This window comes from Bos grunniens, chromosome 12 (genome assembly GCF_055505025.1).
Source record: "Bos grunniens cultivar Pamir isolate PY7600 chromosome 12, Bosgru_T2T1.0, whole genome shotgun sequence".
Taxonomy (NCBI): Eukaryota; Metazoa; Chordata; class Mammalia; order Artiodactyla; family Bovidae; genus Bos; species Bos grunniens.
In genome coordinates, this window is record NC_141176.1 from 50,520,815 (window position 1) to 50,950,224 (window position 429,410).

The 429,410-nt window shown below is 39.4% G+C and overlaps 4 protein-coding genes, 2 long non-coding RNA genes and 1 pseudogene across 21 annotated transcripts in view; 2 read left to right on the forward strand and 5 right to left on the reverse strand.

The window, feature by feature from the left end:
- Positions 1-6,370, reverse strand: part of LOC147361751 (uncharacterized) — a 6,751-nt gene extending 381 nt beyond the window's left edge. The window contains exons 1-2 of the long non-coding RNA XR_015138225.1: positions 6,249-6,370; positions 1-183 (exon numbers count right to left, since the gene is read on the reverse strand). The exon at positions 1-183 is cut by the window's left edge and continues 381 nt beyond it. This is a non-coding gene — a long non-coding RNA (uncharacterized LOC147361751). The remainder of the gene's footprint in view (positions 184-6,248) is intronic.
- Positions 6,371-83,785: 77,415 nt separating this feature from the next.
- TBC1D4 (TBC1 domain family member 4) lies at positions 83,786-293,871 on the reverse strand. 6 transcript variants are annotated; one of them, XM_086329971.1, is made up of 20 exons: positions 292,701-293,871; positions 167,708-168,295; positions 165,286-165,375; positions 161,765-161,869; positions 151,325-151,457; positions 145,627-145,718; positions 145,249-145,359; positions 141,015-141,134; positions 130,716-130,790; positions 127,792-128,018; positions 125,868-126,032; positions 116,727-116,884; positions 114,255-114,464; positions 110,591-110,749; positions 106,214-106,372; positions 103,208-103,452; positions 97,429-97,588; positions 94,626-94,795; positions 89,785-89,961; positions 83,786-86,252 (listed from the first exon to the last, which is right to left on the reverse strand). In XM_086329971.1, exons 1-20 carry the CDS (start codon positions 293,196-293,198, stop codon positions 86,019-86,021), a joined length of 3,876 nt encoding a protein of 1,291 aa, XP_086186097.1. In that variant the 5' UTR covers positions 293,199-293,871; the 3' UTR covers positions 83,786-86,018. The 6 variants fall into 6 exon arrangements, with proteins under 6 accessions (XP_086186097.1, XP_086186101.1, XP_086186099.1 ...); XM_086329975.1 differs by lacking the exon at positions 292,701-293,871 and adding an exon at positions 222,482-222,605; XM_086329973.1 differs by lacking the exon at positions 125,868-126,032.
- Positions 293,872-297,589: 3,718 nt separating this feature from the next.
- On the reverse strand, positions 297,590-346,329 carry COMMD6 (COMM domain containing 6). 2 transcript variants are annotated; one of them, XM_086329988.1, is made up of 4 exons: positions 346,237-346,329; positions 346,141-346,152; positions 332,710-332,862; positions 297,590-299,078 (listed from the first exon to the last, which is right to left on the reverse strand). In XM_086329988.1, the coding sequence occupies exons 1-4, from the start codon at positions 346,300-346,302 to the stop codon at positions 299,016-299,018; spliced, it is 294 nt and encodes a 97-aa protein (XP_086186114.1). In that variant the 5' UTR covers positions 346,303-346,329; the 3' UTR covers positions 297,590-299,015. The 2 variants fall into 2 exon arrangements, with proteins under 2 accessions (XP_086186114.1, XP_086186115.1); XM_086329989.1 differs by lacking the exon at positions 297,590-299,078 and adding an exon at positions 325,943-326,276 and having other exon boundaries at positions 346,237-346,275.
- LOC147361754 (uncharacterized) lies at positions 319,336-322,108 on the forward strand. The gene is made up of 2 exons (XR_015138227.1): positions 319,336-319,531; positions 319,650-322,108. It is a non-coding gene; the product is annotated as an uncharacterized LOC147361754 (long non-coding RNA).
- Positions 346,330-346,623: 294 nt separating the features above from the next.
- On the reverse strand, positions 346,624-352,931 carry LOC147361755 (uncharacterized). The gene is made up of 5 exons (XM_086328414.1): positions 352,819-352,931; positions 352,412-352,703; positions 348,996-349,036; positions 348,499-348,711; positions 346,624-347,892 (listed from the first exon to the last, which is right to left on the reverse strand). The coding sequence occupies exons 1-5, from the start codon at positions 352,929-352,931 to the stop codon at positions 347,865-347,867; spliced, it is 687 nt and encodes a 228-aa protein (XP_086184540.1). The 3' UTR covers positions 346,624-347,864.
- UCHL3 (ubiquitin C-terminal hydrolase L3) lies at positions 352,900-402,088 on the forward strand. Of its 10 annotated transcripts, XM_086329977.1 has the most exons (10): positions 352,900-352,971; positions 353,087-353,098; positions 364,146-364,274; positions 366,766-366,922; positions 367,274-367,359; positions 369,161-369,208; positions 390,800-390,991; positions 396,127-396,202; positions 401,212-401,270; positions 401,878-402,088. In XM_086329977.1, exons 1-10 carry the CDS (start codon positions 352,930-352,932, stop codon positions 401,959-401,961), a joined length of 885 nt encoding a protein of 294 aa, XP_086186103.1. In that variant the 5' UTR covers positions 352,900-352,929; the 3' UTR covers positions 401,962-402,088. The 10 variants fall into 10 exon arrangements, with proteins under 10 accessions (XP_086186103.1, XP_086186107.1, XP_086186104.1 ...); XM_086329981.1 differs by lacking the exon at positions 390,800-390,991; XM_086329978.1 differs by lacking the exon at positions 353,087-353,098.
- An 8,445-nt stretch (positions 402,089-410,533) lies between these two features.
- Positions 410,534-417,038, reverse strand: LOC147361757 (large ribosomal subunit protein uL11 pseudogene; annotated as a pseudogene).
- Between the last annotated feature and the right edge of the window lie 12,372 nt (positions 417,039-429,410).

Sequence of the window (429,410 nt, forward strand, 5' to 3'; positions counted from 1 at the left end):
AGAAGATGAAGGGCAGTGTTGGAACAGCCACGCTTCCAGAATTTGACATGGCAAATGCTGTATGATTTCTCAAACGGGCCAAATACCTCATGTGAGAGCTGAGCTGGATCATGTTGAGAGAAATTCTCCCAAGAAACTGTTGGAAGAACAACACAGAGGGGCCAGTCTCAGGAGCCAGGGGACCTGGGGAAATAGAGGGTAACAGTGATGATCAGATGTGGCCACCAGAGCAGGCAAGCTTGAAGACAAGCAAAATGCAACTTGGCAACCAGCCATGGGGAGGTCTCTAAAAACACACAAAAGGGCCCCATGAGAAAAGGGCCAGCTTCTGATCTCTATCACAGCTGGAGGACATCAACACCAAATAAAAAATGAATCCAAGGTAAAATCTCTTTTCTTTTTCTTACCTCTTTCCTTCCATGAAGACCCTTTAGAAACAGCTGGCCAATAATGAAAAAAATAGAGAAGTAACCAATCCTTCCTCCCACTGGAAGACCTAAATGTAAGACCAGAAACTATAAAACTCCTAGAGGAAAACATAGGCAGAACACTCTCCGACATAAATCACAGCAAGATCTTCCATAACCCACCTCCCAGAGTAATGGAAATAAAAGCAAAAATAAACAAATGGGACCTAATTAAACTTAAGAGCTTTTGCACAACAAAGAAAAGTACAAGCAAGGTGATAAGAAAGCCCTCAGAATGTGAGAAAATAACAGCAAATGAAACTGACAAAGAATTAATCTCCAAAATATATAAGCAGCTCATGTAGCTCAATACCAGAAAAATGAACAACACAATCAAAAAGTGAGCAGAAAATCTAAACAGAACTTTCTCCAAAGAACACACACAGATGGCTAATAAATACATGAAAAGATGCTCAACATCACTTACTATTAAAGAGATGCAAATCAAAACCACAATGAGGTACCATCTCACACCGGTCAGAATGACCATTATCAAAAAAGTCTACAAACAAATGTTTGAGAGGGCGTGGAGAAAAGGGAACCTTCTTACACTGTTGATGGGAATGCAAACTGGTACAGCCAATATGGAGAACAGTGTGGAGATTCCTTTTAAAACTGGGAACAGAACTGCCATACAACCAGCAATCCCACTACTAGACATACACCCCAAGGAAAACAGAATTGAAAGAGACACATGTACCCCAATGTTCATTTCAGCATTACTTACAACAGAGAGGACATGGAAGCAACCTAGATGTATGTCCATTGGCAGAGAAATGGATAAGGAAGTTGTGGTATATATACACCATGGAATATTACTCAACTATAAAAACGAATGCATTTGAGTCAGTTCTAATGAGGTGCTTGAAACTGGAGCTGATTAAACAGAGTGAAGTAAGTCAGAAAGAGAAAGACAAATGCTGTATATTAACACATACATATGGAATTTAGAAATAAGGTACCGATGATCCTACATGCAGGGCAGCAAAGGAGACACAGACATAAAAAACAGACTTTTGGACTCAGTGGGAGACGGTGAGGGTGGGATGATTTGAGAGAGTAGCAATGAAATATGTACATTACCATGTGTAAAATAGATGACTGGTGCAAGTTCGATGCATGAAGCAGGGCACCCAAAGCCAGTGCTCTGGGACAACCCAGCGGGAAAGTGGGGGAGTGGAGGTGGGAGGAGTGTTCAGGATGGGGGGACACATGTATACCTGTGGCCAATTCATGCTGATGTATGGCAAAAAACATCACAATATTGTAATTATCCTCCAATTAAATAAATTAATTTTTAAAAAGAAAAAGAAAAAATTCAATAAAAAGATTTGAAAAGGTTCCAGCTCTTATTCTCATTTTACCTTCCTTATTATATTTAATCGGAGAAGGCGATGGCACCCCACTCCAGTACTCTTGCCTGGAAAATCCCATGGATGGAGGGGCCTGGTGGGCTGCAGTCCATGGGATCACAAAGAGTCAGACACAACTGAGCGACTTCACTTTCACTTTCTACTTTCATTAATATGCAAAAATACATATTAAAATTTATTTTTTATGTCTTGCGATCATAAGGTACTTTGTATTTAGAAAATTTCTTCTGAAGTGTGTTATAATTCTCAAGAATCACTGATCAAAGCATAACCACTAGGAGTGGAGAGAAACAAATTGGATTGGAGTTTGGTGTTAATATGATTAAAAAACTAGACTGGACATTTTATTATCTAAGCATAACCAGAAAACACCTTGAGTCCTTACCAAATTTCTTTCAGTGAATAGAGAATAATTAGAAGAAACAGTCCAAATGAATAAGGTAGTGATGAGAAAGTTTCCTCTTCTACCCTATTGTATCTAATATATCCTTGTTCAATACATTGTTATATGCTTCCATCAGCAGGAAAAGACTTACAGTCACCCACTACATCTGGACTCACTCATGAGGCAAGCAGTGAAGAGGAGGGAAGGCTCTTTGGGAGGGAAAAGCCAGTATTAAAAGGAAACTGAGCTTAAAATAAAAAGGGAAGTGACTTGACTTATTTATCTGAAAGAGACATCAGAACTGGAAGAGAATGAGTTCACTGAATGAGCTAGTTTAATTTTCTAGCTAGGAGGATCTGCAGAAAGAAGATGGAGAACAATTGTATCACTAGAAATAAGGAAAGCTACACTTTTGTACATTGAGGTTGCACCCCTAAGTTACTATAAGCATGTGGAGCATGACTGGAGAATTGAAAGTGATGAGGTCATTGAGGAAGGTGTATTTACACCTTCTCCATTTGGAGAAAGGGATGAACAGGAGACACAACAGCACTAACATCTAAGGGGCTGCCCCCCAGAAAGAGCCCACTTGGAAGAGTGAGATTAAGCAGCTATCAGATAGGAGAAAAAGTAAAGGCATGGATGCCAAGAAAAGAGTTTCTCAATGAGAGTGGTCCTCATCCTCAAATGCTGGCCAAAGTCCAAGCACTGTATGAACTGAAAAATGTCCTCTCAGTTTAGCAATAGAAACTAGAGTCAGTGGCTTTGGCAAGAACAATTTGACTAGTGTGGCCCAGGCAGAAACTCTATCTAAGGGACTGATTTTTAAAAATGTTTAGCAGTAGAGATGCTTAAGAGTAGACAACTTTTTCAAAAAGTCTGGCAATAAAGAGGATGTGGTAGATTGTATTTGGAATTATTCACTTCCCTTATTAGAGGATGACTGTGCATCCCTACCGATTAACTTGTAACTTGCAGTGTTTCCCTATAGGAGGTGGGTATCTCTCCATCCTATCGATCCTGTGCCCAGTCAAATAGTTGGCTTTGGGAAACCGAGTGTGAGTACAGCAGGAGGGAATAGTTAGAATAGGAAATTTTCCCACAAAGACTTTTCTTTTTCCTATGATGGGAAAGTGTAAGGCATGTTTAAATGCAAATAGGAAGGGACTTCCCTGGTTGTCCAGTGCTTACATGGTTACCTTCCAACACAGGGGACGTGAGTTCCATCCCTGGTCCAGGGACTAAGATACGACATAGTGAAAGTTGTTCAGTTGTGTCCGACTCTTTGCAACCCCATAGACTCTACAGTCCATGGAATTCTCCTGGCCAGAATACTGGAGTGGGTAGCCGCCATTCCCTTCTCTGGGGAATCTTCCCAACCCTGGGATCAAACCCAGGTCTCCTGCATTGCAGGTGGATTCTCTACCAGTTGAGCCACCAGGGGAAGCCCCAATGTCATGGGGCAACTAAGCCCGTGCGCCACAACTACTGAGCCCTCGCGCCCTGGAGCCCTCACGCCACAACTGGACAGCCTGCACATCACGACTAAAGAGAAGCCCTCCGGCCACAAGGAAAGATCCCACATGCTGCATCTAAGACCTAACGCAGACAAATAAATGCGTGAGTGCCTCCCACGTCATTTCAGTCATGTCCGACTCTGTGATTCTACAGACTGTAGCTCATCAGGCTCCTCTGTCCATGGGATTCTCCAGGCAAGGATGGTGGAGTGGGTTGCCATGCTCTCCTCCAGGGGATCTTCTCAACCCAGGTATCGAACCCACATTTCCCACATTACAGGCGGATTCTTTACCATCTGAGCCACCAGGGACGCCCCAGCCAAATAAATAAATATTTTTTAAAATGCATGCCTAAAGATACAGAAGAGATGGGATCATCAATGTAGCAAGAATCTTGAGAAGACAGAAAGAGATTGACCTCCAGTAAGAATGAAGATGACTTGCCCATTGGAGGAAACTCAGCTCTCCCATTCACAAGAAATAAGGAGGAAAGGATGGGTGTGAAACAAGGTAAGTCTGCAGATTAAGAGCTGGCACAGAGTCAAAATGATATCTAATGTCTCCTCAAATTCATTTGATGAGGGATAGGGTAAAGACAGATCAGGATGGGAAAAGGGAAGTGGTATTTGGGGAGAATGGTGGACAAATGTATTTTGCTATTTTTGCTATTTTTTTTTCTTTTAAAGACACCCTAGAAAACCAGAATGGTGGGCAAATGTTTTTTTGCTATTTTTTTTTAAGATACCCTAGAAAACCAGAAAAACAGGTAACTTTAGTCTTAAACTGAGGGGTGTTATCGAGACAGAAGGAAGAAGGGAAAAAGAAAGGAGAAATAACAGTGCTGTGGTGGGAAAAAATCTACTGAACTTGGAATCATACAACAAGGGAAATTGAGGTTGGTGATCATAACATTTTGTGGCTACAATATTTACTGTCTGGTGATTTTTCCCAGCTCCACTCAGCACAGAGACATAGGAATGGTCGAGGCAAAGATTGGGCTCCATGAGGCACATGGGATGGAGGTTAACTGGAGAGGGACTGAGGATATTGGTAAGGAAGTACTGAACCAGCTAGCAGCTAAGTCGCTGCAGTCGTGTCCGACTCTGTGCGACCCCGTAGACGGCAGCCCACCAGGCTCCTGTGTTCATGGGATTCTCCAGGCAAGAGTACTGGAGTGGGTTGCCATTGCCTTCTCCATATGAGGATATTGGTAAGGAAGTACTGAATCAGGTTATCACAAATGTCAGATTTTTTCCTATTATATCAGCTGCCTTAGTGTACATTATACACTGAATCCTTTATTCTTTGCAACAACCTTGGGATTATTACTTTATTATACTTCACATAGATAAGGAAATGGATACTCAGAGATACTGCACAATTTGGCTAAGATTACCCAGCAAGCCACAGCATTGGAATTTAAACCCATGTTGTATGATTCCAAGTTCGGCAGACACTTTTTCCCACCACAGCATTGTCATTTCTCCTTTCTTTCTCCTTCCTTCCTTCCAAGTCTCTGTAACATCCCTCAGTTTAACACTAAAGTTACCTGTAATAAAGACTTTTGTAAGAGATCCAAGTTGCTGATGAAAAACGTGAAGCTTTCAGCTATGATTTCTAATTTCTCCCCTAAACTGTATGAAGCTACTCTATAAAGACCTCTAGCCATGTAGACTCAAAACAGAAGCCTAGTTGTCGTTCTATTCGCTAGAATGAATTCATTCCTCTCATTCCTCTTTTTCACTCTTGTAAGTTCCCTTGCTGAAGAAACAGGATACAATGAACTAAACCCTTAGAAGCTCAAGAATAGCGCCAGATCACAGTGTCAGAAACCCCAGGTGACAGCAGGCAGGGCTGTTGTGTGTTGGTTTCAAGAGCATCACTCATAGGTATATTCTACATGAATGGTGTTCCCTGGAAGGATGGAGCATGCAACCGCCCTACCAACCTCCCTTGCTGTGAACTTGTCACATGGCCAATGCTCAATTGTCGACATAATAGATGGGAGATTTTCCAGATGAGTCAAATTTGAAAATATTCTAACCCACAAATCCTGAAATCCCTGTGTCTTTTTTTTTTTTTTTTCCTTCTCACTGTACAAATTTCTCTTTCACAACATTCATGGGACACAAAGTCTGGTACCTCTCTCCTGCTTTGCTAGCAATGAAGCTTTGGACATAACCATAATTAAGTTATTCCAAGAGGGGAATAGAGACTGCTTGTTGCCTTCCAATATTTAGTCCTTTCTTTCTCAATAATAAGGTTGGATTCCACCCTATTAATTATAGAATGCCAATATTTTAGCTGAGCACAATGCCTCCAAGGACAAAATATCATATTCCTCAGGGTTTCTTTTGCAGATACAACATGTGGTCACATAACTAAATTCTGGCCAATGAGATAAAAGTAGAAGTACTGTGGGTAACTTTCAAGAAGTATACTTAAAGGAAGTGCTTCAGAATATCCTCATTTTCCCTCCTGCCTGGAATGTGAAGAGGATACTTACATCTCCAGCAGCCACCTCAGACCCTGAGGTAAACTCAAGGATGGAAGCCATTTTCTCAATATGGTGGTGCCCAAAAGAGTCTGAGTCCTTGGATATTTCATGAAACTGCCTACAAAGAATTTCTGCAAAAGAAAAAACTCCTTGAGTGTTGAGCCTATTGTATTTTTAAATCTCTATAACTTGCAGTCGAACACAATTTCTAAGTGGTACAGAAGACAGATGAATTTAAAGGTAGATTCTCATTTTTAACTAAACAGAACTTTTTTCTACAGTTATTTTATAAATGACTCAATTTTTTAAATACAGAACAACAACAACAACAATAGCATATCCAAAGGGGAAAGCATTTTCAGGTCATCTTATCCAGTAACATGCTCTCCACACAAATACCCTGACACTTCTTGGGTTGTTTCATCCTTCCTCTGACTCCACCCAGTCTTACATTTTACATTTCAATTTGACCATTGTTTCATTTATCGGAATTTTCCATGGACAATTCAATGTCCAAAATAAACTGAGATGGAAAATATTTCTCTACACAGTTTGGCCATCCTTTCCGTTCATTCTGGACATTTTATTTTTCTTTGTCTCTGAGAAAGGCACTCAACCCACTTGCTTATCTCCTTAACCATGTATAAAGAAAATATGTTTTCCAAGTTACAGAGTGGGTTTGTCATGGACATCAGCGATAAAAATAATAAACAAAGTAAATAGTCCCAGTATTAAATGATGAATTTCCCAAAGCATATTTATGTCAGGGCTCTCATAGACATAATGTCCAGGAAACAAATGAGCAAAACATAACAAATGCATATAACATTTCCATGATCTGACCCCAAGCCACACCAGCCTCCCATTTTTCCTGCAAGCCTAGGATGGTACAGGGTCCTCTTCTTCAGATCCCTCTACTCTTCCCTCTCCAGCCAAAAACATTCACTGGAGCCCATATAATTGCTGAAAAGTCCTCAGAGAACATTTGAAAGTCCTCCCCTTCCCCAAGAAACACACCAGATGTTCTGCTCTAGAACAGCAGAGGCTCTCATGATGAGCATCACACTGCCCGCCAACCCCAGCTTTCCTTCCTAAGAGCTCACACATCACGTCAACCAGTGACCACTTCCCCTCTCATTGTCAATATTCCAGGCCTCAAGGTTTCTGCCTCGCCATCTGATTACCAAAATACCGTGTTCAGAAGTCATTTTTCTAGGTGTAAACTTAAAAAGGATTCCTGTGGTCTACCTCCAAACACTTTAATCTGCCATTAAAAATTCTTCATGGTTTGATACCCACGTCTCCAAACTTACCTCCTCCATTCTGTGAGATACAGTGAGGCTTTGGTCAAACTGACCTCTTTCCTCCAAACTATTTTGTCACAGTCCTCTGTGACTGAAGTCATGATTTTCCCTTGATCTTTCATTTTATTTACTTACTTTGTTGACAACATTTCCTACACTGAGGAAGCTACATAAATAAAAGAAAGGTTTTACTTTGTTTTGTTTGGGATATATTGTAGTCTAGCAGGAAAAGCATGAACCTTCCCAACCTACCACATCGGAGATCACAAGCTCTCCTTAGTTGCTTGTTTTATTGCATGGCTGCTCAATGAGGCTACAGTTGCCAGTCTAGTTGAGGGCATGGATTCTGACTACCTATGTATTGTTGAATTCCTACCACCTGACAGGGTGTTTGACAGAGCAGGTGAATGAATAAATGCTGCATGTCTGTAACTGCCAAGGAAGTTGTAGGAGCACAATTCAACCTAAATCTTGGACATAGTTTCCTTGGGTCTGTTTTTTTCTCTGTAGAATAGGAAACTCTTCATGCAACAAATAAAACTTCTCCATCCAACCTGTACGTTCTCCCTAAGATTTCCTAATATAATAAAGTATCTTTGTTCTCCAGATAAATGAGGGTGATGCAGAATAAAATACTGAGGTTATAAAATGTTTAATGCAGTCCCTGGTGTACACTCAGCACTAAATAATATTGGGGGAATGAATGAAGGTAAGGAAGAAACAAGTAAAAATAGGAAGATGAGATCAATTAAGGCAGAAAGGAAGATGTAACAAAGACAACTCATTGTTCCCAATACTTATTCTTCCCTTAATCTGCAAGAATAAAATTTTTAGCTGAGTAAACATGGCTGGCTAGAGTAAAGACTTATTTTCTGACTTCCTTGCAGTTGGATATAACCATGCATTTACATAGTGGCTGATATGTAAAAACAAGTTTTTGTGGACCATCTTCCTGGATTATTTTCCAAAAAACAACAGCAACAAAAAAACTGCTAGACCATATCCTTTTCTAAACCTCTATGGCTTCCCAAGTGAATCAGTAGTAAAGAATCTACCTGCCAATGCAGGAGACATGGGAAGGTGCCCTGGAGAAGGAAATGGCAACCCATTCCAGTGTTTTTGCCTGGGAAATCCCATAGACAGAGGAGCCTGGCAGGCTACTGTCCACAGGGTCACAAAGAGTCAGACTTGAATTGGTGACTAAACAACAACAATCCTTCCATACCTCGGCCCTCATCCTCCCTAGGGACTTTGTGAAGCAAAGCCGCTGTAGCAGACCTAGATAACTTACCATTGGCTTCTTGCATGAAAGGAAAAGTAACTTCGACCTTGTTTGAGAGTAACAGTTAAACCTTCATTCTAACTAATAGACTCAACAAGATAGGGAGAAGGGCAGAAACAAGAGAAGGAAAATAGGCCCCGAGACAAATTACGATCCTACCTTCAAGAAACGTATGCTCTGGAGGCATAAATACTTGAGACAAGTGTTTTGGTTACATTCTGGGTCAAAGAGACAAAGTAGCTACCAACATACTGCTTGTTTCCTGTCTCAAAATTAATCCTAGCAAAAGTCTTAGAGAGGAAGGGAATTATTCAACTACCAAGATCAAAAACCGTGACAAGTAAGGAAGAAGCTGAAAACTGAATTGGAGGAGGAGGGCTGGGTGACTAGAGGGTAAGCTCTTAAATCCTGCTTTTATCTCTCCCAAGCCTTGCTCAGGGACAGTCTTTGCCTGATACTTTACTGCAGAAATTGGTCCCAGCACAGGCCTCCTGGTAACATCACCTTAAAGCAAACACCGCGTATGCCTGGAATGTTAATGAAGGTACCTGGGAGCCGATCAGTTGATCTGGAGCTTTTCTCACTCCTGAGTCCTCTCATCTAAGGCAATGCCTATCTGCCTCCTACCATGGCTGCTCCTCTGAGGGTTTAAAGATGAAAACTTAATCCAAGACTTAGGTAAAATGCCATCATTGGTGACTGGGTGGAATCAAGGGCTGCGACATGAGCTCATAAGGCACAATAACTAGACATCTGAGGAGCACAATTACTATACAGACAACAGAAGGAACAATATCTGATGCAGAATGTGGGAGTGACAAAGAATTTAAAAATAAGCATGGCTTTCAATATCTTTGAGAAGATAAGAGAAGACATTGGTAATCTGAAACATCAACAGGAAGTCATAAGAAAAGGAATCCATTGGAAATACTAGGTATGAATAAAATGTAAGAGTTGGATTTTTAAACAGAGCAACAGGCTAAACAATAGGATGGAACGTGCTGAAGTACAAATTTGTGATTAAACCGAGACACTCCCAGGAGGCAACAAGGTAAGAAAATATGTACCCAAAGAAAGTTGGCTCACCATCTTCATTATCTAACACAACATTTATCAATTTGGTCCACCAGGTCTATTCTCTGAACCTCTGTCTATGTTATAAGCTCCTTTGCATAAGACTTCCAAAAGCAGGTAAACAGAAGAAGAATAAACATAGCTCTTCCATGTGCCTTTTTTTTCTGAACTTTCAGGCAAAAATCTCAGTGTATTGTCAGACATCAGGATAGCTCAGTAGAAGCAGGTTGGTAACACGAACTCCCAGTAATTTCAGGATCCTACTGCCTAAACAGACTTCCCAGGTGGCACAGTGGAAAACAATCAGCCTGCTAATGCAGGAAACTCAAGAGATGCAGGTTTAACTCCTAGGTCTGTAAGAACCCCTGGAGTAGGAAACAGTAATCACCCCAGTATTCTTGCCTGAGAAATCCTATGGATAGAGGAGCCTGGTGGGCTAAAGTCTATGGGGTTGTAAAGGACTTGGATACAACTTAGTGACTAAGCACTCATACACTGCCTAAACATCCATTTTGGCAATATCTCAAAAAATACCATTAGGCAATGTCGTCTTAGCTATCTGTCTGATGAAAATAAGGAGGATGAGTGAGGGAGTGTCTTTCTTTCCTCTCCAGTTATTGTGCATACAGATCCACCCTTCCAGAGGGATGCTATACATGATGATATGCAAGACTAGACAGTGAGCTATCCAAGGTTATGGACAAAGCCTGTCTCCAAGAAAGCAGTCAATACTGAGAGTTAAATTCAGCTACAGGGCACACAGAGAATTCATTATGTCTCCAAGCACTGTTGGGATGTGAAATATACCATATGTCTCAATAAAAATCAAGTATAAAAGAGAAATTGACTCAAATATTTTTTTTAAAAAAAAAAGCACTGTTGCAGTTAATGTGATAGAAATATACTTGATACATTACTGTGAACACAGAGGATATAATTTGATTCAAGTATAGTTGTAGCCTACTACATGGTTTTCATGACAAGCACTTTTTTTTTTCAAATTGAACCAAAAATTCAACTTTAGTTATAAATCAACAAGCATTTTGGAACTTCAACTTTCAAATATACTGTAATTTTCAGACCTCATAAACATGAGAAAGTATTTTTGCTCACTTTTCAAAAACTGGTCAAATAGTAACTAAGGAAAATCTACTTTTAAAAAATCACCACTTAAAATTTCCAATATACACACAGGTTTCAACAGCTGGGCATCTGTTTTCAAAAACATCAACCGTTTGACTAACATCTTTCAAATGTACCTGCCACTTGGGCACGACTGACGGAAACATTTGTATGATGGGTTTGGGGACCTTTTCCTACACTAGCAATAATAATCTGTGTTTTCCTCTGCTGTCATCAAAGCAATTTGGGTCTGAAAAAGAGCTTCTCCTGCATAGAACCTGGTTTCTTCTTCTGCTGAATCCTGCAATGAAGTCATCCCACTCTTGTGTTTACAACGCCACAGTCTGTTACCATGAAAATGATTGCAATGTCATAAATTCAGCATTTCAACTTTTCAGCAGGATCAAGGAGGAAAAGATGATGAGGTTGTTTGAAAGGAATGGTACAAGTGCTTCTGGTAATTAGCTGGAGGGACATGGGAAAAGCACATTTTACAGGGAGAATGAAAGCTTTCATATTGGTCCAAGTCCTTTAATTTAAGCCAGAAAACTGCCTAGCATGCTACCCATGAAGGTTCTAACCTATGACCTGTGGCTTCTTTTACCAGTAATCACTGTGTGACCATGACAAAACCAGTGGACTTCCATGCCCTTCATGAGCGAAAATTTCTGTTCTTTCAAGTCAACATGAATACCTTGGACCAGAGTTTGAATTTTCAAGTTATGGTCTCCAAACTTTTGAGAAGAGAATGGCTTGAAGTGTTGCCTTTGGAGTTTTTTCCTACCTAATTGTTTTTAATCTCATTTTCAGTAGAAATTCAATATTACTTTTTTTTTTTTTTTGCCATACCACACAACCTGTGGAATGTTAGTTCCCCTACCAGGGATTGAACCCAGGGCCTTGGCAGTAAAAGCATGGAGTCTTAACCACTGGACCGCCAAGGAATTCCCTTTATATCACTTTTGGGCAGGAATTTTATATTACTTTGGAAAAATGGAAAATAATTGGTGATTGAATTCAAAAATACAATTTTGAAGATAAAAAGAAAAACATTACTGTCAGATTCATGAATCCTCAGAAGTAATCTTTCTGTATTTTGCTGTTTCTGGTGCACGGCACCAAGTCCCCCTTGTGTGGCATAATCATTTTGATTCTTATCTATTTGTATAAAACATGCTTCACAGGGACTGTGGCAGAGACAAGAGTTAACCTAAGACCCTGGCACATAATACAAGGACAGGAACCATAAGTACCTTCCTGACTCCTGACCTTCAATCTAATCCTCCTTAAGCCACAACACGGTCTAGTGTCTGAAGTGCTCTGTAATGGCTTCATTGTTTATTCTGGTTTGGCCTTCACCCTAATGTCAGTAACCTCTTGAACTTTCACTACCACAATTTCCTAGTTCTTCTCCATGTCTTCTTTTTTCAGATTCATCATTCCTGACTTGATCATTAAACACTGGAGTTCCCCAAGCCTCCTCAGTGTTCATCAAAGCCCTCATCTCTTCTCTGTACAATTCCTCCCCCACAATCTCATCCAAAGCCACAGCTTCAAGTACCAGCTCTATATTGTAACTCATATCTGTATTCCTAGCCCTGACTTCTTCTGGTGGGCTATATAGTCACAAAGAGTTGGACACGACTGGGTGACTGAGCACAAATGCACCATGCACACGACCACAGCTCATGCCGGCATCACCGCAAGGCTCTCAGAACTGCCTTCCACATCCATTCTAATCTCCTGTAATCTTTTGTCTATGCTGCAGCCAGGGTAGTCTTTCCAAAATCCAAATCGGAATATATTATCTTCCTGCTTAAAACACTTCCACATTCTCTTGTAATAAGTCTAGTTGTGATGTATAATATAGGTAACTAATGAGAACTTACTTTATAGCACTGGTAATTCTACTCAATGCTCTATATGGGTGACCTAAATGGGAAGGAAATGCAAAAAAAAGAGGAGACGTACAGCTGATTCGCTTTGCTGTACAGCAGAAATGAACACATCGTAAAGCAACTATACTCTAATAAAAATTAATAAAAATAACTTGAAGCTTGTGAGGACTCCGCCACTGACTAGTAAATTTCATTCCTGTTGCATAAAATAAGGAGTCATTAGTTTTGACCCCTCGTGGTTTATCATCAATTTTGAAGAATTATATTCTGATGCCTTTGTTTTTCTGAAATCTGTAGCTGCAGGTACAGTTTCCTTATCTGTTTGGTCTTCACTGCATTTGCGGCCCTTTTTAATACACTGAGAATAATAAATTTGTTTTAGCTTCATTAAAGATGAAATCTCTGGAATTGAGCTGTAGGAGTTGCTTGTATATTTTTGAGATTAGTTGTTTGTCAGTTTCTTCATTTGTTATTATTTTCTCCCATTCTGAAGGCTGTCTTTTCACCTTGCTTACAGTTTCCTTTGTTGTGCAGAAGCTTTTAAGTTTAATTAGGTCCCATTTGTTTATTTTTGCTTTTATTTCCAATATTCTGGGAGGTGGGTCATAGAAGATCCTGCTGTCATGTATGTCGGAGAGTGTTTTGCCTATGTTCTCCTCTAGGAGTTTTATAGTTTCTGGTCTTACGTTTAGATCTTTAATCCTTTTTGAGTTTATTTTTGTATATGGTGTTAGAAAGTGCTCTAGTTTCATTCTTTTACAAGTGGTTGACCAGTTTTCCCAGCACCACTTGTTAAAGAGATTGTCTTTAATCCATTGTATATTCTTTCCTCCTTTGTCAAAGATAAGGTGTCCATATGTGCATGGATTTATCTCTGGGTTTTCTATTTTGTTCCATTGATCTATATTTCTGTCTTTGTGCCAGTACCATACTGTCTTGATGACTGTGGCTTTGTAGTAAAGCCTGAAGTCAGGTAGGTTGATTCCTCCAGTTCCATTCTTCTTTCTCAAGATAGCTTTGGCTATTCGAGGTTTTTTTGTATTTCCATACAAATTGTGAAATTATCTGTTCTAGCTCTGTGAAGAATACCATTGGTAGCTTGATAGGGATTGCATTGAATCTATTAATTGCTTTGGGTAGTATACTCATTTTCACTATATTGATTCTTCCAATCCATGAACATGGTATATTTCTCCATCTATTAGTGTCCTCTTTGATTTCTTTCACCAGTGTTTTATAGTTTTCTATATATAGGTCTTTAGTTTCTTTTTTTTTCTAATTTTATTTTATTTTTAAACTTTACATAGTTGTATTAGTTTTGCCAAGTATCAAAATGAATCTGCCACAGGTATACATGTGTTCCCCATCCTGAACCCTCCTCCCTCCTCCCTCCCCATACCATCCCTCTGGGTTGTCCCAGTGCACTAGCCCCAAGCATCCAGTATCGTGCATCGAACCTGGACTGGCAACTCGTTTCTTACATGACATTTTACATGTTTCAATGCCATTCTCCCAAATCTTCCCACCCTCTCCCTCTCCCACAGAGTCCATAAGACTGTTCTATACATCAGTGTCTCTTTTGCTGTCTCGTATACATGGTTATTGTTACCATCTTTCTAAATTCCATATATATGTGTTAGTATACTGTATTGGTGTTTTTCTTTCTGGCTTACTTCTTAGAAAAGTACAACTTTTCAAAACTGGACAAGGAAGAAATAGAAAATCTTAACAGACCCATCACAAGCACGGAAATTGAAACTGTAATAAAAAATCTTCCAGCAAACAAAAGCCCCAGTCCAGACGGCTTCACAGCTGAATTCTACCAAAAATTTAGAGAAGAGCTAACACCTATCCTGCTCAAACTCTTCCAGAAAATTGCAGAGGAAGGTAAACTTCCAAACTCATTCTATGAGGCCACCATCACCCTAATACCAAAACCTGACAAAGATCCCACAAAAAAAGAAAACTACAGGCCAATATCACTGATGAAAGAGACACATGTACCCCAATGTTCATCGCAGCACTGTTTATAATAGCCAGGACATGGAAGCAACCTAGATGTCCATCAGCAGATGAATGGATAAGAAAGCTGTGGTACATATATACACAATGGAGTATTACTCAGCCATTAAAAAGAATACATTTGAATCAGTTCTAATGAGGTGGATGAAACTGGACCCTATTATACAGAGTGAAGTAAGCCAGAAAGAAAAACACCAATACAGTATACTAACGCATATATATGGAATTTAGAAAGATGGTAACAATAACCGTGTATACGAGACAGCAAAAGAGACACTGATGTATAGAACAGTCTTATGGACTCTGTGGGAGAGGGAGAGGGTGGGAAGATTTGGGAGAATGCCATTGAAATACGTATAATATCATATATGGAACGAGTCGCCAGTCCAGGTTCGATGCATGATACTGGATGCTTGGGGCTGGTGCACTGGGACGACCCAGAGGGATGGTATGGGGAGGGAGGAGGGAGGAGGGTTCAGGATGGGAAACACATGTATACCTGTGGCAGATTCATTTTGGTATTTGGCAAAACCAATACAATACTGTAAAATTTAAAAATAAAATAAAAAAAACACATGTATACCTGTGGCAGATTCATTTCGATATTTGGCAAAACCAATACAATATTGTAAAGTTTAAAAATAAAATAAAATTTTAAAAAAAAGATGAAATCTCAATTTAAAAAAAAAATTTTTTTTTTAAACTCCCCAGACTTTGCCTCTATCTCGTATTCCAGCCACTCAGACTTTTTCGGGTTTCCACCTGTTTCCTTTCACCTCAGGGACTTTTCCTATGCTGTTCCCACTTTCTGAAACATTCTTCCACCCTCTGTACCCTCCACCCTTTTCCTAGTTTATATCCTCATTCATCCTCAGGTGTCACTTCCCCTGGGAAGCCTTCCCTGACTCCAGGTTTAGAAGCCAGCTAATTACCCTATTACAATCCTTCACAGAATCACATTCCTTCCCTTCAAAGCACATATGTCAAAGTACAAGTATACAATTATTATAATAGCCATGTAACTAAGTATAGTTATTGACATAACTCTGAGCTACATGGAAACATACAAGATATCTACTTTTGTTTCCAGTATCTCCTGAGCTCTTGGCACAGCACCCAGCACAGACTATGTGCTCAAGACAGTTTTTTAATTTATGATTGACATTCTAATCGCAAATCATTGAAATGTAATCACAAGTGGCATTGCAAAAACTATTTTTATTTTTTAAAAATGGTAAACATACACCTACCAGCCAGGCTTCCCTGGTGGCTCAGTGGTAAAGAATCTGCCTGCCAATGCAGATGTGGATTCAATCCCTGGGTTGAAAAGACACCTGCTGGAGAAGGAAATGGCTACCAACTTCAGTATTCTTCCCTGGGAAACCCCATGGACAGAGGAGCCTGGTGGGCTACAGTTCACGGGATCACAAAAATGTCAGACACAGCTTAGTAACTAACCAACAATAACAACATCTACCACCATTCCACACCATCTCACCCTCCCACTGCTAGGCAATTTTTCATAGCAGCTTTATTCCCAATAGCCAAAGAAAAAAGAACTAGGAACAATCCATTGCATAACAGTAGAATAAACAACATGTGAACTATATAATAAAATACTAATTCCACAACAATATACACTTGAAGATATCGTTTATGCTCAAAAGAGGTCTTTTTAAGAAAAATGAACTGCTGATACACATAAGAGCATAATGAATCTCAAAATCTTTATGCTGACTTAAAGAAGACAGGCACAAAAAGTATGTGTATCCTGTATGATTCCATTTTTACAAAGTTCTAGAAAATACAAACTAAACTATAAGGACAAAAATATAGGTAATGGTTGCCGGGGGACAGTGGGGAGGGAAGGACGGTTACAAAGCAACAGGAGAGGATGTTGGGGGACTTTGGTGGATTAAACAAAATGTTTGGTATCTCGATTGTGGTGGCCCTTTCATGTATGTACACATATGTCAAAAACCATCAGTAGTACACTGGTCAGACTTCAATCTTAATATAAGACTTCAATCTTACATAAAAGATTTACATAAACTTATAAGGATATAAATTTATAATAGCAAAGGAAAGATGTGGGGATAAAAAAGGTATCTAAATTCCAAGAGTTTACTATTACTTCATTATTTAATTATTCAACAAATATGTAAGATTTCTAATAGGAATCAAGAAAATAAAACTAAGAAATCCTAGAATATATAACTAGAAAGCAACTCTAAAAATATTATGTCCTCCCATAAGCTTTGGGTAAATTCAGGATAGGGCTTCCCTAGTGGCTCAGACGGTAAAGGGTCTTCCCATAATGCAGGTAGACCTGGGTTGGATCCCTGGGTTGAGAAGCTCCTCTGGAGAAGGAAATGGCAACCCACTCCAGTTCCCTTGCCTGGAGAAGCCGATGGACAGAGGAGCCTGGTAGACTACAGTCCATGGGGTTGCAAAGAGTCGGATATGGCTGAGTGACTTCACTTCACTTCAAATTCAGGACGGCAAACAAAATATTTCTACTTAGATATTTATTTGCTGGGAGTTATTGGAGAATATCATGACTTTAGTCCCAGAATCTTTGAGAATATATTATACATAATGACTTTGAAAGCTGCCATGACCAGAAATTAAAATAAATCAGAAGAAGCATAATTGTTTTAAAGGCAGTTAGTTCTAACAATAACATTAGTAAACAACTCTCCCACTCTTTAACTTCCTTTCTGTGTAGTTTTCACTGGAGCTTAGCAATCTGTGTGTAGGTAAAGGCTCTAAATATTTTTGCTATAGTCAAAATTTTATATCCTCTTAGTTCTGCAATATGGAGGAGTCAGCCATTTCAAATTTTTGCAGACTTAATAGAATATTAATGGCCCTAATGATTTTTAAATACTAGTTGCAAGGTTGTTTAAAATGACTGTGTCATAGAAGCGATCAATAAGATAATGAATGTGAAACTACTCTGTACATAGCAAAGGGCTACCTGAGCATAAGGGAAGAGATAAGAATATTTCAAAGCTATCTGTCATTTGAAAGAATAGAATGGATGGTAAACAATCATCACTTACTCAAATACAGGAAGCATTAAAAATCAAAATTAGATTGGCCTAGGTCATTTAAGAAAAGGGAAGGCCAGAGTCTTAAAATAGGGTGAGATGATTTCCCAAGTAGGAAAATAAATCTTTCTGAAAGTATTTCATTTTTTTAAAGGGCCAGAACAAAATGTTCCCTCAGTATCTTCAATGCAAGACTCTAATATCTAGAACAAAATGTTTTCATAGACGATTCACAGGAACAAATAGTATCTATGTCAAGTAAGTCTCGGTCACTCTGAGTTAAATTTAAAAGGCTATTCCAGTGATTTTCATAAACTCTAATATGATAACAATATGAAAGAGAGGATAATAGGAACAGAAAAAATATGTAGTGTTTTCAAACTTACTTGACAATAATTATTTTTGTCTCAAGGCCTGTTCTGGGTCTGTAAAAGCATTTTAATCTCAAGTGGATAAGAAATGGAGAATTGTAGGCACGTGGCCTCAAGAAAAGGAAACGAAGGCTGAGTGAATGCGCGATTTACAAAAGATGGAAACATCTTCCCACCAATGAGCAGCCGCCAAGAATCTCTCTCCACCTTGGAGCCAATGAACTCACTGGGTGGACCGCAAGGGGGCGTTTCTTTTTTCTGCACTCCAGTAGGGTAAAAGCCCCCTGCCCCAGTGCCTCATGGGACTCCAAGCCACTTGTTCAAGTCTGCCTGTTTCCAATTAATTGGGATTCCTCTGCTGTCCTCAAATAACGCATATTTCTGGTTTACCTCAAGCTTGATTCCACTAACATGGTCAGTTCTTAACTAGAAACAGCATGAATGAACCGATACAGGTGATTTAGGAATTCAGGAACCCTGATGAACATCACAGTGTATCAGTCTGGCAAAAACACAGCAGTAACTTTGACCATGTTGGTGTGAGTGACTAAGATTACTGATTACCAATGCATTGCATAACGAGCACTGCAGAAAGAGAGTCTGGTTACAGAGAAACAAAGGAGAAGCGTGTGTCTAAATGGCAGAGCAAATTGTGGGAGTAAGAACTGCTATTAAGTTGGCCAAATAACATCTTTTTCGTGAAATCCACCTTTTGAACTGTGGTGTTGGACAAGACTCTTGAGAGTTCCTTGGACTGCAAGGAGATCCAATCAGTCCATCCTAAATCAGTCCTGAATATTCATAGGAAGGACTGATGCTGAAGCTGAAACTCCAGTACTTTGGCCACCTGATGTGAAGAGCTGACTCATTTGGAAAGACCCTGATGCTGGCAAAGATTGAGGGCAGGAGGAGGAGGGGATGACAGAGGATGAGATGGTTGGATGGCATCACCGACTCAATGGACATGGGTTTGGGTGGACTCCGGGAGTTAGTGATGGACAGGGAGGCCTGGCGTGCTGTGATTCATGGGGTCACAAAGAGTCGGACACAACTGAGCGACTGAACTGAAACTGAAACCTTGTGTGAAAATGGAGAGTTGCAATGAAAGCAAATTTCAAAGGGGAGGAAATTATGAGAATTCAAGAACCCAGTGAGAGCTACAGGTAAGTGCTCCTCAAACACATATTCCTCGAGCCCTGACCACCTACATGAGTTCTCTGTGAAAGCTGTCTTGCCCAGTCCCTGGGTGCCTGTGCAGAGTGGCAGGTTCCTATACTGTTCCACCACATCCCTGAGCATGCCTCACCTTCTTCAGTGGCCTAAGAAATCAAAGTCACTTTCTAAATACCGTGCTGGAATGTGGAGACCCTGGGAAGTAATTCCTGGGCACAGGGCTTCTGTGTACAGTTGAGCAATGGGACCCAAAATCCAGTCTGTGTTATGCTCACCAAACCATGGGTCCTGGCACTGTGCTGTCTGTCTGGATGAAAACAGTCTTTGACTTCAGCAAAACAAACAAAAATGGTCTTTTGACTTTTACTGATGGACTGGCCAAGTCTGTTTCTCCTTCTCTCCCTCCATGCACGGAAGACGTCTTTCTCTACTTCTCACACAGCCACCCTATCAGATTCTCCTACCCTGCTCAGGATCATCAGCCTGGACACCTTGCCCAGTTTCTTCCACTCGACTTGCCAGAAAGGGCTTTGTGGATCTGCTGACATAAAGAAAGGGCTTCTCTTCAGCATACTTGAGCCTGAACCTGTTAGCCTGGAGAGGCTAGCAAGGCTTTTCCTCTCTCCTCCTCTTTCCTTGGCATAAAGTAGCAGCAGGGTTTCAGAAAAGGAAACAGGACTGCTGAAAAGTGGAAACATAGCCAGGTATATTTCAAAAATAAAATTCCTGTTACAGAATAGATTGGCATAATCCAGTCTCTGGGTAGAACCTTCTTGGGCCAAAAGTCATTCTTTTTGATTGCTCAACACAGCCAGGGAGAGGAGGGTGGGGTTACAGGATGCACAAGGGGCTGACTGCTGGCTGTGGGCAGAGGAGGTTATCTGTTCTTAAAGGAAGAGAACTCGGTCTGGGTAGACCCACCCTGAGAAATCTGCTATGGCTCTCTAGTCTTGAGGATAATAATTTTTACGTGATTTAAAGAAACCCTCCCTCTTTAACTGTTCACATTGGATTTTATATCCCAACTCTTTGGACTATAATAATTTCATCTGTACCTTGTTTGAGTTTAAAGTCTCCTTTTAGGTGTGAAACTGAGAGGCTTTATAAGCATTTTGGTAAAGACACAGTGAGGGAAATGACAGTGACTTGGCGTGGTCTGCCTGTTTTCAGCTCCTAATAGCAAGCACAACTTTTAGGATGTTGCCACACTGATAGCCATGTGGCCTCCCCCTCATAGGAATCCATAAAGGAAAAACTAAGTAAATCTATCAAAAGGAGGCTAGCTTGACAGAGAAGTGATTCCTTCCCCCACTTCCTTCCCCAATTTCTCTACCAGTCGTTATGCTCACCTATACCAGGAAATGATCTGGTCAAACCTGTGACTCTCACAATAATATTCAGGAAGGGAAAAACAAAAACAAAAGATTTAGTTAGATACTGACAAAGTAATCAGCTTTTTCCCTGGAAAATTAAAGGTCTACGGTGCTGTATGTCCCTTTTTTATGATGCTTATATCCTTAGTGTGCATGGTGGTAGTAGCTTTCAGACAGAAAGCTTTGACTGAGAGTAAGGACTTCCCTGGTGATCCAGTCATTAAGATTTCACCTTCCAGGGCAGGGAGTGTGGGTTCAATCCTGGTCAGCCAGCTAAGATCCCACATGTCTGGTGGCTAAAAAAAAAAACAAAAACATAAGACCGAAGCAGTACTGTGACAAATTCAATAAAGTCTTTTTTTAAAATGGTTCATATCAAAAAATTTTTTTTTAATTTAAAAAAGAAGGCTTTGACTGAAGGATGGTAAGAGATTGGAATGGCTAGAAAAAGTGAGAGATAAAACATCTTCTGCCCTCATCAAGAACCCCATACACCAAGGCCAGCAGTGAACTCCCCCAGCCTTCTAAAAAAAATGTGATTTGGGAACAAACACCGAAGAAAAGTGAGACTTTACAAGGTGTGATGGCAAAGCTCAGACAACACAAATTAAATCAGACTGGCTCCTTTGGAATTTCACTTCCCGTTCGTTCCAAGAGAATTCCCAATGCTGATTTCTTCCATGTTAGGATGTATTTAGCCCTAATTTCTAAGGTCTACTCTGCCTGCCAGGACAATTTTCATTCATCTCCGGGACATCCGGCTATTCAGTGGTTTCATTCTAGGAAGAGAAAGCACACACAGTAACCTGTGTAGGAGCAGGACACTGCTGACCTCCTCCTGGAATTCTCAGTAGATTTCTTCCCAGCTCTCTGTATAAACTGTTTGCAGCTGGGTTTTTTCCTTCTTGTGAAACAAGACTGTCTTCCCAGCAGAACAAGACCTATTTGATGAATGGTGGCAGAGGGCTAAGGTGGAAGCAGGTTTTGATTGCCTTGATTGCAAGAATCCGGGCGTTTAAAAATGACCTAGAAGGCTTAACCCCTTCTTATCTGTGCTACAGTAAATGATAGAACAACAAAAATAATATGTTTATACTCTGACACAGGGTAAAAGACAAAAATAGGTGTTTTTCTCAGTGTGTTTGAAGCACTGTTAACATATTTAGAATCTTTCTTTAAAAACAATTTTATTACAGAAATAATTCATTGATATATCAGAGCAAAAAAGATTCAAGCAATGCAGAAGCGTAGAGTACAAGATACAAGTCCATTTTTCACCCCTCACCCACTCCTGTTTTCTCCTCAAAGGTAACCAGATTTACAGTTTGCTGTAGATGCTTCTGCTTAAATAACACGTTTTTCCTGAACAGTCTTTCCCGCCTGTTGCTTTTTTCACAGAACAGTATATCTTTTAGGCCCTTCCATGTGAGTGTCTACAGGTCTGCCTCATGGTCTTTAATGGCTGCAGAGTTGTGGTAGTTTGATACAGAAGAAAAGTCTAATTGTGTCTCCATGGCTAAAAAGAATTTTGAAAAACAAGTGTTTGATTTGCCTGGATTTACAGTAACTTTTTGAAAAATTAAGTGGGAACTTGCAGAGGTATGCTCAAATTGCTCGTCACTGAAAAAACATTCAGCAAAATGAACCACAGAACTCACTGCCCTGGGAAGGCAGCCTGGCATGGACCCTGCCCTGCATCTTCTTGGGTCTGAAGGAGGGAGCTCTTTGGCAGCACTTCTCCGCTATTCCTTCTCCAAACATATTGAGTTCAAGTAACTTCCAATCTTGACACTGCTTTCCATAGAACCTGTATTATCCTGTAACCCTGTGAGTCCTTAACCCAAAGAGAAGGTTGTTGGGAAAAATCAAAATGAGAGATGGAAGAAGAGCAATGGTGACGTGTTACATTGATTCTTCTCACAGTGCTTACTGGCTTTCCATAAATCTTGGAATGACTGGACAATCTTTCTAGGGATTGGACCCAGGCCCTCAGCAGTGAACACACAGAGTCCTAACCACCGGACCACCGGGGAATTCCCAAATCAGGTGTTCTCAATTGAGTAACTCATCTCCTGACAACGCTGGTCTCTCTTTTCCCCGTGAATGATTACTCTCCTGCTCTGAGCAAGTGAAAGATGCCTTAACCTTTTTGGTAACCAAGTTTCAGTTCTGGCAGCAGACTTGTACCTTCAGGAGTTTTCTAGCGAAAAGTTCCTTTTTCAGAAAAGCAACATGAGGACTGAAGTTTAAGGGAAAAGAGAAAAAAAAAAAAAAAAACTAATTGCATCCTGTAACACACTAGGATCCTACACTTTTAAGAGCAAGTGTATTTTAGCTTCTCCCCGGGAGCTAAGAACACGGTCATTTCATGACAGCTTGTAATGAATTAGCACAATCCTTTGATCAATGGCATCAAAGGCCTTTGATAGCACCAATAATATAGACGTTAGAAAATTTTGCATTGATTTAATGCCTGAAATCAATCAAACTTTCACCATTCTGTTTCCCTTCCGTTGCTCTTGCAGCCTTGGAGAACTTTTAGCTCCCCAATCTCCAGGAAGGGAGTGGGACCCACTGGAGAGTCTAGTTTTCTATAGCTACTGGATTTGAAGTCACTGAAAGTTACAAGGGATAAACTTTACAGTAAAAAAAAAAAAATCTTTCTGCAAGAAAATGTCAAAATTCAAGTGATCATTGCCTTTGAAATGGACATATTTACAGAAATTTTCGGCTTCGTCTCTCTTGCAAACTGCTTTGGTTACTCCAGGCTAATGGCCGAGGTTGGCAGCCAGGTCTCCCAGCCAAGACTGAGTCCGAATGCAACTCAGGCTCCCTCCACATTCCTTTTGTTCAAGTAACTTTTCCAGGGCTATGCAGTCAGGCCAATTATCTTAGAAACAGGCAATTATAACCAGATTCACAGCTCCCTAAAAGGGTAAGTGCATTCCAGTAACAATTTCTCATGAAAGAAAACAGTAATTGAAGGATTGGCAAGGCTATTGCAACAGACCAAGACCTCTGGAAAGACATTTAATAGCACACACACACACACGCCTACACACACACACACAGTCTACTTGCTTTCCCACTGGAGGAATTTTTCCTTTCCATCCAGATCTACTAACTATTTTCTGGGAGAAAAATACAGGCACTAGAAAACAAAATAAATGATGCTATGGCTGGTCTTCCAGGTTCTGGTCATGCATTGTTCCTTAATGTCTGTATCTGTTCTTCTCTTGCTCACATATTGTTGAACATAAGTCACAACATAAAATACTTGCCAAGTACTACTCCTGAAATAATACATGGGTGAAAGTACTTTAGAAAAGGTAAGTTGTTCTATGTACTGAAGTAAACATAGACTCTTTTGGAGCCCAAGTCACATCTTCATCAATAGAACTTGAGTACCTGCTCACCCTAGGCATGAGGCAACCAAATCTACTTATCTAGATATTTTGCTCTAAGTCAGTAATAACCCTAGACCTCAATCTTGACGGAATACAACACATGCTTGAACATGCACACACAGCTTGTGTGCACATATTCAAATCCATACACACAATACTTTGGCTTCCTTGTCCAAAGGCTTTTTCTCCCAGGTTGTTGTTTAGTTGCTAAGTTGTTTCTGACTCTTTTGCAACCCCCTGGACTGCAGCCTTCCAAGCTCCTCTGTCCATGGAATTTTCCAGGCAAAAACACTGGTGTGAGTTGCCATTTCCTTCTCCAGGGGATCTTCCCGACCCAGAGATTAAACTCGCATATCCTGCATTGGCAGGCGGATTCTTTACCACTGAGCCGCCAGGGAAGCCCTTTTTTCCAGAACTAGATGATAAATTGTTTGAGCATAAACAACTTGCTCGTCTAAGTATTCCCAACAACACAGACTATACAACTTTGCACATCACTGCCGTCAGTACCTGGTTGTGGAAGTGATTAACCATCAGATACTCATGATAGTTTTTCAGATATTGGACCTCTGAAGCACGTTATAAGCATATGCTTTGAGAAGAGTGGTAAATATATCGCCCACAAACATTTGTTTCTGCCGGAAGGAAAAAATTTATATAATTTTCTTCATGTATGTATTTCTTCCTTTTGGGCAAAAGTAAACGTTTGTGGAATATATTCACCTAGAGTCACTCACATAGCCTGTGTCTGTGTGTCTATCCTTTGGGTCTTCTTCCCAAGGATACCTGGAGAAAGAGAGCTAGGGAAGGAATGGAAAGGGTGTGCACTTTTTCCTGTGGGTGGTAGGGCCACTCACGCCATTTGGTTCTGGAAAATAAGAAAGACAAACCATTCTGGGTGAGAAATGGGGATGTCTGACCTTGCTGCTTTGTCCCCCACCCCCACCCCCGCATTCAACCGGAGTATTAGGACAGCAGGGAGACAAAAGGTAATTGAGCTGGGATTCTGGGGGAAGCATTTTGTAAGTGAATAAAAGGCCACAGTGATGAGCTCAGTGGCAGAGGGGGTTTCCAAACACATCTCCAGAGAATATGGAGTGAACCCAAACAGAAAGGCTTTCTTTCTCAACATGCATAAAATACTGGGTTTAATATCTGCTTCCTGCCCGCACGGGTTAACACTGGCTTTAGTCTTGGACGCAGAGCCCCACGCGGTGCTGCGGCTCCTGGGCGGCTGAGAAGGGACCGAGCGCCACCTAATGGCGGCAGGTGCAAGGCACGCCCCGCATCCTTTTGTCAAGAGGACTTTTGGAACCCGCTGCTCCAAAGTTAGGAGCCAAAGAGAAAGGAGGAAGTGCACCCTCTTTCCATCCCTTCCCTAGCTCTCCTTCTCCAGATATCCTTGGGAAGAAGCAAAGGAAAGAAACAGACAAGTTTCCTTGGAGAAGCAAGGCAGGGCGGGCTTTAGTTTCTCTTGGGGAGAGGATAAAAGAGGGCGGATTCCTGTCTCTGTAAAAGAGGCTTAAATCTCCACCCCAGGATGGAGGAGCCTGGTGGGCTGCTGTCCATGGGGTCGCTGAGGGTCGGACATGACTGAGTGACTTCCCTTTCACTTTTCACTTTCATGCATTGGAGAAGGAAATGGCAACCCACTCCAGTATTCTTGCCTGGAGAATCCCAGGGACATGGGAGCCTGGTGGGCTGCCGTCTATGGGGTCGCACAGAGTCGGACACAACTGAAGTGACATAGCAGCAGCAGCCAGTCTCATCTCAGAGAGCTAGTGAGGTTGCTGGTTAACTGAGAGAGGGCTCAGGGGTGACCTGGAGCAAAGAGACAGTGGGACAGGGCTGCAGGCAGATGGACAGGGGGGCTGCATCATGAGCCTTGTCAAACCCTGGACCAGAGGAGTTTTCACTCCCAAGTGGAACAAAAGCCCCACCTTCCTGAGCGTTCCAGATTTCTGCTGGATCAAAGGACAACCTCAGTGTCTCCCCTAGACTGCCAGGAGCTCACCTGACCCCCAAAGCGTGTATCTCCACAGAGGGACCTATTTCAGACCTTAAAATAGTTTGACCTTCAGGGCATTCCTTGATTCCTTTTCTTATTTTTTTCCAGTATTTATTTATTTACTTATTTTTGGCTGTGCCAGGTCTTCCTTGCTGCCTGTGGCCTTTCTCTAGCTGCAGTGATGGGCTACTCTCTAGTTGCATTGCACAGGCTTCTCATTGCAGTGGCTTCTCTTGTTTCAGAGGACGGGGCTCTAGAGCAAGCGGGCTCAGAAGTTGCAGCCCACAGGCTTAGTTGCCCTGTAGCTCGTGGAATCTTCCCCACCCAGGGGTTGAATCCATATCTCCTGCACTGGCAGGTAGATTCCTAACCACTGGACCACTGGGGAAGTCCCAGCTCCAGGAGTGGCTGCTCCACCACAAGCAGCCACATCCCCACCCCACCCCACCCACCCCCGTCCTCTGCTCACCCACCAGCCAGCACAGGAGAAATGGATTCAGTCCTTAGTTGGGGAAGATTCCACGAGCTACAGGGCAATATTTAAGACCCTTTTTTAGGAAACAACTACGCTACTTGTAGTAGTAGTGCTGTTCAGTCGCTCAACTGCGGTATGCCAGGCTTTCCTGTCCTTCACTGTCTCCTGGAGTTTGCTCAAACTTATGTCCATTGAGTCAATGATGCAAGCAGGTTCCCTTAATGAAGCAACATGCCACCCCCCCACCCCACCCCCACCCACCAGCTATGACTTGCTCCCATCAGCCCAGCCTATTCACTTCTAAGCAAGTCCATACTTCAGGGGAAGGCATGAAAACCACCCTGCTGGCTCACGGAGGCACTTAAGTGACCATCTCAGACTCAGAATCAGGTGGCTCATGGCAAGAACAACTGCATTCTCTTAGCTCCTCTTTAGGATCTGGATCGTCAAGCAGTTCTTTCCTGTGGCCCCAGGGCCCCTCTACCACCACCACCTCCCCACGGTGACCGGGCCATCGATGCATTCCTGCTCTGGGTCTTCTCCTACGTTCTGACTGGTAACTGCAGCCTGAATCTCTATCACTCCTGAGCATGGAGTTTCATCTTGCACTCCAGGATCACTGAGCTCCATTCTTGAATGCTGATCACCCATCTGCGTACCTGGACCGCTAAACACTAAATGCCCTTCTCTCTCTGATTGGGACCCCTGGCCACTTTCATCTCATCTTGATCTCCATGTGTGTAAATGACTTGTTGGTTTTAACTGATAATGCTATGGTTCTTTATACAGTGTGCCCAAGTGCCTGGCACACACAAGAGATACATGTACAGGAAATATGGAAAAACAAATGTACAAATTAATAAATAGATGATAGTGGTATGACCCAACTGACATCACCCCATGGGCAGCTCTCCAGAACCAATTCATTCCAATAGGTTCATAGTGTGCCCAGACCTGGGGTCCCCAGCCCCTGCCTTCCTCGTGTAGATATTGAATTGAATCTAAGTCAGTGTTCTAGGTCTTCCTCCCCAGAGCCTGTGGCAGATGGTGATCCAAGTTCTGGGTCTTTCAGAAACATCATTCAGTTACAAGAAGGCGGCCATATCCCTGGTGAGTTCCCAACTTGTGGCAAATGTGGTGAGAGACAGGTTCAGACCCTGCATCCCTAAAGACCACCATTGTATTTAGCTACCATAGAGAACTTACTTCTTTGTGCAAGTGAATGGTGAAAGTGTTAGTCACTCAGTCGTGTCCGACTCTTTGCAACCCCATGGACTGTAGCCTGCCAGGCTCCTCTGTCCATGGAGTTCTCCAGACAAGAATACTGGAATGGATAGACATGCCCTCCTCCAGGGGATCTTCCCAATCCAGGGATCAAACCCAAGTCTCCCGCATTGCAGGCACATTCTTTATGGTTTAAGCCACCTAGGAAGTCTCCTTTGTGCAAGACCTTCATTGAATCCTAATAATAAGACTATGGTTATCATCTCATTTGACCCAGGTGAAAACTGAGACACATCGATATGATTACCTGTCCAAGGCCACACAGTGTCAAGGTTAGGCACTGAACTTTTGCAGACTGACTCCAGAGCCCATGTTTTTATTTTCTGTGCTACTCTGGCTCTCCATTCTGTGACCACCCTATGGCTATTCTAGAAGCCCTGTCAAGAAGACAAGGATAATCTGACACAAGCCTAATTACAAGAAAACTCAAACCAAGCAACAAGCTGGTCTTTTCATCTATTCTCTGCCCCAAAAAAGTACTATTTAACTCAGAAATGGGTCTAGGCCATGACCATCTTTTTGCTGAGAGCTAAGTCTAAGGTAGCAACTAAGTAGGTTAGTATAGGGACTCAGAAGAAGAGCAGATGTCCTTCAAGAAATAAAATTTTAAGGATATGATGATTTGCTTGGGGAAGGAGTTAAGAGAGAGAAAGCAAAGCCTAGAATGTCTCCAACATTCCTAGTACTGTGGACTGTGTACATGATAGCACTTTTAATAAAGATTAGGAATACAGTGAAAAGAGTGGGTTTTGACAGAGCAGGAGTGGAAGTAATGACTTACTTTTATATATTCTGAGAAACACATAGAGAATTAAGACATGCTTTTCCCCAAAATCACAAAGACTGTAAAAATAGAGGCTTTACAGAACTGCAAAACAATCTGAAAACACCTCAGACCCACAGAAATGTCCATTTACCTAAAATTTCATTATGTTCTGCTCACAGTCTCGACCCAGTTTATCACTGAACGCACTCATTTGCACACAGTTTCACATGTGACTTCACAATTTCAAACTTCCACATGGACCGGATTACCCCTCCAAAGTCAAGGCCACGCTTCTGGCCAGGGTGGCCTGGGGGGCACGGTCCCATCTGCCCTCCAGATTCTGCTCTTCTCCCCAGGAGGCCTCTGGGAAACCAGGCTATGGCTGGGGAATGCCTGGCAGGCAGGCCCCAGGTGTGGAAAGTAAGCACAGATGCTGTCTGAACCTCACCCAGGACGGGGAGGGCCAGCTGGGCCCTGATCACAGCGACTCAGGAGATCAAAAAATTGATTTAAAGTATGAGGAAAGAATTTGGAGTAAAGGCGTCACAAGGTCTAATATTAGATGCCTGTGAATCTCCCCTAAGACTTCAGTTGGTAGTCAGCGAAAGCGACAAATGGTACAGAAGCACTCTGTGCAACCCCATGGGCTGCAAGCCTCCAGGCTCCTCTGTCCGTGGAATTCTCCAGGCAAGAATACTGTAGTGGATTGCCATTCCCTTCTCTAGGAGAATCTTCCAGACTCAAGGATCGAACCCCCATCTGCTGCATTGCAGGCAGATTCTTTACTGTCTGAGCCACCAGGGAAACCCAGAAAAATATTAGGATGGAACAACTCAGAAATCCCCTTCTTGAAGAGAGATTTCATTGTAGAGTAGATGATACACAACAGACTTACTTCCATGGTTGGTATCATGCAATCACATTTAGCCAGTTTTCCATAGACTCACACTCAACTCTCTGCTGTTCATGGCCCCCCATCCCTTGCTTTCCAACTCCAGCCTCACTGGAAGCTCACGTGAAGTCTAGACCCACACTTCCTGTTACCGACAACCTGCGGCCATTCCAGTGTGCTATCAGCAGGAGCTACACTGAGTTTACTCTAATTTCAGTGCAGCCAATCAAAGGTATTTCCATAATAAGTACATAGGAGGACAGGGTTGCCAAAAATAAAAATACAGGGAGCCCAGTTAAATCTGAATTTCAAGTAAACCGTGAATTCTTTTTAGTCTCAGAAGATCTTCTGCAATCATTGGATATATGTATACTGAGAAATTATTTGTTGTTCATCTTAAATTCAAACTAATTGGACATTCTATTTTTATCTGGGAACCCAGTGGATCTCCAAATAGTGTGGATTTTGACAGCTTTAGGGCTGGGAAAAAAAATCCCCTACAATGTACAAGAGTCCACAGGAAAAGCAAAAAATAAAATAATAATAAGCTACTGCTAAATATAATTTTATAAAGGACTGGGAATCATCTCCTCTCAAACTCTGCCAGAATCTCCTCCTCTTTCTGTTTTCCTCATCTTAATGAAAGGCACTATCAATCACCCAGTCTGAAATTCTGGGAGCCATCCTAGACTCGGCCCTTGCTGTTAACCCTGACTCTCACTAGACTAAAAATCCACCTCCTAACTAGCTTTTGAATTCACCCCTTCCTTCTGTTGCACTGTTCAAGTCTCTTAGACAAAATATTGCCACTTCTAAGTGGATCTCCACCTCCATGTGACCCTATTAAAGTGAGCCTGGAGACAGATTCATCTAAAATCCAAATCTAATTGAGTCGCTTTGCTTAAAGATCTTTGACGACTCCTTGCTCCAACGATGTGCCTCAGCACTCTGCAGGAGCCAGCTCACATGGCTCTGTTTGTCTCAACTCTGCCTTCTGTGACATCAGTTGGTAGCTTGTAACTGATCCAGGTGGGAATATTCACACCACAGGAAGCTGACCAGCACTACAAATTGAGGGCTTTTTTTTTTTTTTAACTTGGAGAGCCAGTTGTTAAATATTTACATCCCAGTCCTGCCTAGGTCAGTTAGGATATACTTGGCTACAAGAAATAGAAAACGTGACCGATGACAGATAAACCACCAGTACATCTCAAAACACGGTTCCAGACTAGAAGCATGAACAGCATCTGGGAACGTGTTAAAAGTAAAAATTCTCAGGACTTACCTTAGTTAGACCCTTTGAATCTGAAGTGGAAAAGCAGAGGTTGGGCCCAGCATGAATACACGAATACATGTTCATGCATTGGGTTGGCCAAAAAGATCATTTGGATTTTTCTACACCATCTTGTGGAAACCCAAATGAACTTTTTGGCTAACCCAGTGCGTTAATGGGAGAGCTTATGGAAGTGCAGAGTCTGATTCAGTAGGTCCAGAATGAAGCCGGAGATTCCACATTTTTAACAAGCTGCCTGGCGATGCCAGTACTGCTGGTTCACCAACCACATTTTTAAGTAGCAAGGGCTTAACCACAAAAACATTAGTCATTTATCTAACGAGCAGACTAGAAGCAGGCCATGCAGGACTGGGTCAGTGGCTCAGAGATACCACCGTGCCCCCTTCCTCTCAATTCATTCAAGTGGTAGGCTGATAAATGTTAGCAACTAGCTGGGCTGGGGCACCTGCTGATTTGCAGCATTTTGATTGTAGTATTAGCCACTTTCCACAGTATAAATACTTCCATATTAGTTCATTTCAATCTACTCAATGTGGTGTTAACTAGTTTGTAAAGTTGTTGAAAATTTAACAATCAGATCTCATAAGCCAGTGTGAGCTGGCTCTGGTACACCACTGGATGTAGAGCTGTGACCCAGAGTAAAGGGATGGGCACTGCTCAACTCATGGGGATAAAAGTGCTCTGAGCATGGTGGGTCCATGGCTTTCCAGATACATGGCAAGTCAGCAGTATTTTATCAAAGGCCTGTGGATGAACAGCAAGCCTTATTACTGGTTTAACTCATCCTATACAGATGAGGGGGCTTCCCAGTTGTCACTGGTGGTAAATCACCTGCCAATGCAGGAGACGCGGGTTTGATCGCTAGGTCAGGAAGATCCCCTGGAGAAGGGCATGGCAACCCACTCCAGTATTCTTGCCTGGAGAATCCCATGGACAGAGGAGCTTGGCAGGCTACAGTCCATGGGGTCACCAAGAGTTAGACATGCCTGAAGCGACTGAGCACACACAGAGACAGATGAGGACTGTCTGACACAGTAAGTCCCCCACATACGAAACTTCAAGTAGCAAACTTTCAAAGACATAAATGAGTGTTTACATGTCAAATCACGTACATTAGCTCACATGTCTGGCATACACTGTCACATGGGCGCATCCTATACAAGTGGGTGTCCTTTCATGGACTTTACTATAGAGTACTATAGATAGTACTGTCGTGCAGTATCTTCATTTCAAGCTCAGGAAGTATGCAGACATCACTGGATCATTTTTCAAGAGGGTGGGTAGAATTGAATCCAGCAAGGAACCAGAACCTGTGCCATCAGTATCAGGCATCAGTGAAATTTCAGCTTGCCCTCCATCTCCTATTGCTGATGATCCTTCAGCTACACCATCTCCCACCCCTTCTCCCTCCTCCAGACAGTAACTCTTCTTTCCTGTCCACTCGATGCCAGCCCCTGTATGCCAGCTCTTGTACTGTCCTATTGTACTTTTCAAGGTACTATCCTGTAAGATTCAAACGTTTTCCTTATTATGTGTGTTTATTTTTTATGTATTATTTGTGTGAAAAGTATTATAAACCTATTACAGTACAGTACTATATAACCAATTGTGTTGGTTGGGTACCTTGGCCAACTTTGTTGCATTTACAAACAAATTGAACTCATGAACGTGCTCTAGGAACAGAACTCGTTTGTCTGTAAGGGAGTTTGTATTTAGAAATACTGGATTAATACATGAAGAGTGAGGTATAGAAAACCTATAGAAGGTGAACATTGTTGACGGGGCTTGGGGCCGGCCACCCCTCAAAATGTGTACACAGACAGACACACACACACACACATGTATCTCATAGCTTCTTAGCTGATCTTCATATATTATGGTGAAAGGCTGAACACTTTCCCCCTAAGTTCTGGAAAAGACAAAGATGTTCACTCTCTCCATTTAATTCTTCTACTCAACATTTTTACTGAAAGTTCCAGTCAGGGTAATTAGGCAAAACGGGGGGGAAAAAAGCATCCAGATTGTAAAGGAAGAAGTAAAACTATCTCTATTCACAAATGACATGATCTTATACATAAAAATTCCTAAGGAGTCCATGAAATGCTATTAGAGCCAATAAACAATTTCAGCAAGGCTATAGGATACAAAAATCAATTATCTTTTAAACACTGGCAATTAATTATCCAAAAATGAAGTTAAGAAAAATATTCTATTCACAATAGCATAAAACAGAATAAAATACTTAGATCAGATCAGATCAGTCACTCAGTCGTGTCCAACTCTTTGCGACCCCATGAATCGCAGCACGCCAGGCCTCCCTGTCCATCACCAACTCCCGGAGTTCACTCAGACTCACGTCCATCGAGTCAGTGATGCCATCCAGCCATCTCATCCTCTGTCGTCCCCTTCTCTTCCTGCCCCCAATCCCTCCCAGCATCACAGTCTTTTCCAATGAGTCAACTCTTCGCATGAGGTGGCCAAAGTACTGGAGTTTCAGCTTTAGCATCATTCCTTCCAAAGAAATCCCAGGGCTGATCTCCTTTAGAATGGACTGGTTGGATCTCCTTGCAGTCCAAGGGACTCTCAAAAATCTTCTCCAACACCACAGTTCAAAAGCATCAATTCTTCGGCACTCAGCCTTCTTCACAGTCCAACTCTCACATCCATACATGACCACAGGAAAAACCATAGCCTTGACTAGACGAACCTCTGTTGGCAAAGTAATGTCTCTGCTTTTGAATATGCTATCTAGGTTGGTCATAACTTTCCTTCCAAGGAGTAAGCGTCTTTTAATTTCATGGCTGCAGTCACCATCTGTAGTGATTTTGGAGCCCAGAAAAATAAAGTCTGACACTGTTTCCACTGTTTCCCCATCTATTTCCCATGAAGTGGTGGGACCGGATGCCATGATCTTCGCTTTCTGAATGTTGAGCTTTAAGCCAACTTTTTCACTCTCATCAAGAGCCTTTTGAGTTCCTCTTCACTTTCTGCCATAAGGGTGGTGTCATCTGCATATCTGAGGTTATTGATATTTCTCCCGGCAATCTTGATTCCAGTTTGTGTTTCTTCGAGTCCAGCGTTTCTCATGATGTACTCTGCATATAAGTTAAATAAACAGGGTGACAATATACAATTCAAAAAAGAAATGCCAGACTTGCACACTGAAAACCAAAACAGGGGGATGGGGAATGACTGTTAATAGGTAAGGAGTTTCTTTTGGAGCTTATGAAAATGTTCTGCAATTTGATACTCTGATAATTGCACAACTTTGTGAATATACTATAAAAACAACCAAAGTGTATACTTAAAAGCTGTAATTTATGGGATGTGAATTATATCTCAATAAAGTGTAATTTTTTTTAATGGGGAAAAGAAAGCAATAAGACCTTTACTCATTCTACATACATTAAGAGCACCTGTTAGATGACAAGGGTGTTCTACATAAGAATATCCCAAGTGTCTGGTAAACATGTAAAGTCCAAAGAAAACAGATACAAAGAGAGACTAGAATCTACATTTTTAATAGACATGCAAATTTTACATACACTGCTATTAGAGAACAATTCATATATTAAAAATCTATAAAATGTAAAAGACACTGTCCTTACCCTCAGGGAGGTTATCAAATGATATTGGAGAATCTGTCCCCAGTCCTGAGATTCTCTGTCATTAGTCATGGCCTTTGGAGTCACCAGGGGTAATTTAAGCAAAGATCAAGCTGAGAGTATAGACATTTAATTATACTCAAGATGCTTCACAAGAAAAGAAAGCCTAGCTCATAGAGTACATTACTGACCAAAATGTACTTAGGTCATAAGGAACCCTATCCCCCAGCAGAATATTTCACACTTGTCTACCAGTTTCTGGCCTCTCTGCATAATTATAATTATTGGAAGAATAGGTTATTATCAGAAAAGCTGGAGGATTCAAAAACTTCACAAGTTCAAAAACAATTGTCTTCTGCAGTCCTTGACTATCTTCTCTCTATAAGTGTTTGGAATCTCATGAACTTTAGTATAAAACACTGAACATCTCAGCTCCAAAGTCATGAACACAAGCTCCCTCTTAAGTTACAGGATCAGTGTGCAAGCAGAAATTTAACTTTCTAGCGTCTACATATATACAAGTGTAAGGAATGTAGGAGTTTCCTGGTGGCCCAGTGGTCCACCTGCAATGCAGGAGATGTGAGTTTGATCTCTGGGTCGGGAAGATCCCCTGAAGAAGGAAATGGCAACCAACTCCAGTATTCTTGCCTGGGAAATCACATGGACAGAGGAGCCTGGCGAGCTAGAGTCCATGTAGTCACAAGAGAGTCAGACATGACTTAGTGACTGAACAACAGTAAGGAATGCAGTTTTTTTTAATTGGAGCATAATTGCTTTACAATGCTGTGTTGGTTTCTGCTGTACAACAAAGTGAATCAGCTATATGTATACATATATCCCCTCCCTCTTGAACCTCCCTCTCACCCACCCCCATCACACCCCTCTAGGATATCACAGAGCACCAAGCTGAGCTCCCTGTAGATCTTTATCTCACATAAAACTACAGTAAAGGCATACATTCTATGAAAACGGCTGCCTCTGAATGACACAGTTTAACAGAAACAGAGAATTATAACATTGCTTAATGTAAAGTCACAAGAAACTTACTGAATGCCTAATTTTTGAAGCTAAAGAAAGGGAACTTTTCCTCCAACATCTCTTAAGTGGAAAGTCTGTTATATTTCCCCATTTCAAGAAGATATTTCCTCTGTTCCCTTCTCCCCCACAGATACAGCTCAAGCATAAATTAACGAACAAGTAACAGTGCCACCAGAATGCAGAAGTGAAAGTGACTCACTCAGTTGTGTCCGACTCTGTGCAACTTCTTGGGTGATACAGTCCATGGAATTCTCCCACCAGAATACTGGAGTGGGCAGCCGTTCCCTTCTCCAGGGCATCTTCCCCGCCCAGGGATCAAACCCAGGTCTCCCACATTGCAGGCAGATTCTTTACAAGCTGAGCCACCAGGGAAGCCCCAGAATGCAAAGTCCCTGTCTATCTGCAGGAGCCAAGTCTGTGAGGGAGAATTTGGCCTTGTGGTTACAGGAGAGATGGGCCAAGCCATGCGGATTGTGAAGTCCTGAACTGGAATTCTAAGTACTATGGTTTGCTGGGTAATTAATGATCATGTAAAAAGTGCAAAATTCCCCTAAGGGCCCTGAGCTCCATTTCCTTACCTGTGAAATGGAGCTCCTCTATGGGTTCTTCTGAGGATCAGAGGACTGAGCGGATGCTGAGGTGCACTGCCCCTATCTGCCCCCTTTCCCTCAAGATGAAAGCACTTAATAGTTTCCTCAGGTGCTAAGAGTGTAGGACTGACTTCTCACCCAGAGACTGTCCTGGGATGAAGACAGCTGCTCTGGGACACACCTGGGGTGGGGAGGCAGGGGGATTGAGGCCGAGGGACTAAGCAACGTGTATCTGTTAAGAAGAGACTGTGCGTATGTATGTGTGTGTGTATGTGTGCTGAGTGCTAAGGTGCTTCAGTCATGCCCGGCTCTTTGCAACCCTATGGACTGTAGCCCACCAGGCTTTGCTGTCCATAGCATTCTCCAGGCAAGAATACTGGAGTGGGTGTCCATGCCCTCCTCCAAGGGATCTTCCCCACCTAGGGATCGAACCCACATCTCTTACATCTCTTGCATGGGCAGTGGCGTTATTTACCACTGAGCCACCTGGGAAATATTCAAGTCCAAATTCCTGCCCCAACTTCCTGCAGCTCTGCAGAACCATCCCAGCACCAGAGCTGGGTGGGGAGCGAGGTACCAGGTCCTAACTGCACTGCTGCCAGGCTCCTCTTGGCTCCAGCTTCCTTCCTCACTCTCTGAATTCCCTGCCTGCCTGCCAACCTCAGAGTCTACTTCCAGAAATGCTGCAAAAAAGGAGAAACAGTAAGTCCTCTACAAACAACTTGCATTGTGAGATCACGTTTGTTAAGCCAATTTGTTCATAAGTCTAACAAAGTTAGCCTAGCTACCCAACCAACACAATCTGGCTACATAGTACTGTAATATAATAGGTTTGTAATACTTTTCATGCAAAAAATCAAACACAAAGAGGGGCCGGGGGTGTGGGAGGAAGGTTCAACAGGGAGAGGACATATATAAATATGTATGGTTGGTTCATTTTGATATATGGCAGAAACCAACACAATATTGTAAAACAATTAACTTCCAAATAAAAATAAATTTTAAAAATAAAGACAACATTTTTAATCTTACAGTAGAGTACCCTGAAGGGTACATTAGTAAAGCATGCCAGCTTGAATACTGGGGCTGGCATGGAGTGAACAGGCAAGAAGCAGTACTGACTGCAGGAAAGAGAGGAGGGGGGAGATGGTAGAGCTGAAAGATCGTCAGCAATAGGAGACAGAGGGCAAGATGCAATTTCACCCATGCGTGACACTCATGAAATGCATATTCGCATCTTTGAAAGTTTGCAACTTGAAGCAGATTTACTATAAAGTAAATGAGTTATATTTTGCGAACCAGAGGTTACTACTTAAATGTTTGACATGGTAACCCCACCCTCTGGGTGCATTACAGTAAATCAGTCCCAAAATGGCTGCCCTGCACCCCCAAGAGCTAAGAGGATCCAATGCCCACTCTTCACCATCCGGGGCTGCTGCTGCGACTGCTGCCTTTTCATTTACCGACACTTGGAAAACCCCCGCCTGGCTCTGCAATCTGGTCCCACCATTTCTGCAGGAAAAGACTTGAGATCTGCCTATAGACCAATAGCTAGGGCTTCCCTGGTGGCTCAGTGGTAAAAAAAAATCTGCCTGCAATGCAGGAGGCTTTAGATTCAATCCCTGGGTCAGGAAGATCCCCTGGAGGAGGAAATGGCAACGCATTCCAGTACTTTTGCCTGGAGAATCTCACAAACAGAGGAGCTTGGCATGCTATAGTCCATGAGGTTGCAAAAGAGTCGGACACGACTGGGTGACTAAACACCACCAACGGGGTAGCTAGCCTGCTCTCCTCCCACAACCATGAAGTTGATTTTCAGCTCCTTCGTTCCCCTGGGCGCTTGGCAAAGGACTCTCCCAGAAAGCCAAGGTGCCTGGGTCTTGGGTATGAACCTGGGCATTGCATGCACAGGGCTTTTTTTCTTTTCTCCATTCCCAGGCTCAACAGTAACCTTTTTTCTAATCTCCCTCATCTTTGACAAGGAAGGGGGCTTCCAAGTTATTCATGATACCAGCCTCTGTGCATTCCACAAAGCTGCTTTCCCATTCCTCTCTTAGTCAGCCATATCCCCATAGAACAGCAAGAACAAGATCAACTCTTTCTTTTTTTTTTTTTTTTCCAACTCTTTCTTTTCTTTCCTTTTGGGTTTGTGTAGTTCCCTTTAATGATGAGCAGACTCAAGAAGGTTAGGCAGAATGGGTGCTCTGGAAAAAAAGAAATCCTGAAAAGATATGGAGACAGAAAGTGCATAATTTTTTTCATTACAGGAATGTAATCTAGTGCAGAGGAGGCTTTCCAGGTGGCGCTAGTGGTAAAGAACCCGCCTACCAATGTAGGAGACATAAGAGACAGGTTCAATCCCTGGGTCCGGAAGATCCCCTGGAGGAGGGCATGGCCACCCACTCGAGTATTCCTGCCTGGAGAATCCCATGGACAGAAGAGCCTGGCTGGGCTACAGTCCATGGGGTTGCAAAGAGTCAGACACGACTGAAGTGACTTAGTATGCACACACGCAATCTAGTGCACAGGATATACTCTAATGGGCTGGGTTGTTCTCTGATGGGCAGATCCTAATCTAGCAGGTCAGATGTAGTCTAGAGTACAAATTTGGTTGCTTGGGAGACAGGCAATGTATCCCACAGATGGAAGGACACTCATGAAGGAGTATAGAGAGGAAAGGCTGGAAAAGGACATGGTGGTTGGATTGTTGAGGGACTTAAAGGCCAGTCCAAGGGGTTAGATTTATACCACAGGCCAGTTGCTCTCAAACTGATACCCCACGGAACTTATCCCGTGAGACCACTGGGGAGAGAAACCTCTAGAGGTGCGGCAGGAGTGTCCTATGGCCAAATAAAGTATGGGAAACAGAACCAGCAAAACCAACATCTCCTTGAGCATGTTTGAGGCTCACAGAAACTACCAACCCCAAAACTAACCTGTTTGACTTGTTTTCCCCACATCTTGCTTTCACATCTGTGAAACCTTTATATTAGTTAAAGGCTATTACCACATTCTGTGGGAGCATGCTTTGGGAAATGTTGGCCTACGTTAGGCATTAGTAACCGAAGAAGACTGAGAGAGGAAACTGACATAACTAATCCAACTGGGAAATTAATTTGAAGTTCAAGAGAAGAGAAGGGAGAGAGAGATCCTTAAAGAGGTTTAGGCAAAAGTCACGATCAAGGGGTACAGATCCAGGCCAAGGGGGCTCTAGTAAGAATGGAAAAGAGTAAAAATTAATAGGAACTATTGGCTGGAGTTAGCAGAAATTTTTTACTGACTGAATTTATGAATATGCCAAGGGAAAAGGTAGGAGGTATGGTTTAGTGCCTGGTTTCTGGTGAAAAGTTTCATGGCTGAGAGAAACAGGCAGAGCAGAGACAGAAAGGTAACGGATTGGATATCAGATATGCTGCTGCTGCTGCTGCTAAGTCGCCTCAGTCGTGTCTGACTCTGTGCGACCCCATAGACGGCAGCCCACTAGGCTCCCTCGTCCCTGGGATTCTCCAGGCAAGAACACTGGAGTGGGTTGCCATTTCCTTCTCCAATGCATGAAAGTGAAAAGTGAAAGTGAAGTCGCTCAGTGGTATCCGACCCTCAGTGACCCCATGGACTGCAGCCCTCCAGGCTCCTCCATCCATGGGATTTAGCAGGCAAGAGTACTGGAGTGGGGTGCCATTGCCTTTTCCGATATCAGATATGGATTCCATGTTCGCTGGAAACTTGTTTCTCTTCTTTTATTCTGTATTCCCCAAGCCTGAGCCATGATAAGCTCTCAATTAATATGACTGAGTGAGAAGGACTGCAACAGGGAATATTAGTAAAATATGTAAGGAAAAAACAAAACAAAACATGGGACTTCTGTGCCCAAGAATAGTACTGAGTCAGTGAAAAAAGGCTGCAGATAAAACAAAACTGAGTCATCTTAGTCATGCACGTCATTTAACTCTAAATCCACATGTAAAATAGGAAATGAGGGATCCTGAGAGCCATAAAAAGCAATGATGGAGAATAGAGTGTATCTTTTCAAGCACTAAATGAGTTATATTTTAAAGAAGACAAATGGGAAAATAGATATATCAAAGAGGATAAAAACAATCATCAGTAGGGTGTAGGAAGGAATAGAAAAAGCTAAGATAGTGACTGAAATTATGTCCAAGAAAAAAGAAAAGAAGTGATTACAGCAAAACCCCTAAATGTAGATTGGATTTTAAAATATATTTGATATGTTTATATGCTTAAAGCTTATTATTTTGTGTGTGAAAAATACTCTCAACTTCAAGAAAGAGGAGGAGAAAAGGGGAGCTTTAAAAATTGCATGCTTCAGGCTCGTGGAAATCTATTGTCTGCCAGCATCAGACATGGTATTTACTTCAAGCCATACTCGGCCATGTACAGTATTTCAAAAGTGCCACCTAGTAATTTAAAATTACAAGAAAAATAATATAATGGATGCATGCCTGATTTCTCCTTCTCCCGTCCCACAATAAGGGTGAGGGGTCTGAAGGCTCTTGATTATTCCCTCAACAGAAGCCGCAAAGACTCTGAAAAGAGCAAAGTTGGATTTGATTTCTACTTGGATATTTCCTTTGATGACCTGGAACTCACTGGTTCATTCCTCGAGAAGGGAAGGAACAGGTTCTGAGGGCATGAATATGGGGCAGGCCAATGGCCTGGTGGGGCTTCTGTTTTACACTCTGTGTGGAGTCCTTTCGTTTCAGGAATGTCATAGGAACTTGCAGAATACTATAATCAAATCCAACCTAGTCACTTATTGAAAGAGGAAGCCTAGGAGAAAGTGAGCCCAAGAATATCTTTTTTAAACTCAGGGCTCATCTTTTATTTTTTTAAAAAATCAATCTAGGTAATGATATGCATCTGGGCTCAGCTGTATCTGACTCTTTGTGACGCCATGGACTATAGCCCACTGGGTTCCTTTGACCATGGAATTTTTTCACGCAAGAATACTGGAGTGGATTGCTCTGTCCATGGAATTTTTCCAGGCAAGAGCACTGGAATGGGTTGCCAGTTCCTCCTTCAAGGGATCCTCCCAACCCAGGGATTGAACCCACATCTCCCGCATTGGCAGGCAGATTCCTTATCACTAACACTCCATGGGAAGCCCCTAGGAAGTGATAACCAATGACTAACAGTATCACAAAAACTGAGTCAACCAGATTTTGGTAGAAGTACCCAGCACCACCTTCATAAGGATTCTTGCCAAAAAATTTCAACCCTTGTCTGATCAATCCCTTAGATCGAAAGCCTATGTTATAGGAAACACAGCCAACAACAGCATGAGGATGTAATCAACAAAAGTCAAGTTATGGGAGAGTCTACAAAATGAAGGATCACATTTTGTCAACAATGTAATAACGAAGAAATTAAGAGACATGGCGGGAATGTTTTAGATTAAAAGAGACCTAAAAGACATCTAAACCAATTGCAATGTATGGACTTGATTTGGAAATTCAAACAAACTGTTTAAAGATATGTAAAACATCAGGAATCTGTGAATATTGGATATTTGTTGATATTAAGCAATTGTTATTCATTTTTAAGGGGTGAGTATTGGCGTTATGAGTTTCCTTGTTGGTTCAGCAGTAAAGAATCCACTTGCCAATGCAGTAGACTGGAGTTTGATCTGGGTACAGAAGATCCCCTAGAGAAGGAAATGGCAATCCACTTCAATATTCTTGCCTGGAAAATCCCATGGACAGAGGAGACTGGAATGCTACAGGCCATCAGGTCACAAAGAGTTGGACGACTTAGCAACTAAACAACAACACATGTTGTTATGGCTATGTTTAAAAAAAGGATGCTTAGGGTCTCATTTGACTCCTCATTCCACTAAACTCATGCCATCCCAACAGTGAGGCCCCACAGCTTACGGATATCAATGTAGAACCCAAGAAAAAAGCAATAAGTTCTTGACTTCTAAAATCAAAAGGCACAATCCTAGTGTAAGATAGCAAATATTTGAAAGTGGATACAAAAATGCTGTTAAAGGACCGTTCTCAAAATTATTTAAAATATGACACAAATCAACATGTGTCAAATATTTTATTCAACTAATTCATTAGTGAGGGAAACACAAAGACGTTAAAACCAGTTCTAAACAGAATCTGAAGAACAAATATATGTATGCTGCTGCTGCTGCTAAGTCGCTTCAGTCGTGTCCGACTCTGAGCGACCCCAGAGACGGCAGTCCACCAGGCTCCCCGGTCCCTGGGATTCTCCAGGCAAGAACACTGGAGTGGGTTGCCATTTCCTTCTCCGATGCATGAAAGTGAAAAGTGAAAGTGAAGTCGCCCAGTCGTGTCTGACTCTTAGCAACCCCATGGACTGCAGCCTACCAGGCTCCTCCATCCATGGGATTTTCCAGGCAAGAGTACTGGAGCGGGGTGCCATTGCCTTCTCCAAATATATGTATATTTATACATATATGTGGGCTTCCCCACCACCTGATAGGCAGGAGACACAGAAAATGATGGTTTGATCCCTGGGTTGTGAAGATCCCCTGGAGAAGGAAATGGCAACCCGCTTCAGTATCCTTGCCTGGGAAATCCGTGGACAGAAGAGCCTGGCAGGCTACAGTTGGTGGGGTCGCAAAAGAGTTGAACACGACTGAGCAACTAAACAACAAGAGTACATATATGTATATGTACACAAACACAATCAGGAATGCTGAAATCAATTTGCTCACAGATACAAAACTATTATCTTATAGAGCAATAAAATACATTTGGGGTCATGTTTCCATAAGCGAAGACTAGCAGCTGCTCTAGGTTTGTCTAGTGATACAAATCCATTTGTATTGCCTTGGACAACAATAATTTGCATTACTAATAGCTTTCTAAAAAGTTAACTTCTTCCCTACAGTGACATAAAAGAGATAAATCAATAGAAAGGCAATCAAGAATCACACCCTTATACATCATGCAGTCCACATAGGGTCCACCAGACCACAATTTCTCAAACTTGGCGCCATGAATACTTTGGCCCAGGCAACTCTTTGTTGTGAGAATCTGTCCTGTGCCTTGTATGATGTTTGGCAGGCTGCCTGGCCTCTACCACTGGATGCCAGTAGCACATGCCATGCCCAGCTGTGACCATCAAAAATGTCTCCAGGGACAGTATGCGCATTCTTAAAGAACTAGGCACAAATTACCATATGATGCAGCAATACCACTACTGGGCACATACCCTGAAGAAACGTAGCAGCACTATTTGCAGTAGCTAGGATACGGAAGTAACCTAGATGTCCATTGACAGATGAATGGATAAAGAAGTTGTGGTACATACATACAGTGAAACATTATTCAGCCATAAAAATGGAAGGAATTTGAGGTAGATAAATCTAGAGCCTGTTATACAGAGTGAAGCAAGTTTGAAAGAGAAAAGCAAATATCATATAGTAACACAAATACATATGGCATCTAGGAAAATTTATCTAGGATACTGATGAATCTCTCTGCAGGGCAGGAATAGCGACTGAGACATAGAGAACAGACTGTGGACACAGCAGGGGCAGGAGAGGGTGGGACAAATTGAGAAAGTAGCATTGAAATATATATATTACCATATATAAAACAGATTAATGGAAAGTTGCTATATAACACAAGGAGCTCAACATGGTGCTCTGCGACAACCTAGAGGGGTGGGATGAGGTAGGAAGTGGCAGGGAGATTCAAGAGGGAGAGAATATGTGTATACCTATGGCTGATTCACCTTGATGTATGGCAGAGACCAACACAACATTGTAAAGCAATCATCCTCCAATTAAAAATAAATAAATTTTTTAAAATGTCTCCAGGTAGATCCTAAGAGTTCTCATCACAAAGAAAAATGCTTTTTTCTTTCTTTTTTTCTGTGTGTGTGTTTGTGTGTGTGTGTAAGACAGTAGATGTTAAAACTTATTGTGGTAATCATTTCACTATACATACAAAAATTAAGTCCTTATTCTGCACACATTGAACTTAATGCTGTATGTCAATTATATCTCAGTAAAACTGAGGGGGAAAATATCTCCAGACATCACCAAATGAGAACCCTTCTTTTAGACAATGCTCCATACTCCATTTAAAATACATGTAGTAGTCTCTTTTGCCAATTCCAAGTCCTAGACAATGTTTCCTGACAAGTCAAAACCAAATTTTCCCCTGTCTTTTGTACTCACTATCTACCCTAGAAGCTACTTTCTAAAGTAGAGAGAGTCCTCAAAGAAAGCCAGAAATATTCTGAATTCCCACTCTCTTGTGTTAAGAACCAAGACTGGAACAAGGGAAAGTGCAATGACCTTTAAGTAAAAGGATTCAGTGCTACATTTAAGTCTTTAATCCATTTTGAGTTTATTTTTGTATATGATATTAAAGAATGTTCTAGTTTCAACAGTTTCAAAACTATCTCCAGTTTTCCCACAGCACCGTTTATTGAATAGACTGTCTTTTCTCCATTGCATGTTCTTGCCTCCTTTGCTGGAGATTAATTGACCATAGATGCATGGGTTCGTTTCTGGGCTTCCTACCCTATTCCACTGACCTATATGTCTGTTTCTGTGGCAGTACCACATTGTTCTGATGACAGTAACTTTATAGTATAGTCTGAAGTCAGGGACCCTATTCACTCCAGCTCCATTTTTCTTTCTCAAGATTGCTTTGGCTATTCAGGGTCCTTTGTGTCTCCATACAAATTTTAAGATTTTTTGTTCTAATCCTGTGAAAAAAATGCCATAAAGACCTAAATGTAAGACCGGATACTATAAAGCTCTAAGAAGAAAACACAAGCAGAACACCCTTTGGCATAAATAGCAGCAATATCTTTTTCTATCCTTCTCCCAGAGTAATGGAAATAAAAACAAAAATAAACAAATGGACCTAATTAAACTCAAAAGCTTTTGCATAGAAAGGAAACAGTTTTAAAAAATGAAAAGATAACCCACAGAGTGGGAGAAAAATATTTGTAAACAATGTGACCAACAAGGGAATTATCTCCAAAACTTACAAACAGTTCATGCAGCTCAATATCAAAAAAATAAAAGTAAAACACTATCAAAAAATGTGCAGAAGACCCAAACAGACATCTCTCCAAAGAAGACATACAGATGGACAAGATGCACATGAAAAGATGTTCAGCATCACTAATTATTGAAAGAGAAGTGAAAGTGAAGTCACTCAGTTGTGTCCGACTCTTTGCGACCCCATGGACTGTAGCCTATCAGGCTCCTCCATCCATGGAGTTTTCCAGGCAAGAGTGCTGGAGTGGATTGCCATTTCCTTCTCCAGGGGATCTTCCCGACCCAGGGATCGAACCCGGGTCTCCCGCATTGCAGGCACACGCTTTACCATCTGAGCCATCACTAATTATTAGAGAAATGCAAATCAAAACTATGAGATACCACCTCACACCAGTCAGATTAGTCATCAAAAATTTTACAAACAATTAAAGCTAGAGAGGGTGCACAAAAAAGGGAACCCTCCTACACTGTTGGTGGGAATGTAAATCAGCTACTATGAAGAACAGTGTTGACGGTCCTGAAAAAACTAAAAGTAGAGTTACCATATGGTCCAGCTATCCCTCTCTGGAGCTTATGGAGAAAAACATGGCTTGAAAGAATACATGCACACCATGTTCACCACAGCACTGTCCACAATAGTCAAGACATGAAAGCAATTTAAATGTCCATTGACAGATGAATGGATAAAGAAGATGTGGAACATAGATGCAACAGAATATTACTCAGCCATTAAAAAGAACGAAATGTCATTTACAGCAACATGGACGGACCTGGAGATTATCATACTAAGTAAAGTAAGTCAGACAGAGAAAGACAAATATCATATGATATGACTTATATGTGAAATCTAAAAAAAATGATGCAAATGAATGTATTTATAAAACACAAACAGACTCACAGATTTAGAGAATGAACTTACAGTTACCAGTGGGGGAAGGGTATTTGGGATTGACATGCACACACTTCTACATTTAAAACAGATAACCAATAGGACCTACTGTATAGCACAGGGAACTCTGCTCAGTACTCTGTAATAATCTAAATGGGAAAAGAATTTGAAAAAGAATAGATGCATGTCTATGTATAACTGAATCATTTTGCTGTACACTTGAACACAGCATTATTAGTTAATTATACTCCAAAATAAAAATTTCAAAAAAATTTAAAGGATTTTGGAGGAGAAAGAACCTGAAGGTTTTCTCACAGGTATAGTTCAGGGAAAGAGCCCACCTCTGAGAAAAGTTTCCTACCTGTACCATGAAGAGTAGAAATACCAGAGGATTCACCTAGGCAAGGGAGAATTGGAGACAACCCCTTGAGTCTGATAAGATCTAAGAGTTCAAACACAATTTGGGACCTAGCTTTGGTTGACAGAGACTGAGTCAGAAAGCATAAGTTGAAGTGTTTACCATAGAGTGTAGCCTGAAGTTCATGGGGAAAGAGAAACAATCCCCAAAATGCCCCGAGTCTGGGTCAAGTCTGAACAGACTGAAAAATCACTAAATGTGACTGAAATTCCCAGGGGAATCTGGATTGAGTTCCACTCCACATTCAGACTGGGAGTTCAGGGCACCAAAATAAAATTTTATAGACAACAACATTTTATTTTTGCACACTCAGGTTGGTGACTATAAAATCTGTACCAGTACAGGCACAGGAAAGCTAGTCCCTGGACTGATGAGAAACCTGAGGTTTTTCCTCAGATAGACGTGAAACTTGCTCAGGTAAGACTGAACAATAACCAGCAGAAAAATCTGGCCCCTCTGGGAACTGAACCATCCCCTGAAACTGTAGGAGCCATTGGCTAATGCTCATTGCATGGTTGTGAACTCTCACAAAATGCCGGCAGCATAGAATGTAAATAACAGCTGGTTATTTTTCTAGATTATTTCTTCCTCATCCTTCTCGGTCACCATATCACAAACAAATGAGTTATTTTCGGAAAATAGGAACATCCAGAAAACAGAAATTCCAAGAGTCCAATCTGCTGATGGAGTTCCAATAAGAACTGTAAATCATACATAGAGAGAGAAGCACTAACATATACACACTACCATGTATAAGACAGATAGCGAACAGGAAGCTGCTGACTAGCCCACGAAGCTCAGTTCTGTGCCATGTGATGACCTAGAGGGGTGGGATGGGGGCAGGGCAGGATAGGAGGTGGGGTAGGAGGGAGACTCAAGAAGGAGGGCATTTATGTATACTTAGAGCTGATTCCCACTGTTGTATAGCAGAACCTAATGCAACACTGTCGGAGAAGGCAATGGCACCCCACTCCAGTACTCTTGCCTGGAAACTCCCATGGATGGAAGAGCCTGGTAGGCTGCAGTCCATGGGGTCACTATAAGTCGGACACGACTGAGCGACTTCACTTTCACTTTTCACTTTCATGCATTGGCGAAGGAAATGGCAACCCACTCCAGTGTTCTTGCCTGGAGAATCCCAGGGACGGGGGAGCCTGGTGGGCTGCTGTCTCTGGGGTCGCACAGAGTCAGACACTACTGAAGTGACTTAGCAGCAGCAGCAGCAGTAACGCAACACTGTGACGCAATTATACTTCAAATAATAAATAAATAAATCATACGTGAACTCAATGACTGTTCACTGAGCATTTCATGTGCTAGATGCTGATCTAGGCACCAGAGACAGAGAAGTGACAAGTGGGTTAATATCTTGCTTTCCTGATGTTTATGGTCTAGAAAGAGAGACAGACATAACTCCCCCCAAAATAAATGAATATGCAATATGATAGGTACTAAAGAAAGATAGAGAAGGTAAAGGGACATAGAGTAACATATGTTAGCTGAGAATTCTGGGAAAAATTTGAACAGAGTCATGAATAAAACAAAGCAACAATTTACTGGCTATCAGGGAAAGAGTGTGCTAGATGGAGGGAAGAATGAGTTGGAAAACCCAAAACGCTCTTGGTCTATTTGAAGAGCAGAAAGGAAGCCACTGGGAGAGGAACAAATGAGCAAGAGCAGAGTGTGAAAGGAGTTGAGGACAGAGAGGTAGATGGCAGCAAGTTTAGGCAGGTCATGGTAAAGACTTTTGGACTTTTCTCTGTGTGTTTTAGTCGCTCCGTCCTGTCCAACTCTTGGCGAGCCCATAGATTATACTCTTTGCCAGCCCATAGATTATAACCCTCCAGGCTATGGAGTTCTCCATGCAAGAGAACTTCCATGGAGTTCTCCAGGCAAGAATACTGGAGTGGGTTGCCATTGCCTTCTCCAGGTTAACTTCCTGACCCAGGGATCAAACCTGGGCCTCCGGCACTGCAATTCCAATGAGATGGAATCTTGTTGGAAAGAAGCACAGAATGATATGACTTACGGCTGATTGAAAACGAACCACAAAAGTCACAAATGGAAGCAAGGACACTGCTGAGGAGTTTTTGCAGGTGATCATATGAAATTAGTGTGGTAACAAGTGGAGTTGGAGAGAAATGGTCGTATTTAGGATATATCCAAAAGGTAGAGCTGACGAAATTTGCTGATGGATTGAACATAGGGTGTGATGAAAACAGAGAAGTCAAAATAACTCCCAAATTTTTGGCCTGGAGTTGTCGTTTATTAAAGATTAAGAAAAATGTAGTTTTGGAGGAGAGTCAAGAATTTGGAAATGTTAGATAGACATTGGATATTTGAGTCTAGAATTTAGGAAAGAGGTTAGAGCTGAACATATTATATTTGTGAAAGTCATCACCATATGAATGGTATTTAAAATCATATTCTTTGATGAGTTCCCCAAGAATACTTTTGTCTTGAAGGATTTCCAAATGTATGAAGAAAACATCATCAATTTGCAGACTAAAATTCAAATTCATAGAATACTTTTTAATCTTTAACATCTGCTAAAGAAGAATCTCAACTAGATATGAAAAAAAAAAAAGTTTTTATCATGACAGATGGTGCTCCAGTTAGTTTAGGTCAAAAATCTGTATTTATTAAAATTTTAAAATAATAGACTAACATTTCTCATTTTATTACTTTGTTCCATTGTATGATACATATTGAAAATAATTGTGCTGGGTTTTCTGAAGCAGACTGTACAAAGTGCCACAAATACAGTTGTTAAAAATCATTCAGTAAATACATGCAGATTATTAATCATTGTTAGTGAATAGAATTGTTAAAATAAACAGCAGGCAAAAGAGTAAATGATCTTGTGTTCTTGGCCAACACTCTTTGAATCATGAAAGCACTTCACAAAAATTACTGTATTCTTAACTCCTATTCAAGATTTTCCTGTTCAAGGAAACACTTGTCAAATATTCAGTAATCAAAAACAAAGAGATAATGTGATTTATGGCTACTCATAGATATCACACTGCATATGAATGAGCTAAATTTGAGGCACCAAGGAAAGGTAAATCTTGTTTGTAACCTAATCTAGCTATACAAGTGCCAAATTTTATGGTAAAGTTGAAATGTTTCATACTATATATAAGTAATAATTCTACATATTTTAACATGAATCAATATGCAGAAGGTTTTAATTGTGATTAGCAGTGTTATGTAAATTTGCTGTGAAAAATACAAGGAAAATTTAGAGAACACTTTGTTGATATTGATAAATTTAGAGTTGCTTATCAATTTATATAATTTCCTCTTTGAATTCAATAATATTACACTGATACAAGAGTTAATGAATTTATGTAACCTGCACAGATGTTACTTCAAAACTCCTATTTGACTTCAGAGTTAAATTGATGCTTCTCTGAACTGGGAACCACATGAATGATGTAGGCTCGAGTAAACAGTGGTTGCTGAGACCATCTGCATGGTGATGGTGCTGGAGACAACCCCGTTAAGGCCTCAAATGCAACTCTGAAGATACTGTGAATGCTAGTAGAGATCTTTGCCTTGTGGCTGCCTAGGACAAGCCAGGCATGTATGTTCCCTTGCTTATTAAACATGCCACCTACTAACCAGAAGTGGGTTTTCTGCCTCTGTTTCCATCTCTCCTTGCCCTCTGTACAGAATACAGTTTCAAATTTCACCCAGAACTCCTGAGGTGGTTGTTATTGTTCACTCACTAAGGCATGTCTGACTCTTCGCAACCCCATGGACTGCAGAATGCCAGGCTTCCCTGTCCTTCACTATCTCCTGGAGTTTGCTCAAACTCATGTCCATTGAGTCAGTGATGCCATCTCATCCTCTGTCATCCCCCTCTCCTCCTGCCTTCAATCTTTCCCATCACCAGGGTCTTTTCCAACGAGTTGGTTCTTCACATCAGGTGGCCAAAGTATTAGAACTTTAGATTCAGCATCAGTCCTTCCAATGAATATTCAGGACTGATTTCCTTTAGGATGGATTGGCTGGATCTCCTTGCAGTCCAAAGGATTCTCAAGAGTCTTCTCCAGCACCACAGTTCAAAAGCATCAATTCTTCAGTGGTCAGCTTTCTTTATGGTCCAATTCTCACATCCATACATGACTACTGGAAAAGCATAGCTTGTAAATGGACTATCCTCAATAGATTTTAAAGGAAAAAGGGCCTGAGAATAAGGTACGAGCCATCTATCATGGATGGATGTTATTTGACCTCTCTTTCTTTCTTTTCTTTTCTCATATTATGAAAGCAATGGTTCTCCGCCTGAGGATCCTGTCAGAATTCCCTAAGAAATTTTGCTAAATGCACATTCCCATCTTTGGGGGATTCTTGCCCTCCATGGCCGGGGAGAGACTGAGGGTGATGAGGAAGAGGTACTGTGTGGTTCACAAGTGTCACAAAAAATGATTTTGAGAAGCACTTCCTGGCTGAGTCCCATAGGCTCCACCACTTAAGTGCCCCACCCCTCACCATACTCCCCAGCCAACTAAAACAATTCCTGATTCCATGGCTTATTGAATCATAAAAGAATCTAACAGATATGGCATAATACAAAGCACCTCTTGCCCACTGAACTCAGTGACATATGACTGCAGGTAACCTGTGGAGGTCAGTGAAGTCCCTGTGACCACACACTCCCACTGCCCCCCTCCCTTAAAATATCCTTAACACCCTCCCCTTAACTTATTCAAATGAGTTTCACATGCAAACCAGAGCCAAATTAGAAAATTAAACCTAGCAGACAGAAATGTGCTAAACATTTGCAGAATAAGCACATAGGAAAGTACAAAAATCAGTTTTTATTATGAAATTTGTAAAAGCAGCTTGCTTCCAATTTGGACTCTTCTTGCTAATGAAATCATTTTTCTCATCCTCCCAGCTGTGCGGGAGAGTGAGTTGTCACAGTCCCTGCTGTCAAGCTCCAGTCCCACTGAACCCAGAGCAGTCACTGAGGCCTCTCCCCCCCATATTGAATTCAGGGGGTCTGGAATTTTCATCAGCCAGAGCACATTCTGCGTGTGTTGTCTGTCTCAAATGTTTGGACACCAGTCAGAATATATGACAGGGTGACTGACAAATGGCAGTTCAACCAATAAAGGGTTTAAAGTGTTCCTCTCTTCCACTTAGCATTTATAGAGTCAAGTGTTGCTCCAGGATTATTTTGTTTTGAGGATACATTCTGAGATTACATCTCCAGCTAAAAATTGCATTTCTAAATAATAATGTGTGAAAGAGATTGCCTGAAAGATTTTGCCAGCCTTTCTGAAAAGATGCCAGTGGATGAGCCATCTATCTCAGAAAATTTTAGATTGACAGTAAAATGATATGTACACACAAATGGTGACACTTTTGTTCACTTTCTGCAATAGAAGTTTTGAAATCGCTTTTTCATGTATATGCTTTATAAAACAAATAAACTCCAAAATGGAGGACAAAATATAATTAAAATTTATATTCAGAGTACCATAACAAAAACAATATATAATCCAGTGGCACTAAATTGAATGCATGGCTTGTCACCAGCACCTGCATTTCAGAAAGTAAGCAAGTACTGCAGTTGACTAGAGCATGCACACTCAGTCGTGTCTGCTCTTTGCGACCCCGTGGACTGTAGCCCTCCATGCTCCTCTGTACATGGAATTTTTGCAGGCAAGAATACTGGAGTGGGTTGCCATTTCCTTCTCCAGGGGATCTTCCCAACCCAGGGATCAAACCTGCATCTCTGGTGTCTCCTGCAATGGCAGGTGGATTCTTTGCACTGAACCACCTGAATAGATCTTTCTATAAAGTTACCTGTTATTGAGTTTGAAGTGAAACAGAAGATAAAAGACAAAAAGAGGGTATAGACAAGTCACACTGTTTTTTCAAACATATTCTAGTTCTGGCATACCTGGTTTATATTTTTTTTTCTAAAGTTATAGATTTATCTTCTTTATACATTTTTATATTTCTAGTTTAATATTTTATTGGGTTTCCTTGATGGCTCAGTGGTAAAGAATCTGCCTGCAATACAGGGGGCATGCGTCCAATCCCTAGTCTGGAACGAAGATCCTGTGGGGGAGTGGGGTGCTGGGGCTCAGGGCGGGAGGCAGGGGTGTAGGCTTCCCTGGCGGCTCAACTGTAACTAATTCATCTGTCAATGCAAGAGATGTGGGTTCAATCCAAATGTGAGTTCAATCTCCAGATCCCCTGGAGAAGGAAATGGCAACCCACTCCAGTATTCTTGCCTGGGAAATCCCATGGACAGAGGAGTCTGGCGGGCCACAGTCCATGGGGTCGCAAAGAGTTGGACACGACTTAGCAACTAAAAAACAACAATGAATTACATGTATTTTTTGAGGAAAATAAAAAAAAATAAAGTCATGCTTTGAAATCTTATTATCTAGAGATAGTTCTTGGTAACACTCTCTAAAGTGGACTTTAAAAGTATGGACATGTGGACACACATGTATGTGTGTTGAGAAGAAATTTTAAAACAGTATTTATTCCAAAAATTCTTGCATCTATAGATGAGCATAACAAAGTATCTTGGAGTAAATTTTCCTTTTTCAGGAAAGAGTCACTAGACTGACTTCTCATAGCTACTCAAAAGTAAAGGGTAGCAATCACCTACTGCCTGATGGAGAGATATAGCAGAACCTTCTGGAATCTGACAGTCTTGCCCTCCCCATATCCTTTGATGTGCAGAGTCATCATCTATGCAGAAGGTAGACAAATCTGCATACAAGTCTAGGAGCCTTCTGGGAGGGAAAGAATGTGAGCATGGTATTTTCCTGTTTGAAGTTCAAATGTTAGAATATTTGGGATGATCCTGACAATGGCCTGATGATAGGAAAAGACCACAGGGTTCCAAATGGAGTTCTCCAGGCTGGTAGGAAAATTGTGGGGCAACCCATTCTCTCCAAATGAGAGCCTGAGGTCCAGGGGGAAAGCTTTACTTTCCGGGGGAAAAGCTTGTCCTTGGCATGGCGTGTGGTTGAACTTAGAAGAGCCAGGAGACTCAACAAGTGAATCTAATTAGATGCAAAAGAGGCCACCTTGAGATTCTGAGCTTAGAACCCCATGTGACCTATGGAGATATCTGAAGCTACAAACACATGTTGCCTCCCAGGGGACAGAGGCATACAGTAGAGTACAGAGATGTGTGACCTAGAGATGGAACTCAAGAAAGGATCAGGGAGGAAGGCAGGCACATGGACCCAGTCAACCAAACCAATGACTGCTAAGATGAAACCCAACACGGAACCAATCAGACTGTGCACAGACTGTTTTAGACCAAATAAGCCACTGAGGTTCTTGAACAATTTCAGGTGAAATAATCCTCAAGTAACTATGAAACTTCTATTGTATCTCTGGACTCCCAAACTGTCTTAGAAATGAGAAGGATGTGACTCCATCTGTAACCCAAGCTGACAAAGTGACCATACCAGTAACGTGAATGCATTTGTGTGTGTGTGTGTGTGTGTGTGTGTGTGTGTTTTGAAATAGAGCATCACATGAAACATAAATCCTTATAAATTACTGATTTTCTGTTAGGCTTATTGTACATTGACTCAAATATCCATTCAACAAGCATTTATAAAACATTTATGATATACCAGGCACTGCGTATATTGTGTTGAATAAGGCACTGTCTAGTCAGGGTTTCATAGTCAAGAAAATAAATTATAGCACAATTTGATAAGTGTGCTTTCATTGAGAAATAAACAAAGCATCGTGGAAGGCCAGATTAATAGTATATACAAGTGATTTATATTCCTTTTTCTCTGACTACTGCCTAATCTCCCTTCTTTTCTGATTTGCCCATAAGCAGGGAAGCCAAAGAAGGAATGAAAGCTGAGTAGGATAATTTGCATGTCAAATGGTCAAGTCAGATGAAGACTGATGACTTGATGATATCAATGGATTTGGTACTTAGAAGGTCAAAAAAACCCTTTTTTTGAATACTGCAATCTTTGCATCTCAGTGAGTTAGGACCTAAAATAAAGGTGTCTTTTGGTAGAATTTTATAAAGAAATGTTGCTAATTCTAGCAGAGAAGGCAATGGCATCCCACTCCAGTACTCTTGCCTGGAAACTCCCATGGATGGAAGAGCCTGGTAGGCTGCAGTCCATGGGGTGCCTAAGAGTCGGACACGACTGAGCGACTTCACTTTCACTTTTCACTTTCATGCATTGGAGAAGGAAATGGCAACCCACTCCAGTATTCTTGCCTGGAGAATCCCAGGGACAAGGAAGCCTTGTGGACTGCCATCTATGGGATCTCACAGAGTCAGACATGACTGAAGCAACTTAGCAGCAGCAGCAGCAGCTAATTCTAGGGATTTACACAAATAGTAGTTTTTATTAGTCTACTTCTATATCTCTTCCACCTTCCCTCTCCATCAGAGCAAAGGGAATCATCTACTCTCTCCTTTTGGAAGGGCTTCCCTGGTGGCTCAGACAGTAAAGAATCTGCCTGCAATGCAGGAAGACCTGGGTTCGATCCCTGGGTTGAGAAGATGCCCTGGAGAAGGGAATGGCAACCCACCCCAGTATTCTGGCCCAGAGAATTCCATGGACAAAGGAAGCCTAGGCTGATAAAGAGTTGGACAGAACTGAGCAACTAACACTTTCACTTTATTCACTGCTTTTGGAAACCTCCTTTGTCTCCCAGGGCAAAGGAAGGGATGGTCTTGCCTCACTCAGAGGACCTCACTCCCCTCTTTCTGGGCAGCCATGGCCCCTCCTGTCTAGTTGATATAGTTTGCATATGTGAAGAAGGTTTTGTCTAAGGAGTTTAAGGGGTTAGAGTTCAGCCTTGAAAAAAAACAAAGGGAATTTTTTCTTTTTTCACTCAGTAATCATTACTCCTCTCTGTCAATCAACCCCTCTAGACTGTGTTCCTCTAACTTTCCAGATTCAATATGGTACCTGTGTACTGAGGACGAGGAAGAGAGAAAAGGATTTACAGTTCTCCCAACTCCACCCTTAGAATTATTCCTTCAGCTTCCCTTAGTGATTTTCCACCTCTTCGAAGGATACATTATACAAATTTTAAAATGGGAAACTGGCTTCAGGAACTTGGAGCTCTACAAGCTGTTGATATATTTTTTTTTTAATTGGAGGCTACTTACAATATTGTTGTGGTTTTTCCCATACATTGACATGAATCAGCCACGGGTGTACATGTCCCCCCACCCCGCCGCCCCCCCCTGCCGTCCTGAGCCCTCCTCCCCACTCCCTCCCCATCCCATCCCTCTGGGTTGTCCCAGTGCATTGGTTTTGAGTGCCCTGTTTCATGCATCAAACTTGGACTGGTCATCTCTTTCACATATGGTCATATACATGTTTCAATGCCATTCTCTCAAATCATCTCACCCTCTTCTCCCACAGAGGAGAAGGAGGATAGTTCTTTTAAAAAATTACTTGATGGATATGTTCATTTATCTAACTCTACCTGGTTGAAATGGCAGCTGCCCACTCAATTTCTCTTTAAAAATCCACAAATATGTGTGGCAATAATTGTAGGTCCACTGGAAGCTGATCTGTTTTTACAAAGTGAAGGAGTCGCCATCTAAAACCTATGAACTGTCACAGCCTGTCATCATTGCAGTTGCGGTCATTATTTAAATTAGACTGTGAATGACTTTTTTTTCCCTCTGTGATGGCCTTTCAGATGGTGATGCGCCATAAGCCAGTCACAATAAACTGGCACTAAGCCTTCTCAATCCATTAGTCCTGCCCATAACTTGATGCTTTCAGGAAAGCCTATAGATGATATAAAAAAGATTCCATCCCTGTTTATGCCTGTTAGGGAAAAAAATCCAAGAAAATATTCTTGACATAACTACCTGAATATGAGCTAGACATTAGGGCTGCTGCAGGTGGGAAAAAAAAATCAAAACCCTCACTTATTACCAGCTATGATACATCCTTGGTGAGAAATCTCTCTTTGAATAGGGCAAAAGTTATCTGTCACTTTTGTTTAGTATTCAACAGTTCATAAAGCCTTAAAGAGAAATAATGTCATTTAATTTTTATAATATTATGATGCCTTGGTAGACCAAGTAGTCACATCCTTATTTTCATTTTACATATGAGAAAAGGGAGACTTAGGACATGTTTGGTGACTTACCCAAAGTTACAAGAGTTGGTAAATAACAGAACAACCTAACCCCAGCTTGTATCTTCAAAGCTCCTCTCTACTAAAGACTGCTCTTGAGTCTTCTCTTGCCTTAACATCTTTTGCATAGTAAATTCATTTGGTTCAAAAAGATGAGTAGTCAAGTTCAAGAGGCAGAATCTCAGTGCAGCGCTTCACACACTTCTCAAGCTGCATATTAGAATTACCTGGGGAGCTTCTGACAATCCCGATTCCCAAGCCACATCCTATCTCAAATACATCAGAATATCTGGGGGTGGAACCAGATGTCAGTACTCTTTTAAACTCCCAAGAGATTACAATGGGCAGCCAATTACACTATTTCCAAAAATCACTGAGCTCTGGAAATCTCCAGAGAAGTGTTTCAAACAATAGATAGCCCATCCTAGCCCAGAAGATGTGACTTCATTAGATAGAGGTAGAACTCAACTCAAAATTTAAAACTTGAAATTTTTAAAAAGCTCTTCCAGAGACCTGACACATGCAAAGTTTAAGAACAACTGCTTTAGTGGGTAGGAAGGTCAGCTTTGGAGTTAGAACACATGTTTTGACAGTTTTTATGCTCAGTTGCTCAGTGGGGCCCAGTTCTTTTCAACCACATGGACTGTAGCCCATCAGGCTCCTCTGTCTGGGAAATTTTTCAGGCAAGAATACTAGAGCAGGTTGCCATTTCCTCCTCCAGGGGAATCTTCCCTACCCAGGGATCAAACACGTGTCTCTTGTACCTCTTGCATTGGAGGGAGAATTCTTTATTACTGTGCCACCTGGTACAGTATAGACTAGTTAGTGAATCTACAACTACAGATAAGTTAGTGAATCTCTCAAAGCTTCAGTTGCCTCATCTATATCCCCTGGAGGAGGGCATGACAACCCACACCAGTATTCTTGCCTGGAAAATTCCGTGGACAGAGGGGCCTGGCGGGCTACAGTCCATGGGGTGACAAAAAATAGGACATAACTGAGCACAAAAAGGATGTGATAGCACCACTTTTCTTTTATAGTTTTCTTGACGATTAAATGAAATAATGCAGCAATTGTCCAAGTGTGGTGCCTGGACTAGCAACATCAGCATAATTGAGGATGTTGTCAGAAACACAAAAATCATCATTACACCCACACCTATTGAATCAGAAACTCTGAGAGTAAGGTTTTATCAGCCTTTAACAAGAACCACTCCCCTCCTACCCAGGTGACTATTATGCATGCTAAAGTCTGCTCATTGACATAATGTTTATAATGTGACTAGCCCAGTGTCCTGTACACAGGATGTGCTAATACTAGACATTATGTTGTTATTGTCAGCATCATGGATGTCATCGTGATGTGTAAAAGGCTTCCAAACCATGGTAAAATAACTTCCAAAATAACAGCTGGAAATGAAATTACAACCAGCCAGAAAGAGCAAGTTCAATGTCAAGATTACTACTACAATTATCAGGACAAATGGTCTTTGTCCTCATGAACCATTCAACATTCCAAATAAATTGCAACCATCTGACTGTATCATTTCTCTTTTTAAAAACATATCAATTGTTTTAATTACCCATAGTACAGAGTTTGAAATCAGGCTTTTCCTTTCTCACCAAACTGTTATGTACAGCCTTCTCCCTCCCCATCTATGGCCCTGTTTTCTTGTCCAAGTGTTGAATAAGCCATGTTTCTGTCTACCTGCTGCCCTTCTAAGAGTGATTGTATCTTTGGGAAAAAAGAATGCAAAATAAGTCAGAAATCAGTCTACTAATCAAAATAGGCCTATTGAGCTCCTATCATGTGCCTACCATGTCCCCAGGAAATGGCTGGGGCTTGTGGGTTAAAAAAGAAAGATCTTACCTTAACTAATAAGAGGTAGAAAAAAAGTAAAGACACCAAACAAACGGTCACAAATAATTAGATTACTATGTGGGTGCAAAATTCTACAAGAGAGAAGTGCAAGGTGCTAAGGAGATGAATCTGGGATCCATCACGTGGTCGGCAGGAGCAGCAGATGCTGGCAAGGACAGAGCAAGACTGCTGAGAAATGATGTTTAACTTGAGATTGAAGATGTGACGAGAGCATGGGGTGGGGATGTCGCAGTCATCTCACGTAGAGGGAATAACAAGGTCCAAAAGTGGAAAGGAGTGCGGTGGATTCGCAGATAGTCTGGCCAGGACAAATCAAAGACGAAGACCCAAGACCACTAGTCTCTATCAGCAACAGAATGAAATAGGGTGATGTAGGTGGCACTGGTGGTAAAGAGCCCACCTGCCAGTGCAGGAGACCTAAGAGACACGGGCTCGCTCCCTGGGTAGGGAAGTCCCCTGGAGGAGGAAATGGCAACCCATTTCAGTATTCTTGACTGGAGAATTCCACGGAGAGAGGAGCCCAGCAGGCCACAGTCCACTGGGTCGCAAAGAGTTGGACATGACTAAAGCAACTTAGCACTTAAACTAAAATTAGCTTATTCTCTAAGAACCCAAGGAAATATTTTTAGCTCATACTGCTGAAGCTTTGGGAAGCTAACAAGTGATTCAGCCATGAACACAAGTCCAAAGCCCTTGGAGTATTTTGGATCCCATTTGGATTCCAAATCTCATCAAAAATTTAGACAGAACAAATGACAAAGAAATGCAATAAAAATTTTTAAAAATTATTTTTGCCTTAAGGAAAGAAAGATGAAAGCAAATATTTTTTTCTCCCGCAATATTTGTGGGATCTTAGTTCCCCAACCAGGGATTGAACCCACGCCCTGGCAGTGAAAGCAGAGTCTTAACCATTGGATGACTAGGCAGTTCCTCAAAACCAATCGTACATTGGTCTTCTATATTTGAAAGGCTTTTATATATATGAAGGTAATCTGTTTTTCCTCATCTCCATTGAGAACAGAGAAAGAAGAAATGTATTTAAAGAGCAGTCTTCAAAACACAGGTCTGGGGTCTTTCCTGATGACCTAGTGGCTAATACTCTGTGCTCCCAATGCAGGGGGCCCAGGTTCCATCCCTGATCCGGGAACCAGATCCCACATGCCACAAGTAAGAGTTCAAATGTCACAACTAAAGAACCCGCATGCTGCAGCTAAGGCCGGGTACTGCCAAATAAATAAATATTTTTAAAAATTCAAAAAATATATAGGTCTAATAGAAAAGAAAACCAGGTTCTTTAGCTTTCTTTAGGGAGACTTAAGTGGTGTCCCTGAAGACATTTCTAAATAAGCTAGATTTCCCTATACTGAAGGTATTTTACCTGGAAGCAGAAACTATATAAGCAGCTTGCCATAAAGTTCATTCCAAAGGAAGTTAAGATCAATGCAAGTAAAATTGAAACAACAGTGTCATCTAGCGGAAAGCTCAGTAATAGCACTCGATATATTCAATACCAATCTATGAAAGAAAAATTCCCTATATACTCTAAACTTCAAACTAATTAATTTTTTAAACCTAGATGCAAATCTGTTTCAAGATCATATTTTCCAATTCATGCCTCAGCCACATATGCTTAAGGGAAAAACAAGCCCCAGATCCTCAGGCCAATGGCTGTCTAAACCCTCCAGAGGGGCTCACAGACAGTAACATAAGTAGTTCGAGAGTTACAGTTTAAAGGCTAAACCCAACAGAAAAGGAATGTTGTAATTAAATTCTTAACAGCTACACTCCTCATGTATGTCTTGGGTTTTCCAGATTTCAAGACAAGTGCAAATCTCTGTTGCTGAGATAAACGGTGACTGCTGATGAGAAGGATCAGAGGCCAAAATGACTGATAAGACCTTTTGGCGGCCCTTGTCTTTTCCAATGAGTCAACCCTTCGCATGAGGTGGCCAAAGTATTGGAGTTTCAGCTTCAGCATCAGTCCTTCCAGTGAACACCCAGGACTGATCTCCTTTAGGATGGACTGGTTGGATCTCTTTGCAGTCCAAGGGACTCTTAAGAGTCTTCTCCAACACCACAGTTCAAAAAAAGCATCAATTCTTCAGTGCTCAGCTTTCTTCACAGTCCAACTCTCACATCCATACATGACCACTGGAAAAACCATAGCCTTGACTAGATGGACCTATGTTGGCAAAGGAATGTCTCTGCTTTTCAATATGCTATCTAGGTTGGTCATAACTTTCCTTCCAAGGAGTAAGCGTCTTTTAATTTCATGGCTGCAATCACCATCTGTAGTGATTTTGGAGCCCCCCAAAATAAAATCTGACACTGTTTCCACTGTTTCCCCATCTATTTCCCAAGAAGTGATGGGACCAGATGCCATGATCTTCATTTTCTGAATGTTGAGCTTTAGGCCAACTTTTTCACTCTCCACTTTCACTTTCATCAAGAGGCTTTTGAGTTCCTCTTCACTTTCTGTCATAAGGGTGGTGTCCTCTGCATATAAGGGGATGACAGAGGATGAGATGGCTGAATGGCATCACCAACTTGATGGACATGGGTTTGGGTGAACTCCGGGAGATGGTGATGGACAGGGAGGCCTGGCGTGCTGCAATTCATGGGGTCACAAAGAGTCGGACATGACTGAGTGACCGACTGAACTGTTAGTCTCTTCCATGTGCCTCTCTCAGTAAACCTTCTGGGAAATGCCGCATTGTTTTTGGTGGTTTTCCTCACCCCTGCTTTGTTGTCAGTCAGAAAGCTTAGGTTCACAAGATACTACAGATTGAATGTGTCCCGCCAAAATTCCAAGATTGCAACCTAATCCCTAATGTGATGGTATTTGGACATGGAGCCCTGGGGATGTGATGAGGTCATAGGCACAGCTCTCAGAAATAAGACTGTCATTGCTGTTCACTCGCTGAGTCGTGTCTTGACTCTTTGCCACCCCACAGACTGTAGCACACCAAGCTTCCCTGTCGTTCACCAACTCTGAAACTTTTCTCAGATTCATGTCCACTGAGTCAGTAATGCTATCTAAACCATCTCATCCTCTGCCGCCCTCTTCTTCTTTTCCCTTCAATCTTACCCAGCATCAGGGTCTTTTCCAATGAGTCGGCTCTTTGCATCAAATGGCCAAAGTATTGGAGCTTCCGCCTCATTCCTTCCAGTGAATATTCAGGATTGATTTCCTTTAAGGTTGACTAGAAATAAGATCACTACCTTATAAAAGAGACCCCAGGGAATTCCCTGATGGTCCAGTGGTTAGAACTCTGGGCTTTCACTGCTGAGATATCAGTTCAATCCCTGATCAGGGAACTAAGATTCCACAAGTTCAGCCAAATTAATTAAAATGATTAATTTGAAAAATTTTTTAAAAAGAAGAGACCACAGAGCTCCTTTCCCCTCCTGCCATTGAGGACATAGTACAGCTCATCTCTGAACCTGGAGGTGGGTTCTCACCAGACACTGAATCTGCCAACGCTTTGATCTTGGACTTCCCAGCCTCCAGAACTGTGAGAAGTAAATGCTGTTTATATTCCACTCTGTCTGTGATATTTCTGTTACAGCAGCCCAGACTAAGACACAAGCAGTGCCTCATGCCAGTAAAACATATGTGGGACATACAAGATCTTGTCGAAAGTGAACAAGTTCAGGTATATTAAGTCGCTCAATCACATCTGACTCTCTGTGATCCCATGTAGTCTTCCAGGCTCCACTGTCCATGGGATTTCCCAAGCAAGAATACTGGAGTGGGTTGCCATCCCCTTCTCCAGGGGATCTTCTCAACTTAGGGATCGAACCCAGGTCTCCTGCATGGCAGGCAGATTCTTTACCTTCTGAGCCACCAGGGAAGCCCTGAGCCACCTTGTTAATACAGGCAGAAAGGTGCCAGTTATCAGTGGATTGCTTTTGAGATTTAAATGTACCCCGTATTTGCTTTGCAATAATCAAACTGGACCTTATATTCTACCTTTGCAGCTTGCATGATGATAAAATTTTAACTTTGTCACAGAGGGTGCTGGGAGGACACTAGGGTAGGAAGGGGTTCTGCCTCCTGGTTGCAGGTACCCCTCTGGGTCTGCTCCTGCACCAGACAAAGTTTTCACAGGCCCCCCTTCTGCAGCACTAGCTGGCCACCAGTACATGGTGCCTTCCATGCATGGTCTTCCCCCCACTCCCTAGGAGCGCTTCTCTGTGGACGGCCACTGGCTTGGCACTTTCCCGTAAGAGTCTTCCCTGGAACCCCCTTGGGGAGCTTTGCAGAGAGCTTGCCCAGGAAGCCTCAGCTATGCCTTCCCCAATGAAGTTGGATTTCAGTTCTGAGATGAGGGGGTAATGGCTGCAACAGCTTTTCCTGATTTGTTCCTTCCCTGGTGCTCTCCCTTAGCCTTTAGTAGGTGCCCCCTGTATCTGCCCTTCTTTTATTCTCAAAAGTTCTTTTTACCCTTTACTGGTCAATTCCCATTACTCTAATTCCCTGTTCCAGTTAATAAATGTCTATATTGCAAGCATGCATGCTCAGTCCTTTCAGTCATGTCTGACTCTTTTTGATGCCATGGACCATAGCCCACCAGGTTTCTCTGTCCTTGGGATTCTCCAGGCAAGAATACTGGAGTGGTTTGCCATGCCCTCCTCCAGGGGATCTTCTGGACCCGGGGATCGAACTGGTGTCTGCCTGTGTCTCCTGCGTGGCAGGCAGATTCTTTACTCACTGAAGTCACCTGGGAAGCCCCAAATGTTTGTATTACATGGTCCCTATTCAAATTACTTGTGGTTTGTGTCTCCTGACTGGACCCTGATGGATACACTATTCAATAAATGGTAGCTAGGGACTTATCAGTTTTGTGTGATCTGGAGTTTCTATAACATGGGATTCCCCTTCAAAAGAAATAATATGAAATCACTAATACAAAATTAAGTGTCTGACAAAATAAGTGTCCGACTCTGTGCGACCCCAGAGATGGCAGCCCACCAGGCTCCCCCATCCCTGGGATTCTCCAGGCAAGAACAGAGTGGGTTGCCATTTCTTTCTCCAATGCATGAAAGTGAAAAGTGAAAGGGAAGTCGCTCAGTTGTGTCCAACTCTTAGCGACCCCATGGACTGCAGCTTACCGGGCTCCTCCGTTCCTGGGATTTTCCAGGCAAAAGTACTGGAGTTGGGAGCCATTGCCTTCTCCACAATTTGGGGGCAATCTCATGCAAATAAGGGACTCTGAAACACGGGCTTCACAGTAAAGACTGTAGCCCACCAGTCTCCTCTGTCCATGGGGATTCTCCAGGCAAGAATACTGGAGTGGGTTGCCATTCCCTTCTCCAGGGGATCTTCCTGACCCAAGGATCAAACCGGGGTCTCCTGCATTGTAGGCAGATTCTTTACCATCTGAGCCACCAGGGAAGTCCCAGTAAGTCCACCACTGAACGGCGATTGTCTTCTTAAAGGAAATGTGTGGGATACACATGTCTCAAGTTACCTTCTTCCTCAGCATCACAATGTTGAAGAAGCAGAATTAGTTACCTCTACACTTCACATGTAGAGTCAGCCCCCTGGTGGCTCAGACAGTACAGCGTCTGCCTGCAAGGCAGGAGCCCCAGATTCGATCCCTGGGTCAGGAAGACCCCCTGGAGAAGGAAATGGCAACCCACTCCAGTATTCTTGTCTGGAAAATTCCATGGATGGAGGAGCCTGGTGGGCTACAGTCCATGGGGTCGAAAAGAGTTGGACATGACTGAGCGACTTCACTTTCACACTTCACACGTAGTGTGTTTTGAGGAATTGCTCATTAAGAAATATCAAGGCCTGCCCAACAGTCTGTCTTCATGCTTTCACATGTCTTCCCCCCACCGCCCCAAACTGTCTCTGTTGCTCCTTTTCTGACTCTTCAAAGTTTTTCCATTCAACTGCTTTTCTGCCTGCCCTCCCAGGCTCAAGTAATTCTTTCCTCACTTTTGCACAAATAAATCTTAAAACATATCTTATTATGGAACTCACCAAACTGAAATGTAAGTATTTTCTCTGTCTCTCTCTCCAAGTAGTGCACACATTAGATATTCCCTAAATGCAAGCTGAATTAAATGATTCCAATTTCAGATGTTAAAAAAAACACCTGAGATTAGTCATCGCTCTTTAAATCAAACCTTGTGGGTGACGATTCCTCTTATTCAAAGTTCTAACAATGAGATTATTAATATGAAGTGAGGTACTGTTTTCCAATTTCAATTTTATAGACATTAATTCTACATTGCATAATGCATGTATTAATCTAACAAAATTAATTCCCCCAAAGATGATTTGAAGACAAACTAGGTATCAAAGAATCAAACACATCAACACAGTGTTTTGAAATGACTTTCATTTAATGATATTAACACAGAAGTTATAGCCACAGTCAGTCATTTTCCATCTTGTATTCTCCCAATAAAAAGGAAGCCAATTTTGTAGAAAGTTTAGATCATTCTGTTGAGGGAAAATGACCCAATATTTTCTTTTCTTTTCCCCAGCATTTCCTAATAATACTGCTTAATTACCTAATCAAACACCAGTGAGGCAAAACATTGCCATTTCTTCCATCCACTCAACAAATCATCTAGCCAGTCAGCTAACAGCACAATGCTAAGCACAGGTCTAATCTCAGAAATCCCACATCTGATCTAATTGGCCCCTTCTTTTTCCACATTGTTTCTTGAAGTAAAGCAAAATTTATTTACTACCTCACACATCCATGTCCCTAGAAATCCCTAAATAGATTCAGATTTGATCAAGTCAGACAAGCTTCTTTTCAGTCATACACATAAAATCTGGAATCATGACAGATAAATTTGATTTATGGCCCATCTTGAATCTATGTATTCAGAATGTTTCCACAGTTTCATTTCCCATCCATAAGCTCATTAGAACAAAACACTGGAACTCTGATTCCTTCCTACAATGACCATCTTTTCAAGTCAGAGCCAGAGGGCAAAAGATGAGGAGCAGAGCTGGAGAACATGAAGATAGTTCCTCTTCTTGTCCTTCCCCCCAAATCCCCAAAGTGGACCACCATATGGGCTTTTGAGTGGGGATGGCACTTGGGGGATACAGATTCCTACCCAGGGATTTTCTTAACATTTAAGAGAAATCCATTAGAACGGAGGTGGATATTTCTTTAATTAACTGTGTAGCTACAAGGAAAAAACAATCCCCAAGGGTTGTAAGTTAATTCAGATATAGGAATCCAGTAAGAAGTCAAGAGGAGTTCACAGCCTCTCTTGGCTTTCTTTAAGGTCCTCTTCACATAACTTTTGAACACTAAGGTCAGAGACCAGAAAATTTAATTATCTCTCCCTTCTTTCCTATTCACCCCCCACAACTTGACCCCACCCTCAACCTTTAAATATCCTTTGTTTTAAAGGCACCATGTGGGTTCATTCCTGCCTTGCGGGCATGAGTGCTAAGTCTTTCAGTTATCCTGTCCATCTCTTTGAGACACTGTGGACTACAGCCCGCCAGGCTCCTTTGTCCATGGGATTCTCCAGGCAAGAATACTGGAGTGGGTTGCTATGCCCTTCTCCAGGGATCTTCTCAACCCAAGGATCAAACCCACATTTCTTATGTCTCCTGTATTAACAGATGGGTACTTTACCCCTAACGCCACCTGGGAAGCCCATCTTTATTCTATGGCTCATTCCTAAATTGATTACCTCAGTAAACCAATATAAGAAGCATTCTCGACTTGAACAAGAAACCCCGCACTGCAAGATTTTCTGAGACTTGAAGATAATGTAATATAAATAAACCTGCAAAGACTGCTAGCTGACCCACGGAGGTCTACAGTAGATTGCCAAAAAATTGACAGGAAAAATTCTGCAATCAGGACATGTAGCATTTGAGCCCCAACTCCATCACTTACTAGATGTGTAATTTTATGTTTTTTCTTCTGTAAAATAAAGATAAAATTATACTTTACTTCATAGAAATATCACAAAAATTAAATGAGATAATGTATATGAAGTGCATTGATATGGTTACTTATCAACAGTGACAGTTAATCTTGCTAATGTGCTTGTTGTTCTGTCAGAAGCTTTTCATTCCAGGGAGATGCTCCAAGGTGAGTTTAACTATGATTTTTTTCTTATTTTCACATGGTACTTTTTCACAGTATAATTGTTCATGGATCAGAGCATCCTTCAGTGTTCTCTCACAGCTGTTCAATGGTCATCTGCTACAAGGGCCAACTGTTTCAGCAGTGGCAGAGACATCCCTTTGTAGAGACAGGATGAACTAGAAACATCACATATTTCACAACTGCATTTAATAAAGCTGCTTCCATTGTGGCTCAGCTGGTAAAGAATCCGCCTGAAATGAGGGAGACCTGGGTTCAATCCCTGGGTTGGGAAGACCCCCTGGAGAAGGGAAAGGCTACCCCCTCCAGTAGAGTCCGACAGGACTGAGCAACTTTCACTTTCACTCTTTAATAAAGCTGCATTTACAGATCATGAATCTCTTCTCTTTCTGTGGTCTACGTTACAAAAAGACTATATTTACAGATTTTACTTTTGGTGCCTATGAATATTAATTATTTAAGACAGCACAGTGGGTGGTGAGGGAGTTGGTGATTAGGGAAGCAGGGGTCCCAAGTAGAAAACACAGCTTCCTAATTTGCAGGTGACATGGCTCCTTAGATACAACAACAAACAGCTTCATGATTCCTAACTTTTATGCCTTCGGAGCGGCAAGCAACAGCTGCTTGGCGCTGGAGCTGCTGAGAGGAGATACCCCATGTTCAAGGTCAGGAGCAGCGGCTGTGAGGAGATACCCCACATCCAAGGTCAGGAGCAGAGGCTGCATTTCACTGGATCAGCCATGAGGAGATACCCCACATCCAAGGTCAGAGAAACCCCAGTAAGATGGTAGGTGCTGGAGCAACTGTGAGGAGATACCCTGCGTCCAAGGGCAAAGGAGAAGCCCTAGCAAGATGGCGGGAGCAGCAATTTTGCATTTAGAATCAAACTCCATTCCTGCCAGACATGCTAAGAGGGCTTAAACAAACCTTGTGCACACCAGGACCCGGGGACTCCACAGAGACTGAGAGAGAAATGTGTTTGAGCGTCTCCTGTGGAGGTATGGGTCAGCAGTGGACTGCCACAGGGACTGGGGCTCTGGGTACAGCAGACGTGGATATGGCATAAGTCCTCTTGGAGGAGGTTGCCATTAACCCCATCATAGAGCTGCCAGAACTTAGAACTGGGGAAAAGACTCTTGGAGGGCACAAACAGAAACTTGTCCACCAGGACCCAGGAGAAGGAAGCAGTGACACCACAGGAGACTGATCCAGACTTGCCTGTGAGTATCCAGGAGTCTCCAGCAGAGGTGTGGGTTGGTGGTGGCCTGATGCAGGGTTGGGGGCAGTGAGTGTAGCAGTACAGGCATGGGATCCTTTGAAGGAGGTCGCCATTATCTTCGTTACCTCCACCACAGTTTAAAGAGAAAAGTGAAAGTGAAGTCGCTCAGTCGTGTCCGATTCTTTGTGGCCCCATGTACAGTAGCCTACCAGGCTCCTCAGTCTATGGAATTTTCCAGGCAAGAGTACTGGAGTGGGTTGCTATTTCCTTCTCCAGGGGATCTTCCCAACCCAGGTCTCCCACACTGCAGATAGATGCTTTACCATCTGAGCCACCAGGGAAGCCCATAGTTTGGCCCCAGGTAAATAGCAGGGAGTGAACACAGCTCCACCCATCAACAGAAAATTGGATTAAAGATTTACTGAGCATGGCCCCGCCCATCAGAACAAAACCCAGTTTCCCCCTCAGTCATTCTTTCCCAACAGGAAGCTTCCATAAGCCTCTTATCCTTCTCCATCAGAGGGCAGACAGACTGAAAACCACAATCACAGGAAACTAACCAATCTAATCACATGGACCACAGCCTTGTCTAACTCAATGAAACTATGAGCCATGCCGTGTAGGGCCACCCAAGATGGACAGTTCATGGTGGAGAGTTCTGACAAAATGTGGTCCACTGGAGAAGGAAATGGCAAACCACTTCAGTATTCTTGCCTTGAGAACCCCATGAATAGTATGAAAAGGCAAAAAGATAGGACACTGAAAGATGAACTCCCCAGGTTGGTAGGTGCCCAAAATGCTACTGGAGATCAATGGAGAAATAACGCCAAAAAGAATGAAGAGATGGAGTCAAAGCAAAAACAACACCCAGTCATGGATGTAAGGTCCAATGCTGTAAAGAGCAATACTGCATAGCAACATGGAATGTTAGGTCCATGAATCAAGGCAAATTGGAAGTGGTCAAACAGGAGATGGCAAGAGTGAACATCAACATTTTAGGAATCAGCAAACTGAAATTAACTGGAATGGGCGAATTTAACTCAGATGACCATTATATCTACTACTGTGGGCAACGATCCCTTAGAAGAAATGGAGTAGCCATCATAGTCAACAAAAGAATCTGAAATGCAGTACTTGGATGCAGTCTCAAAAATGAAAGAATGATCTCTGTTCATTTCCAAGGCAAACCATTCAATATCACAGTAATCCAAGTCTATGCCCCAACCAGTAACACTGAAGAAGCTGAAGTTGAACGGTTCTATGAAGACCTACAAGACCTTCTAGAATTAATTCCCCCAAAAGATGTCCTTTTCATTATAGGGGACTGGAAAGCAAAAGTAGGAAGTCAAGAAACACCTGGAGTAACAGGCAAATTTGGCCTTGGGGTACAGAATGAAGCAGAACAAAGGCTAATAGAGTTTTGCCAAGAGAACACACTGGTCATAGCAAACACCCACTTCCAGCAACACGAGAGAAGACTCTACACATGGACATCACCAGATGGTCAACACCAAAATCAGATTGATTATATTCTTTGCAGCCAAAGATGGAGAAGCTCTATACAGTCAGCAAAAATAAGACCAGGAGCTGACTATGGCTCAGATCACGAACTCCTTATTGCCAAATTCAGACTTAAATTGAAGAAAGTGGGGAAAACCACTAGACCATTCAGGTATGACTTAAATCCAATCCCTTACAATTATACAGTATAAGTGAGAAATAGGTTTAAGGGACTAGATATGATAGACAGAGTGCCTGATGAACTATGGATGGAGGTTCGTGACATTGTACAGGAGACGGGGATCAAGACCATCCCCAAGAAAAAGAAATGCAAAAAATAAAAATGACTGTCTGAGGAGACCTTACAAATAGCTGTGAAAAGAAGAGAAGCAAAAAGCAAAGGAGAAAAGAAAAGATATACCCATTTGAATGTAGAGTTCCAAAGAATAGCAAGGAGAGATGAGAAACCCTCAGTGATCAGTGCAAAGAAAGAGAAGAAAACAATACAATGGGAAAGACTAGAGATCTCTTCAAGAAAATTAGAGATACCAAGGGAACATTTCATGCAAAGATGGGCTCAATAAAGGACAGAAATGGTAGGGACCTAACAGAAGCAGAAGATTTTAAGAGGTGCCAAGAATACACAGAAGAACTGTACAAAAAAACATCTTCATGACCCAGATAATCATGATGGTGTGATCACTCACCTAGAGCCAGACATCCTGAAATGTGAAGTCAAGTGGGCCTTAGAAAGCATCACTATGAACAAAGCTAGTGGAGGTGATGGAATTCCAGTTGAGCTATTTCAAATCCTAAAATATGATGCTACCAAAGTGTTGCACTCAAGATGCCAGCAAATTTGGAAAACTCAGCAGTGGCCACAGGACTGGAAAAAGTCAGTTTTCATTCCAATCCCAAAGAAAGGCAATGCCAAAGAATGGTCAAACTACCGCACAATTGCACTCACCTCACACACTAGTTAAGTAATGCTCAAAATTCTCCATGCCAGGCTTCAACAATACATGAACCATGAAATTCCAGATGTTCAAGCTGGTTATAGAAAAGGCAGAGGAACCAGAGATCAAATTGCCAACACTCGCTGGATCATCGAAAAAGCAAGAGAGTTCCAGAAAAACATCTACATCTGCTTTATTGACTATGCCAAAGCCTTTGACTTGTGGATCACAATAAACTGTGGAAAATTCTGAAAGAGATAGAATACCAGACCACCTGATCTGCCCCTTGAGAAATCTGTATGCAGGTCAGGAAGCAACAGTTAGAACTGAACATGGAACAACAGACTGGTTCCAAATAAGAAAAGGAGTATGCATCATGAGAAATGCTGGGCTGGATGAAGCACAAGCTGGAATCAAGATTGCCGGGAGAAATATCAATAACCTCAGATATGCAGATGACACCACCCTTATGGCAGAAAATGAAGAGGAACTAAAGAGCCTCTTGATGAAAGTGAAAGAGGAGAGCGAAAATGTTGGTTTAAAGCTCAACATTCAGAAAACTAAGATCATGTCATCCAGTCCCATCAATTCATGGCAAATAGATGGTGAAACAGTAGAAACAGTGGCAGACTTTATTTTCGGGGGTTCCAAAATCACTGCAGATGGTGATTGCAGCCATGGAATTAAAAGACGCTTACTCCTTGGCAGGAAAGTTATGACCAGCCTAGACAGCATATTAAAAAGCAGAGACATTACTTTGCCAACAAAGGTCTGTCTAGTTAAGGCTATGGTTTTTCCAGTAGTCATGTACGGGTGTGAGAGTTGGACTATAAGAAAGCTGAGGGCTGAAGAATTGATGCTTTTGAAATGTGGTGTTGGAGAAGACTGTTGTGAGTCCCTAGGACTGCAAGGAGACCAAACCAGTCAATTCTAAAGGAAATCAGTCCTGAATATTCATTGGAAGAACTGATGCTGAAGCTAAAACTCCAAAACTTTGGCCACCTGATGCGAAGAGCTGATTCATTTGAAAAGACCCTGATGCTGGGAAAGACTGAAGGCAGGAGGAGAAGGGGACGACAGAGGATGAGATGGTTGAATAGCATCACTGACTCAAAGAACATGAGTCTGTGTAAACTCCGGGAGTTAGTTATGGACAGGGAGGCCTGTCATGCTGCAGTCCATGGGGTCTCAAAGAGTCGGACAGGACTGAGCGACTGAACTGAACTGAATGTGTTATGGTTAGCATATAGACTTAATTTTTACCAAATCTGTATAATCCTTTATATTAACACATCTTTTCTGTCTTTGGGGACTGAAGCGACTTAGCATAGCATAGCATCTGTCTTTTGACTGGAACAACTAAACTAGTTGACTGTCAATTGAATGAGAGGCAGAGTTAAGAATAGGTTCAAACTTCTTGAGAACATCAGGCATGCTGACCCTTGGCCCTTTGAATGATGTCCTATTACATTTGTTAATCTGAATGAAGTGAAAGGAAAGGTAAGTCGCTCAGTCGTGTCTGACTCTGTGCAACCCCATGGACTGCAGCCTACCAGGCTCCTCCGTCCATGGGATTTTCCATGCAAGAGTACTGGAGTGGGGTGCCATTGCCTTCTCCTTTCATTTTGAATGAAGTAAGGTTCTCTCCAATTATCCATGAGTCACTAGCCACATAACAGACACACACACAGACACACAACTACATAACAGAACCAACCATACTCAAATATCCTTCTCTTCCTTCTCCTTGGGCTTCTGGAGGAAAGATTCTTGCTTACTGGATGCAGATAGGGAAAAACTGAAAGAAGCAGAGAGGCCGGAGTGATCTCTAAAATAGAGAACTGGAAAGCTCAGGATGAGTGTCAGGGAGAGTTTGGGTAGACAGCTGAGAGTGAACGATTCCAGCTGTGGGAGAGCCAAGAGAATTTAAGAAGTAGAGCTGTGGTTTATAAACTGGGTCTTTTTTTTCCCCCAAGAAATTTATTTCAGTGTGAAATTTGAAAGCTACAGCAAGGTAAGAATGGATTACACGGGGCTCTGGCAAAAATTTAGGTTATACTGCCCAAAGTGGAAAATGATTACAGTTTCAATAGAAGTATGACCTTGTATATATTCAGCAAATTTTATTATTTTACCCATGGTACATAAATTCTCTAGTCTTTTCAGGGAGACACTGAACTAGATTAAAAATTATTTTCCAGATGTTGTCTTATGATCTAGTGGCCAAACTGCATCTAAAATGCATGGAACACTGAAATTCTGTTAAAAAAATGATTTAATTTACATTGCTCTACCTAGATAACTGATGTGTGTGCATGCCAAGTCACTTCAGTCTGACTCTTCGAGACCCTCTGGACTCTAGTCCGCCAGGCCCCTCTGTCCCTGGGATTCTCCAGGCCAGAACGCTGGAGTGGATTGCCATGCCCTCCTCCAGGGGATCTTCCCAACCCAGGGATCAAACCCATGTCTCTTGCATCTCCTGCATTGGCAGGTGTGTTCTTTACCACTAGTGCCACCTGGAAAGCCCGAGATAACCTACAGATAAGCTTAATTCACTATATACTACTAGGAGGTGCAGTCTAAGCATTGGTTTACTTAATAATGAAGGAAATCCCAAATATAATATAATCTCTAAGGCACAGATTTTAGGAAATAGGAAACAGTTGGTTATTTTTAATTCATTGTAGGTAGCTGAAAGACTAAAATCACATGATTCTATCTGAAGAATGTATAAAACTATGTAAGTATGGAAAATGTTAGTAAAATTTGGTTAATTTTAGTAGCCATTTAAATATTAAGCTTATAGATTTTAGAGATTTCTAAAGACATGTGTACATTATAATATTAACAATACCAGGTATAGAATTGTGTTTATGACTATATGTTATAATGCACAGAAATGATGACAAAAGAAATATTAATATATCAATGTACTAATAGTTATTTGTAGTCGTGAAGTAAGTTTTCTTAAAATTTTCAGGGTTTTGTAATTCCCTATACCAACTAAGATCTTCCCTGGTGGTTCAGACAGTAAAAAATCTGCCTGCAATGCAGGAGGCCTGGGTTTGATCCCAGTTGGAAGCTGAGTCGGGAAGATCCCCTGGAAAAGGAAATGACAACCCACTCCAGTATTCTTGCCTGGGAAATGCCATGGACAGAGGAGTCTAGCAGGCTGCAGTTCATGGCATCTCCCAGTACAGGTGACAGAGTGGAACCTGCCATTGTTGTGTTAAGTGGGTAGAGACTTATAGGACTGAAGACTTAGCCTGGAGAATCAAATACTAACTCCAAGTAAATTGTGTCAGAATGGAATTAAATCATAGGATTCTCAGTTGGTGTCACAGAATTGATTACTGAATGTGTAGAAAACCCACAAATCTGGCATTAGAAGTGTTAGGAGTTTGGAAATGTTGTGAGTAAAGGAGAAACACAGGAATGCTTTCCTTATACAAATGGGCCTTTCTCTATCTGCCAAGCTTATTCATTCACAGAATGATGATCATCCACAAGACAGAAACTGAGTATAGATTCATGAGGGCAACAGTTAAGAGGTAAGCATTTGTAGAAATACACTAGAAGATACAGCATTTATCTGTTCAGATTATAGACTTTTAAAAAATAAACGAGAATTTTCAAATGAAATTTATTTTCTTGGTTAAACTAGAAGAAAATATGTAGCATTCTTCTACTTCCACCATTCCAATGAAAAAAGGTAAGACTATAAAGAAAATGAAGTCCCTATATGCCAACACCAAGAATAAAGAGGGGAAAATAACTTATTCATCTTTTTTAAAAAACAAGGCTAACCGTACAGTTTGAACTACTTCACCTGTATTATTAGTCAAAACAAAATTTTACTAGGGGCATTAGTTTTGTAGTATTTTTTTAGAAAGCCATCTACAAGATGAAGACGGATTATGACAGGTTAAACAGCAAAACTGGAATTCGCTTTCCATGTGCCTTAATTTAGCTGGAGTTTTGGAAAATCGATTACCAAAGTAATCACACAATTGAGCAGACCATTAAGCTCTAGTTTGTTGCCGTCTTGTTGCTAAGTCGTGTCCAACTCTTTGTGACCCCACGGACTGTAGCACGCCAGGCTCCTCTGTCAATGGGATTTTCCAGGCAAGAATATGGAGTGGGTTGCTATTCCCTTCTCTAGGGGATCTTCCTGACCTAGGGATAGAACCCACAACTCTTACCACATCTGCACTGCGAGCAGATTCTGTACTGCTGAGCCACTGTGGAAGCCGATTAAGCTCCAGTTGAAATCCATCCTTCTACAAATGAGAAAACTCAGCTCTAGTGAGTTTGCTCACTGGCCTCAGGTCAACAAATACTCAGTGGAGGAGCCAGAACTCAGCCAGGCTTACATGTTGACAAATCCATGCTCCTGACATTGGGTAATTCATCGTTTTTGTTTAGTCCACACTTCTCCTGAACAGTCAAGGCAGGTTTAAGGTTCTGGGAAGCCCTGTGGTAGAGAATTCTGGTAATGCTGCTCAATTTCTTGTCTCCCAAACTTATTTGGCCATAGAACCTGTTTACCTTTTAGCAGCTATAAATGTTCTCTGGGAATAAATTTCAGGGAATCCTGAGATAGCCCAAGGATCCCAGCTACGGAACCACAGGGACTAGATCTCACAGATGCTCCAGCAGTTCATGTTTTTACTGATCCCAAAATGCACCAGGGGAACCATTTCTTCTATGTGACTTGCCATGGACACGTGTACATTTGGGCTGGTGACAACTCAGCTCAATAAAATACCCACGAAAGCATAACGTGGACTGGGGCTATCAGATTGTGCCAGACACAAGAAAAGGCACCCCGCACAACGAAACGGTGCACAGCTGTCATGCCTTCCAACAATCATTCTAAGCATTGGTGCCCTCTCTCAGGAAGTGGTGTTTTGCTTGTGACAAAGACTTTCTAAGCAGAGGACTCTGCTGTTAATAAGTCTTGCCCACTTCCTCCAGGTTTAGGAAGAGCAGAGGAACAGAAAAATACAACTGTAAGCAAGTATATTTTCTAAATTTGTGCTTGTCTTCTGGTCTGCAATCCTTTTATAGAAACAGCATACACAGTGTATTAATTTGGTTTTTTTCATATCTAGGACAGTTTATTTGAAGGCATACGTGCTTGATAATAAACTTAGCTTCAGAAGAAATGGGAAGAAAAACCAAGCATATTAACTGATTCATGTCACTGGTACATCCCTTCCTGCCTTGCCCTGTGACTTTAAAATAAGTGCTATTAAAGTACTAATGAATGCCCTAATTACATAGCTTTAATAGACTTATTAAACAGTAAATGGTGATTTCTTCTCATAAGTACCCAATTTACTACAGAAAAACTAATTAATTTGAGGCCAAAGAGGACTCAGACAGAGTGATTATTGGCCAGACAAAATAAAATATAAATGTGTAAGGAAAACTGAATGTGCCCAAGTAATTCCCACATTTCATTTTGTAAAGTCCCTGAGATGTTCCTGAGCTTAGACTGTAAGATTTATATTTAAGTGAAATGGTTATGTCTAAATAATATCATGTGGTACTGAAAATAACATTTGTGAATGTACAAATTAACTTAGATTGAGAAGGGAAACAATATAAGACTACATAAAAATTTTACTTTGCAAAAGACAACTTGAATGCTAACAATATTTCAGTGTCTCTTAGAAAAAATACTCTTTCCTTGTGTTTTATAAAGCAGTAGAATTTTTAAGAAAACCAATCTGCTCAACATCCAAGCTACACATTCTAGGGTTCTTTTTGTATAATGAAAACAATCATCTAAAACAGGTGGGAAGGGGAGGGTGGGATGAACTGGAAGATTAGGATTGGCAGTCAGTTCAATCGCTCAGTCGTGTCCAACTCTTTGGGACCCCATGGACTACAGCACACCAGGCCTCCCTGTCCATCACCAACTCCCAGAGTTTACTCAAACTCATGTCCATCGAGTTGGTGATACCATCCAACCAGCTCATCCTCTGTTGTCCCCTACTTCTGCCTTCAATCTTTCCCAGCATCAGGGTCTTTTCCAATGAGTCGCTTCTTCACATTACGTAGCCAAAGTATTGGAATTTCAGCTTCAGCATCAGTCCTTCCAATGAATATCCAGGACTGATTTCCTTTAGAATGGACTGGTTGAATCTCCTTGCAGTCCACGGGACTCTAAAGGGTCTTCTCCAATACCACATTCAAAAGCATCAATTCATTGGTGCTCAGCTTTCTTTATAATCCAACTCTCACATCCATACATGACTACTGGAAAAACCATAGCTTTGACTAGACAGACCTTTATTGGTAAAGTAATGTCTCTGCTTTTTAATATGCTGTCTAGGTTGGTTATAGCTTTTCTTTCAAGGAGCAAGCATCTTTTAATTTCATGGCTGCAGTCACCATCTACAGCGATTTTGGAGCCCAAGAAAATAAAGTGAACTGTTTCCATTGTTTCCCCATCTACTTGCCATGAAGTGATGGGACCGGATGCCATGATCTTAGTTTTTAGATATATACACTTCGTTTGTAGAAACATACACTACCATGTGTAAAACTAATAGCTATATGAACCTTCTGTATACCACAGGGAGCTTAGCTTGGTGTTCTCTGATGACCTAGATGGGTGGGATGGAGGTGGGATGGGATGGGGGGTTGGGAGGACTGTCCAAGAGGGACAAGATATATGTATACATATAGCTGATTCACTTCATTGTACAGCAGTAACTAACAGCATTGTAGACCAATAATACTTCAATATAAAAAAAAATTTAGTGGTTAAAACATGTCACTTACCTTAATGAGTTTGCTGTAGTTCAGGGCCCTGAAGGTTCAGCAATTGATTTCATTAACACACAAACCACAGATTCACCTCTCATGGATGGACTTCCAAAAACTCAGTCCTGAGACTGATGTTTAAAATCAGAAACCTGAAGAGAGATTTATACACTCATGTTCCTAGGAGCATTTCTCACAATAGCCAAAGGTAGAAGCAACCCAGATTGCAATCCAGTGACAGGTAAATGGGTAAACAAAATGTAGTGCACGCATACAATGCAATATTAGCCTTAGAAGGGAAGGCGATTCTGATGTATACTACATATGAAAGATCCTTGGAGACATACTGACTAAAATTAGCCAGTAACGAACAAGCAAGAAAAATACACGGAATCCACTGAAATGAGGTACTAGAGTAGTTGAAATCATACAGTCTGAAAGCACAATGGTTGCCCAGTGGCTGGGAGGAGGGATGTGAAATTACCATTTCAAAGGTACAGAGTTTCAGATTTGCAAGATGAAAAGATGGATGGATGGATGGTGGTGATGGTGGCAGGAAGTGAATACTTCATGCCACTGAACTATACACTTAAAAATTATTGACGCTAAGTTTTATGTTATGTGTCTTTTATAATTTTAAAAATTCCTGTTTTTAACTTACATAAAAAATACAGACTCCGGCAGGGGGTCCAGTATCTGTGCTTGTGTAACTAGCCTGGCTTCTATAACACAGTGAATCTCTAAATCATAAATGAAAGACTGCTCTTAGGACATCTATTCAAACAAGGGGAGTACAATGAACTGTATGTTTGGGGCCTCTGTCCAACACAGACACATCATTCTCTCGTTGGGAACAGATTTGTGAGAGCCGGCCAGAACACTAGGATTCTGGAGGTCGGGACTTGCTGTGTCCATTTTAACAATGAGGACTTGGCTTTGCCAGGGGTCTTGGCTAAGGTTCTCTCCTCTGGACTGCCTAAACCTGCCTGGTTTTCTTTCTTCTGTCTTTCCAAGACTAATTAGTCCTCTTCTGATTAACCCTATCATTCCTTAGCTCTAAGTGTGTGTGTGCTTAGTCAGTCAGTCACATCCAACTCTTTGCGACCCCAAAGACTGTAGCCCTCCAGGCTTCTCTGTCCATGGGGATTCTTCAGACAAGAATACTGGTGTGGGTTGCCATGCCCTCCTCCAGGGGATCTTCCCAACCCAGGGATCGAACTCAGGTATCCCACATTGCAGGTGGATTCTTTACTGTTTGAACCACCAGGAAAGCCCTCTTTAGCTCTATAAATTATATTCAATTAGATCATAGTTGAAGTTTTCAGACTCAAGTGCTATTCAGTCTAAAGTAACCTTACAGGTGAGAGCAAAAACTGTTGATTTCACTTTAAAAGATCTCATGTTTCCTTACATGAGGTTTCAGGGGATATTTCCTTGGAATGCCCAGGTATTGACATTTATATATTTTACCCATGGTAGTAAACGAAATGTTTAGTTCAAAGCAAACTTTTTCCTCTGTTTTATACTATTGGTACTGAAGGTCAACACTGAAGTTCTATTCTCAGGAGCCACCAATTATGGTATGAAATGTTGGTGGGAATTACCAGGAAATCTGAGACAAAACACAGCTTAGGGAAAGGGGGACCAGCGTAAGAAAATAGAAACGAAGCATGATATACAACACAAAAGGATAGAGAGAAAATAAAAGTGTGTGTGTTATGGAGTATATGCGTATAGAACAGATAATATCACCAAATCTCACCAGCACAACCTGTAGATAAATAGAGCTGAGCTTATTATCACAGTAAGGGGGAACACCAACTCTATAGAGCTTGGTTTGTATCTCAGAAGCCAAGTTTAGTTTCAGGTAAGTATTTCAATGTAGAACTTGATTAAGACTGATAAAGATCAGGATATAATAGTTTCAGACTGGTGAAAGAGCAAGGTGAGAATTTTGAAGTGAGGAATTCAAAGTGTTTTGGGGTATAAATTTTCTACTGAAATGCTGAAGGGTCTTTTGGGAAGTTCCTGTAATGAAAAATAAATTAATTTGCCTGAATAAGAGTCTCCAAGAATAGTAAAATTATGTCAATGAAAACAATGCAATAGTAAAATCATGTTCATGTAGCCCATAAGCTGTGCAGGGTATATGATCTCAGTTCTCAGTATAATACATACATGTGTAAATCTTTAATATGTAATATACTTTATCAACTGCTATATTACATAGCTCCAGGGACCACTGTCCATATCACAGTCTGATAAATAATGTTCCTGAATTAGGCAATGTGAGAGCCCTATTATACCTGTAGCATGTATTAAAATAAGTTTAAGGTAGAGTCTAATACACTGCATATGACATAAATTATTTATAGCACATACCATTTAGCATATATTTATGATAAACGTAAAGCACCAGAGTCCCCTTACAACTTAATGAAATATCACTCCATATATTCTGATTTTTTTTCCCATAGGAACTGTGAATTTGTCAGGTAAGAAATTACTCAAAGAAGCTAGGAAAGAGACATTTTTGAGGTTCCAACATCTACCAAAGTACGTGACCCATACTACGCCACCAAGGAACACAAATGCTAAATAATATTAAACCTACCTCTCAAATGGCCTAAAATCCATGTTGAAATGGCAACCCACTCCAGTGTTCTTGCCTGGAGAATCCCAGGGACGGGGGAGCCTGGTGGGCTGCCGTCTATGGGGTCGCACAGAGTTGGACACGACTGAAGCGACTTAGCAGCAGCAATAGCAATGATGATGTTAACTTTTTAAATATATATATACATAATCCCTTCTGGGGGCACTGAGTCCTGTGTGAAGGTCAGCAGGACCCTCGGGGTAACCAATGACCTTACACCCTGGGCTATAGCGGGGGAGTTCAGTTCCTCCCACAATACAGTACAGACGGAAACACGTCCTGAAGGAGTGGGCCGGACAGAGTACAGGGAGAAAGGAGCCCTTCGGGACCGCCCAGGACAAGAAGTGGCCAGTGCAAAGCTAAAGGGCGGCTGGTTCAGGAAATGAGATGGAGCTTAACCATTTGACTAGGGCAGAGGACAAGCTAGACAGGTGACAGGGACACACTCATGGAAGGGCAAGCGTGTCACCTCAAAGACTGGATGATCCTGGGAAGAAGGAGGAGCCTTGGAAGGGTTTTAAACTGAGGATAAACTTGAGTCACGTTTTAGGAAGGTCCCTCTGACCAAGGTGAGCGCAGTTTGGGTACGTGGTAACAACCCGTATCTGGACAGACTCCCTTTGCCATGCCCTCCACGTAGGATTTGTGGCAAATCTGGTTCCTCATGGATCAAACAAACACCAAGTAGCTCAATATCTGTGACTTTGGAGCCCCTCGAAATGGGGCCTCAGTTTAAACTCTAGCAAGGATATGAATAAGGCACCTACCTGCAAGAGCAATGGGGTTGTCAGTGAACCACATTCTTCTCGGATGCACAGCGAGCCAAACGCTGAAACGCCGAGGTTTGCACCAGAGACAGGGCTTGTCCCTGAGACAGCCAAAAGAGGAGATGGCAGAGTAGACCTCAAACGTGCCTCACAGGTGAGGGACTCGCAATGAAGCTGAGACATGGGGAGCGTGGAAAGCCAACTGGAGAGAAGGAAAGCGTGTGGTAATTATCATTCTGCACAGGTGCAGCTAAGCTGCACGCTTCTTAACAGGGGACCAGTGCTCTGTGGGTGGAGTTTTTGGCCCTCTGAAACATCATCCATCTGATACTGCTGCTGCTGCTGCTGCTGGTGCTGCTGCTAAGTTGTTTCAGTCGTGTCCGACTCTGTGAGACCCCAGAGATGGCAGCCCACCAGGCTCCCCCGTTCTTGGGATTCTCCAGGCAAGAACACTGGAGTGGGTTGCCATTTCCTTCTCCAATGCATGAAAGTGAAAAGTGAAAGTGAAGTCGCTCAGTCATGTCCGACTCTTTGCGACCCCATGGACTGCAGCCTACCAGGCTCTTCCGTCCATGGGATTTGCCAGGCAAGAGTACTGGAGTGGTCTGCCATTGCCTTCTCCCCATCTGATACTAGCACATGCCCAGTTGGAGGAGCACTGATCCAAGCAAGTCCTAAGCAGCTGGAGCTCTAACTGGACACAGCTGATTTGAAGTTCCTGAAAACGAGTTTGCACAGATGTCATTTTGTTTAGGCTACCTGATGCTTGGAGGACATGCAAGTTTTTCTAAAAACAATTAAATTTACCTTGATTAGTGTAGGCAGGTTAAATTTGTTATAAAGTAAGTTGTTTAACCAATCAGGCTTCCCAGATGGCGCTAGTGGTAAAGAACCCACCTACCAAAGCAGGAGACATAAGAGATACGGTGGATCCCTGGATGGGGAATATCCCCTGGAAGAGGGCATGGCAACCCACTCCAGTATTCTTGCCTGGAGAATCCCATGGACAAAGGAGCCTGGTGGGCTACAGTCCTTGGGGTCACAAAGAGTCAGACACCACTGAAGCAACTCAGCAGACAGTCACAGTGTAACAGATCTGTCTGGTGACTACCCTTGGTTTCAGGGATTTCAGGGGGAAATGGACGAATATTTAGCAGACAAAGCTAGCAGATTTCAGTGACCAACTATATCAAAGAGGGAGAGAAGTCTAGGCTGACTTTCTTTCCCAAAGTCACTGCCACAGACCAGGCTTTTACTCTTTTTTGGCCTAGATTTTGAATGCATTCACTTAACTGCAGTTTCCCAGTCCCCAGCTTCTGTCCAAACATACTAGGTGGATTGGAGCAAATCAAAGCATGTCACTTGCCAGGTTACTAGCCTTAATGGCTCCCATTTCTCAATAGGTGAAGTTCAAACTCTTTTAAAATATCTATTAGCTATCTAATAGCTACAACCTTCATGAGAGCCTTTCCTTGTCAGGAGACTTGTCTCCCACCACCACCTGCCCCACCTCCATGGGAACACTAACTGTACTTTGGGATTAAGGAATGAGTTGTGATCTCAGAAATATTCCATCCTTTCTCATTCATCTATTATTCAACAGAAGCCACTCCACTTCTACTGGCTCTTCCAGGCTCAGGGAAGGCATCACCTCCTTTGAGGACTTGCCACCCACTCCAAAGCACTGTGAGCCCCTCCTGGCAGCTTGCGTGTAGCGAGTTTGGTGTGGATTACCCAGCATACCTGTTATAGTGTAAATTCTCTTGTTTTCTAATTAACTCCTTGCAACTACACCACAAGCTCATGGAGGTCAAGGACTGTATCTTCTCCACCTCTGAATACTCAGCATCTAGCTTGGCTTACAAAAACTATTTGTTGAATGAAAAAATAAAAGGGGTAGAGCCAAGACTCAACCCCCACCTTAAATCTAGTGCCTTTCTCAACATATCACAGCAAATAAGAGTGATACATCATGGTAGAGTACTAAATAATTCAGATGGCAGATTTCCTTTCTATAATCTAGCAGAGTAAAATGGTTACATGGTAATAAAATGCGTAAATTAATCTGGATATTAAGAGACCATTCTATTAATACTTAGGCCTACACTGAGTCCTCAAAATGCTTAATTACATGTAGTACAAAATATTTCAAAGTTTTAGTCCTAAAGTTAGCAAGAAGGTACAGTATCCATTTATTGAATTACAAATACACTTGAAAATATTCTGATGATACCTATTTTATGTAAACACATTTATATCATATCTATCAACAAATGCCCTTAATCTTTTTATTGAGGAGTTAACTCAATTTTAGTTTTGTATATTCTTATCCTCTTTCTCTCACTTACTGTCTATGTGGGTAAACAGAAAACAAAAGGGGTAAATGCAGATCTGTCCATATGGTTATCTTTTGCCTTTTTATACCTATCAGCAAAAGGTTCCATTGGGAAAGCAGCTGAAAATTAGTAACGGACAATGTACTTTCATTGCAGCCGTGAAATTAAAAGATGCTTGCTCCTTGGAAGAAAAGCTATAACCAACTAGACAGCATTGGTAAAGACATTACTTTACCAAAAAAGGTCTGTCTAGTCAAAGCTATGGTTTTTCCAATAGTCATGTATGGATGTGAGAGTTGGACTATAAAGAAAGATGAGCACCAAAGAATTGATGCTTTTGAACTGTGGTGTTGGAGAAGACTCTTGACAGTCCCTTGGACTGCAAGGAGATCAAACCAGTCATTCTAAAAAAAATCAGTGCTGAATATTCATTGGAAGGACTGATGTTGAAGCTGAAACTCCAATACTTCGGCCACCTGATGTGAAGAACTGACCCATTGGAAAAGACCCTAATGCTGAGAAAGATTGAAGGTAGGAGGAAAAGGGGACAACAGAGGATGAGATGGCTGGATGGTGTTACCTACTCGATGGACATGAGTTTGAGTAAACTCCAGGAGTTGGTGATGGACAGGGAGGCCTGGTGTGCCGCAGTCCATGGGGTCCCAAAGAGTCGGACACAACTGAGCAACTGAACTGAACTGAATGTACTTCCATAAATGTTTCTAAAAATTATCTTTTGTTGTCTCATTCAAAGAATTATCAGTGAACAAATTTTAAGTAGCAACAATCCAACCCATGCAGATTTTGTAAAGGACTCTAACCAAGGTCTTCTCTCTTATTACAAAGGCAAAACCAATAAGCCAAGGAAACAGGCAGCAATGTATTTATTGGAAATGAACTAGACATTACATTAACCAAATGAAGATGTAACAATGCATGAAGCATAATTGATGCAACATTTAAAAGATCACAAAATAAAAAGAAAATTCATTTTCAAAAGAAATATTGTATCCAAGGCGAGCCCTGAACACCAGAATACAACTGATAACATTGACTGTGAAGATCCAGAATAAAATTTAAACCCAACAACTGAAAGAAAAGTTTCTTTTCCCAACTTGAAGGCTCCCTGGCTACCACCTGTGTTTCATACACACCAGATAATTTTCATCACCAGACAGTAATCAGATGATATTTATCATATTCCTCGTAAGAAAATACCTCTCCTACAAATAGAGAAATCTGAGGGAAATCCAAGCAACAAAACGGTCGGTGGCCCCAACTGATTAGGTCAGCATTTTCTAGAATCTAGAAATTACATTAACTTTACTAGTAAGACTTCATTTTCTTCTGAGAAACTGCCTGGATGAGAGGGCGTGCTGATTGTAACATTACATTTACTACACGGCACTGAGTCACTACATTCCACTGAGTAACTGGGCGGTCGGGGGGTGGGAGGGGGTGTTCAGATGCTTATCCATTCATCAAATGTTTCTGAAACCTTTAGAGCTTTACTTTTCTACCCTGTAGCTTGTGTATAACAAACTCCCTTTGAAGAAAATTATCCCAGATAATCCATCTGTGATAATACAAGTACTGCAAAAAGCAGTGATGAAAAATATCGTTTGGAAAGGCAAAATTGCCGCATCCACTTTCTGAGGCACTGTCATAGAATCATCTCTGAAATGGAGAAATTCCATGTGTAAGTTAAAAATTGCTTTCCTTCCATTCACCCAGCATGCATGAATGTCTTGTTATAATCTCTCTGTAGACTGAGAAAGTCAGGAGTCCAAATGCAGAACTGTAGGTTTTAGAAAGGCTTTCTCCTTCCCTTCCCATAGATTTCAAGTTTGTTTTAAACATTCCACAGTTCTCATAAACACTCATGTGAAAAGGGGAGGATGATTACAACCTTATCAGACCTGTCAATTGACAAAAAAAAAATCTCAACATAGTATCTCATTTTTAGAAAACCAATCATAATTGCATTTCCTTACCCTCCATTTAAGGTAGAGAGAACTAAGACAAGAGTTCCCACATTTTCGTGGGAAATGGCAAATCCTTGTCACTAACTATGGCACCAAGTAGTTCATTCAGGAGAAATTTCAATAAAAAGGTAGAAAGGTAATCGAGACAATTTATGTATGCTCAGTCGCTCAGCCATGTCCAACTCTTTGTGACCCCATGGACTGTAGTCGGCCAGGCTCCTCAGTCCATGAGATTTTGCAGGCAAGAATACTGGAGTGGGTTGCCATTTCCTTCTCCAGGGCTAGATAATTTAGGTCCTAAATTAATTTTTAAGGACTGATATGTTTAGTTTAACAAAATGCTGGTCTAATTTACTAGAAAATTAGTAATGTTCTCTTTCACCTTGAGCTGGATGGGCAGACTCAGCCACTGTCTTGTTTCCTCCTTACACACAACTAAAGTAATGCCTGACCAGACTCAAATGCATGTAGATGCGACATGCTCATTGGCACAAAGCAGGCAGCAGGGGAAGGCCCCTACTTTCCTGAAAAACTCAGAGGAGCTTTACTGGCAATCAGTCATTTTCCTCATATATATATATAATGTCAGTAGATTTTAAGACAGATGCACATAAAGTTACACAAATGTTTCCACCTCTCCACCACTGAGTGAAACATGCCATTCTTTGGAGAAAAAAATACATTCATTTTTTCCAAGTATATTTCAATATACAAAGATGTTCTAGCTTTGTTTCACTGCAAAGACAAACTGATGTCACACGTGTCCAAGGGGAACTTCACTTTAACTTCCCTTTGGTGTGGATTTCATGAAGTTTTGATTTCTTTTTTTAAAAAATTGCTCTAAATATGCATCTACTTTTATCTGAAAGCATCAACTCTTTATGTCCATTTTATATATATGTACATAGTCAACAAGGACAGCAAAAAACAGTCTACATATGTACAATGGTTTAGAAGTGGCACGCTCTGAGGAGAGCAAGGGCCACTGGCTCCGACGGGCTCACAACCAATTCAGTGATTGTCAGCTCTGGTGTCCAGCACTGGGCCAGCAGCATGCAGACTCCTCCAGACTGTAGCATCCTTGAATGGTCACGTCCTGCTGAGGTGGCAAGTCTTCATGGCTTGTTTCCTGTCTTGGCTTTGTTGTTAGGGTTGCAGTTTAAGTCTCTCAGCAGTGGTTCGCAGTTGGCTAGAATATCTGCAGGCAGCAGCTTCCAGATCTGCTCCACTGCCTTCTGATAAGCCGTCTTCTCCTGTTCCAGGGTCCGGATCAAAGACTTCATTTTGGTCTCTCTGGTTAAAAGATTTTCCAGGTTGGACTCCAAGGTCTGAATTTTAGCATGAGCTATCTGTTTGGGGCAAAAACAAAAACACACAAAATCCGCCAAATCAACAATCTGAAGGTTTTGGTTCATCATCACAGCAGCAGTCAGAATTTACATATATTAGCTAATCATATCATATTACTTAGTACAATAGTATAGGAAGCAAATACTCTGAAACCGTCCACGACATGGCGATTTTTTATGGTTCTCAAAAATATAACTAGAGTTCTAACAAAATACATCTCATTTCACTGAATACACCAAAAATGCAATATTAAATCATCATCCCTCAGTAGTGAGGGTACTCACTCCACACACAGGCCTTCTCCAAGAGTGACTGGGATCTGACAGGGAAAAACAGGAGATTCCTGACACTGCCCTAAGGTGTTAAAAGAGGTTTTTTTGCCCTCTGAAAGGAAATACAGGGTTTGCTCAACACATACATGGGATCTTATCAGTTTTTACAGGTGTTGGATGTGCCCATATAACTTGGGAAGCCAGAGGTGATGACAGCATTGAACTGTGAATGAAAAAATTTGTAACCATTAATAAAAATCATTATAACAGAAAGTAGGTGCAAACCCACTTTCCCTAAATAAAGAAATGTTCAACTAATCATCACTGAAACATCCTAGTAATAAAGGACAATAGCCTGTTTATTTTTCTTTCTGAAAACAGACACTGTTGTCTCTTTTTAAAAAATTTTTATTGGAGTATAGTTGCTTTACAATGTTATGTAAGTTTCTGCTGTAAAGTGAATCAGTTATACATATACATATATCCCCTCTTTTTTAGATTTCCTTCCCATTTAGGTCACCACAGAGCACTGAGTAGAGTTCCCTGTGCTATACAGTAGGTTCTCATTACTTGTCTATTTTGTACACAGTACCCATAATGTATACATGTCAATCCCAATTTCCCAGTTCATCCCCCTCCTCCTCCACCTTGGTATCCATCGCACACACACACACACACACACACACACAAAATCTACAAACAATAAATGCTGGAGGGCTTCCCTGGCAGCTAAGCTGGTAAAGAATCCGCCTGCAATGCAGGAGACTCTGGTTCAATTCCTGGGTCTGGAAGATCCCCTGGAGAAGGGACAGGTTACCCACTGCAGTATTCTTGCCTAGGGAATTCCATGGACAGAGGAGCCTGGCTGGCTACAGTCCATGGGGTCGCAGAGTCAGACACAACTGAGCAACTTTCACTTTCATATAATTAACACCTCAAACAAAGATATAATTTGGTAAATAAATGCTGGAGAGGATGTGGAGAAAATGGAACCCTCCCACACTGTTGGTGGGAATGTAAATTGGCACAGGCATTATGGAAAACAGTATACAGGTTCCTTAAAACACTGAAAAATAGAGCCTCCATATGATCCATCAATCTGACTCCTGGGCATATATCCAGCGAAAACCATAATTCAAAGATACATACAGCCCAATGTTCATTGCAGCACTATTCGGAATAGCCAGAACACGGAAGCAACCCAGATGTCCATCAGCAGAGGAATGGGTAAAGATGTGGCACCTGTACACAGTGCCATGAAAAGTAACTAAATAGTACCATTTGCAGAGATGTGGATGGACCTCGAGACTGTCATACAGAGTGAAGTCAGTTCGAAAGAGAAAACACAAGTATCACATAATATCGCTTATACGTGGAATGTAGAAAAATGGTATGGATGAATTTGCAGATCTTGTTTAAAAAAATGATCTTTAGCAATGCACTAACACAACATTTTGGCATTGTTTTGAATAGAAAAAGGCATAAAATGTTGTATGGGCCAGAGCTAATATAGATGAAATGAAAGAGGCCAGTGTTTCTTCTTGGGGAGCAATTACTTTAGGAACCCCTCATATCTAAGCTATTACTCTCCCAGCTATCCTTCAGAGGAGTTACCACACATCAAAGCAGGGTTTTAGTGTTCCCTAGTTTGGAGACATGTGTTGACGAAGTGATAGGTAAGCAGAAACCAAGGAGCCATTGGGTACTTAAGTTCTAACTCAGAATCCCTCTCCCCACACTCCCTACCCCCAAGGCCTCGGCTCCCTGGAAGCTTTACTTTCTCCCCTCCCCCTCCTCTGATCACGGAAACCCCATTCCTTGAGGCTTGGATACACAGCACACTTAATATAGGTTACAGATGTGCAATATTACTTTACACTAAATCACTTATTGCATTTGTAAGAGTGCACTGATAAATAAATACATAATTTGTATTATGAAATAACTATGAGAGAGCCCATCCTTAGGTAGGTTGATAAGGAATCCAGGGCCCTTGAGGAAGAAGGGGTCCAAGGCCTTAGGGAAGGAGAAAGGGGTCTAAGGTTCTCAAGAGGAGAAAAGCAGAGACCTTTTTTTCTACATTGCTTTGTCTTAGTCAATATAACAATGTATCTTGCTCAAAGACATGTTTCTCCTTAACAAGAGCCTTCTGACTAATCTTGTTATTTTAAGATGTATATTATGGGAGTGGGTCTGGTAAGACCTTTCTTTCTATTGTTAGCTCCAATCCTGTTATCTTAAAATGTAAATTGTGGGAGTGGGTCTGGTAAGACCTTTACAACCTTGAGACATTCTTTTGATTTACTGTAATAATCAATTGAAAAAGTATATAACTCTTGCTGAGACTAATAAGGGGGGCATTCTCAGCCCCTCTTCTGATGTCCATGTCAGAAGCTTTCTCTGTCCCTTTTTCACTTTAATAAAACTCTGCTACACAAAAGCTCTTGAGCAATCAAGCCTGGGCCCTGGCTAAATCTTCTTTGGAGATCACCACATTAAAGCTATCAGCTGCAAATTCCTTCATGGCAAGGATTACATGTTACCTGTTTTCATTCAATTTTCTCCTTTCCATTTCTGTGAGTTTTAGTCTAGACAGTTCTCATCTTCCCCAATCAGATTTCTACAAATAATTGCTAGCTGGTCTCCCTACCTTCTCTCCCCGTTCTAATCTGTCCTCATCAAGGTTTTTCCAGATTGATCTCCCTAAAGTATGGTTCAAAATTTTTGAGAGATTTCTCTCTCAACGTGATTAAAGCTGTGTTCTTCTTCTTGACTTGAAAGTTATTTATAAATCTGCCTCCATCATGTTTACCCCACTTCTCCCCAATGTAAATCTTAAATGGATATGTTTCCTCTAAGTTCTGCCATATCATCCAGCTTTCAACACTCCTCTCTTATTCCCACCAAGCCTCTAGAGTCCAGCTCAAGCCCCAAGACACCCAGAGCTTTCCCAGTTTCCTCTAGTCAATCCCTCCCAACCTGAACTTAAACCAAACACGTGCAATACCCAGTAAGTTTTGAATCAGATTCTGCTCTGAACTGCCATTTAATTATTTTGTGAGAGGAGATTTTCTCTCCCAACTGACACTTACATCAGCATGTGCATTTGCAGCCCCCAGGGCACTTGGACACAATCTGATACACAGGTCAACAGTCAGCAATGGCTCAATCTATACCACAGCTCTATCCTTCCTGGGATGGTTCTATGCAGGAGAGGAGGCACTCAACAGCTTTTAAGGTCAAATCACTATCTCTTTACCTGTAATTTTTCTAGAAGGTCCATGTTTTGTCTTTTCAGTTGGCTGTTGGCCCTCTCCAGCTTCTCTATGGGCTCACTGTCCTCACAAGCATAGGAAGATTCTTGGAGTTCATCCTGTAGCACGTGATACTCCACCTCATAGGCATGTAACTGTTTAGAAATATCCATCTCAAAAACCTGCAGTGAAAACAGGGGTCAGTCTGACTTTCAGGATGTACACAAAGATACATCTGTGTATCTAAGGTGCATTTCCCAATACTTCTTAATGAGGAACAGCGTGACATACCAAACAAAGGGAATTGTAATAAATGTGACTGTCAAATAAAGACAAACAGATCATTTCTATACAATTGACACATTCTCAGGAGGAGGCCAAGACACTAGAGAAAGTTAATGTCCAAAGATATTTTGCAACCAAAATATACATAATCTAGGAATGGTCTCCCAAAGTGTAGCCTACCAGATAAACATGAGTAACTGAGTAACTCTTATACAAGTTGGAGATCATCTTTGCTGGTTAATAAGCAAAACTGCATACTGCTGCTGCTGCTAAGGTGCTTCAGTCGTGTCCGACTCTGTGCGACCCCATAGACGGCAGCCCACCAGGCTCCACCATCCCTGGGATTCTCCAGGCAAGAACACTGGAATGGGTTGCCATTTCCTTCTCCAATGCATAAAAGTGAAAAGTGAAAGTGAAGTCGCTCAGTCGTGTCCGACTCTCAGCGACCCCATGGACTGCAGCCTACCAGGCTCCTCTGTCCATGGGATTTTCCAGGCAAGAGTACTGGAGTGGGTTGCCATTGCCTTCTCCAAAAACTGCATAGGGTATTTCTATAATAATAAGATCAAAAGCCCTTCTAATTATTTGTCAAGGAGGTAGAAAGGGCTTGTACTAAATATTTTCATCCATTTTCTAATCCATGCAAGTCTCTTAGAATTCACTAACATATCCTACCAGAGAGAGAATCTTTAAAATTGCACACCCTGGAACCTGTACATACGTATTCAATCTCTCAGTCATGTCCAACTCTGTGACACTATGAACTGTAGCCTGCCAGGTTCCTCTGTCCATGGGATTTTCCAGGGGGCAGTACTGGAGCGGGTTGCCATTTCCTTCCTCCGGGGATGTTCCTGACCCAGGGATCAAACCCACGTCTCCTGCATTGGCAGGTGGATTCTGTAGCACTGAGCCACTTGGGAACTGGGCACTATATAGAGCTGTTTAATTGCAGCTGCCTCTGCTCTCCCGTATTGTCACCCATTAGGAAGACAGTTTGCTTCAAAGTTAGAGAACAAGTAACTCCTCCTTAGTCTAAACTTGGAAGAGAAAGTGAGCTGCCATTTAAGCATTGGTATCCACACTAACACTCTTGGGAGAGAAGAAACCACAAAAAATCTCACTGACTTACTTGCACTACTACTATTAGAGATACTCAAATCTTAGAATTGAAATGATATTTCGTGACAATATGGTTATTCTTTTTAAACAAGCATCTTTTTTCCCCCTACCCAGTGAGTATGAACACACTGGACTACTATACAACCATTAAAAACAAGAGCATGAATATATTTATTGGCATGCAAAAATGTCTGATACTCTACAACTATTTTAATAAAAAATCATTACACAACAGCATGTACAGTATAATTAGAGATTTTAAGAGGATGTTTAAGATGTTTTAAATCTCAAGCTATTGAGATTTGTAACTTCACTTTCTTCTTTGTGCTGTTCTACATTATTTGCATTTTTACAGTAAATAAAACTCATCAAAGTCTCCTTTAATATTAACAGTTCATTTTTGTTCAATTGCTAAGTTGTGTCCTACTCTTTGAAACCTACTCTTTGCAGTATGCTAGGTGCCCCTGTCCTTTACTATCTCCCAGATTTTGCTCAGATTCATGTCCATTGAGTTGGTGATGCTATTTAACCATCTCATCCTCTGCTGCCCCTTCCTCCTTTGGCCTTCAATCTTTCCCAGAATCAGGGTCTTTTCCAATGAGTCAGCTCTTCACATCAGATGGCCAAAGTATTTTTCCATAGTTAATCAATTCTACTGGCTAGAAAGTTATCTTTAATATCAAGTCCAAATCTACCAGCCTATAACTTCTATCAAATAACCACAGTAATAATCTCCAAAGCTAGGCAATTTCCTCATTAATCTTAGAAAAGAAAGGTGATCTAATTTCAAATCAAACTTCATCTCTCTCCAAAACCACAATCTCTGACTACTTGCCAGTCCCAAAAGATATTTCTGAAGAATTGGGGAATAAGTGAATATGTAAATAAAATTTATATTTTTCTATTTCCAGAGCATCTTAACAAATAAAAAATATTCACAGGTATTTACAGAATAATCTGCTCGTGGTTTCAATTCCACACATGTGGTAGAAAGAAAGTTTTACATGTAATAAAATGAGTTCTTGTGATAGACTTGTATAGAATGATACAAAATTCTTCAACTGAATTGGTTACATTTACCCCTAAAAACAATGTTATTTCCATTCTGTAGAGAAGGAAGCTGAGACTCAGACAGGTTGCCCTCACTTGCCCAAAGTCACACAGCTAGTAGATAGCTGAACACTAGCACAAGATCTCAGACTCCCTTTCTCTTGCTCTAAACTCTGTCTTTTATCTGCTATCCCAAGGGCCTCTTGGAAAGTGGTAAATTTTATCAGTACTCATAAGGCATGATTGCTTTATTTACAAATCTGGTCTTAAGTATATTCATGTCATCCGAACAACAGTATATAACTACCACTTACCTGGTCCCTATGAAGAATCAGGGACTAGGTATACGATATACTGATTACCCTCCGTTTGCTTCCATTCTCTGCCCTCATCCATTCTCGGTACCCTAGGAGGCAGACCCCTCTGACCTGCATTCCCCACACTTTTCTTCCTGCTGATTTCTGGTTCAGTTTAGTGCAGTTCAGTTGCTCAGTTATGTCTGACTTTTTGTGACCCCATGGACTGCAGCACACCAGGCCTCCCTGTCCATCACCAACTCCCAGAGCTTACTCAAACTCATGTCCATTGAGTTGGTGATGCCATCCAACCATTGAATCCTCTGTCGTCCCCTTCTCCTCCTGCCTTCAATCCGTCTCAGCATCAGGGTCTTTCCAGTGAGTCAGTCCTTCACATCAGTTGGCCAAAGTTTTGGAGTTTCAGCTTCAGCATCAGTCCTTCCAATGAATATTCAGGACTGATTTCCTTTATGATGGACTGGTTGGATCTCCTTGCAGTCAACGGGACTCTCAAGAGTCTTCTCCAAACCACAGTTCAAAAGCATCAATTCATTGCCACTCAGCTTTCTTTATAGTCCAACTCTCACATCCATACATGACTATTGGAAAAACCATGGCTTTGACTATATGGACCTTTGTTGGCAAAGGAATATCTCTGCTTTTTAATATGCTGTCTAGGTTGGTCATAAGTTTTCTTCCAAGGAGCAAGCATCTTTTAATTTCATGGCTGCAGTCACCATCTACAGTGATTTTGGAGCCTCCCAAAATAAAGTCTGTCACTGTTTCCACTGTTTCCCCATCTATTTTCCATGAAGTGATGGGACCAGATGCCATGATCTTAGTTTTCTGAATGTTGAGCTTTAAGCCAATTTTTTCACTCTCCTCTTTCATCCTCATCAAGAGGCCCTTTAGTTCCTCTTTACTTTCTGTCATAAGGGTTGTGTCATCTGCATATCTGAGGTTATTGATATTTCTCCCAGCAATCTTGATTCCAGCTTGTGCTTCATCCAGCCCAGCATTTCTCATGACTTCTGGTTGGGTACAGCCAATGGCAAAGGTCATCAGGAGATCAAAAGGGGCAGAAGAAATAGGTTGGTAACTTCTTCCCTGCTCCTTCCCTGTCTTGCTCACCAAGAGCACAGCAACCTCCAGAGAGCCTGCCTCCAGACTTCGGCACTCACTGGGCCTGGCAGCACTATCATATCCTCCTTCTCCGGATGCAGCACCAGGGATATGAACAGTTCCCTCTGTCACTGGTTCCTAAGCACCTGGACATCGTATCTTGTTCCCTTAACCTTGCCCGCACTCCTGTAAATCATACCCTCCCTTGAGCTGCTGGAGGTAGATTGTGTTTCCTGCAAAGGACCCTGACTAATAAAGCAAGTCTCATTTAAGCCTCACAAAACCTCTTGGGTCAGAACTGTCCCATTTTGCAGGGGAGAACATTAGAGTGATGTGTACAAGACAGACAACTAATAAAAGATCTGGAAGCTGATGGGGAATCCAAGACTGTCTGATTCCAGTCTTCATTCCTGTCATGTGTACTCCTCATATATTTTAAAACAGAATTGGTGGTTCAGACGGCAAAGGATCCGCCTGCCAATGAAGGAGACTCAGGTTCGATCCCTGTGTGGGGAAGATCCCCTGGAGAAGGGAATGGCAACTCACTCCAATACTCTTACCTGGGAAACCCCACGGATAGAGAAGCCTAGTAGGCTGCAGTCCATGGAGTCATAAAGAGTCGGACACAACTAAGTGACCAATACACACAACGATATTACAAAGCTAAGCGCGTCTCAGCTTATTCATTTATCAGGTCTTCCTAACTCTCTTAGTTCTATCTTCAGTCTTATCACCGATCTAAATTGAAAAACTCATGAATTATCACAGGCAAGGACTGAACACCTTGCCTGGGCACAGCCACACAATGTCACAAGGAGAAATTACACAATAGTTTCATTTCTAGATAAAATGTATCTGATCAAATTTAAAAATGGTCAAGCAAAACACAGGTTTATGCTAAAACATTTAATAATATAATTAGTAGAGAAACTGCTATATAATCTTATACCTTATTATTACCATTTAAATCATACCTGGGTGATTATTTTTTCCATTTCAGATGAATTCATATCGGGGAGAGTGATTTTAAGGAATTCAACAATATTTTCAAAGTTTTCACATTCCATTATGAGTGTCTCTTGGTTGCTCAACAGGCTTAGGGCAACCTTAAATATAACTTCAGTTCCCTGAAGAAAAATAATATCTGAAAAAAAAAAAAGATATATAATTTTCATGATCAAAATTATGCCTCTACTATTGTAAAACGTGACCTCTGTGTGTTAATGGGGTTTTTTGCATGGTTTTGTGTGTGTGTGTGTGTGTGTGTGTGTGTATGGTGGTTGTTTTAATTACTGCAACAGAACCACAGAATATTTTGCAAAATAAAACTGGTCAAAATAACCTAGATTTGAAATAAATAATAATATGACCAAAACAAATAAACAGTTGTTTAACTATTCTTTTTACTTATTTAGGAACCTCAGATAAGGTCAGGGTAAAAAGAAAAAGATAAATTATATATTTGTTTGTCCACATATTTATAATTTTTAGTGCAGCAGCAGCAGTTGCAAATTTAATGGAGACTTATATTTAGATTTTCTTCATGAGGAGAATACAAAAACAAATCAACATAATCAATAGCTTAGGATTAAACTCTCATTACCATAATAAAAAACTACAAGAACCAGTTAATATGTAATGAAACCTGTACTAGAGAAAAAACTTTAAGGAAAAAAAAAACTTTAAAAGAAAAATCAAAATCAGGGTATAACCTAAATCAGAAGAGAAAAAGAAAGGCTACCCTAACTCTGAAAGTGAAAGTGAAGGTGCTCTGTCCTGTCCAACTCTTTGCGATCCCACGGACCGTAGCCTACCAGGCTCCTCTGTCCTTGGGATTTTCCCAGGCAAGAGTACTGGAGTGGGTTGCCACGACCTTCTCCAGGGGATCTGCCTAACCCAGGGATCAAACCCGGGTCTCCTGCATTGCAGGCAAACGCTTTACGTTTGAGCCACCAGAGTTTCACCCTGACTCTGAACTTTGCTCCAAACAAATGTAAACCAATAGTTTTGAAAAGTACTAAATACTTTTGTATGAGCATTCCTCTTAATCCATGCCATTCTGTAGTCAGTAATAAACAAGAGGGGGTTGTTAAAAATGAGGGAACCATAAAACAATCACTTCAAACATGGTCATTCTTCTTGCTCACACATCTTTCCCTTTGCTGACAGTTTCTGTTCTTCACTCAATTCTAAGAATGGTGTGGCTATTGTAGAGCTGACAGCATCATTCATATTCTCTTAGCAAAAAACAGATGACTGGGGAAATATGTTTCCTGAATTCAGATATCAAGCTTCCTAGGGTAAGTCAGAGAGAGATACCCTAAATATCATTTTAGATTTGATAAGCTATTTCCTGATAAGAAAATATATAAATGAAAGGATTTATAGAAGACCTATAAATAGAAACCCAAGCTCCAAAGAAAACTTCCCTGGAGAAAAAGCAATCGTGTATGCTCAATATAAAAATGGATATTTGGTAAATATTTGATTCTGGGCATCCTTGTTTTACTCTTTTGCTGCACTTTGCCTACAAATTGTAACAGCACTAATGCAGTGTCTAATTTTTAAAACCACAGCCCCTAGTAAGAAGGACACAGTACACTGTAATCTGGTGTTATATATACATATTACATGTATTAATATATCTTTGGGCTTCCCTGGTGGCTCAGATGGTAAAGAATCTGGCCACAATTTAGGAGACCTGGGTTCAATCCTTGAGTTGGGAAAATCCCCTGGAGGAGGATATATCTTCAAATTTGAAGTTTCTCCAAATAACATTTTTTCCCTATAACTGATGTATTCTCTTTATTCTATTTTAGTTCATGTTTTTCAATCCTGGTAATGACCTACAATCAGGCCAATACTTCCAATTTGACCAAAAGCTCAAATTTAGCAAAAGCACAGATATAAATACTGTCTGTTTGCACTACAGGTGCCAGATAGATGAGTGGAACATAAAAACTGGAAGCCTCTTCTGAGGTCATCAAGCTCTTAACATTAGAATAAACCTCTGCTAAAGAGTCGTTTTTTAAAAAGATGGTTTGCTTTTTAAATAACAGATTTAGACAAAGCTAACTAAAGAGGTATGATAGATGTAAAAGCCTCATAAGATAACATAAGCTGTGTCACACTCTCTTTTTGCTACACTGTGGAGCAAAACAGCATCTCAACAACTTGCCCTGGGTCCAACCAGCTGTGCACCCAGTGTTAGAGATGGGCATCACCTCTGTACTGGCATGACAGGAGGGCACTTAAAGCAATAAAACAGGAATTCCAATTACCTTGTTAACAATAAAAAGTCACATTAACAAGTGCCATTAAAAACAACATTGAAAGAGGTGCTTCCATTAACCCAGTCAGAGAACATGTTGTTTCTCTGTGTTTTGAATCCAGGTTGAAGAGGACAATGGGGAAGGAAAAACAAAAGAGATAGGAAAGATGTGTATAAAAATATGAAAAAATTATACAGTATAAATCCTTAGTTCATATTTTTTAAAAATTATACTGTGACTTTTTTAGGTATAAATGAAAATAAGAATTCCATTATAGTTTACTCAAATATAGGAGCTCAGCACTTCTTTCCCTTTGCGTTTCAATTTAAGACTAATATGGTTTCAAATTACTCTCAGAATGGAGCCAGGCATATTTATTAAATTCCATTAGCAATTTGTGATTCTGTGACACGATGCTAGATAAAACAATTGAAGCACCTTATGGCTAGAAGTATACCCCTTGGAATAGATAACACTGTTCCAATTGATCATTGGTGTCTCTTACCAAAGACTCTGGCTACAAATCCTAATGGAAATTGAGAGGCAAACAACGTGAGGAACCACGGGGCAGCATAAAGACTGGGGCTGATTTCATTTTCTTCAAGATGATTGTAGAGATCTCTATGATAATCATGAAGGAGCCTGGACAGCTGGTACATTTGAATCTAAAGTTAATTTGGAGAAGAAAAATAACATGTTATGCATTTATCTGAGTGCACATAAAACAAATACTGTTTAATGTCATTACTCTAATATTTAAGAACTAATTCATGTATATTAGAGAAACAAAAGCAATATTGTTTTATTATTATGTTAAAGTTGACAGATCCAAGTTCATTTAACTGAGATCATACAGCAAGTCACTGTAAGTCCATCTATGACTAGACAGCACATTTCTCTATCACGTGTGTTTTGGTATAGCCATGTATACATGGAAATGGTAATTATTCTTCCTGTAGGAAGGTATGGCTTTTGGAATTTAGTCAGAACCGTCCTGGCTCAGGACTCTCATGGAAGGGCCATTCTAATTTCAGACCAGTTCCAGAAAAGCTTCCATCCAAAAGAATCGACCACATCTGGTTCAAAAGCAAGACCCTGTCTGTCTTTGCTGGGGCCAGCATTGGATTTACGACAGAACCCACCAGGCAATCTGCGCGCTAGGACACTGTCAGGCTTAGAAGGTGAAGGAGCCAGAAACCTGAACTGTGATTTCTAATATCTAAGATATTCCAGCAGCATATTTTCTCTTGACAAAGGAGATTCAAGCAAAAAGTACAGTCCGAATGTTTATAGAAAGAAATTATTTCATTTAGCTACTGAGCTGATTACTCATATTTAAAAAAATATTATAAAGACAGCTTACAGTAACTTTTAAAGTCTTACATGTGGGTAGTTAAAAGTAAAGCAGTAGCAAATAATAAACAAATCCATGATTTGTGATTTAATTTAAATTTTTATCTACACAGTAACAGATTGAGTCATGAGTCCTTGATCAGTTATATCAGCTTAACTTCTTGGTGTGAAATACATTCAACATTTTCCTAAATCTAGCAGAACTTCTTTCTCTAGATAGCATCAAAATATCATTCTTAAGTAGTATAAAAATAGCTAAAAATAACCAACTATATTATGAATTCAACTGTTTTTCAGAGCACAAAACTAAAAAATCAAAGTACTTTATATAAATATAGCAAATGTTTGATCTCTATGTGTGGAAACTAAGGATCCACACAAGCTGTAAAAGGAAAGAATTAAAGAGCCACTGGAAGTCATAAATATAAAATAAGAAGTTTAGCAGCAGTCAAGCAAAGAGGTTTTAAAAAATGAGATTATAATCTCATTAAGTCATGTTGAAAAAACATCATATATTTATTTCCATTAGGCCACTTACAGTTTAGAAACTAGACATACTGGGCTCTAAGTATTGCTGTTGTTGGTAGTACAAAAATCAAAGACATCTAATTAGCAGAATAAAAAGAAAGCCTGTCATCAAAAACATTCTGTCCTTATTCGTCCACTGTCTTAACACAGAAGCAATATATATATATATATATATATATATTTTTTTTTTTTTTTTTTTTGGTAGAACCTTATTTTTTCCCTACTTTCTAAACTGGGGGTTAAGAACATTTCTTCCATCAAGGTATATTTACATTAAATTTCTTTTGACAAATAAAATATAACTCAGTCTTCCTTCCAAGGAAACTTTCATAACAAGATGCCATTTGCTAATAATACATAATTTTTCAATTCTACCTTAGAGATAACATGAAAATCTTCCAATGGAAGAGACAGAACTGGAGGAAGGGAGATGCAGAGAGTGGGGGAGAAAAAGCAGAGACCAAAGACTTCAAATAAAAAGATGCTTTACACTTAACATAGAAAACAGCAGACACAAATATGATGGGCTGTCCATAGTTAAAAGAGCCCTGAACCTCCTATTTTACAGATAAAATGAGTGCCTGCTGGAGAGAAGGAAAGATATATGCATTTGAATGCAGAGTTTCAAAGAATAGCAAGGAGAGATAAGAAAGACTTCCTCAGTGATAAACGCAAAGAAATAGAAGAAAACAATACAATGGGAAAGACCAGAGATCTCAAGAAAATTAGAGATACCAAGGGAACACTTCATGCAAAGATGGGCTCAATAAAGGACAGAAATGGTATGACAGAAGCAGAAGACATTAAGAAGAGGTGACAAGAATACACAGAAGAAATATACAAAAAAGATCTTCATGACCCAGATAATCACAATGGTGTGATCACTCACCTAGAGCCAGACATCCTGGAATGAGAGGTCAAGTGGGCCTTAGGAAGCAACACTATGAACAAAGTTAGTGGAGGTGATGGAATTCCAGTTGAGCTCTTTCAAATCCTAAAAGATGATACTGTGAAAGTGCTGCCCTTAATATGCCAGCAAATTTGGAAAATGCAGCAGTGGCCACAGGACTGGAAAAGGTCAGTTTTCATTCCAATCCCAAAGAAAGGCAATGCCAAAGAATACTACCACACAATTGCACTTATCTCACATGCGAGCAAAATAATTCTCAAAATTCTCCATGCCAGGCTTCAACAGTATGTGAACCATGAACTTCCAGATGTTCAAGCTGGATTTAGAAAAGGCAGGAACCAGAGATCAAACTGCCAACATCCGCTGGATCACTGAAAAAACTAGAGTTCCAGAAAAACCTCTCCTTCTGCTTTATTGACTATGCCAAAGCCTTTGACTGTGTGGATCACAACAAACTGGAAAATTCTTCAAGAGATGGGACTACCAGACCACCTGACCTGCCTCCTGAGAAATCTGTATGCAGGTCAAGAAGCAACAGTTAGAACTGGACATTGAACAACGGACTGGTTCCAAATCAGGAAAGGAGTACATCCAGGCTGTATATTGTCACTCTGCTTATTTAACTTATATGCAGAGTACATCATGAGAAATGCTGGACTGAATGAAGCACAAGCTGGAATCAAGACTGCCGGGAGAAATATCAATAACCTCAGATATGCAGATGACACCAATCTTATGGCAGAAAGTGAAGAACTAAAGAGCCTCTTTATGAAAGTGAAAGAGAGTGAAAAAGTTGGCTTAAAACTCAACATTCAGAAAACTAAGATCATGGTATCTGGTCCCATCATTTCATGGAAAATAGATGGGGAAACAATGGAAACAGTGAGAGACTTTATTTTGGGGGGACTCTAAAATCACTGCAGATGGTGATTGCAGCCATGAAATTAAAAGACGCTTGCTCCTTGGAAGAAAAGTTATGACCAACCTAGACAGCATATTAAAAAGCAGAGACATTCCTTTGCCAACAAAGGTCCGTCTAGTCAAAGCTTTGGTTTTTCCAGTAGTCATGTATGGACGTGAGAGTTGGACTATAAAGAAAGCTGAGCACTGAAGAATTGATGCTTTTGAACTGTGGTGTTGGAGAACATTCTTGAGAGTCCCTTGGACTGCAAGGAGATCCAACCAGTCCATCATAAAGGAAATTAGTCCTGAATATTCATTGGAAGGATTGGTGCTGAAGCTGAAACTCCAAAACCTTGGCCACCTGAATGTGAAGAACTGACTCATTGGAAAAGACCCTGATGCTGGGAATGATTGAAGGCAGGAAGAAAAGGGGACAACAGAGGATGAGATGGTTGGATAGTATCACCGACTCAGTGGACATGAGTTTGAGTAAGCTCCGGGAGTTGGTGATGGACAGGGAAGCCTGGCGTACTGCAGTCCATGGGGTTGCAAAGAGTCAGACATGACTGAGTGACTGAACTGAACTGAACTGCAGTGCCCAAGCTCACACCATGCAGGTAATCAGAAATCCTATCAAGTGATCCTAAGCCTGTTGCCACTTCCAGTTCTGAATATCATGTTGATTGAAAAAGAAACACTTTCTGTTCTAGAAAGTAGAAAAGTGTTGCATCTCACTTTACAGATCAAAAGGCTCTATTTTCCAGTTAAGATTCCCCGTCTCATGGCCTCTAAGAACACTGTCCCCACAGATTCTTAAACATCTTCATTTTCATAACTATGGACAGGAAATATTTCTTGGTAATTGTGGGTCATATTAAATCAACATATAAATCCAGTGTATATGAATTTTTATAATGCCAAATTGATGAGGAATTTCTTCAAATTGGAAAAAGGTTGCATTTTTAAAGTGATATCTGTATCTACCCTTTTAATTTATGAATCAAGACCATGTGACTCCTTTCTTTGAAATTTTAATGGCAGATTCCAAACTGTTACTTCTGAAAATACAAGGGTACCAAATGCTTCCTATACAATATGGCACAATAAACTGTTAAGAAATAAAGTAAAAAATAAAACCTTCCATAGTTATTACTATTTCACTTGCAGAATGTTTATAGATCTACGAATAGTCATCAACTAGGAATCAACTGTCAGATGATAAAGAATCCACCTGCAATGTGGGAAACCTGGGTTCGATCCCTGGGTTGGGAAGGTCCCCTGGAAAAGGGAAAGGCTACCAACTCCAGTATCCTGGCCTGGAGAATTCCATGGACTGTGTAAGTCCATGGGGTCGCAGAGTTGGACACAACTGAGAGACATTCACTTTCATGAATCACTGTATTTGATTTCTCTACCCTGAAATCAGGATTTCTGTACACCCTTCATAAGAACTCACAGCTGAAACCCAACATTGAGAGCAAAGCTTTATCTCCCCACCAAAAATTCCATCTTGAAGAAGTATTAATAATAAAAAATGGAGCACTCCCTCTCCACTCATCCTCTCAAGAAAACGCCACTTACCATAACATTCATAGAGTGAAAATAAAGTATCATTTTGCCCAAGGATTGGTAAGATTGAAATACTACATGCAAATACTGATCACTGGGAATCAGTACAAAGTATATTTAAAAGTATATTTTTGTAATTATAAAAATATTTTATATTTTAAAATATTTTAGTTCTTATCTAAAGCATAATATTATGACGAACTCGGCATCATGTCTACCTCATTTCACGGGAGGAGAACCCTGACACATTTTTCTCTTTAAAGCCTTCCCTTATATTTTTATGTCTGAAAGCTTTAAATTGCAAGGTAGTGGTTGTTTAAGATATCGTATCTACAGTGAAAATTTGAACTTTTTGTTAGAAAACAGCATGTTAAGGAAAGTGAAGTTTAAACTAGAGAGGAGAAATGTATAAACAGAAAGTTTGAAATATAATAATGGCAGTGAATACACTACTTAACTGAAAAATCTTAATGTTCTTCTTCAGAACATAAGAAAAGCAGACTGAAAAAGCGCCACCGACACTGAACACGTTTTCCTCTATAAAGGCCTGTCTACTATTAAGATAAGGCGGGGTGGGGGGGAAGATAGAAAGTTTGAGAAGAAACACAATATAGATATTTGCCAATGATGCACTCAAAGTAAAAGAATAAGGCATTATAATTTTAGATTTTAAATAAAATATCTATGATTCTTTTCAACTGATAAGATGAGGGAAAGTGAGCAAAGATGATACTTTCTCCAGGCAACTGGTAGACTTAAGAAATAGGGACTTGAGGACACACTCGAATGGCTTATTTATCTGCTTCAGAAACTATGGAAAAGTTACTCTGCATATGGGTGTCATACACTTACCGGTTTAGCAAAATCGCAAATCCCACAGTAAAACCATGAACTAAAACATGCCTCTGCATTTATCCAAGTTCCAAGACAATGGGCCCAAATTTCTTTAAATTTTCACTATAAATCAGAAGAGGGCTCCGCTAAGATTTTTACCCGTTTCTTGTGAAGACCCACCACTCACCTGCAGCGACATCATGTCAGGTCGGTACTGCTTGCGGAAGCCCAGGTCATACATGAGGAATTTCAGCATTTCAAAGGCTTGCTCTTCACTCATATGTAGAAGCAAGACTCCAGCCACAAAGCTGATCCCCTGACAGTAACCCACTTCTTTGTCCAGTAATGAGTAGGCTTTCAAGAGATTAAAGAGCGACAGCTGCCCTGCCCCAAGCTGTGCTGAAAAGTAAGGATGAGTAGGAAATGTTCTCCCTGCAGAAGAAAAAAGAAAAATATTTTTGAGATACCCTGATGCTTTGGAGTCCACAGTGAAACTGCAATTCAGCAATTTCAAGGAATAAATCAACGCTCTTTTCCAATACTGAATACCGCCTGGAGTACCTACCCCTCTAATTGAGTCTTTCTCCCTCTAGAGAGTCCCAAGTCCTACCTGCCAGACCATCACCCCATCTCCATGTATGTGATAGAGGAGCAAATAACTGATGCTAATAAGCACTTATTTTTAGGGGGAAAAAAAGTTCATAAACAAATCAAAGACATATTCAGAAAAGATCTCAGGGAATAGAATATAAAACTTATTCTGATTGTAAATCAAGGCTAATTCTAAGTTCACATAGAAACCACCCACTAACTGAAACCAAACCAGTCAATCCTAAAGGAAATCAATCCTGAATATTCACTGGAAGGACTGAAGCTGAAGCTCCAGTACTTTAGCCAGCTGATGCAAAGAGCTGACTCATTGGAAAAGACCCTGATGCTGGGAAAGATTGAAGACAAAAGGAGAAGGGGAAGACGGAGGATGAGATGATTTGATAGCATCCCCGACTTAATGGACGTGAATTTGAGCAAACTCCGGGAGATACTGGAAGACAGAGGAGTCTGGTGTGCCACGGGGTCACAAAAAATAGACCACAACTTAGCAACTGAACAACTGAAATCAGAATTCTACAGGTGGTATCATATAATTTAAGAAGAAATCTTAGTAGTCCATAGCAGATTCCTTTCTGCTTTTCTTACATTATGACAGAACAGGGACTTTTTGGGGTTGTTTTCTTTTATAGTCAGTCTATCATTCAGGAAATACCCCAGTTTTTGTTTGTTTGTTTGTTTTTTTCAAGTATTCTTGGCTTCCTGTTTCTTAAACTACCTCCATCCATGAGTCGGACACGACTGAGTGACTGAACTGAACTGAATTGATCTATGAGCCATGCAGACCTCTTTTATTTTCAGTATAATCCAAGAAGGTCAAGGATAATGAAGGGCCAAGCTGATTAAAAATAAATTCCCCTCTAAAATTCACTTCTGTGTACAAAAATACCATAGAGACACTTCAGCAAGCAAGTTAGTCCTGGATCACTAAAAAGTTGGTACTAAACACTGAAATAAACCCATCTTCACCCTAAAGCTGTATACAGTGGTTTGGGACTTTCCTTGCGTCATGAAAATGAAGGGAGTGTTAGCTTCCTTGTGCAATGATTACTCATGAGGGTTAGAACTTATAAGAAGGCCAGATTTTTTAATGTTTTCCACCAGATTTGCTTAAAAGTGATTCGCCCACACACACACCCAGGAACTGATAAGATTATTTCTGCAGAGCAAATAAAGGGAAAGATATGAGAAATTAACAAGAACGTGCTGAGGAAACACAGATGACTATGAGCAAAGTCAAATAAGCAATTTTTAAAATTATCATTTTACTTTTTCACTTAAAATGCTTGCTACAGAAAACTATAAATATACTGTCCATTCAAGACATAATTCTGGTTCCATTTTTTTCTGACCAGGCTTTTTTTTCCCCCTGTAATGTGATCTCATCATCTCCTTATCTTTTAGGGTATCTTGACTAGCTCTAAATTCGACATCCCAATTTCTAGACTCATTATCCATTTCCGGTCACAGAACCACACATCTGCGGGGATTCACAGTGATTGACTGGCTCATTGTCCTCATTTAAGAGAGAGGATTGAAACTCAGAAGCAAAGTAATTTCCCTAAAACTACTGTTCAGTGGTAGCATCAGGACAAAAACCGAAGTTTTCAGTTTCTCAGTAAAATTCTCCTTTTCAATTCTACTGGGCTCAAAAAATATTAACTTAATTGGCCTTTTCCCAACAGAAGTTGTTTGTCATCCAAAGGAGCAGAGGTCAGTGTTGCCCTGTGATTTTTATACAGCCTGAAATGAAGTGACCTCTCAATGTAAAGCAATCCCTTGTTTTCCCATATGGGCTGAAATAACATATCTGGCCACCTTAAATAAATCAACTTTTAGGGATATATATAAGATAATTCAAATGTCATTGTCAATTTAATTCAGTAAGTTACATATTTTTAAATAACAATATAACATTAATTTAGAGAAAAATTAGAGACATTATTTTTTAAATTATTACACCATTTTGCTTTCCATAAGTTATTTGAAACTCAGCTTTTAAAAGGGTGACTTTATAATGCTGCCATAAATGCTGGAAATTCACATAGCAGTAGGACAGTTAATTCTTATTTCATCCTCCAAAGATGTATTCATGATTTTCCACAACCTAACCACATACTGTATTGCTTTTTAAAGGCTTATTCAAAAGCTTGTTTTCAGCAATATGTCCAGAATATTTAGTAGACCTTGTTAAATTTTCTGGTGCCCCTTTAAACCTGCTCTAGCCTATTTCAAGACCAGTGCTGACTAAAATAATAATTGTCTATCCCCCAAAAAAGTCAGTTGTTCAAAAAACAAGAACTGAGAGCACCCAAGAACATGACCTTTATAACGATTCAAATACAAGATGACTCTTTTCAGAGTACAAGTCTGAGGATAAAGACTTCACTCCACATGCAGGCATTAAGGGTATTTTCAACCAGACATAAGGCTGATATGCCCACAGGAAAGAACAAAGTCAGCAACTCTGCAGACCAACAGATCATCTTTATCAACACCAAAAACCAAATTAAAAAAAAAAAAAAACTCAACAAAAGGACCTATTGTTTACTTTCGTAAATTAGAATCAATACAGCAGACATACCTAAATCCACGAGGATAGCATGCTGCTGAGCCGTGAGCTGTTTTAAAAGCTCTTTATAGGATATGTCGGGAGGTTGTTGTTTATTAGGCAATCTGTGTCTCAGACGATATTGCAAAGCTAGGAACTGCCAGATTTCTCCTCGTCGACTTTTGGGAACACCTGCAATCAAAGAGATAAGAAAGCAAGGCCTTGAAGACTGGAATGATGTTGCTAAATCACAACTGATTAACTATAATGCAGCCATACTACCACATACACACAGCCATACATACACGTGTCCTGTGTGCCAGGCTACAACCACACAGTGTGCAAGCATATTTTGCCAAGTTTAATCCTCTAGCTGCTGCCTTACAAAAGAAAACCCTCAAATAATGAGGAAATAATGGCAATATTAACAAGAATACCAGCCACTACTGATTGAGAACCTAATACAACATGTATTGAGGAGGTGTAGCTTTTGAGCCTGAGAAGGCAATGGCACCCCACTCTAGTACTCTTGCCTGGAAAATCCCATGGATGGAGGAGCCTGGAAGGCTGCAGTCCATGGGGTCGCTAAGAGTCAGACACGACTGAGAGACTTCACTTTCACTTTTCACTTTCATGCATCAGAGAAGGAAATGGCAACCCACTCCAGTGTTCTTGCCTGGAGAATCCCAGGGACGGGGGAGCCTGGTGGGCTGCCGTCTATGGGGTCACAGAGTCGGACACGACTGAAGCCACTTAGCAGCAGCAGCAGCTTTTGAGCATTGCAATTACAGAAACTGCACCTCAACTATTCACAGGTGCTCAGAAAATAACTTAATGAGACAGGTAATTACTACTATCTATACTTTACAGGTGGCAAAGCTGAGGCGGAAAGAGGCTACGTCACTTCCCAGGTCTTCATAGCTAGTGCAGTTGAGAATCCAAACTCTAGTTTCAGAGGCCAAATTGTAAAATACTGAAATGTATGACTGCTTATTTTCACCTTTTATTTGGTTTAAAGCTAGTAACAAATGCTAATATTCATACTCTGATTTCTAAATATCTGTCATTAAAAAGTAACTTTGTAAAAGAGAATTAAATAGCATTTTTACGGTCCACAAAAGAATGAAATAAAATGATAAATACAATACAAAGGGAGTGCTCCAGAACGTCACTCAGCCTTCGAGAAGAAAGGAGCTAGGCTATATAACGCTTCATTCATGTATAATGAAATAGTAATTCCAGTGTGCTTGAAAACCAAAACAAGCAATTCAAAGTATGTTAAAACTATGTTTTTTATGCTAAGGGACATGAAGTAAAGCACTGGGAGGGACATAATTCAATTCTCTGCAGGAAAGGTAATTTTATTTCACTGCTTTCAGTCCAAAAAGACTAGATATGGGATAGGTTCCTGAGATCTAGCTGGGTAGAGGAAGGTTTAACGGCACTAATCTTTTTGGGATGCAATGTCACAGTCTGCAGAAGCTGAAAGTATTCTTGCCCAAAAACTACACCACAGGCTCCTGAACATGAATTATAAGGTCCTCCACAGGGTATGCCTTGAAACTACTATTTTTAGTTCCATTACCTCCCACTCCCTGCCATATTAAGTATACACTAAGTATTCACATACTCAAGAAGCTTATGGTTATTTCCAGACCTCCAGTTTCTTGTTTCTACTGTTACCTTTATGGAATTCCAAGCTTCTCCAGTTGATCGCCTAGTATATCTCCATTTGTCTTTAAGGAATGAGCCTGTATGTCATTCTTCTGCAGAAACTCTCCCTAACATCTCTAGGAGTAAGACTCCTTTCTCACATACTATGTGACTCGGACTGTAACATTAGCATATTGGATTAGAGTTAGTGCTATACTGTATGTCTGTCTAGTTTCCTCACTTAGACGGTGAACTCCCTGAGAATAATCAGCATATTTTCATCTCTGAATGATGAAATCCAAGAATATACCTTGATACTTAGATATTTGTTGAATGAATGAATGATCTTACATAAAAAGTCATTTTTAGAGGGTAACTTTCATTAGCCCATTAAATGGATCACTGTTAAGGAGAGGGCTGTTATGTTAACCATCCAATAACAATTTCAAAAAGGAAATTCACCTCATTTATTTTTGGCTGTGTCGGGTCTTCATTGCTGCATGCAGGCTTTCTCTAGCTGCAGCGAGAAAACAGTTGTTTTCTCTTTGTTGCAGTGTGTCCACTTCTCACTGTGGCAGCTACTCTTGCTGCAGAGCACTGGCTCTACAGCGTGGGCTCAGCAGTTGTGGTGCCTGGGCTTAGTCGCCCCACAGAATGTAAAATCTTCCCGGACTAGGGAACACATCTGTGCTCCTGCACTGGCAGGCAGATTCTTAACCACCGGACCACCAGAGAAGTCTGGTAATTCACCTTAGTTAAATATTTATAGAGCATCTAACATATAGCAGAGAATAGAGCATGGCATTGAAGAAACCTCATCATTGAGAGTTGAATAAATCCATTCTCAGGAAAATTAGTCTCATTCATTCATTTAGTAAATAACATGTAAGATGCTGTCTTGGGTGCTAGGAGTGTAGGGGGGCAGTGAGAAAACGTTTAACAGATAAACACGTAGATACAAAATTATAAACTATGGTAAGCACAATTAAAGGGAAAAAATCATGAGAAAGAATAACAAAGCAAAACTATTTTATTTGGGGTTGGGGGGTGGGACATTCTGAGGAAATGGTATTTAAACTGACTGCTGAGGGAGAACAGGATTCTCCAGGCTCGGAGTGTAGGCAGCAATCACTTTGGCAAGAATGTATGGAGGCCCTGAGAGGGGCAGAGAAAGGGGGCACAGAGGAGGAGTGAGAAGAACATGTGATGGAAAGAAGGGGAGCCGGGAAATGGGGAGAAGGTAGAGAGGACAGAAGAGGGAGGGAAGGGAGCATCTAATCAAGAAAGAGCTGGGGAGATCTCCCTGGTGGTCCAGTGTTAAGAATCCACCTGCCAATGCAGGAGACGTGGGTTGGATCCCTGGTCCGGGAAGACCCCACATGCTGAGAGGTAACCAAGTCCGTGTGCCACAACTACTGATGCCCAGGACCCTGGAGCCCATGCTCTCCAACGGGAAGCCGTAGCAATGAGAAACCCACGCACTGCAATTAAAGAACAGTCCCTGCTCACCACAACTAGAGAAAGCCCGTGCACAGCAATGAAGACCCCAGTGCAACCAAAACTAAATAAAGAAAAATTATTTTTTGAAAAGACTAAGGATTAATATGAAAAGCAAAAACTTAAAGCTTTAAAAAATATAGAATATCTTTATTTTAAAAAAAAGGAAGAAATAAAGAAATGGCCTGTGTCATACCAGGATGCAGATTAGTTAGCATCTTCAAAGCACAGGCTACAAGGTAGGGAAAGGTAGAAAGTGAGGTGAGAAATGAAAGGAGAGATCAAGGAGAGCTGTGGGCACAGTGCTAAGAAGTTTCAACTCTGTTTTATACGAAATGGGAAGATGAGCACCTCTAAAACATCTCTGCAAGTCATACCGAAGAACAGTGTGATCTACATCTCACACACATTTGATTAGCCACTATTTTGTCTCCCAAACAGTGCATTCAGTAGAAATCTTTGGGATGTCCATATCTTCAAGGAAAAAGAACATGTACCAGGTTTGCAAACACAGCATCTTACAAAATTAACCTTAATTTTAACTTAATTATGTAACAGTTTCACATTATCATAGGCTTTTAAGATTCATGGTCAAGTTAACTTGGGATCTTTATTTTATGCCCAGCAGGTCATAGAGATTCTCATTTTAATATATTGAATCTGAGTCACAGAAACCACAAGTAAGCAATTCACACGTTAGTTTTAACTTTAAATTTAAGAAGTTTAAATGTCAGTCATTTTATATGACAAAGCGGCAGTGTAATATAAGGCTGAATAAAAGCAATGTTTCAAAAATAAATAAAAGAAAAAATAGATGGTAGGACAACTGATTGCTAGCTAATAATATAGATTTGTTTAAACACATACATGTAGGTGAACATATATATATATATATAAATACTTCTGAGCAAATAATGGGAACGAGTCAAGTTTATAAGTTCGAGATATTTTTATGGATACGATTAAAGATTTGTACTAACGCACATGCTCTTTCCTTAGTAAGTGATAACTCTTCAGTTGAAAACAGCTGACTGAAGAGGCAGGAAACTGTAGAAAACGTGCCTGCTATCTCCTCAGGGATAGGACTTCCGTTAGCACCATGTTCCTACCAACATAGTCACTAACTACAGGAGGAAACAAACTACTTTCCTTTTTTTATAGGAAACGACAAAGAGAAAATTATGCTTAAGCTGGATGAGTCAAAACAATCTCTGAAACTTTAAAAAAAAAAAAAAAGATGATTAAGATGATCCAGAATACCTTCTTTAAGAGAAGTATGAATATCTTCCATATCGCATCTGATTTTAGCTCTGCAGTTTAACAACTTCTTATCCCAGATTGTTAAGACCTCCTTCTGACATGCACCAACTTCTTCATAATCCAATTTAACTTTTCTGGACTGCAGTTCATCTCTGCTTGCTAAGAAAGAAAGAGTTTCCGTTAAGACTATTACGTTTTAAAACACAGAATTTGTAATGTTTTATTGCCTTTGTAAAACCTCAGCATATGACTTTTAGGAATCAACCACTAACATTTTCTCAAAATGAAAATTTTTGTAAAAAATGAAAGATACATTAAAAGTTCTCAAATTTTGAGTCATTTCATGTATTAAAAAAAAAAGACACAGGAATAACTTCTAAGGAGGTTTTACTCTATATCTTACAGATGACAAATTTCCTAGACATAAAAAACAAACCATGTTTTCCAGGCTAGAAATTTCAAATATTTGACAAATGTGATAGATAACTACAAAAGTGACAGTTTGTTAATACCATTAAAATGTTAATATTTTATATCCTATATCTATGAGAAAATAATGCCTCAGGCTAACCCTGATTTGATAAATATTTGATCATGATAGCCTGATACATTTTTATAATTATTTCCAGAGTTACCCACACTGTCTTTAGCCACGCAGACACTAGGTTACATATTCCTGTGTCCATTTTTAATCATCTTTAAGAGGAAAGTCCATTTCACTGAAGTTAACATTTTCATTTTTCAAAATAATACAAAATTTTCTCTGACTTGATTATCTAAAATCTAAGCCCAGAGTTCATTAAAAGAAATGTTTATAAAAGCAACCAGTATCTACACCTCAGCTTTATCTTGAAGAATTGATTCCAAAAGGGGAGAAGGGTGAAAAGACATGGAAGCATATTTCTTCTCTCTCATTAGGACCACATGGAACAGAAGCTCTAAGTGTAATCTGTAATCACTGAAGCTCCAGGGCCCAGCCAGCTTACCTCCTGCAACACAAATCTCTGTCAGGCATCCAAAGTCCTCGACGGCACAAAAATAGCAGAATGAGTATTACTCTTTACTTATTGTTGAAGCCATTTCAAAAGAATTAAACCATCTTATAATAGACTACTATTCTGGCAGGGCAGTAAAAATTTCTGCTTAAAAGTCCACACATAATCAAAAGATAAATCAAACTATCAAAAATTCCTCCTAGATACCACTAGATGGCTTTCTAGCATAGTTTAGTTTTGCTTTTCAATATCTGCCAAAAAACTGATGCTTTTGAACTCTGATACTGAAGAAGACTTTTGAGAGTCCCTTGGACAGCAAGGACATCAAACCAGTCAATCCTAAAGGAAATCAACCCTGAATATTCATTGGAAGGACTGGTGCTGAAGCTGAAGCTCTAATACTTTGGCCACGTGATGCAAATAGCTGACTCATTGGAAAAGACCTTGATGCTAGGAAAGACTGAAGGCAGAAGGAGAAGAGGGCAACAGAGGATGAGATGGTTAGATGGCACCACCGATTCAATGAACACGAACTTGGGCAAATTCTGAGAGACAGTGAGGGACAGGGAAGCCTGGGGTGCTGCAAAGAGTCAGATATGACTTGGCAACTGAACTGCAACAATTTGTTTTATATTTCTCTAGGATTATCATAGAGAAAGCTAATAATTAACATAATCCTACATATAACTTTACTAATTATATTTTTCATAATGGATGAAGCATAATATTTCCTCAGATTTTTTTTTTCTCCAACCTGCTCTGGATCATTATTCATTTAAAATAATAATAACCATCATCTACACCCTGAGTAAGAATAGTAAGTAAGTAAGAATAGCTAAGTAAGAATAGTTAATATCTGCCCTGGTTAACCAGGCAAGAACAAAAGAACTATGAAAAAATGCTTATCCGTTGGCTAACATTTGTAATATGTTAAGCTATTTTTTTTCGTCTTTGTTACTTAAGTACAGAAATAAAAACAGAACTGACAAAGGTTTCTGATCATATATTCTAAATGTCACCTCTTCTTTTATTCTGTCAACTTATACAGCCATATATAATACACAGAATATGCAGTCATTTATAGTAAAACATTCCATTTCTTTATATTAACTATATATTTGAGAAATACAATATGGTGTACTGGGAAAAAGCCTAAAAACTGTGGTAAATAAACTGGAATTTTCATACTTGTTTGCCAGTATAACACTGTTTGACCTTAGGTTAATTTTCTTAGCATCCCCAAGCCAGTCACTAACTCAGCTACAGAATGAAAAATGGAACTAAGTAATCTCTAAGGCCATTTCCAGTTCAAACAGTCTATGATTCTAAAATTATCCATTAATATTTAATATAATGCTCTACTGCACATACTCCTGTTAATGAAATCCAATTTCATGCTTTAAAAGTTTTAAGAAAATGATAACCATCTTTTTTCAACCTCTTCTTCTGTTTATGAGTTAGTTTAAGATATAATCAACTACAAAAAACATAAATTCCTTTCAAAATCTATGGAAGCTTGAGTGGGCATATCATTTATCACATCAAACTTTTAAAAGCTATGTTAATAACAATTAATTGCTCTTTTAATTTGAAAGAAAAGATTTGTTTCCTAAAGATATTTAAAAGTCTTATAAACTTTTCATTCTGCTAAGAATATAGTATTAAGCAAAAATAAATTGTGCCCTAGCAAACTAAAAAGTAAAAAATTTAGTTGAACAATAGATGTAGTAAGAGGAATCTTTAGATGGTGAACACAGAAATGTGAATACCTGCCTATACTAAAAGAAGCTTCATTGAAAGACAACATAATAAAAGCAAGTCAGAGAAAAACCTAGATTATAATTTTCCAATAATCTTAAAAGTCAAAGGCCTACATAAGCTAAGCCATTCATTTTTAAATGTGAAAAAAGGCCCTTTATATTAAGTGATTTGCCCAAGATAAGGGCTTTAATACATGTTTCAGATTTTGGTACTGTCTACACATCTCCCTGTGTGTGATTCTATCAGTACTGGGGTAAATGACATCATTATTTCAGAGTCTGGAAAACACATTCTAATGCATTTGGTATTCATAAATTTAATAGTCAAGCACTATGAATAGTACAATAGCTGCTATAAACTGTCCAATTAAAATTTTAATGACTTCAATATGGTTTTTAAATAGAAAATTCATAAAATAGTAACAAAACATAGCACTTTTGATTTGTTAATAGATGATTAGTTGTATTGGATACAATATAATTTATTTGAAATAGGAATATTTCTCATATTATGAATACAACTGACCTGAAGTTTGAAAATCATATTTGAAGAGAATTTACTTTTTCATGTTTAAGTCTTTTTTAAATTATACACAAAGATGTTAAACTTCCAGTCATATTAAAGCCACTGACTTCATATTATATACATTCTATTACCTTCTATCACACAAATATACTCAAAAGGCATCTGATGTTTTAAATCTATCAAACACAAATACAGATTTCTTAGGCTAACCTTTCCCCTGTCATGACCACCTCAAGAACTAGAAAGTAACAATTTTCATCAGTAGCTATTCTAGTAAAAGTGTGTATACAGATGGAGAATGAGTGTAGGGGGGAGTATTAACAAACTACACCTTTAAATTACGGTATCATATCATGCCCTTTGGCCCCGTTTGAATAGCTAACCTTCAAGTTTCTGGTTTTCTTTTTCCATTCGAAGCAACAGGATCTGCTGGTGTATAGCTTTTCTCCACAAACACCTCAGTTCCTCCGACTTGTTTCTCTCTTCACCCTTTTCTGGGTCATCTTCATCAGACATGAATATCATCAGAGGTTGCTCCTCCATGGTTGGAGCGAGAGGGGACAGTGGCAGCAGCTCACTCCTGTCCAGGCCATCTACAGAGAAGAAAACAGTGAGAGGCATTCCAAAGTCAGAAGCCAGGCCACACACGTCCTCTCTGGACTTGACGCTCTCTCCTCCTGTGTTGCGCCTTTAAAGCCGTACACAAAGCTGCCCTCCCAGTAAACTGTCAGTTTCTGGAACTAATGATGTGAGTCAATTCACTAGACTGAATTCCCCTTTCAGATTTCCCTCTCTGCTGAAATGAAAGCATGGATGATGTCACTACTTCTTCTTTCTGCACAAAATGACCTATAAGATAGGTGCTCCAAAATGAACTGGCCTTTCCCCAGGGTTCAACACTTCTGCAATCGACAACATCTATGTATATTCTGAGTGTGCAAAACAAAACAAAATAAAAAACAACTGAGTGACTCTGGGCACAGCCTGGCTCAGAACTCTCTGCTCACTCCTGAAACAAGGGACTCAGTCGTGTCCGATTCTTTGCAACTTCATGGACTGTAGCCCTCCAGGCTCCTCTGTCCATGAGATTTTCCAGGCAAGAATACTGGAGTGGGTTGCTATTCCCTTCTCCAGGGGATCTTCCTGACCCAGGGACTGAACCCATGTCTCCTGAGTTGGCAGGTGGATTCTTTATCCCTGAGCCACCCAGGAAGCCCCTGCAACACTATTCCCCAGTTTCCAGAGTTCATTCTCACCCTCATTCCAGGCCATCATTTGCACTGTTGGCCAATTTATTTTCCTATTAACAAACATGATTCTGTGTCTTAAAACATTTCAGTGGTTGCATATATCCCAAAGTCCAAACTCCCGGGAATAGCACATTGATCGCTTTAGACTTTAGCCTCAATCTTTCCAACCTCTTGTCTCCATCCTCCATCCTCTGCCCTCACGATGCTGATTTTCTCATGACTCCCTGACCCACAAAGTCCTCTGCAATGACTCTAGTGTTTTTCTGGTCCCTTTTCTCAAAAGATGTCTCCCAGCAATGAGTTTAAATAAAATACTTAACTTTTTTTGAAAAACATTCTCTGACCACCCCAGCAGAGTTAATTTTGCCTCTAGAAACGTTGTTTTCTTGGGTTGTTTTCTTTATTAATTGACCTCTTCCCTAAATGGCAGCCCACTCCAGTACTCTTGCCTGGAAAATCCCATGGACAGAGGAGCCTGGTAGGCTATAGCCCGTGGGGTCGCAAAGAGTCGGACACAACTGAGCAACATCACTTCACTACTCTTATTATTTACTTCCTTAATAATTTTTTAAAAATCTTACTGTATGAATTTAAAACTTTTTGCTTTCTTGGTTTTAGAACTGCCCTCTAAATACCACTCAATTTTGACACATAGGGATCCAATCATATTTTCTTCCTTCTTGTTTCTAGGAAAACAGTTTTCCGTTTCTAAACACATGACATTTTTTAGTTACCCTCTAATTCTTCCTCTTCCTTTCCTCCTTTCCTTCCTTTCTTCCTTCTGCAGTGTGATCAGAGGATATAGTATGAATAATCAAGATTATCTAGAATTCATTTAAAAATCTTTACAGCCAATTACATAAATAATTTTTACAACTATTCCATGTGTGCTGAAAATAAATAAATTTTCTCTATAGGTGACAAGGTTCTATACAAATATCAGATCAAGCTTGTTCAATTGTGTTTCTCAAATATTATCTATGTTTAATTTCTCTAGATTTAATTTTCAGAGAGGAGTATGTTAAAATCTCCCATGAAAGTTATTTATTCCTTTCTCTCTCAAATTCTCTTTAGTGTTATTTTAGTATTCTCATCATTGTTAAATCTTTCTGTTCCTTGTTACACTTACTTCACCCCCTTGTATATTTCGCTTTAATTTCTTATAGGTCTAATATGGAAAGAGAGCTGCAGGAGCTCTCTGCTGGCTGATGTCTACGGAGCGTACCTACATCCACTTCTTTATCGTTCAGTGTTTCTATGTGACTTTATGTGTGACTCGTAAAAAATGCTGCTTTTCCAAAAATAAAAAGATCTCTGACTTCTTTTCTATCACTACTCTAGTTCCCTCTGCATGATGAAGTAAGCCCCCAAACAGGTTTTGGAAATTCATTCATTCCTTCCTTCCTTCCTTCCTTCATTCAACAGCATTCACTGTATGTCTAACAGGTTCTAATGATACGTGACTATCTCGATATCCACTAGCTCGGATGTAAAATAGAGACGTTACTTCTCTACCGTAATCACTTAATTCTCTTTGTACAAAAAGCACCCCTTCCATTTCTGAGTCTACGATAGTAGTGAGGGGTAAGTGACTGGCGAACGAACCCTGCTGCATCGCTGAGGGAGATTTCCTCATGGGCGAAGCAACCCTGAGGAAGATGCGCTGCCGCCAGGAAACTCGGCGAGGAGTGACGGGGGTTCCTCCAGCGTTTAGGGACTCATTGCTGCAGGTGGACGAGGTCCTTTTTCTCCCCTCTCCATCACTGTGGAAAGCACAGAAATAGATAACTTGTAAAGGAAACCGCGTAACGTGATCTTTCATAACAAAATGGTAGCACAGGCCATTCACAAGTTCTACCAGGGGCAAGCACAAGCCACAGGCAACATGGAGCGATGCATCGCGAGGCACACGGATCACCCAGGCCATGACATCCTGGGACAGGTGCAGTCCAGGCACAGCCCACCTATCAGAAGCTCACCTGTTTCTACTCTTTCCATAGGAGCCAACCATTCCAAGTTCTATCCTGAGCAATAGGAGCGCTTATACAGAGGAGCAAAGGCTGCTTAACTAATGACCTCATCATTTGCTGAAAGAATTTTAATAAGTAGTATATTATAACATTGTAAATACTTTATTAAAAGATCATAAAGAGCTTTTCTTATAGCTTTTATAGAACGGACTGATAAAATAGCTTCTAGTTGCCTGTAACTATTACAATTCATCTCTAAGTATTAACCACCAATAGTTGGATCATGATAGAAAGTAACCTGAAGACAGACAGGACAGTCAACCTTGGGATTACTGCTAAGTGATACTAAAGAAAAAAGTGTGGCCAAATCAACTGGATAGGTTGCATTTTAAAATACTAAACAGATTTCTTTAGAGCAGGACTTCTTAGAGACCATAATATGCAGGCATGCACTGTGACTCACCAAAGGCAAATAGTATACAGAAATTCCCTAACTTGCTTTAATTATTTGACCCCAGAATCACCTTCCTTAACTTTCTTAGGGGAGCAGGGGTGAGGTAGGCAGTTGGGGATGTCACATCTTTCTACCTTAATGCTTGGTAATATGAACATACAGTAATGCTGGTCTGCTCTAAGAATTTCATTTTCTAGAAAAGAGTACTCTAAATTCTGCTGGGGCTATCTGCAGGAAAAGGTCATTTTTTTTTAGAAGGTCATTATGACTCAAACTTAACTTTTGAGACCAATTATGTTAGCAGCTGAAACACCATGCAATAACTGTTGCCACTCATGGTGGTGGGAATATTTTGCTGTTTTACATTTTAAAGTCTCTGAGCTTCCTAAGAGAATGATGAACAATATTTGCATGTGGTGATTCCAACAAGTGAAGGTGCGAAATTTCTGATGGAACCAAGCAGTGTTAGTGCAGAAATGAAACTCAGCTAGAAAAGCCACCACCTCACTAACATACTCAGAGGAACTCCCTAAGGCTGAGACAATCAGAATTCAGAAAACCCAGTCAGCCCTTGTCTGTAGTATTTGTATTTACTTTGCATATCCATACTCAACAGTTATCAGGTCATTCAGTTGTTTCTAATCTTGATCTATCTTTCTAGATTAGGTAAATTAAGGTTAGGAAAAAGACATACTTTTGAGCTACTTCACAGACAGCAAGTGACATGCAAGTGACATGATACTTCAGAAAGTAGCTGACGCACATCCCAGTAGAGTCAAGCCCATTTTGTTATGTATCCTGGATAATGTTATAACCTTAATTTGTGTCCACAGTTCACCACTCTCTGTAATACCGACTGGATATGACCACCTTTACTTCCCCTTTGGAAAGCCTTAATTCAATATTTTCCTTTTGGGAACTATAATTCATTCTTTATAATAGCTATATCCTAAAAAACATTCTTAACCGACCCTGTATCTTCATTTGTATAACACTATTTGTATAACTGTTTGGCAGTTATGTGTTAAATGCCCAACTCAAGGATGTATTTCTAGCTCCTAGTATAGCAACTGGTAATTAATGGTAAGCACTCAACCAAAGGGGTTTCCCTGGTGGCTCAGTGGTAAAGAACCCACCTGCCAATCAAGAGACACGGGTTCAATCTCTGGGGCAGGAAGACCCCGTGGAGAAGGAAATGGCAAACCACTCCTGTATTCTTGCCTGGTAATTTTATGGACAAAGGAGCTTGGCGTGCCATGGTCCACAAGGTCACAAAGAATTGGACATGACTTAGCAACTGAACAACAAACTCAACAAATATCTGTGGAATACATTGATATTGCTGTTGTTGTTCAGTTACTCGGTAGTCTCCAGCTCTTTGTGACCCCATGGACTGGTCTTCACTATCTCCCGGAGTTTAATCAAACTCATGTTGGCTTGGCTTGTCAGGAATAAATTCCTTGACAGGTCAGGAATAAATAAAAGATCTACCTTCTTAAAATCTTTTGTTGATAGTCATGATTTTCAAGTTTTTCTGGCAAAAAGTTCTAATAGCTTCATTTCCCAAAAGCACAGACTAAGGTGTCAATGGTAGGTACTAACAATGACAATACATAATAAAAAACATAAGGCATTTTTTTTCCAGATAGTAACACATTGACCTAAGAGTATCCAATTTATAAGTTAATCCTAGGAAGCTAAGTGACTTATGTAAAAGCAACAATTTCAATGCCTCACGGGATAAGTGTTCAATAAATAGTAATTTCTTTTAATGCTTAGTATATATAATAACAAAATTAGAATAAACCAAAGCAAAGGGATTCTGAAACTTTTGTATTTTAATGCTGGAATTAAAAAGATCTTTTCAAATTCAGTGTTAATAACATAGCAAGTGTCTGGGTAGTACTAAAAGTACAATTGTGAAGAACTCATGTCATTTTCATTATTGTCTGTAAAATATACAATTTTGGGGGAATAGGTTATAAAACTGGTGCATAATGTACCCTTATATCAGCTCGCTTATTTGAAAATTTCATAATATCTAAAACTTAAAATCCTAAAAACTTAAAATGTGCCAGGCACTCTTCAAGGCATTTCATAAGTATGAACTCATTTCAACCTCACAGCAACTTTATGGGGTAGATGGTATTACAATTCCTGTTTTTAGTGAGAAAACTGAGGCAGAAAGAAGCTAAGTCATTTGCCCACAGTCTCAGGGATATAGTGGGGGAGTCAGGATTCAAACCCGGGCAATCCAGGATCCAGGCACTTAGGCTTTGTAGTTTACTATGTCAAGGTAAACACCCTTTGCATTAGTTCAGACAAAGCCGTATTGGTTCATAAAGATAAAGCTGTCGGGACTCCCAGGTTCCCCTGTATTTCTAGGGTAAAAAATCAGTTTGTAATTAGCATTAAGTCTTCAGGTCAGTACTTCTCTTTCCTTTTTTTTTTAATGGAATAATGTCATTTTACATTATTACAGAGTATTATTATATTATGTGTTCATTTATGTAAAATGTCTCACTTCGTTTTCTTTTGAAACCACTGGATTTCAAAATGTAAACACTTTTTTATTTTAAAATAGGAGGATCAAATAGAAAACACATTAATATATATACCAACATATATTCGAGAAGGAAATGGCAACCTACTCCAGTATTCTTGCCTGAGAAATCCCATAGACAGAGGATCCCGGTAGGTCATGGGATCGCAAAAGAGTTGGACACAACTAATCCACTAAACAATAACAACAAAAAGAAAACCACTTAACAGAAATCTGAAAAGGCTTTCTCTTTGTAAATGCCTCAAGAAAGGCTGCATGGAATAACACAGTGTTGCAATTTGAGAGTTTTTCCCACAAAGCTCATAGTACAATTTAATTCATAATTACTTTAGGTGGACTAATAGCTTATGTAAGCCCTGGTTTCAACTGGGTACCCATCTATTATCCTATGGAATATCTTTACTAATTAAATAAAACTAAGAATAAGCTAATCAAGTGGAAATCAATTAAGCTGAATCAAATGAGATAGATTCATCAATGTGTAAAACAAAAAAAGAACAAGAACAAAGAATTTTATTTCCTAAACTCTATACTAAATGAAAAAAAATTTTTAATTATGTTCTTGCATTGGAATTTAAAATATCTCTAGGGAGCTCATTTGCTTACTCACATTCTTATAACTTAATGTTATATAAATTATATCAAGCAAGATATTAAACATTTCTGGGGTTCAGTCTAACCATATATAAAATAATAGGCCAGATGACCACTAAGGTAAAACACAGACCTAGTTCCATGCCTATAGTAGAACTTTCTAGAAGGACACAGAAAATCTTAACATTTCTGTTAGGCTTTTGGAAGTAGATAAGAAATATTACTGAAATGGTCTTACATGCAACCATTAAAAAATGTAGGTCAATTACAAGTCTCAGTCACTTTTTATCTTATCAATGTGGCCCCAAATAATTTTTTTTCTTTGAACATCTCATGCTAGCCCAATCTTTTATACTGGATTTTAACTCCCATTAGGAAGAAATCTAAATGTCAGTGACCCCAACAGGAAGATAGGAACATCTGTTTTCCACTGGGCTTGTGACATGAGCAAAGCATAGAAACTAGGAAAGAATAATCATTTTCAGTGAAGCTGTTCAGCAGTGATTCTGGACATTTACCACAAAAAGCGTGTGTGTCAGGAGGAAGAAATGTCATCACAGATGTGGTCAGACTTCCATAAAAAGGAAGTAGGTGTTTTCCTGTGTCCAGCCCAGGGGAAGGTCTGGAAGGCCACAGCAGTGTCTCAAAGTAACCCATGTGTCAGCAATTAAGACGAACAGAAACAGACTAAGAATATTTTTCAGTGAAAATCAGATTTGATTTCTTTTAGGATTCTTATTTCTGCATCTACTTGGGATTTGAAATAGACTCCTTAAATGTACATATGTACCTCCAAACTAGCAAATTCATTTACTTCCATTATTTTCAAATTTGAATTAATCTCTACTGAGGGCCACAGCAGAGTCCTAAGGAAATGTCAATGTGGAATAGAGTAGAAACAGGATTTGTTTACAATCAATCTTTTATATGATCATTCATAATCTTTGATTACACCAGGAGTCATTTTTCCCCTACTATATACCCTTCACATCACTGGAAGGATGCCATGCATGGAGAAGACAGCCAAAACTGATTGTTTAAGTGAATGGTAATAATCAGTTGGAAGAATTAATAAATTAGTAAATGAAAATATTTAGACCTCTAATCACCTTGATTCTGAAGCAGTGTCTTGTCTAGTACCACAGGAAAACAAGGAACGGAATTAGCACAGGAAAAGAGTGATGTCCAAAACCAGGATTTAGAATAAAAAGGCATTCCCATAAGACATCAATAAAGTACAAATAATTTCAATATTGTACCATGAGTAATTACACTATTTTCTTATCAGATAATATGAGAAAACTATAGAACCAAACTACACCACAAAGTACTTGTCAGCAAAAACCTATTTTGTCGCTGAAAAGTTTTAGAAGCAGATGTAATGACTATCATTTGACCAGTGAATTTCAATACAAATTTTTCAAATATAGGCGCAAAAGCTGAGAAGCAACAATAAGAGGAAACAGATGTTTGTTTATAAAAGGATATATTATATTTGCTAAATGGATGTTATGTAAATGTACCATCAGATTATGCATAATTATATGTCAGCTACTACACAATGAAATAACATCGAATTTTTAAGAATTAACTTGAAGTAAGGTAAAACGAAACATATATGTACTCCCTTTCCTTTAGCATTTCACTGTTCTACAAATGAACCTACTACTAAGTAAACCATGATATTAAAAGCATCTTGGTTTCTTTTTCTCAGCCTGCTTAACAATAATCTACATGTTTTTAATAATTCAAAATAGTGGTCCTGGAGAAGGATGCCTATCTGAATTTCAAATTTCAAATGATCATGCTCTTTAAATAGTATTTGCTAACCTATGTGCTAACCTACTCTATACTTTACTTAACTATGAATATTTACAGATCCACACTATGCCTCTCATAAGATATGAGCTACCCAAATGAAAATTATATTACATAGTTTTATGGACCTCTTTCTTTCTATTTTGAATAGTTGCAGATATCATGGTAATTGTGAGCATACGATGTTTTCTCTGAAACCAGTGATAATGAGAGATGTAGAGTTCAGAAATTCCTGGCTTAAAGCCACACTCTTGAATATCTTCATTCTTAGCAAATACACACTGAAGGATTCAGAGTGAAGGGACATGTTATCTGCAATCTACTCACAAATGGCTTAGAATAACAAAATATATATGCATATACATATGCATGTATACATGGAAACAGACAGAATGATAAAGCAAATGTGGCAAATGTTAAAAATGGATGAATCTGGATAAAGGTTTAACAGTTCTCCATAATAGTTTTGCATTTTCCTATAAATCTAAGCTATTTTATAATACTAATTAAAAAAAAAAATCTCTCTCCAAGGCTGTAGTAAATTTATGTCAAAGTGACTGACTAATTGAAATAAACCTATTAAGAGTGAATTCTGTCCAACAACTTTGCTACTGTGTAGATAGCTACTAACAATGCACAAGTGTGTACCAATGTAGACATGGATAATATCCAGGGAGCATGCACGCATGCTCAGCCACTCAGTGGTGTCCGACACTCTGTGATCCCATGGATGGTAGCCCACCGGGATCCCGTGTCTGTGAAATTCTCCAGGCACAAATACTGGAATGGGTTGCCATTTCCTCCTCCAGGATATCTTTTCGACCCAGGGACAGAATCCGTGTCTCCTGCATCTCCTGCATTTGCAGGCGGATTTTTTACCACTGAGTCACCTGGGAAACCCCTATCCAGGGAGAGTACTCTATAAAAAACAAAAAACTAGAAATAACCTCCATGTCCACCGGAAAAGGAATGAATTGTGATGTAGTAAATGAAATACTATTCAGCAATACAAATGAATAAACTGAAGTACACATAAAAGAATACAGCTCATAAACCATTATTCAGTGGAAAAAGCCAGATATAAAAGAATTTATGCTGTATCATTCCATTTATAGAAAGTTCAAAACCAGGCAAAACTAAACTATAGTATCTGAGGTCAGGATGAGGGGTAGAGATTGGGTGGGAAAATGGGAGGAGCTGCCAGGGTGCTGGCAGCATTCCATGTGTTGACTGAGTGGGGGTGATGTGGGATGTTCATTGTGATAATCCATGGAGCCAGATGCTTACAACTGGCATAATCTTTCATGAAATTTTAAGTGTCTTTTTGGCCTATTGATTCTAAGCTGTCAAATTACAAAACACTGTACAAAAAGGAAACAAAAACATACCAGAAAGTGCTCTCTGATTTTTTAGAATTCCTCAGAACCAAGAAAACACTACACATTTCAGAAGACAGGATGTTTTTAATGATCCTATAAACTTAAAAGTTCTCCACATGCCTAAATATAGCATTTAAAAGAAGATCACCACAAGGAGGTACATTTTTTTCAATGCAAAATTAAATATTTGCCCTCTGACTTCAATACGCTCCTATTAGAATGAGGTGTAGTAGGCTAAGGGAAGCTTGGCACAAGAATAATACATACACCTCAGCCGAAATTAACAACTATGATAATCTTTTATAGTCACTGCTTTTGTACTCTATAACCTATTCACAGCTAATCCTTGACCTTCTTGGTGGCTGTCCCTAACTGTCACCTTCAGACATGGTTCTGTTTTTGGAAGAAAACAGGAATTCTCTAGATGTTCTCTTTAATATAACAGCAGGAACCTGAAAACGGGTGTCACTGAAAGTGCTGTATTCTTATCAATAGGTAGAACTACAGAGCTGAGGTAGACTGAAATTTTTAATGTTAACATGTGTAAAATGTTTTCTTGGTTCTCAATTATCTAAATTATCAGTTCTCTAAATTCATTGCATATTCCATATACATAATGCAATTTTTATGGTTTTATTCTTCTCACATAAGGTTGAGCCTGTAAAAACCTTTTGAAATCAATTCTTTGTCAACTTTCTTCAATAGAAATTCAATATTTTGGCATAATTTTGTACTAACTCAAAGGGCAGTTCAGATTCAAAATTTTATTAATCCAGTATTAATTGCCTGCCTTGGGATGAAAAGAGCTTAACATACATGGACAAAAGACATTCAGGGATAATTCAAGGGTTATTATAGTTTAACAAGTTAATGCACATTGCCTAATTATACTAACTTTTTGAATTCCCTATGTCTAAAAGAAAGGAGGCCAAAAGAACACCCAAGAAGATTTTAGTGGCACGCCGGCTGGTTGACAGCATGTATCTCTCTCCTTGACTGCAAGAATTATCAATTATCAAAAAATAGAAACAACCCAAATATCCATTAGCATGAGAATGGATAAATTGTGATGTATTAAATGGAATATTATACAGTAATAAAAAAAGGATGGCTTAAGCTACACGTAAAAATAAAAATGAATCTCAGAAAATTCTAAGCCAACAACAACCCCTTGAGAATTTCCAGCTTAATCCACTGCTTTCCAAAGGTTAAAATATCCTATTGAGAATCTGCAAGATCAGTAAGAATTCAGAATTTCAAAAATTATCTAATGGTAATTCTCAAAAAATCACCACACTTAATTTTGTGTAGTTATAACAGTAAGGAACAAGATTTAATAGGTTACACAATTTCAATACTGGGGACAAAAACAAAACTGAACATCTACATAATTCAAGAGATCCCTCATGCTGCCAGAAGGAGTTGTTATCAATATGATCCTGTAGCCATTATGTGACTTATGCTCAGATTCAGAAAAGTAAGTCTATGTCATTGAAAAACCAGTGAAACACCTAGGAAATATTCTACATATTTAATAATAAAAATATATAATATCCATTACTTTAGTACAGCTGTTTAAATAAGTGGCTTTATATGTCCAGAGAAGCTAAAAATGAAAAAAAGAGAGAAACATGATCGGGGAGGTTTGCTTAGTATATATTTGCATAGGTCTTACCCCAAACAAAATAAAGCTCAGACTGTGGGGCCCAAGGCAAAGAAACACACAAAGAGTACAAAAATATAGTCCCCAAAGTAAGATAATCATGTCATCAAAAAGCTTTGAAACACTTGTTTGTAAAGGTTTTCTTCAAATTAATTGGAACTGGAGCCAATATATTAGAAACTGGTTAGAACAGGCACAACACACAGATGCATTCATGTCACTCAAATCAATTAGCCACTTTTTAGTAACATATCAGTATATCACTGCAGAAAGGTTGCTTTGCAAACAGAGGACACTGATCTCACCTGATTTCATTCTCATACTGTGGGGATAGTCTACCTGAATTCTGGTAAAAGCTTTTCAAGAAAGGGGGGGCAGTGAAGGAAGGGGCAGAGAAGGAAGTGTGAAGACTTGGAAGACTGGAGGAAGAATTACACTCCTTGTGCATGCGCCGAGCTGGTGGAAGGATGCTGAGTACAGAAAATACAGCAAATTCGTCTTAAGTTATATTCTGGAACAATCTTCATTCACTATGAAATAGCATATACACAGGTTCTTGCTATTAATGTAATCAAAGTTGAATTTATATGGAAAAAATTTATATGCATGCAGTTCTCTATTAGATGATGATGACCCGGTTCATTGTTTCACAAACTGAATTCCTCATCTATGCAGTGTTTCTCAGCAAATGTGTTTGTCTCTAAAATGCTCTTAACAATTTTAGGACAGAAAGTGTTTATTTTGACTTGCAAAAGATACTTCAAGGGGAAAAAGTAGGAAAGCACAAATAATTACAGGAAACAAGCTCCAGAAGGAAAAACTGATTATCAGTAGTTCAAAGACTTAATTATTTTAAAGATATAAACGCTTCTAAAAATTTAAGAACAACATGTTTGGTTGTTGGGAGTCATCATAATACCTTTGGCTTAATGAATGTTAATGTCCATGTTCTTTCTTACAGCCTGTAGAATTGTGCAGCCATGGTTTTATCTGAATCCTTAAGTCGCCTACAAAGATTTTTTTCCAGAAGATTCTTTTCATAGCAAATTTTTACCATGATATAAATAGCATCTTCTCATATTGACAGAAATTCTTTGAGTATATACATTACAAAATGTGGAAAACATAAGAAAATATAGACATCATTTATCCTTTAATATTTTAAATTATTGAAAATAACTTTTCCTGGAAAAAGATACTTAATGCCTTGGGTAAATATAAATGATCATAAAAAATGCTTGCTATATACATGAATACTTAGTTCTTTTTCATAAAAGAAAAATCTGAGGATAATTAGTTCTACTATTTTTATATATCTTAAATATCTTATTTATAATATGAAATTATTTTAAAAAATTAGGATTCAATTATATTTTTAAAAGACATGCTGGTAAATTTAATAGCAATTAATTTAAAAATCAATCTTCTTTTTTACTTAAGAGTTCTGATTTTATTTTTTCCCCTCTGACTGGAATCCCCATCAAACTATTTCCTAAACCAAACTCACAGGTAAAGAAGAGAAACAAAATTAGTCCTAGGATATAAATTCTGACTTGTACTACACAGTAAGAAGTATAATCATTCTATAATTGCAAATTTTATTATCTGTTATCAAATGCTAAATTATTTTGTTAAAGTATTTCCTAAACATCATGTGAGATAATTTCTAATAGATGCTCATGTCAATTACAGTATATGCATTCTTCTCTATAAACATCATTTTATTCTAGATACAATTTTAACACTGTTCACATTTGGTGATAATTTTTTATGAAATTAAATAACAGCCAAATTTGACCTCATGTAGAAAGGTAATGAGTGCTTCTTTTCAACCCTTGTGTTTTTCATTGTAAGCTTACAGGAAGCTCAGCTATGTTATTTTCGAACTTGCTGCTTCATGAACACCTTCATCAAGGAGACACTGAGGAACATGTATTGTCAGCAGGTTTTTCAGATAAAACAATGGCATGGTATCTTGTTTTCTCCATTTTTTCTAGGAAAAAAAATACTTGCATCCAAAGTGTCTGAACCCTGCTCTTTTGGGGATGCCTTAAAGCTTGCCTGCTTCCCTTGGTGATGAAGGTTTTGATAATTTAATTTATTTTTCTGGTCTCCCTGAAAACTAAATACTGGCTAGAGCAGGAAGTCACAAAAGCTCTCGACTCCACAGTGGTCAGAACAGGGACAGGGGAATTTGGTTCCAGTTTCTGGAGAGAGGTTTGGACTTACCTGCACTGCTCACTGGAGCTCTGCCTCAGAAGAGGGGAGCGAACCCCATGGGCCTTCCCATCCTGCAAATTCAGCTTCCTCTTCGTGCTTGAAGGTGGGTGGCTGAATGTGTGGGCCCGTCTTCGAAACTGCGGGGAGTCGGAATCCTCCTCAGGGAACGTCTGCCAAGCTGAGGACAGGGGGGAAGCTGGCGGGGTCCCTGGCGGAGAGTCTCCTGGCGAGTAGTCCTGAAACGCAAGAAGTCAGGCCTTTCTTTCCTACATGGATCATGGCAGACCTGTTCAGACACAGCTCAAAAGGGACAGAGTGTCTCTTCTGCCTCCTGAGTCATGAGAAACTGTTGTGTTTTTTTTTTTTTTTTTTTTACTCAATCCATGCTGAAGCCTAATCACTATCACCACAGCCCATTTCTTCTGATAAGCAGCTGTAAGACAGCATCCGTAAAGATAGGCCAGAAAGTGAAAGGGATGATAAGAAAAGGTATTCTTCCCTCTCACCCCTTATGGTAAAATGCTACAAAGCTACTATACTCTTCTTGTTACCAGAAAGATGAAAAGTGATCCTGACCAAAAGAGGGTGGAGTCTGTATTCATATATCTACTGATTTCCGTGACATCTCAGTTGCACGCTTCCTGTACTGTCAAACAATATAACAACGCTTAAGGGTCCAAGTCTCATGGCAAAGACGTCAGGAAAATAAAATAAAGCCTGTTAAGTATCCTCCCTCACAGTGGATGTTTCTATCTAACTACGTGGTCCCTGAGGTAAAAAAATTTTTAAAGACATGAAAAACAGGAAATGAATGAAAAGTGAGCTATGCCGGAATGCCTCTCATACTGCATGGGTGGACAACATAAATCTTTCAATTTAGACAAGTATGCTGTTTATACTCTCCAGAACGGGCTCTGCTGTAGAAATCTGTAGCTTGATAAACATGGGTTAGGGCTCATGGACTCATAACTGTCCTCAATTCTACCCACAAAAAGTTTAGTGAAAATATTTTAGTATTTTTCCATTAAAAACAAATAGGTTGCATCTGCCTCAGGTTACATGTTACAGGAAACAGGAAACCAAACCTAGTGAGAATTGCCTATGAGATAAAGAAGAGCCTAATGTTGCAGTTAAAAGGGTTAAACATAGGGGAGGGGGAAGTAATATGAGGAGAGAACAAAAGATCGCCCTATAAGTACAGTAATTATAGGGTTCCTTTTTCTATGGCTTTGGATCAATAGTTGTTCAAATACTGTTCCCCAAAATATACTATCTCCAAACAGTCAAAAGCCTGAGAAAACAGAGTTAGCCAAAACTGTGTTCTGTCCCACCAAGAGAAAGCTTCAGTTGAACAGATAGAAATGTCGACTAAAAAAAGATGTACAACTTGAGAGTTGTGAATTAAGTTTTATTTGAGGCAAAATGAAGACTGCAGCCCAGGAGGCAGCATCTCAGATGTATGACCTTAAATTCATGGTTAACACCAGGCTATGGTCATTTAAGTTTAAAGGCTCCTCTATGTTGGGAATGGTTAAATCATACTAAAAATGATTAATCTAGTAATTATGACACAAGGCTGGGTACTTTATGAACTATGCCTGTTATTACCCTTAGAGAGAGTGATTGGTATGGAACTCAGTGGATTTGTGGTACTAATTTATGGCCTTGACATTTACTGGGATGGATACGAAGGTGTAACCAGGGATTCCCATGAATTTAAGGTCATACATGTTAACAAATTAGAGGTAACCCCAACCAACCTATCACTGGTATGACCCCAGTGGGTCAAAGATCTGTATTCTACTAGTATGACCATTTAGCAGCTTTTGTGTGTGTGTGTGCGTGCATGTGCCTTCAATGGGGTTCGAGGATGTAATTGACCATATCTAAGCCTTAACATCACTGCAGATGGTGACTGCAGCCATGAAACTAAAGGACGCTTACTCCTTGGAAGGAAAGTTATGACCAACCCAGATAGCATATTCAAAAGCAGAGATATTACTTTGCCAACAAAGGTCCATCTAGTCAAGGCTATGGTTTTTCCTGTGGTCATGTATGGATGTGAGAGTTGGACTGTGAAGAAGGCTGAGCGCCGAAGAATTGATACTTTTGAACTGTGGTGCTGGAGAAGACTCTTGAGAGTCCCTTGTACTGCAAGGAGATCCAACCAGTCCATTCTAAAGGAGATTAGTACTGGGTGTTCATTGGAAGGACTGATGCTAAAGCTGAAACTCCAGTATTTTGGCCACCTCATGCGAAGAGTTGACTCATTGGAAAAGACCCTGATGCTTGGGAGGGATTGGGGGCAGGAGGAGAAGGGGACAACAGAGGGAGATTGAACCCCATGCTGCTACAGCTGTTGACCTTCAACAGCCCCTGAGGGAGTCCATAGTGGAGTGAGGCACTCTGTGCTCCAGGGAATCTGGTGGGACAGGTCTTTAGATAGTTGGATGTTTTTAGGAACAGATTTTATTATCTCAATCCTTGCATCTCTTCATATCTAGAGGAGGATTAAATCCCTTCATGGTGACATCAGATCCTCCTGACTAACAAAAACCCTTTTGTAAAACCCTTTTGTGGCTCAGTGCTTATGGTATTGAACTTCCCCTTCACCAAAACCTTATATTGTCTTTCCCCCACTGCTGCTTTGGAGCAGTCTCTCACAGCTATCTGAGATGCTGCCTCCCAGGCTGCAGTCCTCATTTTGCCCCAAATAAAACTTAACTCACAACTCTCAAGTTGTAGATCTTTTTTTAGTTGACAGAAAGGAGCTAATATACAGAATCTTCTTTGAAATAATAAAGGCTCATGAGTTATTTTTTAGAAGTCATGAAGGACTCATAACAAAATAACTAACCAGGCATAATACCATATTAGTGTTTGTTTTTGCCAAGTTGAAACAGCAGAAAAAAAGGAGAGCTCCAGGTGCATACCTTCTCTGAAGCAACACTGTTGGATCGTTCAAAGCTGTCCACACTTCCAAGCCGACCTCTCATTCTGTTAGCTCCCTGTGTGAAGAGTAAAATTAAATCATTCACACGGTTTGAATTTTTACTTTGAAATTATAAAAGGCAGCTGTCTGTTTGTGTTAGTATGAAATTCATCTTTTGGGGGTTCACTCAAATTTGTTGGCAGCACTGGTCATAGCAAACACCCTCTTCCAACAACACAGGAGAAGACTCTACACATGGACATCACCAGATGGTCAATACTGAAATCAGATTAATTATATGCTTTGCAGCCAAAGATGGAGAGGCTCTATACAGTTAGCAGAAACAAAACTGGGAGCTGACTGTGGCTTAGATCATGAACTCCTTATTGCCAAATTTAGACTGAAATTGAAGAAAGTAAGGAAAACCACTAGACCATTCAGGTATGATCTGAATCAAATCCCTTACGATTATACAGTGGAAGTGACAGATAGATTCAAGGGATTAGATCTGATAGAGTGCCGAAGAACTATGGACTGAGGTTCCTGACACTGTACAGGAGGCAGGGATCAAGACCATCCCCAAGAAAAAGAAATGCGAAAAGGCAAAATGGTTGTCTAAGGAAGCCTTACAAATAGATGAGAAAAGAAGAGAAGTGAAAGGCAACAGAGAAAAGGAAAAATATACCCATTTGAATTCAGAGTTCCAAAGAATAGCAAGGAGAGATAGATAAGAAAGCCCTCCTCAGTAATTAATGCAAAGAAATAGAGGAAAACAATAGAATGGAAAAGACCAGAGATCTCTTCAAGAAAATTAGAGATACCAGGGGAACATTTCATGCAAAAATGGGCACAATAAAGGACAGAAATGATATGGATCTAACAGAAGCAGAAAATATTAAGAAGAGGTGACAAGAATACACAGAAGAACTATACAGAAAAAATCTTCATGACCCAGATAATCACGATGGTGTGATCACTCACCTAGAGCCAGACATTCTAGAATGAGAGGTCAAGTGGGCCTTAGAAAGCATCACTATCAACAAAGCTAGTGGAGGTGATGGAATTCCAGTTGAGCTATTTCAAATTCTAAAAGATGATGCTGTGAAAGTGCTGCACTCAATATGCCAGCAAATTTGGAAATGCAGTAGTGGCCACAGGACTGGAAAAGGTCAGTTTTCATTCCAATCCCCAAGAAAGGCAATGCCAAAGAATGCTCAAACTACTGCACAATTTCACTCATCTCACACGCTAGCAAAGTAATGCTCAAAATCCTCTAAGCCAGGCTTCAACAGTATGTGAACCATGAACTTCCAGATGTTCAAGCTGGATTTAGAAAAGGCAGAGGAACCAGCGATCAAATTGCCAATATCCGCTGGATCATTGGAAAAGCAAGAGAGTTACAGAAAAACATCTACTTCTTCCTTATTGACTATGCCAAAGCCTTTGACTGTGTGGATCACAACAAACTGTAGAAAATTCTTAAAAGAGATGGGAATACCAGACCACCTGACTTGCCTCTTGAGAAATCTGTATAGCAAGTTAAGAAGCAACAGTTAGAACGGGACATGGAACAACAGACTGGTTCCAAACTGGGAAAGGAGTTCGACAAGGCTGTATACTGTCACCCTTCTTATTTAACTTACATACAGAGTACATCATGAGAAATGCCAGACTGGATGAAGCACAAGCTGGAATCAAGACTGCCGGGAGAAATATCAATAACCTCAGATATGCAGATGACACCACCCTTATGGCAGAAAGCGAGGAAGAACTAAAGAGCCTCTTGATGAAAGTGAAAAAGTTGGCTTAAAACTCAACATTCAGAAAACTAAGATCATGGTATCTGGTCCCATCACTTCATGGAAAATAGATGGGGAAACAATGGAAACAGTGAGAGACTTTATTTTGGGGGGCTCCAAAATCACTGCAGATGGTGACTGCAGCCAGGAAATTAAAAGGCGCTTGCTCCTTGGAAGAAAAGTTATGACCAACCTAGACAGCAGAGACATTAAAAAGCAGAGACATTCCTTTGCCAACAAAGGTCCATCTAGTCAAAGCTTTGGTTTTTCCAGTAGTCATATGGATGTGAGAGTTGGACTATAAAGAACGCTGAGCACTGAAGAACTGATGCTTTTGAACTGTGGTTTGGAGAAGACTCTTGAGAGTCCCTTGGACTGCAAGGAGATCCAACCAGTCAATCCTAAAGGGAGATCAGTCCTGGGTGTTCATTGGAAGAACTGATGCTGAAGCTGAAACTCCAATATTTTGGCCACCTGATGCAAAGCACTGACTCATTGGCAAAGATCCTGATGCTGGGAAAGTATGAAGGTGGGAGAAGAAGGGGACAACAGAGGATGAGATGGTTGGATGGCATCACTGACTCGGACATGAGTTTGAATAAGCTCTGGGAGCTGGTGATAGACAGGAAAGACGGGTATGCTGCAGTCCATGGGGTCGCAAAAGACTTGGACATGACTGACAACTGAGCTGAACTGAACTGATTAACAGCCATTCCAACATGGTAAATAGAACTGTTCACCATCTATTTCCATTATTTCTAGATCAGCCGTCAGATAACCAAATACTCAGACCAAGCTACTGAAGTGATTTTGGTTACAAGGTTAAACATTATTCACATATAAGATAAGAGAGTTCCATGAACGTGATGTCACAAAGAGGTAAACACACGTGGAAAGTAAAGCACAGCAAACCACAACAGTTATAAAGAAAATGGCTTATTACATACACCTCCCTATAAGCTAGATCATAACTTACATTATAGGATGATAATAAGCACAGGTTAAAAAAAAAAAAACGCATCCTAAAATGTATGAATTTATCTTCATTCATTATTCCATAAAACAAAACTACTTCAGGAAAGCACTTCTCTCCAGAAGACCAGATAAAAGTCTGCTTCGGTATTGGTGGATTGGTTCTTTACTTTCTTTTTACACAGTCCCTTCATATGGATTTCACAGATGATCTAAGAAAAGAACCAAAGAGATCATCTCATCTATTTCCCTCACTTTACATAGGAAGAAACTGAAGCCAAGTATTGAAGGAAAGAAGACAGAAAGGCTGGTTGGGAGCCACATCACACAGAAGGTCTTAGGAGACAAAATAGCAGACTAAGAAGTTCTACATAACTCTAAAATACATGGGAAAGTTCTGAAAAGAGTAACTAGAAATACATCAAGTCAGTGTGACAGTGACTCTGCACAATGAAAAAACACCCAATATTTTTTTAGTGCTCTACAACATTAAAGACTGTCTCCAAACATTCTTGGGTTTCATTTGGTGGGGAGGGAAAAGGCATTAAGCTTCACTTTAATTTTTAATCAAAGTAATACCTACACAAAGCTTCAAAAGTCAAACTAGGGACTTCCCTGGTGGTCTAGTGGTTAAGAATTCACCTTCCAATGCCAGGGACGCAAGTTTGATACCCAGTTGGGGAACCAAGATCCACAATGCCAAGAGGCATCTAAACCCACGTGCCACAATTGCAGAAGCCTCCATGTGCTTCAACGAAGACCCAGCACAACCAAAAAAAAAGTCAAACTGTACTACAAAACTTATAACGATAAATGACAATCACCAGATCCGTCTCTCATACACTGAATCCCATTCTTCAAAAGTAAGCACTTGAAATTAAATTTATGTTAATGCTTCTGTTGTTCATTTTAATGCTTTTGTTGTCCAGTCGTCAAGTTGTGTCCAACTCTTTGCAACCCCATGGACTTGCAACCCCCAAGCACACCAGGCTTCTCTATCCCTCACCATTGAATTGGTGGTACCTTCCAACAATCTTATCCTCTGTCGTCCCCTTCTCCTCCTGTCTTCAATCTTTCCCAGCATCAGGGTTTTTTCCGGTGAGTCAGCTGTTCGCATCAGGTGGCCAAAGTATTGGAGCTTCAGGCACTATCTATTGACCTCCTACTCTGGAAGATGAGACTTTAGTTCTAACTTCATTCAGTCAGTCAGTTCAGTCATGTCCAACTCTTTGCAACTGCATGAACCGCAGCATACCAGGCCTCCCTGTCCATCGCCAACTCCCGGAGCTTACCCAAACTCATGTCCATTGAGTCAGTGATGCCATCTAACCATCTCATCCTCTGTAGTCCCCTTCTCCTCCTGCCTTCAATCTTTCCCAGCATCAGCATTTTTTCAAATGAGTCAGCTCGTCACATCAGGTGGCCAAAGTATTGGAGTTTCAGCTTCAACATCACTCCTTCATTACCCATCACCATACACAATTCTCTCTTCCCTTCTTTTCCCAGTAAACTTAGATCACAAGTTTCAGTTAAACTAATACTTGGTTCTTAGATTTTTAGACCTTGTAAATATTGTCTGCACCTGAGCTACATACATATTTCACTATTAATACAACTAACATCTTGTACAATTTGTTTTTCAGGGAATCACCTGAAACGAGTGAAAAGTGTTAGTCATTCAGTCGTGTCCGACTCTTTGCAATGCCATTGACTGTAGTCCACCAGGCTCCTCTGTCCATGGAATTCTCCAGGCAAGAATACTGGAGTGCGTAGCCATTCCCTTCTCCAGGGGATCTTCCCGACCCAGGGACTGAACCCAGGTCTCCTGCATCGTGGGCAGATTCTTTACCATCTGAGCCACCAGGTAAGTCCCATAACTACCTGAGTAATCACTAATTTATTACTAATTTATTTGTTTATCATTTATTTATCACCATCAGGGCTTCCCAGGTGGTGCTGGCCGTAAATAACTCGGCTGCCAGTGTAGGAGATGCAAAGGACATGGGTTCAATCCCTGGGTCGGAAAGATCCCCTGGAGGAGGGAATGGCTACCACTCTAGTATTCTTGCCTGGAGAATCCACGGACAGAGGAGCCTGGAGAGCTACCGTCCATAAGGTCGCAGAGAGCCGGACACAACTGAGGCAGCAGCACCAACAAACCACATTATGGGCGTCCATCACATAATGCGTCAATCACATTTTTTCTTTTTCTTTGAGCAAGCCATTTTTGAGACTTCTGTCTTCCTGTCCCAGTCTGGACTGGTAGAAATTCAGGTTTGCCAAATAGCTGTTTCAAGTATTCTCCTTCACTATCAAGCTAGAAATTTCCTTTGATGCTATCCTATGTTGAAAATTCTGTTTCCCTGGGCCATGTCTTCCTCTTGTTCAGCTTACTTCTTCATTTTAGCAGAACAGATTCCAGGTGCTTTCTGAGAAAGGGAGACTGGGAAGTATTTTTTTAAATGTATCAACATATGTCTGTAAATGCCTTTGTTCTTTATTTATACTACACTAATAGTTGTGCTGAATATACAGTTCTGCTTGGAAACATTCCTTCAGGCTATGTCAGCAGTGCTCAAGTGTCTTCTGGTACAGAAGTCTAATGTCATTGTGACCTGACCCGTACGACCCTGTTATTTCTCTATGGAGCAGAATCTAAGCTTACCCTTGGGCATTATGAAATTTCACAATGAATTGCCTTGGCATGGCTTTGTTCAGTCTTTCTATTGTGTATTTCCTGAGTCCATTAAATTTTGAAACATGTCCATTAGCTCTGAGAAATTTTTTCAATGATTTCTATGAAAATTTCTGCATGTATTTTCTTTCTGGAACTCCTACCCCTTGGCTTTTGGACCTCCAGACAGAGTCTTTAACTGTTTACATTGTTCTCTTATTTTCCATTTCTTTCTCATTTTGCTTTACTTTCTGGAAGATTTTTTTCAACTTAGTTTCATTGTCTTCTATTGAATTTCTCTTTTTATGTTCACTATCAGAAAGTTATAAAAGTTCTATCCTGTTCTTAACTGACTCTTTGTATTTATGGTAGCCCATCTTGTTTCATAGAAGCAATACTTATTCTCATATGTATATATGTCACATATATATGTGTGTGTATATATCAATTATAGTTTTCTATCTCTGGTGGCTCTGTCAATACCAGCTATATCAATCATAAAACTAATAGCTGCATCTAATATTACCAAATGCTTACCATGTGCCAGGTATTATGTAAAGTATTCTATCAGGCATTACCTCATTAATCCCCACAACAGTTCTAATGAGGTAGATACTTAATTTGGCTCAACTTTATAGATAAGGAGACTGAAGTTCTGGTAGCTGAAGTAGCCAACATTTACACAGTTTAAAGACTGAGGAGCAATTTGAATTCAGGGAGGACAACTTTAAAGTGAGGCTCTTGAGCTCAATACTATTTCCTAAAGATAGAGCTTTGTGAAAAGTAAAATTACAAATAAAACCAATTAGCCTACATTAGCTGCGTGATTTTATAAATGTCCTAGAATTTGATCAAGGCTCTTTCAGTTCTTCGGTTCTATACTATAACATGATAAACTATACATGTGGCTGATAAATCATGGGGTTTGAGTTTGTGGGCAAGAAAAATGGGCCATGTCGCTTTCTGCTATTTTTTTAGCTGCTACTTATATGTCAACTGGCCTGGTTATTTTAGGCTATTTGCTCACGATAGAGAAAGCATTCAGATGGACATCAAACCATTTCCATTGTTAAAAAAACATTGTCACACATATTACTTGTAGGAGTGTTTCATCCACAAATTTTTCTTAAACAAAAAGAAAACTAAACTTACTTTACAATTTACCACAATTGTTAACTCACACATTTTAACAAATAAGGACAATGGCTATTACTCTGAAGAAAACATAAAATAAGGACTTTTTCCCAACTCACACTTTATATTAATAGCTCTCTTTTAGAATAATAATATACTAGTAAATATTCCTCTTTTGAAAAACTTCAATTTGAGAAAAAGCAACAGACAAACAACAAGAATACAAGACTCCATCATCTCATTTTTGAACAGATAGCTTTTTCAGTTTTACTACATTATGATTTAGTAACGCATGTGTCAAGCCTTTTCCTTTGGACTCACTTTTTAATTGTTTATGAACTGAGCTTTAAAGCATTTTGAAAATGTATCCTATTTCATAAACAGCTATCGTTCATTAAATGAAATATTCCAGCATTTAAAAATAGCAGCAATTATGAGCCGAACTATGACTGGAGGGTCAACTTTCTACTATATCACTCAGAGAGAAAAAAAATAAACTGACAAGTTTTAGAAGTAGGCAAAACCCATTTTCTATGTAACCTCTGAAACAACATGGTTAGCTGCCAGCCTTTCCAAGAAGTCCATTCTTCTGCATATGTTGCAAGTAAGACCTTGTTAGGTCACATAATTTATGGCATTTGGCAGCACTTTGGGACACAAAAGCTACAGTATCCACCTTGACCAGAATAGACTGGCAGTGCCCTTGCTAGAAATTCATTACAGCTGATCAAGGCTATGGAGCGGCACTTCAAAGTCCGTCACGTAAGTACTGTGCGGAATGCCAAGGTACTCGGTAGGATAATACCCTTGTGTCATTTGCCAATGACAGGTTCCAGGGCTGACCACTGCTGTATGTACCACCTCATATCCACAGTGTGACATTTTCCCAACATTCTGACATTTCATCCTCACGGCAATGGGCTCAATCAGAATGGATGGGAAATGTTTTCCCATTTCACAAGTGGAGAAAAAACTGTTTAGAAAGGTAAATAATTTGTCCAAGGTCATAAATATAAAACGTGCTTGGGCAAGATCTTGAATTCAGATCCCTGACCACCCCATAAATGATCAGTCTACTAAAATTCTCACTAAACACATGGGAGAGAGGGAGAAGAGAGAGGGAAGGACTGAGAGAGAAAGAAAGAACCTAACTGATTTATAAATGTTGAAGACAAGGAGATAAGGAAGTTTTATGAGAAGTTACATTAACACACTTCTGATAAATCTTCTAGAGGCTTTTTCCTAGGTTCTGTTTTCTGCTCATAAAATAACAGCATTGTCAGATGACCATGATTGCTGTAGGGCTTTTGTTAAAATTAGAAGACTCTCCATCATTAATAGAAATACCCATAAAGGATTTTGAGTTCTAGCAGAGAAATAAAAATAAGAATACCAGACATCAGAAGTCACTGTTCCAATGTACTACTGCGTTGACTTTCCTGCCCTTAACACTTTGGAAGATAACAGGTAGTTATTTTGTAGACTGTATCTCAAAGTGGGTTTGTTGATGTTTCCTTATGATTAGATTCAAGCATTGCCCCTCTGGCAGGAATACCACAGAAGTGCTTCTGTATTCTTTGTAGCACAGGATTTTAATTTTGTCCATTGTTGATGTCAGCCTTTTTCATCATAAAGTTACTATTTTCCCCTTTGTAATTACTAAGTATTCATTCTATCCAGTAAATATCCTGATAATGATCAAGTTGTCAATTTATTTTTCACATCCGAATAGACTCAGTTTCCTTTCATACAGGAAATGGATACCCACTCTAGCATTCTTGCCTGAAGAATTCCATGGACAGAGGGGCCTGGCAGGCTGCAGGCCATGCAGTCACTGAGAGTCGGACACAAGTGGGCGACTAAGCGCCTTAGTACCTTCCTGTTATACAACAGGCTACTGTCTGTCGCCGTCAACTATTCTGACGCTTAAATTGTCTCAGATGTCACCACTGGAATCCTTCAAGGTGTTTATGTCTTTGTGACATCCTGCCATCTCTCTTTGACAACTTCTTTATTATCTAGAATGCCAAGGTGCTCTGGACTTATCTCGTAATTTCCATATAGTCCTGGAACTAGCCATTTCTGCCAGGATCCTGGTTCCCTCTTTGTTTCTGTACAGAAACCGAAATCCGAGTCCTAAATCAAAAATCTGGTCACCCAAACAGACTTTAACCTGGTCACCCAACCAGGCTTAATGTATTATCTGACATATATAGAAAAGCTGTCCCCAGTGCCTATCAGTGGACCATATATACACATTTATACACATACACATATATTAATACACATATTACATACATATTATATGTATATGTATAATATATGTATATATTATTCTATTGCTCAAAACAGAAAAACCAAGATTCCATACCGCTACCTCTGAGTTGAATTCAACAGCAGCAGAATTCATTCTAATTCCCTCTCCCCTTTTAACTTTGTAATTCCCTTCTCCCAGAATCCCACTATCCTTCAACATTTACATATTTGGTCAGTTCCCTGTATGTAACCAATCTGCACAATTGGCACCTCACCCTCTCCTCACCCCACCCAGCTCCAGCAGCCCCACACAAGGCACCATCCTTGTACTGGGCACCTGGAATGCTTTCTCCCCTCCACTCTGCCTCTGACACCCTGCACTGAGCCATCCTGCTTCGGGGCACCCTCTTCACCTGCTCATGCTCCACTTGTAGAAACCAGACTGCCCCCACAGGCTGACAGCCTCCTCACCACACTCTGGTTTCTGCACGCTGCATTGGGACACCCACCCCCGCCACCACATACAGCACCCATTCAGGCTGTCTCCCTGCCCTGGGCCACGGTGTCTCCTCTGCCTTACAGACCCAAGACATATACCTTGCTATGTCTTGTCTAGTAGCTTCAGGAGTGAACTGTTTAGGAAGATGAAAATGAAGAGGAAAAGAAATCACTATGCTATTTTTTTTAATTTAAATTTATTTATTTTAATTAGAGGCTAATTACTTTATAATATTGCATTGGTTTTGCCATACATCAACACTATGCTATTTTTAAACAGAATAAATAAATTCACTGAAGAATACACACATTTCTGTTAAACTACAGCTAAATTTTTTTCATTTTATTTTTAAGTGGAGGATAATTATAATATTGCGATGGTTTCCTTCCATGGAAGCAATCTAAATGTCCATCGAAAAAGGAAGGATAAAGAAGTTGTGGTAGATATACACAATGGAGTATTACTCAGCTATAAAGTGAAATGCATTTAAGTCAGTTCTAATGAGGTAGATGAACCTAGAGCTTATCATACAGAGTGAAGTAGGTCAGAAAAAGGAAGACAAATATAATGTTTAATGCATACATATGGAATCTAGAAATGCTTAAAGTTTCCAGCATTCCCTCTCAGCTCCTAAGAATCAGTAAAAGAAAGACCTCCATTATAACTTTAAATGGTAAATGATAAAAAGTCATACAGGATTGGACATCAATATTCTATTTCCCCTCTTTATACATATATCTCAACTACTAAATGACTACTGTTCAAATTCAGACAGAAGACACATAAGAATAAATCTAGATCTGAGAATAAAACTTAGAGAGATTATTTTAAATAAGCATTAACTAACTTAAAGTTATCTTAGTAGTTTTCTTTTTTTTTAAAGGAAATCTTCTGTAAGCCAGTTGAGAATGAAGCAGAGTAATTAGACAACACATAATATCTTGAAGAGCCTCAGTTTAATCTTACCCTTGAGAAGATATTTTCCAGGGAGCTAGTTAAGGATCTCTTAGCTTTATTTTTCAGAATGTCAAGTTTGAACCTTCCACTGCTTGTCGCATTTTCCGGGATTGTACTATTTGAAATAGTCTATGGAAAGAAAAACATTAATTTTGGTTTGGAAAAACTCAAGGTTAAATGAAGCTTTAAAAACAGGCTTATGATTAAACCATTAAAAAGCACAAGAATTCTTCTGGAGCTCTATTAAAGAAGTAATAATTTAGGTTCCACATCATAAGCACACAGATTATAAGCAAATGGGTTTAATTTTTAATATTATAAGTAATAAAAAGATAGAAATAAGATCTTTGATTTATGCCTTTCCTCTCTGCTAATATATTCCTGCTGCATTTAACAAAAACTAAAGATGTCACTTTTTACTGCTGTTATTTTGATTAATAACTATAATCATGCCTTTCCAAATTGCATACTTTATATCCAAATTACCAAGGAAAACACAAGAAACAGTTTTCAAAGAACAAAGAATCTTTTAGTAAAGCTGGATTCTGCTAATGCCTTTGTTATAATTCACTTTTCATTTGCGAGTGGGTCATCTATCTTTTTGATCAGCAAGTACTCCCTGACAGTACTAAACTGTATGAGAACCTACAATATGTTCACTATATAAATTGAGATTCTCTAAATATTTTATCCTATACAGACATAAAAAACTACTATGTATATCACATGGTTCTTCGTGCCAGAAAACTTCCAAAAGAGAACACTTATCCTTTGCTTGTGGAGGAAATATTCTCACATTTAACAGTGAAAAGAAGCAACACATAAGTATCAAACATGGAACTATGAGCTGTGGCTCTCAATGGTTAGGAAGAAAAAGATACACAGGATTTATTGCGGGCAGGGAAAAAAAAAAAAAAGGGTGAAGACTTTCCCAACACTGGGAATGATGTTGGCAAAATCATAAAGGCTGGGATGCTCACAGGATGGGATGTCAGTACAGATAGTTGACTAAAACAGAAGGAAGTGAGTGGAAAGTGGGAAGTGAAGCTGGAGATAAAACCTTGATCTTAAATGCTGGGTAATTAGGAAGAATCACTGATTACAATTTATAAGCTGAAGAACATCACTGTGAAAGTAATGTTTGGGGAAAATTTATGTGAAAAGAGTGTTCAAAAGTCATCCAAAGGACTGGGAAATCAGAGACTGGAAGATCAGATAGGAGGCTTCAGCACAGTCTACACAGGAGACAACAAAGGTCTGTAGTGGAGTTGGCGCCACAGGATCTTCTAAGGAGTTACTGATAAAATAAACACGGCTGCCATCCAAAAGGAAGGAAAACAATGGATCGGAATGTGGGCTGGACTGGGTTCTGGCTGTGTATAAGGACTAGGATGACTCATTATTCTAAGGCTTCGGGGTGAATGACACGACTGAGATGGGGAAATCGTGTTGTCACCGAGCACAATGCCTGACAGAGCAGCTCCTCAGTGAATCTGCTGTTGTTTAGTCTCTAATCCACGTCCCACTCTTTGCTACCCCATGGACTGTAGCCCGCCAGGCTCCTCTGTCCATGGGATTCTCCAGGCAAGAATACTGGAGTGGGTTGTTATTTCCTTCTCCAGGGGATCTTCCCAACCCAGGAATCAAACATACATCTCCTATACTGCAGGCAAGTTCTTTACCACTGAACCACCTGGGAACCCACTCAGTGAATACTAGTGGAAAGAAGAAAGGAAAAGAAAGAACAAAGGAGAGCAAGAGGAAGGAATTTAAGTATACTGGCAGGAAAACATACATAAATTGTTAAAATCTCCTCTGTGACCTTGAATTCTCTCCATCATATAGAAAATTTGTATCACTACTTACATACTGCCTTTGGCCTTCTGGTCAACATGACTATTATCATCAATGACTGATTTAAGCAAACCCATTAACAGATTTTACTCTTTAAATTTCTTGACCTTCTTGTGTCATTGGACATCGTTGATCTTCTTACTTGAACTTTTCTCCTACCTTGGTCATACCATAATAAATCTTTCTACCTCATTATTCCCTTTCAGTCCTTTTTTACTGGCTCCATTTTAGTTTACTCATTGCCTAAAATGTGGGTATCCCTCAGAACACCCGCCTTTGACTTCAAACCTGTGCCAAAGCTCACTGTCTTCTGTATTTATAATGTCAACTCATATTCTATGAGCACCAAATCCATTTTCTAATTATATCTCAAACACACTTGCAAAATTGAATTCTTCTTTCTTATTTCCATCTTCTGCCCTACTCTTGTCTTCTTTGTGTATTTCTTAGCTATTGCACCCAGTTCTTCCAAATCTGAAACCTTAAAGTCTCTCTCAGCAAGACCCTCTCCCATCCTAAACATATCTATCCTAAGGATCATGCTTCCCAAATAGCTCTTGACTCAGTGCCTCCCTTACATCTCCAGGGCTCTAGTTTAGCCTCTCTCTAAGACAAAATAAATTTTTCAAGATAGAATTATTCAATCTATTTATGTCCCAGTGCTCTCTCTGTCTAAAACATTCTTATATATCATGGTACAAACCACACTGTACTTCCATTTTCACTTCATTTGATTACATGTTGGTTTTTCCTTCTAAACAGTTAGAGGTCAGAAAAGAGCTGTCATTATTCATCTCTATTGCCTAGTACATAGTATGCACTTGATAAATGAATCACTTCCAACACAGTCTATTACCAGAGTCTCCCAATTCGAAAATGTGACTTCGGTCCTGGCACTGTCAACCCCCTCACTCACCAACCAGCCCCACAAACCGACCATCACTATGACAGAAGAATTATCTCTTTAAAGTACAAATCTGATTTTCTCTTGCTCTTACCTGAAATCCTTCAATGACAAAGTCAGGCATAGCACTTAAGGCTCTTTATCATCTCACCACTGCTTAGCCTCCAGCCTTATCCCTCATCAATTCCCAGTTCAGTTCAGTTCAGTCGCTCAGTCGTGTCCGACTCTGTGACCCCATGAATCGCAGCACGCCAAGCCTCCCTGTCCATCACCAACTCCCGGAGTTCACTCAAACTCGCATCCATTGAGTCGGTGATGCCATCCAGCCATCTCATCCTCTGTTGTCCCCTTCTCCTCCTGACCCCCAAGCAAACCCTAAAAAGCCAGTATGTCCTTGGAAGGCCTGCAAGGAGTATGTTCACTCATGGTGACAAAGTTACCACTTAACTGCTCAGTGTTCCTTCTTAAAACACAAATCCTCAACTGTTCTGATTAGAAAATTTTATCTCCCCTAAAATTCCAGCCCCACCCTCCCCCCAAAATCTCTTCCTCTCCAATTCTTTCATGCTTTCCTTTTCCCTCACTCTCTGCTCTGGTTCCAAAGCAAACACATAGCCACTTCGTGTTCACTGCACATTCTTTTAAAAAGCTATCTTGTTGCCTGTACTACATGTATCTATTAATATTTATGGTCACAAAGAGTCAGAAAGGACTGAGCAACTAACACTTTTCACTTTTAATATTTAGGCTTGCATTCCCTTTTGGATTATTTGAGGTCCTCTCTGCAGGCTGCATCATCATTGATGTCTTTTTTGTCACATTAACATATAGCTTGGCTCATAGAAAGTCCTCTAGAAGTACTTGTACAATAAATAATTAAGGAATCACTTATCACATGGTATGTGATTTGTTCTGAATAAAATGAAATAAAAATATAACCTGAATTAGTGTTATTGAGGTAAATATGTCATAATTTCCTTAGATGTCATTGCCACTGGTCTTGCTTTATCTACATGCAGCTGAGAACACATTCTAAACCACGTGCACAGAAACATCATCCCTTAGTTTGCAGTCAGGAGAGCTGTTTCCATGACATTACTTCTTCTTTGCATGTTTGCCTTCTACCGCTCAAGGCTGTCTAAGTTTTTAATGAAATAAGATGTTCATATGGATTTGAAATAAAATAATGGATTAGTATTACTAAAATACGTACATTCGTTCTAAATCATGAGCATTTGCTATCACTGGTTTTCTATCAAAATTCACAATTTTTTTACATTTTAAAAGCATCACAATTTTATCTCCATGTGCCAATGCTCGCTAAAATCTACTATAAAATTTCTGAGATGCTAGGAGGAAAAGGATGATTAGGGCTTAACCCTAAAGATGAGAACACAAAGCAAAGAAACTCCTTTTACAACTTCTATGAAATTTTGATTGAATATATGAAAAAAACAAAAATCAGTCAGGGAGCAAACGTCTCACCAATGGGCCTTCCCCGATATGAACATGTGTCTTCTGCTTGGCTTCGCATAGCTGCCTCAGATGTAAAATCACAAGTTCATTCTCCTCCTGGTCATTGACTGCCTTCATTTTCTGTTGAAGACAGACCAACAGCACATTATGGGAAGACAACGTCCACTGTTTTATTCTCACTTAATTTTATCTGTCTGGTAGACAAACATAAATAAAGCTAAGCACGTACCTGCTCTTAAGAACAAAAGGGGGGTCTAGTAACTATCAGAGAATATAGTGGGATACCTATCTTTTGTTTCATATAGAGAAATGGAAAAAGGAACTCAAAAAACAGGATCCAATTCTCATTCTTTATATCTTATTTGTGAGGACTATAAATCATGTTACCTGAACGCGTTCAAAGATGTCAGCTTGCTCATTATCTGTCAGGGATGAGAGATGCCTCTGTATGACCAGCTTGGCTCTTGGTGGGTAGAGACCTAAGGGAAATGATCGGGATTCGTGTTAAACAGCTTCTAGCCACAGAGATATATATGTTAGTCACTCAGTTGTGTCTGATTCTTTGTGACCCCATGGACTGTAGCCTTCCAGGCCTCTCTGTCCATGGGATTTTCCTGGCAAGAATACTGGAATGGGTTGCCATTTCCTTCTCCTGGAGATCTTCCCAACCCAGGGACTGACCCAGGGAATTAGAAAGAAGAAAAGCTTCTAGAAACTTCTCAGCTCTACATTTCTTTGTGCAATATACAACAAAATGCTGGGGAAATCTGTGATCATGTTCAGAAACACTAACCCTGGGGACTGAACCCTGCACTGCTAGGCAGATTCTTTACCACTCAAATATAAATATAAATATATAAAATGCACTGCCACCTGTCCCTTCACCAGCAGGCTCTGAAGTTAAACCTTCTCAAGGAGTTATGTCCCTGCCTACAACAAACCTTGGAACACTGCAAAGAAATAATTAAATGGAAAATCTCCTCACCAAAAGCAATGACCCCTATGAGTGATCTTGAAGTCAGACTTATTAACAAAAAATATCTCAGTTCAGTTCAGTTCAGTCGCTCAGTTGCGTCCGACTCTTTGCGACCCCATGAACCGCAGCACACCAGGCTTCCCTGTCCAACACCAATTCCCGGAGTCTACCCAAACCCATGTCCATTGAGTCAGTGATGCCATCCAACCATCTCATCCTCTGTCATCCCCTTCTCCTCTTGCCCCCAATCCCTCCCAGCATCAGGGTCTTATCCAATGAGCCAGCTCTTCGCATCAGGTGGCCAAAGTATTAGAGTTTCAGCTTCAGCATCAGTCCTTCCAATGAACACCCAGGACTGATCTCCTTTAGGATGGACTGGTTGGATCTCCTTGCGGTCCAAGGGACTCTCAAGTCTTCTCCAACACCACAGTTCAAAAGCATCAATACTTTGGCGCTCAGTTTTCTTTATAGTCCAACTCTCACATCCATACATGACCACTGGAAAAACCATAGCCTTCACTAGATGGACCTTTGTTGGCAAAGTAATGTCTCCGCTTTTTAATATGCTGTCTAGGTTGGTCATAACTTTCCTTCCAAGGAGTAAGCGTCTTTTAATTTCATGGCTGCAATCACCATCTGCAGTGATTTTGGAGCCCAGAAAAATAAAGTCAGCCACTATTTCCACTGTTTCCCCATCTATTTGCCATGAAAAATAGCTTCCATGGTTAGCTGTTGATTTGGTATCATGTGTCTACACCATGAAGGTACTTCAGACACCGCTGAAGGTACTAACAAACTCAGCCATCGTAGAAACTCTTAGGTGACTATTAGCCTTGGCCAAAATCTCTAAGCTTAAAACTGGACATTCAAAAAAGAAAAAAATAACTACTAATATTAAAAAGCAGACCTGGACCTTATTAGCTAAGAAGCTCTCCCCTTTATGCAGGTCTTGGTAATGAAACTTCAAGGACATCATTACTACTTAGGGACATTTTTTAGTATTACAATTTTCCCAACAAACTCTTTATATTCTTATATCATGTTATTCATATATCTGTTGCACTTCTACACATAATTTAGGTTAAATCCTCAGGCAAACATCTTTTCCATAAAAACATTTTTAATTTTTTAAAAGGGGAAGTGAAATTCATATTAATAATGATTTGCCTGACCATCCATTTTTCAGAAACAGATCTACATAGTTAGGGGTCACTTATAACATTGCTACTGTACTGTGACTAGAAAGAGGATATCCAGCTATTCATATTTAATGACTCTTAAATGTAGACTGCACTTTAAAATCCCTAGGAGAGATGTGCCTCAAAATATGCATTGTTTAAAAAAAAACAAAACAACTAGAATTCCTATCCTGGTGTGTAGAACATGTATAGGGCCACCACTGGACCTGTTTTAAACCACTGTGTAGTATATGATGGGAACTGGAAAGAAGAAAAGCTTCTAGAAACTTCTCAGCTCTACATTTCTTTGTGCAATATACAACAAAATGCTGTGAAAATCTGTGATCACATTCAGAAACACTAAAATTCATTTTGATGGTGTGATGTCACACACTACCACAGCTTATTATTTGCTGGCAAAGTCTCCTCAGGCAGTACATTAAGAAACTGATTCACATGAGTGGGGTTTTTTTGTTTGTTTGTTTTATGTTGTTTATTATTCCAGTATGTTATTAGCATGTGTAGGAGGACAAAAGATTAAAAAGGAGAAAAGTAAACAGGGTATTTACTTGAAGTATGTAACTAAATCTATAGCCCAGGAAGTTTCCTCAGTCTTTCATTTCAAAGGAAGAATTGCAAACAGCTGTATATTATTTATTTTCAAACTATGCATGCCCCCTACACTGCCTTGAATTTGATTTGGCTTCCAATTTGGAATCACTGATTAGTGAATTAACCAGTCCTGAGAGGTAAGTGTATTATTTAGCCCTCACACAAGTTATTGTAGGAAAACAAGATTGAGGATAATTGTTCCAGCTCCACAATGCTCAGCATCACTTTAGTTTCACATGCTGAGGATGGTCCTCGAGAGATGGTGCCCTCAGACACTGCTTCCTGGATTCACTCTGGTCCACCAACATGACTGTGCTACTCTTCCCGGTCTATGTCCTTAACATAGGCATAGATTATGCTGGCATATGTATCTACTCCCTTCCTTTCTTTCTTTTTCAGTACAAAAAGAACTCCATGTTAATGCAGCCAAATGTATTGACAGGACTCTATAATTCTGAGTAAGCTATATGAAATACTAATACCTGCTGCTGCTGCTGCTGCTAAGTTGCTTCAGTCATGTCCGACTATGTGCGACCCCATAGATGGCAGCCTACCAGGCTCCCCTGTCCCTGGGATTCTCCAGGCAAGAACACTGGAGTGGGTTGCCAATGCCTTCTCCAATGCATAAAAGTGAAAAGTGAAAGTGAAGTTGCTCAGTTGTCTCCGACTCTTAGCGACCCCAGGGACTGCAGCCTACCAGGCTCCTCCGTCCATGGGATTTTCCAGGCAAGAGTACTGGAGTGGGGTGCCATTGCCTTCCCTGATACTAATATCTAGATACTCCTAAATACTTGTATATACTCCTATCTTTCTCACTTTCTACTCATATTAATTTGTGTTGAATCTCAATACAGTCCTTTTTCCAGCTTTATACTTTGTACATAACATAAGTTCAGAATCCACAGTTATCCTGCCCCAATGAAAACAGCCTTGGGGGAAACACACTGATGCCACGGCTTCAGGACACTGTGATCCTGAAAATCCTTGCTTTCTGATATTCTTCCAGAAAGAAACATCAAGTTGCTGTGGAATCATATTGAACAAGTTCAAATCCTGATTCTGCCCCTCCTCAGCAGTGAGGATGTGATAGTTATTACCCACTATGCATCTCAGTGCCTGTTCCTTATGAGTAAAATGAGGATTAAAAAATAGCACCTATCTTGTGGGATTTCTATATGGATGAAGTGATCCATTGGAAAAGACTCTGATGCTGGGAGGGATTGGGGGCAGGAGGAAAAGGGGATGACAGAGGATAAGATGGCTGGATGGTATCACCAACTCAATGGACGTGAGTTTGAGTGAACTCCGGGAGTTGGTGATGGACAGGGAGGCCTGGTGTGCTGCAATTCATGGGGTCACAAAGAATTGGACACGACTGAGTGACTGAACTGAACTGAACTGAAGTGGTCCAAGATATGGAAACCACAATAGTGCTGAGACACAGTAAGTCTTATGAGAGTATCTGTCTTAAGTTATTCCTTTCATTTTTACTACCAGAGCACTGCCCTATCTTATGTTCTCTTAGCCTAATGCCAAAGACAAGGGTAAAAAATCGAATCAGAAGGTGTTAGCCAAGGCCTTGGGAAAAGAATCTGTGTGAATCTTTCTCAGTCAATAAGAACCCTTCCTTTGCTCCGTTCAGATACATACATACCTTGAAGGTTGGGGACCTTAAATTTCAGTCCATTCAAGATCTTGGGAGGGCCCTACTAATTCTGGATGTATAGTTTGCATTCTCTTCCTTTACAAAGATCTCTAAAACTAAAATTTTTAAAGGAGCTTTTTTTAAATATGATTTGCATAATTTCCTACTGGTGGTTTTATCTTTTTCTTATAGATAATAACAGTCCTCACAAATTCCGAACAGCAATCTGCTATCTCCTCATTTGTTGCTTATCATTTAACTTCCAAGTAAGCAGTTGTTGTTTTGTAAAAACGTTAAGATTTTATGAAATCAAATCTGTCAATGTCTTCTTTTGGTAGTTTCTGCATTTCTGTGTCTTAATAAAGGCTTTCTTGTTTAGGGACAAAATAACATTTTTATTTTAATGATTTTAGTATTTTTCTTGTTTACATTGAAGACTTTGATCCCTCTAGAATGTATTTTCAGTAGATACATAGAAGGAATCTTTGGATGGCAAACTGATTCAACACCATCTCTTGAATCACTCAGCCTTTTCTGCCCAGATTTATATTCCCTTTACCATACACCAAAACTGTTCCATCTTTGTAAAGGTTATATATATGTTTGAAAACAAGGCATGTTCTGCAAAATATTATAAATTTTTAAATTTGACTACTACATTTAAATTTTAAATTTGACTATTACTTATTCACACAGTTGAGTGGAAATTCGATAAATTTTGCCATGTGCCTTTGATTTTCCTGCCTACTTAACAGATATCACAAGTTACACTTATTATGGCTCATACATTCTCTGCTTTATTCTACAGCTCAACCTCTCCCCATCAACACTACCATCTATCATACTGAATCACATTTACTTGCTCCCAAGCCTGCCTTCCCTTCAGACTATAAGCTTCCTGAAGGCACAGTCCACATCTCAATCATCTCTGCATCCCCAGTGCTGAGCACGCTACCCAGAACGTGATTTTGGGTAGGCCAAAAAGTTCGTTTGGGTTTTTCCATAAGCAGATTTAGAAAAACTTGAATGAACTTTTTGGCCAACCCAACAGATGCTTAGCAAGTATCTATTAAATTGTGTGTCCTCTTGGGTGCAGTAGCTTTCAACCTTTTTATTAGGGGACAAGGAGAAGAGAGGAAAACTGAGTCAGAATCACCTCTTCCTCATGTCCCTCCCCCTCTTCAAAACACATCTTTTTTTTCAACTTGCTTTATGACATCATGTCTATTATCTGGGTGATTTTCAAATGTCCCTCAAAAGTTAGGAAAGTTTCATTCCTGTTCTAAACCTTTAGGGAAAAAAGAACACATCATCAAGTGAGAAGAGAAAAAAATCTACAGTCAACATTCTGGGAGGGTTTGCCTCTCTTCATTCATTCAACAAATATTTGGTCAGTTCCCACTGTGCACACAGTAGAGTCTTAAGAACTGTGGGAAATGCAAGTTCCTCCCTGGAGTCTGCCTCTGGAAAAAAAAGTTAAAAAATAAACAAAAAAGGAAAAAGAGCCCAGCACCTAGGAGAGACTGACTGCACAAATTTGACTGGATGTGAGGAATAATTCTTAGGGCTCTTGGTTTACCTCGAAACAAAGAAGCATTCAACAACAGTAGCAACTTTCTCACTTCCTCAACGCCAAAGTAAACTCCTCTCTGCCAAGGCCAACTTATACTGTACCTTCGATCCTTTCACAGAGCTTATGCAAAGAGTGCATGGGGCAGGCCTCACACAGCTTAATCTGGGTCTTGGCACTCTGCAGGGCAGCGGCCGTGCTGAAAGCCTGTTTCAGAGTCAGCATTACCTCATCAACCTACAAGAAAAACAGAGGCCAGGTCTGCAAACGTTTGCCTTCAGGGTAACATATTAAAAGCCCAATAGCAATGCGAGGCTTCATTGATGCCTACTAAATCTTAATAATGTAATTTTGATGATAGAGAGAAAACATTGTCTTGAAGTTAGACCTTCAATTAATTATACATAAAATTGGAAACTGGATGAAATAAGACTATTTTAATGTGTATAATACAATACTGACCTGTTACTTGAATGCTGTTTTTGAATCCCACTGAGTACTATGCTATCAGTTGAATGATAGCCAATCAGAACTTTGTTTTCTTTTTTAAAATTTTATAGAATTATAGTTGATTTAGTTTTGTTTCAGGTAGACAGCAAAGTGATTCAGTTATACATATATATATTCATTCTTTATCAGATTCTTTTCTCATATAGGTTATCACAGAATATTGAGTACAGTTCCCTGTCCTATACAGTAGGTCATTGTTGGTTATCTAAGGTCTTTATTAAATTAAAGTAGTTTATCAGATAAAGATCTCTTTGGAAGTTTTGCCTGCAATACATAGGGAGCAACAAAATAAGTCTAACATTAACTTGTGTTAATAAGTATCTTATTGATTTTATCCTTTTGGATCATTTTTAGTGCAACAAGTGAACATGTGTTTAACCAAAGTTCTGGGGAGAGACGAGCTCAATAAATAACATGGTAAGTGGGAGGGAGGTTCAAGAGGGAGAAAACATATTTTTACCTATGGCTAATTCATGTTGACGTATGGCAGAAACCAAAATAATATTGTAAAACAATCATCCTCCAATTAAAAATAAATATATTTTTTAAAAATTAAAAAAATAATAATCTTGGGGAAATTCTATGAAGGCTGCTGAAGTTTCTTTTCCTAGAGTTCTACTGAGATATAATCGATATACAGCACTGTATAAGTCTGAGGTGTACAGTATGATTTGACTTACATGCATCATGAAATAGTTATCACAATAAGTTTAGTGAACATCATCATCTCACATAGATGCAAGATTAAATAAACAGAATTTTTTCTGTCCTTGTGATGAGAACTCCTGTCTTTTCTCTATGGCTTCTATTTATTAATATTCACATTTTGCTTCTGGTTTGTGACACTAAGAACTGCTGACATCTTCCTGTCTAACAGCAGGGTCTCACCACTAGGTCAAGAGCTTGAAAACTGCCAGCCTGTCTCTTCCTTGCTCTTCCAATGACTTAGTCAAGAAGTTGGACTCTAGCATTCTCATTTCCTGGTTGTTTCTTCGAGGTCAACCAACAGCTCATCCTCCAGGCATTGTTAAGCCAACTTCAGGCCAGGTTTCCTCCTCTGTGGCACAATCATCAGAGTAAAGTGTAGTTTTCTCACCCACTGTAGAACTGAGGTCAAAGTCTAAAACCTGCATGGGGAGCTGTAAAGTACCAGCGCCTCATCCAAACTCTCTCTGATATTCAAAACCATTGACACGCTTTATAAACTATGCTTTGTTTTGTTCTGTTTTTATTGAGGTAACATTTGTTTATAACATTATATAAGTTTCTTGGTACAAATTTAATTCAACTTCTGTATACACAGTGTGCTTAGCACCCAAGTCTCACTTCCATCTGTCACCATACAATTGACCCCTTTACCATTCTGCTCTCTCTCCCACCCCTGGTCCCTCTGGTAACCACCAATCTGTTCTTTGAGTGTGTGTGTTTGTTTCTGATTTATTTTTTATACTCTGCATATGAGGGAATCATACTTATTTCTCATAGCGTAATACCCTCAAGGTCTAGGTCCATCATGTTGTCATTAATGGCAAGATTTCATACTTTTACATGGCTGAATAATAATCCATTTTATATATATATATATATATATATATATATTCCCTGGTGGCTCAGATGGTAAAGAATCTACCTGCAATGCAGGAGACCTGGATTCAATCTCTGCATTGGGAAGATCCCCTGGAGAAGGAAATGGCAGAATTCTTGCCTGGGAAATCTCATGGAGAGAGGAGCCTAGCAGGCTACAGTCCATGGGGTCACAAAGAGTCAGACATGACTGAGCAACTAAGCACAGAACATACATGTGCATATATATACACATCACATCTTCTTTATCCATTCGTCCATTGATGGGCACTTCCATGGATACCATATCTTGGCTCTTGTAAACCACAATGAACAGAGCGGTGCATATCTTTTCAAATTAGTGTTTTTAGTTTTTTCAGATAAATACCCAGAAATGGAATTGCTAGACCACATGATAATTCTAGTCTTAATTTTTTGAGGAATCTCCATATTGTTTTCCATAGTGGCAGCACCAGTTTATATTTCTACCAAAACAAAAGGCCACAGGCACAAGAAAAGATGCTTAACATAACTAATTTTTAGGGAAATGCAAATCAAAACCACAATTGAGGTATCACCTCACACACATATCAGAATAGCTATTACCCAAAAGACAAGAAATATTTAATAACAAGTGTTGGAGAGGATGTTGAGGGAAAAGACCCTTTGTACACACAGCCCTTTTTAAAGACCTTTTTCTCCCTTCCCTTATGGGCTGGTTTAAGAAAAAGTTATTACTTAATGGAGTTACTCCACTGTTGCATCTGAGTGTATGAAGAAGCTGGAATAAAAAGAAACTTCATCCACAAGTCCATTCTCTGTGTCTCTATTTCTGCCCTGCAAATGGGTTCATCAGTACCATTTTCCTAGAGTCCATATATATGCATTAATATAAAATATCTGTTTTTCTCTTACTTCACTCTGTATAACAGGCTCTAGGTTTGTCCACCTCAGTTCAACTAACTCAGATTTGTTCCTTTTTATGACTGAGTAATAATCCACTGTATATATATACCACAACCTCTCTATCCATTCACCTGGACATAGTGGGGGAAGGAGAGGGTAGGACAAACTGAGAGAGCAGCACTGAAATATAATGCATGCATGCATGCTAAGTTGCTACAGTCATGTGTGACCCTACGGACTGTAGCCTGCCAGGATCCTCTGTCCACAGGATTCTCTAGGCAAGAGTGCTCGAGTGGGTTGCCTTGCTCTCCTCCAGGGGAATCTGCCTGACCCAGGGATCAAACACAAGCCTCTTACCTCCTGCACTGGAGGTGGGTTCTTTATCACTAGCGCCACCTGATATAATACCATGGGTAAAATAGAAATCTAGTGGGAAATTGCTACATAACACGGGGAGCTCAGCCTGGTGCTCTGTGACACCCTAGAGGGGTGGGATGGGGGTGAGATTCAAGAGGGAGAGGATATATGTATATATATAGTTGAGTCACATTATTGTATGACAGAAATCAATAAAACATTGTAAAGCAATTATTCTCCAATAAAAAATTTAAAAAGACACTTTATTCTTCTGATATTGCTTAAAGGACCAAGTAGCCAGTGATTAGTCAGCTATGTTTTACTATAACTTTTTAAAAAGCTCATCAATAAATTTATATCATTCTATGTACAAAAAATGGAGTATCCATAATCTGCTCTTTTATACTATAATTTAAAAAAATAAAGAGTTCTAACGCTCAAAAATAAAAGCACTACATGCTTTAGTGACTTTGCATTTTCATTTCATTTGCCTTGTTATGTATTCAAAAGCAATTTCAATGACTTACATTGATATTTACTATTGTTTTCTTGTTTCTCATGAATTTAAGGCAGTGAAGGGGTTAGTCACCTGTTTAACTTTCAGGTAGTTTATTATTTGTTATTTGGTAAGAATGTGATGTAAAAGGCCTCCAATGGAAATACTGAACTTTCATGATTTTTTAATCCATTTCTAGATGAAACAAGATCATTTCAATGGTGACTGAAATGTGGCTACTGATTTCTCCCAGCCATAAATATTACCAAAATTTTACTTCTAAAATTTTCAGTGTTTTACTTTGATTTAATCTACCATTTTATAGATGGTTTATAAATTCTATGATGGTATCAGAGCAACTAAAAGTTAAATTAATACTATGAAGTTAAATTCAGTTCAGTCGCTCAGTCGTGTCCAACTCTTGGCGACCCCACGGACTGCAGCATGTCAGGTTTCCCTGTCCATCACCAGCTCCCTGAGTTTGCTCAAACTCCGGGAAGGTAAATCAGTAGTATGAATAACTTAATTGTTTTAGTTTAGATCAGCAACAACAAAAAATCCTAGGAAATGTTAAAAGTTTAACACTAAAGGAATGAGTAAAGAGAAATCAACCATATGGAACAAAAAGAAAGTATTCTTAGTGTGACCATCAGGAAAAATTAAATTTCCAGAGAAAATTATGTGATGGAACAAAGAAAGCTAATTTATGAAATTAAGGGGAAATTCCATGATGAAAATAATGCTCATAAACATTTCCCTACCAAACTTAAGTTCTGTATGGCATTTAAGAATGAGAATCACAGAATATATAAGGACTTCAAAAGATTATCTAGCCTCATTCTCTGGGAAAATCTACACTCTTAACCCCACACAAAGCCTGGGTCTTGGTAATGTGGATTTTGGGGGGGTTTCTTTGTTTTACTAGTTTTACTTTCCCGGGATACTATTGTGGGGATCTGTGGATCTGAGGAGTTCTACTTTTTCTGTCTATGAACAGTAGTCAGTTCCATTTTTTTTCATACCTTTTAAACCATTTTTGGAGAAAGCAGAAATGATATTTTCCAGAAATCTCAAATGTGGTTAAACAAGATTAAGCCACTTGCTTTGCGTTACTTTACAAAAGAAGGAAGGGAGGGAAGGAGGAAGCAAGGGAAGGAGGGAAGGAGGAGCACTGAGCATCTAAACTTCTGGAGTAACCCTCCAGGGCCCATCTGAACGCTATACAGTAAGCCCCCTATCCAGGAACCCTTCAAGTTGGGAACTTTCAAAGACATGAACATGCGTTCACATTTCAAATCACGTTAAGTTAGCACACATGCCTGGCGTACATTGTCACATGCGTCCGTCCTCTACAAGTGGTTTTGCTTTTGTGTACTTTACTGCACAGGACTGTTGTGAGCAACAAGAGGAGCTTACTAATGAAGACCTGATAGAACTGGAGGCCCAGAAAAAAGACAAAGACGAAAGGAAGAAGAAGTAACTGAAGAACCGAAGAGATTCATGACACAGGAAACGGCAAGGGTATTTTATCTGAGCAGGCACTGTTAAGGTTATGAGACCCAGGACCCAAATGTAGACCCGTACATAAAGATTGCAGCAGCTGTTCAGAATGCAATCCAGTGTTACTGTGTTATCTATGGTGAGAAAAAAAAGAGCTAATACCCAGACATCACTGGATTGTTTTTTCAAGAGGGTAGATGGAATTGAATTCAGCAAGGAAGCAGAACCTGTGCCATCAGCATGAGGCATGAGTGAAATTTGAGATTGCCCTCCATCTCCTATTGCTGATGCTCCTTCAGCTCTACCATCTCCCACCTCCTCTCCCTCCTCCAGTCAGTAACTCTTCTTGCCTGTCCACTCGATGCCAGCTCCCGTGTGCCAGCTGTTGTACTGTGCTACTACACTTTTCAAGGTACTGCACTATAAGATAAAAAGTGTTTTCTTTATTGTTTTTGTCTGTTTTTTATGTATTGTTTGTGTGAAAAGTATTAGAAACCTATCACAGTACAGTACTATATAACCGATTGTGTTAGCTGGGTACATAGGTTAACTTTGTTGGACTTAGGAACAAATTGGACTTACAAACAAGTTCTCAAAATGAAACTCGTACGTGTGGGACTTACTGCACTGTTTATCATTCATAACAATCTCTGCAAAGAAACAAGAGAAAAAGCTAGTTGCATATTCTCTGTGCTCAGAGTAGATAAGTCAGCATGTGTAGTTTTGCAATATTTTGTCTTTCACAACTACCAAGCCACATCAAACATAACACTGCTTAGACCTATATAATATTTGACTGTTTTATTCTATATGTCAGCTGCTTGAACCATCCTCCTTTATACAGGAAATTTACATTTAATTTTTCCTGTAGCTTGCAATTCTGATGCCTCACCATTCAGTTAAGATGGTTACTGATAAAAAAAAAGTGAACAGAATTTCAAAGATTCCAGCACAGGCCCCTCCTTAAGAATAATGATGCCGGCACTAATATTCTGATGCAACTTCAATGTAACAGGAAGACATTCTCAGCCAGTCTTGGCTGTTGCCTGAGCCACAGAACTTCTCAAGATGGAAAAATGCAGCATGTTCCTAGACTCTCAACTCTGACTTCCTGTTCTGAAAACTCATCCTATGTACATGAGGGAAAAATAAAAATACTAAAAAATACAAGCAAAACAAAACTTGTAAAAGAGGTTGGAAATCAGAAGGTTTTACAGTTTTCTTCTTGGTGGAGGTTATCCAGTAATCAGAAATTTGTTACTGTTCTTTTTGTTAGTCACTCAGTCATGACCAACTCTTTGTGACCCCACAGACTGTAGCCTAGCAGGCTCCTCCGTCCATGGAATTCTCTAGGCAAGAATACTGGAGTGGGTTGCCATGCCCTCCTCCAGGGGATCTTCCCGACCCAGGGATCAAACCCGGGTCTCCTGCCTGCAATGCAGGCAATTCTTTACCATCTGAGCCATGAGGGAAGCCCTAATCAGAGATTAACCAGCACATATAAAAAGATTACCTGAAGTTAAGAGTAACACACTCTACCACTCAAAAATACACTTACCAACCCCTGCTCTTCTAGAAACTACTGGGGGATACAACAGTAAGGACAGCCTGACCTTGTAGGAGTCACCACCCAGTGGGGTGGAAAGTTATGTGAACAAACACACAAGATAATGGATTTGCAGGAACTGTTAGAGATCTATGACCAAGGCACAGCAAGAGCAATTACAACAAAGCAGGGAAAGGGGTCAATTCCTGGAAAACGGTGTCAGGAAAGGGGTTACTGGGAGTTTATCTTTAAACAGGGTCCTAAAAAGTACACAGTAGAAAAGAAGGGCAAAGGGATTCGAGTCAGAGCAGAGCAAAGGAGGCCTGCTTCCCAGAAAAGAATGTGAAAACGGATACAGAAAGAGAATATACACAGTCTCCTTGTATAGCAGCCGGGTGGACCCTCAAGGCTGGCACAGTCGCATTCCCCACCCGATGGTATGAAAGCAGTGAGCCCTGGCTCTGCCCTCCTCTGACAGGCAGGCCCCTCACTCCACGCAGCTCAGAATTTCAGCGGCATTTCTGTGAGCCGCACCACCCACGTATCTCCTTGATCTCACATGTCCTATGCATGAATCATTTGTTGCTTCAGTAGGAAGCCAAATAAACGCAGCCTCACATCAGGCGTCACAGCAGCCTCTGGAGTCTGGCCTAGAGACAGCTGAGCGCAGGGGACAGCATGTGGGAGGACACAGTGGAGAGAGGGAGAGCTTTCGGGGGGACGGAGAAGCATGAGGTAGGCCCTTCTGCCACGCTAGACCATGTAGATTTTGTCTCTTAGTAAGGAGCCATAAACTGGTCCTTCGTGAGAAAAAAACTACAACGTAAGGTAGGCTATAGACAGATGACAGATTAAAGCAGTGGCAGGAAGACTAGTTAGGACACGAAGGCGATTGTCTTTCTAAAGAAGGCCCAGACTTAGATACCAGACAGAGAGAAAAAGGAAAGCGAGATGGACATATGGGACATTCTACCTTCGAGTTTATAGCAAGGGTCCCCAACTGTGGGACCACAGACCGATACTGGTCCATGGCCTATTAGGAACTGGGCCTCACGGCAGCAGGTGAATGGTAGGCAAGTGAGCGAAACTTCATCTGTATTTACAGCTGCTCCCCATCACTCACATTACCACCTAAGCTCTGCCACCTGTCAGATCAGTGGTGGCATTAGATTCTCATAGAAGCACAAACCCTACTGTGAACTGCACATGAGGGATCTAGATTGCATGCTCCTTCCTTTTTTTTAGTTGGATGAAAATTGCTTTACAATGTTGTGTTGGTTTCTGCCATGCAACAGTGAAAATCAGTCATAATTATACATATATCTCCCAGTTACAAGGTCCTTAAAGAATTATCCCAAAACCAATTCCAGCCCCCATCCATGAAAAACTGTCTCCCATGAAACTAGTCGGAGAAGGCAATGGCACCCCACTCCAGTACTCTTGCCTGGAAAATCCCATGGATGGAGGAGCCTGGTAGGCTGCAGTCCATGGGGTTGCTAGGAGTCGGACACGACTGAGCAACTTCACTTTCACTTTTCACTTTCATGCATTGGAGAAGGAAATGACAACCCACTCCAGTGTTCTTGGCTGGAGGATCCCAGGGACGGGGGAGCCTGTTGGGCTGCCGTCTATGGGGTTGCACAGAGTCGGACACGACTGAAGCGACTTAGCAGCAGCAGGACCATGAAACCAGAGCCTGGTGCCAAAAAGGTTGGGGACTGCTGGTTTGTAGGATTTCGTAAACAGGTGGATATAGATGGTACAAAAGGATGCATTATGATTTCTAAATATGGAAGTTGTGTAAATGGAACAGTCAAAACAAAATACAGCAGGTTTTGGAAGGGTAGGAGAGCAAGGATCTGCAGTGCAGGAAGAACCAGTCTTCGGAGGAGGGACTGAGGAAGGAAGGAAGAGGGGCGAGTCGGGCAGTGGATGGGTGGGGAATGGGGCAAGATTACCCTACATTCTCACTTTCTACCTAAGTCTTATTCAGTTGGCATTTTCCAGGATTGTATCCTTGGCTCTCTTTAGCCTTCTCTCTTTTTCTTGCCCCTGCGTGCTCATCAACCCCCACACCTTCAATCATTCTTTACCCAGTGACCCTTAAATTTCTATCCCAAGCCCTAAACTAAACCTATATAATACAGTGTCCACTTGGCTATCAACATGTGGTTTTCATTGGTATGGCTAACTGCCTAAAGTGAGAGCAAAACTTTAAAAGGACCCCTCTTGCGTAAAAACCGTTGAATGCTACATTCCCTAGTCAGAAAGTGTCTTGGCACCAATTCATCTCCATTTCTTCATTATCCCTCAACTCAGTGTCCACGCTGGGAACACGGAAGGCAGTGACTCCCAAGGAGTTACTAGGGAGGATTTAAAATGGATGACCAACAAGGTCCTACTGTATAGGAGAGGGAACTCTGCTCAATGTTATATGGCAGCCTGGATGGGAGGGGAGTTTGGGAGAGCATGGATACACGTGTACGTATAGCTGGGTCCCTTCGCTGCTCACCTGAAACTAACACCACGTTGTTAATCGGCTACATCCCGATACAAAACAAAAAGTTTTAAAAATGAGTTAGCAAAGAGGATGGCAACATGCATTAAGGAATTGAGGAGAATGCAGCCTGGCTTACTCTGTTCTAAGTGGTGGTATTTCCCTGGGGAAAATCAAGGGGGAAGATGTATGTCTAATAAATGCCGTGCTTCCAAGAATGGTAATGTATACATCTAAAGATTTGTGCTAAAATGGTTAGGAGAGGTAACTCAGGAAGGATATGTAAAAAGGAAGAATATGTAAAAAAAATTTAGGGGAAAACACTGACATATTTTTAGTGACTCAGAACCATTTCCAACTTCGTCTTACATATTTCTTCGAAAATTCTAACTGTTCCCATTAAAGAGGGAGTGAGAACGCTGGAGAGAAAAATTGGCTTCCAAATTCCAAAGAAAGAAAATCAAGGCTAAAAAAAGACAATAAAGAAAGTGTTTTTAAAAGGAGGACAGGGGCTGATGAAATACAGAGAAAAAAAACAAAATCGCTGTCTACCCTGTTGAAATAAGCATTATCTACCCTGAAATGTTAGAGCAACTGAGAGAATAAAAGGTCTTCTTTATCTTCTTACATGAGCAATGGAAAAAGTAACCATTCTTCTTCCATGATCAAGCTTTTCCTACCTTTTAAAAAAAACAGCCAACTCATTGGAAAAGACCCTGATGCTGAGAAGGATTGAAGGCAAAAGGAGAAGAGGGTGGCAGAGGATGAAATGATTGGATGGCATCATCGATTCAATGGACACGAACTTGGGCAAACTCTGGGAGATGGTGAGAGACAGGGAGGCCTAGCATGCTACAGTCAGTGGGGTCTCAAAGAGTCAGACATGCCTTAGCGACTGAACAACAACAAGCACCACCTTTGAAAAATACTCCCAGTAATATTTCTGGATTTGTTAAACTCAAGAAAATTATCTAGGCTAAAAAATTACCAAGACAATCTGGTTTTGTTTTTCTATTGTGGTTCTGCCTCAAAGGGCAGAAACTCATCTCTGGTTGCCCTCCTCTTTTTCCACTGATGGCCATTCTGTGAGGCTTGGGTCTGTCAGAGACAAGTCTCCCAGGAGTCAGAGGTTTGGGGAGGAGCCTGTGGACAGCAGTCACCCCACATACCAGAGATTCACTGGCACACTGGAACACGTAGCAGATATACTGGCTCAGTCCAGGCTCCGAGGACTCCCGACAAATAAAGCCGAAGTGATCAACATGCTTTATACCCTAGAGAGAGAAGAAGTGGGGAGTTTATAAGATTATGTCCATTTAACCAACACTATGCAAACAGTTCTGTGCTTTCACACTTTCATGAATTTCTCCTTCACGGCACTGTGATAGGGGACATAATGTCAGAGCAAACTTTTATGGCAGGCTTTTGATACATAAAATAAAGAAAACCAGCTCAGATTGCTTTGTTTCTGGCAAACACTCTGTGACTCGGGGCCACAGAAGGAAAAGCAGGATGGCACGATCCACTGTCTCTTGTAATAAAACCACTACCCAGTGTTTGGCAGTACCAGAGTTTTCAATTTATTGGTCGTCATTGAGCAAGCAGTCTGATGATTCATCATAAACCCTGTTCTTATTTACTTGAGATTAAGAATCATAAAACTGACAATGCTCTACTGAAATGACATGCAATTCCCTAAAGCCTGCATTAGAACTACTAGAACATTTGTCTATTTATAGACATTCAAGGAGTCACAACTGTTAGAAGATGAATACATTAAAGAAATTACTGCAGATGTCAATGATCCAAATTCACAAATCTGTACTTTCTGAACACAAGCTAAATAACCTCAGCTACACTTTATAAAAAAATCTGAATCATTTGAGAACTTCAATCAGCCTGAATATATACACACCAATTAGCAGCCAGTAGCACCTTGTGGTCTGGCGTATTGCAGTCCATGGGGTCGCAAAGAGTCGGACACGACTGAGCAACTGAACTGAACTGAGCACCTTGTTACTTTAACAGAAAGCACGGTACTTTGAAAAGTCATGAAAACCAAAACTTTAAAGTTGTCCTGCAATCACTTGAATTCCAGGGAAAAGGAAACAGGCTTTGGAGTCAGATTTGTGCTTCCACCTTAATTCAAGCAATTTACTAGGTATGAGATATTGTGATGTGTTGATAAAAAGTATCTCCGAAGTTCCACTTCTCATTATAAAATAGTAGTCATGGCACCTATTCCCCAAAATTTTTCAGATTCAGAACTAAGAAATATCTTAGTTCTTTGCATGTTTGATAAATAGTAACCACAATTCTTGTATTAATAAGCCTCACCTATCCAGTGGATATGGAAAAAGGAAATCAACTCTATAAAAAGAAAAAGTTAATAGGAAGAATAAAGTTATACAGTCCATGAGGTAAAAGTAAATTCCATCTGATACAACTCATTCATGATTATATAATTTCTTTGACTTGGGACTTCCCAGGAGATCCAGGTTAAGAATCTGTGCTTCTGCTGCATGGGGAATGAGTTCAATCCCTGATCGGGGAACTAAGATCCCACATGCCTGCAAAGTGCGGCCAAAATAAAATAAGTAAATAAAATAAAATGGAGAAATAGCATCATCTTAAAAAAAAATCTTTGACTAACTTGGCATTAAATGGGAAAAATGCATAGTACCTCACCAGCTCACCAAGTTTTCAGGCAGTGGCAATGTTCCAGTAAAGAAAACCACTCCCTTATTCCTCACGCTTGCCAAAAATCCAGTCCTACTGATTTTGAAGAAAGAAACATACATAGGGGTACACGTGAGGAGCCTGGTGGGCTACAGAACATGGGGTCGCAAAGAGTCACATCACGTCGTATGTTTAAAAGTATGCCTGTTCCCAAATGCAGCCACCCTCCATCAGTGCAATTCTGTGGAAAAGTAATAGGAGCTGGCCACGCAGTGAGGGGCAGAGATTAACCTGACAATTATTCTGATCAAAGGCCTTTACACAAAGCTTCCTCATATTTCAGTCAATTCTTTTTCTTAATTCTTAATGTCATTACAAAGCTTGCTTAAAAAAAAAAGAAAAGGAAAGGAAAAATCTTGTTTGAACTGCAAGTTTACATATTTGGTTTGGCTGGTTCTTTTTTTCTTCTTTTTCAATTTTTTTTTTCCCTTAAATGGTCAATGAGCATTGCTAGTTTTCTTCCTGCAAGACTTGGGGTGGGGCTAGGGAGAGGCACAGTCTTTTCCAATGGTGACTCTTGCTCTGGGAAACAGGAAATACACAGCTTTGCACACAACTCTCTCCTCAACACTGGGCATGAGGCCCAATATACAGAAATATTCATTCAACATTTATTGAACACCTAAGCATTAAGCTCTGTCTTAACACATCTTATTCTCTGAGGCTCTACAGCATAAGACACCCACCCTCACAGACCTTATGATCATGCAAAGACCCCAGGGAAACATGTTGTTACGAGAATGCTTAGTAAATACTATTTTTCAGTTAAAGTGAATCATCTTTCTACCAAATTTTTTGTCCCTTAAATAGGAATTTAGAAATTTTCAATATATTCACCCTAGAGTCAGATGCTGCCTTTCTCAATTATTAGAGTAGAAAGCTTTTATCTTCAGAACATAATTCTAGGTCTCCATATAACAGAACAAATATTAAAATAAAACACTGGAAGTGAAACTACATTAGCTGAGTCTGAGGAGAGTAATTAACAAGATGTACTAAAAGTTGTCATTTTCCAACAGAAGAATATCTGAACATCCTACCTATGGCAGTGCTAACTCCAAAATTCAAAAAAAAATTTTTTTAATAAGCAGCCTTGATTTTCAACATTAAAATATAGGAAAGGGCCTTGGCAAGATCCAAGACCCTGAAGGTACCTCTAAGGTACACCTATTAGGAAATAAGTTATTGCTTCTCTATTCCAGGGACCTCCTCAGAGGCATCCTTGCATTTTTAGCTTTCCCATATTCAGATTTAGATATTCCCTCCATTCCAACATCTTCAGAAATTCTTCCTAGGTTTGCCATATAATTAGGCAGCTCTAATTTTTGGATAGCTGTACTAAATTATTATATTACTATGGTACTTAGAATACTACTTTATGCCTGATATGACCTCAACCACATATAATTGTATTGATTATTTTTAAAACTTTTATATACACAATATAAGAATTAACAACAAGTAAAAGGCCAACGATACATACACAAACCTTCTTTTCAAACTTTAACATTTACAACAATAAACTTGAAAGTACTGGTTCTCCTTTTATTACCTATTATGGTATAAAGAGCAAACATGACTCAGTGATGCCAAAACCCACTGCCCAAGATTCTGAGGAAAACTAATCAAGAAGATATTTCCAAAAGAACTCACCAGCGCAAAAATTCCACTCAGCCCTTTGATGAAGGGGTGCTACGAGGAGACAGGGCTGATGACAGTGAGCGCAAAATACTAGGATACTGAGGACCTGGACCCAAACACACACTCTGAAGATAAATCCACTTGGCAAAAACCACCACAATGTTGTAAAGTAATTAGCTTCCAATTAAAATAAATACGTTTTTAAAAATAAATAAAATTTGAAGGGATTCAATCCCAGTTATTTTCTGGTTAATTGAGAAACAAGCCTTAATTGGTTTCCTCAAATACCATAATCTACTTCAATACATACCTGGGAACAAGATGAGATATCTTTAAAATTCTTCTCAAGCACAACTGATTTAGTGTCCGGACTGATAAGGTTAATCTCAAACCGCCCAACCTTAAAAATAAAGCATTCCAATTAATTTCAACTTACCAAGAAGCTAATATCTTAGTTTACAATTAAATATTTGACTAATAATACAGATTCAAATACTCTATACAAGATATATGGGCTTCCCTGGTAGCTCAGCTGGTAAAGAATCCGCCTACAATGCAGGAGACCCCGGTTTGATTCCTGTGTCAGGAAGATCCAGTGGAGAAGGGATAGGCTACCCACTCCAGTATTTTGGGGCTTCCCTTGTGGCTCAGTTGGTAAAGCATCCACCCGCAATGCAGGAGACCTGGGTTGGATCCCTGGGTTGGGAAGAGCCCCTGGAGAAGGGAAAGACTACCCACTCCAGTATTCTGGCCTGGAGAATACCATGGACTGTATAGGAATATACAGTGTCAATACCTAACCCCATCAAATTTACAACCTCAGTTATCAATTGTCTGAAAACAATTCTTCCTTTCATCTAGAAATCATGAAATAAGCTGCTCTTAATTTAAAAGAAACCATTTTTTTCCAAATTAGAAATTATTGTCTTTTCAAAAAAAAAAGCAACCTTTATAATTTAAAATCTTACTTTCTCACAAAGGATCAACAGAAAGATATACTTTCAATTGGGCAGATAAATTTTTTTTTAGTTTTTTAAATAAATAACCATTTAGAAAAAAATTAACAACATGGACTCTGGCTAGCTAAGAAAAAGAACAAATCAAGAGAGGAAACTCAGGGGACTTTCCCGGTGGTCCAATGGTTAAGACTTCAACTTCTAAGGCAGAGGATGCTGGTTTGCTCCCTGTTTGGGGAACTAAGATACCACACGCCTTGCGGCCAGAAAGCCAAAACATAAAACAGAAGGAATACTGTAACAAATTCAATAAAAACTTTAAAAATCATTCACATAAAAAAAATCTTAAAAAAAAAAAGAGAAGAAACTCAGTTAATGTATTACCAAAGAAAAGACTATAGACACTTTAATCACATGCCTCAAGTTATCAAGAACAAAACAGAACAAAACAACCATGAACTTCTGATAAAGCAAATATTACATCCTGGGACTATTTACCAAGGTACACAGTGCAATTTCCTTCTTAAGGACTCTTTGCAATGGGACAAAAGGACCGTCACTCCTTTTTTCAAGAAAACTCAAATCTGAGGAAAACTCTAATCCTCAAAGCTGAGGATTAATTAAAGAATCTCTACAGGGCATTGTTAGGAATTCAGTTCTTTCAAGTGGAATTGGACACTTTCTATACCCTGTACAACTTCAAAAACTACTTTTTAGAATTAAGAATCGTGTTTTACACCTATAATACAACCTGCACCCAATGATTTTAACAACTGATCCAATAAATTATCAGGCCTACGATGTTTCCTAAACCTCTCCTTTGTATGATAGAGTAAATTGGTGTATCCTCATCTGAAGATACAACCATGAGTCTCTGGACTTTTCTTCTTTCTAGAAACTTCTCTCTCCTTCAAGAAGATTCACACTCTCCCAGACTCACATCTTTAAACCCTTCTGACTTTCTGCAGTCATTAAAAAATAATAATAATAAATAGCAACATTTACTGAAGAATCACGTGTGTGCTGAGTCATGTCCAACTCTTTGCCACACCATGGACTGTAGCCTGCCAGGCTCCTCTGTCCATGGGATTTCCAGGCATGAATACTGGAGGGGGTTGCCATTTTCTACTCCAGGGAATCTTCCCACCCAAGGATTGAACCTGCATCTCCTGTGTTTCCTGCACTGACAGGAGGATTCTTTACCACTGAGCACCCTGGGAGGCCCTAGTGAAGAATCAACCTAAGGCAAACGCTGGTGATGCTAAGATGGCATGCGTGCTAAATTGCTTCAGTAGTTACCAACTCTTTGAGACCCTATGGACCGTAGCCTGCCAGGCTCCTCTGTCTATGGGATTCTCCAGGCAAAAATCCCAGAGTGGGTTGCCATGTGCTCCTCCAGGAGATCTACCCCACTCGGGGATGGTACCCTGTCTCTTAGGTCTCCTGCATTGGCAGGCGGGTTGGGTTTTTTTGTTTTGTTTTTTACCACTAGCGCCATCTGGGTAATCTCTGCTAATTTCCCCAACCAACTTTCCCTGATGCTCCTTAAAGTGCTTCTCTCTCTTTCCCTCCCTGCCCTGCTCCCTTTTCTCTTACATTCCCCTTCACTACTGTCCTTCTCTCTTTCTCCAACCTGCCTTCTCTGCTGCCTGGGGGACATGACAGAAAAGTTGGATGCTTCCAGATTGAGGACCAGGGAGAAGCTGGCCGCTGGGCTGCTTCCGGCTATAGCAAAGGATGGGGAAACACCGGGAGAGCCGCCGGCCAGGACAGCACCTGAAACAGCATGGTTCTGTTCTTCTCCGAGTCCGAGGGCTGCACGTGGCTGGGCGCGCTGGCATGCCTCCGCCGCGGCTGCGGCTTCTGGCTGTTCTCGTGAACTTTCCTTTGCAGGACCCCCGTGACGCTGCTGCACCGAGACCGGAACTCCTGCTGTTCATCGAAGCCCGAATCTTCCAAAATCCTCTCAGGGAAGCAGACTCGCGAGCTAGATGGCCCAGGCTGGCTGGGCGCGGCAGGGAAGACCGGGTGGGTGTCAGCGACGCCATCCCCTTCCTCCGACAGAACGTCGACGGGGCAGGCCGGCGTTCGGGCCTCGGATCCCGCCTGGTCTTCGCCCGAGTCCCCTGCGCGCGGCTCGCTCTGGAGCCGCAAGCGCTGCTGCTCGTGCAGGCTGAACTTCTCGATGCAGTCGTCGATGAGGCTGGACGGCGCCTTCTTGTGGGTCACGGTCACCCTGCCACAGTACAGGACCTCGAACTTCTGAGAGTTGTAAAAGGCGTCCTCGTTGTCTTTGCTGGGTTTTGCATCCTCTTTCATGGCAGCTTTCGATAACTGCCTTATGCTGCTGATAACATCAGGAACCTGGAAGAGAATTCAGAACAATTATTATTATCACACGCAATGCATTCTCATGGTAAGTGATAAAATACTGAAAGTAATAGACCCTACATAAGATAAAGTATGGGCTTCCCTGGTGGCTCAGTCAGTAAAGAATCTGCCTGCAATGCGGGACACCTGGGTTCGATTCCTGGGTTGGGAAGATCCCCTGGAGGAGGAAATGGCAACCCACTCCAGTATTCTTGCCTGGAGAATCCCCATGGAGAAAGGAGCCTGATGGGCTACAGTTCATGGGGTCACAAAGAGTCGGTCATGACTGATCGGCTGAGCACACAAGACAAAGCATAAACTTAAATTACACTATCGGATATAAGTAATATAAAGATGAGACTGAAAATTTTTATCACTTTTATAATTTCCCCTTTTAAATGTATTCATTTCCCCAAAACAAAGCCATGAGACTCTACAAGTGGCTAAACCTTTAATAAATTACTACAATGTACCCTTTGAGTACTTCTAAAAGGTATTATTATCACTGTTTCAATGGACATGAACTTGGGCAAACTCCAGGAGATGGTGAGGGACAGACAGGCCTGGCTTGCTGCAGTACATGGGCTCGCAGTGTCAGACACGACTTGGCGACTGAACAACAACATAAAGGTATTATAAGGGAACAAAAGGTTAAAATTAAATTTAAAAAATAAAGTGTAACATGGTTAAAGTACCAACCACCACTGAGATAAACTAATTATTATGAGCTTCAGCTGAAAGGAATGGAAGTTTCAACAATAAGACTAAAATTAACTTTCTGAATGAAGAGATTAAAATGCAGACACCCCTCACCAGCATTAGCCATCAGAGAAAATGCACATTTAAACCACAGAAAGATACTATCTATTACACACCTATTAGAATGGCTAAAATCAAAAAGACCAAGTACCGACTAGAATATGGAGCAATTGGAACACCCGTACGTTGTGTGCAGGAATGTAAAATGGCACGAGCACCTCAGGAATTTGGCAGTTGCTTAGAAATTAGACAGATCAATCTCACACTCCTAGATATTTAAGTGAAAGCCCTGAAAATATATGTTCATAGAAAGCCTTGTTCACAAATATTAACAGATGCCTTTGTCACAACATTCCCAAACTCAAAATGACTCAAATATTCATCAACAAGTGAATGATCACTAATTGTTAAGGAAATGTAAAGCAAAACACAATGAAATATCAGCTTATACCTGATAGAAAGATAATTGCCAAAAAGATAAATGATACCAAGTGCTGGGGAGTACATGGAAAAAAGGAAACCCTTGAGCACTGTTGGTAGGAATGTAAATCAGTGCAGTCACAATGGAAAACAGTACAGAGATTCCTAAAATATTAAAAATGGAACTATCATATGATCCAGCAATTCCACTTCTGTGTATTTTTCAAAAGAAACAAAATTACTCTCTCAAAAAGATATCTACACCTTCATGTTCATCACAGAATTATTCACAACAGTAAAGACATGGAAACAACCTAAGTTAACCTAGTGAAAGTGAGTGAAAGTTGCTCAGTTGTGTCTGACTCCTTGTGACCCCATGGACTATACAGGCCAGAATACTGGAGTGGGTAGCCGTTCCCTTCTCCAAGAGATCATCCCAACCCAGGGATAAAACCCAGGTCTTCTGCATTGCAGGCGGATTCTTTACCAGCTGAGCCACAAGGGAAGCCCAAGAATACTAGAGTGGGTAGCCTTTAAATAAATAAATAAATATATATATATATATATATATATTACTATATGACTTGAACAAGAAGCTAAGTCACTCATCAAATATTGTTTAAATAGCTATGATTTTTTAAAGATCTAAGATGAACAAAATATTTGGGGATATGAAAACAAATAGAAAGTTCAATAGAAACTTGAAAATATAAAGTACAAACTTCCAGTGACAAGAAAAGTAAGTTCTTGGCATATTCTGTACAGCATGGTGACTAGAGTTAATAATACCATATTGTATATTGAAAGTTGCTAAGAGAGTAGATCTTAAACGTTCTTCTCACAAGAAAAAAAAAATCTGTAACCATTTGAGGTGAGTGGTGTTAACTAAGCTTATGTTAATCATTTTGCAATATATACTGTATCAAATCATTATGTTGTACCCCTTGACCTAAATACAATGCTGTATGTCAATTATATTGCAATAAAACTGACAGGAAAACAGTGAACAGATAAACTAAAGGTGGTACCGTTGCTGACAGTCACTCTGTCGTGTCTGATTTTTTTTCGACCCCATCGACTGTAGCCCGCCAGGCTCCTCTGTCCATGGGACTTCTCAAGCAGGAATACTGGGATGGATTGCCATTTCCTTCTCCAGAGGATCTTCCCAACCCAAGGATGGAATCTACTTCTCCTGTATTGACAGGCCAATTCTTTATCACTGAGCTAATTGAATTGAACTGAATTCAAAGTCGTTCAGTCAGACTCTGTGTGACCCCATGAACTGACTACACAGTCCATGGAATTCTCCAGGCCAGAATCCTGAAGGAGGTAGCCTTTCCCTTCTCCAGGGGATCTTCCCAATCCAAGGATCGAACCCAGGTCGATCCACATTGCAGGTGGATTCTTTACCAGCTGAGCCACCAGGGAAGCCCAAAAGTGGTACATTCACATAAAATGGAATACAACTCATTATCTCCCGTCTGGTTTTCTGCAACAGCCTTTTAACGGGTATCCCTTGGCCCCTTTAACGTACTCTCAAAAGTAAAAAGAATCCTTTTTAAACGTGTCATGGTGCTCATCTGCAAATCCTCCAAGCTCCCCATTTCTTGAGTAAAAGACAAAATCCTTACATTGTCCTCCAGGGCCCTCACTCTCTGCACATGAGAAACAAACAGATTAAATGTGCACTGTGGCTATACATCCTCCGTGTGACCTTTAGCTGGTCGACTTGCATTTCATCTTTTCATCCTCACCCCGTTTCCTCTGACCTTACTCCTCCCAGCTCTCTCCCTCACTGGTGTCCTGGCTACTCTTTGGACATGCCAGGCACACTCTTCCCTGAAGGTCTCTGAACTCCAAGCTCCTCCCCTAGATAACTGGACAGTTCACTCCTCACCTCCTTTAAATTCATGCTCTAGTGTCACCTCGAGGTGGCATCTGTCCCCTACCCCAAAAGACACACATACATGCTCTGACAGCCAGCATTCCCCTGGAATTCCACCCCCTCTCCCACATTTTATTACTCTCTATAGCACTTACCCCTTTGAACATTCTATGTAATTGATTTGCTAGAATGTAAGCCCTTAGGTTTCAGTGTGTCTGCCCTCTGATGTCCTCTTGCAACACCTACCGTCTTACTTGGGTTTCTCTTACCTTGGACGGAACTAAAAAGCCTCTTGATGAAGGTGAAAGAGGAAAGTGAAAAAGTTGGCTTAAAACTCAACATTCAGAAAACAAAGATCATGACATCTGGTCCCATCACTTCATGGGAAATAGATGGGGAAACAGTGGAAACAGTGTCAGACTTTATTTTGGGGGGCTCCAAAATCACTGCAGATGGTGACTGCAGCCATGAAATTAAAAGACGCTTAATCCTTGGAAGGAAAGTTATGACCAACCTAGATAGCATATTCAAAAGCAGAGACATTACTTTGCCAACAAAGGTTGGTCTAGTCAAGGCTATGGTTTTTCCTGTGGTCACGTATGGATGTGAGAGTTGGACTGTGAAGAAAGCCGAGTGCTGAACAATTGATGCTTTTGAACTGTGGTGTTGGAGAAGACTCTTGAGAGTCCCTTGGACTGCAAGGAGATCCAACCAGTCCATTCTGAAGGAGATCAGCCCTGGGTATTCTTTGGAAGGAATGATGCTAAAGCTGAAACTCCAGTACTTTGGCCACCTCATGCAAAGAGTTGACTCACTGGAAAAGACTCTGATGCTGGGAGGGATTGGGGGCAAGAGGAGAAGGGGACGACAGAGGATGAGATGGCTGGATGGCATCACTGACTCGACAGACGTGAGTCTGAGTGAACTCCGGGAGTTGGTGATGGACAGGGAGGCCTGGCATGCTATGATTCATGGGGTCGCAAAGAGTCGGACACAACTAAGCGACTGAACTGAACTGAACTGAAGCCCTTAGGAGGGTGGTGATTTCTGGGGTTTTTCCCACATTTTTCCTTGTATCCCCATAGCCTAGAATAAGTTCGAGTATAAAGTAGATCCTCAGTATGTGGACTTGGGAAAGGGGAAACCTTTTCTGGTAAACCTTTTCTGGTAATTTTTACCTTTGGGAAACAGATCATTTTATATGCAGGGTTGCTTCACCTTCAGACATATATGGTATTTATTTAAATCTACCAGCAACCATTCTAAAACCAGAATTTCTTCTTTTTTCACATAATTATTCGGGATATATGGCTAGAGTTTTCACAGTTTAAAATTACAAGACTTCCATTTGCTAGCAGAATATTTCCTGGGAAAGAATAAAGTCCAAATGCTATAGTTTCAGTGACTCACCCTGAACAACTGACATATCTCCAGGGAAGTCAGATGCTTTGTACTAACATATGATCAGCAACCTTAGCCCTCTCTCATTTTCTTTTTGTTTTAGTATCTGACAAGGGCCGGAGACTGACCTAGACATTCAACCCTGTAGAATGTCTATACAGTGACTCTAGTGGGTTAGGCAAAACCCCTCCTTCCTCACTAACCATAGTTTATCTAATACTTTTCATCTGATTTTGCAACTCTAGTGCAATTAAATTTCCAAAGTCTCTCTATGGAGTGCAGAATAAGAAAAATATTATCTGTAGGATGTTTTTGAATCTGCAGAATTTTTATCTTGTGACAAATATTTTACTGATGATTAGAGTTATATCCTATCACTGAGACTGAAAATATAGTCAGTTCAACATTAGTTGTATCAGTTCCTCAATATTATATGTTTGTACTTTTTCTCTACTATTATATTGAGAGATATTATGTGAAGAACTGATTAGTGCTTGAATTTCTATAGTCCCACAGGACACTTCCCCGTGACCACAAGTAAAAGCTCAACATCTAAATATAATCCAGTTAATAACTCAGCTGATAGAAGCAAAGCTTATCACTTTGACTAAGCTGAGTAAGTAATTTAATCCTCCAATAATTTGAATTATTAATTGCACCATAAGACATAGATTCTAATATCCTTTAATATCCTCTCTGAGGTCAGGACTAAATGCAGCTTTCAATGACCTGGGCTGCAAAGAGGCTCCAGCTATGAAACTGATCTAACAGCATTCCACTCTATTTTTTCTTCTAAGTGTAATCACACATGTAAGTTAATATTATACAGCCCCTGCCTACACAATTGAGCTTCTCTAGTGGCTCAGAGGGTAAAGTGTCTGCCTGCAGTGCAGGTAAACCTGGGTTCAATCCCTGGGTCAGGAAGACCCTCTGGAGAAGGAAAGACCCTCTGGAGATTGTGCCTACACAATCAGCACCCATACCAAAGGGACACACTGATAAAGCAAGGACAGTAAAATGTCTTTGGTGAGAAAAAGAGTTATTAGAGGACCACAAAAACTTTCTGCTGAGACATTTATTTAAGAGATCAATCAGAAGCAACACAAGAGAAAAAAATCTCTATCCAGTACTTGCACATACACAAGGCATTTTGGGAAAACAGTATTATTCTATGTTGCATGAGTGCTCAGTCATGTCCAACTCTTTGTGACTCTGTGGACTGTAGCCTGCCAGGATCCTCTGTCCATGGACTTTTTCAGGCAAGAATACTGGAGTAGGTTGCCATTTCCTTCCCCAAGGGATCTTCCTGACCCAGGGATTGAACTGGTGTCTCCTGCATTAGCAGGAAGATTTTTTACCACTGGGTGTTAACTGACATATATTTAGATTTATATGTGCTTTTGAATGAATTTGACTCCTTGCATGTATTGCATCTTACAACATCTCTTTTTCTCTCTAATATTATACTGTAAGCCCTTAAGTGAAAGACTGAGTTGGGATGACTTTGTGTCTTAACTAGAGTTTTTTTCCATGTGACCACTGGGAGAGAATTTCGTGCTCAGAAGAAACTGATTGACAGCTGTCAGCAAACAGAAGTATACAAATAGTGAACAACTACCAAGAACCCTGATGAAAGTTCTCCAGGACTGAGATAGGTTTAGCAAATTCCTGTTGCTAATTCATGAGAAACCTGGCACTCCCTAAAATGAAGAGCTGACGCCTTCTACTCTCCTCAGTGCTCGCTCCAGCTAGGAAGTGAATGTGTGTGGCAGGAATGTCTCCAGATGCTGAGACTTCGTTAAAAAAATAACTCTAGTTATTCTTACTCTTGTCATGGACACACCACTGCTCAGAATCTGCCTACATGTCACAGAGTCTGATGCAGATTCAATGCCAATTCAAGACGAAAGTTTTATTCTATGGCAGCACATAATTTTAACACACAAATACAATATTAAAAAGGGAATTAATAATCCCTCTACTCAGGAATTAAAAGATTTATGGGCTTCCCTGGTGGTTCAGATGATAAAGAATCTTCCTGTAATGCAAAAGACCTAGGTTCAATCCCAGGGTCAGGAAGATCCCTTAGAGAAGGGAATGGCTACCCACTCCGGTATTCTTACCCTGAGAATTCTATGATCAGAGGAGCCTGTCAGGCTACTGTCCACAGGGTAGCAAAGAGTCTGATGCAGATTCAGTGCCAATTCAAGGCAAAAGTTTTATTGTATGGCAGCGCACAATAACAATATTTTTAAAAGAATGAATAATCGCTCTACCCAGGAATTAAGAGATTTATACTCTACCCCAGATCTGCCAGGAATTTGTGTCATTCTGCACCTGAATTTCCTCCCTAGTAAAATGGAAGACTAGATAGATGCTCATTAAGATCTCATCTAAATCCAGGTTTCTACGAGCTCATTTCTACATTGATGCCAATATAGGAACAAAATAATATACATTAAAAGGAGATGGAAAATCATCTCTGTCATTAAGCCAGAAATATTGCAAGTTATTGACATTATTCATTTCCATTAACATACAATAACCAGTTCAACAGATGATAAAATAAATTGGGCTTTATTCAAATGCCTCATGACATTTAGAAAAAGCACGGTGCCACCTTTAGCCAGTGTTTTGTCCTTACACTTTCAGGGATCTCATTTTGATGTGTGGCAAAACCATCACAATACTGTAATTATCCTCAATTAAAATAAATTAATTAAAAAAAGAAAATAAATTTATTAGAAGTATAATTTCTAAGAGAAAAAAAAGGATATAAGCTCAAATATCAAAATTCAGACATTAAAGCGATTCCTCACTCTGGAGAAAAAAAATTGCCCCTAGGTCCCTGGATGTCAGACTGTTGTTTCTCATTAATTAATTACCATAATTAGTTATTACACTCCAAGAAATCCAATGGTATTGTAAAAATAACTCTCCACTTAATTTCAAAATAAAATAAATTCTACAGCCACCCCATGCTGATGTCTAAAGGCCTAAGCAAACCCAGGGGTGGAAAAATTATCAGGATGCTGAAAAACACAAAGGAAAAGATACCTTTGGTCAGGAAGCCAGCAGAAAATTGGAGCAGTTCTCCAAGAGCTGTGAATATGCCAAACTGATATAATCCTCAGTAGTAGCACTCTGTCACACTTAAGAAGTTCTCTTTCATTCTAGATAAGCCAGCAGTAATTTTGCTGTATTTGTTCAAGTCCACGTTATCACTGTGCAGCCAATTATAAAACTTCCCAGGAATAACCGTTATTGCTTCAAAAGTAAAGTATTTCCTGACTGTACAGTCAGGAAACACACTGATTGTTCAGGGCTAAAGAATAGACTCTCTTAGCTTTCTTTAAAAAGAAGCATTTTAAATTTGAATACCATTGTCTTTCTTATGCTATTTAAATAAGCGTAAGTGTCCAAGGCTTTTTAATTATGAAAGTAGGAGAAAATTAATCTACAATGTCTTCTTTCCTCATAGAATTCACTGATAAACAGATGAACTTCAGCAAACATTTAAAAAGTGGATACAAATATGAAATGAAAATAAGCTTCTTAAAGTAAAAAAATATTCAAAGTAAAGAAAATAACTGGGTAAATTCTTTCACAACTAAAATGATCTTTGCTGCTTGATTCATTATTAATCTTTTTATAATAATTATAGTAGGCACAGCAAGATTTCGGTCAGCACAAAAAAGAGGTGTGTGCTAAGTTTCTTCAGTCATATCTGACTCTTTACGACCCCATGGACTGTAGCCCACCAGACTCCTCTGTCCGTGAAATTCTGCAGGCAAGAATACTAGAGTGGGTTACCATTCCCCTCCTCAGGGGATCTGCCCGATCCAGGGATCGAACCCATGTCTCTCCTGTATTGGCAGGCGGGTTCTTTACCTTGAGCACCACATGGGAAGCCCTCACAAAAAATAGGGGAAGGGTATTTAAGAAAAGATGAGGAAGAATACTAGGAAGCATTTCAAGTAAACTGCAAAAACCTGACAAATGAGAAGAACTGATCATTTAAACTAGTCCCAGTCAAAGAGAGACAGTAAGGAAAAGAAAATGTATTTGCTTTGAAACTAGTATATGCCATTAGGAAACAGGTAGATTTCCTTTCTAATTCTGTTTTACTTAAGAAACTATTAAGATTAGTTCAGCATTTTAAGAAAAGACTAATTTGGTCATTAAATATTATAATTTCTGTTTGGCTTTTAAAACTTCATCTTCGACCAATGGAAAGTAATTTTGGAACCTATATATGTGCCCTGAAATAGCTTACTTACATCAAGGGGAAAAAAATCACCATTATTGAAGAACCCATGAAGATGTTCCAGCTCTAGTTACTTGGGAAGCCTTCTCAGTCTGTGTTATCATTCTTAAGGTGAGGGTGTCTGATAATCTCACTAAGAAATAAAATTGATTTTTAAACCATTTTAACTTTTACCCAAAAGTATTTCAGTGATTCTTTGTATTTGGTTAAATATATGTTATTATTCTATGGTAAATTTGGCACAGTAAAAAAAGGATCTGATTATCACTAGGTCTAGAATCAAAATTGAATAGAAAAATGCAGTGATTTTAAAATCACAGAATTTTAAACTTAAAGGGTCCCTTATGGGATCACCAGTCCCTACTATCTTGTTTTACAGATGTGGAAACAAACGGTTTACATTAAAAGTTAAACCAAGAAAGAAGAAAATAATGAGATTACAAGTAGAGAGACTCTTTGGAGCCAAAGAAAGCAAGAATATCTCTACCATTTACACAGCAGTCAGACAAGTTGCTTGAATTGGAATCTTGGGCTTCAGCCAAGGCAGTTTCCTCTCAGACTAGACTTTGGTTCTTAGATATTCTCAGTTCCTTTGCTCCAAATGAATTTTTGGCTCACCTCTTCTCTGCTTCTTTCCTGGCGGCCTCTGCATTAGCTCAACATCAGAGACAGAAAGTCCTTAAACTTCCTACCAAGGGCTGCCCTTCCATTCTGCCTCACTGCATATCTTTGATTCCTTCCCCAAAAGATATGACTTATGCCTCTATGACCATTCAAAATTTGAATAAGTGATCAGATGTAAAATAAATAAGAGTAACTTACAGGAAATCCAAGGACTCATGTTTTATATAGATATATTTTTAATTTATTTTTAATTGAAGGATAATTAACAATATTGTGTTGGTTTCTGCCATACACCAACATGAATTAGCCATGCTGCTGCTGCTGCTAAGTCGCTTTAGTCATGTCCGACTCTGCGCGACCCCATAGATGGCAGCCCACCAGGCTCCACCGTCCCTGGGATTCTCCAGGCAAGAATACTGGAGTGGGTTGCCATTTCCTTCTCCATGAATCAGCCATAGGTGTATATATATATATATGTCCCCTCCCTCTTGAACCTCCCTCCTACCTCCCACCCCATCCCACCACTCTAGGTTGTCACAGAGCACCAGTTTGAGCTCCCTGCAGGGACTCATGATTTTTATTAAGAGAATGGAATATCCTTAGTAGTGGCTGACTTTAGGGAAATAAGACAGGGAATAAATAAACAGGGAAATAAGACAGAAGATGGGATGGGTGAGAAGTTAGATGGCAAAGGATAGACAAGGACAGTCCTTTTCAAATTCCATTTCAAAAACATCACTATTTTAAAAGTAGATTAGTCTGTAGCACAGCATATTAGAAAAGCACATAACACGCAGTTAAGAGGTCTAGCGTTTAAAGCTCATTCCAGTAGCTATGACTGTCTGTAGAAAAGATGCCATATCTTTCATAGTCTCTTGGTTTTTCATCTGCAAAATGAGAATCGCAATGTTTATTTCAAAGGTAAACTAGGGAAATTAAACTAAATGTGCAAAGTGCCTGACACAGTGCTGAGACAATGAAAGCATCCAACAATGTTTAATTAAATCTAACCTGTAAGTCTGACATGTGCTATGCAAGGAGATGGAGGCAGTGAGAAGCTGCTGATTAAAAAAAAAAAAATCCCTTTATGAAAGTTAAATTGTAGTAGCGGGTATAGAATGAATAAATGAATCATAAAGGATCTGAGATAGTGAAAATTGCCAATGAGAAAAATAATGCAAGGAAAAGGGTACAGAAAATTTGGAGGAGACATCAGAATAGTTGCAATTTTAAAGAAAAGAATCTATATAACACATTTGAGTAAAAAGCTGAAGTCAGCAAGAAGGTGAGCCTTACAGGTATCTGGGGGAGGAATATTCCAGGCAGATAGAACACCAGGTACGAAGGCCATGAAGCAGAGATTCGTCTGGTGTGTTCAGGGAAGAGTGAGGAGTCAATGTGGCTGGATGTGAGTGAGAGAGCAGAAGATTATTGGCGGCCCTTGTGGGGAGCAGGGGGCATCTACATCCTGCAGGGCCTTGAAAGGACTTTGGCTTTGACCCCTTGGTGAGACAGAAAGCCATTGCAGAGTGCTGAGTTACATGTTTAAAGAATCCCTTTGCCTGACTCAGATGATAAAGAATCCACCTGCCAATGCAGGAGACCGGGGTATGATCCCTGGGTCAGAAAGATCCCCTGGAGAAAAGAATGGCAACCATCTCCAGTATTCTTTCTTGGAGAATTTCATGGACAGAGTAGCCTGGTGGGCTACAGAGTCAGACATGACTGAGAGATTAACACTTTTTTATTTTTTTGCCTGTTGTATGGAGAATAGATGGCAAGGATGCAGGGGGTGCAGAAGCCTACCATTCTCAGGGTGAGCCAGGGGTGGTTCACACAAGAGCAACAGCAAGGGAAGGTGTAAGAAGATACAGGCTTCTAAAGATCATTTTAAAGCCATGGTCTACATGATCTGTTGATGGATCTAAGATGGACTATAAAAGAAGAGGAGGCATGAATTAACTTTATGGGTTTTGGCCAGAGGACTTTGAAAAATGGAGCTGCCGTGAAACAGGATGAGGGATGGGGGTGGCTTAAGAAGTAGGAGCTTCATTTTGGATTGTTAATTTTGGAAAAGCTTACAGACATCCAAGGGGTGATGTCAGTAGGCAGTTAAGTATACATGTCTAGAGCTCAGGGCTGTGGACAGACTGAGAAAGAAAAACTGGAATGCATATCAATGGCATTTGAAGCCATGAGATTAGAGGAGTTAATCAAAAAAGTGAGCACAGATGACACAGAGAGACAGAGCAAGAGGGAGAGATTAGAGATGAGCTAGACACAAAGAGAAATATCTCCAGGAACCAAGCCGTTTGATGCACAATGCCTATAGTTTGGGAGATGGAGAAACATACTGCTGCTACTGCTAAGTCACTTCAGTCATGTCCGACTCTGTGTGACCCCATAGACGGAAGCCCACCAGGCTCCACCATCCCTGGGATTCTCCAGGCAAGAACACTAGAGTGGGTTGCCATTTCCTTCTCCAGTGCATGAAAGTGAAAAGTGAAAGTGAAGTCGCTCAGTCGTGCCCAACTCTTAGCGACCCCATGGACTGCAGCCTACCAGGCTCCTCTGTCCATGGGATTTCCCAGGCTAGAGTACTGGAGTGGGGTGCCATAAGGAAAATACAGCAAGAGCCTAGGGTAAAACCAGAAAAGAATGGTAGTCAGAAGCCAAGTAGGAGAAGTTTCCCAGAAAGAAGTAGTAAGCACTAGGAGATCATTGGTGATTTTGACAAGAAAAGTTTTGGTGAGGCTTAGGGCAAAAGCCTTCCTGGAGTAGGTTCAAAAGAAAATTTCAGGAACAAAATCCAAACATTAGGTACAGGCAACCTTTTAGGGATGTAGCTGGAGGTACAAGTGAGTCAAAATGACAATTTTTAATACAGAATTTCCAGTGTGTGTTAGTTACTCAGTCACATCTAACTCTTTGAGATCCCATGAACTGTATGTAGCCTGCCAGGCCCCTCTGTCCATGGGACTCTCCAGGCAAGAATACTGGAGTGGTTAGCCATTCCCTTCTCTAGGGGATCTTCCCGACCCAGGGACTGAACTTGGGTCTCTTGCATTGGCAGGCAGATTCTTTAGTGTCTGAGCCACGAGGGAAGCCTTCAGTTTTCAATAGTGAAGGAGAAATGGATGATGTGGAGAATGAGAGTAGAATTGCTAGCAACATCTTTAAGTAGGCAAGAGGGGACTGAATCTAGGGAATCAGTGGAAGAATTTGAACTGACCCAAGGAATGGATAGTTCATCTCAAAAGGTGCAGATTGAGGAAGACACAGAGGTCAGAGTTTGGAGAATTTCACCTCTGAATGCTGTAATTTCTTAGGAAAACTGAAAGCATGATGATCAGCTGAGGTAAGGACGGGAAGAAGATCAAATAAGTATTGATCAGTAATCATTTAATTCAAGGCTTACTGTGGGCAAAACTGTGAAGTGATGTTATCTTTAGAACTCTCAGGCTACACTTTCTGTATTGTGATGATGTAGAAACGTGACTCCTACAACTCTTTCATGGAGAAATTTGCATTTAACTGAAGGTTTAACTTGAGAACTCAAGTATCTTAGATGAAATTCAGGAATCAACCAGAAATTAGAAGACAGGGTTTTGCACCCTGAAGTGAAATAATACAGGTAAACTATTTCTTCTGCCCAGGATGAGATGGGGAGCTAACCCATACAAGTAATAGTTGTATAAAAACAGGGGGCTTCCCAGGTGACTCAGCGGTAAAGAATTCACCTGCCAGTGCAGGAGATGCATATTTGATCCCCGGGGTTGGGAAGATCCCCTGGAGGAGGAAATAGCAACCCATTCCAAAATTCTTGCCTGGAAAACCCCAGGACAGAGGATCCCAGCGGGCTACAGTCCGTGTCTGACTCCAAAGAGTTAGACATGACTGAAGCAGCTGAGCAGGCATGTATGCATGTATAAGAAATAAATTTTGGAAAAGGTTTGCATGTGGTAGGGGAAAAAAGTGTCCTGTACCTTACCAAAATAAGAATAACACAGTGTGAATATAGAATATTTGTATCACTTGTGAAAAGTAACTTTACATTTCTTTTTTCCAGATATGGATATTTATACAGATACAACCAAAACAGGTGAAGTAAGCACAGGCATCAATGCAAGAAAATCAACCTTATTGCAGCCATGTCATCAAGAAAGTTAATCTTTCATTTTTAAACTGTAGAAAAACAGAATGAGGCATCTAAGAAACAATCCTGAAAAGCTGCTATTTATTTACTTATGCCGGCATTATGAAACCCACTTTCAAATGCAGCATAACCTTCCACCCAATCACAAAACACTTTCAAGGTAAGATCGACCCCCTGTGTGTTTATTCAACAGAAGGTTTTCTATTCATCAAATCAGTCCTATTATTTGCTCAATGCTGACACTTTTAAAAATATACAGCTCATAATCAATCAGTCTCTAGCAAGGCTAAGAGATAAGAGAGAGGACACAAATTACTAATATTAGAAATGAAAGAGGGAACAGCACTGCAGATCCTATGGAAAATAAAAGCATAATAAGAGAATACTATGAACTACTCCATGACCAGAAATTTGATACCCTAGATGAAAGGGAAAATTTCTTTAAATGACATAATCTGCCAAAACACAGACAAGAATAAATAATCTGAATAGGCCTAAATGGAATAACTAGTTACTAATCTTCTAAAACAGAAAGCACATGGCCCAGATGGATACACTGGTGAATCCTGTCAAACCCTTAAGAAAAAAAAGTGATACCAATTCTCCATAATCTCTTTCAGAAGACAGAAGCAGAGAAAATACTTTCTAACTCATTACCCTAATATCAAAACCAGGCACAGACATCATAAGAAAATTACAAACAATATCTCTCATGAATATAGATGCAAAAATTAACAAAATACTAGCGTAACAAATCCAAAAAAAATGTATAATAAGAATTATACACCAAGTATGTAGGTGGTGCAACATTAAAAAATCAATTAATGTCACATCACATCAACAGACTGAAAAAGAAAATCACATGATCATATCAATAGAAGCAGAAAAAGCATTTGATAAAATCTATCACCCATTCATGGTAAAAACTCTCAGCAAATAAAGAATAGAAGGAAATTTCTTCAACGATCTAGGAAAAAAAACTACAGCTAAGATCATACTTAATGGTAAGAAATTCAAGGCATTTCCATTGAGATCAAGTACATGCAAGGGTGTTCCTCTCACCATTCTTTTTAACATCATATTAGAAGTCCTTGCTAACAGTCAAGAAAAGGAAACTAAAAGTATACAGATTGGAAAGGAAGAAATAATACTGTTCTGAGATGACATGATTGTCTGCAGAATATATGAAATAAAAATTTACCCAAAAAAACCCTCCTAGAACTAATAAGTGATTATAGCAAGGATACACAAGGGACTTCCCTGGCATCCAGTGATTGAGACTCAGCAGTTCCACCTTAGGGATGCAAGTTCTATCCCTGGCTGGGGAACTAGGATCCCACAGGCCAGGTGGTACTGTCAAAAAAAAACTTGCATGATACACGGTTAATATAAAAAAGTCAACTGCTTTTCTATATGTGAGCAATGAGCAAGTGAATTTTGAAATTAAAAGCCCAATGTCATTTATATTAACAACCCAACAATGAATACTTAGGTATAAATCTAACAAAATATGTATAAGATCTATACTAGATTTACAAAACTCTGATGAACATGATCAATGAAAAACTACATAAATGGAGAAATACTCCATATTCATGAGTAGGAAGACTCTCTGTTGCCCAGATATCAACTTGATCTATAAATTCAATGCAATCACAATCAAATCCCAGAAGGTTGGAAAACTTATTTTAAGTTTATATGTAGAGGCAAGCAACTCCAAATAGCTAACACAAAGCGGAAGGAAAAGAACAGAGCAGGAAGACTGGTGCTATCTGGCTTCAAGACTTACTGTAAAGCTATGATAATCAAGACAGTGTGGAACTGGCCAAAGAATAGAAAAACAGATTCATGAAACAGACAGCCCAGAAATAGGTTCACATAAATATAGTCAACTGAACCTTGACAGAGGAGAGAACAACAGAGCAAAGATAGTCTCTTCATCAAATGGTTCTGCAACAACTGGACATCTACATGCCAGAAAAAATTAATCTAGACACAGACCTTACACTGTTTATAAAATTAACTCAAATCTAGAAAACTCAGATGACCTTGGGTAGGGTCATGCTTTTTTAGATACAAAACCAAAGATGCAATCTATGATAAAATTGATAAGGTAGATGTCATTCAAATTAAAACTTCTGCTCTATAAAAGACAGTATCAAGAGAATTGGAAGACAAGACACAGGTTGAGAGAAAACATTTTGCCAAAGACACAGCTGATAAAGTCTTGTTATCCACAATACACAGTTCAGTTCAGTTCGGTCGCTCAGTTGTGTCTGACTCTTTGCGACCCTAAACCGCAGCACGCCAGGCCTCCACGTCCATCACCAACTCCCGGAGTTTACCCAAACTTATGTCCATTGAGTCGGTGATGCCATCCAACCATCTCATCTTCTGTCATCCCCTTCTCCTCCCCACCCTCAATCTTTCCCAGCATCAGGGTCTTTTCAAATGAGTCAGCTCTTCGCATCAGGCGGCCAAAGTATTGGAGTTTCAGCTTCAACATCAGTCCCTCCAATGAACACCCAGGACTGATCTCCTTTAGGATGGACTGGTTGGATCTCCTTGCAGTCCAAGGGACTCTCAAGAGCCTTCTCCAACGCCACAGTTCAAAAGCATCAATTCTTTGGTGCTCAGCTTTCTTCATAGTCCAACTCTCACATCCACACATGACTACTGGAAAAACCATAGCCTCGACTAGACGGACCTTTGTTGACAATACACAAAGGACTCTTAAAACTCAGCAATAAAAGAAGACCTTAAAACATAAACTAAAGACCTTGACAGACACTTCCCCTCAAAAGATATTCAGATGTCAAATAACCATTATGAAAAGATACTCCATAGCATATGTCATCAGAGAAATACAAATGAAAACGAGATATCACTACACACCTAACTGAATGGCCAAAATCTGGAACACTAACAACACCAAATGCTATGAGGATATGGAGCAAAAGGAACTTTCCATACACTGGTGGTGGGAGTGAAAAATGGTTCACTCACTTTGGAAGATAATTTGGTGATTTCTTGCAAGACTAAACATACTTTAAAAAAATAATTTTACTTATTTATTGGCTGTGCTGGGTCTTTGTTGCTGTGCAGGCTTTTCTGTAGCTGCAGCATGCAGGGGCTACTCTCCAGTTGCAAAGTGCTGGCTTCTCGGTGCTGCGGCTTCTCTTGTTGTGGAGCACAGGTTCTAGGCAGGGCGCGGACATCAGGAGTTACAGGTCCTCGGCTCTAGAGCACAGGCTCGATAACTGCGGCACGTGGGCTTAGTTGCTCCAGGGCATGTTGGATCTTCACGGACCAGGGATCGAACCCATGTGTCCTGCATTGGCAGGCAGATTCTTTACCATTGAGCCACCAGGGAAATCCAATATATTGGGTTTCTTTTTACAAGACTAAACATACTCTTACTATACAATCCAGCAACCTTGCTCCTTGGTATTTAGGAATTGAAAACTTATACCAACACAAAAACTGGCACACTGATGTTTTAAGCAAGTGTATTCAAAATTACCAGAACTTGGAAGCAACCAAGATGTCCTTAAGTAGGTGAATGAATAAATAAACTGTTGTACATTCAGACAATGGAATGTTATTCAGGGCTAAAAAGAAATGAGCCATCAGGCTATGAAAAGACATGGAAGAAACTTAAAAGCATGTTACTAAGTGAAAGAAGCCAATCTGAAAAGGCTACCTGTTGCATGATTCCAATTATATGATGTTTTAGAAAAGGCAAAGACTATTACTTTGCCAACAAAGGTCCGTCTAGTCAAGGCTATGGTTTTTCCTGTTGTCATGTATGGATGTGAGAGTTGGACTGTGAAGAAAGCCGAGCGCTGAACAATTGATGCTTTTGAACTGTGGTGTTGGAGAAGACTCTTGAGAGTCCCTTGGACTGCAAGGAGATCCAACCAGTCCATTCTGAAGGAGATCAGCCCTGGGTATTCTTTGGAAGGAATGATGCTAAAGCTGAAACTCCAGTCCTTTGGCCACCTCATGCGAAGAGTTGACTCATTGGAAAAGACTCTGATGCTGGGAGGGATTGGGGGCAGGAGGAGAAGGGGACGACAGAGGATGAGATGGCTGGATGGCATCACTGACTCGATGGATGTGAGTTTGAGTGAACTCCGGGAGATGGTGATGGACAGGGAGGCCTGGAGTGCTGTGATTCATGGGTTTGCAAAGAGTCGGACACGAGTGAGCGACTGAAATGAACTGAACTGAACTGATGGGGACAATAAAAAGTTTCAATGGTTGCAGGAATGGAGATAGTGGAGACAAAGCACAGAGAATTTTACAACAGTGAAAATACCCTGTGTGAGACTGTAATGGTGGGTGTGTGTCATTATAAATGTGTCCAAACCCAAAATGTACAACACCAAGAGGAGGCCTAAGGTAAACTAGGGACTTGGGTGACGATGATGTGTCAGTGTAGGCGCAAATGGACAGTTCTGATAAGTGATGCTGACAGTGAGGAGCCTGTGAATGTGGGGAGGCAGGGGCGTACAGGAAATCTCTGGACCTTACATTGCAAATCTTTAAATTGCCCTACAGAAATAAAATCTGTTTTCAAAAAATATAGTTCAACAACATTTGTATTTACTACAACAAACACTAGAGGGAGCTTTCCCACATGAACTAGTTTACCTAAGCAAAAAAAAAAGAAAAAATTTTAAGTTTTTTATAATACTGAAAAATACCACTGTTTATGAAATACCATTTATTACCACTGCTCCCATTTTAGTCTTAGAATATTAACCATCGGCTAGTAAATTAACTGGAATTTTAACTGATTAGATAAATTAATAAGTTAATAAACTGAAAAAATTAGAGTATGTCAATATCAACCCTTCAAAACATTTAATCTGTTAGATATTTTCAAACAGGACATAATAAACCTAATAAAAAAGATATGTCTTGGTTCTTTATCATAACATATGAAAGAACAGTCACCTAAACAAAACGCTAAAACTGGACACTTGATAAGTAGTTTTAACTTATGAAACGTCTGAACTCTTGAGAAGTGAGCTTTTCTGAGCAATGCTGGGTTGTGAAACAGAACGAACTCTGGAAAAGAGGCCAAAGACAAGAGGTTAAACCCAGAGGGACCTGGACAGGACCAGCTCCAGCTGAGATTAGACGATAAAGCTGTAATGTTATCAAAAAGCAAAAAGTGTCATGAGTTTCTCAGAAACCTATTTTTGTCCTGGCCTTCCTTATTACCTCAGATATTTATACCCTACAGCAGTGATGAATGAGCATCTTGCGAAGGAAAATAATCCAACATTCTTGAACTTGTGTTCAGAGGCATCGGTGACTTGTAGACCTTACCGTTAACCCCTAAATGTGCGAATTTCTTCCTTACACAAAGAAGAAAAAGTCCTAGCTGCCTGCTATTCAAGGACAAAAAGGAAAATGTACATTTGCTACTCTCCAAAATTAGGCTGGAAGGAAAGGCAATCACAGGCATCCAGGGGACTTCCCTGGTGGCCCAGTGATTAAGGTTCCCTGCTCCCCATGCAGAGGGCCCAGGTTCCATCCCTGGTCGGGAAACTATGATCCTACATGCTGCACCTGAGTTCACAGACTGCAGCTAAGCCTGTGCACAGCACTGAAGAACCAGCACAGTCAAAAACAGCAAGCAACCAGATGCTGGATCTCTGATCTGACTTGTCCTCTCCGTGGATGAAAGGAAAAGAGTGTCTCCACGTAGGGACTGTGTCTCCGCACAGCGACTATACACCTTGGAATGCTCTCTGTGCTCTCCAGCCCTTCCAGTGGAGGTAAACTCCTGAAAACAGTGTGTCATAAGGCACTCAGAGAAATGAAAAATTAGTACAATAAAATCTTGTATCAAGACTTGCCTTTGGGACCATCATTCCTTCTTTCTCTGTTAAAGACGTGGTGATTGTACCTAGAAAAGTTTCTCACCAGAAAAACAATTTTTTTCAGAGCTGATATAAGCTGTTTAAAGATATGCTTCTTTGTTCAGTAAATATCAATGATCTCCCCCTTGCCCTTTGTGTGATCTGGCTAAATGATACCAAAGGAAACCATATAATGATTGCTGTTGTTCTGTCACTAAGTCATGTCTGACTTTTTGTGACCCCCATGGACTGCAGCAGGCCAGGCTTCCCTGTCCTTCACCATCTCCCCACGTTTGCTCAAATTCATGTAATGATTAAGGGGATCCAAACCACTCCAGGTTCCTGTCATCTTTGCAGAAAACAATGAAAACATTGAGTCTTTCAGACCTAGAGAAGGAACACTTTCTGGCTGTGCACCTTACAGGCATCTGACTTAAAATCTAATAAATATAGTACTCCCCAAGCAATAAACCTTAACCTTTGAGGTCTCTGAAATGTCACCAGATCACTTGAAACCACCTGGATGAGCATACTGTGACATGACTAGCCTTTACCCAGCAGAAGCACAGTCCTATTCACCCTTGGACATGACCTGTGGACAGACATCTCCTCTCCCCTTCAGAAATCAATCATATGACACTGTTACTTTTCAATTAATTGATCTTTCATAAATTTGTTAAGATTTCAAGTAAACATTGGTAACTCAAAGCCTCTACCCCCCAAATTATTTTTACTTACCAGATTTCATGTATGTAAAACTTTTAACTGGTAAATTTTAATTCTTTGAAGGAAACCCTCATTTGAGAATTCTAAATAGAACGTTTGGCACTGAAATATTCTTCATGTTGTAAAGTCTTAGTTTTTTAATACCCCAAATGCATTTTCATATCTATTTCAAAAAGATTAATAGTTATAGCAATGCTTCATGGCTGACATTTTAATCAACTTGACTGCAGATAAAAGAAATTAAAGAAATCTGTTTGGTGGCAACTAATAATTAGCCTGTATACTGTGATAAGTGGCCAGAATTGTTTTTCATTAAAATTTTCCATGGGATCTACCTGTGTTATATCTTGCAAAAATTCACAACGTCAAAGTCAGAAAGCAAACTCAAAGCAAACTAGCAGTCCTCATACTAGCAGTCCTCATTTTTCATACATGTGACGGCTTTTAAGAAAGAATAAGATGATTCTTATCACTTATCAGCTGAAATACTCACTGTTTTATCTAAATAGCACCCACCTCAATTTAGAACAAATGGTTCTAGTAGATGCTGTCAATGTTTGCACCCTTCCAGAGCCCAATCTCCCCACCCCCCCACCCCCCACAAAGCAGACCACAGTGGAAAGCATGTAATCTCAGTGGATCCAGTGACAGATATAGGGGTGGGCACGTGACCCAAGCCAGGTCAATCTGAGTAACTCCCTAGTATTTTTCAAACAGGAGGTGAGATTTTCATACAACTGTTTTCCATGTGAGTTCTCGAGCTGTTGAGGAAGTTAGTCTGGTAAAACAGGTGGCCATATCACTTCACTGGAGAAAACTAGTCTAGAGTAACACAAAATGAAACCTAAAGAAAGACAGAATTAAAGCCAAGACTTAGAGAAAGAGAGTCCTGGGGTCTCAGGCTGTAGACATCCTTGGAGATGTGACTAAAGTGTTGTTGCATGCATGCCAAGTCGCTTTGCTCATGTCCGACTCTTTGGAACGCTATGGATGGTAGCCTACCAGGCTCCTCTGTCCAGGGGATTCTCCAGGCAAGAATACTGGAGTGGGTTGCCATGCCCTCCTCCAGGAGATCTGCCTGACCCAGGGATTGAATCCATGTCTCTTACATCTCCTGCACTGGTGGGTTCTTTACCACTTAGCGCCACCTGGGAAAGTGAAAAGCAAAAGTCACTCAGTTGTGTCTGTATATTATCTATATATATACAGTCTGTATATTGTATACATACAGACTGTATAGTCTGGGGAATTCTCCGGGCCAGAATACTGGAGTGGGTAGCCTTTCCCTTCTCCAGAGGATCTTCCCAACCCAGGGATCAAACCCAGGTCTCCCACATTGCAGGGGGATTCTTTACCAGCTGGGCCACCAGGGAAGCCTAAATGTGCTCTTGTTCTCCTCCAGTTCTGGGGTCACTCAGGATCTTTTCATAGGGTGGAGGGTTTTCACCCTTGCCTCTAGGAGTCCTGACTAGTATATAAGTCTATGAGAATATACATTAACATAGATGTTAAAAAGCTGTTAATATTACATATAACCTGTTGAACCCAATTGTTGGGATGGGGTTCATCTGCTATGACTGAAACACAAAACAACATTTGATTACACAAAACAGAAGTTTTTTTCTGTCTCATAAAAAAAGTCAGTTGACAGTCCAAGGCTGTTTTGTTTTGACATTGTGTCATTAAATATCAAAGACTCAGGTTCCTTTTATCTTCTCGCTACGCCCTGGGGGACTCAACCCCATTGTCCCAAACAGTGGCAACTGTACTGCAAGCAGCAGGAGTAAGGAGCAAATAACAGAAAAAGAGAGCAAGAGGTATGTACACACACACACACACACACACACACACAAATATAATGGACACTCTTAAGGTTTCTTAAGGAAGTTGCCCCCTCAAAACAATCTACTTACACCCGCCCTGGCCAAAACTAGAGAAAGTTGTAGCAGTAAGGAAAGCTAAGAAATGTAGTCCTGCTTCTGGATGGCCACATACCTAGTTTAAAATTCTATTTATTAAAAAAGAAGAGAGAACAGAAATCAGGAACAATCTGCATTCTTGTCATAATCGTCGATGATTCATCAGGAAAAAAGGCATCAGTCAGAGCTAATCAAAAAAGAAAAATGGAGGTTAGCTAGGTCAGAGTGTTTAAATCATGGAACAGTTCTAAAAAGAAGGATTTTATGTCAAAACTGAAGAAATACATCCTTAAGAGTGGACGAGGTGTTTCAACATCTTTCCCAAAGGGAAGAAGCAGAAAATCTTCTGACCAACCTTCCAAGACAATCATGAGATTACAGCTTTTCACTCAAAGACAACAGAGCACTTCTGATGGCCATGACAGTAAATCCCATTCAAAGCCAACACTGAAATTTATAAATATTTTTTCCAAATAGAACCATGTTGGCTGGTGGTTTCAAAGTCAACTTTTACAGTTCTTAAGAGGTAGCAATGGGGCACCAATGCACAAAATAACCATAAATCTTATTTCAACCTGAACCTACCCCTTTCATATTATTCTGGTACAGTCACATAGCAGATTTCAAGCACATAGTATAAAAATGTAATAGAACTCATTAATAATTTTTATACTGATTATATGCTGAAATTACAATATTTTAGATATACTTAAGTATACTATTAAAACTAACTTCACCTATTTCTTTTTACTTCTTTTTTTAAATCCTTTGACTCAGCAAAATTTTATTGAACAAATGTTATGAGCAAGGAGGTATTGATATATTAACATATTAGTTTCAGGTATATAACCTCAGATATGCAGATGACACCACCCTTATGGCAGAAAGTGAAGAAGAATTAAGGAGCCTCTTGATGAAAGTGAAAGAGGAGAGTGAAAAAGTTGGCTTAAAGCTCAACATTCATAAAACTAAGATCATGGCATCCGGTCCCATCACTTCATGGCAAATAGATGGGGAAACAGTGGAAAACAGTGGCTAACTTTATTTTTCTGGGCTCCAAAATCACTGCAGATGGTGACTGCAGCCATGAAATTTAAAGACGCTTGCTCCTTAGAAGGAAAGTTATGACCAACCTAGACAGCATATTAAAAAGCAGAGACATTACTTTGTCAACAAAGGTCCTTCTAGTCAAGGTTATGGTTTTTCCAGTAGTCATGTATGGATATGAGAGTTGGACTATAAAGAAAGCTGAGCACCAAAGAATTGATGCTTTTGAACTGTCGTGTTGGAGAAGACTCTTGAGAGTCCCTTGGGCTGCAAGTAGATCCGACCAGTCCATCCTAAAGGAGATCAGTCCTGGGTGTTCATTGGAGGGACTGATCCTGAAGCTGAAACTCCAATACTTTGGCCACATGATGCGAAGAGCTGATTCATTTGAAAAGACCCTGATGCTGGGAAAGATTGAAGGCAGGAGGAGAAGGGGACAACAGAGAATGAGATGTCTGGATGGCATCACCAACTCAATGGACATGAGTTTGGGTAAACTCTGGGAGTTGGTGATGGACAGGGAGGCCTGGTGTGCTGCGGTTCATGGGGTCGCAAAGAGTTGGACACGACTGAGTGATTGAACTGAACTGATAAAACATAATGATTCAATATTTACGTATATTGTGAAGTGATCCCAACAAAAGCCTAGTTAACATCCATCACCATAAATTACAAAATGTCTTTCTCTAGTGATGAAAACTTTTCAGATCTACTCGTAAAGCAACTTTCAATAATACAGTATTACTAACTACAATGTCCATGCCATATATCACATCCACACAACATTTATCTTATAGCTGCAAGTTTGTACTTTTTAAACTCCTTTTTTCTTTTTGTAAAGTGGTTACTAGAACTTTTATAATGACATATGTGGCTTACATTTTATTTCAATTGAACAGCACTGCCTTAGAATTCTGTCCTCTGTATACCATTCATGGGCAAGTTAAATTTTATGAACTCTATCAAAAGCCTATCCTGAATTCTTCAAATAGAAATTATCTCCCTCCCACTCATGGCATACTGTAGGCACTCAATAAATACCTACTGAATAAGCTGCATGAACACTTTGTTTTTAGCCTCATGGTACTTAATTCTGACTCGTATGTAATCTGACTTCTTCCATGTGTCTCCTACAAGATTCTGAAATTCCTTGCTTAAAACTCTCTCTTTTCTCATAATCTATTTCCTGGACACACCATCTGTCCACTTCCCTGAACTGTTCTTTCTCGTCTCCTGCTGTCCAGCTCTTAAGTCACTTCTAAACTTATCTCCAGTGAGTTATATTCCTTCCTGGACACCCATGCAGCACTGCTTCAAATCAACTTAGCAGGAAGTTTCCAGTTTCTTGAAAATTCTACTTCAGTTTGTCAACGTGAAAAGATGAAGGGGCCAAAAAAAAAAAAAACCAGTAAAAAGACAAACGATTGCGAAAGATAAGAATATGAGCCCACGTTTATGAAAATTCAATTATAATAAAAAATATTTTCTTATACTAATGTCAGTTGAATGGTTTTCTTGTGATTCATCTATGAGTTTGTGGACTGATTCAGGGAAAAAAGTATTTTAAGAGAGGCATTTCTTCAACATTTCTGAAATAAAATTAATCTCTAAATTATATATATTTTTAAAAACCCCTCAAGTTATGGTATGATTAAAAGAACCTAAAGGAAAAATCTTTCAGAAACCTCCTTGCCTTTCTGAAATACTCCTAAAGATTTTGATGACCTATAAATATTGGATAAACACAAATGCTGTCTTTTAGCCCAGTGAACAGAACGTGAAGAACACAGCAGTATCACAAATAAATCTTCCCTGCATACTGCCTCTAGGGCATAACTGCCATATCAGCAAAGATAAGATGTCCTCAGAGAACTGGAACAAGTGAGACCAAGAGCAAAGCTATACTGCGCTTCAGCCCGGGAGGTCCTTTGCCTACACTGACCTCTGACTAACACAATTCCCCTGGAGAAAAGTTCCCTTCAGAGCCCTTTCCAATGGGTGCCTGGCTCAAGAACCCAGTAGCTATAACACAGCCCTTCAGATCGCCCACAGCATCCACTGCGTCCCCCCCAAAAGACACTTAATGTATCGTTTTTAGTTACCAATGGCTTCTGCCCAGATGTGTCTCATGCCTTTTTCTCTGTCTCTAGCACAAACCCTAGCACATATGGGTATGTCTGCAAAAGTGAGTGTACAAATGAATGAACAAACAAAGGAAAATTGGTGGTTGTGCCTGCCTTCCTAGATCAGAATACTAAATAAGTTCTTGCTCAAAACCAGAGCGTCTTCACTTAGGGAAACAGTACTAATCAAATCATGAATGCCACCTACTCTAAAAGCAGGTGCCCACTCTAAAAGGAAAAGCTGATAAGAGGTTTTGCATAGCCATCACTAAAATAAATACAGGAACAACTTGCAAATAAATATTGGGAGAAGTCAGCTCTTTGTAAGTACTATTTGCTTCCTACTTACTTTGTGCACTTTCTAGAAAACAGTAGCTTTTATCAAGTACTTGTTATGTGCCAGGCACTGTTCTAAATGCTTTACATATTTTATCCCTTAAATCCTCACAACCATCTTGGAGGTAATTCTATTATTATCCTCATTTTACAGATAAGAAACTGTCCTAGATTTTGTAGATTTATATAACCCACACTCTAAATCATGCTAACTGGATCAAGACAGTGAAGATAACAATTTCCAACCTTGACAGAAGGATAAGATCAAAGGTGATTTCATGATAACAGTAAGTTGATATCAAACACTGGGTTTCTTATGATTAACTGTGTACACTACAAAGTCGCTGCAACCTGCTATGATCTTAAACAATCTGCAGTGTTTTTATAAACATCATCAGTTTAATTCCTTCTTACAAGGATTATCCACAAATACTAGACAGAAAACAAAAAGGTTCATAAAGTTGCTAACGTACAGTCACATTACCAAATATCCAATATCAGTATCTACTAGGTCAAGCTACCAATAATATCACCTTAATTAAACATGTAATTCAAATGACTACATTAAAGTTTAGGGCAATAAATTTGGACCACAAACCTCAACTACCGTTTAGCATGTCTAAAAAGAATGCACTATAAGAACAGTTTTTGTGAACACACTATACATGCTTTATATGGTTTTCCTATTGGGCTTCCCTGGTGGCTCAGATGGTAAAGAATCGTCCTGCAATGTAGAAGACCCAGGGTTGATAATAAATAATAATAATAAATAATAAAATGCGGGTTTATATAGCTTTGTTGTTTTTTGAATGATATGTGCTCACTGTAAAATAATAAAGTAATAAAGATAAGTACAAATGAGAAAAAAACTCATCCAAAAATGAATGAAATTTTAGTGAACATCCTCCAGATCTCTTTTATGCACATATAATTAAGGAATAATATTTTGAATAAATAGGATGGTTCTAAGCATCGGTTTTGTGACCTCCTTTGTGTTTGAAAACATGCCCTAAGCATTTTCCATGTCAATAATTATACATCTTTATCATCCTTTTTAAAGGGCTCTCTAGAACAGCAATTCTCATTCTTTAAAATGAAAGACTTCAAAGAATTTTTGTGCTTGTGGTTATGTTAATATTTGTCATTTTAGAAATTACAGTTGAGAAAATTTTAAATATTTTTAATTCCTTTAAAATACATTTAAATAAAATACATTTAAAATTACATTTAAATTAAATACATTTAAATAAAGTACATTTAACAACAAATTATTTGCACATGAACTTAAATGATGTAATTTCACTAAAAATAATGAATAATCCCACTCCTTGGCTTGTGGCTCCTTCCTCCACCACAAAGCCAACAACAGGGATCCAGTCCCTCTTATATCACATCTTTGTAAGCTGTTCTTCTGCCTTCCTCATCTGCTTTTAGGGACACATGTGATTACACTGGGCCCACCTGTATAATTCAGGATAAGCTCCCCGTCTCAAGATCCTTAACCTTAACCACATCTGCAAAATCAGTTTTTCAACCTAAGGTGATATATTCAGAGGTCCCGAGGAATAGGGCACCAAAATATTTGGGGTCATTATTCTGCCCACCATACAACCCATACAAATGCACAAATGCTTTTCCTCTAGATAACCACTGTATTTGTGTATGCAGTTCCCATTGTGTCACATATGTTAAAAAGATGCGCTCTCAATGGACAAAATTCAATAAATTGAGTAATTTCTACTGATCCATCAAGGATATTCTCAAATGAACCTGGCCTTTTTTTTAACTGTGAATTCTTGGTGGTGACAAATATAATGACTACTAGTAAAGTTTGGCGCCACTACACTGATTCGTGCTAAGTCATCAGTAGTTTTATCTACCACTGCTTCCAGACAAGCGGTACAAATGCTAACATAGTGAAAAGGACACATTACATTTTAACATTATGAGGAAAGTAGTTTTGCTGACCCACTGAAAGCATCTCAGGGAACCCAGAGATCCACAACCATATTTGAGAATCACGGTTAATAGAGTATTTTACCATGCCCACAGCAATAAAGTATAAAAACATTAACCTAAGTTATCTCCACTGAATTCAATTATCTGTTAAACTTAAGGACATATAGGTTATAATCAAATTTTAATGCCTTCCAAAATTGTTCAAACAGGCTCCAATACCAGCTCTCCAATTTATGGCTCTGTGGTCTTATACAAATGTATTATTAACTTCTCTAAAACTTTAATCTTTTTTTCATGTATAAAATGGCTTAATGAGACCTGCTTCAAATGATTACTGTAAGGATTAAATGAGAGAATATATATGGTTGGCACATAAGTGCCCACTAAATGGTAGCCATTGTTTCTCATCATCTATCCTGGGTTCAAATATTTTGGTTTTTTAATGGACAGATTCCAATATTACAGATTCTTTTTCTCATACTTAAAACAGGAAAGCAATATGCCTACTTGAATCCTGTCTTTCTCACAGCTGAAACCATAAGATGTATTTCCAGGGTTGTAGATATTCCTCAAGGATGTCAAGGCTTGGAATGAAAGTTTAAGGATACTGCACGTGAACGTCAAAGAGATTTACAAAGAGATCAGAAAATTACAGCAGATCTTACAGTATTAATATATGAGTCAGCAGTTATCAAAAGACAAAGCCTCATCTTTCTCTATAACTTGTTTTGTCGGAATCATTGTATATGTGTATGTGAGTGTGTGTGTGTATGTGAGTGTGTGTGTGTATGTGTGTGTGTGTGTGTGTCGATAGATGGATAGATAAATAGACAAAAGACATATTATTTTTGTATATATATCCAAAAAAAGCTCTCACCAGTTCCTCTTTCCACGTCTAATCGCCTAGCTGCATGTTTGTGCCTTTATATTCTGCCTTGCCACCCATACTATGAATGAACACATTGCTGGTGAAGGCAGAAACACACATATACACACACACCTTGGACATCAGAGGCCATCACCTCTTGCTTACCCCTGAAACCTGTGCCTTCTGAGTTTTTGACCCTCATCCTACTAAGTTGGTCTCTGGAATGCTACACTTACCAACCCGTTAACTACAGCAATTAAGGTTTTCTTGGTTTTCAATATTTATATAATAAAAAGTATATAAGGCTTATAGTGTGCCAGGCCCTGTTTCAAACATTTTGACAAATACCAACTGATGGACAGGCTTAGCTTATCAGATCCACCAGATAATATAATGCCCACTACCACCCATTTGGTTGCTATGAACAGGCCAAGTCTACAAAATGTAGACATTCCAGTACCTTATAAAGTGCTTTTCAATTAATTCTAGGTTGACTTATAAAATTACCTTATAAGGACAACACGTTATAGTTAACTTTCAGAAGCAAACACAAGTTTACTATCATCTCAGACCAACTTATTTTGAGCTCGAATTCATACCACCATATTATTTTCTTACTTATTAACCTAGCTTTAGCAGAATCATCATCTAGATCACACAGATTTTAGATCTTGCCATGGTCTTTATCAACTCTGAAAAATAAACATCATCATCAAACACAGAAGGTCATCAAAACCATTGACATTCATGAAAAGAACAATGGTACATTTGGCTGTTTATGAAATCCGTTTGTTAGATGTTTCAAGTGAAACAAAAAAGAAAATAAAAAAAAATAAAAAAAGAAAAAATGAGTGCTCAGCGAGAATCACCTATATGTCAAATACTTGCTAGAGTATTACTAAATAATGCAAATAATTATGTTTCATATTTCAAATACAATAGAAGCCAGATTTGCCAGCCAATCTTTTTAAGAAAATTAAAGAGTGTAGCTAGCTGTTTTGTCTAGTTCCTATTTTATTTCTCAGTATAAGTCAAATCAAATATGTTTTTTGCCGGTGACTCTGAACTCTGGAAGCAACACTGCTGTGCTTTTACTACACAAACATAATGTGGACTTTGAATTGAAGAGAAACAACAATAGAAGCAGGACTATATCTAATTAATTTCATTCAACAAACAGTATCAAGCAGTTGCTATGTGCAAAACTCTTGTTAGATTTGGCAAAGTGTACAGTGGGTGGAAATATCACCATATTCAAAAAGATTGCATCCAGTTATAAACGAATGTTACCTCAATTTTAAAGAATCAGTTTTAAAAGATGATTATCTCAAGAGGAAAAAAAAAGATTGTGTTATTAGATTCAGTATAAAGCTTGCCAAGTACACAAAAAGCCATTTACAGAGGAGAGGCACTAAACGTGGAGATTTTGCACACAGAAGTGTGTGAATTAAAAAATGAATTTATCAAATTTTAATATATTTTCTAAAAAAATATTGTCATTCCTTTAAGTATTAAAGTAGTCTTGTGAGGGAAGTTAAAGGACAAAGTATAAATTTTCTAAAATCCAAAGAGAGCTTCCTTGGGGCTTAGTGGTAAAGAATCTGCCTGCCAACGCAGGAGACACGGGTTCAATCCCTGATCCGGGAAGATCCCACAAGCAATGAAGAAACTAAGCCCGTGCGCCACAGCTCTTGAGCCTGTGCTCTGCAACAAGAGAAGCCACCGCAATGAGAAGCCCGCGCAGTGCAACTAGCCCTCACTCGCCACAAAGAGAGAAATGCCTGCACAGCAACGAAGACCCACACAGTCAAAAATAAATAAATAAATACAAATTTTAAAATAAATGAATACAGTCCAAAGAGATGGGAACCCAGGAGGTACATGTACCAGTTTGTGTCAACCAGGCAGTGGGTAAGGTTAGGCCAGAAAGGGATTCATCTACTGCTGTTTCTCCCCAGTGACTGCTTCCCATAGAGGCTGTGGCTCTTATCTCTGCAGAATATCTAACCAGGAATGAGGTGTAAAATGCTAACTCTTCACTATAAAGCACTTCCCAGGTAGATCAGCCAGTAAAGAATCTGCCTGTAATGCAGGAGACCCAGGTTGGAGTGGGTCAGGCAGTTCCCCTGGAGAAGGGATAGACTACCCACTCCAGTATTCTTGGGATTCCCTAGTGGCTCAGATCGTAAAGAAACCTCATGTAATGCCAGAGATCTGGGTTTGATCCCTGATTTGGGAAGATCCCCTGGAGGAGGGCATAGCAACCCACTCCATTACTCTTGCCTGGAGAATTCCCATGGACAGAGGAGCCCAGCAGGCTACAATCCATGGGGTCTCAAAGAGTTGGACACAACTGAGCAATTAAGCATAGCACACTATGCTAATGCTAAGTCGCTTCAGTCGTGTCCGACTCTGTGCGACCACATAGACAGCAGCCCACCAGGCTCCCCTGTCCCTGGGATTCTCCAGGCAAGAACATTGGAGTGGGTTGCCATTTCCTTCTCCGAGTTCAGAAGTTCAGAAGTCATAATATGAAATGCATTCCTCCAACATTATAATAAAAATAGCTTTTTATTATAAATAAAATGCATGAAAGTGAAAAGTGAAAGTGAAGTCGCTCAGTCGTGTCCAACTCTTCCCAACCCCATGGATTGCAGCCTAACAGGCTCCTCCGTCCATGGGATTTTCCAAGCAAGAGTACTGGCGTGGGGTGCCATTGCCTTCTCCGAGTTCAGAAGTTCAGAAGTCATAATATGAAATGCATTCCTCCAACATTATAATAAAAATAGCTTTATCCTATCAAGTGTTAGCTGCTCAGTCCTGTCCAACTCTGTGACCCCATGGACTGTAACCCACCAGGCTCTTTTGTTCACGGGATTCTCCAGGCAAGAATACTGAAGTGGGTAGCCATTCCCTTCTCCAGGGGGTCTTCCTGACTCAGGGACCAAACCTGGATCTACTGCATTGCAGGCAGTTTCTTTACCATCTGAGCCACCAGGGAAGCCCCTTATCCTATTAAAGGCTATGTATATAATGAGTCTTTGTATTATATGATGAGTTATCAGAAATAGAGAACCTACAAACAGTTAAAGCAGTTCACAATCCACTAAAGAAAAAAAAAAAAAATAGCACCTTGGTATGTATCCTGGATCACTCCAGATCCAATTAATTTTTGTGTTACTTCCATTTTCATTGGTTGGCCTCTTTAAGTTTCCTCATTTGTGTACAGGATCAGATTGTTTTTGCAATGCACTGGCTCTGCACTTTCCGACGGGGCACCTTGTTTGTCTCATGACCTGCTATTAATGTAGTTCCTGCTTTCAGGCAATGTTTTCCACAGGGTTTTTTCCCATGCTGATAACCTAGGTAAAGGGTAAATGCTTAATCCAGTCTCCTTCATTATAAATCACAAGCTTCAAATCTCACACCTCCACAGGTGCAGAAAAAAATTCAGTACAGACTCACAGACAGTTCCAGTCACTATACTAAAACAATAAAATGCATTTTTCTTGCAGGCATGAATGCTGTTAATGGAGTTTATATCTCAACCTTTTACCATCTGAACAGCTGTTTTCAAAGGGGGGATAATAGAACTGACCCAAGAGCAGCACCACTACCATCGCTCAGAAACCTTTTCAGATCTTGTTAACTATGTTTTAAAAAGATAAAGTTCAAGTTCATCTACAGAGACAAACTGTTTTGAAACAAGCTCTGAACAATGTGCCTTTGTCTCATCAGGGAAAAAAGTAAAGAGATTCTTAAATAAAGACTGAAAAAGGATACTTCAAACCTTTTGGCATTCTTCCCCCCTAAAGGAGGCTTATCTATTTGCTTCACGAGAATGATTTCCATACAGGAAAAATTTTTACAAGTTTGTCATCTAACAGAATTAATTATCAATAAATAAACACAACAATGAATGTCCGAATGCAATTCCTACAATTCAAAAATATGAATACCAAAAAGAAAAATTAAACTGATGAAATAGACAAACAATTCTAACATAGATTTTGGGGGGGGGGGGACACAAAACCAAGTAGCACACCCTTTACATTTATTAAGAGCGTAACTGCAAGGCATTTAGAGCATAGAGTGTTCTGAGTACTTAGGTATTTCTTCTACTACAGTGTTGAAAAAATATTCTTGTCAAAGAATAGACACATTTTCAGATGAGAAAAGACTTGGGTTTTCAGCAACTGTGAATCTGGAAAGATCCCAGCTTTGGAGCACATCGGATCTCATTGTCTTCCTGGTCCTTCAACCCTCCCCCAAAGCCCCTCAATCATATGTCTTGATCTCCACCCACCCAAAAAAGATTCAGAAGGTTCACCCATACAAATGTTTTGGAGAAGCTATTTTAAAATATGCTTGAACAAAACAACACAGTAAAATAAGAGACAGGAAGTTACAGGATGAAGGAAACAGTGACTCCAATCTCAAGGGCTGTGCCACAGGCACGGGTGCCATCAGTCCCGTACCTAGGAAAGGAAGGGCTTTCAGGCTGGCTAGTAGGCTTGAAATGTTAGAAGAATTTAAGGATATAATTACAGCAGAGAGGGCAAGAAAACATTGGTAGAGATTCTGGGAAAACAAAAAGCAAACCAAAAAAAGCTGTAAAACAAAAGACATATAATCATGGCACACTGATGCTTTGGTGAATGTTTACAGAGTTACAACAGCATGACCTATGACTAATGATTAAATCTTAGAATCAATCTAAAAACAAAGCATGAAATTAACTATGGGCACATCATGCTGTAACGATATCAATTTTATCAATATAAAAAAGTACAGACACCAGAAACTAGAAAGTGGAAGTAGAAGAGAGATTTTTAAAAGGCAAAGGTTGTAGAATTGACATGGAAATTTTAATAAATACCATTAAAGAAACACTAATTTGGAAAGATACACGTACCCCAATGCACATAGAACATTATTTACAAATGCAAAGATATGGAAGCAACCTGAGTCCATCAACAGATGAATGGATAAAGAAGTGCTTTAAAAAGATAAAGTTCACAGCTTTCTTGCCCATTCATCTGCTGATAGACATCTAGGGTGCTTCCATGTCCTGGCTAATGTAAACAGTGCTTCGATGAACATTGGGGTACACGTGTCTCTTTCAATTCTGGTTTCCTCAGTGTGTATGCCCAGCAGTGGCATTGCTGGGCCGTATGACAGTTCCATTTCCAGTTTTTTAAGGAATCTCCACACTGTTCTCCATAGTTAGCATTCATACACCAACAGTGTAAGAGGGTTCCCTTCTCTCTGCACCCTCTCCAATGGAATATTACTCAGCTATTAAAAAGAATGCATTTGAATCAGTTCTAATGAGGTGGATGAAACTGGAGCCTGTTACACAGAGTTAAGTAAGTCAGAAAGAAAAACACCAATATAGTATATTAACATATATATGGAATTTAGAAAGATGGCAATGATGACCCTATATGCAAGACAGCAAAAGGGACACAGATGTAAAGAAAAGACTTTTGGACTCTGTGGGAGAAGGCAAGGATGGGATGATTTGAGAGAATATCATTGAAACATGTATATTATCATATGTGAAACAAATCTCCAGTCCAGGTTCGATGCATGAGACAGCGTGCTCAGGGCTGGTGCACTGGGATGACCCTGAGGGATGGGATAAGGAGGGAGGTGGGAGGGGGGTTCAGGATGGGGAACACATTGACACCCATGGCTGATTCATGTCAATGTATGGCAAAAACCACTACCATATTGTAAAGTAATTAGCCTCCAATTAAAATAAATAAATTAATTTTTTTAAAAAAGATAAAGTTCAGAGACAAATTGTCTTGAAACAAGCTATGAACACTTACCCTTTATCTCACCAGGGTAAAAAACAAAGAGATTCTTAAAGACAAAGGGGATACTTCAAACATTTTTGCATTTTATTTCCTATAAGTGTAACATATAATATATATAAAAAAGAATGAATGAATATATTAAAAAAGAATAAAATTTTCCCATTTGCAACGACATGGGCAGACTTGGAAGGTTTCATGCTAAGTGAAGTAAGACTTACAAAGAAAGACAAATACTGTATGATACCACTTATAAGTGAAATTCATTTTATATTGGAGAGGAAGACCAGGTAACTTCTCTTAGTTCACAGCTTTCTGCATCTGAGAAATCATACCCAACACACTTCATCTGCACCTAGACGTGATTTAGCAAATGAGATTCTGCTATTTGAGTCTGAATCACAACATTCTATCTGTTGTGATAGAATGAGACTGCTGGGCATCTTAGAAATGGGTGAGTATATTTTTCATGTCAAAGGATGTAAATAATTTGTGGACAGAATTCAGACTTTGGTGGATTAAATATATGTCCATAAATTATTTCATGGGAATAAAATATTCCCATGTCTTAAATCTCGCCTGGACCTGTGACTGCTCTGACCAATAGAATGCAGTAGAAATGACGTCCTGAGATTTCTAAACCCATGCATTAAGAAAGCCTTCAGCTTCTATTTTTGTACGCTGATGAAAAAATAGTTGCCATATAAGAAGTCAGACTACCATGAGGCTGACGCGCTATGAGGAAGCTAAAACTGGCCATGTGGAGACACCAGAGAGATTCCGGCCAACTCCGAGTTGACAGTGACCTCAGCCGAGGCACCAGACAGGGAAGAAGACATGCTGAAAATTCCAACTATGTCAGATGCCACGTGGAGCAGAGAGAGCTATCTTTACGAAGTCCTGCCCAAACTGCGTGATAGTGACAACTAAATAATAGGTATCGGCTTAGGCCAATTTTAACGTGACCTGTTATGCACCCAAGAAAGTAAAAAATGTCTAATTTCTCCCTCTCCCTTCACTCTGCAGTTTGTGGGGTTGCAAAGTTGGACACGACTTAGTGACCGAACGACAACTACCAACAATATACAAAATCTCACTAATTTCTCTCTCTCTACCTCCCCAATACTGCTCTAACAAGTTCACCCTTCTCTTTACTCCCACTGTTTATATTCAGTCTAAGCACTTTTTGAATGAATTACTCCAGTAACTTTCTAATATCCCTTTACCACTCACCACTACCCTGGACATTAATCGTTCTCCAAATTACAGTCAAAGTTGCCTTTCTAGACGCAAATCTAATGTCACACCCATGCATAAAATCATCACTAGCTCTCCCACACACATAAGAGACATCTCAGCATGCATACAAAACCTTCCACGATTTGGATTCAGACCACCTCTTCAGCTCTACAGCCCATTGTCTCCTACGGGCAGTGAGCACTCCAGAAAAAGAATGTCAAGTGTGAAAAATCCAAGCATACGTTCTGGAATCTAGAGGCATATATGTTGTTGTCGTTCAGTCACTAAGTCATCTCCGACTCTGCAACCCCATGGACTGTAGCCCACCAGGTTCCCCTGTCCGTGGGTTGCCATGTCCCTCTCCAGGGGATCTTCTTGACCCAGGGATTGAACCCATGTCTCCTGGATTGGAAGGTGGATTCTTTATCACTGAGCCAGCCAGGGAAGCCACAGGTATTATATAGGCTGCCACCAATTAACCCTATGAACTTGGCAATCACTTGAGATAGACTTTAGCTTCCTTTACATACACATTAAAGTGAAAAAGGAGAGGGAAAAAGTTGGCTTAAAACTCAACATTCAAAAAACTAAGATCATGCCTTATGGTCCCATCACTTCATGGCAAATAGATGGGAAAACAATGGAAACAGTGACAGACTTTATTTTCTTGGGCTCCAAAATCACTGCAGATGGTGACTGCAGCCATGAAATTAAAAGACACTTGCTCCTTGGAAGAAAAGCTATGACCAACCTAGACAGCATATTAAAAAGTAGAGACATTACTTTGCCAACAAAGGTCCATCTAGTCAAAGCTATGGTTTTTCCAGTAGCTATATATGGAGTGAGACTTGGACTATAAAGAAAGCTGAGCACAGAAGAATTGATGCTTTTGAACTGTGGTACTGGAGAAGACTCTTGAGAGTCACTTGGACTGCAAGGAGATCAAACCAGTCAATCCTAAAGGAAATCAGGCCTGAATATTCACTGGAAGGCCTGATGCTGAAGCTGAAACTCCAATACTTTGGCCACCTGATGCAAAGAACTCACTCATTAGAAAAGACTTGATGGTGGGAAGATTGAAGGCAGGAGGAGAAGGGGACAACAGAGGATAAGATGGTTGGATGGCATCACCAAATCGATGAACATGAGTTTCAGCAAGTTCCAGGAGTTGGTGCTGGACAGAGAAGCCTGGTATGCTTCAGTCCATGGGGTCACAAAGAGTCAGACACAAATTAGTGTTAGACAAGAACTAGATGATTTCTCCTTCACTTTCCATCTCTGTATGCTGTAATTCCCACAATTTTTTGCTGTCGTTGCTATTCAGTCGCTCAGTTGTGTCCAACTCTTTACAACCCCATGGACTTGCATTTTGGAAATTAGAAAGAAAGAAAATGTGTTTCAAAGGGGAACTTATACATACCATCCTTCTCCTTGGCCCCAAGCCCTACCCTCCTGCCTGCTTGTCTCCAGGATCAACTCTCCTTATCTGTTCTTAATTCCTCTTTTACTTTGTCCTGTTATCTTCACAAAGCCCAAGCTTCCTTCTCATGGTCACCCTCATGATGATGGGGTGAGCAGAGAGGGGGAGGGTACATGCTGGAATTTGTACGCATGACTGTTTATGAGTCACGTACCTCACAGGCAAGAATCACCTCTAGAAATATTTCCAAGTCAGTACATGACACTGAGTGATCTTGACATTAGGCAGTATTTCAATAGCTGAAAGTAAAGTACAATCAGAAAGAACACAATATTCTAACTTCAGAGACATAATCAATTCTTTTCTATCAAGAGTTATGTATAAAGTTTAAAAATATAATACTCTGGCAAGGAGACATTTCCTTCTTAAAAATGGTTAGTAGCATTTGCAGATTAATCTACAATTTGTCACCCACAGAATGTAGCATATTTATTGGCCAGATTAAGGAAGATGTTTTTATACATTACTTTTTTTAAACTCCTAGAAAGTAAAGGCAACAAATTCAAACTACTTTCAGAATGTGTCTGTAAAACTTGAAGTCGTAAATAAAACTACATTGTAAGCTCCATGAAGATGGACGCTTTTTCAGTCCTGGAAACTAGACTATTTGTGAAACTAATGAATGAGTTAATGAAAGGGAATATGAAGCAATGAGGTGTTACTCAAATTATGAGAACCTGTGGACTTTTGCTCAAAAGGACATTTCACATAAAAATTCAGACTAGCACCTCTGAAAACATGTAGATCTTGAACTGTTCTTCTATCTCTTATAAAGTTACTTAAACAAAGCTATGTGTATTCTGTAGGATGTCTAACAATGTCAGTCAGTTCAGTTCAGTCACTCAGTCGTGTCTGACTCTTTGCGACCCCATGAACCGCAGCACGCCAGGCCTCCCTGTTCATCACCAACTCCCAGAGTTTACCCAAACTCATGTCCATCGAGTCAGTGATGCTATACAGCCATCTCATCCTCAGTCGTCCCCTTCTCCTCCTGCCCCCAATCCCTCCCAGCATCAGGGTCTTTTCCAGTGAGTCAACTCTTTGCATGAGGTGGCCAAAGTATTGGAGTTTCAGCTTCAACATCAGTCCTTCCAATGAACACCCAGGACTGATCTCCTTTAGAATGGACGATGTCAGTCAAGTGTGCCCAAAGTCAAGGATATACATGACATGAATTCTAGCAGAATCTTTCCTACTTATAGATTGGAGGGAAGGGGTTGAATAATTTTATTAGCAAGCAATTTAAAACATTTTTATATGAAAATAAACAGGATGTATTAAAAAATAGACTAAAATCTGCATTAATTATTAACATAAGCAAAACTTCAAAGAAATTTAGAGCTTGTAGCAGACCGCACAATTGTCACCCCCATTCTCTCCACATGTACAGCTTCACTTTCCTCTGACCTAAAGCTTTGGTTGAAAAGTTCAAAAAGACTGAATAGAACATTTCAGCATTCTTTCAATGTAAGAAAGATCCATTACATAATGATGACTCTGCTCTAATAAAATGCTTCCATTCTCAGGTAATGGCAGCAAAGAAAAGGATAAAATACTTAAAGGTAAATTTCTATCATTGAAGAAGGAAATGGAAACCCACTCCTGCACTCTTGCCTGGAAAATCCCATGGGCAGAGGAGCCTGGTAGGCTATAGTTCATGGGGTCGCAAAGAGTTGGACACAACTTCACTTCACTTTTCTCATCATGTTCTCTATTTTAAAGGTCATCTGCCTACCTGATTCTATATATTTTATTTGGTACCTAAAACTTTAAAAAACATTTTCCATGCAGTCTTCCACTCTTTTGTAAATGCATGCATGTGTGTTCAGTCGCTTCAGTCGTGTCCAACTCTTTTTAACTCTATGGACTGTAGCCTGCCAAGCTCCTCTGTCCATGGGATTCTACAGGCAAGAATACTGGAGTGGGTTGCCATGCCCTCCTCTAGGAGTAAACATATACTCACACACAAAATATTATAATCTGTGATAAAAAGATTTCTGTAAGTCATTTTACATAGCAATTTTAATTCAGACGAGCACAGAATAAAGGTACCCCAATAAACTGACCCAAAAAATGTAGAAGTGAGATACAGGACGCTTTTATACCTAAAAACATACACTGCCTAAGAACAAAAAAGAAAAATAGAACTCACAGAGAGGTAAAGTTATATACACAAGGTGTCTGAACTTCTGTCTCCAGTCAAAAGCAGAGGAAGTGTGAAGCAAGCCAGCCCTTGGGCCTTGGGTGAATGAAATGCACAGTCCAGTGTCACAAAATTTCTGGCATTTGCAGTCATGAGGAAAGAGCACGCAGCTCCCATGCTCCAGGGCCCCTCTCTTAAGGGCTGCTCCAGGAATGCAGGTCCAAAATAAACCAAACCAGAACACTGAACTGCCTTTCACCCATGGATGACGACCTACTCCTGTACCTGGCCAGGTATCATAGATCCAAAATCAACAGTTTTAATTCCTCCCTGTCCACCACATCCTCAGCTTCACATCATCACTATTTTTCAGAGAAAAATGTGTGGATTCTTTTGGTGGGAAAACAGCATGAAAATAATTATTAGTTCTAATTTCACAGATAGTAATAAAAATGTTCACTAACAACTAGCTTTTATCATTGCTAAACAAAATGTTTTTATTATGATATCCATTTACTTATATTGCTTAAAATACATTCTGAAATACTGTGGGGGTTGTGTAGGTTTTTTTTTGGGGGGGGGACATTAACATGTTCACAATTTATTAAGTTTTTACTAATTTTGATCTGGTAGATACCTTAATGGATAAAGACAAGTGTAAATAATTTTGCTAAATATACCAACATTTTCAAAATTCACATGTTGTTGCAAAATAATTAATACATATATATACAAAGAAAGTAATTTACTACTGATTATTATTAGCTTTTTACCTAGTTTTGTTGAGATATAATTGATATACAACACAGTTTTAGATTTACAACATGATTTGGTTACTATCATTTCTATATCTCTTATGATACAAATTTCAATTGCATTAGATTTTATCATGGGAACTTATACTTTTCCCTCGTCCTAGATGTACTATGACATTATTATAAAAGAACCCAATACTTCATCTTTCTGTGTTTTCTGTTAAATTTGTTGTGTTTACCATTTAAAGAACTCAAACAAATTGAGAAGAAAAACACATATTCAAGTAGGACAAAGGATATGAATGTATAATCCTTTTTTTACTGAAGTATAGTTGATTTACTTTATATCAGTTTCAGGTGTATAACATTGTGATTCAATATTTTTATAGATCATACTCCATTTAAATTGTTATAAAATATTGACTACATTTCCCTGTGTTGTACAGTATATCCCTGTAGCTCATTTTTTTATACCTAGTAGTTTGTGCCTCTTTACCTCTACGCCTATCTTGCCTCTTCCCCTTTCTCTCTTCCATCTGCTAACCACTAGTTTGTTCTTTGTGAGTCTGCTTTGGTTTTGTTATATTAATTCATTTGCTTTATGTTTTAGATTCCACATCTAAGTGATAACAAACAGTATTTATCTTTCTCTGCATGACTTACTTCACTAAACATAATGCCCTCTAGGTCTATCCAGGTTGCTGCAAATGGCATAATTTCATTCTCTTTTACAACTGAGTCATATTCCACTATGTCTATATCACCATATTTTCTTTATCCATTCATCTGTTGACAGACATTCAGGTTGTTTCCATATCTTAGCTATTGTAAACAAATGCTGCTATGAACATTGGGGTGCATGTATCTTTTTGAAGTAATGTTTTCATTTTCTTCAGACATACCCAATCACAGAATTGTTAGATCATATAGTTGCTCTATTTTTAATTTTTTGAGAAACATCCATAATGTTTTCCAGAGTGATGGCACCAATTTACAGTCTCACCAACAGAATACTAAGGTTCCCTTTCCACACAACCTTGCCAATATTTGTTATTTGTGGTCTTTTGAATGATAGACATTCTGACAGGTGCAAGGCGCTATCTTATTGTGGTTTTGATTTGCATTTCTCTGATGATTAGTGATGTTGAGCATCTTTTCATGTGCCTGTTGGCCATCTGATGTCTTCTTTGAAAAAATGTCTATTCAGGTCTTCTGCCAATTTTCTAATCATGAGCAGATTATTCTTAGGAGAAGTGGTAAAATAAAGATAATTGAAAAATAAAGAAATATAGATTAAATCAAGAAGATGTTAGTTTTGGAAAAGATTATTTAAAAAAATTATACACAGTGCTGGAGAAGATCCAGTAAAATGAGCCCTTGATGGTATAACTGTAATTAAGAATAGGCTTTCATAAAACAATTGGGCAAAATATTTAATACCTTCATACAACTTGACTTTTTAACTTTTTAACTCCACTTTTAGGAATCTAGCCGCCACCACCTCAAATTAAATATAGAAATATTTCTGAAAATTATTAAATTTGTCTTAAAAATAAATTATTTTTCAAAAATCCTTTTAGAACAAGATATAAACAAATGATACAGCCATTCTTCAGAGCATTACTATTAGAAATAATTTATATGATATATATATCCCACATGAAAGAAATAGGTGAATTACAGTGTATTCATTCTGAGTAATAAAAACAATCATTAGTTTTTGAAAAGATGACACAGTAAGAAAAAGTAGAATACAAAACTGTATACATGGTATCATTACAACATAATTCTTTTTTTGTTTTATTCTAGAATAGTTTTAGATTTACAGAAAAAATGTCAAGGTAATATGAAGGCTTTCCATATAATTTAAAACCAATTTCTCCCGTGGTTAACATCTTCCTCTAGCATGGTGAACTTATCACTATTAATCAGCCCATAATGATACTTTTTTTTAACCAAAGTCCATGCTTTATTCAGGGACTTTCCTGCTGGCTCAGATGGTAAAGAATCTGCCTGCAATGTGGGACACCCGGGTATAATCCCTGGGTTGAGATGATTCCATGGAGGAGGGCATGGCAGCCCACTCTAGTATTCTTGCCTGGAGAATCCCATGGACAGAGGAGTCTGGCGGACTACAGTCCATGGGATTGCAAAGAGTTGGACACAACTGAGCGACTAACACTACATGCTTTATTCAGATGTCCTTAGCTTTTCCCAAATGTCCTTTTCTGTTCCAGGATCTCATATCACATTTAGTAGTCATATTTTCTTAAGCACCCCTTGGTTGTGACAGTATCTCATATTTTCCTTGTTATTTATAGCTTTAAGACATACAAGGCATTTTGTAAAATATTCCTTAATTGGGACTTCCCTTATTTTTTTCTCATGGTTATGATGGGTTTTGAGGAGAAAGGTCACAGAAGGAAAGTACTGTTTCCAACAACATATTTAAGAGATAACATGGGAAAAAAGAAATTTAACAAAATGTTAACCAGAATGTTAACAATAATTAAGTTGAATAATGAGGGTCTATGAGTAATTTTTTTCTTCTGTCATTGACCTAAATCACTTTTTTAAATGCTTCACTAAAATCATTTTTATTATTATAAAAGGAAACACCTAAAAAGAAATCATATAGTTAAAAATGGAACAATAGCAGAAATATGTCATCTGCTGTCCCTCCTCCCATGCTCAGAAATGGGGTGGCTACACTTGTCTACCAGCTGCTGCTTCTCCTCTTGTCACCAGAAGCCGTGTAATTGATTTGACAGCTGTTGAATGACTTCTAGGTACTGGTGCATCTATTCAGGCTAGAGACAGAGAAGGGCAAACTGTTTGGGTAGGGCTGTCATTCTTTCTGACATCCTTCTTATATATAGGGCAACAAGCAATATACCATTATGTATATGAAAAGGGAGAATTCAGCCCATTACATTCTAATCTATGTGGAGAAAAGATCATGAACTATTAGGTGAAAAAAAAAAATCAAGTTGCAGAACAGTGTAAATGGTAGGCACAACTTTTATAAATAGAATATATAAATGTCAAATCAATTTCATATATGTATTTTTTAAGTTTAGAAGGGTGTGCATCAGTCTGCAACTTCCTGAAGGAAAAGAGAATTAAAAGGGAAGTTGATTTTTGGCTTTCTTACTGCTTATACATTGATATATTATATAAACTTCACCATAAAGCTCCTCTATATTTTAAAATGCTCTTTAAAAATGATAAAAGATGCTTATGGAAAGTTTATATAATATGAAAAAATGAAATGATTAACACTTTCATTTCACTTTTTCATATTACATCAACTTTGCCATAAGCATCTTTTATCATTTTAAAAAGCACTTTAAAATATAGGGAAGCTTTAAGCCAAAAATTCATCAGTTTAAAGAGTTAAACTAACCACCATATACAAAATTGGGCAGAGTTGCAAAGAGTAAACCAAAAGAAGGAAGTTTCAAAAAGTTTCAGAAATGGCATACCAAGATTACAATTCTTCACTCAACTTTCAAGAATGTAAATGGCATTTTTGTGTGTTTAGTTCCTTTTTCAAATTGAAAATAAATGCAGCTGTCTGTATTCTTTGCACATCTTTCTCTCCCCAACCACCAGTATTTTAAGAAGGGTGTTCATGGCAAGTACTAGTTAACGTCAGAGAGAGGGGCTTTTCAACCATAATTTAATTAGTTCACTCAGGCCTTTCCAACAGCTGCAGTGTCTAAAGGCAGCCAACTGTTAAGGCAATATGCCCATATTTTTTAATAAGCTGATTTGATACACATATCTCAAGAGAATCTGTGAAGAAACCTATTCAAGAGTCCAACCCAGAGATGTAACAGTGATCATCTTCACAGCTACTCACAGTGAATGCTGTGCTCCTTGTAATTGTATTTTTTATTTTTTTTTATGTCGAAGATCATCAGACATCATCTGGACTTGAAAAATGGCAAAGGTATCCATGTTTCTACTCAACTCAACTTCTCCGAGTTAAAGCATTGCAAGTCTTTGTAAAAACACAAATAACAGACAGCACATTTTATGCCTTGAAACTCCATTTCTGTCTCAGCACAATTTCATCAAACTAAATGGAACCCTGGGAAGTCAGTGGTGATGAGGCTAAGAGACTCAGGAAAGACATGGCATGGCCAGCCCAAGGCAACTCAGAAATTTCAGAAGAATGATGAGACCTGAGGAAATTCCTCTTTTTAAGATATATAGCTCTATTTACTAAGTTTTCAAAGTTCCTAGGAGAATAGAAAAAATAAAAGTGATTTATTAGAGAAGCAGAGAGCTCAGGAAAGATCAGGCAGTTTTCCCCTGTATCAGATTGAAAAGATCCTGCATGGCAAGATACTATCCCATACATGTGGTTTATTTACCCACAAGAAAGGTTAGTTAGCGTAGTTTAGGGTTAGAAAATGAATCTAAGGTTATGAAGGACCTAAGGGAATCTAAGACTTCTGGGACAGAGACCCAACACCTCGGGGACAATGAAGGATCTAACACCGTCATTCACGTACTTCTAGAATTCAGGCAACCTAGATCATCAACACCCTAAGAATACTGAAAACTTACAATTCTTATCATTTCTCAATAGTTCTTGATAAACTGAAGCAGGTAATGCAGCTGAATAGCTGCCCAAAGCTTCAGACATGTTTCTGATCTACATATGTAAGGAGAGGAAGCCATCTAGAAAGGCCCCCATTTGTCAACACTGGTAAGAGGGTGCTGGCTACAAATTCTAGCGTGCTCTCCGTCAAGAAGTCGTTCATCGCTCTGCACTTCTATTCACTCAACACATGTTTATCTGGGTGTTATCCTATGCCATGGCCTGTGCTAGGTGCTGGATTTAGAAGGCCAATGAGCCACAGGCTCTTCTTTCAAGGATATTTAAATCTCCAGGAGGATGTCCTGTTTTTGCCAGACTCTTTCCAAACCTCTTCCTCAAGGAGTCAGAAAGGTTACATTTCTGAATTCTAGAAAAATGGTAGTCACAGCAATGGAAGCATAGCTTTGAATCTTCCCAAATCTCCACATGAAAACAGAACAACTAATACCAAAACCAAACCCTGGACAACATCCACAACAAAACCAGGTGAGAGAGTATCTTCTTGAATCCCCAAAAATACAAATCATTTGGTAGAAATCACACGCAACTACAAGACTTGCACAGTCCCTGAATCTCTAAAGAAAGGAAGAAAGTGAAGCAGTAAGGTGACTAAGGAGCCTGAGAACCAGAGTAACCAACAGGTACTTACTACAAAGCCTTGCTGGCCAACGTCAGAGCAGCAACTGAAACTGGAAGGCTTTTGGCTACTCCAAAAACAGATGAATGATAAAGCCAATGGCCAAGTCTAAGGGGCTAAACTCTGGAAACTGCTCCCCTCAGCACTCACACTCAAGATGGGAACTCAGACTGACAAGAAACTGCTAGACATAAAATCAAACTTGAGTAGAACAGGAAAAGGAAAGAGAAGGTCCAGAGAAAAGAAGAAAAGAATAAGCCAGGAAATCTCACAAAATAAGCTACTGCATTTTTTAACAGTCTTATGAATATATAATTTACATATCCCAAATTTTGCCTTTTTAAAGCATACAATTCATTCATTTTTAGTGTATTTACAAAGTTATGCAGTCATCAGGTCAGTTCAGTTCAGTGGCTCAGTCGTGTCTGACTCTCTGCAACCCCAGGGACTACAGCATGCCAGACTTCCCAGTCTATCACCAACTCCAGGACCCTGCTCAAACTCATGTCCATAGAGTTGCTGATGCCATCCAACCATCTCATCCTCTGTCGTCCCCTTCTCCTCCTCCTTTCCCAGCATCAGGGTCTTTTCCAATGAGTCAGTTCTTTGCATTAGGTGGCCAAAGTATTAGAGCCTCAGCTTTAGCATCAGTCCTTCCGATGAATATTCAGGACTAATTTCCTTTAGGATTGACTGGTTGGATCTCCTTGCAGTCCAAGGGACTCTTAAGAGTCTTCTCCTATACCACAGTTCAAAAGCATCAATTCTTTTTGATGCTCAAAAAGAATTGAGGATCAATTTTTTTTCTTTTTGGCGCTCAGCTTTCTTTATGGTCAAACTCTCACATCCATACATGACTACTGCAAAAACCATTGCTTTGACTAGATGGACCTTTTTCAGCAAAGTAATGTCTCTGGTTTTTTACATGCTGTCTAGGTTAGTCACAGCTTTTCTTCCAAGGAGTAAGCATCTTTTAATTTCATGGCTGCAGTCACCATCTGCAGTGATTTTGGAGCCCAAGAAAATACAGTCTGTCACTGTTTCCATTGTTTCCCCATCTATTTGCCATGAAGTGATGGGACTGGATGCCATGATCTTAGTTTTTTGAATATTGAGTTTTAAACCAGCTTCTTCACTCTCCTCTTTCACTGCAGTCATCACCATTACCCAATTTTAGGACATTTTCAACACCCCAGAAAGAAACCTTGTACCTGTTACCAGTCACACTTCCAAATCCTCAGCCTTCCCCCTCTCACCCAACTCCTAAAAACCACTAATGTATTTTCTCTATTCACAGTTTTTATTATTTTACATAAATGGTTGTTACACAATATGGTCTTTTATGACTGGTTCCTTTCACTTAGCACTTTTTGAGATCCATCTATGTTGTAGCATGTATTGCTATGCTAAGTCACTTCAGTCGTGTCCGACTCTGTGTGACCACATAGACGGCAGCCCACCAAGCTCCCCCATCCCTGGGATTCTCCAGGCAAGAACACTGGAGTGGCTTGCCATTTCCTTCTCCAATGCATGAAAGTGAAAAGTGAAAGTGAAGTCGCTCAGTCATGTCCGACTCTGAGCGACCCCATGGATTGCAGCCTAACAGGCTCTTCGGTCCATGGGATTTTCCAAGCAAGAGTACTGGAGTGGGGTGCCATTGCCTTCTCCGTAGCATGTATTAGTAATTCATAAACTTCATTCCTTTTTATTGCCAAATGATATTCCATTGTATAAGCATAACACTTTTGTTTCTCTATTCATCACTTAAAGGGCATTTGAGTGGTTTACACTTTTTGGCTTCTATGAACAATGCTGTTATGAACATTCATCTATAAGTTTTGCATACACTATGTTTTCATTTCTCTTGGAACTGTTGAGTAATATGGTAACTCTATGTTTAAACTTTTGAGCAATTCCAGACTATTTCCCATAGTGGCTGTATGATTAATGTTTTACATTCCTGTCAACAATGTGTGAAGGTTCCAATGACTCTACTTCTTTGTCAACACTTGTTACTGTCTGTCTTTTTTGTCATTGCTGTTTGGGTAGGTGTCAAGTAATAATTTGTGGGTTTGATTTGCATTTCAATATGGCAAAAGACACCGAGCATTTGAACATTTGCATATCTCCTTGGAGAAAATGCCATTGAAATACTTTGCCCATTTTTAATTGGATGATGTGTCTTTATTATTGAGTGGTAATAGTTCTTTATATATTCTGGTTATAAGTCCCTTTAGACATATGATTTGCAAATATTTTCTCTCATATTACGCATTGTCCTTTCATTTTCTTGAAGGTAAACGTGCACAACCTTTTAATTTTGATAAAGTCCAGCTTAGTCTTCTCTTTTGACCTTTATATTTTGGAGGCCATATCTAAAAAAACATTGACTAAATCCAAGGTCATGAAGATTTGCTCCCACATTTATTCTAGGAGTTTTATAGTTTTACCTCTTACATTTAGATCTATGATCCACTTTAAGTTAGTTTTTGGATAGTATGTGAAGTAGGCTGCAAGTTCATCCTCGTGGCTACAGTCCATGGGGTCACTAAGGAGTTGGACATGACTTAGCAACTAAAACAACAACAATACAGCTTTCCCAGCACCACTTGCTGGAAGGATCATTTATTTCCCCACTGAACTGTTTTAGCACTCAGGCCAAAAGTTAATTTACAATAAATGTAAGAGTTTATTTCTCATCTTGGAATTCTGTTCTATAGATCCATGTCTATCTTGATGTGAGTACCACACTGTCTTGATTACTATAACTTTGTATTCTGAAACTGATAAATGTGAGTCCTCCAACTTTGTAATTTTTTTTAATGCTTTGAGTGTCCTAGGTCTCCTGAATTTCAGGATAAGTTTGCCAGTTTCTGAAAAAAAAAAACAAAAACAAAAAAACAAGCCCTTGGGATTCCAAAAGTGATTGCACTGAATATCTTGATCAACTTGAGGATGCCATTTTAGCCATATTAATTTTTCCAATCCATGAACAAAGATGAATTGCCATTTAGTAGATTTCATTGTTTTTCAATAACATTTTGTAGTTTTTAATGAACAAGTCTTGTACTTCTTTTCCTAAATTTATTTCTGTTTTGTTCTTTTTCATGCTAGTGTAAATGTAATTGTTTTTTTAACATCGTTTTTGGCTTGTTTATTGCCAGATGGAAATTTCTGGTCTTAATCATTTCACCTAGAGCAAACTCTAGATTCTCTCTCTCCATTTCTCACTCCCTTGCTTCCAAACATATTAAAATTCCAGTTTTTCAGAAAGAGCTACTGGTAAGTTATCAGTCTTACCCTCAAGAAAACTTTTACTAGATGTTTTAGTTTGAGTATATGCATGTGTGTATATAATTATACACATCTGTGGTTTTTTTTTACAGTTAATGAATCTACAAACAGAATCTTACCAACATTCATATTACAATGATGGTAGGTTATGGGCAATTTTTTTCATCATTGCTAAATTTGTTTTCAAATTTTTTCTATAATTAATATGTACAATTTGTTTCTATTTTTTTTAATTCAATTTTTAAAGTGTTTTTTCACTTCTGTCAAGTAAGTTTGTCAACTGCTTCAATTTAAGACTAAGAAAATGACTATAATTTCAGTTAGTATAAATTCATTTCCGTAGTCTTAGAAAACATTTGATACTTTTCCAGTGTGAATTCATTCAAAATTACTCATTAGACTTTTTTTTCCTTCAAAATACTCTAGTTGATAGATAATTTAAAGTATTTGAGCCCTTCTTGAATTTTTACAAGTTGATTAGTTCACTTCAGCTTGAGGTGCACAGTTTGATTCAGACTAATCCTTGGTGAAGTTTCACAGTAAAATAAACAAACTCCTAAATATAGCTTTAAGGGACAAAACCATAAATCTCTTTAACAAACTAATATTCTGCTGCCTAGAAACATCTTCAAAAAGGGCATAAATGTTCTCTGTAATCCATCTTTTAGATATCTGTAAAAAGCCCCTTCTAATCTTAAGATGTTAAGACACTGCTATCAGTTTATCCTTATCCTGTTCTGTCGCCTCTGGGGGAAATGAATCTGATGCAAACCTTTTAAATGTTCCGATCTTAAAAAAAAAAAAAAAAAAAAATGTTCTGATCTACTTCACAGAATTTATAAAAAATGTCCTTAGTTTCAGGATTTTAATATTTGTTCCCCAAATTCATTCTTGTTTACTTTATCCCTATTTGCCACAGACCTAAACTTCAGTTGCCTATTTTGTTCAAAGGAAATCAAAGTCCTCTGGGAATACTGCTGTGAGCTCTAAATAAGCTGATATACATAAAGCTCTTAACACAGCGTATGCTGGTGATAATCACTCAATAAATGGTAGCTCCAATTAGCTCTATTTAATACATTTTCAAAACTTTACTATATTATCTCCCCCTTTCATACTCAAAGTTGTTCAGTCTGTCTTCCTCTACAGTCTGCTGAAACCACACCCTCCCTTAACGTGTATAGTAATCTGAGGGTGGGCACACCTCAGTGTTATACACAGTAGGACAATGTGCCTTCTGTCTCCTTCTCCTCAGCTGACTCCTTAACAATTGCAACCTATAGCCCTAGTGAATTATGCCGCAAATAAACTAGGTGCCAATGAAGACTAGAGGTCAAAACTATAAATAAACTCCACACGTGCTATATTTGCTTAAGAAGATGGGTCATGGCACACCGCAAAGAATACTATTACATGATGTGCAGTCAAAAAATTAAACACCTGTTTTGTTTCAGAACAACCACATGGAAATTAATAGTGAAATCAACTGCCTTAAAAAGAGGAAGTTCACAACCTATATTTCAAGCATAGATATAAAATATTTTCACCAATCTCAAATGCCAGACACTTCACACAGACTATGACTCCAAGTGGCAAAGGCTATATAAGTCCACAGAGATAAAGAGGCCAAAAGTACCCTAATGCTGTGCAGTGTGTTTTGCAAGTGATTTAAATATTCTTCAAAGCTGTTCTTTACTTTTCTTTACTGAGCCCAAAAAGGAAGCAAATGGTAAACATGACAACAACTCAAATTTTAATGCAGATAGAGTAAATAAAATACACACTATCATTCTTCTCACCTTTACAATGTAATGTAACAAAATGAAACTAGTTACCACTTGGTAGGAAATGTGAGGTCTTCTGTAAAACCCAATTAATGTTATCAGTGTTATAGCGGATATAATTATATATCAATATATGATATACCGACAAAAGCCTTTGCCCCGTGAGGCCTTTAGGATCCCTCTCAAGCTTACAAACATTTGAGGGAAAGGACTTCTCTAAAAATGCTTCAGAGGCTGGGACATTTTGAACAAAGAAAGTGTTTAGAAAGAACAATGCTGGAATTGTTGTATAATACTGTAGTAATAGCCCCAAGCACAGGATGCTAACAGTGTCTCTTAAGACTCTAGGGCTCAAAAAGTATTACCTCTACTTGCAATACCAACTTTACTTAATCCTAAAAATTTTCAGAAGACTAAGGGTGGTTTCCCAGATAGCTCAGTGGATAAAGAATCTGCATGAAATGCAGGAGACAAAGAGACCTGTGTTCAGTCCCTGTGTCAGGAAGATCCTCTGGAGAAGGGCATGGCAACCCACTCCAGTATTCTTGCCTGGAGAATCCTGTGGACAGAGGAGCCTGGAGGGCTACAGTTGGGATTGCAAAGAGTCAGGCAGAACTGAAGTGACTAAGCACAGCACAGCAAGGATAAATGAGTCAGCTTGCCTGAGTATATTCTCAGTTTTTTATGTGAGACAAGGAGGATTGTACACCTAAGCCGGTGGACAATTCCAACTGAGTCCTGGATGATGCTCTTAAAAGAGTTGACTTTATTAAACAAACACTAGTTCATTGTAGAAAGTCTCAATAAAGAGCACTGAAATCTCCTTCTACATATGGAAAAAACTCAGGGGCATGGCAAAAGAAGAGTTCTCAATAAAGTCTACTAAGAGGTGAACTGCCTACAAAATCAGACTGAGAAGCCTGTATCACATTCTAGAAGAAGGAAGAACCATCCACTGAAAGATTTTTAGTATGTTGAAATGATAGAAGTACTTAGAGAAAATAGACACAATTAGACTAGTTAGGATGCCATCTCAATAATCCAGATATGAGGTAATCCAGCTGTGGACTAAGGATTTGGAAGTAGAAAGGAAAAAATGCATACAAAGACTATTCAAAGTCAAAATGTGAAGAATGTTTGAATGCAAGGGTAGAAAGAAAGAAAATCATGGTAAAGTATGAGGTTTGAGGAGAGGTCACTGAATTCAGTTCAGTTCAGTTCAGTCTCTCAGTCATGTTCGACTGTTTGTGACCCCATGAATCGCAGCACGCCAGGCCTCCCTGTCCATCACCAACTCCCGGAGTTCACTCAGACTCACATCTATCGAGTCAGTGATGCCATCCAGCCATCTCATCCTCTGTCGTCCCCTTCTCCTCCTGCCCCCAATCCCTCCCAGCATCAGAGTCTTTTCCAGTGAGTCAACTCTTCGCATGAGGTGGCCAAAGTACTGGAGTTTCAGCTTTAGCATCATTCCTTCCAAAGAAATCCCAGGGCTGATCTCCTTTAGAATGGACTGGTTGGATCTCCTTGCAGTCCAAGGGACTCTCAAGAGTCTTCTCCAACACCACAGTTCAAAAGCATCAATTCTTCAGGGCTCAGCTTTCTTCACAGTCCAACTCTCACATCCATACATGACCACTGGAAAATCCATAGCCTTGACTAGACAGACCTTTGTTGGCAAAGTAATGTCTCTGCTTTTGAATATGCTATCTAGGTTGGTCATAACTTTCTTTCCAAGGAGTAAGCGTCTTTTAATTTCATGGCTGCAGTCACCATCTGCAGTGATTTTGGAGCCCCAAAAAATAAAGTCTGACACCGTTTCCACTGTTTCCCCATCTATTTCCCATAAAGTGATGGGACCAGATGCCATGATCTTCGTTTTCTGAATGTTGAGCTTTAAGCCAACTTTTTCACTCTCCACTTTCACTTTCATCAAGAGGCTTTTTAGTTTCTCTTCACTTTCTTCCATAAGGGTGGTTACTACCATAGATTAAAGAGGGATGTCAGAAGAAATAATCAAGACTTTAAAAGATGAATTCATTTTAGACACATTGAGTTTGGAGAGACGTAAGACATTCAATTGCAGTCAGTCACCAGCACTGGTAGCTGTTATGATGTAAGAGACCCGGTGACTACCACACTGCTGAGAATGGCTAACACTAGAAAAGTATTAGATTGATGAAATTTCCCTCAGGGTCATTACATTCTGCAAAAACAAGTTTATCAAGCCATTTTTACACAGACATACCATTTGAAAGTACTTCTAACCTTGGCACTCTTTACCTTAATGCTTTAAACTGTGTTTGTGAACACAAAAATATTAAATAACAGATCACCAAATGTAGTTCTGGCAAACAGCAAAGTGTGCATCACATTATGAATATAAAATTCATTCTGTTGCTTGAATTTATTTTAGACTTTGGTTTTTCAAATATTTTTCTTACATTAAATGACTTTTTGTTTCCAATTATCTTGTGAGAAAGCACACAATTTGTTTGGATCAAAAATATTAAGGCTGGTATACAAGGAGGAAAATTTCTTAGGTTAAAGAGTTTTACTTGATCATCTCCTGATATTTTTGGTTTGGTATACAATCACCTGAACCAAAAATAATCTTAACTTTTAATTCGTATTATTTCTGGCAGCAACAGGAAACAATCCATCATGGAATAAAGAAAATGACAGCTCACATAAATATCAAGTTCCTCCTTAACCATTTAAAAAAAAAGCATAACTACTTTGTGAAATTCAAGGGTCAAGGAACTGAGTGATATGACTTGCTAGGAATTTTGCAATATATTTTGATTTATAACTGAAATTAGGAAGCACATTACTTATGTAAAGCAAACTCATGAAGAAGTTTAACAAATACTTGGTATAAACCCTTGATCCACAAATCAAAATGACTACTCTTTGCAATAAATACTATGGCATGTTTTCCTTTATTTCCTCCTACTGTAAGAAGTAGAATTTGCACATATAAAAAGCAATCACTCATTCATCAGTAGTGACAAATATACCATACTAAAATCATAAAATGCTAACAAAAGGAGAAGCTGACCATGAGGAATGGAGGAACTCTATGTGCTATCTCTGTAATTTTTCTGTAAATCTAAAATGACTCTAAAATTTAAAATTCTATTTAAAAAAATCACTGTACTTTTATGCTTTTTAAAGGTCATGTTTTGCTTTAGTCTCACAACCAAATATTCATTCGATACATACATATTGAACAAATGGGTATATTAAGCTATACACAATACACAAAGATGACTAAGACCTGAGGACTAAGACATCAGGACATGCATGCTCAGTCACTCAGTTGTGTTCAACTCTTTGTGACCCCACGGACTGCAGCCTGCCAGGCTCCTCTGTCCTTGGGATTTTCCAGGCAAGAATACTGGAGTGGGTTGCCATTTCCTTCTCCAGAAAGACATCAACTCCCTCTAATTTCCAAGGTCTCACCCTCAAGGACTTTAATGTCAGGAGAAGAGATAAGACTGAGAACACAAAGTACAATACACAAAAGTCATAAAGCAACGTTTCCTCCCTTTTGGTGGTTCAGTGATAAAGAATCCACCTGCCAATGCAGGAGCCAAAGGAGATGTGGGTTCAGTCCCTGGACTGGGAGGATCTCCTGGAGAAGGAAACGCAACCCACTCCAGCATTCTTGCCTGGAGAGTCCCATGGACAGAGGAGCCCTGCAAATCCATTGAGCCAGGCTGAATCTTCCTCTGGACTTAAATCTAAGGCCTCACAGTTGGGTGCCAGGTGTTGTTGGATAACGAAAAGTCTCTAAAAGAGTCTCAATTCTGGAATTAAATACCCAGTTCACATAGAAACCAAATTCCGTACTTCATGCAAAAGTAGAGTGTCGCCCTCCCCTGGCTCAGACCTGCCGTTTTCTCTTCCCTTGGCTAGCAGCTTTCCTTGGCACATCCTACTGGCTCCTGTGCAGTTGCCTGCGACCCCCTTGGGGAGGCAGAGAAAGTCTTAATGTGTTGGTCATTCAGTCGTGTCTGATTATCTGCGATCGCATAGACTGTACCTTGCCAGGCTCCTTTGTCCACAGAGAAAGTCCAGCCATTCACTTCTTCAGGGATCTTCCTGACCCAGGGATCAAGCCCGGGTCTCCTGCATTGCAGGAAGATTCTTCACCATCTGAGCCACCAGAGAAATTCTTAACTGCCCTACAAATACCTATATTGCTTTGCCATTCAGATGCCCAGAGATGTCTGCTCCACCCACATATGGGCTCCCTGACCCATCTGTGACCAACGCCAGCATACCTTCTTGGGATGGTCACTTACAATTCCATGGAATATCTCCAGCCCATTGTCAGTGGGAAAACAGACTCCCCACCCACTGTTCTCTACTCTCTGCCACTGTCTCCATCAGCCAGCTTCTTCCCTTGAGATTCCTCTGGCATAAATGTTACATGGTTCTCTCTGTTCCCCAAGCTCCAGAGAACACGATCAGGCTCGCTTTTCATTCTTTCTCTCTCCCTTCCTTCCTCCCACCCTGACTCTTGCTCATAAGCACAAATGGACATAATAAATATAAATAACTCAAGGCACTTTTACAGTAATTCAAATTTGAATATGAACCTTACCCAAGGAACCCCTTTACTATGCAACTGACTTTATAATTCCCTCAGATAATTGCTTCAGAAAGTTTGGATGGAGCTTATTCTGCTAGTCAAGTTCTGTTGCAATCTGAGAGGTGTTTTTAAGCAATCATCTGGCCTCTTTACAGTTCTGACCTCTTCCAATTCCAGTGCTGGATTAAAAAAAAAAGTTGTTGAAGATGTTGCAACATTCTTACCCCCCTAATTCCTTGGACTGCTACCTAAAAATGCATCTATCTAGTTAAGATCACAGATTCTACCAACTTTGTAGTCTTATAGCCTATTACCAGCTTTAAGAAAAAACAGACCAGATGAAATATCTTAGTTCAGATTAAGCACCCCCTGGTGTTGGTGATGGATAGGGAGGCCTGGCGTGCTGTGATTCATGGGGTCGCAAAGAGTCAGACACGACTGAGCAACTGAACTGAACTAAACTGAACTGATGTTATATAGGAAAAGCTATTTAAAATAATATTAAATGAGGAAAAGTACTCTTCCAAATACTCTAACAGATGTTGTTTCTTACATTACAGAAGGAAATGAGCGGGACTTCCCACTGGTCCAGTGGTTAAGAATCTGCCTGCCAATGTAGGGGACACGGGTTTGATCCCTGGTCTGAGAGGATCCCACATGCCGCTGGGCAACTAAGCCCGTGCACCCTAGAGCCCGCGCTCCCCAACCAGAGAAGCCACTGCAGTGAGAAGCCCATGCACCGCGACTAGAGTAGCCCCTGCTGGCTGCAACTAGAGAAGGCCCACATGCAGCAACGCAGACCCAGCACAGCCAAAAATAAATTTAAAACTTTTTTAAAAAGGAAATGAGGGACTTCCTGGTGGTCCAGTGGCAGAAACTCCCCACTCCCAGTGAAGGGGGCTCGGTATCAATCCCTGGTCAGGAAGCTAGATCCCACGTGCTGCAACTAAAGAACTGGCATGCCCATTGAAGATCAAAGATCCGTGTGCTGAAACTAAGACCCAGTGCAGTCAAATAAACAAATGAAGGAAATGAATGAGAAGCACATGGTGGTAAATGAGTGAATAACAATCTGCTGAAGGATAAGACTGAAGCAGGCATCATATATTAACTGTGGCCTCCCAGTCATCACTACTTTACGGGTGGTGGTACATTTGGGATTCACAAATTGCATTAAATTCAAAAATCTTTACTGAGTGCTTACCATGTGCATGATACCAGGCTATATGCTATAAAGAATATTTTAAAAATTATATGATACAGTGGCTGTCCTCAGGGGTGGTGAGATATATACAAATAACCACAGAATACCACAAACAATAAGCACTAAAAGAATATGCCACTACGAGATTACATTTTCTGATAGGATTAGAAGACCTCATACAGGAAGAGGCTTTTTGCTAGATTTTAAAGGAAAGAGCAGGATTTCATGGGGCAGAAATGGGAAGAAGATTGCATTAACAAATACGAAGAGGGGGAAAATAAAGAATGGCTTGTAACATGTTTTAGAGGAAAGGATAGCACCAGAGAATGACAAAGAGCTTGGATCTGGAGAATTCCTCCAAAAAGAGTGAGAGATGAGTTCTGGGTGGAGCAGCAGAAAACAAAAAGGAAAAGGACTCCTCTTATTTCAAAAACATTTGATCCCAGAGAAGGAAGTTCCACTGACTGACGGCTCCCAGCCATTCCTCACCAGCTGCAGCCAGCCCTGCAACTACAAGGCCCTATCTATAATATGTAAATCCTAAGCATGGAGTTTGGGATTTTAAATTTTTGGTTTTGAGCATAAGTTTTGAATTTTAAAAGGTTTGAATTTCTTTTCAGAGTGCTGCTGCAGTACATACACAGTCACACAATCTACATGTGCAGCCTTCCTTCTGTAGTTCGAAACTACCCAAGTCTCAAGGGGGATTTGATGAGGTAAGTAAATGAGAAATTTACAAGTGCTAAAAACAATCTGAAATGCAGATCTCTCTATTTGCAAGAAGATAAGCCGGAATCTTAATCAGATGGCTATTAAAGCTCCCTGGAACATAATCAGAAATAACAAAAGTTTCAAATAACCCCATACAATTTTGCCTTGTGAGATCCTTGTGAATTCTATCCAATAAGAATGTAACAAGTCACACCTAATAGACTGAAGTACCCAGATGCCATGGGAACAAGGAAGAGAGCAAGAAAACATAAAAGCAGGAAATCGTTCAGGAAGGAGTGAACAACTTCTAGGGAAGGAACACAGCACATGCAGGGGCTGAACAAGGCCATTAGTTATTAATAGAACACGGAACTTGAGTGAATAGAAAACGCCAAGAAGTTAATAAAAGTAGGAATGATTTAAGCAGGCTTACACACTTGGCTATTATTAAGAGCCCAACCTCAGGTATTCAGACAGTCAACAAATAAAACTCTTCATTCAAAATTTAGATGTTTACCTCTCAACAGAAACCCTACCCACTTACCCCAAATGAGGCACTAAGAACATCTTGGCAGCCGTGTCACAATGGCTTTCCAAGTTTCTTTCAGAGAAATGATGAGCTACAGGAACAGCTGGGCACCACAGCACAGCTGCAAATCTTTCAAGGGCACAAATGATGCCTCAGAACACTGACAATAAAACAAACCCTTGACCTCACAAAGTCTTTTCTGGCCATTTTATTTGGCCACATTACAATCTCTCCATCCTTGAATTCATCATTGGTTCTGGTCTGTGACTGTCATTGGTTTTGGTCTCTCTGACCCTATTTTCAGTCTCCCTAACTGTGGGGTCTTATCCCGAAATAACTTGACCAAAGTCCTTGAGGACAGGCATTGAGTTCCACTCATGTTTGCAACCCCCAAGGGTCTGGTATAGAGTCTTCAGGGATTTCTTGTAGAATTGGAAGCCCTGTTGCTAAATATTTCTTTGGAGTATATTTATACATACTCTCCCATTACAAAATGTTCTATAACAAGGATTGCAGAATAACTGTTTTTGCTAGGAACAATTACACTTCAAAGGAGCACAGCTATTCCATTGGTTGTGTGTAGTGTCTTGGAAGAAAAACATGATATAAATCAGCATATCATAGACTAGACAAATAGAACTTCTCTAATAAATCTTGTTTTCAACGCAGCAATTGTGGGCTTTAGAAATGTGCCTCATTTCCTTTATTATTAAAAACAAGTAAAAATTTTTTAAAAATGAAAACAAGTAAGGAAGTATTTCGACAACATTTTTAGCAAAAGAGAAGATGAAAGTATCAGTGGCTCAGTTGTGTCCGACTCGTTGCGAACCCACAAACTGTAGCCCACCAGGCTCCTCTGTCCACGGGATTTCCCAGGCAAGAATACTAGAGTGGGTTGCCTTTTCCTTCTCCGGGGAATCTCCCTGTCTCAGAGATTAAACCCCCATCTCCTGCGTTGGCAGGTGGATGCTTTACCACTAGGCCACTAGGGAAGCCCCCAGCATAGGCTCATGGGTTATAAAGACTGTGCACTAAAATGCACAGTTAGTAAACAAAGGACTATTTTTTTTTTAATTTTTTGTTTTGAGTTGGGGTATAGCTGATGAACAATCGTTATGATAGCTTCAGGTGAACAGTGAAGGGACCCAGCCACACATATATTTGTATACTAAGGGCTGTTTTTAATGACACCTTCTGTGCTTCCCTGGTGCCTCAGCTGGTAGAGAATCCATCCTCAATGTGGGAGGCCTGGATTCCATCCCTGGGTTGGGAAGATCCTCTGGAGAAGGGAATAGCTACCCTCTCCAGTATTCTGGCCTGGAGAATTCCATGGACTGTACAGTCCATGGGGTCGCAAAGAATCGGACACGACTGAGCAACTTCCACCTTACTTCCCTGGTGGCTCAGATAGTGAACAATCTGCCTATAATGCAGGAGCGTGGGTGCGTACTAAGTCTGACTCTTTGCAACTCACTGGACTGCAGCCCACCAGGCTCCTATGTCCATGGGGATTCTCCAGGCAAGAATACTTAGCGAGTTGCTGGGCCCTCCTCCAGGGAATTTTCTCAATCCAGGGATCAAACCAGTGTCACTGACAGGCGGGTTCTTTACCACTACTGCCCCCTGGGAAGTCCGTAATGCAGGAGATCTAAGTTCAATCCCTGGGTCAGGGAGATACCCTGGAGAAGGGAATGGCAACCCACTCCAGCATTCTTGCTGGAGAATTCCGTGGACAGAGAAGCCTGGTGGGCTACAGTTGGTGGGGTTGCAAAGAGTCGGACACAACTGAGCCACTAAAACACATTGTAATACACAAAGACCTTATTAACACTTAGGGGGTTAATATTGCTGATCTACATCCATTGTGAACTGCTGAGCAAAGATGAGTCCATCTGTCCCCTGACCTCAAGGAGTTCCTTGGGATGCTGTCTGAAAAATACAGTATTAAGGGAAAAAAAGTCAAAATAATTCAGGCCTGAAATCAGAAAGCCACTGCTTCTGGGACAACTACAGGATAATATTAGAGCATCCTTTTTTTTTTTCATAACCAAGATGAGAAGCTGTAACAAACAACACCAGATAACGATTTCCTTTATTTCCATCTTAAAATACCCTTTGATAGCATGTTTTCTATCATCTATTTATAAAGCCATGATCCACTAATCATTTCAAGTGGAAAATTAATTACTTTTGGATCAGAAGAAAAATCAGAAGTTCCTTTGAAAACATTGAAAATTTCTACTGTATATTTTTCATTATCAAAGAAAATTCTTTCAAAAGTTCAATCCTTTCCAATATTTAAATCCATCTTTTAAAAATTGCTATACTTCTATTACACATTTATCCAGTTATCTTTTATAACTGTCCAGGAAGACAGTGAAAAGGACCTTTTCTGGGCATTTATGTTAAAGGTAACATCAATGTAATGTGTCTTCTAAGAAAAATAGTCTTTTCTAATAAAAATAAGGATGGAGGGATCTTCAATGCATTTCTACATGTCACAGAATAGGAGATATTTAATGTGATACTTTGTCTATAAAGGAAAATACAGAATTCGGTCAACTATTTTCAGGTTTTAAAATAATTTTTGCTTTAGTGTTCCATCAGTTTGTAGGTCTAGCCACCATCTGTTTACCAGTTTTCCTTTAATTTACCTTATAGTTTTAACTCAAATTATATTTTCAAAAAGTCAGGCCAATTTTAGACCTGCAATCCCTACTAGTTAGACTAAATGACCTAATTGACAGAGAAAATGTATTATAATGAAATTATACCATAGCTAATCTTGGGAGGGAAAGTTTCAAAAACCAATAACACTCTAAATTAGAAACTAAAAACATTAGTCCCAAGTAATAATCACAAACTAGATCTACACAGGCAGCTGGTATTTGTCCTCAGTCAAGAGAAAGTTGCTACCATTTTATTGTAATTTTACCTATATTAATGCTTAATTTATATGGAAATCTATATATTTAAGGGTCTCTTCTCTGTTTAAAGCTAACTGGTAAGTTTTAGGGAAATATCTCAGTAAATCTCCATATAATTGATTTCCAAAAGAAAGGGACACAATAACATGTATATTTTCCCCCTGGTTAATACAGCAGTAAGAACACAAGGAAGCACTTAAACAAGAGGTGATTTGTTAGGACTAGTAACTTGCTACAATTTATGAAAGAGAGAGGGTTTTCTTTTCAAATTGAAAAAATAAATATATAAAAAGGCAATAAAACTGTAAAAAAGAAAGGAAATTGAATAACCAAGTTGGAGGGGGAATAAACCCAAGCAGGTGAAGACATCAATCAATTCCAGACACTATTTACTCTACAATTCTAGGTACTGAAGGCTGGGGAAGGAAGGTTTCTCTGTGAGACCATAAACAAAAACTTACATGATCTAGTAACGCCATAGCTACTTCTGCTCAGTCTCCATTTTAAGACTTTTCTAGTATAATTCCTTTGGGAGCAGGTCTTTACTTAATTTTTATACCACAGGTTTTATTCTCTCTCAATATAAATTAATTTTTTTTAAATTACAAAACATTGATCCAAGAACACAGTCATTTAATAAATTTGAAATCTTTTAGTTATATTGGCTTTTTTGCAATGACCTTTTAAAAATTATTTTAGATAATGCTTAAGGCAAGTCATTTTTTCAAAACTAACACAGTGATTGATTCCTGTCACTACATGATTTCACAAGAAGCATCAGGCATACAGCTAACAACTGAGTGGAGGTTAAGCTTTTTGTTTGTTATGTTTGGCTACTGCTAACCCTGTGATTCTAGACATATTAGAATAAACACATATAAATCAAATAATGCTTTTCTTTGTCACCTCAAATTCAAATCCATTTCTGAGCAACACTAGTTGAGATTCTAGGAACTACTCAGCCACTGGCTCAAGTTCTTACCTCATGGAACAAATGTCTACACAGGCTTGAAAGCAGTCTTGCTCAACCCCATGGCTGGTAATAACCACAAAAGGCTTTTGATTGTCCAAAAACTACATCAAAGGGGAAACATCCCCAAATCAAAAGTCTTTAAACAAAAGGAGAAAGAGTGAACATCGGCAAAACACTAACTTTGAAGTACCATGTACATCAACATTATTAAGACAAATCTTTCAAAGTAGCCCATCAACCTCACACTGCTGTCACCCACTCTTGAGGCTTGAGCCTGGCCCCTGCTGCATAGAGACCTCATGGGCACTTGCCCTTACTCCCACATTCACCTTCTCAAATTACTCACAAACATCACTCTCCTCCAGACTTGATGATCACGTAAGGGGTGGGACCACTGGTCTCATTCATCTTTGCATCCACTACAGCATTTATAACAGTGCTTTATTCACAATTTAAATAACTTTCTGTTGCTTAGAAGAGCAAAAAGAAATGCTAAATTATGTTTCTCCTAATAATTCATTTTGTGAGCTGTTCATCAATTGCTGATGCACTTTGGTAAACACCTCCCTAATAGTTTTGAAGTAACTTAGAATGCACTCCTAATAGTGTGTGTGTGTGTGTGTTAATCACTTAGTCGTGTCTGACTCTTTGTGATCACATGGACTGTAGCCCACCAGGCTCCCCCATCCTTGGGATTTTCCAGGCAAGAATAATGGAGTGGGTTGCCGTTTCCTTCTTTAGCAATAGGAAAAAGAGCTGAACAAAAGTATGAACCACAAAAATAAAGTCAGGAAGCAAATAATATAAAACCTGGTTTTTAATACTTGGTATTCTCTATAGGTATAAAAACCAAAGATTGCTAAAATGCAGCCTTTATTAAAGGAGTACCTCAGTACTGTTTATTATAGTTTGGGAGGGTTTATATTGTCACCCTGCTTATTTAACTTCTCTGCAGAGTACATCATGAGAAACGCTGGGCTGGATGAAGCACAAGCTGGAATCAAGATTTCCGGGAGAAATACCAATAACCTCAGATATGCAGATGACACCACCCTTATGGCAGAAAGTGAAGAGGAACTCAAAAGCCTCTTGATGAAAGTGAAAGTGGAGAGTGAAAAAGTTGGCTTAAAGCTCAACATTCAGAAAACGAAGATCATGGCATCCAGTCCCATCACTTCATGGGAAATAGATGGGGAAACAGTGGAAACAGTGTCAGACTTTATTGTTTTGGGCTCCAAAATCACTGCAGATGGTGACTGCAGCCATGAAATTAAAAGACGCTTACTCCTTGGAAGGAAAGTTATGACCAACCTAGATAGCATATTCAAAAGCAGAGACATTACTTTGCCAACAAAGGTCCGTCTAGTCAAGGCTATGGTTTTTCCAGCGGTCATGTATGGATGTGAGAGTTGGACTGTGAAGAAAGCTGAGTGCCGAAGAATTGATGCTTTTGAACTGTGGTGTTGGAGAAGACTCTTGAGAGTCCCTTGGACTGCAAGGAGATCCAACCAGTCCATTCTGAAGATCAGCCCTGGGATTTCTTTGGAAGGAATGATGCTAAAGCTGAAACTCCAGTACTTTGGCCACCTCCTGCGAAGAGTTGACTCATTGGAAAAGACTCTGATGCTGGGAGGGATTGGGGGCAGGAGGAGAAGGGGACGACAGAGGATGAGATGTCTGGATGGCAACACCGACTCGATGGACGTGAGTCTGAGTGAACTTCGGGAGTTGGTGATGGACAGGGAGGCCTGGCTTGCTGCGATTCATGGGGTTGCACAGAGTCGGACACGACTGAGCGACTGAACTGAATTGAACTGAACTGGGAGGGTTTTGCGGGGTGTGGGGTGGGGGGAGGGGAGGACAAGGAGGAAAACAAGCAAAGCTCACACTTTACAGTGTAAAAACTTCTCCCAAGAGACAGATCTGAAACATACATCTGTTTTGTAGCATTCTACACTAAGGTCTGATGTTAACTACCAAATCAGACTTTTTAAGGAGGAAAATTTGAGAATTTACCTAGGAATCTGTCATGTGTTTTGCATATCCGTCCAGCACGTTTCTGCTCTATCCTTACTTTTTAAAATCATATATATAATAACAACTATTGGAAAACCGGAATGCTGTTTACTGATCTGAATCTATAAGAGAGTTTCCTTTAAAAAAAAAAGTCAGGAATTAATGTATAACCATTGCATTTAACTCTTATAAAGAAAACTAATATTCTTAGTAAGTCACTCTGTGTATAGAATCAAAGACTGAACAGCACAGGAACAAAAACATAATAGGCAAATGAGAAACAATTTTATTCCAAAGTAATTTTGGAGACACAGTTCCCTGAATGAGTTCATTGGTTCACTCTGAAATGGAATCATACAGCACAGGAGGCAGTATTACAACGCCTTTGCCTTCTTGGAACAGAGCCTGTCACAAACATCCACAGGGCAGATGGAGAGAGAAGTAAATAGGAGAACACAAGTTGTCACTGAGACCCTTTTCATCACACATTTCCTAGGGCTCCCATATTTCCAACCATTACAACTTTGGTCTTTAGTGGCTAACTTTAAGAAAAATAATGATAATCGGTGGCCCACTAGCTAAAAACCTAAGCGTCCTAAAGATAAGAATACATTAACTGTGGAAACTGCCACTGCTGAATCACCTATCACCAAATCTCTCATACTACATGTCCAGATTACCATTCAGTTCAGTTCAGTCACTCAGTCGTGTCCGACTCTTTGCTACCCCATGAACTGTAGCACGCCACACCTCCCTGTCCATCACCAACTCCCAAAGTTCACTCAGACTCATGTCCATCGAGTCGGTGTTGCCATCCAGACATCTCATCCTCTGTCGTCCCCTTCTCCTCCTGCCCCCAATCCCTCCCAGCATGAGTCTTTTCCAATGAGTCAACTCTTTGCATGAGGTGGCCAAAGTACTGGAGTTTCAGCTTTAGCATCATTCCTTCCAAAGAAATCCCAGGGCTGATCTCCTTCAGAATGGACTGGTTGGATCTCCTTGCATGGAGTCAAAGTGGTGTCAATCCTAGCTTTGCGTGAGAAAGTTTTTGGTGTTTCATTCTTAAGCATCAATGAGAAAGTAAAACTACCACACCATGCCTTCATATCATAAAATCACCCACTAGAAAAAGGAACTCAAGGAAGGTTAAGGAGGTTGAAGTCTTTTTCCTGCAAATAAGAAGGGGGACACAGAAAGGATTTGTACCTGAAGAGTCCCACAAGATCTCACTCTGTTTCATTTCCACCCCGATTCTCAGAGCTTTGGGGAGAACTGGCAGAAAGAAAAGGGTGAAGTCATATTCTGAGGGGTTTGCACAATTTGCCTGCCAGTGGAAAGATGAAGAGGAGGCCAGGTATCTTCTCCTGCAAGAACTCTGAAATTACAACTCACTGCTGAACAACCATCAACAGGAGAATGTTGGATTCCCACCAAAAAAAAAAGATACCCCACATCCAAGGGCACAGGAGAAACCCCAGCAAGACAGTAGAAGGGGCAAAATCATGTTTAGAATCAAACCCCATACTTGCCAGAGACGCTCGGAGGGCTCAAACAAAACGTTGTGCACACAGGAGACCCAACAGAGACTGAGCCAGACCTGTCTTTGAGTGCTTGAGTGTCTCTTGTGGAGGTATGGGTCAGCAGTGGCCTGCCGCAAGGGCAGGGACTCTGGGTGCAGCAGTCCTGGGTGTGGCATAAGCCCTCATGGAGGAGGTCACCATTAATCCCACCATAGAACTGCCGAGCAGATGACCCGCCAACTGCAGAACAATTATACCAAACAAATTCTTGCACTGTTAAGAAAGTTCTAGGACCCACAACAGATTTCCCAACCTGGGGGTCTGGCAAAGGGACTGAGAACCCCCAGGGAATTTGACTTTGGAGGCCAGTGGGATTTGATTACAGAACTTCCATGGGACTGGGAAAACAGAATCTTGGAGGGCACAAACCTTGTGCACACCAGGACCCAGGAGAAAAGAGAAGTGACCCCACAAAAGAGTGGCCCAGACTTGCCCATGAGTGTCCCAGAGTCTCCGGTGGAGGCATGGGTCTGTGGTGGCCTGCTACAGGGTCGCAGGCACTGAGTGTGACAGTGCACACATAGGACCTTTTGAAGGAGGCCGCCACTATCTTCATTACTTCCACCATACTTTGGTCTCTGGCCAAACAGCAGGGAGGGAACACAGCCCCGCCCATCAACAGAAAATTGGATTAAAGATTTACTGAGCATGGCCCTGCCCATCAGAACAAGACCCAGTTTCCCCCTCGGTCGGTCTCTCCCATCAGGAAGCTTCCATTAGCCCCTTATCCTTATCCCTGAGAGGGCAGGCATAATGAAAACTACAATCACAGAAAACTAATCAAAGTGAACACATGGACCACAGCATTATCTAATTCGATGAAACTACGAGCCATGCCGTGTAGGGCCACCCAAGATGGACAGATCATGGTGGAGAGTTCTGACAAAATGTGGTCCACTAGAGAAAGGAATGGCAGACCACTTCAGTATTCTTGCTTTGAGAACCCCATGAACAGAATGAAAAGGCAAAAAGAGATGACACTGAAAGATGAACACTCCAGGCCAGTAGGTGCCCAATATGCTACTGGAGAAGAGTGGAGAAATAACACCAGAAAGAATGAAGAGATGGAGCCAAAGCAAAAACAATGCCTAGTTGTGGATGTGACTGGTGATGGAAGTAAAGCCCAATGCTGTAAAGAGCAATACTGCATAGGAACCTAGAATGTTAGGTCCATGAATCAAGGCAAATTGGAAGTGGTCAAACAGGAGATGACAAGAGTGAACATCAACATTTTAGGAACTAAAATGGACTGGAATGGGTGAATTCAACTCAGATGACCATGATATCTACTACTGGGGGAAGAATCCCTTAGAAGAAATGGAGTAGCCATCATAGTCAACAAAAGAGTTCAAAATGCAGTACTTGGGTGCAATCTCAAAAACGACAGACTGATCTCTGTTTGTTTCCAAGGCAAACCATTCTATATGCCCCAACCAGGAATGCTGAAGAAGCTGAAGTTGAACGGTTCTATGAAGACCTACAAGACCTTCTAGAACTAACATGCAAAAAAGATGTCCTCTTCATTATAGGGGACTGAAATGCAAAAGTAGGAAGTTAAGAGCTACCTAGAGTAACAGGCAAATTTGGCCTTGGAGTACAAAACGAAGTAGGTCAGAAACTAACAGAGTTTTGCCAAGAGAACACACTGGTTATAGTAAACACTCTCTTCCAACAACACAAGAGAATACTCTACACATGAACATCACCAGATGGCCAATACTGAAATCAGACTGATTATATTCTTTGCAGCCAAAGATGGAGAAGCTCTATAAAGTCAGCAGAAACAAGACCGGGAGCTGACTGTAGCTCAGATCATGAACTACTTACTGCAAAATTCAGACTTAAATTGAAGAAAGTGGGGAAAACCACCATACCATTCAGGTATGACCTAAATCAAATGTACAATCTTATGATTATACAGAGGAAGTGACAAATAGATTCAAGGTATTAGATCTGACAGACAGAGTGCCTGAAGAACTATGGATGGAGGTTCCTGACACTGTACAGGAGGCAGGGATCAAGGCCATCCCCGAGAAAAAGAAATGCAAAAAGGCAAAATGATCGTCTGAGGAGGCCTTACAAATAGCTGAGAAAAGAAGAGAAGCGAAAAGCAAAGGAGAAAAGGAAAGATATAGCCATTTGAATGCACAGTCCAAAAGAACAGCAAGGAGAGATAAGAAAGCCTTCCTTAGTGATCGATGCAGAGAAATAGAGGAAAACAATAGAATGGGAAAGATCAGAGATCTCTTCAAGAAAATTAGTGATAACAAGGGAACATTTCATGCAAAGGTGAGAACAATAAAGGGCAGAAATGGTATGGACCTCACAGAAGTAAAAGATATTAAGAACAGTTGGCAAGAATACACAGAAGAACTGTACAAAAAAGATCTTTACGACCCAGATAACCACAATAGTGTGATCACTCACCTAGAGCCAGGCATCCTGGAATGCAAAATCATTTGGGCCTTAGGAAGCATCACTATGAACCAAGCTAGTGGAGGTGATGGAATTCCAGTTGAGCTATTTCAAATCCTAAAAGATGATGCTGTGAAAGTGCTGCACTCAATATGCCAGCAAATTTGGAAAACTCAGCAGTGGCCATAGGACGGGAAAAGGTCAGTTTTCACTCCAATCCCAAAGAAAGGCAATGCCAAAGAATGTTCAAACTCCCACACAATTGCACTCATCTCATGCACTAGCAAAATAATGCTCAAAATTCTCCAAGCCAGACTTCAACAGTATGTGAACTGTGAAATTCCAGATGTTCAAGCTGGATTTAGAAAAGGCAGAGGAACCAGAAATCAAATTGCCAACATCCTCTGGATCATTGAAAAAGTGAGAGAGTTCCAAAAAAACATCTACTTCTGCTTTATTGACTACGCCAAAGCTTTGACTACGTGGATCACAACAAACGGTGGAAATTACTTAAAGAGATGGGAATATGAGACCACCTGACCTGCCTCCTGAGAAATCTGTATGCAGGTCAAGAAGCAACAATTAAAACTGGACATGGAATAGCAAACTGGTTCCAAATCAGGAAAAGAGTACATCAAGGTTGCATATTGTCACCCTTCTTATTTAAGTTATATGCAGAGTATATCATGCAAAATGCCAGGCTGGATGAACCACAAGCTGGAATCAAGATTGCTGGGAGAAATATCAACAAGCTCAGACATGCAGATGATACTACCCTTATTCAGAAAGTGAAGAAGAATTAAAAAGTCTCTTGATGAAAGGGAAAGAGGAGAGCAAAAAAGTTGGCTTAAAACTCAACTTTTAGAACTAAGATCATGGCATCAAGTCCCATCACTTCATGGCAAATAGATGGGAAAACAATGGAAACAGTGAAAGACTTCATTTTGGGGGGGCTCCAAAATCACTGTAGATGGTGACTGCAGCCATGAAATTAAAAGACACTTGCTTCTTGGAAGAAAAGCTATGACCAACCTAGACAGCATATTAAAAAGCAGAGACATTACTTTGCCAACAAAGGTACATCTAGTCAAAGCTATGGTTTTTCCAGTAGTCATGTATGGATGTGAGAGTTGGACCATAAAGAAAGCTGAGAGCCAAAGAATAGATGCCTTTGAACTGTGGTGTTGGAGAAGACTCTTGAGAGTCCCTTGGACTGAAAGGAGACCAAATCAGTCAATCCTAAAGGAAATCAGTTCTGAATATTCATCGGAAGGACTGATGCTGAAGCTGAAACTCCAATACTTTGGCCACCTGATGCAAAGACATGACTCATTGAAAAAGACCCTGATGCTGGAAAAGATTGAAGGCAGGAGGAGAAGGGGATGACAGAGGATGAGATGGTTGGATGGCATCACCGACTCAATGGACATGAGTTTAAGCAAGCTCTGGGAGTTGGTGATGGACAGCGAAGCCTGGCGTGCTGCAGTCCATTGGGTCACAAAGAGTCGGACACGATGAGCGACTGAACTGAACTGAGAAAAAGGATCAAGCCTATAACAGACATCAAGTCCCTATTCATAGTTTGTGAATATCAAAAATATCACAGCAGTAATTTGCTCAAACTTGGCATTTTGTGTGCCTTTGCATGTGTGTGGATGCATGCTTAGGGATAGGAATGCACATATAAATGCATAAACATAGAGGAAAACAGTGCAAAGAGGCAGAAGACATTTATTCATATTATAATGTCCATTATCAAAGGCCATGGATGGAAAAGAGCAAATATGCATACATCTTTATATCATTTCACCATTTCATCATGTACCATCACATGGAATAAAGAACACAAATAGCAAATGTTGGCGAGGATGTGGAGAATTGAAAACCCTCCTACATTGTTGGTGGGAATGTAAACTGGTACAACCGCTGTGTCTAACAGCATGGAGGCTTCTCAAAAAACTAAAAACAGAAGTACCATATGATCCAGCAATTCCATTCCTGTGCATATATCCATAAAAAACAAAAATACTATTTCAAAAATAGTTCATAGAAGCCAACGTAGAAAAGCAACCTAAGTGTCAATCAACAGATGAATGGATAAAGATTAAGTACATATATGCAGTGGAATATTACCAGTCATAAAACAGAATGAAATATTGCCATTTGCAGTAACATGGATGGAACTGATGGTATTATTCTAAGTGAAATAAATCAGACAGAGAAAGATAAATATTTATGATATCACTTATATGTGGAATATAAAAAAAAAAAAAACCAATAAACTAGTGGCTAGAACTAAAAACAAGCAAACTCAGAGATACTAGTGGGGAGAGGGAAGAGAGGAGGGGCAAAATAGGTGTGAGAGATTAAGAAGTACTATGCATAAACAAAACTACTATGCATAAATAAAACAAGCTACAGGATATATTGTACAGCAATGGGAATATAGCCAACATTTTATAATAACTATAAATGGAGTATAACCTTTAAAAACTGCAAATCACTATATTGCATTCCTATAATCTATATAATGCTGTGCTGTGCTAAGTCGCTTCAGTTACGTTGGACTCTTTGTGACCCTACGGACTGGAGCCCACCAGGCTCCTCTGTCTATGACATTCTCCAGGCAAGAATACTAGAGTGGGTTCCCATGCCCTCCTCCAGGGGATCTTTCACACCCAGGGATCAAACCCATGCCTCTTATGTCTCCTGCACTTGCTGGCAGATTCTTTACCATTAGTGCCACCAAGTAAGCTAGAGCCACCAGCGTCCCTATAAATTAGGAAGCCAATTTATATAATATTTATTATCAATTAGGGCTTCCCTAGTGGTTCAGATGGTAAAGAATCCTCCTGCAATGTGGGAGACCTGGATTTGATTCCAGACAGCTGAATGAAGATGTGTCCTCTTCAAATGCCAGCTCTCCACTGGCAGGTTCCCTTTTGCTACTGGCTGTAAATGTCTTTTTTTTTGTTTTTTCACCTTTTGACCAATGAAGAATTGGTTCCATTTCACTGTGCCCAAGAATTTAGACTGGTTTCTACAAAAACTGTACACAAGACATAAAATCTAATCATTCTTATTCTGTTCAATGGCCAATGCTCATTTTCTAATACCATTTTTCATCTTAATAAAATATATATAGAATATATCAGAAACTATAACAGTGCAAAATTAAAGCAAACTACAATGTTTGAGGACAATAAAATTTTGATACATATTCTTAAGTATTACTTTTGTTTAAATTATCTGTCTGGTGATAAAAATTCAATTCTTGAAACTGAGGTATTTTGTGACTTTTCCAGGAGGGCTCACTAACCATAAGTATGACATTCATGGCTGTAAATTTTAATTAATAGTAATCTAAGAGTATTCTGAGCAACCTAAAATATTAATTATTGTTCTATATACTCTGAAGAGGAACTCTATGATAACTAGAAAGGATAGTCTCAAGAGAAAATTACCATACTAAAGAAGAAACTGAGATTATCATATTAAGCGAAGTAAGTCAGAAAGAGAAAGACAAATACCACATGACAGCATTTCTATGTGGAACCTAAAACATGCCACAACTGAACTCATCTAGGAGACAGACTCACAGACATAGAGAACAGACTTGCAGTTGCCAAGGGAAGTGGGGTGGGGAAGGGATGGATTGGGAGCTTGAGATTAGCAGACACAAACTATTATATATAGAATGGATAAACAACAAGGTCTTACTGTATCGCACAGGGAGCTGTATTCAATATCCTGTGATGAACCATAATGGAAAAGAATATGAAAAAGAATATATATATGTGTGTGTGTGTGTGTATACACACACACATATGTATAACTGAACCCCTCTGCTATACAGCAGAAATGAACACAACATTGTAAATCAACGATACCCAAATAATATAAAAATTTTAAAAAGAAACTAAGAAAGTTCCCTTTTTTTTTTTTTTTTTTACAAATAAGCCTAAGAGAAAATACAAAATTGATTGGAGGAATTACCAGATTAAAAAAATTAAATGTCTTTTAAAGTGATCAATAAATGAACAAATGAGGTGGTCAAGGGACAGGTTTCAGAGACAACTCTTTTAAGGTGGAACAATGCAATTCTAAAGCTATACGGCAATTACAGATGCCACACCAGAATTCTACCATCCTGCATCAGGATTCCTACCACTATCCCCTGGTCACTTCATTCATTAGGTAAAATTCTTAAAAGCATATTGAGTGGGGAGGTCCTACTTAAGAAAGGGTACACATTTTCACTACAAACCTCAAGACTGATCATGCCATCAACACTGCCTTTAAAACTCCAATGTGAAAATAATTCCATCACCCTGTTAATCAAACATCAATAAATCAAGTTATCAATGTTTATGGAAATTGGTTATTTAAAGAAATCCTGTATAGCAATTTACAGTGACCTTGAATATCTTTCTATAAAATGAATAGTCTCCATTGTAGAGGGAACATCAGTGATTGAAAGAAAAAAATCAAGCCAAGCAAGAATTCTGTGTTCTAATCTCAACCCTGTCACTGAAGCTGCTGTGTGATCTCCAGCATGAAATTTAACTCTCAGACAAAATCTATTTTCCTATCTATAAAACTGAGATAAAGACATTCATCATGACTACTTACCTGGCAGTTGAAAGATTCATATGACATGACTTATAAAAAGGTGCTTTAAAAATCATATCCAAATATATTAGCTACTACTTTCATTTCTTTCTAGAGTTAAAGCAGATTAAGATAGACTGTCAAAGAGAAATACTCCAATTTTGATGCCTGAGCAACTACTAAATTGTTATCCCATGCCAATGTCTAAAGAAAATTCTATAAGAGTAGAGCAAATAGATTCAGGGAAACCACACTGCGGAGTAAGAATCTATAAAGTCAGTGAAGTATCATAATAAAAAGAATCAATATCTTTTAACATTTTATATGGGATTTCTAAGTCATCATTACTTACTATTTCTTACTTACTTACTTACTATTTCTTCTATTACTATTTCTTGTCTATGATATCCTTAGGTTTGATGATGTTTTCTTTCAAGTAACATAGCACACAAAGTTACAAGTTTATAAATGTCTTACCCTACTCTTTAAAGTAAGTCAGTATGGAAATCAACAGCCTAGAGAAGATAAAGGAAACCTCCCCTTCCATAAGGTATCTTATCTTATGGAAGATATCTTCCATAAGAAGATAAAGCAAACCTCCCTTTCCATCACTGAAAGCAAACTTTACTTCCACCTGATCACAAAAAAGAATCCAGTTGCACAGCTCAGTTAGTAAACCCAAGGTCCTACCATGGGACAGAACTTCTGGGCTGTGTTTATAAAACAATGATCCAGGCTTAACCCAGCACTTTCAGGATCTTCTGGTCTGACCTTGCACATCCAAAGCTTCAAGGCGAAACAACTGTGGTGCAATGTGTCAGGACTTCCATGCGCAGGAGTTTATAGTTCTGTCAGATAAGAAAGTCTAGACAATTTTTCTTCAAAAGAAATCCCTGGTAAAATAAAAGTTATCAATTTAAATGATCCCCAAATCTATTTATGGTTAACTGCTCTCAAAATGAAAAAAGAAAATCTCTGGGCCAAACCAGAAAAAATGGGGGTGGGGGGGAACTTTAATATACTTGCTATAAAACTGAATGCTGGTGACCTCTCTAAATTCATATGTTGAAACCTACTCCTTCAACATGATAGTATCTGGGAAGTGATTAGGCCTCATGAGGCTCTGCCCTCATGTGTGAAGATACCCCAGGGAGGTTATAGTAAGAAGACAGCCACCTATGAGTTCCCACCTGGCAGAAATGGCAACAATGAATCTGTCACCACCTTGATCTTGGACTTAACAGGGACCAGATTGCAAGAAAAAGGTTTGTTATTTCTAAGCTACCCAGTCTATGAAATTTTTGTTAAAGCATCCTGAATGGACTAAGACAACTGAGAAATGCAAAGACAATCCCTGAAAAACCACAGGTTGAGAACCCAGAGAATGGAGTAGTCCTGAAGAACTTGTAATCTATACAATAAACTTCCCCCAGATGGGGCTTTCCTGGCGGCTGAGATGGTAATACCAGAATCTGCCTGCAGTAATGCAGGAGACCCACGTTCAATCCCTGGGTGAGGAAGATCCCCTGGAGAAGGGAATGGCAACCCACTCCAGTATTCTTGCTTGGACAATCCCATGGACAGAGGAGCCTGGTGGGCTACAGTTTTGGGGTCACAAAAAGTTGGACATGACTAAGTGAGTAACACATTCACTTTCACTTTCACTCTCCCAAAATACCCTTATGGAGAAGGAGGAGAACTAAAATTAGTCTTAGTTCATATAGAATGATCAATATTGGCTAAAGGTACTTCACTCTAAATCTCCAAAGATTGAGCAGAACAGTTTATTCATTATTCTATGAGTGAGCACCCTGGTGAAAATAAAATTAGAACAAATGAATGTGACAGTGGAGAATCTGAGTTTACAGGGAACATTCTCAGAGTATCTGTAGCTATATCTTATCACGGATTTACTCTGTAACTGGAAATTACAACACTTTATTATCTGGATGAAGAGATGACAAAAATTACACTTTAAGTTGGAAGACATTCCTTTCTCACTGTGAAACACACATGTCTTTAAAGGCTGAACACTTACTAGTCTGCAAATGGAGTTTAATTTAGCGTGGTTTCATTGCTTCAAAATGAAATAAATGGGATTTTGTGAATTCTAAACTAAAGAAGCCATTTCTCTACTTTGTTCCCTCACCTCACCTAAGCACACACTTCACATCTCTTTTATTTCTTATAGCCCCATCTTTTTTCCAGGTAGAATCAAAGAGTCACCATGTGAATTTAGGAAAGAGGTCATTACAAGGGCTTTTCTTGTGAAGTGTTGTTTTCTCTGCAACAGCCTAGTACCCCAGCTCATCAGGAGGCAGATGGAGAAATCACAACTTACCAAATGTTTATCATACACACAGATGGCTGTTTCTGTTTCGAATCTTGCATTCCTGTATGATCCCATTTGATCTGAGTGGATGTGAACACATGCTCCCCCAAGGCATAGCAACCCCATCTCTGTCCACCCACGCCTCCCTTTAATATGGCCAACTGGGTTCCTTCCCTGGGTGTGTTTGCTCAAACTTGCCTTCTCACACTACTCCCCACAATTCTGTTGATGTAACTGAGAAAATCCTCTGGTTCTCATTCCAAAACAAGGTGAAGCAAAGTCTTGTGGCTTAAAATGGGCTGGACTCAAAATCAGGTCCTGGGGAACACTGGCAAGCAAACACCCAAGGCAAGCTTAAGCTGAGCTAATTCTGGGGGTGTTCCAGAGAGAATAAAAGGGAAATGAGGTTGCAGTGGGCTTTGAACAGCTTTCCTAAACACTTCTAAACAATCAATTATAAAAGACAGCCTAGAAATTATAACTGATAGAATTTTCTAGTTGATTTGTAGAAGCAAGTAATATGTACTAGTTATTATGAGCAATCTGGATGTTGGTTTTGTTATGCAATTTTCAGCCTTGAGAACTCTGAGGAAACACATGTCATAAGACTATCAAGCATACGGGTGGTAGGATTATAGGAAGATTTTTGGTACATTTTCTAAATGATCATCATTACTTTAATGCTCAGTGTTAGGCAACAACTGGAATGATAAAAACAAAAGGCATTTTAAGTTTCATTCTTGTTACCAAATATCTTTATTAAGGAATTATCTGCATATAATCCAATTGTCTGCTGATGAGTGGGGCTGTGCTCCCTCCTGGTTAGTTGTTTGGCCTGAAGTAACCCAGTCCAAGAGTCTATAAGCTCTACGGTAGGGCTATTGGCGATCTCCAAATAGGACTTATGACCACACACGACGCCCAGAACCACTGCTGGCTGTGCCCCCGTCTCCATGGCAGGCCACTGCCGACCCATGCCTCCGCAGAAGACCCTCAAACACTCACGGGCAGGTCTGGCACAGTCTCTCGTGGGGTCACTGCTTCTTTCCCCTGGGTCCTGGTGCACACCAGATTTTGTTTGTTCCCTCCAAGAGTCTCTGTTTCCCCCAGTCCTGTGGGAGTTCTGCAATCAAATCCCACATATAATTACCAGTCAGCAAATCCTTCCCTTGTCATTCAGTGAATTTAAAAAAAAAAAAAATTAAGAATTTACAGCGTACCTGAATCTGAATTGGTACTAAAGGTTTCAGACTATATTCCAGGAACAGAATACAGAGGAAAACATAAACTTGTGCACATATAAATTTCAAAATAATATGCGAAACATTAAGAAAGCAGTACTGAGAGGAACTATGAAAAGAGAAAGGCAACTTGGTTCAGTCTCAGGGTTAAGAGTGGACTTTTTCAAAGAACTGAATTAGCCTGAAGTGAGCCTACTGCATGAGTAAAATGTAGTAAACTGGAGTGGGAGAGAAAAAGATTCCAGGCAAATATTCTCTGGTGAAAAGTGGCAGAAACCCAACTTAAACTGGCTTAAGCAAATAAAGAGAACTCATTTTCTTTGTTTAACCAGAAAGGGTCAGTGAAGAACTGGCTTTATAGACAGCTGAAAACAGGGATCCTCCATTCTCTTGCCACCCTTGGCTTCCTTCCCTCTTGGCTGCAGGAGCCCCTTCCAGTCCTGTCACAGAAAAGCATGGACTCACACATGAAGTATCCAGAGAAGAGTTCTATCTGGTCTGGCCCATGCCCAGAGCTAGAGCTGTGGGCAAGATGTAAGTGAGCCATCTGCACAGAAGAGGCGCTCTAGCCTGGGAGCCAGGAGAAACCATGACTGCAAGTTTCACTAAAACCACATGTTCTGAGGCATGGGTTTCTGTAGTGGACTGCAGCCCTGTACAGACAAAACAATGCCCATGACACAACAAGAATGTCAACAACCACCCACTGAAATGGAACATCATAGACGAGGCAGAGAAGAGCATTAGGGAGTACAAAGAAGACAGAGGTACCAGCACTCAGTTAGCACTATATGGGAAGCTGAACTTTGGACTGAGGCGGTGTGGGCATTTACAGCCACTTTCAGATAAAAACGAAAATGGCACAGAGAAAACAATTCAAAAGGTGACACTAATATATAAACTGTTTAAGAGGGTAACTGATGCTTTTGAGTTGGACATACTTTCTATCTCCTCATAAACATAGCATATGGTTGGTATTATCATCTTCCATTTACGGATGAGTAAACTGAGATGGGTTATCCGTAAGTGGAAAATGATAATACCAACCATATGCTAGGTAAACTGAGATTGTGGAGAAGGAAATGGCAATCCACTCCAGTATTCTTGCCTGGGAAATCCCATGGACAGAGTAGTCTGGCGGGCTACAGTCCATGGGACAGCAGAGTCTATACGACTGAGCAACTAAACAACAACAAAACTGAGATTGAAGATTTAACCTGTAACAGGAGTCCCCAACCTCTGGGCCACAGACTGGTACCTCCTGTCAGGTCAGTGGAGACATTAGACAAGAAATAAAGTGCAAAATAGAATTTTTAAAGAACTTATAGATTTTGTGCACAATCTGTTCCCACTTCTGTGTTAATATTTTTATCATCGCATGCACACACAGTATGTCATAAAATAAAAACAATCAACTTTCCTTGTTAAGAAATGAAAATGCCAAGATTTTTTCCTCTTTTACAAACATTGAGGTATATGAGTGTAACATAAAGGCAAAGAACGTTGCCATAAAGGCAAAGTAAATAAATTAAGAGAGATAGATTTTTCCTAATATATTTGACTCATTTGTATACCATATATAATACTATCTTACACAGACTCATACTAAAAGGTAAAAAAAGACTCACTGGCAAGTTATAAATCTTCGAACAGATAACTAAAAGATATTTGACATATAAGATTTCAAAACACTTTAATAATGCAGATTCAGTCTAAGAAAGGATATGAGACACTGTATATTTTTTAATCAGTAGAATGAAAAAGTTCAGAGAACTTCACAGACCTATAAATGGTTACTTTCAATACTTCTAATTACATTTACCACATAAAGAGGAGAGAGAAAACATACACAATTGCAACACCTAAAAAAAAAATAGCCTGATATCACTGATATAATCAAAACCTCTTCAAATACAGACATGATTCCTTCATGTTAACTTCAAAAGAAGATTTCATCAATAAAAACTCTAACAGACGTTTCTAATTTGATCTTTTCAACCTTCAAATATGAAATTAAAATGTTAAGGCAAGCAATAAATCATATCACAAGGGTATCATGTTGTTTCTATTGCTTACTTTTAAAACATGAGATTAAGTTTCTCAATGCAACAAGTTTAAACCTGCCACAGAAAACAGAGATAATACCTTATTCCTGATGCATTTGCCTATTCATGTGAAGTTGCCAGGATGATCAGCTACTTGGCTGGCATATCTGACATGTTCATTGAGGCTGAAGCTTCAGCCGGTCTGGTTGTGGCCAAAGAGGTATTACATGTGATCAGGGGACTACATGGTAAAGATGAAGAAAGCAGCCAACTCAATTGGAAGGTTTCTTACATACAGGGAGATTAAGCAAATATGTAAATATTTGAGAATATTAACAGTTGAGGATAAGGAAAGACAAGTTTCCCACTGATGTAAAAAGGGAGTAAAAAATTAAAGTGGGAGTATAGAATAATCTGCAGTGTTGGGTTGGAATTGGAAGTATTTGTGTGACTACATGGTTTTAAAATTAGTAAATATCTTTAATAATATTAAAAACTCAAAGTTTTTAACAGATAAAAAATATGTAGCCACAGAAATTCTTGCTTAGTCGCTAAGTCATGTCCAACTCTTTGAGATCCCATGGACTGTAGTATGCCAGGCTTCTCCGTCCATGGGATTTTCCAGGTAAGAATACTGGAATGGGTTGCCATTTCCTTCTCCAAGAGACCTTCCCAACTTAGGGGTTGAACTCGCATCTCCTACATTGGCAGAAGGATTCTTTCCCACTGCACCACGAGGGAAGTCCAGTCACAGAAACAGATGTATATAAATGTATATGCATGTTATGGACTGAATTGCATCTCCTGAAACTTCCTACGTTGACGCCCTAATCTCCAAAGTGATGGTATTTGGAGATATGACCTTCAGTAGGTTAAGCACAGATAAGGTCAAGAGGGTAGAGTCCTCATGATGGGATCTGTGCCCTTAAAAGAAAAGAGAAAGCCCTCCCTTGTGCTCCCTCTCTCTCCTCATCCACCACATGAGGATATAACAAGCCAGAAAGAGGGCTCTCACCAGACACCAAATCTACCAGCCCCTGGGATCCTGGACTTCCCAGCCTCCAGAACTCTGAGAAACAAATGCTTGTTGTTTAAGCCATCCAGTCAGTAGTATTTTGTCATAATAGCCCAACTGAACTAAGACAACACATACATATATATAACTTGTAAGTCTGTAGGCTGAGAGATCCTAGAAGCTAAGATGCCCAGGAGCAATGAGCACACCAAGTGTCCAGGTCTTGATTTCTGAACACCATCCTCCACTACAGGAATCTGGGGCTGCTTGAAGAAATGGCTGATTCTCAGACCGGGGCAGGGTAAATGAGCCTGAAATGTGCTTCCGTACCGGAATAAAACGTTCAAAGAATGATAAGGGCATCGAAAACGAGATAGAAGTCAGTATGAAGGAGCTGTAATGGCCAAATCTGAGACAAGTTGATCTCCAAAACAATAATGTCAGTAACAGATTATAGCCCCTTGCCCAAAATAGGAATCCATGAATTTCTGCCAGTAGAAAAATAGAAAGATTGAAAGATACAGATAGATAGACAGACAGACAGACAAACAGACAGAGTATAGCTCAACTTGATACAGAATGCCAACTAATTGCAGAAGATAGAATAATGGAATTTAAAAAAAAATACCATTTCTCAACCATCATAGTAATGATGGATTCAGGTGAGAATCATCAATAAAAATTAATTTAAGTTTAAAAAAGAGTTATCAATGAAAGCTAATGCATAAGAACCTGGAAAGTATCTCCTCACAAAATTTGTTGTTGTTCAGTTGCTCAGTCATGTCCAACTCTTTGCAACTCCATAGACTGCAGCCCACTAGGTTTCCCTGTCCTTCACCATCTCCCAGAGTTTGCTCAAACTCATGTCCTCACAAAATACTAATGATTAAATGACAAGGACAAATTCTTAACAAAATTCTCTTTCTGGAGATATCTGGCAGGCACTATCTTGACCAAGTGATAAAAGCTATCATCACCAAATCTATGGGACAAACCAACATCCTGTGTCTCCAGGTATGATGAAGGACACACCTATGTGGTATTCCTTCCAAAAATGCATAAATTGAATCTAATCAGGAGGAAATATCAAGTCCAAACTGAGGGACATCCTACAAAATAACTGGCCTCTTCAAGAAGTAAGCAATGCTGTGTAGAAATGTCAAGAGAAGAAAAGATTAAGGAACTACTTCAGATTGAAGGAAACTAGAGAGACATTAGATCTGGATCCTGGACCTATGAAGGGTATTATGGAGATCATTGATGAAATCTGAATGAAGTCTGTGGATTAAATGGTAATAATAGATCAATGGTTTTTCCTGAGAGTGATGCTAGCACTTCTGTTATATCAGGGTGTCTGTTTTTAGGAAAAACACACAAGTATTAACTGGGTAGGGCAACTTGCTCTCAAATAGTTCAAAAAGTCATAAAAAAATGTTAAAATATATAAAGAGAGAATTATAAGGCAAACTTGGCAAAAAGTTAATAAGTGGAAAATCTGAGCGAGAGGAAAGTTCTTTGCAATTTTTTAATGTTTCCATGAGTTTGAAATTATTTCAGAACAAACAAAAAAACTTTTTAAAAGTAGTTTTAAAAAAATTCTACTTCAGTTGGCTGAGGTATACACATTCCTTAAGTCCACAGGAATATTACTCCCTTCAAGTAAACTCCTTAAAGTTATACTCTCATTAGAGTCAATACAAAATGTGGAGTTATTTCTAACTCTTCCACAAAACATCAATATGCAACTTTTCAGACTTGATACACTAAAAAGCAGCTGGTGTCTTTAAAAGTTCTCCAGTGGATAACAGAAGCCCAGAAAATAGCTAATTCACCAGTAGCAGCTAATTCCTCTACAAACCAAGCAGGCTGTCATGTGTCCTGACCGAATCACTGAGAAATCACTATTATTCCCTGTGAACTATTAGAAGATACCATAACTTTGGTTGCAGGCAGAGGTCTGCCTAAAGAGTCTCTACTGGTGCTACAAATCATTTATAAACCTGATTTTTAAAATCTTTTCTAAATTATTTTAGAGAAAATATATCTGCAGTTTTTACAAATTGTGGGAAATGGTGTTAGCCTGGAAGATACTCAAAAAAACTAAACTAATATTCAAAAGGCTTCCCCAGTGGCTCAGTGGTAAAGAATCCGCCTGCAATGCAGAAGACACAGGAGATGTGGGTTCAATCCCTGGCTCGGGAAGATCCCTTGAAGAATGAAATGGCAGCCCACTTCAGTATGCTTGCCTGGAAAACCCCACGGACAGAGGAGCCTGACGGGCTACAGACCAAAGGGTTGCAGAGTCAGACACAGCTGAACACAGCACAGCATGGCAAAAAGAAAATCTGTAGACTTTCCCATCACATTCCAATTTACCATCATAAACTTTTTGTCACTCTGCTTTATCCAATAGTTAAAATGATGGTGAACTGCTCTTTAAAAAGATAACTTCCCCCTTCTAAATTTTCATAGTCAGACTTTTCTCTTGAAGTTGTATATATTCCGTTCATTAAAATTTCCTGGGAACTACTGGAAACTTACAACTGATAAAGAATAAAGCAGATAAGCACCTCTATTAATTTGACCATTAAAGAAAAACACATTCCAATTTATTTGAGCAATGCTTACATTCTGTTTTCTCTAGAAACATGTCTTTGAATATTAGCTGCTCCTAAAATACCCACCTTAAGAAAGCCTCGTCACTTGTAACTGCCTAAAGATGGGGAAATGAAAGCACCCCCGCCCAGTATATAAAATGGGGCAAACCCAACAACATCCTCCATGGACCTAAAGTTTTAGGAAGCACAGCCATCAAACTTGTAACTGAATTCTATAACAATGGTAGATCTAAAAGGCAAGCACATAGAAAGCCACATAACACTCAATATCCAAGTTATAAACAGTAAAATATTCTGGAACATTTTTACAATGTTAAGATTTTCATCCAAAAGCATGCAAGTCTCTTCACTTACTCTTTGTAGCAGTTTAATACTGACTTCGTCTACTATAGATAAACAGTGGCTAATCCAATTGCCTTAGATTCATATTTTAGAAAACATAGAAATAGTTTCCTACAGTTATGTGCCTGTCTAGTAAAGAAGGGCATAGGATGAGATAAAAATATTTATGCTTTGAGATAATTTAGGTGGAGAGCTACATTTTTAGTACCAAATATTTAACACGCTGTAGCATTCTGTGCACCATACATTTTGAGAGCAAAGAGTTTAGCTGCTGCCGCTATAGATAAGCTAAAGCAACATAACAATCAATGCTTCTCTTTGAACATTCTATAAATATATTTCCCAAAGAGAAAATCTCTAGAAAATTTGTCTTGTTTCTCACCCAAGAGCTAATTCCAGTTTCTTGATGGAAACTTCAAATGAAATTTGCCATCTTCATGCTAAACTTACACATAAATTTTAGCTCTTAGAGTATCTTATGCTGATTTGTATTCATTTAAGGCCAAGTATTGTGATAAAATTCATGTTTTTTACTTTTAACAGTTCATATTTAATACTGTGTCATCAGCCTGAATATGCTACTTGGAACTCTGAAAACCAATATGCTTGATTGTTTGCCCTTGTGTTCTGTCTCCAATAAACAAATTATACTACTTACTCACTCAAAGATAATATATATACAAAATAATAAGGGTGTCTAACATGGAGAATGTTTAACAGAAATTATAAACCGCTGACTATATCTAAATCTCAGCATAGATAAAGACTTCACTTGTGGTTGCTTAGAATCCACCTCTGAATCTAGTCTTCTTTCTGTCAATTACTATTTCTGCTTTATTGCCTGTTCAGGAAAACTAGTTTTTAAGAGAATTTAACCAGTGATAGATAGAATAATGCCAACTATGAAAGACGTTCATGTTGTAATCCCCATTAACTTACAAAGCAAAAGGGACTTTGCAGGTGTGATTAAATTAAGGATCTTGAGATAGATTATCCTGGATTATCCCAGTGAGACTAATGTAACCACAAGGGTCCTTATAAGGGAAGGAGACAGGCAAGGGAGGCAGAGAAGAGACAGAAGGATGGAAACAGATGTGGAAATGATGCAATGGCTGGAAGGGAGCCACAAGCCAAGGAATGCAGGCGGCCTCCAGAAGCTGGAAAAGGCAAGGGACAGATACTTCCTTCCAGATTCTTCTACCTCCAGAAGGAAAGCAGCCCTGTCAACGCTTTAGTCTCTTAGACCTATTTCAGACTCCTGACTTCCAGAACTATATTCAATAAATTTGTGCTGTTTTAAGCCTCTATGTTTTCATTAATTGGTAACAGTAGCAATAGGAAACTAACAGAATCATTTTTTTTAATTACCTACAAATGGTCAGTATGAAATAAACTTGTATGTATACAATATTCAAAACTACTTAGAAAATAATATGCTAAATGTTAAAATTAATATCTGATTTTATGAGGAATTCTGAGGACAGTTCACTATCTTTAGACAAGCATTTTTTGATCCACTATTTACCAAACTCTGGTATTTAAAAGATGTACAATATAAATATATCAAGGTAGAAAGTCTCACCTTCAAGTACTTCCAGAAAGTCACACAAGTGAATGAACATTTACAATAAGATAATAAGCACTTTGGAAACAAGAGAAGGACATTTCCATTGAGGGTGGGGAGTATACAAATGAAATGGCTAAATCTCCAAGAAGGAGTAGGTCCCTTGAGAAAGTCTGAGGCTACGCTGAGCCAGGTCCCATGTGAAGTGGGCTGTAAGCCATGCATAAACTTGGACTTCACCTTTCAGGTAATGAGAAACCAGACAGGGGGGTTGAGTAGCAGAGTTACTGACAGAATTAAGTTTTAGAAGGAAAAAAAAACAAAACAATGTGTGCTCTGAAAGTGTAAAGTCTAGCCTAAAAGCAAGAAATATACAATGAAGCCTGAACCTATGTTTGTAACCACCATACTTTAATATTCATTCACAAACATTCAGTGATCAAATGATTACCTTCTATTAGCCAGGTGCTTTGCTAAGTGCTAGGTGATAAAAAAAAAGAGACTAGGACATAATCAGTGGTTTTAAGAAAAAAAAAACTATACCTCTGTATACACAACAATATACAAAATGGATACAGCAGAAGTATCTCTGGGGACTCATCTAGAAATCATATTTTCAAGAGTAGGCACCAAATTCATTCTACAGGAGCCACAAGTTAATATGAAGAAATGATTATAATGTGCTTACTTTTCAAAAATCAAAAGCTAATCAATCTCAAGGTGCTTCCCAGTACTCTTTCCTAGGAAACCCCATGGACAAAGAAGCCTGGCAGGCTACCACCTATAGGGTTGCAAAGAGTAGGACAATGACTGAAGTGACTTCACTCACACACACAATCAATCTCAAAAATAAAAATGGAGGTAACTGCTTTCTCATAAAAAAAATTTAAATAGCCCCCCCACACACACACAGAGGTACCTTAAAAGCATTATATTTTTTAATCTCTCTAAGGAGATTAAAAATATACCTTCTTCTTTGCCATAACTCAAGAAGGCCTGTGTGACACAGGGCACAGATAGTGTTCAACATCGACCTTGCTGGAAAATTACAGTCGTGACAATTTGAACTAATTTAAAATCACAAGCTTTAACAAGATCAGTTAACTACAGAGACAGACTCTACAGCTTCACCCCAGTAAAAATCAATCGTCACATTCTCTCTGTTCCCACCGCAATTTCCACACAACCCCCCAAACTACAGCAACCATCACAACATGATCTGTGATACAGTTTATGTGTGTGTTCCGCTCATAAAAAGACAAACAAGACTCATTACACACCGTGTACCTAACGCTGCAGTGTAGCTACACTCAGTCTTTAAGCTCAGTCAACGTGACAAGGAGAACAGAACTAAATATAGCGAATAATTATTGAAATTTCCATTTTAAGGCTACCCAAATAATGATTCAGAAAACATTTGAATACTTTATAAACATCACAATATACACTATACCTGGATACTTTTCCAACTTCCTCAATGATATAATCAGTAACCTCAAAACAAAAATGTCAGGTCTCGAAGAAGAGGAAGTGGTATTTGGCTTTTATCAAATGCCATTTCACATTTAACCTCTTAAAACCTCAGTTTTTTCATCTGTGAAACAGTGCTAATAATAAAACCCATCCACAGAATAGTCTTAGAATGAAATAAAATGTTTAGTAGAGAATCTAGCATGTAATCAATGTTAATAAATGTTAGTCATTGTGGTTGTTAGAACTAATGTTTTTATAATGAAAATCCTAATGTAATGTTATTATAATGAAGAGTCTAATGATCATCAGTAACAAAATACAGCAATACTAGAATACCTCAAAATAGAAAACAACTGTAAAATCACTTATTTTTGGTTTGAGAATATAATGTAAAACTAACATTTAGATTTAAGTATGACTGATTTGGGAGAGGGGTGGAAATGAAGAGAGGACAGTGAAAGGTGACAGAAAAAGAAAAACAGAAAACAGTGCAGACTCCCTATTCTGCCAATGCTGACAACTGTTTCCTGGGGTCCTGTACAAGCGTTCGTCTCTCAATTGTGTCCGACTCTTTGCAACCCTATGAACTGCAGCCCACCAGGCTCCTCAGTCCATGGGATTCTCCAAGCAAGAATACTGGAGTGAGTGGATAGCCATTCCCTTCTCTAGGGGATCTTCCCGACCCAGAGATTGAACCCGGGTCTCCTGCACTGCAGGCAGATTCTTTATCATCTGAGCCACCAGGGAGGCAGGCCCCTTTGCTGGTGTCCTGATCTCTCCTAAAAACAGCAGCAACACTCAGCCTGATGGAGAGCACCTTTGCAGATAAACTGCTACAGGTAATTACTTCTCTGTTTATTTTATAAATATCATCATAACTTCTCTGGGGTTATGTAAATAACTAGTTACTTAGGCTTAGAGGCCCCTAGTTGAACGTGGGCAGATGAAAAAGAGAATACAGTGGTCACAATTTGTCACTTACAAATAACTTTGTAAACGGCTTTGTTTCCTGTTAAGTTTAACCATCAAGAAATTAAAAGGCAAGTTCTGCCACAGAGTTTCTAAAGTTTACTAAAAAAAAACATGAAAATTAGAATTACAGACACAAAGGCAGTTAGATTTTTGTCAGATGTCTGGTTTTTAACAAGATAATGTTTGCACTTCCATATGAATTCACAAAATGTTTCAGTACTTTGGTTAGAATCATTTGAAAGTAGTAACATGAAACAAAAACATAATTATATACAAATCAAAGCACATTGCCAAGTGTAGGCAAGATCAAGGAAATGGTTGGAAAAGTTCTCATCACAGCATTTCCAGATTATGGGGGAGCTGGGTTTCCCTGTTAGAGGTCAACCAAGCACTTATGAAGCTCTGCCTTTCAGCCACCATTCTAGAGCTGAAGCCATAACTGAAGCAGCAGAAGCACTTGTCGCTCTTGCTTTTTTCTACATCGGTGATTCTCATCTAAGGGGAAAGAAAGAAAGCTCATCAGAAGCCCCAGGGAGGCTCCATCCTCACAGAGCAGAGAGATGCCTTCTTCTTCTACCTCATCCCTAAAACTACGTTGTATTTGCCAGGAAGTCTTGCCCTATCAGAACAAGACCCAATTTCTCCCAAAGTCAGTCTCTCCCAAAAGATATTAAGAAGAGGTAACAAGAATACAGCGAAGAACTATATAAAAAAGATCTTCACAACCCAGATAATCATGATGGTGTGATCACTCACCTAGAGCCAGAAATATTGGAGTACGAAGTCAAGTGGGCCTTAGAAAGCATCACTATGAACAAAGCTAGTGGAGATGATGGAATTCCAGTTGAGCTATTTCAAATGCTAAAAGATGATGCTGTGAAGTGTTGCACTCAATATACCAACAAATTTGAAAAACTCAGCAGTGGCCACAGGACTGGAAAAGGTCAGTTTTCATTCCAATCCCAAAGAAAGGCAATGCCAAAGAATGTGCAAACTACCACACAGTTGAACTTACCTCATGCACTAGCAAAGTAATGCTCAAAATTCTCCAAGCCAGGCTTCAACAGTACCTCAACCATGAACTTCCAGATGTTCAAGCTGGATTTAGAAAGGCAGAGAAACCACAGATCAAATTGCCAACATCCACTGGATCATCAAAAAAGCAAGAGTTCCAGAAAAACATCTACTTCTGCTTTATTGACTATGTCTAAAGCCTTTGACTATGTGGATCACAACAAAGTGGAAAATTCTTAAAGAGATGAGAATACCACACCACCTTATCTGTCTCCTGAGAAATCTGTATGCAGGTCAAGAAGCAACAGTTAGAACTGGACATGGACTGGTTCCAATCGGGAAAGGAGTTCGTCAAGGCTGAATATTGTCACCCTGCTTATTTAACTTATATGCGGAGTACATCATGCGAAATGCCGGGATGGATGAAGCACAAGCTGGAATCAAGACTGCAAGGAGAAATATCTATAACCTCAGATACCCAGATGACCCTATCCTTATGGCAAAAAAGTGAAGAAGAAATAAAGAGCCTCTTGATGAAAGTGAAAGAGGAGAGTGAAAAAGCTGGTTTAAAACTCAACATTCATAAAACCAAGATCATGTCATCCAGTCCCATCACTTCATGACAAACAGATGGAAAAACAATGGAAACAGTGAGAGACTTTATTTTTTCTGGGCTCCAAAATCACTGCAGATGGTGACTGCAGCCATGAAATTAAAAGACACTTGCTCCTTGGAAGAAAAGCTATGATCAACCTAGACAACATATTATAAAGCAGAGACATTGCTTTGCCCCATCTAGTCAAAGCTATGGTTTTTCCAGTAGTCATGCATGGATGTGAGAGTTTGACTATAAAGAAGGCTGAGCACCAAAGAATTGATGCTTTTGAACTGTGGTATTAGAGAAGACTCTTGAGAGTTCCTTGGACTGCAAGGAGATCCAACCAGTCCATCCTAAAGGAAATCAGTCCTGAATATTCATTGGAAGGACTGATGCTGAAGCTGAAACTCCAATATTTGGCCACCTGTTGTGAGGAGCTGACTCGTTGGAAAAGACCCTGATGCTGGGAAAGATTGAAGGCGGGAGGAGGAGGGGATGACAGAGGATGAGATGGTTAGATGGCATCACCAAGTCAATGAACATAAGTTTGAGTAAACTCCAGGAGCTGATGAGGGACAGAGAGGCCTGGCATGCTGCAGTCCATGGGGTCACAAAGTGTTGGACATGACTGAGCAACTGAACTGAACTGAACTTGCCCTACTTAGAATCATGTGTATGAAAGTGTTAGTTTCTCAATCATGTGTGACTCTTTGTGACCATGGACTATAGCCCACCAGGCTTCTCTGCCCATGGGATTCTCCAGGCAAGAGTACTAGAGTGGGTTGCCATTTCCTCCTCCAGGGTATCTTCCTGACCCAGGGATCAAACCCAGGTCTCCTGTATTGCATAGCCATCAGCAATCACAGAGACCAAGAAAAATTAATCTAAAGGTAAAACATATCTTCACCTGGTGTGTCAAGCACTTCAGGCCACCAACTCTGAAATCCAGGTGGAGGGAATTAGGACAAGGGGCATGACAGGGCTTCCAAGACAGTGCTTGTGGCTTAAAAAAAAACAACAAACAAACAAACAAACAAAAAAACAAACGTCTGCCATTTCAGGGAGACCTGAGACTCGGATTCGATACCTGGGTCAAGAAGATCCCCCGGAGGAGGGCATGGCAACCGACACCACTATTCTTGCCTGGAGAATCCCATGGACAGAGGAGCCTGGTGGGCTACAGTCCATAAGGTCACACAGAGTCAAACACAACTGAAGTGACTTAGCACACACATAGAGGCATGAAGGGGTAACTTTTGAAGTTTGTGTAAAGCATTTATAAGCAGATAAACTAGGAAAAAAACAAACACCTGAAAAAAGCACTAGCTGTTAGAGTAAGAACAAAAGCAAAGTAATCACAGATTTTAGGCACTCCCAAATGCTCAAGGAAGTAAAATAATATTTAGTTGCTAATAAAATAATATTTAGCTGCTATATCAATGGTTCTCCTTAGTAAATAAAGAAACACTGTGATCATCAATTTATAAGAGAATATAAAGTGCAAAAGAATAGGAGAAAAGGCTTCAAAAGTTTAATAATTTCACACTGTAAATAAGAAGTCAAGTTTTGTGCATGTTTCATTTATTTTATTGAATACCTTGATGGAACATGGAATTTTGGGCTTAAAAAAAAAAACTATAGTGTATTCCATAGCTTTTCTATAAGCCTTCTAAAGACCAGTAACACAACTCAAAGGAGAAAAAAATAAAATAAAATGTATCTGGTTCTAGGGTTGATCATTTTATCCCTGCAGTCTGTATGTTTGTTTATACACCTCATTTTAAGTTTTGTGTTAGTATTGTGTTAATACATTAATTTATAATGTGAATTAATTATGACTTTTAATATTTCATTACTGGAAGGAAATTATATTAATGACAACCACTTACTGATTCCTTCCTATGAAATGAACCAGAAAATTTTCCAGTTCCTTTTTGTATATGATCTCATTTAATCCTCACAAAATCTGTAAATAGATACAATCTTCTCTATTTTTCAAACAACACTCAGAAAGAAGTCACTTGCTCAAGGTCAGAGACATTTAACCAATGAAAGAGCTAAATGTTGGCAACAAAGTTCTGTGAATCCATGCTTTTTCCTCATACTCTATTGAAGCTAGAATTTTTGAATGATATTTCTTTGATGTAACCACACAGATAATGCTATTTCTCACTTTTATATCTTTACAGAATTTGAAAGAATCTTCAGGTATATGCTGTAGTTCTCTGTGTCCCATATAGCACATAGAACACACCACTGTTCTGGAAAATGTTCAAGTTGTTACTGAATAGCTTTATTTTTACTCAAAATGGCAACAATCTTAATTTTTATTACCTTTTTTATTAATTTTCATTGGAGTACAGTTGCTTTACAATATTGTGCGAGGTTTCTGTGGTAGACTGATACAGAATACTTAACATCTTGAAATGTGCAGAACAGACCACTTCCTGGTCCACGTGGCCCAGTGGACTTCTTGTGGAGACGTATGAACTAGATATGGACCTTGAGCATGTTATTGCCTCATTTGTGCCAAAAGGCATAATAACATCTAGTCATCTATTGTATTTTTCCCAGACACCACTGCAAGCATCCAATGACATAATATATGCGTAATGCTTTCTAAACTGTTAAACCATCAGTGAACATAAGCACTAAAACCAGCAGGTTCACAGCAGCTACTCACCCAGAGTAATATCCAGTACTGCCAATACTCACTTCATCTAATTTTGGATTTACGATTGGTACAAAAACAAAGAAAAAAGTCTGGATTGGCAAATTTACAATTTATTAACATGCAACATGCAAGGGCACATCGATTGATGGCACAAAAGTTTTCAAGCCTCAAAAAAGTGCCATCAAGTGGTAAGTGGAACTTACCACTGCTTCCCGGAAAGTTCTCAAATGTTGCTGCCATCTTACTTTCATACTTGCAGTTTAGTTCAATGACTGCTCATTCAATAAGCTTGACTGAAAGTCTAGAAACTTCCATTTCTGAAGAGTTATTTCAGGTAATCCTGAGTCATGGTTGCTTTGAAAACCATTTCAGTAATCTCACCTTCCTATAATTATTATCCTTAATAATAAGCCTGTCCTTAACCAGGCTTCCCTGGTGGCTCAGATGGTAAAGAATCTGCCTGCAATGTTAGAGACCCAGGTTCAATCCCTGGGTCGGGAAGATCTCCTGGAGAAGTAAATGGCTACCCACTCTAGTATTCTTGCCTAGAGAACTCCATGGACAGAGGAGACTGGCAGGCTACAGTCCATGGGGTCTCAAGGAGTCGGACACAACTGAGCGACTAACACATACAATCAAACCTAAGATGCCATAGACAGTAAGACACATCCAGATTGCAGAGATATTAAAGTGGGGAGAACATAGGTATCTTAGAATTAATGAAATATACTTAAGTCAAAGACTAGCATCTTTATTTTAGAACAAACCAGAACACTAAAGGTCGTCCAGTGTAGTAGCACCATGGCCATACTTGTATAATCTGAACAGTGACAGGGCATTACTATATCACCAGCCATTTCATTAAAATTACAAATTATTTATGATATATGCTGCTGCTGCTACTGCTAAGTCGCTTCAGTCGTGTTCGACTCTGTGCGACCACATAGACGGCAGCCCATCAGGCTCCCCCATCCCTGGGATTCTCCAGGCAAGAGCACTGGAGTGGGTTGCCATTTCCTTCTCCAATGCATGAAAGTGAAAAGTGAAAGTGAAGTCGCTCAGTCATGTCTGACTCTTAGCGACCCCATGGACTGCAGCCTACCAGGCTCCTCCGTCCATGGATTTTCTAGGCAAGAGTACTGGAGTGGGGTGCCATTGCCTTCTCCGTTATTTTATATATATATATATATATTAATATCGGGGCTTCTCTGGTGGCTCAGACAGTAAAGAATCTACCTGCAATGCAGGAGACCCAGATTTGATCCCTGGATTGGGAAGATCCCCTGGAGACGGGAATGGCTATCTACTCCAGTATTCTGGCCTGGAGAATTCCACGGACAGAGGAGCCTGGCAGGCTATGGTCCATGGGGTTAAAATTAAAAATTACTTATGATATATAGGTTAATATTATATGTGTTAATGCTATATAATATCAATGAACTGGTACCTAATTATAATCAGAGAGTATATATAATTATATGCATTTAGTTCAAATATGTCAATGCATATGCAAAATTCCTATGAAAGATAGGAATTTCACAAGCTGTGATATGAGTGACATTTTCACATTTTAGGAGTCATAATTGGAGCAACTTATACTAAAATTTACATATGTTACATCTTTAAAGACTGGTTTAGTTTGTTTTTAAAAGATGAGGGGGTAGTTTGATAAAGTTTATTAGTTACTAATCATGACCTGGGAAAGTGTTTTAGCTCACTGGAGAAAACTGCCTGTTTATTATCTTATTTTCTCATTACCAAAACACTTGGTTTCTCTACAAAAAGCCTACTCATTTCACATGCTTTATGATTTACATTTTAGCACTTCATCTATTTAGCCAAGAAGCATAAATCAAATACTTATTTTAATTAATATGTCCAATATAAAGTAAAAAATGTTTTTTAAAAACTAAGAAATCAAACTAATAAATGAATTCAGTAAAGTTTCCAGAAATAAAAATCGGGTGTATGTACATATACTAACAAACTATCTGGAAGAAAAACTAAGAAAAAAACCTCATTTACAACTGCATCTGTAAATGATCTGGCAATACTACCTAACTTAGTTATCTAATGCAGCATTACCAAAAACAGAACAAAAGACACTGAATGTCTCTTTGGTGTGATGACATGGAAAGAACACAGTCTCACTTATACAACATTCTAGTCATAATGTTTAATCTAACAGGAAATACAATCTGACGAAACCAAACTGGAGGCATTCTATGTAAAAACCAGCCTGTACTCTTCAACACCATCAATATTATGAAAGATAAAAGGCAGCAGGGGAGTTTCTAGATTAAAGGGGACTAAAAAGGCATGACAACTACATGCCAGGTATGCTCCTTACTTGAATTTGGACTCGGGAAAACTGGAAAAGGACATTTCTGGGACAACTGAAAAAATTAGAAGACAAACTGTATACAGTTAACTTTATGATATTAGTGTTAAATGTCTTAGCTATGATGACAAGAGGGTGGTTGTGCAATGACTAAAAATGTCTTTGTTTTTAAAAGATACACGCTGACATATCTACATTTTACTTTCAAATGGGTCAGTATTTAGTAAAGGAAGTAATATAAAGGTCCCTAAATGTTAAAAACTGGTGACTTTACATGAAGGGATGCTGTGTCCATGGTATTGTTTTTTCCACATTTTATAGACTTTTTTTAAATAAAATTGAAGTAAAAAATATATAGCTTATGTCTGATGTCACTATGTTACCATGGCCTTTAGTTCCTCCTCTAAATCTTTTTTTTTTTTTTGTATTAAATTAGAAAAAAGTGTTAATGATCATACTTGGTACTTACAAAAACATTCAATGAAACTGGGTTCAAACTCCTAGCTGCACTATAAATTAGCAAAACTTTAGGAAAAGCAACTTAAGAGTAGGTGTGTAGAACCAATCAAAACTATTCTAATTCTTAAATTTACCAAATATAAATACGGAAATTTTTGCCTGTAATATCTCCCAGTTACTTCTAGGTTTGCCACCCACCACATCCATTGGCTGAAACAAGTAACCTCTGGAACCATGTGCAGTAGTAGTATAAATTTGTGCACAGCATGGTTTATACTTTATATCATCTATGCCTCATTAAAAAAAAAAAAAGACTTTAGCTTTGAAACTATATTTTATTACTCACTTAACACCTACCTCTGGGCTTCCCTGGTGGTCTAGTGGTTAAGTATCTGCCTGCCAATGCAGAGGACATGGATTCGATGCCTGATATAGGAAGATTCTACATGCTGCGGGGAAACTAAGCCCGGGGGGCACAACTACTGAGCCAGCATCCTAGAGCCCCGGAGCCTGGACTAGTGAAGCCCACGCCTCCAGAGCCAGCGCTCCTCAACAAGAGAAGCTCTGCAGTGAGAAGCCCACGCACTGCAACCAAGAGTGGCCCCGACTCGCCACAACGAGAGAGAGTCTCACATAGCAACAAAGACCCAGGGCAACTAAAAATAAATAAATAAATACATCTTTAAAGAGCTTCCCTGATGGCTCAGAGGGTAAAGCGTCTGCTTGCAATGCGGGAGACCTGGGTTCAATCCCTGGGTCGGGAAGATCTCCTGGAGAAGGAAATGGCAACCCACTCCAGTACTCCTGCCTGGAAAATCCCATGGACAGAGAAGCCTGGTAGGTTACAGTCCACGGGGTCGCAAAGAGTCGAACACGACTGAGCAAAACTAAAAATAGATAAATAAATACATCTTTAAAAAAGAAAACAACAAAAATACTCCCGGCCCAACCAGGCTTCCATCACCTCTGGACCTACTGACAGAGGTCTTCTTAAGGCCTCACATTCGGCCTTTTTCTAGTGTTTAAAAAAAAAAAAAGTATCTGAACTAATTGGAGATCAAGCAAGTAGAAGCCAAATACGTGTGATTCTGCTATACCTAAATTCCTACCATCATCTCACAGAATAACAATGTGCCCTTAGCTTTTATTGAAGGTTATTTCACAAAAAGTCATATTTAAAATGCTTCCGTATCCACTGTAAAACTGCAGTCACTCCAATGTCACATGAAGTCTCAAATGACAGATTTCATTTAGAACCCAGTGTTGAGAAAAACTGTTTCCACTGAGAAGCTGTCATTTTTCTCTGCTTTTAGGTTACTTATCAGATGTACCTTATTGCTCTGCTGCTGGGAAGCCTAAGAATCAACCCTGACACTGAATAAACATGACATTAACATCTGTAAAATATTAGCCTCTGTCTCCTTTCCTTGGTTCCAATTGTCCACTTCTGTTTTAGTAACAGTCTTTACTGGATGCCATCTCCTAGCGCTTTTAAGAAAGAAAGTACAAGTTACTCAGTCATGTCCAACTCTGCGACCCCATGAACTACACGGTCCATGGAATTCTCTAGGCCAGAATACTGGAGAGGGTAGCCTTTCCTTTCTCCATGGAATCTTCCCAACCCAGGGATCGAACCCAGGTCGATCCTTTACCAGCTGAGCCACCAGGGATGCCCAGTAAGAAAGAAGAAAGTTTTAAGAAAGAAGGTCAGTATAAATAAAATTTTAATATACAACATAGTGATGAAAACAGAGGTGATAGTTGCACCACATTATGAATGTACTAAATGCTACTGAATTATACATTTTACTTAAAATAGTTCACTTTATTTTCTGCAAATTTTATCTCAACTAAAAAAGAGTACAGCATAATCCCAGCAAGTAGCATATGGTTGGCTGCCAAATAATCACACTACCTTCTTCCCATTTTCACTGTGGTGTGTGGAGAGAAAACTCATCTGTTCTCTGCCCTGAGTATTGTTTTTCCCTCCCTCTACTCCGTTATGCTCCACTACAATTCTCAGTTGCTCAGCTTATGTTAAGCCTTAAACATTCTCTTGGACCAGCAATTTCTGAACGAGCCTGCTTTGGGGGCTCAAAGGAACTCTTTTTTTCAAAGATTTTTTCATAGAATCCCAGTACATAAATCAAATAAAACCAGCTGTTCCAGTTGAAGATAATTAGTGAGGGGTCTAAGACCTCCAGACAGTATAGCCCTGGGGGTCCCCCTCAAGTTAAAACCACAGACCACATAGAAAGCTTGAAGCAGACACTTTATGAGCAGAAAAAGGACTTTCATATGACATTTCTAGAAAACCACAACTAAAATGTTATCTCCTGTGATCCAGATAATTACTTCTGTCCACCTTACACACATATGAAGGACTGAAGTGTTTTAAGATATAGTTTAACCTCCATCAGTTTCGCTGGTGAAAATTACTTGTTGGCAATTTGCAACAACTTTTATAGACAGGTTAGGCAATGGAATGTAGATTAATATTTAATCAGAAAAAATTAATAATAGTTTTTCAGTTCAGCTCAGTCACTCAGTCATGTCCAGCTCTTTGCAATCTCATGGACTGCAGCACACCCGGCCTCCCTGTCTATCACCAACTCCTGGAGCTTGCTCAAACTCATGTCCATCGAGTTGGTGATGCCATCCAACCATCTCAACCTCTGCGGTCCCCTTCTCCTCCTGCCTTCCATCTTTCCGAGCATCAGGGTCTTTTCCAAGGAGTCAGTTTCTTCGCATCAAGTGGCCAAAGTATTGGAGCTTCAGCTTCAGCATCAGTCCTTCCGATAAATATTTAGGACTGATTTCCTAATAGTTCTTAGAAAAATATGAAACAAAGATGATTTTTCTATAAATCACCAATTGTTATTATTTTTACTGCTACAGATAATAAAGATTTGTAATGATAGTTCATTTTTAAATTGGTGCTTTAATTCAGCTTTGCCAATCAATGTGACAAGTTTTAGAAAGGTATGCCCATAGTTTCCTAAATATATGCTCATATCATGTGCTCATAGTTTGAACATGTGGAGCTTTCCTATATTTATTTGGGTATTTTGTTCATAAACTCCAAATATTCTACAAAGGAAGTACAAAAGGTAATCAGGTAGCCCACTTCCGAGCAGACAACAGTACATTCTGAGTAACTCCAGACATTATAAGTTGCATTCTAGTATATATTCCTTGGTGGCTCTGATGGTAAAGAAACCACCTGCAATGCAGGACACCCAAGTTCGATCCCTGGGTCGGCAAGATCCCCTGAAGAAGGGAATGGCAACCCACCCGGTATTCTTGCCTGGAGAATTCCATGGACAGAGGAGCCTGGCGGGCTACAGTCCATGGGGTCACAGACACGACTGAGTGACAAACACTTTCACTTCACTTCCATATGTATTTCTAACTATATGTTTACATTATAATATAAAACATGCTGCATAAATATTAATATATTTACATATTTAATATAACATGTAAAATATATAATAACATAGGTTTTATATATATATATATATTATAAATGGGAAACAAATTACACAAAGACAGACCTAGCTGTATGTTTACACGTAGCAATTAAAAATTATCTATTGATTCTTAAAAAGAGCACTTGATTACAGTGCAAATGTGCACATAATAATGATTATTATTTTATAGAGTATCTTTTGTTTGTAGACACTGTAAGGCAATTTGCTTCTTCTCTAATAATAGTCCTATTACCTCCATTATACAGACAAGAAAACTGAGACTCAAACAAGTTAAGTGATTTACTCATATACTTTCAGGGGGAATCAAAAAGTCTGTAATAAGAATTTGTCTGGCTTCTAAATCCCTGGAGTTTCCCAAGTGATAGGAGTATCTTTGTTATTCACAGTGGGTCCTTGAGCCCTTACTCAATAGTTTACAATTCTAAGGTGATGGGTGGTAAACCCAACAAGAAGACTCCTGAGAAGGACCAGTCACATAATTAGAGGGTGGGGCTTTGTGATAACCTGAGAGGGGAGAGGGCTGGAGACTGAGTTCAATTATTCATGCCTATGTAGTGAAGACTCAAGTAAAACTCTAGACAACTGGGAAAGCTTCCCTGGCTCACCTTAATACACAATCCTCTGTGCATTGCCACATAATTATGTTTCAGGATGTAAATCAGAGCTCTGAACACATATCGGAAGAAGGTAAATTTACCAATATTATCTTTTTCATTTGTAATTTCCCAGGAGGAAAAAATATAACATACATACATTCATATATATATATATATGTATATGTTAAAAATGAAAGAAATATCCAAGGTGTTATCAAAAGGTTTTGCACTAAAGGGCTTGACAATTCTTTCTGAAATTATAAAGTAAAGGAAGGAGTAATATTAAAATATGATACGTGCAGAGTCTTAGGATCATTGTTATTGCATTAAATGAAGTACACCTCTAGAGCTAAGATGGCAAATCTGACAGCACAAACCAATGAAGAAAATACAAGGGCAAAAGGCACAAGAAATGAATGGCAACTGTGACCACTATGATGTAAAAGTAGCAATTCAATACACACAGGTTTAATGAACACATAAAATGAGAATTATGAAAATACTGGTACTAGTAAATTACAGTCTTCTCTATTAAAAAAAGCAAAATTTCAAGAAAATTATTTTCTTTTTTTTTTTAAGAAAATTATTTTCAAATGTATTAAAACTCTTACCAGCTTGCACAAGTTTTATTATTCACATCTCCAACGCACCTGCCAAAAATTAGTCACAGTGAAAGACTTCTGAATTAATTAAATCTGATATTACACTTCTTTATGAATAATATAAATAAGATTTTTAGGTAGAACAGTTTTTGTTTCCAAGTATCCTTAAGCATAGAGAGGCATACTCAGAGTTAAGCTGGCTACAAGATTTTGTTGGTTATTCAAATCCAAATTCCCTAAGAATCTCTAATGAGCAATACATTTCATATATCATAACTTTTGTTTTCAACACAATAAATTATACAATTAAAACTCAGATTTGGATTGTGCACCAATTCCTATTTTCCCGCCCAACTACTGACAAATAATTGAGTTCCACTTAGACATATTTAAACCAAGTTATTTAATTTTCTTGCAACAATATTAATTATAAATATAGTAATGCCTATGCTTCCACTAGGAAGAAAAAATTTTTTCTGTTTTAAAAGATGCTCATTTAATGATGTGAACAAGAAAAAAATCAAAAAAAAAAGAAAGAAAAATCATAAGGGGATTCTGATACTTGGAATTGCCAGCAATAAATAATGCAAAAACAAAAACAAAAGGAATATTTTGTGAAATACAGTTATTTCTAAAAGTGCATCATAAAATAAATCTCAATTGTGATTAAGTATATAATCTACTATTCCAAAGTGTAGCTTAAACTATCTACTTATATTATTTAATATGGTACTTTCTAGTTTTTAAAATTGATACCAATGTTAGCATAGATATTCCATTTTAAGTTTTTATAAGACTTCTACAATATACAAAAACATTGTTCATGTGGACTTAAAACTTCATGCAAAAATTGCTTCCAACTTTTAACTGAAGAATTTTAAGTAAAAGATACTATCATTTACAAAATTAAACACAGACTTTTATCTTGGTATATGTATTCAGCTTCTACAGAAAACATATAGAAAGAAGCTGCTAGACTTTATTAAGCAACAAGCAGCTTCAAATTGGCAGACCACTTTTCAATAGAATTTATGGGTGGAATCTGGCATGTTGGTACAAGGCTAACTCCAAATACAGACAAGCAAGACCTGACAAGAGGCTGCAAGTCCCTGGTCCTTTTTCCCAGGGTTTACAACGATTTGACCTAAAGGTACACACCTTTAAAAGATATATTTTGCTTTTGAAATATATCTGCAAGGTACTTTACATAATTACATTGAAAACGTACTCAAATATAGTCTTTTACATTTGTCAGATTCATCTATCTAATCCCAAACTATTCCTTCTACTTTGAAAATTAAGTACTATCTAGGAAAAATGCAAACATGAACACCTGTTTTTCCTAATTAAATATAGTTACTTTTTTAATCTACTTCTGATTCTTTTCAGAAAATATGAACTGGCGAAAAATCCTAATTTAAATTTTCATTGTCTAATTTAGAGAAGTTAGAGAAAGTAAAGACGGTTTCTATGTAGTGAATCAAAAAGATTGAAATATCTGGTTTTCTCTCCCTCCATCCACCCATGACTCACTGAAAACTGAAGGACCTTTCTCAATCAACCTTCCCGTAAATAAGTTAATGACTTAACCCTTACCTTCAGTGCCTCTGTAAAACATGCAAGTCCCATGTGCCCACAGCCCCGGCCAACTAGTATTTAGGGGCCCATCTTCCATGCAGGGAAGCTTCTCCGTGCCCCTAGTTAAATCTTTAAGTCTGTTGTGTTTGTCCCCAGTCCTGTTTGTACTCACTATACAGCTATTCAATAGCTGCTACTGTAATCATATTCAAGTAATTGCAATATAAACTGATAAAAATTTCCTAAAAAAAAAATGTCTTACAGGACTGAGGCAAGTCACTGAAACAAAAAACTGCTATCAAATCAAGTACAGAAGAAACAGCCATAAAGGCAAATGAGAAAAATTGCAAAACTTTAGGATGACTTGACAGTCAAACCAATTCATAAGTGCTTTTACATTCTGATTCCATTTTAAAGGAATCTTTGAAGTATGATTTAGTAAGGAAAAAAAAATAGAAAAAAGACTCCATTATCATTAACATGAAAGTGAAGTCGCTCAGTCGTGTCCCACTCTTTGCAACCCCATGGACTGCAGCCTACCAGGCTCCTCCATCCATGGGATTTTCCAAGCAAGAGTGTTGGAGTGGATTGCCATTTCCTTCTCCAGGGGATCTTCTCGACCCAGGAATCAAACCCAGGTCTCCCGCAGTGCAGGCAGACACTTTACCGTCTGAGCCACCAGGGAAAGGCTTTGAGGTGGACCTACCTCAAAGTCTAGCAAGTGTTCGGCTTTACTTTTACTTGACCTACTCTTTTATGGAGAAATGTTCTACATCTTAATATGGATGGTGATCAAAGAAGATATGTATTATACCCCAACTTAAGCCTTAATTGATTTTAATTAAATTAAGTTTAATTTAATTTAATTAATACAGACAGACCTTAAGGGTTAACCAGAGAGTCTCGACCTTAGCACTATGGATATTTTCAACGAGATAATTCTTTGTGGGAGGAGGTTTTGTTCACTGTAGATTGTGGGTGCCTAGAGAATCCCATGGACAGAGGAGCCTGGTGGGCTACAATCCAAGGGGTCAAAAAGAGTCAGATACAACTGAAGTGACGTAACACACACAGATAGCACCCACAGCCCCAGTATAACACCCCAAAATGCCTCTGTGCCATGCGTGCTCATTTGTGTCTAACTGTTTGCAACCCCGTGGATTATAGCCCGGGCTCCTCTGTCTACGGAATTTTCCAGGCAAGAATACTGGAGAGAGTTGCCATTTCCTCCTCCAAAGGATCTTCCCGACTCAGAGCTCGAACCTGCGTCTCCCACATTGGCGGGTGGATTTTTTATCACTAAGCTACCTGCCTCCAGACATCACCAAATGCTGCCTGGGGAATAAAAATCCACTACCCTTCCCAGCTGAGAACCACTATGTTTAATTCCTCGTCTATCTAGAAGAATATAGTAAACCTTTCTTATGACTTCTCAAAGCCTGAATCAGAGCACAATCAGACTATGACTTAAAAATGAAAACTAGAATCCCTGACCTACAAGGACAGGGGAATTTAAAAGACTTCCATTTGTCACAAGCGATATTTATCCAAGTTGCCTGATCAGAAGAAATACTTGGGATGCTTATAAACACGCATTCCAAGATGCTTTCACTAGAAATAAAGAAGGTCTGGGGTGAGGCTTAGAAATCAAATTGTGTAACAAGCACCTCGGGTGATTTTTTATAAACATGCAAGTTGGAAATATACTCTGACTCCTGTATACACCTTAGGTAGAAAATGTTTGGTTATACTGCATGACAAAAATTCTCAACATTTCCACAAGGATAATAAACAAGGCTTTGTCTTTTTTAGCTCATACTTAAAAATATAAAGTAAAATAAAATAAAGATCTACTAAAGCTGAAAAGAATCTGCATGCAATGCAAGAGACCTGGGTTTGATTCCTGGGTCGGGAAGATCCCCTGGAGAAGGAAATGGCAACCCACTCCAGTATTCTTGCTTGGAGAATCCCATGGACAGAGAGAGGAGCCTGGCAGGCTTCAGCTCATGGGGTCACAACAGTTGGACACGACTTAGCGACTAAAGCGCCACTGAAAAGCTGAAACACCAGACATAGGAGCTGTCTAATATTTTGAGAAAGACCAAACAAATGGCTGAGGACTCCCCTGGGGCCCAGGAGACAGACGGCATCTCTGGACTGCAAGACCTTGCCTTTCAAACCTAGGGCAGCAGAAAGAGAAAGCCCTGGGTTGTTGTTCAGTCGCTCAGTCACGTCTCTTTGCAATCCCATGAACGTAGCCCACCAGGCTCCTCTGTCCATGGGATTTTCTAGGCAAGAACACTGGGGTGGGTTGCCATTTCTTTCTCCAGGAGGGTCTTTCCGATCCAGGGATCAAACCTGCATCTCTTGCATGGGCAGGCAGATTCTTTACCACTGAGCAACCAGAGAAGCTCTAGAGAAAGCCCTATGTAAACTTAAACTGGGATCCTGTTTCCAATAAACCTTTTGGCCAATCTTTTGTCTCAACAAGCCACGCCCTATCTCTTGTCACAATCTGCCCTTACAGCAACTCCCACTGTCCACAAGTGCCCCTAATGACCTGCTCACTCCTTTGGGACACTTGCTCCTACTAGCAGGCCCTCTGGCTGGGCACGCTCAGAGATGGGCTCCCGTCCCAGCAGGAAGTAGATCTTTTTTTATTTTAACCAGCCTGGGGCAAGCACTGCTTAGCTTCAAGGTCATCTTCTTTTCACCAGTTGTTTGTGTTCCCTTCTCATCTGCCCTTCACATTTCTCTGCCTTCCCTTCCCCACAACACTGACCAGTGTGTTCATTCCCGCTTGCATCTGATCCCTGACCTGTTATCTTGCCTTTATTTCTCTAACTGCATTTCTGACAGATTGTCTGGCTTAGATTTCTACGGTTCCCTCATAAAGGGGTGTTTTTATGCCTGGCCACTCCAAAATAATCATCACAACTATAATCACAATCATAATAATGGATTACTATCATGAGAACCCTTCCTCTGTTGCAAGCATTTTGCTGCATGCTTTACATGAATCATCTTATTTCTTTTTCATAATTCTGAGAGACAGGTACAAATATTATTCCTACTTTATAGAAAGGGAAAAGACTTGAAAGAATTTGCTAGCTCTCCTCATTCCATGTGGTCTCTGATCTCTGCCACTGCCTTTTTTCCTTGATTTTCTTCCTCCAAAATATATGCACATACTCTATTTCACTTCCCCATACCTTTCCTCTTCTGTATAAAATATAACATCTTTTACTCAGTTCTCTATGGAGGACCTATATGCTTTCTCCATGTTCTTTGTGTAAAATAAAAGTAGTACTATTCACTGTCTTTAATTATTTAATGTTTTTCCTTTGTGTCTTTTCTCGTCCAATTACAACATAAACCCCTTAGGCCCTGGTCAACTGTCACACTTCTTAGACACATAGCACAGTCCTACTCAGGAAAGAACCACTCCAAACAACAACAAAAAGTATATATGTTGTTAAAATCATTTCAACAAAGCATACAATGAATGAGAAATACATATGAGTCATTGTGTCAGATACAAAAAGTAGAAAAATGGCATTGTCTCCACCTTCAATGCCTTTACAAACTAGCAGTGGAGAAGGGCTTGCAAATGAACACTAAGGATGTAAGATAACTTTCATCATACACAAGGGTGGGAGCCAGAGAAGGAGAAGAAACCTTGACCTGGGGGCTGGGGGTTGACCGCAAAGATTTCATAGCAGAAATGAGTTGAGTAGCATTTGTGATGATTAGGACACCACACTACCAGGAGAGTGGATAAGAGGACATTCCCAACAAAAAGACCAGTCTGTGAACATAGAGATGTGAAAGGGCAGCTGGGCATGAGAAATGGTAAAAAAATTTCGAGAGGCTGGAAGACAGACCCGGGGTACAGGATGGGAGCCGGGGGAAGGGGCAGAAGTGAAGTCACATTAAGGAGTGTGGGTGTTCTCAGAGTAACTGGGTTAGGCATCAAAAAGGAGAGAAACAAGGATTGAAGTCAACAGTCAGACCAAATCTACCCCATCCACGACTAGAGTCTTAGGGCCTAGACGCTAGCATTCTAGAAGATGAAGCCACACCCATTCGGAGTGTTTCCATGAGTAATCAACATGACTCTTCATCATCACCTTCAATACCATCAGTGATTTCTTAAGTCACTAGCTCACAAAAGAGTCCATCTAAAATTCTGCTGTATGGGAATTCCCTGGCAGTCCAGTGGTTAAGACTGAGCTTCCACTGCCAGGAGACCAGGCTCAATCCCTGGTTGGGGAACCAAGATTCCACAAAAATAAAACTCTGCTCTATGTTTGGGGGCCAGTGAGTGTCTGTGCCACAAAAAGTAAGCAGTAAAGCAATGAGGAGCTCGTTATCACCTTACTACTACTTTTGTTGTTTAATGTTTTTTACACCTCTTGGAATCTACAATACATTATAGCCTAAAAGAAATGCAAGTGATAGCTCAAAAGAAAAAAGACTTAAAGACAATGGTTATTTGTTCCTCACCACATTCCAGAAAGGACTCCAAGTGAAGGACTGTCTGTGGATTTCTGTTACCATACAGTCTTGAGCTCCCATTTCCATATATAATGAGGCTATCAATCTCTTTGATACTACAGCTTCAAAAAGTATGAGGTGCGATACACTTTGTAGCTGTGTTTTCAAAGTGGCGTGATTACATTTCTGAGCATGCAAATGCTCTTGGAAATCACCATGAAGCCATTTAAACAAATTTTTTACTTGATTAAACCCATAAATGCCACCTTCTTTATAGAAATTTAAGAATAACAAAAAAAAAAAAAACACTGTCCTTAAAATGTCCTAATCACTGAGTTCTTCATTGCTACATCTACATAGATGTACTGACTTTAAAAAGTCTCAAATTAACAGTCACATTTCATTAGGAACATAAACGCATCAAAAAACAAAAAAAAACACACCTCTCTCTTATTATTTGCCATTTTTTAAATTCTAGAACCAGGGCCTGTAATCCCCTGCATGTCAGGGGATACAGAGAGGCCCAACAAGTGTGTATTCTCTGAGGAGCTTTCCCAGGTAATCAACACAAGCTTACGCTACTATATCTGTTTATCTCTTTCTGCAGAAATCACAAACCTTTTATCCCCAGTGGCTAACTCACTAACCTTACACTTGATTAGCCTCAACCAATATTTGTAAATGGCCTTGCTGGAGCTGATAACAATGGTGGTGACAAGGAAACTAAAACTCTGACAACTATGAAATGTTCATGGCTTCCACTGTCTAACACATAACCCCAAATCATGCTCTAAAAATCCTTCATGGACACCATTATCATTCTTGCTCTTCTCCAATGGACAAATGCTTAAATATAAAAGCCAGCTCAATTAGGGAGAGCAAATTGAAGCCAGAGGAACAATCATGTATGTGTCCAATGTTCTAAAGCTTAATATGACACTTAAGACAATTACCAACATCTCAAATAAGCAAAGGAAAGATTATTGTATTTACAACCTGTTTTCCTTCTGGGGAAGTTAAAGTAGAAATCTATCTTAGGAGGTAAAAGAGTTAATATGCTGCCTCCTTCCAGGATTAAATGTTCTCCTTTTGCCACTCATAATCCTGTGACAGTAGATGTTGGAGGGGAAAAAGAAAAAGATGTGGCAAAGTAGAGCTGAATCGCCCCCAAAAGGCCTGAAGCATAGTGTTCCAAAGCTGAGAGAATCATTACTGCCTTGGGCAAACTGCCTGGCTGCAGTGCAGCCCCAAATGACCATAAATAAAGCTTTAATTACATTAATTAGAGAAATTGCTTCCTGCAGAGCATCTCTGCATTTGGGGGCCCTGTCTCAGCTCTGGAGCCAGTACCCTCCCCATGGGCTCACCCACTCCCAGACATCTCATCCCCCCACTGCTTATAACACAGCACCTAATTGTGCTTCAGTGCGTCCTTGACTCATTTCTTCTCCAAGCCCCGCTCTCATTGTTGATGACAGGCATCATCCATTGCTATTCTATCTTCTAACTTGGCCGAGCATGGGTAATAATGTCCACACAGTGACTACAGAGCACAGCCTGTGGACTGGAGGTTGATCTGCCACCTGATTTCTCATGGAATTGCCCAGCTACTGATACGTGAAGTGATACTGTAACTGCTGTTCAAGTATCACATGCTCTAATAACCATCAATCAAACACCTAAGCATCTGGCAACTGTTAATATACTCACAACATCACCAGCAGTCAGACACAGTGTTTTGACTCTCACTCTAGACAGAAACCATGATAATAATTTCACTAAAGGTAGTATCAAGAAGCCATAGTGTTCTGATGGCAGCTGAGGCATTTTGGGCTGCAGCCACCCCTATGGTACATGCTATTTCCTGGGCTTAAGCTAACTGAAGTTGGTTCCTGGAGTTGTCATCAAAAACCCTGGATAGACTTGTGAACACAGTGGGAGAAGAAGATGGGATGAACTGAGAGAGTAGCACTGAAACATATACACGACCATATATAAAATAGATAACCTGTGGGAATTTGCTGTACAACACCGGGAGCTCAAACTTGGTGCTCTGTGACAACCTAGAGGAGTGGAATGGGGTGGAAGGTGGACGGGAGGTCCAAGAGGGAGGGGACATATGTATACATATGGCTTATTCATGTTGATGTACGGCAGAAACCAACATAACATCGTAAAGCAATTATCTTCCAATTAAAATTTAATTAATTTAAAAATAAAACCCAGTACAGCAATAGTCCCCAGTCTTTTTGGCACCAGGTGCAGGTTTCATGGAAAACAATTTTTCCCAGGACCAAGGGGAGAAGGGAGAGTTTCAGGATGATTCAAGGGCATTACATTTATTATGTTGCCACTGGTCTGACAGGAGGCAGAGCTGTAATACGAGCAATGGGGAGCAGCTGTAAATACAGACGAAGCTTCAGGCATTAGCCCAGCACCCACCTCCAGCTGTGCAGTCCACTTCCTGGTTTGGGACCCCTGCCATACAGGAAGGGACCTGGCACCCCCTAAAGCAGAGGCTCCCCAAACCCAAGCTGCATGTAAGTGCCAAGCTGGCTGCACCCCAGTCCCAGTTTTGAAATAGCTTTCCAGGTCTCACCCTAGAGATTCTGATGCAGTGTGTCTGGAGAGGGGCCCAAGAATCTAGTAGACTGTATACTTCTCTTAAACTCCCCACAAGGTTCTCATGTGCAACTGGGTTGGAAAACATCCTCAGATCACCCTTTATAACCCCTGCTGAGATTCTGATCAGACCAATGTTGGTCAAAATGGTGGCCAATGGTCTAGAAATCACAAATACTGATGGAAAGATGTCATCTCTCTTAGGAATCTTCGGTCAGAAAAAGAAAAGGTGTGCAAATCACTGCTAACATTCCAGCCCTCTCATTTTACAAATAAGATTTCTGACCTAAAACCTATTTCTCCCCAATTCCTCCAACCAACCTTCTTCTTAACTGTAAATGGTAACAAACTCACCCATTAGTTTAAAAAAAAGTCAGGGGACAACCCTGGTGGTCCAAGGGTTAAGACTCTGCCTTCCAATGCAGGAGGCGTAGGTTTGATCCCTGGTCAGAGAACTAAAGTCCCACATGCCATGGGGTAAGGCCAAAAATTAAAAAATAGAGTCAGAAAACTTGGAAATCACCCTTAATTATCATCTCCACAATAAGCCTTCCTTGACTCAGCTCTTACTTTTGACCACAAGTAGAAGAAAACATGGGCTTCCCTGCTGGCTCAGTCAGTAAAGAATCCATCTGCAATGCAGGAGATATGGATTTGATCCCTGGGTCAGGAAGATCCCCTGGAGAAGGAAATGACAACGCACTCCAGTATTCTTGCCTGGAGAATCCCATGGACAAAGGAGCCTGGTGGGCTACAGTCCATGGGGGTCTCAAAAGAATCAGAACAACTTAGTGAGTAAACCAGCACCACCATCAAAAACACAACTCAATGCACCCAAACTGCAAAAGTCTGCAAGTCGGTGGTTATCAGGCTTGTTCCTATCAGAGTTCAGGGACAGTTTTTCCCAGATGTCTCCAGAGCACTTTCCTCTGTATCACCATCACTCTGGCAGTGAAACAGCAGTTACAGTTCCAGGCTTTAACTCTGCACACAACAACTAAGGGAAAACTTCTCTCATCTTGCCCTGGCACAAACGGGTGCATTCCCTGGGACCACTAGGTCTCCAGTTATAAGCTTATAAATTGGCTTTGGACCAGCGTTAGTTGCTTAGTCATGTCCGACTCTTTGTGACCCCATGGACTGTCGCCCGTCAGGCTCCTCTGTCCATGGAATTCTCCAGGCAAGAATACTGGAGTGGATAGCCATTCCCTTCTCCAGGGACCAGATTACTGGGCAAATCCTAGAGCTGCAGAGACCAGCCTTCTGTAGCACATGGGCTGAGTGGCAGAGGGAGAGACAGCTTAAGAGAATTATAAGATTTCATTAGGAAAAGAGAGCTGGAGAATCTACTTCACAACCCAGTCTAAAGTTTCCTCCTTTTATTCCCTCATAGCACCACAGTCTTTGCCTTCATAGACTCTATCACCTTCGAAACTGGACACTGGTGGACACATACCTAACATTTACAGAGTACTTTGAGGTGGCAGTATTTTAAACAGTTTATATCAATGGACTCATTTAACTTTCACAACAATGCTACGCTTTCCATATGAAAGATGAGCAGACCAAGATACAGAGAGAGGCAGGAACTTCCCCAGAGCATGGAGCCCAGTGATGGTAGAGCTTTGAGTCTCAGAGATCAGACTCCAGAGGCCAGGCACTCAGCTACTACGATGTGCTATTCTCTTTATTCACAGTTTTGTCTGACTCCTCCACAAAAGTCTAAGAAACATGAAGCAGGGAATTCGTTTATTTTATATAGATCAGTCTCAATGGAGTGCCAGGCACACAGGAAACATTCAGTTCCCCTGAGAACTGAATAAATGAAAAGATGTTGAGAGAATAAGTAAATGAGTGACTGCAGTGATGAACAAAAGAGCAAGTGGTAAAGCCATGATCCAGATTAACAGAGGGCTTCCCTGCTGGCTCAGATGGTAAAGAATCTGCCTACAATGCAGGAGACCTGGGTTCGATCCTTGGGTTGAGAAGATCCTCTGGAGAAGGGAATGGCAACCCACTCTAGTATTCTTGCCTGGAGAATTCCATGGACAGAGGAGCCTGGCGGGCTACAGTCCGTGGGGTCACAAAGAGTCAGACACGACTGAGTGATTAACACTAACTAACTAACTAGATTAACAGAGTGTTCGTGTTACATGATTAATCACAGAAGAGTGGAGCCCAGAGCTTTAATTTCCTGGGTCCAGTCTGCCTTCTCTAGTTGAAGGTTTGTTATCTCTGTTCCACATGGTCACACCTGCAGAGTCAATAATCCTTCCTTCTTTGCAAAGTCACCAAACAGCAAATGAAAACTCCAGTAGGAGACAGTCACTTCTTTTGAGAGAGATCAGATGTGAACATGTCCAAAATAGAGAATGATTTGAGTAAAGGATGGGATTTTTCCCATGGTTAGCCCGCCCGCATTAGACAAACACTTTGTTCATTAAGAGTAAGACCTCCACACTGAAAACATATACAAAGTCCTTTGTAGTATCAGGTACTGAGGACATTTAAACATTTTTTTAAGTGAATAATTTTAGTAAGCTAATCAAAGTCTCCATTTGATTAAGGGATCTCTGAGTATCTGCAGACCATTTGTTTTAACTCCTTTTCATGGTGACAGCATGACATTTAAAAATAATTCATCTGGAAATGTAAACAGGTAAGAAAAAATTGCAGGGCATACATATGTCAGTTCCCACTGTCAATGTCTGGAAATGATTCCACTCTCAAAAAAAAAAATCACGGCCTGATCACAGCAAACAAGGTCTCCAGAGAGACAATAAATTGGTACAACCACATCCACCCAGAAGCTGTCCATCTTCCTGGTTCCTAAGTCAATGGGGGTAATGTGAACAGGGTTAGGGAATCCACTGCCAACAAGCACCAGCCTTCAAGCTTAGTGTGTACATGACAGCCTCTCCTTCCTCAGAACAGGCTTGTGAGTTTTTCTTCCACTCTGGGAGCAAAGAAAAACAACAAGCTAAATAGGCAAACCTGCTATTAAACTATTTACATATTTGCCTTTTGCCATAATAAGCAGCTACATGTGCTAGCTTGAAAAAAAGGCACCGTCAGCAGCTTCCCTGGTGGTCCAGTGGTTAAGACACTGCACTTCCACTGCAGGGGGCATGGTTTCAATCCCTGGTCAGGGAACTAAGATCCCACAGCTAAAAAAAAATAGAAAAAGAAAAGAAAAATGTACCATCAGCAATATCTACATCTTCAAGCCAAGCCTACTAATGTAGAGTTGGCTTTCAAAGATCATTTCCATCACTTAAAAATAAGGGAAATGACAAAACAGAGATGCTCATTCAGTAAATACACAGGGCTCCATCAATTAAGCAGAGGCAGCTCCTACCCCATACAAGGGACCAAACGTTCAAAAAACTGCAGAGATGCTCATGGGTGGACAGATTATGCCTGAAGGCAAAGAAGGAATGAGAACAACATGCCCTTTCTAAGGAAGAGAAGAGATGGGCGTCTCTATAAAGGTAAATAACTTTGGCACTTACTTTTCCTGGAAAAATAAGATCATCTTTCCTTGTGTCATTTTTTTCTTTCTTTACAGCTGACCTCCAGTCCATGGAGATACAGCTGCCAAGCATGAATACTACCTTATGTGTGGCTTGGTACATGCCTCAGTGGCCACTGAAAACTAAAACTAACCTATCAACTGCTCTTATTACAAACATTAGATAAAAAGAATACACAGGAAGTAAACAGACAAACAAGCCAAAAAAACACTCTGTCACAAGGGTATGCTATTTAAGCAAATAAAGAAATCCAGAATACAAATCATACATTTTATTACTGGTCAACAGTTCACCGTGGACATGGGCCATATTTTTTTTCTTTCCCATCCCTGGTTACCCTGGTGTCTTCTCGCCATTCATTCACTTAACTTTTTTTGACTTAAAAAAAAAATTTTTTTTTTGAGACACCTCTTAAGCACTTCCCTGCCCCTTTAAGGATAAGGTTTAAAAGGTCTATTTTAGATTTGGGAGTAAAACACAGAAGCCATTCAAAGTATTTTGAAAATAAATAGCCTTCCAAATGAGACCTTATTTCCATGGAGAAGCCTAAATAACATCTAAACTGAAACTAAAATATATCCAAATCTTGCAAGGGTGTATTCACAACACTGCTCTTACTGATCATCTTCCAGGTGCCTGAATGTTTGATTCACATTATTCAAACATTCACGTTTTCACGTTGGCAGCCTCACTAAAATTCTTGTGTTTTGATATGGGAGGGGAAAGGTCCATCTCAAATGAGTTTATAATTTTGTTTTCAGAAACTGCATAATTTTACTTATTTTCAAAATATCTGCTTATTTAAAAAATATCTGCTTAAACCACATTTAATACTGTAAGAGGTAGATGTCTTTAAAATTATAAGTATTCATAAGAAAAAATAATATTGCACAACCAATAAAATCAACACTTCTTAAACTTAAGGAAAAGCAACAAGTATGAGAGCACATGCATATTACTGCCAGGAGACTTTAAGTTCTCACCAGTGGATTTAAATTCCTTGAGGGTAGTGGCCAACTCTTACTTTGCTTAATTTCAACTTGTTAGCAAGAACTTTTACTATAGGAGTAGATCCGAGGATCGGTGAAGGCAATGGCACCCCACTCCAGTACCCTTGCCTGGAAAATCCCATGGATGGAGGAGCCTGGTAGGCTGCAGTCCATGGGGTCGCTAGGAGTCAGACCCGACTGAGGGATTTCACTTTTCACTTTCATGCATTGGAGAAGGAAATGGCAACCCACTCTAGTGTTCTTGCCTAGAGAATCCCAGGGATAGGGGAGCCTGGTGGGCTGCTGTCTCTGGGGTCGCACAGAGTCGGACATGACTGAAGTGACTTAGCAGCAGCAGCAGCAGATCTGAGGATACAACCATGACCAGACAAGATTGCTGTCTCTTTGGAGCTTACATTCTAGAGGTGGTGACAGTATTCAGAGAAAATGTGTTTTAAATTAATTTTAAATGTGTGAATGCCAAAAGGAAAACAAATAAAGGGCTGAGATAGAAGTGAAAAATTGAGATATCTACTGACTTTATTAGATAGACCGTTGTCAGATGCCAATCTGAGGATGTGTTATTTGTGAGTCAAGCAAAGAACTGAAACCTAAGAATGGCTAAGAATGGAAACCACACTTGCGAAGACTCTGCAGTGATCTGAGTTGGACTTGGCTAAGGATGACTGAAATGTAGGGAGCATGTGGAGAGGAGCAGTCCAAGAGGAGACTGAGGTGGGGCGGAGCCATGCAGGGTTGTGTGAGAAGAATTTGGATATTACTCTCAGCACAAAGGGAATCTGGTCTGGTTTGTGCTTCCACTGAAGAAGGGACTGATAAGAGAGCAAAAGTAGAGCAGGGAGAATAGTTGAGAGGAGTCTAATAGTCCCAGAAAGACCTGACGAGAATTAGACCCAGGTGGTGGCAGTGGTCTTAGAGAGACATGGACATACTAAAAACTAAGTTTTGGACTTCCCACAGTCCAGTGGTTGGCTCTGGGCTTCCACTGCAGAGGACACAGTTCCATCCTTGGTCAGGGAACTAAGATCCCACGTGCCCAGTGCAGCCAAAAATTTAAAAAAAGTCAGTGTTGAAAGCAGAATCAACATGATGACTTCCTTCAATGAGGACTGTTCTTCATCAGGACTGTACTTGGGAAGTGAAAACTAGGACTCAAATATAATTCCCAGGTTATAAGTATCAGCAACTACATATTCACATGCAGATGTCAAGTAAGTATGTAAATGCTGAAAGAAGCTGGCACTCTGAGAAGAGGGCTGGGCTATACAGACACATTTAAGGGCCATCGATAAAAAACTTACAAAGTGGGCTTCAGAAAAGGCATGAGGTTCGGAAATCCAGATCTGCTGCTACTGCTGGCTTGCATCCTTAGGAAAATTACTGACTTAGTTTTCTCATCTATTAAATGGAGATAAAAATACCTATTTTTAACAGGATTGCTAGAGAAGGGGTCAGCAAACATTTCCTATAAAATGCCAGGTAATAAAAACCTGGGGCTTGGTGGCCATAGGGTCTCTGTCAAAAACACTCAGTACTGTCATCGCAGAATGAAAGCAGCCATAGACAATACGTAAATAGATGAGTGGGGGGTGTGTTCACAGAAAACTGTGTTTAGAAAAACAAAGGGAAGAGTGTGTCAGCCCCCAGGCTAGAGCGGTGGTTGTCAGAGTGAGGTTCTGCACCAGCAGCATCAGTAACTCCTGGGAATTGCTAGAAATGCAAATTCTGGCCCCACCCCACACTTACTGAATCAGAAACTCTGGGGATGGAGGTCCAGCAATCAGCATGAAAATGAACCCTCCAGGTGATGCATGCTAAAGTTTGAGACCCAGAGATCAAATTGCCAACATCCGCTGGATCATGCAAAAAGCAAGAGAGTTCCAGAAAAGCATCTATTTCTGCTTTCTTGACTATGCCAAAGCCTTTGACTGTGTGGATCACAATAAACTGTGGAAAATTCTGAAAGAGATGGGAATACCAGACCACCTGACCTGCCTCTTGAGAAATTTGTATGCAGATCAGGAAGCAACAGTTAGAACTGGACATGGAACAACAGACTGGTTCCAAATAGGAAAAGGAGTTCGTCAAGGCTGTATATTGTCACCCTGCTTATTTAACTTCTATGCAGAGTACATCATGAGAAACGCTGGGCTGGAAGAAGCACAAGCTGGAATCAAGACTGCCGGGAAAATTTCAATAACCTCAGATATGCAGATGACACCACCCTTAAGGCAGAAAGTGAAGAGGAACTCAAAAGCCTCTTGATGAAAGTGAAAGTGGAGAGTGAAAAAGTTGGCTTAAAGCTCAACATTCAGAAAACGAAGATCATCGCATCCGGTCCCATCACTTCATGGGAAATAGATGGGGAAACAGTGGAAACAGTGTCAGACTTTATTTTTCTGGGCTCCAAAATCACTGCAGATGGTGACTGCAGCCATGAAATTAAAAGACGCTTACTCCTTGGAAAGAAAGTTATGACCAACCTAGATAGCATATTCAAAAGCAGAGACATTACTTGGCCAACAAAGCTTCGTCTAGTCAAGGCTATGGTTTTTCCTGTGGTCATGTATGGATGTGAGAGTTGGACTGTGAAGATGGCTGAGTGCCACAGAATTGATGCTTTTGAACTGTGGTGTTGGAGAAGACTCTTGAGAGTCCCTTGGACTGCAAGGAGATCCAACCAGTCCATTCTGAAGATCAGCCCTGGGATTTCTTTGGAAGGAATGATGCTAAAGCTGAAACTCCAGTACTTTGGCCACCTCATGCGAAGAGTTGACTCATTGGAAAAGACTCTGATGCTGGGAGGGATTGGGGGCAAGAGGAGTAGGGGACGACAGAGGATGAGATGGCTGGATGGCATCACTGACTCAATGGACGTGAGTCTGAGTGAACTCCGGGAGTTGGTGATGGACAGGGAGGCCTGACATGCTGCGATTCATGGGGTCGCAAAGAGTTGGACACGACTGAGTGACTGATCTGATCTGATCTGATCTGAGTCAAGAAAACGAACATATTTGCATCCTGCTGAAGGAAATGGCAACCCACTCCAGTGTTCTTGCCTGGAGAATCCCAGGGACCGGAGAACCTGATGGGCTGCCGTCTATGAAGTCGCACAGAGTCGGACACGACTGGAGTGACTTAGCAGTTGTGTGAAAACTGTATTCATCTTAATTAGGTTGAATTGGTTCACAGTGCTTTTCAGGTCTACTATACCTTCTACTTTTCTGTCTGTTCATTCCATTAATTTTTGAGTTTCATATTGAAACTCCAACTAAAAAAATCTTAATTTGTCTACTTAAAAAAATAATTGTATTATATAGTGGAACTATATGTAACTTTGCTCTGTATTTTCCAAGTCTCCCATTAAATGTGCTATCATACTTTCACAATTTAAAAAATAAAAAGAAAGGAAAAGAAAGAAGTCAAAGTTTGAAAAAGAAACTAAACACATATATACTGCTTAGAGCTAATATTATCATGAATATATATCTATTATTTTTTAACATGGTTCCTAGAAGTTTAGAGCATACTTTCTAAAGATAGAATCAAATGCTGGATAATTGTGGTGGATCAAGCAAAAGAGAGATAACAAACTCTGTTAAACTACAAGATGGGCTTAGGTAAGAATAGTTGAGAAATTGAAGATTTTTTTTAATATACTTTTATTCCAAAGAATTTCAATACTACCTCATATATTAATTAAGCTAGATTTAATTTGGTCATGTTCATACTCCAGTTATTAAAATGAACAATATAATCTCAACATATCTTCACCCTAACTTCCAACAGAAATGAAGGTTTAATATCAATTAACTTCCAGATCCCACGTCATATTAGTTATTGGTTAGTGGTATTGGTTAGTTATATTAGTTATTAGTTATTGCTATAACTAACACACTTTTTTTAAGGAATATAGAGCAGGCAATTTTATCAAATGCCATTATTATTTTAACAGAACAATTTGGCCATTTGAATTGAGGATCAATGGGGGAAGTTAAAATATAAAGGGCTGTCAAAAAATAAAATATACCACCACCCACTTTCATATTGCTTTATCAGTACTATTAGAAACTAGACAGAAATCTAGTTTCCTAAATTCAGCCTATTGAATCTTCCTCAAATTAAATATAGAATTATGGGTGAATATAGAGGGATCGTGCCTACTACCTATCACTACTAGGCTATGTTCCTGCCAATAGATCTTGGCAAAATTCCATATGAAAGCCAAAATAAAATCAGTAAATAATGGCTAACAGCTTTGGAGGGAACCAACAGGAAGGGGTAAGGACCAGACAACCAGATCATCCCTCAGAAGGGGGAACTCCAGCTTCCAAAAGTGGAAAGAAATTCAATCAAGCAGGCAGTGCACAATATTTAAGAGTCCGACAGTAGACACTGGGTAGTCTCCAAAGTGGAGGATGCAGCGCATGCAACACAGAGTAATGGGGTATCCCACCAGGTATAAAGAAATGTGCATGCGTGCTAAGTTGCTTAAGTCCTGTCCGACTCTTTGGCTCCTCTGTCCATGGGAGTCTCCAGGCAAGAGACATTGCCTTGCCTGGAGTGGGTTGCCATGCCCTCCTCCATGAGATCTTCCCGACCCAGGGATCAAACCCACATCTCTTAAATCTCCTGCATTGGCAGGCAGGTTGTTTACCACTAGCACAACTTAGGAAGCCCGATATTAAGACACTGGAAATCTAAGGAACAGAAATACTTGCAGAACCAAGAAGGAAAGCCATCAGTTTAATTTCAGGTAAACTCAAGAAAATCCCTCGAGCTGCCGAGCTAATGAGAATTAAATGGCTGAAGTCAGGGCAAGAGGTGAATTGAAAAAACTGGGAGCTGTCTGAGGCCAGAAGACAGATTTGCTTATTGCTTTGTAAAACCCTAAGCCATAAATACACCTGTCCACATTGTATAACCTATTATGGAAAATGTGAATGAAGATACAATTGTGAGACATAAAATATTACTTGATTTGCTCAACCAGAAACACTGTTTGACTTGCAATCTGAAATTGATTTCAAACTACTCAGAAGTTATATAATACTGACAGTACAAAGTTCTATGTTCTAACTTTGACAATTATAGAAATTCCTGTAAAAATTCTCAAGAGTTTGAAAGTGAGGACTATCCAACTAGTTAAGTTCAGTTCAGTTTAGTCACTCAGTCGTGTCCAACTCTTTGCGACCCCATGAATCGCAGCACGCCAGGCCTCCCTGTCCATCACCAACTCCCGGAGTTCACTTAACTCACGTCCAGGGCATCCACAAAATAAAAGATCTGAAGCAGCAAATTTAGGCTTCTATATTTAACCAGGAAGATCACATTACTAGGAGATCCTCTTTCCAACCCAACCTCTTACAAGAAATAAAACTCGGAAGGGATCAGTAATTTGGAGAATACCTCTGTATCTTTTTCATAGAGCTGCAAATACCTGTGTTAAGATTATCTGAAATTAAACCCATCAAAATTTTAATCTCATACTTTTTTCTCTCTCTGTCATAGGATCATAGATGATGGGAGTCATATTAAATAACACCTGAAAGTTTAAGCCAGGAGTTTTCTGAACTTACCTTTGGTTGTTAGAATACTTTTGAAGATAAATTAAGATGTTAACATGATTATTTTACTGTTACTTTAAATATGGTCACAAAAATCTAGACATAAACTTTAGATACTTACAGCTCTAGCTTTTAAACAATTTTCAAACCAAAGCCAACTTTCAAAATACCCACAAACACAAGTATAAAACCAGTAACAATTACACTAATGAGCTAAATTCAATGTGATGAACGATGTTATTTTCCCAAACACATGCCTATGGCACTGGCTGCCACAGCGTGGGTTCAGCAGGCTGAAGTTATTGTGAACCTATGAATGCTGTTTTGAACCACCTTTCCCTACTTGAACTCCTGCAAAATCATATATCAGCCCATCAGGTCACTGGGATAACCTTAAAATTTACGTATTCTTTCCCTTTAACCCAAGGTAATTAAAATAGCACAACTTGATACCAATATTTTTTGCTTTATTGTATATGTTTTATAATGATGGTAAGATGCACTACTTTTATATTTTATAACTTCACACTTTATAATTATATACTTTGATATTACATTTTTATAATTTATACTTTCTACTTTGTTATACTTTACAATATTTATATCCTTTAAGGGTCAATAAAACAAATGCATGGTTGTACCCATTCTTAAATACATATCCTAAAGAATTTTTATTCTAAACTAAAGTAGTTATCAGGGCTTCCCTGGTGGCTAAGACAGCAAAGAATCTGCCTGCAGTGCAGGAGACCCAGATTCAATTCCTGGGTTGGAAAGATCCCCTGGAGAAGGAAATGGTAACCCACTCCAGTATTCTTGCCTATAAAATTCTAAGGACAGAGGAGCCTGGTGGGCTACAGTCCAGTAGGACATGACTGAGCGGCAACACTTCCCCTCAAAGTAGCTACAAAGGTTGCAAACAAGACTCTCACAGCTTACTTTCCTGCCACTCCTAAAGACACACTGTAAAAGACTAGAGGTCAGCTTCACCAGTCTAACAGATCATGCAGACTTTTCACTTTCCAGTGAAACAAAAATACACACTGGCAAAACTATATCCAAGCATGCATTCAGCATTTCATTATTATTTTATAAATTCAGTGAATACATTTAAATGTGGAGATTTTTAATTAAAAAGTGGGGCGGGGGGGTGGGGGATGGACAAACAGTGCATGATCTCACTTATACATGGAATTTAAAAAGTCAGACTCATAAATGCAAAGAGTAAAAGTGGTTGCCAGAGGCTGGGGGATGGGAGACATAGGGAGATGTTGGTCAAAGGAAACACACTTCAATTATGCAGGATGAGAAAGTTCTGAAGATCTAATAGAGAGTATGGTGACTATAATTAATAATACTATATTGTATACTTGAAATTTGCCAAAAGAGTAGATCTTAAGTTTTCTCACCATACACACACAGAGAAAACAATACCTGTCTGAGTTGAGGGGTATGTTAATTAGCTTGATGTGGTAATCCTTCCATTTGATATGTATATGAAAACACTACATTATACCTTTAAATATGTACAACTTTTGATGGTAAATAATCTGCCTCCAGTGCAGAAGACCAGAGAAGGCAATGGCACCCCACTCCAGTACTCTTGCCTGGAAAATCCCATGGACGGAGAAGCCTGGTAGGCTGCAGTCCATGGGGTCACTGAGTCAGACATGACTGAGCAACTTCACTTTTACTTTTCACTTTCATGCATTGGAGAAGGAAATGGCAACCCACTCCAGTATTCTTGCTTGGACAATCTCAGGGACAGGGGAGCCTGGTGGGCTGCCGTCCATGGGGTCACACGGAGTTGGACATGACTGAAGTGACTTAGCAGCAGCAATGCAGAAGACTCAGTTTGATCTCTGGGTCTGGAAGATCCCCTGGAGAAGGGAATGGCAACCCACTGCAGTATTCTTGCGTGGAGAATTCCATGGACAGAGGAGCCTGGCAGGCTACAGTCCATGGGATCACAAAGAGCTGGACACAACTAAGCGACTAACACACTTTCACTTGTTAATTATACTTCAGTAAAACTGGAAAACAAAATAAAACAACTGTATTTTTTTTAAATGGGGAAAAAGTGATAGCATAAAGCTTCCTATCACTAACAATTAAAATCATATTTTTAGAGTAACAGATAAGAGATCTATTCACACAGATTGAAAACTATTTCTACCATTACAAGCTTTGTGCTTTAGGGAAATATTTAAACTTTCTTTAGCTCAGTTTTCTCATCTGTAAAATGGGAGGAAGACTTATACATACTTTACACTGTTACTGTGAAGATAAAATGTGATTACCTAGGACAAGCACTAAAGGCAGTAATATCATCCAGCAAGAGCTCAACAAAGGTTAGCTTTTAAGCATTAAAAAGCTATTTAGATAGACGTACTATTGTGTATGTTTGTAATCACATTACACCCTTAAAGTAACAAGCCAATGGCACGCTTAGTTGATGCCTCCCAATGAATTACTAAATTTGTGTTAATATTTTATATAGACCACAATTCAAACAAAATCCTTTATCTGGTCAATAATTCTGAATGTACTACAAAATTAGTTTATAATTGATCTGTCCCTCATTTTACAGGGGGATATCTCTAACTAAAAACATGGCATGTGGTGGTGCATAGTAAGTCGCTGCAGTCGTGTCCAACTCTGTGCGACTGCATGGACTCTAGCCCACCAGGCTCCTCTGTCCATGGGGATTCTCCAGGCAAGAATACTGGAGTGGGGTGCCATGCCCTTCCCCAGGGGATCTTCCCAACCCAGGGATTGAACCTGTGTCTCTTCTGTCTCCTACATTGGCTGGCGGGTTCTTTACCACTAGCGCTACCTGGGGAGCCACAACAACACGGCAACACAGCCCAAAAGAAATGGGCTTCTAAAATCACCATCCAGATGATTTTAACAAAACAAACAAAAGCCGTGAGATTTTAAAAAGAAAAAGGAGGAGGAAGAAGGGGAAGGAGAGAAAAGTTTGCAATAATCACTCAGAGTAGTCATAATCCTTTTCACCAAATTATCAATTCTGTTTCTTCTTGCCTGATTTTTTTCTTACTAGACAGTATATTACACATACTGATGTTTTACATGTTAGTTCTGCAAATTCAATAAATAAAGCTTTGATTTTTGCAAAACTGTATCATAACTGAACATTAGAATATATTCCTTATAAATTGATTATGCCATCTGAAGAACCTAAAACGTTGGCTTGAAAGGTAATGTTTTCATTAAACATAGGGCTAGTCTCAGCATGTCTGGCAGAATAATGTCTATCTAGCAAAGAAAATAGGCAAAGCTTATTAAGCTATAAAATGAAGAGTTTCTTAAAAATCTTCTGTAGATATTATTCCTCCCCACACTCACCCTGAGCTTTCAAGTTTGAGAACAGCTGCAAAAATAACCAAGAGAATAGAAAGGATTATATAGCCAACCAGATGAACAGAATCACTGAAGGCAGTGAGTCTCAAACCGTGGTCCCCAGACCAGAGTCTGAACATCATCAGAGAACTTGATAACATCAGAAACTGAGGGTGGGGGCCACCGGTCTGTTCGAACAAGCTTACCAGGTGATTCTGACACACACTCAAGTTTGAGAAGCTCTGGTTTATGATAAACAAGCCTTGATACCAAACACCACCATCTTCACTATAACACGCCAATTCACAAGTGGGAGTCTCTGGGTATACGTTTTTACCCTTCCCCTAGATAAGGTAGTCAGGATCCTACCACAAAGCCAAAGCAGATTAGATCCACCTCAGATTAGAAAGGGAGAGAACAAAAAAAGTGACCAGAGCAAACACGAGGGAAGAGAGCTACCTGTCTAGAATAGCACAAAGTACTTGGAAAGCATAGAGAGAGATGTGAAAATTTCCAGGTTTCTATTTCTCTGGTTTCCTTGTTTGTATATTCCCAGATCCACTGATCCTCAACTTTGACAACACTAAAAATGATCTTTTGAAAATATATGGGTGAAAATTGGTTATCTGAGCAAAGTTCAGAAAATACTATTTTAAAAGAAGCAAAAAACCCACAGGCTTAGAGAACTTAGAGTTGAAAATAAACCATGTCGAGTTCACTTTTTAATTTTAAGAACACAATTTGTAAAATCTCTTTGAAAGTACATTCTTGTGAGCTTCAAGGAATATATACACAAACGAAATCAATGAAAATTACAGCAATCATGTTTTTGTGTTTTAAATGACTACTCATTCTGTAATCTGAAACATATGCTGTTGAGTCTTATGCAAATACATGTAATCTCTAACAAGCGTTACAAACACTAACAATTCTTATTTTTAATATAAAAATATATATATAACATAAAACAAGTTCTGCTTTTTAATGGGGAAATGGAGATAATGCTGCTGCTGCTAAGTTGCTTCAGTCGTGTCCGACTCTGTGCGACCCCATAGATGGCAGCCCACCAGGCTCCCCCATCCCTGGGATTCTCCAGGCAAGAACACTGGAGTGGGTTGTCATTTCCTTCTCCAACGCATGAAAGTGAAAAGTGAAAGTGAAGTCGCTCAGTATGTAGTATTTTCTGAATGCAACATTCAGGCTCTTTCTGAAAGTAGATAAAGGTAAGTACTTTGAAGAATATTAGTGACCTTCCCAAGATTTTCGGTATAGAATCAGAGATTCTTGGTTTCTCCAACCAGTTTTAAGTCTACAACTCAATTTATGCCAGTGTAATTGTTTTTTAAGTTATGCAGAGTTAAGCACTTTTCAAATATCCAACCTTGGCTGATGTGTGCTGACTGACATTCCTCCCATGCAAGACTACACAGGCTTGAATAAATGGGAAGCAATCTGTATTGGCATATATTTGAACTGGAACTAGTTCACTTGCTCCCAACCCACACCTCTCTTTGCACCTGGGAGAAATAGCTCTGCATCAGAGCATTATGGCAGAGCACTCCTCCAGGCTGACTAAGGTTTAGCATCCTCAGGCTGACTCTTACCCACCAGGAAGGTGTGGAGCCAAAGGGCACATCACTATGGCAACTCCCCACAACAGACCCAAGCTACTCGCATACACACAGCACTCTCATCTTTGAGGTCACACAGAGATCCACCCCACAAAAGATGTGTGAGTAGATATGCTGCAAAACATCATCATTTTATATACAGAAACTACTATCCTCCATTTCAGTGACTTGGCAGAAACACAAACTTTTCCATTTATCTATGGTCATTTATGTTCCTGTTTGCCCTAAATGGTCCAGTTTTATAGTTGTTATGCCGGTGTAAGTTTAACGACGCCTCCTTTCTCATAAAAATTGTCCTGCATTAAACAATAAGTTACATGGTCAACCAACAGACAAGTCTATTTCAGAAAAGGGACAGGCAAGAGAGACAAAGCAGAGGCTAGTTTACTTAGGGATGTTTGCAGGACTTCTGCTCCAGGCTACCTTCCATATTTTGTTCAGGAACTGTAGAAAATACTTAGGAGATTTAGCCATAATCTTAAAGTCCAACTAAATAATTCTCTGGGGTTTCCCGATGGCTTAGTGGTAAAGAACCCGCCTGCCAATGCAGGAGATGCAGATTCAATCCCTGTGTTGGGAAGATCCCCTGGAGAAAGAAATGGCAACCCACTCCAGTAGTCTTGCCTGGTAAATCCCATGGACAGAGGAGCCTGGCGGGCTACAGTCCATGGGGTCGCAAGAGTCAGATATGATTTAGCGACTAAACAAGAACAAATAAGTCTCTACTTCAAATGTAGAATTGCAAACAGCAAATTTTCTTCCTTCTCATTTCATAGGTGCTCAGAAAAATCCAGAGATTCTACGCTATATGAGGTATACTGCTAGATGGAAATAATGTGAATTCATCCTCAAACAAGTTCAACTGCGGAATCATCACTACTGGGAATCCGACTTATAAATTCTGCCTTCCAAATCATTCTAACTCTCCTCACTATTTCAAAAGGAAATGTGACAAAGAGCACACAGTATCTAATGACTGCACTTGGCCACTCAACAAATATTTATGCGCAAGATCAAAAGTGGCCGTCCTTAGATCTCTGAAGCCAAACTTCAGATGTGTTTTGTTTAGCCCAGATAGGATTCTTAAATGTTTAAAATACTTGCTAATACTTTAAAATGTGGACTCATATGTAAAAATCCAAATTTCCATTTTCTCTTGAGAAATCAGAAGTTTGGTCAACACTGAGCTTATATTCTGTTAACGTAATTTCCATCTGGAGCTGAGCAGCACCTTGAGAAAGAATTTCCCTATTTAGTTCTCCATGGACCTCACTCAACCATCCTCCCAGCCGTGGAGGTTTGTAACCCTTGATTTATGGCTGGAGATAATTCTTAAGTAGACAACATCTGGCCTTTCAAATTAATGATCCTCTGCCAGGGGCTCTCTAGGTTTGGGGCAAATAGGAATCTACATCTTTAGATCAAAGACTCAACTAGGAAATGACAATAAACAGGAAAAATTTGTTTCTTCTTTTATCAAAAAGCCATTTGGCTTCCACTGCTCCTACATAGCGGGTACATAAGCTTACACATGCTATTATTTGTAAAGTGACCGCACATTCAGCCTCTCAAATCTAAACACAAAAAGGAAGGTAAATAAAATGGGATGTTTTAATTAAACTTCAATGAGTCCAGGGAAAACTCAATAGCTACTGTTGAGAATTTAAGGTGCTATAATCCAGAGACAAACCTTGACCATCAGTGAAATTAGCAATGATGTGTCATGCTTCAGACCTGAAGGAAAGAACTATCAAGAATCTTGAAATATTCCTTAAAGTCCTAGAAAAATGCCACTACTTCCATCTTACTCACAGAACCCCAAAACCTTAAAACAATAAAGATAGTGATAAATACAATACTACAACAGTGGAAATAAAGAACATGCTGCCCTCCAACTTCAACATAGCTGACAGCTAAAAATAAATTTTGAACAGATAAGTATGAAATGAAATTCATTTTAATCATGGTTAGGATTCTGAGATCATCTGTAATAAGGTATTTTACCATAATGCAACATAGGTCCCATAAATCAAAATTGCTCTCTTCACACTGGGAGTTCTGAGCATATTAAACTAGCTTACAAAGTAACTGATGGAATCAGAAGATATTGAACTTTGATTTTCTTCAGCTGAACTATAGGCCTTTTGTGGAAAGCTATTAAACAGACAGTCTTTCTGTTACAGATACTGCTGCTGTTTCTGCTAAGTTGCTTGAGTGGTGTCTGACTCTGTGCAACCCCACAGAGGGCAGCCCACGAGGCTCCTCTGTCCCTGGGATTCTCCAGGCAAGAACACTGGAGTGGGTTGCCATTTCCTTCTCCGTTACAGATACTAGATGCTTTAATTTTTGAAAATGTATATATTCTAGTATCATATGAATTTTCAAAAATTAAAGACTTCCTTATAGAATGTTTTTCTCATCTGACTGTTAATTGGCCAGCTGCTAAAGAACCTGGCCACATAGTACAACTGAGACTATTGATTTACATTTAGACATCACTATTTTCCCAAAGAATCTAAGTACTTTGCCCAAACAAATAAATAACTAAAAAATGACAGCATCTCAGGGACTTTTGACACGGTAAAAAAACAAAACAAACAAAAAAAAAAAACTCCTTACACATTTTTTTAAAAAGGGGGGGAGAGGGTGTTGTTTTTCAAGACACAACCAAAATGTGGTAAAGACTGTTTAAATCTCTCTCTCCAGAAGAAAAAAGGACTGTGTCCGTTTCTTAAGGAAGTAAAAATGTACTGTTTGGTAACAGGCACCTCGATTTCGTAAACTCGAGAGAAATGATATTAGAAAAGAGATTTTTTGCCTCTTCTAAGACACTGATTTTTAAATCACGCAAGTGGGTATTGATTCTGTCTCCAATTAGTGTGTAAAAAACGGCACACAAAAAAAGTCTTTCCGCTCAACATCTAAACGCGGGTTCGTATTTTGCTGACAATCTGACAGTGTCTAGTAACTTCTCCCTAAGCCCGGCTCTGAAACATCTTCCCACATCGGAGACCTGCAGGTGTTATTGTGACGAAGATGCGACCATCCAAGAGGCTAAGGAACAGGACTCGACCAAGACCCAGGGTGAGTGCGGGGGCCTTTAGGAACCCAACCCTCTCCCGCGTTCACTCAAACACACACCTGCACGCACTCACACCCTCGACCAAGGCCGGGCATGCCATCTCTCCAGTCACACCCCAAGACGTCGGGATCCTGCCAGGACGTGCGCTGCTCCCCGCATCGTCCTAGCTCCTCCGCCGTCTCGAAGCCACTCAGCGTCCCTCTCTCTTCCTCGTTCCTGCGGGTCATCTGCTCCCGCCGCCCCATCCGCCCCCAAAAGCCAGCCCCCGAACTCGGGGTCCGAGGAGCCGGACCAGCTGCGCTCAAGTGCGCCACGTGGAGGGCGCGCGCCAGCAGCCGGACCAGAGCCGGTCCTTAACGGGTGGTACCGGAGCCCGCAGCCCCGCCACTCCTCCCGGGTGTGTCGGACCCTCCCCGGGGCCTCGGAGCGGCGCGGTCTTGCCTGATTGGGGTCTGCAGCGCGGAAAACATGGCAGGCCATCTGTGACTCCGGGTCGTCGGGCTGAGCCTTGATCAGGTAAGCAAAGTAGGTGAGGTCCTGGCTGTTGTGGATGAAGCGCGAGATGTGTTGCGCCTTGTGCTCGAAAATGAACACGGCCGGGTTGGGCTGAGCGGCCGTCGAGCCGGAGCCCCCAGTGGCCCCGGCGCCCGGCGCAGGGATGCAACGCAGGAAGGGCGCGCTGAGCACCAGAAGCACCTCGCGGGCCGCCGGCGCCCCGCAGCCGCCCGCCTCGGGCTTCTGGCTGCGCCGGCGGATCTCGGCCATGAGCCAGGGCAGCATGGGTAGCGTGGTCCTGCGGTCCAGGCACGACCCCCCTACGTACCACAGCCGGAACCTTTTGTCGCTCGGCTTCCCCGGGCCAGGCTGCGCCGGGGTGCCAGGCTCGGGCTCCAGTGGGTGCGGGAACGGCTCATCCTGAATGCAGCTGGGGGGCTCCATAACTCACTCCTCCCGAGGAGGGCACGGAGGCGGGGGGAAAGGCCCGCCGCGCCCCCCACCCCCCCAGTTCTCGCGTTGAAGGCGCCGCCGAAACTGTGCCAACTGCTGCGCTGGGCCGTGCGCCCTACTCGGCGCGACCCCGAACTCCGCGCCCTAACGGCCCTGCCCCATGCAGCACTTCTCCGGGCGCGGCTCCCGGGCTTTGGCGGCGGGCACCCGGGCAGCGCCGGCCAGCAGGACTGGCTGAAGAGGGCGAGTTAAATCGCCATTCTCCTTTCTCGGGCTCGCGCGTGGGGTCAGACCTCCCGTTCCTCGTCCGCGGCTCCGCGGGGTCCGAGGGCCCTCGCCGCCCTCTCCGGCGCTGCAGAGCCGCTGCGGCCGCCGCTCGCCGCGGGCGGGCACAGGGAGGCTGGGCGGGGAACCGGCTGTGGGCGGGCGGGAGGGGGTGACTTGGGGCGGAGCTGATTCCTACCAGGGTGACCGGCTGTCACCTGGAAGGTCGGGGTCCCTGGGCTTCGGCGCGATCGGTACCCCCGGAGGGCCTGCGAAAACTACTTCGGTGGAAAATAACAAAAACGAAACGCGGCCTCGCGGGGGCCGCTCCTCCTCCGGTCGCTGCAGCCCAGCTCGCTGCTCCTCCTCCTACTGTTCCCGTCCCTCCCTCGCTTCTTCCTTCCTTCCAGGCTGGCTGCTTCTTTAATCGGGCTGCCACCCCGCCTCCGGACGGGCGGGCGGGCGGAGACCGTCGTCTCTGAAAGCTTATCTGAGAAGTCACCTCTTTGCCTCTTTTTCCGGCCGCGGTCCCCGACCGCTCCTCCAACCCGCCCCTCGGGCAGCAGTCTTGCGCCCAGCGCCGGCCCTGCCCCGACCAACTCGTCCTCTCTCGGGTCGCCGAGATCTCCGTTTTCTTTTGGGTGTCTCTGCTGCCCTCTGGAGAGGGGACCATTCTCAATGGGACCCTAAGACTTTTTTTTTTTAAGTAATCATATTTGCTTGGTTTCAGTTCCTTCTAAAGTCTACATGATTTCTGAATCTTATTTACTAATAATCTCAAAAAATACTCGTTTTAAATCACGAAATTATGATGAATTTTTTTCCATTTCAAAAGAAATTTATGATTCTTTCATTAACACACACAGGGGCTTTGGTCATCTGAACAAAGAATATTTTTTTTTTAAGGAAGGTTTTTTAGGTCTTTGTTTTTCAAGGGAAATGAACACTTGTTACACGTTTGATTTTGACCTCAAGTCCTAATCAGATCTACTACCCTGGTGACCTAGAAGGAACTTTGTTGGCTCTGATATGCTTTTCCCTTTCTCAAGGCTCTCAAGGCTCTTGGTAGACTGTCTCTTTGATGCTGTTCTCTTAAACCTCTCTATTGTGTGAGAATATTACAATAGTAAAGTGTACTCCATCATTCCCTGTTCAAACTGCTTTGTCCTTTAGGGTCAGAGTAGCGCTTAGTCACTCAGTCACATCCGACTCTTCCCAAACCCAACAGTAGCCCGCCTGGCTCCTCTGTCCGTGAGGATTCTTCAGGCAAGAAGAGTGAAGTGGGTTGCTATGTCCTCCTCCAGGGAATCTTCCCAACCCAGGGATCGAACCTAGGTCTCCTGTATTGTAGGCAGATTCTTTATTGTCTGAGCCACCAGGGAAGGAGCTAAGAGAGGGTTATTGTAAGATTATATCTTACAATATAATCAACCCACTTCCTTCCACTGCCTCCTCAACCCACTTCCCCTCACTCGAAATGCTTAAATATTACCACCCCGTATCTGTTTGGAATGGGTTTTCTAAATAAACACACCTGACAGGTTATACAGTGTGCACAAGACAATATGCCACAAAACACCACTCTCTTCCTTTCTCTCACAGAGGTATTCAAGTTCCAAAATATATTCCCACCATGTTCCATGTCCATCTGTCTTTTGGTTTTTCCCAGTCTTATCCAAAGCAGTCTCATTCCTACATTCTTCATCCACTACATCAAAGTAGTGCCTTCCACTGCACCTCTAAAGTTGGAAGATTGTGATCCCAAGTATCCAAAATTCCAGAAAACAATCCGGTCACATGGTAACAGCAAAATACAAGGCCTTGCCCAACATTTCAAAACACCGCAAACTAACAAAAATAAACTGAAAAAAGTTTTGATTAAGTCCTATTTCCCTTGTGAGAGCATTTCCCAAACAAAAGTTATTTTTTATGAACCAAATACATCTGACAATCTACACCCATATCAAGGTCACCAATCACTGACCCTAGGGCAGATTGTGCTTGTGCTTAGTCACTCAGTCCTGACCAACTCTTTGGGACCCCATGGACTGTAGCCAGGATCCTCTGTCCATGGAATTTTCCAGGCAAGAATACTGGAGTGGGTTACTCCAGGGGATCTTTCCAACCCAAGGAGGGAACCCAGGTCTCCCACATTGTGGATGAATTCTTTACCATCTCAACCGCCAGGGAAGCCCAGGGGAGACTGTTACATGAGCAAAAGAAAAATACATGTAAAAACAGAATAGAGAAAATGAGGAGCTGTTTCAGTTTCCTCCAGGTGTCAACCCATTCTTACTGAGTGCAGTCCAACAGCTGTAAATGTCAACCCTCCTTCAGGACAGTTTGCTTTTCTCTACCTGCCAGACTAGCTCCACCAACATTCCCTTGGCTTTCTCCTCTGACTTCTGGCACAACCCACACTCTCATCACACTCTCATCAGCTTCCCCACTAAGATGCTGAAGGTGATTCAAGACTTTCTCCTCCGAGGTCTCCCCCCACATCATGGCATCCGGTCCCATGACTTCATGGGAAATAGATGGGGAAATAGTGGAAACAGTGTCAGACTTTATTGTTTTGGGCTCCAAAATCACTGCAGATGGTGACTGCAGCCATGAAATTAAGACGCTTACTCCTTGGAAGGAAAGTTATGACCAACCTAGATAGCATATTCAAAAGCAGAGACGTTACTTTGCCAACAAAGGTCCATCTAGTCAAGGCTATGGTTTTTCCTGTGGTCATGTATGGATGTGAGAGTTGGACTGTGAAGAAAGCTGAGCGTGACAGAATTGATGCTTTTGAACTGTGGTGTTGGAGAAGACTCTTGAGAGTCCCTTGGACTGCAAGGAGATCCAACCAGTCCATTCTGAAGGAGATCAGCCCTGGGATTTCTTTGGAAGGAATGATGCTAAAGCTGAAACTCCAGTACTTTGGCCACCTTATGCGAAGAGTTGACTCATTGGAAAAGACTCTGATGCTGGGAGGGATTGGGGGCAGGAGGAGAAGGGGACGACAGAGGATGAGATGGCTGGATGGCATCACTGACTCGATGGACGTGAGTCTGAGTGAACTCTGGGAGTTGGTGATGGACAGAGAAGCCTGGTGTACTGCGATTCATGGGGTCACAAAGAGTCGGACATGACTGAGCGAGTGAACTGAACTTAACTGATTGTCCATCTGGTGGCTCAGATGGTAAAGAATATGCAGGATACCCGGGTTCAATCCCTGGGTCAGGAAGATCCCCTGGAGAAGGAAATGGGAACCCTCTCCAGTATTCTTGAGAATCCTATGGAGAGAGGAGCCTTGTGGTCTATAGTCCATGGGATTGCAAAGAGTTGGACGTGACTGAGCCACTAACACGCACACTTTATTGTCCATCTTGCAGCTTCCCAGGGGGCTCAGACAGTAAAGAATCTGCCTGCAATGCAGGAGACCCAGTTTTGATCCACCAGAACTTGGTTCTGGTCTTCAGATATGCTCTCACGTGCTCTCAGGTGAAAGCCATGACATCCTCCAGCAGCCTGTTGATGACAAAGCAGAAAATGCTCCAAATCTTCCTACAGGGCCAGCACTGCCACTTCCGCCTGTGCTTCTACCTAGCCCATGTCCAGGGTGAGCATATTTCCTGCCTTCTCTTCAGAACTGCACCCCGCCCCCAACCTGCCCTAGGATGGCTGATCAACAGTTACTGCTCAAGTCAGAGCCACCTGCACTACTTGTCAATAGTATTTTAGAATTATCTTTTTAAAAATCTCCCTGTACTTATTTTGCTTTACAACTTCTCTGAAAGGAAACAGAGTTGCATGCAAACTGCGTGCAAACACAATCATGATAAAGTATTTTTAATTCCAATTTCACTTTAAGATATGACATGGTATGACAAACATGCATCTTCGTAGCTTTTGGTGCAGCCGATTTCTTAAAATATGGAAAAATTCCATTTTATTCATTGTATCTACACAGTTCAGAGCTAGTACAGAGATTTCTCACCCTTTTATATGCAGTAATATGTCAATATATTTCCAAGAAACACAAAAAACATTCTAGGGAAAATCTAACCATTCTAATTTTTAAAAAGAAAGAAGTTACTTTTTTTTTTTAAACAGAAAGTCTGGCTATCTTTTTTTTTTTAATTTTTTAAATATAAGTTTATTTAACTGGAGGCTAATTACTTTACAATATTGTATTGCTTTTGCCATACATTGACATGAATCCACCACGGGTGTACATGTGTTGCCCATGCTGAACCCCCCTCCTACCTCCCTCCCCATCCCATCCTCTGGGTCATCCCAGTGCACCAGCCCCGAGCATCCTGTATCATGCATCGAACCTGGACTGGCGATTCGTTTCACATATGATATTATACATGTTTTAATGCCATTCTCCCAAATCATCCCACCCTCGCCCTCTCCCACAGAGTCCAAAAGACTGTTCTATACATCTGTGTCTCTTTTGCTGTCTCACATACAGGATTATCGTTACCATCTTTCTAAATTCCATATATATGAAGGTTCTTTTTTTAAAAGCAAATTGGACTTTTGTTCTTTTCACTCATTGAATTATAATTAAGAGGTAAAAAGTAAACAAAAGAAGTGGGAAAAAAACTGAAAGTTCTTAATTTTCTCCAAAGAACTTACAGGAAAAATGAAAATCTAGGTTTCTCTCTCACTCTCTTATTATTTTTTTCAGTTTAATGGTATTCTTTCTATAAATACACTTTCTATAAAGTTCTGGGACTATTTTTATCCTTTATGTAGGATCACAATGATCAATTATTATTCCTATGCTGAATTTCTGGATGCACCCTGATAGCTCTCATAAATAGAATTTAAGCTCCAAGATAAAGACATTATTAATGGGTTAGATTTACTCAGCTGGTTTACTCACACCACCATGCGTTTGTGCAAAGTAGAACCTTGTCTCAAGAAGCAGAGACAAGTTCTTGGAATGTGATTAAAACATTCTAGAACCTTATCAGAAACTCTTATACAGATCCATTTCCCTAGGCCACATATTTGAGATCTATAAAAGACAAAGAAAAGAACAGAGATCTGGGGAAAGCACAGACGTCTTGTGGGTTCTATCACATCAACAAGCTTGGAAGCTAGGATTGAATTTGGAGCCCTGGCAGGCCATTTCCTACTGGTGAAAGAACACGATGCAATAAACAACATCTACTTATTGACAGAAACACAGAAGAACTGTCTTTTATTACATAACATCCTAAGCATGATTGCTTCCTTCTCTGGCAGGCCCTCAGCCATTTCTTTGTGACTTTTTTGTGTGATGTTTATCTTATCAGGCATTAATGAGCATTATTACTTTTACCAATATCTGATCCTCTCTGTATCCTGACACATGGGAAGATAGACAAAATCATAAGACTTGTTTTGGCAGGAAAATGTGACCAGAAGTGGCCTGGGTCACATCTTGAGTAGAAGCATTTAAGGCCAGTAGTCCAGGCCCCAGCTCACTCTTGCTGTCCAGCCCGACTCTTCCCCTTCAGTGATCATGGTGGAAACGTCCACCATGAAGGCTTCTTGTGATCATAGCATCAGCACATGGAGGACAGTTGTCTTGGAGAACCTCCCAGGCACACAGCACACTTCCTATGAGTGGGAAATAAACTTTTTTCACTTTGTTAAGCCACTGGGATTGTGCAGTTGTTTGTTGCTGCTGCTGCTAAGTTGCTTCAATCATGTCCGACTCTGTGCAACCCCAGAGATGGCAGCCCACCAGGTTCCCACGTCCCTGGGATTCTCCAGGCAAGAACACTGGAGTGGATTGCCATTTCCTTCTCCAATGCATGAAAGTGAAAAGTGAAAGTGAAGTCGCTCAGTCGTGTCCGACTCCTAGCGACCCCATAGATTGCAGCCCACCAGGTTCCTCCATCCATGGGATTTTCCAGGTAAGAGTACTGGAGTGGGGTGCCATTGCCTTCTCCAGGAGTTGTTTGTTACCTTGCTGTAAATCTATTCTATCCTGTTCAGTAAGGTTATTATACTATGGTATATAAGATATCTTATATAACTTGCCTTATTATCATTTATGGGCTCCCAGGTGGCGCTAGTGGTAAACAACCCATCTGCCATAAGAGACTCCAGTTCCATCCCTGGGTCAGGAAGACCCCCTGGAGGAGGGCATGGCTTCCCACTTCAGTGTTTTTGCCTGGAGAATCCCCGTGGACAGATGAGCCTGGCAGGCTACAGTTCATGGGGTCGCACAGAGTCGGGCACAAGTGAAGTGATGTAAGACACACACACATTATCATTTATACATTTGGTTTATTGCATGAATGAACCACATGGTAAACTATTACTTTCTTACTAACATTGTATCACCTGCAGAAACTTAGAGAATTGTATGCACATTAAAAAGTGTACAGTTATAGTTTGACCACTTGAATTTAGAAAAGGACAAGAGGATGAAGATACAATTTAAAATGTTTGGTGGCTATTATACCAAAAATCTGCAGGTATATGATGTTTACTAAATGGTGGGGTAATAAATCATCCTCTGACACCCCCAAACCTTCCACTTCCACTGCTACCCCTCAAAAAGGCCAAAGCATATGTTCATGAGACGCATCTCTGACAATATGAAGAAGTATCTACTAAACAGCCCTGTAGGCACTGCTACTGATGTATCCGAAAGTGTACCTTATATATTTTTTTAAAGTGCTCCTTTACTATCCCAATATTATAATGTTTTCAGCATTGACTAGAAGCTGTAACATTCAGTCAAATCCTAGTTTAAAAATTGTACTACATGAGAATTATAAGAGCCCAAGCTAGCACATAAGATTGGAAAGATTCATTGCAACCTCTTAGCTTGTTTCCTTTCTTCCAGGCACTAGTGTGCTCTCTTTTTTTCCTCTGTGTCTCTCTGTCTCTCTCTTGCATTCTGTGTCCTCCCTAGACATCTACTTTTCCTTCCCTGCTCAAAAATCTCTAACTGAAGATACATATTTCCTAAAGCTCAAAGCACAAATCTTTCTAGTCTTATAACTGCTGCCCATGGTCCCCCCATTCCCTCAGCCAAATAATCCTTCGATTCTCAATGTATTATATGCTCAGTTCTTCATGGGGCTTCATAAGCTTCTTTTTCTCCCCAATTGCCCTTGCTTCCTGCAGCCAACAACTTGAATTTCCGTCATCTTTCACAACAGAAATACTCATCTATTGTTCATGACCCAAGTCAAGAGTCATGTCTTCTGTGAAGTTATTTTTTACTTCCCTAGTCAGAGTCAGTGGCCCTATTTTCTTTGGTCTTTTTTTTTTTTTTTTTCCTTACTACATTTACTACTGTAGCTCTTATTACATTTATAATTACTGGGTGATTTGTCTATGCCCACCCCCCACCATGAAGAGAGCATCTTGAGAGAAAGGATTATTGGTTTTGTGCTGTATTTTATTCCAGCTGAAACTACAGTAGATGACATTTATTAGGGTCTTTATAAATTCATTCCAATCCCGAAGAAAGGCAATGCCAAAGAATGCTCAAACTACCTCACAATTGCACTCATCTCACACGCTAGTAAAGTAATGCTCAAAATTCTCCAAGCCAATCTTCAGCAATATGTGAACCATGAACTTCTAGATGTTCAAACTGGTCTTAGAAAAGGCAGAGGAAACAGAGATCAAATTGCCAACATCCGCTGGATCATTGAAAAAGCAAGAGAGTTCCAGAAAAACATATATTCCTGCTTTATTGACTATGCCAAAGCCTTTGACTGTGTGGATCACAATAAACTGTGGAAAATTCTGAAAGAGGTGGGAATATCAGGCCACCTGACCTGCCTTTTGAGAAACCTGTGTGCAGGTCAGGAAGCAACAATTAGAACTGGACATGAAACAACAGACTGGTTCGAAATAGGAAAAGGAATATGTCAAGGCTGTATATTGTCACCCTGCTTATTTAACTTATATGCAGAGTATATCATGAGAAACACTGGGCTGGATGAAGCACAAGCTGGAATCAAGATTTCCGGGAGAAATATCAATAACCTCAGATATGCAGATGACACCACTCTTATGGCAGAAAGTGAAGAAGAACCAAAGAGCCTCTTGATGAAAGTGAAAGAGGAGAGTGAAAAAGTTGGCTTAAAGCTCAACATTCAGAAAATTAAGATCATGGCATCCGGTCCCATTACTTCATGGCAAATAGGTGGGGAAGCAGTGGAAACAGTGTCAGACTTTATTTTTCTGGGCTCCAAAATCACTGCAGATGGTGATTGCAGCCATGAAATTAAAAGACACTTACTCCTTGGAAGGAAAGTTATGACCAAGACTACATATTAAAAAGCAGAGACATTACTTTGTCAACAAAGGTCCATCTAGTCAAGGCTATGGTTTTTCCAGTAGTCATGTATGGATGTGAGAGTTGGACTATAAAGAAAGCTGAGCACAGAAGAATTGATGCTTTTGAACTATGGTGTTGGAGAAGACTCTTGAGAGTCCCTTGGACTGCAAGGAGATCCAACCAGTCCATCCTAAAGAAGATGAGTCCTGAGTGTTCATTGGAAGGACTGATGTTGAAGCTGAAACTCCAGTACTTTGGCCACATGATGCGAAGAGCTGACTCATTTGAAAAGACCCTCATGCTGGGCAAGATTGAGGGTGGGAGGAGAAGGGGATGACAGAGGATGAGATTGGATGGCATCACCAACTCAATGGACATGAGTTTGGGTAAACTCTGGGAGTTGGTGATGGACAGGGAGGCCTGGCATGTTGCGGTTCATGGGGTCTCAAAGAGTTGGACACAACTGAGGAACTGACCTGAACTGAACTGAAATATTGAGTGAATAAATGAATAAATGGCAGATGAGAATTTAAGAATCTAAAGTTGAAGAGAGGATTTTTAACATCACAGAGGCAATATGCCAAAATGATTTAATTAGCTAATTTCAGGTAAATGTACTAACTATATCCATCAGCTAATTAAAAATACTAGAAAATAACAGAATTCCTCTCCAAAATTGTGGTAGAGTTCTGACTGGAGATCGTAAGCAGAGCACAAGTGTTTATGACTGAATAACAATTTCAGATACTATCAGGACTTTCCCCTATTGTTCCCTGTGACTTTTCCCAACCCAGGCAACCTAAATATTGCTTATTCAGGAAAACGATGACACAGCAGAACACAGATAAGAACCTGGCAAAGGCAAAAGATTTTGAATACTATGTGCTCTCAGAGTCAGTTTCTATTGCTCTTCATACTGAAAAAAAAAAAAAAAGTTTTCCCAAATTTGGGAGATAGAGATGAAGAGAGAGGAAATAAATAAAGGACAGTTATTAGAAAACTAGATATAAAAAAAAAAAGAAAACTAGATATAAAAAGTATGATTTTCAAGTCAGTAGAATATTGATCTATCTAGTAGGAAAGGAAAGGGAATAAAAAGAGAAAAAGATGAGAAAGGAAACAAAATTAAAGTGTGGTAATTAGGAAACTTAAAATAGTATGGCAATAGTAACTCCATACAGTAACCATACTAAATGTAAGTTAGTTACTCTAATAGATCAAAAGATAAAGACTTAAAGATCCAGAAATATGTTGTCTACAGAATCACTTTTAAAACAAAAGGATATACAAACAATTGAAAATAAATAGAAGAAAATATATTAGGCATACATGAATGAAAAGAAAATCAGGGTTGTGGTTTCAGTGTCAGATTAAATAGAATTTAATGTAATGAAGGGGGTCATGAAGAAATATTTGCCAGTATAAGTATTAAGAAGATGATATTATACTTAAACATTTACACCCTGAATTGCTGTCAGATACAAAAAACAGCAACAAAAATAATAACAGAAAAAAAATTAGTGATTTTTAACAAATCATTCTCAGATACTATAAGATTAAATAAGCTAAATATAATCAAATTTCTAAATTTAATAGTATGATTTACAGTTTAAATATATGTAATGAATAAATGAATAGATAATACAAATTTTTTTTATAGAACACCTGTGAAAGTGGCTAAAAAATGACTATGAACCACATCACCCAGGAAGCCCATAAATTCCAAAGGATTGCTATTATATACAATATATTTTCTGATTAGTATTCAAGGTAATTAGAAATTGAGAACATAGGCTTATAAATCCATATATCTGGAAAGTAATAAATATGGCATTGAATAATCCTGATTAAAAAGAAAATTTTAAATGTATAGAATTAAGTTTAAAAAAATTTTCAAAACTTATAGAATACAGATAAATGCATTGATTAAAGTATATTTATCAAAATAAAAAATTAACAATGAATGAAAATAAATGAACTAAGAATTCAACTTAAAAAAAAAAAAAAAGAAAAATTTTATAGAAAAACCCAAGGAAATAATAAGTAAAGAAGGAATAAAGTCAAGTCTAGAAATCAGGAAAATAAGGAATGGGAAAACAATAGAAAGGAATAGCAAGGAAGAATGTTAACGTATCTATTGAGCATCTATGTTGTTTTAGAAGATTTGGTGATCATATTTTTGGCCTATTTTTAAAATTAGGGCCAAATCATAGAATCTCCCCATATTAGGAAGCATAAAATTTTGTTCAACATACATTTTCTATATTTCTCCCAGTTTATCATTATCTTTTTGGAACATAACAAAAAGAATACAGTTGGGTTTTTTTTCCAAACTCTCATGGAATAGTCAAAGAAATTAACTGTACCTTGTCTTTTAACATAGTTTAAGATGTCTTCACAAAAATTGAGGTAATTATTCGTTTACTTCAGCCTACACCCCAAATACCAGTGCTACTTCTTAATGCTCTTGATAGATAAATGGATGGCAAGAATTATAAAAGCAACATTTTTTAATTAGGTAATTGAGGCATCAAATAAGTGAGTAATGAGAATAATGTTGTAGAAAATGAACACAATGCATAGTAAAAGATTGCTAATCAAATGCACAGTGCTTGGCACACAGAAGGTGATTAATGAAGTCTAGTGAATGAACATGTTTAGAGCTCTCTTGAATGCCAAAGAACAGAATCAGTTTCAGAAGTTAAAAATTTCTGCAGAGGAAACAGTTTTTTCTTCTACCATAAGGCAGGGATAATTTTACAATACCCATTTTTTGTCTTACTGCATAATTCAGAAGTGCCTCAAGTGGTCTGAAAAACTCTGTTATCATAAAAACCATTTGAGGGATGAGAAGAAAGAAATGTAGGGTTAAAATGAACAAATGTTTTTTTGTTAAAAAAAATATGTACATTTGTTTTAATGCACATTTTCAGACCAGACAGCTCCACACCAGCCAAACATATGAAGTCAAGCGCAAGTTACAAAATACTATTTGAATAAGGATATTAGTATGGAGAGATTAATCACTTCCTGCACTATGTACTCTTTTATTATTGAGTGAAATTTCACATTTATGCTCTTCAGAATTACGTGGATTTACACTGATGTTATTGATGCTGCAGTAAAATTGTCCCCTGTAAAAGTGCTTCCTGTTTAATTAGTATTTCTAATGGTCCCTAAAAAGCTTAAAAATAAATCTATTTTAAATCTATCATGGGAAATTATTCCACATTTTCCTTGCTGATTTTAAAATGCATCACTCAAGCCACTAATATAATAGAGATTAAAATGAATAAATATACATGTAATAGTTTTAAAACCAATCTTTATTTTGAATTGGTAATGCATATAGAGAGTAGAGAGTTTGAAAAGTATAAAAAGATAAATACACCAAAATGTAAGTCTCCCTTCCACTCCCTTCCCCAGATACCCATTTCTTTCTGGAAACAACCATTGTTACAAGTTTATTATGCATGGATCTAAAAATGAACTAATAATAATAGCCATCATCTGTTGAATATTCAATTCTGCACCCAGGTTCCTCACAAAAATCATATGAGATAACTATTATTAACCTCACTTTACAAATAAGAAAACTGAGTCATACAAACATTGAGTATTTTTTTTAGGGTCATGCTTTGTAAGTAGGAGAATTTTGGTTCAAACAGGGTCATTACTCATTTTTGTACAGGTTGTACTCAAACAGATACTATACTAGAGAAAACAGCTAAGAAGAAGCTCGCTGAACAAGAGGGCTTCCCTGATGGTCTAGAGGTTAGGATTCTGCCTGTCCATGCAGGGGACGTGGGTTGGATCCCCGGTTCAGGAAGACCCCGCATGCTGTGGAGCTACTAAATCCATGCACCACAGCTACTGAACCCTCAATCTAGAGCCTGTGCTCCACAAGCAGAGAAGCCACCACAATGAGAAGCCCGAGCGCCGCAAGGAAGAGTAGCCCCACTCACTGCAACTAGAGAAAGTCCTCGCACTGCAGCAAAGATCCAGCACAGCCAAAAACAAATTAGACAAATAAATCTTAAAAAAAAAAAAAAGAAAGAAAGAAACTAGCTGAACTGATAGTGAAGGACAGGGAAGCCTAGCATACTGCAGTCCATGGGGTCGCAAAGAGTCAGACACGATTCAGCAACTGAACAATTAGGGTAATTGAGATTTGATAAAATGTAAAGATGCCTTTAAAAGGTCTTTAACAATTAAGAATACTTTATTTACTTCTTAAGTAATATTTATGGAAAACTTCCTATGGTCCAGGCACTGGAAACATGGTTGCCATCCTCTCCTGAGGAAGGCAGGCAAAGGAAAAGTAACTACAATATTACGAGTATACAGAAGTTGAGATCATGCCGTAACAAAACTCTAAAACATGTGACACTGATTCTAGGGCCATGTGGCAGAAGGGAAGGAAACTGTTAGTGGAGGCAGGAAAAATAGCAAGAAAACAATTTCAGGAGACTGGGGCGGGGGTGGGGGGGGGAGGAAGAAACTGCTATAGAAGCTTAAAAACCAGTGACCTATGTTATGTAATGCTAAAAGTATCACTTGCAGTAACTTGGTGCACCCAGTAACATGGTGGACTTCTGGATTTGAGCAGGTTTCAAAGAGGAAAACAGAGTGTTCGTACTAGCGGAAGTAGGAGCTTCAAGAAAGACAAAGGCTTGGAAAACAACTGGCCCCTTTGTAAGCAGAATTTAAATAGATTGTAGGGGGCGCTAGAATTAGTCAAGAGTATAAACTCTTATTTTCAGCTTCTGGAGCAAATAAAAGATTTTCAAATTAAAACATGACCTAAGGATAAAATCAAAGTTATAAGACTTTTTTATAAGACTTCTAAGCAATCCTAAATTGGTGCTTTCTTGGGCTGAATAAAATGGCTTCTCAAAAGCTTAAAGATGTAGGTCACAAAAGCCTGATCCCAAAGTAAATTAGTCTAAAGTATAGAAGACTGTCTTGAAAACAAGTGTGTTTTTGGCTTCTAGAGCATGGAGTGGATTTTCACCTGGTATATAGGAAACTCCCAATATTCTTAAGGGAACTGTACTAGCAAAAGTACTGCCAACCTGGGCTAACAGGAACCATGACTATTCAGATCATAAAGAAGTTTCTGGGTTCCTAACTTTATGCATACAGGAACAGGCTGAGAAAGTTGCTTAAAGGGGATACAGGGAGATGAACTGCAATTGGGCATTTGGAATTTTAAACGTCTGTGGGTTATCAGAACAGAGAAATCAGAGGAGTTGAACGTCTGGTTCTGAAATTTAGGAGACAGATCTGGGCTAGAGATATAAATTTGAGAATCATCAGCACATATGAAATAACAAATCACAAATCCATGCCACCTTTCGTTGAAATACAGGCTAAATCTTGGAACCCCCGCATCACAAATGTTATTCAGTGAGAATCTTTAACAGAAGCAGAATATTGCTGACACAAGTGCTTTTGAGGACACAGAGCACTGGGCTACTTTTACAACACTATCCTATCAGTCAGGTCCTAGAAAGAAAAAAAACTCACCCTTGATGGATTCAAATAAGATTTTGGTGAAAGGAGTAACAAGGTGTGGGCAAAATGAGGAGAACAGGGAATACTGAGGCACTGAGAGACTTAGAGCAGTGGGGAACCCATACTACACCTATGACTGAAAAATCAAGAGTAGGAAATGGTGTTAATGGAACTTGAAGGGAGCACTGCCCAGCAGAACCTATACAGTAAATCTACATACAAATGAGTTCCACTCCAAGAACAGGTTCATAAGTCCAATTTGTTCATAAGTCAAGCACAGTTAGCCTAGGTACCCAACTAACACTATCAGCTATAGAGTACTGTATTGTAATGGGTTTATAATATTTTTCACACAAATAATGCATAAAAAAAAGCAAAAATTAAAAAAAAAATTTTTTAATCTTACAATACAGTACCTTGAGAAGTACAGTTGGCAACCCACTCCTGTATTCTTGTCTGGGAAATCCATGGACAGAGGAGCCTGGTGGGCTACAGTCCATAGGATCATAAAAGAGTGTCAGACAAGACTTAGCAACTAAACGACAACAACAGTACAACAGCTGGTATACAGGGACTGGCACTGAGTGAACTGACAAGAAGAGTTACTGACTGGGAGGTGGCAGAGCTGGAAGACCATCAGCAACAGGAGATGGAGGGCAAGCTGCAATTTCACTCACCTTTGACATGGCTTTGGACATGTAAATGCATGTTTGAGTCTTTGAAATTTCACAGCTTGAAGGTTCACATGTAGGGGACTTACTGGGGGTGGGGAGAGCAGCTACTGCCAAAGATACGGCACAGAGAAGGGAGCGAGCAGAGAAGAAATGCCCTGATCTTGCTGTCCTCTTGTATGACATCTCCTGCTGGTATGCATGCCACTGGACAAGCCAAAGGGGCATGAGTGATACAGTCCTCACAGAGGACAATTTTTCAAAGCAGAACACAAGCGGTTATAATTCAAATGTCAAAAATGCAAGAGTATGTAGCACTAGCCAAGTAGGGAGAAGGCCATGTCCAATTTATATATGTAGGTTCTGTATCATAAATATGAATCACTGGGCAGTTTGCTCAGGACAAAAAGAACCTTTTTGTGATATGCTATTTTTAATTACAAAAGGATTACTATCGTCATCTTCTCCTTCAGAATGTAACATTAACTCAAAACAATAGATACTGCAGTTTATTTTTCATGTTTGTTATGATAATACCTTTATCAATTACATCAGTATTGCATGAAATTGTATCTGTTAGAATATTTGTTGTAAGAACTGACTCTACACACCTACTTCATAATATGTACCCAGCATTGTGATGCCTAAGATACTAACAATAAACCTAATAACTTCTCTGTCACTTCACTGGTATTTAATTGGCATGAAATAGATTGCTAATTGGGATTCATTAAAACATTTATTTTGGCTTTCTCCTCATAGACCTATTTACACAAAACAGGCTTTGTGATCCCAACAACTTCATGTCTAAACACATGTCAAAGCATTTTTCTTACATGATGTGGATGATAATTTCAGTCTGAAGAGCTGATGACATCAAACACAGAGGGCTGACAATGAGAAGGAAAGATGTATAGGAAACCCTGAAGAACATCAACATTTAAGGGAAATACAGACCAAAATGTAGCATGCAAGAAGTCTAAGAAGGATGAACCAGAGACATAGGAAGAATGTGGTTTCCCATGGAAACCCAGGAAAAAAAGAAGTGGTCCACATTTTTAAAAGGTGCATACAGATCAAATAAGGTGAAGACTGAATTGGTTCCCCTCCATATTTAGCCACATGCCATGTTATTGGTGACTACAGAGAATGTACTTTTATTAAGAGCAGGAGACTGAATGAGAGAAGCAGACATTAAAATGCTAAGTATAGACAAAATTTTAGAGGTTGCTTGTCTGTGCAGAGAAGAATAAAGGCTAGTAGCTGAAGAGGTGGGTAGGGAGACAGGAGATGATTTTCAATTTGGTTCAGTTTAGTTGATTTTTAGCTAAAAAAATCAACTATTTGACTGAGACTATTGAGCACAGTTAAATACTACTGGGAAGAAGCAAATGAAGTGAGAGAAGTTGAATATACAGAAGAGAAAACGGTTACTCAAAAAAATGGAACAAAGCATCTGTTACAAAGTACATGCTTGGTAGGTATCTGTTAAATAAATGAGTGAATTCCTTTACAAGTAGGGATGTATTTAAGACCACAACCAAGTGAAGGAATTATTTGTAGACATGAGGCATGAGATCTCTTCCATCAAAAAGGCAGAAAAGGAGGACACAGTTGTAGATGCACGTCATTTGGTAGATGTGAGGTCAAGAATTTGAGAAAGTTCTATTAGATGATTTCTATTTTCTCTGTGAAATTAATGATGAATCATCTGAGAGATAAAATCTGAGGGTGGCAGATTGGAAGGACTGAGAAGAATGAAAAAGGTTTCTGAATAGTATTCTGAAAGGATGCTTCAGAGAGAAGCCCCTTTCAGCAGCTGCCAGCCTCTGCAGCGTTCATGGTGGCTGGTGAAAGGGGTTGCCCAGTGCATGCTCCCAGTACAGAGCCTTAGGGCCCCCTCAAGTGAACACACCATTACCTGGCATCCTTCCCTGCTCCTCCCTTACTTGAAATTCTTGGCCACAGTCTTCAGTATTTTTTCTCTCCTTTGTTCCTGTCACTGTTCCACCAGATTTGGTAGATACTGATAGCACCCTGGGGGCTTCCCTGGGGGATCAGACAGTGAAGAATCTGCCTAAAATGCAGGAGACTCAGGTTTGATCCGTGGATCAGGAAGATCCCCCTAGAGGAGGGCATGGCAACCCACTCCAGTATTCCTACCTGGAAAATCGCATGGACAGAGGACGCTGGTGGGCTACAGTCCATGGGGTGGCAAAGACTTGGACACAACTGAGTGACCCTGAGCACATACACACACACATACACACACACACACACACACAGAGCTAGTTCATGACCTTGGACCATTCTGCCTCCTAACCTGGGCAATGTCTCATGGTTCCACTGGAGGAAATTTTTAATAGCTCATTACAATTCTGAGACCTGCTGAGCCAGATATGACCCTATCAACAAAGTACTCGCCAGTCTTCAAAGGATCAAACTGGGCACAAGATCTAAGAAGGCAGGGAAAAACGTGAAAGTGAAATTCGCTCAGTCACATCTAACTCTTTGCGAACCCATGAACTATACAGTCCACAGAATTCTCCAGGCCAGAATATTGGAGTGGGTTAGCCTTTCCCTTCTCCAGGGGATCTTTCCAACCCAGGGATCGAACCAGGTCTCCCACATTGCAGGCAGATTCTTTACCAGCTGAGACACAAGGGAAGCCCAAGAATACTGGAGTGGGTAGCCTATCCCTTCTCCAGCAGATCTTCCCGACCCAGGAATCGAACCAGAATATGCACTGCAGGCATATTCTTTACCAACTGAGCTATCAGGGAAACCTGATAAGAAGGCACGGAAGCCTACTTCATTGTCTACTGAGTCTCTACACAGAACCTGAGTCATCTGTGCACTAACACCCTTGCTCATCTAACATGCTTAAGTCCTAAGGGCTTCAATCCCTCCACTCTCCCAGGTACCTGACAGTGGAAAGAACTTGTCCCTTTGAGAGGAGATGCTGCTTGAAATCTACATCAATATGACCTTAGCAAACAGCCTCAACAAGGAAACTTTATTAGGATATAACATAGAAAGCCTAACATGCCCCCAAAAGAGAAAACAGTCATAAGATAAGCAGTTTTGTTACAACAGTCAGAGGAACTCCTAAATCTGTATACAGCTGAATATTACAGTCCAACACAAGAGTTGAACAAACAAACTACATGCCAATTGTAGTTATGAAGAGGTGGCAAGAATACACAGAACTGCAAAAAAAGATCTTCATGACCCAGATAATCACAGTGGTGTGATCACTCACCTAGAACCAGACATCCTGGAATGTGAAGTCAAGTGGGCCTTAGGAAGCATCATTATGAACAAAGCTAGTGAAGCTGATGGAATTCCAGTTGAGCTCTTTCAAATCCTAAAAGATGATGCTGCACTCAATATGCCAGCAAATGTGGAAAATCCAACAGGACTGGAAAAGGTCAGTTTTCATTTCAATCCCAAAGAAAGGAAATGCCAAAGAATGCTCAAACTACTTCACAACTGCACTCATCTCATACGCTAGGAAAGTAATGCTCAAAATTCTCCAAGCCAGGCTTCAGCAATATGTGAACTGTGAACTTACAGATGTTCAAGCTGGTTTTAGAAAAGGCAGAGGAACCAGAGATCAAATTGCCAACGTCCGCAGGATCATCAAAAAAGCAAAAGAGTTCCAGAAAAACATCTACTTCTGTTATATTGACTATGCCAAAGCCTTTGATTGTATGGATCACAACAAACTGTGGAAAATTCTTCAAGAGATGGGAATACCAGACCACCTTACCTGCCTCCTGAGAAATCTGTATGCAGGTCAAGAAGCAACAGGTAGAACTGGACATGGAACAACAGACTGGTTCCAAGTTGGGAAAAGAGTACATCAAGACTGTATATTGTCACCCTGCTTATTTAACATATATGCAGAATACGTCATGCAGAATGCTGGGCTGGATGAAGCACAAGCTGGAATCAAGATTTCCGGGAGAAATATCAATAACCTCAGATACCCAGATGACATCACCCTTATGGCAGAAAGTGAAAAAGAACTATAGAGCCTCTTGATGAAAGTGAAAGAGGAGAGTGAAAAAGTTGGCTTAAAGCTCAACATTCAGAAAACTAATATCATAGCACCTGGTCCCATCACTTCATGGCAAATAATGGGGAAACAATGGAAACAGTGACAGACTTTATTTTGGGGGGCTCCCAAATCACTGCAGATGATGACTGCAGCCATGAAATTAAAAGACGCTTACTCCTTGGAAGAAAAGTTATGACCAACCTAGATAGCATATTCAAAAGCAGAGACATTACTTTGCCAACAAAGGCTCATCTAGTCAAAGCTATGGTTTTTCCAATAGTCATATATGGATGTGAGAGTTGGACTATAAAATAAGCTGAGCGCCGAGGAACTGATGCTTTTGAACTGTGGTATTGGAGATGACTCTTGCGAGTCCCTTGGACTGCAAGGAGATCCAACCAGTCCATCATAAAGTAAATCAGTCTTGAATATTCATTGATACTGAAGCTGGAACTCCAACACTGTGGCTACCTGATGCGAAGAACTCACTCATTGGAAAAGACCCTGATGCTGAGAAAGATTGAAGATGGGAGGAGGAAGGGGACGACAGACAATGAGATGGTTGGATGGCCTCACCGACTCAATGGACATAAGTTTGAGTAAGCTCCGGAGTTGGTGATGGACAGGGAAGCCTGGCATGCTGCAGTCCGTGGGGTCACAAAAAGTCAGACACAGCGACTGAACTGAACTGAACTAATTAACAATGTGTATATAAAGTATTTTTTAGAAACTAGGTAATTTTAAGTCAGTTCTCAACAAAATTTCAGAGAATGCAACACAAATTCTTGGATAATATATATAGCTTCATGAAAAACTTTACCAAATAACTGACAATCTAGTGTTGAGATTATGAAAGAGAAAACACTGGCAAACGTGGCTTAGGAAATTTATTTTAAGCAAAAGTGGAGGGAGGAGGTGGAAGAAAGAAAAAATGACGTCTGAAAAGTTAAAAACATTCCGAGAAGGAGTGAGACCACCTCTGGATTATATAGTTACAAAATTTTTCCTTCACTTTGCTCTAATGTATATGAAAAAGTTATTCAGACCATGCAGTATTTTTTACAGTTATGGCTATAACTCTAGAGGAGAACTAGTCATCTGTTTTGGATCATTAAACTCAGTTGTACCTTTGATTAAAATTCCACTCTTCTCTCAGCTACTCATTGTGATACTCCCTGTTTTAAAGTAATTCTCCCTTGTTAAATGATGCATTGCTTCCTTATTTAAAAAAAAAAAAAGCAATGAGAGGCAGATCGCTGAAAGAGGCTATTATTTTCTTATTACTTTGCAAAAACAATAGAAGAAGTCCTGGAACAGGGAAGCTAGAAAATCTGTCTCGTTGGACGTCTCTTATAAAAGAAGGAAAAACTTATTTTCAAAATAAGCAAAGAAGAAAACTGGACAAATTTCATGCAGCATTTTCATCAGAAAAAAGAGAAAGCGCAGAATAAAGTCCTCACAAACCATGACAAAAACACTTCAAAAAGACATGCTGACCAAATGTGAAACTGTAAAATCTAATATTTCAAAACAAACTAAAAGAAATTAAGAAAAGTATAGAAGCTACGAAAGAATAACATAAATTAGCATTAGAGAAACTCAAAAATAGCAAATGCAGAATCCAGAATTATAAAGCAAGGAAGCTGAGACCTTTGTTGAGTTTCTGTCTGCCCTTTCTTTCATCTGGCCCATCAAATTAGCCCATTATTTCCTAGGCTAATTCTGTGTTTGCCACAAGCCTGTGCGGTGCTGATAGAAACAGCAAATGAAGCACATGGTAGCTTTCATTGAGCAAGAAGCCAAAAGCAGAAAAACAGCAGCGAAGGCAAAGAAAAGGTAAAAGCTGAGAAAAGTTATCTTGAGCAAACAAAGGGGTAGTTTCATTCAGCTCTAGTCAATCACTGGCATGGGAGAATGTACATGTAGTATTTTGGGGCCTGTACTGTTTTAAAAGACTCTCAAATTGAAAAAAATGTATGGAGTTCAAAAGTGCATTTCTGCTGGACAATTAGATGTGTGACTCTTAAACTGAGGCTAAAGAAAAAACACCTATTTGTTTATTTAGCCATTCATTCATTCAATATTCAGTTTTGTTGTTTGACGTTTTAATGATTACATAATTTATAATAAGGCACTTTAAAGGATGATCATTTTATTTTATTGTTTTATAATCTTATTCATGTTTCACATATATTAGAGTTATGATTCCTGTCTTCAAATGTTTACCATGACTTGGGAGAGTTTTAATGTTTAGATTATTTATTCTGTTCATATTTATTCTGTTCATCTTAAGATATCCCTCAGTCTTATGGTCAGTTTCTTTTAAAATGTTTTAAATAGTTTTAGTCAAATTAGTTTTTCCAAATGATTTGTATGTAAAACAACTTTTAGAAATTTCTTAGCATAAAACAAGCATCTTTTACTGCCTATTATGGAACAAGCTGCTTACCAATTCATGTATCACTAATCAGAATATAAAAAACACATTATCTGGCTGAAAGTATACTTTAATTATGGTAGTATGTATGATTTACGCCAGCTGTATGATAAAAATTGCTCTATGGTGTATCCTGGTCTCCCATCTTGAAGTAAGAACAAATATATTTATAGACAAAATGCTAATGTTTTATAATTTTTTAATAAAACAAGGTAAATTATCGGGATAGTAAAAAACCCAACTTACCTATTGTACAGCACAGGGAACTCTACACCATATTATGTAATAACATATATGGGAAAAGAATCTGAAAAAGGATGGAGATATATATATATATATATATACATACATACATACACACACACACACACACACATACCTGAATCACTTTGCTGTACATCTGAAACTAACATTGTAAATCAACTATACTCCAATATAAAATAAAAATTAAATTAAATTTAAAGTAAAAATTTTTAAATACAATTTTTAAAATGATTTTAAAATATAATACAATTATAAATTATATATAATTTAAATTATAAATTATTTATAATTTTATAAAATTTAAAAATTTAAAACATAATTTTTAAAATAAAATATAAGTCTATATGGAAATTTTCACACAAATAAAAAGGACAATGGCATAATGAACCCAAATATACACATCATCCAACTCCAACAATCATTAATAAATAGCTAATCTTTCACTTACACTCCAATATCTAAATGTTCATGGGTAGAAACGAACTCCTCAGCTGGTTTTTACTCACCCTGTAATTTCAAAATCACTGCCACAGGAAATCTTATCTCCTCAAGGGCATGACCAATGTCATTCTCCTCAGTATCCTTGACTCTTGGTATGTGTGCTCCAGAGACACCAAATATATGAATGATGAATGTTTAGATGTCTACCCTAAAAGCAAGGGGTTTTTCACACCCATCTATGAGTGGCATTTTTAGCAAGAAATAAAAAATACCCTCTTTTCTCATCCCCCAAACTAAGTCACTGCTTCTACAGTGTGAAGGGGTTTGCACATGTTGGGAGAAGGCAGTCTGCTTCTCCAGGGTTTCCCACATGCCCTGCCATTTCTTTGTAAATTCCTATGGGCCAGAATGTTAATATCTGTCTGAAATCATCAAACCTGTTGCTTAGTCATCACGGGTCAGAATCTGAAATCAACCTACATCCTGCAATTATGACCTTAATAATAACAGTTCTTTAGTAGCACATCTTAAATATTTCTTTGCCCTTTCCCTTGGCACAGAAATGTGAAACACAATGAGATATGTAAGTGCTTTTCTTTAACAAACGTTCTTCATATGCCGAAACAGTAACTAGCTGAAGATTAATAGCTACATTCTCCTGGGGTACTTGGAACTCAAAAGAGAATAAATCAGGATCAAGTTCATCAAGCTATGCAATCCATAATATTCAGTATTTCTGTGTGCTATGAAATGGTTACATCAATGGCTGGAATATCCCCCTTATCAAATACAGGACTAGTCAAATCGGCACCCTTCATTGGAAAATAACACGTAAAACAGTAAAATTCCATTTAAATGATGGCAAATAAGTTCTTATTCAAATTTGAAAACCTTAATACTTAAATTCTGAAATTCTTGATAAATATAGTAGAATGAGGTCTTCCCAGGTGACACTGGTGGTAAAGAACTCTCCTGCCAATTCAGGAAACCTAATAGATGAGAGTTCAATCCCTGGGTGGGAAAGATCCCCTGGGTGAGGGCATGGTAACCTACTTCAGTATTCTTACCTGGAGAATCCCATGGACAGAGCATTCTGGTGGGCTACAGTCCATAGGGTCGCAAAGCGTCAGACACAACTGAAGCAATTGAGCATGCATAGTAATAGCAGAATGAATAGGCTAAATTTATACTAGCATCATTCATTTTGGGAGAATTAATACTAATATTAATGAATGATCACAAAAGTTAGATTATTTCTTTAGGCAATATATAAGAAGTTATTTAGTAAGTTACCTCTAGAATTTTTAGAAGAGTTGACTTATGCCTGTGCAGAAAAGAGTTAACATAGCACTCCTGACTGCTTATACTTAGAGCTGGCAAGGTTGGCCCTTCATTGGCATCTGGGAACTTGGATTCCAGGAGAATTCCCACCATTGACTGATATGAGCGGTTCACTGTGTCTCAACTGTTTTTACAAACAATATAATTACACAACCCTCTGCATTACTTCTGGGAGTTTGAAATTTGGGTACATGCCAGGCAGGGGTGCCCATATGATAAGCTCTCAGTAAAAAAAAAAAAAATCTAGGTATTGAGTCTCTAATGAGCTTCCCTGGTTGGCAACCTTTCACACAATTAGACACAACTTGTTGGGTTAGGGATTAAGCACATCCTGTGTGACTCCACTGGGGAAGGAATCTTGGAAGCTTGCAACACTAGCCCCACATGCCTTTTCACTTTGCTGGTTTGCTGGTATGATTATATGCTGAGTCCTGTGATTACTCCTAGTAAATTACTAAAACTGAAGGTAGTCTTGAGTACCCCCCCCAACAATCCCCTAATCTACTTTGGAAAGAACCACTTAATCTGAGAATTAGTAATCTGCACCCCAATATGAGAAATAGCTTCTAAATGCATTACCAATGAATATTTAAGTATTTCCCAAGCATTGTAAATCAAGACATACGTAACAATTGTAATTATAATTTGTTCTGCTTTTGGTTACAACGTTGCAAGCCATTAACAAGGATTTTTTTTCTAGTTATTGTCAGCACAAGTCACCCATGACTACTGCTCTCTGCATCAGGCAGGACCCAAGGACAAAATTCCGATCTCTTTTAAGTATTTAGGCTTATCTTGAACTTTGTGTTTTACTTTTATCTAACCACGTCTCTCATGAATGCTTGGGGTTTTTTTGTTCGGTTTTTAACTTTGAAAACTAATGGTTAATTGCAACCTAATCTAAACCATTGTACAGGATAGTACCCTGTATATATGCTTCTCTGAACTGAACTCAGCTATACCGCCTTCCCGCGTTTAAGTGTGCGCGCGCTCTGCCACTCAGTTGTGCCGAACTCTTTGTGACCTCATGGGCTGTAACCCACCAGGCTTCTTTGCCCAAGGAATTTCCCAGGCAATACTGGTGTGAGTTACCATTTCCTACTTCAGGAGATCTTCCCAGCCCAGGGATGGAACCCGTGTCTCCTGCACTGACAAGCAGATTGTTTACCGCTGTGCCCCCGTTTTCCTACTCCTCTTTTATGTGTCCTAACTTCCACAGTTTCTCTCTCTCTCTCTCTAATTGCAAGTATAATTGCCAGACATTTCAAAACAGTTTAGATAAACCATACAGGAAGGAAGGGAGTACTGAATGGGCAATATATCCAAAGAAAAAATAGTGGGAAAAAAAGGGTAAGCTCTTAATATCGGTAAATGAAAATTAGTCAATATACAACTAATTTTGTATGTGTCCATAATATCCATGTGGGTCTTCCTCTCCTTACTTTTTTAGTTCTTATAATCTCTAGTAGCGCAGCCTCTTGTGAACAACGTTGAATTTGAAGCCATGGGTAACTAGCTTACTAAAGGATCGTTGTGAAGACTAAGATACAGTGAAAATGGGGAATTTCCAATTTAGAATTTCTTTTCTTTCCATGGACTTTTTGACATGGAAGTTCAATCTCAAATGCTGTCTCCTTCTGGTTACCACAGAAGACACTGAAGGCCAACAGTTTCTTTTCAGTCATTTCTTAATTTCATGAATAAACCAAAGAACATGCGTGCGCACTAATTCACTTCAGTGGTGAGCCCACCAGGCTCCTCTGTCCATAGGATTTTCCAGGCAAGAATACGGGAGTGGGTTGCCATGCCCTCCTCCATGCCCAACCCAGGGATTCAACCCGCATCTTTAAAGTCTCTTGCATTTCCAGGCAGGTTATTTACCAGTAGCACCACCTCAGTTCAGTTCAGTCGCTCAGTCGTGTCCGACTCTTTGAGACCCCATGAATCGCAGCATGTCAGGCCTCCCTGTCCATCACCAACTCCCAGAGTTCACTCAAACTCACATCCATCGATTTGGTGATGCCATCCAGCCATCCCATCCTCTGTCGTCCCCTTTTCCTCCTGCCCCCAATCCCTCCCAGCATCAGAGTCTTTTCCAATGAGTCAACTCTTCGCATGAGGTGGCCAAAGTACTGGAGTTTCAGCTTTAGCATCATTCCTTCCAAAGAACACCCAGGGCTGATCTCCTTTAGAATGGACTGGCTGTATCTCCTTGCAGTCCAAGAGACTCTCAAGAGTCTTCTCCAACACCACAGTTCAAAAGCATCAATTCTTCGGCACTCAGCTTTCTTCACAGTCCAACTCTCACATCCATACATGACCACAGGAAAAACCACAGCCTTGACTAGACGGACCTTTGTTGGCAAAGTAATGTCTCTGTTTTTGAATATGCTATCTAGGTTGGTCATAACTTTCCTTCCAAGGAGTAAGCGTCTTTTCATTTCATGGCTGCAGTCACCATCTGCAGTGATTTTGGAGCCCCAAAAAATAAAGTCTGACACTGTTTCCACTGTTTCCCCATCTATTTCCCATGAAGTGATGGGACCAGTTGCCATGATCTTCGTTTTCTGAATGTTGAGCTTTAAGCCAACTTTTTCACTCTCCTCTTTCACTTTCATCAAGAGGCTTTTTAGTTCCTCTTCACTTTCTGCCATAAGGATGGTGTCATCTGCATATCTGAGGTTATTGATATTTCTCCCGGCAATCTTAATTCCAGCTTGTGCGTCTTCCAGCCAGCATTTCTCATGATGTACTGTGCATGTAAGTTAAATAAGCAGGGTGACAATATGCAGCCTTGACGTAATCCTTTTCCTATTTGGAATCAGTCTGTTGTTCTATGTCCAGTTCTAACTGTTGCTTCCTGACCTGCATACAGGTTTCTCAAGAGACAGGTCAGGTGGTCTGGTATTCCCACCTGGAAAGCCCCATAAAGAACATAGTAACCATGATTAATAAACAAGAGAGAAGTACCAGCACTCAACCAGATGAAGTCATCTGAGGAGGCTCATCTCTTCAACAACTCTCCAGGTAGTGAGAGAATCACCATTTGGTTTTAATTTGGCTTTTAGCTGGGGAAGGAACTTTATCTTGTAAAGGAGCTCTGTTTCTATAAGACCAATAGTCTATTTTCCTATCTCCCTTTCAGGAACAGGCATGCTCACTGCAGACACTACAATCCCAACAGCAGCAGCCAGCTGAAAGCCAGCAATTTTCAGTGTGAAATATAAATCCTGCCACTTACTGCCCATATAAGGGCAAATAAAGCAGAAAATTGACCAAAAAAAAACCCCACAAAACTTTATCCCAGTGCAGATTCGCTACAGCTGCAAAGTTGTCTCCATCATATCCAAATACAGACCCGTGTAGGAACCAAAAGCCAATATATCTGCCCAGCCCCATCCACACCCAACACACACTGGTGGGACAGAGACAGGAAAACATAAGGAACAAACTCCCTCTTACTTGCTTGCCTACTTACTTATTTGAAAGATGAATGGGAGACACAGCTCTCCTTATCCACAGCAGTGATGAAATCCTGCCAGGAAGGAATTATGAAGACCTCCTGCCCAAGGTCACGAAACTATCTCAGTTTCTTCAGTTTTAAAGAACAGATAATAAATTCTCCACTCTACCACACTGTGTAAGAGGCTGACCCATTAATGTTTGTTATTAGTTATTAACTATCTGACTCCCCCAATAGATTATAAACTTTGTGAAAATTGTCTGTGTACCACTATATGCCAAGTGATTAGCAAAGTGTGAGTTTGCTAATATTCAAGAAACGTTTGTTGAATGAGGACTTCCATGGTGGTAAAGTGGAAAGGAATCCACCTGCCAGTGCAGGGGACACAAGTTCAATCCCTGGTCCTGGATGATTCCATGTGCTGAAGAGCAACTAAGCCCGTGTGCCACCACTACTGAACCTGCACACTTACAGCCCATGATCCACAGAAAGGCACCATGATGGGAAGCCTGTGCACCACAGTGCAAGAGGAGTCCCTGCTCTCCACTAGAGAAAGCTCGCATGCAGCAGCGAAGACCCAGTACAACCAAAGAGAAATCAATAAATTAAAAAATTCGGTGAATATTACAGACTACTTCGCCATTATATTTTCAGTGTAAATTAATAAATATTTTGAGTTATATACCCATCTTCACTGAATTTAGTCAGCATGAATCATTCCTCCTAAGGCAAGATTATTGAATTGATTTTCTCAAGATGTTGGCCTAATAGACCCACCTATATTATCTAGAAAATGCTGTGTATCATGTTTACTTCTTGTTTGTTTGCTTACTATTACTTCAGAGGCAGACTTGAATACTGGATTAATCATTTAATTGCAGTTCTTGGTTTCTGGCACACTTTCATCATTGTTCTAAATGTAGCTCTCTTTTTAAAAAATTTTAACTTATGTATTTACTTAATGACATAATAAAGACCATGAACTTACTTCCCAACCTGAACAACTAACTAGACATGACCAGTTTACATCTACTTTGGTTCCTCGTCTGCTGCTGCTGCTAAGTCACTTCAGTCGTGTCCGACTCTGTGTGACCCCATAGACCGCAGCCCACCAGGCTCCGCCGTCCCTCGGATTCTCCAGGCAAGAACACTGGAGTGGGTTGCCATTTCCTTCTCCCCTGCCTCTATCTTCTAGCTTGAAAACTAGAGGGAATCACTGACCCTGCTTTTGGTTTTCATTCCCTTTGTTTTTATGTTGTAAACATAAACATATGTTGTTGTTTAGTCACTAAGTCATGTCCAACTTTTTGTGACCCTATGGACTGTAGCCTGTCAGGCTCCTCTGTCCATTGGTTTTCCCAGGCAAGAATACTAGAGTAGGTTGCCATTTCCTTCTCCAGGGGATCTTCCTGACCCAGGGATGGAATTCATGTCTCCTGCACTGGAAGGCAGGTTCATTACCACTGAACCACCAGGGAAGCCCTGACCAGGTTGAGTACTCCTCAAAACTGCCAAGGTCAACAAAAACAAGGGAAATCTGAAACACTGTTACAGACAAGCTTAAGGAGAAGTGATGACTAAATGTAATATCCTGTCCTATCCAGGATCCTGGAGTAGAAAAATATATTAGGTATAAACCAAGGAAACCTAATGAATCAACACTGGTTCATCAGTTGTAACAAATGTACCACACTAATATATTAGGGCTTCCTTTGGACTGCAAGGCGATCAAACCAGTCAATCCTAAAAGAAATCAGTCCTGAATATTCATTGGAAGGACTGATGCTGAAGCTGAAGCTCCAGTACTTTGGCCACCTGATGCGAAGTACTAACTCATTGGAAAAGATCCTGATGCAGGGAAAGACTGAAGGCAGAAGGGGACAACAGAGGACGATACGGTTGGATGGCATCATTGACTCGATGAACATGAGTTTGGGCAAGCTCCAGGAGTTGGTAATGGACAGGAAAGCCTGGAGTGCTGCAGTCCGTGGGGTCGCAGAGTCTAATGAGCTACTGAACTGAACTGAATATAAGATATTAAGGGAAATGGTGTGAAGTATATGGGAACTCTCTGTACTATCTTTGCAATTTTTCTAAAATTTAATAAAAAAATAAAATTTAAAAATTATTTGAAAAGATAATTCTGCTTAAGCACCTTTAAAAACAAAGCACAAGCATGTTGGAAGTTTCAACTATCTTGTCTTCTGCTCACATAAATCTGGTGTGTATGTTAACCTGTCTCAGTAGAAATGAAAGACGAAATTAAAATATTTGGGTTTTACTTAATGAGCTTGGGGATAATCTGTTTCTCTTTGGAAACTAAATGATCATTTATACATTTTCTAACTGGAGAATGAGGGATTTTCCAAAAGTTTACATTTAAGTCAAGTGTTTGAAACTTGAAACCCATTTTCCCACAGAAATGTTGTTACAAACAGTGGTTAATTCCCAGGCTAACCACTGAAGCTCCTTAAAATCATAATAAGCAAAATGGATGTTTTCAATGAAAAGTGTAAAAACTGTACTATGGGAAAAAAAACACAAAACTTGCCTTTGAAATTCAGTAGATAAATTTAAACATGCAATTTAAATTTATTCTCATCAAATTCATCACCCAGTGTTTGGATTAGAGGCTTACTCTGGGCCTCTTTGCACATAACTTGAAACACCAAGAATGAGGGTGGGAGAGAAGAGTGAAGATGTTAAACTCGAGTTGGTGGGCGATGGAAAGATTCTAAGCACAGTCTGGGAATTCAGGTGTATGGTTTTAACTCAGATTGGGCAGGCAGGTTTCTATTCTGATTTTGGGGGAGCAGGGGGCAGGCGGGTACAGTGAAGTTGCTTGAATATTCATTGGAAGGACTGATGCTGCAGCTGAAGCTACAACCCTTTAGCCACCTGTTGCGAAGAGCCAACTCGTTGGAAAAGACCCTGATGCTGAGAAAGACTGAGGGCAGCAGAAGGGGGTAACAGAGGATAAGATGGTTGGATGGCATCATGACTCAATGGACGTGAATTTGAACAAACTCCAGTAGATAGTAAAGGACAGAGAAGCCTAGTGCACTGCAGTTGCAAGGGGTCACAAGGCTGGACACAACTGAGCAACTGAACAACAAAATGAAGTTGGTACCCGAAAGGACAGTAGGGACAGAAAAGGGCTTTGCCTTCTCGTAATCCTACAATTTTTAGTGTGCTACTTCGCAAAGGGTGGGTAACGGAGTACGTCTGTGGGCAGCTGGTAAGCCATGAAAGACCAGTCAGCTAACCCTTCATGCTGGTGGGGTCTGAGTACAAGGGTGGGCAGCTGCAGGCAGTAGACCTGGGCTCCTCACACTAGTGTGCTACCAAGCAGAGGACCAAGAAGTGGATTCACATTACACACCTGCGGGTATGCTGACAGGGTGTGAAGTGGACTGAAAACTCCCAGCAGGGAGGGTCAGAAGAGGAAACAAAGGTAAGAGGCAGAAATGAAGTTTCCTGCAGTGGTGCCAGCCAAAATGTCAGACCCCAGCTGGGGTCACCATTTCTATAGGAAGGCCTGTTTAATATATTTCAGGTTTGTCTATCCTGGTTTGGGGATGCACTACACATTTGTTAAAGATACATTATACCATAAAAAGAACTGTAAGGACTTTTCAGAAGCATACATAAAAACCAACATTTTTATCGAGTATTTTAACAATTTTTTTCAGTCTTTATTTTTTGGCCACACCATGTAGCATGCTGGATCTTAGGTCCTCAACCAGGGATGGAACTTACACCCTATGCATGGGGAGTGTGGAGTCTTAACCACTGGACTGCCAGGGAAGTCTTTTTTATAAAATGGTATTTTTTAATAATACAATATGAACTTAAAAATAATTTTTTAATTGCTCTTCCTCTCCCTCTTCATATACTCTCTCCATCAATGCTTACAATCCGGTAAACATCTTTCCTTGATTTTCCTAATTTTCCATTAAGAATTCAAATATATATTGAGTACATTTTACATGGTTTTATGAAATAACTGTTATGTGTTAACACCAGGTGTATTGTCAACACATATTGATAATGACAAGTGAGTGATATGCTATAGCAGAGATACAGTGAACTTATTCAACCATTTATTCAATTCTTTATTATAGACAGCCACTGCTTCCTTTACTTTGCTTTGTACTGCTTGAGGAAATGTTACAATAAAAATCTTCATACAAATATCTTGTTATTCAAGTTTATGCTCACTTGCTATTGTAACAAACACTCTAAAAATCTCACCAGCTTACCACAACAAGAGTTTGTTTCTAGCTGCCATCCCTGCCTGGTGCAAGTCAGGCTGTTACCATGACAAGTGTGCCTCCAGTCATGATTCAGGGGATCCATCTTATGGGTTCACTATCTCAGATCTCTTCGTTTCCAGCCGTCAACATGAGAGAAAGCTTGGAAGACAAGGAAAGGTTTATGACAAAGACGATGTGGTTTGGGACACGTCTGCCCCAGATTCCACTGGCTACAACCCAATCAGAGGCCCCAACCTAACTGCAAGGGAGGCTGGAAGATGCAGCCTTCCTGTGTGCCCAAACTGGAACTGGGTGAACATTTAGCCAAATTTGCAAATGTTTTTATATAGATTAGTGGCTTTATTCCAAAGGATGTATTTCTCAACTGCAATTTCTGAGTTGCAAAATTTCTACATAACATGTGTGTCTATATCGCTTTGCAAAAAAGATCATAACTCCTGTCAGCAGAGTACGAATACTCAGCACCATTTTTGCTTTTCTAAACCTCCCTTCCAAAGGTGCTCAAAGACTAGAAACTCAATTGACCAGATTCCTGTGTCAACAGGATCCTGGTTTAACTTCCAGCAATCAGAGGCACTCTCACTGAAACTAGAAGAGTGAAGAAAGCAGGTAGCCTTTATTTCATTTCAACATGCTGACAGATGGCAGAAATGGCCTGTATAGTGGCTTCCAGGTGACATCCTGCATTGTGCAGAGATTACTGGCAGGGGCTTTCCCTGAAATTCCTGCACTACTGGATTTTCTAAAAGCCAGCAATAATTTCTCCTCATTCCCTCAGTCATTCTGACAGTTAAGTGAACATCTCATTTCTTGTATAAAAATCTCTTCTTACTTCAAATACTTAAAAGAAATTTGTTTGTAGACTAAGAGCTAACTTACACATCAACATAGCAGGTCTTTTACTTTTGTTTAGGACCCATTTTTTTCTCACATATGATTTTTAAATTCTTATATTTCAAATATATTTGTTTTATATTACAGTTGTGGAATTGCTGTCTTCCCAAGCCTTAGTTAACATAAATATTCTGTAACACTTCTAATTTTTATATTTTATAGTTAAATCATTAACTCATCTGAAATTTACTTTTGTATGTGCTGTAACTGCTAGTATTATTTATTAAATTGTTTTCTCATCCAACTGAAATACCATCTTTGTCTCAAATATCCTTATCTGTTTCTAGGCCACGTAGTCTCTTCCAGTGATCTGTTTAACTGAGCAAGCCATATAATATTGCCTGTTGTGGTTTTATAAAATATTTTAACTGTTTTACAAAACTAAATTCAAGAGATTACCCAACACAATAATCTGTGTTACCAGGTTAACTCGGTTATATATAAATTCTTAATAAAACGTATCTTTCTATGTCTGCATATACTTGAACTTTCTATAATATTAATAACAGAAACATCTGAATGCTTGGCTAATATAAGGGAGCAATGGCCAATCCTAAGCTGATTCCAAATTTTTGAGAAGCAGCAGCCTCACTCTTCTCACGAACTGCTTTCATAGCAAATGAATGTTATAAAACTGAATTTGTAAAGTAACATTATCCTAATCAAATACTACTTTTGCCATTTATATGTACTTTATATATAAGACTGTAATATAAAGGCATCTATGTAAGAGCTTGTTTATAAAATGGGTAACACTACCAGTAATTTTTAAAACTGTTGGTTTAATACATAAACTTGTGTTGCTTTTACTATTATTCAACTGTTTATTTTTTATTAAGATATAATTCACATACCACAGAATTTACCCTTTAAACTATCCAAATCAGTGGTTCTTGGTACATTCACAAAGCTGTGCATTGATCACCACTTTGTAATTCCTGTTTGTCTGATTTTTTTATTATTATTTTAAAAAGTGGAAAACCAAAAGTATAATTTTCATTCAATAAATATCATTCGATCCTTAAGCAGCTTTGTTGCAGAAAGTGAAGTCCGTGATTTTAGATTATTTTCGGTTTAGAATCAGTTTTCACACAGTTTCAATAATTGCAGCAATTTCCTTGAATTGTCTGTAGAAATTCTGAGGAGAAAGGGGGAAACAATATTAATTTTGCTTTTAGAGGATTCTTTAGTTCTTTTAATTATATCTGTTCAGCGGAGGGTCTATAACTTATTAAATCTACATTTTAATGTTAAATCCTCAACTATTATTATTCGAAGGTTACTATAAGAAGCAAAAGGTGTAATCTGGTGCAAGCAAAACTACTACTGTAGGGTTGAATAATCAGCTCATAAATAAACTTTCTGAAAGCATCCAACAAAGTTCTTTGAGACCACACCAGAAAGATTTATTAAATGTCCAGCGCTGTCACAGACAATAAAGACTTTTAAAAAATGACACATTGGGTCCCAGGCTTTGAACCAGTTTTATTTAGTGAAAGACTGCATTTCAAGGTGATTGATAGAGGCTGTCTTGTCAATTACAATAAGAGAGACCCAACACTAATAGCAGCTTATATGCGTGTGTGCTCAGTCGTGTCTTGACTCTTTGCAATCCCATGGACTAGGGCCTGCCAGGCTCCTCTGTCCACAGGATTTTCCAGACAAGGTTACTGGAGTGGATTGCTGTTTCCTCCTCCAGGGGCTCTTTCTGACTCAGGGATCGAACCAGCATCTCTTGCATCTCCTGCATTAGCAGGATTCTTTACCACTAGCACCACCTGGATTTATATCCTCATATTTTCCCTCTTCTTTGGACTTAATTCTCTATTTTGCTTCTTAAAAGAGTATCTGTATTTTGCTTTAATTCATGTGTAAATTTATTATTTTTAATAATAAATTTTATTATTTATTAAAATAATAAATTTTAATAGGAGGAAGTAAACATTTGTTCAGAAACATATACTGATGATCATAATTTCAGCTACTAAAGATATTAGTCAAAAGCTCAAAGAATGTTCCTTCATCCTCAGTTTTGTAATGGGACTAACAGGCTCTGACTGCCTGGTTAGCTATCAGCCATATAAGAACTAACTTTAAAACAGCTGTCCCATTTGTGATCTTTTTCCTGAGAAAATTTTAAGAGGTAGAATCTGGGAGCAAAAATGCAGCAAAGAAAAATAAGAATTAGGCCAGTATTATAAATTACAAAAGGACTGAGACCTGTATTATTTTTTGAAGTGGATTTGGTCTTTATATTCAGCTGAAGGCTACTCATATCACATACACTGCATTTATTTTTTTTCAACCTTGTCTTAACTGCTTCCAAGACACCACTTCACACTAATAGTGTTGAGGCATGACCCTTTTTTGTTCTAAAGTGGACATATCAGTTCTAAGAGAAAGAAATTAAAAGGAAAGAAAATCCTTAAAATCACTACCTCAAAAAGATATCTGCACTCTCAGATTCAATGCAGCATTACTCACAATAGCCAAGGTGTGGAAACAACCCAGATGTCTACTGACAGATGAATGGGTAAAGAAAATGTGTGTATATATACACAGTACTATCCATCCTTTGAAGAGAAGGCAGTTGTGCTATTTTTGACAATATGGGTGAACCTGGAGGACAATATGCTAAGTAAAATAAGCCAGCACAGAAAGACAAATACTGCATGATCTTACTTATACGTGGAATCTAAAAAAAGTGAGATTCATGGTAACAGAGAATAGACAGCAGTTACCAAGGCTGGGAAGGTAGAGGACATGAGGAAATGCTGGTCAAGAACTTTTCAGTTACAAGGTAAGTAAACTCTGGAGATCTAAGGCATAGGTGATGGCCACAGTTAATAATATAATAATGTATTACATATTTGAAATCTGCTAGAGAAGAGATTTCAAGTTTTTACCACACACACACAAAATGTTAACTATGTGAGATGATGGATATATTAATTAGTTTGACAGTAGGAATCTTTTCATAATGTAAACATACACCCAAACATCACATAGTATGCCTTGCAAGTATACAATTTCTGTCAATTTTACCCCAGTAAAGCTGGGGGGAAATACAGTTTGTAAAAGAAATCAAAAGTATCCCAGAGGGCTTTCCCTTGTGGCTCAGTGATAAAGAATCTGCCTGCCAATGCAGGAGACATGGGTTCAATCCCTGGTCCAGGGAGATCCCACATGCCTTGGAGCAACTAAGTCCGTGTGTCATAACCACTGAAGCCCACATGCCTGTCCTCCATAACAAGAGAAGCCCATGTACTGCATCTAGCCCCTGCTTGCTGCAAATAGAGAAAAGCCTGAGCAACAACGAAAATAAATAAATTACAAAAAAGCACCCTTGAGTGGTATATGAGGAGCTTTTCTTAAAAAAGAAGTCTGGGGTTCCAGTTCAAGATGGTGGAGTAGAAGGACGTGCACTCATCTCCTCTTGCAAGAGCACCAAAATTGCAACCAGCTGTTCACTATCAACAGGAGGATGTTGGAACACACCAAAAAACAATACCCACATCCAAAGACAAAGAAGCCACGGCAGAGGGAGGGGCACAATCCCAATAAAATCAATCCCATATCCACCAGGTAGGCAACACAGAAACTGGAGAACAATAATACCAAAGAGGTTCTCCCACTTGTGGAGGTTCTGAGCCCTATATCAGGCTTTCCAGCCTGGGGAATCTGACAAAGGGACTAGGAATTCCCAGTGAATCTGACCTTGAAGGCCAGCGGGATTTAATTATAGGACTTCCATAAGACTGGGGGAAACAGAGACTCCAGTCTTGGAGGGCACAAACAAAATCTTTTATACACCAAGACCCAGAGTAAAGGAGCAGCAAACCCACAGGAGACTGAACCAAAACTACCCGCAAGTGTCAGGGAGTCTTCTGTGGATGCATGGGTTGGCAACGGCTCACCACAGGCATGGAGGCACTGGTAGCAGCAGTCCTGGACGGTCCCCCTTGGCATAAGCCCTCTTGGAGGCTGTCATTAACCCTACCATAGAGCCCACAGACCCCGGGGCTGGGTCGCCTCAGGCCAAATGACTAACAGGGAGGGAGTGCAACTCCACCCATCAGCAGATAATTGGATTAAAGACTTACTGAGCAAGGCCCTGCCCACCAGAGCAAGACCTAGATTTTTCCCACCTTCTCCCTCCCATCAGGAAGCTTACAGATGCCTCTTAGCCTCATCCACCAGAGGGCAGACAGATGAAGCAAGAAGAACCACAGTCCCACAGAAGACTAAGACAAAAACCACATTACAGAAAGTTAATCAGGATGACAAAGTAGAGAGTTATAAACCAGATGAAGGGACATGATAAAACCCCCCAAAACAATTAAATGAAGTAGAGATAGGCAACTTTCTAGAAAAAGAATTCAGAATAATGATATTGAAGATGATCCAGGATCTCAGAAACAGAACAGAGAAAATGCAAGAAATGTTTACCAAAGATCTAGAAGAACTAAAGAACAAACAAACAGAGATGAACAATACACTAGAAGGAATCGATAGCAGAATAATGGAGGCAGAAGAACGGATAAATGACCTGAAGGACAGAATGGTAGAAATCACTACTGCAGAACAGAATACAGAAAAAAAAAATGAAAAAAAAAAAAAAAAATGAAGACAGCCTAAGAGACCTCTGGGACAACATTAAAGCACCAACATTCGCATTACAGTGGTCTCAGGAGGAGGAATGGAGAAGGCAATGGCACCCCACTCCAGTACTCTTGCCTGGACAATCCCATGGACGGAGGAGCCTGATAGGCTGCAGTCCATGGGGTCACTAAGAGTCGAACACGACTGAGCGACTTCCCTTTCTATTTTCACTTTCATGCATTGGAGAAGGCAATGGCAACCTACTCCAGTGTTCTTGCCTGGAGAATCCCAGGGACGGGGGAGCCTGGTGGGCTGCCGTCTATGGGGTCTCGCAGAGTCGGACACGACTGAAGCGACTTAGCAGTAGGAGGAGGAGAGATAAAGGACTTGAGAAAATATTTGAAGAAATAATAGCTGAAAACTTCCCTAAGATGGGAAAGGAAATAATCAACCAAGTCCAGGAAAAGCAGAAGAGTCCCAGGCAGGACGAACCCAAGGAGGAATACCCCAAGATACACAGTTCTTAAACTGACAAAGATAAAATATTAAAAGCAACAAGGGAAAAAAGACACACAACATACAAGGGAACTCCCATCAGGTTGCCAGGTGATTTCTCAACAGAAACTCTACAAGCCCGAAGAGAAAGGCACGACGTATTTAAAGTGATGGAAGGGAAGAACCTACAACGAGGAATACTCTACCCAGAAAGACTCTCCTTCAGATACGATGGAGAAGTCAAGAAGTCAAAAGCTTTCCAGACAAGCAAAAGTTAACAGGTTCAGCACCACCAAACCATCTGTACATGCTAAAGGAACTTCTCCAGACAGGAAACACAAGAGAAGGAAAAGACCTACAGAAAATACACTTAAAAGAAAATGGAAATAGGATCGTACATATCGATAATCACCTTAAATGTAAATGGATTGAATGTGCCAACCAAAAGACACAGACTGGCCAGGCAGATGAAAACATATGCATGTATGCACTTCGACTTACCATATCACTCTGCTTGACCCCCCAAAGTGCATGTAATTATTTTATACTCTTAGGTTAATCATGTTCCCATTATGGCTTGCAACTGTAATTATCTTTTCTTTTTTGTCTGGCTATTGATTGTGAAAACTGATAAACATCTTTTACTACTGTGATTATATAACTATTACTCACTTAATACCATTGTATCATGACTGGTCAACAGAAAAATAATAGAATTCTGTATCACCAAAATTGCTATTTAATAGAAAAACTTGTAATCACTTTTTAAAATCCAGATGCATATGAGAATTATCTTGGTTTGGTAAAAAATACAAATGCCCAGGTATTACTTTTTTTCTTCAAAACCCCAGATATGTTTCTAATGAGCAGCCATGTTTAAAAACAACTGGACTATATGATGATCTTTTATTTTTATCTAGTTTGTTCCATTTTTTCTATTCCATATTCAGTGCTCCCATTTCACTTAGTTTATACTTTCCAATGTCTCCAACTTCTCTCTCTCTCTTTTTTAAGTTCCTTCTCAGGTCTTTATCAAGTGTGGTGGAAAAGCTTTTGTATACATATATATGTGTGTGTGTATATATATTATATATATATATAGTATGTGTAATATATATATATTTTAGAAAACATAAATTTTGTCTAAAAAAATTATGACATTTTGATTCCACTTGATTTTGTATGAATAGAATGCTAGATTTCTAATCTAAAAGAAACAGCAGATCTACAACAAGCAACAAAGGTATACTGTATAGCACAGGGAACAACAGTCAATATCTTGTAATAACCTATAATGGAAAATAATCTCAAAAATAATATATGTATATGTATAACTGAATCACCCTGCTGTGTACCTGAAACACTGTAAGTCAGCCGTACTTCAATACAATATATATATCAAGAAGAAAAAAGAAAAAAGTCTGGGACCAATATATTTTCAGTTTTATAAAGAATTCTCATTACATTTCCATTTCATTCATCTTGGTGGCCTTTCTTAGATTATTTGACTTTTTTAGAGTAGGAAGAGTTGTAATTAAGAATTCATATCTATTCACTCACCATAGGCATCAAAATGAACAAACCAAGACAAAACTCTAAGGTCAGTTAAATTAGCCAAAGACAAAGCATTTCCCTGTATGTACATTGAAAAGGAAATTTGATTTCTCATCTACCTTCTTTCCCCCTTTCTTGCTTACAGAAAAGAGGTGAAATAACAGTATATACAACGGGGCTTCCCAGGTGGTGCAGTGATAGAGAATCTGCCTGCCAATGCAAGAGACTCGACAGTTACAGGTTTGACCCCTTGGTCAGGAAGATCCCCTGGGGGATGAAATGGCAGTCCACTCCACTATTCTTGCCTGGAGAATTCCACAGACACAGGAGCCTGGTGGGCTTTACTCCATGGGCCCACAGAGAATTGGACACATCGAGCAACTGAGTGTGCGTGTGCACACACACACTAAAAATAATAATATATATAACATGATTCTAAATATAAGCTACTAAGTTACTCAAAACCCTAGCAGATAAAATTAGCTATCAAGTACTAGTATTTGTGGTCTGATCTGCATTTAGTAAACATTATTAGTCAGAAAATTCAAGGTCAATACTGTTTAAAGGTAAGATTCATTCAGCTTCGTCATTCTTAAATATTAAGCCTATGAAGAATAAAACAGTTAAATACAAAGTAAATACCCTGCTAGAAAAGATGCAAATTTCTTAAATATACTCACAGATGAGTACTACGGAAGTGATGGAATGTCAAAATATACAAATTCAACATATTATATTAAAAATAATATATTAATAATTCCAAAATAAAACAAATTGAGATCTTTTGTATGTGTTAAATGTAAAGCACTCAAAAGAATTGCAAATAAAGTTACAATTTTCTCTTAAAAATGATTTTATGTATCTTTTTTGGGCAGCAGTTATAGAATAACAGCTAAAACTGAATGAGTTGTATCACAAACCTGAAACTGTGGGATTGTCATTTCAAAGGACTTGTTCTTCACTTGGCCTGAATGATCTGCCACTTTGAGCATCACTGCAACATAAGGATACTTAAGAGATCTGCAACTGTCGGCGCTCACGGCCATACCCAGCTTCCACTCAAAATCTATGAGCTGTAATAAAAGAGTTCACAATAATACACAAGTTATAACATTGCCCTGAATGCAGATATTTATTCAAATTTACTGCTCTCAAATTCAAGTTTTAACTTCAAGTCCAATCATAATAAAAGAAAATGTCTTCAACGTAATATTGTTAGGGGGATAATAATCAAATGAACATGGAGAGAGGCAAAGGGACACAAACAGGGCTGGAAAACAACAACACTGTCATAATTACAAAAATTTTCCACCAGATGTGTAAGGGAGGCAGATGTGTCAATATCATTTTCCTTTGTTTTTTTCAGTTTGCTTCTGTCCTTAAGGGGACTTTTGAATCATCTCTTATCTCATTTTCCTGTTCCACTTATGTCCTTCCCGCATTTCACAACCTGAAAGTCCTAAAGTGGAACGTGAGTTATACACCATCTTCGTATTGACTGAGGCACACATGAGAACAATTCGTTTCCTTCCTCATCTCAGTCCTTGACCTGAAACCTTACACTAGCATGAATACTGGGGGAGGTGGTTTTAGATTTCATCACTGCTGATGGATACTCGTCAGGTGATGTGCTAGGCAGTTTACATGCATTAAATGCCACACTGAATCATCATAACATTATAGACTATTATTTCCATTTTGCAGATGATAAAACTGAATTTCAGAGAGCAGATATAAAATGCACAAGGTCACACATTTCTGGACTTAGCTAAAACCAAAGTCTTTTTGACTCCAAAGATTACATGCTTTGGAGTATGTAATACTTTCTATCAATACTTTCTAGCTAATTCTTTTCAATGATTGCTCAGTGTTTCCATGACATAAAACAGGACTGGATAAATGCAGCCCTTAATACAGAGCTCAAACCTTAAGATAGTATACGGAAGAAAATTTTGTATCTTGTACCCAAAGCTTAGGCAAATAGGTAGGACACAGTAGGCACTTATCAAAAATACCTACTGACCAATACCTTCTGCGACCAAATGAATGCTTACTGGGCAAACAGCTTTACTTATTAATAAAATTTTATAAAAGGTGGGTTTAATATAAGGACAAAGCTTTCCTCCCATCTTCAGACTGGCTTTAGACAAAATCAGCTATAGTATGAAGGCCAGGCTGGTCCTGATAAAAGGTTAACATCTTTGATAAGTAAAAAGACTGTACAGGTCCTTTTTAAATAAAAGTTTCCCATACAAAAATAGAGAAAGGATAATGGGTAAACAAGAAAAGAACTACAAGCTGATAAATATATGAAAGGAAACAGGAAAATGGACATTTAAACCACAGAGTTATCACTACACACCCACCAAAATAGCACAATTTTAAGTTTGACAGTTCTAAAACTGGCATGGAAGGATGTGTCACAGTGCACTGATGGTAGTCTAAACTGGGCCAGTCTTTCAGAAAATTAGCTTCATTTCAGCAAAACGGCTGTCTGGGGAGGCCTTACAAATAGCTGTGAAAAGAAGAGAAGTGAAAAGCAAAGGAGAAAAGGAAAGATACAAGCATCTGAATGCAGAGTTTCAAAGAATAGCAAGAAGAGATAAGAAAGCCTTCCTCAGTGATCAATGCAAAGAAATAGAGGAAAACAATAGAATGGGAAAGACTAGAGATCTCTTCAAGAAAATTAGAGATACCAAGGGAATATTTCATGCAAAGATGGGCTCAATAAAGGACAGAAATGGTATGGACCTAACAGAAGCAGAAGATATTAAGAAGAGGTGGCAAGAATACACAGAAGAACTGTACAAAAAAGATCTTCACGACCCAGATAACCACAGTGGTGTGATCACTGACCTAGAGCCAGACATCCTGGAATGTGAAATCAAGTGGGCCTTAGAAAGCATCATTACGAACAAAGCTAGTGGAGGTGATGGAATTCCAGTTGAGCTCTTTCAAATCCTAAAAGATGATGCTGTGAAAGTGCTGCACTCAATATGCCGGCAAATTTGGAAAACTCAGCAGCGGCCACAAGCCTGGAAAAGGTCAGTTTTCATTCCAATCCCAAAGAAAGGCAATGCCAAAGAATGCTCAAACTACCACACAATTGCACTCATCTCACATGCTAGTAAAGTAATGCTCAAAATTCTCCAATCCAGGCTTCAGCAATACGTGAACAGTGAACTTCCAGATGTTCAAGCTGGTTTTAGAAAAGGCAGAGGAACCAGAGATCAAATTGCCAACATCCGCTGGATCATCGAAAAAGCAAGAGAGTTCCAGAAAAACATCTATTTCTGCTTTATTGACTATGCCAAAGCCTTTGACTGTGTGGATCACAATAAACTGTAGAAAATTCTGAAAGAGATGGAATACCAGACCACCCGACCTGCCTCTTGAGAAACCTATATGCAGGTCAGGCAGAGCATTTATCTGTCTTCAAGTGAAAGGTTCTTATAAGAAAGTATGGAAAATAAAGCTGACAAAAGTTCAAGAATCAAGAAGCCATAACTTTTTGCAAAACTGTACAAATTTTCAAAATACTCTCATTTAGAGTTGACTCTTTAAAAATGTGGGTTTGAATGCAGGGATCCACTTACACACAGATGCTTTTTAATAGTAAATAGCAGAGTACTACACAGTCTGCAGTTGGTTGAATCCACCTATAGGCAGAGGAACCCAGGATATGGAGGACCAACTATAATTACATATTGATTAATCCCTATACTGTTCAAGGGTCAACTGTATTTTATCTTATTATGAAAAACATTATCATGTCAGTTATTTAAACTTTTCCAATTGGCAACGGGTACTCACTAAAAGTTTCTGAGTACAGAGAACAGCATGGAAGTATTGATTTAAAAATATTCATCTGGTGGCAGGAAAACACAGTAATCCAGGTTCAAGGTTTTCTGTACTGGAACTACAGTGGTGACAAGCAGGATTAGGCTTATTGATAAAAGAATGACTTGACAGGTCTTGATGATTGTCTGCAGGGTTAAGGGAGGTATCAAACACAACTATAAGAGTTTGAGCCCGAATGACTAGGAGAATATCATATAGGAACCAGGACTTTTTATATTTTAAGTCTAAAAGTATTATCAAAAAGTGATAACCTATTTGAGAAAAGAATCTAAAAAACAATTAATATATGTATATGCATATATAACTTAATCACTTTGCTGTACACCCAAAACACAATATTGTAAATCAACCATACTCCAATAAAATTAACAAAAAGAAAAGGGATAAGGAATATCTAAATAGGAATGTTCACTAAGCTGCTAGAAATTTCCGAACAGACTTCAAGGGAGTTCATGATTAGAGATATCACTTTACACCAGTTAGATGGTGAAATTCAGAAACCTAACCAATCATTTTTTAAATGTATTCAACTCATTGATGCAAGAAGTTATATTTTTAGTGTCTACAATAAAATGATAGAGTAAAATATTGAAAAGTCTGAAATAAAACTCTGGATTATCCAGAACATTTCAAGAAGAACAGCAATTAAAGATCACAATGTTGCAAGTCACTGACCATTATGATGGTGGAACTGGCAGATGGGAAAATAGGGAGAGCTGTCATTTATTGTGGGGAAAAGAGCTTTTTACATGGGGAGAACAGCTGGGATTAAGTTTATGGGATGAGAATTTCCCAATTCTAAACTGAATATTTACATGCAAATTAAAAACAAGACTTCTAATAAGTGTGTTGAGCCTTAAATAGGAATTAGCTGCAGGAAAGATTTTCAAAAGAATAAAAAACAAAACCAGGGCTATGGAGAATATTAAAAATAAAGCAATATAGTTCAAATTTCTTATAGAATGAAGGAAACAATTTTAAAAGAAAAACTACAGAAAAACCCAGTAGTAAAAAAAAAGAGAGAGAGAGAATATCCATAAGTAAAATGAATACAAAGAAAAAAAAAATCAAGATGCACAAAGAAAAAAAAATCAAGATGCAAGTATAGATAAAAAGGTAAACAAAGAAATTAGCTGTAGTCTGTCACACTAAAATTAGTTGACAAGCTTGCTTATATCTCAACATTCAAAAATGAAGATCGTGGCATCTGGTCCCATGACTTCATGGTAAATAGGTTGGGAAAAATGGAAACAGTGGCAATTTTCTTTTCTTGGGCTCCAAAATCACTGCAGATGGTGACCTCAGCCATGAAATTCAGAGACACTTGCTCCTTGGAAGAAAAGCAATGACAAACTTAGACAGTATATTCATATATTCAAAATCAGAGACATCACTTTGCCTACAAAGGACCATATAATCAAAGCTATGGTTCCTCCAGTGGTCATGTATGGATGTGAGAGTTGGACAATAAAGAAGGCTGAGCGCTGAAGAATTGATGCTTTCGAATTGAGGTGCTGGAGAAGATGCTTGAGAGCCCCTTGGACAGCAAGGAAATCAAACCAGTCAATCCTAAAGGAAATCAACCCTGAATATTCAATGAAGGACTGATGCTGAAGGTCCAGAGCTTTGGCCACCTTACACAAAGAGCCAACTCACTGGAAGACCCTCATGCTGGGAAAAGACTGAGGGCAAGAGGAGAAGGGGCTGACACAGGATGAGACGGTTGGATGCCATCACCAACTCAGTGGACATGAGTCTGAGTAAACTCCAGGAGATAATGAAGGACAGGGAGGCCCGGCATGCCACAATACACTGGGTCGCAAAGAGTTGGACACAACTTAGCAACTGAACAATAACAAGAAATTATGGCTGAAGTTATCAGTAACATAAAAACATCACAATAAAAACTGTGTACAAAGAAAAAAATTTTAAGACCATTTCAGTTTAAATTTATTTTTCAAAATACAACTAGGAGAAAATTTAAAAAATAATCATGCAAAACTCTGCTATCTGAAAAACTATCGTCATATTCCTGTGTCCTCATTCCTAGTTTTTGTATGCAAGTTTTATAGCCAGAATCACAAAATACACACTTATATGTTCTCTCCTTTTTTAAATGAAAGTTTTCAAATGCAAAGTATTCTGTACACATTAACTGCTCTCTAAAGTACTATAAGGAAAAGATTTGTTAAGCAACTCATCCAAGGATACAAAACTAATAGAGCTGGTATTCAAATCCAAATTTGTCTGATTCCATATCCCAGCCCTTTTCATTATATCAATACTTAGCTGCAACAAGACAATGATTCCGAATTACAGGAAATTCTAATAGGTAAAGAAAAGCAGACAGGTCTGGGATGGGGCAAAAATGTTTAGCATCTTCTAAATGCTAGACCTGCATTGTCCAATACAGTAGCCACTAGCCACTTGTGAATATTATTAGCTCTAGCCTAAGTGGACAATGTTTGCTAAGCCTTTCTCATCTTGCTCAGCAGCACCTTCATTCATGCTTTGATTTTCTTCATAGGACTTAGTGATTTTATTTAGTTGCTAAATCGTGTCCAACTCTTTGTGACCCCATGGACTGTTAGCACGCCAGGCTCCTCTGTCCATGGGATTTCTCAGGCAAGAATATTGGAGTGGGTTGCCATTTCCTTCTCCTGGGGATCTTCCTGACCCAGGCATTGAACCTGGGTCTCCTACATTGGCAGGCGGATACCTTACTGCTGAGCACCAGGGAAGCCTTTAGAACAGTTTCTAAAATCATGTTAATTATGGTTCATCCCCTATGTCGCTATAGGGGGAAATGGCCTTATCAATCTAGTTACTACTGAATCTACTATAACATTATCTGATCTGATACAAACTGAATGTTCCAATAAGTTATCTGTTGAACTAATATGTTTAGAAATTCAGGGGTATATGGTAAGTGATCTCCAAAGACAGTTTCCAACAACTAATTCCACTCCTCTCTGTAAGTACACGTCACTCCTCACATCAAGAAGGGGGCCTTATTTTCTCCCTGCACAAATCTGAGCTGTACCTGTGCTTGTTTTGACAAGTAAAATATGGCAGAAAAGGTGCTCTGGAACCTGTGAGCCTGAGCCTTAGGAGAACTGGAAGCGTGTGCTTCCTTCTTCATGGAATGCTGGATCTTGGGACCTACCCACTTGGAACCCAGCCACCATGACGTGAGCAGCCACATGAGGAAGAACCAAGTCACGCCTATTATCAGCTCCAACTGAGCTCTCAGGCCAGGTCGTGACTAGCATATGAGACCTCTTCACTTCCGGCCCAATTAGGCTCCTAGATGACTGAGGTCACAGCTGACCTGAGAGGGCGTAGAAACCACCACCCAGCTAAGCCCAGTTAACCCACAGACTCATGAGAAACAATTAAACAGCTGTTTTAAGTCACGAAGTTTGGGGCGGTTTGTCATGTGGTGACAGATAACTCAAACAGAGCAAACACAACTAGCTGAAAATAGCTTTGTTAATAAACTTACTACATGATGATTTATCAAAAATGAAATCTCAAAACTAGCTAATCTTAACTCCATTTATAGAAACTGTAGCAAACACAAATAATTAAAACAATGTTTTAATGACCTATTTTCCAAGTGGCTCAGGTTTGAAACTTCAGTTAATTTTGATTTTTCTCTCTCTGCAACACAAAACACTTACAAATTCCTAGGTACTCAAGATCTGATTTCAGTCAATGCCACTGACATTTACTCCCTCCTTCCCAATCTCACCATTACAAAGTCTTTTAAAAAGCCTACCTTCAGACTTCCCTGGTGGTCCAGTGGTTAAGAAACCACCTGCCAATGCAGGGGACACAGCTTCAATCCCTGGACAGAGATGATCCCACAAGCCATGGGGCAACCGAGCCCGTGCACCACAACTGCTGAAGCCCACACTCTAAAGACCACGAGCCACAACTACTGAAATCTGTGCTAGAGTCCGTGCTCCATCACAAGAGAGGCCGCGGCAATGAGAAGCCTGTGCACCGCGAGGAAGAGCAGCCCCCACTCACGACTTGAGGAAGCCTGCATACAGCAATGAAGACTCAAGAGCAGCCAAAGATGAGATAAACAAATGACTTAAAAAAAAAGGTTTGCCTTCAATTTTACTGCGGCTCCCTAATTAAGTTTCTTGCCTTTGGTCTTTCTCAGCTCCAATCCAGAGGAGACTCTAAACACTACTTATAAAGGAACCAAATCTAGCATCGTGGGTCAAAACCCTACTGCCTCGAGAACTAGTTACAACCCTTCCCTTGGCAGTTAAGTCCCCTCAGAGCACAGTCCCAAATCACTTTCGTGCTCAAGCTGGACCGCATCCTTTCTTTACATTATCTTTCAATCTTCACACTTTTGTTCATGCTGCTCATTCCTCTAGAATACAACTCTCAAAGGTCTATATAAAATTCAAAATGCCTCCCAATTTTCCCTACCATGAAGTCCTTCGTGGTTTACTCAACCTTTCCATGAATATTCATGTTACTTTTTACACTGTGGCACTTAGAACATTCTGCCTTGAACAGTACTCATCTGTGGATCTGTCTCCCTCCCCCACCCTCTGCTGCTGCTGCTGCTGCTAAGTCGCTTCAGTCGTGTCTGACTCTGTGCGACCCCATAGACGGCAGCCCACCAGGCTCCCCTGTCCCTGGGATTCTCCAGGCAAGAACACTGGAGTGGGTTGCCATTTCCTTCTCCAATGCATGAAAGTGAAAAGTGAAAGTGAAGTTGTGGACTGCAGCCCACCAGGCTCCTCCATCCATGGGATTTTCCAGGCAAGAGTACTGGAGTGGGTTGCCATTGCCTTCTCCACCCCGACCCTCTACTAGACTGTAAAGTCCCTGAAGGGAGTTCATACATCCTCATGTGACTTGTAGCTCCCAATACAACACACAGGAGAAGAGTCATGCATTTTATAAATTATTACACAAACTGTACAAAAATTTAAGTCACTGTCTCATATATATCATGTTAGGTGACCATAGCGGTAAAGAACCCACTTGCCAATGCAGGAGATTCAAGCGATACAGGTTCAGTCCCTGGGTTGGAAAGATCCCCTGGAGAAGGGAATGGTAACCCACTCCAGTATTCTTGCCTGGAGCATCCCATGGACAGAGGAGCCTGGTGGGCTACAATCCATGGGGTCACAAAGAGTTAGACACGACTTTAGCGACTTAGCTCGCACACGTATCTCATAAATAGGAAGAGGGAAAATGGCACTAGATGTCATGTGTCAATACCATCCTTCTGTTGATTTATACTATAAAACTAGCAAGAAGGAAAGCAATAAAATGTGGCAACGATCATTCATCTACGATAAGGAGTTCTAATTAGACATCTATAAAAGGGAACCGCGAATTAGTTCAAAACAATGACTGTAAGAATAGGAATGTGAAGCAATGAGTAACCTTAGACCTTCTGGTGCTGGATAAGATGGGATGGTTTGTTAAATTTAACAAGTTCAGACCCAAGTCGACAGACCTGAGTTTGAAGTTCACCTCTGCATCCTTCTACCCATGTGGCTTTGGACAAGTTACTATGTCTCTATGCCCCAATATTCAGTGAAGTATTTAGGAAACAATAGCAATACTATGTTCTAGGCACTGGGACTATTAAAAAAATTAAAGTTCCTGACCTCAGAAACTTACATTCTATTTGGGAAGACAGACAATAAGCAAATACATATACAATATGGTTGCAGTAAGTATGAAAAACAATAATTTTTTTTGGCCACATCTCCTGGCATATGGTCTCTTAGTGCCCCAACCAGGGATGGAAACTGCACCCCTTGCAGTGGGAGCTCAGTCTTAATCACTAGAGTCCCAAAAGAGGTTTTAAAAATGCACATAAAGGGACAGAGTGACCAGGAAGGCTACTTAGTTACAGCCTGGGGCAGATCTCTATGAGGAGATGATTTCTGAATGCAGAGACACCTGAGTCAAGTGAAGGAAAAAGCCACATGGATACCTGGAGAACGAGGCTGGAGTGGCATGAGCTAGAAGAGTGCGGAAGAAACAAAGGGTCATCGTTTGAAGAGCCTTTAGGATCAGATCAGTCGCTCAGTCATGTCGGACTCTTTGCGACCCCATGAATCACAGCACGCCAGGCCTCCCTGTCCATCACCAACTCCCGGAGTTCACTCAGACTCACGTCCATCGAGTCAGTGATGCCATCCAGCCATCTCATCCTCTGCCGTCCCCTTCTCCTCCTGCCCCCAATCCCTCCCAGCATCAGAGTCTTTTCCAATGAGTCAACTCTTCGCACGAGGTGGCCAAAGTACTGGAGTTTCAGCTTTAGCATCATTCCTTCCAAAGAAACACATAAGACTTTTTTCTAGTGAGACAGAAATTCTTATAATTGGCTTCAAGAAGGGAAAAGACCTGGTCTAGATGGCAAAAGTCCCTCCAGATTGATGAACAGCACATGGAAGTTTTAAGAAGGAAAACAAAAAGACCAAACTGTGAGCCAAATGTAGTATCTAGGGGTTTCCCTGGTGGCTCAGTGGTACAGAATCTGCCTGCAATACAGGAGACATGGGTTCAATCTCTAGGTCATGAAGATCCCCTGGAGGAGGACATGGAAACCCACTCCAGTATTTTTGTCTGGGAAAGCCCATGGACAGAGGAGCTGGCAGGCTACAGTCCACAGGACGCAAAGGGCTGGACATGACTTGTGACTAAACAACAACAGTATCTACACAAGAAGATGATGGCAGCAAGGGGAGATAAATTTAGAGAATGTAAGAGGGAATGCTTGCTGACAGACTGTATGTGAGGTGTGAACTCTCACTGGACGTGTGGTCCCAAATAATCTTGCTGATTCTTATACTGGTGAGAAATATTTAAAGACAGAAGGTATTACAGCTCAAAGAATTTAAACTAGCTTTAGTCCTAAAAATGAGCTATATCTGGTACATTGAAAAAGCACATACTACAAATAGAAGTGACATCGCTATGTCAACGATTTTTTCCCCTTACAATACTACTAAATACAAATAACCATTTTTTATTTTAAAACATATCAAAGAGCACATCATGAACTTTGAATAAAAATATTCCATTTGAGTTACTGGAGGTAAAACAGAAGTGTGAGGTCCCCCTAACAACTGGGGGTAAGGGGTGGGGTAACTGAGATTTTATCTCACACCTGTCTACACCTGACCTGCCTCTTGAGAAACCTATATGCAGGTCAGGAAGCAACAGTTAGAACTGGACATGGAACAACATACTTGTTCCAAATAGGAAAAGGAGTATGTCAAGGCTGTATATTGTCACCCTGCTTATTTAACTTATATGTAGAGTACATCATGACAAACACTGGACTGGAAGAAGCACAAGCTGGAATCAAGATTGCCGGGAGAAATATCAATCACCTCAGATATGCAGATGACACCCCCCTTATGACAGAAAGTGAAAAGGAACTAAAAAGCCTCTCGATGAAAGTGAAAGAGGAGAATGAAAAAGTTGGCTTAAAGCTCAACATTCAGAAAATGAAGATCATGCCATCTGGTCCCATCACTTCATGGGAAATAGATGGGGAAACAGTGGAAACAGTGTCAGACTTTATTTTTTGGAGCTCCAAAATCACTGCAGATGGTATTTGCAGCTATGAAATTAAAAGACGCTTACTCCTTGGAAGGAAAGTTATGACCAACCTAGATAGCATATTCAAAAGCAGAGACATTACTTTGCCAACAAAGGTCCGTCTAGTCAAGGCTATGGTTTTTCCTGTGGTCATGTATGGATGTGAGAGTTGGACTGTGAAGAAAGCTGAGTGCCAAAGAATTGATGCTTTTGAACTGTGGTGTTGGAGAAGACTCTTTAAAGTCCCTTGGGCTGCAAGGAGATCCAACCAGTCCATCCTAAAGGAGATCAGTCCTGGGTGTTCACTGGAAGGACTGATGCTGAAGCTGAAACTCCAGTACTTTGGCCACCTCATGTGAAGAGTTGACTCACTGGAAAAGACCCTGATGCTAGGAGGGATCGGGGTCAGGAGAAGGGGATGGAAGAGGATGAGATGGCTGGATGGCATTATCAACTCAATGGACATGAGTTTGAGTAAACTGCGGGAGTTGGTGATGGACAGGGAGGCCTGGCGTACTGTGATTCATGGGGTCGCAGAGTCGGACACAACTGAGCGACTGAACTGAATGTCTACTCTGAGCCTCCCAAGAATTCATCAATTACAGTTTGGGTTTTCCTACCCTGGCACTGGATTTTATGGCGGTTTGTGTTGTGGCAAGTTGTGATTCTTTGTATTCACCTGTCTCTCCAATTCAGGGGACAGCAGTTTGCCCTGTGACCTCACTTCTCTGACAAATCCAAGAACTGTTCATTTTTCAGTCTGTTCAGCTTTTCACTTATTTGAAGGCAGAGTGATGACTTCCAAACTCCTTACACACTGGACCAGAAACCAGAAGTCAGTCACTTTTTATAATTTTATTCATAAAAGTTCAAACATCTTTTGTTAGATTTATTGCAAGGCACTTACGACCGACCTACTAATGTTAAAAATGACATCTTTTCAAAAATATTTTTCAACTCTCTGTGTTTGAACTACAGAAAAACACTGAATCATCTTCCTAAACTCTAATATCATTTCTAATAGTCTACTTGTAAATTATCTTGGCTTTTTCTATGCACAATCATATAACATGTGAACGAGTGTGTGATGGGATGTGGAGCACACTGAGCAACAATCCCCAAAGATGTCCACATTGCAATCCCCAGAAACCTGTGAATATGGTACTTTACATGACAAAACAGACTCTGTAGATGTGTCTAAATTAAGGATCTTGATGTGGGGAGGTTTTTCTGGATTATCCAGCTGGGCTTTAGAAGAAAGTGGAGAAGGGTCAACATCAAAAAAGGCAACATGGTGATGAAAGCAGGAAAGACAGGTGATGACAGAAGCAGAGGCCGGAAGGATGCACTTTGAAGATGGAAGAAGAGGCCACAGGGAAGGAATGCAGGAAGCTGAAACAGACAAGGAAGCAGATTCTCTCCTAAAACTTCCAGAAGAAACACAGCCTGCTGGTACCTTGACTTTAGTTCCACAAGACTAATTTTGGGCTTTTTCTTAAATTTATTTTTTAATTGGAGGAAAATTGCTTTACAATGTTGTGTTGGTTTCTGCCATACAATGCAAATCAGTCATAATTATACATATATCCCCTCCCTCTTGATAATTTTGAACTTCTCATCTCCAGCACTGTAAGAATAAATGTGTTGTTTCAAACACACCTTCCCCTTCACCCTCCCCCATCAAAAAAAAGGTTCAATGTTTAAAACTCTGGAATCCAGTATACTTCAGTCTCAGGATACCTTACTCAAATAAACATAGGACTTAACGTAAGAAAATGGTTGAGATGATTTATGACAGACTGAATTCAAGTTATTAAGCAGTAACTCTGAGCAAAGCCAGACAGGGGGTTGATTACTATCTGCTTTTCCCCCAATCTCTCAGGAATCCTCAAAAACAGCAGCAAGGTCAGCTGGAGCGATGTCAGAGGGCAGTCAATGGACATCTCTCAGTCCCTGTGTTCTCCTTATTTATCTCAGCCCTTATATTTTTGTGGTCGTGGGTAACTTCTGTGTTTAAAATACTCTTTTAATACTCTTCTGGGTAGTGTTACAGGTTATTTGCTGCTGCTGCTAAGTCACTTCAGTCGTTTCCGACTCTGTGCTGCCCCACAGACGGCAGCCCACCAGGCTCCCCCGTCCCTGAGATTCTCCAGGCAAGAACACTGGAGTGGGTTGCCATTTCCTTCTCCAATGCATGAAAGCGAAAAGTGAAAGTGAAGTCGCTCAGTCATGTCCGACTCTGTGCGACCCCACAGACGGCAGCCCACCAGGCTCTCCGTCCATGGGATTTTCCAGGCAAGAGTGCTGGAGTGGGGTGCCATTGCCTTCTCCCAGGTTACTTGCTAAAAACAGTTCATTAGTTGAAAAAAGACAGGAACTCTTGCAACAAAGAAACCGTCCTAAGATATACTTAAAAATTCAAATTCTTATCCCAAGCATAAAAAATACAAACACTGAAAGGTTGAAGAGGTAAACTCTTCATCTTCAACAAACTGCTTTTTAAGGGCCAAGAAAATGTTTGCGGTGCTATCTTCGCAAATTTTAACAATTTCTTCTCTGTATATATTACATGCCCAAATACTGTGCACCTAGTATCGAAACAACGGCGCTTAATCAAGGAAGATTAACATCTGGTCTGTACTCTTTGGGCTGGAGTGGTTGGGGGAAATAAGTGGCTACAACCTCAGGAGCAAAGTGGAAGGAGCAATCAGGAAGGCGGGACGAAACTCAGGGGCTCGCGGACACAGGCCTTGGTAGAAGGGCGTGCTAGGAAAGGCTCACGGTGGCATCATCCCGCAGCTGCCGGGGGCGGGCGAAGGGCCAGGTTCAGTCGCCCATCCCTTGCCCAGCAGAGCCGGGCGGGGGACGGGACTGGATGGCCACTCACTCACCTGGCTGGTGACCTGAAATGGAAGCAGAAAACACAATTCAGGGAACAGTCTTGCTTCGGAGCCCGCTGCCCCAGTTCCTTTCAAACCAGGCCTTACCTTGGACTTAGCATCCAACTGGGGCTCACTGGACTCCTCCATAGCACGGTTCAGGGCTCCCACCATCCACTCTGGCGGACGCTCCCAGGAGTCACAAACACTTCCGCTTCCTCTTCCCGCCCCTCGAGGCCCGGCCCATGCAGGGTACGTGGGGGGAGGATAGAAACATCTTTGTATTATTCTCCTTAGTCTCAATAAGACATCAGTTTTATGGAGCCTAACAGTAATAAAGAAAATACTGTAAAGGAAAAGGTTTTAATATTTGGCATATAACCTGTGCAGGGAAAGAGCGACTATCTTTAGGATGCCGCCACCCCCTACCTATTCCATAGACATGGACTCATCCTGTCTGCCGCCCCCACAGCGCCCTCTGCGCAAGCGCAACTTGTGGCGGCGCAGACTGGTTAGAAATCAATGAACTCAGTTCAGTCTCTCAGTCGTGTCCGACTGTTTGCGACCCCATGGACTGCAGCACGCCAGTCATTCCTGTCCATCACCAGCTCCCGGAGTTTACTCAGACTCATGTCCATTAAGTCGGTGATGCCATCCAACCATCTCATCCTCTGTCGTCCCCTTCTCCCGCCTTCGGTCTTTCCCAGCATCGGGGTCTTTTCAAATGAGTTAGTTCTTCACATCAAGTGGCCAAAGTATTGGAGTTTCGGCTTCAGCATCAGCCCTTACAGAGTCTCATTTTTAAAAGGAGACCTGATAGATTAAATGCCTGGCTTATAGAAACATGATAATATTATGCTAGTCATGATTTCTTATTGGGGGTACACTTTTTTATCCATACTGCCGACAAATGAGGCCAAATTATATTAGGTTATGATATGTTCTTAAGTATTGCAAAAAGGCTATGTTTTAGGATGGTTGCTTGGCAATGAAACACAGGCTAAAGGCAGATGACACGGTCTCTACACATAAAGAAAGCTGGACACATTCCTACTGGGATAAATAATATAAGACAGTAATCATAGTGGTGTGCCATGAATAAGTTACAGGTGTGCAGAGAAACACCCTCTCCAATAGCTACAGGGAAAGACGGGTGGAGCCTTGTCTTGGAAGATTCCCTGGACTAGTTATGACTGCTTTGCCAACCTTATTTGATTAAGTCAGATGTTGAAATCCTGGATTTCATCAATTGTTAGCTGCATATTTTTTCTCATTTGACTCCTCAGAAATCATACTGCACGTTGCATCAGATGGCTCCTTACAATGGCAGATAGTCAGGCGGCAGGTGTGACTCAGCTGTTTTTGTAGGTGTGTGCGTGAACGTGGTTATAGCCGTTCAACACTTCTACTGAATTATGGGAATTGTTGGCTGTGTACACACTATGTTCAAATGCCATGTGAATGTCTTTTAAAAGATTATGCTGTGATTTGGCATAACAGAAAGCTACCAGGAATGGAACCAGGCAGGAAAGAGAATAGTGGGTTGGTTGTAAACTTATACCAGTAAGGCAAATATGGGTTATTGGAAGAAGGACCAAAATTCCACGTCTTCTTACAAATCAACTGAATTACAATTTCCAAAAACGTGAGTAGACTTAAGTAAATAAAACAAAAAGGTTGGGAACTTCCCTGGTGGTCCTTGCTCCCAATGCAGGGTCCCTGGGTTCGATCTCTTGTCAGGGAACTAGATCCCACACACTGCAACTAAAAAAATAATTAAAAAACAAAAACAAAAAGGTTGCTTATTTCAGTTCAAGGTTGGAGAAGCTGCCAGATCCCTCAGAATACAAGAAAGAACTTGATAAAAATAAGAGCAGTTTTTTTCACTTTCATGGATTGGAGAAGGAAATGGCAACCCACTCCAGTGTTCTTGCCTGGAGAATCCCAGGGATGGGGGAGCCTGGTGGGCTGCCGTCTATGGGGTGGCACAGAGTCAGACACGACTGAAGTGACTTAGCAGCTTAGCAGGGTCTCAAATACTTTTATTAAGACATCAAACATCAATTTGTCAAAAACTTCCTGATGTGTTTGAATAGAAGCTGCCGAATTTGTAATAGTTGCTGGAAAAAATGAGACTATGAGTTTAGTCGTGTAGGAAATAACATTTTTGGAGGTAACAACTACATGTTTTTATTTGGTTATTTGAATTTGGGGCAGCTGTATCAACTGACACCTGGTTACTCCTCTGAATTTGAGTATGAAAATTTGGGGCAGATCTAGCAATTAGGTGTTGTTGTATAAACCCTGCTACCACCACCACCACCACAAATTCCCAATGTCATATTACAAGCAAACATTTATTTAGCTTACATGTCTTGAGGGTTAGCAGTGGGTTGGCCAATGGAGGCTGGGCTCAGCTGAAGTGCTTCTGCTGTGTTCCAAATGTCTATTACTCTCTTCCTGGAACCAGCAGGCTGGCCCAAGCTCATTCTGCTCCAGGTGATGATACAAGTACAAACAGCAAGCAGAAGCTTATTTAGGCCTGGACTTGGAACTGGAATACCATTATTTCTTCTCCATTGACTGTAACAGATCACATGGCTGAACTCAAAGTCAAGAAGTAGGGAGATATACAGTTGATTCTCATTATAAAGCAACCACGAACACTGAGTTAGTAAATGCCGAACCATTGCTCCTCACGGGAACAGGTTAAGTTCTTGCGAGCCTCTGGTCACATTTTAATCAACCGATCGATACATTTTTATGTATATTTTTGTTTAAAGTCACCACATTTAATCTATATTATTGATTCATTAACACTGATCCCAGGGCTAACAACACTATAACTCATGCCTGAAGGAACTTACCTAATATATGTATTTTCTCTACAAGGCATGTCACAGTCTTCCTGTGTGTGGGAATACAAAACAGCACATGAGCACAATGCTTGGGGCCATTCTATACAGTCAAATCATCAACAAAAAGCACAGCATTGCAAATATACATATATATGGCATGAAATAGACTGCAGAAAGCATACATTTCCAATACAAGACTTCAAAGAAGATGGCAGAGCACAGACTTGCTTGACCTCAGCTGGGAACTCAATATTTTTGCTACTCCAGGCATGTCTGTAAATGACCTTGAAAGTGACATGCGTAGCGATTTGGTGGTTACAAATACATGTAGACAAATAGATAAACCAAAACACAGATTCTATGAATAATGAGAATTGACACTACTTTGCTCTAATGGAAAACACTTCGATGTTATATAGCAAAGGATATAGATAAAGGAAGAATTTAAAAATGGGGGCCTTACATATATGTATAACTGAATGACTTTGCTGTACACCAGAACAGAACACAACATTGTAAATCAAGTCTACTTCCATTAAAAAAAAAAAAAAACCCAAACATGGGGCCCAATAATGCATCATGGGCCCCATCTTACACTTACTGAATCAAAGTTTGCATTTCATATTCCCCAGGTATTTGTACGCACATTCAAGTTTAAAAAGTATTGGCCTTATGAATACATGCATGCATGCCAGAGGCTGGGAGTTAAACCCTACAAACTTCAGAGGCTATTACATGAAGTTTTTATGGGTCCAAAGGCCTAGGGCATAAGAGGACAACCTCTCCATGGTGAAGGACTGGCTATTGCACGCTGCAATTTCTCTTAACAGGCAAAAATGGAGCACTTGGTGGGTTTCTAGCTTTTGGAGGCAGCAAATGCCTAATTTGGGAATACAGGTGTAACACAGTTACGGGTGATATGGCTGGCTGCCAGTTGGAATAGGTCCCTGAGCAAGACAATGCTCTGGAGCAAGGCCATGCTGGAATGCAAGCTGCCTTCTGTTTGACCCTATGTCTCAGCAGATCCAATGGCACTAGAGAGGTCCATGCTGCTGGGAGTCCTAGGCAAGCCATAAAAGGAGAGTCAGAGTGCAGGACCTCACGATTTCGGAGCAACATCATTCCCCTGACAGCAAGTCATTTGAAAAACAGCCCCTGGCATGCCACTAAGAGCCTGGCTGTGCAACTGAAGTGATGATGCAACTGTGGCTGCTCACCATGAGCTAGGCATCACAGATTTAACAACTCACAGCTGGGAGTATATAGTAACAGTCTCTCAGATAGATAAGGAGAATGGGGACTCTTGGAAACTCTTGGAAGTTGAAGAATGGTGGCCAGAAGAACATAAGTGGGAGAGCTGGAAGTTCCCCAAGCAAGGCAAACTCAATGTGATAATCTTTTCCCCACTCCCTAACTGCTCATCTTCCTGCTTTCCATCTCTTGGGTGCAGCAGTAATACACTCTATCCCAGGTCAGATCTCTGGTGTCATCAATGACAACCACGGCTCAACAGAAGGATACCCCCTTCCAAGAGAATTTCTTTAATCTGTGTCTGCCCCTCTATCTCCATGGCTACTGCCTTAGTTAAGTCTCTCATCATTTTACTCTGGCAAATTTCCCACCCTGCTTATTTAACTTCTATGCAGAGTACATCATGAGAAACGCTGGGCTGGAAGAAGCACAAGCTGGAATCAAGATTGCTGGGAGAAATATCAATAACCTCAGATATGCAGATGACACCACCCTTATGGCAGAAAGTGAAAAGGAACTCAAAAGCCTCTTGATGAAAATGAGAGGAGAGTGAAAAAGTTGGCTTAAAGCTCAACATTCAGAAAATGAAGATCATGGCATCTAGTCCCATCACTTCATGGAAAATAGCTGGGGAACCAGTGGAAATAGTGTCAGACTTTATTTTTTGGGGCTCCAAAATCACTGCAGACGGTGATTGCAGCCATGAAATTAAAAGACGCTTACTCCTTGGAAGGAAAGTTATGACCAACCTAGATAGCATATTCAAAAGCAGAGACATTACTTTGCTAACAAAGATCTGTCTAGTCAAGGCTATGGTTTTTCTAGTGGTCATGTATGGATGTGAGAGTTGGACTGTGAAGAAAGCTGAGCCCTGAAGAATTGATGCTTTTGAACTGTGGTGTTGGAGAAGACTATTGAGAGTCCTTTGGACTGCAAAGAGATCCAGCCAGTCCTTTCTCAAGGAGATAAGTCCTGGGTGTTCTTTGGAAAGAATGATGCTAAAGCTGAAACTCCAGTACTTTGGCCACCTCATTCGAAGAGTTGACTCATTGGAAAAGACTCTGATGCTGGGAGGGATTGAGGGCAGGAGGAGAAGGGGACGACAGAGGATGAGATGGCTGGATGGCATCACCGACTCAATGGACATGAGTCTGAGTGAACTCCGGGAGTTGGTGATGGACAGGGAGGCCGCGAGGTGTGCTGCGATTCATGGGGTTGCAAAGAGTCGGACACAACTGAGCGAGTGAACTGAACTGAACTGAAATTTCCCACATTACTGAAAATAGTGTTTCTGCATATCTGATTATTCCATTCATTCCTCAAATATTTATTCGGCATCTACTGTATCAGGCATTGGGTTAGGCTTTGGGGAAAACAATGTGAAGAATAAAAAAAAAAAAAGACAATACTTCAGGCCTTACAGAACTAAAAGCCTGAAAAGAGAGATGAAAATCCTTCTTAAAATCCTTCAGAGGTTCCCCCTTGTTTTCAGGATGAAGCCCTGATGTTTGGACCAGCTGAAAGTGAACGTGTTAGTCACTTAGCCCTGTCCCACTCTTTTGTGACTCCGTGGACTGTAGCCTGCCAAGCTCCTCTGTCCATGGAATTCTCCAGGCAAGAATACTGGAGTGGGTTGCCATTTCCTTCCCCAGGGATCTTCTAGACCTAGGGACCCAACCCTGGTCTTCTGCATTGCAGGTGGATTCTTTACCATCGAAGCCATCAGGGAAGTCCCTGCCTATCTCTCCAGCATCACTTCTAACCACTGCCCTTCAGTCTTGCAGGCTCTGTAGTCACCGTGCACACTCTCCCTTCTTCAGAGCACCCTCCTCTCTGAATGGCTAACATCTACTTTTTTAAGGGCTCAGTCTAGCTGTCCACTTCCTCCAGGAAGCCTTCTGGACAATCCCTTCCCCCTTTAGCTGTCTTTTTCTGTAGTTTCACCCACCTCATGCTAACATTATCACACACGTATCACATGTACTGTGATTCTTCGTTCTTTTGCCTACTTCTTTCACACTATGGTAATCTCAGCTTATTGTATCCAACACTTAGTTACGGCGTCTGATTCATAATAGGTACTTGACATTTTTTTGTCAAAAGGAACTGTATAGGTACATACAAATATCCCCCACTCTGTAACAGCAGGCAAGGCCAAGACATCAATTCTGTACCGTGGTAATGGAGCTTCTTGGCATGACTCCGTCACTCTCTGGCTGTGGGGCCTCCTGGTGGGCAGTGCCCGGTTCCTTCCTCGATGAATAAGACTCAGCGGCACGCCCCCTAGCGCCTCGGGCTGACTCTGCAGGAATGGGAGGGAGCCGGCAAGCACGCGGTCCTAGACTCGCGCTTCGCGCATGCGTGGCACGCGAGCGGACCCTTGGGCTCGGAAGAGTCCAAGCGTGAGGGGAGCGAGCTGTGGAGCGAGCTAAGATTATTTTCCCTTCTGCAATAGAAAGCTGGCTCCTGTTTTTTAATCTCTCAACGTATCTTAACTTAAAGTTTAAGCCTTGAATTATGGTGCTATGTGGAGCGAGAAATAACCTAGTGTGTCATTAAACTTTTCTTAGTCTTCGGACACCCCTCCCGGGGGGCGCAGGTTGGACAGTGCCAGGTCAGGGCCGCGGGGGCGGAAGCGGCGGCGGCGACGGCGGCGGCTGTCAGAGCTGGAGAGGGGCCGGGCGGAGCGGCCATGGAGGGTCAACGCTGGCTGCCGCTGGAGGCCAATCCCGAGGTGAGCGCGCCTCCAGTCTCGGCCTAAGGCCGCGGGCAGGGGCGGGGGGAACCGGGCTGTTGCAGCTCGTCCCTGGCAGTTTGTCGCTAAATCGTGTTCTCTGTTTCGTTTTCAGGTCACCAACCAGGTGAGTGAGGTGTCTTGACGCTTGGGACCTGGGAGCCCCCACTGGCTGCCTACAGCCCCGCACTCCCTTGGAGTCTGGGATTTAACTTCGTGCGGGTCCCTCTTGCTCAGCTTTAGGCGTGCTTTTTTTTTTTTTTTTTTTTTATGGCCGCCTCCATCCCACCTGGTTCCTGGAAAGATGCTCCCAGCTGTCTCTGGTCCTATTTCCCGTCATCACGTTTCCTGGGATTTCGGGGTCAGAGGTTTGAGGGACATTCACCGTATATTCCTATTTCTCTTCCCTCTAAGTCTTGCCTCCTGCTAGTGCCGAATCCATAATTGTCCCACCCCTATACCTTCCAGGTGACTAATTTCCCTACAGTACCTGGCTCTAAGCTTTGTAAACTCGCCCACCCAGTCCTTGTAATTTCCTGTGCCACCTGCGCCGTGAAACCATCAGTCATCTCCTGCCCCATCAAGTCAACTTCTCTTTCCTACCACACCCCCTTTCTCTTCCAGTTCCTTAAAAGTGGAATTCAATTTTTTATGCCATAGGAAAGCTCAGTTCCCACGTCATCCTTTGCCACCTTCAACTCTTTAAATTCGTTTGGGTGTTGGATGGGGAGGGAAGAGTGAACCTCTCCCAGGCACTCGATTAAAAGGACAATAAGTACTACCAGGTATAAACTTTTTATTTGCTTAGGTGTATTTTGTCTTATCCTCTTTTTCATTCTCAACGGCAGGTTTACTTTTAACTGCTTCCTTATTTTATCATATGCTACAGTTTTCCACCTCCTTAACTTTCCTATTCATCACCAAGGAATAATGATTCATTATTTTTGGTACTTTGTTAGTTTTTGGTTTTGAAAGGTTGTAGAAAATTCCTTATATAAAGAAAGCAGATAGAATGCTTTATCTTAGGGTGGTCAACAAACCCTTTATTTTTTAATTCAGCTTTATTTTGCATTTTTGAAATGATCATTCGTCCCTCAACTTTTGTTTATTTACTAATCTAGAAATGTACAAAGCTTGGAACACAGCATATATCTTTTGTTATTATTAAGGTGGCGTTTCCAATCAGTGTTAATTTTCTTTTGTTTTACCCGCTTTGGCGTTTGTTGTTCATTTCCCCCCTACAACATTTTGATGCTTTTGTTAAGAAAAATCTTGAGGCCAAAGAAGTTAGTATTTCCAACTTCTGATTTAGTGCCATAGGAAAGAAGCATATTTCTTTCAGACCTAATCCCTCAATTTTTCTGTAGCTTTAGTGAAAAATAAATTTGCCATATATCTGGGCCCTGTTCTGTTCTATTGATCTATGTGTCTGTTTGCATTATTGTAGTTTTATAGTAAGTCTTAAAAATACATAGTATGAATTCTCAAACTTCACTCCTTTTCAAAATTGTTTAGGATGTTTTAGCTTCTTTGTCTTTCAATATAAATTTTAGAATCAGCTGAAAAGCTGATGGAAAGATTTGTGTAAATTAAGAAATTTATACAAAAAATTCTGCTGTGATTTTGATGGTGAATGTGTAAGTCTGTAGGTACATTTTGGAGAAAATTAACATCTTAACAGTATCGAGTCTTGCATTTCATGAAGATAGTGCATCGCATCATTTGTTTGGGTCTTTGATTTCTTTCAAAAGTAGTCTGTTGTTTTAGCATGTTGGTCTTGCACTTTTTGTTTGTTTATACCTAAGTATTTAATGACTTTTTGACACTACTGTAAATGATACTGTTTTAAAATTTTATTTTCCGGTTGTCTATTGCTGTATAGAGAAATAGAATTTATTTTTGCATATTCACTTTGTAGCCTACTGCTGTGCTAAATTCACTTACTTTAGTGGCTGTTTTTGGTAGATGCTTTGGGATTTTCTAAATAGACAGTCATATTCTTTGTGATTAGACTGTTTTATTTTTCCCTTTTCAGTCTGAATGCCTTTTATTCATTCTTATTGCACTGTTTAGGACCTTCAGTACAAAATTGAGTAGAATGGAGAGAGAGAGGACACCCTTGTCTTGTTCAGGATCTTAGAGCAAAAGCATTTGATCTTTTGTCTTTAGGTATGTTAGTTGTAGGGGTTTAGTAGATATTTTTTTTATCATGTTAAGGAATTTCCCTTCTGTTCTGAGTTTGCTGAGATTTTTTATCATGGATCAATGTTGAATTTTCTCAAATGGCTTTTCTGTGTCTTTTGAGATTATCGTTTAAGGAAGAAATAATACCAGTCCTACAAAAACATAGAAGAGGGGGGCCACTTCCCAACTCATTTTGTGGCCAGCATTCCCAGGCAAGCTATAATAAGAAAAACTGCAGACTAATATCCCTCATGAGCATGGATGTAGAAATCCTCTACCAAATATTTGCAAAGAGAATGCAGCAATATATAAAAAGGATAGTATATCCTAAGAACTGTTTATTCTGGTATTGTAAAGCTGGCTCACTATTAACTATCAACAGACTTAAAAACAATCATTTTTAGACAATATTGTTACCTTAATAAGATGGAAGCTTTTATAATTGGAAACTTAGATCTTGGTAGACTATGAAACCCATTCACTTATTCACATCAATTAAATAATATTTGGGGGACACCTTTTGGAATACCAGGTATCTGAGCAGGAGCTGGTTATATTTGGTGATGAAAACATTTATGGTTTTCTGCTTTTCAGTCCTTTGGGAAGACAGACAATAAACAAGTAATTAAAAAGAAAAAAGAAAGAAAACAGCGATTGTTATAAGTGCAGTGGAGAAAATTAATGGTACTGTGATGAAGACCATCAGGGAAAACATTTTCCCTGAATGGTGACAGGAGGCCATTCTGAGTGACATAAACAGAGAAAGATATTATTAGTATATGATAGTACAATTTCTGGCATGCTTTGGTGTGATTACGTTTGTTTTAAATTTATTATTTAAAGAAGTAATGCACATTTAGTGGGAGAATGGATAAGTATCTAAAAATTGATTAGTTTTAACCAAAATTTTTGTAGTTGTTTCTTTATTCTCTTTGTGTTAGTGGCAGAACTGAGAATCTAAAAATGAATAGAAATTGAATTAGCTCACAGTCACAGATTAATCCCAACAACCATATCCATCCCCACCTTTTCTTATTTCCTCAGTTTAATGGAACCCTAGCCTTTTACTTACCTTGGTTTCACTCTGTTACCATTTGGTGGTTGCATTGTACTCAGTGTCAGCAGACACTGTTTAATGTTGACTAGTTTGTATAGGAATGATTAACACATGTCAACTATATGAAGATCATTATTAACTGTTGCACATTAATTGGTAACCACATGTCTTGGTAGGTGTGGTAAGTAGTAATTTCTTTTATTGCTTACTGTGCTGTCAATCTCTTCTCAGGATATTTTGTCTTACTCAAGGTAGAACTTACCTAGAATAAAATCAGTTCAATGACAGAAAGAAAATCATTTAAAAAACGTAAGCTCTATTCTGTTTATATATGCATTTACAGAACTGATAGCTTGAGGCCAGTGTAAAGTTACAAGTAATTAAACGTTAGGAATTATAACATTTTTTACAAAGACAATTCTGTGCTATGGGCAATCATAGCATTTATTTTTTTGATCACACTAGATTTTTATCTTGATTATGTTTTGTGATTTGAGTATTACATGGCCACAGTTTATAATTTTGAATATTGTTGTGTTTTAGACCCATTGATTTCTGATAGGACAATTTCCTAGAAATATTCCTAATTGTGGATTTTATTGAAGAGGCCAAAAGTGAAAGAAAGTGAAAGTCATTCAGTTGTATCTGACTCTTTGCAACCCCATGGATTATACAGTCTATGGAATTCTCCAGGCCAGAATACTGGAGTGAGTAGCCTTTCCCTTCTCCAGGGGATCTTCCAAACCCAGGGATCGAACCCAGGTTTCCTGCATTGCAGGCAGATTGTTTACCAGCTGAACCCCCAAGGAAGCCCAATAAGAGGTTGAAGGAAAAGAAATTTACTTTATTATTGTATTTAGTTTAGTTGCTTAGTGTTGGAAAGAGAATTAGAAGTCATGTGCCGGATAGTTGCCATGAACGTGCAAACATTTGTTAGTTGGGGTTTCCCTTCTTGGGAAAAACATACTTGTTACCCTGTCCTCCTCTAGCTACTGTCTCCTTTCTGTTTCCCTTCTTTGTAAAATTTCCACAAAAAAATTGTCCACAGATGCTCTTGCTGCTTTTATCTGCATACTTTTCCTGTATTCACTCCTATCTTCACCATTTCACAATAACTACTTTTCTCAAGTTTACTGATCACCACTTTGTCAGATCCAGCATTCACTTTTCTCTCACCACTTTCTCGATCTCTCAGCAACACTTGGTAGAGTACCCACTCCATTGGCTTCTGTGATAATTCTGCTTGCCTCCTATTTCTCTGACTGCTTCCTAGATTTGCCATTGCTGGATCATCTCCCTTCCAATTCCTCAGAGCCTTGTCTAGATTGCTAATCTTTTCTGTTGTAGAGCATTAATATCATCAGCTGTCACATGTTTGATCCCGTGTTCCTCCCAAGTTCTGACTTCTGTACAGAATTGGAAACTAATATATTCAGCCACCACTTTGATATCTCCATTTAGATATAGGTATCGGAAGGAATGATGCTAAAGCTGAAACTCCAGTACTTTGGCCACCTCATGCAAAGAGTTGACTTGTTGGAAAAGACTCTGATACTGGAAGGGATTGGGGGCAGGAGGAAAAGGGGACGACAGAGAATGAGATGGCTGGATGTCATCACTGACTTGATGGACGTGAGTTTGAGTGAACTCTGAGAGATGGTGATGGACAGGGAGGCCTGGCGTGCTGCGATTCATGGGGTCGCAGAGTCGGACATGACTGAGCAACTGAACTGAACTGAACTGATCTCAACATGGCTGAAAAAGAAATCTGGATTTACATTCTCTCATCTCTCCTCCAAATCTGCTTCCCCAGTCTTTTCAGGGTAGTGCCATTTATCCAGTGCTCAAGTCAATGTCATCGATTGTTCTTCACCGCTATACTAATTTAGAGAGGCCATTCATGTATTGATTTTAATTTCTTTGGTTTGAATCTCTGCTCTAAGATCATGAGGAGTTATCTAACCTCTTTGTACCTCAGTTTCTTAGATTCTCATGGGTGCTAAATCGCTTCAGTCGTGTCCAGTTCTTTGCAACCCTGTGGACTGTAGCCAGGCTCCTCTGTGCATGGAGTTCTCCAGGCAAGAATACTGGAGTGGGTTGCCATGCTGTCCTCCAGGGGATCTTCCCAAACCGGAGATCGAACCCAGGTCTCCAGCATTGCAGGTGGATTCTTTACGATCTGAGCCACCAGGGAAGCCCAAGAATACTGGGGTGGGTAGTCTTTATGTCTTCTCCAGGGGAACTTCCTGACCTGGGGATGGAGCCTGGGTCTCTCCTGCACTGGCAGGTGGGTGTTTCACCACTGGCGCCACCTGGGAAGCCCTAGTTTATCACCACCTCTCCTGATCTTGCAAAATTGTAAGGATTAAATGAATTTTTCTTTTTTCATAATCTTTCAGATCCAATGATCTGCAGTTCTGGTAGACTTTTTTCAGAATCTATCCCAAATCTGCCCATTCTGTTCATTTCTACTGCTGCATCCCAAGCCACTGTGATCCTTAGTCTGAACAATGCAATATCTTCCTAACTAGTTTTTCTGCTTCTCCATATGCCACCCTAAAATCTGTTCCCAGTGTTTACCCAAGGAGATTTTATAAAAATGCAAGTCACAACTTGTGTTTCCCTACCTAAAACACTCAAAACACAAAACAGCCTTCCACTGCTTGTCCTTAGAATACATTCTGGCTGCTTACTCTGACTTGATGGGGAGGTATTATCTACCTGTCTCCCACTTTTGCTGGGCTGCAGCCTTTGAGTGCTGAGCCTGTTACTGCTTCAGTCTTTGTATAGCTCATCCTTTGCTTGAATCATTACGATCTTAGTTATTTCATGGCTGATTCTTTCTTGTTGTTTGTATATTAAAGTTACCTCCTCAATAAGTCTTTCCTGATTATTCAGGTTATGTCCCTTCCTCCTCCCACCATCCACCCTGAGTCTCCACTGATGTCATCTCTTGTTTTATTTTCTTCATAATACTTAATCACCTTGTGAAATTATCTTGTTTTTGTGTCTGCTTGTTTATTGTATGTATCCCACCCCTAGAATGTAAATTCTGCGAGAGAAAGGACATGTCTGAAGAACTGAGAGTGGTGTGTGGCCCATAAAGGGCTCTCAACAAATAGTTATTGGGTGGAAGAATGACTAAATCTTATATAGCTGCTTTTGTGCTCCAGAAAATCTTTCTTAAGATTACCTTTAATGTGGTCATGAATCTTTTGCTTGAATATTTCAGTGACAGTATTCTATCTCTTAAAGTGGTTTAGTCTTTTTTATTATAATGAGAATAATGTATAATACATAACTAGGAGAATTATATTTATATTTCTTTATATTGAAACAAAATCTGCTCTTCTGTAACTTCCTCCAGTTGTCTGTCATCCTCCCATTGAAATCATGCAGAGTAAATCTAATTGCTCCTTTGTGATATTACTGAAAATATTTGGGGAAAAGGATTATTATAAGTCTTCTCAGAACATGCCCAGATTCTCTAGCTGTGATGTCTTCCAAAAACTTATTATTCCTGGTCACCTTTCCTTGAGCCTGCTTCCTGTTTGTCGTCATCCTTCATAAAATAGGCCTCTCAGAGCTGATTCATATTTCACTCTGCATAGTCTGTGTTGAAATAGTGGATTACTACATTATCCTGAGTAATCCAACTTTTAAAGCAGATCAGCATTGCATCATTATTTTGACAGTTGTGTAGTCACTCCGTATTGAGCCTGCAGTGACGTAAACTTAAACCCCCCTTTTTTCGAGTCCCTACATAAAATGTTTTTACTATTTCCCCAGTCCGTACTTAAATAATTTTATTATTCTTTGTTTATTGAATACCTATTAAAATTCATTTTACTCATTTCCAGACTTTAGGAACCATTGTTTTCTCATTTAACTCTTGGTTATTTTCCTAGTCCTAGTAACATCCAGCAGTTACTACTAGTATATTTTTACTAGTGGTGGTATCACACAATTACTGGATAAGTATAATTTCTGTCATAACCCAAAGGATTAGTAAATTAGTAGTGAGGCAGAATATATTGCTCTTCTGAACTGCCCATTAGAGATCAGAGCAAGTGGCTTTAGAACAGATTTTAAAGGAAGGTAGATTTAATTTTTCTCTCTTTTTTACATATATGTAATCAGAGTTTTTGCTAACCCGACTGTCACCTAAAGAATAAGGAGGAATTCATTAAAAATGACAAGGAGAGGCTAACAGTTTTTCCGATAGAAGTCCAGTTCACATGCAAAAACAAGGTAAGCTGTGGTTGTCAACCCTTCGAGAACTGGAGGAGAGTTCATTTTGGCTGTGGTTAGAGAACCAAGTACAAAAAGATACTTCAAGGCGTGAGAGACAGGTAAATAAGTACCAGAGCGTCCAGAGCTGTGTGTGGCAGTCCTGGCAACATGACCTTGCAAAGTCACAGAATCTCCCAGGCTCAGTTTTCTCATTGGTGAAAGGATGTAATGAAACCTCTTTTGCCAGTTGCGGTAAAAGTGAAGTGCATTAAAGCTCCTAGCATAGTTTCTGTTACAGGATACTCTCTAAAAATGTTGACATATAATTTAAAGAACTCTGCATCTAGTGGAAATACTCTCTTTGGCCCAAAGACTAAAAAGAATGAGTTAACCAAGATCTTTTGGGGCACATAATCTATGTTATTAATTATTTTTCTTGATAAGCCAAACATTAGTGGCATTATGAAGATTTAGTGAGCTAATCAGTCAGAATTTTAGTTATTTTATTATCCAGTGTTTAAACATTAGTTTAAACATAATAACATTAGTCCAGAAGACTGTTAGCGGTTATAAATCCCTTTATTATACTTGATACAAACAGGATGTTTTCTATTAATAATTGTGTACAGAGGTCTGTGCAAGTGCCTGTAGCTTGTGGAATACTTTGTGAGTAGTCTGAAGAGAGTTTTTTGGAGTAGTTTTACTACTGGTATTTTGTTTTCTCTCAGTTTTGTAAATTTAAAGAAGATACATGTGTATCAGTTCTGTAGATTTTATCTTAGAAACTACATCCAACTAGTTTGGAAAACTAGTCATTGGAAAAATGACATTTTTTGAAAATACTGGAAAATAAAAAGTTGCGTTCATCTTATTCATCTTTTTAATCTCATACCACAGACACTCAAGTTATATTTATGGAACCAGCAACAAATTTGTTGAATCTGTCCACACTAGTTGCTGTTAATATTTACTAATTTAGAGAATTTCTTTTTAATCTTTCTCTGTTTTTGATTATCACACTGCAGGTAGGTTCTTTTTTTTCTTTTGATAATAAAAGTAGAATACCTCTGTTATTTAAAAAGTGAGAGGTTAAAGTTGAAAGCCTTTTTCCTCACTTTTTTCCCACTGCCCGGAGGTAGTTACTGTAAACAGCTGCTTTTATTCTTTTTGTTGGGCTTTCCTGGTGGCTCAGACGTTGAAGAATCTGCCTGCAGTGCGGGAGACCTGGGTTCCATCCCTGGGTTGGGACGATCCCCTGGAGGAGGGCATAGCAGCCCGCTCCAGTATTCTTGGGTTGGCTACAGCCCATGGGGTTGCAAAGAGTCGGACACGACTGAGCGACTAAGGACAGCACAGCATTCTTTCTGTGCTTGTGATGACTTCCTGGGCGAGTCTGACTCATAACAGTATCTGCAACAAAGGTTGCATTGATGTACTTCATGTATATTAATTAAATTGAACTTCTGTTTATCAATCTTATTTGATTAACTATGAGTAAAAAGTTAAGGAGAAGTATGATTCCAGTTAAATTTTAATCATTTTCATATATTTAATTTAATCATTAATGTGTCCTCAGTCCAGTACTTAGCATTCTCACTACAACCTGCCGCCTTTGGAGCTTGGTAATATTTATACTCTTTAGCTTTGGCTGGCATGGAATAAGTTTACAACTTCAAGGTAATTTGCCAGTTTTGTCCAGGTTTTTTTCACTAAAATGTTTAACTGTTACTTTCTGTTTACAGCACAGATGTGAAAATTTACTGTCTTACATGTACATTTTGTTTTATAACTTTGTAGCAATATGACTTGGGGTTACATAAAATTAACCAATAAATTTAAATTATCTTATGAGGGTTTACGATACTTTTCCTTGACAGTGTGCTTTTTAGAGCTGTCAGTTCTGTGCAGGCAGTATTTGGTATCTGGAGTGTGTGGCGCTGATAAAATAAATGCCTGGTTTCAGATTAGAAGCCAAATGTATCTTTCCTACCTCTTTAACTTGGCACAAATGAAACCAAATATATGTTAAATATTCATTATTAACACAGCTTAACAGACATATGCAGACATAGAAATGACTAGATTAAAATGGAGATAGAGTTTTCAACAAATTCAACAAATTTGTTGCTGGTTCCATAAATATAACTTGAGTGTCTGTGGTATGAGATTAAAAAGATGAATAAGACATAGTTCATTCTCTGGGCTCTGCAGTCAATTTTAGTCCTTTTTTGGTTTCTAGATAGAATGGAATATTGAGGAGAGCAAAGACTAAGAATTTCAGAGACAGTGGAGAAGGGAGAGGAAGTAGTTTGGAATACTTTGTTGAACTTTATTAAAGTCTGGAATCATGAATAAGAATCAGATGAAGAATTGGTGTTAGCTAGAGGAGTCTGTTGATTTTTCTGGCCCCAGACTGTTGCAGAGCATGTTAATGAATCCATGGATGTTGAGCACATTCTGCCAAGAGAAGTTTTTAAATTCAGTATGTTTCTTATTAAACGTTATCAAGGACATTATTTTTGACCAACCATGTTATCATTAATGTGGTTAGTGTTTCTAATTAGTGTTTCTTCTACAAGCCAAGAGATGGAGGGATGTGGACAGTGGTCATCCTTTCATCAGGAAAGTCGTTTCTTGGAGAACCTGACTGTGAGATGACTAACACTGTTCATGTAATAATGCATGGCTTCCATTGGTTTTGCAAAGTCTCATTATCATCTAAGTACCTGTGATTGTTCTTCAAGGAGAAATACCCAAGGCACTTTTTTATTTTTAAATTTCACATAATGTTAAACCAGTAGATACTATAATGTATTCTTGAGGTAAGGTGTAATGATGCATTTTTAATACATTTCTTATTTCCTCTGCTCCTTTATTTCTGTCATGTAAAATTTATTTTGTGATGGTGCACTTTTTAAAATCACCAATTTCATTCCATACAGACATATGAGTTTATTGTGAAATTGACTTCGTTCTCATTATTATGTTCTTTTTCTCTCTGCAGTAGATTAGGGTCTGATATTTTATTTCCCTGTGAATTCTCCAAGAGTCAAGAAACCACTCCTCTTTTGTTACAGTTGTTTTATCAAATGTAAGCGAGACGGTGAAGTTGAGTAGGTGTCATTGTGTACTGGGAGTCAGAGAGCCAGTAGGTGACTTTATATCAAGCACTTTCTGGTATTCACACAATTCACTTGGACTTTTTTGGCTTTATATACTCTTTTGCTCACTGATAAAACTTATGATATCGATCTAACATTTGTCTTTAAACCTCAGGCATAATTTTTTATAATTAGAATAAACTATGCTGATTTACTACTAAAATAAGTCTTTATATACTAGAACTTAGATGCATTTCCTTAAAAATCAAATGTTGAGAATGAGTTTTAAGATATCAGCCAAGCCACGTTGTATATGTTTGGTGAAGTCCTGGCTGTTCAGTCCCAAAGTAATGGATTTTGTGGGTGGGGACAAGGAGTTTTGCTTAATATGTTATAAATTTTAAATGTTTGTTAAGTGAATGAATAAATTGCTCTCTTCTCACATAATTCATGAAGAACCTGCTTACTTTATTCTTATTGAACATCAGTAATATTTGTACCTTCCATTCCCTTTTGTATATCAGATACATAGTATATACACATTGGTTATTTCCCTGTTTTTTAAAAAAACTTTCCCTATTTTTTTCCTCTTTTCCCAGTTTCTCAAACAATTAGGTCTGCATCCTAACTGGCAGTTTGTTGATGTATATGGAATGGATCCTGAACTCCTCAGCATGGTTCCAAGACCAGTGTGTGCAGTGTTACTTCTCTTCCCTATTACAGAAAAGGTAATTGTTAAGTAAGAGAGTTTCTGGGAAATGCAGAGTTCTTTTTCAATGTTGAGTTAAATCTGTGTTCTTCTTTAAGAACAAATAACTCTATTCTTGCATAAAATGAGGAAATCTAGGAGTGGGAACATCTTAAAAATCTAATTTCATTAAAGAGATGTATTTAGATTTTGATTTGTAGATTGACAGAGAAGCCCTGGGTCAGTCTTTTAAACTTGGATAGTTTTTTTTGTTTTTTTTTTTTAATATGGTTAATATGCCTCACCTGTTTTGATGTGACATTTAATCACATTTTGATGTATATACTTTAGAAATGGATAATCTTAAATCTGTCTTAGAAAATATATGAATACAGAATATCTATTCAAATTAGTGAAAATTTGTATATAAAATATGTAAAATTTTTAAACACACACATACATATAAACAAATCTTTGTTTTAAGGAAGTAAGTATAACTAATGACATGGGTTACATTATTTTCAGAAAAAACTTGATTTGGGTGGAAATCTTTAAGCTTAAAATACAGTTTAATCGGCAGATTTAGAATGTTTTGGGAATTCTAAATAGCTATTCTTAGATCTCTGTATCCAAATTCAGATCTCTCTATTTCAGCCTTTCTTCTAGAATGATAATCATGTAGATGTTGGTATTATGGAGCCAGAAATTTTAAGCTCATTTTAAAATGACTTTGAGACTATAGCCTTCTGATTTTTCTTTTTAAACTTCGAGATAATAGGATGAGCTCAGCATTGTAAAAAATGAAGTAAATGCTTGGGAAGATGTGAGAGAAATGAGTAAGTATTTATACTTACTTACATAAGTAGAGAATATAGTGGCATCTGCCACTTTTTGGTCTCTCTTACAATTTGGTAGATCCCTCTTTCAGCTCATAATAAGTGACATAATAAAGTCACAGAGGATATCTATGGATATTTTAGGAGCTATAAAGTGTTTTAATTTAGAAACTGATTATGTAGTTGTGAATGGCTTCAGCATACTAATAGAAAAGGAACTGTCATGGGTACCTCATTTTGCTTTAAATAAAGTCAGTTACAGTGTTTTAAATATGCTTCATTATAGTGCTTACCAGCCAATGAATCACAGGCGAAGAAGCTATAAATTCATTTCTCTCTCATATTAATATTTTTGTCTCTTGACTCTGTGTTTTCATTGTAGTCTGCCATAATTGCTTTTCCTTTTCTCCTATACCTGCTCTGTGTCATTTCAGGATTTTTTTCTAAACATTAAATCTTAAGAAGTTATCAAATCTCATTTTGCTTTGTCACCAAGGAGAATTGATATTAGACAACAACAATAACAGACTAAACTGAAGGATTGTATAAACATTTCAGCACAAGACCTTACTATTTTGAACCTTTCAGATTTTATCAGTTGGACTATATGCCTGAATTAATGGTTCAGAATTTATTCAGAAAATATTATTTTAAAATTTGATTTAGAAGCACATTGACAGAAATTATTTTTTAAGGCATAGGTGCATTTGTTGTTAAAAGCAGTTCCTTAATTATGGGTTTTTAATAGACATCATTTATTTCTGTTATTGCAGGAGTCAGCAAACTTTTTCTGGGAAGGGTCAGCTAGTAAATATTTTTAACTTTGCAGGCCTAATAATCTCTGCTATAACTATTTAACTTTGCCTTTTAGTATAAAGACAGCCATAGACAATACAAAGCTAAAACTTCATCTGTGAAACCAGGCAGTGGGCCAGATGTGGCCTGTTGCTTGTGGGCTATAGTAAGCCTCCCTACGCTATTGGAATCTGAAAATTACAGGAAAACATCAAAGCAATAAATTATCTTTCTTCTCTCTTCCTTCTCTTCACTCAGTTTTTAAAAATTCATTTTCTTCAGGTATAATTGATTTGCAACGTTTTATTCTGTCCCCACTCATTTTTTAACCTCATTATTTTTAATGCTTTTTACAATTGAAAAAATAACTTGCTGGAGTTGCACAGCTTACAATGGTGGTAGGTTCAGGCAGTCAGATGTAGAGCACACACTTTTGACCTAATTGTACCATATTGTTTTTACTGTCAGTTGTTATCGATAATGGTTAATGTTATGAATATCATATGCTTATAAATATAGTATGAATTTTGTTAATATGATGTAACAATACAGAAATGTGAAAAATAGAAAATAAAAATTCTCCAGTAATATCTTAGCCCAGAGATAACCTCTGTTACATTTTTTATATCCTTTATCACTTTTCAATGCATATATAAATATTTTAAAAACATAATTGAGAATCATATTAATATATACTGACCTAAAACCACTCTATAATAATGGGCAGATTTCTGAGTCAGAATATGTAAATCCATTGTATTCTTTTTAAAATGCTTTATAGTGTTGCATTAAGATATGCCATGTTAACTGTATCTCCACTGATGTGTAGAGTTTTTCCAAATTTACATTTGAGTCCTTAATGTATTATTTTTCACATGTAGACCTTTTTTTTTTTAATAGTATGAAGTATTCAGAACAGAAGAAGAGGAAAAGATAAAATCTCAGGGACAAGATGTTACATCGTCAGTATATTTCATGAAGCAAACAATCAGCAATGCCTGTGGGACGATTGGACTAATCCATGCTATTGCCAACAATAAAGACAAGATGCACTTTGGTAAGCAGATTTTCATTACTGCTGTCTTCCTGCTCCGTAAGTTGTAAGTTAACTTACTGAGCAGTAGGTGGTGCTCTAGTTCTTTCTTCAAAGTAGTAAATAAAGCTTTCCTCCCTTCTTTCTTTTATAATGGGAGTGTACATATTTCCTATTAGGGAAAATATTAATCCTTCTGATTCTGCTGTATTGTTGATAAACAGAGGTGTAAGCCCTGTCATTTACCTTACATTCCTTATTTACCAATGAAAGGGTTTTAACCTGAAAAATAGTTAGCTTGCTTCTAGTATTTTCATGTCTCAGTCTCTTTGAGATACCTGGCCTCTTCAGTTTTATCATCTTTAATATTCTCAGAATCTGGATCAACCTTGAAAAAATTCCTGGAGGAGTCTGCATCAATGAGCCCTGAAGAACGAGCCAGATACCTGGAGAACTATGACGTCGGTACCTTTTTCTGCCTTGCTCTCATTTGTGGGCAAAGTTCTGTGGAATTATAGATTCTGTTTGGGAGTTTGTCTTGAAACTACAGTTTTGAGCAATTAAGGATTTGGTCGTATCCATTAAAAAAGGCCTTTTGTACTTTTCAGGTAACATTATCTGAAATAACCATAAATGTTGATAAATTGTCACTTCTCTTCTATGTGCAGAGCTGAATGAGAGAAAAAAGGCAGTTTGATTTACAAATTTATAAAATATCTTATAGTTGACCATTCCTTACCATTCCCTTCCTGTGGTAAATATGTGTTTGGCAATACCCTGTGTGTCTTTCACTGGGAATTTGGAACAAGGCTGAAGACCAATGAATGGAAAAAACAAAGGTTAAATGGCAGATGTCAGAACATTCTCTATTTTATCAGTATAGTAATATTTTTTCATGTGTGAAGACACAGGCCACATAGTCTAGTTTAAAATGATTATACCATATCATAGAATTATTTTAGAGTGGTATTTACATTTATTATATTTGAAATCTATTTTGCTTTTGAAGGCTTTTTACTGACATTATTAAGTGGATTGTACATTCTTTGAAACTGTAAACAGTATTGTGTACAAATTACTTGGCTAAAACAATCTGTTATGCAGAGTTTGAGCCCAGTAAATCTCTTGATTTGATTATGTTGTTTTAGCATTCTCATATACATTGATTAAGTTACTTTTCTTTAAAAAACCTGCAGATCTTGTGAAACATCTTTATTTTACATAAAAATAAACAACATAAAAGTCACCAGTAATCCCACCAGTGAGAGGTAGCCACCATTAATACTTTTTATAGGGAATATATAAGTATATACACAAAGTTTGATCACACTGTAATACTGTTTTATAACTTGCTTTTTTCACTTATCACAAACGTATTACATACCAGTAAGTATATATTTGACATCATCATTTAATGGCTGCCTAGCTTTCCATTTTGTAGTATTTTATTTAACTAATAAATTATTGAAGTTTAATATTTTCCCCTCTTTTTTCACCATTTAAAAAATACTGCAAGGTATATCATTGTAGCTAAATCTTTGCAAATATTAGTTATATAGTAGAGTTATAATTAAATATATAAACTAGAAAAGAAATTGATAGATCAAACAGATTGCATGTTTTTTTAAAGCTTTGATATTATTGCCAAATTGCCATTCATAAAGGTTGTACTTTCACCTGTAATTTACTTCTTTGTCCATTTCTCTTCATCTCTGCTAATAGTGGATATTATAAGAGCATTTTTTTTTCAAGTTCAGGAACCTGAAATCTCTAGCTTCTGATAAATGCATGCTTTTTGCTCCACATTTCTAAAGTGCTGACTGAAGCTGCATGATTAAGCGTAAATAGAGCTAGAGCTGCAGAATAGCATGTAACCTGGAGAAAAAGATGAGCTAAGCTTTTTCAGTCTCTATCTGTGAGATGCTTACTTTATTCTAGTCTCAGTTGAATAAAGTGTTAAATGTTAGTTCTAACAGTTAAACAATGTAAATAACCCCCACTTACCACTGGCAATTGCAAATAAGCAGATACTCAGTTTCCTGAGGCTTTGGAGATTTGTGGTTTGGAAAGCAAAGCAATTCATTTGGTTACTCAGAAGTCATTCTTAAATATTTAGTGTTAAACTGTTCCAGAAATCTCCTCCAGTCTGTTGTTTCTTAACAAAACTTTAGATGTTAAAATTTAGCATTGTTGTTTTCATACAAAAAGTATAATCAAAATATAATCATTTTTTCCTATTAATACCTTATATTCTTATTACAGGCCATTCGAGTTACTCATGAAACCAGTGCCCATGAAGGTCAGACTGAGGTATCTCACATTTTTCAAAACTTTTATTGCCACGTGTGAATTTAATCACAGTATCATTGTATGACACGTAGTTCTGGAAAATTGCTTGGACTTTTTTTTTCCTTTGAGGGCATTTGCTTATGTAAAAGTAGTCACGAAGTAGCCCAAGAATATGTGTTGACCAACCATGAACATGAACTTCAGTTAAGTCGCTCAGTCATGTCTGACTCTTTGCGACCCCATGAACTGTAGCACGCCAGGCCTCCCTGTCCATCACCAATTCCCAGAATCCACCCAAACCCATGTCCGTTGTGTCGGTGATGCCATCCAACAATCTCATCCTCTGTTGTCCCCCTCTCTTCCTGCCTTCAATCTTTCCCAGCATCAGGGTCTTTTCAAATGAGTCAGCTCTCTGGATCAGGTGGCCAAAGTATTGGAGTTTCAGCTTCAACATCAGTCCCTCCAATGAACACCCAGGACTGATCTCCTTTAGGATGGACAGGTTGGATCTCCTTGCAGTCCAAGGGACTCTCAACAGTCTTCTCCAACACCACAGTTCAAAGCATCAATTCTGCGGCACTCAGCCGTCTTTATAGTCCAACTCTCACATCCGTACATGAGTACTGAAAAAACCATAGCTTTGATAAGATGGACCTTTGTCAGCAAAGTAATGTCTCTGTTTTTTAATGTGCTGTCTAGGTTGGTCATAGCTTTTCTTCCAAGGAGCAAGCATCTTTTAATTTCATGGCTTCAGTCACCATCTGCAGTGATTTTGGAGCCCAAAGAAATAAAGTCTGTCACTGTTGCCATTGTTTCCCCATCTGTTTGCCATGAAGTGATGGAACTAGATGCCATGATCTTAGGTTTCTGAATGTTGAGTTTTAAGCCAACTTTTTCACTCTTTTCTTTCACTTTCATCAAGAGGCTCTTTAGTTCTTCTTCACTTTCTGCCATAAGGATGGTGTCATCTGCATATCTGAGGTTATTGACATTTCTCCCAGCAATCTTGATTCCAGCCTGTGCTTCATCCAGCCCGGCATTTCTCATAATGTACTCTGCATCATCATGGCTCAGTTTCTGGCATCAGGCTCAGTTTCTAGCAAAAAACTGCAATATTCTCTTTACTTGGGAAGTCTGTTCTGGGCAGTGTAATGAACTTTACCATCTCTACTCTGTTAGCTAGTCATTTATTGAGCTAGGTCACCTTTCTGCTGCTTCTCTTGCCCCTTTTTTCACAAGGGTCTCTTTTTCCTGAGGGTTTCCCTCATTCTCCCCTTCCAGACCTCATTCTCCCACTCTTGGGGGAGGTTTATCCAAAGGTTTTTCAGTCAAAATGAATAAAATTTACTTAAAATCATGTAGTGTATTTATAAAACATTTAAGTGTTAACACCAGAGAATTATAGACTTTCTTCTTTCTTACCCCATGTGTGACTTGGAACCATGCTTTTTCATTTACAAAGATAACATTGCCTCTATACTTTTAAAAATACTTTAAAATTACTGATTTAAGAGTATTGAACATACATATTCCCATGATCTTCAAAAAAAATTTTTTTGAAGGAGAAAACAGTTTGATACTATGATATGACTTCAGTTTTTTATAGCTCTGTTAACTGTGAATGTTTATAATAACATAAATAAACATAAACCTAGGAATTTATGTCCCTATAATTATATAATACCTTCTTGGTTGCTCTCAGGTTCTGCTTTCAAAGGTGTGAACCGTTGCTTTTTATTTTTTTAATTTTATTTATTTTTGGCTGTGCCGCGTCTTCATGGCTGTGCGGGCTTTTCTCTAGTTGCAGCAAGTGGGGGAACTGAGCCACCAGGAGGCCCCTGACCCATTGTCTTTGTGACTGAGTTTGTGCACACACCCAAAGGGCATGTCCAGGTGATTTCAGCACCAGGTTGGAAATGAATGGAACGCTCTGCTTTTTGTATTGCTTTATATGATCTCATGCTGCAGCCCACGGTGTTGCAAAGACTCAGACATGACTGGATGACTGGAGAACAACAAGGATAGTATGTTGAGCATGTTCTTAATCTTCACTGTGCTTTGCCTTTTTGTTTGTAAATTTGTAGTGTTAAAATTAGCAATGTGATGAAGATCAGCATGAGATTATCATAAAATATGAAAACCATTATTTGTAATAAAGCAATTAAATACTTTAATACATGTTTACTTTAAAAGTTGTCTTTATAGTACCCTTTCTTGCCTTCTTTTTGGCTTTTATCCAAATTACAACTTCTAACACCTCCTTCTAGATGATGTTCACATCTTTTTCTCCAAACTGAAACTTCTTGCCTTCTATGGGCTTTTTAATATGACTCTTACTATTTGCATTTTAGCTATTTTCATATTCTTTTTCATTTATTTAAGATGTGTATTTTCTCATATTTCAGTGGCTCTAAAATTATGGTGTATCTTACCATTGATGTCATAATTTACTTGGTGATATTACCTTCTTTAGTGGTACATAAATTAATACATCTTCAAGCCAGGGGTGCCTTATATGCTCTGAAATGTGGTGTCATATCTTTTGACTCTGGCCCTTAGACCTAGAATTGCTGTTGGATTCCTTTGAGTATGCTTCAGAGTACCCAACACCATTCCTGGTGCATAGGCACAACACATATTTATTAATTCTCCAGAATTAACTCAAAACTATCCTTGGTGGTGTAAGAACTACCAAAAAAGGCTAAATCTTGGTCTTCTGTAGTCCCTAAGAAAACCGAACATACTGTTAGCCACTATTCCTCAACAGGGCACTGTTAACATTTTGTGAAGAGTTCAGTTCTTTATTGTAGGGGTTCTTTTGTGCATTCCAAGGTGGAATATAGATTATTATATTCTAGTCATTATATGTCAGTGATTCCCAGTCACTGAGAGAACAAAACCCCATACCACACATTTCTGAATTTTAGTATCAGCCAGCTTAAAACGCCTGCACCGGGGACAGCTTTTATGATCTTTTATTTCTGGTTCATCTACCATCTGTGGATGTAAGAGTCTTTGACATCTCATTATCTCCATTGCTCTCTATATTCCAGTACACTGTTTTATTTGTCAGTTCCTACAAAGCACCTCTGTCTTTCCCATTTGTATTTGTTTGATTGGACTGCTGTAACAAAATACCATAGACTTGGATGACTTAGCAAGCTTATTTTCTTTCTTTTTTTAAAATTAGTTAATTATTGTGTTTTAAATTTTTGGTTGCACTGGATTTTCGTTGCTGCCCGAGGGCTTTCTCTGGTTGCAGCTAGCTGTGGCTTCTCTTGCTGTGAAGCACAGGCTCTAGGCACACGGGCTTCAGTCGTTGCAGCTCTCGGGCTTAGTTGCTCTGCGGCTTAGTGGCTCTGTAATCTTGTCCCCTGCGTTGGCAGGTGTATTCTTATCCACTGTACCACCAGGGAAGTCCCGGAAATTTATTTGCTCACTGTTCGGTAGGCTGGAACTCGATGTCAGGATGCCGTCAAGGTTGGTTTCTGGTGGGGCCTCTCTTCCTGCCTTGCGGATGGTACGTTTTCACTGCGTCCTTAAGTGGCTTTTCTTTTTTGTGCACTTGGAGAGAGAAGTCTCTAATGTCTTTTCCTCTTTTCATAAGGATACCAGCTCTATAGGCTTAGGGTGTCATCCTTATGACCTCATTTAACCTTAATCACTCCTTAAAAGCCCTGTCTCCAGGCAAAATCACGGTGGGGATTAGGGCTTCAGCATATGAATTTCGGGAGAATACCATTCAGTCCCTAACACTATTTTTGTGCTTTGTAAGGGCCCAGTCTTTGTATGGATATACCTTCCTGTTTGCATAGTTGACACTCTCTCATCTTTTAGGTCTCACCTTAAAAGTCATTTTTCAGAGAGGCTTTCTTTCATTACTGTTAGTAGGGCCATCTTAGTGAATTTTCTGTCATAAAATCCTTTTGATTTTCTTATTGGGATTTTAAAGTCTACAATACTTTTTTGTTTGTTTGTTTATTCCATATATTTACTAGAATATGAGTCCCATGAGAATATGGATCATCTTTGTCATATTTACCTTGAATCTCCAGGATAATGCTTGGTGTATAGAGGCATTTATGAAAAATTGCACAGTATTAAGTAAGGAGCACAGGACTAGATAGCTTAGGCATGATACTTTCCTCAACGTAAAATGAAAATAATAGCATCTACCTTATGGAATTGCTGTGCAGATTCATAAACTAATCATATAAAGTTCTTAGAATAGTATCTGGTATTTAATGGGCCTTCAATAAATACTAGGTAGTAATTTTATTTTACTAGGCTTTCAGAAAAACAAATATGGATGGCAAAGGATGAAGCCGAACAGTAGAGTGAAGCCAGATCAAGGGGTGGCTTGAATTTTATAAACAACGGGGAGTCACCAAAAGTGGTGTGTTTCGTGTTCAGCATATTGAGTTTAAAGTGATTTAACAGGTCACCTATGTAGAAGCTGAATGTGGAATCTAAAGCTCCAGGGAGATACCTGGTGTCTTGTATTGGGTTGGCCAAAAAATTCATTCAGGTTTTTCTGTAACAGCTTATGGAAGAACCTGAACAAACTTTTTGACCAACGCAATATCTTGTCTGGAAGTGTTTAGAACCGTGAGAATTCTACCAAGGGAGAATAGTGTGAGCCATAATAAACCCCTAGGGCACCTGAATGTTAAAGGAGTGGGTAGAAGAAGAGCTGGTAATAGCAGTGTAATAACAATCGACATCACTGATCACTGATACTCTCTTTCAGAACATTTTCATGGGAATGGAGTAGCTAGGAACCTTATCGCATGCGGAGATTTATAGAGTAATCGAGACATCAGTGAAGACGAGCCACCTAAACACAGTGGTCCTTTTAGAAACTAGCCCGTAGCATGCAGCCACAGAGTAGTTGCTCACTTGTGTGTTTTCCCACCCCATCATGATTGTCCAGCAGACTTTGGCTAAGCCAGAAATTCGGACAGTAGCCCCACCTCATATACGCTTCATTAGCTTATACTGAAAGTTACTGCTTTCATGTTTCACTTGAGATTGGGAAAATAAAAGAACAACAACAGTGGGATATGAGGAGATTAAAGTGTTTTTTAAATTGTGAAGAAATATCAGCGGTGCTATAATGGAAACAACTTGCAAGTCAAATGTAAAGGAAAGAAAATAAAAATCCAAAAGAGTATTTTATTTGTCTTCAAACTCCAGTGTTATTTCATAGGTAAAGCAATTTCTAATGTTTGTGGTTTGTCCGTATTAATTTAGGAGCCAGCCCAGGTATGAGTAGACATCTCCTGATAATTTATTGTTTGTTTAACTTTTCACACACACACAAAAAAACAAAACAAATTTATTGTATTACCCTGGAACCTCCATACAAATATATAGTAATATTGAAAAATAATAGAAACTGGCACAGTTGATTTATCTATGTATTTAAATAAACTGACCAATATGGAAAATGTAGCAAAATGCTTTTAATATTTGTGTTTATTTCCTTCACATCTTTTCTTAGGTATTTTATTTTAAACAGTTGGGGTCAAACACTTTTGTGGGATTTGTTTCTTAATATTTTATCATGAGTATTTTCTTATTTCATCAAAACCCTCTTTATAAATAATTCCTCATGGCAGTGTACTCTCATGTGAATGAATCATAATTTACTTTCTGGTTTCCTTAACTTTTGATATTTAGATGATTTTCAATTTTTTAAGCTAAAAATATAACTTCACTGAATATCTTTGTTTGTTGTTGTATTCATTCTAGGTCCTCTGTTTAAGGTTATTTCTTGTAAGTAGAATTACCTTGAATCAAAGGGATGAATGTTTTTAAAATTCTTGTTACATAATATGAAATTACTGTCTTTCTTTCATTTGATTGACCAAGTGATTTGTTTGAGCACCTACTATGCCACGTATGGTACTAGAAACTATATATACAGAGATAAGTAAGATGCAGTTTGTGTCTTCAAGGATCTCTTATTTCAGTGGAGATAGTCTCAAAATTAGCTGTTGCCCATGTTGAATTCTGTTAAGTTTTGGCTTGTTTAATAGAGGGAAATAATATGGTTGATTGCTAAGATCATCTGAAGATCTATTGTTTTAAAAGTTTCTGAAATGAATTTCAACCATGAAATTAAATTGTAAATGTAATTTATTTTGGTTAGTGTTGTCTTAGAAGGTTATTTTGACTCTTGGGTAAGCAGTGGGTAAATCCTGATTTCAGGTGTTTGTACACACAATTTAAGATACATTGTGTGTGTATGTGTTTGTAGTTGGCTTTTCTGGCCCAGTCAGTGTGGACTGTGCAATGCAGGGAGAGACTGTGTCAAGTTTTATCTTCATTAGATGTTTAAGAATTCTTTGCCTGACTTTTCATTATTTTGATTATGTTAGAGTTACAAAGAGTCAAAATATTTACATTTATTTTCCTTTTTTTAGGGATTTATTTTCTTTCCTTTGCTTTGAAAAAAACTGAAAGTATTAGGAAAAAATTGAGTTCTTATATAATGTACAATTTAAATACCTGGTTGTCTTGGGAGAATCAGATAGGAACAGTAAATGAAATTCTGATGAAAAGTATCCTGCATTTTAAGGTGGATAGTTTTTTCAAGAAATCTGAAATTGCATCTTTCTGATCTCTTTCCCCCATTTATTTCCCATATCCTATTTTCTTTATTCCATTCAAACATGAACAACTTTATGTCATTCTTAAAATTGAGAAATGCTCTGGAACTTGTAATTTCATACTATTTTGCCTTTTTCTCTGTTTCTGTTATCATTTTTTCGGTACATCATTCCTGAATAGAAGCCAGTTTAGATTATGTATGGAGTTGAGTGGGAGAGCTAAATTTGAAGGTGGAAGTACAAATTAAAATTAGTCATCGTCGGGGGAAATATTGAAATGGTTCTTTTTTCTGGTCTTTTGTTTTCACGCAGTGATATTGTGCCTCCATACATGTAATCAGTTCTTCTTTATCTAATATCATTTGAAAATAGACGATGGTTAAGTAAATTAAATTTGTTATGGAAAGGGTCAGAATGTAGTTACTACTCTGTCCTGTTTACACTTTTTTCCCCTTTCTTTTAGGTTATCAAGTATTTTGTTCAAATGAGTTAAAGTAGTCTGTTTTTCTTTTTTATGCTTTCTACATCATCATCATTTTTTCTCCAATATCAAGGCTTTGGAAATGGAGATATATTACTCTTATTACTTTAAAGTAAGTTCTTACATGGAGTAGGAAATGGCAAGCCACGCCAGTATTCTTGCCTAGAAATTTCCATAGACAGAGGAGCTTGGTGAGCTACGGTCCATGGGGTTGCAAAGAATCAGACACGATTAATTGAGCACAAGTTCTTGTATTGAACTTATATTGAACTTCGTCACTTTATTCTTCCAGACCTGACTAGAAGTAACTCTTCTATTTGAAAACATCTTCAACAATAAAAATAGAGTTGAAGTTGTATTTGAGGATGGGTTTGTATTTCTGTTTGTTTGATTTTAAACCTCAGCTTTCCAAAACAAACGGTTATTTTGAGATTTATTTGTTTTTGTTTGTAGTCAGTGAGAGTCTTATTTGGAGCTACTCTCAAATTGTAAAAAAAAAAAAAAAAAAAAAGAATTTCTGGGACTTGTCTGGTCAGCTTAACTAAGCTTGAGTTTAATGTAATATATATATAGGTCATTATATTGATAGGGATTTCTGACATGGAGAATTGTAAATGGAAGTGAGAAAAAAAGTTGTTGAACCAGTAAGAGAAACAAATCTCTAAAGAATGTCCAGAAATCTGTGGGTATTTTGATTTATTAGGTGAGCAAAATGAAGACATTTGCCCTTTTCCATGGAACAAGTAGTCATATTTTGTATATTTTGGTATCTAGCCCATGTTTCACTTTGACTTCTTTGCCAACTGAACATGGATACTTTGTAGGAAATTTGCATTTTCTGCATGAATCTGGTTAATCCTATTTTAAATTTGTACCTCAAATTTAGTGTGATTTAATATATTACACTGAAATTTATTCAAGTCTACAGGAATCCCTTTGGAATTAATTTATAATTTTGATTCTAAACTTTTAAAGTTTTATATTTGTGTATATACCCTTATACACATATGGCCACCTTTATAATTTTACTTATTTTCATGGCATTTGGCAGCCCTAGAGAAGTTCCTAATTTTTTTTCCTTTCCATGTGCCATTTTTTAGACTCAGTGGTGTCTTGAAAGTTTGAAAGGACATGTCCTATTCTGGAAGTAACTTAAATTTAATTTCACGATTAAGTTCATATTTTATCAACAAGTCAATTAAAAGAGTGATTTAGTAGGTAGGTATTCAGCCAAAAGATTCTCACCATGAGATACCTAGGGTTGCTGGAAACACTGGGAATCACTTTGGGATGTTACAGTATCAGTCATGACTATTCTTGTGTCATTTATGGGTGAATGCAATTAAAATTGCTGACATACATATAATTTTCCAAGTATTCTTGTCAATCTCATTGCTTTTAAAAGTATATGTCTCCTTATAACCATGGTTGCCATTTATAAAATACATCTTAAGTGGTGGGCATTATACTCAGCACTGTGTGTATCCTATTCTAATCTTCTCAGTTCTGAAAGTTAGATACTACCCCATTTTACAGACTGGAAGACTAAAAAATTATTAACTTACCAAAGTCACGCAGCTTGTAAGTACTACCCATGCTCTTAAGGCAACAAAATGTATTGGTGAATCAAAATTGCTCAAAGAAACAAAAACAAAGTGAAGTTTTAAAAATTTTTAGTTTGTTTGTCCTAAAAGCAAGGTTAGATACAGCAAATAATTTAATACCACTATGTAATGAATTATAAATGACTTTTGGGCATTGTGCCGAATACTTTGTTCTTTGTTGCCCTTATAGCTAAGTTAGCTCTTAGTCAGTAGTAGATTCTTCCCTATGTTAAACCTAAAAACTTACCCATAAAACACAACCAGTCTTTTGGTAATTATGTTATGTATATTTTGGAAAATAGTCATTAAAGTGTCTACCAACCAACGATCCCTTTATATTTAGGAAATTACATGGTTATAATGATATTTTTCTTAATAACGGGTTGCCCTTTTAAATGGGAAAACATTTTGGGTGTAAGCCAAAAATCTACTTACTTTATTTTAACATTTTAGAATAATTTAGATTTAAGCACTTAAGATAAACTATCAGTTGATTTCTTAATAGAGAATTAATATTAGTCCAACCTTCTGCCCCCTTTGTTAAAAGGTCCATATCATTTCTTTTTAGCATTTATTGCATTTCTAAATCTTTAGTTATTATTAAGTACTTTAAAGAGTAATCTCTTAATTTTTCATACTCACAGAGACATGTATACTAATTGAAGGAAAAGTAATTTGACTTTTTAAATCACACACTCAAAATAAAGTCTTTTTATTAAAGGCTTGAAATATTTTTTAAGTCTCCATGGCATTTCTAATTTTGTGGTTATTAAACAGTTTATAGAGTAATTGACTCATTTTTTTCATATACAAAATGACATATGCATTAACTGTGAAAGGAAAGTAATCTGACCTTTTAAGACCCAGATTTTTTTTTTTCTGAACTAATTATAAGTCTGAACTCCTTACTGCAAAATTCAGACTTAAATTGAAGAAAGTAGGGCAAACCACTAGACCATTCAGGTATGACCTAAATCAAATTCCTTGCTATTACACAGTGGGAGTGACAAAGAGATTTAAGGGATTAGAGCTGATAGATAGAGTGCACGAAGAACTATGGACAGAGGTTCGTAACATTGTACAGGAGGCAGTTATCAAGACCATCTCCAAGGAAAAGAAATGCAAAAAGGCATAATGGTTGTCTGAGGAGGGCTTACAAATAGTTGAGAAAAGAAGAGAAGCTAAAGGCAAAGGAGAAAAGGAAAGATATACCCATCTGAATGCAGATTTCCAGAGAATAGCACAGAGAGATAAGAAAGCCTTCCTCAGTGATCAATGCAAGGAAATAGAGGGAAACAATAGAATGGAAAAGACTAGAAGTCTCTTCAAGAAAATTAGAGATACCAGGGAACATTTCATGCACAAATGGGCACAATAAAGGACAGAAATGGTGTAGACCAAAGAAGCAGAAGATGTTAAGAGGTGGCAAGAATACACAGAACAACTATACAAAAACCTTCAGGACCCAGATAACCACAACGGTGTGATCACTCACCTAGAGCGAGACATCCTGGAATGTGAACTCAAGTGGGCCTTAGGAAACATCACTGTGAACAAAGCTAATGGAGGTGATGGAGTTCCAGTTGAGCTATTTCAAATCCTAAAAGATGATGCTGTGAAAGTGCTGCACTCAATATGCCAGCAAATTTGGAAAACTCAGCAGTGGCTACAGGACTGGAAAAGGATTGGATTTCGTTCCAACCCCAAAGAAAGGCAATGCCAAAGAATGTTCAGACTACTGCACAATTGCACTCATCTCATATGCTAGCAAAGTAATGCTCAAAAATTCTCCAAGCCAGGCTTCAACAATATGTGACCTGTGAACTTCCAGATGTTCAATCTGGATTTAGAAAAGGCAGAGGAACCAGAGATCAAATTGCCAACATCCACTGGATCATAGAAAGAGCAAGAAAGTTCCAGAAAAACCTCTACTTCTGCTTTATTGACTACCCCAAAGACTTTGACTGTGTGGACCACAACAAACTATGGAAAATTCTTCAAAAGATGGAAATACCAGACCACCTGATCTGCCTCCTGAGAAATCTGTATGTAGGTCAGGAAACAACAGTTACAACTGGACATGGAACAACAGACTGGTGCCAAATTGGGAAAGGAGTACGTCAAGGCTGTATATTGTCACCCTGCTAATTTAACTTCTATGCAAAGTACATTGTGCGAAATGTTGGGCTGGATGAAGCACAAGCTGGAATCAAGATTGCCGGGAGAAATATCAGTAACCTCAGATACAACAATAGCACCACCCTAATAGCAGAAAGCGAAGAGGAACTAAAGAGCCTCTTGATGAAAGTGAAAGAGGAGAGTGAAAAAGTTGGCATAAAACTCAACATTCAGAAACCTAAGATCATGGCATCCGGTCCCATCACTTCATGGGAAATAGATGGGGAAACAGTGGAAACAGTGTCAGACTTTATTTTCTTGGGTTCCAAAATCACTGCAGTTGGTGATTGCAGCCATGAAATTAAAAGATGCTTGCTCCTTGGAAGAAAAGCTGTGACCAACCCAGACAGCATATTAAAAAGCAGAGACATTACTTTGCCAACAAAGGTCCATCTTGTCAAAGCTATGGTTTTTTCCAGTAGTCATGTATGGATGTTAAGAGTTGGACTATAAAGAAAGCTGAGTGCCGAGGAATTGATGCTTTTGAACTGTGGTGTTGAAGAAGATTCTTGAGAGTCCCTTGGACTGCAAGGAGATCCAACCAGTCCATCCTAAAGGAAATCAGTCCTGAATATTCATTGGAAGGACTGATGCTGAAGCTGAAACTCCAATACTTTGGCCACCTGATGTGAAGAGCTGACTCATTTGAAAAGACCCTGATGGTGGGAAAGATTGAAGGCAGGAGAAGAAGGGGGCAACAGAGGATGAGATGGTTGGATGGCATCACTGGCTCGATGGACATGAGTTTGAGCAGGCTCTGGCAGTTGGTGATGGACAGAGAAGCCTTGCATGCTGCAGTCCATGGGGTCCCAAAGAGTAGGACATGACTGAGCCACTGAACTGAACCATAAGTTTGAAAATAGAAAGATTTGAGCCATTGATTGGGAATACAGATAGAGATAGTAATAGGTTTGCCTCTACGAATAAGGTAGTTGGCAGTTGACAGGTGGGTGGATTTGTATGTGATGAAAACACTGAAATATGAGTCAAGAGTCATGGGTTCTGCCTCTGCCTTTGGTCTCTACTTACATGCTTTGGGCAAGTCAGCTGAGCCCTTGTGCCTCTGAAAAGTGCTAACACGGTCATGATGCTTATGGACTGTATCCAACCTGATTTATGTTTATTGATATTTGCTTTGATCACCTATGTTTTCTTAATCTGAAAAGTCTGAACATATGTAAGGAGTAAAAATATAGCCTATGCCAAATGTGAATAGTTCTAGTAGAATATGTTCTTTCTCTAGAAAAATATGAATAGTCAAGGGCACTTAAAATTCACCTTAAAATGTCAGTTTATGAAACTAGCTCAATATTTTACTGTAATACATTATATACAATTCAGTTCCTCGAAAGAATGAGATTATTCGATAATTAGTTTGGTCACTTAAATAGTATTTCTGTTGCTTTAAAATGTTTTGAGTTAATATTTTTTATTATTTTTATGATCCATTTCAGGGCATATTTAGACTCTACATACTAATATATTGGTAATTCAGTACTCAGTTGGAAAAGAGACCAGGGAATGCCTTTTATTATATTTGTTGGCTAATATAATCACAGGAGAGCTTGAATTTTCCAAATGCTGCAACCAACATGAAATTCTAGGGAAATACTTGATGAGAAGTCAGTTTAATAATGGGACTAATAAATTAAATGAGGAGAGGTTTCCATATATGTGATTTTTTTTTTCTCTTTATGAACATTGGATTATGTCCCCTTAGCTCTAGATTGTTTTGTTTTCATCCTTAAATACTCAGTTGGGGTTTCAGGGTGGCACCTTTCCCAGAGCCAGGACTAAGTCTGTCTTGGTTAAGATCATATCTCTGTTCCCATCATAATACTGGATCCAGTAGGGTTCAAAAATGCTTAGGGAATGGATAAATGAAATAATAAATTATATTAATACTAAAAAAAAAATAGCTAACTGTAATTTTTTTAAAACTCAGAGGATTTAAGTCATAATCAGAATGGTTAAATTAAAATCTTGAAAGTCTATACCTAATTCATTTGTGCAGAAATGGTTTGTTAAGCATTTAATTCCTAGGGTTTCTGAAAAGGCTATTCTGGGATTTTCCAAACTGTAATGAAGAGATAGGTTTATATTGCATGGGCAGTGGTATGTCACTGTACTGTTGCAAACAGTGAAGTCACTGTACTGTTGCAAACCCCCACAGTAAGCAGAGGGGGCATGGGTTCAGTGTTAATGTTCTGGCAGATATTGATATTATTAATAATCTAATGAAGTACATAATTTTTAACAATTTCAGATTCCTCTACCAGAGCTGAAAAACTGAGGAAGTGAGTTCTTTATTCAGATGCTCCAAAAGTGAGCTCTTGATTAAAATCTTCTGAAAGACTCAAGAATAAATTGTCAGTGTCTGATCTTTTCCAATTAGTATGGAAAGGAAATTGGATATTTATTCTGAAGATTCTACTCACAGTTTAAATTTTCATATTTGAAAGCAAAGCTGACTTAGCTGTCAATGCAATTGCTTAAGTAACTAATCAGATCAGATCAGATCAGTCGCTCAGTTGTGTCCGACTTTGCGACCCCATGAACCGCAGCACGCAAGGCCTCCCTGTCCATCACCAACTCCCGGAGTTCACCCAGACTCAAGTCCATCGAGTCAGTGATGCCATCCAGCCATCTCATCCTCTGTCGTCCCCTTCTCCTCCTGCCCCCAATCCCTCCCAGCATCAGAGTCTTTTCCAATGAGTCAACTCTTCGCATGAGGTGGCCAAAGTACTGGAGTTTCAGCTTTAGCATCATTCCTTCCAAAGAAATCCCAGGGCTGATCTCCTTCAGAACGGACTGGTTGGATCTCCTTGCAGTACAAGGGACTCTCAAGAGTCTTCTCCAACACCACAGTTCAAAAGTATCAATTCTTCGGTGCTCAGCCTTCTTCACAGTCCAACTCTCACATCCATACATGACCACTGGAAAAACCATAGCCTTGACTAGATGAACCTTTGTTGGCAAAGTAATGTCTCTGCTTTTGAATATGCTATCTAGGTTGGTCATAACTTTCCTTCCAAGGAGTAAGGGTCTTTTAATTTCATGGCTGCAGTCACCATCTGTAGTGATTTTGGAGCCCAGAAAAATAAAGTCTGACACTGTTTCCAATGTTTCCCCATCTATTTCCCATGAAGTGATGGGACCAGATGCCATGATCTTTGTTTTCTGAATGTTGAGCTTTAAGCCAACTTTTTCACTCTCCACTTTCACTTTCATCAATAGGCTTTTGAGTTCCTTTTCACTTTCTGCCATAAGGGCGGTGTCATCTGCATATCTAAGGTTATTGATATTTCTCTCGGAAATCTTGATTCCAGCTTGTGTTTCTTCCAGTCCCGTGTTTCTCATGATGTACTCTGCATATAAGTTAAATAAACAGGGTGACAATATACAGCCTTGACGAACTCCTTTTCCTATTTGGAACCAGTCTGTTGTTCTATGTCCAGTTCTAACTGTTGCTTCCTGACCTGCATACAAATTTCTCAAGAGGCAGATCATACTACAATGTAAAAGTTGGTGAATATGTCTTTGATCTTTGTAATTCTAAGAGAGAGCCTATGAAGTTTAAGATGCCATAATAGCATTCTTCATATCAAAGTCTTTTCATCTCTTAAAATAATATTACTTGAAGTCCTTTCTGAATTATAAACTTTTCATTGGAATTGAAAATATTTATGATGTACACTATTATGTCTGTTTTATGAGTTAAATTATCTTTATAAATTGTACAGTTGGAGAAAATTTGTATATATTGTATTCCTATAGCTTTAAGCAATAGAAATAAGCAGATGTAAAAATTTAAAATTATTGGTTCTCATGCTTAACATCTGAACATAGTCATTTACTGACAAAAACAATACTTAGTATGCTAGCAATATGATAGTAGATAAAAGATTTTCCTAAGTGCATCACAAAGCAGTTATAAGTAAGAGAGTCATAATATAGTAATGTATTTGATACTGTAGAATACTTGCCAAGTAGAAATACATGCATACACTCATGAGCTTTCGTGCATGAAACTTATTCAGGAGGTTGTGCTTTTGAACATATCCTATCTTTCATTCCTTTTTCTTGTATATGGAAAACATGATGAACAAAAAGGGCTAAAATTACCCATAGATAATCTGATCGTGTTTGGGAAAAAATAGTATCTTCATCTTTATTGTTTTTTAACAGTTTTTCTTTTTTTTTTTTTTTTTAAAAAAAAAGCATTGTTTAACACTGGCTCTTAGCTGCGACATGTGGGATCTAGTTCCTTGACCAGGGATTGAATCTGAGCCCCCTGCATTAGGAGCACGGAGTCTTACCCAGACTGGACCACCAAGGACGTTCCCCTTAACAGTTTTTTGGGTTTTTGTTTTTTAAAGATAATTTTCTTTCTTTGTTTATTTTTGGCTGTCCTGGGTCTTCGTTGCAGCATGGACTTTTCTCTATTTGCAGCGAGCAGGGGCTACTCTTCAGTTGCAGTGTGTGGGCTTCTCATTCCAGTGGCTTCTCTGGTTGTGGATCCAGGCTCTGGGGCACACAGGCTTCAGTAGTTGCAGCTCCCAGGCTCTAGAGCGCAGGCTCAGTAGTTGTGGTATACAAGTTTAGTTGCTCCATGGCTTGGGGGATATTCCTGGGTCAGGGATCGAATCCATATCCCTTGCTTTGGCAGGCAGATTATTTACCATTGAGCCACCAGGGAAGCACATATCTTCATCTTTAAATAGAAATGATTGTAAGTTCTACCTTAGTGGGATCATTGTAAGAATCTGTATAGAACATTTGGTATGCAATGGTAAGCACTCAGTGTTAGCTGTTAATATTGTTGACTAATGAACATCTGAACTAGTGTGACTATTTACTACTGTGTGTGCTTTATCACTCAATCGTGTCCAACTCTCTGCAGCCTCATGGACTGTAGCCTGCGAAGCTCCTCTGTCCACGGGATTTTCCAGGCAATAATACTGGACTGGGTTGCCATTTCCTACTCCAGGGATCTTCCTGACCCAGGGATCAAACCTGTGTCTGTTGTGTCTGCTGCATTGGCACATGGATTCTTTATGATTAGTGCCACCTGGGAAGCAGTTTATTTTAATATGTTAAAGGCTCAGGTAGAAAAGGTAGACAATATGTACCAACAGATAGGGAATATCAACAGAGTTGGACACTATAAGAAAGAATCAAGTGGAAATCTAGAAATTAAAAGCACAATACCAGAGACAAAGAATGCCTTTAATGGGTTTGCCAATAGACTCAACAAAGCAGAAGAAAATATGTGAAGTAAATGTGAAAATAAATTGTGAAATTTCTGCTTTATTGACTATGCCAAAGCGTTTGACTGTGTGGATCACGACAAACTGTGGAAAATTCTGAAAGAGATGGGAATACCAGACCACCTGACCTGCCTCTTAAGAAATCTATATGCAGGTCAGGAAGCAACAGTTAGAAGTGGACATGGAAAAACAGACTGGTATCAAATAGGGAAAGGAGTACGGCAAGGCTGTATGTTGTCACCCTGCTTATTTAACTTATATGCGGAGTACATCATGAGAAACGCTGGGCTGGAAGAAGCACAAGTTGGAATCAAGATTGCTGGGAGAAATATTAAGAAGCTCAGATATACAGATGACACCACTTTTACGGGAGAAAGCGAAGAAGAATTAAAGAACCTTTTGACTAAAGTGAAAGAAGAGAGTAAAAAAGGTGGCTTAAAGCTCAACATTCAGAAAACTAAGATCGTGGCATCCCGTCCCATCACTTTATGGCAAATAGATGGGGAAACAGTGGAAACAGTGAGAAGACTTTATTTTTTGGGCTCCAAAATCACTGCAGATGGTGACTGCAGCCATGAAATTAAAAGACTCTTATTCCTTGGAAGGAAAGTTATAACCAACCTAGACAGCATATTAAAAAGCAGAGATACTACTTTGCTAACAAAGGTCTGTTTAGTCAAGGCTATGGTTTTTCCAATAATCATGTATGGATTTCAGAGTTGCTATAAAGAAAGCTGAGTGCCGAAGAATTGATGCTTTTGAACTGTGGTGTTGGAGAAGACTCTTGAGAGTCCCTTGGACTGCAAGGAGATCCAACCAGTCCATTCTAAAGATCAGTCCTGGGTGTTCATTGGAAGGACTGATGTTGAAGCTGAAGCTCCAATAGTTTGGCCACCTGATGCAAAGAGCTGACTCATTTGAAAAAACCGTGATGCTGGGAAAGATTGAAGGCAGAAAGAGAAGGGGATGACAGAGGATGAGATGATTGGATGGCATCACCGACTCAATGGACATGAGTTTGGGTAAACTCCAGGATTTGGTGAGGGACAGGGAAGCCTGGTGTGCTGCAGTCCATGGGGTCACAAAGAGTTGTATACAACTGAATGACTGAACTGAACTGAACCCAAAGTGAATCATGAAAATAAAAAATCATGGGGAAAAAAAAAAACCTCCCAGATTATCCAAAAGCCGTGGGTCAGTTTCAGATGATCTAATATGTGTAAGTAGAATCAGAAGCAAAAGAGAACGGTGGGTGTGAGGAGTGGGCATATAACAGACGAAAAATATGTTAATAGTCAACTATTTTACAAAAATTAATTAAACACATCAAACCACAACTTCAAGATTTTCAAGAGAGCAGTAGATAGGATAAATACCTCTACCCACCAAAACACACACATACACATATACACCAAGATACATAATATTCACATACACACACATCCTGAGATGCATAATATTCAAACTGCTTGAAACCACAGATAAGTAGAAAATGTTCATTGTGGCCAGAGAAAAAAGATATATTAGATACAAAGTAGCAAAGTTAAGAATTACAGCAGGCTTGTCTTCAGAAATTATGCAAGCCAATGAAATTATTTTTAAAGTTCTAAAAGAAGTATTTGAAACAAAAATATTTTTCAAAAATAAAGGAGAAAGTCTTTTATACAAACAAAAACTGAGAGAATTCATTACAAGCTTACCTGCACTACATATTGGAGGCACACATGAGAGCATCAGCAATGGAACAAGTGAAGGTAAATATAAAATATATTGTGTTTTTTAAGTTGTTCTAAAAGATGACTAAAAGTGCACATGGTCTGGATCAGAAAATCTTGGCAAATTTTTTTTTAATTTAAATTATACAAAGAACGTTTTCTAACTACAGTGGAGTTAAATTAGAGATTAATAGCAATAAAAAGTATCAGAAATTTCCAAATATTTAGAAATTAAGCAGCACATTTCCAAGTAGCTCATAGATCAAAGAGGAAGTCACCAAGAAAAATAGAAAACATATTAAAAACATTACTTTAATTGAATATTAGTTGATTTATGATGCTGTGTCGGAGAAGGCAATGGCACCCCACTCCCGTACTCTTGCCTGGAAAATCCATGGACAGAGGAGCCTGGTAGGCTGCAGTCCATGGGGTCGCTAAGAGTCGGACACGACTGAGCGACTTCACTTTCACTTTTCTCTTTCATGCATTGGAGAAGGAAATGGCAACCCACTCCAGTATTCTTGCCTGGAGAATCCCAGGGACGGTGGAGCCTGGTAGGCTGCCGTCTATGGGGTCACACAGAGTCGGACACGACTGAAGAGACTTAGCACGATGCTGTGTTAATTTGTGTACATCAAAGTGGTTCAGTTAAACATATATATTTTTTCAAACTATTTTCCATTATGGTTTATTACAGAATACTGAATAGAGTTCCCTGGGCTCTACAGTAGGATCTTGCTGTTTCTTTTTTATATGTACTATCTGTATTTATATGTAGTATTTTACAGTTTGTGTCTGCCAGTTCCAAACTCCTGATTTATCCTGATTTATCCCTCCCCTCTTTGGTAACCATAAATTTATTTTCTAGAAAATATTTTGAGTGAAAACAATTTAAATATATTAATTTACAAGTTATGGCTAAAGCAAATTTATAACATTAAGTTATATAAGTGCTTATAGTAGGAAAGAAAAGGCAGGGGTTAGAGAAAAAAAAAAGAAGAAAAAAAGCAAGTTAAACAACTTAAGCAACTTAAACCTAAAGCATGCAGAAGGAAGAAATAATTGAAAGTGAAAATCAGTGAAATTCATTATTCTAGAGGTCCTATAGCCAATGCAGTAAGGCAAGAAAAGGAAATAAAGGGCGTATGGATTGGAAAGGAAGAAATAGATGTCTGTATTCACAGAGAGCATGAATTTTTATGTAAAAAATGGGGGAAGGGTTTGTGTGTAAACGTCATAAAAGATCAAGGCTATTGGAGCTACCTCTTTAAAGGATACTAACAAGACATGAGAAATTCAGTACCTGCTCCCAGATTAGATCCTGAAGAAAAATGCTGCAAAGGATATGAATGGATCAACTGACAAAATTAAAATATGGATGAAAGGTTAGACTAAAGTCTAATGTGACACCGAACTTACATCCATCCTAACATAGCTCATATCTATATGAAATTTTGCAGATGATAACTGCTGTTACATAAAAGTATTTGAGGGTAAAAGACCATGATATATGTCACTTACCCTCAAATGGTGCAGGAAAGAAAGGTCTTTTTAGAGAGACAGGAAGAGAGAGTGTAGGTACAGATGGTAAAGGAAATTAGGATAAAATGTCATAGGTAGATCTAGGTGTTTCCTGTATACTCTTTTTATTTCTATGAAACTGAAAGTGTTAGTTGCTCAGTTGTGTCCAAATCTTTGCGACCCCATGGACCGTAGCCTGCCAGGCTAATCTGTCCATGGGATTCTCCAGGCAGGAATACTGGAGTGGGTTCCTGTGCCTTCCTCCAGGGGATCTTCCCGACCCAGGGCTTGAACCTGGGTCTCCCACACTGCAGACAGATTCTTTTCTGTCTGAGTGACCACAGTAAGCACTCAATAAATACTAGTAATGCAGCCCATTGTGTGTGCAGCCTGTCTGGGCCTTCTGTGTTGCCCTCAGACTATGTTTGTGAGAGCAGACACTGTATTATATATACTTTGTTCCCATGAAGAGCCAAGTAAAGCATTCATTTGTGTATTTCTAACTGATTGATTATTATGAGCAGCTAAAGTGTTCACAAACAAGTTTAAAACCCTCATCACAATGATAGCTTTAAGTTGTTGTATTGTTTACAGAGATCAAAAGTGCTAAGTAGGATCATAGAATTTTCAGGGTTGAAAGAATCTTAGAAATCATTCAGGGAAAATCCCTTCATTTTCCTTAAGAGAATAAGTCTTGGTTAGTGAAACCCATTATCACTAGTGAAGTCGCTTGACTCTTTGCAACCCTATGGGCTGTAGCCTACCAGGCTCCTCTGTCCATGGGATTTTCCAGGCAAGAGTACTGGAGTGGGTTGCCTTTTCCTTCTCCAGGGGATCTTCCCTACCCAGGGATCGAACCCAGGTCTCCCACATTGCAGGCAGACGCTTTACCCTCTGAGCCACCAGGGAATTCATACCACTATTATTTTTTACTTCTCACTATGGTTGTTAGTGACTATAACTTTATCATACTGCTTTAAACTTAGTTTCATGTACTGGTATCATTTATTGGAGGTGACAGTTGTCAAATTGTCATTTGGATTACCATGAATAGGTTACTTACTATTCAGCGTGTACATTTCATGGGAAACTCTTGGGTCAGGTTTGCCTTTTGTGGTACAGTAGTGTTTGGTAGGATGTTTCCCAAAAATCTAACTTTAAGAGGATTACACCTAGGAAGCCGGTCTTATAAATTAGTATTAAAATCTTTTTCTTGGCCACTTAGGCTATACACCCTGGTGATTAAGATCATTGGATTCTAGAACCAGATTTCCTGTGTTTGAATCCCAGCCCTGCTACTTCCTGGCAGTGTGACCTGGGTTATGTTCCTTCACCTCTTTGTCCTGATTCCTCTTTTGTAAAATGAAAATAATTACAACAACTATCTCATGGGTTACTGGAAGATTAAATGAATTAATTCATGTAAAGTGCTTAAAAGGATGCCTGGCACAAAATAAACAATGCATATTTTAACTAATACTAAAGTGAAGTTGCTCAGTCGTGTCCGACTCTGTGCGACCCCATGGACTGTAGCCTACCAGGCTCCTCCGTCCATGGGATTTTTCAGGCAAGAGTACTGGAGTGGGTTGCCATTTCCTTCTCCAGGGGATCTTCCTAACCCAGGGATCGAACCCGGGTCTCCCACATTGTAGGCAGATGCTTTACCATCTGAGCCACCAGGGAAGTCCTCCTAACTAAAAGATGGCTAATAAGCCATGATAGTTTCCATTTAACTTGTCAGCATAAGAGGATAATTTATGCATGGCATCCTGTTTCTGACAGATTTTGAAGTGGCATTTTTTTATCACTTATTCCTTCTAAGAAAATCTTTTTACCAATGCCTATCACCATGCAGTTTTCTTTTACATGTAAATCTCTGTATGTGTTACATGTTTTGTGTGTGTGTTCTTTTTTTAAAAGAATTTGCTGTAATAATTCCTATTAGTGGCTTTTAAGTAATTCCATGAATCTGTGCTATACAAATGAGGATATGTAAATATTTTAGATGTGCATTGAATAGAAGCTGTGGAATATAACCTGATACCGTGGTTATGTATTTCCACTTTATATGCCTTTACCTAATGTTCATTTGCGATCCTTTTCTAGATTATGACTGGTTAAAAGGTACTAGACCATATAAATCGAAGTCTGACCATACGTTGCTTTTAAGAATAACTGACCTCCCAGTGACGTGGTCTAAGTAAAATGTTCTCTTTTTCAATTGTGTAGTCCTCCTCGCCATCCTCATCACAGCCTCATTCTAGCCACTGCAGAACGAAGGCCTCATCATTGTGTCACCATGCATCCCTGCCCTGGGTCAAACGTAACCATGTAGGCCCTGCAAAGGCTACCAGTCCATCTCTCCGTCTTCGTCGCTGGCGACCCTTCTTACGTCTGCCATCTTTGGGTCTCCATTCTGTTGTAAGTGTAGTCAATCTTCCATCTCTTCTTCCAGTGACAGGGGTAGTCCATTTTTTCCCTTAAATTTCTTCAGTCTTCAGAGTGCTTTTCTCTTGGTTCATCAGCCATGAGCTTTTTCTCCCCTGATAAGATTGCAAGCATACCTCTATGCTTTGCAGTTCAGCTTGACTTTCACCAGCGCCTTGGTGAACATCCATCTTTCCACTCCATATCCTGCCAACATAAAGGTGCTTGTCTTTTGATGAGTGCTGATCGACATTCATGATAATGTTTAAGTTCCGGTCAGTTGTTCAAGTGAATATGTATTCTCTTACCCTTCATCTTTCCAGTTTCATTTAGTTGACTCAGGTCAACAAATGCTGTGTGCCTTCTGAGTTCTTTGCCATCTCTTACTTTATTTTTTTTTCATGTTTCTGAACATGACTTTAGTCTCTTTGTCATGCTCTGGGGTTACTTTTACTTACTCTGTCCTTAATCTAATCCTTCATGGTGTAGGGTGTTCATCTAAACTATTTTATTCCCTGAGGTGGCTCAGGTACTTGGTTTAATCTTGATCCAATCTTTCCTGCCTATTCAGTTTCTGAAGATCTTTTCTCAAGCAGGAGGTGAAGATTTTCTTGTGAATTGATATAGAATTCCCACAAATTTCACAATTTCTCCTCCTTAAGTTGGTAATGTTAGCAAACTGCTAAAAAGTACATTTGTTCTTGTAATTGTGCTAATTATCTTAAATGTTGAGGTTGATGATGGAATTCTAATAATTCTCATAATTGAAATAAAATGCAGGATTAGGCAACTATAGCTCTTGTCTTTCTGATGTTTTAGAAAATGGTAATGAGCAGAGCCTACCTAGAAATGCTACATCTGAAAGATTTGGTGTATGCCATACATTTATAAGAAACTTAACACTTGAGGAAATCATTGTGACTTTTGAAGCCAGAGGAAGTCTGATTACACATACTTTAATGCTTAAAAAAATTAAAAATTGGTGTCAAACATTCTTTCCTTCTGCTTATTTACTGTTTTAGAGCTATTCCTCTAAAGTGGAGTCTTGGCACTTTTCCTTAAACATCTTCCATCAGATACCAGTGTGGTCACCAAAATAGCCTTTCATCAACAGACTGGTGTCTCTCTGTTTCATTATCCTCATCAGGTCACAAACATGCATTTGTCATTTTTATTTATTTATCCACCTGATGTTTATTGCTTTCCTACCGTGCCATACACTGGCACAGTAGGAAGACATGCAAGTGAATCAGATGATCAGAGTAAAACCCTAATTTATAAATTCTTACTTGGGCATAATTGATTCTAAATAGGAATAAATTCCTTTGTACTTAAAAATATTCTAAATATAAGTGAACATGTCATAAAAATTGACATTTTCAGTTTTATATTTTTACGTAATATTAATGTTTGCTCCATATTAATCATTGCTTTGTAACTTCATAAGTGTTTTCATCGCCTAGTGACTAAGAATGTGTATTGTAGAATGGCATGGCCTGGACTTGAAACCAGATTCTGTCACTTACTAGCTTTGTGACCTAGAGCATGTTACTTAATGCTTCTGTGAGTCAATTGAGAGTACAGTGGATGTAACTATATTACCTACCTCATAGGGCCTATATGACAATGAGTACAGTGGATGTAGCTATATTACCTACCTCATAAGGCCTATATGACAATGAGTACAGTGGATGTAACTATATTACCTACCTCATAGGGCCTATATGACAGTGAGTACAGTGGATGTAACTATATTATTTACCTCATAGGGTCCATATGACTATTAATTGGTCAGTTCTTATAAAGTGCTTAGGACAATATCTGGTATATATTTAGTGCCACAATTATAAATTAAATTTAAGCTATTTCTTACAATTTGAAATGTCTATTTAGTTTTTTAAATTTCTATTTAGTATTTAATTTTCTATCTAATTGATTTGTCACATCACTTTTTGATTCTTCATGGTAGTAAGAAGTGTGTTCTAAATTAAGAAACTTTGTAAAAATGATATATAAAAACGTAGGCAAAGATTATCAAATCTGGAATTTATTTTTTACTGGTTGTTCTTGCTTCTAGTGGAGTACTGCTTAAGCAATTGGATAAGTATAGATTTCAGACCCTGGTTAATTGAAGCTGACCAAAGGAAAAGGCTTGTAATAGGTACTGAGGTTTTGTGGAAAGGGTAGAAGTTTTGAGCATTTTTTTATCTTTTATAATGGTTTGAAGGCTTTTCATACCTTCTTTAGCAGTTTGGATTTTTAGTATGCACTTTTGGATAAAAGGTTCAATGACTCACAATTTTGAGTCACTTAGATTTAGTGACTTCTTAGATTTGTGATAATGTTAGTGTTAATATTATAATAATATATAATATTTATATGGCATGTAACAGTTAAAGTACTTTCATGAATTTCATTTAAACCTGAAAACGGGTAAGAATCCCAGTGCTCAGGGGGGTTGAGTACATAGTCGGGTCTCTGATTCCAGTTGTATTACGTTTATCTCTAGCACAGTTGTATTTACTGACAAAATGTGAAAAACAGAAGCTATTATATAAGAGATATTATTCTTAAGAGATGGGGTAAAAATAAGTGATAATTTTAAAAAACATAATAGCTTAAAGGTTTAAAATACTTGATGTCATATTGGAGAATTGTGTATTAAAAGGAGTAAATCAAGCCCCTTTCCTGGGGCTTGATTGTGTAAGGAATTCTTTCTAGTGTTTTTGTACAGAATTGAACTTATAGTTTGTAGAATTGCCTAGATTTAGCCTTGAAAAATTGGGTTCTCTCTGGTCATTGCTGAAATGGGCGTTACTAGGTTTGAGGGATCACTAAAATTTTTGATTCTCTGACCAGTAAAATAAGGGAACTCATTATTACTATCTAACTGTTTGGAGAAATACCATGTTCAAGAGGGATTAGTCTTTTTTAAGATGGTGGAAAATACTGGGAAACATTTTTTGCCTCAGTAGATGGGATAATTCTAACAAAACTGTCCAGTTGGAATGGACTACCTGAAAACCTAGTGGCAGTTCCCTGTTGTTGGCGGGGCTGCCACAGATGGGGCTGCGGTCAAGAGCAGTCTAGTATCAGAACAACAGTAATCCTACGTAACTGTGATTCCTACCAACTGTGGAATTCTTTAGATCTAAGTCAAATTTAAGAAGAGCTAGTTTGCCACAGCAGTGTATGTTGTGCTGCACCCATTCGCAATTTGAGGGAAGTAATCTCCGGGTGTTCTTTGGAAGGAATGATGCTAAAGCTGAAACTCCAGTACTTTGGCCACCTCATGCGAAGAGTTGACTCACTGGAAAAGGCCCTGATGCTGGGAGGGATTGGGGGCAGGAGGAGAAGGGGACGGCAGAGGATGAGATGGCTGGATGGCATCACCGACTTGATGGACATGAGTTTGAGTGAACTCCGGGAGTCGGTGATGGACAGGGAGGCCTGGCATGCTGCGATTCATGGGGTCACAAAGAGTCGGACATGACTGAGCTACTGAACTGAACTGGATCTCTGAAGAATAATGTGAGCTTAGATGAGTCATATCTGTAAACATTTTTAGAAGTGAAGTGAAGTCGCTCAGTCATATCTGACTCTTTGCGACTCCATGGATTGCAGCCTACCAGGCTCCTCCATCCATGGGATTTTCCAGGCAAGAGTACTGGAATGGGTTGCTATTTCCTTCTCCAGGGGATCTTCGCAACCCAGGGATCGAACCCAGGTCTCCCGCACTGTAGGCAGACGCTTTACCGTATGAGCCACCAGGGAAGTCTCAAATATTTTTAGAAGCATCCAGCAAATCCAAGGTGGCTTACCAGGTGACTCAGTGGTAAAGAATCCACCTGTCACTTCAAGAGTCACAGGAGATGTGGGTTAAGTCCCTGGGTTTGGAAAATTCCCTGGAGGAGAAATTGGCAACCACACTCCACTATTCTTGCCTGGGAAATCTCATGGACAGAGGAGGAGCCCAGCCAGTTACAGTCCATGGAGTCACAAAGTTAGACACGACTAAGAACCCACCCAGTAAATCCAGGTTAGCAATGTTTATTCTGTACCTTCCAATTTCTGTATCTGAAAACCTTGTATTACTTAAAACTTAAAATTATATAATTATTTGAGGGTGAAAAATTAAAATTTGAGTTAACAAAGTTAGCGAAAGTTAATTTTGCCGTGTTGTTCAGTCATTGTGTCCAACTCTGCAACCCTGTGGACTGCAGCACGCCAGACTTCCCTGTCCTTCACTGTCTCCTGGAGTTTGCTCAAACTCATGTCCATTGAGTTGGTGATACCATCCAACCATCTCGTCATTTCTCGTCCCCTTCTCCTCCTATCCTCAGTCTTTCCAGGTATCAGGGTGTTTCCAGTGAGTCGACTCTTCACATCAGGTGGCCGAAGTATTGGAGCCTCAGCTTCAGCTTCAGTCCTATACTTTGTGTTACTTACTGGATAGTACATGATATGAGATATAATTTGATTTCTGCCTCTTTAAAACTTTTACCTCTAAAATTTGTACTTGCATTTAGCAGTGATTATATTACATTTCAAACCAGTTAGATTTTTGAATCTAGGAAGAATACACTTTTTGAAATCTAGGATGAATAAAAAATATTCTAAGTCTATATTGCATTATTCAAAAAATGAGATTATTAAGGTTAAATCATTAAGGGAAAAAACTCTCTTGATGTCTTCAAATTTAACTTGAAAAGAGTTTCTTTAACTCATTTTATGCTATTTAACTTCTAAAAAGTTTATTCAAATTTCAAAAATTAGACAAATCAGCTCATGAATTCATTTCGTTTAGCAAATATACATTGTACGTCTGCCATGTAGCAGGCATCGTGCAAGGGCTGAGGCTTCCAAAGTGAACAGAACCTTAGGTTTTAGGTCAGTTGAGATTAAGAGAGATGTACTTTGAGTCAGTGTTTTTCTTGTTGATGGGCTAACACATTTGTTATAAATGCAGGCATGTTCACTCTCTGTCCACCATACTAAAGACTAAGCCTTGAATCATATTGTTATAAATGTTTTTTCATGTAATTTAATATTATTTATATGTGTTTACATGTAAGTTGATTGATTTGTTTTGACTACTAACATACATACTGTGTATTTTCCCCTCCTAGGCACCAAATATAGATGAAAAAGTAGATCTTCATTTTATTGCATTAGTTCATGTAGATGGGCATCTCTATGAATTAGGTAAGAACTATTTTAATTTATCCTGGGGAGAAAAATAGTAAATGGGAAAATTTGTATTTATGAAAACATGACTGTTGATATTTATTGTGTTCACTTAAGTTGATTACCTTTCAGCACTGAGTTGGCATAATAACAGTTTTCTGCTTAAGATTTCTTACTAGAAAAAGTAAAAATGTTTTGTTGTTCAAGTGACTTATTAAGATAGTTCAAGAATGCTTGCAACCACCTTTGCAAAACAGGCAAGTAAAAATTATTATAGGAAACTCCTATAATCACTTCAGAATTCTTTACTAAATTTTTGAATTGGTATCAGCAACATTTTGGATGACCATTTAAAACTAGTTTCTTGATCCTGAAACTAGTTTTAAAACATAGTTTATTATTCATAATGATTAGTGTTTGTATTCAGCAATTGGTATCACTAGTTTTTAAGCTTTGTAACGTCCCTTTGTATCACATCTGATTTTTCAAAAGACTTTACAGGAATCTATGTTTTCTGGCAACAGTTCCTCCAGGTGTGTGTCAAAGTCCCTATGATTAATTACTTGGTATTGGCCTATAACTGCATTTATCTTTTAAAAGTTTAACTATCAATGGACTACTTCAGGGACTATTTGGAGATTCTTCTAATTTTAATAGGGTCACGCAAGCAGAATAAGCTTGTTATGATTCTTTCATAATACTTACAGTACTTATGAGCCCTCTATGAAAACTTCTTAGATTAGAAAAAAGACCAAATAAAACAAAAGAGTGAAGTCCTTTTCAGTTTCTAGATACCATGATTTTTAGTTCTCTTCTCATTTGCTGTTAAATATTAACTTTACACTTTCACGCTTTCCTTTTCCTTAACTTATTTAAAGACAGAAAAGTTCAGAAAGGACTCTGAGTGTGACTGTAGACGTGATCCATAAAATTTAGATGGATTCTATATTTGGAATACAGCAACAGAATCATATAATTTATTTAAAAGAAGGGGCTCTGTTAAAGGGGACAAGGAAAGGAAAGAAGTGTACAACCCTGTGGATCATCTACAGTAGCAGAGTGATTTGAGTAGGAAATCAAGCTAAAATGAAGTCATTGTCACGGGAGTATATAACAGACCTGCGGGGCAATTTAGAAGATATGCTTTCTTAATTCAGTCTTTGGAACTTACATAGAGATAAGATGTAATAGGAATTGGGGATTTCAAATGTCTGATTGCTGGAAGCTAGTTTCCACTCTTAAAGAATAACTAGTAGGGCTTCCCTGGTGTCTCAGTGGTAAAGAATGCACCTGCCAATGCAGAAGACACAGGTTCCGCTCCTCCTCTGGGAAGATACACATGACGCAGATCAGCTAAGCCCGTGCACCCCAGCTGTTGAGCCTGTGCTCTTAAGCTCGGGAGCCACAACTGTTGGCGCCCATGTGCTGCAACTACTGAAGTCCTAGTATCCTAGAGCCTCTGCTCTTCAACAACAGAAACCTTTGTACTGCAACTAGAGAGGAGCCCTCGCTTGCCACTAGAGGAACACAGCAATGAAGACCCAGCACAGCCAAAAGAAATAATAAAGATAAATATATATATTTATATATTTTTTTTTTTTTTTTAAAAGAATAACTGGTAGAAGTGGAGGTCTAAAGAGAGTGCTGAGACTGATCAGACACATTCTCATAGATTTAGGAAAGGCCAGAGGAGTGATAAATATGACCCATAACCAGAGATTATAAAAATGTAATGGTGACTTTCAGAATGGGAGGCTGAATAATAGAACAAACAACACTGAAGATACTTAAAAGAAAAAAAATCTGTGATTATCTCAGTGGGAAGGAATACATTGTCTGAAAACCCAGTTTGACTGATGAGCTGGCTCTCTGAGCTCAGAGGCTAAAGGGCAGTGGAAGGAAAGACATATATCAAGGGTTGGCTACATATGCAGGAATGGTTCTCTTTTGTAGCACGCCAAGATCAACATGAAAGGATCTTAAAATTGGCTTGAAGTAAGAACATCAGAAAAGAAAGGCAGAACTACTAAGGTCTTGTTTGGTTCAAGTATTCTTTAGCAGGAAGAATGATCAATGTGGCTGATAGAGAATTAGAGCCCTTTGGGAATTACATTCTTTAAATGAGTTTAAAAGAATTTCTGAGTTCTAAAGAATAGCGGGAATCTTTGAGATGTCATAGAGGATAGGGATAAATATTAATACAAGAAAAATTAAGATGGACAGTTACTGACTCATTGCAAGGGGAATTGGTGGTAGCCCTGATGCAAATTCCTAATTTAAAAGGAATGTTGAACAAGAGAAGTATTGAGTTAGTTCATAGAAAATAGTGGTTAAGAGAACAGCATATGGTTTTTAAGGAAAAAGTGATTTCTGAATACCTTTAATTTTTAAAATCAGGCTGTATGATTATAGACATGGGACAGGTAAATCTCTGCAGGACCATTATACAACAGAGGGTAGTGATAGCCTTTAATATGTCCATTCTGTACCTAATTGTAGGGTTAACTAATGGAAGGGACTGAGTATTCATGTTTCTTTTATCATCCCGTCCTTGTCCTTAGGGCTTCAAGTAGTTCCTGGCATATGTCCTTTTAATTTGTCCCTGTCATTCTTTGAGCTCTTTCTAACTTTCTAGTAGAACAGCATTTCCTGGCTCATCTTTTATTTTCCATGCCTAAGCCTTCTCCAAGGAGCCCTGGTTTTTTCTATTGGAAGATGATGATTAGAACCAAGATCTGGGTGCTCATTGTTATTAAGATGCTGTCACTTTTAGGCTTTCTCAGAGGACAGAGCTAGGAAATACTTGTATGTATTATATAAATAGACACCTGTGTGTGAATAAGAATATACATGGACACACAATCAATTAGTTATATGTTTCGCTATATTAAAGAGCATTTATTTACATCTACATTTCTAATTCTAAGCTAATATTATATATTTTGTGCTAGTGTTACCATATTTATGACTTCCTTTCCTGAACAGGGGAAATCTAGCTCTCATTGTCCTTTATGTATTTTCTGACTTACGCCTTCCCTGATATATAAACAAGCTCTTGGCTGCTCAGCCTAAAGCTCCGTTCCAGACACACTGCTTTCCGCCCCCACCTGGCCCCCTGATCCTGGCCTGGCGCAGACAAATAGCCGGAGCTCTCCCAAGTGTGTAGCTGCCTTCTTCCTGGCATTGTGCAGATTCCAACTGCCTCAGCCTCCTTGAACTCTGCTCCCCTCAAACTCTGCCCTCTTTTGCTTTGGTCTCCTAATTAAAGTGGCTGTAGGCTGCTTGGGTCTCCCTCTCATGCACTGGAAGAGAGCTAGTATTACTGTTGGGCTTACCTAACAGTTCTGAGTTACATATTTCCCAGTCTATAAAACAACCATTTCAGGTATTTTGTCCAGGTCTTTAGTTGTTTTCAGTGGAAAGCCTAGTCCAGGACATTATTTCATCCTGGCTGGAGAGGCGGGGTATCTGTTATTCCTGGGCCTCCCACAATGAAGATAAGAATCTGTTTCCTTTGTCACTCTTTACCTACTTCTGTCTCCCAATCACAAAGTACATACTTACTTTTCCCTGTTGTTACAGTTGTTTAGATTCTTTTTTTAAAATATATATATACTTTATTGAAGTATAGCTGACTTAGAGTGTTTCAGGTGCACAGCAAGGTGACTCAGTTATACATATACACATGTATTATTTTTCAGAGTATTTTTCATTGTAGGTTATTACCAGATATTGACCATAGATCCCTGTGTTATACAATATACAGTTGTTTAGATTTTTATGACTACAGAAATGTTATTCTCAGATGTGCCATAGTTAATGTACTTTTCTTTTTCACTTTTTTATTTCTCTGGATTTAATAACTGTCCTGTTTTGCTTTTTTGGTTTGCTTGGTTCGTTTTCACTCATATTTTTCTTTAAAAGTACTGTCTTTTAGTCCAGGCCTATCAGTATGTATGCATATTGATTCAAAAATTATTATTATGTTTCGAAGCCATGAAATTATAGAGGAGATTGTGTTTTATGGCTTGAAGTGCCATTTATAAAACATCTGAAATTATAGACTTGGATATAGACTATCAGTTAACTTTGGGTTTGCATGAGTTTATGTAATTCTGAACTTTTTCATTTTTTCATAGTGTTAAAAAAGTACTACTTTATTCAAGGTGATAATACTCTTGGTGTTGAATAAAATAATCCTAGGTTATTTAGATTGTTGTTCTGTGTTCCTGCCTTGGTACATGGTTACTAGTAGTAATATGTAAACGTTGCAGTGGTTCCCTTTCATTGGCATAAATGTCAGTTTTACTTAGGACCCTTTATCAGAAGGCTTTAAAGTGAAGAAAGAAATTTTGTATATTTCCTTCTTTAAAAAATGTTTATTTGGCTATGCCAGATCTTTAGTTGCAGCATATGAACTCCTAGTTGCAACTTGTGGGATCTAGTTCCCTGACCAGGGATCGAACCCAGGCCTCCTGAACTGGGAATGTGAAGAGTTAGCCACTGGACCACCAGGGAAGTCCTGAAATTTCTTATATTTCTGATGGTTGTAATTTTTAAAAAGCTGACATTAGTCTTGCATATTCTTTTTAGGAAATTAAAGCCAATAGTGTTTATTTCTAACAGCATGTGTTTATGAAGTTAGACATTCAAACGTGTAAGCAAGGTTCTAAATAACCGTTAGTGTTAAAAATATTCATATGTAGCACATTTAAAGGGTTTGTTCTAGGATATTACTTTATCTTTTAACTTTTGCCTCACTATGGGAAGAGGAAAATGGAAGTTGAAAGTATTAGTACATTATCCTGTCATTCTTAATTAATGGAGACTAAAGAGATAGGACAACTGAATAAAATATGTGATTCTTGATTAGATCCCACATAGAACAAAACAGCATGGATAAAGGATATTTCTGGGTCAGCTGGAAAAATTTCTAAATGAAATAAATGTCATTAATTGTTTATATTATTAAGAAGCATAGTATCCTCTACAAACAACTAGCCATTCACCTGTTTATTTTTCCACAGATGGACGGAAACCATTTCCAATTAACCACGGGGAAACTAGTGATGAAACTTTATTAGAGGTAACAGTAAAACCTGTTGGCCCACCTTCAGTTCATTAATATTCTTGTCATCTTTAAAACATCTCTAAAGAGAACTGGTGTAACTTTTCTCTGTATATCTTCTTGTCCTGGCTTTCTGGAAAAAAATCCAAAAAGAAAAATTTGAACTAGTGTTAAAAATCTACAGCCAATGAAAGAGGTTTGGAAAACTCTTGGTGTAAACAAGTATCAAATGTGAAAAAAAACAAGAGTAGTATTGAAAGCATTACACATCGTATCCCATGTTTCATTAAATCCAAGGTACCATCATTTGTTTCTTGATTTTAAAGATTTTAAAATTTATGAACAAATTGTATGGCTTAGAATCAATGAAACATGTAGTTCTCAGGTTAAAAGCTTCTTAAAAGCCTTTTAAGAAAGAACACTTACATATCTCATACTTTTGTACTAAGCAAATTAGGCCACCCAGCTATTCACTTTTCTGGTGTCCTCTGAGTTATTTTGCATTTGAGAGAAGTAGTCTGTGGTATAAAATTACTATGAATTAGGAAGCTATGAAGCATTTTTATGTATAATCTGTAAGTAAAACTGTTTTTAAACTGAAAGATTATGTCTTTTTCCCCTCTAGGATGCCATAGAAGTTTGCAAGAAGTTTATGGAACGTGACCCTGATGAACTGAGATTCAATGCCATTGCTCTTTCTGCAGCATAGCCCATCCAGAATGGAAACACCAAATACTGTATTATTTGCAACAAAATTAAATTTCCTCTGCCAGACACTAACTCACAAATTTTGATATTTTCATTAACTTGACTGATTAAACTTTATGTGAACTAAACTTTGACTTAATCTGTGTTTTATATTATTTTTTGCCCCAAATTAAAGCTGCAATTCTTTTCTTCCCTTTCTTTCTTGTGAAAGGTTTGCCTTTTTGGATGACTAGCAATATCTTTCTTATTCTCTTTGAATTTCATAGGAGAGTCTGTATTGGTACGCAGGCACAATTTCCATATGCACAGTATGAACATACATATTTATTTAACAGACATTATCTATTTGTAATGAGCTGGATACTGTTCTGGGGGCTGGAGGTAACAGTGAACATTATAGCAAGTTCCATAGTCATGAAGCTTATGTTCCTGTGAGAACAGACAAATGATAAGCACATTAATGGAGCTTCCTAGGTGGCTCAAATGGTGAAGAACCCACCTGCTAATACAGGAGATGCAGGCAAGAGATGCGGATTCAATCCCTGTGTTGGAAGGATCCACTGGAGGAGGAAATGGCAGCCCACTCCAGTATTCTTGCCTGGAAAATCCCGTGGACAGAGGAGCCTGGCAGGCTACAGTTCATCAGGTTGTCAAGAGTCAGACAGTACTTGGCGACTGAACCTACACACACATACACACAAGCACATTAATAAGATACATACCAATAATAACAGCTATACAGAAAAAGTTGGATTTGTGTTAGTGACTGAGTGGATCTTTTAGGTTATTGTGGTTAGAGAAGGCTTCTGTGGGAGGTAACTTTGAGATCTGAGCAGCTAAACATAGCTAGTCATAGAAAGGTGGTGGGGAAGAGAAGAGGGACTATTTCTTGCAGAGTTCCTAAAGTAGGCAAGTCTTGCTGGGTTTTAGGACCAGGATAAAAAAAAAAAAGGTTCATATAACCAGAGCATTGAAAGTAAGGGGGGAAATCCAAGCGATGAGGTCAGAGTTGGAGAGCTTAGTGATACAGGAATACAGGAAAAGGCATTTGGACTTAGCACAGGTGTGAAGGTAAGCCATTGGAGAGTTTTACACAGGAAAGTGACCTGATTTGATTTATAATTTTAGGTCATTGATTACTTTGTGGATAATAAATTGGGGGGAGGGGGTAAGAAAAGGAAGAGAGAGACGTGTGAGAAGCCCCACTGCTTTAGTTCAGTGACAGATAATGATGGCTAGGGTCTTAAAATTAGTAGTAATTTAGATTGAGAGAATCTGGGTAAATTTGGGTGTGTTTTTAATAAGGAACTTAAAAGGATAGGGGGAAGGTGGAAAGGTATTTGTAGAGTTAGATCAACACACAGGGTTGGTGTAATGGTCCATCTTTTTAGAAGAATATTGGTTACACTGGTGTATATACATTTAGCAAAACTCATTGAATTGTTACTTCACTGTATATATATTTTACCCTAAAAAACAAAAACAGGGCAGAAATGAACTGGAATGAGAATAGCAGTTAGGAAACAGATCAAATTGATCCAGAATGAAGTTCTGAACTCAAACAGTTGAATGTAGATGTTTATACATGCTTCACTGAGTTGGGGTGGATTCCTGAGGCTATAACATGAGATAAGTGGTGTTTTAAAACTATGAAACAGAGGGGTTTCCCTGATGGTCCAGTGGTTAAGACTTTGCCCTCCCAAGGCAGGGTTCGGTCCCTGGTCTGGGAAACTAAGATCTTGGATGCTGCACAGTGCAGCCAAAAAAAGGGCTAAAAAAGGATATACGTATGCGTATAATTGGTTCACTTTGCTGTACAGCAAAGCCAATACAACATTGTAAACCAACTATACACCAATTAAAATTAATTTTAAAGGAAATGTTAAGTAACTTGATGCAGGTGTTAGCTAACACTATGGTAGTAGTGATTTTGCAATACATACGTTAAATAAATGGTACAACTTAGAAAAGTAATAGGGGCTTCTCTGGTGGTCCAGTGGTTAAGAATCCACCTTGCAATGGAGGAGACACGGGTTCAATCCCTGTTCAGGGAACTATGATCCCACATGGCACAAGGCAGCTAAACCCAGGTGCCCAACTCCCGAGCCTGCGTGCCATGATTAGAAGCCGGTGGGCTGCGGTAAAAGATCCTGCCTGCTGCAACTCAGACCAGACACAACCAAAAAAAAGACCCTTTTTTTTTTGAAGTAATAGGTTTGTTGAGTACATGAAATCTTTGTTGTTCAAAGTGTGGTTACATCAATGTTATCTGGGGAACTTGTGAGACTGAATCAGAACCAGTGTTTTAAGATCCCTGAGTGAGTCATAATAAGTTTGGGAAGCACCAGATTAGAAAAAAAATAGACTAAAAGTCATTTTGGACCTGTCTATTAAATGTACTACCCATGTATGTTGAAGAGGGCCTGAATGAAATGTTGGCAGTAAGGATGAAGAAAAAATCGCAAACAGTTCTATAAATGGATAGTATATAGAGATGATGCTTTGTCATGCCAATAACAACCACCAAGTGTTCTGTTTTTTTTTGTTATAGTGTTTGCATTTTGTACTCACATTTGTCTTGCATATCATCTTAAATATTTTAAATATTCCTAAGCAGTGTTCTGCCTGTTGCCTTGCTGGGTTTCTCCTATATAATTTCTTCATTCTTAATGACATATTAGCAAGAATTTATGTAGTTTCTCAAAGTTTTCTAGGTTGAACACTAACTTTAAAAAATCTTAATGTTTTTTATTGTTATATTTGATTTACAGTATGTTTTAAGTGTATGGAGCTTCTCAAGTGGCTCAGTGGTAAAGATCCTGCCAATGCAGGAAATGCAAGAAACATGGGTTTGATCCTTGGGTTGGGAAGATGCCCTGGAGTTGGAAATGGCACCCTACTCTAGTTCTCTTGCCTGGGAAATCCCATGGACAGAGGAGCCTGGTGGGCTACAGTCCATGGTGTTGCAAAGAGTCGGACACAACTGAGCAACTGAGCATGCACGCATGTTTTAGGTGTACAACATGATTGGAAATCAGAGATTACACTCCATTTAAAGTTATCCTAAAACATTTGTCATATTTCATGTGCTGTACAGTATATCCTTAGAGCTTATTTATTTTATACATGATAGTTTGTATCTTTTAATACCTTATTCCTATCCCGCCCCTCCTCCCTTCCCTCTCCTACTCCCCACTGATAACCACTAGTTTGCCTTGTGAATCTATTTCTGTTTTGTTATATTCATTCCTTTATTTTTTTAAATTCCACATATAAGTTATAACATAGAGTATTTGTTTCTCTCTGTCCAACATTTCACTAAACATAGTACCTTCTAGGTCCATCCATGTTGTTGCGGATGGGAAAATCTCATTATTTTTGCCTGAATAGTATTCTGTTATATAGATACCACATCTTCTTTATCCATTCATCTGTTGATATGCACTTTGGTTGTTTCCATATCTTGGCAACTGTAAGTAAAGCTGCTATGGATATTGGGGTGCATTTATCTTTTGAATGAGTGCTTTTGTTTTCTACATTCGGGAGTGGAGTTGCTGGATCGCATGGCAGTTCTATTTTTAGTTGTTTGGGGAACCTCCATGCTGTTTTCCATATGCACATTCCGGACTGCACCAATTTACATTCCCACCAACAGTGTATGAGGGTTTCCTTTTCTCCACATCCTCACCAACACTGGTCATTTGGGTTCTTTTGATAGCAGCCACTCTTACAGACATGAGGTGATATCTCATGGTGGTTTTGATTTGTGTTTCCCTGTGCTTCCAGGTGGCCCAGTGGTGAAGAATCAGCCTGCCAGTGCAGGAGATGCAAAAGACACGAGCTCAATCCCTGGGTCAGGAAGACCCCCTGGAGAAGGAAATAGCTACCCACTCCAGTACTTTTGCTTGGAAATTCCCATGGACAGAGGAGCCTGGGCTAAAGTCCCTTGGGTCGCAAAGAGTAAGGTATGACTGAGCACAGCAGTACAAGCAAGTTGAGCACCTCTTCATGCATCTGTTGACTGTATGTCTAGTTATGAGTCATTTCTGCATATTGCTGTTAAGGACCATAATATGTTTTGGGGAAGTAAGATTAAAATGAAACTTTAAATGTTTTTCTCGGTGGACTTTTTAAGAGCTGACTAAACATCACCTTTCACTAGGCGTAGTGATTTGCTTTAAATTACTGAATCAGAGGAAATTTATGAATTCTACAAGGTTTAACTCCTAATATTTTGTGTTCATCTGTGACTAAAACAAAAGTTATCTGTATTCTATGGTGAATCAAACTTTGCATGTGTGAATGCTCATTTGCTTCAGTCATGTCTGACTCTTTGTGACCCTATGGACTGTAGCCCGCCAGGCTCCTCTGTGCATAGGATTCTCCAGACAAGAATACTGCAGTGGGTTGCCATGCCCCGCTCCAGGGGATCTTCCCGACGACAAGGATCGAAACTGCTTATCCTGCATCTCCTGCATTGCAGGTGGATTCTTTACCGCTGAGCCACAGGGGAAGCCCTTATATCTTAAATGAAAACCTTATATGTAATTAAATTATATCTTTAATTCAGTGTAAAAATTATTTAAACAAATCTGATTTGCATTTAATTTCCATCTTAGATTTGTGTACAGACAGTGCTTGTTAGGTAAGCATTATAGCTGGGCTGTGTCCAACAAACCTGCTTATTTCATTTAATGAAAATAATATAGTTTAAAAGAGATTTTTAGCCATTAATGTTTAACTACTACTGTAGTTTTCAAAAGAAGCATCTATAGGCTTAAGAGACATATATTGATGCTTGTAGAAAATTGCAAATAGACATAGTTTAATTACTTTTTAAAATACTTTTAATTACTTTAAAAAATACTTTTATATTTATAGAAATTATTTCTTCTAGGGAAAGTGTATATATATATATATGTGTGTGTGTGTGTATTTGCATGAGTGTATATAAATTATCTGGGAATTAACAAGTATATATGTGTATATATGTACATACACATTCATATCTTGAATAGGAAACTAACTTTGGTCTAAAATTCTCTGCACATTATGAAAATCCCTGACTGGAGTTAAAGTAAAACCACTCTGACAAGTGTATAATCATTGTAAAGGTTGTTAGAGCTAATTTAGATGGACTTGTACACATGTAAATGTTAGTAATGTTTTAATCTTATGAAATTCTCTAGTAAAATCTTAGATTCCTTATGCTCTCAACAAGATTACTACCAAAAACCAAATGTGGAATATACTGAGTTTTCAGACAGCAGAAAATAAGTTTTGTCATTTCCATTGTTTCTTTTGACTTCAAATTTTGACCCCTTACACGCATTGCATGTGTACGTTCTAGGTTGCTCAGTCACGTCTGACTCTTTGTGACCCTATGGACCATAGACCGCCAGGCTCCTCTGTTCATGGGATTCTCCAGGCAAGAGTACTGGAGTGGGTTGCTACACCCTCCTCCAAGAGGTCTTCCATGCCCAGATATTATACAGGAGGCTTTGTTGACAACAAATGCTATAAGTTTTGAGCATTAATTTCCTGTCTAATTGATACCATGGTTGGGAATCCTTGATTTAGAGGCACTGAATGTGCATAATCAATAATAAAAGCTATTTTGCAAAATGAATGATTTAATATTATGATTTTAATATGCATAGAAATATATAGTAAAGCCATTCTAATCTATAAAACAGATAGGAGTGTAATTGAATTAAAATAAAAATCCACATCTTCAAGAATAAGTCCCAAATGATATGAATGATACGTTTTAGTTCATTCAAAATTATGCCTTTATGACATATAAACATAGTTGGTATTTAAATAACAATTACAGTCAATAGTCTATTCTTTAAGAGCTAAAGGATAGGAGCTCTGTCCTGCACATGTTCAGTGAGGACAAGATGAAAACAAATTGCCTGAAGTTTTATTTGTGTCTTAAACATAAAAGAGATCAAACTGCCAGCATTCATTGGACCATAGAAGAATTCTGAAAAAATTCTGCTTCCTTGACTATGCTAAAGCCTTTGACTGTGTGTATCACAACAAACTGTGGAAAATTCTTAAAGAGATGGAAATACCAGCCCACCTTACCTGCCTCCTAAGAAATCTGTATGCAGGTCAAGAAGCAACAGTTAGAACTGGACATGGAATAACAGACTGGTTCCAAATAGGAAAAGGAGTACGTCAAGGCTGTATATTGTCACCCTGCTTATTTAACTTCTATGCAGAGTATATCATGAGAAACAGTGGGCTGGAAGAAGCACAAGCTGGAATCAAGATTGCCGGGAGAAATATCAACAACCTCAGAAATGTAGATGACACCACCCTTATGGGAGAAAAAGAACTAAAGAGCCTCTTTTTTTTTTTCCATCTGTGACAGATATATGTTTTAATTCATATTATCATACAAAATAAAGTCATAAATTCTTGGCTATATGAAACTTTTAGTATTTTATTCATTTTCATAGTTTTACAGTATTAGTAAAAATAATGACCATTATAAATAAGTATAAAATGGAAGTTGATGAAAAAATAACCCCAAGTCTTCCTTGACTCCCACCCTCCCACCAAAAAACTAGCTAGTATATGGCAAATATCCTTTTCACATATTATCTTTAGGCATATATTCACTTTGTAGTGGTGGATGGTTTAATCGCTAAGTCGTGTCTAACTCTTGTGATCCCACAGACTGTAGCCTGCCAGGCTGCTCTGTCCATGGTGTTTTCCAGGCAAGATTACTGGAGTGGGTTGCCATTTCCTTCTCCACTAAAGAGCCTCTTGATGAAAGTGAAAGAGGAGAGTGAAAAAGCTAGCTTAAAATTCAGTGTTCAAAAACAAAGATCATGGCATTTGGTCCCATCACTTCACGGCAAATAGATGGGGAAACAATGGAGACAGTGACAGACTTTGTTTTCTTGGGCTCCAAAATCACTGTTGATGGTGCCTACAGCCATGAAATTAAGACACCTGCTCCTTGGAAGAAAAGCTATGACCAACCTAGCCATCACATTAAAAAGCAGAGACATCTCTTTGCTGACAAAGGTCTGTATAGTCAAAGTTATGGTTTTTCCAGTAGTTATGTATGGATGTGAGAGTTGGACCATAAAGAAGGCTGAGCACTGAACAATGGCTTTCAAACTGTGGTATTGGAGAAGACTCTTGAGAGTCCCTTGTACTTAAAGGAGATCAAACCAGTCAATCCTAAAGGAAATCAATTCTGACTATTCATTGGAGGGACTGATGCTGAAGCTGAAGCTCCAATACTTTGCCCAACTGATGCAAAGAGCCAACTCATTGGAAAAGACCTATCCACTGGGAAAGATTGAAGGCAGGAGGAGAAGGGGACGACAGAGGATGAGATGGTTGGATGGCATCAATGAATCAATGGACATGAGTTTGAGCAAACTCCAGGAGATGGTGAAGGACAGGGAAGCCTGGTGTGCTGCAGTCCAGGGGTCACAAAGAGTCGAATAAGACTGAACGATTGAGCATCAACAAAACATGAAAGACTTGAAGCACATGCAAAAGTTGTAAATTTAGACTATTATTGTAAAATGTTGTAAAACCTATCTGCTGAAAAGTTGCATTGTGTATTGAGAGTTTACCTATATTAGAAGATGAACAAAAAACTGCATTTGAATTTTCCTTAGGGTTCAATAGTAGAAAGTTATTTTTCTTTATTCTGCCCTGCATACTAAGTATTTGAAGGCAGAGATTCCTCCCATCCTCCATCACTGCTATACAAGTATACACATTTGATAATAGTGTATACAGTTAATGGGAATGTCACATTGTTCATCTTTTTTTTTTTTTTAACCACTGAGACCAGAGAATATTTTGTGGTCTGGGTATAATTTAAAAGATGCATTCTTATGAAGAACTGATTTCTTTTATAAACAAAATACACATGCCTTAAATATTTCTTCATTTTAAAATGTGAATATTTGCTCTCACAGCTACATTCTGGTGTGACTTAATAATCAGCTACATATGAAGTATTCAAGATAAGAGTACAGCAGTGCTGACTTAAGAATTTTACAAAGTATGACTTGTGGGCAAAATCAACATAGAATGTTTAAAGCCACTCACCTTACTGTTTTTGTTTTTACCTTGCTTTCTTCCATTTTCAGAATCCATGTATCTCATTTGATACAAGGATTCCAGTGGAGGCTCTTAGTTTCCCAAGGCTAGTAGTCATCTAGTGTTTCCTTACTGTGCATGGAATGCCTTGAGAAAGTGACTTCTTTAGCTAAATTAATAAAAATAGGAGGGAAAATGCTTAGGCCAGCTTATTCATGCCCCTCCAATATAGTTCTATAGTTGATAGCTATGTAGATATTAATGATTTTTTGAGCAACTAACCTGGTTCTAAAATGGGATCCAGTTACTCTCAAACATTTCCATCTTAGAAGCCTTAACACTTAAAAATTTTGAAGCACCCAGAGGACATTTTTTTCATCCACTGGTTGTAAACTCTTTATTATTTTTCCTTTCTTTGTAGTTCTTAACCAGTTGCACATTCCACCACACCACTGTTGATGTCATCTATGACATTGTGAGGGTGGCAACTATCAGCATTGCAGCCCACAGACTGACCAGTCGCCAGGATCTCTTTAATGGTTCCAGAGAGTTCTCTGGGTAGAGATTGATGCCATATCTGCTGGGCAATGTTGATAATCTCATCAAAAGTGATGTTTCCACTGTGCTTAATGTTTTTCTGCTTCTGCCTCTTGGTGGTTCCTTGAGGGCTTTGAGGATAAGGGCAGAAGCAGAAGGTATCACCTCAGCCTTGGCCTGTCTGTTCTGAGTCGTCATTTTCATTTTAATCCTCAGACCCTTCCAATCACCAGTTGCCCTGGTGGTGTCACCATCAACCTCTTTTGGAAACAGACCCAGGGGGCCGATCTTGGGGAGCAGGGCAGACACGACACCAACTTCCCCACCGGTACACCACAGGTACACGACTTTGCTTCGTTGGGCTTGGTGGCTCAGTTGGTAAAAAATGTGCACGCAATGCAGGAGACCCAAGTTCAAACCCTGGGTCGGTGTTTGAACTTCCCCTGGGTCGGGAAGATGCCCTGGAGAAGGGAATGACAACTCACTCTGGTATTCTTGCTTGGAGAATTCCATGGTTAGAGGAGCCTGGCAGGCTACTGTCCATGGGGTTGCAAAGAGTTGGACATGACTGAGTGACTAACACATGCTTAGGCAGTATGGTGGAGGCGGCTGGTGTCAGGTGAACCCAGATTCTGGACTACTGAAGAAATTTACACCTTTGCCTCCTCTGAGCTGAAAGTTGAAAGCCCAGAGGAACTTTGTAAGTTATATCTGTTGATTTGTAAGTCATAAATTTAAGTAATAATTTTAAGAATATTAATGTATTTTAAAATAAAAATAAACACCTTACAAGTTAACAGATAACGTTTCGATTAAAATAGCTATTTCCTTTAAAAAAGTTAGAAGAGTAGTATTGTTTTGCATTTAATAAAATGCAAAATCTGTTTGATGTCTGACCTAGGAAGACAACTGGAGTCTCCTAAATAATGAAAGGAAAGTGCTTACTGAAATTGGCAATTTAGGAAGTCGGTGGTGATCTATGTCAAAACAATTTTGAAGATACTCATTTGAAGGCAAAGACAGTGTTTCTTGCATATCATTTTATCCCGAGTCTGGTTCAGTGCTTTGCATGTAGTAGACGCCAGATGATATCCAGGAGGTAACTGAACCATCCTGCAGTGGGTTGGGATATGAACAGAGGGTGAAAATACGGATTCAGGGGGCACAGACACCACCTTCAAGGCACTTGGTTGAGAAAAGGAGCAAAACAAGGTCATAGATGGATTCAGGGCAGGATCAGAGAGGGCTGTTTTTTGTTGCTGTTGTTTATAAGAGTGTTGCTATGTGAGGAAACAAAAACAGCAGAGAGAAACTGACAACACAGCAAAGAAACGGGATGACTGGGGGACCGATGAGGGGTGGGGGAGGATAAGATATGTATCATCCAGCAGAGCGTTTCATACTTTAATAAGTATATGAGAACCTAGATCTTCTTAAAGTGCAGATTCTGAAACTGTCTGTTTCTAACGAGCACCTGGGCTGCTGGTCTGAGGACCTCAGTTTGAGAAGGGAGATTCTAGAGCCCAGATGCAGAGCTGAACCTTGGAGGAGGAGCAGAGAGATCTGAACATCCCGGCTGATGGAACTTTTTTAAGAGAGATTTTTTTTTCCCCTCTAATATCCAGTTAGTACCCTTTTCCTTTCTAAATTCCCTTTCTAATAATTTCAAATTTCAGTGTTCTCACAATGTTTGATGGACAGCAAGATACTGAGGTTATGGCATAAAATGCAATGGTTCTACTATTTTTAAAATGAGACGTTATTAGGATCACTAACAATTATCTAAATATCATTGCTTCATAAACAGAGCTCAGACTTTGGTGTTAGACATGGTTTGATTCTTGGCTCTGATTCTGAGTGGTTTTGGGCAAACTATTAACATCTTAAGTAGGAGTACTTTCATGCAATTTTTTTTCTTTTGTCTCTTTGTGAGAATTACATATGTATCAATAATACATAAAGACCAGCACACAAGAAGTGGTGGCTATTATTATCACATCACTCCACAAGTGCATTAGGCTGCATCGAATATAATTTCAAAGTTGGTTTCATAAATTATCAGATTCATCTAATTTTTCAAAGAATTTAAATAACAAGGTGGAATGAACAGATCAGGCTTTGTTTCTATGCACAAGAGAACTGTGCATATTTCTTCTGTAACTCGGACATGGTTTAACTTTTAAAAAAATCTCAAAATAGCTCAAGTTAGCAGGCATGCAATTTTAGCAAGGTTGATTGGAATTTTGGCCTTTCCTGTAAGTAAGACTAAGCATACTGCTCATTAGAAAACATTTTTATCTGAATCTTTTATTCTTAGGGGCCAAGAATGCTGTTTTTCTTTGATAGCTAGGTTTACAGAAGGTGAAGAAGTGAAGTGAAGTCACTCAGTCGTGTTCAACTCTTTGTGACCCGGTGGACTGTAGCCTACCAGGCTCCTCCATCCATGGGATTCTCCAGGCAAGAATATTGGAGTGGGTTCCATTTTAATCACCTTAATTAATTATTTCAACATTTTAAGTTATTATTATTATTCATTCTTCATTTACAACTATTTGAATTTTGACAAATTTCAATATAGTGACAAAACAATATATATTCAATATAAGGTTATAATATAAGCCTATTTTAATTTTAATTACAACTGCTATGAAGAAAGGGCTTCCTTGGTGGCTCAGACAGGAAAGAATCTTCCTGCAACGAAGGAGACTTGGATTTGATCTCTGGGTGGGGAAGATCCGCTAGAGAAGGGAATGGCAACCCACTCCAATATTCTTGCCTGGGAAATCCCAGGGACAGAGGAACCTGGTGGGCCATAGTCCATGGGGTCACAAAGAGTCAGATGTGACTGAGTGACTAACACTTCTTCACTTTCTTATGAAGAAAATGTGGATAGACAATATTTCCACTTTTCACACTTGGACTTCCTGTGCTGAGAACACAGTTCTGAGCTCCAGGAATTTGAAGGTGACTGATCATTGCCCTGGGGCCAGGTCTATGTGGGCTGGCTAGATCTCAGGGAGGGAGCCGGAAGCACAGAAAGTAATAGTTTCTTTCTCTGTTGCTTTGAAAGCATCAAGAAGGAATGTCTCCATTTGTTTTTTTTGTTGTTGTTGTTATATTTTTAATGCTCAGTACTAGGCCTTAAAAAAAATTTTTTTTTTAATTATTTACTTAGCTGCACTGGGTCTTAGTTGCGGCTTGCGTGATCTTTGTTGCGTCATGCTGGATCTTTCATTGTGGTGCACATGGTCTCAGCTGCCTTGTGGCTTGTGGGATCTTAGATCCCTCAGTTCAGTTCAGTAGCTCAGTCATGTCCGACTCTTTGTGACCCCATGAATCGCAGCACGCCAGGCCTCCCTGTCCATCACCATCTCCCGGAGTTCACTCAAACTCACGTCCATCGAGTCAGTGATGCCATTCAGCTGTCTCATCCTCTGTCGTCCCCTTCTCCTCCTGCCCCCAATCCCTCCCAGCATCAGAGTCTTTTCCAATGAGTCAACTCTTCGCAGGAGGTGGCCCAAGTACTGGAGTTTCCGCTTCAGCATCATTCCTTCCAAAGAACACCCAGGGCTGATCTCCTTCAGAATGGACTGGTTGGATCTCCTTGCAGTCCAAGGGACTCTCAACAGTCTTCTCCAACACCACAGTTCAAAAGCATCAATTCTTCGGCGCTCAGCCTTCTTCACAGTCCAACTCTCACATCCATACATGACTACTGGAAAAACCATAGCCTTGACTAGATGGACCTTTGTTGGCAAAGTAATGTCTCTGCTTTTGAATATGCTATCTAGGTTGGTCATAACTTTCCTTCCAAGGAGTAAGTGTCTTTTAATTTCATGGCTGCAATCACCATCTGCAGTGATTTTGGAGCCTAAAAATATAAAGTCTGACACTGTTTCCACTGTTTCCCCATCTATTTCCCATGAAGTGATGGGACCAGATGCCATGATCTTCGTTTTCTGAATGTTGAGCTTTAAGCCAACTTTTTCAGTCTCCACTTTCACTTTCATCAAGAGGCTTTTGAGTTCCTCTTCACTTTCTGCCTTAAGGGTGGTGTCATCTGCATATCTGAGGTGATTGATATTTCTCCCGGCAATCTTGATTCCAGTTTGTGTTTCTTCCAGCCCAGTGTTTCTCATGATGTACTCTGCCTCTAAGTTAAATAAGCAGGGTGACAATATACAGCCTTGACATACTCCTTTTCCTATTTGGAACCAGTCTGTTGTTCCATGTCCAGTTCTAACTGTTGCTTCCTGACCTGCATATAGGTTTCTCAAGAGGCAGATCAAGTGGTCTGGTATTGCCATCTCTTTCAGAATTTTCCACAGTTTCTTGTGATCCACACAGTCAAAGGCTTTGGCATAGTCAATAAAGCAGAAATAGATGTTTTTCTCTTGCTTTTTCCATGATCCAGCGGATGTTGGCAATTTGATCTCTGGTTCCTCTGCCTTTTCTAAAACCAGGTTCCCTCACCAGGGATCAAACCTGCATCCCCTGGATTCTTAACCACTGGACCTCCTGGAAAGTTCCTTCATTTGGTTTTCTTTATGAAACACATGCAGAGGGCAAAGAGGAGGTTCATAGAAGGTTAAAAAAAGAATAAATTGAGATTTATTGAGATAAATTTAAGTCAATTTTCCAGACTATCCCCAGGCACATTTTACTGGAACTTTTATTCTTAGTATTCACAATATTGCAAATATTTAGCTCTCCCTTATCAATAATATAATCATCGTTGATCTCTTGCATTGGTAGAATATGCCAGGACGGTGGGAGATATTAATGTAGTACAATGAGTATTGACGTTGGTAGCATGTTTTCATGTACGAGGTGATGAGGAGATGCAGAAATGTCAGCCAAGCTACTTGACACCAATTTTAGTTGAGGTCTGTGGGCCCAGTGCTATTAAGATCCTGCTTGACTTTACTTTGAAAAGTTTTTCTCCTTCTTTTTCTAAATCTTGTAATTGTATGTCAAGTACCAACTTCATAATTCATGCTCCTACTCTAATCATGCTTTTAAGAACTTTAAGAATTATAAGCCCAGGGATCTTTTCAAAAGGATCAGACTAGAAATGGATGTTTATGTTGGGTGTCATGTTAATTTACAACCACTGTCCTAACCTGACATTAGATGTATCCAAAGATATGGCAATAAACATGCAGGATAGTGATGTCTGATTCTGAAAAACTTACTTATTCACAAGAATTTATTTTCTCCACTGTGTGTTGGCCAAATATGTCAGGATAGCAATTAAAAGTAGATCTGAAAATTTATAGCTCCTGATCTTTTAATTTAGCATCCAGTAAACTTTTCTGTCAGTGAGTGCTTAAAGAACAAAACACTTCATTGGCAAAGAATTTTTCTTGCGGGATTACATTGCAATTATTTTGCAAATGATGTGAAATTTCTACAAGCCACTAGAAGAGCATAAATAATCTTATCTCTAAAATTTGAATTTAAGTCAAAATACTCCTAGTATTTTATCAAGTTCATATTTGTGTTTGACTTTTGAAGGACCAGCATTTATGTGTCTTGGTATCTCTGCTAGCTAGCAACTCAATAAATATTTTTTGTTGCTCAATAAATATATGCTGATTAATTAATTTTATTTTTTCACCCATGTTAATGTTTTAACTTTCCTAGTCATGAATTTTTGTGCAGTTGTAAATTTGGAGATTAAAAGGAATTCTGGAAGGACAAATCCTATTAAGGTAAAATTTTTCTCTAATTTCTAAAGCAGAATCAGAAAAAGTTAACTCGTTAACATAATTAAATTGGTAATTTATTGCATGTGTTGTCAAATAAAACTTTTATTTCAAAATGGTGAAAAGTTTGGCTCTTGGAATTTATCAATTTAGATTTGTTTTTATATATGTTACAGGAAAATAAAAGTTATTGAAAATTTGGCCATGACATAATGATTAATAAGATTTTAGAAAGTGAAGTGATAGGTAAATAACATTCTTCTGGCCTATTCCACCACTAGGAGAGTAAAATCAGTTCATAAATGCATATGATCCCCAGATATCTCTTGAGTACTTCTAAATCTTTGATCTTTTGGAGTTACAGCTCTTTTAATTTTCAGATACAATGCTTTGAATGACCATCTCAGCTTCCCCAAATATCTCCAAGAATTCTTTTCAAAAACTAAAAAATAAAAGTTTATTTGGTTGTGTTGGGTCTTGGTTACGGCATAGGAACTCTTAATTGCAGCGTGTGGGACCTGGTTTCCTGAGCAGGGGTCAAACCTGGGCCCCCTACATTGGGAGCAAGATGTCATAGCCACTAGACCAGCAGGGAAATCCTCCAAGGATTCTCAAGAGTGAACATATCTCCAGATTTCTCTGGTTCAGCTGTGTACTTCTGCAGAATTCTCATTGCCTGTTTCAGTCTCTCAACTACGCCAGACACTCACCTTTCCCAGGTAGCACATGGCCTCATGCAGAGCATTGCCATACCCTCAAGATACCACTAACAAAGCTGTGTATCCAACTTTGCTGAAGGTCTCCACACTTCAGAAAAGAATTAGAATATAAAAATGTTCGCCACTGCCTTAAACCTATACTTTGAATACAACTATTTCTGGAACCTAAACGCTTCTGGAAGTTAAACACTTTATTCAGCTTCCCTGCCTTTCTGCCTTACCTCAAAGTCCACCCTGTTCTCATTTGTTGGAGAAATACTTTTCATAAATGTTAATATTTCCCAAGGCCAAATTCATGCCAGCTTAAGAATATTCCACTATTATTATCTATGGGTACTATTAGAATATTCCACTAATATTACCTATGGGAGTTGGTTTCTAACTAGGACTCACTAGACATCCTTAGACACAAGAAGACACACAGAAATACATCTTCTAATGTTTGGTTTGTAGTGAAAGTGGTGGGGGTGGTAATAATTCTAACAAAGCAATACAGGATAGCTGTTGGCATAACGAATTCTGTTTCTACTGAGGTTTCTGGGCTAGTAGGAAGTAAGCTAACTCCTCCTGATGTCTTTTGATCTCCTTTGGGTCCCTTTTGGGTAAAACACACACTCACGCAAGATCTCCCAAGTTTGAACAATTATTCTCAGAGACTAGACCATCTAAGTGTATATTATAGAAAGGAAATACATCTCTAAAGCCATTACTTTGCTGACAAAGGTCCATCTAGTCAAAGCTATGGTTTTTCTAGTAGTCATGTATGGATGTGAGAGTTGGACTATAAAGAAAGATGCACGCTGAAGAATTGATGTTTTGAACTGTGGTGTTGCAGAAGACTCTTGAGAGTCCCTTGGACTGCAAGGAGATCAAACCAGTCCATCCTAAAGCAGATCAGTCCTGGTTGTTCATTGGAAGGACTGATGTTGAGGCTGAAGCTCCAATACTTTGGCCACCTGATGTGAAGAACTGACTCATTGGAAAAGACCCTGATGCTGGGAAAGATTGATGGCAGGAGGAGAAGGGGACAACAGAGGATGAGATGGTTGGATGGCATCACTGACTCAGTGGACATGAGTTTGAGCAAGCTCAGGGAAGCCTGGCGTGCTGCTGTCATGGGGTTGCAAAGAGCTGGACGCGACTGAGAGACTGAACTGAACTGAAAGCCAGTACATCTCATGAAGAATTTTTCCTGATGGTAGAAAACAGCATTCTACATTTTACACAGCAAAGTTTCAGACCCTTTCCCCGCTCTGTTTTCCTTACCTAGATCATGACCAGAGGTCTATCTCTGAAAAAATAAAATGGCACCTATTATAATACTTTTTCAAATAACAGAGCCATAGACCCCTGATCACTACCTCTATTTATCCAAAGATCCAACAGAAAATATCTGATGTGTGTAATCTATGGGGATATGGGTGTGTCTGTGTTTGTGTGTGTATATATGTAAAGTTCTGTGTGTGCTAGGTCTCTCAATCATGTCCGACTCTCTTTGGCCCCATGGACTGTAGCCCACCAGGCTCCTCTGTCCATGAGATTTCCCAGGCAAGAATACTGGAGCAGGTTGCCATTTCCTACTCCAGAGGATCTTTCCGCCCAGGGATGGAATCTGCATCTCTTGTGTCTCCTGCATGCATGTGTGTGTGTGTGTGTGTGTGTGTGTGTGTGTGTGTGTGTGTATGAAAGCTTCAGTTACATAGGATTGAAATAGTTTGGCCTGACTGGTATATTTCTGTCCACAAGTGTCCATGGTAGAGTCATGGATGGATCATTCTTAGTCCAAGAACTCCTGGTAGACCAACGATTTACCTCAGAGACCCTTGTGAGCATTCTAAACTGATGTTTACATTCAAGGAAATCCCTTTGCCTTCTTTCACAAAGGACCTTCTGAAGGAGCTGAGCCAAGGCTGGCCTCTTCCATGGCTATTTCCAACCCCTGAGGGGACACCTGACTCTCCTCTGTGTAGACTGAGATTTCATGGCTGTGCTGGAACTCTGAGAATAGCCAACGGCTTCATTTCATAGCTGTTTGTAACATCTCTTCACTCTGCATGGAGGTGAGCGTGAGGTGTGCTGGAGATCACCTTTCTCCCACCACTGCCTCTGATGACTATTAAGGGAGAATCTGGGAGCACAACCTGGGTCTCTTTTTCCCCAGGCCAGTCTATTTTATAGTTTTGAAATCCTTTCCTTTTTGAAGCTAACATATTAATTGATATCTATGCACTATTCACAGAAATAGGAAGAATGAAAAATTTGGGGGGACTTCCCTGGTGGTACAGCGGGTGAGAATCTGCTTGCCAATGCAGGGTACCTGGGTTGGATCACTGGTCCAGGAGGATTCCACATGCCACAGAGCAACTAAGCCCATGCACCACAGCCACTGAGTCCATGCTCTAGAGCCTGTGCTCTGCAACTAGAGAAGCCATCGCAGTGAGAAGCCTGCACGCTGCAATGAAGAGTAGCCCCACTCACTGCAGCTAGAGACAGTCCATATGCAACAACAGACTCAGTGCAGACAAAATAAACCCAACAAAGACTTCTAAACATTTCTAAACAATTAAAGACACTTTTTAAAATATAGTTTGAATTTTTAGCAGTTTCCTATAATAGAGGGCTGTTCCCTCCTGCAAAGATAAAATGAAATATTTTATATTTCAAAATATAAATGCAAATAGTTATTACAATTCTAAGTTAATAGTACAGTAAATGTTGTGCTTAATTTTTTCCTGCTTTTTAGCAGAACAAGCTGAACAAACAAAAAGGCTGTTGCTCTGATCAAGAAAACTTAATGAGAGGTCAGGTAGAACTTTCGTACTGAAACATAAAAACAAAAAGGGAAAAAAATGTTTTAGAGAAAACAGGGCTTGACTATTTTTATCTTTGACTATCACTACTAAATATATCCATTTAGGGAAAAACACAGAGTTCATTTTACTCATTCCACTAGGTTGCAGGAAAAGAAGTTTAGTAAACAGACATTCTCTGCTTCTTTTTTCCCAGAAACCCCAATAGTTTATTTTAAAGCTAATTCTAGGGTAAGTCCTTTTGATCTTACTGCTATCACTTAGAGAATTATAGTGTGGTTTTGCAAATCTGGCTAGAATGCAGGACCTTAACAACAACAAAAAAAGAAGTCTTAGATTCTATGTTAAATACTTTGAGTTCAATGATAGGAAACTTTTGTAGATGCTGGAAAAAAGGAAAAAAAAAAAAAAAAACCCAAAGCCTTAAGATCTTTACAGTAGGAAGAAAATAACCAGCTACTCTTCAAATTATGGGGTTGGCCCCAAGTTTTGAAAGCTACCATCTCTGCCGGTCTCCTAATGAGCTGTCTGTGCACACAGGGGAAAGTCAGTAAGTACCAAGGGCTTCTCTCTAGTCTGGCCATCTCATCTAGCAGATTCAAAAGACATGTTTAGGATCCCTGCCTTCATCCACTGGGCAGAACACTCATCATCATCAACATCTTATGTGACGAGTGTCCAGCTCAGTCACCTTGGTACTCTGTGATGACCTACATGGAGGAGTGGGGGAGATTTAAGAGGGAGGAGATATATATATATTCACATAGAGCTGATTCACTTTGTTCTATAGTAGAAACTAACACAGCATTGTAAAGCAATTACACTCCAATTAAAATAAAAACTGTACTGAAGCCTTCCTCAATGTTGGTCTGCCTTTTGGAGGAGTGATATGTGATTCACCTAGGGTTTTTTCCCTTTCTGCTGCCTGCACATCTGTATTCCTCCCTCTTACCTTCATTTCTTAAACATTGTCTGTAGTACTGTGTCTACTTTTTTCTCACTGGCTCCCATTTCCAAATATAGAATGAAACCTACCTTTCTGAATACCATTATGGAAGTACTGACATTTGTAATCCTTTAATTACTGACACTGAAGGATGTATTTTTATAGGTAAAGATGGGATACTGAGAACTTTATCATTATATATGTATATTTTTTCTCTTTACATGAACTTAATTTTTTCCCAGGTTTAGTGAGATATAATTGCCATATAATATTGTGTAAGCTTAAGGTGTACAACATAACGATTTGATACACATGTAATCACGAAATGATTACCACCGTAAGGTTAGTTAACACTTCCATCACTTTATGTAATTACCATTTCTTCCTTTTTTGTGGTTACAACACTTAAGTTTTATCTTTGTAACTTTCAAGCATATAATATTGCTAACTATAGTCAGCATGTGAAAGTGTTAGTTGCTCAGTCGTGTCCGACTTTTTGCTACCCCATGGGTTGTAGCCCACCAGGCTCCTCTGTCTAGGGAATTCTCCAGGCAAGAATGCTGGAGTGTGTAGCCATTTCCTTCTCCAAGGGATCGTCCCAACCCAGGAATCGAATCTAGGTCTATTGCATTGTAGGCAGATTCTTTACTGTCTGAACCACCAGGGAAGCCCCATGCTGTACATCAAATCCCCAGAGCTCATTCATCTTAAATCTGGAAGTCTTTATCCTTTGACCAATATCTGCCCATTTACATCAGCCTCTGCCCTGGCAGTCACCATTCTAGTCTCTATTTCTATGAGTTTGGCTTTTTAAGATTATATGTTTATTTTTTCTTCACCCACTTAACTGCCAATAGACACTTCAGTTGTCTCCATGTCTTGGCTATTGTGAATGATGCTGCCAGGAACATGGGGTTACCCTTCAAGAGAGTGATTTCATTTCCTGAAAATACACATTCAGAAGTGGAATTACTGGACTGTATGGTAGTTCTGTTTTGAATTTTTTGAGGAACCACCATACTATTTCCCACATGTAGCTGTATCAATTTACATTCCCACCAACAGTGTACAGGGTTCCCTTTCCCCCACATTCTTGCCAACGCTTGTCTCATCTTTTTGATAATGGCCATTTTAACAGGTGTAATGTCACTGTGATTTTGATATGCATTTCCTGAAGGTTAGTGATTATGAGTATCTTTTTGTGTGTCTGTTGGCCATTTGTCTTCTTCAGAAAACTGTTTTTTCTTTAAATCAGATTTGTGTGTGTGTGCTATATGAATTCCTTATATATTTTGGATATTAACCCCTTATCAAATAGATGGTTTGTCACTGTTTTCCCAATTCTATATCTTAACTTTTAATTTTGCTGATGGTTTCCTTTGCCGTGCAGAAACTCTTTAGTTTGATGTTGTCCCACTTGCTTATTTTCACTTTTGTTGCCTGTACTTTTGGTGTCATCCAAAAATCATTGCCAAGACCACTGTCAGGCAGCTTTCTCTCTATGTATTCTTCTAGGCGTTTATGGCTTCTGGTATTACAATTCATTTATTTCCTGTTAATTTTTGTGAATGGTATAGAATAGGGGTCCAATTTCATTCTTTAACATGTGAATATCTAGTTTTTCTGACACAGTTTATTGAAGTGAGTCTACCTTCCCAATGAGTATTCTTGGCTCCCTTGTCAAATATTCAGATCAGATCAGATCAGTCGCTCAGTCGTGTCCGACTCTTTGCGACCCCATGAATCGCAGCACGCCAGGCCTCCCTGTCCATCACCAACTCCCGGAGTTCACCCAGACTCACGTCCATCGAGTCAGTGATGCCATCCAGCCATCTCATCCTCTGTCGTCCCCTTCTACTCCTGCCCCCAATCCCTCCCAGCATCCGAGTCTTTTCCAGTGAGTCAACTCTTCGCATGAGGTGGCCAAAGTACTGGAGTTTCAGCTTTAGCATCATTCCTTCCAAAGAACACCCAGGGCTGATCTCCTTCAGAATGGACTGGTTGGATCTCCTTGCAGTCCAAGGGACTCAAGAGTCTTCTCCAACACCACAGTTCAAAAGCATCAGTTCTTCGGCGATCAGCCTTCTTCACAGTCCAACTCTCACATCCATACATGACCACAGGAAAAACCATAGCCTTGACTAGATATTTGTGAGTTTATTTCAGGGCTATTGATTCTCTTCCATTGGCCTATGTGTCTGTTTCTATGCTAGTATCATTCTATTTTAATGACTATAGCTTTGTAATAAAATTTGAAATCAGGAAGTATGATACCTCCAGCTTTGCTCTTCTTTCTTGAGACTGCTTTGACTATGAAGGATCTTTTGTGGTTCTGTAAAAATTTTAGGATTGTTTTTTCTATTGCTGTGGAAAATGCCATTGGGATTTTAATAGGGATTGCACTGAATCTATATAGGTCACTTTGACTAGTATTAACACTTAACAATATTAATTCTCTAATCAATGACAAAGGCTATCCACTCCAATATTCTGGCCTAGAGAATTCTATGGACTGCATAGTCCATGGGGTCGCAAAGAGTTGGACATGACTGAGAGACTTTCACTTCAATCCATGATCATTGGATATCTTTTCATTTAGAATTTGTGTCTTCTCTAATTCCTTTCATCAGTCTCTTGTAAATTTCAGTACAGAGATTTTACCTCCTTGGCTAAATCTAAGTATTTTATTGTTTTATAAATAGGATTGTTTTCTTTCTTTTTCAGATAGTTTGTGGTTAGTGTATAGAAATGTAAATGCTTTTTGTATGTTGATTTTGCATCCAAAGATTTACTGAATTATTTTATTAGTTATAAGCTTTTTTAGTGGATTTTTTAGAATCGTCTCTGTGTAAGAACGTATCATCTGCAAACAGAGAAGATTTCATCATACTTAATATGTTTTTTTCATCTACCTTCCAGGAGTGATTCTTCCTGTTAATAAAAGTTTTATAAGCATGAGAAATATACCTGCAATTCAGATGTTGGCTATCTGAACCTGTAAGGGCTGACATCTTTATGAACCTTATCCATCCAGGATATAAAGCTCAGTTATTTTATAAGTGTTTCCACTGTACCTGTCTCTTCTTGCAATAATTTCAAGCCACAAGGTCCCTTCATTCTTATGATTTTTGCCCCAGGCATTGTTCAGCCCAGTGCTCCCCTGCCTCTTCCTCTTCCATAGCTCAGAATAACTCCTTTTTCTCCAGTTCATCTAAATCCTCTCTACTCTACCCCACCCACTTGCTTCAAAACACCTGGACCTGAGTTACCCATCTACTGAACCAAAGCATTAACTGACAAAGTCAGTCTCTCCCTGAGGAGCCGTGGTTCTCAGCTGGTGGTGGTTTCTCCCCAGGAGACATTTGACAGTGTCTGGAGATGTTTTTGATGGTCACATCTACAGAGGTACTACTAGCACCTCGTGGGTGGAGGCCAGGGATGGTGCTAATATATTACATATACACGACAATCCCTTACGACAAAGAATTATCCAGCCCAGCTTCTCAGTAGTACACCTGTTGAGAAATCCTACTGAAAAAAAAAAAAAAACTTAAATAAGCTTTAGTAATCATTGGTATTTTCTACTCTGCTCCTATTAATGTTTGATTACTTCTGTGCATTGAGTTACATATTTTATACCCTCCTCCCCGACACACCAGTCAACAAACAATTGTTGAAAACCAGATACATGTCAGGCAGGGTCAGGCATTCCTAAGTTACTTATGGTTTTATGAGGAAAACAGGTGACATTTTTATGAAACATACCCAGCTGGAATACAAAGCTCAGTTATTTTGTTAGAAGAGTTTCCACTGTACCTGTCTCTTCTTGCAAGAATTTCCAGCCACAGAGTCCCTTCATTCTTACAATCTTTGCCCCAGGCATTGTTCAGCCCAGTGCTCTCCTGCTCCTCCCTTTTTCATAACACAGAGTTACTGTTCAACCTCGTGATTGAAGGGGCTATGATGACATAAAGAAGATGTACCTAATGTAGCCCAGGATGATCTGCAAGGATTTTTGGAAGGATTCTCAGAAGGAAGAGGTCTGAATTGAGCCTGGAAGAATATGTAGGAGAAAGGCAGGAAAAGGAAGGGAGAAAGGCACATTTCTCACAGAGAAAAACATGGGTCAGGACACATGATTAGAAAAGAGGGCAGTAGCAAGTCCTGAACCAGGTCGACGTGATGGCAACCATCAAGATGGCCCCTAAGTTGGCAACTAGGAGTCCTAAAGGAGGAGTTAATTGGGTGGCATGATAAGATTGAATTTTAGAAAGGTCATACAATTCCTGAAAGCTAGCTGAGAGCTAATGAACTAAAGTGGAAATGAGAATGGGGAAGAGGGGCCAGTTGGAGTGATATTGAGGAGACAGCAAGGACAGGACTGGGGATGGGGCAGACATGGAGGTGAGAGATGAGGAAGTCCAGCATGACCTCCAGATTTCAGGTGTGGTACCATTTACAAGTCAGGGAAAGCAAGGGGAAGCCTGCGGGATAAGACAGAAAATCAATTTTGGAAAATCTTTGTGTCAGACAAATATTTTCATTTATAAAAGTAGTTTACATGTCTCTACTGCTGAAGAATTGATGCTTTTGAACTGTGGTGTTGGAGAAGTCTCTTGAGAGTTCCTTGGACTGCAAGGAGATCAAACCAGTCAATCCTGAAGGAAATTAGTCCTGAATATTTATTGGAAGGACTAATACTGAAGCTGAAACTCCAGTACTTTGGATGGGAAGAGTCGATTCATTAGGAAAGACCCGATGAAGGCAGGAAGAGAAGGGGATGACAGAGTATCAGACGGTTGGATGGCATCACCGACGCAATGGACATGAATTTGAGCAAGCTTCAGGAGCTGGTTAAGGACAGGGATGCCTAGTGTGCCGCAGTCCACAGGGTCACAAAGAGTCAGATATAACTGAGTGAGTGAGCAACAACATACATGCCTTTTGCCAAAAAATTGTAGAAGAGAGATAAATATGAAATCTCCATTCAGAAATGCCAGCATTAAACTTTGGGTGAAGGTGGTTTTTTTTTTTTTTGGCTGTGCTGAGTGGCTTTCTGGATCTCAGTTCACTGACCAAGGATTGAACCTGGGTCCCATCACTGAAAGCTGGCAATCCTAACCACTAGGCCATCAGGAAACTCCTATTTTTTAGGGGGTGGGGTTTCTTCCAAATTGTTCTGTGTGGAAAAATTACACACAGAATGCAATCACATAAGAAAACAGAAAATCACAAAAGCAAATGCAATCACATAAGAAAACAGACTCTTATGTGAATCATCTAAAGGTATGATTTCAATACCTTTAGACCATGAAATTTTTGTACCTGGTTTTATGTCCCTGGATATGTTCTGTTGTCTACTAGTTTACAGTATATGGGAGCTTGAATGGAATTTGTACCCTACTGTTCTGTGAAAATTGTATAAATCTTGTGTGTTAGTCGTTTAGTTGTGTCCAACTCTTTGCGACCCTGTGGATTGTAGCTCACCAGGCTCCTCTGTCCATGGAATTCTCCAGGTATGAATACTGGAGTGGGTTGCCATTTCCTTCTGCTGGGGATCTTCCCAACTCAGGGATCGAACCCGGGTCTCTTGCATTGCAGGCAGATTCTTTTAATTATATTGGTTCATAATGCTTTTCTTTTTTTTTTCATTTTCTTTTTTTTTTCATAATGCTTTTCAGGTCTACTATATCCTTCAACTTTTCTGTATATTCATTCTAATAAGTTTTGAGAGTTTGATAATGAAACTCCAACTAAAAATCTTAATTTCTCTACTTAAAAAATTGAAATTTATAGTGGAACTATATGTAATCTTGTTCTCTATTTTCCGAGTCTCCTATAAATGTGTTATCATATTTTCATAATTTAAAGAATAAAAGAAAAAAGAAAAATACAATCACAAATTTTATCACTTTATAGATGACTTTCCTTCCACTTTGTAATATATATATATATTTCATAAGCATATATTTCTGTTTTACTATTTATTTTATGCTGGAGTATAACCAATTAACAATATTGTGATAGTTCTAGATGTACAGCAAAGTGACCCAGTCATACATATACATGTATCCATTGTAATATATTTTTAAACATCTCTCTGTGTCATGGACTATCCATTTACATTTTCACTGATTGCACAATATCTCATTCTATGGAAAAACCATAATTTATTCCACCATCCCTATTGTTTAGATTGCTTTGAGGATCTCATTTCTAACAAATCATGCATAATGCCATCACAGGTTGAGTCCTCCAGAGACTCCAGAGACGGACAGAAATGCCATTTGAAGCATAAGATAGTTATCAGGGACTGACGCCAGGTAAGTGAAGAGGGAAGGAACAGGAATGGGTGAGGGAGAAGTTGAACTCTGACACAGGCTGACAGCCTCAACAGTCCTCACTTATATAGAAAGAGTCCATCAGAGTTGTCCCGAATTGGGTGGAAATGACAGGACTTTTTATAACTTCAAGTCCTGGGGCCACTTTCACTGGACATGGCCTCAGGCGAGGCTGCGCTCTGCAGCTGAGGTGGACTTCTAAAGAGAGATTTGGCTAGTGCCTCTATGTGTCCACTGAGGATACTCCTTTTATGCATATATCTTTACCCATATCCTTAGGATAAATTCTCAGAAGTAGAATTGCTGCAGTAGAGCAAGGGCATTTAAAAAATTTTAATATTTATTGCCAAATTACCTTCCAAAAAGATGGTCATTTTCTCCTATCAACAGTTCATTTCACCACTAATGTACAAGAACATGACAATTGTACTGTTTCATGTTTTTAAATATTGAAAGATACTTCAAATTCTTTTGGAAAATAAATAATATTTATGATGTTTTGTCATTATGAATTTTAAGTCTTTCTTTCTGCTTCTGCTGCTGCTGCTAAGTCGCTTCAGTCTGTCCGACTCTGTGCAACCCCATAGACGGCAAAGAATTGGATTTGGGTCTTCTGAGTTGCAAATTTGCAACACTAAAGAGACAGAAATAGCTGGTGCCTGAGCTGACTTGAAACAGAATTTGCAGTACCCTATAGCTCTTTCCATGTGAGTATTTGAGCAAACAAATGAAATTCCCACTTATTAGGAAAAATTCATATTTGACACATTACTGATAGAGATGAATGGGAAATAATCATCATTTACTAAGTGCCCGCTTGATGCCAAGCAATGCCCTGGGCTTCTACATAAAACATAATTTTAATTCTCACAAGAAACATTTGAAGTAGTTATTCTCATCACATTTTTCAGGTGAGCAAATTGAAGCTCAGAGAATTTGGTAACTTGGTAACCTTAGTCATCCAAATTCCCACTTCTGTGCACTTCTTGCCATCCTGGGCTGCTTCCCCCATTGCTGAAAGTCAATTGACATAGCAGTAGCTTTAAATGACATTATATATATATACACACACACACACATATATTTATATACATATATATGTATAATAACTGTAGTAGTAGTAATTCTCATGAAGCTTGCAGAATGTCTGTCTTTCTATTGGTTTGGAAGTCCACAGCATTCACCGTCTAAAATTTTTGTATCACTTATGATAAACAGCACATTGCATATATAAGGTGCTTGCTAAATATTTAATATTGGGTTGGCTAAGAGGTTCATTTGGGTTTTTCCATAAGATATTATGAAAAGCCCAAATGAAATTTTTGGTTAAGGTCTTAAGTAGCCAGAAAGACATTTCTTCCTAGTTTCTTTAATCCTTTCATCCTCATTGGGTTTGTTCTGATCATGGTGTCCTCAGGAGGCAAGGGGATGATCCAGCCAATGGTTTTTCACTTTAGCAGAAACAACTGGTGAGGTCTTCTAAACAGACCCACTGATTACAGACAATGCCAGTGAAAAGAAGATTGGATGAAAATAAACATAACAAACAAACACCATCCTCTAGAAGTCACCCAAATCTGGAAGGATGCTGGTGAAATCTTTATTCAGAAGAGTAAGTGAGTTTAATCCCAGCTTTAGGTCTAATGTCTAGGCAACAGGAAATACTGAGGGAAGAGAAATATTGTGAAGACATCTGAAAGAGAGCCATCAGACAAAACCAGAAGGCTAACTGGTTTCCTTAAGGCAATGGCCTTCTAAAACAGGGGGTGGATGGTAGAGTCGGAGAGAAGTAGAAAGCTATTCTAGGCTAAAAAAATAGAGGTAACCAAAGGCAATATGTGGTTATTGTTTGGGTTCTGGTCTAAAGCAGCGGTTAAAAGACACTTTGGAATCCATTGGAGGAATCTGAGTCTGGACTGGGTGTAGATTAATACTAAGTGATTATGGTTAGCTTTAGTTAAGTGTGAAAATGATAATATGCAGAAAAGTGTTCTTTAAAGAACGAGATGTCTATTATGCTATCTATGGGTGAAATATAATTCTCTCTTTAAGTAGGAAATATATCTTCAGTAGACAAGGTGATGAAGTAAATAAGGCAAAAATAGATTCTAGTTATGCTAGTCCTTATGCTAGTCTCTTTGCTCTTTGACGTCATTTTTCATCATATAGAGTAAACGATCCACCAGGAAGAAAAATAAAAGGATTGCTTCCTCTACTGGAGTAAGAACTCATCTTGATCGTCTTCCAACCATGACACCATCAGTGTGTGGCCAGGATAGGGCAAGAGCTTGAATCGAGGTTCCAGGG

What these genes read in the sequence shown, in the direction of transcription:
- TBC1D4 (XM_086329971.1), bottom strand. Translation starts at nt 293,198, where the DNA reads ATGGAGCCCCCCAGCTGCATTCAGGATGAGCCGTTCCCGCACCCACTG. An exon ending in ATATCGGGGAAGGCCCATTG is followed by an intron (nt 141,135 to 145,248) that starts GTGAGACGTTTG and finishes TTCTTTCCATAG; the next exon opens with ACTATTTCAAATAGTACAAT. An exon ending in CTGACATGATGTCGCTGCAG is followed by an intron (nt 97,589 to 103,207) that starts GTGAGTGGTGGG and finishes AATTAACTTTAG; the next exon opens with ATTCAAATGTACCAGCTGTC.
- COMMD6 (XM_086329988.1), bottom strand. Translation starts at nt 346,302, where the DNA reads ATGGTGGGAGCCCTGAACCGTGCTATGGAGGAGTCCAGTGAGCCCCAG. An exon ending in TGACAATCCCACAGTTTCAG is followed by an intron (nt 299,079 to 332,709) that starts GTTTGTGATACA and finishes TCCCACTCATAG; the next exon opens with GAAGTGTGCTGTGTGCCTGG.
- UCHL3 (XM_086329977.1), top strand. Translation starts at nt 352,930, where the DNA reads ATGGAGGGTCAACGCTGGCTGCCGCTGGAGGCCAATCCCGAG. An exon ending in TCTTCCCTATTACAGAAAAG is followed by an intron (nt 364,275 to 366,765) that starts GTAATTGTTAAG and finishes TTTTTTTAATAG; the next exon opens with TATGAAGTATTCAGAACAGA. An exon ending in CTTTGGGTCTCCATTCTGTT is followed by an intron (nt 390,992 to 396,126) that starts GTAAGTGTAGTC and finishes TTCCCCTCCTAG; the next exon opens with GCACCAAATATAGATGAAAA.
- LOC147361755 (XM_086328414.1), bottom strand. Translation starts at nt 352,931, where the DNA reads ATGGCCGCTCCGCCCGGCCCCTCTCCAGCTCTGACAGCCGCCGCCGTC. An exon ending in CAAGAAGCTCCATTACCACG is followed by an intron (nt 349,037 to 352,411) that starts GTACAGAATTGA and finishes TCCCACACACAG; the next exon opens with GAAGACTGTGACATGCCTTG. An exon ending in ACTGCTAACCCTCAAGACAT is followed by an intron (nt 347,893 to 348,498) that starts GTAAGCTAAATA and finishes TTATTTTTTTAG; the next exon opens with TTGCAGTGTGTGGGATCTAG.